Source organism: Heptranchias perlo, chromosome 25, assembly GCF_035084215.1.
Source record: "Heptranchias perlo isolate sHepPer1 chromosome 25, sHepPer1.hap1, whole genome shotgun sequence".
In the NCBI taxonomy this organism is placed as follows: domain Eukaryota; kingdom Metazoa; phylum Chordata; class Chondrichthyes; order Hexanchiformes; family Hexanchidae; genus Heptranchias; species Heptranchias perlo.
This window is the reverse complement of record NC_090349.1, coordinates 36,104,498-36,525,710: the sequence shown is the minus strand read 5'-3', so window position 1 is coordinate 36,525,710 and position 421,213 is coordinate 36,104,498. Positions and strand designations below refer to the sequence as shown.

Genomic DNA, 421,213 nt, shown 5'->3' with positions numbered 1-421,213 from the left:
ATCAAATGCACTGCAGCACAAAAAAGTGCTTACATTATTTTCAACAAAAATTGTTTTATCGTTACATTAATAGAACAGTTTAGGACAGTATTTTAGCTCTAATGTAACATACTGTCAGGCTTCTTTAACTGTTTGTCCTGCATGACCTTGTACCCAATTTGGAGTGCCAAATCCTGCATTATATGCTGTTCCCCTATTGTTTCATGTTCATGAGGTAGTGGTTCGCAAAGTTTTTTGGATCAGTAATTGGTTTTATATGTGGGACTTTTATGGTCATGGGACAAACAGGTCATTTTCAGGTTGGCAGGCTGTAACTAGTGGGGTTCGGCAAGGATCGGTGCTTGGGCCTCAGCTATTTACAATCTATATTAATGACTTAGATGAAGGAACCAAGTGTAATGTATCCAAGTTTGCTGACAATACAAAGCTAGGTGGGAAAGTAAGCTGTGAGGAGGACACAAAGAGTCTGCAAAGGAATATAGACAGATTAAGTGACTGGGCAAGAAGGTGGCATATGGAGTATAATGTGGAGAAATGTGAGGTTATTCATTTTGGTAGGAAGAATAGAAAAACAGAATTTTTTTAAATGGTGAGAAGCTATTTAATGTTGTTGAGAGAGACTTGGGTGTCCTGGTACAAGAAACACAAAAAGTTAGCATGCAGGTAAAGCAAGCAATTAGGAAAGCAAATGGAATGTTGGCCTTTATTGCAAGGGGGTTGTGGAGTACAAGAGTAAGGAAGTCTTACTACAATTGTACAGGGCTTTAGTGAGACCTCACCGGGAGTACTGTGTACAGTTTTGGTCTCCTTATTTAAGAAAGGATATACTTGCCTTAGAGGCAGTGCAGTGAAGGTTCACTAAATTAATTCCTGGGATGAGAGGGTTGTCCTATGAGATGAGATTGAGTAGAATGGGCCTATACCCTCTAGAGTTTAGAAGAATGAGAGGTGATCTAATTGAAACATATAAGATTCTGAGGGGGCTTGACAGGGTAGATGCTGAGAGGTTGTTTCCCATGGCTGGAGAGTCTAGAACCTGGGGGGCATAGTCGCAGGATAAGGGGTCGGCCATTTAAGACTGACATGAGGAGGAATTTCTTCATTCAGAGGTATATGAAACTTTGGAATTCTCTGCCCCAGAGGGCTGTGGATGCTGAGTCGTTGAATATATTCAAGGCTGAGATAGACAGATTTCTGGACTCTAGGGGAATCAAGGGATATAGGAATTGGGCAGGAAAGTGGAGTTGAGGTCGAAGATCAGACATGATCTGATTGAATGGCAGAGCAGGCTTGAGGGGCCATGTGGCCTACTCCTGCTCCTATTTCTCATGTTCTTATGGAATATTGCAGGAAACCATTTTGTCATAATCTGAATAAAGGCAATCAATACCTTACAATTAGTGTCTATTTACGAACAGATACGAATTTCAGGAAATGAAATGTAGACTGGTCTTCCAATACTCATTGTCTCATACATGGTTAAGGTACTGGGGGGGTAGAACACTTGTGGGTGATGGAATGTTGTGTAGCTTAAGTTATAACAAGTATGTGCCTCACTGCACATTTACTGTAACTAGTTGGCATAGGCTCATCTTCAGGATAGTTTTGAGTTGTCAGGTTTTGCTAGTTTTCTAGATTGGCCAGACTCGACCATACTTTTGCAACCTCCTCCAGCCCTACTCATACTCTCAGCTCTTCTGACTTTGGCCCAATGTCATTCACCCTTTCCCCTCCGCTTCACCATCAGTGAGAGAGCCTCCAGACACCTTGCCCTGCACTATGGAATTCTCGTTCCAAACCCATCTGTCTTGCCCCATCTCTCCCCATTCTTCAAAAGCCTCTGTTAAACCTACCTCTTTGACCACACCTTTGATCACTTACCCAACTCTTTTTCCTACTACTGCTGGGGTCCATTCCCCCACTCAAAGAAGTGTATTGTGATGTTTTCCAAGTTAAAGATGCTATATAGTGCAAGTTGTTGTAAAGCAATTTTTTATTCAGGGAATCTTCAACAGTTCACAGCTTACAACCTCCAGGCTCCTAACCAATTGATCTAGTCCATATCTAGATGGTTCTAACTCATTGATACATTATCAGATATTGATTATTATTACATTCTACAAATGTACTTCTCAAACTGACGTTTGTATCAACTGTTCTTATTAGGATTGTTGGGGGTGTGGGGGGGTGAGGAGGAACATGTCAAGTGCTCATGATGACAATGGACGTAGCTAATCCCAGTAATTACCAGACTGTGCAAAACTGGACACGTACTCCATACCTTCACTACCGATTTCATCTCCTTCCCCAGCCACTCTCTCAGGCTGAACCAGACTATTCTCCACCTCCACCACTTATTCGACCCTAAACTGAGCTTCCGACCACATATCATCTCCATCAACAAGACCACCTATTTCCACCTCCATAACATCGCCCACCTCCACCCCTACTTCAGCAAAACCCTCATCCTTATCATTGTCACCTCCAGACTTGACCATTCCAATGTTCACCTGGCTGGTGTCCCATCCCGCATCCTCCATAAACTACAGCTCATCTAAAACCCTGCTGCCTGTATCCTATCCCTGATTAAGTCCTGCTTGCCCATCACCTCTATCCTCACTGACCTACATTAATTTCAGATTCACCAATGCCTCAAATTTAAAATCATTATTGTGTCTAAATCCCTTCATGGACTTGCCCCTCCCTATCTCTGTAACCCCCTCCAGCCCTACAATCCCCTGAACTTTCTGTCTGACCCTGTCTTTTTGTGAATCCCTTCACTCCACCATCAGCAGCCGTGCCCTCAACCGCATAAACCCTGAGCTCTAGAATTCCCTTCCTAAATCTCTCCACCTATCCCTCTCCATCTCCCTCTCCTTTAAGACACACCTTAAAATCCAACTCTTTAACCAAGCTTTTGGTCACACCTCCTAATATCTCCCTCTTTGGCCCGGCATCCATTTTTTGATTACAACTCTGTGAAGCACTTTGAGGCTTTTTTTCTTACATTAATGGTGCTATATAAATGCACGTTGTTGTTAGTGTTGTACTGAAGAAAAGGAATGTATTTAAATGGTTATAGAATATCATTACAGCTGTAAGTGCCATATCCATCGAGGATATGTTTATCCCTGAGTGCTGGAATATTCTGGAATTAACCCTTCCCTTGCAGAAAGACCACAAGGAAAAGTTGTACACTACATGATAATTACAGAGTAGCAAAAAAGAGTAGATTTGAAGTCCAACACAGTCTCTCTAAAGTAGTCGGGAAGCTACAAGCACCAATACCAACATAACCTACAATCCCTTCCAGCACAGGTTTTCAAACTGGAGTCAGTAAGGGGATGTCAGCGGGTCCATGAGGTTATCAGATTTCTGACAATCTGGGGCACGCTGTGCACTGGAAGCACAATGTTTCAAGAGTTCTGTATGCTATAATTTAGGTGTCAGCAATGGCTGAGGGTAGCACTCTCGCCTCTGAGTCAGAAGGTTGTGGGTTCAAGTTCCAATCCAGGGACTTGAGCACGTAATCCAGACTCACACTTCAGTGCAGTAGTGAGGGAATGTCGTCTTTTGGATGATGTGTTAAATGGAGGTCCCATCTGCCCTCAGTCAGAGGAGGTAAAAGATCCCATGGCACTATTCGAAGAAGAGCAGGAGAGTTTTCCCGGTGTCCAGGCCAATATTTATCCCTCAACCTACATCACTAAAACACAGGTCATTTATCTCATTGCTGTTTGTTGAACCTTGCTGTTTGCAAATTGGCTGCTGCATTTCCCCTCATTACAACGTTGACTACACTTAAAAAGTATTTCATTGGCTATAAAGCGCTTTGGGATGTCCTGAGGTAGTGAAAGGTGCTATATAAATGCAAATTCTTCCTTTCTTTATATTTTTCTGTATTTGTTGAATTACTAGTGTGTTACTTCTACTGCTGTGCAATAATTAATTTGTGCTCTGTTACCCCAGCACTGTAATCCTATTAACACTGCTTTTCAGAAGTTAGGACAAGGGTATCTGGGAATGTATTACTATTTACAGCTCCCCCATCCACAAAAATGTTTGAAAGACTTGGCCTTAGAGTACACCATCCTGGAACAGATTCTCTACCCAGTGCTATTTTGGCATAGTTCATACCAGGAATCTAGGATTGCATACTACGCAGGGGGAAGATGTTTATTCTCTTGCCTTCTGCTCTTCTTCAAATAGTGCCATGGGATCTTTTACCTCCTCTGACTGAGGGCAGATGGTCTGGTAAACCTGAGGCAATCCGTGCTATCTTTCATCTAAACCTAAAATAGGAATATTGAAAGACCAAGGCATGGAAGAGATCGATTTTATTCCTACCAGTGATTCAGCCTCTTGTCCAGTGAGAGGAGTGCAATCACAATTGAAGTCAAGATTGATGGAGAAGTGTCGCTTTACACCAGAATACTGGCCCAGTAAAGTTGCCACCCATCCATTTTTGGAACAGGAGGCCCTTTACTTTGAGTGGTTTTTCTGAAAATGACTTTAAAAAAAAAAGTAAGCGAAAACATGGAAAGTTAAAATAAGCTGTCCAATCTTTTCACTGCGTCAAGATACAGAGGCATTAGAAATTGAGGTTTTCAATCCATTTTCATCATTAGCAAAGAAACATCCAAACTCAAATCATCTGCCACTGTCTGGATTTGAACTTGGCAAAAGATAGCAACCCAAGCTAACAACCAGTCAGTTGTGAAGACTCTGGAAGAGACATCCAACTCAAATAAACAAAAGCCTTGGGTTGCCAAGAGCACCATTTCCACCAAGGGACATCCAGCCTCATGACCCACAAATCCCAGGTTGTCATGGGTTACTGACCACACGGAATATTTTACCTCAAACACCTCTTTTGATACATTTTCTATTCCCCCTCCCCCACACAACACAGACTACTTCCTGCCGATGAGATGGTAGCTTCCCCTCTCCCCTCCCAACAACTTGTTGGTATTGCCCTGTTTCTCCCATTACTGGGAAGTTTTTGGCCCAGGAAATTATAATGATTTTTATCTCCCCATGTGGAGCACACTGGCCTAGACCTAATGTGTGCCCAACTTTAGTAGTCACATTGGCTTCTTTACTCCCTTCAGTGTGTATGAAGTGTGATTGCTCAGCCTCTAGTGAACGGCTTCACTCATCCAATATAGGTATTTCTGATGCATCATTGTGTTATGATTCATCTTTATACTACGCCCTTATTGTTATTACTGCTGTTGTACTAATTTTATTATTTTTCATGGGATTGTGTTTTTTTAAAAGCAAAGAATGTAAGGCCACGCTTGGCGTACTGCATACAATTCTGGTTGCCATATTACAGCTAGGTTACAGCGGGCAGAAAAGAAAACCAAACTGACACCAATCTTAAGGCATCTGAAGTATCAGGAGAGGTTGAAGAGTCGGAGAAGAGAAGGCTCAGGACAGATATGATTCAAATATTCAAGATTCTTAAGGGAACTGATAAATTGAACCCTGACAATATGTTCAAGAATGCCACAAACTCTGGTACCAGATAGCACTGGCTCAAGCTTAGAAGAGGGAAGGTGCACAGATAGTTTAGATTTAACTTCTTTATATGCGGAGCATGGTGAATGCGTACAGTCCAGGGGAGGCAGTGGAGCTAGATAGTGTGGAAAAATTTAGGAGAGAATCAGATGGAAATTTGATTGAGAGGTACTAGTTTTTGGGAATGGCCAGATGGATTGCAGAGTCTTTTCCATTCCTTTGTTCCTATTTTCCTTAAATAAAATGTTTTTTAAAATATCTAATGGCAGTCTACCTTTTAAATAAACATTTATAAAACTGAAATACTCTGTTTAGTTATACAATGCTTCATCCTGTCAGCTTCTGGACAGTTTCTTTTAGAATATCACACATGCAGAAAAATTCCTGATTGCTAAAGGACCTGAAGCGGGATGTGAAATTAGTGCCAAAGCTCGAGGGATAAAAGTATCTGAATGTGTCTATAACATGGAACTAAAAAACAGGTCAGCTTAGTAAATAGACTAAACTTCATAGCAACACAGGAACAGGAGTAGGCCATTCAGCCCCTCGAGCCGTTCCGCCATTCAGTTAGATCATAGTTGACCTGAACCTCAAACCCATTTACCAGCCTTTGCTCCATATCCCTTGATACCTTTACCTAACAAAAATACCTTTTTACCAATTCTACTTTCTTTTCTACTTTGAGTGAGGGGAAAAGGTTCAAATTGCAGGACACCACCAAAGTTTAGAGAAGATGAAATATGTCAAGAAGCAATAGTTAAGTGAGACCAACCCTGTGTTTTAAAAGCCTGTGGATTTTAGAATGATGAGAAGCTGAAAGACATAAGGAGCCCCAGAGTTTTCAGTTCCTGGCAAATAATTAGTTAGAGTAGGAGATGGTGCAACAAGTCATGGTTTCAACACAGTGAGAATGCTAGCTTGTAGGATGACTTATTTCCAACATAGCTAACTGTGCACGGACTGGGAACTTTTTGGACTGTATGACTCAGTTCGGCACTGGGGAGCCCATTTACTAACTAAAGAGATTTTCTTCTAACTCCTCATTTTAATACAGTTTTTTTTTAAATTTACTTTTTCTTTTGAAGCAGAACTGAATGATAGTGATTATCAGTATCTTGCTCAGTAGGTTAAAATTGAGGACAGTCAGACGGGAGTCCTTCTATGAAATCAGCTTTCTTTAATTAAAACTTCCTGAATATCCACTTACTACTTCATTTTAGTTGTACAGTACAAACAAATTGATAGTCTCAAACTGTTACAGTCTGTCGGTTTTGTACTTATATATTTCCTGATGATGTACTATTAATTTCCACTTTGGATTTCTAGTTTTCAAAGCAATAAACCAACATTTTTTTCCTCATCAATTTCTTAATTACTTAATTATAAGTTATTTCTTAAATTGCCTTGCAAGACACATTTTCTCTACTCCTTTCCACTAAGTATTGACTCCTTGCACAGGGAAGGTTCTTTGGGTGGAGGCTGTCCTCTGATACCTAGGAACATAGGAATCGGAGTATGCCATTTAGCCCCTCAAGCCTGTTCAGCCTGGTCAAAGCGGTCACTCTTCATGCCTAGACAGGTGAGTGTTAGCAGGCTATTCCTCCATTTGGGCATCCAGCTAAACCCAATCCTCTCCTTACTCAATATCCAAATGCATGCACTTTCCATTAAGAGTCACTGGACAGTGTTTGGCAAGTGGGAAGCCTGACTGATTTTATTCCTCCCTAACCTAGAGCACTTAGACCAATTAGAGTACCCCTACTACTGCCTAGGCTGTGGTCTACTAACTCAGCACCAACCAGGGATTGAATCTGGCACCTTCCTGCTCTGTGCAGCATAGGTATTGCAACTCACCTTTCTTAAAAGCCAAGGTCACAGTGATGATGCAGTTGTTATGACTAATTTATTACTTTTACAGTGGGGAAAAGGTATTATTGGATCTGTATTGGGAGGGGATACTTTCAGTGTAATATACTCCCACACCTACTTTATATACCAGAATTGCTTAGAACCATTCAAACCTAGTGGGATTAATCTGACCGCGGATTGCTCCTTGTTGTAGATTTTTGTTTCAGCAAAGAAACACTCATCTACCTGTCAGTAGTCACAGAGGTGAATCTTTTTCAGTCCTAGCCACCAAGCTGTTGATGATGTTTAAAATTCAGTACCACCTGGGTATTGCTGTATAGACCACTGCCAAAGCTGTTGTTGGGAATGAGATGGGTGCTCCAGATGATTCACCCATCAATTATATTTCTCCCTAACCTGTGTTACTCAGATCACACTAATTAAAGCACATGCTGCTGAAACAAGAACATCTTCTCAAGTTTAAAGACAAGGCTTCCAATAAGAGTCGCTGTAGTTACAAATTCCTTTACAAGAGCTTCCTTATATTTGCTCCATTATTCCCATAGTGAGCCTCTCCTCATAATCGTCAAGCACTGGGCAAAGGAGAGGTGCTTCTCTGCAAATGGGGGGGAAAAAATCAAAAACAGAGTTGCTCCGGACCACTCCTGTCTCTCCTAGCAACCAGTCGCAGACAGTCACTGTTACAGCCTGACAGAAGTTAACATTACCAACAATCTTTTTTTAAAAACTTTTTTTTGGGGGTGAATTTTTACAGTTGGAAAATGGGACACTTCAGGCACTCATTGCCGCTATCGTACATTCCCAAAGTGTCAGCTTGACTCAATCGGAGTCAGAAGGTTATGGGTTCAAGCCCCACACTGTATATAACTTACGTTAACACTCTGATGTAATACTGATGAGATGCTGCCCTTTGGAAGAGAGTTTCAACCAAGGTGGATGTGGCAGAGGAGCAGGAAGTACTCATGGCCAACACTCCTCCCTCAATCAATACCGCTGGTTATTCATCTCATTGTTCTTTGTGGAACATTACTGGCACAGAATGGCTGCTAGATCTACCCACGTAGCAATAACCACAGGAGTGGGCTTGACTGTGATGGCACTTCCATCATCAAATAGCCTGCCAACACCTACTGGTCTAGGCTCCCACTTAAATAACGGGCACTCGGGAGAAGTGTTGGAGGACACCAGCTGCACATGGAGCCATAACCCAGCACAAATCAGCGCCTTCAGAAGGGAGGCAAGAATATTATCAAGAAAACACTCTTCTGTAAGGAATATCTCTTGGAACAAGCTGAGGAACCCGCTCTGGCCTTGTTCCTCGTCTCAGTTCAATTCTCTCTCACACCACAGTTAGTATATATGACATTGGTGTGAAATTCTGAGAATAGATTTTCACATTCAAATGAATTCAAGAATAATTAAATGAAAAAAGTGCTAGAGATAATTTTGACAGTGTTTGTGATAGACTTCCACCCCCCACCCCCGACAACTCTCCACCACCACCAGGCATCATCCTTCTGTGTACCACAGAAAAGTAGCTTTTAATTCTGATCCAGTGCACTAAAGATTACAGCAGAATGCGAAAATCAGCATCAAGACTGCATAATGGAGGAGATTAAGCTCTCCTCTCCTGGTATACACAGAAGAAACAAAGGGCGAGGGAAAGGAAGAGTAAGAAAGAAAGAACAAAAACCTGCAAGCTTATTAGAGTGTAACTGAGAGGGCAGAGAAAGAATTAGAGACAGTACAAGAGAGTGAGAAGGAGAAAGAGAGACAGTAAGAGAGAATGAAAGAAGAAATGAATGGACGACACCAAAAGAGACAGAAAAAGAGGGTAAGAGTATGGAATGAGAGGAATAGAGATGAGCAGGAAAGAGATAGAGCAAAATTATTGTTGATACATTAATGGGAAAATTTGAGAATATATAAATATATACGTTTGAGATGGTCAAGATCCTCTGTGACCTGAACTCGTGTGAAATGAGCAACATTTACTGGAAGTTTCTGTGGGGTTTGTCCTGTTCCACTATCGTAACTTCTGAGGAAACTCAGTTTAACCGCGTAAACGGGATTTACGGCAAACTGCCGCCAAAATTATGGCATTGGAGCAGGAGAATCCTCAAGGAAATTCCCGGCGATTGTTTTCAGTTGTTGTAGTAGTGCACTATATAGACCAGGAAGGTTACAAGTTGTCCTGGTTTGCCATGGCCACTCTTCATGTGTGAACTTGGACAATGAGTGTCAAAGCCCAGCCTGATCCCATCACCCACACATATGCATTTCCCAGGATGAACATCAATACCAGCAGATCTGGCTGATCTCTCCACTCCCTAGCCCAGGGACACTGAGGCTAACTGTAGCACTCTTACTGCTGGCCCGGCTGATCATCTAACCCAGCACAGATCAAGGCTCATAGCTAGGACCTACCTGATCTGTACTGCACTAGGTGAGATTACTTAACTGAGCCATGAAGGGCCCCTAAATAAATATTTTTTTTTAACAAGAGGAAACCTTCTGGGGCAACCTTAACTCCCGTGTGCCTGGGGTGTTATTTGAGGAACTCCAGACACTGAAGAGTTAAGGGTGCCTCAGAAGGTCAATGCCAGGGAATGAGGTGTTTACAGAAGAAGTACAGTCCCCCGTATGAAACTACAGCCACACGTCAGTCGGGGTGGCGAGGGTGCTATTGTGGTGTTAAAATTTGATGAAATCCTCCGTCCATGACGTACACACATACCAAAAACAAAAAAAGCACAAGTTTATTAAAGGGTACCGCATCTGGAGGCTATTTCAGAGAAGGCGTGCATTTCTGTAGGGCAAGGGTGTGACGCACTCATGTGGGGTCAAGATGTTCCTTCGGCTGAAGCCAGTGGTGGCCACACCCAGACAAGTAGCTAAAGATAATCTCAAATCTTTCAATTACAATATAACTAGAAGTGTATGAATAACCACATCTTTGAAGATACATTCCTACTCTGTACACGCCAAATTCTGGGATTGTCTGGGATAATCTTTTTGTTTTGTTTTCGTCTTCCAGCTTCTCTCCAATTTACGCCTCCTCTGCTACCTTGAAGATGCAGACTCGTGCGAGGGTACGGTTCTATAATCAGCAATTTCTTTCTACTACCTCACACAAATACCCATTCTTTATGCCTGGTTTGTCCCTTTAACATACTGAACATAAACTGTCCCTATCCCAGATTCGTGGGGTGGGCCGGAGTGCAATCTGTATTTAAGCCTTTGTCACTTCCTTCAGTTCGTAGGCCCGGGGGTTGTACAAACGCAGTGCGCATTAACTTGCCCTGTAATTGCGGTGACAACATTGCCTCTGTTTACCACTCCTGCCTCCCCCATCTGTTTGAGAGCTTATCACATACATTCTAAAATCACCATAATGCAGTGCCCCTCTCCCCATCCCACCCACCTACACCTCTCGTTTGTTTTACAAATATATTGATTCAAACTGGTGAGTCGACTGTGGTTGGCACTTGCTCAGACGTAGCTGTATCTGAGCTGGTGTAGAAATCACGGACCACTCAAGACACAACAGGAGGCAACATTGCAGCAAAGCTAATCTAAAACCAATATTGATGTTTGAGAGAAAAAAATTAGAGCGATAAACAGAGATCAATTAAAAGCTGGAAAACTCAGCGCGTGGACTGCTCTTTCCCAGAGAGGGGTCAGGAACCGAGAGCTCCACACTAACACAGCCCCATCCTGCTTGGTACATAATCTTGTTGCCGAGCTCTGCTCTCTTAAAATTCAGATTTTCCACCAATTTTGTTGTATCTTTTTAATTTGATGGTTTTGGAGCGTGCTGAGGCTAACAGAGTGATACAGAATGGGGGCCACAGAGTGATGTAGAATGGGGGCCACAGAGTGATGCAGAATGGGGGCCACAGAGTGAGGCGGAATGGGGGCCACAGAGTGAGGCGGAATGGGGGCCACAGAGTGAGGCGGAATGGGGGCCACAGAGTGAGGCGGAATGGGGGCCACAGAGTGAGGCGGAATGGGGGCCACAGAGTGAGGCGGAATGGGGGCCACAGAGTGATGCGGAATGGGGGCCACAGAGTGAGGCGGAATGGGGGCCACAGAGCGAGGCGGAATGGGGGCCACAGAGCGAGGCGGAATGGGGGCCACAGAGTGATACAGAATGGGGGCCACAGAGTGATACAGAATGGGGGCCAGAGTGATGCAGAATGGGGGCCACAGAGTGATACAGAATGGGGGCCACAGAGTGATACAGAATGGGGGCCACAGTGTGATACAGAATGGGGGCCACAGAGTGATACAGAATGGGGGCCACAGAGTGATACAGAATGGGGGCCACAGAGTGATACAGAATGGGGGCCACAGAGTGATACAGAATGGGGGCCACAGAGTGATACAGAATGGGGGCCACAGAGTGATACAGAATGGGGGCCACAGAGTGATACAGAATGGGGGCCACAGAGTGATACAGAATGGGGGCCACAGAGTGATACAGAATGGGGGCCACAGAGTGATACAGAATGGGGGCCACAGAGTGATACAGAATGGGGGCCACAGAGTGATACAGAATGGGTTTGCTCTTGAGATTTCAGGCCTTCATTTGCTGAAAGAGATCCTGATACAAATCCTACCCATGTGCGGAGATGATAAACTGAGGCCCAATGCTTCTCCGTGGTGGAAGGAAGGTGAGAGGGAGAGGCACTTCTGAAGCTACTCTCACAATCTCATAGTGCTCAATGTCCAGGCTCACACATGAAGAACAACTACTTGCACAAGGTATTGGATTCAGCACCTTCAGAAGAGGAGGAGGATTAAAGGACAAATTAGAACCTAGATTGGGATGTATCCCAGAGCACTGTAAGGTTTACTGTGTTATTAAGTAAAATCTAGAACACAAGCAGCCTCTCAGAGGTACTCATTAGGATATAAATGTGTGTGTTTTTTTTACATTGACACAGCAGTGCAAGACCTATCATCCAGACGCTACATAGTTACTTTGGGCCAACCCTGCAATCGGTACACACATCTGGAGCTGCAGAGTCTCTCAACTCTCAGCTGCTGCACTTGATCCTTTGATATATTCTTCTGCAGACTCAGGGCTAACCCCAGCCTTTAAATGCAGAGTATCACCATCAGGACCTTCCTGAAGAGGGAGTCTCAACAGCACGACTCCCATTTAAAAAGAGAATCCCATTATTGGAACCATGTTTTAAGTGTTCTCCCTTTCTGTCTCTCCACCTGCCTCCCCCCTCCCCTCCCACCCACCATTCTTCATGCATAACCCCAACAGTGAGTGTTAACAAATTATTTAATGATGGGGTTTGATCATTTTTAAATCCCACATCAGAAACTTCGCAATCTCACCATCAGAACCCACCATAAAGTGGGAATGTCAGAATCAGAACTTGTTTTAAATAGGGAGTTTCACCATCAAGATGCCTTTTTAAGGAGAATGATCCGCTATCATAACCCTTTAAAAATTAAACATTCTTGCCGGGAATTTCCTCGGTGATTCTCCTGATCATCCACTGTAACTTCAGTGGGAGCTTGGCGTAAACCTCAGATAGACAGGTAGTTACAGCGCCCGACCGGGAGGACATCCCCTCCCCCCACAAAGGAAATTCCCAACATCTATTTTTTTCTCCCCTTTTCTTATATGTTCTCTGTCTTCCTTTTAGTTTGGTCTCATTGAACCACATTCAATGCCTGGTAACCTCCTTCCCATTCCCTGCTAATGCCCCTTTGTAACCGGATGCTTGAAGATGTATGAGAACACCCTGGGGTGACTCATTCACTGGTTGAGATCAGGAACTTACCCCATGGGATCTCTGTCACTTGCCTGCCCCCTATTGAGAGGGGAGGGGGACATTCCACATCTGCAGTCTTCACTTAACCGATCACCTAACCTTGTGCATGCTTTCCAAGGCTCTCAGCACTTTAAAAACCAGGATCACATGTCCTCTCGATCTTCTTTGCTCCAGTGAAAATAAGTAAACATGGGTGAGTCTCTCCTCATAACGTAGAGCTTCAACTCTCTGAACCCTCCTTGTCACTCTTCTCTGATGCCTCTCCAATGCAGCACTGACCTTTTCAAGATAGGATACCCAAGACTGCACGATACTCCAAGTGTGCCCTCACCAAGGTTAGAATCATTTGTTTTGGTATATGCAGTCAAGTGCCCTTGAGATGCATCCCAACATATGGTTAGTCTTGTTGATAATAGTTTCTTAGTGACTGGATAGTTTCAACGAATGACCAACAATTACAGTCTAGGAAAACTTCCAGGGAAAACACACTCCTTAACAATCACAACAAACCTTTTTTGCTCTGCAGGAAGATTAACTTAGCAGAGAAGTGAATAACCAGGAGGCATAGATTTAAAGTAATTGATAGAAGGATTAGAGGGGAGCTGAGGAAAACATTTTTCACCCAGAGGGTGGTGGGGGTCTGGAACTCACTGCCTGAAAGGGTGGTAGAGGCAGAAACCCTCAGCTCATTTAAAAAGTACCTGGATGTGCACCTGAAGTGCTGTAACCTACAAGGCTACGGACCAAGTGCTGGAAAGTGGGATTAGGCTGGGTGGCTCATTTTCAGCCGGCACAGACACGATGGGCCGAACGGCCTCCTTCTGTGCCATAAATTTTCTATGATTCTAACGAAGGTAGCCTTGCAGCCAACAAGGAGAACAGCCTCCAAAACTTCACAGTAACATATTTACACCACAATCAAATGAAGTACAATCCAATGCTGATAAACATGCAGCTTGCCAGCCAAAAAATGCTAGGGCTTCTAGAAACTTCTTATTTTAAAAAGTCAAACGGCATCCTGGAGGCCATTTAAGCACCTTGGGACATTTTACTATGTTTAAGGCGCTATATAAATGCAAGTTGTTGTTGTTAACCATTTGCTCAGCAACTTGGTGGAAACAAAACAGAAACACTGAATTAAAAACCTGCACCTACTCCAGTGTGTTTGAATTTATGAAGGTGTGGCTGACTTTTGTGTTAAATCTGCCAGTTAACTCAGTACATTCAGTGCTCTGGGTATTGGCAACCAGATAATCAGGAACATTTGGATCAGGAATCCTGTACAATGGAAGTGAATAAGAAGAGGTTTGGTTCAAGTGAATTTAAGGCAATGGGAGCAAATGTGAAGAGGCCAAATCCTTTGTAAATTCCACCGTGCAACCCCCAATGATAATGGTCTCCTATATGCCTAAATTCTGGGTATAGCATGATTTTCACATGGCTCCAGCTGTATCTCCCTACATTTATATTGGTGTTGCTCAATTTAAAGACTCAGGATGCTGTAGATGTTAGGATTTATACAGTCACTATTCCTAATAGGGAATCCTTGACAAACCTTTTTTCTGTGTCTGCCTAATATTGTTTGTTGATGTTCACTGGCAAATTTCACCTACAAGCTAGCAGCACACAACGACGCGCATTTATATGACACCTATAATGTAGTAAAATGTCCCAAGGCGCTTCCCATGAGCGTAACCAGACAAAAATTGACACAGTGACAATTTAAATTGAAATGTGTCATTATTAATGCAAGTGATTTGTTATCGCTCCGATCTGCTCAGAAGGCAGCATATTCATTGCCTCCGGGACTTTTTATGCCAAATTGCGGCATGGAAACAGATAATCATGCTATATGCAGTAAATGTAAATATATGTGGGTTCTCACACTGTGACAAATCACTTGCTTTAGTCAATGTGCAACAAAAATTTTGGTCCTCTCAATTGTGTATGACACCACTGCAAAGTGAATGATACATAAGTGTTCAAGCTGACTGAATCAGCACCTCTTCAAATCAGCACTATGTAGACACTATAAACACCAGGCATCATCTGTAACACTCCCTTCATAGTTCTCCACTGATGGACAAATGCAAATGAGCCTACTACAGGGTAAACAACTACTTAATGATGGGGTCCGCAATGTGAAGCTAGCATCCACAAGTCTGTCTGAAGCCCACAATTCACTCCATGTTACAAATTATTCCAAATAGATCAAGGAGGGAAAATAATACTTTTTTAATACAATCTTAAACATTCCCTACAAATTCCAGTGCGGTACTGTGTGGGTCCTGCACTGGCTTTCCGCTGATAAGTTAAACCAAGGCCCCGTCTGCCCTCTCCAGTGGAAGTAAAAGATCCCGTGACACTATTTCGAAGAAGAGCAGGGGAGTTCTCCCCGGTGTCCTGGCTAACATTTATCCCTTGGCCAACATCACTAAAATCAGATTATCTAGTCATTATCACATTGCTGTTTGTGGGACCTTGCTGTGCACAAATTGGCTGCCGCATTTCTTACATTACAACAGTGACTATACTTTAAAAGTACTTCATTGGCTGTAAAGCACTTTGGGACGCCCCGAGGTCATGTAAGGCGGTATATAAATGTAAATCTTTCTTTTACATAGATAAGAGGAATCCTCTTCTACTTTAAGGATATCTCCCACCCATACACTCATCTTCTTTAAAGAGAGGGAAATGGAGAGATAATATTAGTCGACTATAACCTCAGAAGTGCACCAGTGTACCATTTCCATTTCCCATACCAACCATCCTTATAGCCTCTGTGAGTCAAACTGCCATTTACTTCTGAATTATTACAGACGGTTTTGTGCTGTAATCTCCACCCACCAGGAACTGTCTCAAATTAATTTCACTTCAGACTATTAGAGCCAGCAGGCAGTGAGGGAAGACTTTCATTCCACCCGTCTGAGCTGGAATTACCACAGGTAAAATGACAGCGTTCTGTCCCACTGCAAAACCCAATCCTTTGAAGTGTTTGGGAGCGGAAGGGATTTAATAAATGCATGTGTATATCTGTATAAGTTGGTGTGTCTGTTTGTGGAAATATGGGGGGAAATCAGTCAGTCCCAGCAAACCTACAGTTTCTGGAACCCGGTCAAGGACTAAATCTAACTGCAGCCAGGCAGAGGTGTCCAACACATCCAAGAGCATCCTCTGGTGTGAGGATCCAAATTACTTGTAGTGTGACATACCCATTACTATTTAAATACACACAGGTTTTCTCTTGCTGTAGAATTCCAACAATGGCCGAGTATTCAGAAGACCCGTCACTTCCATCCTCAGGGCCATACATTGATGCCACTCAACACTATAGTGGCCATCAGCAACTGTTAGCTTAATACCTGAACTTGCAAGAAACCAATTGATTAAGTAGGCAGTTAGTGATAGCGTTTAATCTGTTTCTATTGTGAATGCTGCTCCCGATCAATGTTTCTGAAAATGGAAGACTCATCCCCCAAGTTTCACCAATGGAATGAAACAACACAATAAGAGAAAAACTGCCCATACTTAAATTCCAGGCGCCTTGCTGAGAATCATTTGATTTTTGCATCTACTACAGTTGAATGTTGTACTAAGGAAATCTGCGATTAAAAACCTCCTGTTTTAACTAACTTTTTCTGGCTCCAGGCAAAATCTGCATAATTCCCCCCTGATGGATCAGCTGGTAAATGATCCATTCAATGTAGAACTGAGCCTCAAAGACCAAGAAGCTCAGAGGTTCAACCCCAACACTTTGCTAATCTCAAGGGGTGAGAGGATGCTAGAATTGACCTCAACACCCGCAGATCAGAGAGAAGAAAAAACAGCCATGGTTTCTGCTCCTGATCGCTATATGGCGACTCCTACTGAGAAGTGTATGTGTGTGGACATCAGGTGAGGAGAGGACTGAGCTCATCTGTGGTGTCTCTCCATGATTGAATAAACCCACTATCTAGGCTCACATATGGATAATGAACACTTGGTTAAGGTATATGACATTATGAGTTTGTGCCTTCAGGAAAACAAGAAAAATTTGGGGGGCAAAACCCCTTAATGGGAGGGTCTTCTTTGCCATCCCTAGCAGTCTGTAGGGATGAAGTTCCACTGCATTCTAAGTGCACAAACCATAACTCCCTCTTAACAAAAGCTGCTGTCTCTTCAAAGTGACTATCACTGTTTAAACCGCAAGTTACCTCAGGCCTAATATCCCTTTGTTAAAATAACTGGAGAATTTCATTTAAGTGTTGATCCATTACAAACGTGAGCTTTTGGTTTAGTGCTCGCATTGCCGCCTCTGAGTCAGAAGGTGAAGGGTTCGAGCCCCACTCCAGACAGCCCGGGCAAGTGGAGACTATAATATGGTCTCTAAATAATGTATTGATATCCAGTGGGGAACTTACGTCCAGAAGAGTGGCCACTGACCCTGTGATAGTCTTTTCTGTTCCCCGAACCTGCAGGGTGGTAAGTGCGTATCATGAAGTCGTGTCTGCAGGTTTCACAGCCTATCCAGACAGTGACTTCTAGAGATAAACAGCATCTTACATTCCTGGCGCCTATTCAAGCATTATCCGTACACACTGATAGAAGAGAAGGAACAACTATTTGCATTTATATACCACCTTTATCGTAGAACCAGGGAAAGAAGCATTAATGTAGATTGAGAGAGGGAGAAAATGATAGAAACAGAGAGAGAAAGAAAAGGAGGGAGGACAGAGAGAAACGAGGAATGAGAGAGAGAGAGAGGGCTAAGGAGGTATGAACTCATAAACTCACCGATTAAAAGAGGAGACAAGAAAGAATAGCAGAGACAGAAAAAGAAAGATAAAGAGAGAAGTTTCTTGTGGTTGAAACTTACCTTCTCGCAGTTCGTCGATTTCTGTACTTTCTCAGCAGAGCGGACCGAATTGAATCAAACTTTTGGTCTGGATTTCATTCACTCACGGCAGATCCTGGCTGCAGAAAGCACAAAACATTGGACCCATCGGATTTTAATTTAATCATTAAACATCTCAGAGGATTTCCTTTTCGCTCCGATTTTACTGCACTTTATTTCCCCGGCTGTGGCTCCCTCCGCTACTCTTCCAGATCACTTACTTTTTTTCTCCCAATCTGCAGCCCCGATTTCCGATTCCACCTCTTAAAGCTGCATTGCCCGATTTACTGTTCTAGAACCGAAATTACCGAGCGTCACGCAGTTTCATTGCATTAAAGCAAAAACGTTGCAAGATCGTCCCTGATTAGTTCATTCCATTTAATTTGTGTGTCTTCCCCCAAATAAGATTGATTTATTCTGAGGGAGAATATTTATTCATTGTAAATTTCTAACTAACCCCAATTCCATTTTTATTGTAATATTTTTCCAATACGGTTGTATGGAAAGCAAACACGATCCAGTACCTCACTATTCCACTGTGGAGGTTCAATCTTGTTCTCACCCCATATTCACATCCTAACTGCACCCCCATCACTACCACCCAACGCCATTTGTGGTACCTCCCCCACCACAGCTGAGATCATAGACCAGAGATCGAACCTGGACCTGGTCTCCATGAACCAGTATCACACCACGTTGTCCACCTTTCCACTGGTTCTACAATAAGATAAGCTTTCGGTCACTTTTCTTTTGCACAACATAAATTAACCTCAGTACTTGCTCTGAAATTGTCATGCTCCTCACAACTGTTTACTTCTATTATCGATAACCAGGACAAGGATGGAATTGAATTACTTGGTAGACCATGCAGTTACGAGTTGAAGATCTAATGCATAGTATCAGGGTATTAGGTGTCACCCCTGGTTCAGTGGGAACAGCCTTGCCTGTGAGTGAGAAGGTTATGAGTTGGAGGTGACAGATGTGATGTTAAATGTGGGCACCTCTAAAGAACCCTTTCCGGCACGATGCACCCTCTCCAGTCATGTAAATGATCCCGGGATTGGGGCAGGGCCTCAGTCAAGGGCAAATGAGGGTTCTGCTCCGCCACAATTGAGCTGGCAGAAAGGGCACCCAAGAATTTCAGGGCCGTGGTCTTTGGGCACTGGTAACCCTATGGTATCTTGCGCAAGTGACCACTCATCATGTGTGAATCTAGACTGTGAATTTTGACAGCCTGTTCATCCATGGAGGAGCATCACAGCTAACTCTGTCCTCACTGGACATCCATCCACAGGCACGCTCCACCAGAGGTCACTGACCAGCAATGAGAAGCGGCAAAGCTGGCTGGAGACCCCTCTCCTCACCCAGGACTCTGAGGCTAATTGTCATTCCTGGGGTGCCTATAATTAGATAGAAGTACTTACTCAAAGCAATTCTGTAATATGATGCCTGGTTCCATTCTTATCTATCCAGTCGTAACCAGAGAATCACCTGCAATGGCTTCTCTTCCCACTCCCGCACCGTTGCGTCTGGAGTTCCCCAAGGATCTATCCTTGACCCCCTCCTATTTCTCATCTACATGCTGCCCCTTGGCGACACCATCCGAAAACACAACGTCAGATTCCACACGTCCGCTGACGACACCCAGCTCTACCTCAACGCTACCTCTCTTGACCCCTCCACTATCTCTCATTTGTCACATTGCTTGTCTGACATCCAGTACTGGATGAGCAAAAATTTCCTCCAACTAAATATTGGGAAGACCGAAGCCATTGTCTTTGGTCCCCGCTGCAAACTCCGTTCCCTAACCACCGACTCCATCCCTTTCCCTGGCCACTGTCTGAGGCTGAACTAGACCGTTCGCAATCATGGTGTCTTATTTGACTGTGAGCTGATCTTCGGATCCCATATCCGCTCCATCACCAAGACTGCCTACTTCCACCTCCATAACATTGCCCGTCTCCACCCTGCCTCAGCTCATCTGCTGCTGAAATCCTCATCCATGCCTTTGTTACCCCTAGACTGGACTATTCCAATGCACTCCTGACTGGCCTCCCATCTTCCACCCTCCATAAACTTGAGCTCATCCAAAACTCTGCTGCCCATATCCTAACACGCACCAAGTCCCGTTCTCCCATCACCGCTCTGCTTGCTGACGTACATTAGCTCCCGGTCTGGGAACATCTCGATTTTAAAATTCTTATCCTTGTTTTCAAATCCCTCCATGGCCTCGCCCTTCCCTAGCTCTGTAACCTCCTCCAGTCCTACGACCCTCCAAGATCTCTGCGCTCCTCCAATTCTTGCCTCCTGCACATCCCCGGTTTTAATTGCTCCACCATTGGCCGCCATGCCTTCAGCCGCCTAGGGCCTAAGATCTGGAATTCCCTCCCTAAACCTCTCCGCCACTCTACCTGTCTCTCCTCCTTTAAGACGCTCCTTAAAACCTACCTCTTTGATCAAGCTTTTGGTCACCTGTCCTAATACCTCCTTATGTGGCTCGGTGTCAAATTTTATTTGATAACGCTCCTGTGAAGCGCCTTGGGACATACGTAAAAGGCACTATATAAATACAAGTTGTTGTTGTTAGAAAGTACATTGTTTAATAACAACTTGTCTTATGATTGAACTAAGAAGAGATTGTACTTGGCTATTCATGCATAAAATAATAGGTTATAACTTAATATGTAGGATTATGGATTTGGTATTCTATCTATTGCTAAATCATTCATTGATATCTGATTTTAATCAGATGATGACGCACATCTTGCTCTTGCAGCAGGAGTTCAGTTTTATTTAGTCTAGAGATGAAACGTTTCTGCAGCCACTAGCTCCCATATACTTTTCTTTGTTTATGCTGTGATCCAATCACTTCAGAAATGCACTGTATGATACTGAGCTGTATAGATCAGGAAGGTTCCATGTTCAATCCCTCACAGAACCATAGAACCTTAAGGCACAGAAGAAGGCCATTTGGACCATTGGCCTGTGCCAGTACTCTGGAAGAGCTAGCCACATAGTTCCATTCACCCACCCCTTCCCTGCCCTTTATCTCAGCTGTGAGGGGGAATGAACATTACAGTTGACCTCAGTGGCACTGAGCTATGGAGGTGGATTAATATCAGCCAGTATTCCCACTTCCTATCACTGGTCAATGATATCTGCTGGAACGTGAACACGTGTGAAGCATCAGACTTGGCTATGATGCCCACATAATTGAACAGCTTGATGGCATTCACTGTCTTGGTTCATATGATGTGGAGATGCCGGTGATGGACTGGGGTTGACAAATGTAAGGAATCTTACAACACCAGGTTATAGTCCAACTGTTTTATTTAAAAATCACAAGCTTTCGGAGGCTTTCTCCTTCGTCAGGTGAGCGAGTGTGGGATTCCATGGAAGGTTACCTCATTTATATTCAGAGAACAATACCTGGTGATTACAGATAATCTTTCCAACTGCCCGTTGTCACGGCAATCAAAGTGTTCAGACAGAGTGATGTTACCTACAGGACCACCGAATACACAAACGGCCAGAACACAAAACAGAGAGAGAGAGGGAGAGAAACATCCGAAAGGAAGAGAAAGACAGAGAATGACCCGTTGTGTTAAAAACAGATAACTTTTTTTCGCTGGTGGGGTTACGTGTAGCGTGACATGAACCCAAGATTCCGGTTAAGGCCGTCCTCATGGGTGCGGAACTTGGCTATCAATTTCTGTTCGACGATTTTGCGTTGTCGTGTGTCTCGAAGGCCGCCTTGGAGAACGCTTACCCGAAGATCGGTGGCTGAATGTCCTTGACTGCTGAAGTGTTCCACGACTGGGAGGGGATCCTCCTGTCTGGCGATTGTTGCGCGGTGTCCGTTCATCCGTTGTCGCAGTGTCTGCATGGTCTCGCCAATGTACCATGCTCCGGGGCATCCTTTCCTGCAACGTATGAGGTAGACAACGTTGGCCGAGTCACAGGAGTATGAACCATGTACCTGGTGGGTGGTGTCCTCTCGTGTGATGGTGGTGTCTGCGTTGATGATCTGGCATGTCTTGCAGAGGTTGCCGTGGCAGGGTTGTGTGGTGTCGTGGACGCTGTTCTCCTGAAAGCTGGGTAATTTGCTACGAACGATGATCTGTTTGAGGTTGGGTGGCTGTTTGAAGGCGAGTAGTCGAGGGCATCCTGAAACCCATTGTACAGGGAACCCCCAGCTTCTGTCGCGACACTACAGACTTCCTACAAAAACTCAGCACCCACGGACCAGTTGAACCAGGAACACTTCTCACCACGATGGACGTCTCGGCACTCTACACCAGTATCCCCCACGATGACGGCATTGCTGCAACAGCCTCAGTACTCAACACCAACAACAGCCAATCTCCAGGCGCCATCCTACAACTCATCCGCTTCATCCTGGATCACAATGTCGTCACCTTCGACAACCAGTTCTTTACCCAAACACACGGAACAGCCATGGGGACCAAATTCGCACCCCAATACGCCAACATTTCATGCACAAGTTCAAGCACGACTTCTTCACTGCACAGGACCTCCAACCAACGCTATACACCAGATACATCGACGACATTTTCTTCCTATGGACCCATGGCGAAGAATCACTGAAGAGACGACACAACAACATCAACAAGTTCCATCCCACCATCAAACTCACCATGGACTACTCCTCAGAATCGGTTTCTTTCTTGGACACACGAATCTCCATCAAAGACGGGCACCTCAGCACCTCACTCTACCGCAAGCCCACGGACAACCTCACGATGCTCCACTTTTCCAGCTCCCACCCTAACCACGTCAAAGAGGCCATCCCCTATGGACAGGCCCTGCGAATACACAGGGTCTGCTCAGACGAGGAGGAACGCGATGGACACCTACAGACGCTGAAAGAAGCCCTCGTAAGAACGGGATATGACGCTCGACTCGTCGATCGACAGTTCCGACGGACCACAGCGAAAAATCGCATAGACCTCCTCAGAAGACTAACACGGGACGCAACCAACAGAGTACCCTTTGTCGTCCAGTACTTCCCCGGAGCGGAGAAACTACACCATGTTCTCCGCAGCCTTCAACATGTCATCGATGACGACGAACACCTCGCTAAGGCCATCCCCACACCTCCACTACTTGCCTTCAAACAACCACCCAACCTCAAACAGACCATCGTTCGCAGCAAATTACCCAGCTTTCAGGAGAACAGCGTCCATGACACCACACAACCCTGCCACGGTAACCTCTGCAAGACATGCCAGATCATCGACACAGACACCACCATCACACGAGAGGACACCACCCACCAGGTACATGGTTCATACTCCTGTGACTCGGCCAACGTTGTCTACCTCATACGTTGCAGGAAAGGATGCCCCGGAGCATGGTACATTGGCGAGACCATGCAGACACTGCGACAACGGATGAACGGACACCGCGCAACAATCGCCAGACAGGAGGGTCCCCTCCCAGTCGGGGAACACTTCAGCAGTCAAGGACATTCAGCCACCGATCTTTGGGTAAGCGTTCTCCAAGGCGGCCTTTGAGACACACGACAACGCAAAATCGTCGAGCAGAAATTGATAGCCAAGTTCCACACCCATGAGGACGGCCTTAACCGGAATCTTGGGTTCATGTCACGCTACACGTAACCCCACCAGTGAAAAAAAGTTATCTGTTTTTAACACAACGGGTCATTCTCTGTCTTTCTCTTCCTTTCGGATGTTTCTCTCCCTCTCTCTCTCTGTTTTGTGTTCTGGCCATTTGTGTATTCGGTGGTCCTGTAGGTAACATCACTCTGTCTGAACACTTTGATTGCCTTGACAGCAGGCAGTTGGAAAGATTATCTGTAATCACCAGGTATTGTTCTCTGAATATAAATGAGGTAACCTTCCATGGAATCCCACACTCGCTCACCTGACGAAGGAGAAAGCCTCCGAAAGCTTGTGATTTTTAAATAAAACAGTTGGACTATAACCTGGTGTTGTAAGATTCCTTAAATTGGTTCATATGGGAAGAATGGCTACTTTAGTGAGGTGCCAAGGAGCTGCTCCTGTCCACAGAACCATACTCCTATATGGAATCATCACTTACAAAACAGAAAGTGAAAATGGTGATAAAATTGGACAAAAACAAAGTTTCCACTCACAGCATGTCAGCTTCGCTTAGTTTTCACTTTTGGTTGTGGGTTCAAACTCTACAAGAGGGCTTGACTCCAATGCAGTATTGATGAGATGATAAATCACAGTCTCGCTTGCATGTTGAACTGGACATGAAAGATCCCAGGACACAGCTCAAGGATGAGTATGGAGTCCTCATAGGGTCTTGAAAAAGATTTCTGCCTCAACAAATATCAGATTAACTGACCGTTGCTATTTTTGGGACGCTGCTGATGCAGAATGGATGCTGTGTTTGGTAACATAACAGTCAACGCACTTCATAAAGTAATTCACAGTGTGAAGAACTTTCATATTGCAGCAACATGATAAGGCGCTGCATCAGTGAAAGTATTTCTGTTTGTTTTCTAACAGTTATTATTGAAGTCAGATGCCAAGTATCCAGGCTAACCTAACATTCAGGCTATCCTATCAAATAACCTATACTTTTAGGTTTTAGCAAAAGGGCAGGAGGAGAAAAATGCCCTGAAGTTGGTCTACCATCAGAGCAAATGGTACCTTTTCGATGCCTAGGGGGAAGACATATTATGAAAGAACTTCCTTGCAGAACAAGGAAGTTCTCCATTACTCCACTAAAATGAATCTGCTGAGGGTTGCAGTTGGAAAAACCTGTAAATGCTACCACCCTAAAAACTAACTGTTACAAATTCAGGTCTGCTGTAGATACCTTTTTTGAGTTCAGTTGCACCTGTAAGCAGTCTGAGCAACTTACTTTCATGGGAGTTGACTCATAATGCCCTATATCTAATTCGATGTTATCCATGGGTGTAACAATGATACCACCTTCTGACCCGGACCGAATATTTGCATCTTTTGCACATGCACTTCTTCAATCTCTCTGAAGGCTTGATACGAATCATGAAGCTGCTTTATTTCACAGTACGGCGAAAGTGCAGAGCAACAGTTATGATCAGATTGACTTAGTTCAATCAGTACAATGTATCTTTGTGCAATGATGCAAAATAAAGATCACAACATGTTTCCTCACATCAGTGGGTCACCTTACTTGACTTCAACAAGATGCCTTTCGGTATAAAAATGGTCAACAAATCCTGAGGCATGACACGCACCAAAAACAATAAAAGCCTCAAATGCAGCAGGGCTGATTTAGGGATAAATATACATCATTGGTACAACAGTACTTCTTAAATTATTGTCAGGGTGTGGGTGATGCTAGCAAGACCGCAATTATTGCCCATCCTTAGCAACCCGTTACAAAATAGGCAATTGAGATGTTATGTTGAGAGACAGTAAGTGATTAATTGTTGCTCAGATTCTGCTCGAAACTCAGCTTTCTCATTGATTCGGAATTTTTATTCTTGCAAAGTCGCGTCACTTGCTCAGCGAATTAACCTGCACGAGGTAAATGTAGAAGTTCGCAGGATCTGTTGAAGAGTGCTGTGCTGTGCTATAAATAGGCCCCACTGCTGGAAATTACAAAGGGTAAACGTTCCAACATGTTCTTTGGTTAAAAAGACTCCATTAGTCTGAGTTTGTAGATGTCTTAAATTACATCCCTATTATTAACTCTCTACTATCTTTAATTTTCCTTCATAATAAATGGAATGAGCTTAATACATGAAAACAATGGTACTGACAGCTAAAAGTAGCTGAAATCTTGAAGGTCAAAGCTGTCATCATTGCAGAATGAAATTTTCACATGAGGTTATAATGCAGAGGGTATGGGGTAGGCAGCCCTGCCATTAATATTTAAGTGGGCATTGGCGACAGGATCAATTTAATGGGGCTCTAATATGAAATTCCATAATTACCACAATTGGGTGGATTATTCTCTTTCTACCAATCTATTGCAAAACAAAACCAATATGATGTATTTTAATTTTAAAAAACATAATAATAGCACAGGATGCTTAATACACTCTTCCCCATAATTTGCAATCACTGAGTAGTTTATTTCCAATTTTCTTCCCTCCTCTCCTGAAGGCACTGACTTGTGCTGGAGAACTTTTTCTTATTCATTCATGGGATGTGGATGTCGCTGGCAAGGCCAGCATTTATTGCCCATCCCTAATAGCTCTTGAGAAGATGGTGGTGAGCCGCCTTCTTGAACCGTTGCAGTCCGTGTGGTGATGGTTCTCCGACAGTGCTGTTAGGAAGGGAGTTCCAGGATTTTGACCCAGAGACGATGAAGGAACGGCGATATATTTCCAAGTCGGGATGGTGTATGACTTGGAGGGGAACGTGCAGGTAGTAGTGTTCCCATGTGCCTGCTGCCCTTATCCTTCTAGGTGGTAGAGGTCACGGGTTTGGGAGGTGATGTCGAAGAAGCCTTGGCGAGTTGCTGCAGTGCATCCTGTAGATGGTACACACTGCCGCCGCGGTGCGCCGGTGGTGAAGGGAGTGAATATTTAGGGTGGTGGATGGGGTACCAATAAAGCTGGAGTGCAGCTCCAACGACACTCAAGAAGCTCGACACCATTTGTCCTGGATGGTGTCGAGCTTCTTGAGTGTTGTTGGAGCTGCATTCATCCAGGCAAGTGGAGAGTATTCCATCACACTCCTGACTTGTGTCTTGTAGATGGTGGAAAGGCTTTGGGGAGTCAGGAGGTGAGTCACTCGCCGCAGAATATCCAGCCTCTCCTGCTCTTGTAGCCACAGTATATATGCGATTGGTCCAGTTAAGTTTCTGGTCAATGGTGACCCCCAGGATGTTGATGGTGGGGGATTCGGAGATGGTAATGCCATTGAATGTCAAGGGGAGGTGGTTAGACTCTCCCTTGTTGGAGGTGTAAGGAATCTTACAACACCAGGTTACAGTCCAACAGTTTTATTTGAAAATCACAAGCTTTCGGAGATTATCTCCTTCGTCAGGTGAGTGAGTGAATGAGAGGTTCTCAAATTGCATATCTTATATTAGGCTGGGACACGATCACACCAATCAAAAGGTGCCGTTGGTGTTCAGACAGGTTAGCCACGGAAAACAGTACGTCCCAGTATACTGAATACAAAATGGGTCAAATTACACAGACAAAGAGAGAAAGAGACCCGAAAGGCAGAGAGAGAGAGAATGTTCAGTTGTATTAAAAACAGATAATTTTTTTTTTCCTGCTGGTGGGGTTATGTGTAGCATGACACGAACCCAAGATCCCGGTTGAGGCCGTCCTCATGGGTGCGGAACTTGGCTATCAATTTCTGCTCGACAATTTTGCGTTGTCGTGTGTCTCGAAGGCTGCCTTGGAGAACGCTTACCCGAAGATCGGTGGCTGAATGTCCTTGACTGCTAAAGTGTTCCCCGACTGGGAGGGAACCCTCCTGTCTGGCGATTGTTGCGCGGTGTCCGTTCATCCGTTGTCGCGGTGTCTGCATGGTCTCGTCAATGTACCATGCTCCGGGGCATCCTTTCCTGCAACGTATGAGGTAGACAATGTTGGCCGAGTCACAGGAGTATGAACCATGTACCTGGTGTCCTCTCGTGTGATGGTGGTATCTGTGTCGATGATCTGGCATGTCTTGCAGAGGTTGTGTGGTGTCGTGGACGCTGTTCTCCTGAAAGCTGGGTAATTTGCTGCGAACGATGGTCTGTTTGAGGTTGGGTGGCTGTTTGAAGGCGAGTAGTGGAGGTGTGGGGATGGCCTTAGCGAGGTGTTCATGGGGCTATTCACAGAGCCTCCTCCTCCTCCCGTTAGTTGTTTAATTGTCCACCACCATTCACAACTGGATGTGGCAGGACTGCAGAGCTTTGATCTGATCCGTTAGTTGTGGAATCGCTTAGCTCTGTCTATAGCATGTTGCTTCCGCTGTTTAGCGTTTATGTAGTCCTGTGTTGTAGCATCACCAGGTTGGCACCTCATTTTTAGGTACGCCTGGTGCTGCTCCTGGCACGGTCTTCTACATTCCTCTTTGAGCCAGGTTTGATCCCCTGGCTTGTTGTTAGAGTGAGGAATATGCCGGGCCATGAGGTTACAGATTGTGCTGGAATACAATTCTGCTGCTGCTGATGGCCCACAGCGCCTCATGGATGCCCAGTTTTGAGCTGCTCGATCTGTTCTGAATCTATTCCTTCTAGCACAATGGTAGTGCCACTCAAGATGCTGGATGGTGTCCTCGGTGTGAAGACGATGACTTTGTCTCCACAAGAACTCGGCCAGCTCGGTCAGTAGTGGTGCTACCGAGCCACTGCTGGATGATGGACACTGAAGTTCCACACCCAGAGTACATTCTATGTCCTTGCTGCCCTCAGTGCTTCCTTCAAGCGATGCTCAACATGGAGGAAGACTGATTCATCAGCTGAGAGAGGAAACCTCCTGCTGAGTAATGTTTGACCTGGTGCCATGAGATTTCATGGGTCTGGAGTCAATGTTGAGGACTCCCGGGACCACTCCCTCCTGACTGTACATCACTGTATCACCATCTCTGGCGGGTCTGTCCTGCCGATGGGACAGGACATACCCAGGGATGGTGATGGAAGAAATTATGCTAGGCCATTTCAGAGGGCAATTAAGAATCAACCACATTGCAGTGGGTCTGGAGTCACATATAGGCAAGGACAGCAGGGTTCCTTCCCCATAGTGAACCAGTATGGGTTTTTACAACAATCTGGTAGTTTCATGGCCACCATTACTGATACTAGTTTTTTTTTAAATTTCAGATTTTATTTAATGAATTTAATTTCCCCAGCTGCCACAGCAGGATTTGAACTCATGAGTCTAGATTATTAGTCCAGGGCCTCGGGATTACTAGTCCAGTGACATAACCACTATGCTACCATACCCTCTATAGGGTACCAATAGTACAATCATGTGGCCATTCTCCACACGAGCCTTGCCAGAGTGTCAGCAGGACACTCAACCGTGGATTGAATCGAGGTCCAAGTCCTGTCCTCATCCAACATCCACACAGATAGACTTCCCATCAAAGGCTGGGTGTTGGGAGTGTCAGCTGGGGAGGGCGGTAGACCAAGATTGTTTAGTGAAGATGTGAAGACAGATCAATATTCTTCAATTTTATTTGATTACCTTTGGCAATCATGGAGTATTTCTGCAGATCTTTTCTTCATATGCTGAAGAATTACTAGAATTACATAGAATGTACAGCACAGAAAGAGGCCATTCGGCCCAACACGTCTATGCCGGTGTTTATGCTCCAAACGAGCCTTCTCCCACCTTACTTCATCTCACCCTATAACCATATCCTTCTATTCCTTTCTCTCTCATGTACTTATCTAGCTTCCCCTTAAATGCTTCTATGCTATTCACCTCAACCACTCCATGTGGCAGCAAATTCCACATTCTCACCACTCTCTGAATAAAGAAGTTTCTCCTGAATTCCTTATTGGATTTCTTATAATTATATAGCGCCTTTTACAACCTCAGGACGTCCCAAAGTGCTTTACAGCCAATGAAGTACTTTTTTTTTGAAGCGTAGTCACTATTACAATGTAGGAAACGCAGCAGCTAATTTGCACACAGCAAGGTCCCAAAAACAGCAATGTGACAATGACCAGCTAATCGTTTTTTAGGTGTTGTTTGAGGTATAAATGTTGGCCAGAACTCCCTTGCTCTTTTTCAAAATAGTGCTATGGGATCTTTTACATCCACTTGAGAGGGCAGACGGGGCCTCGGTTTAACCTCTCATCTGAAAGACAGCACCTCCGACAGTGTAGCACTCACTCAGTACCACACTGGAGTGTCAGCCTAGATTTTGTGCTCAAGTACCTGGAGTGGGAGTTGAACCCACAATCCTCTGAATCAGAGATGGGGGTGCTAGGATCTAGCTGCTGAACATCTTGGTCAAGCCACGAGGGCAGAGTCTAGAATGGGCTGGACTCTGGCCTCACCACAGACCTCCCAATAAGTCCTGTCTTTATATCCATGGCACCTTGCGAGTTGCCAGCATGATGCATGACTCAAGTGAGATTTGATCAGCAAATGATAGATTTTCCTCCCTTATGCATTAAACTACTGTTGAAAAACTTTCTCCAGACAATCGCAGAGGGAAGGAGAAGGCTGGTCAGCAATGGCAAAGATCTGCTGGGCTAACTACAATCTTTACCTTGTCTGCCTTTTTTACCTGGTAGCAGTCTCACCTCTGAATCAGAAGGTTGTTAGTTCAAGCCCCATTCTAGAACCTGAGGACATAATTTAGGCTGACGCTCCAACACAGTACTGAGATGCTGCTGCATTGTTGGAGATTCTGTCCTTCAGATCAGTTGTTAAATTGAAAGCCCATCTGTTCCAGTGGTTTAGCTGACCATTCGAGATCCCGTGACATTACTCAAAAAAGAGCAAGGACTTTTCGCAGTAGCTTGACAAACATTCCTCCCTCAATCAACTACATCCGAAACAGATGACATGGTCATTCTTCTTATTTGTGGGATCACATTCCCTGCATAACACCAATCATTATACTTCTGTCAGATGTTGTGAGGTATTTTTGAGAGTTGTGATAAGGCACAACATAAATTGAGGTCTTTCTCATTTTCCGCTCCTGAAAGTACTGGTCCTCGGGCCTCATTAATGAGCTTGACCCGAGTGAAGGCACCAATGTTGGGGAATTGGAGGGGGTTATGGGGGTGGGATGTGGGAAGGGGGAGGGAAGACAGAGGCGATCGGGACCGCTGAGGAATCCTGAGCGGGGCAAGTGAAATGCCTACCCTACTCAATGAACATGGGAACAGGAGTAGGCCATTCAGCCCTCAAGGGCAATTAGGGATGGGCAATAAATGCCGGCCTCGCCAGCGACACCCACATCCCATGAAGGAATAAAAAAAAAGCACCTCGAGCCTGCTCCGGCATTCAATGAGATCATGGCTGATCTGTATCCTAACTCCATTTCTCGATGGGGACCTTCAATAGGCATTAGGACCCCAATTTACGTATCTAAGGGGCCTCGCGCCTGTCTTAAGCATCCACCTGGAATGCCTAAAAACACAGATTGGGTGCAGGCCGACCCACTGCTAAATTGGCAAGTTTTGTGCCCGTTTTACACCAGGAAAACAGGCACAAAGCATACCAATTTCTATTCTTCTCTCCCATCAATCTGGACTGGATTCAAAGATGGATCCCGAGGGTAGAAGGAGCAGTTTGCTACTTCACTGACCCACTCACTCCTCCACAGCCCAAAAGAAAGACTGTCCCCGGAGTAATCAGCTTTGAAGAGCTTAACTTTCATCTTTTCTGAGGACGCATGTAATCAATGACATATTTAAACGCCTGAGCTTCCAAAAATAATAATGAGTTACCCTGTAATCAAAGAACAGAAAACACAACCTTCCCTCCAAGTTGGTTTTATAAAAGGCAGATATTTGATTCAAAGTCATTTAATTTGGGACATCTTTTGAAAATAAAGGCTAAGGATGAACATGACCAAATCTCTGACTTATCCCGGACATGTAACTCCAGATTCATGATCCATGCAAGGGTGATGAACCTACTTCTCTCAAAAGAAGAGCGAGACAAAATTGTCCACTGTCTATCATCCTATTTGATGCCTTTCACCAATGGTGTACTGGATGGTGTTGTAAGGGATAGTGTTGTAAGGGATAGTATTGTAAGGGATGATGTTGTAAGGAATAGTTTCAGAGTTTCTGAAAGCATTGAGGCACTCCTTTTAGCAGATGATGTTGTGTTGTTAGCACACAGCTAGGGATCGACTGCACTCTACTCAATTGTACACAATGGGCTAACCAATGGAATTCGATGGTGGTTGCCCGAAGATGCAGTACTATGTCTTTGTAAAGCTTATGAGGAGATCTCAAAGGTATTCGTTGGAAAATACAAGAGGGTTCTATTCCAATTGTTGATTCATTTAGGTACCATGGGCTCGTAATGGATGCCAATTTTAGCCACGAAATTGTCTTTCGGGACCATGCTGAGAAGGAATGAAAGATGCTTTTATCCTTCTCACCTTTATTCAATGACAGCAACATCCCTATTCAATGACAGCAACATCCCGGTGCAGGTTAAGCTTGGACATGCATCCAAACATTATTTATTGTTAATAACTCTTCGGCCTGCAATGGGGGGATTTTCTTCAGCCCACGTATGAGAGCTGGGGGTAGCTGTGAGGTAGATTTGAAGAAATGGTTGTAGGGAAGGAAGACTCCAGCCTACACTGACCTGTCACATAGCACCCTGGAGGGGCAGTCCTGCCCCAGACTGAAGATGGATGTCCATTGTATAGCTGACGAGGAAACTCTGAGACTTGGGACAATGGCTGCTCAAAGGTGTTACCTGGAGGCCAGGTATGGAACACGTGCTAATATATGTACGAATCTGTACCTACCATGACTAGGTTGCAGGGAAACAAGCAGCTCCACTGAAGTTCTGCACCATTAACTGGTGGAACCACCATTTCATGAGATCTGGTGTGCATCAAAGAGAATGAGGGCAATGCACTCACACATGTAATGGTGAGTTCTGCTGCTCACTATGGCACTCATGGGGAATTTCTAGTACCTGCTGCCACCGAGTGAGGGCTCAAACTGTATTAGTCTGTTATCTAATGATCACTTAGTGACACTGGAGAGTACAACAGATGCCAACTCAAATCTACGAAGACAGACCAATGCATACAGGCTAAAACTACCTGGTCAATTTATTTACAAGTAAAATAATATTCAGAAGCAAAAAGACACAGTAAGATATGAAAAGGAGTTAAAAGTAACCAAACTTATGTAATATATGAACTGTTTTAAAACAAGAAAATAAAGTCCAAAATCCTTGCAATTTCTTTGAGCAAGTTGTTATTAATAATCTCTGATTAGTGCTAGGCCATGAACACCAAAAGGTTCCTGGTTGACCCCCTGACCTATGTTGCATTAGCTGATCTCAGCCATGACACTTCAGTTGATTTCTGCTCCCCGAGACTAGGCAGGTGGAAAATCAGCCAGTTCACCCCCTCCTAATTACTATCCAGTGACCCTTGCTTGAAAGTGTGTATGTGGATATCATGTCATGACAGAATTAGGCTCAGACACAATGACCTCCACGTTCAAACAGCACTCAAGGAAGAGAGTGAACACTCTGAAGGAATGAACCAGTGAGGACAATACCTGTGTCCTGATGAAAAGAATATCAATAGTAAGATTTTACTTGAATTAAATTAAGCTCAAGATGATCATATGCTGTGGGCATATAGGAAGATAGAAAAAGAAATAGGCCATTCAGCCCCTCGAGCCTGTTCCATCATTCTATTAGATCATGGTTTGCCCGTCTTTTCTCCATGTCCCTTGATACCCTTACCAAACAAAAACCGATCAATGTCAGTATTGAAAGCAGCAGTTGTCCCAGCATCTATAGCCTTTTGGGGAGAGAGTTCCAGATTTCCACTACCCTTTGTGTGAAAAGGTGCTTCCAGATTTCACTCCTAAATGGCCTAGCTCTATCTTTAAGGCCCCCCCCCCGTTCTGGATTTCCCCACCAGAGGAAATAGTTTCTCTGTATTTTCCCAATAGAATCCCTTTATCATCTTTTCACTAATGTCCTTTAGGGAAGGAAACCTGCCATCCTTACCTGGTCTGACCTATATATGATGTGGAGATGCCGGTGATGGACTGGGGTTGACAAATGTAAGGAATCTTACAACACCAGGTTATAGTCCAACTGTTTTAAAACAGTTGGACTATAACCTGGTGTTGTAAGATTCTTTACATTTGACCTATATATGACTCTAGACCCACAGCAATGTGGTTGATTCTTAATTGCCCTCTGAAATGGCCTAGCAAGCCACTCAGTTGTAAAATCTCGCTTAAAAAAGTCATCATAAGAATAAAACCAGACGGACCACCCGGCATCGGACCACTAGGCACTGGACACGACAAAGGCAAATCAAGCCCAGTCGACCCTGCAAAGTCCTCCTCACTAACATCTGGGGACTTGTGCCAAAATTGGGAGAGCTGTCCCACAGACTAGTCAAGCAACAGCCTGACATAGCCATACTCACAGAATCATACCTTTCAGCCAACGTCCCAGACTCTTCCATCACCATCCCTGGGTATGTCCTGTCCCACCGGCAGGATAGACCTACCTGAGGTGGCGGTACAGTGATATACAGTCAGGAGGGAGTGGCCCTGGGAGTCCTCAACATTGACTCTGGACCCCATGAAATCTCATGGCATCAGGTCAAACATGGGCAAGGAATCCTCCTGCTGATTACCACCTACCGCCCTCCCTCAGCTGATGAATCAGTCCTCCTCCATGTTGAACACCACTTGGAGGAAGTGCAAAGGGTAGCAAGGGCATAGAATGTACTCTGGGAGGGGGACTTCAATGTCCATCACCAAGAGTGGCTCAGTAGCACCACTACTGATCGAGTCCTGAAGGACATAGCTGCCAGACTGGGCCTGCGGCACGTGGTGAGCGAACCAACACGAGGGAAAAACTTACTTGACCTCGTCCTCACCAATCTACTGTCGCAGATGCATCTGTCCATGACAATATTGGAAGGAGTGTCCACCGCACAGTCCTCGTGGAGACGATGTCCCATCTTCGCACTGAGGACACCATCCAACGTGTTGTGTGGCAGTCCCACCTTGCTAAATGGGATAGATTCAGAACAGATCTATCAGCGCAAAACTGGGCATCCATGAGGTGCTGTGGGCCATCAGCAGCAGCAGAACTGTATTCCAGAACAATCTGTAACCTCATGGCCCGGCATATTGCTCACTTTACCATTACCAACAAGCCAGGGGATCAACCCTGGTTCAATGAGGAGTGTAGAAGAGCATGCCAGGAGCAGCACCAGGCGTACCAAAAAATGAGGTGCCAACCTGGTGAAGCTACAACTCAGGACTACATGCGTGCTAAACAGCGAAAGCAACATGCTACAGACAGAGCTAAGCGAATCCACAACCAACGGATCAGATCAAAGCTCTGCAGTCCTGCCACATCCAGTCATGAATAGTGGTGGACAATTAAACAACTAACGGGAGGAGGAGGCTCTGTAAGCATCCCCATCCTCATTGATGTCAGAGTCCAGCACGTGAGTTCAAAAGACAAGGCTGAAGCATTTGCAACCATCTTCAGCCAGAAGTGCTGAGTGAATGATCCATCTCGGCCTCCTCCCGATATCCCCACCATCACAGAAGCCAGTCTTCAGCCAATTCGATTCACTCCACGTGTGATCAAAAAACGGCTGAGTGCACTGGATACAGCAAAGGCTATGGGCCCCGACAACATCCCGGCTGTAGTGCTGAAGACTTGTGCTCCAGAACTAGCTGCGCCTAGCCAAGCTGTTCCAGTTCAGCTACAACACTGGCATCCACCCGACAATGTGGAAAATTGCCCAGGTATGTCCTGTCCACAAAAAGCAGGACAAATCCAATCCGGCCAATACCGCCCCCATCAGTCTACTCTCAATCATCAGCAAAGTGATGGAAGGTGTCATCGACAGTGCTATCAAGCGGCACTTACTCACCAATAATCTGCTCACCGATGCTCAGTTTGGGTTCAACCAGGACCACTCGGCTCCAGACCTCATTACAGCCTTGGTCCAAACATGGACAAAAGAGCTGAATTCCAGAGGTGAGGTGAGAGTGACTGCCCTTGACATCAAGGCAGCATTTGACCGAGTGTGGCACCAAGGAACCCTAGTAAAATTGAAGTTAATAGGAAGCAGGGGGAAAACTCTCCAGTGGTTGGAGTCATACCTAGCACAAAGGAAGATGGTAGTGGTTGTTGGAGGCCAATCATCTCAGCCCCAGGACATTGCTGCAGGAGTTCCTCAGGGCAGTGTCTGAGGCCCAACCATCTTCAGCTGCTTCATCAATGACCGTCCCTCCATCATAATGGGGATGTTCGCTGATGATTGCACAGTGTTCAGTTCCATTCGTAACCCTTCAAATAACGAAGCAGTCCGAGCCCGCATGCAGCCAGACCTGGACAACATCCAGGGTTGGGCTGATAAGTGGCAAGTAACATTCGCGCCAGTCAAGTGCCAGGCAATGACCATTTCCAACAAGAGAGAGTCTAACCACCTCCCCTTGACATTCAACGGCATTACCATCACCGAGTCCCCCACCATCAACATCCTGGGGGTCACATTGACAAGAAACTTAACTGGACCAGCCATATAAATACTGTGGCTACAAGAGCAGGTCAGAGGCTGGGTATTCAGCGGCGAGTGACTCACCTCCTGACTCCCCAAAGCTTTTCCACCATCTACAAGGCACAAGTCAGGAGTGTGATGGAATACTCTCCACTTGCCTGGATGAGTGCAGCTCCAACAACACTCAAGAAGCTCGACACCATCCAGGACAAAGCAGCCCGTTTGACTGGCACCCCATCCACCACCCTAAACATTCACTCCCTCCACCACCGGCGCGCAGTGGCTGCAGTGTGTACCATCCACAGGATGCACTGCAGCAACTCGCCAAGGCTTCTTCGACAGCACCTCCCAAACCCGCGACCTCTACCACCTGGAAGGACAAGAGCAGCAGGCACAAGGGAACAACACCACCTGCACGTTCCCCTCCAAGTCACACATCATCCCGACTTGGAAATATATCGCCGTTCCTTCATCGTCGCTGGGTCAAAGTCCTGGAACTCCCTTCCTAACAGCACTGTGGGAGAACCTTCACCACATGGACTGCAGCGGTTCAAGAAGGCGGCTCACCACCACCTTCTCAAGGGCAATTAGGGATGGGCAATAAATGCTGGCCTCGCCAGTGACGCCCACATCCCATGAACAAATAAAAAAAAACGCCTTGATTAGATCATGAAAGATAAGCACTCAGAAGTCAAAGGTACTAATTGTGGAAAATTCTAACATTTAATTAATACAACTTTATATATCATGACATGAAAATTGTTATGTAGGACTTTGGTTTTGAAAGTTAACAACCCCCAAATGCTTGGACACAATGGAATAGGAAATGGCAGTAGAACAATTAACTTGAGTTAATTTTGTTTTTCTTTTATCTCTTCAATTTCCCCTCCAGTTTCCTTCCTCTCCTGTGGCAGTGACTGTCTCGATGGGACGTAGTTCCACAGGCATCCAGTGTCCACCAGCACCTTTCCCAAGTTACCGTTGCTCATGTGTGACATTTGTCAGCGAATGGCCCTCCTAATTTCTGTGTGCCTGAAGACTGAACATGTTATTTTTGTTTTACATTTATTTGGTGTATCTCCTCCTGACTGCATGATTGTGAAACAGCACAGAAGGAGCCAGTTTCAAAAATTGATGGAAAACAGATGTCAGACATAAGAATGATTGAATCCAGCATCAGTTACTATAGCAAACAGGGTATAGGAGATCTCCTAGACTTTGTATCACCATCATACCAGTATCTCCTTGGACTGATCATTCAGATGTGAAACCAGTATCCCAGCAGCTTTGTGGTTACCATGGTAATAGATTGCCACCTTTTCTCCTGCTTTTGGTTCTCTGCTGGCCTATCGTAAGATCTCATTATTGTTTAAACTTGCTCTTCTGTCTCTGTCTTGTTTATAGAGGAAAAGAGCCCCATTTGAACTTTCCAGCTCCAAATCAATCCTGGGGTGAGGGAGACCTTGTTTACGATACGAAACAAATGCTGGATTCACACGTAAATTCATCATCATCTGACATTTGCTTTGTATCTTAAACAAATTGGTTTCCAACTCCAAATTTGCCCAAACCCACCTCAGCCCAATTTTAGAATCCACATCAACTCCAAAAGGAAAATTTTAAGAGCAAGACTTTTGATGAAAAAAAGTGAGACAGTACAAAGTTACTTAAGCATACAGCGTTTGAGTAAAGTTCTTGCTTTCAATTTGTTTCAGGGTACTTTGTAATCCAAAATTGAATCAAAAGGAATAACCAGCAGTTCAGTGTCTGCTAACAGAATTATCTCCAGCATCTGCCTTGAGCAATTTGTAATAAACCAATTCATTAACTGCTACATTGTCAGATACTGACTTTCAAGGGAATGTTGCTTGACACTCAAACTGATATGTAACGTTACTGAGGTAAGGAACATCCACAAATGCACATACTATCTCATTACCAGCTTGGCTCAATGGTAGCACTGACCTCCGAGGCAGAGGCTCTTGGGTTTAAGCCCCACTTTAAGACTTGAGTGGATAATTCAGGCTGACACGAGTACAGTACTGAGGGACTGCTGCATTAATTGGAGGTGCTGTCTTTCAGATGAGACATTAAACCGAGGTCTGGTCTATCTGTTTGGGTGGATGTAAAAGATTCCATGGTACTAGTTGAAGAAGAGCAGGGGAGGCACATTACAGATACAACGCCACTGAAATAAGACACACTGCAGATACAACCTCACTGAAATAAGACACACTGCAGATACATCACTGAAATAAGGCACACCCAGACACAGCCCCACTGAAATAAGGCACACTGCAGATACATCACTGAAATAAGGCACATTGCAGAAACAACCCCACTGATACAAGGCACACTGCAGATACAACTCCACTAATATAAGGCACACTGCAGACACAGCCTCGCTGATTTAATGAAATGGATATAGCTGCAGCCCCAAACTAACTCCAGCTGCCAACATGCTAGACTTTTAGCACTGTTATTCCCATTGCTAGAATTTACCCTAGCAGTAACAATGTGACAGCATCTCCCCTTTTAAGAATTGATATTGCTAACCTTTGCTTTGGTGGCTGTTTTACCACTTTACAATGCAGTATCAGTCACTTAGGTGCAGAGTAAAACTCCCTCTCCTCTGTCCCATCAAGCGTTCCCAGGTCAAATACAACAAAGGCCAGACGTTCCTCTAGACTGCTCCATCCAGCACTCCCAGGTCAGGTATAGCACGGACTAGGTACAGGGCTAAGCTCCTGCCAAGTTGTCCCACCAACCTCTCCCAGCTCAGGTATGCCACAAGTTACTCTGCTCCGTGTAGGTATCTAACATTTAGTGGAGCGCCTCCTAGCCACCAATACAACACTGTCATCGCCCACAGCAGCCTGTCTGACTAAAACCGCCATTTAGTGCCAATTGGCTGAATTAAAAGGTTGACTGTAACTGAAATAAACCAAAGGATGTTAGATTAATCTGTAATTATTTAGTGTTTTAAAAAGAAGCCTTGAGGGTGACATTGAAAATAATTGTAGAGAAATAACATGGGTGTCCAGCAGTGAGAGGATTAGGATGGTGCTGGAGACTGGAAATTAAATAAGTCTATGAAGCAGCAGTGGGTGAGAAATTCCACATGTCAGTCCTGTCCCTGCTGATTTACTCAAGGTTAGCTCCAGTGTTGAGATATTTGCACAGGAAAGAAACACTGCGACCGATGAAAATGTAAGTGACTGATACGGCCGACCCATAATTGTGTGAGTTGAGCTGCTTTGCTGAGGCTCCAGACAGTTTGTGAGCCACGGTGGGTGAGACAGTCTCTGAGCATCCTAATCTCTGGTGTCAGCCTTGTGAACTGGACTCAGCTTCCAGGGCAATCTAATAAATAAGGGAAACATGGATATAGGTTTCATCATCATAGGTAATATCAGAATGGCATGCGATGTCACTCCAAGGAAGTACAGCAGGCCAACTGCTACTCGATTATCTGGGAGCATGCAAAGTCACTGCTCGTGGTCAGGTTACTATTTTTACTTCAATGGTCAGGTCTAGGACAAATTAATTACTGGGTTCTTTCTTGGTGGTCACAGTACACACAGAATTACAATTAAGAAACAGAAACAGAAAATGCTGGAAACACTCAGCAGGACAGTCAGCATATGTAGAGAGAGAACAGATACGGTACCATCTCCTCTACACTGGAGAGACCAAATGGGGATCAGGTGATCGCTTTGCCGAACACCTCTTTCATGTCTGCAAGTGTGACCCTAAGCTCCCTGTTACTTCAATTCTACCAGGCACTTTGCAGCCCTCTGGCCTTAATATTGCTTTTAACGACTTCAGATCTTAACTATAGCTCCTGTTTTATCTCTGGCCGTAGTGTTGGATGTAGGATGGGTGTGGCGGCGTTTCTAAGGATGGGGGAGGTGAGGGGTTGGTGCTTGGATTGGAGAATCTACTACATCTAATTGGATATAAATTTTGAGAATTAACCGAATATGTGATTTAAAGAGTTGGAATTTTGTCTTGAAAGAAGCATTGAAATTCGGTGCTCGACAAATGACTTCTGGGAAATGGGACATCTCCCATTCCTGCCTCCCCCCCAAAATCAGCATCAATCACTCCTAGGTCATGGTTAGATGTTGAGGAAAACACCCTCTACTCTTTCCAATAATGCACTGTCTCCAATCTCAGAACAGCACCCTCTCCTGCACTAATTTGACATTTCCATTCCCCCATATCATCTACGTGTCTCAAATTAAATCATATATTCTTTAAACTTTTGAAAAGGGCTGTTAGTTTCATAAATAATATTTACAAAACTTGAGTTTAATTTTAGATATTTTAAAAGCTTTTAGCTTCATTTTGTTACTTAATCAGTAAGGAACACAATGCTAATTGGTGGTATCTGGTGCCCTCTGCTGGCTGAATACAGTCAGAGCAAACTTTCACACCCATCCCTGCCACATACTAACATTCCATACTTACCAGTCCCAATTTTTATCTCTTTTCCCCCATATCCCAATTCCAGTTGGCTGGGTCCTGATTTTTAAACTTATGTTGCATTTAATTTTATTCAGTATTTTAACATCAAAAAATTACCAGCTCATGTGAAAAAAAACCTCTTTTGTTGTATTTTTTTTGCTTCCTCCAGAAGATAGCATTGTGTGTGGTTGGGGAGGGCAGTCGATAAGGTGAATATCGATACGTGTGATGGCATTTTCTCACCTTTTGTGTATGTTCACAATATTCCTGTGATTTTGATAAGTCTGCATAGTGGACTGGCTGCAATTAACTGAAGCATTCTCGAGACAAATGAGCAGCTCCTAATTCAATTTGTACTAACTTTAGCCTTTATCTATTGGCTATTTATTTCCCCAGAATGGTATTATTACTAGAGGTTCAGGTTCTTAACTTACAAACCAGAAATTCTAGACATCACAGGATCAGAGCACAAAACTTAAAAGTCTTGTGTGCATTTTTCCTGATGACAGATATTACAAAAGGACATCTCTGTATATTTATCACAGTTACTGCTGGTCACAGGCAGTCGGGTAACAAACGATTGCACAGGACTCCAACTAATGCAGAATCATAAATAGGGAATGCTGCCCAAATAGCTGGTTGGGTACAGGCTGTAAGGACAAATAAAGACCGAGATGATTTAATACCCTGCAAAATCAATGTGCTGCTGGGAAAGAGTAAATATAATCTATGGTAGGAAGCAGGCCATAGTTGAAGAATGGGAATGGATGAACAGTCTGGTCTTTCACTTGATTTCCTTTGAGGATTAGAAATACTGAATCGGAAACTTTCCGATTAAATGGGTAGGATAGACTCCAGAATCCATCATAGTTGATACTGTACATTATCTGTAGAAGGAGCAGGCTTGATGGGGCAGAATGTCAGTTTCTTATTTCATTCTTTATGTCCTGTGCAGTTTAGCAAGCACGTGCACAAGAGAGGAAGGAGGAAAGTAACAATTCTATAACATCTTTTATGACCTCAGGCCATTCCGAAATTCTTCACAGCCAATGAAGTACTTTTGAAGCAGAGTCACTGTTGCAATGTAGGGAAATGCAGCAGCCAATTTGCATGCAGCAAGATCCCACAAATAGCAATGAGATAAATCACTAATTGAACTGTTTTAATGGTCTTGGTTGAGGGATAGATTTCATTAGCAATGACCACACTATCAAAGATACAGGAGAGTAAAGAAAGACTGAGTGATCCATTTGTGAAGGAATCCATTAGTAAACTGTATAACCATAATTGACCATTAGATTAGGCTATGTCACAAGATACCTAGTCATAGTGGCAGCTTCGCATGAATGAGTTTGTATTTATATAATGTCTTTCATGTCCTCAGGATGTTCCAAAAGTGCTTCACTTCCATTTGCACTCATTTCTGAGTTAGATAATTAAGCCACAATCCAGGATTTGAGAACATAATCTAGGCTGACGTATCAGTGCAGTACTGAAGGAGTGCTGCATCATCAGAGGTGCCAATCTGCCTGTTCAGGTGGATGTAAAAGATCTCATAGGACTATTCAAAGAAGAGCATGGCCTTCTTCCAGTGTCCTAGCTAACACTCCTCCCTCAACAGACACCACCTAAAACAGATTATTTGGTGGTCATTTATCTCATTTGCTGTTTGAGGGACCTTGCTGTGTGCAATTTAGCTACACTGTTTGCTATCAAACCAACAGTTACTGTATCTCAAATTGGAACATCATAATGACATATAAAAATATAAATACAAGTTCATTCTTGAAAAGGCAGGCATGCCCCTTTTGAAGGAAAAGTTGCAACAGGTCAGCCTACGATTGGTCTGCATCTCATTGGACTTCTACATCTTCTAAACACTTGTATCTGTTATGGGGATGGAGGCTTTACAGGATCTGCCTCAAACTGGGAAATAGCGACAGCTTTGACTTGAGTGGATTAAATTGTGAAAATGCATTAGGTGAGAACAAGATCACGCTAAGCTATGATTTGCGCCACAGTTGGAAGCCTGTCAGCACTCACTATTTAGCCATACAAAGTAATGAGCAGTGGGTAAGGACTGAAAATTGGTGGGGAGGGAAAAAAAAAGGTAATTCTGCATCAGATTCAAAGATAAGCACCAGAACAAAACCTGAGGAGGGGGAGCTGAAGAGAACAAGGGATTTATTTTTAATTAAAACAATTAATATGCTGCAAGTCGCAATTCTGAATTTATTCAATTTTTTAAAATATACAAAGTGAAAGATTTCATAATTACAATTTTTCTGAATAATGAGATTTAACCAAATATGGTGCATTTTAGTTACTAAAAAACATGAAATCCACTCTCCATTAGTAACACCAGTAAAAATGTGGTGACTTTGTTGCTTCCAATTCCTCTCGGGGTGGGTGTAGTGCAGAAAATATTGTACCATTTACCTCTACTGATTCCCTCACCTTTTACAGGGGTCCCAGATCCTGAGGAGGTTCAATAACAGGGGATCTGTTCAGGATACTGTTGATTCCCCAGCCCATTTCAGAATTAGTGGGGAGAAGTAGCAGCTTCCAAAAGGCAACAAATGTCTATTCAAAATTGGCCATAGAAAAGCCACTTTAAAAATCATCACAAATCAGAATCAGTACCATGAAACGGGATGGTGCCCTTTCCCCCTTCTAATTAAATAACTTAATGAAATCGTGGGAAGGTATGGCTTTCAAAAGATATAATTTCTGAGAATGTAATTTTGTTGGCAGACAATCAGCATTTTCCCTGATTTTCCTTTAGAAGGCTTTTACCCCCCGCATCGTCCAGTTTCTAGGAAGTGTTTTTCTGAGGTTTGTGTCAATGACCCATTCACAAATGCAGTCATTTTAAGTAACATCCCAAGAGATTGTCGAGAGCTGTTCAAATCAGGGAAATTCCTTTACCAACTAAGTACACAGGAGGATCCAACCTCTAATGCAGTTTCCTTGTTCAGCTGCCTCTTATTTGGCAACATGTATTTTTCTCCTACAGAGAAGCAACAACAGAAAAAAAACTGGGAACGTCTCCTGTTAGGTGGAAGGTTTTAAACATTAGAAAAGTACATCCAATCACTCTTTTAGTTTCCATTAGGTAAAAACACTAAACAAATGCAGGTCATGTCCCTAGCCTCCAGCTGCTAAGGTGAGTTGCAACACTCCCAATATCCCAACGGAGATCTGTTGACTCAGCAAAGACCAAGGACCAAACCTGGGACCTTCCTGTCTCTAGGGATCATTAATCACACCAGACAGCGCCAGTACTAACAACCAGTGGGGAGCTGCACATAGACCATATTTTTCAAGTGCTGGTATCAGCGTTGTTCGGTTGGCTACATTCTCACTTGAATCAGAAGATTGTAGGTCCCAATTCCCCTCAGAACTCAAGCGCATAAACTAGGGTGCCAGTCCAGGGAGTGCTGCATTGCCAGAGGTGATGTCCTTCAGTTGAGACATTAAAACCAAACTCCTGTGGTACGGGGTCAGATGCCATGAATTAGCCAACATTCTGTCTGCCCCCTCCCCGCCCCAAAAAATCTTACTGCTATTTGTGGATACAAAAAAATCAAGTTGCACTTCAAAATAAGGGTGGGGGTGAAAAGAGAAAAAGAGAGAAAGGGAAAGGATGAGGCACTATATACAGGCAAGTCCTTCTCTGCTAGATCTTACTGCGACACCTAAATCACAACACATCACACACCATTTTGACAAAATAGGCTCAAAGTTTTATTGCAGTTAAAACATTTGTACCAAACTGACTGGAGATAATTTTTTTTTAAATAAAGAAATTCTACATTTAGGATCCAAGTTGAGGAAGTCTTTTCATCAGTACTCCAAAAAAAATAATTACAATCTATTTTAAACAAAAAAGTAACCCAAACCAAAGATAGACTGAGATGTTGAACAGTGAGTTTTGGTTCCCGCACCAATCAGTCGGTAAATGTACCACATGGAGCAGTAATGAACGATATGAAATAGGATGGAACCAGGGTTGTGCCCAGTTAGCCAATCACACCTGGGACAACAAGAGGACCCTGACAATCCAGGTATAGGATGTTGGGAAAGAAAGTCAGGCAGTCACAGTTCCCAATCCTGAGGAGCAAATCCTGCTGGAAAATGTTCATGCCTGGATGTCTGGTGAGGGCAGGATCAGACTAGGCAGTGCTACCCTTCATGGTTAAATAGCCTGGCCTCCATCACTGTCCAGACTTGGATGCGGAATGTCCCTTTGGGCATGGTACTAAAGGGTGTCCATAAAACCGACTGCATTAAAAGTACCTTCAGGCCAGGAGGGGAGAAAAATTGCAGAGGAGAGTCCATAACTCAATATTTGGATCCTGATGCCAAGACTCCCTCCTTAGCAGTGTACTCTCCAACGTAAAAAGAACAAACGTCATCCTTCAATCAAGTAGGACACAATTTATAAACATGGTCTATAAGATTGAACAGAATCCTGTGAAAAGATAAATCCTAAAACTTGTGCATAGAGGATTCCAAAACTTGTCCATGAACTGATTTAAACAAAAAAAAAATGCCCAATAAAGGAGTTTACTGACATCAAGTTTAGAGGTTTATTTAAGGCCTGTGTTTCACTCAAGGCAGCAAAAGGCATGCTCATCAAATATAGTCTTCTCACTGCCATAGTTACAGTGCTTCTCAATAGCAATTATCACTACAGTAAAACAAAAGATGGTACATCCCCAAAACAGTAAGCAGAATACATGGGAGTTTTAGAAGGCAATAACATCACACAGGAGGGGAGGGAGTGCAGTTGGATGACAGCATAAATCACAAGCTCCAGCAGTTTACAGCCATGATCTGAACCCCTCAGATAAGATTAAGGGCCTGAAATCACTTGTTGGCATCCTCTTTTTTTTTAAATATATAAAATAAATATAATGTATACTGACCTCCTGATAGGAGGGATGAGGTTAATTTATTCATTTCTGGAGCTGCTCACAGCTGCCCTCCACTAACCATATACCCAGTATGCTCGGTGTTGTTCATGCACAACATCATCCATACTATCTTAATAATGATCCAGATGTAACTGCTGCAAGTTTAACAATCAACTGTTAAATCAACAGTTGATTACCAGGAAATAAGCTGATCAGCAACAGCATGAGTTTGAAACCTCTCCCCTTCTGTATTTAGCACATGTACCTTTTTTACAAAGACACTCCAAGTATGCATTACAAAGCAAATATGGGAGGAAGGATTCCGACTGGCTCAGGATTATTGGACAATTCCCCCCAAAAAACCACCAAAATCTTTTGCCATGGAACATTTCATTGCTTTGTACCAGCTGGGTTAGCACCCAGTCTGCAGCACATCAGAAGGCAGTGGCTTGAGAACAGCAGCAGAAGTTTCTGATCATTTTAAGAGTGAAATTAAGAAGAAGAAAAAGCTGGAAGAACTGAAAAATCTGAAAGAAAAACAGAAAATGCTAGACACGGACAATAATTCCATCAGTATCCAAAAAAAGAGGGGTTAAGGTGTCCAAATCCAGAGATCGGTTCAGATGAGGGGCCCCATTCTCTTCAATCCAGGATACCAACCTCTCTGCCATTCCATTACAGCTTTCCAACGTCAACCCGAACAAGCAGGCAGGGTCAAAGGATTCATGTGAAAGAGGTGATCCTTCATCAGAACTGGCCTCTTTGTCAGACCTATAGAAGGAACATCTCCAGCCTGACTAAGTAAATTCTGATGAATTGACCCATCTGAAACACTAATCCATCTTTCGGTCAGATGCTGATCAGCCTGCCATGCACTCGAGATGGGTTGCCACCTTGGGATACACTGCAGAATGTGTTACTCTCAATACGTACAAACTTAACATTGCTTATGATGGCCACTGGGTTTTCTATGAGTTGGTGGGCTGACATGGCAGACAGGAAACAAATGGATGGCTCCAGTGATACACAAGCATTTATTTCAATGCATGTTTATAGGGAATATCAGAACCTGAATACATAATAAATTCCAAAAAAAATGAAAAGGTTGTTTTCCCCCCCAAAAAGTGTCATACACACACAGTCTGCTGGCAATAGTAAACTCAACAGGAGTGCATTCAGGTCAGTTTTTGCTCTCTTTACCACGTTACGCAGTTAAAACAATGGTCAAAATATTGCACATTTCCAGTTAATGGTATTACCCATTGTTTATTTACATTGTAACCGCTGACACTGCATTACCAGTCCTGACTCCATATCCATCACGTGAAACCTAAATCCACCTGACTAGTTCTCAGCCCCTTGCCATGAAGCAGAGATACTTGCGTAGGGAATACGTTCCACCTCAGAGGAAAGGGAAGGCACTAGTCTCACTACTGTATCATTGAAAACATGGGCAGAGATGAGGAAAAGTACACACTAGGTTGGTACCACTGCCATTCCTCCTGGCAGGCGCAGGTTTCATACAAGCATGAAGCTCTAGTGAGGTAGAAATAGTGGAAAGAGCTTTATTTTATAATCGCACAATCTTAATGGTTGCAATTTTTAGGATTAAAAATTTTATGCCCCAAGGTTAAAAAAGCTGTGGTTCAAAAACCAAATGGCCATTACTGAGACTTCCCTAATTACACTATTTATTCCATCCCATTATTCCTTTAACAAATCCAAAAAAAATAGAAACTTAATTAAACAAAGATGTTATAAAAGCACGCAACGAGATCAGCAAAGTGCAATGGTCAACAAGCCTATAGGAATATGCAAGGCCCAGGGTTAGGGCCATTGCATCAGACCTCATATTAAAACTGCAACACAGTACAGTACAAACAAGCTCTAAATCTGTTTAACATCAAACATACTTAATGACAGACTTACTCTGTGGAAGCCGTTAGCTGGAACGATCTTAGAACACTACTTTTAAACTGGAAATCCTCTCTTCCCACCACAAATCAAAAAAAAGCTTCATTATTCCTTGAATACTTCATTATCTTTGCACGATCTAATATAATTTAAAACATGGTCTCAGATTGCTAGGAGTGAACCTGGTCTGCCCAGAACTCATCTCTCTAAATTGTACAAATAGGTGTGAACTTGGATCGGAAGCAGACAGCAATGGTCTGTTCACTGTTTAGAAAAATCATTTTGAATCAGAAACACCAAGAAGGCACTTCTCTGAAGTGTCAGTCACCACTGTGACATGACCTCCAACAACCCCCTCTCCACCACCTTTTTGTCCTTCAAGTGATACAAAAGCCAAACACAGTTGGCATACCGGTTTCTGATTCAGATCAAGTTCAACATGTAATCTGCTAGAAATTCCTTCTTTGTTCATCTGACAATTGGAGGAATAATATCCCTTTTGGTGCTCCTACCTTTTCTTTTATATATACGTATAAAAATAGTTTGTGAATTTTGTGCTCATCAAGGTGAGGGATATTAGTGCCCAGGAGTGTAAGACTTCTCCAAGTATTAGCATCAAGCACTCCAAGGGAGCATGGTTAGAGACAAAGTTTCCTCCACTCCATTCCAATGATATCTTTCCATCCCAACCTCCAACTGCACCAGTATGACGTTTCTCCAAAGAAGCTACTCGGTCACATCTCTGAGGGAAATTGATGACTTAAAGGTGAATTACCTACCTCTTCTATACCAATGAGGCACGAGTACGCAATATATTTTTGTCAAGAGCCACAATCCTGAGCGGTAACTCAAGCGCAGTGGCAGCTTGAAGAAAATGAAGATAAAATGCACTCAGCTGTCCTAACGCTGAGTGGATAAAGGAACTGCTTTTTGTGAAACTAAGTATAGAACACGAAAGTTCCAGATTTTATCAATGGTCTTTTCAGAGTTGGCCGATTTCAGCGAGGGCGGCTGTAGGGAAGATACTTGGTGCCACTGGGCTAGGGAGGGGGAAAAACCCAACTCATCTAGGGTGCCTGTGCCTGATAGTTATCCAGTGACCTCTGGATAAACAAATCTTGCAATGTCTTCTAAAACAGGCCATCTTGATTCATTTTCAGCCAATTTCTCTGGTTTATTCAACACTGCAGTATCAGTATCAACTTGCTGCCACAGGAAGCAAAACCCAGAAGTGAAATATAAATTTGGCATTGCAAGAGAACAGGGGAGCTCTGCAGCGAGGAAGGCAGAGAAAAGCAACACATAATCCCTGCTTACAATTAGCAAGGATTTCTACTAAATGGTGCACTGAAAGATTTGAAAATATATTATGTTTGAAATTAAAAGGACATTTGGATTTATTAAACTAAATCGATTCTGCTTACTGCTCCCTTTAACTAAAACAAGGTCAATCTCTTCAGCCTTTTGTTTTAGCTTCACTGATATTGTGGGCTAAAGGATATTCCCCCTTTACGGGCTCTGCAACTTCATTTCCTCCCATCAAAAAAACACTTAAAAGTGCATATCAGTGGCCGATTTTAGGTGTCTCGCACTGTTTGAGGTCTTGGAAACATTCGTTTCGCAAAACAAGGCTCAACAAACAACAGGAAAAAGCACAGACAGAAAGCTTTCAGTACATAAAAGGTCAGTTAGCAAAAGCCTACAATTTTATCTCTGTTCAAGTCCTTATAAATCCATAGCCAACAAGGCCAAGAAATGCTCTGGCTGCATTAGAATTTCTAGAAAGATTCAGACTGAATTTTCTAAATTGTACATACCAAAACCCATTTTTAAAGTGTTAGAGCTCCCCTGATGGTTTAGTTGGTAAAGTAATTGAGCCACCCAGATAGGAAGGTCACAGGCTCCATCCTAGGTCTGTGCCAAATTAATGTTTGCCAGGCAAGAAGTGGCAAGACTACAATTGGCTTCAGCTCCTATGGCTTGAAGTTGGGGGTGGGGGGAAGGAATGGGCGAGAGATGCTATGCTGGATCAGTATTCAGCAATTTGTGCCAGAAAGTGGAGTGCGCACACAGGACAAGTATAAATGATATCCCTCCACAAACAGTCTGCCGATAGTCACTGTCTAGGCTCACACAAGGAGAATGCCCACTTGGGTGAGGTACTGGCACCTTTGGGACCATAGCCCAGCATAAGTCAGCACCATTAAGGAGAGGGGAAGGAGAGGGAGAAAATGAATGGGATGTGATTTAGTATGCCAGAATTTGACATTTGAACTGTCAGATTATCTAAATTCAACTACAGAATACCCGTAAAATGTCTAGAAAGAGCTTAAAAAGGATGTGGTTTCATTTATTATCATGCACAACATTTGCTCTATTTAGATTATTATAGGAAGTCAGCCTTACCTCCTGACGGTTGAAAAGTAAAAGATTTAGCATTAATAAGTTGAGCCTTCACATTTACCTCAACCTTTCTTTTATAAATGGTTAAAGGCCACACTAACTTCCTGTTGAAAAATCACAAATGTATTTTGGGAGTAACCCTATAAAAACCCTGTTGGTCAGTTAATACAAGAAAAGGGAATTCATATTAGAAAATAATATATTCTCTGCTTTTCCATCAACTAAACCAATAGCTGGTAGGACTGAGGGTATAGACCTGATCTGTTCTGATTTATTTCAATGTTATTACAGTACTAAGGATCAGGAGTACACAGTAACTCACACATACATCAATTCCACATATATACTGTGTATCTTCTGCCTGGCTTCCACACTAGTTACTGCTGGTTAATGATTACCCTGTAGGAATAGCAACATAAAATGTTATCTAAATCACAGTGATTACAGTTAGTTTATTGCTGAGAGAGAAAGGGAGAAGAGAGAGAAAAAGAGATGAGGGGGAAAAAAAGGGAGAGAAAAAAAACTCAGTGCAAGTGTTAAACCTTGTAATCCAACTCTGCGTTCATTTTTGTGTACATCTCATAGATTGCATCGATAGTCACTGTGAAGTTGACTAAAAACTGTCTGATTTTTTCTACACATTCTTCTTCTTTGACCTCTTTACCCTTTGACAGCGCTTTCATAAAGTCCGATTTATATGGGGCTGCGAAAACTGCGGCCTGAAAAGCAAAAACAGCAAGTCACATGCTGCAGTCAAGAGCTTCATTTTACCCCTCAGTACAATCCAGCTGATAACTGGTCTCTCAAACCTGGTGGGGTTCGGCACAGATTGCATTAGTAACCCCAAAGTCATCTCTTAATGAAATTAATTAAAATTTGGAGGTAGATTATACTCTGAATTTTTAAATCTAGCACATTCTAGTACTGTTGGAAACCTACTAGTTTGGACAACTCATGGTGAAATTATGTTTCTCCTTCCTCTCTTCAAGGTGCCGACACGCCAAGGTAATCTTCTACAAGCCCTGGCTGCCCCTCCAGTACTTCATTGTAATAGTCATTCTGCATGCATGAGCCTGAGAGTGATAACATGCAACTGTGGGGGAGCAACCCTGCTGATCTCTCTCTCGTGTGGGCAGAAGGGGGGGGTTGGCAACTCACTGGAGCAGAAGGCCTGACTGACATGATTTCTTAGCCCAGAGATGCTGAGGCCCATCTGTAATGGCCTCAACAATTCCTCGACTGAGATCAAAGCCCCAATTTTAACCTAACCCGCCCGGCGAGAACACAGTGGGTTCAGGTCGGATGCCTGATTTACACCCAGCCCGATTTTACGTTCCACTGAAGTCAATGGAATGTAAAGTCAGGCAGGATGTTCTCACCGGGCAGGTTAGGTTAAAAAGCGGGCCGCAAGCATTTATAGTTATAAACAATTTTCACCCCGTTTATAAAATTTCCTTTTTTCTCTTTTATGGCCTCATGAACACCTCTGCTCTTTTCAAGTTCTTTCATCTGGAATCCAGTAATGTGATTCACTAGAAGTTGCCTACAAAACAGAATATTTCCATTTATTTTAGTTAGAGCAGGATTTGAGGGGGGGTGGGGGCAGGGTGCATTGTAATGTCAGACTAGCCTAGGACTGCTCACTTCCAGGAAAAGCTGGCCAAGCATGGGTGCAGCTCAGCATAAGCGAGCACCTTGAAGAAAAAATAAAGGAATGCAAAACAAAAATACTCACAGAAAATAGTCTTTGTACGAACCAGCCATGGTACTTCTTGAGAGCCATTTCATATGCTTTTGTTGCATTGACTCGAATGAGGTTTGGATTAGCATCATCACGCTCTCCATCTGCGATGCTTTGCAGTAGAACCTGTATGAACTTCAAACCCCTGCAAAAATGGGAGAGAAAAAAAAAATCACAAACAGAAACCAGCTATCTCTTTGCATTCAGATTTTTTTTCTAATTCCAAGGGGTGGAATGAGGCTCGAGTGGTGCATAAACACTGGCATGGATTAGTTAGGCCGAATAGCCCGTTTCTGTGCTGTACATTCTATGTAAATTGTAATCAGACTCATTTTTAGTACGTGAATCTAGTAGTCACTAATTACACATTTTGTGTCTATTTAATTCAGTTTTCACATCACACCAATGCAGAAACTGTAGTAGAATTTCAATTTATGTAAATCAATTAATCTTCAGACCACGGCCAGAATTAAATCAGTGCAAAGCCAAGCTGTCTTCCTTGGCTCAGTGGCAGTACACTCGCCTTGGAATCAGAAGGCCATGGGTTTAAGGCACACTCCAGAGACTTGAGCAGGTAATCTAGGCTGACAGTTCAGTGCAGTACTGAGGGACTGCTGCATCGTCACAGGCGCATTCTTTTGGGTAAGACGTTAAACCGCAGCTGCATCTGCCCAGTCAGGTGGATGTAAAAGATCCCACAGCACTTTTCGAAGAAGAGCAGAGGAGTTCTCAAACAATGCCACCAAAAACAGATTAACTGGCCATTTATCTTATTGCTGTTTGTGGAATCCTGTTTTGTGCAAACTGGATGCAGTGTTTCCTGAATTACAATAGTGACTACACTTCAAAAGTACTTCATTGGCTGTGAAGCGCTTTGGTATGTTCGGAGGTCGTGAAAGGCGCTATATAAATGCTTGTTCTTTCTCTTTTTAAAGCTGTAAAAAGGTCTAAATCCAACAGACAGCCAGCTCCTTCGCTTTTCAAAAGTTTCATTGGTCAAGGAATGGAGTTTTACTTAGATGTCTAAATTACATAGAATTTACAGCACATAAATACGCCATTCAGCCCAACTGGTCTGTGCCAGTGTTTATGATCCGCAAAAGCCTCCTCCCACCCTACTTCATCTCACCCTATCTGCCAGCTATGTCAACACTCAAGGCATTATGCATAGATGTGTATATTTATTTTTACACTGTACACTTCTGAAAAGATCACATCTACATACAGACTCTTCGCTAAAACTCACAATGGAGGTTATAGTGAGTGGGTGGCAGAGTGCAGTATGAGTAAGGCAGTATAACTCTCTTGTCCACTCAAACTGCTCTTGAACAGGAACTAATGCCAATCTAGTAATGGAGCCTTTAGTGCTTGATCCATTACGTTACAAGTCTCTGCAGAGTACGACAATGGATGGGGCTCTTGAACGCCTTCAACAATACGCTTTTTACTGCTGCTCACCAGTCACGACCTTGTTACTTAGTTTCTCTTCCTTACCCCCGCTGTTCATCACTACAATCAATTTCAAGGTTCGTTACGTAGCTGATCCAGTGACTAATGACTTGGAAAATAAGATGACGCGCTGTCTAAACAAGCGATTGCTCACAGCTGGCAACAGCGCTCATTTTCGAAGTGAAAGCCACATTCCCACTTACTTCAATTACTGTGATTACCGTCAGGCAAATTAGATAGTGTTGGGGCAAGAAGAGGTGGCACTTAAAAGGGCCTCTATAAAAGAAACCTATTATAAAAATTTGAATAATGCCAATGAGCTACAGAACAAGACATTCAATTTAATGTCACATTTTGAACAGCCACCCAACAGTTAAAAATCAGGCAGGAATTCTGCTCCCGAGTGCTAACCAGTGCCTGGCTGCAGAGTGTGCGTGCCCACGAATCTCGGGAGTACAGAATCAGGCATAGATATGATGCTTTCTACAGTCGAACAGCCTGCCGGTGCTCCACTATTCAAGCTCACACACGAAGAATGGCGACTTGGTTGATGGCAGCCAACACCATTGGAACTATACTCCAGCAAGAGTCTCTGCTCTTAGGATGAAACGGAAAATTGTGGGAAAAGAGCCCAAAAAAAAATTAAAATATACAGCTAAATAAATGAGATTGGTTACCTTTTTAGCCACATTAGTGCCAGTGTAGCTCCAACCTTTGGCCACTCAGTACCATATTGTTCCTTCTCTCCTTCCAGAATCTGTTGCAATGTTTTGAATTTTGTGGGATTTGCCTCATACACTGTCCTGATTTTCTATTTAAAAAAAAAATCAATTAACTTTTGCAGATGCAATGAAGTTTTTAGGAGAATCAAAGTTCAGTTAACTACAATTTCCTGCGGAGTGAAAGGCTTTGGCCAGTGACTACCTGTAACACACTGCTTGAATCAATGGAGCTTTTCTTCATAGACCATAGCCTAGCCTGTGCAATGCAGTGTATATGAAGACACATGGGATTCGGGCAAGGAGTGCATACTAACATATTTGTTAATAAAGTTAACTGCTGTTAATTATAGGAATCTTACAACACCAGGTTATAGTCCAACAATTTTATTTTAAAATCACAAGCTTTTAAAATCACAAAATTTTAAAATAAAATTGTTGGACTATAACCTGGTTTTGTAAGATTCCTTACATTTGTCCACCCCAGTCCATCACCGGCATCTCCACATCATGGCTGTTAATTATGCCATCTAAGAATGATAAATAGTAAATTTGTAATGTAGAACAACCATTATTGCTGTGCTTTTTTAAAATTTGTTCACGGGATGTGGGTGTTACTGGCGAGGCCGGCATTTATTGCCCATCCCTAATTGCCCTCGAGAAGGTGGTGGTGAGCCGCCTTCTTGAACCGCTGCAGTCCATGTGGTGAAGGTTCTCCCACAGTGCTGTTAGGAAGGGAGTTCCAGGATTTTGACCCAGCGACGATGAAGGAACGGCGATATATTTCCAAGTCGGGATGGTGTGTAACCTGGAGGGGAACGTGCAGGTGGTGGTGTTCCCATGTGCCTGCTGCTCTTGTCCTTCTAGGTGGTAGAGGTCGCGGGTTTGGGAGGTGCTGTCGAAGAAGCCTTGGCGAGTTGCTGCAGTGCATCCTGTGGATGGTACACACCGCAGCCACTGTGCGCTGGTGGTGAAGGGAGTGAATGTTTAGGGTGGTGGATGGGGTGCCAATCAAGTGGGCTGCTTTGTCCTGGATGGCGTCGAGCTTCTTGAGTGTTGTTGGAGCTGCACTCATCCAAGCAAGTGGAGAGTATTCCATCACACTCCTGACTTGTGCCTTGTAGATGGTGGAAAGGCTTTGGGGAGTCAGGAGGTGAGTCACTTGCCACAGAATACTCAACCTCTGACCTGCTCTTGTAGCCACAGTATTTATATGGCTGGTCCAGTTAAGTTTCTGATCAATGGTGACCCCCAGGATGTTGATGGTGGGGGATTCAGCGATGGTAATGCAGTTGAATGTCAAGGGGAGGTGGTTAGGCTCGCTCTTGTTGGAGATGGTCATTGCCTGACACTTGTCTGGCGTAAATGTTACTTGCCACTTATCAGCCCAAGCCTGGATGTTGTCCAGGTCTTGCTGCATGCGGGCTCGGACTGCTTCATTATTTGAGGGGTTGCGAATGGAACTGAACACTGTGCAATCATCAGCGAACATCCCCATTTCTGACCTTATGATGGAGGGAAGGTCATTGATGAAGCAGCTGAAGATGGTTGGGCCTAGGACACTGCCCTGAGGAACACCTGCGGCAATGCCCTGGGGCTGAGATGATTGGCCTCCAACAACCACTACCATCTTCCTTTGTGCTAGGTATGACTCCAGCCACTGGAGAGTTTCCCCCCTGATTCCCATTGACTTCAATTTTACTAGGGCTTCTTGGTGTCACACTTGGTCAAATGCTGCCTTGATGTCAAGGGCAGTCACTCTCACTTTACCTCTGGAATTCAGCTCTTTTGTCCACGTTTGGACCAAGGCAGTAATGAGGTCTGGAGCCGAGTGGTCCTGGCGGAACCCAAACTGAGCATCGGTGAGCAGGTTATTGGTGAGTAAGTGCCGCTTGATAGCACTGTCGATGACACCTTCCATCACTTTGCTGATGATTGAGAGTAGACTGATGGGGCGGTAATTGGCCTGATTGGATTTGTCTGCTTTTTGTGGGCAGGACATACCTGGGCAATTTTCCACATTGTCGGGTAGATGCCAGTGTTGTAGCTGCACTGGAACAGCTTGGCTAGAGGGGCAGCTAGTTCTGGAGCACAAGTCTTCAGCACTACAGCCGGGATGTTGTCAGGGCCCATAGCCTTTGCTGTATCCAGTGCACTCAGCCGTTTCTTGATATCATGTGGAGTGAATCGAATTGGCTGAAGACTGGCTTCTGTAATGGTGGGGATATCGGAGGCCAAGATGGATCATGCACTCGGCACTTCTGGCTGAAGATGGTTGCAAACACTTCAGCCTTGTCTTTTGCACTCACGTGCTGGACTCCACCATCATTGAGGATGGGGATGTTTACAGAGCCTCCTCCTCCCGTTAGTTGTTTAATTGTCCACCACCATTCACGACTGGATGTGGCAGGACTGCAGAGCTTTGATCTGATCTGTTGGTTGTGGAATCACTTAGCTCTGTAACTGCTTAAAAACCATCTGTTTGGGTGAAACCTTTAAGAAGCTCCTTAAAACCTACCTATTTGACCAAGCTTTTAGTCACCCACCCTAATATAGTATCTCCTCCTTTGGTCCGGTATTAATTTGTGTCTGATTACGCTCCTGTGAAGCGCCTAGGAATGTTTTACGCTCCTGTGAAGCGCCTAGGAATGTTTTACTATGTTAAAAGCGCTATATAAAAGCAAGTGTTGATGTGCTTTCCATGGAAGGCATGTGACCACTAAATTGGAGCTGTGCTGAGCCAGGTGCCCCCTCATTTGATTGATAGTCACATATACAAGACTCAGTAGCTGCTGCACATCTTGCCTGCCCCACCGCCCAGTCCTTCCTGTGCCAGCATCAGCTCTGCTTACAGCACTCTCATACCCCATTCCCTCATCCAGACTTCACACTGAGTGCAGTGTCCCAGGGGCCAGTGTTAGAAGAGTGCCTTGCACCATCATCCCTTTTGTCATTTAATCACACCTGCCCTCCACCCTATCAGAGACCTTCCCTTTTGTTCTTTCCTCCCCCCCTTTCCTTGGCTCTGTACTTGCTTAAAAACTGTTTAATCTTCAACTTCTTCCAGTTCTGACGAAGGATCATCGACCTGAAACGTCAACTCTGTTTCTTTCTCTACAGGTGCTGACTTGCTGAGTATTTACCAGCATTTTCTGTTTTTATTTCAGACATCAGCTTCTTGTTTTCTCCTGGGCATGAGCACTGGATGGCTCACATTATCACGCATATTAACAATACATTCTTTTATCTTCTTACTGATAATAAAAGCTTCAAATGCAATCAGGAATTCAATGAACGTTGAGGCAGTGTCTCCCTTTCCCTTCAGATTTAAACAGCCATAAACATGCGGCTTCTCGAAAGTTCAAAATGCCTTCTACCGCTGATTCATGGGTTCATGCCCCGCTCCAGGACTTGAGCACGTAATCTAGACTGAGACTTCAGTGCATTACTGAGAGAGCGATGCATTGTTGGAGCTGATGTCTTTTAAATCAGATGTTAAACCAAGCCCATGTCTGCTCATTCACATGGACATAAAAAAATCCCATGGCATTATTTAAAGAAGAGCAGGGGAGCTCTCTTGCTATTCTGGCCAACATTTATCCCTCAACCAACTCCACCAAAAACAGATTAACTGGTTATTCATCTCATTGCTGTTTGTGGGACTGTGCTGGGTGCAAATTGGCTGCTGCGTTTGGCCACAAAACAAGTGACTATACTTCAAAAGTACTTAATTGGCTGTGAAGCATTAGGAGACGTCCCGGGGATGTGAAAGGCACTATATAAATGCAAATTTTTCCCTTCTTTCTGACATCATCATCTGGACACCCATTTGCTGGGTTTTCATCATTCCCTCCAACCTTCCAATTTCCGATTCTGAACCATCTATCTCCAGCAAGAGCATTAAAAAGGAGCAAAGATCTTATTAAAATCCTGATGAACAATCCCATCCAAACTGTGGACCCATTTTTCTCTCTCAGATGCTGGCTAATCCATTGTGCATTTCCAGAATTTTCCATTTTTAATTACACATTTCTGTAATTTAAGTTTTTTCTTATATCAATTGCTCAGATTCCAGCCACTCAGTGGTGCTGTGTAGAAACCATACATGCATATGACTTGATTTCTGCACACAGCACCAAATGGCAAGAATCGATCACAATCAAAAAGTAACGTTCCCATCCCTAGAAAAGGAAGACTTGCATTTATATACTTCCATATCACGTCACTCAAACATTTCAAAGCAGATTACATTCATATACATTATTTTGAAGTGCTATAATTTTTCACACAGCTAAATCCCATAACCAGCGATGAATGTCCAGTATCCTATTCTCATTCCTCATCTTCAAAACCCCACATAAACAAACAAAGACTTCAGCTGTTTCTCTACATTACAACAGTGACTATACTTCAAAATGCACTTCATTGGCTGTGAAGCACTCATTGATATCCTGAGGCCATGAAAGGGGCAAGTGCTTTTCTCTTTCTTGCATCAACCTGAGCAACCAAGTTGGAAAACCAAGATGGCTTAACACCTGGCCTCCAACAATGCAGTGTTTCGTCGGTGCAGTATTGGAGTGTCATCTTAGATTATGCATTAGATTAAGTCCTGGTGCAGGGTTTGAACCCACACCTTTCTGAATCAGAGGCAAGAGTGCTATAACTGAATCAAGTTTCAGATGGAGGGCAGAATGGCTGGCAGGCTGGGCAGAATGCAGAAAACAGAGAGTAGGGATTAAGGGTAGCTACTCAAACTGGTAAAAGTGGGAAGTGGTGTTCCACAGGGATCGGAGCTGGGACCACTGTTGTTCACAATTTACATTAATAATTTAGACTCTGGAATCAGGAGTACAATTTCAAAATTTGCAGACAATGCCAAATTGGGGGGTGTAGTTAATACAAAAAGGAAGACTGCATTAAAATGCAAGAAGACAATAATAATCTTGCAGAATGGGTGCGTAACTGGCAAATGAATTTCAATATAGGTAAGTGTGAAGTGGTGCATTTTGGTAGGAAGAATAAGGAGGTGACATACTGCTTGGATAATAAGAGTCTAAGTGGGGTAGAGAAGCAAAGGGATCTCGGGGCACAGATACACATCACTAAAAAGTAGCGACGCAGGCTAATAAGACCATAAAAAAGGTAAACCAAGCACTGGGGTTCATTTCTAGAGGGATAGAATTGAAAAGCGGAAAAGTTATGTTAAACTTGTATAGATGCTTGGTTAGACCACACGGAGTACTGTGCACAGTTCTGGTTTCCATATTATAACAAGGATACAGAGGCATTGGAGAAGGTGCAAAAGAAAGATTCACAAGGATGATACCAGAACCGAAAGGATATCATTATCAAGAAAGGCTGAACAGGCTGGGGCTCTTTTCTCTAGTAAAGAGCAGGCTGATGGGTGACCCAATAGAGATCTTTAAGACAATGAAAGGGTTTGATAAGGTAGACGTAGAGAAAATATTTCCATTTGTGGGGGAGTCCAAAACTAGAGGTCATAAATACAAGATAATCACTAATAAATCCAAAAGAGAATTCAGGAGAAACATCTTTACCCAAAATTTGGTAAAGATGTGGAGCGTGCTACCACAAGGAGTAGTTGTGGCAAATAGCATAGATGCATTTAAGGGGAAACTAGATAAGCACACAAGGGAGAAGGGAATAGAAGGGTGTGCTGATAGGGTTAGATGAAGTAGGGAGAGAGGAGGTTCGTGTGGAGCATGAACACCAGCATAGACCAGTTGGCCAAAAGGCCCGTTTCTATGCTGTAAACTCGATGTAACTTGATGTAAGTGGACCCACTACAGGGATTTTCATATTTAAAAGGAATTTCAAAAGGGACTACAAATAAAAGGAAATTACATGACGACTTAATTTATAGGATATCCAGAACTATGCGGATTAGTTGCCGAAATTCTCTGACAAAGTAAATGAGAGTATGAGAATGGAACTGATACAAGTATACAAAATACTATGCAGAATAGAAAAGATTAATCTGGAGCACTTAGTTTAAACCATAACTGGAAAACAAGAGAAAATAAATATAGACTAATAAAAGGCAAGTTCAGACAGAGGAGCAAATATTCCGGAATAATGCAAAGTTAGTTAGATTCTGTGACCGGGGGTGGGGTGGGGAAAGAGGGAATAACTACATGTAACACAAACTGAGTGAGTGAGTCAGTCTGGGGCTAGGGCTGACAATGTCTTGCTCACTGCAGGGTTTATTATAGCCAAACATTTTGGGTATATTACTGAAGTCTTATCGATCTTCTCTACTGAAGGCACAGACTCCTGGTGGGATATGCTTCCAGGAGAACAGTCTGCCTTCAGCTCGTCCAACAAGTTATTCCTTGTATGCAAGATTAGACAGTGAGTGTCAGCAAATTACGCAGCTATGGAAGCCATCACAGCCATGCCTAACCGCCACCAGAATTCCACATATGTGAACTAACAACAATGGTTGCTGGAGATTGGAGTGGGAACCCTCAAGGGCAGAAACTGTACAATGAGATTCATTGTACATATCCCAGTACTGCAACATTTTCAATTTACCTTTCCAAAATGAGTGACTGCACAAACCAATCCACACATATCACTGGACCGCCACAGCCCAGGCTACTTACAGTGATGTTGCCAGTCACATCTGCTTTGATTGGTGAAAACACTGTTGAGCCAAGGCAATCTAAAAATAAATAAGTGTAATTTTAAGGAAAGTGCACTATTGTTGAACACTATGCTATATAATAGGTAAGTCTACCTCTCTGCAAAAGCAAGCAGTTAATGCAAATAGTTTGTCCTTTTAGAACATTTGAAGGAAAATACAGCCTTTTGATTTGAAAAAAAAAGTTTTTTTTTAAAAAGCAGCCAAAAAATTAGTTTGAGGTACATTTTTAAACAAAACATTTTAATATTTATAGAATGCTTGAGTCATCCTCTTAAAATATGGCATAAGTCCAGATGTACTAAATGTATATTCACTGAACTAAGGCCAGCTCCACTGTACTCCTACTCATTTTGTTAAGAAAATCATTTTATTTACCTTTTACATAGAATGTACAACACAGAAACATGCCATATCGGACCAACTGGTCTATGCTGGTGTTGAAGCTCCACACGAGCCTCCTTCCACCCTACCGGCCAGCTACATCAACACTCAAAACATAATGCATGGACGTATATATTTATTTTTACACTGTACACTTCTGAAGAGATTATAATCACATCTATATACAGACTCTTCGCTAAAGCACACAATGGAGGTTACAGTGAATGGGTTTTTAGGAGAAGTGAAGGCTCTATCAGCAAGAAAGTGAACAACATGCATTATAGCATAGGTTCTAGTAAATCACTACTGTGGGTTTATATTTGGGGCGGTCAGATAGATGTTTATCCAATGAATGGATGCAAATGAATAATATTTGACCAATGTTGTCAAGAACGTCATCTCTATGCACTGGATAAGCATAATCACGGATAAGTCATGTATGCAATAGATCCTCAGTGTTTTCTGATGTACCTAGGTACCAGGTGGAGAACAGCAGTTTTACTTTAGACTAAAAGTTACTTTTCCCTTCCAATTGTTTCCCCTCCTCCCCTGAAGGTGCTGGGATAAGATTCCACATGTAAGTATTCATCGTGTACGGGACCACTGATTTACATTGACCAAATAGGTCAAATGCCTTTTTTATTACAACAGATGTTTTGGGGATTGCATTCCATGATTCCGTTCATTTTTTTCCCACAAAAGCAGTCACCTTAATTTTATTAGGTTAGAGGTCACTGGATAATAAGAAGGAGCAGAAATGCTAATCTTCCGCCATCCTAGTCTAGGGATGCTGATGCTGAACCCGACTGTAGTTCCCCTATCACCACTACTCCAGCTAGGAATAACTCAGTGCAGATAAGGGAATCAAACATGTGGCTTTCCAGGTTTCAATGCTCAGTCCTATGATGGACTGGTCAGTGCATTTACCAACTGAGCTTTCAGCAGCACAATTTATGATAGTCAAGTTAAGAACACGGGGTCTAAACTACTTAAAATCACTCAATAAACAAAATTTCAAAAATAATTATGGATATTAATTTTCAGATCAAAATATATTAACAATGACCAAATGGTTGGTTACTAGTCACATCAGCAATAAACAAAAATGAAATATAAAAATGGAATAAAAACTTTTGGCACATGAATGGAAAGCATCAATAATAGAAACTAATATAACTCCTGACCCAAGCTGGCAAGGTTCTGTTTCCAGAACTGAATAATTCATTTTCTGGAGATAATTCATTACAATTTATGTACTCTTTTATGTTCAGGAGGTTACAATAACAATAACGGGCACAGAGCTCTGCATGAAAAACCATCCTTGGGACATGAAGATACTAATTTAATATTGAAAATCGGACACATTAGAAAGCAGAGTGTAGAGAAGCACAGTTTGAAACAACCATGATGTACTAAGCTGGCTGATCGCAGCTGGGCAGCCATAGCATCACTGCAAATGGCTTTAGTGCCCCTGACTTCTTTTCTCCATAAACCCCACTTCGGCCACCCCCGCTCCTCAACCCTCACTTCCAACAAGAGCAAGGAGAATATGCCTTCTTTATCACTAAGATTGAGACCATCCATTCAGCTGCTTTCCCCTGCTCCACCAAGCCAAACCACCTCCCAGGCTTCTCCCAAACTAGCCCTGAAACCACTCTCTCTCCCATTTCATTCTCCTCAACCTCTCTGCAACCTTTGACAAAGTTGACCACACCATCACCCTCCAATCCCTCTCCTCCACTGTCCAGCTCAGTGGGACAGTCCTTGCTTGGCTCCACTCATACCAATGCAAGTTCTTTATTTCTTATCTACACAATCAGAGCCAGATAATCTCCATCAAAGGCTTCTCTGCCACTGCACCGTTACCTCCAGAGTCACCCAAGGATCTATCCTTAGACCCCTTCTGTTCCTCATCTATACAATGCCCCTCAGTGACATTACCCACAGACATGGGGTCAGCTTCCACGACACCCAGCTCTACCTCTCCACCACCTCAGTGTGCTCAGACTGCTTGTCCAACATCCAGTCCTGCCTCAATTTCCTCCAGATAAACACTGGGAAGGCTGAAGTCATTGTCTTCAGCCCCTGCTACAAACTCCATTCCCTTGCCACTGATTCAATCCCCCGCCAAAGCCAGTATCTCTGGCTGAACCAGACTGTTCTCCACCTTGGCGTCCCGTTCGGTCCTGAGCTTCTGACCCAATATCCTCTTAATCACAAAGACTACCTATTTCCACCTCCATAACATTGTCCGTTTTTGTCCCTGCCTTAACTAATCTGCTGCCAAAACACTCATTCATGCCTTTGTCACCTTCAGACTCAACTATTCCAATGCTCTCCTGGACAGTCTCCATAAACTTTAGCTCATTCAAAAACTCTGCTGCCTGTATTATGTTCCACACTGTCCCACTTGCCAATCATCCCTGTGCTCGTTGACCTACATTGGTTCATGGTACCCCAACTCCTCAAATTTAAAATTCTCAACCTCACGTTTAAATGCCTTCACGGTCTTGTCTCTCCCTATCTGTGTAACCTCCTCCAACCCTATAATTGCCTCCAAACTCTGTCCATCCCTCTCTCCCTTCTGCCCACCATTGGTGGCAGTGCATTCTGCCATCTAAGCCTCACACTCTGGAATTCCTTCCCTAGACCCCTCCAACAAGACCCTCCTTAAAACCTTTTGGTCAACCCTCCTAATATCTCCTTTGACTTGGCTTGCATTTTTGTCATTATGCCTCTGTGTCGCATCTTGGGATGTGTTTTTATGTTAAGGGCACCAGGGTCATGTCCAGCTGTGATGTCCCACCCCCACAATGCAGCTCATGCATAAACAATCACCACTTCAACAGGGTATTTAAGAGCATGATTCAGCATCTTCAGGGAGGGAGGAAGAAAAAAGGTTTAGAATAAAGGCTTAAGAAATGGTGAAAGCAGTGGGGAGACACAATGAACGAAGCCATACAACAGACAAAAAAGTGTTTATATCCAAATTGCCAGTGGGATGAGAATATAAATTCCATGCAAGCTGGCGTGACCATCAGTATTAATTTTATTTGAGCTTATTTTTTTGGAAATCGGGTGTCAATATAGGACAAATCCTAGATATCAGATTTTCAGTCACAAGCCATATACTGGAGTTGCTGTATGTCATGTGGGCTGCAAGAAGTGACCAAATGGTATTAATGCATTTTCTCTGTCTCTCTGAGGTATAAAGGGAAGAACAAACAACAGATTACTCTGCCATCATTTTTAGTAGTGGTGAAAGCCCGCTATTAAGGGCGTGCACTGTAAGAGAGCTTTCACTATCACTTTGAGTGTTAAGTTGCCCTGCCTCCATATTGTACTCTTGCCCCACTCTCATTGGAAAGAACAGAAAAGCTGGGAATTACCAGCATAGTCTGTAAACATAGGAGACAGTAACCATCACACAGGAGGGCAGGAGATCATGCAAATCTCCAGCTAAAAACAGGAGAGATAGGTCTAGAGACACATCCAAGGTTATAGTTAAGGCATATCATTGAGCAAAGCAGGGAGAGCTTTACTCTATACTGAATCATGTTGTATCAGACCTGAGGTGCTTAATATCACTAGGTGGAAAAAAAAAAGAGGAAAACTGCTTTCCTTCCTTTTAAATTTAGACTGCAGCATTTCTTTTAAGATTCGTTGCACCAGAAAGAAATTAAAATTCACATGAAAGTATAATTTTCTTCATTCAGTGCTGAGTTACCTGATCTCAACCAGTGTAGCATTAGAGATGTTACAAGTGGTGTCAGTGACCATGGGCTAGCGAGCAAGTGAAGAAAACATCTGGATTCCTAATTCTGATTCCTATCCCAGGACTGCTGCTGGAGAGAGTGTGAACGTATGTGTTTGTGTATAGGGGTGAGAAAAGGCAGGCTCCACAATGATGTCCCCACAGATGAAAAATCTGCCTGTACCCTGTCTACAATCACACTTGATCACTTGGATGAGGTCCTGGAGGAAACAGTTGCCCATGGAACTATAACCTAGCAAGAGTCATCATCTCCAAGAGGAGCAAATGGGTTTAAAATGTCTCTCATTTATTTTTAAAGCAAAGAGATCATACATGGGGCTACTCTGTTTAACTGTAAGGATGGTTATTTACCCCATCGCTCCATCCCCTTCATTACAGAACTGCAAGCTGACAGAGAAGTGCTCCGTGCCCTCGGTATTCCATCCATTTTACACTCATTTATTCCAGAAGGAACTCCAGGATGATTGGTTGGGAATCCTTTTGTTCTTTGCTGAAAAATGGCCTTCACATGAACTGCAGATTCTAGACCTTAATGTTTTTTACATAATGCTACACAAATGTAAACTGCTGTGTCAAGATTGAAATTCTTGGAATTAGTAGCATGTTTGTTATAGTTGCAAAACAAACCTCAGATTCAACTTCAGTTTGCAAGTTACAAAACCAATAATTCAGAAATTAGCTATGGCACAAATACACCATCCTCCACACTCTCCCTGCTCTCTGCATCCTCATTGTGTTGAAAGCAAGAATCAATTCACAGTCTCCCACTCAAACTTATTCTTTCCCTTGACCTCAAGACTGCAGAGCTCCTTACCTTCCTCAGCGTTCCCACAAGTGCCAACCGAGAAATGAGCAAAAGTTGGCCAAGAGCTTCAAAAAAGCCAATAACTTAAGAATAGCGCAGAATATAAGCTCTCAATACATGTGAAAAGAAATAAATTACACAAAGTGCAGAGGGTCACAGGCTTGTAACTTAAGTTTATTTTCCCAACACTGCTTCAGTTGTATTGGAAAAAATAAGCCATCAATACATGATGTCTTTGTATTAATCCAAATAAGAGATTTACAAATAAAACTGGTGGGGCAAGATATATTTTCTAGGGAATGGGGGCACAGCATGAGACCCCCTAAAGAAAAATGTTGATCTTTAACACTTATTTGGTATATTGCTAGTATTTAGGAGTTTACAATGAACATGGTATTGCACAGTTCTTAAATCTAAAGAGGAAAAGGCTGTTACTCAATTTTATTGAAGGCTACACTCTGCCATTTGGAAATTAATTATTTTCTTTATATTTTAAAACATCTTTTTACCAGTAGGAACTGGAGGGAAAAAAATTACAATTAATTTTCTTCTCAAAAAAAAGTTGCCTAATAGCTGGGGGTATACCTACACAAATCACAAAGTAGCTACGCAGGTTAATAAAGCCACCAAAAAAAAGCAAACAAAGCACTGGGGTTCATTTCTAGAAGGACAGAATTGAAAAGCAGAGAAGTTATGTTAAACTTGTATAAAACCTTGGGTAGACCACACTTAGAGCACTGTGAACAATTTTGGTCTCCATATTAAAAAAAATATCAAGGCACTGGAGAAGGTGCAAAAAATATTTACTAGGTGATACTAGAACGAAGAGGTTATACCTATCAGGAAAGACCGAACAGGCTGGGGCTCTTTTCTTTAGAAGAGAAAAGACTGAGGGGGGTGACCTGATCGAGGTCTTTATTATGAAAGGGTTCGATAGGGTAGACATAGAGCAGATGTTTCCACTTGCAGGGGGAGACCAGAACTAGGGGCCATAAATATAAGATAGTCACTAATAAATTCAATAGGGAATTCAGGAGAAACTTCTTTACCCAGAGAGCGGTAAGAATGTGGAACGCGCTACCACAAGAAATAGTTGAGGCCAGTAACATAGATGCATTTAAGGGGAAGCTAGATAAACACATGAGGGAGAAAGGAATAGAAGGATATGTTGATGGGGTTAGATGAAGACGGGTGGGAGGAGGCTCGTGTGGAGCATAAACACTGGCATGGACCAGTTGGGTCGAATTGCCTGTTTCCATACTGTACATTCTATGTAATAGCGAATAGGGGATTTCCACCTGATATTATTGCCCATGGGATCATTTGGGTCAGTGCTGTAAGCAGCAAACTTCGAAATGTACAGTTCTTCTAAAATGCTGCTTCAGCACCCCCACCCCCTTCCCCGGCACTCTCCTCTCGTTTCCGCCCCTTTCATGACAACTCTCCTCTCCGTCCCTCCCCCTCCATGCTGGAACTCACCTCACCTCACTGATACTCCCAGCCTCTCCCTATCTTCCAAATCACCCTTCTTGGTCTCCTGTCTCGTAATGGAACACCACTGCACATTGATCTTGCGAGAATTCTTGCACATGCAATGGTGTTTAACTGCTAAGAGAAGCAACAGGAAGGAGATTGGAAGTTATGGGACAGGGGTATTAAAAAAGAGAGACCGGGACCCGTGCAGCACTAAAGGGCTAGTAGCATCAATTTTCATCCATGAATGCAGCACAGAAATGCAGACAGTTAGCACCTGCAACTTCACCAAAAACAAAATACTGCGGATGCTTACACATTTTTAAAAACCACACCCGAAATCTTATCTTTTATTCAAATAAACTTTGGCAGCATCTGCCTATGGGCTTGGCCCTTTACTTTGGTAAAAAAACCTCAGAGCGCATTCCGCTCTGATGTGAATTTCAACACCTACCTGAGTAATAACTCAGATTCCTGAAAGACTCCGCCAACCTCTTCTGCGCCACTTCCCCCAAGTATATATTAAAAACCCTTTATCTATGTGAACATACGTCTGTTGTGTTCTATGTAATGCTATTGTGTATAGAGTACTTTCAGCCAACCAGATCGCAAATCCAGAACTCAATCACATCCCAACACTATGTCTAAGTATATCTGAGACTATATCCCTTCAATCAATCTTATCCCAGCATCATATACTCAAAACAATTCTGTAACTTGGCAGTTCTCATCCATCCACTAAACTGAGAACAATGAACATGTCAGAAGAAAAATTCAACAATTCAGGAAAGAGAGAGAAACTTACCCAGAAATTTAATCGACTCCTTCCACCCCAACCCTCTTCCAGAAAATGCAAAATGCATCTGACTGTGGCTCTGAATGTCTCACATTCTGGGTACACCCTCCGCACTTCATGATCCCCATCTAGCTAGCTGATTGCTTAAACCTGCATGGAAAAAAGGAGGGGGGAAAAAAGTGTTGCAGAGATAAACAGGAAGGAGAAAGAGTGTCTCCATGACCGATGAAAGGAGGGAAAGGTGAAAGAAATAGAGAGGGGAGGGGGAAGCACATAATTAAAAAGAGAAAGGGGCATCGAGTGCCAGACACAGGATATGAGAAAAAGAGAAAGCACGCAAGACAGAGTTCAACACCCATAGAGCAACAGAGACACGCATAGACGTAGATATAAAAAAGCACCGAGACATCAAGAAAATGTACAAGAATAGGTAGTGTAAAACAGAGTGGGAAAACAAATTGTCTCACTCTGTATTTCTAAGAATTACAGAATGGAAGACAGAGACACAAAAGCTTATTTTATCCTGAATAGTTCATTGAGATAAAAATGAACCAGTTATTTGAAAAAAAAACTTTCCTCTGTTCCTTATTTTCTGCCCTCAGGTCCTATCCTCCTGAAAGCTATTATATACTGGAGTGCAGTTTTAGGACCACCAATTGCCCATGGGGATCATCAGACTACCTGAACTTGGTGGTTGGGGGGGGGGGGGGGGGGAAAGAGGGATTTGATGGCCCAGCTAGATACTAAGTTCATTCAGAATCAACAAATATCTGCACTTCTAGTACAAGTCATTGGACAGTGAGCAGTAATTCAAGTCAACTTTTTCCCTCCTTCCTACTGTAAGGTCACTGAAGCAAATTGTAGTCCCTGTGCGGCCCGACATTAGTTGAGTACAAGGATTGAACAGGGAAGCTTGTTGATCTGTATGACTCAGTCGCACAGTGCAGTACTTTTGTCACTCAGGCATCCGGAGAAATTAAACACTCTATGCAGTTACCAGTATTAGCAATTGGAGATGTGCAAATTTCATCAACAAGTTCAGACTATAATAGATCTCTGCATAAAACGCACCATAAGGCAGAGCGATATAAAACATTCAGATCAAATGACAAGCTGAACCATTTTGTTTTCATCTTGTCCACAGTTCTTGTAATGTGATCAGAATAAATACTTAGGAAGTTCTCCAGCTCAGTGCGCTTACAAGTGAAAAAGTTCTTTATGCAAATCAACAAAATGGAATTCTTCCTTAACTCTGACCCCTGATGGTCCAGTGAGTAAATCTACCATGTGCTCCACAAAAGGTTCCAGATTCAATCTCTGTTGTGCCCTTTTAGGCGGATCTCGGCTGAAGCAGTGATGAAAGCATTAGATTTTCTCTAGGCAGTGAAGAAATCAGCTAGGGTTTACATTCCTGGGTGGCATCGTAGACTGGACACATAGTTTGGGCGTACTCATAAATAATGGCCTGTTTGGTCAAGTTGCTGGAAGGCTACTGGTGGAACTGTACCCCAGCATAACTCAGCACCTTTAGGAGAGGCGCGCTGGGAGAATGTGGCAAGGCCAAAAAAAAAATCCCCGAGAACATACAGTGCCACGCAAGCTTCCAAAACTCCTAGGTTCCTTCTTCTAGCATCTCATGCTATTGTTATACTAGCAATTTGGCATAGGTTTCAACATAAAGCTAAGTGTGTTGTGCCCAGCCCAAAACATTGATCTGATCAGTTCTCTCCACCTGGTGTATGTTTCCAGCATTTGTGTTTCAAATTTCCAGGCTTTTTGTTGTGTTTTATAAACTGGGTACACTGATTACTCTGAAATCAATACCTCTTTCACCTCAAGGGTCTGAACTAATTCCACGTTGCATGAGCTCTAGTAGAACAGTTGGGGATGAAATAACGTAAATGAAGTCAGCCAACTCATTATCCTAGAGTCATAGAGTCATAGAGTCATAGAGTTATACAGCACGGATAGAGGCCCTTCGGCCCATCGTGTCCGCACCGGCCATCAGCCCTGTCTACTCTAATCCCATATTCCAGCATTGGGTCCGTAGCCTTGTATGCTATGGCATTTCAAGTGCTCATCCAAATGCTTCTTGAATGTTGTGAGGGTTCCTGCCTCCACAACCCTTTCAGACAGTGAGTTCCAGACTCCAACCACCCTCTGGGTGAAAAAGTTCTTTCTCAAATCCCCTCTAAACCTCCCGCCTTTTACCTTGAATCTATGTCCCCTTGTTATAGAACCCTCAACGAAGGGAAAAAGCTCCTTAGTATCCATCCTATCTGTGCCCCTCATAATTTTGTACACCTCAATCATGTCCCCCCTCAGCCTCCTCTGCTCCAAGGAAAACAAACCCAATCTTCCCAGTCTCTCTTCATAGCTGAAGCGCTCCAGCCCTGGTAACATCCTGGTGAATCTCCTCTGCACCCTCTCCAAAGCGATCACATCCTTCCTGTAGTGTGGCGACCAGAACTGCACACAGTACTCCAGCTGTGGCCTAACCAGTGTTTTATACAGCTCCATCATAACCTCCTTGCTCTTATATTCTATGCCTCGGCTAATAAAGGCAAGTATCCCATATGCCTTCTTTACCACCTTATCTACCTGTTCCGCCGCCTTCACGGATCTGTGAACTTGCACACCAAGATCCCTCTGACCCTCTGTCTTGCCTAGGGTCCTCCCATTCATTGTGTATTCCCTTGCCTTGTTAGTCCCTCCAAAGTGCATCACCTCGCACTTCTCCGGGTTAAATTCCATTTGCCACTGTTCCGCCCATCTGACCAACCCATCTATATCGTCCTGCAGACTGAGGCTATCCTCCTCACTATTTACCACCCTACCAATCTTTGTATCATCAGCGAACTTACTGATCATACCTTTTACATTTATATCCAAGTCATTAATGTAGACCACAAACAGCAAGGGACCCAGCACCGATCCCTGTGGTACCCCACTGGCCACAGGCTTCCAGTCACAAAAACAACCTTCGACCATCACCCTCTGCCTTCTGCCACTAAGCCAGTTTTGTATCCAAAGTGCCAAGGCACCCTGGATTCCATGGGCTCGTACCTTCTTGACCAGTCTCCTGTGGGGGACTTTATCGAAGGCCTTACTGAAATCCATGTATACCACATCCACTGCGTTACCCTCATCCACACGCCTAGTCACCCCCTCAAAAAATTCAATCAAATTAGTCAGACATGATCTTCCCTTGACAAAGCCATGTTGACTATCCCTGATTAATCCTTGCTTCTCCAAGTGGAGACTAATTTTGTCCTTCAGAATTTTTTCCAATAATTTTCCTACCACTGATGTTAGGCTCACTGGCCTGTAGTTCCCCGGTTTTTCCCTACTCCCCTTCTTGAATAATGGTATTACATTAGCGGTTCTCCAGTCCTCTGGCACATCCCCTGTGGCCAGAGAGGTTCTGAATATATGTGTCAGAGCCCCCGCAATCTCCTCCTTTGCCTCACACAGTAGCCTGGGATACATTTCGTCCGGGCCTGGGGATTTATCCATTTTTAGGCCTGCTAAAACCGCCAATACCTCCTCCCGCTCGATGTTAATATGTTCGAGTATATCACAGTCCCCCTGCCGTATTTCTATGTCTACATCGTCCTTCTCCATAGTGAAAACAGATGCAAAAAATTCATTTAGAACCCCTCCTACATCTGCCGGCTCCACACACACATTGCCATTTTTGTCCCTAATGGGCCCTATTTTTTCCCTAGTCATCCTCTTACGCTTAATATACTTATAAAACATCTTAGGATTTTCCTTTATTTTGCTCGCCAGTGTTATTTCATGGCCCCTCCTTGATCTCCTAATTTCTTTTTTTAAGTATCCCCCTGCACTTTTTGTACTCCTCTAGGGCTTCCTCCGTCTTTAGCCTTTTGTATCTGCCAAAAGCCCTCCTTGTTTTCCTAATCCATTCTCGTATATCCCCTGACATCCAAGGTTCCCTGGAGTTCTTGGAACCACCCTTGACCTTTACGGGAACATGTTGCCATTGTATGGTCTCAATCTCCCTTCTGAAAGACTCCCATTGCTCCGATGCGGATTTTCCTACAAGCAGCTGATCCCAGTCCATTTTGGCCAGATCCTGCCTTATCCTATTAAAATCGGCCTTCCCCCAATTTAGAACCTTTATTTCCGGCCCCTCCCTGTCCTTTTCCATGACCACCTTAAATCTCACCGAATTATGGTCACTGTCACCAAAGTGCTCACCTACTAGCACTTCTTCCACTTGGCCGGCCACATTCCCTAGAATTAGGTCCAGTACCGCCCCCTCTCTTGTAGGACTTTCTACATGCTGGCTCAAAAAGCTCTCCTGGATGCACGTTAAGAATTTTGTACCCTCTAAGCCTTTTACACTCTGAGTATCCCAGTTAATATTGGGGAAGTTGAAATCCCCCACTATTATTACCCTATTATTTGCACAATTTTCTGAGATTTGCCTACATATCTGTTCCTCTATCTCCCCCTGACTGTTTGGGGGCCTATAGTACACTCTCATCAAAGTGCTTGCCCCCTTTTTGTTTTTAAGCTCCACCCATATGACCTCATTAGAGGAACCTGCTAATATATCATCCCTCCTTATGGCAGTAATTGATTCTTTAATTAATATTGCAACCCCCCCTCCTCTTATACCTCCCCCTCTGTCTTGCCTGAAGATTCTGTACCCCGGAATATTGAGCTGCCAGTCTTGCCCCTCCCTCAACCATGTCTCTGTGACAGCAACAATATCATACTCCCATGTGTTTATCAACACCTTCAGTTCATCCACCTTATTCGCAAGATTCCTTGCATTAAAATAGATGCCATCCAGCCTTGCCCTCACATATTTGCCCTGTCTTCCAAGCTGACTTGTTTTTTTCTCTATATTTGGCTGCACATCACCCCCTATTGTAGCTCCACTCTGTATCCCATCCCCCTGCCAAGTTAGTTTAAACCCCCCCCAACAGTGCTAGCAAACCTCCCCGCAAGGATATTTGTCCCGCTCTGGTTCAGGTGCAACCCGTCCGACTTGTACAAGTCCCACCTTCCCCAGAAGCAGGCCCAGTGATCCAGGAAACTGAAACCCTCCCTCCTGCACCAACTCTTTAGCCACGCATTCATCTGTTCTATCCTCCTATTTCTATACTCACTGGCCCGTGGCACTGGGAGTAATCCAGAGATTACAACCTTTGAGGTCCTGCTCTTTAATCTGCTACCTAGCTCCCTAAATTCTTGATGCAGGACCTCATCTCCCTTCCTACCTATGTCGTTGGTCCCAATGTGGACCACGACCTCTGCCTGCTCACCCTCCCCCTTGAGAATGCCCTGAAGCCGCTCAGTGACATCCATGACCCTGGCACCAGGGAGGCAACAAACCATCCTGGAGTCACGTTTACGGCCACAGAAACGCCTGTCTGTTCCCCTTACGATAGAATCCCCTACCACTATAGCTCTTCCACTCTTTTTCCTCCCAGCCTGTGCAGCAGAGCTACCCCTGGTGCCAGGAAGTTGGCTGCTGTTGCCTTCCCCTGATAAGTCATCCCCCTCAACAATATCCAAAGCGGTATATTTGTTTGAGAGGGGGACGGCCACAGGGGACCCCTGCACTGCCTGCCTGCTCTTCTTACTCTGCCTGGTGGTCACCCAATTACTTCCTGCCTGTACAACCTTTACCTGCGGTGTGACCACCTCACTAAACGTGCTATCCACGACGTTCTCAGCATCGCGAATGCTCCTTAATGAATCCATCCGCAGCTCCAGTGCCGCAATGCGGTTTGTCAGTAGCTGCAGCTGGATACATTTCCCGCACACATGGTCGTCAGGGACACCGGAAGGGTCCCTGATTTCCCACATAGAGCAGGAAGAGCATAACACGGGGCTGGGCTGTCCTGACATGACTTACCCTTTAACTAATTAATTCAAATTAAATGAATCCCACCAATTTCACTTCAATTAAAAAGGTATACTCAAGGGCCCTTGCTGAACAGCAGTCCACCACTACACAACAGAGACCAGAGAATCCACAAACTCTAACCTTAGACAAATTCAGCAGGAAAATACTCACCAGCCAATAAACCCATGCTGCTAACAGTGAGGAATGCGGGACGCATATACCAAGCGTTCCAGTTTAATATGGAAATTAAAAACAACAGGACTGGGTGCCGAGCACATGCGACGATATTTTAAGTTTTAGATAATACCCTAAGTGCACCATGCCAGATGCAGGTGAAGCACCATTGTGTAAATGCCAATTCATTTGCCCAGTATTAACATTGCTATACTGCTTTTCCTAGTGTAAAAGGTAAAATCTTGTAGCTGGTTTCTAAGAGTAGCAAAAAAATAAACCAAGTTCCACCGGATTTTCCTACAAGAGTTTGACTCATTTTTGTTTTTAAAACTTTGTAACCAAAATGTATTTTTGTTATAAGGTGATAAGGGTGTCTCCCATGTCTAGGCTAATATTCTTCCCTCAACCAAAAGCAGATTAACTAGTCAATAGTCTTATATACTGCTTGTGGGACTTTGTGCTGTGCACATATTGTAGGCAAATGTGGCAGCTTTTTGAAGTGTAGCAACGACTACACTTCAAAAAGTAATTTGTTGGATGTAAAGCACCTTGAGGTGTCTGAAAGATGAGATACGGTGCTATATAAATGTGAGTTCTGCCTTTCGCTTTGCATTTGAGGCCCTCAAAAAATGGAAACCATAGCTTGATTTCCACATCCCTAACCCAGGGACGCTGAGTTTAACTGGAGCACCCCATCACCACCCAAGCTATCTAAGCGCAGACTAGGAAAATCAGACTTGGAACTTTTTTCCTTTGTGTGGCTCAAATGGGTGGTGCCATTGCAGATTGAACCACCGGGGCTTTAACAAAAAAAAAATTAATCCCTACTTCTCACTTTGGTCAATTAAAAGAAAGTATTCTTTTAAAATGCTATTTGCATTTCAGTGGGCAGAATATAGTTTTGGATCAGTTGATGTCAAAACCTATGGAAAAATCCACTCCCTTCTCTCCATCCTGAAAGGGCCTAGTTATGGAGAACAAAAAAATTCCTGAAGATTGGAGTTTAAAACAAAAAGCACAAAGAAACCAGAGCATTTAATAATGTAGCCTTTATTTAAACCAACAAAAGGCTGATTCTCCCTTTAAAGTACAGTGCTGCTGCTGACCAATAAAACACAAAAGCGCATTGTGTGAATAGAGGTCTCGTGTTACTAGAAAGTCAAGAGAGTGTAACCCCAGCTGTTGAGTGAGATGGAAAGGTCTGCCTGAATGCTTTCTATAGATTCACATGCCTCGCGGCTCTGGAAGATACTGCAGGTGATATAATTAATTGATTGAGGTGGAAAGCTTTATACTGCATGCTGGAAAGGGTGCTGTCAATGAAGCTGCTATAACAAAATAACCAGAAACTTCCTCCACTAGAATGCAGGTTTACTCAATATTTTGAGTCAGCGAATTATTGTGCTTACCAGGGGAAGATGTTGGTGCTGGGAATGAAACAGCTCAGTTCAGCACCATGCACTCCTAAGCCAGCTACAGCAAGATTAGGTGTAAATGAAGCTCACAATGCACTATTCAACAAGATAGCCACAACCTGAGAACAGTGCCCTTTACTGTACTAGTGTGACATTTGCATTTTCCATATATTGTGTTTATACTTTTTTGGGGTGGGGGAAAGGAGTACAACTAACTAGCCAAAATTAGAGACTAATTTTGTGCTGGGGCAAATTTGTATCCCAACACTCCATGGTCATGTTAACTATGACCATTACTATGTGCCACTATCCATCCAGTATACAGCACATTAAAACAATGTTTGAAACAACAAGTGATTTTTTTTTGAATGTTTTGTCCCCTCCTCCTCTGATGGTGGCTTATGCTGGGTTATGATTCCATAGGCCCCTTCTAGCAGCTTACCCTATTCTACATTTGAGCCTCTCTGTTACCTTGCTCAAGAGGCTTTCCCTCACATGTAAACTTAGACAGTGATTGCCAGCAGGCTATTAAACTGCAGGGGGCCAAGCCCAATCCTGGCCTCGCCCGATGCCCATATGCATGCACTTCTAGCAAGGGTCGCTGCATAACAATAAAGGGATGGGTAATTTTCACCCCCCCCCCCCCCAATCCATCCATCCATCCCTCGGGTAACTCAGGTATAGGCCAGTGATCAAATTTGGGAGCTTCCTGCTCCGTATCGCTCAGCTACTCACTTGATAAATTCAATGAGTCACTAGAGATGCAGCAAGTAGCTTTAAAGCATAAATTAAAATAATAAGTATTAGAAGAGGGCAATTGTACAGGATAATTTAGTAGGTTACATATCCCTTTAAGTTTTGTATGCTGCCCTAATCTACTAAAAGCACATCTAATTACTGGAGTTTTGCCAATGGAAAGATTTCATCCCTAGCTATTCAGAAAGCTCTAAATGTTCCTATCATATTGCTGTAAATAGAAAACAGGTAACACACAATATAAGAATCAATAAACTGATACTATTGTAGCACTTGTAATACGATTTGGATAATCCTTCCGGTCTAATTTTCACAAGCCAATTTAAGTTTGTGCAATTGCTCAGTGGGTAATAAATGGTGTATTACTGAACTATACCAACCAGGAAAGATCCCAGCTGGATGTTAAGTTACCCAATCTCATTAGGCGTAGTGCTTGGGGGTACTTACTCCAAATAGCCTCAGGGTTTCTGTGCTAGGAAGCAAACTGGAAAAAAAAAGCACAGCCAGGGATCTCAAGTCACTATCTAATGGCTCTCCTCCCTAATTCTGAAGTGAGTGTAAAACATGTACAGTCCAATAGCCTGCGACTTATTGTCAAGCCACATTCAGAGAATAGGCAGGTAAATAGGATGCCAGGTGGCACCCAACATCCATGGAACAATAGCCCTGCACGAGTTACTGTTGTCAGTAAAGGAGCAAATAAGGCGGGGGGGGGGGGAGGAAATAATTTCTTTTTTTGGAACGGTATAGACACCAAGACCACTTGTCCTCCAACTGGCAAGAAATCTATCAATGCCATCAAAGGATTTTTTTTTAAATCAAGATGAAGGGCCGTGGTCCACAGTACACATCATTAACAAGATTCAAAAAGAGTGAAAAAGAGAAAATCAGGAAGTAGTAAAAAAACACTAAGCTTGAGGTTTAAAACCCCAAAGATTGTAGGAAGCATCATTTCTGTGCAAGTCATAGCAAATGCCAACAATGGGAGGCAGCATGTGATGCACTGTAATACCTTAACTGATCACTGTAGAGATACAGGCAGATCCTTGAGTACAGGTACAGATTCAGGAATGACCTCTAAGTAAGCAAGGAAGTAATGAAATCATTGAGTTCTCAGGACATATTTTGAATGCGAGATTAAATTGATATCACTCTGATATTAGTATTGGTTATGTAAACTGTTTCAATTTTATATTATAAAGTTTCATTCTAATTTTTGTGTCCTTCTGTCAATCTTTCAGAGACACCAACTATCAGTTTTTCTCATATGATGCATAATCCAGCTATTAAGATTTCTTTTCACTGAAATGAACAGACCTGGAAGCTCTACTAAAGGTTCAGTAGGTAAATGTACTGAGTGGTATAGCACCGAGCTATACAAAACACAAGTTGCCAATTTCAATCTCTGGCAGGTTAAAAACATCTTCAAATTTTGCCTCAATTGACCCGGGTTAGGAAGAGGGAAAAACAAAAGTAGCCAAAGGCCCTGCACCTGATCACTATCCAGTGACCCTTGTTGTAAAGTGCATGTGTGTGGGTATCAGGTCAAAAGAAAAGATAAGGCTTGGCTGTGATGCAACCCACAATCAAACAGCCAGCCAGCACTCACAGCCAAGGTTCACGTGTTAAAAAAAGTCTTGTGGACAAGGTATAGGAAGGCAGCTGGCATCTATGAAATCATATCCAAATATAAGTTGGTGTCTCTGACAAAAATCATGATGAGGGGGGTGGGAGGGAAATGAAAGAACTGGGGAAGCCAAAGTCAGGAGACTTTTTTTTTTTAAATCCTCACCAATTGCCTCCTCTCCTTTTCTGAAGTTCCATGGACACCAGTAACCCTTTGGTCCCTCACCCAAATGGACATTCTTAATGGGTAAACCTAAACAGCAAGTATTAGTAGGCCAGTCAGTCATGGGCAGCGCCACATCTGAGCCTAATCTGGTCCTCACCCAGCAGGGGTCACTGGAAAGCAATCAGGAGCAGGAACTCTTTGTACAATCGTGTAGCCTGTACTGCTGCCCTAGCAGAGATTAAGTAACACAGGGTAACCTTGGAACTGAATCTACGACTGTCCTCATCTCAATGGCTCTTCCATACCAGATGGCACAGTTACCAGTACAAAAGTGGAAAATTCTATGCTGCAAAATGGTGCTTGCAGAAAAGAATCCCACCTCTGTCCCAGGTTTAATAGTATAGAGATGGTCCGATGTAAAGGCTGGGCTCGCTGGAATGCACTCCCATTTTGCTTATTAGATAAAAATAAGCAATTTTTCTCTTTCTCTGCAGCCTGGCACACCCTCCACTCAGTGCCAAACAGGGAGATACAAACCAAAACTAATTCAAATGGACTAAAAATTGGGAAGTTCAATGAACAGGAATGAACAAAGCCATTAATGGTTTCACTTTAGCTCAGCACCCCCTTTCCCAACAAGATAAGCAGTGTGGTATTTCACAAAGGCAGCGCCTCTCTCACATCCCTGTCTGCAAGCTGTAACGGTTCAATGTGAAATGATTTTTGGCAGTCTCAATGTCTTTAGTGCAGCAGGGAGAGCTCTTGAGGTTGTAACCTATCTCTGTAGCCTCCCCAGCCTTACAACCCTCCGAGATCTCTGTGCAACTCCAATTTTTGCCTCTTGCACATCCCCGATTTTAATTGCTCCACTATTGGCAGCTGTGCCTTCAGCTGCCTAGGTCCTTAGCTCTGGAATTCCCTCCCTAAATCTCTCTGTCTCACTACCTCTCTCTCCTCCTTTAAGACACTCCTTAAAACCTACCTCTTTCACCAAGCTTTTGGTCACCTGTCCTAATACTCCTGATGTGGCTCGGTAACAAATTTTGTTTGAAAATTGCTCCTGTTAAGCACCTGGGGACATTTTACAATGTTAAAGGCACTATATAAAGGCACGTTGTTGTTGGGGTTAAGGCAAGTTGTTGGTCAGAGTACAGATAACTTTACTCTGTATCTAACTGTGCTACCACACCTAACCATGGATTGCTTGATGTGGACACGAGTTACTGAAATGGAAAGTGTTCTATTCCCCAGCATTAATATGCTTTACACTGATCAAGAAAAAAAAAGCATTGCATTGTATCTCAACAAGGTAAACTTATGTACCAAAGTGTTTCACAAAGCATCTCTTTTCCTGACTATTTGTTATTAGTTATCCCAGGAGAACACAGCTTGGTGGGCTTTTTTCCTGGACTCACTTATAATCATCAAATGTTACAGCACAGGGACAGGCAAAGTCTGCACCAGTGTTTTTCTGCACATGATCTGCTTGTCTGGGTACAAACTTTTTCCATTTTGTTAAAGTTGCATAGGTATTTCACTCTCTCCTTCCCCATCAAGTCCAGATTCATGCCGGTGATTCAGTCAGAACTGGTCTCAGATTCTGAACTTAATCTGTGATGATTTTGTCCAGGGCAGTGGAGGTGGTACTGCAACTGGCATCAAATTCTCTGGGATTGGAAGTGGGAAGGGGGGGGGGGGGAAAAGAGGGGTGAATAAACAGGGTTGCAATCCCGATTGCTATCCGGTGTTTCCACTAGCTGGAAAGGTGTGTGCATGTGAAAGTTGGACGAGGGCAAGTTCAGACCATCTACGATGCTTCCTACATCATCACTACCTAGACTCGCACATGAAGAATGAGTTGCGTACTGGAAGGTGACCTGTAGAACTGTATGCCAGCATGTCACATATTCCAGAGGATGAAAGAAAAATTGGAGGAATAAAATGTTAACGGGGTTGCTTCTAAAGGTGAAGCACCTGTGGCTGGGGCTGTGGGCACAGATGCGATGACCTCCGCCTGTCTGTACAGTCCAGTAATGCCACCAGAATGAAAGCTGCAAATGTAAATGTGCAATTACTTTAAAATCATGTGCAGAATTCTGTTGTTACCAAATCGGTTCCATAATATAAAAATTGAGCAGATCCAGCACCAAGAGCCATAAATCACTAGAACATTGCGTATGGTGAGTGAGATCCCAGATATGGAGGCACCAGCAGCCTTAGTGCCTTCAATATTGGTATCAGTTTCCACATCTATACTTCATTTCGAAAGCAAGATTGCTACTCGGTCAACACAATGTCCCCGGAAAGCTCATTCTTAAATGGCAGTTTTCTTCTATTTTCCCTCCAACTTTCTTCCCTCCTCTCCTGAAGGCACCGATTGTTACAGTTTGCCAGCTGTCCTCTAGTACCTCCTTCAACTGGCCGTTTGAGTCCTGATGATCAGTGTTGACAAGTTTTTCAACATTAGGGGCATTCCATCCAAGCCCAATTCTGTCCTCATCAAACATACAAAGACATGCTTTCCAGCAGGAGTCACTTGATAGTAATCAGGAGTGGCAAATCTTGCTAATTATCTCCCTCCCTGGCCCAAGGGTCCTCATGCCATTTGTAGCACCACTACTGCTGCCTATCTGAGGTTAGCTAACTAGCACCCTTTCTGGTCTGTACAGCTCAGTTCGCAACCTGAGCAACTCACAACTGAGCCAAACAGCTCTTAAAGCAAGGTCAGGATTTTGACCCTTTAAAACTCACTTCTTACTCTTTCACGTTTAGTTGACTGGATTATTGCAAGGTGGAGAGGGAGTTCTGTACCCAACACTGTAGACTTGTGAAATCTGCATAGTCACAGTACTGCAAATCACCTTGAATAATTAATAAAAGATAATAGGTGGGCTTGAGGGTTGTCAGGCAGTATTTCAAATCAAACAATTCTGGTGGCGGTGTAAGCCAAGAAAGTTGAGCTCAAGTGGTTTACAAATCAGCAGAGCGATGGATCAAATTACTGCCTGAAACTCACTGCCAGTCATTTTTTATTCTTTGCATTGAACATGCACTATTAACAGGAGAAAAAGGTTAGAATCTCTTCTCCACCCCCCGATTTTCTCTCCTGAAATCAGTGACTTTTGCTGAGGTACATTTCCACAGACATGTCAGCCCTAGTGCCGTACCCAAGTGGGCAGACTGCACCCTTGAGCCTTGACAGCAAACGTCTGCAAATTTCTTAGCATGAAAGGCATCACAGCTGAGCCCGATCCTGTTCTCACCAGACCTGCATACTTTCCTATCAAGGGTCTTGATAGAAGTTGGAACCGACATGATTTCCCCTTCTCTAGTTCAGTGACCAAGATCAATTTTAGTGCTTCAACTTAGCAGTCCAAAAATCATGACTGGACCGTCTGTCCTGTGAGTTTTGTAACACATCAGGCAATTGCCTTTATCCATTAAATCATTAGTGTCCTTATGCTGCGGGAGATCTGAGCATTGCTGTGCTGTCATGAAATAAATGATATGGGCTGGAAATCAGACCTAGGTACCTCGTGATGCTTCATCACAGTGCAGCCAGTACCGTTACCAATTGAGCCACCAGAGGAGCAGTTTTTGTTTAAATAATATTCTTAAATAGAACTGGCCAGCAAACTGATCACTAGGTGGAGGCAGGGTGAAAGAGACGGAACACGAGAAGGTGCCACAAGCAGAATGCTACTTATTTGAAAGCATGTGATTTATTATAACACATCAGGCAGGCAACATACTGCCTTTTGAGAATCGTATCCTACTTAATAGCCAGCAAGTAGTGTTCCAGTAAAAACTAGAGTAAACTGGGCTTTCGCTGTAGTTTTAATACAGTGATCATACCATCCTCCGCCAATGCCTCTACTCTGTTGTCCAACTCAGTGGGATCAGCATCACTTGGTTCCACTCTTATCTATTTGATCGCAGTCAGAGTATCTCCAGCAATAGCTTCTCTTTCTGCTCCCACACTGTTACCTCGGGATTGCCTCAAGGATCTGTCCTTAGCCCCTGCCTCTGCTGCCCATATCCGATCATCGGTTCCTGCTCATCTATCACCCCTCTTCTCGCTCTCATACGTTGTTTCTCGGTCTCCCAGATCTCAAATTTAAAATCCTCATCCTTCTGCTTAAATCTCTTCAAGGCCTCACTCTCACCTCTCTATCCTCCTGCAGCCCCAAAACTCGTTCCCCACCAAACACTCCATTCCTCTGACTCTGGCTTCTTGTGCATCCACGTTCCATTCGCCAGCCTTCAGCTGGCTAAGCCCTGTGCTCTGGAATTATCTCCCTGAACCCCTTCGCCTCTCTACCTAACACGTCCCTTAAAACCCACCTCTGACCAAGCTTTTGGGCACCTTTTTTTTCCCCCCTATACCTCTGAAGCACTTAGGGACATTTTTTCTATGATAAAGGGACGATATAAATGCAAGTTGTCGTCTGGCTAGGACCAGTCACATCTGTTGCGTAATGTCCGAGTGACACTTCTAAATCCTACATATATCCAGCCTAGACAAAAGTGAGACAAGCAGACAATCCTACCAGACTAGTTTTACTTAATAAATTGTTTCCTAACTGAATTGGTGCTTCTCAACTATCTCCTCTCACCCCCTTCCTCTTCTTTTCCTCTTGCAGAGCTATGAAACAATTTTTTTGAAAAGTTAGTTGTTTACCAGGCAGTCACAACCAAAACCATTGACCCCCCTTTATATAACTGAAGACACATTTTCTCCTTTACAACTAAATCTTACACGAGTACATTATACTTCATTCCCAGAATCACTTTTTAAGACCACTGCCAGTGTTACAACAGGTGAATGTATCCACGTGGTGCAGTACAAAGTGAGACTGCCCCCTACAGAAGGTAAAAATAAAATGAGCTACCCGAGTGCTTCCCTCTCCCTTCCTACACTGAAGGCGCTTTGACTCTTGTTGGATTGCAATTCACGTCACTGGTCACCCTCCAGTACCTCAACCAAGCGGCCATTCACGTGTGAAACTAAACAAGTTGAGTATAAGCCAGGCCCTACTCTCAACTGACACGACTTTCCAACAGGGACCACTGCATAAGCGATCAACCGTGGGAAACGTGGAGCTGATTTTCATTCCCACTGCCCTGGGATGCCGAGGTTAACTGTGGTGTTCTGATACAGCATCCCACACGCCACAAACGGGAAGTAAAGCTGGGACCTTTGCGGTTCGAGTGTCTCACTAAAAACACTGGGCAGTGCATTTGCGAGTGAGCCGGTTAGACACGTTCTGTCTACATACAGTGATCTCGGGGTTTTAGTTTCAGAGTTTTCGAAATAAACGCAGCAAGAGTTGCTGGAAGAAACTACGAAACAGAAAACCAACTCTTTGTTTAGCACAGAATTCAACATAAAAAAGTATGACTCTCAGCTGGAGTCAACGTCCGGTCACACGCCCAACCTGGCAGGCCTTACCTCAGTACAGAGGTTTAAATGCCACAACGGGTTACGGCTTCCAAATGAGAACCTGTCACCCCACATCCAGGACCCCCTCCCCTCCCCTCCCCACAAACCTCATCCAGGACCCCGTCCCCTCCCCACAAACCTCATCCAGGACCCCGTCCCCTCCCCACAAACCTCATCCAGGACCCCGTCCCCTCCCCACAAACCTCATCCAGGACCCCGTCCCCTCCCCACAAACCTCATCCAGGACCCCGTCCCCTCCCCACAAACCTCATCCAGGACCCCGTCCCCTCCCCACAAACCTCATCCAGGACCCCGTCCCCTCCCCACAAACCTCATCCAGGACCCCGTCCCCTCCCCACAAACCTCATCCAGGACCCCGTCCCCTCCCCACAAACCTCATCCAGGACCCCGTCCCCTCCCCACAAACCTCATCCAGGACCCCGTCCCCTCCCCACAAACCTCATCCAGGACCCCGTCCCCTCCCCACAAACCTCATCCAGGACCCCCTCCCCTCCCCACAAACCTCGTCCAGGACCCCCTCCCCTCCCCACAAACCTCGTCCAGGACCCCCTCCCCTCCCCACAAACCTCGTCCAGGACCCCCTCCCCTCCCCACAAACCTCGTCCAGGACCCCCTCCCCTCCCCACAAACCTCGTCCAGGACCCCCTCCCCTCCCCACAAACCTCGTCCAGGACCCCCTCCCCTCCCCACAAACCTCATCCAGGACCCCGTCCCCTCCCCACAAACCTCATCCAGGACCCCCTCCCCTCCCCACAAACCTCGTCCAGGACCCCCTCCCCTCCCCACAAACCTCGTCCAGGACCCCCTCCCCTCCCCACAAACCTCGTCCAGGACCCCCTCCCCACCCCACAAACCTCGTCCAGGACCCCGTCCCCTCCCCACAAACCTCGTCCAGGACCCCGTCCCCTCCCCACAAACCTCGTCCAGGACCCCGTCCCCTCCCCACAAACCTCATCCAGGACCCCGTCCCCTCCCCACAAACCTCATCCAGGACCCCGTCCCCTCCCCACAAACCTCGTCCAGGACCCCGTCCCCTCCCCACAAACCTCGTCCAGGACCCCCTCCCCTCCCCACAAACCTCGTCCAGGACCCCCTCCCCTCCCCACAAACCTCGTCCAGGACCCCCTCCCCTCCCCACAAACCTCGTCCAGGACCCCCTCCCCTCCCCACAAACCTCGTCCAGGACCCCCTCCCCTCCCCACAAACCTCGTCCAGGACCCCCTCCCCTCCCCACAAACCTCATCCAGGACCCCCTCCCCTCCCCACAAACCTCGTCCAGGACCCCCTCCCCTCCCCACAAACCTCGTCCAGGACCCCCTCCCCTCCCCACAAACCTCGTCCAGGACCCCCTCCCCACCCCACAAACCTCGTCCAGGACCCCGTCCCCTCCCCACAAACCTCGTCCAGGACCCCGTCCCCTCCCCACAAACCTCGTCCAGGACCCCGTCCCCTCCCCACAAACCTCGTCCAGGACCCCGTCCCCTCCCCACAAACCTCGTCCAGGACCCCGTCCCCTCCCCACAAACCTCGTCCAGGACCCCGTCCCCTCCCCACAAACCTCATCCAGGACCCCGTCCCCTCCCCACAAACCTCATCCAGGACCCCGTCCCCTCCCCACAAACCTCATCCAGGACCCCCTCCCCTCCCCACAAACCTCATCCAGGACCCCCTCCCCTCCCCTCTCCCCTCCCCACAAACCTCATCCAGGACCCCCTCCCCTCTCCCCTCCCCTCCCCCCTCATCCAGGACCCCCACATCCAAAACCCCCCACCCCCACACCTAAGACCCACCACCCACATCCTCACCTCCACCCATGACCCTCACCTCAACCCCACATCCAGGCCGCCCACTCCCATCCCAATCCAATCCAACATACCCATCCCACTCCCCCACCCCATCTCTCCACCCCCCCCCCCTCATTTGAGACTCACTCACTTTATTTGTTTGGATGTCTGCCCCGCTCCAAAATGCCTCATTCCAAAAAAAAAACAGGAAAACATCTCCACTTGTTTAACTCGGGCTCGGAGTATCGCCCTTCGTGATGTGGAAACTCACCCCCTTCATTTCCCCGGTGGTGACAGTCCAAACTCAGGCCCAGTCCCTGCTCTCCCGCCGCCCCCCGGGGGACCCGTGCACATACTCACCGAAGAAAGGCGGCAGGTAGGAGACACTGTCCAGGAAAGCCCTGGTGTCGATCTGCTTGTCTGCCGGGAGCTGCTTGAACTGATGCTCCGCTAACATCGCCATGGCGGACAACCCAAATCACAGCGCTCCCCGAGGAGACACAACCGCAAAAATATATATAGATTATATCAATCTCTATGACCCGCCAGAGGGGTTCGGAACTAAACAGCGAAACCTGTCGAACTGCGGCAGACCGGACCCCGCCGAGCAACACCCGCCCGTGTCATAGCAACAGGCGAGTGGCCGCTGACCAATCAGGCGTAGATATTGGGAAAACAGCCAATCCGCGTACAGGGGAGCGCAGCCAATGATTAATAGCGCGGAGGACAGATTCGCCAATCATTGGGCCGGCCCACTCGCACCACCAGCCAATGGGCGACAGCTTTTCTCGCCTGTCAGCCAATGGCACTTACGTGCCCAGATTAATACGTTTTTAATGTAGAACTTTTATAATATATAAACCGCTATCATATCACAGTGATTGAATAAATAATGGCATTACATTCATAAACACGGTTATACTAAGTGCAGGAAATACATTAGAGGGTCTCGTCTGCCCTCTCAGGTGGATGTAAAAGACCCCATAGCACTATTTGAAGAGAAGGGGAGTTATTCCCAGTGTCCTGGCCAATGTTTATCCCTCAATCAACATCACTAAAAATAGATTATCTGGACATTATCTCATTGCTGTTTGCGGGATCTTCTTAGTTGTATGATTCTATGATTGATGGTTAAACATTAGCCAGGGACACTGGAAGAACTTCCTGTTCTTCTTCAAATAGCAGCCTGAGATCTTTAACATCCACCTGAACAGGGAGACTGGGTGTTAGTTTAACATCTTGAACAATGCTGCACTCCCTCAGCACTGTACTGAAGTGTCAGCCTAGATTATGTGCTCAGGGCTTTTGGAGTGGGCTTGAATCTGCAACCTTCTGACTTAGAAGTGAGAATGCTTTTTTTGAGGAGGTTACTAGCATAGTGGATAGGGGAGTTTCCATGGGCATTGTCTATGTGGATTTCCAGAAGGCATTTGATAAGGTTCCGCACAAGAGATTAGTAGCAAGAATGTGAATGCGTGGAATTGGAGGTAACCCCGTGACATGGGGTGGCAATTAGTTGGGAGGTAGAGACAGAGAGTAGAGATAAAGGATTTGTTCTCTGATTGGCAGAATGTGACAAGTGTTGTTCTCCAGGGAGTTGTACTGGGGCTTCAGCTTTTCACCATATATATTAATGACTTGGATGAAGAAATAGAAACTTGTATATCCAAGTTTACAGGCAACACCAAGTTAGGAGGCAAAGTAAGTTGTGTTGATGGGAGTAGGAAGTTACAAAGGGATTGACTAAATGAATGAACAAAACTATGGCAGATGGAGTTCAATATGGGAAAGTGTGAGGACATCCACTTTGGATCTGAGGAAGACACATCTAAATATTTTCGTAATGGTGGGAAACTAAGAGCTGTGGAGGATCAAAAGGATTTAGATGTCCATGTACACAGATCACTAAAAGCTAGTACACAGGTACAAAAAGTAATCAAAAGGGTTAATGGAATCCCCTTTATCTCAAGGGGATTGGAATTCAAAATTGAGGAAGTGATGCTTCAGTTGTGCAGAGCCTTGGTCAGACCACTACTGGGGTACTGCATTCAGTTTTTGGCACCGAACTTCAGGAAACACATCTTGGCCTTGGAGCAGGTACAGCACAGATTCCCCAGAATGATACCAGGATTTAAAGGATTAAATTATGAGAACAGGTTGCATAAACTTGGTTTGTAATCCCCTGAATTTAGAAGGTTGAGAGGTGATCTAATTGAAATATTTAAAATGATTATGGGATCCCATAGGGTAGATACAGAGAAATTATTTCTTCTGATGGGGAAATACAGAACAAGAGGGCATAATCTTAAGATTGGAGCTTGATCATTTAAGAGTGAAATCAGGATGCACTTTTCCCATGCAAAGTGTGGTGGAAATCTGGCAGTCGCTTCCCCAAAAGTCTGTGGATGCTGGGTAAATTGAAAACCTCTTCTCCTAATCAAGGATGATGTGTAAGGAACAACAGTGTGAATTATAAAACACTGGATTTCAACTGTGTTCTTTCTGTATTAGGAGAAGGGCACCAGAACAATTCAGCTAACTTTTGCTTCATTGTAAATTTACACAAAGGCCTCAGAAGAGCGGCGGGTAGTCGGAGTAACCATCCCCACGGATTCTACGCAACCTGGATATGTGGATAAGATCGTTTCTAGCGTAACAGCAAATATTTTAATGGTTTAATACCATCAAATGTCTCTTTAACAGTTTCGTCAAATTCAGTTCCTCCATCTGAAAAAATACAGTTTCCTTTAAACATTTCAAATCCCTTGAACAAAGCATTAACTATAATCAATTCATATCTACAGCGGTACAACACTCTTTAGACACCACGTACTCCTTGTTATTTTTCCGAAGTGTCCAAATTATTCTTTACAATTTCCACTGCAATCCCTGACGACGTATTCATTTGTGATAGCAACATAAACAGATTTTTTTTTCTCAGCTCTCTCTATTTTTTCATAAAATTTGAAGGAAATCTTTTTGCAATAAATTCCCTTTCTGAACATTTTATTTTATGGTCGTCACCCGCAATATTAATTAAACCTGGTAGCGAAGAAAGCAATAAAATAATAAAGCCTGTTATTTAATATGTAGTATTCTTCCGTGTGTATGTTATGTAAGGTATTTTTTTTGTCCCTTATCCCTTGTCGCTAGCTTGGTAAAGAAAAAGCTCCTTAATTATCAACAGGGAATCATCCTCTTTTTTAATACATGACAACTTGAAAGTGCTACACCAAGTTTAACAGAATCATTAAATATTAAAGGACACAAATACAATATAATTGAAATCAGGACAAGCAATTATGTTTACTTATCCAGAGAGACCGTCATTTGCTCAGGGGAGTGAATATAAGTATGACTTATCAAAGGTCTTCTTTACATATGCTGTAATTAGCACATATTATTTACTCGTGTTAAATATTTATGTAGTTTGAATAATTTAAATGGGGCAAACACTGACAATGAATATGGACTCCTGAAAAGTACACTTAATGTGTGCGTATTACTGGTCTGGAAAAAAATCATGAAATTTATAATGGCTCCGATAAACATTATGAAAAATTATATTCAGTTTCATGACTGATTATTAGTTTAACAAATAGAACAAAAATGAGACTCCACATGATTATAAAAGTCAAATTGAAGATAGAAGCTGGTTAAAAGGGGGAAAACACAATACAATGAAGCAAATACAATAGCAGACCGGAACATTATCAAAACAGTTTTAATAAACGTTTTCATTAAGATTCATTAATATTGCAAAAATGTTAGGAGTGACATTTAGGATCGGCAGGAGCGATACTTGTAGCTGTGTTTATTTTTTTACAAAGTGACAGTCATCAAAACCGGTCATGTTTTTCTGATCAAAACGAATGATTGCCACTCCTGGTGAATGGCATTCAGCAAGTCTGCGAAATCACTGCATTTTATCAGCTTTATTCTTTTCATGTCTTTTAACCAATTTGTCTTTTCTAGGTATATCAATATGCGAAATCTTATTTTCTATTTTTAAATATATATTTTTTAAAACTTTATATATTAGATAGATAGAAAAAGATAGAAAAATAGAAAGATCAATAGATAGATATAAAAATAGATAGATAACCCTGTGTTCGTCCAACATATCCACCAAAAAAGTGATGCATCGATTGTTAATGCAACTGAACGCAAACTTTTCCTCGTGTTAGAAGCGGAGAGAGTTTGGGTCTGTTCCAGTGGTGCTGAACAGATGTTTCGAAAACGCGTTTTTCGGACGGGGAAGCTTTGCTTTGAATCCGCGTAGGATCCGTACAATGTGCGGAAGTGGTTACCATGAGCGACGGGGACAGCGGAGTGCAAACGGTCGGAATTAACGGATTGAAAATAACATTAAACCTCACCTAGAAGCCATTTTATTCAATTTGACTGTTGGGGACCGCATCTTAAGGCCCTGGGTACAGTATTTGATTCCTCCTTTACCTCGGCTTTCTCATTCCCCTTTCGGGAACCCTCACAAATTTAGACCGGTCTTGTGGGGCCTTGAGGACAGAAATTGTGGCAGAGGCAACGTTTATACCAGAAACAAATGTTTTAAGGGCAAAAAATTATAACTGGGTGTTGGAAACTAATGTAAGTTAAAACACGAAGTGATGTCAATGCATGAAATGCTGCAAGTGATTTAATTCAGTAAAGGGATTGTGTGAGTTTATATCTGTAGCAGTCACATTATGGTGGGCTCCAGTAGTCTAACTGGGATTTGTGGTGTTACTCGGTTTACTTGCGCCGATATGCTTTAAAATTGTATGATACTTTTAATTCATAACCTCAAATTGCTATCCAGTGGTTTGTCAGCATCAGTATCTCACTTTGGTTCAAAATGCTTTCCCCAGCCATAATTGGAAGAACAAAGTCTATAACTGTATTTCTAAGTGAACATGGTATGGAAATTTCACACATTCATTACTGGAATCCTAGTGCCATGGACACATAATGAGCAACTGTTAACCGTCTCAACAATGGCCTTGTGGTACTTATCAATAAATAAAATGGGTAGTTCAAGACCAAGGATTGAAGCACATTTTAGGCACATATTCAAACTTTTCCCAGTTGTTTGAGGTTGTGTAAAATAAGCAGAAGGTATGAAATTAAGCCAAAGGTTTTTAAATATCAGATTGGATTGAAGTTTGTGGAGGCTTGGATTTGTACACAGATCTGCTATTTATAATAATGCCAGCTAATAATGCATAATACATTACATCTTTCATATGATAACAGTTCAGTTCATTTTTAACAGTTACAAATAACACTGATTGCACCTATGATGGTTTAGTGGGTATATGGGAAATGTGGTGGGGCACTAAGGATAAAGACGACAATGTCCTTGGTTGGAATTAGCTGATCTCAACCAGGGCAGTAGTTGGTGTGTTCGACTCAGTGACTGGACTAGGGTGGGGAAGAAAAAGCCAGAGTTCTCACTTCTGTTTGCTGTTCAGTGACCCCTGCTGGGAAATGTACTTGTGGAACATTAAGTGAAGGAAGGACTGGACTCAGCTGTGATGACCATAAGAGATGAACAGCCCACTGACAGTCACTGTCTATACTAGCACATGAAGAGTGGCATTTGAGCAAGTTACCAGAGGGCTCTTGTTACATATGAAGCATACCCCATCAAGAGTCAGCGCTTGCAGGACAGATTAAGGGAGAAAATTGGGGGGAAAAATAAGTTATGGGTTGCTTTTGACAAATCAGAATTGCAAATTTTTAATGTCATTTGACTGCTAACTTTAGTTTGATTCCATAGGTTCCAGAGATGGCTTTACCCACAATCCCTTCCATGTGGAGCAGTCGGAATCGAGTGCTGGAACAACGGATTGTTCGTCAGCGGGATCAGGAGGAGCGCCTTCGCATGCAGTGGGAGCTGCATCGTCAATACTTCAAAAAGCATGATGTCCGGAGCAGTAAACAGGCACAGTGGAGCTCAAGACAGTCCTACCAGCAAAGGTAGAAACAAAGGTCCAAGTTTTCATTAGGAGACTACCTATGCGTGAAAACCTGGAGTTATGTATTTCTTTGTGAGGGGAGTGGCAAAAATGCTTCTTTAGAAAAATATAGATGGTTGGGTACAATAGCTAGTGGGTCTGCATTGTTCTAGTTTTTTTTCTCTTTCCTGCTCTGAAGGAGCTGACTCTTGCTGGGGTATGATTCCAGAGATGCTAGAAGTGACCCTTGTTCATATGTAAACCTTGAAGATGAGTGGGCTATTCTAACTTCGAGGTATCATAACCAAGCTTTGATTGTTTCTTTACCCAGTGTCTATATGTTCACTTTCTTGAAGCAATCATGAGCAGGAATTCAGGTTGGTTAGTAATCATGAGCAGGCACCCATGGTGACTTATTTCTCCCCTTCATAGTCCTGGGTTCTGGCACAATTGTAGAATCTCTTTTGCTGCTCCAGCTAAGATCAGCAAAGTCAGTGTGGAGCAGGGATCAAATTTGTGAAATTTCTGATCTGAATGCCCCCCCGTGTCACACTAGTTAGTGTATTTACCCACTGAGCCGCTATTATATATTTTACTAAAGAACATTGTATGGGATGGGTAGTATGGTTGGTTTGAATGCTATTTGGAATCTAAGTTCAAATCCAGCCATGACTGATATGTCTTCTATGTCTGAAGGCCACAAAAGTCTAGTTTCCCAGTGGAGGCACATGGACAGTATAAAACTACACCAGGTATGGCATTTATTGGCAATTAATTTGCAATCTCATTGAGAAAGCTGGTTAATTGTATCCATGTGATATTTATAGCAATGTGTTAATTGTATTCTGGTGGTGTGTATCAATTAGGGCTCTCTTGTCTCCATTTATAAAAGAGCTTGTGTAGGGTGTGGTGTTTGTAACGTGGATTTCTGTGAATAAAGGCTTGGAAGCAACTGAAGACCAGGCTGTAGTATTCTATCCTTCACCGCCGGGCTAGCCAACTTGTAACAAAGGTCACAACACTGGCTGGCCCTAAGAAATAGAAATATCAAGTTGGCACAATAGCGGTTAATTTTTTTTTTTTTAAGTAGTACAAAATTAGTACAAAAAAGACCTCTATTACATATCTTTTTAAAATAAATAATTTTTTTTCAGAGTAAATGTCAGTTAAGAATAGGTTTTAAGTTTGGAAATTAAGTGCAGGGAGCTATTGGACTGTAATTTTGTGAAGTAAGTAACTTGCTTCTGGCTGTGAGAAGGGGACATTTAGGTACACCTTTCTTTCTTTGGCAGCATGGCAGCCTATCACCGGAATCGTCAGCAGGAGGAAAAGTTGTGTAACCTGGAGCAACGACGGAAAAAGCTGCAGAGCTTACTGCAAGAGGAACAAGATCTCCTTGAAGCAGAGCTCCGTGATCTAAAGATGGATACGGGTTCTCTCATCCAGGAGGCAAAGGAGAAGAGTGAGGAACTGAAGTCTGCCCGTGAGGAGCGCAGGAAAAAGGTAGGAACTGAGTTTTGCAGTAAAAGCTCAGCTTGGAGCTCCCAAATGGCCAATATAAATGTACCACCTCTTGTGGACTTGAGTCATACAGACCAGGTAGGCCTTGGTTCTGTGCTGAGTTAGCTGATCTCAGCCAGATAGGAGTAGGAGTGCTACAGTTCCCATTGGTACTGGCGGGTAAGGCAGGGGGAGGGTGAAAATCAGACAGGCTGATCCAGTGACCTGTGCTGGAAAGTGTGTATGTGTGCGCATCAGGCTTGGTTGTTATACCTCCATGATGTAATACTGGTGACCTTCACTGTCATGGTGGCTTACACATCAATAAAAGGAGCGGGGAGAGCAGACCTCAGGAGCCAATAAAAGGAGCGGGGAGAGCGGACCTCAGGAGCCAATAAAAGGAGCGGGGAGAGCGGACCACAGGAGCCAATAAAAGGAGCGGGGAGAGCGGACCTGAGGAGCCAATAAAAGGAGCGGGGAGAGCGGACCTCAGGAGCCAATAAAAGGAGCGGGGAGAGCGGACCTCAGGAGCCAATAAAAGGAGCGGGGAGAGGGGACCTCAGGAGCCAATAAAAGGAGCGGGGAGAGGGGACCTGAGGAGCCAATAAAAGGAGCGGGGAGAGGGGACCTGAGGAGCCAATAAAAGGAGCGGGGAGAGCGGACCTGAGGAGCCAATAAAAGGAGCGGGGAGAGGGGACCTCAGGAGCCAATAAAAGGAGCGGGGAGAGCGGACCTCAGGAGCCAATAAAAGGAGCGGGGAGAGCGGACCTCAGGAGCCAATAAAAGGAGCGGGGAGAGCGGACCTCAGGAGCCAATAAAAGGAGCGGGGAGAGCGGACCTGAGGAGCCAATAAAAGGAGCGGGGAGAGGGGACCTCAGGAGCCAATAAAAGGAGCGGGGAGAGCGGACCTCAGGAGCCAATAAAAGGAGCGGGGAGAGGGGACCTGAGGAGCCAATAAAAGGAGCGGGGAGAGGGGACCTCAGGAGCCAATAAAAGGAGCGGGGAGAGGGGACCTCAGGAGCCAATAAAAGGAGCGGGGAGAGGGGACCTGAGGAGCCAATAAAAGGAGCGGGGAGAGGGGACCTGAGGAGCCAATAAAAGGAGCGGGGAGAGGGGACCTGAGGAGCCAATAAAAGGAGCGGGGAGAGGGGACCTGAGGAGCCAATAAAAGGAGCGGGGAGAGCGGACCTGAGGAGCCAATAAAAGGAGCGGGGAGAGCGGACCTCAGGAGCCAATAAAAGGAGCGGGGAGAGGGGACCTCAGGAGCCAATAAAAGGAGCGGGGAGAGCGGACCTCAGGAGCCAATAAAAGGAGCGGGGAGAGGGGACCTGAGGAGCCAATAAAAGGAGCGGGGAGAGGGGACCTGAGGAGCCAATAAAAGGAGCGGGGAGAGGGGACCTGAGGAGCCAATAAAAGGAGCGGGGAGAGGGGACCTGAGGAGCCAATAAAAGGAGCGGGGAGAGGGGACCTGAGGAGCCAATAAAAGGAGCGGGGAGAGGGGACCTGAGGAGCCAATAAAAGGAGCGGGGAGAGGGGACCTGAGGAGCCAATAAAAGGAGCGGGGAGAGGGGAACTGAGGAGCCAATAAAAGGAGCGGGGAGAGGGGACCTGAGGAGCCAATAAAAGGAGCGGGGAGAGGGGACCTGAGGAGCCAATAAAAGGAGCGGGGAGAGGGGACCTGAGGAGCCAATAAAAGGAGCGGGGAGAGGGGACCTGAGGAGCCAATAAAAGGAGCGGGGAGAGGGGACCTGAGGAGCCAATAAAAGGAGCGGGGAGAGGGGACCTGAGGAGCCAATAAAAGGAGCGGGGAGAGGGGACCTGAGGAGCCAATAAAAGGAGCGGGGAGAGGGGACCTGAGGAGCCAATAAAAGGAGCGGGGAGAGGGGACCTGAGGAGCCAATAAAAGGAGCGGGGAGAGGGGACCTGAGGAGCCAATAAAAGGAGCGGGGAGAGGGGACCTGAGGAGCCAATAAAAGGAGCGGGGAGAGGGGACCTGAGGAGCCAATAAAAGGAGCGGGGAGAGGGGACCTGAGGAGCCAATAAAAGGAGCGGGGAGAGGGGACCTGATCGGTGAAATCAAGAAAAGACAAAAAGTGTCGTCACAGAGGAGCGCCAAGGGTAACTCAGTGTAAGTATTCAGTTATTGGTTAGTGTTTTTAGTGGCTAGTCTGTTTAGTATTAGTTAAAAGACTTAAAACTAAACATTTAAAAAGAGCGGGAAAGTTGTTTAAAGTAGATAAATGAATTAGTTTTAAAAATAAACCAAGTCAATTAATCACATGAAAATTTTTTTATATATTTAATTAATCAAATGGCAGGGCAGGTGGTGTATCGTAACTGCAGCATGTGGGAATTGGTGGAGACCAGCGAGACTCTGAGCAACCACATCTGCGGCAAGTGTCTGCAACTCAAGGAACTTCGGCTCAGAGTTGTTGATCTGGAGTCCAAGCCGCAGACATTGCAATGCATCAGGAAGGGGGAGAGTTATCTGGCACTTTGATCCAGGAGGCAGTTACACCCCTTAGGTTAAGTAGTAGTTTAGATTTGGTCAGTCGCCAGGAACAGGAGGATGTGACTGCGAGTCAGGCAGGCATGGGGACCCAGGATGCAGTGATGGAGGAGCCTCAGCCTTTGACCTTGTCCAACAGGTACGAGGTGCTTGCTACCTGTGTGGATGAGAACAAAGACTGCAGGGAGGATGGGCAATTTAACCATGGCACTGTGGTATAGGAGGTCATTCAAGTGGGGGGAGTAAAAAGGAATGTGGTAGTGGTGGGGGATAGTATAGTCAGGGGGATAGATACTGTTCCCTGCAGCCACGACCGGGAATCCCGAAGGCTGTGTTGCCTGCCCGGTGCTAGGGTAAAGGGTATCTCCTTGTGGCTGGAGAAGAACTTGGAGCTTGAGGAGGAGGATCCAGTTGTCGTGGTCCATGTAGGAACCAAAGACATAGCTAGAACTAGGAATGAGGTTCTGCTTGGAGAGAGTTTGAGCAGCTAGGGTCTAAATTAATAAGCAGAACCTCAAAAGTAATGATCACTGAGCCATGTGCAAATTGGCATAGGGTCAATCAGATCAGAGAGCTAAATGCATAGCTCAAAAATTTGTGTGAGAGACAGGAGTTTTGATTCATGGGGCAGGTACTGGCACCAGTGCTGGGGAAAGAGGGATCTGTTGTGTTGGGATGGGCTCCACTTAAACTGGGACCAGTGTCCTGGCAATTGAATAATTAGGGCGGTAGATGGGGCTTTAAACTAAAAAGTTGGGGGGAGGGGAGAAAAGGGTTCAGGTAACTAAATTTATAAATCTAAAGAGAAAAGCCAAAGCCGTAGAGCAGTGTAGCGATTTGGGTAAAGATAAACAGACTGTGTCAGGAAGGGACAGAGAGTTCAATGGTAAAAGTGCATCAGTGAGCAAGGTCAAATCAGGGAAAAATAGTAAAAGTTAAAATTAAAGATGCTTGATCTGATTGCATGAATCATTCATAACAAGATAGACAAATTAATGGCACAAATAGAGATAAATGGGTTTGATCTAGTAGCCATTACTGAGACGTGGTTGCAAGGTGACCAAGGTTGGGAATGAAATATTCCAGGGTACTTGACTTTTCAAAAAGGCAGACAAAATGGAAGAGGAAGGGGATAGTTTGGGGGGTGGGGGGTAGCCCTGATAATAAAGGATGACGTAAAGACAGTATTGAGAAAGGAGCTTGGCTTGGAAGATCAGAAAGTAGAATCAGTATGGGTGGAGATAAGGAATAGCAAGGGGCAAAAAGCACTGGTGGGAGTAGTTTATAGGCCCCCTAGCAGTAGTTGTACTGTTGGTCAGTGTATAAATCAAGAAATAAGACGAGCTTGTAACAAAGGTAATGCAATAATCATAGGGGATTTTAATCTTCGTATAGACTGGGCAAATCAAATTGGCAAAAGTAGTTTAGAGGACGAGTTCATGGAATGCATTCAAGACAGTTTCCTAGAACAATATGTCATGGAACCAACCAGGGAACAGTCTATTTTACATCTTGTCTTGTGTAATGAGACGGGGTTAATTAGTAATCTCATAGTAAGGGATCCTCTGGGGCGGAGCGATCATAATATGATAGAATTTCACATTGAGTTCGAGAATGACGTACTTAAATCCGAAACTAGAATGTTAAACTTAAACAAAGCCAATTACATAGGAATAAGGGGTGAGTTGGCTACAGTTGATTAGGAAATTAGATTAAAAGATATGACAGTAGATAACAATGGCGAACATTTAAAGAAATATCTCATAATTCTCAACGAATAAAAATTAAGAAATATAAAAACGGATTGTAAGAGCTTCTACATGGATGTAAAAAGGAAAAGAGTAGCGAAAGTAAACGTGGGTCCCTTAGAGGCTGAGACAGGAGAAATTATAATAGGGAATAAGGAAATGGCAGAGACATTAAACAAGTATTTTGTATGTCTCTTCACAGTAGAAGACACAAAAAACATATCAGAAATAGTGGGGAACCAAGGGTCTAACAAGAGTGAGAAAGTAATTAACATTAGAAAAGGAAGAAGTACTGGAGAAATTAATGGGACTAAAAGCCGACGAATCCCTTGGACCTGATGGCCTACATCCTAGGGTTCTAAAAGAGGTGGCTGCAGAAGTAGTGGATGCATTGGTTGTGATCTTTCAAAGTTCCCTAGAGTCTAGAACGGTCCCAGTGGATTGGAAGGTAGCAAATGTAACACTGCTATTTAGGAAAGGAGGGAGAGAGAAACTAGAGGCCTGTTAGCCTGACATCATAGTCGGGGAAAATGTGGAAATCCATTATTTAGGACGTAGTAACGGGGCACTTAGAAAGTCATAAAATGATTAGGCAGAGACAACATGGATTTATGAAAGGGAAATCGTGTTTGACAAATCTATTAGTTTTTTGAGGATGTAACTAGCAGACGAGATAAGGGGGAATCAGTGGATGTAGTATATTTTGATTTTCAAAAGGCATTCGATAAGGTTCCACATAAAAAGGTTGTTACACAAGATAAGGGCTCATGGGGTTGGGGATAATATATTAGCATGGATAGAGGATTGGTCTACAGACAGAAAACAGAAAGTAGGAATAAACAGGTCATTTTCGGGTTGGCAGGCTGTAACTAGTGGGGTGCTGCAAGGATCAGTGCTTGGGCCTCATTTTTTTTACAATCTATATTAAGTTTGCTGATGTTATAAAGAGCTAGGTGGGAAAGTAAACTGTGAGGTGAACACAAAGAGTCTGCAAAGGGATATAGACAGGTTAAGTGAGTGGGCAAGAAGGTAGCAGATGGAGTATAATGTGAGGTCATTCACTCTGGTAGGAAGAATAGAAAAACAGAATATTTTTTAAATGGTGAGAGACTATTAAATGTTGGTGTTCAGAGAGACTTGGGTGTCCTCGAACATGAAACACAGAAGGTTAACATGCAGGTACAGCAAGTAGTTAGGAAGGCATATGTTATTTTGGCCTTTATTGCAAGGAGGTTGGAGTACAAGAGAAAGAAAGTCTTGCTGCAATTGTACAGAGCTTTGGTGAGACATCACCTGGAGTACTGTGTACAGTTTTGGTCGTCTTACCTAAGGAAGGATATACTTGCCTTCGAAGCGGTGCAACAAAGGTTCACTAGATTGATTCCTGGGATGGGAGGGTTGTCCTTTATGGAGAGATTGAGTAGAATGGCCTAATACTCTCTGGAGTCTAGAAGTATGAGAGGTGGTCTCATTGAAATATAAAAGATTCTGAGACGGCTTGACAGATAAATGCTGAGAGGCTGTTTCCCCTGGCTGGTGAGTCTGGAACTAGTCTCAGGATAAGGGGTCGGCCATTTTGAGGAGGAATTTCTTCGCCTAGAGGGTTGTGAATCTTTGGAATTCTCGACCCCAGAGGGTTGTGAATGCTCAGTCGTTGAGGTCAAAGATCAGCCATGATCTTATTAAATAGCGGAGCAGGCTCGAGGGGCCGTGTGGCCTACTCCTGCTCCTATTTCTTATGTTCTTATGAGGAATTGCAAGTGGAAGTGATTGCTGAATGGTGGCATAGATATCTGGGAATGAGTTACAGGCTGTAATCTAATCGGTGCATTCAAAGAGAATAATGGATACCTGCAAGTGAGTTACAGTGTGTAATCTAATCAGTGCATTCAAGTGGTTTATATAAAGATTAATGGATGCCTAGAAGTGCGCTACCGGTTGGAATCTGATAGAGAAGTTTAGATCTATGATGTTCTCAGAGCCCCTTCTTTGTAATACAGCCTTGTAACGTGTCATATGCTACACTTAAACTGGGGAAAAGCCCTCACACTTGAAATAAAATAAACAGATGTACAATATTTGCGGAAAGATGCAGTAGTTGGTTGGAGTATAATGCTGATTTTTCTTTTATCTGGTTTTCTTCCATTCACTTCTGAAGGCAATGACTCATGCTTCTCAACAAAAAATAAATAAAAATGTTTGTTTTTGTCCATAATTAGTGGCTTGCTAACAAAATTGCATGCTCAGAAATTGAATGTTTTAGATTTAGAGCTGTGCATTCCTGCAATTTCATTCATGAGTAGTTAGTTGCAGAGAAAAATAGGCATTCTCCCTTGTTTTGATCAAGAGGAATTTAAATTTCAGGCCCCAAGTGTCAGTAGGCTATGCCTCCAGGAAGGGATGCTGTCAAAGCCAAGCCAGAAACTGTCTTTACCCGATGTCCACACAGTGCACTTTCCAGCAGGAGTCACTTCATAGCAATCGGGGTAGCAATCTTAGCTGACTTTTCTCCTTCCAAGTCCAGGGGCACAGTGGTAAATTGGAATGCTTCTATTGGAACCCTGGTTGACATCGACTAATTTAGCACAGACTAGGGATAGGACCCAGTACATTCCTGGTATGTATCACTAAGTAGCACACTTGTTGGTGGATTTACTTAGTGAGCCAGCAGGGAAGCCTTGATGAATAAATCCTTCATGTTTACCCTGCAGTTGCTGCTGCTGGCTGCTTAAAATGGACTAATGTTTAATTTCTCTAATTGTGACAGTTTTACTGTCCTGGTGCTTTGGGGACAGAGATTTGGGGCTTTTCACATAGAAATACTCACAGCTTGATTTTGTTTGAGTGAAGTAGCTTTTTTTTGTTGGCAGCTTAGTTTTGCAGCTGTCATTAAAACAATATCTGGTGCTAGAAAACAGTGTAGAAATGCTATGTAATTGGCACTAAACATTTCTGCGCCTCTGTTCTCAGGTTGCTGAAGAGCTGCTGTATGAACACTGGAAAAAGAACAATATAGAACTGCGTCAAGTGAGTAGAGAGGCCATCTCCTAGATCTGGAGAAGCTGGCTTTAATTGTCAATTCATGTCGGTACCTGAGAGTCCTGGTTGATACCAGCTTCAGCCTGAACACAGTCCTTTGAGACTATGCTGAGAAGGGGCAATGGGCACTTCGGCTTTCGTCATTTTTTTCAATGATCGCAAAGCCCGAATGCAGGTTAAGTTCATGATAAATCAGACATGCCCAAATAGTTCTCTTTCCTGGTTCAGAATTCCGAAGCATGAAACGAAAGGGCTTCTGGTCCTTGTATAAGATCCAGGACCAAGATGTGAGGTGGATTTTTGGCAAAGAAGGAAGTGTTTGTAAGGAGGGAGGGCTTCAGGACTTGAATTCAAATGCAGTGCGGGCTGGTGTGGTTTATCCCCTGTGGTAAAAGGAATTTTGAGAAAGCTCCATCCAGTCCTAGTAGACAATGTTCTTATTTAAGAGTTTTCCCCTCAGGTTTATTCCCCATCTTCCCTGAAGGCACCTACGTTGGGTTCTGGGTCCACTTGTACAGGCAGCTCTCCAGTGTCTCACACAACCTACTATTCTTCATTTGTGAGCCAAGATATTGAGTCTCAGTAAGTATATCAACCTTGCAGCATAGTCAAGCCCGATCCTTTCATTGTTTAGCGTCTCCACCAGAACACTTTCCAGTAGGAGTTACTGGATAGCGATCAGGAGCAAGGACTTTGACTAAATTCTCCACCCTGTCTAGCCCAGGGATTCTGAAGTATTTTAATAATATAAAGTGGAGTCTCTATCTTTTGAAGTTGAAAGGACGGGTCAAAAAATTCTACATATCGAGGCTTCAATGAATCATTATTTCGGCTCTTTCCTCAGCTTCTCTGTTCTAGCTCTCCAGCTGGTCTCCTACTTTCCAAGATGAACTTCTTCTGTGTTTAAAATTGGGTCACTGCATTGCTGTTCAGTGTGGATCTGTTGCTTATTATGAAGGAGCAGCACTGAGACCTGACGTTTCCTTTAGTATTGGACTTCATCAAATTCAAACCAACAAACCCAGTGGCATAGAAAGCAACAGGACTGACTGTTCTGACTCCACACGGAGTTTATAACGGGAGAGTCAGGCTAGTTTTTGCAGTGAAGCTATGTCCGTTGTAGCAGCCTGGAATAGCAGGACCTTTTACACTTTTCATCTCCCGAAGAATGTTGCTAGAGTGAGATTTTATTTGAATTCGCTGTTGGCTCATCGCTAAAGTGAAGTATGTGTGTTGAGGTGCTCCGAAAATAAGCTTGGAAAAACTGCACATGTATCACAACAGCTTTTGGTGCAATGAGAACTATGATTAGAGACCTAAGTTAGTTTGGCATAGGAGCCTGTCACAGTAAGATTCATGAGTAGCACTTTTAGAAGCCCTCTTTACAATGACAGCATTGTTTAAAATCGCAATACTATTGGGAACATAAGAATTGCTAGATGAAGAAAAACTATGGTCGACCTAATTTGCTTTCAACCATCCTGAAAGTTGCATGATACGATAATAATGGAGTTGTTGACTGATTGATTGTCATGATTAATCAGTTTTATAGTTAATATTTATTTTGAATTCAGATCCAGTCGGATTTGCACAAGACACACGTGACGGGCAACTGGTGTTCACAGGTCACGGAAAAGCGGCAGGTAATTAGACCACATTTTAAAGTTTGAGATTGTCAAACCTCCTAACCAAACAAAACAATGATGCAGACATAAAATGTGGTCATGGGTCTGGTTACAAGTTTAAATATTTTCTTGCCTTAGATATGTTCTCAGGTACAGCGGTACTAGTAACTCCCATAAGCAGCATCTTATGTTTTAGGTGGGTGCCTGTACTGCCCAATATCTAACTGTACGTTAACATAACCCAGGGGTGTAACAATAGTATTCCTTTTTGATCTGTACTGGATATTTGTATCTTTCACACATGTTTCTTCAACCTTTCCAAAGGCGGACCAAGCAAACACTTGGTGAGATAAGGCCAGATGCGAAAATTAAGCTGCTTTATTTCACAGCACAGAACATACAGAGCAATAGTTATGATTGTATTTACTTCTCTCTAATTTGTACAACTTACCTTTGTGTAATAATACAAAATAATGAAGATGCTTCTCTTCCCCATATCAGTGAGTTGTCTTGCTTGACTTAAACAAAATCATTTCTCACTGCCCCCTGCTCTCCAAACTACTCCCAGCCTTTGTTGGGCCTGACTGCCTTGCAGCTTTCTGCCTCAAAAAAAACCTGACTCACCAACATGTGGGTCTTTATTCACTTCCCTCCTGTCCCCTCAGGAAGTTGGGGCTTGGATCCTGAACACTCCTCCCATCCAGGGGTTGGCCAGAAGAGCTGCTAATCAAATCTTCTGCTGCCTTCTTCCCTTGAAACTAGCTTCACGTACAGCTTAACAGGAAGGGACATTCCAACCCCGTACAGTGTGATTGTTTGCTGGGAGCCCCTGAGATGAGATAATGACACCCCTATTGTTCCTGCCTGTCCTGTCCTAGATAACAGTATCAATGTCTGGCTTTAATACACGGTCTCCAAATGCCCGCAGACTGGCCATTCTTTTTAAACCTGTGCAAATTAATTTTGTTTTGAAACCCAACACTTGAATGTGACTCTTTTCCAAATCATTTCTGTGGAAAAAATTATCAAACCCCCCAAACTATGACAGCCCTAACAGGAAATATACAACATTCAGTTTCTGATAGTCGGACCACTGTAGAGAAATGTAGCTTCTGTGGGGATTCCTTTCACATGCTTTTTTGAGTTGATTGCCCTTTCATAATAGGTGTAAGGGAACTGTTTTGAGGAAGGCTGCTGCTAATGTGGAACTGTGCTTAAGCTAGTTTATCCCTTTAAAGCTGCAAACTTCTTAGGGGGAAATGCTTTAAATGGCCACAGTCTGAAGTCAATTAGAGGCTAATTATTGTTGCAAATGGAAGTTTGTTTCTAGATCAGGAGCTGCTTGTGAACTGGTCCAAGTACTGAAACCATATCTTGGACAGTCACATTTATTAATTAAGAACTTTTAGTTTGAAATTCTTAATGTAGTTAAATTAATTAAATGATCAGATATATTAAACATAAATTGTATAACAACTTTGTTTTTGTAAAGTAAATCTTAATATATTTAGGGGGACTTGGTAGTAGGTTAGATACTAGCCTTTCTTTCTGCAACCTGGATTTAAATCTAGATTGGTGCAATAACAGCCTCTATTATCTACTGCCTGCAATGGTTGCATCTGTAATTAGTTTGAGCAGTCTAAATTGTGCAGGGACCCACAGCACAAACCAGCCCCTCATTTTACACTTGTTGGTACTAAATTGACAATCTGACTCAGAGAGATAGGATACAGGATAACTACAACAGTGCCTTTAATGTAGAAAAAAGTCCCTGATATAATCAGACTAAAAGAAGGAGATATTAGGAGGGGTGACCAAAAGATTGGTCAGAGGTAGGTTTTAAGGAGGTCCTTAAAAGAGGAGAGGGGAGGTGCTTGGGTTGATAATTCCATTCTTCTAATTACATTTTGTAGGGGTGCTGGGGTAGAGAAGGAAGGAACAGAAATTTGGGTTAAAAAAGGGCTGGTGACAAAACTGAAGCAACACATTTATTTATCTCCCTTGTTTTTGTAATTCTTTTAGCAAGAAGAGGCAGAGTTAGAGGAGCAGAAAAGATTAGAGAATGAATATGAAGTTGCACGAAAGCAAGCCATGGAGAGAATAAAGCAGGAAGAGGAGAGGAGAAAACAGGAAGACATGAAGCAGGCAGAGATTCTGCGACAGCAAATGGAGGAGCTGCGTTTACGGGAGGTTGAGGTAAGAACCAATTCGTTTAGGCCTGTATAAATAGTTTTAATGCAAAAGGCAGGAGTTAGGAGTTGTCAGGAATCCACTGTTACAGGATTTGTTCAAAAGGCAAATCCAATCAAATAACACATTGAGACTTTGCCACTCGTGTATCATGATGGCAGGTGGATAATTCTAGGTGGATGTGCAATATAAAGGATCTAGCACCATTCTGCCGGGCAGTGGCAACAGGACACTTTGGATATCAGGGATGCTGCAGTGGGAGATGACCAAACAGAAATCATGCACTTCTCAGAAGGAGGGATTGGAAGTAAGGCTGGCCCTCGCACACTTCCAGTGGCTGGCTCTACAGCACATGCAACCCTCGGGGAAATTAGAAGACATAAGGAGAGAAGAGAATGTCCTAAAAGCTGAAACCTGATTAAACAATGGCATAAACAGAAACAATCAAATAACTTGATTTCTCTTTGGAAAAAAATATAAATAGACCTGAAGACACTGCTGAAAGACATGGGTAGTGCATATAGATGGTCAACATTCAGTTTTTTGATTTTATGTGGTTGGAAGGAACATTTTAATTGATTAGTATAGGTCTCCTAAGTTTGCTGTGGTGATTGGCAGCTGTTTAGTTGCTGAGGATACATTTTACTAATGTGTGATATGCTATAGGGTACAGCTGAAGGGCAAATGGGTGCTAGTAGTTTAAAATTTCTGGAAGAACCATATAAGGAACAACACTACCTCTGGGTTCCATCTTATGGGTTGGATATGTAGGTAATGGGTTGGATATGTAGGTAATGGTGTAAAACATATTTCCAGTCGGTTCTACTATGAGGATGTTCTGTGTAGCCAGTGTAATGGGAAATGCCGATTTAATTGAAAAAAACACATCGTAGCTTCAAGTAAATTACTAAATCAGGGACCGCATGAGTTGATGCAAGATTCCATATTAAAAGTACACATGTATAACACTGTAGAGGTACATACATGTTTGCCTGAAAAAGTGAGACATTTTATATCATATCTCCAATTATTGAATCACTGTCCGCTATCAATGTGGCAGATCTGCTGTTGTTTCAAAACACGTGGATAAAGCTCAAACAATTTGTGAGTGTCCCAGATCTGAGAGATTGAATTGCTGCCATTACTCATTACTAGTGAACAGCTGTGGTTTGGTATTACTTTGTCTGAGTGTGATAAAGTCTACATGATGTAGATGAAAGTATACTAAAGAGGACAGTGACATAGGAACTGAAGGTATAAGCCAAAACATTATATTACATACCTTCAGATACTATGACGCAGTACTATATTGCCAGTTTTTTTTCACCGGGGTAGGTATAATGACTTACTGGAAGTTTTATGAGATATCAATGTAATGCAACATCTCTTTTTCAGGCAAAAACTGCTGATAAAATGAGTTATAAATATGTTTTTAGGACAGAAAAATACGCTAACCCATGAGGTTCTGATCTAGTAATTTGCTGGCAGCTGTTTTTTTCCCCATGGATCCTTATTTCTCCATTTTTAAATATAAATAGCTTCTGTGAGTCTGGGGATTTATGCTGGCTTTGTAACTGTGGGTTGTTTGCACGGAACAATGGTATAGTTGCAGTCTGGAGTGAGCAACACTGTTCTAAAACCAAGGAGAGCTTGCAAGATGGATGACCGTATATGAAAAAGTGAGGTGTAGGCACTAAAGTTAATCAGCACCTCGGGGGGAAATTTAGCCAGTGTTGCTGCCCCTGATTGGTATCCAATGACTTCTGCTAGACAGCGTGGATGTTAGTTCAGGACAGTATTTGGCTCGCCTGTGATGCACTCTGTGGCCAAATAACCTACCAACACTGTCTGTCTAAGCTTCCATATGAAGAATAGATACTTTGGCAAGTACTGAAGGGTCACAGTCTGAGAAAATGTACTCCAGCAGGAATTGGTGCCTTCAGGAGGGGAGAAAAATTGAAAAAAATAAGTTTTTTGTAAATGTGGATCATCTTCTCTAGTTATCTCTTTCAGCCTGATCTGTCCTTAAGAAGTTTTGCATCTAATATCATTCCTGTTGCCTTTCAGTAGCCCTTTATAATCTCTTTGGCTTAAGGCAGTCATTTCTAATTCTTTTGGACTTGATTTATCACTGACATTAAGGGAGCAATGGAGGTTTTTGTGATTCATGCAATAATTCAAACCTTTGTGTGAAGAGGAAGTTGTTCCAAGAATTGTTTGCCTTCATCAAGGGCATTAGCATTGCGAGTGGGTGTTTCTAGAGTTCTGATTTAATCCAGGATTGGTTTCCTGTCTTCAGGCCAAGAATCTCAAGGCAGAACAGGAGAAATTGTTGAAACAGCAATGGGAGCTGGAGGAGCTGGAAGAGGAAAGGAAAAAGTTGGAGCAGCAAAGAAAGAAATCTGAGCTGGGGTGAGTACTGAACCGAGATTTCAATCCATGTTAGTTGGCTCGTTACTTGCTGACTCCTTGGGGATTTCTCTTAGTCGTTTTAAAAGATCTACTCCTTTTCAGGACCCCCTCGGACGAGGGGCATATCATTTGCTCCTAGATCTCTTGAAGTGGCCATTAAGAGGTGACACCCATTTTTGGGAGGGCTGGTGAAATGTGTTCTTTTTACAAATCAAGACTTGTCTCCACTTGGCACCACCTTCCTGGAAGAACAGCCAAAATTGGGAAAGAGGGAATTCCTAGTGCAACCTTGTACTGGAATAGCAACGTTCCATGCTACCGCCCTGCTCACACTTATTCCCGATGATCTTTTATTCAGTTCTGCCTCTCCTCTCCCATTAATCTGATAATGTCAATCTTTATTCTGATTTCTCATTTCTTGCTACTTTTCCAAAAACACTTCATGTTTAAGCAGTATTCACAGTCTTGTTATCTTTCCTCCTCCTCCAACCCACGTAAAAGTTTCTTCAGTGTGTTGTACTGCACTATTGTGGGTTTTTTTCTGCATCACTTGAGAGATATGTTCCTAATAAGTAATGTAATCAAATTGTTCCTAAAATGGATGCCACAGTTATGGTGTTAAAAAATGATGACCATTATTGTATGGTTAGAGGTTAATAGTAACCGTTCTGAGAAGTGCCTTATGTTTGAGTAAATTGCTATTTTTGTCACTGTGGTTTACAAGCTGAAAGTACACTACTGTTTTTTTTTAAAAACTGTGCTCTCTGCAGCTTCCTTTAACCCAATTGTCAATCATTTTCTTACCCACTTTAAGTGTCTCCTCCTCCCTTTCCCCATGCCACATGTGATCTTTTTCTGACTGAGATAATCTGTTACGATTCCTTGATATACGCTGCTCTCAACTTGCCTCTTGAAACTGCCCGAGTTATCCTTTGCAAGGTTTTCTCGGGTGAGGATTTGTAATAAATAATAAATGCTACAGATACTTCAACAACAATTTGCATTTATATAGTGCCTCGAATGTAGTAAAATGTCCCTAGGCGCCTCTCGGGAGCGATTTTCAAACAAAATTTGACATCGAGCTACATAGTGAAATATTAGGACAGGTTGGTCAAAGAGGGAGCGTCTTAAAGAAGTAGAGGGGCGGAGAGGGTTAAGGAGGGAATTCCAGAGGTTAGGGCCTAGGCAGCTGAAGGCACTGCTGCCAATGGTGGAGCGATTTAAAATTGGGGATGAACAAGAGGCAAGAATTGGAGGAGTGCAGAGATCTCTGAGGGTTGTAGGGCTAGAGGAGGGCACAGAGATACGGAGGGGCAAGGCCATGAAGGGATTTGAAAACAAGGATGAGAATTTTAAAATCAAGGTGTTCCCGGACTGAGAGCCAATGTAGGTCAGCGAGCACAGGGGTGATGAGTGCGTTTTAGGATGTGGGCAGCAGAGTTTTGGATGAGCTCAAGTTTATGGAGAGTGGAAGGTGGGAGGCTGGCCAGGAGTGCATTGGAATAGTTAAGTCTAGAGGTAACAAAGGGATGGATGAAGGTTTCAGCTGTAGATGAGCTGAGGCGGGGCGGAGCCAGGTGATGTTACGAAGGTGGAAGTAGGCTGTCTTGGTGATGGAGTGGATATGTGGTCGGAAGCTTACCTGAGGATCAAATACATAAGAAAATAAGAAATAGGTGCAGGAGTAGGCCATATGGCCTCTCGAGCCTGCTCCACCACTCAATAAGATCATGGCTGATCTTCGACCTCAACTTCACTTTCCCCCCTGATCCCCATAGGACGCCAAGGTTGCAAACGGTCTGGATCAGCCTGAGACAGTGGCCAAGGAGAGGGATGGAGTCAGTGGCTAGGGAACGGAGTTTGTGGCTGGGACCAAAGACAATAGCTTTGGTCTTCCCAATATTTAGTTGGAGGAAATTTTTGCTCATCCTGTACTGGATGTCGGATAAGCAGTGTGACAAATCAGAGGCAGTAGGGGGGCTGAGGGAGGTGGTCGTAGATTAGAGCTGGCTGTTGTCAGCCTACATGTGGAACCTGACATTTAGCACAAGGAGAATAATCTCCACCCCCACCTTCCCTCGGGTGGGGGAACCTTGTGTCCTGTCAACTTGAGTCACCATGGACACTGCTATCAGATTGCACAGGCTTTTTCAGCTTGTAACTTTACTGTTTCTTTTTTGCTTTAATGAATTAATTCTTAAACTTAGGTTTTTTTCTTTTTACAGAAAGTGTTTCCACATGCTAACTTCCGTTATTCCTCTTTTCAGCCGGATACTGAACCGTCAGTACAAGACACAGATGAGGAGACGTGCACAGCTGATTCAGGAAGAGTTGGTAAGAGCTCCTGCACTGCAGCATTGGAAAGTTCAAGTATTTCAGTAGTAGTCTTGTACCAATAGGCGAGGATAGGACCAGGCTTGGGTGTGATGCCCGCCATTGTTAAATAGCCTGCTTGACACTTTCTGTTCAGAGAAGAGGATGGGAAATAGAAAATAAATACTTATTAAAAAGTGTGGGTTTCAATGAAAAGACCAAGTAAAGCACTATAAATAACAATTAACATAACACTTGGATTCATGACTTGAGGAGACGCGCACAGCAGATTCAGGAAGAGCTGTGAGTAATTCAGAACGGTTCGGTATGAAGTTAAATTAAAATGGAATGTTTCAAGAATGGGCAATTCATTCCATCAGTTATCTGACAGTACCTCAGTACAGTGCAGGTGGAGTAATTAGTTAAATGTGTGATTTGCTTTGTTTTTGTGTTGTTCTAAGTAATTTATCTTCTCCCAGTATCCTTCACTGTACCTTGAATGAGAAGGGCAGGGAGGTGAATGTATTGACTCTGCCACTATAACTGGCCACTTAACATGGTTGAGAACAGTCAGGGTGACTGTTCCTCTCAGTGGCAGAGTGCATGGCCTTCACTAATACTGCTCTGTGATGGCACAGCTGAGATAGGGACCCCATCATGGGGATTTTTGGGTGTAAATCTGCCTTCTGCCATTGCCTGGTACAACAGGTTGGAGCTCAAATGCACTGTGCTAGCCTTTATGCTGAACATTTACCTGACGAAGGAGGAAGCCTCCGAAAGCTTGTGAATTTAAAATAAAATTGCTGGACTATAACTTGGTGTTGTAAAATTGTTTACAATTGCTTTTTTTAAAGTAGTGTTACTCTGACACCCTACTAATGCAGCTGGGTACAGCTTCAAATCAACTTTTTAAAAATTCTTTTCTGGGATGTGGACATCGCTGTCAAGGCCAGCATTTATTGCCCATCCCTAATTGCCCTTGAGAAGGTGGTGGTGAGCCGCCTTCTTGAACCGCTGCAATCCGTGTGGTGAGGGTACTCCCACAGTGCTGTTAGGTAGGGAGTTCCAGGATTTTGACCCAGGAATGCTGGTGACTGTTAGAGATGCAATTGTCATCTATCTCGGATTGACAGATATCCAGTGAAAAAAGCAAGTGGGTGGGGGAACAGTCCGCACATTCCTGCCCCTATTTCAAATAGAAGTCTGGGGTAGCAGCGAGAACACTACTCTTGGGAATGATTGTATGATGTGTATTTTTGTTCTGATTGCTGGATTACGGTGGTATCGTTGTACTGTTATGTGATTCTGTTGCCAATGAAGGAATATCACTCCTTTTAAGCATTCTTTGTGAAAGTATTGTGTACACTCTTTGTTAGACTTTAGTACATTTTATTTGGACGCCTTCCTCACAAAGGTCATTGCTGAACTATGCAGCTCTTTATCTTGTAACATTTTTCAATTTGCAGGAGATGGATCGCCAAATTCTTGCATCTCTGATTGAAAAAGAAGAGGTGGACCAACAATTGCAGTCAGCAAGGCGTGAACGGGCTATAGCCGATGCAGCGTGGATGAAAAAAGTCATTGAGGAGCAGCTGCAGTTGGAGAGAGAGCGTGAGGCAGAATTGGACACTGTATTCAGGTCTGTCCCTGATCTTTTTGTGCATATTTGGTCGGAAAAGAATTGTATTGGAAGGAAAAGGACATAGATCATTGTAATGTGCTCTCCTGGTTATTCTATTTGCTTGTGAGCATGACATCTATTGAAAACTTTCATCAGACATTGGAGGCTTCTGGCAAAAAAGTACTTTAGGCTAAGGCTCTCCAGTGGAACGGTCAATTATTCACTTGCAAAATACTCAACAGTGTGAAATTGCAAAATTGAACTATTATTTATGTGGACTTTTTAAAATTTAACTAACATTATGATTGGTGTCCCAATTGGGAGCACTCTGCTGCATTTCCCAGTGAGCCATGGAAATATGTTGAGTCTTTAATTAACTTTGACTCCGTGCACTCTTTCCCACCCCCAGTTGTCTGTGACTTGTAATCGGCAGCACAAGTTGCTTGGAGGTGAAGGTAAGATGTCTTCCTTTTGCCTCTAGAGTCAGAAGCGCAATGAAAATGATTCAGCAGCCAGAGGCCTCGTAGTGAACATGTGATTTTAAATAAGAGTTCATGTTGGGATGTATTTAACGGACCTTGAAGGGTCTAATCCTAGATTATCCCACTAAATCAAAATCTATATTCTGTTTAAATTTCATGAAATCAGTATGATTGTGTTCTCCTAGTCTCTTACTCAATGGAAGGAGGAATCCAATTAGAAACAAAAGCCCTGTTTCAATGAGTATGATATCATACCATAAATTAGAAAGGAGCTTCAACAGACTTTCTTGGACTACAAATAATTTAATTTCCTTTTCAGTTGAGAGCCTATAAGCATTATAAATAATGATGGCTTCTTTTGTGTCCAAGCAATAAGGAGGGAGTGGTTATTATTTTTAAAATGTTACACCCTTCAAAGAGGTTATTTTCACAATTTTAAATACAGAACTTTGCAGTGACAATGTGTAGTAGTTCATTGCAGCTGGAGAATGTAATCATGTGCTGAAGTCATAGGATGCACAAATGGGTTTTAAGTTTGAAAAAAAAAATCCCTCTGATTCCAGGGAGGAGGCCCAGCGGATGTGGCGGAAACGAGAAGAGGAGTGGGAGAGGGAGAGACAAGCAAGAATGCGTTTAATGCAGGAGGTATGGAAGTCACATTCCTCCCTTGACATTCCGGTGGTTAATTATTTGAAAATATCAGGTGTTGGCCATGTAGATGCTATGTCTTAGAATAGATTCAGGCAGCCTCACAAATGCAGTATTAGTGTTTATGTACATTCCACCTTGCATCTACGAACGTGGTCCTGTGAATTAGTAATTTTCTTTACAAACATTGATCTCTCCAAAATAAATGTCCAGAGCTCGCTAGCTAACTAGGTATCTTCAGTGTAAAGTGGCGAGACACGGATGTGCACCTACAATTCCCCACACTGTAAGTTACCATTCTTGGTCATACTGTCAGTAGAAGGTGGAGTAAAAAGGTCAGGTATTTACCCATAGGGAGCGAGGGAGAAAATAACCTAAAAGGTGCACCCTTCCTGGAACCTTGTTTAAGAGTAGCATTGGCCAGGCTGGAGGCAAGTCATCTGCCTTTGCTTTCAGCTAGGGAATGGTCCATGGTATGTAGGCAACCAGAAGCGATAAAATTTTGTTTTGAAGTAAGGAATATGAAGTGTCACTGATTACTGACGGGGGGCCAGGCCAACATATTTAAATACCAGCTTGTAATATTTTTTTTACAACACAGAAGGAGGCCATTTCACCCGTCACTCCTGTGAAATAGGTGTCCACTTTGCCCTTGTCCACTTCCCTTTTAAAAAGCTATTATGTCTGCTTCCACCACTATTTCTGTTGGGGCATTCCTTGTCCTAATAACTGCCTGCATAAGAAGAATTTCCCCATTCTCTGTTCGTTCTTTTGTTGATGATTTTAAATTTTATGCCCTCTAGTTCCCGACTCACTGACCAATGGAAAAAGTTTTTCATGATTTATCTTAACTCTTCATAATTTTGAACGTCTTCTTGGATATCCTGTTAATTTTCTCTGCTCTAATGAAAGAAGCTCCACTGGTACTTTTGCAGTCAAAATGACGGCAGCATTGTTATTTGACAATTTAACAAAGACAATCTCGGCTGACTACTGTTGGCTTAATCAGTTCCAGGGAGGTGAAAAGTTGATTACTCCTGATGGAGATGCACAAGTATGGACATTGCCAATGCTCATTTTTTGGACTTTGAAGAATGGTCACTTGGTCCAAGTACTTTAGGGTGCTGGGGCCCTGTGGAGCTTCAGGGAAGAATGACAGAGAATTGCACAGTGCCCAAGATAGAGACAGAGTCCGTAGACAACTTCTCTGCTTGCCCTGCATTAACTCAACGATTATTAAATGTTAATATATGTCAAAAGAATAGCTCAGCTGGCATCTCTACATCCTTTCTACATGGTAGTACTTGAGATTCTTCCTACAAATACAGATTCCTATTAGCATATTGGTCTGAAAATTCCTCCGGGGCTCTCCTGATTTTCTACTGTAACTTTGCCAGGAGATTGATGGAACACCTGGAGAAACAACGCTGATGGCTGAAAATGGTCAGACATTGTCTCTTCTGCTGATGGTACGAAATGAGGACAGGATAAAACTGCCCCAGAGTTTTTAGAGGACCAAGTAGTACTAAACTGTAAAGTCAGTCAGAGACGACACAGATTGACTAGTGTGAGAAATGGAAAAATTACTCACGTGCAGTTGGGGTACTCCTATGATGTTAGGGTTAAGGTACATTGGTGGGCGGATTCAGTGTCACACGTCCCTTACCTGTCGAGTACATTTTAAATCACAAGTTGTTGTAAATGCAGTGTTTAATGTGATTTCCTCTTGTTAGGTACTTGTAGGCCGACAGCAGCAAATCCAGGAGCGGATTGAGCTAAATCGTCGTGCTCAGGAGGAATCTGTGCAGCATCGTGAGGCCCTGATCCGGGAGCTAGAGGAAGTGAAGGAAATAACAAAGCGCGAGAGGGAGGAAGAGGAGGAGGTGAAAACAGCTCGCAAGCAGGAGCTGGCAGCGCAGGTTTGTTCCACAAAACTATTAATATACAGGCATTAATCAACAGTACATTCCTGATGGAGGGTATACATACACTGTTGCATATTTAAGTAGGTCAATGTACACTGTGAGGCATTGTCCCCCAGAGATCTCGAACAGCCATGCAACCAAAAGTACCTCCAAAGATTGTTCGTATGGTCTGTGATGTTAGCTGATTTCATTCGCGGCACCAATGGGTGCTAAATTGGTGCCAAGTAGCGGTAGGATTTAGGTACACCCCCATGATTCTTCACACAGTGAGTTGATGGAACAATGAGGAGAGGCCAGAAACATCCCCCACAGGGGAAAGAGTGAAAGAAATGTGAGGCTAATTTACCCCCACCCTCCATCCCGTCCAGGCCAGCACCTTCAAGAAAGAGGGTGGAAACATGGTCAATAATCAATCATGTAAGTAATATTACAATGGCGAGTATTGCAGATCTACTGCAAGTCCACTGCGATCTTATTGTAAACCCCAATACTGGGCAATGGCCTTGGATGCTGTTGATAAATACTAAACAAATATACTGGATAATATTGGACTGGTAAATGTAGCGTCAGTTTTTAAAATTTTTTTTAATGCAGGTTGAAGAACAGAGGAGGCAGCAGTTTGAAGAGTTGCACCGGCAACAGGAGGAGGAAGATGAGGAAAGGCTTGCAGAGAAACAGTATGAAGAGATGCTTCAGCATGAGGCTAAGCTGATGAGGCAGCGAGGCTATGAGCCTAAGGTAACTACACATTGAACATGGATGTCTGGACCACTGCAGTGGCTCAGTTGGCAAATGTACCATCCAGTCTTTAAAGTGAAAATGTTGTAAGACTGACCTTTTTCCTCCCTGTTTTATATTTTATTAGACATATCACCGACCAAGAACAGCCTGGACATAGTGTAGAAGTGGAGAAATACAAGACTGGCTTGTGAAATGTGAGTCTTGCCTTGGAATGGATAGAGTGTCTGGATCAAATCCACACTACTTGACCTAGCAGACGGAGCCAAGTCTTCATTCCCTTTATGTACTGGATGTTGTAGTATGTAATTTGCACTTAATTGAAGGGAAAGCTCAATGTCTGTAAAACTAGGAAATTTAGGCTGGAGTTCACATAAAATCACAGAGCTGATCAGTCTCTAAGGATTTCTCTTACTGTCTCTATAAATTGCTGGCCTGTGATTAGTACACATTAAATATGAATGGTTCACAGGGCTTAACCACCGGGCCTGTTCGTTGTCTGGAAGATTGTTATTTTGTTAGTAGGTGTTTGCGGGTGGCTGCCGCACATGTTCTGTTGGGTCCGGAAGTAATCCTCAAGCTCTGTCTTCCAGGTTCTGTGAGGTCAGGGCCACTAGATTTCTCCAGTTCTGTGGTGGGTCAATCGTTTTCCTTCCCACATTACAAAAGTTGAAAAGTATCTGCTGATATTTATAACTCCTTGAGATGAACTGGTAGCGACAAAATTAGTTACTGGACTCTCGGGCAGGGGGAGACTCATTTTAACTGACATTGGCACCAGGGCTCCTTTGAAGTAGGAGAAAGTGGAAGCCTTAAAACAGACAGGTCTTGGCCAAGTTACCTGGCAGGGGGATAGTAAAGCAAGAGCAAGGAAGGAAGAATTCAAAATTCCCTAGCTTCGTGGTTCAAGCACACCTAATCCTAAGTTGACCAAGCAGTGCTATTAACTATGTGTAATATGGTGCAGTCTGGGCCATCTGTCTTAACGACAGGAAGTGACACATATAGAAAGTAGGGCAGCTGGAAAACAAGAAATAGGGAATGAGGGAAACCAACACCTTGAGTTTAGCCAGCTTAGTAAACATTATATTTATTTATACAGAGTACCAGTATGGACCCTTTTTTGTGTTACTGTGTTTGTATTTGCAAGACCAGCCTGATAGAATTGATTTTTGCTGTAACAGATCATTTAACTCCGGATTTAAATGGCCAGACAGATGATGTCTTGTGTTTTGTCTGAAGGCTTTTAACTCTTGTTGAAAGTATGTGTATGAGCTTAACATTGGCAGTCTGGAAGTACTGAGGCACTTTAGTGACCAGTCTCGACCCTCGTTCGTTCTCCCGATGGCCTTCAGTTGCTCACTTTCTTCCCAGATTAGGAATCAACATTGCTGTACAGCAACATTTTCCTTTTTTGGGCAAGTAGATCACATCAGGTAACAGGAATTTGCTTTGGCTCCTGTGACTCTGATCTCTGGTCTCTCCCTGCCCCCTCTCCAGATTTCTAATCTTGCGGGGAAGGAGAAAACAGAGGATAAGAAAGGAGATTGGAGGCCTGGGAAAGAAAATGATTGGAGAAAGCGAGCGAGATGTACAATTGGCAATGGGTCATGGATAGGACATTGGAAGGAAACACACCCCTAAGGAAAAATATGATTTAAACTATTTTGTTAAATTGGAGACTGTAGAACAGAAGTGGAGGGAGTATTGGTAACTGTCTGAATATCGGCATAAAATATTTCTACATTTCCAATTTAATATTCTGGGGTATGATTAAAAACACAGGATTCCAGATGAACATGAGGTTAGTGATAAAAATGATGCTTTTGATATGTATTTTATAACTATCTTTTTTGCTTTGCTTAGACTGTATGTCTTTACAAAAGTAAATAAGCGTTTGTGAACATTTTCAATAAACTTGTGCAATGCTGACATCTTCATCTGGAATTTACTGCTGTGGTGTTTGAATTCTCAAATTAAAGAACATTAAACTGGAAATGTTTAATTTTATTCACCCCCACCAATGTCTACTCTAGACATTGATTGTCACACTGGTACTGGGTGCACTCTGATCTCATTGTTTGTGACTATTTTAAATGATTTACAACTTTCAGGAAGCAGCTTCTGGCCACATAAGTAGGTAAGAAGGTGGAAACATTACGTTATCAGCCCTTCGTCCCAGTGTGCTCCTGCTCTACGGCCTTTGCTATCGGATTTCTGTCCCTACCGCATTGCTGATTGCGTTTGCCAGCCAAATCTGGGGGACTAAAGCATGCGACTGGACAAGTCACAATAAGAGGTTAATTGCTCACTTCTGGCATGAAAGGCCAGGAGAGCAATAATATCACGAGTGGTACCTATAGTTTTTACTTCAATCACAGATTTTAACGCTGTACATTTGAGCAGCACTGATTTGGATCAAATTTGGCTGTTACAGTTAGAAACCGATCAGATGTCATTTTGTATGAATCTTATTTGGGACATACCATTGGAATCATCTTTGAATCTTCTTTTGTTGCTAAGATGCAATGTCAATAGATTTTAAAGCTATTGCTGAGCCTGAGTTTGAGTCCAAATGTAAACTGGGAAGAGACTTAAGTTGAGAGAAACTATATTAACATCTTTATATAATGAGTAAATTGGGCTTTGAAGTCTCAGCTCTTCGTAAATAGCAATGAAAGTCTAAGCATTTGGGTGGTTCATAAAAATATTTGCCTTGATCTCCTTCCAGCTGGGGCCAATGGAGCTAATCTATGTGTAAAAGGAGTCCTGCCAAATTAGCAGCAGAGTTACTGTTCACAGCTCTTTCTTTAACAACACTCAGGACTGTTTTTTAACTGTTTAAATTTCATGATTAAAGTATTTAAAAGTACTTCTAGTGTAACTGTCCAACTGATTAATTGCCAATTCACTTGGATTCCCGATGGCTCTGAAATCCTCAGTGCCTCTTTACTTCCTTTGACTGAATTATTGATGTTTGTAAAAAGCCTCCCAGCTTTGTTTTCAATCCTTAGTACTGAGTTTGTGACATTTTATTTTAGAGGCAAGATCATGAAATAGAAAAAAAATCAATTTGGGGCTTGCATGTTTTTATATTTTTAAATCAGTAATTGTTATATAAATAAAATGTGTAGTAAATGATGGAATGGTAATTTTTGACAATTTTCTCCCCTCCTTTCTCCTCCCTCCCTGTTGCTGAAGGGATTTGACTCTGGCTAGGCTACACTTCCAAGTTACAAGTCACCCACCAGTAATGCACTCAATGCTGATTATTTGTATGTGAGTCTTGCGGGCTATTTGGCTGCATAAGGTATTGTTCTCATTCAACAGCCACACATGGATGTCCAGTAGATAGAGACCAGGAATTCCAGCCCTGGATGCTTTGGCCCTCCCTAACCTAGAGCTGTTGAGGTTAATTGTAGCATGCCTACCACCATCATGCCTGAGATCAGCTAACAACAGAGTGGGAATCAAACATGGAACCTTTCTTGTCTGTATGACTCAATTACAACTTGCATTTATATAGTACCATAAATGTAGAAAAACACTGAGGTTTTACAGAAGCATGATCAGAAAACAATGCATGCCAAGAAGATGCTATTAGGAGTGACTAAAAGCTTAGTTGAAGGGGTGGGTTTTAAGGAGGGTCTCAAGGGGAGAGGAGGTGGAGATGTTTAGGATGGGAATGCCAGAGTATGAAGGCTGAAGGTGTAGCCACCAATGGCAGGGTGAAAAGAGTGGAGGATGCACAAGAAGCCAGAACCAGGAATGCAGAATTCTCAGACATTTGTAGGGAGGGATGAGGCAGTGAAAGGATTGAAGACGCAGCTGCTCACTGCCATAATCAGTTGAACCATTGATGACTCACTGTTCTATCCCTACCCAATTCATTTTGTTCTCTGTTGAGTAGGTTCCTCCTCCCTTGATTAACATATAGAGTTGAATAATGAGATCACTGAAGCACCTGTTTTTAGTGACTATTTCACTTGATAGTACAGCTCCATCACCAGAGTTAGATGTACTTCATCTCTGTCCTTCCCTGCAGACTGAAACATTCTAGAATCCAGTATCATTGTGCCAACAGCCCTTAAGGAGCCTATCCAACAGGGGATTCTTCATCTGCAAGCCTCACGTGATTATCGGCTACCCAATCTCTACATGCCAGTACCTCTAGCAGGGGAGCTGGATAGTGATTAGAAGCAGGAAATCTGGCTGATATACTCCTACTACTGCTTCAGCTAAGGGTTAACTCAGTATAGACTAAAATCAAACCTGGAATCTTCCTGGTCTGTGGAGCTCAGCTACTCTGTAGCTGTATAAGAGAAGAGATAATCCTTTACAGGGAAATCCAGAGAGGGTGTGAAGATTAGGTCTCGCCACTTACAACGACGACCTGTCTTAATGACTAAAGTAGTGCTTAAGCATCCATGCTTTTCTCTGGTCTTCAAAAATCAAACTTGTAACTACCAGACCTTTGATTTACAAAAATGAATTTAGCATCTTACTTCTTCTCTCCACCCCCCACCAACACAAAAAAAAATCAATACACACTAATAGCTGGAACATTTGCTGGCCAATCAGCCTGTGGTAAATTTCTTTCAAATTGTGGAAAGCTGAGCAGGAAGTTACTCACTACCTAGTGAATAACAGCCGTGCCATTCTCCCTCTAATCATTTATAGTTTATTTCTCTGCTTTTGAGGGATGTAAATCCTTTGGCATGTTTTTAGCTAGACCATTGACTTGTTCATCATCGACATCAATTAACCCCTCCCTCATTGAAGTTCCCTCCTTTCCTGAAGATGGTGACGTATGCACAAGAACTGCTCTCAGCATTTCTGTTGTGAGTCAACTAAAGGGATGATTGGAAGAGGAAGTTCCAGACACAACCAAACAAGATCATGTGGATGGCAACTTACATAATAAAACATTTCTCTGGATGGTTTTTGCTTCCTTCAGTGGGAGGATGGGATCATTTTGACTTCTCTCAGGCTGCCCTCTGTCGCTTCTTCACTGACATTGCTTCCTGCTCCTTTAGCCCAAATCTCAATTTCTTCAAGGTTCCTACTCAGCTCAACCTACAGCAGTCAGTTGGCACACTTCCAGTTTCTGTCATCCAGTTCCCAACCCCCAAAAAATGCCTTCCATTAATTTGGGTTTGGTTGTGCAAACTCTGCCCACGAGAGCAGTTGAACTCAATTACCAGCTGAGACTGGATTTCCAACATTGTTAAAGGTAGAAGGCACCGGAGCAGTTTAGGTAGCTTTTACTTCATTATAAATTTACACAAAATGCTCTGTTGAATACAGTGACGTGACGACCCGATCGTTTCAAATGTTAGCTAAGTTCAAGGAATCTTAAGTGTAATGACAGACGACTGCATTGACCTAATGGTTTGTAACCTGAAAATAGGACAGCAGCGTGCCCACAATGTAAAAGTTTCTTCTCCCTGAAATGTGCTCATATTACCACCACTGGAGATATTTCAAATAAAATTGTTGGACTATAACTTGGTGTTGTAAAATTGTTTACAATTGTCAACCCCAGTCCATCACCGGCATCTCCACATCATGATATAAGTAGATGCATTGCAACAACTACTGCTGTTCCCAATTGTCTTTTTGCAGTCGTTTGGCATATGAAGGAAACACACTGGGAAAAAGGAGGGTGCTTAGTTTGTGAAACCTGATAATTCATGAGTGAGTTATGATTGGTTTTCCTTGTAAAGGGGTGAGGCCTTGCCTTCTGAATCTCTGAAAAAGAAAAGATGGGTTAATATTTCATGTGTAAACTTTCATCAGAACTGCTTTTTAAAAGATTACACTCAAAATATTAACTTCTTTCCCTTCAGATGCTGAGTGATTTTTTAAAAAAAACTTTTGTGCTTTGGCACTTAAGCACGCTGCAATGTTCTACTGCTATAAACCACAACTGGCAACAATGGCTGTAAGTGAATCAGAAACAGGCTCAATGTTCTGGTGGGGGAGTCCAGAACAAGGGGGCATAACCTTAACATTAGAGCTTAGTGGTTCAGAAGTGATGTCAGGGAGCAGTTCTTCACACAAAGGGTAGTGGAACACTCCCCCCCCAAAACCAAAAGGAAAACAAATTTAAAAGCAAGCCAATCTGAACTTCCAGTTATATCTCTAGAGCAGTTTCAAGGCATGTTTTCTTTTTAAATGTCATTTTGAACTTACACTTTGTGAAGGCAACAATGTGAATGCTGGGAATGCATCCAGTGTCAGTATCAAGCACTGTACATAAAGTATAGCATTACTTAGATGCACTAAAAAGCTCTGCAGTGTGCTAGTAATGTACCTAACTCAACACCAGTGTGAATTCCAATTCACAAACCAGCCCCTCTGTGCACAAATGCTAATTTAGTGACCAAGTGCAGGCTGGCTTTTCCTGTGGAACCACACCCTCTGAGAACTGGGTAGACTTTATTTCACACAAAACCTTTATTGAAAGCAGACTTCTGTCCCGTCAACCTATAAGGATTCAAAACTCTAGTACTAGAATAGAAGACATTATTTAATGTATACTATCCAGTTTCCGAGATATTTGAATATCTAGTCACTTCGTTAATAATGTGATCTGGTCTCGAATAAGTTACAGCAAACAAGTGGAGTACAGGAAGAAAAAGAAACCCCCAGGAAACTCTATGTACATCATGTAATGTATTTAATAAATCAGAGTAAATAAATCATTACAAACTGTACATGGTTGCATGCTCAGTTGGTTTCAATATACCCATTAGCTGTTGAAAGTGACACGCAAAAATTACACAGGAAGAGCCACATGACAGGTACAGTGCAAAGGTATGCAGGGATTCACTCATTCTGGGAAGCTAAAAGTGAGAAAAACCCTTAATGCACCACCTTCAAAGGCTGAAAGTTTTTGGAACAGAGAAAACAGACCTGCACTGGAACTAATCTGTCAAATTCCACCCCAGAACTACGGCAGTCGTTAGTGCCTAGATTTCACGCCATAGTCATTTATAAGGAACATTTCATCACTAACTCATATTGCAATACAGTACCACAAAACCCACCCTCACCTGAAAATAATCTTTCCCTTCATTTTTCACGTTCAAAATAAAAAGATCCTGAGTACAACCTGCATAAATATGCTACTCCCCTCTGCTCAGTGTCACATATCCTAACCCATCTACATCACCTTCGTGACTCTTGTAAGCCTCCATCCTCCTACTTAGAACCTAAACAAGTCAAAAGTTCATAAACAGAATCTGCCATCACCATGCTCAGGAGAAAATGGATACAATCTCGATTAACCCCTTCTTCGTTAAATGTTCTCACTATTTTCTCCTTTACACACGAGACTGTGATGACCAGGATTAAGCTTTTCTCCCCCCACAGCTGCTGCCAATGCCAGTCAGTGAATGGCTGACAGGAAGTGCACTTCTGGACTGGTCCTGCCAGTTCAAATCCACACCATATTTTGCATTACATTAGTTTGGGTGCAGATTCATTCATCAATACAAGGTTGACTGGGATGCCCAGTTTAACCATTTCAAAATTACTTGCATAAAAATTTGGTGACTTCCCCATTCCTCCATCTATTAACTCACCTACCATCAAGTAGAATTGGAAACCATAGCTGCACCAGTCCAAACGAGGTTGTGCTAGTCTCGTCTGTTGTGGGTTCTAAGTCTACAGGTTGAAATCCCCATGCCTAAAGGGCTTAAAGCAATGCATCTGATTGAGATGCACAGCTTCACAGAAATCAGGTTTTCACTTATGGGAATTCAATGCAAAAAGTAAGGGAGATTATAAGTTTTACTACAATTTACTGACCACTTCACAAATTTAGTCAATATTAAAGGCTTACCAACTAAAAGTAAATGGTCTTGCTAGGAATTAACTGATCAAAAATGCAGTACAATGCCAGGCAAAGGATTGACGATAAATAGCTTTTGCATACACAACCTACATACAAAAATATAAAACATCTTCCACAAAAAAGGCCTGATCGATCTTAAGGGTTGGTTGTACAAGTGGCAAATTGCATTGATACAGTGATGTCGGTCATGTAGGTCACAAGCTGTAATATTATGAGGTACAATTAGCACGAAGCAATGATGAGTATGGCTTTTAATTCAATTACGCTTTGACCAATCTGATTTTAGTGATTTATTCAGCTCCTGGTTTAAGATTTGTGCATGTGGCTGGATGAAGGAGCATGATTAAAACTATTCACTTACAAGAGAATTCACTAGCAATCGTTGAAGATATTATAATGCTCTTATGAAACACTAAAAAACATGACTAAAAGCAGCATTCATCATTACCAGCTACTTAACGTCAGTGAACAGAACACAGGCAACTAGGACTAAATTGGATAGCTCTTTCAAAGAGCCGGCACAGGCACGACGGGCCGAATGGCCGCCTTCTGTGCTGTAAGATTCTGTGATTCTAACTGCCTGCTGACAGAACAAAGTACAAGCTGCACAAAACATGTGAATCCTTTTTTAAATGTAGTCCAAATGCCTACTAAAGCAAAATATAAACCTATCCTTTGTAAATATTTGCCCATTGGATTACAAAAAGCAAATGCTCAGCAATACCCTACAGTCTTTTGGTTTCAGCTAAGATCTCTGGTCACTTCCATAATCCCCAGGTCAACAGTTTTACCACTACAGCCCTTCAATTGCAGCCTGGTGTCTAACCAGTAAATTTTACCCCTCTTAAACTTCCCTTCCTTACATAATCTAAAGACTTTCTAAACCCAAGTTTGACGTCGCCTACCCAATTCATTGATTTTCCCTGCCACACCCTTTTCAGCTTTAGTTTATTTCCTGCACTATGGATTTTGTACCTTGACCGAGGTTGCTCAATAAATAAAATCTAATTTTTGGTGTTTGATGTTTCTTTATCTCAATGTAGCAACTTCAAACAATTTTCCCCTGACATTGCATAACTTTGGAAAAACTGGAAGAAATGCAGCTTTAACTTTCTACATTTTTCTGCTGTTATCAATACACTTCAAACAGTTACATGCACAATTCTAACCAACAACTGTTATCTGCCTGCTTTAACTCCCAGGAGGCCAGTGGGAGTTGATGTCAAACAAACAACAAAAAAGCACCAGAAAAATTAGCATAACTCTGCTGCAAACATATAGGCAGAAGGAACAAAATTTAATATCCAAAAATTGTAAATAATGTTATTAAAAAGCATGCAAACATAATACTGACAGAAAGCCCAGACCAAATCTGGTACATATTCAAAATAGTTTTCTTTTATTAAAAAAATTCCTGCAAATAAAAAAAAGGAAAAAAACTGTAATCAGTTGTTGTTTTCTTTTGTTGTTATAGTAACAAGTTGCTTGGCAGCCTTGGCAATATCATATGCACACTGGATCACTTGCTGTGTTACCAGTTGGATGTCAGTTGCGGGACTAGGTTCTGCAGGCAGTGCTTTCTTGCATTCTGACTGGAGTCTGTATGCGCTAGAAGTTAATAGCCTCAGTGAGGCCCGAACCATGTCTGAACGGGGTTTCTATACATACAGTGAGATAAGAAAAATTCTTCATTTGTTACTGTCCACACAACTGAACAGCCCATGTAATCAACAGAATAGTATACACATCGCTTTCAATGTCCAGATAATGCAACAAAACAATTTTAAAAATCTAACAATATTGGGATATATAGCAACATTTTTTTTTGGTCAGCCAGGTTTCTGATCTGCACAGAAACTCATCACCATATTTAAGAATCTCCAAACCAAGCTAATGAGAAATCCACATAGGTAATGATTGTGTTTGCCCAATGTGGAGTACACACTCTCCTCTAAGCAATACATCCCACTAACCTAAATCCAGAGGGCATAGGTGCAAGTTGGCAGTGATAGTTCTGGAGTTTAACCAGTTAAAACTATACAGCCTACCAGAGAGCGCTGGTGAATTTCCCACTGCTTTCCAGTCAGGACCACCCTATCCATCAGCGCACTGACTTGCAGGATTTACCTGGGAACACCATCAACTCCCAATGACAGATTTACCTCTGCAGGTTTGATTAGTAGTTAGGCTGGCAGGTCATCCATTAAAAGGTACCCTAGACTATTGCAGACCTGGCTGGCTTGGTATCAGATTAGTGGGTTTGCCACAAAAGGTTGACTTGGTTCAGCATTTCCATTGTCAGGTGTGTCACTGTGAAGCCACCATAGAGACCAAGTTTACCTCCCCCAAAGGACAGGCAACAACTTGAGCCCTTGATCAGAGGATAGTAGATATAGGATATACAGATCCTATTATGTCCTCCAGGGATGGAAAGAGTGCCCTTTCAGATCCTTGACTTTTCTCAGTCTTCACTCCACACTTGTCCTTTCCACTTCTCCTTTCCTGCCTGAGCTAGCGGCTCCTGGCTTCTTACCAATCATGTTAATTGCTTGAAGAGTTTACTTATCTGAATCAATGAACACTTTAACTTTTCAGATCTAATAACTTGATTTTATTTTCCATGTTAGAGAAATTTACAGTTTTAGAGTTTGATACAAACTTGACATCAGTTGAAATACACAAGGTTTTTGTTCCACACAAAGATATTAAAAATATTTTAGAAAAATGACTCACCTTTGGGAAAAGAGCTGCCATCTCAGCTACAGCAACATGTATCCTTTCCGAGCAGGGCATAAAGCTAATAGGTGAAACAGCATAACGGCAGAGGGTACAGGGAAAAGGGGAAAAAGAAAAATCATTAGTCACTCAATTGATACACTGGTTTATGATTGGAGTCAAAGTAACAGTCAAGCAAGTCTACTCTAATAGTATGGCTGTTGGACAAATTAATCCAGGGATTGAGATGGGATGTGCAATGCCAATGATTTTCTATGGCAGGGGTTTCCAATCTGCCCATTGAGTGCTAACAATCGGGCCCACAAAGCCCAAGCAATTCAGTTCTACTTGTGCTTAAATTTCTTATTCACTGGTCTGTACTGATTGAATTTCATAGGTCTGGAAATGGCTGTTGTTAATGCTGTTGCCTCACTGGTGGATAAATCCTAAACCAGAACACTGAGATCTGTTAGTATCTTCAGCTTAAAGTAAGAGAACATTGATTTAAACTTGTGGACTGACAGGGCTCTATGATATATCCACCTGAGTGGCCCACAAAGACAGAAAGTTTGGGCATTCCTGCTCTGTTGGATATTATGTTTGCTGAAACTGTGGCAATAGCCTAAGTATTAATATTCACTTTCTAAATAGGATGACCATTCACATGCTTTAAAACCTCCTCTTCTCCCAACACTGGTATTGGGCTCTCCAAAAGTTCAGTGGGTAAAAGGTCCGTGATGTGTAACACTTCACTGTATGGGTCAATGAGGTCCCAGGGTAGATATACAAGGCTGTGTAGAGTTAGCTGATCTCACCCAGGGCAATGGTTGGGGCATTACAACTGGCCTGAGTGTTCCTTGGCAAAGGTTCCAGATTGCTATCCACTGAACCTTGCTGGAAAGATCCTTGCTTGACCCTTGGCCAAGACATTAATGTTTTTATCTACATTGGGTAAGGACAGGATCAGGCATGACTGTGATACCCTTCACTCGCCAACACTTGTGCACATCTACTCCTCCCATCCTTGACCCAGCTGAGACCCTTTATGGAATCAACTTTCCTTATAGTCAACTTGCACCAGCTAGGCTCACTTGTGCAATATTAAATTCTCACTGAGAAGTTGAAAATCAAACACAATAAAATGTTAGGAATGTAAGATGTGGTAGCCAGTAATGGGGCAGACACTTCCAACTAAATCAGAATAATTTCTCCTACTCTTTTTCTGTCAACTTTCTCCCTTCCTCTTCTCCTGAATGTATGGTTGACTCCTTGCTGGGGTACATCTGATAGATGTACCATAAGGTTATTGGTACTCAGCCAAATAGTAGCTAATCAGTTTGCAGTTCAGTGCCACTGTAAGTTTGGTATTGCAGTAAGAGGTCTAGCAACAAAATATATGAATAAAAAAATCTGTATTAAAATTCATCAGTCTGATTACTCTTGTTTAATATTTGCACTGGATTATGATCTTACAAAAAGAAACTTTTCTCCACTTCTCTCATTCACCATTGCCCTGGCCAAATGGATGGGCAGGTGACCTCTGCGTACAGCTATAAACCAGCTGTTAGATCTGTGTATGATAGTGGGATAGGTTGACTTGCTATTGAACTTTTCCCTTCCTCCTTGGGGGAAAGGACTTCACTCAGTGCTACCCAAACAGCTTGGCCAAGACATCAGGATCTCACCATGGAGAGGCCTGTGGACATGAAGCAGACTTCTACTTCTCCCTGTTTTTCAACCCTGGACCAGGGATGAGCAATGTTTTGAACAGTATTTTTTTTAAAAACAAAGGATTTTAAGAAAGGACTGCTTTTTATGAAGTAGTAGTAACATTTTATGGATTATTTAAAGCACCATCAATTTGCACACTACAATGAAACTGAAAATTGCAACCCTTTCATCAGAACAACTCAAGTTTTGGTTTGTTCCAAAATGGCTAAGTGACAAGTCTACATTCCAAGAATTGGTACAGGGAAATGTCAAATCAGTAGTACACAACAAAATAAATGAGAAGCACGAATCTTAACTGCACAAAATCCCTATTTCTATGTAAGTGGACTTGGTATACAGACTCAGGACTGATGAAAGGATTTAACTTTTCTTTAAAATAAAGATAGTTGAGACCTTTTGTGTCAGAAATGTGCAGTGTACCGATACTGACCTGCTGAACTGTTTTCCAGTAATTTCAGCGGTTAATTTCTGAAATCATTATCCTGTTCACCCAACCCCAGACTTTAACCTCAACTCATGCAATAGGGAGATCAGAGCAGACATCAGTGAAGACTTCCACACAAGCATGTGTCATCAAGCAAGAGGAATTTGGCTTCTTACAGGCCACAATGGAGTTGATCAGTTCTCACTCTCTGTGTCAGGCTGCTAGATTCTATTTGGCATTTCTTCCAAGGGGCAAAACTAATCACATGCACAGCTGGCAGGTTCAAGTGTCACTCGGCTTTTGGATTCAAAAACATTAACAGCACAGGACATATGCAAACATTGCATCACAAGGTCAATCCAAAAGCACCTATATTTAAAATAGTGTTGGAAATTACTCAGGGATGCCAACATTGGGAAAATGTTAGGAGGGACATTCATGATTGGCAAGAAACACAGATTTTAAATCTATTTAAATGCAACTATGTTTATTTTATGATTAAACATGCATTATTTTACATTAAGATTTTATCCTCTTTCCCCCATAAAAGCACGGACTCATGCTGTTAGCACCCATGGGTGCTGACAGTCCTGCAATACCTCACCTTTGTAGCCATTCTTCATGTGAAAGTGTGAACAATGAGTGTCAGAAAGCTATTTGACCACAGGAGCATCATATCTGACTCCAATCCTTCTCTCATCGAACCATCCACACACGAAGTTTCCAGTAGGATCACTGAACTCTGGTTACTTCCCTTCCCCTTCCCCCCTCATTCCCTAACCTAGGGGCCAGAGGCTAGTTGAAGAACTCCTAATGTTTTCATGGCTGCGATGAGGTATATAGCAGACAGGGGATCCAACCTGGGATCTTCTTACTCTGTATAATTCAGTACCACAACAGGCAGTGCACTTACCCATTAAGCTATCAGGGGAGATATACACTTTTAAATCAAAACAAGTGAAAGAGGCACTCGACGGGTCTGGTTTCTAGGAATTCACAAAACTATTGTACAGATTTCAGAGGCTACTGCAATAACAAAAGGATGTGTAGGGCTGTAAAGTTTTAATGCAGTCCATTTTGGATACTCATTTTTGATTTTAGCAGGGGGGGGGGGGGTCTTGGCCACATGGGCTTTGGTGTGCAGACATTATCAACACAATGAAGGCACACTCCGTGACAACACATGATCCATGGTGGGAACAAATCATTTTGATCAACAGTGGCCAAATAGTCAGAGTTAAAAGTAACCAACAGCGTTCATTTTAAAAACAACAGTTTTCCCTCCTCTTCTGAAGAGGGCCTGGTTCCAGAGGCACTGGGCACACATTGGTACCTCGCACAAGTGGCCAGTTTTAACTGACAGTGGGTGTCAGTATTCAAGGACATCAGAGCCAAGCCAAGATTATCCTGTCCTCACCTGACATCCACACTTTCTAGCAGGGGCCACTGGATACAATTAGGGGTGAAAATCATGGCCGATTCTGCTCTATCCTAGACCAGAACACAGAGGTCTATTTTAGCTGAGATCAGCTAAGTCAGCACAGACCAACGGTCCAGCTCTGGGACTCTTGTTGTATGGCTCAGTTACACACTAGGCAACGCACTTATGAACTGAACCAGTGGAAAGCTGCTGCCAAAGGTGTTTTGCTTGAAGCTATTTTAATGTATATATCAGTCGCATTTTTAAATGTATAGTCAACTCACAATGGGCCAGAACTTACTGTCAAAATAACAGTGAGGCTAACAGCGCTCACCATTATTTATGCGCAAATCACACAGCAACTTAAGGTGAGGAGCAGATGTTAAAAACACGAAAATCCGGAAGTTGCTGTCCAAGATACGCTGCTCTGCTGTTAGCGTCACGGAAACGGCATCTCGCTGTCTGACTCACTATTCAAATGCACTGAACGGCGTGAAGTTCCTGTACTGCATGGTAGATACAAACTAAACTCACCACAGAAAGTTAGGGCTTGTCCATTTCAGTCTAAGTACCCATTTTAACAGCGTGATAAGTTTTAATTACTGCCAAACAACTTCGCTGGCATTGAAAATTAACTATTACAAGTGCAGGGTCTCAATCCTTCAGCTTTTAATTGTTGTTTTAACTGCATACAGTTTTGGTCTCCATACTTAAGAAAAGACATACTTGCTCTCGAGGCAGTACAAAGAAGGTTCACTCGGTTAATCCCGGGGATGAGGGGGCGGACATATGAGGAGAGGTTGAGTAGATTGGGACTCTACTCATTGGAGTTCAGAAGAATGGGAGGCGATCTTATTGAAACATATAAGATTGTGAAGGGGCTTGATCGGGTGGATGCTGTGAGGATGTTCCCAAGGATGGGTGAAACTAGAACTAGGGGGCATAATCTTAGAATAAGGGGCTGCTCCTTCAAAACTGAGATGAGGGGAAACTTTTTCACTCAGAGGGTGGTAGGTCTGTGGAATTTGCTGCCCCAGGAAGCTGTAGAAGCTACATCATTGAATAAATTTAAAATAGAAATAGACAGTTTCCTAGAAGTAAAGGGAATTAGGGGTTACGGGGAGCGGGCAGGAAATTGGACATGAATTTAGATTTGAGGTTAGGATCAGATCAGCCATGATCTTATTGAATGGCAGAGCAGGCTCGAAGGGCCGATTGGCCTACTCCTGCTCCTATTTCTTATGTTCTTATGTTGGGGATTTTTTTAAAAATATATATTTTTAAAACTTTTTCTTTGTCTCTTTTTTCTCTCTCTCTTAATCCAATCTTTCGTTCCCTCTCTATTTCTCTTTATGTTCCTGATTTGACACTGAATTTACTATTCTAATTTACACTTCCTGATTCAGACCCTGCGCTGTTCATTTCACAATCCTTCAATCTGATTGGTTAAGGTGATACACAATTGCTTGCTCTGTTCACACAGATCCCAGATGCCCTGTAGAGGGCGCCATGCTGTTTCCATCTCCCACTTACAGCAACTTGCAGTGCATAATCTCATGGAAATTAAATGGGCATGGGCAAGTCTAACTAATGGCAGGCACTGTTCGTTCGCCGGCTACAGTAAATTCTGGCCCATTATGTACATGTAAATTGGATAAATTCGTTTGCAATTTTTAGGCATTGGTATCAGTATTTGTGTACCATTTTTCTTGTGGCCACTGGATCTTATTTTCTTTCCACTAGGCTCAATGTTTTTGTTAACAAACCGCAGTGACAATCATGCAGGGAAGAAGAGAAAAGATGGAGTGCCTGGGAGGCAGAGACAGAGGTCAGAGTACCAGGTGGCAGGGTCAGGCTGCTGCTGCAGGGTCAGAGGCTGAAGGGAGGTTTTGTCGGCCCGCAGAACCAACGTACTGAAACAGCCGAGGCTGTGCCTGAACTTGCGCAGGCTCTCGCGTTCAATCTGTTTGCTGGAACGGAGGGAAGATAGGGATCGGAAGCAGAAGGGGAAGAGAAAGGGAGAGAAAAAGAAAGAAATGATTGCACAAATGAAATCAAATTACAAAGTGAAATGAAATCAAAATGAAAGATTTCAAATGAAAAAACAATATGGACTACAGCAGATAGCAGAACCCACACTAATCTAACAATATCCACATACATTCTGCATACTTACTGGTAGAGTCATTATGGTTTCCTTTTTAATTGTCCATTTTGTTTAAATCTTTCTTAAACAGCATTAATAATAAATGACAGAGGAGAGAGTGGACTTCTTGGAGAAGTTATGAAGATACTGCAACAGATTGAAACACACCTGTGCGTGCATGTAAACACATGCAGACGTTTTGAAAAAAATTTCATGTCAGTGATCAGTTAGTAGACTGTATGGGAGAGAACAAATTATAAGAAAGAATGAATGGTCTGTCTAATATATTTGAGGGGTTAGAATGCTAGTTTATGGCAAATTCTTTTTGTGCCAAAAATGGGGTATCGCGTGCACAGCTGAAACTAATGATTTGTACCAGCACCGATACTAATTTAGTTTCCTTAGACTACTGACTCAATAACTTCTCCAAGCCAGTATTATCTGATATCATGAACACTCTGTCTGAAATGTTTTGATGGCTTAATGTATAAATGGCCTGCCTGGTGTGGAGATGAGTTATATAGACCAAGGAAATCCTGGGTTTGAACACTAGCCTGTGTTACATCAGGTGATCTCAGCTGGGGTGTGTTTCGGGAATACCTACAGTTAACCTCCTCATTCCTGGGTTAGGAAGAACAAAAAAGAAAAAATAGCCATAGGGCTTGCCTAATGGCTCAGCAAGATTATCTAGTGACCAGGTGAGTCCAAGAAGGTGCCAGGTTCAATCCTTGGTTTTGGCTGAGCTGGCTCAGCCAGATGGCAGCAGCAGTGCTATTACTGGCCTCAGCACCTGAATTAGGGAGGGGAAATTCCCCTTCCTGGTAAATATTCAGTGATCTCCGCTGGAGTGTGTGCGCCTGTGGACAGCACAGGGCTTGGCTTTAGTGGCTAAATATCCCACCAATTCTCATTTTCAAGACTGTGATATGAATAATGGTCACTTGGGTGAGGTAATGGAAGAAGCCTGTGGAAACACATCTCAACAAGGAGTCAACTCTTTCAGCAAGGAAGCAAAGGATAGCAAACAGGTTCCCACTCACTATCTGTGCCTGCGCTAAAATTGCATATGTGGATGTCTGCATTAGGCTCAGCTGTGATACCACTCCATAATCAAATTGCTGCCAGGCTCATAAGTGCAATTTTTCTTTAAAAAAAACCCAAAAGACTTAGGTGAAAGATCAAGGCCCACAGCCCAGGACACCACCAAGGTTGAAAAGAAAAAGAATACGTGAAGAATGATCATTTGGACTAAGTACTGGATGGTTGTTGTCAATGCCAGTGGAAGCAACACCAGCATGAGTTAGCACCTTCAGCGAAGGAGGAGCGAGAAATTGGAAAAAAACACAAAAGATATTCAAAAAACACCCATCATGCACTGAACTGGATGATTAAAAGTGAGTATGATGATGACGACAATAGCTATTTATTAATACTGTAAGCTGCAAAAATACTTTAGTAATACCCCTTTGTACTCCTTAGACAACTGTGAAATCACAAACTACATACAGTGGGATCAAGCCACTTAGCTGAAACTTAGACGTTGCATGCACACAACACAAACCACTTTCATTTTCATTGTGATGTACATGATACGTAGGAGATACTTAGACTACAACCAAACCCTAAGGGTTTAGGTAACATTAACTTGTGCCCTTATATAAACACAATGATTTGGTCATAGCCTTGTGATACTCTCAAAATGGGATGAAAGTCTCCTGTCTGTTGGTGGTGACCATCACTGTCTCCATCGCCCACCTCCTCAAAAATCCCATCTATGAGCCCTCTGTCCTTGCAAACTACTGCCCCATGCCCAACCTCCCCCTTTTCTCTCCAAAGTCCTTGAACACGTTGTTGCCTCCCAAATCCATGCCCATCTTTCCCGCAACTCTCTGGTTGAATCTCTCCAATTAGGTTTCCGCCCCGCCACAGCACCGAAACGGCCATAACCAAAGTCACAAATAACATCCTCTGTGACTGTGGTGCATTCTCCTGCCTTGATCTCTCAGCAGCCTTTAACACGGTTGACCACACACATCGTCCTCTAGCACCTCTGCGGTCCAGCTCAGTGGGACTGCCCTCGCTTGGTTCCACCCTTACCTATTTGATCGCAGTCAGAGCATCTCCAGCAAGGCTCTTCCCGCTCTTGCACCATTACACCCGGAGTCCCCCAAGAACATCTTCGGCCCCCTCCGCTTCCTCATCAACATCAGCTTCCACATGTACACTGATGACATCCAGCTCTACGTCTCTACCACCTCTCTCAACTCCTGAGGTAGCTGGCTAACCTCACATGCTACTTGTGTATAAAAAACAAAACAAAAACAAAAAAAATTGCAGTTTTACCTGTCATATTTGTTTTCCTGTGCAGCTCGCAGCAGCTCCTGAATATTTTTGGTAATTTGTTCTGTTTTTCGAATTACATCCTCTGTGCTGGGGAGTGTGGAATCTGGTTCTGTATCTGCATCGTCCAGCTCCAGTATAGGATTCTCTCCATGCCGCCCTATGCTTTTTGGTTTACTCTTTCGGCAAGAGCTTACATGAGGCAAAAAGAAACATAACAAGCCATTCATTTTAATTGAGGATTATACTCTCCTCTTACATGTAGGAACTCAAACATACTTATCACCTTTCAATATATAAAGTATTCACCAATACCCTTGTCTACATTTACAGTGGCACATTTGTCTGGTGAAAAGTGGGAGAACACTTTCTTGCTTCAAAAGGAGAGTAGTATTCCATTTATATTATAGATAGTATGATCCTGATATTGTGGTGCCAAATCTGTCCTATTTATACTGCAACTTTCCATGCTCTGCCTAGACTTTTTCTTGGATGTCAGAAGGCGGTCCCTACAGGCCTACAACGTTAAACTCGAGACAGCAGTCACCACTGGCTGAGCCATTTACCACTGCCAGCAATGGTGCTTTGCCTCCCCCAGAGGCAGCAAAAAGATTCATTCCGAGAGGGTGTTTCCTGCTCTAGAGGCATGTAGACTAGGTCATTTATATTATGGGGTTACCTCCAAACATAATAGCCGCACTACATAGGATGTAAAAGCTGTTTGAAATGCATATCCAGGCTGAGGATCAGTTAGGTACTAACAACCATTTATATCATTCAAAAATGGGCTTGACTTCTGTCTTCTAACATCTGCAAGTGACTTTCTACTCATATATCTTAATGCTAAGTACATTATAAAAGGTACAATTAAATTGTAATCTTCATTTTTTCTTGAAAAATCAAACCAACCCTAGGTAATATTTAGCCACTATCATTAAAGCAATAGCCTATATGAAAACATTCTTTAGCCATCTTGAGTGAAAAAAAATCCAGATACTTGTGCTCTCTGCATAAAAACAAAAGGGAGGATTTTCTACTCTGTTCCTTACTAATCTGGAAGGTCATTACTCAGGCTTCAACAAATACCACTCTAACCAACTCCAAAGAAGAACAGTCTTCTCAGGACACCACTCCCTCAGATTCTTCCTCTTTTTCCAATGGGACAAAGCCCAGTCTGCAATTGCTGCTCTCTGGTCACAATCTAGAACTTAATTTGCTGATAAATGTATGTGAACTGACAGCCCATAGCACTGATACAACATACATCACCACAACCATAAAATTTAAAAATAGATACATGGAGCTAGAGGGAAACCTTGAGATCACCACAAGATAAAGATGGGTACCTACAATTACTTCTCACATTTGACATTTATTAGTTCTAGCCACTGTGTATTTTTACTCGTCACCAGAACTCCACTCACATTTTAATGTTTTGTTACCTTGTGGATGCCATACATTCTGAATATACTTTATTTTTTAAAAAATAATTAAGTCAAGAGCAAGGAGCTGAAAAAAAACTTGTGGCAAGTGATATTAGTGGCTCAATGGAATATTCCACCTGTCTAATCTTAGAAAGTTCACATCAGTGCAGTTTGATATCTTCATAAGTGCATTCATTTCCCTCCACCCACTCACATCCTAAGAAGTTGTCCTTAAACTTTATTACCATAGCTATTAAATTATTACAAAGATTATTTAGAGTTGAATTTCAAAGCAGCAATGCAAGGGGTTTGGATATTTATTTCTAAGCCATTTTGATCTTGACTAATTCTTATATAGGTAATCATACAAATCTTCTCTGTGCCATACTGTGCTACATTTAATCCATACCCAGACTCATCCGGCTCCAAGTCATTTGCTGCGTTATCGTAGTCACTGTCCGGCATGCTGTTTTGTTTCTCCAATTTTGACGCCTAAAGAAGTTAAAACAAATCTCAAGATACAAACAGTATAGTAACATGGATATAGAATCAAGTGTTCACAAAGGTTGACAATTATTAGGTGATATACAATCCGGATTCAGACAGAAACTAAAAAAAATACATGCAAATTGTTTGGAGTCAGTAACAAAAAAAATGCTGCTGAGTTTTAAACGATTAAACTAATGCATTTATACTTAAAAAGCAGAACTTTCTCCATTTTTCACTCAAACAATAAATTTGAAACAAAATTATTTACATGTCTTTTGAACCAAGTTTTGCTGTGATGTGATTTTAACATATTTGGATGGGGGGGGGGGGGCGGGAAAAAGAGGGGAAGAGAATTGGTCTGGTGGAAAGGAGTCTTTGCTTCTTCCTCCTACAGTGCATTTTGCATTGCACTCCATGGCCTATCTTGTACTCTACAACATCAAAAAAATGTTGCATAAGTTGAGGTATATTTCTTAACAGAAAAATTCAGGATAAAGATTATACATTACTGCTATAGGGCACAAATTATCCCCAGTGAAAGTAAATTCATATGAACTTATGAGACAATGAGGGCCAAAAAAGCAGGTTTGTTCTCGTGAGAGAAGAGGGCCGATTTTAAGAACGAAGCCTCATCATGTCTCATTTTATACTGGTATAATTAGTTGAGATTTAGAGATCCCCCGTTAGTTATGATAAAAGTCATTTTACTATTTACAAATAAGTAGCTATTCTATAAATACAAGCAATCTTCTCATTTTCATTGAATTAAAACAATCTTTAAGCAAATTTTTTGAAGAGAAAAATATGGTTAAAGGGAGACATATTTGTAGCTGGACTGCCAGTGACTTAGTGGAACTCAGTCAAGAAATTCAACAAAATTAGCAGTTCTTCATCAAGACATTGTTCTGGCACCATAACAAAGAAAACATTCAACACAAATCAGCTTTCCTTTCAAGTAATTAATTAAAAAAGATACACAACCTGACTTTGGAAGAAGAAAACTTTCTTGTTTTAAAACCAGTAGATTTAAAAGTGAGTACATGCTACAATGTGAGGTAAGTCAGACCATGCTCAAGGCAGGATGCTAATGACACTGTTACCTGGTGGCTGGTACCATCTTTACAGTAATAGTAAGCCCAAGAATGACTGGATGGATTACATTTTTCAAAAAAATAAATGTGTATTAGTTCATCCAGGTATCTGCATGGAGATTATAGTGGACTCCAGCAGCCAATGACAACTCTGTCACCACAAGATTCCTCCCAACTATTAGAATGAAGCAGTAAACAAGCCCAGCATTGAAAATGGTTATCCATCTGATTTAAGATGCCACTATCATCACTACTAGGTTACTGGGCCATGAAATCTATGGTGGATAAATGATTTGACAGTATTTCAGATCCAGGCTCTATTTCAAGGGCTCCTTCTGTTTCACCAGCAGCCAGTCACAGTTCATTTAAAGCATTACTAAAGTCAAAAAAATCTTAGTAATGGAAGCATCATTAGAAAATGGAGCAAGCTTTTGAAGTCAACTGTGATCTTCTTCTGAAAGCTTTCACCTCATGGTACAGCAACCAAGTTGGATGAAGATCCCGATTCACATATATGCATACGCTTCATATCATTTACGGAGATATAGCATTGCAATAGAATTTGGAACATTTTTTGAATTTTAACCCAGTGAAAAAGCACACAGGATTTCCAGGTTAGATTGTGGGGGTGGGAAAGGGATGTTAAACAATGAAAACCTGTACCTTGCATTAGTTTTAGACAATATGCTTTAATTGTTAATTTCAGAAGAGTCTCATGTATGCCACTAGGAACATATTCTTTTTTTAAAAAAAACACACAAATTATCCTTCTGAACTCAGCCATCAATTGCTGAATTAGCAATTAGCATGTTTGATATAAATGGCTCAATGTTATTTACCCCCTTGCATCATTCTGTGCAAGAGTAAACCATTACAGCTGAGCTCCTCTGATGGCTACGTGTGTTAATCCAGTGGGTAGCTGAGCCATATAGACGAAGATCATACAAATTCTATCTCTGATCTACGATTTAGCTGGTCTCAGCCAGCATGGAGGTTGGGTGCTATAATTGTCCTCAGTGCCTGGATTTGTTATCAGGTAAGGTTCTTGCTTCTGACCAATATCCAGCAATCCACGTTTGAAGTGCGGACTTTGGGTAAAGACAGGATTGGATTGGCTGCGAAGATTGCCAATGTTCAATGTCAACACTTGCATAATGGTCATATGAGGTACTAAAAAGGTGACCAGTGCTCATGGAACCATATGAAGTCAAGGAATCAGTGCCTGCAGGAGAGGTGAGGGGGGGAAATTTATAAATCTATAACTTTATTTATAAAGTTTCTTTTCCAAATGTCTCTCAGCCCTTCCTGACCGTGCAGGTGTTAGGCTCTACGGGCGCCAGCACCTCCAATACCTGGCCCAAATGGTCATTCTTCACGCATGAGCTCATGCAGAGTGTTTGCAGGCAATTTGATTGCTGTGACAGCTGAGCCCAAATCCAGTCATCACCCAACATTTTTCACCCCCACAAAAATATATACACCGGATAGTAAGCAAGGGTTCAGGCCAATTTTTTCCACTCCCTGTCCGAGGGGTGCTGAGGCCAGTTGTACTCTAGCTGAAAAATAGCTAACTCAGCAAGAGACCAGGGATTGAACCTAGGACATGCCTGTACTATATGGAGCAATGCAACATTGGGCAGTGAATTCACCTACTAATCATTAGGACAGCTTGAAAGTATCTTTTGAATGGAGATCTAGTACCTGTGCTGTAGCAAAGGGTCAAGCTTTGATGGCTGTAAGGCTAATTAAGTTAGATGTGCAATGTGACCTGTGGTTTGGGAGCAAGCAGGATTAACAAAAAGTGAAAAACAAAAAGTAAAAGACAGAAGAATGATCAGGAATATGCAATCAGTGGGTGAAAGAAACTCCGGTGAAAGTGACTATTCATGCAGAGATGAAGGGAAGGGAGGAAGGGAAGGGAGAAAGGCGAAGAGGAGGGAAAGAGGCAGTAACAGGCACTCCAGATGGTCACCACCTCCTCCTATGCAAAGACCAACTGAGAAGGTACTTAACCCTTCGGGTGTTCTCATCCCGGGACCAGGAAAGCGTGGAAGGGAAGGAAGGTAAAGATGAAGAGGAGGTCACAAAGGCACTCCTCCCAATCTGAAAGGGGAAAGAAGAAACACTCGGGCAAAAATTAAACACAAGAAAAACACAAAAGAGAATGATCCCACATACTGTAAACACATAGGTATGCCAAGTTTTTACATAGGGACTTTACCTGATAAATCTTTACTGGGTTTTAAAAAACTAAATTTGAAATAGATTTCAAAACATAGTGAACAGAGCTTATTTTAACTGATTGTAAACAATTTTACAACATCAAGTTATAGTCCAGCAATTTTATTTTAAATTCACAAGCTTTCGGAGGCTTCCTCCTTCGTCAGGTGAACGATGTGAAAAAAAAAAACTGAATAAGTTGCCTTACTTGGTATGGTTACCAGTAGAAATTGCTAATATGGCAAAGATGATATGAACACTTTGCCAATTAAAACATTAAATACAAATTATATATATAAAAAAGTTTCTCATCCATCCAAAGTTCTGTCCATCGAATATGCTCATTAAAGTGAAGTATATTACTCTGAATTAACTTAAAGCTCAAAGATACCTGCAGCACTGTTTACTGGCATCTGTTGATCTCTTCCCTGTTTTTTGTGTTTGGTTAGAGACAGGCTGGGAACACACATTTTATGTATAGTCCTTTCTTTGGCATCATCATGGTTGGCTCTATAATGTCACTGATGGGGAAAGTTATGTTGCAACCAAAGCCAGGATTCTATACAAAACGTTTGTCCCTAATCAGTGGTTTCAAAGAACAAAATGCAAGGAAAAATTAGAAGCTGTAGGAATTCTGATGCAAACATCCCCTTTAAAGGCCGCCTGCACAAAGAGACTACCTGAAGGTGGTAGACAGACTGGTTTGACTGCATTTAATTTGTGATTTTTGGAATAAAAAGAAAAAAATTAATAAAAGGTTTATTTGAAAATTACCTCATGTTTAGATTAATAAAAACAATGTTCATCTATCTCTTACTTTAAAAAAAAATTACACATCTCAAAAATCACAAATACAGAGCACAACAAACCCAAGGAGGGCACATTTCCCATTCCTTCAAGAATGCTTATGATTTCACAAAAGCATCTTCTACCTCTGCTGGCACATTAATGAAGTAAGGAAATTTAAACTATGATGTGTAACATAATGTCTTTATGTTACATTAACAGAGTTGAAGGATAAATGATAAAAAAAACTAATACTATTTTACAAGGCACAAATCTTTCAACAGGTTCATGTTCAAGAATCATCTCCAGTACAATTCAGGTTAAGTTGTTACTTGGCATACCTACAAACAAAATAAGTCAACAAGTCGACATTTAAAAGCAACAAGACTTCACTGAAAAACATTTCTGCATGCAACTCTTAAAATTAAGTTAATGACTAAGAATGACACAAAATTACATTTTGGTGATTTATATTAATGCTTATTCAATAAACCAGCAGGGATTTTTTTAAAAAGTAAAAATCAGTAGAGGTATTTAGTCAATGAGGCTCATTTACCTCCAGTTCAGTCTGGTTCAGTTCAAACATTAGGACTTCAGTGGTGATTTGGAACAAATTGCCTGTGGTAACCAAATTTTACACTGGGCTACCAATGAAACATTTCATTTTATGAACTTAAACGCAATTAAACACAAAACATGAGCTGTACGATATTTTTAATGAAACTAAAATAATTTTACCCCACTCCACATATGAAAATCTATATAGAATTTCACCAAGTAAAAATTCTAACGTTGCTAAATGCTAGGTTGTTCTGTATTGAAATTCAAACAACTTTAAGAAGCGTAGCTTATTGAAGTTTAGTGCAACCCCATATTTCCTATACATAGCCTCTGGAAAAGAAATTTGAAAAAGTATGGGATAGGACTGTATCCCAAACTCAAGCCCAGCCTGAACAGTGAACAAAACAGCCAAAATTAGGCATAATCCAGATTTTAGCATAAACCCATTTAGGGTATCAATTTCTCTCACTTTATAATTTGTCACTGGTGTTGTACAAGTTCTTCCTCATCAAAGGGATAAACTGTATTCTAACACATAGCCTGGATAAAAACCATGGCAGATTTTTCACTGCATTTAAAAAAGGTACCCCTAACCCCCCTAATATAAATGCAGACTTAAAATCTGACAAGTGATACATTTCAGTAGGAAGATCGAGGAGAGGCAATATAAACTACAGGGCACAACTCTAAAAGAGGTACAGGAACAGAAAGATCTGGGGGTATATGTGCACAAATCATTGAAGGTGGCAGGGCAGGATGAGAAAGTGGTTAAAAAAGCATACGGGATCCTGGGCTTTATAAATTGCGGCACAGAGTACAAAAGCAAGGAAGTCATGATGAACCTTTATAAAACAGTGGCTTAGCCACAACTGGAGTATTGTGTCCAGTTCTGGGCATCACACTTCAAGAAAGATGTGAAGGCCTTAGAAAGGGTGCAGAAGAGATTTACCAGAATGATTCCAGGGATGAGGGACTTTAGTTACGTGGATAGACTGGCAAAGCTGGAGTTGTTCTCCTTATAACAGACGGTTGCGGGGAGATTTGATATTCAAAATCATGAAGGGTCTAGACAGAGTAGATGGAGAGAAACTGTTCCCATTGGTGGAAGGGTCAAGGACCAGAGAACACAGGTGACATAAGGAAAAACTTTTTTTTTTTTAAACACAGCAAGTGGTTAGAATCTGGAATGCACTGCCCGAGGGGGTGGTGGAGGCAGATTCAATCATGGCCTTCAAAAGGGAACTGGATAAGTACTTGAAAGGAAAAAATTTACAGGGCTACGGGGAAAGGGCGGGGGAGTGGGACTAGCTGGATTACTCTTGCATGGTCTCGATGGGCCGAATGGCCTCCTTCCGTGCTGTAACCTTTCTATGATTATATTCTATGATTCTATGACTAGTGGATTGCTTTTTTTAAAAACTTAGTGTTCAAAAATTCAAAAAATTGAGAATTTATATATACCATGTAAGAAGTGTAAAATCACGAATAACTATATTGCTTTCCTTGTTTGCACAATGATGTAGTGAGTTTAACAGAAAACAAGATCCCTGAAGCTTTAGTGGAATGAACAGAAGAAGTGTCAATAAAACTAACACCCAGAGGACCGTAAACCTTCAACTACTATCTTTTTCATATCGGTTCAATTTACCTGCAACTGGAAAAATGATTTCCAACATTTAGAATTAAATGATTTAACACAATGAAAAATCTGCACTGTGGTTGTTTATCTAAACTGGGGAAACTAAACAGTCACAAAGATAATGACATGCTATCAGGTTATTTCACAAGGTAATTCAATATATAGAGTTTATCTTAGAAGGGCTTTTATTTGCAAGAGATTTTAATTGTTAAAAATAAAGCTGTGAAAATTTGACTTTTTCCTCTCCAGCTTTTTCCCTTTCCACCCCTTCCCTCCTGAAGGCATAGATTCTAGAACCTTGCCCAAATGATCATTGTTCATGTGTCAATTATTCAACCACAGAGAGCATCACAGGTAAGCCCAATTCAGTCCTCACCTAACATGCAGCATAGAGTTTCCAGCATGGTCACTCAATGTCGGTCAGGAGTAGCAAACCTCTCCAGCCGAGGCACATAGTTGAATTCCACCACTCCAACTGATGGCTCGGCTGAGATCAGCTAACTTAACACAGGCCAAACATAGATTCTGAGACATTTCTGATCTTTCTGGCTCAATACCACCCCTTGTGGTGCATACATAAACTGAACCATCAGGAGAAGCTTCGCCTTGACCTGCCAAAATAACCTGCTTGTTTCAAGGACCATAATTAAGAAGATAGTCATGATTTTAACTCAATGTACAGTACTTGTATGCCATCTAGTGCTTCAAGCAGGTATTTTCTTTATTCCTCTATTAACATTTGGTCAAATCAAGTTAAAAAGTTTAGGTGAAGGTCTATTAGGTCTTCAATTCCCTTGCATTTAGAATATGAAGATGATGCTAGCACAGCAGTCCTGGAATAGTAACAATTAAAGCAACGAGGTTTAAGGGCAAATGGTTAACATGCTCTAGTGGTCATTTTTATTCAGTTAGGCATTTTTCAATAATTAAATAAAAATCTTAAGTTTTGTAATAAAAAGCAAGAGTAACAGAAGAAGGGAAAATAAATACAAGTGCTCTGCAAGCTGCAAAAGAAAATCAGAATTTAGGACAAAGAGGGAAAGGAGAAAAAAAAAGCACAAGTTGCTTACCAGAGCTGACGGCGATTTACTTACGTGTTGAGGGAAGGGCTGAAGTCCTGCAATACTGTCCTCTGGGTACGTGACGTCCCCCATTGGGAGATAGGGTTTCTGACCAGAGCCAGTCTCATACATGGACATAGGCCGGCTGCCACGTGCAGACGGGCGCCGTTTTAAGGATGAAGGATTGGAGGGACCTGGGTATTCTGAACTGGTGGGAACTTGATAGATATTCGTAGTGACCTGCCGCCTGAGGGTGGTGTTTTCACTCTGCAGCGTTTGGAGCTGAAAGAAATTTTTTTTAACCAATAATCTTTTCTTGCACCAAGTAAAGCTGGACAAATTTTGGTGATTTCTGCAATGCGGATCGTGCACATCATAAATGAAATGTTGCTACAACAAGTAAAGTCAGAGAGACAGATAGCGAAAATGACCATGTCAGTAAGAGGAGCTGAAATGTGGACGAAATTGCACACATTCACCATAAATTCCATCTTGAGGTTTAGCAACAAAAATTTCACATTGTTGAGTTTTAAAAAGAATTTGGGCACATTGAAGCGCCCAGGTCAAAGATGAATAATTTACAGACACTAGTAAATGTGATGCTGTTGCTTTAAACCCACTAACTGCAGCACTTTTATGGTGGCTTACATCAAAAATTAATATCTGAGTAATCATAATGCGTTGCAACATGAGAGCTAACATTTAAAAAGCTGTCCGCATACACACCTCTTTACAGGATCTCAACACATCTCAAGCCTCTAACTTATCAAATTGAACATATAAAAAGTACTAGCTATCGAGGTATTCTATCTTCAGCCATTTAAACATGTAAAAAGGATTTCAATGACAAATACGAGAGGATTCTTCAGTGCTTTGATTACACAGAACAAAAAAAAGGATAGTGCAATATGAAGCTATGGGAGTTTTGCAACATTTATTGCAACAGGAAACAACGATATTCATTATATAGCCTTAGCGATCATTAACAGCAGTTTCCTCTGCTCCTATGATCCTGGGTAGATTTTCTGCTCCATGAGTCTTTAGGACTCCATTTATAGCCTGCAAGGCTATAGGATTCTGTGAGCAGAAAACCTCCCATATTCTGCACTGCACTAAATCAAGCTCACCTATCAACTCTATCCTCACTGACCTATATTGGCTCCCTGACCGTATATGCACAGAATTATAAATCCTTGTTCTCTTCTTCAAATCTCTTCACAGACTTGCAACCTCCATCAGTCTATATGCCCTCTCCCACCTGCTTTGGTCCTCGGACTGTCTTTTTGTGTATTCCCCCTCTCTTTGCCCTACCTTCAGCTCCAATGGGACATTTTCTACAAAAATGTCAGTTGTTGTTGCCTCGTATTTTCTTGCTCTCCAGCAGAAAGTTCCAAAACAAGGCAGGGTAATCCCAGCTTCAATGAAGTTGGTGAAAGAGCCATAAAAGATAGAATGATTTAATTGATCTACTGGTTCTATAGTTTTCCTCCACCTTCCTGGAAGTTTCCAGCTTCCACTTGGCAATTGACTATGATGAGGTGCTCACCATGTGAATCACAGGTGCAGGTGTGTGGTCCCTCTGATGTAGTGCATTGTAGTTTTTGAGTGTGCCTTTGTGCAAAACAGCTTTGGGGTCGCAACACTCAACCAAAAAAAAATGCTGCAAAAGAATAGTCCCACATCAAATGAACATACTCAAAGTACTCTCTCATTGGAATCTTACCACTCAATAGGAAGTCAGGTATCACAAAGCAATGCAAGTCCTGTTACAGATTTGGACTCAGAACAAACTTGCATTTATACGGCATCTTTCACATCTTTAGGATGTCACAAATTTCTACGCAACCAATGAATTACTTTCTGAACTGTAGTCATTTTGTTTTATAGGCAAATGTGGCAACCAGTTTGCGCACTGTACGGTCACACAAATATCAATGAGATAAATGACCAGTTAATCTCTTTTGTTGGTGTTGGCTGAGGGATTTTGTTGGCGTTGGCCAGGGCATCAGGAGAACTCCACGGCTCTTCATCAAATAGTACAATGGGATCTTTTACATGAAGGTGAGAATGGCCCACTGTCTTGGAGCTACATTGAAGACTATTATCCACAACTTAAACAATAAAAGGTCAAGATTCTGTACTGTATAAAAGGGTGGAAAAATTACATTTTGGACATAAATTTTTCACGTCCCATAAGTCACAATAGCAAAGATTTTCAAGCAGGAAAACAATTCATACACAAATTATATTGTAATCATTCTTTTGTGAAATAAAGCTATTTATTACAATCAGTTAAAAGTTTTTTAAAAAGCACACCATTTAACCAACGCAAGGTAGAACGAGTTCAATATTATAAATAAAGCTTCAATTTAACTCTGTTTCTCGGGGCAGAACAGATTGGCTGAAATCCTTAACGCACCCCCCCCCCCACCACCCCCTGCTTTCCCCATTAACTGAAGCACAAGTCCTAACTCAAAAATCAAGTGACTCAGACCAGCAACCTGCACAAACCAGCAGAACCAAGAGTTTAAATTACTGATTTCATCACAAGACTGCTGGAGGGTCTAGGGAATTGCAGTCTCTCTAGGTGCTATTTTTAATATAAATACTTTTTCCTCCCTGCTGTCCTGAAATGGCTGCTGACTCATGATGCAGTATGGTTCCATAAGTGCCGGTCACCTTCCTGCATTTTACCCACATTGTTATTCTTCTTTGTGAGCCTGGACAATGAGCACTGGCTATTCCATTGTGATGCTGATGGGCATTACAGCTGAGCCTAATCCTGTAAACGCCAAACATCTGCATATGTGCACTTTCTAACGGGAATCACTGGGAAACAATTAGAAGCAGGAACCCTAGATATCCGTAACTCCCTTAAAGTATCAGTTTGGCTCAGCTGGTAACACTCGTCCAATTCAGAAGGTTGTGGTTTCAAGCCCCCGCTTTAGGTCTTGAAGACAGTTAAAGCTGACACTCCAGTGTAGTACTCAAGGAGTGCTGCATTGTCAGGTGAGTCATTAAATGTAGGCCATGTTTTCCTGGTCTGATGAAGCATAAGAACATAAGAAATAGGAGGAGTAGGTAATACTGCTCCTCGAGCCTGCTCCGCCATTCAATAAGATCATGGCTGATCTTCGACCTCAACTCCACTTTCCTGCCCGATCCTCATATCCCTTCATTCCCTTAGATTCCAAAAATCAATTGATCTCAGCCTTGAATATACTCAACGACTGAACATCCACAGCCCTCTGGGGTAGACAGTTCCAAAGATTCACAGCCCTCTGAGTGAAGAAATTCCTCCTCAACTCGGTCCTAAATGGCCGACCCCTCTTAAGTCTATGACCTCTAGTTCTAGACTCTCCAGCCAGGGGAACCAGCCTCTCAGCATCTACCCCGTCAAGCCCTCTAAGGATTTTATATGTTTCAATAAGATCACCTCTCATTCTTCTAAACTCTAGAGAGTATAGGCCCATTCTACTCAATCTCTCCTCATAGGGCAACTTTCTTATCCCAGGAATCAATCTAGTGAACGTTCGATGCATCCCCTTCTAAGGCAAGTATATCCTTCCTTAGGTAAGGAGACCAAACCTGTACACAGTACTCCAGGTATGGTCTCACCAGAGTCCTATATAATTGCAGCAAGACCTGCTTACTCTTACATTCCAACCCCCTTGCAATAAAGGCTAGCATACCATTTACCTTCCTAATTGTCTGCTGTACCTGAATGTTAACTTGCTGTGATTCGTGTACAAAGATCCCTAGGCACTATTTAAAGAGAGAATTCTTCCAGTGTCCAGGCTAATATTCCAAAAGCAGATTAACTGGTTATTCATCTCATTTGCTGCTTTTGGGACGTTGCTACACAAATTGCCTACTGCATTTACCTACATAACAGTGAATGCATTTAAATGAAAAAAATCATTGACTATGAAGTGCTTTGGGTCATCCAGGGGAGATAAAATGCACTATATAAATGCACGTTCTTTCTTTCACTAGTGGTGTTTTGGAAAATTGTACATTCTCTGCTGCCACCTAACTAACTCAGCAGAGATCAATCAAACTTGGGACTTTAGTTTTACATTCTAGGCTTGACAATTTCAATTTTGAAAATGTGCACCACATTGTTTTAATCTATTAATGGTTACAATGAACAAAACAGCTTTTGTGTTGGATGGAGATTTTGTTGGGATAAGGGAATCTTGGTCCAATTAAAAAACTTATCTGGCAATCATTTCACGTCTTGAAACATTTGGTTTTTTTCTTAGAAACAGCTGGGCTGCACATTAATAAAAAACTTTTACAAAGGTTTAAATGATCTGTCAGTTCCAGTCCATTAGTTTGTTAATGAGACAGAATAAGGTGGATGAAATTTCAGTCCAGGGAGCATTCTGGCTGTGTTTAATTTTTGACTACCAATACCATTGAATATGAAAGGACGACAAGCCATCTATACAAGGGAAAAGAAAGCGAAAAGGAAGGTCAAGTGTTGTACGCTGCGTCCAATTTTTTTTAAAAAAAGATCGTATTGGAAATGTCATTCTATTCCTTATAAACTGCTCCGACATTTTCATGTAAATCTGAGCTGAATTGCTCAGGTTTCTCCTCCCTCTCCTTCAGAGAGACCGTAAACAGCTTCCGTTACTTCTCCCCACCCCACATGCTGTAATTTCAGATCTTGCTACTGTCTGACAGCTATTGTAAAATGGTTATTGAATTTCCTCCTCCACTGAGCTTCAAGCCCCTGAACAGATTATATCTGCATCAGATCACGATTAATTTTTAATCACCACTCATTGAATCATCACTAGTGTGATTTCACTTTCTGATCAGCCTGCTTGCGAGTATTAAAACAGCTTCCTATAGTACAATAAGCATGTCCCAGAATATTGCTCAGTTTTTCAAGGGGGGGGGGTGGTGGAGAAGTTCAGGGGTGGGGGATTGGGAGGCTTTACAAGTTGGAATTTTGCCTTATACATTTTCCCAGGTACAGCAGTGCTATGAACTCATGAAAGCGTTGTGAGTATTTTACATTTAGGTGTATTTCTGTACTGCCCATTATGTAACTATACAATAGCGTAACCTAGGACTGTAACAACAGTACATCCTCGTGAACTGAACTGCACAGGCTCCTCTCCAATCTTTTCGAAGGTGAACAGAGAAAAGACATCCTTAAGCTGTTTTATTTCACAGCAAGTGAACATACAAGAGCAATAGTTATGATCAAACTCACTTAATTCAATCAATACAACGTCTTTGCATAACAATACAAAACAGTGAACCTGCTACATCTCCCCACATTGGTGAGTCACCTTTCTCAATTTAAACAAAATAACGTCTACCTACCTCCTGCATTCTAACCTAGAGTTGGCAAAAGCTTGCCTTCACAGCTCTTTCTTTAAAAAAAAGTCAGTGTGAGATTTTGTCTGTTTTTACTTCCCTGTGCTCACAACCCAAGGGGAGGGCCTATGCCAGATGAGCCCTGCTGAGCAAAAAGGACCAGAGACCTACCAACATAACAGTTGAGGAATGATTACTGAGACAGGCTAACAAGTTATTTTTGTTTTCAGTCTTGTGCAAAAACACTTTTTGCTTTAAAAAGCCAACATTTAAATGGAACGTTTTTTCCAAACACCGCAAAAAATGGTGAAACAAATCCCAAAAATTTGATAGGAGGGTTAACCTCAGATTTGATTTTCGAACTTCCGTTTCTATTCCACTACCTGAGGGTAAAACTCGGAAGTAATGGACTAGGCAGAAATGCAAAACCACTTACTACAATTCCATCTACGGTGAAGGGAAGAAAATAAGTATGCCCTAGGAGCACACCTCCCTCTGAGGAAGTGTTGAAAGATAGGATTTGTAAAGGTTAAAGGTGAAAAAGGACCTTTCACAATTTAAAGAATCAATTTCTTTTCTACATTATTTTAGGGCAGGAATGATAAATAAAGGATGGCTTTAAAGAAGATAGCTTCCCACAGGGGTCCAGTCACAAGTAGATTGCCCAGGTTCAATGTTTCATTCTTCTGAATATTATGTTCGTTATGACAGAGGAGGGCATAATAATTAAATTAGCAAATAACACCAAATTGTGTAATAAAGTCAGTAACTTAGAAGAGTTGAGAGATTAGCAAAAAGGTTGGTTATAAATGGCTGATGGAACCGCCATGTTGCTACGAATGGATTTAGATAGATTGAGGAACAAGAGGGTAGTGGGAATAATTGAATAGCTCTTTCAAAAACCCGGCATAGCGCGATGGGCTGAATGGCCTCCTTCTGTGCTGTATGATTCTACCATTCATTACAAAACTAGGACCATAATAATAGTTATACAAGTCTTTTCTAAGATCTAATTTGGAGTAACATGTTCAGTTTTGGTTCCTCTTCCACCTCAGAATGGACTTTGTGACTCTGGAAAAGGTGCAGAGATGGGCAACAAGGATGATCCCAGCTTGAGAGTGTTGCACTATGAAGTTAGCCAGCAAAAGCCATTGTAATTGTGCTCGGCAATTCAAGCACTGGATGGTTTCAGACTCAAAATAATATCCAAGTAGTTGGAGCCTTAAAAATATGGCTATAACTAACCTCATTTTCACTAAGCCAGCCACCCCCAAGCCAGGTGTAGTACAGAAAAAATGGCAATGTGGGAGGGGGGAGGGTGGCGGGGAAGCATTCTACATCGCAATTTTTTTTTCTTTTGCGAAAGGTATAAAGATGGCCAAAAAATTTACTGATACCAGCTTGGGTCCAGATCAACAAGCAGACAGAAACAAAAATGAAATATGAAAAAGAAATATGAAAAATCTGAAGCGTAGTGAGGTACTGTTTAGAGACATATAATTTGCTGTTGCATTTAGAACAAAAATCCTCAAACCGTCCTCCCAATAAACAGAGATAGAGGCAGAGGAAAATGGAATGCATATTTAAGTAAGCTACAGCTACAAGAAAAGTCATTGGGATCTCAGTTCTCTAACTCAGAGAAGTTATCCTTGACCCCTGGCTACAGAACACATTGAACTCTTCAAGGAGCGTCTGAAAAAGTGTCTTACTTTTTTTTGCATCAAACGCAGCTCGTCGCTCAGGTTGCTGTTCACTTTCATCAGCTGCTGTATCTTTGCCTCGGAAGCGCTGAGTGCATTTTTCACCTCCATGTATTCCTGTAATGTAATTGGTCCGTCTGACAGATCAGAGTCCATGCTCTACAATAAGAAGTACATCTGATGAACAAAATTCTCTTTCTTTGTAGATACGGTTATAAAACGAGCAAATTTTTTGGAGGCTAAAGCTGAAGTGCCTTCCCCCTCTTTCCAAAATCTTTTTCACGTACATCACTATAACAATCCTTCAATGCTGAACTCCACTGTTAGAATGGCTAGGCAGTTACCAAAAAGCCACTGGGGCCATCCCATTTCTGACATCAGCTTTTTATCCACACAAATGCTGTCAGTATCAAAGAGCCTGCTCAACTCTACTTCAATGTACATGTGTCCCCTTCAAGTACCTCAACGGTATTGCCGTTTGCCAACAAAAGTGAATTAGGTCAATACTTGAAGGGAAAAAATTTGCAGGGTTACGTGGAAAGAGCACGGGCTCTTTCAAATGGCCTCCTCTTGTGCTGTACCTACTATGATACTATGACATTAAAAGTTACAGTACAGAATGAACAGATTCAAATGCAAGTTAGCATTTGGAAGTTTTAAGCTTTTTAACAATGGCTCAATGATACCAGACGGTAATCGCATTGAGCGGGTTTAGATCAAACTGTGACGAGGAAATCTAAGGTTTTACCACATAATAGACCAGTTAGCAAAATTAAAGCCCATGGGATTAAAAGGACAGTGGCAGCATGGATTCAAACTTGGCTAAGGGACAGAAAACAAAGAGCAGTGGTGAAGGGTTGATTTTCAGACTGGAGGGAAGTCGAAGATCAGCCATGGTCTGATTGAATGGTGGAGCAGGCTCGAGGGGCCGTATGGCCTACTCCTGCTCCTATTTCTTATGTTCTTATGGTAGTATTCAGTGGTCAGGAGTCACTGACCCCCCCCCCAGGGGTCAGAATTAGGACCGCAGCTCTTTTTGATATATATTAATGACCTAGACTTGGGTATACAGGGTATAATTTCAAAACTGGCAGATGACACGAAACTGGGAAATGTAGTAAATAATGTTGAGGATAGTAACAGACTTCAGGAGGACAGAGACAGACTGGTGAAATGGGCAGACACGTGGCAGATGAAGTTTAACGCTAAGAAGTGTGAAATGATACATATTGGTAGGATGAGCGGTGGTAATATAAACTAAATGGTACAATTTTAAAGGGAATGCAGAAACAGAGAGACCTGAGGGTGTATGTACACAAATCATTGAAGGTGGCAGGACAAGTTGAGAAGGCTGTTAAAAAAACATATGGGATCCTGGGTTTTATTAATAGAGGCATAGAGTACGAAAGCAAGGATGTTATGCTAAACCTTTATAAAACACTGGTTAGGCCTCAGCTGGAGTAGTGTGTTCAATTCTGGGCACCGCACTTTAGGAAGGATGTCAAGGCCTTAGAGGGTGTGGAAGAGATTTACTAGAAAGGTACTAGGGAAGAGGGACTTCAGTTATGTGGAGAGACTGGAGAAGCTGGGGTTGTTCTTCCTAAAACAGAGCAGGTTAAGGGGAGATTTGATAGAGGTGTTCAAAATCATGAACTGTTTTGATAAGAGTAAATGAGGAAAAACCATTTCCAGTGGCAGAAGGGTCAGTAACCAGATGACACAGATTTAAAGTGATCGTCAAAAGAGCCAGAGGCGACATGAGGAAACAATTTTTTACGCGGCGAGTTGTAATGATCTGGAATGCAATGCCTGAAAAGGGTGGTGGAAGCAGATTCAATAGTAACTTTCAAAGGAGAATTGGACAGATACTTGAAGGGAAAACATTTACAGGGCTACGGGTAAAGAGCAGGGGAATGGGCCTAATTGGGCAGCTCTTTCAAAGAGCTGGCACAGGCACGGTGGACTGAATGACCTCCTGTGCTTTAACATACCATGTGAACTTGTTTAAGGTTACTGCCTTATAATCACTCCTATTTATCAGTCTTAAATCAATGTATCAGTTGATTCCTCCATGGCACCCCTGCAGCAACAACGTGCATTTATATAGTGTCTTTAACGTAGTAAAACGTCCCAAGGTGCTTCACAGGAGCGTTATCAAACAAAATTTCACACCCAGCCGCATTAGGAGGTATTAGGACAGATGACCAAAAGCTTGGTCAAAGAGGTAGGTTTTAAGGAGCGTCTTAAAGGAGGAGAGAGGGGTAGTGGGGCGGAGAGGTTTAAGCAGGGAATTCCAGAGCTTACGGCCTAGGCAGCTGAAAGCACAGCCACCAATGGAGGAGCGATTAAAATCGGGGATGCTCAAGAGGCAAGAACTGGAGGAGCGCAGAGATCTCGGAGGGTTGTAGGGCTGGAGGAGGTTACAGATAGGGAAGGGTGAGGCCATGGAGGGATTTTAAAACAAGGATGAGAATTTTCAAATCGAGGCGTTCCCAGACTGGGAGCCAATGTAGGTCAGCGAGAACGGGATGGTGTGAGTTAGGATACGGGCAGCAGAGTTTTGGATGAGCTCAAGTTTACGGAGGGTGGATGATGGGAGGCCAGCCAGGAATAGTCCAGTCTGGAGCTAACAAAGGCATGGATGAGGGTTTCAGCAGCAGGTGAGCTGAGGCAGGGCGTAGACAAGTGACATTATGGAGGTGGAAGTAGGCGGTCTTGGTGATGCAGCAGATATGTAGTTGGAAGCTCATGTCAGGGTCAATCACTGCACACAAACAAAATGGTTGGGTTTATAATAGATGAAGCTATGTAAAAAGAAAGAACAAATTCAAAGAAGGCTTGTTGCTGGATCAGGTATGCCACTGAAAATGTTGCCACTTTGTTAAAGTGGGGTGAGAGCCAAAGACCAAGTTGTCAACATGTCGCCGAGCAGTAAAGATTTTACATGTGCACAGCCTGGAAAAGCAACACCAAGTGTGGCTTCCTGCAGTTGGATAGCTCTGGAACTGCTCTCAGGCCCATCCGAAATCCCACACTTTGCTGCTTGCAATAGAGCTGCAAGTGGATGCGATAGTCATTCCCAGTAACTGATATCACTGGAGTGACCTATGACAGATGGAAACTCTACTTTGGGATCTCCAAGACGGCAAAACTGGGGTTTAAAAAATAACCTGTCCTGGAGGACTTGTTTGGTTCTATAAAAGGGGAGTAATCTGAACAGAAAGCGCTCTCCCAAACTTTCCTTTCTTCTGTAAGAGCAATGTTTCATAAATAACACTGATATGCATAGCAAAATGCACTTTTTAGAAATGGACTGGAACTTAACATTTAGTGTTAATTTTGGACGTGATTCAGAGGTACTACAATTAGTATCAGGCCACCACCTAACTAGAATTCCATTAAAATGACACAGTAGAGGTACCTTTGCTCGGTTTGCTTTAACTGTTGGTTCCTGGTCCGTATCTTCATCTGAAGCAACACTGTCATAATCTGGCTGATCATTGTCATGGCTCTCACTGCCATGACGATTATTAACGCTCTTCAGTACAAGTTCCACATTATCTATGTTAACAAGAAAAAACTGAGCAGTTTCCGAACTGAAAGATATATAACTTTAGACTGGTTCAAAAATGGAGAAATTTAACAAAATAGAAGAGAACTTACTCATTGCAACAGTCTTCATTTATTTGAACTGTCTTTACACACTTATAGAAAAAAGTCATCTCTGGTATGAAGATCAGAGAGGGAGTATGCTAGAGTGCTTGTATTTATATTATATGTATTGGCAAATGACTAATAACTGCATCTCAGCCCAGCAACGATCACCTTTTCAGTTCAGTTTTAACCAAGGTTCAATTAAAATTGAACCCCTTACAATAATCACCAACCCAACTCTGACTCAGGAAAAAGATGACTGTAGAGTGTGGCTGACTTCTTTGCAAGGAATGGGGGAAGGGAAGATACGTGGTTATTCTTAAAATAGTCAAGGATGAGCAATGGGCATTTAACGAAGCAAGCCCATCTTTCTAGTACCCCAACTATCTCAGCCTGGCATCCAATTGCATCTTAAATGTCCCAACATCCTTGCCTCTAGTGCCTCGTCTGGTAAGTTATTACAAACATTTCTCAACCTCAAAAAAAATGTATTTTTCACTGACTGAAATTGTTGTCCTCTGGTTTTCCTAATTAACTCTGAACAACATTTCTGATTTACCTTGTCAATACCATTCAATACTTTGATCTGACCCACCCGTAACCTCATTCTCCACACTGTAGAGCTTGAGCTTGAGCTTCTTTAATTTTTCATTGGAGTTCATCCCTTAAGACTTGGGATCATTCTTTGTGCTCTTCAATGCACCCTTTCCTTTTATACCCCATTGACTACTCCATACAATTATAAGTATTAGCTTCATTAGTATTAACTACAGGATGACAGGACCTGCAGTGAAGAACACAAAAAGATACCTCCATTACAGCACACATCTTACACTACTCTAATAAGTCAGTATGATAGATTTGGTCCCATATTAAACAACTTGAAGATTGCCCTAGAAGCTGGTCTATTGTGTTAAATTTGACAATGTGAGGTAAATACAACAAAAAGGGGGCCAAGTTCCAAGAGTATAGTCAAGTAAATTCAGGAGCCAGTGTGAAATTCAGCTATCAGACCAGGAAAGTCCAGGTTTCAAACCCCTATTTGTGCAGAGTTGGCTAACCTCAGCTGTGGTAGTAATTTGCCTGAAGGTCTCTGGGCTAGGTGGGGTTGAGGTTCCTGCTTTGATTGGCCTTAATAGCTCTTACTGAAAAGCTCATGTGTATGGAGTGTTGGGTGAGGATAAGTTTGGACTTGGCTGTGAAGCCACATGATCAAGTAACCAGTCAACCGTCATCAACTGGCTCACACATGAAAATTAGCCACTTGGGTGAGGTACCAGAGACCACCTATGGAGGCCATACCCAAACACAAGTCAGTACCTTCAGGAGAAGAGAAGGACAGAGAAATAAAAAAGGTCAATACACAGAGCTCTTCACAAAACAACTCACAATAACACAATGAACTGGGAACATGCACACATTCTAATTATACAGTATTAAAATCATAGTCATTGCTGGACTTTTATTTGCTGGGCTGTAAAGCAGGAAATATATAGTTAAAAATAGGCATTTTCTTCTATCTGACCTGTAAACTGGAGGTTGTCAAGCATATAGGTGTGTGCAGTGACAAACTAAGGAAAAAAAATCACTTTTCTCCTCATCTTAGAACTACATTTTTCTTTTTAAAAAAATTAATTCTAGCTCCACAGGGTGAAGAACAAGACAAATGTATCTGGAGAGTTATAGCTGTATCGCATAGCCATTTTGCCACAATATGCCTAGTTAGATCGGTATTCTAATGTATCCTTCAACCAAGGATGTGTTTATCTGGACTCAACTGTATTACTTCCCCATGACATACTATATTTCTCTTCACAAGACTTTTATTAATAGTTTGGAAAACCAGTATTATGATATAGGTTGTCATTTATTCAACAACATAGCGGGGTGGAGAAAGAGGGGGGAAAAGCTAATAGAGAGCCACAGGTATTATGGTGTAGGCCATTTTTATTCAACAGCATTGGGGGAGAAGAGAAAGAGGTAAGAAGCTACTAAACGTCAAAATACCTCACAGAACTTCTGTATAAAAATACAACATTTAAGTCACGGTTATATGCAGTAAAAAGTAAAAAAATAGTCTAGGTAATTGATAATTTGAGTATGTAGAAATGTTTCAGAAATATATTACAAAATTCATACTTGTGGCCTATCAGTAAATATGTTGCATCATGTAGAGGTGCCATTATAAACTGGTTCAAATACTGTCCAACACACCTTGGGTATTTAATTCATGTTTTACAAAAAAATACCAGGCTATAAATAATTCTCAACCTGAATCAAGCCCAGACCCCACATGTGATTTCAGGATAAATCAATTTCCCATTTTAAAAGGCATATGCAGGTAAGTACTGAAAAAAACACATTTTTTTGGCCAAGTAAACAAGTGAGCATATACACCTGAAAAATGCCACTTGTTTAACTAAAATGTGCCAATATCTATTTAGATCATACCATAAAGTCATGGCTACTGATGATCACACCTTAATGAGAGTGTTCTACAAGTTAATCTATGGGAGGGAAGGGGGGGGGGGGGAACCTTCATCCAATGCTCAAGCATACCTCCTGGCACAAGTTGAACCACAAACACTGGATCATATAGCAAGCTGTATGGTCCTGCCCTCCTTGGAGTGGGAAAGGAAGATGGATGAAGTTCATAGAATTCTGTAGTTCTCCTTATGGCACATTTGGTAGTGCAACTGAGTCAGACCAAGAAGATCTGAAGTTCAATCACTGATCTTTGCTAAGTTAGCTAAACCTAAGTAGGCAGGGCATAGGATGCAAAAATTATTTCACAGCTCCTGAGGTCAGGGGGAAGAAAAAGGAAAAGTCCAAGGTTCCCACTTCTGATTGCCATCTTGCAACTCCTGCTAGAATGTACACCGGTATGGACATCAGGTGACAACAGATTGGGCTCTGCTGTAATATCTCCACAGCCAGTCTGTTGACACTCTGTGCCTAGGCTCATACATGAAGAATGGTCACCTGGACAAGGTACCAAAGGGCTGTCACCACACACAGTAACCATTCTCCAGTGGTCAATGTCTACAGGAGAAGAGAGGGAAAAAATTGGAAAAAAGAAACTGACAGAATTTTATTCTTAGACACAAAAGCTTAAATTGTTTTTAAATACATGCAACAGATTAACACTATGCAAGCTTCAATTTCCAATTTTTAAAAAATCGATTTTACTATATGTTAAAGACAAGTTTTGGTTAAAAAAATATAACCAGAAGATATTGGACACCAAAAGTCTTGACTGTCCTTGGTAAGAGATCCTTTAGACTGAATTCAGCCTGTAGTCTTGTGACCACTGTGGAAGAGTATTTGGCACGTTTCTGTAGACCTTTGTCCAATCTTCAACATAGAAACATAGTCTCCAAAAATCTCTGTAGTTAAAGCCATCCACAGTGCCCTCAATGACTGTCATTTCCCTTATATCAATTCTTGCTAAGCACCGCCACAACTCTACCACTTCCATGCTTCGTGGGTAGGACAGGACACTTTTCACTGAAAGCTTCACGTGTTCACCTCCATGTGTGCACCTCTTCATCTGAATGGAAAAATAATAATTTTGGTTTCATCCGACCATAAGTTGCTACTCTTAAGAAATTAGACTTGTTTTTTTTTTAAAAAAGCACAAAATGTAAATAAGAGGTACAGCTTTTCTCTTGTATTCCTAACCATCTAAAAAAAATGATATCATGATCTGTTTCTTTCCTCCATTTGTGTCTTGGTTTGCAAGTACCACTTTCAGTCAGTAATGACCAACAATCTCAATTTTGGGACAAAGCAAGCTTTTAAGTCAACCATGTAAATCTTGACTGTTGTGTATAAGGCTTTCTTCTCTCCCCTTGTAGTTTTCTTCTCCTTCTCCAGAAGGTTCTGGGGCAGAGTTCCATGGGTGCTGGCTACACTCTGATACAGCACTCAAGTCACCATTCTTCATGTGCAAATCTAGACAACCTGAGGGGGAGGGGGGCAGGAAACCACAGCCGAGCCTAATTTCCCTCAAAGTCCACATTTTTCTTGCTGCTAATTTTCTCCCCATCTCTCCTGAAGGTGCTGACTCCTACTGGGGTACTGTTCCATAGGCAATGGGCACCCTCCAGTACCATATCCAAGTGACCATTCTTCACGCGAGAGCTTAGGCTAAGTGCTGGCAGGCTCCTTACGGTAATATAGCATCACAGTTGAAGCTGATCCCATCCTCACTCAGTGTTCACTGTCTAGAAGGGAATTCTGGAATGTACCTCTGGCTTGTTTTTCTCCTCCCTACTTAAGGAGTGCTGAGGGCAATTCTATCACTGCAACCACTGCACCAGTTGAGATCAGAGCAAACCAGAGATGAAATCTGGTCTTTCCTGGATTGTATGGCTTAGTATCACACCAGGCACTGCATGCACAATATTCTTTTACCTGTACACCTATTCCTTTAGTAAAAGAGTGCCTTGTATAGGCTGCAGACTACAAATCATTACTACTACTTCTACATTCAGTTTCAGCTGGTGTTTGCGCTGCAGTTCAAAATTTTTCCCCCAATTGTCCCTTTTCCTGGGTAGAAGGCAATCCATTCATGCCAGATGTCAGTTAAGAAAACTCATCAAATCTGGATAAACTTTTTTTTACACTTTTCATTGGAATTAGAGAAATAAATACACAATAGAAACATCAAAAAAATTTAAGATGACAATGTCCAAACATGTTTTAGTTAATTGCTTCTAAATAAACTTGTGCACAATTTTCCACATGGATGAACATGCAGTTTTTAAGTAGACTGCTTTGGCAATAAAATGGATACTAAAACCAACATGTACAAATAGACTGGGGTATCACAGTAGTGTGTGATGTCCCAATATACAATGTCCACAAACTGTGAATTGAACTGCTCCTCCTGTAGCTCACTATAACTTACATCAAGAGATAATCTTTTCCTAGTATTCCCACATCTCCATTACTAAAGCTTTTACAAGAGGCGTATATTCCTCTTTTGTACCAAACACTAACTTCTTAGCTCTCTAGAAAGCCCAAGACTATCCAAGATTTCAGTACTGTTCCCATATTTGGGGAGGCTCATCTCACACTTCTTACTCGCTCAGACACAATATAAGAAAAAGTTCATACGATAAATGCGAGAATGAGGATCACCTAACTTCCAGCCACACTCTTCCCATCTTAACCCTTCACATTCTGAAGGTACACACCCAAAATGTCACAAGTAGTCTTTTTTCTTCATAGATACTGACTGACCTATGCACTTCTGATTTCTAATTCTCAGCTCTATTTTAAAATTAACATTCTTTAGTCATTGCTCTTCTGGAGCTTTTCTTGTTGCTCCAAATACAGGATCCTACATATTCTTCTGCCTCCCTGGATCCTCAGTGTTGAAATCAAGATTCGTCACACTGTTTCCCTAACTCATTCTTCCCTAAGACCTCAAATCTGTGTAACTCCTTACTTCCCAAAGTATTCTTTTCCTCCTATAATATATGCTTTTAAAATTCAAGTTTGGCACCATCCAATCACTATTTCTTGATTTGCTCTGTCTTCTTATCTATGGCTCATACTACAGCAGTCTCACCTATGAGTCAGAAGCTCGTGGGTTCAAGTTCCAGAGACGAGCACAAAATCGAGGCCAACACTCCAGTGCCGTACTGAGGGAGTGCTGCACCGTCAGAGGTGCTGTCTTTCTGGTAACACGTTAAAACGGAGGCCCCGTCTGCCTTCTCAGGTGGATGCAGAAGATCCCCTCGCATTATTCTGAAGAGCAGCAGGTGAGTTCTCCCCAGTATCCTGGTCAATATTTATCCCTCAACCATCATCACTAAAACAGATCATTTGGTCATTATCACTCTGCTGTTTGAGAGATTTTGCTGTGCGCAAATTGGCTGCCGCCTTTCTTATATTACAACAGATCCTATGCTTCAAAAAAAAGTACTTCATTGGCTGTAAAGGGCTTTGAAAAGTCCTGAGATCATAAAAGGCACTATATAAATGCAAGTCTTTCTTTCTACCGTAACTTTTCCAACCTTAGTGCTATCCTGCACTATAAGTCTTTACCTAGGATTTTCCTATTAAATAGGTAAGGAATAATAAATTAGCTTGAATTGTTTTTTGAAGGGCATATGAAACATTTAGAAAATATTCATGATGCTCAGACAAAGCATACAGCATTGTCATGTGATAAACTAACTGAAATATAGCATCATGTTGAATAAAATACAGCATGGTATGGCAAGAATCCAAACAGCAAATTATTGAACAAAATTTAAACTGCTACATAAATATCACATCTACTTAACCTTTATTATAAATATGAACAAAATAAGTTAAACTCTAAACTGAGAGCAATAGATAACTGGGTATGATTGCAAGGCAGGAATCTCACTGATTCAGATGCCATCCTACAGCTTAAGTGAAGCCAAAGTGTTTTAACAGTCATCTGAAATTGAGAGTAGATTGCACCTTTCCAAAACTCCAGGGTATCTGTTCTTGTAACATACACATTTCAGTCGCTTTCTTTTTTTTGTAGGAACAGCTGTTACAGAATGGCCAGCCAGTACACTGTCAGTGTGCAATGGTCCACACTAAATGAAGGATTAATGATCATGAAGTAAACTTTCCCAATTTTATTAACTGATAATCAACAGCTGATCTTTGAAAAATGATATTGTTGGTATAGATTTGTGATAAGTGCACAGAAGTGGCACTCCCCTTTCTCCTTTCACTTCAGTTATACAGTTGAGTCCTGATGAACACAAGTAACTTGTTTGCATGAGGAAGGCTTCTACACAAAGTAACAGTGAATGGGAATAGTGCATTAGGATTCTGCATTTTAATCCAGACTCCACTGCAATACATTTTGAAAGTCTGTATATTTTAAATGAATAAAAGTACACACACCTTTAGGACTAGTGACAGGATTCCCCAGTTGTCTCCGTTTGGCATCACTTAAAATATCAATGACTAGAGTGGCAAACTCATGAGCGTTAAATCGCGCTAGCTTCTGTCTTCCCTGCAATTTACAATAAAAGGAAAGTGCAAATAAGAGTCTGAATGTGTAAAACATCTCAGTAACAGTGACATTATGAATGGAGTCAGTAGCTCTATGATAATCAAGCTCCCAGAACTGAACTTCATGACTTTACATCATGGATAAGTAAATGTTAGCTTTCAGGCTACCTCGAGACAACAATTTAAAAGTATAAAACATAGTAACAAGAAATAACTAAAAGAAACAAGTAGAGATAAAAGGAACACAATACTGAAAATCTGAAACAGAAGATGTTGGTAATGTCCAGCACATTCAGCAATACCTGAAAAGACAAGTTAACGTTACTGGTGGAGACTTTTCATAGAACTGACAAAACAGTCTCCACTCTAAATGCTAACCTGTTTCTTCTCTTTCATACACTGATTTACTTGCTGTGTATTAACAGCACTTTCTATTTTTATGACACTAGTGATACAGATGATACAGATAACAACAGCTGGATTATGTGACAATTCATTTGATTATTTCCTCCCTTTTAACAGGTTTACAGTGCTTGATGCACAGAGCATTAATTAAAAACTTGCCTGATTTCTAGTTGACGAGTACTCTGGATTCACAGGAAGGAAGGGAATTACTGTTGTCTCAGTTACCAGGGTGCTGTGGTTTTGAGTTGTCAGCCAAACTGTGCATAGAAAAATCAATTAACTCAAACTCTTTTCATCCAGTCGTTAACAAAATCATATACTCAAGGCAACTGGCCTATATTTATCATTGCGTCTCAGGGTGCACAAGAACCAAATCCAGGGACTAGATTCCATAATTGTTAAGGAGCTGATCTATAAATCCATGCTTTCCTTTCTCACACTACAGCACTAATAGAAAGGGATGTAAACTGTATTGGAAATTATCAAGTCATTTTTAACCATCTCTTACAAGATTTAATATGGAAAGATTACAGTACAGAAGGAGGCCATTCGGCCCATGGAGTCCGCGCCGGCTCTATGCAAGAGCAGTCATGTTATTGGCTGAGGACATTGAGAGTTACAAAGATCCAAATGTCCCTAGATTCTAGAACAGTCCCAGTGGATTGGAAGGTAGCAAATGTAACACCACCATTCAAGAAAGGAGGGAGAGAGAAAATAAGGAACAACAGGCCAGTTACCCTGACATCAGTAGTCGGGAAAATGCGGGAATCCATTATTAAGAATATAGTAACATGGCACTTAGAAAATCATAATATGATTAGGCAGAGTCAAAATGGTTTTATGAAAGGGAAATTATGTTTGACAAATCTAATGGATTTTTTTTGAGGATGTAACGAGCAGGGTAGATAAAGGAGAACTAGTGAATCTAGGGGTACGGTAGCATAGTGGTTATGTTACTGGACTAGTAATCTGGAGTCATGAGTTCAAATCCCGCCACGGCAGCTGGGAAATTTAAATTCAATTAATTAAATAAAATTCTGGAATTAAAAAAACTAGTATCAGTAATGGTGGCCATGAAACTACCGGCTTGTCATAAAAACCCATCTAGGTCACGAATGCCCTTTAGGGGAGGAAACCTGCCGTCCTTACCCGGTCTGGCCTATATGTGACTCTAGACCCACAGCAATGTGGTTGATTCTTAATTGCCCTCTGAAATGGCCTAGCAAGCCACTCAGTTGTAAAATCTCGCTAAAAAAGGTCATAAGAATGAAACCGGTACCGGACACGACAACGGCAAACCAAGTCCAGTCGACCCTGCAAAGTCCTCCTCATTAACATCTGGGGACTTGTGCCAAAATTGGGAGAGCTGTCCCACAGACTAGTCAAGCTTCAGCCTGACATAGCCATACTCACAGAATCATACCTTTCAGCCAACGTCCCAGACTCTTCCATCACCATCCCTGGGCATGTCCTGTCAGACCCACCAGATGTGGCGGTACAGTGATAGACAGTCAGGAGGGAGTGGCCCTGGGAGTCCTCAACATTGACTCCAGACCCCATGAAATCTCATGGCATCAGGTCAAACATGGGCAAGGAATCCTCCTGCTGATTACCACCTACCGCCCTCCCTCAGCTCATGAATCAGTCCTCCTCCATGTTGAACACCACTTGGAGGAAGTGCAAAGGGTAGCAAGGGCATAGAATGTACTCTGGGAGGGGGACTTCAGTGTCCATCACCAAGAGTGGCTCAGTAGCACCACTACTGATCGAGTCCTGAAGGACATAGCTGCCAGACTGGGCCTGCGGCACGTGGTGAGCGAACCAACACGAGGGAAAAACTTACTTCACTTCGTCCTCACCAATCTACCTGTCGCAAATGCATCTGGCCATGACAGTATTGGTAGGAGTGACCACCGCACAGTCCTCGTGGAGACGAAGTCCCGTCTTCGCACCGAGGGCACCATCTAACGTCTTGTGTGGCACTATCACCGTGCTAAATGGGATAGATTCAGAACAGTTGTAGCAGCTCAAAACTGGGCATCCATGAGGTGCTATGGGCCATCAGCAGCAGCAGAATTGTATTCCAGCACAATCTGTACCCTCATGACCTGGCATATTCCTCCCTCTACCATTACCAATAAGCCAGGGGATCAACCCTGGTTCAATGAGGAGTGTAGAAGAGCACGCCAGGAGCAGCACCAGGCGTATCTAAAAATGAGGTGCCAACCTGGTGAAGCTACAACTCAGGACTACATGCATGCTACAGACAGAGCTAAGCGATTCCACAACCAACGGATCAGATCAAAGCTCTGCAGTCCTGCCACATCCAGTCGTGAATGATGGTGGACAATTAAACAACTAACGGGGGGAGGAGGCTCTGTAAACATCCCCATCCTCAATGATGGCGGAGTCCAGCACGTGAGTGCAAAAGACAAGGATGAAGCGTTTGCAACCATCTTCGGCCAGAAGTGCCGAGTGGATGATCCATCTCGGCCTCCTCCCGATATCCCCACCATCACAGAAGCCAGTCTTCAGCCAATTCGATTCACTCCACATGATATCAAGAAACAGCTGCACTGGATACAACAAAGGCTATGGGCCCCGACAACATCCCAGCTGTAGTGCTGAAGACTTGTGCTCCAGAACTAGCTGCCCCTCTAGCCAAGCTGTTCCAGTACAGCTACAACACTGGCATCTACCCGACAATGTGGAAAATTGCCCAGGTATGTCCTGTTCGCAAAAAGCACGACAAATCCAATCCAGCCATCAGTCTACTCTCAATCATCAGCAAAGTGATGGAAAGTGTTGTCGACAGTGCTATCAAGCGGCACTTACTCACCAATAACCTGCTCACCGATGTTCAGTTTGGGTTCCGCCAGGACCACTCGGCTCCAGACCTCATTACAGCCTTTGTCCAAACAGAGGTGAGGTGAGAGTGACTGCCCTTGACATCAAGGCAGCATTTGACCGAGTGTGGCACCAAGGAGCCCTCGTAAAATTGAAGTCAATGGGAAGCAGGGGGAAAACTCTCCAGTGGCTGAAGTCATGCCTAGCACAAAGGAAGATGTGGAGATGCCGGTGATGGACTGGGGTTGACAATTGTAAACAATTTTACAACACCAAGTTATAGTCCAGCAATTTTATTTTAAATTCACAAGCTTTCGGAGGCTTCCTCCTTCGTCAGGTGAGGAAGGAGGAAACCTCCTTTCACATCGTTCACCTGACGAAGGAGGAAGCCTCCGAAAGCTTGTGAATTTAAAATAAAATTGCTGGACTATAACTTGGTGTTGTAAAATTGTTTACAAAGGAAGATGGTAGTGGTTGTTGGAGGCCAATCATCTCAGCCCTAGGACATTGCCCTGAGGAACTCCTGCAGCAGTGTCCTAGGCCCAACCATCTTCAGCTGCTTCATCAATGACCTTCCCTCCATCATAAGGTCAGAAATGGGGATGTTCACTGATGATTGCACAGTGTTCAGTTCCATTCGCAACCCCTCAAATAATGAAACAGTCCGAGCCTGCATGCAGCAAGACCTGGACAACATCCAGGCTTGGGCTGAGAAGTGGCAAGTAACATTCGCGCCAGACAAGTGCCAGGCAATGACCATCTCCAACAAGAGCGAGCCTAACCACATCCCCTTGACATTCAACGGCATTACCATCACCGAATCCCCCACCATCAACATCCTGGGGGTCACCATTGACCAGAAATTTAACTGGATCAGCCATATAAATACTGTGGCTACAAGAGCAGGTCAGAGGCTGGGTATTCTGTGGCGAGTGACTCACCTCCTGACTCCCCAAAGCCTTTCCACCATCTACAAGGCACAAGTCAGGAGTGTGATGGAATACTCTCCACTTGCTTGGATGAGTGCAGCTCCAACATCACTCAAGAAGCTCGACACCATCCAGGACAAAGCAGCCCGCATGATTGGCACCCCATCCACCACCCTAAACATTCACTCTCTTCACCACCGGCGCACAGTGGCTGCAGTGTGTACCATCCACAGGATGTACTGCAGCAACTAGCCAAGGTTTCTTCGACAGCACCTCCCAAACCCGCGACCTCTACCACCTAGAAGGACAAGAGCAGCAGGCACGTGGGAACAACACCACCTGCATGTTCCCCTCCAAGTCACACACCATCCCGACTTGGAAATATACCGCCGTTCCTTCATCGACGCTGGGTCAAAATCCTGGAACTCCCTTCCTAACAGCATTGTGGGAGAACCGTCACCACACTGACTGCAGCGGTTCAAGAAGGCTGCTCACCACCACCTTCTCAAGGGCAATTAAGGATGGGCAATAAATGCCGGCCTCGCCAGCGATGCCCACATCCCATGAACGAATTTAAAAAAAATGTAGTATATTTGGATTTTCAAAAGGCATTTGATAAGGTGCCATACAAAAGGTTGTTACACAAGATAAGGGCTCATGGGGTTGGGGGTAATATATTAGCGTGGAGAGGGGATTGGTTAATGGACAGAAAACAGAGCATACGAATGAACGGGTCATTCTCAGGTTGGCAGGCTGTAACTAGTGGGGTGCCGCAAAGATCAGTGATTGGGCCTCAGCTATTTACAATCTATATTAATGACTTAGATGAAGGCAATGAGTGTAATGTATCCAAGTTGGCTGATGATACAAAGCTAGGTGGGAAATTAAACTGTGAGGAGGACACAGAGACTGCAAAGGAATATAGACAGGTGAAGTGAGTGGGCAAGAAGGTGGCAGACGGAGTATAATGTGGGGTTATTCGCTTTGGTAGGAAGAACAGGAAAACAGAATATTTTTTAAATGGTGAGAAATTATTAAATGTTGGTGTTGAGAGATTTGAGTGTCCTTGTACACAAAACACAGAAAGCTAACATGCTGGTAAAGCAAGCAATTAGGAAGGCAAATGGTATATTGGCCTTTATTGCGAGGGGGTTGGAGTCTAAGAGTAAGGAAGTCTTGCTGCAATTGTACAGGGCTTTGATGAGACCACACCTGGAGTACTGTGTACAGTTTTGGTCTCCTTACCTAAGGAAGGAATAATTGCCTTAGAGGCAGTGCGACAAAGGCTCACTAGATTGATTCCTGGGATGAGAGATTGAGTCGAATGGGCCTATATTCTCTAGAGTTTAGAAGAATGAGAGGTGATCTTACTGAACATGAAGATTCTGAGGGCTTGACAGGGTAGTTGCTGTGAAGCTGGTTTCCCCTGGCTGGAGAGTCTCGAACTAAGGGGCATAGTCTCAGGATAAGGGGTTAGCCATTTAGGACTGAGATGAGGAGGAATTTCTTCACTCAGGGGGTTGTGAATCTTTGGAATTCTCTATCCCACAGGGCTGTGGATGCTCAGTCATTGAGTATATTCAAGGATGAGAGAGTTAGATTTTTGGACTCTAGGGGAATCAAGGGATATGGGGATCGGACGGGAAAGTGGAGTTGAGGTGGAAGATCCGCCGTGATTTTATTGAATGGTGGAGCAGGCGCGAAGGGCCGTATAGCCTACTCCTATATCTTACATTCTTAAAAATGGCTCCTGCCATTTTCATTTTCAAAAAAGAAACTGAGTTTAATGTTTGATCAGTTCTAAAGCAGACTGCCGAGCACATCAAGGGTGTATGAAGAATCTGATGGGATGCAGAGGCATGGAAAAAGGGTTAAAGCAACTTAGAGGGAAAAAAAAGTCTAATGAGAGATAGTCATCCTTCAAATTTGATGTAAATATAATGCAGCCTTTAAGTTTTACAGTTAAGAAGCCAGTGCACACAATTATTTCAGGAATGTCTAGAGCCTTTGTGGTTACAAATGCATAAGAACCTGAAACCTCTGACCAGATTCTGAGTCATTAACTGCCAACACGCAAACTTAATGTGAAATTTCTAATTTTGCTCCTAAGCCCTTAATTAGCAGCATTTCTGCAATATTTCACATGCACACACATGAAACACAATACAGAATTGATAAAAGCAGACTTATGATTGAATTCTGATCATGTCACAGAAATTAAAACTACTGTATTAAATTAGCTTATTTGTGACTTGAGATGCTACCGTTGCGGTCCCTTGTGTAAATATTTATGTGCTATTATACCAGAATGAAGGTGGTGTCTTTGCATCCATGAAAATGCGTGCTATTTAGAAAGCTACTTAAATAATAATTATATAAATAAATTATAAATTACTAAGTTTTTCTCCGTCACACCTATTTCCTGTTGTCATAATTTAATGATACGTAGTGTAACAGGAAACACTAATGCTTGTATTTAGTCCTCCCAGCACTTGCGGCACAAGTCACCCAGCTCCACTGTTACAATTGTTGCCTGATTCTACTGGCAGTCCCTCCATGTATCAGCTCCCCTCCACCCTAATGTCTATAAGGCTCATGCTCTCCCACCTGTACGCTACCTCCACCTCAAAAGGGAGAAATGCCCTCTTGATGTTCTGACAGCCATCCCAACTCATGCTACTGTTCCAAGTCAATTCTCTATCCCCACCCCCAGCTGTGCCTTCTCCCTACTTATCCTGAAGGCGCCATCTTCAAGTGGATGCAGCGATATAGGCCCCAACCAGCCCGTAACTTTCGGCCTTGCCTTGTCGCTGGCACCCCCCCCAACCCCAATTTGCTGGTCTTCTTGCTGGAGCCAACCACACTCCTCTTGATAGCTGCTGTTCATGGTGCCAGCCTTCATTACTCCTACTATCTTCTATCTTATCTCTGGCCCTCCATCTCACCTCCTCACTAAGTTGAAAAACAATGATTTGATTTTAGCATTATAAGCACTTTAAAAATAACTTACTGGTTCTCAACCCAAATGTCGGGAATCAGCTTATTTATCTTACTATGGTCAGTGGTGAAATAAATGCTATAGGTTGTGGGGGAATAGACGTAAGTATCACAAAGTCTTGGTGATATGATGGCTGGAATAACGCCTTCATGCATAGAGAATGGACTTGAAACAGTAGCATGGGTTAGGATGGCTGTCGGTTGGAACATCAAGAGGGCATTTCCCCTTTGAGGTGGAAAGAACGTACAGGTAGGAGAACGTGGGCCTTATAGGCAGCATAGAGCACGAAGATATACACAGTATTAGTAGACACAGGATCAAAGCATCTCAGGCTCCCGATCACTTTATAATTAATGGTTCCTAACTTATTGGTGAGCACCAACTTTAATTATCCTATTATAAAACGTGGCAACGAGTGGAATAGGGAGTCAATAAATTCAGTGTTAGTTTACAGTGCACTAACATATTTTGCACCAACTATAACTTCGGTCACCCATAGGCTACATGCTCTTATTTCCACTCATCACCCAGGCTCATGCTCTTGCCCAACATCACAACAGCTGCCTTCTTCCACCCCCATTTCATGATCACCATCACCACCATTACCCCTATAGTCAGCCTGCCCACTCTCACCTCACACCTGCCACCAAACCACCAGCACCAACCCCATGTCAGGCCCAACCTACATCCTCCTTTCTCCCACCTCCTACTCCCATTTTCCACCATGCTCCCATACACCTCAACTTCAACTCATCCCAACCCATATTATTCTCTCTGCCACTTCTCAGCACCAAGCTGCCAGCCGGCATTTTTTATGCCATGCCATCCACCTAGCCTCTCCCAGCCAGAATGAAAAAAGAACCGGAGAAGAAAACAGAAATGCCAAAGGAAAAGGTGAAACAAAAACCGAAGAGCACAAGCAAAACAGGAGATGCACACAGAGAGAACCAGCGACACGACAAACTAAGAGACTGTTTACCCTGATTTACTGTGAGCAATCAAATGGGAGATATTCTCTCTTACTCACCCCTCCCTGTTGTCCTGGCCCAACATTCTTCCCTCAGCCAACAAAAACAGGTTAAATGATTATTCATCTTATCGTGGTTTATGGGACCTTGTACACATAATGGCTGCTGCATTTGCTTAGATAGCCACAGTCATCTTATTTCAAACTATTTCATTGCATGTAAAATGCTTCAAGACATTTCCAAGAGACGTGATAAGGCATAATATAAAAGAACAAAAAATTTGCATTCACGGATGTCATCAATTTATTTTGAATTTGTCCTGCAAAGGGGCATCATCCAGTAGTAGAGAGAGGACCCCTTAGCCAAGCCTGGTTTCCTATCCCATCAGAACCAGCTAAAACTGGCAAACTCACACTCCAGGAACAAGATTCAGGCTTGGTATAAAGGTTAGTTAAAAATGAGAGATTCTAAGTTGAGGGGCTAATGCTATAGTATCAGCGCTACTGGGCTGCTTCCCCCACAACTTTGATGTGCTCAGCTCTGAGAAAACAAGCAGGCTGTGATATGAAAAAGACCTGTGAATTTTTTTTTTAAAAGTCAAGAGGAAGAATTTATCACAGATTATCTAAAACAGAACTCCCTTTTCAGAACAGCAAGCGAGATTGCTAGAATATCACAATATGGGATTACAAATGACCGCTGAATCCTCACCTGCATCGGTCTCCCTTCGATCTACTTCATCATATACATCCATAGCTAGTTCCTCAAAAAGGTGATTACTTAACTAGAAACAGAAGCAGAAAGAACATTCTGCTACTTCAGAGATAAAATGCAAGGTGCAACTACATAAACCTCAGTGCTTTGAGAATGTTTAATATGCTACTTAATATACATTCTACATTAAACTATAAAGAGGCAGATTGAAAAATGCTTGAAGTATAAAAAGGAATTGTGAACTGAATAGGAGAACCTGCACATATTACATTAAAAGATCGCTATTGCTTTAACTCCTTCCAAGTTCATCTTTCCTAAGAATTACCAAAAAAGAAACTGGCAAGACTAAAATCTTCCTATTTGACTCCCAGCAAAATCTCCATATTCTTCCCTCCTCCTTCTTGACTCTAATTTAAGTGTAATGAAGGAGTTTGTGTGACTCCAAACCTGAAGAGCAATACCAGTGGTAGTCTTGCTGCCAATGATGCCATCCATACTGGGACAGTCAAAGGTTAGAGGCACGATAAACAGCAGAAATGGTTGGGAGAAATTGGTCACCACCCACGTACGATCTGACCATCCTGCAGAGGGGCCGAAATTTAAGGCTAGGGAGATAAGAGATTCTGCAGACCCTAACTATAGCAGTGTCCACTGCTATACCACAAGGTGAAGAGGGCTCAGATATTCTCTGTCAAATCTCACAGACTGCATTTAAAGTTTGTCAACCTCCGTGTCTTGGCAGCACAAACTGAGGGATGAGAGTTTATTAATGGCTCAGTGCAAACTAATTTCACTTAAACCCATTTTCTTCTTAATTTTGGAGGAGGAGATATAGGCCCTACCATACTGTGAGCGGTGAACTAACAGACGAGGTGATGTTGGAGCCATACCTGCAGACTTGAATGCAAGTGGTCAAGACCTTGGTTGCCTGAGGCACATTCCAAATGACTAAGCAATCCTGTTTAGAGTGTGCACTTCACACCCTATATGGGGAAGAGGCTAGAAAAGGTGACATCAATATTTCCAACCTCTTAACAGCCAGACCAACTAACCATGGATATAAGCCACCTTTTACACTTTGGTCATAAAGTAGGCAATAAATAAAAATGACTTTGGTTTCCTAGAATATCAGAACTTCTCTTGACAAAAGATGATACGGAAAGGCCAAGATGGAAAACTGCCTTGGTAAAAGAAGAATTGGCTCGCCATGACTGATATTCCTGCATTGAGTGAAACCAGGTGGGCTGGAGAGGAATAACTGAAAATGAGGCTAGCTATGCATTCTTCTGGTACAGCTGGGCAGATGAGGCACTGGCACTACTGGTGTAAGACTTGTGCAATCAGATTACAGTGAAATTAAATAGTCTGCCAAAAGGCATCAATGAGCACCAGAAGATTGAGAGACTACCATTGAAAGAAAACACTCCAGCAGTATTGATGCCTGCTATAACAATCCTGAAGAACTGGCTGTGGGAAGGTGGAATTATGGCTACTTCTATTTCCACCCTTGGCAAAACCTAGATGGTTCTATGGAAGGGAGGGAGGGAGGGAGAAGCAGAAGGTGGAGTTACTTTTAAATACACTATTCTACATACATATCTTATTTGGAATTGTGTTTGGAAGAAGTTGAAGTCCCTTCTATCCAGCACTTATCTAGGTCTTCACATTATGCACCATGAGGTGAAAGGGCAATTATTTAATGATCTAATTGTGATCAGTGTAGCACCATCAGGAGGCAAATGGATCAAGCCAGATGGTAAATGCAGCACTAAAATTGCACATATTACTGAGCACTTACTACTCATAGTTCTTGCTCTGCCATCTGTAAAATAATTAAACAATTTTACTCAGCTTTCCTAGGACCCATTTGCATTCTCTGGGAACCTTATCTGCAGGATATTGAGTGCAGTAATGAGCAAATGTAGTTCTTGATGAGGAACGTACACAGGAAACCAAATCGTCCCAAACATACATGTAATGGGCATCTTAGTATAATCTTGTTAAGGCTAGGATTCAAATTCAGAATCTAATATTCGACCACAAGACACAAAAGTTAGGCTGCAAGAGTCCAAGAAGAAAACTTACCGACTGAAGCTTTTTCTTAGCTGCCTTTGCTAGTTCTGACAAATCTAAACTGCTGAAAATAGACATAAAGAACACCATTATTAATGAAGTAATATAAACACTGAGCAGTATTTTATTTAACAGTTTTCTGTGATATTGATTTCCAAACCAGTGCAACCAGTAAGTTGTAGTAAACTTGGTTAAGTAATGAAGCCATTTAAAGCTATGAAATGGGCATTGTTTGGAAAAAGGTGGCACTCCCAGATGGCTCAGTGTACAAGTTCCCAACCTGGTCTGATACAGAGCTATGCAGTTCAGGAACATCCCACGTTCGATCCCTGGTCTGTGCTCAATTAGCTTATCTCAGCTGGAACAGCTGTGGAGAGCTACACTCTTAGAATTGTACCCCAGTATGAATCAGGTGTCCTCAGGAAAGGGGAAACATTCCAATGGTGCAGACCCAATTCGTCCTCCCAAATCAAATTCAATATCACAGAAAGATGCAATATTTTCCTTTATTGCTCAGTTAGGACACCCAATAATATTTGATGGTCTTCAGTGCTGAGATTTGGTGCCTTGATAGCTGTGATGACCTGAGATCTCATTAAGTCACACAAGACCATCCAGTACAGTGTTACTCATATGGGCTGCGAGAGGGAGTGTTTGTAGCCCATCTCATCTGTCGCTGTGGCAGTCATCAAAGTTGCTGCGCCAAGTATTGCCCCAGGAGCTCAACATATGGGAAATCGAGGGACCAGTCTATCCCTCCATGGTGTCATGTGCTGGAGCATTACTGAGAATGGCCATTAAGTGCTTGGGATGTGGCCTGTGACAAAAAAATTGTATGGCCATATGTTTAAAAAAAGTCTAAATTTAGAGGTGTGGCTTGTTTATAAAGTAATAACTTTTCCTGGTGGCAAAGAGGGCACCAGTTATCGGTGCAGGGGTGGGCTATACATGTGTCAATCTGGCAATACTGATCTAGGGTATGATACTGTTCTAGTTCAGGATTTTAAGTGAATACTTTAGTGTGCTGCATGCACATTTGATTCTTAATATAAAAGTGTGCGTATCAGCAACCTTCGAAACGCTGTCAGATATCATCAGTGCTAAGCAAACGGAGTCAGCAGCTAAACAGAACATCACATTATTCGGCTGAGGTGCCCTGATCTTTAATCCAACTCAAGACAGTTCAATAACAACAATGACAAAATTTGAGGTGAGGGTCATAGGCTCATATTATCATGTTAAACATCAGGCTCATAACACAACAGTGCTGTACCGTAACATTACAACATTTCAGTTTTAAAAGAAAAAGAACAAGTATCCAAGCACACATTACACTGATCTTCAACTATCAGGCCTAGAAATAGCTATTCTGCGACACATTACTTACAGGTGCCTTTTATCCGAAGAGTTGCATTCAAGAAAGAAGTGCAAAGATATTTATTGATTAGTCTATACAATAAGATTGCAAACATTTTATAACATGGCTGAATCACCAACAGCATGAAATCAAAATTATACGCTGATCATCAATTAATTTTGAGTAAATGCTGCATATTCTGTAGATTCATTTCACCATAAAAATGTCATTTGGCCCCATTATTCAGCTGGGAACTACAGCACATAGTGTGGAATTGAGCAGTACAGAGACTGAGCTTTGATCACACGTCTGTGTAAGAGTATCTGATCGCAACTAGGGTGGTGTGATTCAATTGGCCTCAAAGCCCAAGGAGCAAGAGTGAAAAAAAAAATCAGCCAGGCTCCCCACTCCAGTGATCCCAGCTGGACAGTGGGTGAAGACAAGCTCAAGATTGTGGTGCTTTCAATGGCCAAATAGTCTGTTGACACTCTGTCTGGGCTCGTACATGAAGAATGGCCAATGTTTGTGATACTGTACCCCAACAAAAATCTGGAGAAGGAAGAACAAAGGGGGAAGAAGGAAGAGAGAAGACAGTTGAGTATATATACATACAGGCAGGAGTGCAACGCTTCGTAGCAGTTCTCATTAAAACCCTTCCTTCCTGTCAGCTGGTGACAATTTGAGAAGTAGTCCAATCATCCAACCACAAGCGGCAGGGAGTATAAATCTGAATGGTACCATTCCAGTGGGAGAGCTTATCCAAAAAAAATTATAGAAAACCTCTGAGAATGTTTCCAAAGCAAAGGTTCAGATGACAAAGACGACAAGATGTATTTCATGATTATTGGATTTTTGTCAGGGGTGCTTCTCTATTCTTGTTGAGTGAGTTTCTTTCGGTCTCTTTTCTGTAAAATCTCAATATTCATTAACCCCAAAGATAATGCAACAGGTATCTTGGAGTATCTCTGCTGCCCTTTACCCAATATATTATGGATTTTTCTTAATTAACTTACACAGTACTTTTTATTAAAAGCACTGCAAATGCAAGTCCTGCTATAGTATTAAGCAATACAAACCAGGAGGTCTCCAGTTTGATTCCTGGGCTGTGTTGAGTTAGCAAATCTCAGTGTGGGCAGCAATTGGCCTCAGCACCTCAAAGCTGAAGAGGGGGAAATAGAGAAATCCATACAAGTTCCTCACTTCTGATCACTATCCAGTAATTTCTGCTAGAAAATGCATCTGCATAGACATTGGGAGAAAACAGAATTGGTTTCGCTGTTGCGTACTCCATAGTTGAATAATCTGCTGGCAATCGTTATCGGACCTCACATATAAAGAATAACCACATGGACAAGGTGGTGGAGGGCTATAAACAAGTGCCAGCAATTTGAGGGTTGAGAAGACAAATAGGAATAAAGACTGTAAATGATGAGAGATATTGTTAGCACACGACTACCTGACATTTTTATCAGGTTGTGATCCTCACACATGCTCAGCTGAGGTCAGCAATGGATCAGCTAGCTGACTGCATCGAAAGTGTAAACCATTAACTAATGCAATATTAAGTACTGCTAGCACCTGGGTCCAAAGATATAGGTACTGCAGTGCCAGTGAGTCATTTCTCTTTCGTTTAGAAGAATTTTCTAACAAAAGCTACTGCACAGTGGGACAGTACTTTATTGTAAATACTTCCCCTAAAGAATGTTATTATTCCCCTTTCAACAAGGAACTGGTGCTAAATTGTGCTTAAAAGTATATAAAAAGATCAGTTACTGTTCACTCTCATGATTGCAATCCAACTACACTCACTAGAGGTGCACATATGTAATTTGAGGACACAACTGTCGAATAACTTCCTATTCGTGATTCAAGCATGAAAAATGACCATTTGGTTGAGATACTAGGAGGCGACTGACCTCAGGAAGGAATCATTGCCTTGAGAGGAAGGAAAAAAATTGGCAGAAGAAAGGAAAATAATGATACATCCACAACTAGTGTATTTGGCTCGGTTTCTTTCTCAGCTTTGTAATTGAGCTGTATGAACTCAATAATCCAGCAGGTGGCAGCCACTAGTATAGTATCGTTATTTCATTCAGTGAAAGAACAGAACCAACATTGTTTTCAGGGGCAAGGCTATCAGAATAAAAGCAATAATACACTGTGGAAAAACATCCTGAAATTTACATGAAAAATACTGCTTACAATTCAAAGCAAAACTACCGTGCATAAATTTTCAAACACTGATAATGAAGCAGAGCCACAAATATTTATATAGTATTTTCAGCAATTCCCACAGTATCAGTACTGTGCAAGTGCACCACAGCTATAGATTTCTTTTTAAATATGAGCATATTCCCATCCAAAGCATGATCTTCAACTGTGCAAAATCCTACTCCTTACACATCTACAAGTGATTCACCAATTCAAAAGATTAAATACAACTCCACTAGGTATTTTCCCAGCAGTAAATTTCACTCCAACTAGTTGCTCTTCCGCAGCATTGAACTCAGAGAATCAAGACCAAGTTCCCAGGCCACAGAAGCCTTCTCTTTGCCAGATTTTCTGAGCACACTCCCAACTTTTTCTTTCTGCACATTTTGGCAGCTTGTACACAAATGGAGTTTGTGTTTTTAATATTTCCTTTAGGGCAATATATGTTCTGCAACTATAGCACATTTCACTCCTCCCAGTTTCCTCCCCTCATTAAAGAGCTGGCTTATGCTGAGATACCATTGTACATGCAATGTATGTATATATGTATGCATTAGCTTTCCTCCAGTACATTGCTCAAGTGCCCATTTTTCAGGTGTAAGCTTAAACACCGAATGCCAGTAGTATTTCGACTGTGGGATTATCACAGTCAAGCCTAATTGAATGGTCACTAGCTATGCACAGGTACAGCAGGGGTCAGTGGGAACACTGACTGATTTTTCCAATCCTTAACCTAGATTGCCAATTATAGCACCTCAACTACTCCCCTGGTTCAGATCAACTAAATCACAGATCAGTGACAGAACTCGGGACCTTCCTAATCCATAGGAGTCTATAATATTTGCCCACTAAGTCACTAGGACAATCAACATTATACTATTGCACAATAACTTTTGGCAAAAACACAGGATGAAAATAAGCTCTTTTATTTTGGCTGGAGCTAGAGTGTGACAACAGTAGCTTAATATTTCCAGCTTTGACTGTCTCAGCCAGATAGTTCTAGGATTGCACCCTGGAGTTGCCTGTGCTATTCAAATATATGTCACATTTTCAACAAGATTCAGCCAGGCTATTTGAAGGGCTTCAGGATTTGGGGGGGGGGGGGGAACGGTGAATGAGAAATGTTATATTGCCCTTTTATTTCATTACATCCATTTCCCCTATTGATTATACCACGGAATATCACTGCATAGCAATATAGTACTTCATACAAACCGCGTGGCAGCGAGATATCTCATACAGAATATTTCTTATATTTTAACCACATATTTTCTTTTGGCTTTTAAACTATGAAGAACAATTGGGAAATGAAGAATAATTCACAGGTTGTGAAAAACAAGTTTTTTTTAAAAAAGCACTACCCTCCCCACCCCAAATTGGACTTTGCTACAATAAACAAAAATCTCGCTACCTCACCTATCAGCCATCTGTGGAATTATGAAGTGCTGACCATTCTTGTGATCTGGAATGGAAGGAGATAGTTGAGTTATGGTACAGTTTAATCAAAAGCACAGCAGGCATAGTAAATTTGAGCACAAATGCAAAATCATGAAAATCAATAAACAAGTAACCTAATCGAATGCTTCTCACCAGAAAGAGGTATACAGTCACAGATTTTCCAACATGTCTGGATTGAGGGATGTGCCCCATAGGACTTGAAGCACACGTCCATTATTACCATCTATAATGATGGGACCAATAGAAATGGGGGGGAACTATGGAGACATCTCTCTCGCCCAATGCCAAAAAAACCTTGGTCACAATTCATTTAAGCTGGCTTTTGACATGAATTAAAAACAGCATTTTAAGTAAGAAACAGTGGCTTTCACCCAAGTTGGAGCTCTGTGGTTATAATATTCACTGCTCACCAATTCTTGGAGAAAAGTTGATAACATTAAACTCCCCTTGTCAAAGACTGAAGGACTTTGATGCAGCGACTCTTTTTAAGAGGTTATTTTCAAGATTTGGATGCCCAATGTTTACAGCCATCATTCAGCAACTTCATAATGGTATGGTAGGCCAGGTTCAGATGAACAGCAATATTTCTGAAGTTTTTACCACGAGTAACAGTGTTAAGCAGGGGTGCACCCAAGCTCCAAGTTTGCTGGGTTCATTTCTCGCAGTCATGATCTACGATGCCATGTAATACCTTGACTGCGGAGGGTATATCCAATTTAGAATAGGTGACAGGTTGTTCAATCTTTGACGCATACAGGCCCAGACTAGGGTCATGGAAGACCTTATTTGTGAACTGCTTTTATCAATAACTTTACACATCTTTCAGTGTGTACTAGATATGAGGTCATTGTGGATTAGGTCAGAATGGCAGTAGTTACACCAGCCTCTCAATCAAATTAACTGAAGTCCTCTACAAACTTCTACTGAGCACAGACTTTTGCGATCCAAATATCTGCAGCAGCAGAACTAAACTCAAAAGCATCGAACACTTTACCTACATTGGCAACATGCTTTCAAGTATCATGAGTTGAAGCAGAAATTGTCATTCACATCAGGAAAGCCCGTACAACTTACTGATACTTTATGTGGCATGGTTTTGACCAGCAGGAGCTATGTCTAACTCACAAACTAAATGTTTATTGTGCGGTGCTGCAGATTCCTTTTTCAATGCACAAGAAATCAGGATTACCTGCTGGTACAATATTAAATAGCTGGAGAAGTGTACAAAATCTTATCAGATAGGAGGGATCATTGGACTCATCAGTGTCGAGGCCATTATGATCAAGGCACAACTCAGGTGGATGTGGCATGTCACAAAAACTAGCAATGAGTGCTAGCGAAGAAGGTACTCTACTCTCACTGGGGAAGGGAAGTTGTCTCAGAGCGCACAATAAGCATATATATAGGCAAGTAACATTCGCACCAGACAAGTGCCAGGCAATGACCATCTCCATCAAGAAAGAGTCTAACCACCTCTCCTTGACATTCAACGGTATTACCATCGCCGAATCTCCCACCATCAACAACCTGGGGGTCACCATTGACCAGAAACTTAACCGGACCAGCCACAAGAGCAGGTCAGAGGCTGGGTATTCTGGGGCGAGTGACTCGCCTCCTGACTCCCCAAAGCCTTTGTGCCATCTAAAAGGCACAAGTCAGGAGTGTGATGGAATACTCTCCACTTGCCTGGATGAGTGCAGCTCCAACAACACCTGAAGCTCGACACCATCCAGGACAAAGCAGCCTGCTTGATTGGCACCCCACACATTGGCACGCAACACATTCAGGAAGGTTCTAATCTGGCGGCTGTCGTAAATGTGAAATCTATGGGAGGACCCACCAATCATGCACTGGCCTTTACAGTTATCAATGTGTCCAGGATGGTCAGAAACAGAATCAGTATCAGTAAAGCAACATAATGGACACCCCTACCAAACATCACTGGATATGAAATACAACCAGCACACACCTTAGCATATTTAAGGTTACTACACCTGTAAGCACCAGTCAAGCTACTCCCTAAAACCACAACTGCAATGAAAATTCCAAACCCATTATGCATTTGTGTGTCTCATTGGTTAAAACCAGTTACACACAACCTGTTCAGCACATGCAAATATATAAATAGGTACATTCTGCACATGGAATATGTAAAAATAAAGTTATGAACATTCGAAAACAGACAAAACATATTAGCATGAATGGGAGGAAATAAGGCTAACTCCTCGGCTGATATAGAAAACACAGAAACATAGAAAATAGGAGCAAGAGCAGGCCATTTGGCCCTTCGGGCCTGCTCTGCCATTCAAAATGATCATGGCTGATCGTCTAACTCAGTACCCTGTTCCCACTTTTTCCCCCATATCCCTTGATCCCTTTAGCATTAAGAAATATATCTATCTCCTTCTTGAATACATCTAATGACTTGGCCTCCACTGCCTTCTGTGGTAGAGAATTCCACAGGTTCACCAACCTCAGTGAAGAAATTTCTCCTCATCTCGGTTCTAAATGGCATACCCCGTATCCTGAGACTGTGACCCCTGGTTCTGAACTCCCCAGCCATCGGGAACATCCTCCCACCCTCCCTCCTATCTGTGCAGCACATTCGCTACATTGACTATTGTGCTCTTGGGGAATTCACTGAGGATCCCTTAAATTGTACATAGTATTTTGCCCCACCTGCGGATGTTGCATAATATATATCTAACATGCACAGGCTTCATATTCATGACATTTATTCCCTAATGTGTCTTTCACCAAAACATTCAAAACAGCAAGTCTCTCTTTCACGAAGGATTGAAGTTAAGGTGACTCAAATTTCTCAGAATTTGCAGTTTTGAACTTTGAAGCTGAATAACGAATTCGCTCTCATGTACTGTATTAGTCTCTAGATCAGTGGTACTCATAACATGGTTTGTCTCTCCTTCACTTGCAACCATTAGCAGACTTACAATTCCATGTACTGCTGGGTCTACACTTAGCTGCTCAACTGTGGGATGTTGACCAAGCTGGAATTAAGTGCTGTTCCCCTTCTTTTCCTCCAGCAAAAAGTGGCAAAGGAAGATATTAGGAGTCGGGGCTATCACAGCTTCAGTACACAAAGTGTAAGGCCCTCCTTCAGCATCTCCACCTCATCCCCTCCCTTCCTGTCTTGAAAAACTTCCTAAACACCCTTTTTTTTCAACTCTTTCATTTGTTTTCTTCTCCTCCTAACCTCAGCCTTCCTCTTCTTTCTCCTGCACGGTATTGCCTCACTGCCCACCACCCTGTAAAGCTCCCTCTGTAATTAAGCAGCACCACAGAAATAAAAGGCATACTGAAGTAGAATTATTTAATAAAAGAATTGTTCCTTTACTTCACCCCTTTTGTCCTATGAGGGAAATGCATGGCTTCCATTTGGCAGTTGCCCATAGTGTCATGATTGAAAACAAGAGTTCAGTACACTGGAATCACAGGTGCAGACTTGCACCCCACATTCCATGGTGCATCAAATTGCAGCATTCCTGAGAGCAGCCCTTGAGCAAAATATTGATTAGAATTGCACAACTCAATAAAATATTAGTGAGCAACACTACTATCTAGATTCTCCAGTGCTCTTCTTTCACACCCACCTGGTTTCCTTCCACAGAGAAAGAAGGATAGTCTATCAGTGAGTTCATACTGGATCTCTACTAAGCGGTCTGCTAGCTCATGGTGCCCTGCTTGCCTACAAAACAAAGATAACATTTTAATGTCAGAGTACCTGAAGTGAAAAGGAGAAGAAAGGACATTTTTGATCTCCACACATTACAAGACATGAACTCAAATAAACCTAAAAAGTGGAAAAATACAGTACATATTTAGCAAACCCAGCACCTACCAGTGGGGCTATTACGACAAAAACCATGGCACTTATATACCTTGATTACAGCCACCAAAATAGGTCATTCAGCTCTCATTCTTACATGAACTTCCACTATTACAAACATAACCCATATTATTCAATTTAAAAATCCATAGAAATGCAAGTACAGGAGGCTGTGCCAATAGACCCATATCAGAACTGTCTACTTTAATCACATTTCCTTATTTTTGCCTTGTACTCTACAGAATAAGAAATTCCAGCAACGATTACTTCTGAATCCTTTAAAGCTTATGTTTCCATCAGAGTAAACATGGAGTTTGTAGCTGAATTTACAGAGGTGGGGAAAAAAAAACACAGCTGCTGCCGGCCCTCCCAATTAACTATTCTAACTCCTCTTACCAGAGAATCAGTCTTCCCCCTCTGGCCACATTAAAATAAAGAAGAAAAAAACCTCCTTGAAACAGTCATAAGTGGGTAGCTCCAAAGCACAGGAACTTTACAGATTTACCAGGCTGGAGATATTTACAGTGCATTAAAAAGGTTGAAGGATCGGGAATAAGAATACAACATAATCTGGCAAACATGGGTTGTTTTTGTAGATTACAAAAGGACAGTTGATACTCTTATAAAAATTTGAACTTCTGACAACATGAACTGCTCGAGTATCACTTATGGTTTACAGCATCAGAACTCCTCGTAACATATCCCTACACCCCTAAAGCTCTCTGCCTTGCTAGATCTCTCCCTAGCTTCAGAAAACTTCTCAAAACCTACCTCTTTAACCATGTCTTTGGACACCTTCCCTAAAGCTTCTACTACTGCTCAGCATCTTTTCCCATTTCTATAAAGCGCCTTGGGGCATTTATTACATTAAGTGTTATATAAATGCATCCTGTTGTATACTTCATTTTCACAGGGTCATCACTTACAGTAACATACCCTGGCTATACATCAATTTAAAAGTTAGATTGGTTTCAAAACTGCACCACAATCAAACCTGTCATGCAGCGTAGCCCTTCAGAGTGACTCTTACTGAGTTGGTGCTGGTGTAAACCTATCCTCAGTTCCAGTCATTCAAATGAGCGTGTATCAATAACATTTGCAACATAAGAACATAAGTAAGCATGGAATGAGAAAAGGCTTTTCAAGACATGAAGCATGTTCCTTCTACTGATCATGTACAATCTATCCCATCGTGGATAGTACGCTATTTTCGTAGGCAAACTTCTGTATACATAGTCTCTGCTTCGCAGTTATCAAGAATGATATACAAGGAAAAGTTTTCTACATTTTTCAGTTTTTTTTAAAACTTCAGATGTCTTTTGGGTTTAGTGTCGCAAACCACTGCCATGGGTGAGCTTTCGTTCCCTATGCTCCAAAAGATATTTGTGCTTGACCAGATATCTAGGCAAATTACTAACGTGACCAGTGATCAAATAGAGGAATTGCTTTACTTTATTTTGGCTTACTGGTTTTATCATGTGCCCTCATGAGATCTACTTTCAAAGGTGGCAGAGTAACATGCTAGGCTTCAACTGCAAACAAATTATTAGTAAAAGGTTAAGTGCACAAAAGCAATGACAACATAGATTTTGCTAGTTATTAAGCTTAAATATCTTCAGTGGAAAGCAATGACTAATATGCTAAACTATAATGTATTCTTCCATGGCAGTTCTATTTTTTTCTTTGTTGTCCACTATCTAATCTGACTATTTCTCTCTTGGGACTTTAGGCGGACTCTCGGTTTGAACCAGCCAGACTAAAATACTTTCCAGAAAACAACCAGGCCCAGGAAAATTTAAAATAACAGTGTGTTAAATTCAAAAAGAGCTAAATTCAAACACATTCTACAAGATTTTTATATTTGAACTGAACTCAGACATTTGGCTGAGAAACAAAAATAACCTGTAACACTTCTATTAAAATAACTGGGGCACATTTTACATTGAATGAAGCTGGTTTTTAATTCTTTATGTATTTTAACAAAGGTAAAGAAGCCAATACTGTACTAAATCTGTGACAAAAATGCTTCATTTTTTCACAATGATATACTGGAAAGTGATTCATTTGACATTGCAGTAAATAGGCCATTGTTGCATTAACATTTATATTTCTCTCTGTATTAAAGATATCGAGAGGTACCTCTTTGGCCTTTTCACTTATCTAACCTTGCATTGTCAATTGGAGTCTTGCCACTGGCATCAGGGGCACCGGGATCAGCACCATATACTGCCAACAGCTCAGCCTGTAGAATCTGTCCTCCTTTGCTTGCTACATGTAGAGGAGTGTTTCCTTTCTCCTGTAACATAAAAGGAATAAAAAAAACAGGCACTTAAGCAGTTTCACGCTAAGTAATCATTTATATGTAACAAAAAAGTACAGCCTCATAGGAAAGCCAATCGTCTACACAATACACTTTTGTTATTTGTTCTTGAGCTATGGGCGATGCTGGCAAAGCCACATTTATTGTGCATCCCTACTTCTCCTAAGATTGAAGTCGGCTCTCTTTCAATGATTGTCTTTACAACGGAGTGGCTTGCACTGTTTCCTCTAAGCTGCATGCGTGCACGGCAGGGCAGTAGTCTGTTGTGTGCCACGCACTTAAACATTCTGTCCATGCACCAAACCAGTGCTCTCGGTCCCTCTCTCAAACTGACTAGTGCCAGGACTCCAGGCCCTTCTCCAGCTCTACCTCCCCGGGCCCCAGTGCTCCAGCCCCAGGCAGGCTGCTCTGCCTCTGCTGCTGAGTGTCCGATCCCGCGGCTCCAGCCCCAGCCGCCACATTGTTTGCTGCGTTGCTAGGAAATACCTTCAGCGAGCAGTTGATTGGCTGCACAGAAACCAGACCAGGAAGTAAAAGCAAAACCGATGCATTTGTCAGTACCCAATTCAAGGCCAGGCCCCGCCCCCCCACCCCGCCAGAGGCCAGGCCCCGCCCCCAAATCAGAGATGAGGGGCTCATACATAGAGGTAGCCAATACTGAGATGAAAGTTAGAATGCAAGAATTTGATTAACCCTGCTGGGGATTCATTGGGATGGGGGAAGGGGAGGGGAGGGGAAAGTGGGGGAGGGGAGGGGAAAGTGGGGGGAGGGGAGGGGAAAGTGGGGGGGGAGGGGAGGGAGGGGAAAGTGGGGGGGGAGGGCAGGGAGGGGAAAGTGGGGGGGGAGGGGAGGGAGGGGAAAGTGGGGGGGGAGGGGAGGGAGGGGAAAGTGGGGGGGGGAGGGGAAAGTGGGGGGGGGAGGGGAAAGTGGGGGGGGGAGGGGAAAGTGGGGGGGGGAGGGGAAAGTGGGGGGGGGAGGGGAAAGTGGGGGGGGGAGGGGAAAGTGGGGGGGGGAGGGGAAAGTGGGGGGGGGAGGGGAAAGTGGGGGGGGAGGGGAAAGTGGGGGGGGAGGGGAAAGTGGGGGGGGGAGGGGGAGGGGAGGGAGGGGAAAGTGGGGGGGGAGGGGAGGGAGGGGAAAGTGGAGGGGAGGAGGGGAAAGTGGAGGGGAGGAGGGGAAAGTGGAGGGGAGAGGGGAAAGTGGAGGGGGGAGGGGAAAGTGGAGGGGGGAGGGGAAAGTGGAGGGGGGAGGGGAAAGTGGAGGGGGGAGGGGAAAGTGGAGGGGGGAGGGGAAAGTGGAGGGGGGAGGGGAAAGTGGAGGGGGGAGGGGAAAGTGGAGGGGGGAGGGGAAAGTGGAGGGGGGAGGGGAAAGTGGAGGGGGGAGGGGAAAGTGGAGGGGGGAGGGGAAAGTGGAGGGGGGAGGGGAAAGTGGAGGGGGGAGGGGAAAGTGGAGGGGGGAGGGGAAAGTGGAGGGGGGAGGGGAAAGTGGAGGGGGGAGGGGAAAGTGGAGGGGGGAGGGGAAAGTGGAGGGGGGAGGGGAAAGTGGAGGGGGGAGGGGAAAGTGGAGGGGGGAGGGGAAAGTGGAGGGGGGAGGGGAAAGTGGAGGGGGGAGGGGAAAGTGGAGGGGGAGGGGAAAGTGGAGGGGGGAGGGGAAAGTGGAGGGGGGAGGGGAAAGTGGAGGGGGGAGGGGAAAGTGGAGGGGGGAGGGGAAAGTGGAGGGGGGAGGGGAAAGTGGAGGGGGGAGGGGAAAGTGGAGGGGGGAGGGGAAAGTGGAGGGGGGAGGGGAAAGTGGAGGGGGGAGGGGAAAGTGGAGGGGGGAGGGGAAAGTGGAGGGGGGAGGGGAAAGTGGAGGGGGGAGGGGAAAGTGGAGGGGGAGGGGAAAGTGGAGGGGGGAGGGGAAAGTGGAGGGGGGAGGGGAAAGTGGAGGGGGGAGGGGAAAGTGGAGGGGGGAGGGGAAAGTGGAGGGGGGAGGGGAAAGTGGAGGGGGGAGGGGAAAGTGGAGGGGGGAGGGGAAAGTGGAGGGGGGAGGGGAAAGTGGAGGGGGGAGGGGAGGGGAGGTGGAGGGGGGAGGGGAGGGGAGGTGGAGGGGGGAGGGGAGGGGAGGGGAAGGGGGAGGGGAGGGGAGGGGAAGGGGGAGGGGAGGGGAGGGGAAAGTGGAGGGGAGGGGAGGGGAAAGTGGAGGGGAGGGGAGGGGAAAGTGGAGGGGAGGGGAGGGGAAAGTGGAGGGGAGGGGGGAGGGGAGGGGGGAGGGGAGAGGGGGGAGGGGAAAGTGGAGGGGAGGGGAGGGGGGAGGGGAAAGTGGGGGAGGGGAGGGGAGGGGAAAGTGGGGGAAAGGAGGGGAGGGGGGAGGGGAGGGGGAGGGGAAAGTGGGGGGGGAGGGGAAAGTGGGGGGGGGAGGGGAAAGTGGGGGGGGGAGGGGAAAGTGGGGGGGGAGGGGAAAGTGGGGGGGGGGAGGGGAAAGTGGGGGGGGGGAGGGGAAAGTGGGGGGGGGGAGGGGAAAGTGGGGGGGGGAGGGGAAAGTGGGGGGGGAGGGGAAAGTGGGGGGGGAGGGGAAAGTGGGGGGGGAGGGGAAAGTGGGGGGGGAGGGGAAAGTGGGGGGGGAGGGGAAAGTGGGGGGGGAGGGGAAAGTGGGGGGGGAGGGGAAAGTGGGGGGGGAGGGGAAAGTGGGGGGAGGGGAAAGTGGGGGGAGGGGAAGTGGGGGGAGGGGAAAGTGGGGGGGGAGGGGAAAGTGGGGGGGGAGGGGAAAGTGGGGGGGAAGGGGAAAGAGGGGGGAAGGGGAAAGAGGGGGGAAGGGGAAAGAGGGGGGAAGGGGAAAGAGGGGGGAAGGGGAAAGAGGGGGGAAGGGGAAAGAGGGGGGAAGGGGAAAGAGGGGGGAAGGGGAAAGAGGGGGGAAGGGGAAAGAGGGGGGAAGGGGAGCGGAGGGGAAAGAGGGGGGGGAAGAGGAGAGCTTTAATTAAACTGTACCCTATCCCCAAATTCACACCGACTGACTTGACAGCTGTTTTGTATTTCGGACTCAATTTAAAAATTCTGATTGATTCAAACAGAAATAAATTGTATGCAGTCATTAAGCTGATTCAACAAAAAGCTGATGGGAATTTTTCCCATCAGATAATTTTTAATAAAATATAACGAGACTGGACTGCTCAATCCTAGTGGAACTTAGGAAACCCATTTCATAAATTATATAAATTTACCAGCCAATATAATAAATTGTTACAATTATCCATTATTTTGTACATTTGTTCTGTTTGTTATTTACCCTGAATAATGTTTTCTAAAAAGAAGTTCTATTTAAAGTAGTGATTTTTTTTAAAAATAGTGACGCACAGCCATTATACCAGTGCACAAACCGAAATTCATTCCGCACACTGCCAAAAAAAATTTAGAGGGAACCTTGGTGGCTTGCTGGGCTATTTCAAAGGACATGAAGGGTCAACCACGCAATGTGGGACTAGAATCACAGTTTAAAATGGGTGTAGAGGGTAGCAATTTCCCTTCCTTGGCAGACATTAGCGAACCAGCTGAGTTTTTAAATACAATCTGGCAGCATGCAGCTTTTTTTCTGGTGCCAGCCCACAAATGAGCAAATTTATTGAATTTCACAATTTTTATTGGTGGGATTTGAATTCACAGCCTCTGGATTGCTAGTACAGTACCATAACTATTACCATACCCTCAAAATACATGGCAGTTGACAAGAACACGATAGATTATCATTGTTTTTAAAAACAAGGTATTCTCTCCCTTTTCACTTCCCAAGCCAAAAGTGTTGACTAATGGCCTATTCCAAGACCCCTGGTAATGCCAGCTGCTGGGATGCATGGAAAAGGCCATGGGTACTCAAAAAACCATGGTCCTTAAAAGCCAAGCATCGTGTGAGAATATAGTCTTTCGCATGCATTTACATTTTTAAAAAATGTATGATTTTGCAAGAATACAGTGTGAACAGGAAAAGATTACTTTACAACATTTTGCACGGTCATTTGCTTAGATTATTTTTTCCAGTACTTTGCAGTTTGGCAATGCAGCCAACATCATATGCTAAGTTAACTAAGTTGAATAGAGAGAAGCAGTGGTAACATAAAAACTGCAGAGCAAACTCTGTACCAAAAATGGTTACATTGAAGACTTACAGGGTGGAAGAAATTTGCTTGGGCTCCTAACGATAGCAGCCGCAGGCAGGTCTCCAAGTTCCCCGTCCGCACACTTGAGTGCAATTGCTGAAATAACAAAAACAAAAGATACTCAAGCAGCAGGCAACACAGCTGGGAGTGCATGAACCACTTAATCTTTAAAAAGAGCCATACATGAAAAGGAAACTTTAAAAGAAATGCATTTTACAGCTAATTATTTGTTGGTTACTTCTGTAATTCAATCCCTGGAACTAAAAGGCTATCCTCAGTCTGCTTTATGAAGAGCTGTCTATTCAATGTAATTAAAAGGTACTTTAAATTATTTATAACCATTTTGCAGAAGACCATCTCCGATTTCTAGTTGCACACTTTATTGCAGAACATTTTTGATCCACTAAAGCTAGCTGCCAAACAGAAGTTATGGAACCCCCTCATTACAGGGCAGCTTGTCTCGAAAAGTAAGCAATTTTTTTTGATTCTTTAATACAACACTCGCACAAGTTTGGACATATAATGGTAGCGATGCTGACAGATGGCAGTTTTCTATAACGCCCTATGAAACCTTATACATGAAACTGCTTCAGTGCCTGTTACTATTACCTGTTTTTTTTAATTCCTTTTACATTGTAGGAGAAAGGAAACATTCATCTCTTGGTTATTTGAGAGACATTACTAACGCATAATGGCTGCTGCATTTCCTTACATTACAACAGGCAGTACACTTCAAAAGTAATTTGTGTGAAGCACACAAATTTGACAGAATTAAACTCCATTTTAAACACAGGTATATTATTTAAATACAGTACTGTATTCCAGTTTTGAAAACTTGAACAGCACACAAGGAAATTCTACACACTGAACAACCTGTAGCACAAAATTGGAGCTCAAACATTTACTTCCCTTTCACCCCTTGGTCCCATTAACATCATATTTTAACTAATAAAAATATACCCAGCTCTCCCAGTAGCTCAGTTCGTAAGGGTAACATGTAACTAAGCTACACAGAGCAGAAATGGCTCAGCTTTGATTCCTTGCCTAGGCTAAGTTTGCTCTTCTCAACCGAGGCAGCAATTAAGAATGCCCAGTCCACTGAGTTAAACGGGGGAAGAAAAATGTTAATTTCTTTTTTAAAAAAGTAAAAGATTTGGCCAGATCTGGATAAATGTCCTCTGTCAGAAAGTGTGCTTGCGCATAGATGTTGGGTTAAGACAGGATCAGACTCTGCAATTTCTTTGGTAATACTCAGTATTTAAGCTTACACATGAAAAATGAATACTTGGCGAAGGACCAGAGTGCATAGCACTGTTGGAACTATATCCCAGTATGAGGTGGTATTTTCAGGAGATAAGTGGTGAAAAAGGAGGGGAAAAAGGGTTTTTTAAAATTAAATCCTCTTGTGGTGATATGGTGACCTAGCATGCTGAAGCTCCAAAATATTGTGCCAGAAATGGATTGGAGAATTTTGACCATGAAACTGTGAAGTAAAGCACCAAGCATAGAAAATGTACTTCCACGTGGAGGGGAGTGGGATAGGAACCAAATCATCTTAGTTGCTCTCAAGCACTTTCTTGTAGCTGGCTATTGTGCATGATTGCCAGAGATCTAAAAGCAAGTGCCCAGGTCACTGTCACGACCGAAGTGTGGGGCACACTGAGACATCAGTAGAAAGTTATTTCACTCCCTCTCTGGCTCTCCACACAACCTCACTCCGCCTTGCCCCCTAAGCATATCATTTCCTGATCAGGGTTGTTAAGCAAGCAATCTAATATCAATCCCCATCCAATGCAACTGGTTATGGCGATTGTATTAGATTATCCTCTTCTTCTGTTCAGAAGTATCAATTTGGAGCACTGACTATTGTTCAAGAATTATGTACATGGGAATTCAGTCCTCAGCTTGTCTCTTTTCCCCAACCCCAGGGGAGGGGTGGGGGGATTCTTGCACCATTTTGGTACAAATTTGCCTTTGAAATAAATTAACTCCAAAATCATCCTATTTACAAATGAGAAAAATGTACTTATCCCTCAAGAAAGACAGAACCAGGATCTTCAAAGTTATAAATTATTTCTCTCTAATGCACTCTTAGTGGGTGGTGTGGCTTTGTATCAAAAATTCACATCTCAATAGCAACTCTATTCTCATGTAACATCTGCCTACTTGTCAGGACAAGTATACATGTAAGCACATTTGTTGATTTGATACATTACCAACAGCAGTTAGTAAGCTTCAAAGCAACACAATGACTACATTTAGAATGTGTATAGAAGCAGCCCAACAAACAAAAATCCAATTGCCCAGTCACCATAGTATTGGTGCAGAGTCTCCTGTACCTCATTTTCAAATATGTATATATTAATTCTCATTACACTTAATGGTGAAAATCTAGGGGACATACTTTCTGTTTAAATTCTCACTCAAGCTTGGTCTTAAAGTGATATGCAGTTCCTTACAAAATATCTAATTTACCTCAATGAGACCCACATCATAATTTATGGGGTGGATTGCTCGTGTCTCAAAGCAACTCCATTCATTGTGACAAGGACTGGCTCTTTGGATCAGCCTAGGTGCTGAACTGGAACTACACAACCACAAAAAAAACATACAATCAGGCAGTACTGCTGCACACACATTTGGGTAAAGGAATTGCCCAGGATGTGCAGTTCCTAGATTATCAGAAGTGCTGGTTCCTCATTGCCACTATAGGACCCTGGCAATCCTTGCCTGTAACTGAGGTCACCAAAGCAGTCAGGAGGTGGAATCAGCAAATTCAATGATAAATAATATGCCACTTCTTAGAAATTATCATTTTCTAAATATCAGACCAGCAGAGGAAGAGATATTTTGAACAGAGCTACTGCCCCTAAATTAACTTCTCATCACTGATCTCTGTGATCTTATTTACCATACCAAGCATCCTAACCGATCAGAGATTTAACTATTAAAAAGCCATCCCCCTCCACATAAGTCATAATCATTTAAGCATTTGACAAAGTCAGTGAAAAATAGTGCAAATTCCCTTTCACCTGGGTAACAGCAACTTTCCCAAACAGGATGGAAGCGTGCATTCATACTAACTAAACTGAGATTCTTAATGCAAGATGCTCTCTGGCACAACAGCTAAACAAACACACCACTACACAGCAACTTTAAACTCAGCTACACACTCTGGAAGAGCTGAGACAACATTTTGCATCCTTTCTTCCAAGGAAATGAATTAAAGTTTTCTTTTAACTAATGTTTTCTGTTAAGATGCTTACTTTGCTCAGGTCTTTGGCTGCAACACTGTCATCCTCACGACACGGCAAGCGATGGACGAAAGCCAACATCGAATATTTGGCTCTAATAAATTCTGCTTTATTAGGGCTGAATGATAAAAAAAATGAACGGTTTGTTTGACAAGGCAGGCATGTTTTTAAAACTCTACAGTGTATTTACACATTTGGAACCCCAAACAAAGTAGTTGATTTGCAGGGAGAAAACAGCCTTATGAGGAATTTATTTTTATCATAGTGAGGGATGTCAGCACTGGGGAATGGAACACTTTCCTATTTCAGGCAACCCAAGATACATACAGAAAAAAGTTAGATGTTAGAATAATGCTCCCTCTACTCTGCCTTAATTGTCTCTGCTCTGTCCCAGCAATGTGCCTCAGGTGCAACTTCTGAACAGCACACATGACTGTACCAGTGTGACATTTTCCCTTTGCCCACACCAGCCATTCTGTGGCACTGGAGTGAATATAATGCTCACAAGTGCTGAACTGGCAGCAGTTTTGTGCTGTGGGCTAATGCCCTCCAGAAACTGGATTGAGACAGTCCAAACTCACTTCACTGTGTTCACACAAGCACTTTGGGTCATTTCAACAATGTGACAAGATGCTATATAAATGCATATATTTCTTTCATTCATATGGGACCTTTACAGCCAACAGACAGAGACGACTTGCAAACCATAAAATTGGGCTGGAACAGATGCCAGCTTCCATAGTTGAAAGACCAGTGTCTAACCCAGTTTCTCAGATTTTTGTTTTATAAAAGTGAAGATACAGGCTAAGAGCTACATAACATTCTGCAAACATTCCGAACCTGGGCCCAAGTATACAGGTTTGTTCACCAATATTGTTGCAGAACTAGGTTTCTGCCACCAGAGGTTTTGAAAAGCAAGTTCTGAACTGTGAACAGCTCATTCCACTAAATGAGTAATGCAGCATTACTCGCTTTCTGCAAGTTTGGTTTTCACGAGCCTGTATGTGCCACTCTGTAATTAGGATCCATTTATTTTTCATGAAGAAAATTCCTTCTATTAAGTTATTTTCTCCTATCCACTTTCCTGTCTCACTTTTCTCTTTGGGCTACAAAGATACATACTGTGATGCCACATATAAAGTTGACATCATGTTCCCATTAATTTTCATACATCTCAAGTTACTGGTTAAGGATTTAATGAGGTAATAGAACCAAGAACTGCCTTTTCTAAATGGTCAGGGAAGGTAGTGGCGGGGGAAAGAGATGTACATACAAGGTATATATATATCTTAGGTAATGGGATGTTTAACCCCTGCAAATTGTTAATATTCAGACAACAAAAAATGTAATTTCTATTACACCAGGAAAATTCTGATTGTAAGGGAGATAGAATGAGCCTCAGCTTTAACTGAGTTTTTACCTCAAAGTATAAACAGTTATAATCAAGTGTCAATCAGAAAGTCCCCTCTATTGCAATACTGACTGGCACCACAAAGAAACCATAAGAATAATTATGGGACATTGAAATGTTAGATTAATATCAAGAGGAAATGAGACTTATAACTTGGGGTGGTCTAAGACAAGCTGTCTGCTGCATCTGACTGTTACCAATTTATACTTGTCTGATATAGTAACAAATAAACTGAGACTGGAAACATTTTTCATTCTTCAGCTCTGAGGATGCAGGGCTCAAAGTCAAGACTGCAGAACCACAAGCCAACAAGAGTCATAGCAAAAAAAATGGTGCTGTATCTGGTGCCTTACACATGCAGAAATTTGTTGGAGGGAACTTGTAAAAGCATGCACAAAAAGCTATCATGCATTTACTGGTTCTTTGGACCGATCGCACCTGAACTACTAAATCTACTCGTCATGGTCAAGCCAGCGAATGTTCATTTGAACCGTGTATGAAATATACGCACTAAGCAGTATCAGATATACTCACTGTACTTTGTCTTGAGGGCTGGCCTTGCGCTTTCCACTCATTACAGACGTAGGATCCAGCAAGGAGTGCTCCCAGATTGAATTAGCTCCATTGCTAACAAGGGTTTGCACCATCTGAAATCAAAAATATTTTTAAAAGACTGGGCTGGAATACAATATTCACATTTTGCTATTAATACTTTTACAAATTGTGTGGCTTCTGCCCTGGACATTTTCTTCTCTTCTGGAGACTCAAAACTTTATTCAGTTGGATTGTTTAAAGAAAACAGTTGATAAACAGGACTTAAAATATCTAAAGTTGGATTGAAGTGTTGAGATATGGAATATGCACTAGCACATCAGATATCTTAACAACTGGAAGATCCCACAATTAGACTTACAGAAATGACTGTCTTTAGTGAAAGAGCCTTGTAATACACAATAACAGTGCAAATGTAAGTTAAGAGTAATAATCTTGTTCGAGTACCACCACAATTGTGTTGAAATACAATCTGAAGTTAATGCTAATCTGCTGGGTTAAGGCGCCATGGATTTTTACAAGGCATAATTAAAGTGATCCAGCAGACCGATGACCTCAGAACCCTCACGATTGCTGAAAATTGCTCATACATGGAGTAAAAATGTTACTACTAGTCATCCTCAGATGGAGCAGGAGCAGCTCTGAATTGCAAAAGGCATATCAGTAAGGAATTTCCATTTTTAGCATTCCATAAAGCATCCACTGATCCTAGCACACTAAAGACTAGGAAAGTATTAGAAAAACATAACAGCTACTGCCACTCTGTAATTAGGATCCATTTATTTTTCATGAAGAAAATTCCTTCTATTAAGTTATTTTCTCCTATTCACTTTCCTGTCTCGCTTTTTCTTTGGGCTACAAAGATACATACTGTGATGCCACATATAAAGTTTACATCATGTTCCCATTAATTTTCATACATCTCAAGTTACTAGTTAAGGATTTAATGAGGTAATAGAACCAAGAACTGCCTTTTCTAAATGGTCAGGCGGACAAAATTCAAACGGGTCAAAAAAGGAAATATAAACACAAATAGAACGGAGTAATCTGGGATTGCCAGGCCTTTGAAACCACGTGACTCTAGTGAAGCAGGTCGGACCTCTGCCACATGTCATGTCAACCCTCCCCTCCCCTCCACCCTAGGTGAGCAATCAGTCTCCCGACTCCTGCTAGTGGTGCTGCTATCAGCCATTAGGAGTACATGAGAATGATCTCAAGTAACCTGCCCTCCAATTTTCCCACCCTCGTTGGGCAGTGGTTGTTGTTTCTCTCACAATAAATAGAGTGAGATCAGATATTTAGCAAATAGAGGATTATGGCCATGGACCCACACCTTACCATTATTTAAGTTGTTAGGGCTCCCAGGTACTATGCCAAGGGGCTGTACTTGAAAAATATTCCATCGAGCCTGTCCCACACAGTCAAGTTGCAACTAAGCATCATGACTCCAATGCTCTCCACCCATTAGCAGCCATGTAATCTCCTGAGAGACGCAACTTAAAAAAAAACTAAGCCAACTCTGGGAAATTCTTCCCTGACCCCCAAAGGCGATCACAAGGAGTTCCAGGGACCACAAGGCACATCATCCAACATTCCACCTATCTTTTGTACACAGTGATATCAGCCTTAGCCAGGAACTCGTCCAGCTCCATTTTGAATCCTTGTAAAAAACCTGCACTCATTAAGAGGCCATGATTACAAAACAAAGTCGTCCTTACCTGTAACAGTGTGGGAGGCCAGGGTGTGTGCGTCAGGTGCCGTACCTGAGAAATGTGCCGGCCCAGACTACGATGCACACTACAACAGTCATCACAGGTCAGAACACCCCTGTTTATTGATGCCCAGCGAGGATCTGGAACAGAAATAATTTATATCTTTAAAAAATGCAACACTAAATTCTAAATGGTCTGTCCATGCTCCAAAACAGCAAAAGGATCCAAAGCCTTCATAAATGAGCAAGTTTTCCATGTCAGCCAAAACCGCTGGTAGTACCGACCTGAAGTCTTGATTCTGAAAGACTACACCTAGCTTGAAAATAACAGAAAACCAAATATAACCTTTATTTCTGTGTTCGTAAACAGAGATATATTACTTATATCCAAGTAGGTCGATAGTGACTAAAAAGATTACATATTTGATAATTCCAGTTCTTAAAAGCTTTAACATAAGTTAGCTTTTTTTGGAATGGGATGACAGGAGGGCAGTCATAAAATATATTTTCCTGCTGATGTGATGAGACTATTAGTGGTATACTAGGGAAAGGGTTCAAACTGTCCATTTGTTGGTTACCATAAGCTTGCTTTGCTTTTTTTAAAAAAAAGGTTTGGCTACATTGCTTCACAATTCCAGGCAAAATTCTAATAATGGTCCATAGCATCAAAACTTGTATATCTTATTAATAACATGGAGGGGGCAGGGAAATCTATCTAAAACAAATAATTTTTTTCCAAATTGCATTGATTTTCCCATTATCTATGACATTTCTGCTCAACACTGTCCCCACCAAACACGTGTCATTACAATATTTTTTTAAAAACAGTATGGCACCTCAGAGAGGCAGTGTATGCAAAACATCACTGGCAATGAGGGTTAGGTAGGAGCAAACACGGGTGACATTGTGAAGGTAGAAGTGAGTTCGATGTGGTCAAGCCAAAATTTATGATAAATGACTCAATAAAACCTCAAAAACAAACCCACAATTCCAAGACTAAAAAACAAGCAGGGTATATTTGAGTCCAAACCATGTCGTTCTTAGTTTAAAATTTTTTTTAAATAAAAGATCTGCAGATTTTGACACTGCTGAACAAAGTGGCAAGTATTCTCCAAATAAAAATCAAGTGCCGTAAATAGGTCCCACCTTTTTTTGACACGCTAACCAGCGTAAGAAGTGGGTGGGGAAAAGCATCCCCGATTTTAATTGTTCCATCACTGGCAGCCATGCTTTCAGTTGCTTAGGCCCTAAGCTCTGGAATTCCCTCCCCCTTTAAGACGCTCCTTAAAACCTATCTCACCTGTCCTAATATCTCATGTGCTACGTGTCAAATTTTGTTTAACAATCGCTCATGAAGCACCTTGGGACGTTTTACTACATTAAAAAGGTGCTATATAAATACAAGTTGTTGTTGTCGCCCAAAATTATTCTTATTATTATAGGTGCAAAAAAATTGACGATTCCTTGGTGTTGACTTTTATTCTGAAAGTCTGTCTTCAATAATGAGTTGGTTAAACAAACACAATAGGTGAAACAGGAACTACTGCATCCCGAGGAAACAGTTCTTTATATTATAGAATAAAAGCAAATACTGTTAATTTAACTGAACAATTCAAGGTTTACAGTTGTCTTTTGGTTAAAATTTTTTATTTGAATATAATTACATTTTAGGGAGCTGAACTCTAGAATCCAGACATCTAAAGTTTTTTGTGCTGCATTTATCAGCAGCTATCAGTTCCAGCTAGGCGATTCCTTATTTATACTGCCTAAATCCAAGTGCAATTCTCTTGCCCAAGACAGGACTCATCATATGCAAGTTTACACATTTGTGTAGCACACCCTTTATACTGAAGTCAAAATGTAAACTCTAGAAGGGGTGTCTGCACTTTCTAAACATTTAAAACTCAGGTGAGTATGAAAAGTGCTCCATAAGGGCCAAGGAATTCCTTGAGCACTTTGGCACTGCAGTTATTCTTCATGTGATGTTAATCCCAAGCAGCATGAGACTACCTTCTGCCAGGGGGGGAATGACACGTTACACTACTTCTCTCTGTAGTTGTAATATAACTTTAGCATTGCTGCAAGCTGGAAACTATTTCACAACACTATGGTTGCAGGATAAAAGCAGCTGTAAATATAAAATTATGTCTTTTATGCCTTTGAGAAGCAACAAACATCAAATATCAAAAAGGAGCACATTCATAAAAGAAGTGACATCTAGTTATTCATCTAAAGAAAAAAAAGTTCTAGATTTGTCTAATATGGCACAGCATGGCCTGGCCAATTCTACAACGATCCTAGGTAGTAAATTTTAACTGAAGAGGAATGGGAAAATAGAGGAAAACAATTAATAACCCAACCAAAATCTAATTGATTATGTCTGATCAGCTAACTAGGCCATTACTGCCATTCTAAGCACTGACTAAGCCTCACCTCTTTCCTGTGTGCTCTCAGATTCATCCCTTCTAACCCTCCAGGCTATAATCAAGTTTTTAAATCATTTGCAAATGTAAGTTGTAGTAAGACTCTCCTAGGAGCTTGTACTACTAGGAGGCCTAAATTAAATAAATTTTGTAATCAAGTGCACAATCACCCTAAATAGATGGAACCAGATTGAGGACACTATCTATATCATTAAAACTCATGCCTAGCACATCAGTCACATCTCAAAAGTGATATATTTGAAAGTGTTACACAAGGAATGTGTCACACAGGTAGGGAACTTACCAATGAACAAATATCAGCAAGTGTAAAAATCTAGAATCAGCCATCAGCAAATAGCTACCAATAAAAAAAGCTAGCAAGGAGATGGGGAAACCAATGAAATCGTTCAAATTGTTTTTTGTTTCAGCTTTCCAAACATACTTTCAGTTGTAAACTGACAGGAAACAGAGAGTCGGAATAAATGGGTCTTTTTCGGGGTGGCAGGCAGTGACTAGTGGAGTTCCACATGGATCAGAGCTTGGGCCCCAGCTATTCACAATATATATCAATGATTTGGATGAGGGAACCAAATGTAATATTTCCAAGTTTGTTGACGACACAACACTAGGTGGGATCGTGAATTGTGAGGAGGATGCAAAGAGGCTTCAAGGCGATTTAGACAAGTTGAGTGAGTGGGCAAATACATGGCAGATGCAGAATAATGTGGATAAATGTGAAATTATCCACTTCAGAAGGAAAAACAGAAAGACAGAGTATTATTTAAATAGTGATAGATTGGGGAATGTTGATGTACAAAAGGACCTGGGTGTCCTTGTACACCAGTCACTGAAAGCAAACATGCAAGTGCAGCAAGCAGTTAGAAAGGCAAATGGTATACTGGCCTTCATTGCAAGAGGATGAGAGTATAGGAGCAAGAATGTCTTACTGCAGTTATACAGGGCCTTGGTGAGACCACACCTGGAGTATTGTGTGCAGTTTTGGTCTCCTTACCTAAGAAAGGATATACTTGCCATGGAAGGAGTGCAGCGAAGGTTCACCAGACTGATTCCTGGGATGGCAGGACTGTCGTATGAGGAGAGATTGGGTCAACTCAGCTTGTATTCACTCGAGTTAGAAGAATGAGAAGGGATCTCATTGAAACATATAAAATTCTGACAGGGCTAGAAAGACTGGATGCAGGGAGGATGTTTCCCCTGGCTGGGGGATCCAGAACGAAGGGTCACAGTCTCCCCTATCACAGGATATGGGGTAGGACATTTAGGACTGAGATGAGGAGAAATTTCTTCAGAGGGTGGTGAACCTGTGGAATTCTCTACCTCAGAAGACTGTGGAGGCCAAGTCACTGAATATATTTAAGAAGGAGCTAGATAGATTGCTAGACACAAAAGGCATCAAGGAGTATGGGGAGAGAGCGGGAATATGGTATTGAGATAGAGGATCAGCCATGATCATATTGAATGGCCTACTCCTGCTCCTATTTTCTATGTTTGCTATGTAATATTTTTCTTTCAGGGTCCAAAGCACACAGTAAAGGAAGGAAAAAAAAAAGAACTTGCATTTATATAGCACCTTTTACAGCCAATTAATTACTTTTGAAATGTAGTCACTGTAATGTAGGCAAGTACTGACAGCATTAAAACTCAGTGAAGCCATTATTAGGACAGGTGAATATTTTGCAGATAGCTGTGAATTGTTTTTCTACATAAGAGAACACATCAGTGAAGCATGAAGTCAGGAAAAAAAACAAACGAACTAACCATAAGCAGGGGTTTGTAATACAATCCTATAGTGTAATCATGCTGTGTCCTACAGAACCAACACTCCTGTTTTCACCACCCTCATCCACAGCCTCAGGAAAACCTCTGCTCCCAGATAACAAACTCTGTTCCACCCCTGCTTCAACTTAGGCCTCAACCCACTCCTTCCCTGCTGGAGTTTCTACTTTGCGTAACTGCGCTACTCCCTAGCCTTGTGTTGCTGACTAATCTGCTCCCCTCCCCTCCCTGTGCCCCATTACGCAACCCGGGTTTCAGAATATCTAGTGGCAATAACATAAGAGATCTAAAATAAGTTTCAGAATGCATTTATTTTATTCTTCCCTTTCTCTGGTCATTCTAGCCCATTCCCCAGGCCTAGGGCAAGAATATAGGCACTGGAACCTGTCCCATGTCTGTGGCAAAGGAGCTCTACAACTGGCTAGCAGCACTGGAGTGGAAGTGACCCCACCAGCAATTCTTCCTCTAATTTTCCTTCCATCAATCTGCAAACTGGCAGATTTAAGGTAAGCAGATTAAAAAGCTCAATGCAGATTGTTCATCTCTAAAGACTCTGGCACGTTTGTGCATGTGCACAAAGTGTGCGCCCACTCTCAAAAACCAGCCTCCAAGAGACCTTAATTTGGAGCGGCAGTACCAACTAAGATAAACGGGGAGAATGGCACATGTATGCCAGGGGTCTCCGTTTCAGTGCCACTCTCCCGCAATCCCAATTTATTTATGTATAATAAAAAATTTCTGTGCCTGTTACCTTAAATCCCAGTTTTATGATTGGTTCAACAACTTACACTTATATAACACTTTAATATAACAATGACCCAACACACTTCGCAGCTAGAGGCCAGATCTGAGCAGGGATTGGAGGGAAATTAAGACAAGTGGCCAAAGAGTTAGGTTTTAAAGAGACTACTGCAGCACGGAAGAGGGATTTAGGGAGAGGTTTCCAGAATGTGAGGGCAAGACGACTGAAGGTAGAGAAGGTGGGGGTTGGTGGAATACACGGTACTCCAGAGTTGGAAGAGCAGAGGATGCAAGCAGGGATATAGAGAGATAGGAGGTTGCTGAGGGTGGAAAATGCTGTGGAGGGATTTCTGGACAAGGATTTTGAAGTTGATAAGCTGAGGGATGGGGAGCAAATGAAGGTCAATGGGTAAACAGGGCTTTATACAGGATAAAAAGAAAAAAAGAATTGGATTTATATAGCGCCTTTCACAACCTCAGGATTCCACAAAGCGTTTTACAACCAATGAGGTACTTTTGAAGTGTAGTCACTGTTATAATGTAGGAAACTGAATAAGAAGTGAGGGGTGGAGCTCTGAGTGAGGTGGAGTTTATGTCAGGTCTGCGGGCCAGTGAGGGCATTAAAAAAGCAGAATCTAGAAATGAAGACGACAAATGAGGGTTTCACAACCAGTGGGAGTGAAGTGAGGATGGAGATGGGCATTTTTTTCCCCGAGGAAGTCGATGGTCTTGGTGATAGGACCAGGTGTGAGATTTGAAGCTCCGCTCAGGTTTAAGCAAGATACTGAGTTTTCACGCTGCCAGATTGAACTGAAGTGGGCATCCAGGAAGAGGGATGCAATTGGGGGCTAAGATATTGAGTTTCTGGCAGGAGCTGAAGATGACTTTGGTTTTGCCAATATTGAGCTGTAAAAATTTCTGGCTCATTAACGACTTAATGTTGAACAGCACAGCAACAGTCATGGAAGTTGGGTGTCATCAGCATACATGTGAAGGCTGGCCACATGCTCAGTTATTTGCATGTGAAAAACAACCACACACATAATGGAGGGAGCAAAATCTCCTCCTGCTTCTGTTAGGTTCAGTGTTTCTACTATGAAACAGGAGACAGTTGTTTATCCTATTATAATAATGATTCGTTCAGTGTTTCTACTGTGAAAAATAACTGTTTAGTAGGAACAAAATTTTCAACGAGAGTCTAACCACCTCCCCTTGACATTCAACGGCATTACCATCACCGAATCCCCCACCATCAACATCCTGGGGGTCACCATTGACCAGAAACTTAACTGGACCAGCCACATAAATACCATGGCTACAAGAGCAAGTCAGAGGCTGGGTATTCTGCGGTGAGTGACTCACCTCCTGACTCCCCAAAGCCTTTCCACCATCTACAAGGCACAAGTCAGGAGTGTGATGGAATACTCTCCACTTGCCTGGATGAGTGCAGCTCCAACAACACTCAAGAAGCTCGACACCATCCAGGACAAAGCAGCCCGCTTGACTGGCACCCCATCCACCACCCTAAACATTCACTCCCTTCACCACTGGTGCACAGTGGCTGCAGTGTGTACCATCCACAGGATGCACTGCAGCAATTCGCCAAGGCTTCTTCGACAGCACCTCCCAAACCCGCGACCTCTACCACCTAGAAGGACAAGAGCAGCAGGCACATGGGAACAACACCACCTGCACGTTCCCCTCCAAGTCACACACCATCCCGACTTGGAAATATATCGCCGTTTCTTCGTCGTCGCTGGGTCGAAATCCTGGAACTCCCGAACGGCACTGTGGGAGAACCTTCGCCACACGGACTGCAGCGGTTCAAGAAGGCGGCTCACCACCACCTTCTCAAGGGCAATTAGGGATGGGCAATAAATGCCGGCCTCGCCAGCGACGCCCACATCCCATGAACGAATAAAAAAAAACTCCCTTTCAACCATCATGACAAGTTCCTGCTTCAATCTGCAGTCAACCCAGCAGATATACAAAAAGTAAACATTGGAACATACCTCCATAACCTTTCAGCACCAGCACTGCCTCAGCTCTATCCTGACACGCACTTCCATCCTCAATCTTCGCTGCCTTTCTCCCCCTAGGCTGACAGTTCAGTAAAGTACTAAAAGAGTGCTGAATTGTCTGTCAGAGGTCCTATCTTTCAATGAGGCATTAAACTGAGGTGCTCTCTTTCAGATCAGATATTAAACTAAGACCCTGACTACTGAAAGACGAGCAGGAGGCTGTTCCAGTTACATGGCCAGCATTCATCCCCTAACCACCACTAAAACAGATTAACTAGTCACTTTTTTTTCCCCGTTTGTGGGACCTTGCTGTGTGGAAGATGGGTACTACATTTCCCTACAAAATAAAATAAAAATGCTTACACTTCAAAAGGAATTAATTGCTTTTAAATGCTTTGGGATACCAGGAGGATGTGAAAAGTATATAAATGCCAGTTCTTTCTTTTTATGGGCCTCCTTCCTTTTGCCTACCAGAAACCCCAAGTCCTCTCTCGCTCCAACTTTCCACTGCAGGGCCTTGCCTCCTCAGCCTGTGAGCAACTCTGCAAGATCTACAGTGAATCCAAGAAATGAAATTGAAGAAAAATAACCAAAGGAGAGGGATACAGAGATGCAATAGGTTAAGGAGAAGCAATACATCTCCCACAATCTGCTATATCCAAAATAGCAATCCTTCAAACTCTATGTGGCGTTCAATGCAGTCTGCTTAAAATCTTGCACTGCCCTATAAGTAGATTAGCATTCATCTAAATGATTTATAATATGCATTTGGTGATTTGGAATAAAGTCAAAAGTTGGTAACCTCACTCCCATTGAAGACTATATGTTGATATCATTCTTTATAAACACACAGGACTACTGTTGATTCTGAAAAGCAATCCATTTGCAAAATAATCAACTTTCTTCAGTCTAGTTTAGCCTTGAGCACAGATTGTAGTTACAAAAATGAAAAATAAATTATTCTTCCTACAACTCAACTCATTAAGTAAGTAGCTGAAGAACACTGACCAGAAAGGTCCCAGGTTCGATCGCTGGTCATGCTGAGTTAGGTGATGTCAACCAGGGTGGCAGTTGTGCTACAATTCGGTGCCCTCAATTAGGGATTCAATCACTCCTCCCAGAAGTGCACATGGATTTTGGGCAAGGACAGGATGTGGTGCAGCAATAATGCCTGCACGGTTGTGTAGCCTGCAGATGCTCACAGGTAAAGAACGGCCACTTGAATGAGGTACTGGAACACCAGTGTACTCAGAACTGTGCCCCAGCAAGGAATCGATGCTTTCAGGTCAGGAGGGGATAAAATACTTAGTTGTTAGGGAGAGAAGAAAGTAAAGGAGACCAATTTTCTTCACGCATAATCAAATACATCAATTGATTGGATGGATTTTTAAAAAAAACTTGTAAGTCTCTTCAGCTTATAGGTCAGTGCCGGATTTGCAATGAAGCAGAATTCCAGATCCCCAAGTCAGGGCCTGAAATATGTCGTAAACAGTATATGTTGTGCAATGTCTTGAAGACGCGACATAAAATTATTTTCTATTTTGCAAGCTTACCATCTCCATCCTGCCGGATAAGTCTCTATCTCCAGCCATGTGGGTGGTTTACAGTCCAACTTTGTATTAGTAGTACTAAGGGTGGGAGGGGGAATTAAAAAATAGCTTTTAGCCCTAGAGTCAGTAAAAATATTAAGTCTATTTTTAATAAACTCTCTCTCATGGGATTCAGTGATAAGTTAGACAGGTGCCTATATGAATGCATTTCTGCCTACAGAGAATCTTGGTTACAAGACAACAACTCGACAAACAAATAGAGCCTTGGCGCAAAAAGTGATGCAGCAAATACTCAGTCATGATCATAAAAAGCTATCTTTAGACACCTTTCTAAACTTCTCTAGACAGAACACAGTGACAGTGATCATAATGACCAGAATGTCGTAAGAGGATTACATCATCCTGTAACTTCTGGGCCAATTGGCTCCCCTGACTGATAAAAATCAACAAGTGGCTTTTTGCTGTACTTTCAGCAGCACACGAGCCCCACAGAAGTTAAACTCTAATTTTATCTAAAGCCTCATCAACAGCTGCAAGCTAGTACTTGTTATGAACCTACACCCTTTTTGAAGTGAATTTACTGGTGTAAACTGTTTAGTTTCTTTTCTTTCAATTCAAAGTAGTGTAAAAAGGACACCAGGTACATTGCAAATGTGTATATCATGACATATGCAAAAACTAAGCGTAGTTTGTACATGGGGCGTTTACACAGCCTATTGTACCTAACAGAAAAACAAAACTGCTTTGCCTTTATCTAAAACATTAGCCTGCTCTCAAACATCAACTCCTTAGCTATGGTGGGTAGAAAATACTTTTAAAGGCTGCTCGATGAGCAGGATTCTTTTTTCAGCACTATGCTAACTGACAGGGCAACCAGTTGCTATTTCCTCCCTCAGCTTTTGTTGCTACCATAGCCAGCCACTAAGAGGTTTGCAAGAGCGGCCTTGATGGCACTGGTGTTGTCACTGGGTTTATTTAGCACATTAGTACTGCACCAATATGCTATGGAGGCTGTTTGGGGGGTGGGGGGGGCGGAGGTGTAAGGGAAAGAAACGCACTTAAACCAATAGTTTCTAATGTAGCACAACACCACTTTTTGTAGTGTACTCTTAATTCATGACCTCAAATTACTCACCACCACCACTTGTGACAGACCTGTTACTACCTCCCTACTGCTGTGGAGCTCAAATAGCTCTCTCCATACCTGACCAACATTTTGAAAGACACAGTTGATAACTATTGCTGATGTTCTTTCATAATTCAAGAGGATATGGTGCGGAAAGGTCACATGGTCATAATTGCTTGTTGAAATCCTAGTGAAACAATGGGGTAACACTCCCAAAACTTTCCTTCCGTCAAGGACAGAACTTGGCTTCTGCCTTCTTGCAGCTGCAATTAATAACTTACTGTGTTGATGAATGATTAGAGCAAACTCGCATTCAACCAAAGCAGCTCCATCATGGTGTTGTGAGTAGGATTATTTTTGAACTTATAAATAGTTTTTAAACAGTTTGTAAACAGTTAATTTTTTTTTAAATCAGAGGAAAATTGAAGAAAAATACAAAGTATCTTAAACATAGGCAATACACCAATTAATAGGTAGGAAAGAAACAATAGTCACAAAAGATTATATGCAGAAAGACACTGGAAAAGGACAAAATGACTAACAGTAGATGTTGGGATAAATGCACTGATTTTGCAAGGAAGAGAGTTGTGTACGTTTTCAAATGAAATCTGAGAGAAAAAAAATCACCCATGGCCCTTTGGTGAGTGGAATTTTCAGCCCTGTTGAGAATGTGACTTAGTCACTTTAAAGCACAGAAATACTGCAAAGAATACCAGACCTATATACTAGTCAGCATACAAGCCATCTTTGAAGTATTGCCCTTTGTTCAGTGTGCAAATACTTCTGCCTTGTAATCAGGGGACTCACATCATGCTGGAGAAAAACCTATCGTGAATCCCCAAGAATTTTCTTTAACAAACAAATAAGACAACTGAGCATATGTCTGTCTAATAGTTTCACATACTACAAAGGCAAATAAAAAATATTTGATTATTCTCTAGTGATTGCCCTCTCCCAACAGCAGCACTGCAAACTGAACGTTGTAAACCTTTTAGGCTCCCCAACAGCAGTTTTGTTGTATTCCTCTTCCAATCACATGACGGCTAACCCACAATCGCCAGTCTTAAAAATAACTTAATAGTTTAGATATCAAAATGGCAACATCACACCACTGAAGAGAGTCGCATTCAATTATTACAACACAAATCAAAGTACACAACTCCCAACCTTGGTGCATTACCAAGAGTCAGATTACAAACTCACAAATGTAAAACCAGTGTAGTTTCCTCTGCAACACAAAGAAATAGTTTCTACTTATTAAGTACAATAAAGGAACCTCATACAAGACACAACCCACACTGTGATGAAGGATCAAAATATTAACCCATCTTTCTCCTTCCGATGCTAACTAATCTGCTATGCATGTCTGGCATTTTTATTTCATATTTTCAGCACTTGTAGTGTTTCTTTTTATCATGAGATTTGACATGGCTGATATTATAGCAGAGGTAAAAATTAAAAAATGATCAAACACAAATGTCATAATTTTTTTCATGTAACTTTCAAATTTATACAACTTATTACACAACATTATCCATTACTGTAGCTGTAGACTACTGACCCACAAGATGTTGAAAAATATATGTCTGCACACTGATTTACAGTGAATATCTGACAGCAAAAATATTAATTTAATTAAGATGTTATCATAGTCATAAAAAAACTGACAAATTTTCATTGGCTTAGGAGGGAGAAAAGTAGTATATCATTCTCATCACATTACGTAATTCATAAGTGATGCCATTTACATCATGTATGTTTGTAATTAATGTAAAAGTTTGTTGCTCTTTGCACAAAGACAGCATCCATTTAAGCAGTTACTTTACATGGGATCCCTGTAAATACTGACACACTTGGAGAGATTCTTTAACTTCCAAAGGATAGCATTAGCTACGCAAGGGAAACTGTGACATCCTTGCAGAACATGTATTTTTATTAATATACAGCGAGTGGCATGCTAGTAAGTCAATACACACAAAAGGAATATAAAGTACAGAATGCTCAAGACACAGCTCGCAGCAAACAGCGTACACACCCACAGGCAGACAGAAATCTGATGCCTTTCCAGATCCCCATGGTCCACAAAACCCCACTTTGAAAACCCATGCCTTTAATATAAAAGAAGTAAATAGTTAACAGCTGAAGCCTATAATTTATGCACAGTGGATACCACAAGTTCAAGGAAGTGGGTGCTACAAATTATTACAACCTATTTTGTACTAATAATCATATTTTTTTGCAATATGATCCGAAACAGAAAAGGGAGATGAAAGAATAAAAACAGCGCTGGATGTTTCTTGAGTGTATCCTCGTTCAGGCTCTGCTGCAGCTTTCATGCATGCTTAAGCTCCCTCACTTCCTCTCTCTCTATATATATCAGCAGAGGACTGGAACTTGCCTGCATTTCCTCTTCTCAGTCTCCAGCCTCAACTAAACCCACAATACTCTCAGGTTTTATTTTTTTTTTAAAGGGCCCTTCCCCTGCTCCCAGTCCTTTCCACCCCACCACCCAGTATTCGACTTACCGGGGACGCTGCAGTCAGCGCAGATGTCGTTGCTCCTCAGCCTTTTCGACATGGGCAGATACAGTTGATTAATTATACCTTTTTAATCGGAGGGAGCGGGGAAATATTACACATAAAACGCTAAATTTAATGAAAGGCGCGTTTAATTTTAACGGTAAACTGCCATCCCCACGAAGTTTAAACTCGAGCTGCAGTTCCTGTCAAACTCCCCTCCGGCCCGAGGTGCTTGGAAACGCCGATTGGCATCCTGGGATCTCGGAGGACCGCCAGGCACCGCCCACTGGTGCGCATGCGCGCGCCGAAGAACCCAACCACAATTATTTTTTAGGAGGGGTAGCTGAAGTTATTAAATGTTTCTTTTCTGACGGAAAATCTTTGAAAGACCGTTTTGTAATTAAAACGGCGTTTCAAATGATTCAACGCGCTCTATCGGGTTGAATAAACAATGCAGACCTGTTACTTTATGCTCCGCCTAGAGGGTTATTTTCAAAAGTTTTTACCTGCCAGCAACACATGCGACTTCAATTTGGAACTAACCACAATATAAAGGAGGGGTGGTGATGGTGTCCAAATAATTAACATTTTTTAAAAAATAAATTAACGTTTCAGTGTCGTTCAAGGAGGAATAAATCTGAAATTTGAATAATTCTAAGTTTGTAAGAACTCAGATTGGCAAAGCTACCAACAGTTACTAAAAGAGCTGTCAGCGTGTCTTCATTGCCCCCTCCTCTTTGAGTTGGGTGGATTGCATTTCCTTGTTGTGGATTCCTTCCTGTTAAAGTTTTTGTTGTAAAGTTTAGAAGTTTGTTTCCTTCCCCAACTGTTTTTTGGAGGGAGGGAATTAAGGGGAAAAAGAAAGCTGGGGGGAGGGCTGTGTGCATGGTGAAGCTGAAGAACTAGGATGTGTTCATTGGAAGACATCAATAACAAATATAAACTTCACCTGTTAGTCTGGAACAACCAGTACAGAGAAGTTGAGAAAGAACTGAAACAGGTAGGTCAGCTGGGGAAAGAGAGTACGGATGTATTTCATTTCATTCTATGATTACAAATGGGAATTATTTTAACTTCTCAGTGGCTGTTGGAAAGTCCTTGCAACTTCCTGGGATTGTATTTACAGATGAAATTGCTATTTGGAGCCTATAACTGTCTTGAAGATTGAATTTTCTGACCGAAAAATATTCAAGTCTTTACAATTTCCTAAACGAACTGGGCTCCCACTTTCATTAAATTAAGTAATTGAACTGGGGTGTGTTTAAAATGTTGAAACGTATAGGTACAGTTAATTTCAAAGGTTATTTGACTTGGACTGTTTGACCATAATAAATTTTAAAATGGTCTCAAGCAAGGTGAGATAATAAGAACCACTCCTTTTAAATAACGGATAGATGGAACAGACTCCTAGTGAAAACATTTGAAGCTGAATTTGTTCCTTTGAATGTCAGGTTAGAATATTGAGGATAAGTAGTAGAAATGTGTAGAACAGTACCTCAGGTTAAGTGGCTGAAGTAAAATTCATGATAGTGAAGATGGTGCACGATCTGAGGAAGGAGCAGGCTCAATGGCCAATTAACCTTTTCTCAATTCATGCATTGTTCTCTTGTTACTAAGTAAATCTTTATCCACTAGTTGTTTTATTTATTTTTAACACACATGGCTTGCAGAGGTGGGAAGAAGTGACAAAAGTCATGAGCTCCCCTCCAAAATGACTAATAGTTCTACAGTTATAGAATATGAAGTTTGTTTATTATTGAAGCAGAGGACAAACCCTACAAATATTATTTGTGCCTTCGATTAACTATGTATGTAACTGCTACAAATGGTACTTCCATATATATTATCCCTATTTCTCCAACATCAGAAGTCTTTTTATCCTGATAGGGTTTGAATCACGATAACAGACATGTTAGTTTTATCTTTGCCTAAATTAGGAAAAAATGTTAGAGTATTATAACAAACCAATTTAAAAACATTTAACAAGAGTAGAGGCAGTAGTTATAAGATAATTGTTTATGAAAGGCAGGCACTACCTAACATGCATAAGAATTCTTTGAGAATGTAACAGAGTTCAGAAAATGATAGCTGATGCAACGAGTCTTGATTTTAACACAGTGAGAATATTGGGGAGGGGAACAGCGTTTAGATCAGAAGTAACATTTGGATTTATTTTCCTGCTGGTACAAGGAATACAGTCACTTGACAGTTGGTTAGTGATAGATGATATTGGCAATTTCTACCAGTGAAGTTATATAGCTCCTTTTCTTTTTGTAAAAAAAGGAAGTCCAACACTTTTGGAAAGTAAAACATAACTTCTGTGTTTGCATGATTATTTTGTTCCCCACCCAATTTTCTCCCTGCTTGCTGATTTTTGCTTGTTTATAGTTTCTATTTGTGTGATGATAGCCCCTTTCAGTAATTGGAGGGATGGGAAATCCATCCAAGTTTGTGGTAAAGAATATTCATAAGACAACTGAACCAGAATACATTTTTTTTGTCTTGCCAATTTTCCCCCATCTTTACCAGAAGGCACTGACTATTTATCCCAGTAGCATAGTTATCCCTTGAGAAGCTTGCCCAAAGGACCGTTATTCACATGTGAGCCCAAGCAGTGAGTGTTAGCACATTATTAGAAAATGAAGGGACTTATAGGTGAACCTGATCAAATCCTCATCTGACATCAGCACATGCACACTATCGTACAGGAGTCATTGGACTGCGATTAGGATTGTGAATTTTGATTGATTACTTTTTTAACTTTCCTAGCTCAGGGACAAGAAGTTCTGTTACTGCCTCCCACAACTCTGGTGCCACTGCATTTTCTGAGATCAGCTGACTCAACACAGACCAGGTATTAAACCTGAGACTTTCCTGGTCTGTGGATCAATACCATATTGTGAGGCACACTGAGCCATTTTTTAAAATCAATTTCAGTAATTCATGATATCAGATAACCATCTTTTTGTCTCCGCAGCATGATATTGAAGTAGTCGATCCACGGGGTCGGACGCCATTGCACCTTGCCGTCTCACTAGGACATTTGGAATGTGTCGAAGTACTGCTTCGAAACAATGCCTCTGTCGCCAAGGAGAATGCCAAGGGATGGACAGGTCAGGACTGCTTAGTAACCAACCAGCATAAGACACAGAACCAAAGACCATCTCGGGCAGGTGGGGGGAGCCTCTGAGGAGGAAGTGGAAGAGGGAAGCATAATTTCCACAAGAAAGAAGAACAGGAAGACTGGCAGAGGCCTAGGAAGAGTCAGGGAATTTTTGTTTTCTAATTCAACCCATTGCTGCTGTAGTGGGTGCCCACAAAAGCAGTCCAGGTTGATCTGATTTTTCCTCCCTTTTGCATTTATTTTGCCTCCCACCCTGTGTGGTAGTGCTTAGCCTCTGACAACACAAGCATGGCTGAATCATGCAGCATGAGGAACTGCACATGTGTTCAACCACATCCTAACAGCCTGTGGTCAGATGGCAGTAGAGCAACAAACCACACCACCTGGGAAGGGAAGAATTTTCTTCAGCGAGCTACCCATTAACCCTAGCAGCCTGGCCAAGTGGGCCTGAATTTAGATGTTTCTTTGGCAGGTAATCGACTTGCTTCTCGGGGCTCGTTAACAAAAAGTTACTGACAGCAGCTGAAAGCAGACAGAATTAGATCTTCTTACAAGAAGTCATGTACAAGAATTAAATGTAACTTTTTCTTAATAAAAAAAAAATAATTTATAGACCTATTGCTTCTGAGCTGATAGCTTTAGGACTTCCTTAATGTGGAAGAATGCTAGGGAAGAACTGCAGAGCATTATCCTGCCTGTGGCTGGCTGACCGGGACTGATGGATACAGCAGGTCTATATGGTTTTTTTTCACATTATTACCTCCTTCTTACAGAGAGGCTGTAACAATCCATTTACTATGAGTGGTAGTGCTATGTAAAGTACAACTACAACAACTTGCATTTATGTAGCATCTTCAGTGTAGAAAACATCTCAAAATGCTTTGCAGGCAAGGGAGAAAAATAAAATGGATAAGAGGGGTGAAGGAATGGATACAGAGCAATGGTGGGAGAGTTAGGAGAGGCGTCTTGGTGGAAAAGCTGAGTTTTAAGATTTTCAAAAGTGGAGAGAGCGGCTTTAAGAAAGGCTGGGGTGACGCAAGGTTCTGCCACCATTAGGGGAACTAAAGGGAGATGGATGCACAAAATCCTGGAGTCAGAGGACCCAAGGGTGCAAGAGGGGATATAAGGCTGGAAGAAGTTGCAGAGCTAGGTAATTTGAGGCCATAGAGAGATTTGGACATGAGGATTTTTAATTAATTGCATTGGGGGACAGGGATCCATTGTAGATCAGTGAGGATGGGGTGATGGGCAAGTAGCACTCAGTGTGAGACAGGATATGGGTAGCTGAGTTTTGGATAATTTGGAGTTTGTGGAAGATGGGCAGCCGGCAAGGTGTACATTGGAGTAATCTAATATAAAAGCGGCAAAACCATGCAAAAGTGTTTCCAGGACGCAGGCTGAGGTAGTGGTGGAGCTGGATATCGTGGAGGTGGAAGTGAGCAGTCTTGGCAATGGTTAGAATGTGGTATCTGAACTCGGCTAGAGGTTGAACAGAACACCAAGGGTCCAGCTTGAGTGAGTGGCTGGGTAGAGGGATGCAGTTAGTAGCAAGGAAACAGCATTTAAGGTGGGGGCTGAAAAGTGAGGTAATTACTCAGAATCTATATTGGTTGGACGCATTTCCGGTCATTTCTTTTCCCTCTTCTGAAGACGTTGGGGTAATTCATCAACTTGATGTCCAAGCGTAAAACTAGCCCTTTGGATCGGCCGCCCGATTTTCATTTCCATTGAAATCGGATGAGCCCAATCCTGTCCAGGAGTGATCACTTGATGGTCATCCAGAGTAGGAATCCCGGTTGACTCTCTGTTCCCTAACCCATGGGCACTGAGACCAACTGTGGCACACCAACTGCTGCCTCTGCTGCGATAAACTGACTTGGTGCAGGGAGATTTGTAAAGGACATCACATTGGTAGGAAACTCTTGGACTGGCATTGACACATTAGAAGGTAATAGGTATAAATCTTGTCTATCCCATCTTCTGTTAGAGCATCTCGTAAGCATATTCTCAGTTGGTGATTATTGGTTTAATGTTTCATTCTCTTCAGTTCTACAAGAAGCAGTTAGCACAGGAGATCCTGAGCTACTGGAGAAAATTCTTCAGTATCGAGACTACAATCGAATAAACTCACAGCTGAATGGAGTTCCAGAACTACTCAACAAGATACAAACGGTAACAACTGTTCTTGCATCCAAGTTTTAGCAACAGAAGTATACATTTTTAGACATGATAAAGGCCGTTCAACTCATATATTTCATTTCCATTGTGATTCTGTACTCAGAATTAAATCTGTTCACAATTTAACCTCTTGTCCAAGTATGTATCCCGCCATTCTCCTAAAGCAGGAGCTAGTCCAATTCCACCTTGATTCAAATCTATACTTCTCCATTCTCTCTCAAACCAGAAACCTGGTCATCCCACTCTCAAAATCAATGGATGTTGCATTCTTGATATGTGCCAATTTATACCACAAATTAAGAAATTCCTTGTTCACTCCTGTCATCAGCCAGGTTCACTAATTTCTTTACTCCCCCTCCCCCCTCCTTTTCTTTGCCTGCTCTTCAGAAGGTACTGATTTATAACGGGTACATTTCCCAAGCAACAGCAGCCCTCTGGTAACTGGCCCAAGTAACCATTCTTCCTGTATAAGCCGAGATGCTGTTTATCAATTGGCTGTTTGATTGTGCTGGGCGCTGCAGCTGAATAGTTGCCCTCACTGGATGTCCCCACATACCCTTTCAAGCAAGAATTATTAGATTGCAGTTAGGAACAAGAGCCTGGGTCGACATTTTCTCCCCTCTCGTCCTAGTCCAGGGACACTGAAAGGCAATTATATCACCTAACTGCTGAGATCTGTTAATTCGACGCACACTGGGGATTTTCCAGATCTGTATGACTCGGCAACTGTTTGAGTCATTGGGGGGAATTGCATAATGATGTAATTATAACTTCTTATTTAGATACAGTCCTGCTTTGTAATTTTGAACTGGTGAATCAAGTCTGCTCATCGATCATTCCCAGTTTGGCTAAATTGAGCCCTCTGAACTTTTCACAGTAGCTCAAAGATCTCGGCATTGGGATCATCCCTGTTACCTTTCTATACTTCTCTCTGAAATCCTCAGTCTTTTTAGAGATATTCCTCCTGAAAGATGGATGTCACTTTAAAAAAAAAATTACTGCCCTTTTTATATGGGTGATATAAATTTAATGTTAAGTTATCACTGATCATATCATAGGGATGCTTGGTTAAAATTTAGTCCCGACTTTTAGGATGAATGTCTTTGCACCCAGCTAATCGGACCACTGGTAGTTGTGAATCAAGAACACAAAGCTACCATAATTAAGTGGAAATTGTAAAGGTGCCCAGTGTGGGGAAATGGAAATGTTGCACTATGGCACTAAGATGCTTTTTATGAAGTCAGGCTTAAGCTGCATTGTTGGGTGAGTATGGAGGCAGCTTTATATGTAACCCATGCTTTATCTAGCCTAGGAAAGTTTGATGCTGAAAATAGACAAATTAGTCAATTTCCCAGCATTGAAATCCCTCACTTGCTGAGTTATTTTTTTAACCAATTTTTTTTAACCAAAGGTGTTTCAGTATAACAGAAAGGGTCTGTGTTGCTAAATTAGCCTCGCACTCTAGTGGCTTAGTCATGCCTCCTAGTTGGTTCCCTTAATGATCTCTCATCAGTTACTCCTTAAACAAAACAATTCCTTTTGAACTGATGAATATTAAAGTAAATCCTAACGATAGTAACTGGTTCAGGCCTTTTGGATACTGGGTATTGAGTTCACTGTTAGCTGAGGAGTCAATTGTTCTTTTTACATTTTAATGCACTCTGCAGCCCTTAGACTTGATGTGCCTAACACCCACTTTTTAACATTTTAATAACAGACTTCTGATTTCTATGTGGAGATGAAATGGGAGTTTACCAGCTGGAGTAAGTATTCTTTGTTTTTAAATTAACTAATTCTATGTACGTTCAGGTTGACAGTCATCCTTCTGCAGGTGGCTTTTGTTTTTTTGTTTTAAGGGTGATCTGTTCCCAGCTACTGCTGCCCTAATAGCAAACTACTGAGAGACACACATGAGCTACTTGAAGTGACTCTCCCTGTGCTTTTTATATGGGATGATACCTGGATTCTCATCATCACAGTGGCATGGCTCAGATTATGAGGTCAACATGGGCATTGTAGGCATGGACCCACCTCCTACTGTTGGAGTTCCCAAAATATTGCACCATTGTGTATTTCTATAGGTGACCTGATTTTTTCTGTTCTCCGCCACCATGTGGAATTCTTTAGCCAAGAAGGTGGGCAGGCAACCTACTCATATCTTCTACCTGTGCTAGTTGCAAGGAGATGCAGTAGGATGGATGTCCCCTTCTGCTTTACTCTTATCTCAGATGACCCAATTGAGATTGGGAGATTTCCATGTAAGAAGATAAACCTTGTATCGTATTACTCCATGTCACGATGCATTGAAATTTCAACACCGTAAACAATGAGGCCCCATCTAAGGGGGAATAGCATAATTGGAAAAAGGGAACATGAGAAAGGATTGACATTGAGAAAGAAGACTGAAAATTTGGTTTGATCCAGCAAGGATCAATTACTTGTCTATTTGAGCTTGGCTCTGTTGGTGTCACTCTCTCCTCTGAGTCAGAATGTTCTGGGTTCAAGCCCACTCCAGGACCTGAGCACATTTGGATTTACTCTGATTTGAAAGAGTCAACGTATATACCCCTAAAACAGTTGCCAGGACTACGTGGATTTATATAACACACAACTCTATTGAAAAAAAAGCCGCTGTCATTGTCAGTTATGCACGTAACTGAACCAATCACACAACGTTCTTTATGTTTGAATTATGTGAATTGCTTCGTCTCTCCATCTGCTAACCATGGAGACGACCGACAAAGCCTTTCAATATTTGTATCAATTTAGGCTGGTGACGCAGAATTTAACTGTAGCTACCTCTTAAACTCATTATGTATTGTGACTATGTGTAACAGGACAACCGTTAAAAGTAATATTTTCACTACAAATGCACACTTCAGTATGGTAGCTAAGGTGTCTAAAAATGCAAGAATGAAAAATATGATCTAAATTTTGTTTCCTTTTCCTTACCATCCCTCTTTTTTTTCCTTTATTAAAAAAAATCTTCCCTTCTTTTGCTTCTACACATTTCCTCCATTTTTCTCACTTCTCCCAGTTCCCCTGGTGTCGAAGATGTGCCCAAGCGATGTGTACCGTGTGTGGAAGAGTGGTGCCAACCTGCGAGTGGATACCACCTTACTGAACTTTGAGAATATGAGGTGGGAAAGGGGCCATCGGAGCTACATGTTTAAGGGCAAGCGTAAGTATCGTTACTTCAAGTTCAAGTAGCTAGCCTTTGTTTTCAATTTTTTTTTTTTCCCCTCCATTTATATTAATCCTGAGGCAGCCACATTGTAAACCAAGCAATTCAGTGAGCAGAGTTATCATAAAAATGCATGGGGAGCAGGAAAGGCAATTGGGCCCAACAAGACCATTGCGAGAGATCCCCTCTTGGCTTAGTGGGTAAATGCATTGCCTGGTGTAATTCTGAATCGTACAGAAAAGAAAGGCCTCCGGTTCCATCCTTTGTGCTGATCTTAGCTAGGGTGGCATTAGTGGTGTTACAGTTGGATTATGTCCTCTGTGCTAATAGCCAAGAAAGTGGGAGGAGGGGAGAAATCAGGCAGGACTTTCACTCCTGATTGCTATCCCATAACTCTTTCTGGAAAATACGCATATATGCACCTTGGATAAGGACAGTATCAAGTTTGGCTATGATGACCATCATTGTCAAATAGTCTACCTGCACATACTGTCTAGATTCACACGTGAAGAATGGAACATTGGAAGAGGAGTAAGACCTTCAGCCCCTTGGACCTGCTCCGCCATTCAATTAGATCATGGCTGATCTGTACCTCAACTCAATATACCCGCCTTAGTTCCATATCCCTCGATACCCAACAAAAATCTGTCGATCTCAGTCATGAAAGCTCCAATTGTCCCAGCATTCACAGCCTTTTGGGGAGAGAATTCCAGATTTCTCTTTGTGTGGGAAAAGTGCTTCCTGATTTCACTCTTAAATGGCCTAGCTCTAATTTTATGATTATGTCCCCTCGTTCTTGACTTTCCCCCATCAGAGGAAATAGTTCCTCTGTATCTACCCTACCCAATTCTTTTAACATTTTAAACCCCCTGATCAGATCACCCTTCAATCTTCTATACTCAAAAGAATACAAGCCAAGCTTATGCAACCTGTCCTTATAATTTAACCCTCCAAGCCCTGGTATCATTCTGGTGAATCTGTGCTGCATCCCCTCCAAGGCCAATACATCCTTCCTGATGTGTGGTGCCCAAAACTGAATGCAGTTCTCCAGATGGGGCCTGACCAAGGCTCCAAACAACTGAAGGATAACTTACTCTCCTTTGTAATCCAACCCCCTTGAGATAAAGGCCAACATTCCATTAACCTTTTTGATTACTGTCTACCTGTTTACCAGTTCTTAAAGCAAAAAAAAAAATCAGAAGTGAAGCCATGAGTCTTCACTAACCAAATAGTTTTTATTGCCATATATAAATGGTTTTTAAATTACAATGATGTTCTGTTAGTTTCTATTAAGATTGTCATGATTTCCTTTCTGGTGACAGCTGACTGGGCAGAGTTTGTAGAGGTAGACCACGATAACCAGGTCGTAGACCGAGAACACTTTGAGCTCTCGCAGGAGCAACAAGGCCTCACGTTATCCTCCATAAGACCAACAAGGGATCAGGTCGCAAATCGTCTCACATCCCCCATTGTTTCTACATACCTTGATACAAAAAACATCTCCTTTGAGAGGTAACGTTAACCTTGAGCCATAACCTGAAATACATGCTTGACCAACCTTATTGAATTCTTTGAAGAAGTAACAGAAAGGTTAAACAAGGGTAATGCAATAGATGTAATATATTTGGATTTTCAAAAGGCCTTCATTAAGATACTGTATAGTATGCTCATGACTAAGGTCAGGGGACAAGTAGCAGAATGGATAGCAAGCTGGCTACAAAACAGAAAATGGAGAGTAGAGGTGAAAGGTAGTTACTCAGACTGGCAAAGATGGGAGGTGGTGTTCCACAAGGATCGGTGCTGGGACCGCTGTTGTTCACCATTTACGGAGCAGGTGATTCCAATCATCGATCTTATGGTGAGGAGCAGCACGTAATTTGCAAAACTCAGAGTATAATTTCAAAATTTGTGGACCACACCAAACCGTGGGTATAGTTAATACTGAGGAGGACTGTGACAAAATACAGGAAGGCATTAATAAACTTGTAGAATGGGCGTGTAATTGGCAAATAATATAGTTAAGTGTGAGGTATTACATTTTGGTAGGAAGAATAAGGGGGGCCACATACTGCTTGGATAATAAGAGTCTAAATGGGTTAGAGGAGCAGAGGGATCTGGGGGTACAGATTCACAAATCAATAAAAGTAGTGATGCAGGTTAATAAGGCCACTTTTTTTTTAAAAAAAGCAAACCAAGCACTGGGGTTCATTTCTAGAAGGATAGAATTGAAAAGCAGAGAAGTTATGTTAAACTTGTATAGAACCTTGGTTAGACCATACTTGGAGCACTGTGAAAAGTTCTGGTCTCCATAATATAAAAAGGATATAGAGGCACAGGAGAAGGTGCAAAAATGACTTACTAGAATGATACCAGAACTGAGAGGTTATACCTATCAGGAAAGATTGAGCAGGCTGCTGAGGGGTGACCTGATAGAGGTCTTTAAGATTATGAAAGGGTTTGTTAGAGTAGACGTAGAGATGATGTTTCCACTTGCGGGGGAGACCAGAACTTGGGGCCATAAATGTAAGATAGTCACTAATAAATCCAATAGGGAACTCAGGAGAAACTTCTTTACCCAGAGAGTGGTTAGAATGTGGAACTCACTATCACAAGAAGTAGTTGAGGTGACTAGCATAGATGCTTTTAAGGGAAAACTAGATAAACACATGAGGGAGAAAGGAATAGAAGGATATTCTGATAGGGTTAGATGAAGTAGAGAGGGAGGAGGCTCGTGTGGAGCATAAACACTGTTGGGCTGAATGGCCTGTTTCTGTGCTGTACATTCTGTGTAATTCTATGTAGTCATCATTGAAGTTCAGTGTACAAGTGTGATAAGAGAATATTAAGTAAAAGTTAGTAGGAGTCTGGTGCAATATGTTTTCTCCCAAAACCAAAATGAATTGCCAAGTGATCTGCTGTTGGTCATAAAGCAGCCTTTTCACTTCCCGTTGGGACTTTGTTAATTGAACAACAAATCATCAGATTTCAGCTGTGCCCAATCACTTGTGCAATCATAATGCAGGTCACGTCCAAGATTGAACAAATACGAGAAAGAACAAGATAAACCGAGAAGTGATTAGTGAGCAGTAAGCTTGGGCTTTGGATTTGAGGAGAAAGGGAAGTAAGGAGTGCCATACTTTTGAGATTTTGGAAACAAATGAGTGAGAATAGGGCAGGAGTGGCCAACCACTTACGTGAGCTGTGTGCGGTTCTTTTGTGGCTGAAGTGTGTCACTTTGAATGCTTTGTTTAGCTACCCTGCCCATAAGCTCCCTTCTGATGAGAGGTGCTGAATAACAAAGGACACGATTGGCCACAACAAAACAAGCCGTCTTTCCATTCCGAGATGGCTAGCCAAAATATTTTGAATCTGTTGTAATACTCCTGATAATTCAGCCTTTTTTGCACTTATAAATTATTGGATGAGTCCTTTTTTTTTATTAAGTAATGTAAATAATGCAGCAAAGTGATAACAGTGCTTAAAAATAATTGAATTTATCAGATAATTTGAATTAAGCAACTTTGAATTAAGATTAGACTGTATGTTAACTACTAGTGGAAATCCATGGTGTTGTTCATAGTAAGTTGTATGACGCACTTTCTCATAATGACAGAAGTGCTATATCATGTAATGCACAATCTATTCTGCTGTTAAGGATGACCCATGGTTAAGGTTGCTTTTCCCTTTTGGGCCATAAAGTCTAATTGCAAGTAGTGATAGGCGATAAATGTGGCATTCCCAATGTCACCTAAATCTTGGCGGGGATTGGGGAATCCAGAAGTCAGTTAAAGGTTAATTTTTTTTTTGGTGAGAGAAGTTTGCAGATTTGGAGGCGCTCATGAACTTTTGGTTCCACCTCAAATGAAAGCAGCATGCAATGACTGCTCTCTTTTTAACACATTTGACACCTTGAAGTACGACAAAAGCATGGTTGACACAAAATATTGTCATATTTTGCTTCGTGTGCAATAAGAAATGGTGCCATCTTCTGCAATTTCACAACATGGTTATGAAGACAGTTACTTAACAGAAGTTTCATCCTTCTGACTTTTAATGTATAAGGATATTTACCTCCCTGAATGTCAATATTGAACTAAAAAGTAACGTTTCTCTTGTTAATATCTTTCATATTTCAGTAAGATTGTACGAACTGCTTGTAGCAAGGTAATCTCTTTGCAAAATAGTTCTTTTTAATTGATTATTTTTAGGGGGGGAATGGATAATCAGTTTTTTTTAAATAGATGTATCAAATGTACAGCTTTTAAACTTTTTCATGTTCAGTAATGAGGTTTAAATTAGATCTGCCTTCTAGATTGTGATCAGGAACACCAAAGGTTTTGCAATCTGTGCCCATAGAAATCAGCCGATGTGCTTTTCCACCGATTTCTTTGCATGCTCTCTCATATTCTCTTGCTCCCTATCACTCTCTTTTCCCATGCGTTTTCTCATTCCCCCTCGTGCTCTCATTCTCTCTCAAAGACCACAGAGTTATAAATCTGGGTTACGTAAGACAAGTATTTAACTTGTGTCACGCTGAAATGCAAAATCGATTAAGAATGGCTCTGGAAAATGGGGATACATGGAGAAGTTCTTATTTTTAGAAATCACGTGCAATCTTCAGGTTGAGAAGCTTCATGATTCTTTTAGTTGTTGAAAGACTATCCTTGTTTCAAAAATGCAGTTTTTTTTTGATTGGTAGAAGGAAGAAAAACTAGAATAGGCTGGATTACAGCAAGTTTAGCTAAAATTTTTGGTTTGTCTTTTGGAGAAATTGCAGGGTTTTTTTAAAACGAAAAAGGAGTTTCCAATTTGTTTTCATCCTTGACTACTAGGATCAGAGCAAGGGGGAGGTTTGGTAAATGGAATTTTCACGTTATCAATGTTTCAATTTCATTGAAATTGAAAATTGTAGAATGTTCCCCCTTGTGTTTTAATGATCGCTAATTTGAAAAAAGTGACATCTTTTAACTGAGTGTCATGCAGAGGTGAAATTCTAAATGTTCTTAACAGTTGGTAATGATTCTGAATACACCTGCCATAGGACAAAATTACTTATCTGTGTAGATCCAGCAAGAATATCAGTGAGCATACTTTAAAGTTTGTGGCTCTTTATCTGTATATGATTTCTTTTTCCAGCCCTTGAGTTTTGCAAGATTGGCTATCCTGAAGTAGGAGAAGATGAAATGAGTCTTGATCCCAACACATTTAAGGGTTCAGGGAGGAGGAAGAGCTGGTGGAATTGTATATTTGGAACTTTGGATCAATGTGTATGCTGTGTGGGTCAGGATTTATAATGCTGTCCTTTCACCTTTGGAGTAGAATCTGAACGTGGATAGATGGGACGAAAGTCTTCTCATGGTATTAGAAAAAAATTAATTTGAAGGAATCTTAACCCAGTTCCTAGGGGTGCGAATTAAATGGATAGTAATGGTGATGTTCACCCTTTGTCATGTTTTCACTATCCCCTCTGACCTTCCCCTCTCTGATCCTGAATGATCAGTCCCCAGTAAAGGCCTTAGCTTCATCCTCTTACACCCCCACCTCCATGAATTTCGAGCTGGACACCGCGCCTACTTCTTTGGCCAGGAGTTTTTCCCCACATACAGCGGACCCTTTCTCCCGTCTTCGGAATTCTTGTTCCACCCGGACCCCCTCCCACGGGCCTCTTACTCTCTCTTGATCTTTTCATTGTGAACTGCCAGCGTGACATCGGCCGTCTCAATTTCTCTGCTCCCCTCACTCATTCTAACCTACCTCCCTCTGAACTCGCAGCACTCCGTACTCTCGGTCCAACCCTGACATCGTCATTAAACCTGCTGACAAGGGCAGCAATGTTGTGTGGCGAACAGACCTCTACCTTGCGGAGTCTAAACGCCAACTCTCCAACACCTCCTCCTCCTACCTCCTGCTGGACCATGACCCCACCGCCGAACATCAAGCCAGTTTCCCAGACTGTCACTGACCTTATCTCCTCTGGAGATCTTCCCTCCACGGCCTCCAACCTCATAGTCCCCCAACCCACTTCTACCTCCTCCCCAAGATCTACAGACAGGACTGCCCTGGGAGACCCATCGTTTCAGCCTGTTCTTGCCCCACGGAACTTATTTCCTCCTATCTTATCTTTTTTTTCTCCCCTTGTCCAGTCTCTTCCAACCTACATCCGCGACTCTTCTGTCGCCCGCCGCCACTTTAACAGTTTCCAGTTCCCCGGCCCTAACCATCTCCTTTACACCATGGACGTCCAGTCCCTCTACACCTCCATCCCCCACCAGAAGAGCCTGCGGGCCCTCCGCTTCTTCCTTGAACGGATACCCAACCAGTCCCCATCCACCACCACCACCACCACCACCCTCCTCCGCCTGGCTGAACAACTTCTTACGTTGAACAACTTCTCCTTTGACTCCACTCACTTCCTCCAAATAAAAGGTGTCGCTATGGGAACCCGTTTGGGTCCCAGCTATGCCTGTCTTTTTGTGGGAGACGTGAAACATGCTTATTCCAGTCCTACTCAGGTCCCCTCCCTCACCTCTTTTTCCGGTACATTGATGACTCTATCGGTGCCGTTTCCTGCTCTCTTCTGGAAAATTTCATCAACTTCGCTTCCAATTTCCACCCTTCCCTCGCCTTCACATGGTCCATCTCCTACTCTCCCTTTCCCTTCCTGGACTTCTCTATCTCCATTTCTGGGGATAGGCTGTCAACCAATATCTATTACAAGCCCACCGACTCCCACAGCTACCTTGATTACACTTCCTCCCACCCGACTCTATTCCCTTCTCCCAGTTTCTCCTTATCCGTCGCATCTGTTCTGACGATGCCACCTTCCGCACCAGCGCTTCCAATATGTCTTCCTTTTTCCTCAAACGAGGATTCCCCTCCATTGTAGTTGACAGGGCCCTCGACTGTGTCCGTCCTATTTCCCGAATTTCTGCTCTCACCCCTTCCCTTCCCTCCCAGAACCATGATAGGATCCCCCTTGTCCTCACCTTCCACCCTTCCAGCCTCCACATTCAACGTATCATCCTCCACCATTTCCACCACCTCTAGCACAATCCCACCACTAAACACATCTTCCCCTCCCCCTTTCAGCATTCCAAAGGGACCGTTCCCTCCATGACACCCTGGTCAACTCTTCCATCATCCCCAACACCCACTTTCCTCCCCAAGGCACCTTCCCATGCGAGCGCAGCAGATGCAACATCTGCCCCTTCACCTCCTCCCTTTCCACCATCCAGGGCCCCACACACTCCTTCCAGGTCAAACAGCAGTTTACTTGTACTTCTTTCAATTTAAAATACTATATGCGCTGCACACAATGTGGTCTCCTCTACACTGGGGAGACCAAACGCAGACTGGGTGATCGCTTTGATGAACACCTCCGTTCTGTCCGCAAGCGTGACCCTGACCTGCCGGTCGCTTGCCATTTTTATTCCCCCTTCCCACTCCCACTCTGACCTCTCTATCCTTAGCCTGTTACACTGTTCCAATTAAGCTCGAGGAACAGCACCTCATAGGAACAGGAGTAGGCCATTCAGCCCCTCGTGCCTGCTCCACCGTTTGATAAGATCATGGCTGATCTGTGATCTAACTCCATATACCTGCCTTTGGTCCATATCCCTTAATACCTTTGCCAAAAAGCTATCTATCTCAGATTTAAAATTAGCAATTGAGCTAGTATCAATTGCCGTTTGCGGAAGAGAGTTCCAAATCTCTACCACCCTTTGTGTGTGGAAATGTTTTCTAATCTCACTCCTGAAAGGTCTGGCTCTAATTTTTAGACTGTGCCCCCTCGTCCTAGAATCCCCAACCAGCGGAAATAGTTTCTCTCTATCCACCCTATCTGTTCCCCTTAATATCTGATAAACTTTGGTCAGATCAACCCTTAACCTAAACTCTAGAGAATACAACCCCAATTTGTGTAATCTCTCCTCATAACTTAACCCTTGAAGTCTGGGTATCATTCTAGTAAACCTACGCTGCACTCCCTCCAAGGCCAACATGTCCTTCTGAAGATGCAGTGCCCAGAACTACTCACAGTACTCCAGGTGTGGTCAAACCAGGGTTTAGTGTAGCTGCAGCATAACTTCTGCCTCCTTGTACTCTAGTCCTCTAGATATAAAGGCCAGCATTCCATTAGCCTTATTGATTATTTTCTGCACCTGTTCATGACATTTTCATGATCTATGTACCTGAACCCCTAAGTCCCTTTGGAGGGACATCCACTGTTTTTAACTCATCTTTTGCTGAGGCACTTTATAACCTTCTGGACTCAACACTGATTTCAGTAACTTCAGATCATAACAGCTGCTCCCATTTTTTTGGTCAGCTAGTGCTGGTAATGGTTCTGTTGCTGCCATTTACAGCTACTCCTGATCAATGTTTTGTTTCTTAACCTGTCCCATTACCACCTTCCTTGCCTTGCACCATCATCCCTTATGTCATTTAATCACTCGTGCCCTCCACCCTATCAAACGTGAACTTTCCTCCCCTCCCCTCCCAGCCCCCCCCTTTCCCTGACTCTGTACTTGCTCAAAAACTTTAACTCTTGCAGTTCTGACAAAAGGTCTTCGACCCGAAACGTTAACTCTGTTTCTTTCTCCACAGATGCTGCCTGACTTGCTGAGCTTCTCCAGCATTTTCTGTTTTTATTTCAGATTTCCAGCATCCGCAGTATTTTGCTTTTGATTCACTCTTTAAGGATCTAGCAAAGAGTTTTTTTAAAAAACATGGACCAGTGATCGAGTTGTGTCAATAATCTAAAGCCACGTGTGTTTCGGTGATAGTTGCACCTCTACAAGATGAATGGGAGGACGAGTCATGGTATTAAGAGATGTAAGAGGGTGAGAAGTGTGAAGAACTAAACTCTCTGCTTGACCTACAGGAATAAGTCTGGGTTCTGGGGCTGGCGGACAGACAAGACTGATGTTGTTCAAGAGTATGAAGCCAAGGTACAGTAAAACAGGAAGTTTCACTGATGCTTATTTAACTTTTCTTTCTTTTATGTGTCCCTGCCCCAAACACACAGATGAAAACTCTTGAGGCTGGCCTCCTGGGCTACTCCCATTAAGCTGCTAGCAGCTCTCTGAATAGCACCTTTTGAGAGGGGTTTAGGAGAGGAGATCACTTCTTAGTAGGGGTATAGTTCCTGTCCAAGGGACACCAGGTGAAACCGAGAAAATGAAAATAGGTGAACAAAATCCAGAAGAAAGCCATATCTTCGAACTACGTTATTTTTGGGAGTGTGCAGGGGGCGGTTAAGAGAAGGAAAATTAGTGCAAAGTTTAAGGGGACTGAATGGTAATGGGAAGCACATTGACACTTCACTCATAGTGATGCCCTTCACAGTCAAATAGCACATTAATACTCATGGTTTGCCTTCCATATGGGGAATAAACATTTAAGTGAAAACTAAAGGGTTTTCACATCGTAAATCTCTGTCTTCAGGAGACAAGAGAAAAGAATTAATGGCGAAATTAATGTTTAAATTCATGAGCTTAGTTCAGTGTTTTTTTTTGTAGGTTTTCACTGTCAATAATGTTAATGTGGTGACCAGGAGCAGAACGGAACACCTGACTGATGATGAAAAGGCCAAATATAAAGGTAGAGAAGGGGACTGACATTAAAAACATGAAGTGTGAAATTACAGATGACCTTTTGGCCCATACAGCCTGCTTCTTCCACAGTGTATAATTTGCACATATGAATTTCTGTTTTCCCCCCACTACCCCATCAACAACTTATTTAATCTCCTGAAGAAGGTCAGTGACTGTGGGTAAAATTTAATAGAGCTAAAAATGTTTTTCAATTTCACCCCTAATGTAATGGGAGCAGAAATCCCAGGATATAGCTCTAACATTACAATCTACATGATTTAACGCTGATCAGTTGTACACCATAGATGACATTCTTATGGTCTAAAAGAGCCAGAGCCGTAGTGTAGAGCACAACTGAGAGAAGTAACAATGAGGTGATGCCAAACTTGAATCTAAAATCCTGTAAATTGTAGGAGGCAGAGAAGACTGAGGGAAGAGTTTCACAATTTTGAAGTTCTCTTGCCCTTTCACCAAGTATTCTAGCCACCTCTTCCACTTGTTTGGTTTAGAGTAAACCAGCGGTGATTACCAGTAACTGTGAGCCTTGGCTCAGTGGTAGCGCTCTCACCTCTGAGTCGGAGGGGTCTGGGTTCAAATCCCACTCCAGAGACTTGAGCACATAATCTAGGCTGACGCTTCTGTGCAGCATTGAGAGAGGTGCCGTATTTCAGATGAGACGTTAAACCAAGGCCCCATCTGCCATCTCAGGTGGATGTAAAAGATCCCATGGCACTGTTCAAAGTGTCCTGGCCAACGTCTATCCCTCAACCAACGCCTAATACAGCTAATCTGGTTTCTGTTTCGTTGCTGTTTGTGGGAGCTTGCTGTTCGCAAATTAGCTGCCACGTTTCCTACATTGCAACAGTAGCTACCCTTCAAAAAGTACTTCAATGACTGTAAAGAGCTTTGGGATGTCCTGAGGTCATGAAAGGCGCTATATAAATGTAAAACTTTCTTTACCTAGCTGAAGCACTGAATTTTTTTGAGTTTATAAATCTTTTTGACAAATATAGGTAAGCACTTCAGTGGAATTATTGGCTTGGCCTTTTCATACCTGTTTCATCTGATTATTGCCCATTTCTATCTGCCTGCAGTGATTCAGTAATCAATTTTCTATCAATTGTCAAAACCTTTAGAAATGTCGTGGGTTTTTGCTCTGACTTCACGCTAAGCATTGAGAACTGCTTGATTCCTAGACCATAGGATGCTATCATGACTCAGCAGATTTGTAGTTGTGTAGAGTGAAGCTCTCACTCCAAACATGTGCCTTAATCCCAACTCCAGAAGACCAATCTGTGCAGTGAGCAGCTTCCTTTTAAAATTTTTAATCCTCAAAACATGGCTCAATTTTTCTAACTTTACTGTTTCTTCGTTTATTTAACAGATGATAAAAATCCACTTGAATCTCTGCTGGTACAAGTGGAGGAGCACATCAGCCCGCAGAATGGAGTAAGTTGCAGATAAACATTTCTGGGCAGTGCATCAGGCTTCCATGTTTTTATTTTCCATTTCCAGACATCTAGGCACCAACATGACACCAAAGAGATACTGTTTAACTTCCCCCCCCCGACCTCCCACCTACCTCTGGCCTAAGGTGGACAGTCACTATTTGGCCATTAGACAACTGACTGGTACGGTTTTGAGCCCTCACTAGATGGACAATAGAATTCAGAAATTCCTCATGAGAAGTACAAGTCTCTCTCTAAAATATGTGAGTGCATTGCCCCTATTCTCCTGATCACAGCATAGACACATACCAAACCCTATTGAATGGTGATTCCACCAGCTTGATTGCATGATCAATCAAAATTCATGTAAAAAGTATCCAGATATAGTCATATCTCCTGGTTTGTGTATGCATATCTTGTTGTGGTAGCTCATGTGTTTGAATATTTGCTTGTGAGACACTGTCTTATATACTGTCTTTTTTGTTACTTGTAGCACCTTGTCACAGAAACCGCAACTATTAACAACCCCACGTCCATCACGCCAGAAGAATATTTCAACCCAGAGTTTGACCTTGGAGACCGGGACATTGGCCGACCCACTGAGCTCTGCATCAAATTACGCAAGTAGGATCCTTGGCAATAGCCATGGAATATTGGAGCAAACGTATTGAGCAGTTGCAGGACGTTCTGCTGCTACTGCAGAGTGTTAGAACACCCAGTTCATGCCCATAATGTTTTAGTCTGGCTTTTGGGAGAGGTGCTAACTGAAGGTTGGAGGGAGAGGGTTGGAGGGCAAGGCAGCCTCCCTCATTGGTTAAATAGGCAAGTTGACAGGGGCATAGGCGAGGGGGGGTTGAAGAGTGAAGAACAATAAATTTGTCAATGGGGAGGAATGGCTAAGTGCTTTAAAGGAGCGTAACTTACAAACGCAAGAGGTGACCATGTAAATGATGTTGAAACACATCAGCCGGTCACCTGCATCGAACGTTGTGACAAATTAGCCCGTGGCCGCCCCCTGCCCCATTTTTTAAAAATAGTTTGCCAAACTGTTTCTAGTGAAGCCTCTTTAATTACCTGGAGGGGCCCCGACTTCTGACTGGAGCCTGTGTACTCTAGGCATTTTTCTGAGTTACTAGTCCAGGATCAGACATAGAGAAAATTACTGGCCCTGATTTGAAAATCACTGACCAGTTGCACTGATATCACACGATGCGTTGTTCTTTTTCTCCTTGGACTTTCCTTGTTCCTACTTCATTTTTTGGGTTTTTTTCTCTTTTTTTTTCAAGTTAACTCTTTTTCAGGAATATCTGTGCTTGCAATTCCTTGTCTGTCAAGACTGCTGTAGAAAATTTGTGCAGATCTAGTTCTCCATTTTGTAAAATAAAAAGTATGTCTCCATAAAGGCTAGGTGAGTTCAATCCATGGTCTCGGCACAGTGCTTGTGGTTCCTGTGAAGCTCCTGGGACGTTTTCCTACATTAAAGGCGCTATACATTAACCCAAGTTATTTTTTCTTGTTGGTGAAGCACACGGCAAGTTGTAGAGCTATTCATTTGAGTGAGATCCAGGGCTTTTCGCACTGTTCAGTGCATTTTATTTCTCTGTTCTAAGCAGGTTTAAAGCAACACTGTGGCTCTGCGAGGATTACCCACTGTCCTTTGTGGAGCAGGTGATTCCAATCATCGATCTTATGGCGAGGAGCAGCGTGCACTTTGCAAAACTCAGGGACTTCATCACATTGCAATTGCCACCAGGATTTCCTGTCAAAATAGGTAAAAATGTCGCACTACTTTTTTGTCATTACTACCCAGTAACCTCTGCTGGGACGTACGTGTGTGTCGACATCTGGCGAGGAAAGGATCAGATTTGCCCTCCACGGTCAAATGCGCTTCAAGCACTCACTGTACAGGCTCAGACATTGTCCACCTGGCTGAGGTAATGGAAGCCCTGGCAGCTGTGGAGCTGTATCTCACTAAGAGTTGTCTTTTTTTTCCTTTTCTATTTCTTTTCTTTCTTCGCGAAGTTACTGCAGTTGTTTGCAGGGTCATCAAAGTTAAGAACATAAGAACATAAGAAATAGGAGCAGGAGTAGGCCAATCGGCCCCTCGAGCCTGCTCCGCCATTCAATAACATCATGGCTGATCTGATCCCAACCACAAATCTAAAGAACACAAGAAGTAGGAGCAGGACCCGGCCACTCAGCCTCTGGGCCCTCTCCGCCACCCACAGGGCTTTGACCGATCCGAACTCAGCTTCATGTCCAATTTCCTGCCCGTTCCCCATAACCCCTAATTCCCTTTATTTCTAGAAAACTGTCTATTTCTGTTTTAAATTTATCTAATGATGTAGCTTCCACAGCTTCCTGGGGCAGCAAATTCCACAGACCTACCACCCTCTGAGTGAAGAAGTTTCTCCTCATCTCAGTTTTGAAAGAGCAGCCCCTTATTCTAAGATTATGCCCCCTAGTTCTAGTTTCACCCATCTTTGGGAACATCCTTACTGCATCCACCCCATCAAGCCCCTTTCACAATCTTGTATGTTTCAATAAGATCGCCTCTCATTCTTCTGAACTCCAATGAGTAGAGTCCCAATCTACTCAACCTCTCCTCATATGTCCACCCCCTCATCCCCGGGATTAACCGAGTGAACCTTCTTTGTACTGCCTCGAGAGCAAATATGTCTTTTCTTAAGTGTGGACACCAAAACTGTATGCCGTATTCCAGGTGCGGTCTCACCAATACCTTATATAACTGCAGCAATACCTCCCTGTTTTTATATTCTATCCCCCTAGCAATAAAAGCCAACATTCCGTTGGCTTTCTTGATCACCTGCTGCACCTGCATACCAACTTTTTGATTTTCTTGCACTAGGACCCCCAGATCCCTTTGTACTGCAGTACTTTCCAGTCTCTCACCATTAAGAAAATAACTTGCTCTCTGATTTTTCCTGCCAAAGTGCATAACCTCACATTTTCCAATATTATATTGCATCTGCCAAATCTCCGCCCACTCACCCAGCCTGTCTATATCCCCTTGCAGGTTTTTTATGTCCTCCTCATTCTCTCTACTTTCCCTCCCATGTTTGTATCATCTGCAAATTTTGATATGTTGCACTCGGTCCCCTTCTCCAAATCGTTAATATAGATTGTAAAGAGTTGGGGACCCAGCACCGACCCCTGTGGAACACCACTGGTTACTGGTTGCCAGTCCGAGAATGAACCATTTATCCCAACTCTCTGCCTCCTGTTCGATAACCAATCCTCCACCCATGCCAGAATATTACCCCCAATCCCGTGATTTTTTTATCTTAAGTAACAATCTTTTATGTGGCACCTTGTCGAATGCCTTCTGGAAGTCTAAATACACTACGTCCACTGGTTCCCCTTTATCCACCCTGTACGTTATATCCTCAAAGAACTCAAGCAAATTTGTCAGACATGACTTCCCCTTCATAAAGCCATGCTGACTTTGTCCTATTAAATTATGCTTATCTAAATGTTCCGTTACTGTCTCCTTAATAATAGACTCCAAAATTTTACCCACCACAGATGTTAGGCTAACTGGCCTATAATTTCCAGCCTTCTGCCTACTACCCTTTTTAAATAACGGTGTTACATTAGCAGTTTTCCAATCTGCCGGGACCTCTCCTGAGTCCAGGGAATTTTGGAAAACTATCACCAAAGCATCCACAATCCCTACTGCCACTTCCCTCAAGACCCTAGGATGTAAGCCATCAGGTCCAGGGGATTTATCCGCTTTGAGTCCCATTATTTTACTGAGTACCATCTCCTGAGTGATTTTAATCGTATTTAGCTCCTCCTCCCGTAGAGCCTCCTGTTTGTCCAGTGTTGGGATATTCTTAGTGTCCTCTACTGTAAAGACTGAAACAAAATATTTGTTCAGCATTTTTGCCATCTCCATGTTTCCCACCATTAATTTCCCGGTCTCATCCTCTAAGGGACCTATGTTTGCCTTAGCCACCCTTTTTCTTTTTATATAACTATAGAAACTCTTGCTATCTGTTTTTATATTTTTTTGCTAATTTCTTTTCATAATCTAACTTCCCTTTCTTAATCAATCCTTTAGTTACTTTTTGCTGTCTTTTGAAGACTTCCCAATCTTCTATCCTCCCACTAAGTTTGGCTACCTTATATGTCCTTGTTTTTAGTCGGATACTATCCTTGATTTCTTTACTTAGCCACGGATGGCTGTCATTTCTTTTACACCCTTTTTTCCTCAGTGGAATATATTTATTTTGAAAGTTGTAAAATAACTCCCTAAATGAACACCACTGCTCATGTACTGTCTTACCCTTTAATCTATTTTCCCAGTCCACTTTAATCAATTCCGCTCTCATACCATCATTAGTCTCCTTTATTCAAGCTCAGTACGCTTGTTTGAGAATCAACCTTCTCACCCTCTAATTGGATATGGAATTCAACCATGTTGTGGTCGCTCGTTCCAAGGGGATCCTTAACTAGGACATTATTAATTAATCCTGACTCATTACACAGGACCAGGTCCAAGGTTGCCTGCCCCCTTGTAGGATCAGTTACATACTGCTCAAGAAATCCATCCCTGATGCACTCAATGAACTCTTCCTCAAGGCTGCTCTGCCCAATTTGATTTGTCCAGTTAATATGATAGTTAAAATCCCCCATAATTATAGCTGTTCCCTTATTACATGCCCCGACTAGTACCTGATTAATACTTCTTCCAGCAGAGTTGCAACTATTAGGAGGCCTATATACTACGCCCACTAGTGTTTTTTTCCCCTTATTATTCCTTATCTCTACCCAAACTGTTTCATTATCTTGTTGCTTTGTCCCAATATCATTTATCTGTATTAGTGATTCCTTCCTTTATTAACATAGCCACCCCACCTCCCCTTCCTTCCTGCCTGTCCTTCCTGATTGTTAAATACCCTGGCATATTTAATTCCCAGTCGTTGTCACCCTGCAGCCATGTTTCTGTAATGGCCACAAGATCATACCCATACGTAGTTATTTGTGCCGTTAACTCGTCCATTTTGTTACGAATGCTACGTGCATTCAGATAAAGAACTTTCAAATCTGTTTTGTGACGCTTAGTTCCTGCTTTTTCCTTTTTTAACACTTTACCTATTAGTCCATACCTTTTGTCCCTTCCTGTTATGCTTTCCTCTGTCTCCCTGCTCAGGTTCCCAACCCCCTGCCACTTTAGTTTAAACCCTCCCCAACAGCACTAGCAAACACTCCTCCTAGGACAGCGGTCCCGGCCCTGCCCAGGTGCAGACCATCCGGTTTGTACTGGTCCCACCTTCCCCAGAACCGTTTCCAGTGTCCCAGGAATTTGAATCCCTCCCCCTTGCACCATTCCTCTAGCCACGTATTCATTTGAAATATCCTCCTATTTCTACTCTGACTAGCACGTGGCACTGGCAGCAATCCTGAGATTACTACCTTTGAGGTCCTATTTTTTAATTTACCTCCTAACTCCCTATATTCTGCTTTTAGGACCTCATCCCCTTTTTTACCTATATTGTTGGTGCCTATGTGCACCATGACAGCTGGCTGTTCGCCCTCCCCCTCCAAAATGTTCTGTAGCCGCTCCGAGACGTCCTTGATCCTTGCACCAGGGAGGCAACACACCATCCTGGAGTCTCGGTTGCGGCCGCAGAAACGCCTGTCTATTCCCCTTACAATTGAGTCCCCTATCACTATAGCTCTTCCACTCTTTTTCCTCCCAGCCTGTGCAGCAGAGCCACCCGTGGTACCAGGAAGTTGGCTGCTGCTGCCTTCCCCTGATAAGTAATCCCCCCCAACAGCATCCAAAGTGGCATATCTGTTTGAGAGGGGGATGGCCACAGGGGACCCCTGCACTACCTGCCTGCACCTCTTACTCTTCCTGGTGGTTACCCTTTACCTGCGGTGTGACCAACTCGCTAAACGTGCTATCCATGAGTTTCTCTGCAACGCGGATGCTCCACAGTGAATCCACCCGCAGCTCCAGCTCCGAGATACGATCGGTCAGTAGCTGCAGGTGGACACACTTCCTGCACACATGATCGGCAGGGATACTGGTAGTGTCCATGACTTCCCACATCTTGCAGGAGGGGCATATCACGGGTTGCAGGAGGGGCATATCACGGGTTTGAGTTGATATTGGCAAAATTGCATGTGTATAAAAGAACACCAAACAGTTCTGCCTTAGCTGGGACACCCTGGCTATTCATCAGCAAGATATTGTTGTTGTTTAGTTTATAACTTTTTTTTCTAAAATTATCCTATCTATCTGCCCCAGAAATCCCACTCTTCTACGTACTGAATGCACGAATTACATTTGGAAACGTGAATGCATGCAGCACCCTCAAACCACCAACGCCACAAGCACACCAGGGATCACAGAGCAACTTAACTGTGCCAACGTCTAATGGAGGTTCGTATATTGCGTACATTGCCCTGCTAAGCAACTGTGTTAAAAGTTCTCAATCTGACTCAAATGTACAATATTTTAGGTGATTTGAAATTCCGTTTTGCTTGGGGCTTGTGAAAATTAGCCTTTTTTCCCCAAAGACCATCACAAACATTAACCTGATATGGGAAACTAATTCCATACAAGGGTAATGCAGTAGATGTAATACATTTGGATTTTTAAAAGGCCTTCGATAAGGTACCGCATTGTAGACTCGTGGCTTAGGGCACAGCATATGGAGTCGGGATAAGTAGCAGAATGGTTAGCAAGCTGGCTACAAAACATAAAACAGAGAGAAGGGGTTAAAGGTAGTTACTCAGACTGGCAAAAGGTGGGAGGTGGTGTTCCACAAGGATCGATGCTGGGACCACTGTTCAGCATTTACGGAGCAGGTGATTCCAATCAACAATCTTATAGCCAGGAGCAGCGTGCGCTTTGCAAGACTCGGGTGGGGGGGGCGGCGGGGGGCACAATTTCAAAATTTGTGGACCACGCCAAATTGGGGGTATAGTTAATATTGAAGAGGACTGTGACAAAATACAGGAAGGCATTAATAAACTTGCAGAATGGGTGTGTAAATGACAAATGAATTTCAATATAGAGAAGTGTGAAGTGGTACATTTTGGTAGGAAGAATAAGGGGGCCACACACTGCTTGGAAAATAAGAGTCTAAATGGGTTAAAGGAGCAGAGGGATCTGGAGATACAGATACACAAATCACTAAACATAGTAACGCAGGTTAATAAGGCCATTTTCAAAAAAAGCAAACCAAGCAGTGGGGTTCATTTCTAGTGGGATAGAATTGAAAAGCAGAGAAGTTATGTTAAACTTGTATAGAACCTTGGTTAGATCACACTTGGAGTACTGTGAATAGATCTGGTCTCCATATTATAAAAAGGATATAGAGGCACTGGAGAAGGTGCAAAAAAGATTTACTAGGATGATACCAGAACTGAGAGGCTATACCTTTTCAGGAAAGACTGAACAGGCTGGGGCTCTTTTCTCTAGTAAAGAGAAGACGGAGAGGTGACCTGATAGAGGTCTTTAAGATTAAGAAAGGGTTTCATTGGGTAGATGTAGAGAAAATGTTTCCACTTGCGGGGGAGACCAGAACTTGGGGCCATAAATGTAAGATAGTCACTAATAAATCCAATAGGGAATTCAGGAGAAACTTCTTTACCCAGAGAGTGGTTAGAATGTGGAACTCACTACCACATGGAGTAGTTGAGGCGAATAGCATAGATGCATTTAAGGTGAAGCTAGTTAAACACATGAGGGAGAAAGGAATAGAAGGATATGTTGATGGTGTTAGATGAAGACTGGTGGGAAGAGGCTGTATGGAGCATAAACACCGGCATGGACAAGTTGGGCCAAATGGCCTATTTCTGTGCTGTACATTCTATGTAATTCTATGTGAAGCACTTTGTACTGACTCAGTTAAACCTGCCTGTGTGGAATTCCATCTTTCTCTGAAACTTGCGAAGAAGCAGGGCTATCTTTATCCTGGGAAGATTATACTGAGAGTTGGGCTTTTCTGTGGTCTTTACTGTTGGTGGTAGCACTCGAGAGTCCTGATGGTGGAATTCCCTCTGTTTCCTGGCATTTAACTGCAGTTAAAAATCGTAGGCTCGGAAAGGCTCATCACTGGGATTTCAAAAAAGAAATGATGGGAGCAGCCATTCAGCACATAAACTGCTGCTTTGGTTTCCGTTTTGTTTTTCATTCCTTGTTCTGTGTGTCTCTCGCTCGCTTACTCTTGCTCTGTGTATGGCTGTGTGTCTGTCTTTTTCTCTCTCTCTCCCTCTTGCGCACTAGCTCTCAGTTTCTTTCTCTTTCTGTCTCCCTCCCTCCCTGTCTCTTGCTTTCACTCATTTTCTCTCTTGCTTTTTCTCACGTTCAGGCTCCCTCTTTGCCTTTCTTGGGCACGTGCTGTGTATTTTACCTGTCCTTGCTCTCTTCTCTTTTTCTCCTTTTCTCTCTCTCTCTCTCTCTCTCTCTCCCTTGCCTTTTTTATTATCATTCTCTTTCTTGTGCTCTCATGCCACCTCTGCAGATCCAGTTTTCTGGTGAAACTTGTGCTCAAGATGAGGGATGTTGATGCTGGAGAATGGAACATATTCCATTTTGGGGATTCAGTGTCTGCCTCAAGCATTCCCAGGTCAGGTGTAGCAAGGTAAGAGCACCCCCTACTGCACCAGTGTGATATTACATTTCGAGCCACTAGCTGCCGTGGCCTGTCTGTATGAGATTGTCAAATTAGTGCTGTAATAGATAGACACTTTTGAGCTGCAGGCCAAATCCCACTGGAAATGGATTGAGACTGCTGAAAATGTTACAGATAGGGAGAAAGTTAGTTTCATGCTAATGCAACCAATTTAGCCATACTGCTCAGCAAAAGTAAAATCGCTCCATAAATTGTGGTCCGTCCAGAACAGTTTCACACTCAGTAAAGGTAAACAATGTCTCCATTATCAGGAAACTAACTATAAATTTATAGAGTACTTTCACTATTGCTGAACAACATGGGTAAGCCCTGCCTCCATTAGTATGAAATTCTCAACCCGTTGCAGGAGTACTGTGTCATTGCACATAGCCAAATACACAAACAATGTCGCTTATAGTATCTTTACCCCATACGCTGAATGTGCCAAGTTGCAGCTTATGGAGTTAATCTATACATTTTTCTACTGTCTTCAGACTCTGCCTTTGCAGTGGACCCATCTGTTTTCACGATACCAGAAAATTACCACGTCCGCGGCAGCAGAAGGAACATGGTGCTTGGAGTTGATGGGGATGAGGATGATCAGCTGATTCAGTTGGCGATCCAGCAGAGCCTGATGGATTCCTGTCCTGATGGCAGTGAAGTGAGTGTGAAATCAAGCAGGAAATCAAAGCTTAACATGTAAAGGGGCACTGTCTTTCTTTTCCCCTCCTTTCCCCCCCCCCCCCCCCCCCGCCACAATTTTCTTCCCTGCACTCCTGAAGATGTTGACTCTTGCTGGGGTACGGTTCCACCAGTAATAGCAGCCATCCATTACCTTGCCCAGATATCAGCTCTTTGTACGTGAGGCTAGAGAGCTTTCCAACTGTGGAAGCCATCACAGCTGAGCCTGACCTTGTCCTCAACTGATGTCCACACACAAAACGATTTCCAGTGAGGATCCTGGAGAACAATCAAGAGTGAGGCACTGGATTTTTTTTTTCTTCATCTTGAATCAGAGTATTGAGTATCTTGCCTGAGATCAGGCATCAAACCTGATCCAGACCTCTGCTTTTTTTTTTACGCTTTAAAAGATGGCATCGGATCAGTTCCACTTACATTGCAGTTAGCATAAAACTCAAGCAGTTTAAAACTGCCTACTTCCAAAAAGTCTTGCGCCATTTGCCAAAATTCGAAGTCTGCTGCATTCAAGTACCGCCTTGCGTGTCCTTAGCATGTCCAAATAACTTTAGCACCATTGGATTGCTTTTGAAGTGCATTCACAGTTGGACAAATGCTGCAGCCAATTTGCACAGTGACAAATGAATGAATCAGCAGATAGTCATGTGGACTCCCTGCTCTTTTTAGTACTGACAAGGGATCTCTTGCATCCATCTGAACAGGTGGATAGGACCTCAGTTTAGCATCTGATCTGAAATACTACACTGAAGTATCTGCCTAGATTATATCTCAAAGTCTGTCGTTGGGCTTTAAACCACAGCCTTCTGACTCAGGTGGGATACTACCAACAGAGCCAATCTAACACTTAAATGTAGAAACTGCAGTATAATTGTCTCGTAAGGTGTGGCAAAGTCAGTGCAGCACTGACATCCTGACAAGATTCACAAGATAATTGTAAATAACTTTGTGCAGTTGGGGGAAGCAATTAAAAGTGATACTTGGTGCTTCTGTATTTTAGGGAGCATGGGAGATGCCTCCCAGCAGGACTTTACAGTCGGATCAGACCTTGCACCAAAGTAGTGAAAGGTAAGAGAATTTTACTTTTCAAAAATTTGAAATTTTGAATAATTTATTTCCTTTTTTTAAGAAAAAGAAATAAGATGTGTTTTCTCTCTCTCCTTCCCCATTCTTGACTGGTGCTGAACATAAGAAATAGGAGCAGGAGTAGGCCATACGGCCCCTCGAGCCTGCTCCGCCATTCAGTAAGATCATGGCCCATCTTCAACTTCAACCTCAACTCCGCTTTCCCTTGATTCTCCCTAGAGTCCAAAAAATCTATCTATCTCAGCCTTAAACATACTCAACGACTCAGCATCCACAGCCCTCTCGGGTAGAGAATTCCAAAGATTCACAACCCTCTGAGTGAAGAAATTCTTCCTAATCTCAGTCTTAAATGGCTGACCCTTTACCCTGAGACTATGCCCCCTAGTTCTAGACTCTCCAGCCAAGGGAAACAACCTCTCAGCATCTACCCTGTCAAGCCCCCTCTACTGAAATGGGCAAAGGATAGAAAGTGAGCTAGAGTTTCTCACCTCCCCTTTGGAGAAGTACCTAAGGTAATATCAGGAATTTGCAAAAAGACTGGGGAAATGATTGCCGCCTGGACACAGTATGTTGGTGTTCCAGAATGCGGTGCCATCTCCTATGATATAATTATTAAACCAACTATTTTAATCTTTATTAGAACAACTGATTTTTCTCTCTCCATCTCTCTCCTTCCTTGAGGGAGCAGGGAGTCTGGTTTTCAGGATTTCCTTGATTGGTACTTGTGAAGGTCTAATTCTAATATCTCCTTATGCTCGGTGTCAAATTTTGTTTGATAATGCTCATGTGAAGCACCTTGGGGCCTTTTCATTGTTAAAGGCGCTATACCTGAGGGAGTGCTGCACTGTTGGAGGTGCCGTCTTTTGGATGAGACGTTAAACCGAGGCCCCGTCTACCCCCTCATCTGGACGTAAAAGACTCCATGGCGCTATTTGAAGAAGAGCAGGGGAGTTCTCCCCGGTGTCCTGGCCAATATTTATCCCTCAACCAACATCACTAAAGCAGATTATCTGGTCATTATCACATTGCTGTTTGTGTGACCTTGCTGTGTGCAAATTGGCTGCCACATTTCCTACATTATAATCGTGACTACACTTCAAAAGTACTTCATTGGTTGTAAAGCACTTTGGGACGTCCTGAGGTCATGAAAAGGCGCTATATTATTGCATGTCTTTCTTTGTATAAATGCAAGTTGTTGTTGTTAACCAGGATGGAGAGACGTTTGCTTTTACAATGGGGTCTGATGAGCGGTGACTTTTTTTTTCCATTTCTTTTTCATTTTCCCCCTAACCCCCGAAGTGCTGTGCTGGTGAGAGGCTCCGCCTGTAACTGTAGCCACTGGATTTGAGTGACAGGCACACGAGGCCCACATTGAATTTGCTGGATTATACTGCACTTAGGAGGTTTGATAACTGCAAGAGGGATGTTGTTTTTCATATTTTCCTTTGCTGTTGAATCACTCCATTTACATCGTGGATTGGATTCAACAGCTGTGGGTTCAATATCAGAAACTGCAAACTCTTGATGTGGGGAGGGAAGGTCAGAACAGGCTTTGGAGGCACTCAGGAAATCAACCTTCTGAAGAAAGTTTCAGTGCCCTCAATGACACTCTTGCTTTCAGAGACAATATACTATGGTGAAGGGGACATGATGTACTGGACACAGGGTGGCCGAGATCAAAATGCTGTCTGATATCCTTCACTGACCTTTGCATGTGGACTTCTTTTGAGAGTGAAGTGGGGGATGGGAAGCTTTAACCTCCTCAACTGGGTCTCTAGGGTGAGGGAGGAAAAAAATCTTGAGTTGCTGGAATTGGGATTGTGGTTTGTTCCTGAAATACATCTTTGGGCAGAGCAGCACTGATGTCCTTTTGGGCTTTTCACACTTTTACAGGCGAGGATAGTTGAGGTGGGAGGGGTGTAAGCTGAGACAAATATTGTACGACAGAGCAAAAAGCTTTCTTTCCCCTCCTCCTGAAGGGACTGGCTCATGCTGGGGTGTTGTTCCATGGACATGTGGACATTCTTCATGTTTGAGCCCAGACACTAAATACTGACAAGGTAGTTAACTGAGGGTGGGTGGTGGGGGGACAGGGGAAAGCAGGACAATCCTGTTCTTGCTAGATGTCCACATGCAAGCACTTTGCAGGATAATCACCGGACATTGATGTGGTCTGTGAACCCTGGCGATTTTGTTGTGTCTTCCCTCTCTAATGCAGGAGCACTATAGTCAGTTGTAGCACCACTGCTACTACCCTGCTGAGCTCAGCTGAGTCAACAGAGACTGGGGATTGAAATTTCTGATCAGTACATTTACCAACAGATCCAGGGAAAAATGCTCTTTTAATTGAACTATTCTGCTGAAACAGTCCTGAAGTGTTCCCATCACCTTTCTATGGATTCAACTTTTCTAGGGCGATCAGTGAAAGCATTTTAGCGGGTTCCCATGGCTCTCACTCCACAGACAGGTACTCCAGCTATAACACTCAGTTGCAGTTTGCTATGGAGCTTTCTGCCAAAGAGCTTGAGGAGCAAGAGGAAAGACACAGAGAAGAGGAGGCGACGCTGAAGCAGATATTGGAGCTTTCCCTCCAGGAGAAGTGAAGGCTCCTCGTGGGCCATTTGAAACGGGTGCACAGCACTTTACTAATCTATGACCCTGAAATTAATCAGTCTGTTTTCTAAACAAAAAGCATATTTTTTTTCCATATTTTTGTCATCTGAGTGAACAAGCTCCACCTGCCCAGCAGATTGTGTTGACACTTCTTCCCCCTCCCGATGCAGTGGACTGATGAGAATATAACATTCAGCAGCCTTGAGAATTAGGCTCCCACCACCCCCAAGCAGAAGCAACGGTATCATCTATTGCCTTGTTTGCAGAGCGGAAATGCACTTCAGTGAGCTTTCTGGCTTGATGGTCTTGTTGCCGAGCACTTGCACGCTCATCTCACAGTGCTGTGTAAGACAGTACATTGCTGTTGGAAACAGCCAGATTGCTCCTGTACTGAAACAAACTTCCCAATCAGCAAGCAGACAACATACAGCTTTAAACCCCCATTACTAAAGTACACACATGTAGACATTTCCAATCAGACGTACATACGCAAACAGTTGCACTTATGACCCTACTGACGGTGGGGGGTGGGGGGGGAAGAAATAACCTGTACGTGGGTTGCAACTGCAAATCAAGCTAGTTATTATTTTGCTTTGGGGAAAAAAAAATTGCAGCCTATAGGGTAGTCAGTATGCTGCATGAACATTATGGGAGTGTAGAAGTTGTGTTTGTGTCTGTATATTAAGCAATAAACACATCCATTATTGACAATGTTGGTTCTTTATGACAACAGTGCCACTTGCTGGGAGGACATTTAAGGATAGATCCAGTGCTTGGGGTTTGTAATGTCATCTGAGCATCTTGCTTCTCAAAATATTCCCTCCATCCCTAGATTTTTCTCTTTCTTCCCCTTTCCCTCTTAATTCCTATCGACTAAATGCCTTATACCTTATACCTTAGGTCTTTCATAAGTTTTTACGGTATGAGTGTGGGTTTTGACTGTCTAACAGGGAACCCTTCTCTCTGTCTTTTTACATCTATTCATAAAAGTATATTTTGTTTAAAGATAGAATTTTCCCAATTCCACCATAAGAGATTGCAAAACTCTCTATGACTTGGGGGTAGGGAGGAGTTGAGAAGCAAAAATCCTGGAACTTTACCAAACATTTTGGGGGAAAAAAAATAAATTTGCTCCCTTCCTCAGTGCATTGATGGTTGCTGGGGTAACATGGTGCCAACCACCCTCTGGCACCTTGCCCAATTGACCATTTTAAATTTTAATTTGTTCAAGAGATGTGGGTGATGCAGGCAAGGCTGCATTTATTGCCCATCCCTAGTTGCCTGAGAAGTTGGTGTTGGCAGATTATTTGATCATGGGGAGGGGACGGCCCCATTGTTAAGTCTCATCCTGTGCTCACCCAATCTCTGCACACGCTCACTTTCCAATAGGAGTTGCTGGATAGTGATTAGGAGCAGGAACCCTGGCTGATTATTTCCACCCCTCCCCCCAGCTGATATAAGCTAAAAACATGCACTGTGGACCACCTCTAGGATCTTTCATGTCTATACTAGCAAAATATTGGGACAGGCTCAAATACCCAATGAGGAGGATTTTGTTGAGTGATCCCTGGAGCTCAGTTTGCAGACTGGACCAGAGGAGCATGGATTTCTATATGTTTTAGAAGTTGCTATCTCAGGTACTTCCTCAGAGGAGTCCAGTGGCAGATTACTCCATGGTAAGAAGGGATGAGCACACGTGTATCCACAAGCATACAATTCTTTATTAGGAGTGTCGGAGATATGGTGGATGTTGCACAGTGGGTACATCTCCCACTTGACCTTAAAAATACAAATCGTGAATCGCTTTCATATATCTAGTGAGCAGCTAAAGATTTGTGGGGTATCATGTCCACGATGTGCTGCAGAGCCGGAAGAGAAACTTGGTGCAAAAAAGAGAAAATAAAGGGGGACGAGAGAGAGCAAGAGTGAGAAGCGGCCTGATACAGTGCTTGCATTAGTTACAAAAAAAAGACAAACTGATTTATTGTGAGGAGACCGTGGGGCTATACCGATGGATGTAGCATTTGATCTTGCCAGGTTCTTGTTTTGCAGAAAAGTAATGCCTCGCACTCCCATGTTCCCGTACATAGCTCTGATTCAGGTGCAATGTGAAATTATTTTTTTCCCATCTATAAAGGTGGTGGAGGGGGAGGGAAAGAAAAGCCATTCCAATCATTTCAGACATCATAACCTCTTCTAGTCGTGAAAATGTTTAACTTATCTTTGAAATGAAACTGTACACTGATTGTAGTTTTGCAGATGTGTGCTTTTACCTTTTTCTCTGAATTATGTAATTACATTAGTAAAAAAAAATTAAACCTGCCTTAGTTTAGTGAGTTTCTTTTAATGAATTGTTGGTTGCTTTAACATAAAAACAAGAAAAGATGGTTCTTTCTAGAAAGCGCGCTTCTTCTGCAGACCATATACAATCTACCTGGTCATAGACTTTACGTCACTCACGTGACTTCCTCCTTTGCTGATATTTCAATCTCCTGAAGGAATGTTCCACATAAATACTCACTGGTCCCCAAAGGCAATCAATCAAAACTCCAGAATAGTTCTCTATCTCCATAATTCAATCCCGGTTTGCTGTTTTCCACAGATCAGTGCACACCCCTCTTTCTCTTCCCACTCCACTGTAACTACCATGACCCCTGGACTATTTGATTATCTCTGTATATATCCATCCCTAGACACAGATTAAATCATTCCTTTTTTTTTGAAAGGAACTAATGGACAGCCTCAGCTGTTTTTGCCAGCATTCTCTTCCACATATCTCAGTCCTGCTGTTTTCTCAAGGAGGTAGGTCTGTATATACACGTAGGGTGTATACGACCCTTCATCCTCTCTTGAAGCTGGATCACTATTTCCTCCTATTTCCAAAGACTCGACCCACACACATAACCTTCACTGACCTTCCACTATAATACAGAGGAACTGTTGCATTGCCAGACGTGCCACCCTTCAAATGTGCGGTTAAACCTGTTCAGGTGGAGATTAAAAGGCTGTAATGTGGAGAGATGCGATCGGAAAGATCTTCATCCAAACCTATTGGGGCAGAACTTACTCAGGTCGGGACGCCGTTCCTCAATGGCATCCTCGCTCTCCGCCGGCGAATCGATGTAGCAAGTTCACAAATGCGCACTAAACCCCTGAAATCATGAACTTGCTCCCATTGGTTCGCTGGCAGTTTGCCAGCTGCGAATCAAAGGGGCATGGTACGCTACAATCATGGAAATCACTGAAAAATCGTAAACTGGCCCAACTGGAACGAAAATACGCCACCAAAAGGTAGGCTGAAAAATACCAGGTCTACACTTTTTTTTAAAAGCACAATGACTAATAATGACTGCGAAACAACTAAAAATTAAATTTTAAAAATGTGGAATGTCATATTACTACTTATTGTAAAATTTTTGATCATTTCATTAAGAAATAATTAAAATTAAAGTTAATTTTTTTTTACTTTAACTTATGTCTGATTAAATTTAATTATTTGCTTGGCTTTGTATAAAAAAAAATTAAATTTTTATTTAAACTGACATACAGAAGTTTAGTTCAAGTGAATGATTCCTACTTGCCTGCTTTTGGGCGTGACTTCTCTTCCTGACAGACTCTATGGGCGTGGCTTCCATTCCCACAGTCTACCCCATACTTACATTGATTTGACAACGCACAGCTTGAGAAAACTTCAAGATGGAGGAAGTTTAGGTCGCGGACCCCGCAGTAAGTATATTAGTTCCTTTTTTTTTGCAGGATGTGCGGAGAGCCTTGCCACGCCATTGTGCACAAGCTCTGGCCCAATGCGATACTTGGGTGAACAACCTTGTATTTGCCAATTCAAAACACCAGGTGGCTTCACCAGCTTGTGGTAGCTTATTTTATTCCCTTTATAATTCTTGATTTCCACAAAGCATTAAGGGAATCTCACTATCCTATAAGATGGGGATATCCAAACTAGCCTATGAGCCATATGCAGTCTTAATACCTAGCAATCTAGCCCTTGAAGACAACTTCATCCTAGTTGTTCTCGTTTTCTCATTCCCTGGTTTGTCCTGTCAAGATTTTGTGGACTTTGAAGCTTTGAAAGAATTATTAGGGAATCAGTGACGAGTCGTCAATTCAAAATTGTTGAGGGGTTGGGTGGAAATTTCTTTATGCAGAGGATTGGAGCATGGAATGTTTTGCCACAGGAAGTAGTTGAACCATAGACCATTGCATCTTTTAATAGGACATTGGATAAGTATTTGAAGGAGAGGAAGATACAGGGTTATGGAGAGAAAGCAGGGCAAATATCAGTTTTGGGCTCCTAAGCAAGGGACTCATACAGACAAGATGGGCCAAATGGCCGCCTCTTGTGGTGTGAACTTCTATTGTTAACACAGTTACCTTTTTGGTGAATAAATCCTAAATCATAACACCAAAGTTTCAGTGTCTGCACTTTAAAATATATGCAATGTTCTTGGGATTTGGGTAACATGAGCAAGACTGTATTTATTGTTCATCTCTAGTTACCCTGAAAAGGTGGTGGTGGTGGTGGGTCTTCCCCTTGAACCGCTGCAGTCCTTGTGGTGATGGTACTCCAATGGTAGAGAATTCCAGCATTCTGACCCAGTGACATTGAAGGAATGCCAATATATGTCCAAGTCAGGATGGTGTGTGATTTGGAGGGGAACTTGGGAGGTTCCCACACATTGCTGCCCTTGTTCTTGATGGGACAGGTTGCAGGGAAGGGAGTTGCTGTACTGAATCCTGTACATCATACCTCATTTTAAGGTATGCTTGGTGCTGGTCCTGGCATGCCCTTCTACCCTCAACTTTGAACAAGAGTTGGTCTCCTGGTCTCGATGGTGATCTCAGTGAGGGATATGCCAGACTGTGACGGTATAAAATTCTGCTACTGCTGATGGCCTACATCGCCTAGGTTTGGGCTGCTAGATCTGTCCTGCTTATCATTGGCAGTAATGCCACCCTGCATGAATGGGGATGCCCTACAGTGGAGACTAGACTTTATCTTCACAAGGACTATGCAATGGTCACTTCTGCCAATGCTTGTTGTGGATAGATGGATGAGAATGAGTTCAAGTAGGTTTCTTCCCATGTTGGTTTCCTCACCAACTGAAACAGGCCATCTGGCAGCTCTATTCTTCAGGCCTCCACTAGCTCAATCAGTGGTGGTACCATTGAGCCACTCTTGATGACACACATTGAAATCCTCCACCCAGAGTACATTCTATGCTCTTGCTTCCCTCAGAGCTTGCCCCAAGTGATGTACAACATGGAGGAATACTGATTCTTAGTGGTCACTCAGCAAAATATTAATGCGAGAGGATAAGGAAGGCCAGTATGGTGTGGAACTGGCATGATGGTGGGAGTTTCTGGAAGCCAGAAGTGTTCAAGAAATGTTTTCAGGTTAATTCACTCAAACTGAAATTCAGCACATTTGAACAAGTGCTGGAGACACTAACTTATGTGCAGAGGACTTCAGGAATATCCATTCCAGAAAATGGTCACTTGAGAGCAAGAGTGAGGCAAAGAAAGGGAAGTGGGTAACCAGAAGTCCAAATTTGTCTAAAACTAGCTGCCAATGATGCAAACAAGCTCAGTAATCGCAAGGAGCAAGTAATTACTCTTAGACAGTAAAGTAAAAGTACTCGAAGAACAGGCAAATGATAGGTAAAGAAAGAATTGGATTTAAATAATACTTTCTACATATTCAGAACATCCCAAATCACTTCACAACCAATTAATTGCTTTTGAAGTTTAATCACTGTTTTGTAGGCAAATGCTGCAGCCAATTTGCACACTGCACAGTCCCAAAAACAACAGCAAGATAAATAACCAGTTAATCTGTTTTTTGAGGTGTTGAGACATAAATGTTGGCCAGGACACCAAAACTCCCCTGCTATGCAGGTAGTGCCATGGGATCTTTTACATCCACCTGAACAAATGGATGGTTTACCATCTCATCTGAAACCTCTGACAATGCAGCACTTCCTCAGGGTTTCACTGAAGTGTTAGCCTCACAAATATGGAGACATTCATAGGAACCCTAAATAAATGTTAAGTCCTCTGTCATAGCTTCTGAAAGACAAGCTCGGTTATGAAAAGGAAACAGTGCTATCATTACAGAAATATTAGTATAAAGCAACAGAAATAGTGCCAATAAGTCAACAAACACACATCTAATGATGGATGGACAGAATCTGATGACCACAAAAGGGGGACTCCAGTTTGAAAACCTATGCTCGACATGTGACCGAGGCCACATTTCACCTGTAAGTATTTGATGCCAACACAAGCCAAGGAGGGAACCCAAATTTAATTTAATCCCAGTTTTTTTTCATTAAAGAATAACAATTTGAAAATGCATTCAAAAGAAAGTTCTACAAAACATTTTTGGATGGGTAAATCACATTTAAAATAGTCAGTTACAGCACTGGAGCATTAAGGCTAGTTTTTAAAGACAGAAACCACACAACATTTTGCAAATACTAGTAAACATTAAGTTTATTGTTTCACAGAATTGACTTGATTTTTTTTCAAAACTCAAAAACCAATATAAAGGGAGAAGGTCCAAAGATGATGCTCCCATTTTAAAACCTTAATGATCGACAAAATATACCAAAAGAGGGGAAAAATACAACAGTAACGTTAACATTAAAAGAAAACCTTTTACAAAGTTAATGAATGCTGCACATTTATAAAACCAAGTAACCACCAATTTTCCACACATATTCAAAACTTCAGTGCCAAGGTAATACTGCGTACAGGATATTGTACCAGTAACTGTACATTATAACTGTCCTTTCACTAGCGTAAAAATCCTATAAATTGTCTTAGTCTTTTACAAAAGTCAAAGGATCTTTGAAAAGCACCAATTGTTTTATATAGGGTGTGCAATAGGTTCTGTTTAATTGCATAGCCTCCAGACTAGACCTTTTAGAATTGACAGGTTGACTAAAGCATACACAGAATAGATTTCCTACCATTATTTTGTAAGTCATTGTCCAATGAGCAACTGAGCCAAAGTTAATCCCTGTTCTATGCTGAATTAGTTGATCACACCAAGAACAGCTTTAGAAGCACTAAGATGGCTTGATCACCCATGGGATAATGGGAGAGGGAAGGGAAAACATCCAGTGAATCCTGCTGGAAAGTGTGCATGTGTGGATGACAGGTGAAAACAGGTTCAGACTCAGCTTATGATGTGCCTCCATGACTGAACATCTTGCCATCATTCACTTCTAGGCCTCACACATATGGTTGTCTGGGCAAAATTGTAGATGACAACCAGCAGCACCCGCGAAACCATTTCTCAACCATACTGAGGCAATATATATTGTTTTCAAAGGCAAATATGCAGTTATATAGTCTGCTTAATAAGTACACTGTACTTTTAAATGGATTCACAAACACCAATCACTAATCCATTGGCTGATACTTATTGAAGTTAATCATCAAGCTTAAGGGTGCAAAAAAAAATCACTATCAAAACAGAAAAAAATGGATAAATAATTTGCAATCCTTCAGTTCAAAGCTTTCCTTAACAACATACACAGCAATAGTTGGCTTTATATGAAACAAAACTCTGATCTGAACAAATACTCATCTCCTTTCTGGAATCTAGGATAACTCATCTGCTACAAAATAAGAAATTTATGTATTTTAAATTATAAACTACTTACTCTCAATTTAAGTACAACCCACCTTTCTTTCCTTCACTTCAATACTTCTTCCTTACTTTCTCTACCTCCTCTTCTAATTTAGATAAATTCCTTCCTCTTTTTCCTCACATCTAAAAAATTGCACTTCTCACCCCCTCTTCCTCCTAACATGGGCAAATCCATTTACTCCTTATTCCTCAATATACCTGATTCTAATGCTCTCAATCCTAATCTAAACTACTGCACTTTCCCAATCTAAATTCAATCCATTAACTCATCTTCATAACTCAAACCACTTCCTCTTAATACTAAACCAACCAGCTCCATACTAATTTCTTATTCCAAAAATTCATCGAGCAGATCCTCTCCAGACTCCTAACCTAACCTAACTAGAACAAAGACCAAAAGGAGACAGATTTGAAGCAAGGTTATTAAAATGGTTGGAACAAAGGGTGCAAAATGGACTTATGTTTGCTGGGAATTAAAAATTACTCAACAAAAATAAAAAGAGCAGCACCTTGAACAATGAACCCATTTATGTAATGAATCCATTGTGTAATGAATCCATTACACAAAGTATATTTACTTTATTAGAAAGCAGCTGATAGCACTTGACAATACCAACACACTGATCTACCTTACCAGTAGCAGAGACTCAATTTTTCATGGATCTTGTAAATTTCCACTGAATTCACCTGCTCCATTTCTGGTCAGAAAAGAGCACCAGGTGGGAAGTAAACAGGCAGAACAATACAGGAGGTTAGTATAGCATCACCCTGCTGAAATTGGAGCAGCAGCAACATTTTTTAAAAAAGCTTTTATAGTACCTAGAGAACAGAAACTTGCTTAACAATGTCTCCAAAGAAAAAAGGAACAGCAGGGCCATACAGGTAAAACCCACACACTACTGGTCTTTCAAACAGGCCATTATGGGATTTCTGGACATTTCCATGTTGGGCAGTTACTTTAATGACAGAAATTTTAAACTTTATTAAAAAAATAAATAACTTGTCAAGTGTGCAAAAATTAAAAACAAAAATTCCAGTTCATGTTTGTTATGTTTAAAACATTAACAGTGCAAAATAAAATTAGGTGCTTAGCTTTAGTAACTAACATCAGACATTACAGTACACTCCTTTAAACTCAGGTGCGCCAAGAGATAAGCTTTAACCCGATGAACAAAGGAAGTCCAGATATGGTACACATTTTAAGAGCATTCAGATCTGTAACGTGCTTAATTTGTTTCTTCTATTCTTTCCAGTCAGATAGATTTTTTTTTTGAAGTACAAACCAAACTCACGAGCCACTAGTTACATCTTAAAAGGTGCATATTGTACTAAAAACAGCTTAGTGTTTCTCTCGAACCTTAGGAAGACTTTGTAACAGACATCTTGTTATCTGCACAAACAATGAAGGCTCATTGAAAGGAAACAAGTTCTGGGAGGAACAGATAACAACTTCTCGAAATATCACTGCAACAAAACATTGAGTGATGTGTAAAATCCATCACAAAACATGACTACTGACAAAACTGAACAGAAAACAAGCAGCAATAAAAAATTAAGACTTATAAGAAGTTACTTATACATTTAAAAAACACCAAAAATAGTCAAAACACATTAATGGACGTCTCAAATCTGTAATATTGAAGTTATGGAGAACACAACCCATTTATAACTGGCTCTAGGACAAGGTCTGCTTCCAATCAGAACATTTTCTTCAGCAAGTGTTTTCAATTAACAGGAATGTACCAAAAGAGCCTAGGTTTTCCTTCATATGGTGCAACATGTTAAGCAGATCACTGAATGAAGAAAATCCTTTAGGTTATAGATCAATTATTTACACATCTCAACATAGATTATTCAACATAAAAGGGGAAAACATGTTGAGTATCATGGGTAATGTCTGACAAGGTGTGAAAGTTTAACATTAATCTGGAGAAGTATGAGGTAATGCATTTGGGAGGGCAAACAAGGCAAGAGAATACACAATAAATGGGAGGATACTGAGAGGTGTAGAGGAACAGAGGGACCTTGAAGTGCATGTCCACAGATCCCTGAAGGTAGCAGGACAGGTAGATAAGGTAGTTAAGAAGGCATACGGGATACTTTCATTTATTAGCTGAGGCACAGAATATAAGAGCAGGGAGGTTATGCTAGAACTGTGTAAAACACTAGTTAGGCAGTTCTGGTCACCACATTACAGGAAAGATGTGATTGCACTAGAGCGGGTACAGAGGAGATTTAGGAGGATGCTGCCAGGACTGGAGAATTTCAGCAATAAGGAAAGATTGAATAGACTGGGGTTGTTTTCTTTGGAACAGAGGAGGCTGAGAGGAGATTTTAATTGAGGTGTATAAAATTACGAGGGGCCTAAATAGAGCGAATAGGAAGGACCTATTATAGAGCAGAAAGGTGAATAACCAGGGAGCACAGATTTAAAGTAATTGGTAGAATGATTAGAGGGGAGCTGAGGAGAAATTTTTTTCACCCAGAGGGCGGTGGGGGTCTGGAACTCACTGCCTGAAAGGATGGTAGAGGCAGAAAGCCTCATCGCATTTAAAAAAGTACTTGGATGTGCACTTGAAGTGCCGTAACCTACAAGGCTACGGACCAAGAGCTGGAGAGTGGGATTAGCCTGGATAGCTCTTTTTCAGCTGGCACAGACATGATGGGCCAAATGGCCTCCTTCTGTGCCGTACATTTCTATGATTCTATGATAAGTCAGTGTCATTAATAATTTTCTTTTAAAAATTAAAAGTTGCAGCATTACTTACCTGCCACAAATTGTCTCCAGTACATTTTGAAAGTTTAACCTGAACAAAAGTTTTTGAAATACTCAGCAGGTCAAGCAGCATGTGAAGAAACAGATGTCAGTCAGTGACTTTTCAGGTCTAGACCATTCCTCAGGACTGGAGGAAGGCTCCCAAGGCCTGAAACATCGACTAACTGACTTCTGTTTCTCTACAGGTACAGCCTGATCTGCTGAGTATTTCCAGGTTTTTCTGTTTTTGTTTACAGATTTCCAGCATCTGCAGTTTTTTGCTTTATGAATTTTTTGAAAATCTGATCCAATTCTTTAGTTTAAGATTTACCTAGTCAATCATAATCTAATTTTCCAATCAGCAATTTCAATATTTATCAACTTAATTTTTTTTTAAAAATCACAAAGGGATAAAATATCTGATAGCTTACGGCAATAGTACAATATCCATTACATCCATGTTCCCAGTGCTTATGACTATTTTGTAAATGTTTAAAAAAAGAAAATTAGTTTGTATATATTTCCTCCCCTCCCACCTTTATAGTTCTTTATAAGTTTAATTTCACAGGACATTCCCAGGTTATTTGATCAGTTGTCAAGTGCAGTTGCAACCAGATCTGTAAGTGTTGACTCACAACCACTTCTTGTGTAAGAGAGCAGCTGGGTCATTAAAAATGGTCCAATCCTTCACCGTGCAGCAAATAATGATGTCAAAATGAAACACTGTGGCAGAGAGATATGCTGCACAAGTAGTTGATTTGCCAACAGGATGCAGTTTTTATCCTTCTAAATATTAAAAAAAAAACTCCATTCAGCGGACATTCCACGAAGAAACTCTGAATCCTTCACCGCCGACGGATGGGTTTATAGACGCAGATCATCATTACAGTCATGATGAGTAGCAGAATGATCAGAACAGTGACACTCAGGGCTGTAAGAGAAAAACAAATGGAGTAAATTAACCACCGATGCAATTTTTAAAATAAAACTTCTGTTGAATTTTGTGTTCATTAAGGTGAGGAATATTAGACCTCCAAGATGGTTTTTGGACCGTCTACTGAAGCAAAGTACCTGCAATGGCAAAGGTAAATGGCAATCACCAATGTCAGGTCCTTCATTTTGTTCTCTACCCATATGAAACCTGAACTCTCAGCTCACATCTACAGGACAACAATGCTTTACATTTTGGTGGCTTGTATGGACCTTATAACATCAATCCCCCCAAATAATTAGATAAGATCCACAACTAGAAATTGGAAAAATTATGGAAGTGACTGCTACGTGCATAGTATAAATGGGCTGAATTCAGCATGATGGGAACTGGTTCCGTAATAGAAAAGGGCATCAATTCTGCAGTGATCTTTTCCTGTCCCCTGACTCTGCCACGAAGTAAACCATGAAATTAAATGGTAGCCATCATTCAATTTAGCATGTGCTGGAGTAAAATGGGAGGCTAGTTTTTTATACTATAAGCAAACCACCTTTAATTAAAAAAACTATAACAGAGGCAAAAGGTGTTTTGTATGAAATATTATGTGCTGATCACTTGGTTCAGTGACAGGTAAATTAATGGAGGGATTCATTTTCTTTTAGAGAAGCAAAATCATAGAATCGTACAGCACAGAAAGATACCCGTTGGACCTGTGCCGGCTCTTTGAAAAAGCTGTAGAATTTAGTCCCACACCCCAGCATTTTCCCCATAGCCCTGCAAATTAATCCTCTTCAAGTACGTGTCCTTTTGAAAGTTCCTATGGAATCCGCTTCCATCACCCTTTCAGAATTGTACAGAATACTCCAGCTGAGGCCTAACCAGCGATTTCCTTGTTTTTGTATTCAATGCCCCTATTTACAAAACCAAGTATCCCATAAGCTTTCTTAACCGCTGTATCAACTTGCCCTACCACATTCAACAATTTGTGACTATGTACCCCCAGGATCCTCTGCTCTTGCACCTACCCCCTCTCAAAATAGTACCGTTTAGATTATACTGCCTCTCTATGTTGATCCTCCCAAGTGCATCACTTCATACTTATACAGATAAGTTGCATTTACCATCTGTCTACCCATTTCGCCAGCCTAAGTCCTCCTGAAGTCTGCTATCCTCCTCACTATTTACTACGTTGCCTAGTTTTGTATCATCCGCAAACTTCGAAAATGTCATTGCTTTTCTTCTCCCGAAGGCGTATTCTGCTGAGGTGCAGTTGCACATGCATAAGGCACGCTCAGGTTGTGCAACTCTGTCCACACAGGCTCACTTTTCAGGGGGACGCAGAGGCGAACAAAGAAGAGCAGGAACCCTAGCTGATTTTTTTTGTCTTCTTGGCCTGGGAAGACCGAGAAGGGCTGCTAACTCTGGTTGCACGTATTCCTTAAGCTTTCATCACATGACCTCCAACCATCCCCTCCAAACAAACACCACCCCCCCTCCCCAATATTTTTATAACTAATAAATAAAAGCATTCAAAGATGATGAATAAGTAGATCGGTAACCAGAGGTCACAGATTTAAAATAATTGGTAACATTTTTTAATGCCCCTGTAATTTTTCTCCTGGGTTGCTCTTAGCAATGTCATGGGGGTTAACCTTTAATTCCTAGAGAAGCAATCCGGGAAGGTTGGCAACTCTACAACTGAGTCCAATTATAACATCTGTACAACTGCCCCCGCTGAGATGTAAAATAACTCAAGATAAAGCAAGGATGGAACCCTGGGCCTTGCTGGCCTTTTGTGGCTCAGCTACTCAACCAGCTCTGTCACTTGTGATAATTATATCATGGAATCATACAGCACAGGAGGCCATTCGGCCCATCGTGCCTGTGCAGGAGACTTCTCCTGCCCTATGGAAAGATCGGGAACGCTTATGAAAAAAGGCTTTACTTCCCCTTTAACTCCTTTTGAAGAGCCAATTTCAATCCCACCGACGCATTCGCGGTAGGCGGGACGGGGACCGACCTCCATTCCCGCCGCCGCTGTTTAATACGAGCTGGCCGTGGGCTTGACGTTCAATCAATGAGCCAAATCCTCAAATATCTTTTCGGCCGCTGGGCTCCGGCTGTCGGTTCCGTGGGCTACTCCCACTCCGCAGGCATGCGGCCCAGTTTATCCGTCAAGCTTCTTACCCACGTTTTGGTGCTTCAGGACATTGAAGGGCCGGTCCCGGAGGGTCGGAGGTTCGTCCTGGCTCAGGATGAGCGCGGGTAAAGCGGCAAGAAGGCCAAGGGAGAAAAAGCCCATCCTGCGAGGCAGCTGGGTCCTAGCGCCCGACTGATGCGCGCGCAACCACTAACGACGCACGTAATCACGTCACGCATACCTGAGCTAACGCCACTGTACGCGATGACATCATTCACACCTTTTGGGCGGCAACTGACCTTGTTCGTCTTCCAGTGTGCTTGAGGCTAAGGTGCCATTAATTGTTATTTGTTTTATTATAAAGCTAAGGCGAAGGGCCTAACCCTATAGTTCAGGACACACCCTTAGGAGATAAAAGTAGAAAAAGAAGATAAATCTTTTGTTTTAAATCCCTGAAGATTTTAAAATGAAGCCTGAGGGAGGTAAGACATTCAATGTTGTTGAAGTCCTGTGAAAGTATAAGTTAGAGTAAGAAATGGTGTAATAAGCTTGATAACACAGTGAGGTTGCAGTGACTATGTGCTGTCTACCTGTGATGATGTTATTTACCTGTTCTTCATGCCAACATACAATGAGAATTTCCACAGAAAATCAGTCAGGTTCCATAGAAAAACATTATCACTAGTTTCAGTGTATATTCATTTAAAAACTTTATTTACAAATGAGACTGTGGCCATGTTGTTTCAAAAGTAAAGAGTTTAGTACTCAAAACTAAAGCATCTTCTCTTGTGCTTATCTTCCCCCCACCCCCTCATTGTTACTGGGTCAGTATTCTGAAATTCCCTACTTAACGCTATTGTAAAAGTATCATCAGCGCAAGGACTGCAACGGTTTAAGTAGGCGCACCACCACCTTCTCAAAGCAACGTAGCATGGGCATTAAATGCATTGCCAGCATTGTCCATATTCCAAGAACAAATGTCAAAAAATGGGTGCGGTACTATCCATAAAGGGTAGTTTGTACACAGTTTGCGGTAGGAGCTGGCTTGATGGATCAAATGGTCTTTTTCCATGCTTTTTGATGTTCTTATGCTATGTTTTCAACCAAACCATTGGCTTTCCTCAGTGGAGATGGTGTGGACGTCCAACCCAAGTTTTCATCACAACCTTTCTGCTTTGTAAATTTTTAAGTGTTAATATTTTGTTCAGAGAAACGCACGTGTTTTCACATCTGATTTGATTAACAATACATTGCCCGTTATAGCCTATCAAGTAAAGAAAGAAAGAGAATGAACTTGCACTCAGATAGTGCCTTTCACAACCTCAGGGCATCCCAATTTGCTTTACAGCCAATGAAGTACTTGTGAAGTGTAGTCACTGTTGTAATGGAGGGAAACTTGGCAGCCAGTTTGTGCAAAGCAAGGTCCCACAAATAGCAATGAGATAAATGACCCAATAATCTGTTTTTAGTGATGTTGGTTGAGGAATAAATATTGGCCATGACACAGGGAGAATTCCCCTACTTTTCTTCGAATAGTGCCATGGTATCTTTTACATCCACCTGAGAGGGAAGACGAGGCCTCAGTTTAACGTCTCATCCGAAAAACAGCACCTCCAACAGTACAGCACCAAAGTGTCAGCCTGGATTATGTGCTCAAGTCTCTGGAGTGGGGCTTGAACCCACGATCTTCTGTCTGACAAGGAGGCAGAGATTGTTTTAAAAACCCACACGCTTAATAGGTTTATGATATGATTGAGCTGATTTACTATATTTTTAACTTGTTTGAGTTTGGGGGAGAGGTGTGGAAACTTGTTTGACCTAGCTTGGTGATGTCAATGGTATTGAAGTAACAGGATAATTAGGTTAAATAATATAAAATGTATGCTTCAAATATGAAGTGGGGGGAGGGGGGTTGCTTAGTAGAAAAAGATTAACTTAGAATTCTAAGCCTCGACAGAGTTCTCTTTCCGCACACAGGTGGAGGACAGCTGCTATTTTTCAGTGATATAACTTTTGCAATATTTGTCTGGAGCTTTTTTAGCTGGAGAAAGAAGGTTGTTTCAAATGGCTCATTGGATAGTTGCACTACCAGTTGTGATAAGCCACACAGAGCAGAAAGGCCCCAAGTTTGACCTCTGGTCTGTGCTGAGTCAACTGATCTCAGTCAGAGGGGTGATGGGGTGCTACAGCACTGCAATGTTAGGGAGAAGAATTTTAAAAATCAGCCAGTATTCCCATTGCTGATCACAGTCCAGTGATTCCTGCTACAGAATGTATGTGTTGACACATGAGTGAAGTCAGGATCAGGTTTGACTGTGAATCTTTGCATGGTTAAAAGCATCCTCTTAATTGCCGGCTAGATGAAGAATGACCACTTAGGTCTGCTGGAATACAGACAAATCCCAGCATCAGTGCTTTTAGGATGGAAGGGAAGTCAATGCGGAAACTAAACAGTTGGTTAGAAACATCAAAGCTGGCGACTTTCAAAGTGAAGAGATCCAAACTTGCAGAAAAAAGGAACGGGTAGACGTCAATTGTCTGAAGCTGTGGATTGTCATGCACTCCAACAGCTTTGCATATGCCTAATGACATTACCATTACCATTAATTGCTCCTGTCAGTGAGTTAAAATAATTATACTATATATTTGGTTTTTAAAAAGTTTGCATTTCAGTGAACATTTTCAGGGTGTTCATTCTATTCTTTCTTCCACTCTTTGGGTCTCCTGGACCCATGCCAGACACAAATGTCCCAAGCCTTTGCAAATGGCAGGATCTCAAACTAATCATAAGGAGGCACGTGTCAGTGGTTTATGGTATCTAATTCTCCCTGCTTTGTGAAAATGCTGTCTCTACCTCTGCACCTCCTTTAAATGCCATGGCCAAGAGCTGGGAGGGGAGAAAGAGGAACAGTGGCCACAACCCCCTTCCAACAACCCTCAGCATCAATGCATCAACACCATGTGGCATCCTGTTGACATGGTAACCTGAATGTGCCTTAACCTTTGACTGTCAGAGATTATTGTGAAACATTCTTTTAGAAAGCCACAGTCAGACAGATGAATTCAAATTACTCTTTGCATATGAAACATCTCATACATGTTATGGTTGCAACAGTTAGATATAAGCCATTAACACTCACTTTATATTTTATTCATAGTTTGAGAATGTTTACAGTTTAAAAAATGCACACAATGGGAATGAGTGGGTTTAACTAGGTACACTCTTCAATTATATTTGTTATTTTACAAAATCTTAGTTAAAAAATGATCATAACCTTCAATTGTTGTTTAAGAACACATTATTTGCAGAAAAAATATAACAGCATTTTACTTGGTGTCATTTTATATATACACTAAAACGGCATTATGAGTTTTGCTATTGATTGATTAAAGATTATAGTGAACAATCCAACTGTTTTAAATAGTGGAATAAGAGACAGTCAGCTAATTCAAGTCAAGGAGCAAGATTTAATTTGTTCCCCTACTCCATCAGTCCACTGATGGCTTGCTTGCTATAGCTATCAAAATATGAATCATTTGTACATTTCAGGAGGCACTGCCTTTTTAAATGATTTAATTCTTTTTTAAATTCACTCAAATTTCTCCCCTTCTTTCCTAACTCATGCTGGGTTCACTGGAGCAGCTGTCCTTCAACACATTGCCCAAGTACCTATGCTTCACATGTGAGCTGAGACAGTGACTGTCAGCAGGCTATTTAACTGGGAGATCCTGTAAATGCCCTCTACTGCTTGGCTGAGATCAATTATGCTGATGTTGTACCACTGTTCAAACACCAGGTGACAGCACTGTACTTTGTTGCTTTTGGTTTCAGTGGACTTGGCTTATACACTGGTGTAACATCTGTATTTCTGGAGTCTGAGGGGTTGCTGAGGTTCTGAATGCTGCTAGTAATACAAACTTCTGACTTAGTTGCTCGATGTGTGAGTTGTTTGAGAGATGGGGTAGACAGTGGGAGTGGAAAAGAAAGAGGAAAAACATAAAAGGACATGGAACAGGAACAAAAGAGAGAAGCTAGAGTAGACAGACAGATAGAAAAAGTGAAAGTAAAGAGTCATATAGAGAAATTAAGGGAATAGAGTTCCATTCGGGCAAGAGACACTCATCTTTCCTACTTTATTCCCTACAATTTTCTCCCCATCTCTCCTGAAGCTTATGGTGGGGTTCATTTGCATGGGCACATTTAGCCCTCTGGTACCGTGCTAAAGTTTCCGTTCTTCATGTGTGAGCCCAGATGGCGAATGTCAGGAGACTAGTAGATCATGGGAGGTATCACAGCCAAGTCCAATCCTTTCTTCACTCAAAGATCAGATGTGTGCTTTTCTGCAGGGGACAGTGGATAGCAGTGAGGAGTGGGAAACCTGGTTGAGGTTTTCCCTCTGCTGAGCTCAGGAAACTGAGGCGAATTGTTATGCACCTTCCATCATCCTAGCTGACATCAGCTAACTCAGCACAGACCGGGAATTGAACCTGGGACCTTTCTGGTTTGTATGGCTCAGTACCACAGTGCGTGATGCTTTTACCAACTAAACTTTTGGGGGGGAGTTACAGAAACACTTTTTCAGTTGCTTCACTGCAAGCTCCGGAAAATTTGGGTCTGCCAGAGTTGTACACAGTTGACATCACCAGCTCTGTCACTAAGCATCTTTTTGAATCTGATGGCAGGCAGCACACAGACGCCAAGAATATGTTGTGGCATGACATCTTATCAACTGTGAAACACTTTTGCCAAGTCCAAGTTACAAAATATCTGTGAGCTTCATGTTAATATTCAAAAATGAAAAAAAAAGTAACAGCCAATCAACTGTCTGCTGAATCAGCAGTTCAGATTGACTGTGTGTTTCCCCAGCGAGTTCATGTCGGGTCTCTACAGTGAGGGACACAGGGCAATGATTTAAACAAAGATTGCTCCACTACATGGGAACAGAAGTTTTCAAAACTATTTTTAATGAAGAAGATCTGGGGTGGGGCAAGTTTTGGTCACTGATAGTACTGCTGCCCCAACAGCCAGGTTTTTCTTTAAGTTCTAGACTACAAATTATCCTTTTATATCTCTTTATAGAAGGGGTACTTGGAGATACAAGTTCATGTGGCAGTAACTAACTCAAATTTCGAATACTTGGCTTACATAGTTGACAAATCAGAATTTCTCAGTGGTAGTTCTAGGTGAGTTAGCAAAATGTTATTAACAGTTTCACAACAGCAGTTTTTCTTGAATTCTCTTCTGCATCCACGGGAATTACAAAGGAACAAAGTGAAAGGTCCTGCCATCTATATAAGTTACCAGTAATGAGTTTATAAATATCCAAAACTCTTTTTCAAGGCTTCTGCAGAATTCCTTGATCCAGTTCATATTTTTGTTCTTGCTGAAGTTGGAGTGTTAAGTGTAGCAACAATAGTGTCTTCATTATCATGTCACAGAAATTCTGTCATGGATTTTTAAAAATCCGTGTACATCCCAAAGTCAAGTTTCTATATACAATATGTACAAGCAATTATGGGATGGCATTCATGCAGAGTGAGTCGGGCTTCTGGTCTCTGATCGTCTTCTCTGGACGGATGCAGACTGCCAGGCGCTGAGGATAAAGAAAATATTTATATTCATGGTAAAATCTGCAAGGAATCTGGCAGCTTTGCTCCTTAAACTTGGAACTTTGTGCAGAGTGGAATATGTTCAGAATCTCTAAAGGTATTTACAGTGGGAGCACCAGCTGGCACAATTTAAAATGCCGATTGATTGGTAATATGAATGGAGTTTCAATGGGAAAAATAATTTTGGAGGGCATTGGATGATATGATCAGTTTGCCCCCTATGAACTGGGGTTGACTCCAACCTAGACTGATGGGATGAAAATCTCCTGTCTCTACAGACTGTAAGGCTTCCACATTAAATTAATTTGTGTAGTCTCCACCCAGTTCTTAATGGGCAAAAGTCCACAGCACAAAACTATCCATAATTTAGCACTAAACTGCCAGTCTCACTCAGACAGACCACGTGGATGGTTGCTGGAGGAAATTGAAACATCACACTAGTGCAGTAGGGGGTGCTGATCACAGTTTGAGGTTATAACACATTGTTGGCACAATCTCTTATGGTCTTATGGTCTATTATTAGGTAGAGGGACCTTTCCCCCACAATTACCTCAAAGTATGCCACAAAACATTTCTAATGAGAGAATGTAGAAGGAGTTTTACTTTGTACATAGGCCTAGGATTGCTTGATGTTGACACTGTTGAAAAGTATTCCATTCCCCAGAACTGACATCCCACACCCTCATGAGCCCAGAAATTAAATCTAATATGTCAATATGATTAATTTCATCACATCATGTGTACGTGAACGGATTAAAACAAATTCCAAACATTCTTCCATGAAGATGGTAGCTTTTGTAAATTGCTGGTTGAACATGTTGAACTAACATATGTGTGAACACAGAGTTTTCCTACAATGCAAGTCAAACATATGTTTGGAATCTCATGTTTAAAATGATTACTCCTCTTATTATTTTCTGTCTCCCCTGTTTTTTAAGTGACCTGTGGCTGTGTACCATTCCCCTGCTGGGATGTATATGAGGTCTCTATCAATGACACTCTCAACTTAGCTGCCAATAAATGCTCAAAAGCAGCTCCACAATTGACTTCCATGTTCCAGTTTTCCCTCCCTGGCTTCCTATCTGCTCTACTCAGGAATGCAAGATGAGGAAATATTCTGTGTGAGATTTTGTGGATGAGGAACAGCCTACATGTTCCTCTCCTGTAAAACATATGCTACCACGAAACTTCAATTTTAACATTACCAAATGAACAAGCAAAATTTCTTTTGCCCACTCACATTCTGTGTTACTGTTCTTTTAAATACAAAAAGCTGTTTATTAAGACACATAACAGATTAAATATGCAACAACAATTGCATTTAAATAGTACCTTTTAATATAGAAAAACATCCAAAATGCTTCAAAGAGAGTGAGGAAAATGGACAAGAAGTGAAAGGAGAGATGAGGCGGGGTCTCCAAAAGCTTGGTCAAACAGGTAGGTTTTAAGGAGGATCTTAAAGGAGGAGAGGGAAGTGGCGAGGTGCATGGGTTTAAGGGAGGGAATTCTGGAGAATGGGACCTATAATGTGGTGAAGGGGAGGATGCAAAAGAAGCCAGTCAAAGGGGTTGTAGGGCTGGAGATCAGGAGGGGTGAGGGATTTAAACCCAAGAATAAAAAATTTAAATTTGAACCTATGCTTTATCTACAAACAGCAGCAGAGCTTAAATCAAATGTATACCTGAATTAGACAAGTACTATGTTTCATATTCAGTGACATTTCAAGCTCCTAGAATGAGACAAACTCTGAATTTCTTATTCAGCAGCCTCTTCATCCTGGGCAATACACCCTTTACACTAACAACAAATTACATCTATTAACAGCTACATATACCTGTACTACTATACTACTTGTACTACTAGAAAGAGGAAATAGAGGCAGATACTTTTTTTTTACTGAGAATCCTTGCTGAAGGACGTTATGCAGGATACCATCAAGAATGAACAGAACAGAAGAGACATGAGTAACTCAGGAAGTAGTGAGTAGATGACACCAAGGTTGGGTTTTAAAATGCTATCATTTGCAGGAAGAAGGGAAGACTGGGGGATGTAAAGGGTTCAACAGTTTTGAGGTCCTACGGTAGAGTTGAAGACATTGTGATGAGTCTTGATTTAAGCAAAGCGAGGATGGAGTGTAAAAAAAGTGCATTTTTTGCTGTTTGAGAGGAACAAGAAAGGAAACCAGAGAAGCAGTGACCATAGTTGTATTGGTATAAAGAGAGCACAAGGAAAGTGTTATTACTTCAAGTGTGACACTCTTACCTGTTTAAGAGATCCAGGGGTCCATACCAATATATACACCATGTATATTGGGATCCATACAAAGGATGAAGCTCCAATCAGATATCCTACTGTTATACTCCAATCTGGGTAATCATAGCCAAATAGACTGAAAGGAGGTTGGTACACAAGCGAGCTCACTGTAATGAACTGCAAAGCAAAACAAAATGGACATCTTAAGTCCAGATCAAATGAATAATACCATATTTTTTCTTAAATGAGAGTGGATGAGGGTTTTCCAGTTTTCTCCTTTTTGTGGGTCTTTTTAAGTCACTCCTCATTCGTACAAAGAGTATAATTGGATGTACTGTTCCTAGACTGGCAACAATAGCACTCTCAGGTTGACCACCTTGAGGAGTGACCCGGTGAGGACATGAAGTAGATTTCCAAGTAGGGTAGTGGAGACTACAACTATGTAATTATTTAAGAAACAATTGGCTCGGAATTTGCTCCAAAAATAATGGAGAGCCGAACAGCGCTCACCGTTACTTAAGGGCAAATAGAAGAGCGACTTCCGGCAAGTGCGCATGTGCAGTCAAATGCACAAATCCGGAAGTTGCTCTATGAGATTCCCTGCTCAGTTGAAAACAGCATGGGAAGTACAGCTCGTCAGTGAAATGAATGGACCATGACACAGTTGCTGCACTGCCCTGCTGGAAACGGACTAATCTACACAGAAAAAGGTACGCTGGGTTTTTTAGGTCTAAACTAACTTTTAACAGCATGATAAGTCTTAATGACTACCAAACAACCTCTCTGGCAGTGAAAATTAACATTTAAAAATGTGGAGTCTCATTCCTTCTGATTTTAATTGTTGTTGGAGATTTTTTTTAAATATTTAATTTTTAAAAACTTTTTATTTCTGTCTCTTTTATCTCTGTCCGTTAATTCAGTATTTCTTACCCTCTCATTATTTCGCTTTCTCGACTGATTTTACATTGAATTAACTGTTGCAGCTTGCACTTCCTGGTTCTGACTCGGTCAAGGATTGTCAAGGTTTGTCAAGGATGCTTCAGTCTGACTGGTTGAGGGGACAGGGAGATCCTTTTCCTATTCATGCAGCTCACAGATGCCCGGGAGAGGATGCTGCACTTTTTGCAGCTCACCATTAGAGAAAGTTCCCGCACTAAAGTCCATGGATTGTTTGTGGGCAAGTTTAAATCTAATGAGTGGCGGGTGTCATTCGATCGCCGCTCAGAGCAAATTCCAAGCCATTATATACACTGATGGGGGACTGTAGGGCCTTCTTGGAGCTCGGATGAGCTTAACAGGCTTTCTCATCCCTATGCTGGAACTTCCCACCTAACAGCACTGTGGGAGTACCTTCAACACACGGACTGCAGCGGTTCATGAAGACTGCTCACCACCACCTTCTTAACGGCAACTAGGGATGGGCAATAAATGCTGGCTTTGCTAATGACGCCCATATCCCAAGAATTAATTTTTTAAATCTATCATGTGATGCTGTCTCATTTCCCCTTCAACTGCCTGCAGGGAGAAGTCTGGTCTCTGACCATTTTCTTGATTGTCTTCCATTATTTGTTGAGACTGTGTAACCGTGAGCAGAATAACAATTCTGAATGATTAATAAATTAACTAAGTAAGTTTAATAGGAAGCACAACAATAGTTTAAATATTTATTTAAATTAGCAATTTAAAAAAAATATTCAAACTATGAAATGAAACAGGGACTGGCAGGATTTTGCCTTCTAAAAATGTTTCTTCATTCACTGTTAAGCCTCACAAATGGCTACATACCCAGCAATCTCACTTTGCCCACATGACAGTGTTCTGCCTTTGTATTGAACAGCTCCTTTGGAAACTACCTTATTTTTATGAGCAGATTCTTTTCAGCATGGATACAAACTTTAGTCTGGAAATTACATTGTGCAATATTACCTTACAGATGCTTAACACATTCCCATCAAGTTCCTTTGTCTGCTATTTTAAACTGTTAAAATAGGTGTTATAACTCATTTAAGATAAAGCATTCATGTATTAATATTTCATAGCAAGATTTCCAGTTTATAATGTTTTATGAAGAAACTGAGATTTAATGTGAAAATTACAAAAAGCTTTAGTACTGTATCCAGCTCTGGTCACCAAGACACAAGAGAGCTATTCAAACCCTGAAGGTGGTGCAGAAAGAGCTACAAGATTGATCCCTAGAGCCAGAAGACTGAATTATGAGGAAAGACTGAGAAAATATGGGGTTTTCATCCTTGAAAGAAATATACTGAGATGGGACCTCATAGAAGTGTATAAGATAGTAAGCTGTACAGGGAAGATAAATCATGAACACAACTTCAAACTGGTTAACGGGACACTGACAATAGGTCAATAGGACAAAAGATAAATTTAGGACTGATATTTTTCTTCACACGGAGTGATCAATAACCCAAGACCTGCCCCAAATTCTAGTCTTCACCACCACCATCCCCACCCTCCAACCGCCACATATAACTTATGCTTTAGAAGTGCCCTCAGCAGCCCAAGAACTTTGGGCCCATCATTTGTATCTACAGTGCAAGTGAGCACGGACTTGGGAGTGATTGATACAACATCAGCAATGCTGCAGGAGGAATGGTCTTCAGTGGGGAGTGGAGGGATACTTCCTTATGATATACAAACCAACTGGTGACATTAAGCTTGTTACTCACGGCTAGGAAGGCAGGGCTGATGCCCACCCAACAAACTCTCCAAAACAGACCAGGTGAGAAGCCCAACATTGTATGGATATCATCGCAGAATCGCTGGACACCTGCAACATAAATCAAGGAGAGAAAGAGGGAATTTGTCACAGCTAGTAAAAATATTGATAATAAAATCTTAAAACATTCTCAGCTCAGTTGAGCAATGGTAATATTTCTTAGTGTACATTTGAAGCAGCGGTAATGCATCTATATATACTTTACGTTTTATCTATAAATTGCATGTACCTTAGCTGGGGTTTGGACCCATCTTGCAATGTAAAATGGCACATGTTATATGTGAAAATCACATCAATATCACTTTCCATAAAAACTTTACACATAATACACACTGTCATATCACCTACACCTGGATTTCTGTCCCACTAGAATATTTATATTTATCTAAAACCCTTTAAAAAAAATTTCCAGTTTTCTCCCTACCTTTCCTGTAGCACTGACTTGTACTGGAGGGGAAATCCACAAAGACCAGCGTCCTCTGGTACCCTATTTGAGTGGCTATTCTTCATGTATGAGCCTAGGCAATGAGTGTCCATAGGTTAATCAACTATGGAAGGCTTCACAGCCAATTGCAAGCCTGTCCTCAACAACATCCACACATGTGCATTTCCAGTAAGGGATTGCTAGACAGTGATTAGTAGTGGGAACCCTGACTGATCTTTCCACTCTGTAGCCTACAAGCATTGAGGCCAATTGTAGCATCTTTAATATCACCCAGGCTGAGACCAGCTAACTCAGCACAGATTGGTGATCAAACCAGGGGCCTTTCCAATCCTTATGACTTAGCTTCACATTTACCAACTGACCAATTAGCAGAGCCACACTTAATTATAATAATTTAAAATAACACTTTTACATTAAAAATGCTGGTGGAAATGATTATATTGAAAATAATCTGATGTTTAGGATCCTGTGAAAATAAGCTACTCAAATTTCATTTAGTGGTTTATGACACCAGATAGCCCCTTTTTAAAATGGTTTTCTTGTGCTCTTTCTCATTAAATGGTTATGTTCTGTTTCTTGTTGAGTGGTTTATGTGCTCCCACCCATTGCATATATTAATTAGGGGCCTAACGCCTTGTTGAAGAACCTCTGTGCCAAATTGGGCTGTCCTGAGCGGAGCATGTACCAGGCATCTGCCATCAAAAAGGCAAGCAAATGCTCCTCCTGGCTCCACAGTAGTCCTGATGGCTGCTGCCGGTCACAATCAGCCACTCACCCACTGTCCTCCATGCCCCTCTCAGGACTTACCCGAGGGCTGCTGCCAGTGAGGCAGGCAGCTCGAAACTGAATTCTTCTGTTGGCATAGCTGCAGCTCGACCCAAGTATTTAAAAAGGGCCCGAGGACCAATCTCTAGCAATACTCAAGCCTTTGTCTTCTGGTGCAGGGATGTTCCCTGTGCCCATTGCCGCTCTAAAAATGGCCTAAAGGAATTTCAAGGCCATTGAATTGGTATGTTGTCTTACTTACTAATTGTATTCTCTCTGATTGAATGTTCATACGCTTTCTCTGAGTGATGTGCTTCCTCTTGAATGGTTGTGCCCTCTATCTCATTTCAGTGATTAAACTCTTTCTTTCTCTCTCTGTCACTGAATGGTCATGTTCTTTCTCATTGAATGCTTTTCCTATCAGAGTGGATCTGCTTCCCCTCTCAATGAGTGGTTGTGCTCTTACATTGAAAGCTTGTGTTCCCTCTATCACCGAGCGGTTATGCTCCCTCTCTTATTTGAGTGGTCATAGTGTTTCTATCTCTCTCTCACACTGGGTAGTTATGTGAGTGGTTCAGTTCTCTCTCATTAAATGGTTCTGTTCTCTCATTGAATAGTTATTCTCTCTTTGTCATGGAATAGTTATGCTCTCTCATTGAGAGGTTTTACTCTCTTTCTCATTGAATGGTTATTCTCTCTCATTAAATGGTGTGCTTCCTCTCTCATTGAGTGGTTATGCTTTCTCTTTCTCATTGAATAGTTACACTCTCTCTCATGGATGTGCTCCCTCTCATTAAATGATTGTGCACACACGCACATGCGCACACACACAACTTGGTTGTGCTTTCTCATTGAGTTTGTAATGCTCTCTCTCATTGAGTTGTTATGCCCTTATTAAGTGCATCTGTCTCTTATTAAGTGGTTTTGGGCCTTTTGACAATTTGTTATTTTGACCTTTTGCTTAATTTCTATGTCTTTTATGTAACCAAACAGAGTAATTGATGTGATGGTGGATCGCTTACCATAAAACCAAGACACTGCTATGGTTTCTAATAATACCACAGCAATAAGACAGGAGCCAGATCCAAAGTCTTCCATCAGTTTGACCACGTATGCTCCTCCCTGAAAAATTCAATTGCATTCTAAATCAAACCAGAGTTATAACTAAAAAAATGTAATGGGGGACTATTTGTTAACACACTGGTATTTTAACTCTGAGACAAAGGCTTGACAACAGCAAAATCTCCCCCTGTATGTCTCAAGTGACCTATTCCTCAGTTGGCACCCCTTCACCTTCATGACCAAAAAATAGTGACCCCAAAACATACATCTCTAATAAAAACAGATGTGTGATTTTTTTTTTGTGTTAGCCAAGATCCATAGTGCAAGACATCACCATATTTGACAAGAATGGAATAAGAATATGAGATAACTCAAGGAGCAGTGGTTAGATGACACCAACTTGGGCTTTAAAAGCCTTTGGTCTGTAAGTGGAAGGAAAGACTTGGGAAGATAAATAGTGTCAAAGTTTTATGGTCTCGGTAATGAGTTAGAATAGAAGATGATTTATAGTAATTGCAATGAATTTTGGTTTCAAAAATAGTGGGGGCCCAGGGAGGAGGAACAGCATGGAGGATGGTGTATTTGGAGTCTAGGAGAAATAAGATAAAGGTTTATTAAGATGACATAATAGTGGAGAATTTAAGATGCTGGACCATCGAGTGAACCCATCGTAATAATTGGAAAGTAACTTCTAAACTCTCACATTCAGGAAGTCTGGGTTCATTTTCTTTACTTCGTGTCTTAGTTCATTCCATCATACCAACTCATTACTGCTAGCCCACTCTGGGTGCAACCATATAATGTACAAACAAGGATGTGACCGTCAATCAACTACCTAGACTCTTACTAGCTGCCTACTTAATTAACATTCTTCCATGTAATTATTACATCTGAAATTCCCTGCAGAGCAACTTCACAGTTTTATTCATACCATCTTGGGGTGAAACTGAGAGAGGTATGGGAGAGAAGATCAGAGACGGAGTTGTTGAGAACTACTCTTAGGTGGTACCTTTAGCAGGGTTGCTAAACTACACATAGATAGATACTTGGGAACTGGTCACCTGTCCATTCTCTCTAAAGCTGCATGGCAAGGAGCGACCAAGAGGGAGAAAATAATAGATTTATTTTTTTCAATTTTCTTTACTGAAGGCACTGACGCAACCTGGGGTATGTTTCCACTATTGCTAACAGCCCTCTTCTAAATGGTCATCCTTCATGTGTGAGCCTTGACAATGAGTATTGGCATGATGTCTGACAGTGGAGAAGTGAATCACCGCCATGCCGGATCCTATCCTCACCCGACATCCATACATGCAGACTTTCCAGTAGAGGATCACTGGATGTTGATGTGAAGTGGGAAATCTGTCTCATTTTCCTCCCCAGGGGTTCTACGGTTAATTATGGCCTACCAAAGGTCAGTGTAGATCAGGAATAGCACTCTGAGTCAGAAGGTCATGGGTTCAATCCAGGATTTGATCACATAATTTGAATGACAGTTCAGTGCAGTACTGAGGGAGTGCTGCATTGTTGGAGGTGGCGCCTTTTGGATGATGTGTTATACTGAGGTCCTATCTGCCTTTTCAGGTGGACTTAAAAGATCCTATAGCACTATCTGAAGCAGAGCAGGGGAGTTCTGGTTTGCTGGACAACATTTATGCCTCAACCAGCACCATCCAAACAGATTAACTGGTCATTTATCACATTGCTGTTTGTGGGATCTTGCTGTGTATAAATTGGCTGCCATGTTTGCATACATAATAGTGACTACACTTGAAGAGTAATGCATTGGCTGTGAAGGGCTTTGGGAAGTCCTGAGGATGTGGTATGGCATTATACCAACTGCCTTGCAAGTCTGTTGTCTTGCCACCCCTTCCAAACATACAGACTCTCTCTCTCTTCTGCAAATCAACAACTAACATTGGATGTTCTTTGATATCACAGGGAATCTGAAATCACATAAAGTAGGAAATTACCATAAGGTATTTTTGAGAATTATACTTACATTAGTAAGAGTGCTGAGAGAGCCCATAAAGCACACAGTGACCAGTCCCAAAACAAACAGCTCCCTCCTTTTAGCAAACAGATGAGGATACTCATCTATCACTGCCGTGATGATAGACTCCAGTCCTCCATACTGTTGACAAGAATACCATAATGTATCACCCTGTGTCTCATTCCAAAAAAAAACAAATGTAAGTTGATCCCCCTTCCATATGGAAGAAGGACATGCAAACAAAGCAACATATTTATCAACCTTCAGGTATCTACAGGGTTGCTACAGTTTACAGGAATATTATTTCCAATCTGGACAGAAACAAGAAAATGGGAAAACCACTGAATCAATGAGAGTGGAATGTTTCCTTGTTTTCTGCCCAACTCTAAATGGTTACCATCTGTTTACAGAATGTAAAGTGAGGGCTGATAATGAAGCCTGGTATGCCCAAACATTGTAGTGCATCGGGTTTGGTGCATTGCATTGTCAGGCGCTTAGGGCTGAGACCTACTCAGTGCTCGATGTGCTCAGCATCCCATAATGCAGCTCTGAGTCAATCACCACTCAGAGCCTGTGCAAACGCTGTATGCAAGGCTCATTATTCACATTAAGGGCAATCCCAATAATGTAGCTGGAGTGACTGAGCAGTACTCCATATGCTCAGTGTTCATTTGTGATGCGCTCTTTAGAAAATCATAGATTTTGAGGAGATCTGAATTAGGTTTTTAAAATAATGAAAGGATTAGACCAGGCCAGTTGGTTAGACTATTCAAGCTAGATAGCTTAGGGAGGGTCAGGGGCAATAAGTAGAAATTATAAAAGCAAAGATCTAAATTAGATACTAGGAGATACCTCTTTTTGCAGAGAGTCTGGAATACGATGTTGGCATGTGCAATGAGTGTGGATTCACTGCAAGCATTCAAAAAGGGAGGTAGATGAGTTCCTGAGAGTGGTTAACACATAGAGGGTAGGGTGAGCCATCAGGGGATGTGTCACTCAATCACCAAGGTGTTCTGGACCTTGCTTGATTGCCTTTGAGGTTTGAAGAGGAATTTCCCAGAGTTTTTTCCCAAATTGGTCTACGATTTATTCTCTTTTTTGCGTCTCTCCCAGGAGATTGTGTGGCTGTGGAGGGGGGTGATGGTGTGCAGGAGTTACTTTATGCTAGGATGGGACAAGCTCAATGGACCATCTGATCCTTTTTCATATGTTTTTATGTTCTGCCTTGCTGGGTGGCTCTCTCACCCTCATTGAAAGTCCATCTGTCAATGGTCTCCTATGCCCAAATTAGCATTTGGGCATTTCTTATGGAGGCCAATGTGTGGCCCCCCAAAAATGAGATCTTTAAGAGCAGCTGCCAGCCTTTTAACAGTTGCTAATTCCTGGTAACCCTCCCTTGCAGTCTTGGCACTCTCCCAACACATCACTGGAAATGCCTTCCAAATATGTAAATAAATTGACCTTGCATTATCAGGTGTGTCAGCTATGTGGGGCGTGGGTGTTCTCTGCGTCTGAGGACCAGTGCTTCTGGTGCACTAGATTATTGGCCCATGGTATCTGCAGCAAATAAAGGACATAGAGCATGCTTCTGTTGAAAATAACTCTGATATATTATGCCTGCTGTTTGTTACACCATCTTCTTCTGTCACATTCTCCAAACTCACAATGCGCTGAATATTCCTGTGTCGGGTATGGCAGCTTAGTAGTTGTGGTACTGGACTAGCAACCCAGAGGTTGTGACATTGAATTCAATAAAATTTGTCTGGCACGAGAAAAATGGCCATGAATGCTGCTGGATAGTTGCAAAAGCCCAACTGGTTCACTAACCCCTTTCAGGGAGGGGACCTGCCACCCCTACTTGATCTGGTCCACATGTGACTCTAGTCCAACACTATGTGTTTGACTCTTAATGTCCTCAGGACCAAGTACTGATGGGCATTAATTACTGCCTTGCCAGTGTTGCCCAAAATAAAGATAATTTTTTAAAAAGCTACCTAGTAGACTGGATATATTATAGAACATGGAGTGGATTGATTTTCTTTTCTTCCCTTTTCTCCTCCTGTCCTGGACATTGACTCCTTGTGTTCCATGCATGCTGGCTACTCTCCAGTATCTCTCCCAGGTGGTCATTCTTCATGTATTAGCCTAAACAGTATGTCAGCGGACTATTTGATTATGAACAAAACAACAGGTGCACCTGTTTTTGCCCTGACCTGACTTCCACACATGCACTGGGAGAGGTACTAGGAGAGTGCCACAATCATGGGGGTGGGTTATTAAGCAGTAGCACCTGTTAAAATCCAGCTGGCTGCCATTAAAGATGTGCCAATTTTTTAGCCCCCACAATAGCCTCCATAAGAAATGCCTGATGTGCTGATTTCATGCATTTTCTAGTAAGGGTCTCTGGATAGCAAGTACTCTACTTGATCTGGGAGTGCTGAATGCTGTCACTTGCCAACAATTAATACATTTGCCAACACAGATATTTCTCATGGTTAACATTTATTATGATGAGCACGGACTTCACAAAAAAAACTCCATCTGAAATATTTATTTTTTCAATTGGAATCTGTTTTCTTCCAATTGAGACACTCTAACTGTAGAAGTTTCTTTTCAAACTGGCTTTACTAAAGATTTTACTTACTGTACTATCCAAGCCCAGAGTTATTACCATGAGAAAAAAGAGGATTGCCCAAAAGGGGGAGCCATCCATGTTAGCGATGGCCTCAGGATAGGTTATAAACAGGAGGCCGGAACCTGTACATCCAAAAAAAAAAGACATATTTTTATCAAGACACAGCAAGTTAGTAAAGTGGTAGACTCCATGGCGCTGTACTATAAGTGGTCATAAATGTAGATGTTTTTATTACTTTCTTATTTATGAATTTGCATTCAACCCATGCCGTAGAAGGGGAAAGGAGAAATGAATGTCTGGAAGGGAGAGAGAAGTGAGAAATGAAGGGGAGGGGCCAGAAGTTTGGAGTGGGGCTTTGGGGTGTTTAAGGAAGATCAGCGTTAGCATTAATTGGTTGTGGAAGGGAGGGTGGAGAAAGAGTGCCAGTATAAATTGAGGGAGAGAAAAGTTTCAACATGAATGGGAGAGGAAAGGGAAGAGTACCAGCTTGAACTGGGATGTGAAAGAGTAGTACCGGCTTGAACTGGGTGGAGGGGTAGAAAAGTGCCAGGTTGGATTGAGGGGGCAGAGGGAAATACAGGCCAGTATGAACTAGGAGGGTTGATAGTCCCTGCAAAGAAGTTGAATGGGGTACACTGTCTCTGTGAACTGGGTACAGAGGATGTAAAGTGCTTCTGTAAACTGGGATTGGTAGGTTGGATGTGGGAGAGTGACTTTTGAAGTAGCTTTTTGGGACGTGATGGTCTGGTTGGTCTGCTGAAGTGGCCTGATTTTAACTCCGGGCCAGTTTTTGGTGGGTGGGTTGAGTTCAAAACTCATCCACTACTCCAGAAAAGAGGCCTGGGGTATTTTAACTCCGGGGCCTAATTTAAATCTGGTTGGCTGACTTCCCATTGTTTAAAATGTTGGATTAGTATTTAAAAAAGGAAGAATATAATAGGATGTGAGAAAGAACAAGAAAATTGATCAGAATAGAAAGCTCCGGTTAAAGAGCTAACACGGGCACAGGTACAATGGGTTGAATGGCCTCCAACTATGCCGCAAGTTCACTGTTTCTATAACACACACAGATTCTTCAATGAAAACGGAGTATAGTTCATTTCAGAAAAGTGACACTTTTTCAACTAGCTTATGATTTTGTTCCAAGTCTCTTTCTTGCGTCGAGGCCTACGTTTGGCAGAGGTTAGCTTTGTTAGAGAGTCGCTCAAATTCACACACCTTTGTCTTTTGCCACATCCTCCACTTCAACATTGCGCATCTCAGCCATGTACCCCAGCACTGTAAAAATTACGAAGCCGGACAGGAAACTAGTCAGACAGTTCACTAAACTGGTGACAATTGCGTCTCTGCAAGGAACAAAAATGCAGTCAAATTGATAAACCAACAACAAAATATTTTTGACTACTTAGGGTCGATTTTATGAGGTAAGGATCTTCAACCACTGGTTGCACATATCAGGAAATCGCAGGAGCGGTGCCCTAGGTTTCCATCCATTGATTTCAATGCGCATCTGAGATGTCTTCATTTGCGCAACTGGCAGGAAAGGATTCCCGTTGGCCTGACAGCATGCATTCAGGAAATGACCTCCAATGTGTATTATTCCATATATTGTCAATTAACATTCTGATTGGCTAAAGACCGAGGGCTCACGGTCCCACTCCGCTGCCACAACAATGATGGAACAGGACTTCTCTTTTTCTGGCTGTCCGCATGCCTGACCCCATCATAATTCCCTGGATCAGGCAATTTTAAATAAAGTGGCAGGTGCCTATATTGGTATCAGTGCAGTTGAGGCCCCAGCTCAGTGGGGGAGGGTGGGAGTTGTGGTGTTCAACATGTGCTGAAGAATGAAGACTATTTTAAGATGGGCCCTTTTTCCAGTTTAGAATCATAGGAAGGTTACGGTACAGAAGGAGGCCAATAGGCCCATCGAGTCCATGACGGCTCTATAAAAAGGCAAACCAGCTAGTCCCACTCCCGCGCCCTATCCCTGTAGCTCTGCAAATTTTTTACTTTCAAGTGCTTATCCAGTTCCCTTTTGAAAGCCAGGATTGAATCTGCCTTCACCATCCCCTCTAGCAGTGCATTCCAGATCCTAACCACTCGCTGTGTAAAAAAGGTTTTCCTTATGTCACATTTGGTTCTTTTGCCAATCACCTTAAATCTATGTTCTCTGGTTCTTGACTCTTCTGCCAATGGGAACAGAATTTCTTCTATCTACTCTGTCTAGACCCTTCATGATTTTGAATACCTCTATCAAATCTCCTCTCAATCTTCTCTGTTCCAAGAAGAACAACCCCAGCTTCTCCAGTCTATCCACATAACTAAAGTCCCTCATCCCTGGAATCATCTAGTAAATCTCTTCTGCACCCTCTCTAAGGACTTCACATCTTTCCTAAAGTGTAGTGCCCCGAACCGGACACAATAGTCCTGCTGTGGCTGAACCAGTTTTTATAAAGATTCATCATGACTTCCTTACTTTTGTACTCTATGCCTCTATTTATAAAGCCCAGGATCCCGTATGCTTTTTTAACCGCTTTCTCAACCTGCCCTGCCACCTTCAACGATCTGTGCACATATACCTCCAGTTCCCTCTGTTCCTGTACCCCTTTTAGAATTGTGCCGTTTAGTTCATATCGCCTCTCCTTGTTCTTCTTACCGAAATGTATCACCTCGTATTTTTCTGCGTTAAATTTCATCTGTCACGTGTCCGCCCATGCCACCAGCCTGTCTGTATCGTCTTGAAATCTATCACTATTTTCCTCACTGTTCACTACACTTCCAAGTTTTGTGTCATCTGCAAATTTGAAGATTGTGCCCTGTACACCCAAGTCCAAGTCGTTAATATATATCAAGATAAATAGTGGTCGTTAATATATAGTATATAAAAAGTCGTTAATATATATCAAGATAAATATATATCAAGATAAATAGTGGTCCTAGTACTGACTGCTGGGGAACATCAATGTACACCTCCATCCAGTCTGAAAAACAAACGTTCACCACTACTCTCTGTTTCCTGTTACTTAGCCAATTCTGCTACTGCCCCTTTTATTCCATGGGCTTCAATCTTGATGACAAGCTATTATGCGGCACTTTATCAAACGCCTTTTGATAGTCCATATACACCACATCAACTGCATTGCCCTCACCTACCCTTTCTGTTACCTCATCAAAAAACTCTATCAAGTTAGTTAACTCGATTTGCCTTTAACAAATCTGTGCTGGCTTTCCCTAATCAATCCACACTTGTCCAAGTGACTGCTAATTCTGTCCTGGATTATCATTTCCTTGCAGCATCTGACTGCTTTGCAGCCCTTCTGAATCTGGTAGACCCCACTTCTGCTCTCTTGAAGTACTGTATTCTTGCATCATGTTGCAGGCACCAGAGGCGGGACTGACGAGAATTCCAGCAGGTCATGTCATCGCCAATCCTTCTTCCTTCCATGACATCAGGTTCAATGGGCATGAATGCTTGAACTGTCCACTTCCACCTCCCCCATCCCAGGAAACCCCAGTGCTGCACAAACAGGGCAGAGACCGAGCGCAACCAGGCCCCACTCCAAAATCCATCCCCGCCTGCCCCAATTGCACCCTGATCCTGGATTTTTGGGGCCTGAGTGTCAGGAGAATTGGAGGTATCCAGTTTAGACCTGCATTGTTAATGGGGATGTAACACAAGCATCAAATACGTTCATAATTAAAAGCTTCAAGGAGCATTAATTGCTGAGAGTTCATTTAACCTTGATTAGTACTCACAATGTTTCTACACAAATTAATGCAAAATAGTGGTAATGATTGTTTCCATGACATTCTAATATAATGTCGCTTTTTGTGCTCATCATGGGGAATCAAACAAACTTTGACTTTTTGGCCTTGGTAGTACTGTATATGGTGGCCTAGGCTTTCTGCCCCCTCCCACTTGATTGGGGCAGATCTCCAGTCGGGTGAGATATCTGCCAGCCCCAGAGATACCCCTTTGACCCCAGGCATATTTCCGGCCTTGTAAATAACACAATAAAGCTATACTTCCCTCATTTTCATGTTGTTGTGGGATTAGCTAACTCAGTACAGATGAAAGGTTGAACCTGGAACCTTCCTGGTCTGTTCGGATTAGTATCACATGATGTGATGCATGTATTCACTAGGCAATCAGGGAAGTGTGTAGTCATTTTAAAAACTTTGGACAATGTTTATTATTTAGCCCTACCGGTAACAGTTATTATTGAACTGGTTGTAGCTCGCTAAAGCCATGATGACTCCAAATCCAGGGCCCATAGAGAAGAAAATCTGTGTAGCTGCATCCACCCAAACCTAAAGGAAAGAGTAAAAGATCAGAAATTACCTGTGCAGATCGAGTTAATGTGCTAATATTGGAGAGACTTATTTTTGAAGTCTCGATTTTACAACCTAAAATCTAATCGGCCTAGCAAGCAGCTAACTGACTTGTAGAGTCTTACATAATGGATGGATAGTATATGTTCTTTTGGGAATTTCTACTTGCTGATTTGCAGATCTACTTACTGGTCATTATATCTAGAGGACTAGAATACAGGGGGGTAGAAGTTATGCCACAGCTATACAAAGCCCTGGTTAGACCACACTTGAAGTACTGTGTTCAGTTCTGGGCACTGCACCTTAGGAAGGATAAATTGGCCTTGGAGGGAGTGCAGCGTAGATTTACTAAAATGATACCTGAACTCCAAGGGTTAAATTACAGGAGAGACTACACAAACTAAGGTTGTATTCCCTGGAATTTAGAAGATTAAGGGGTGATTTGATTGAAGTTTTCAAGATATTAAGGTGAACTGATAGGGTAGATAGAGAGAAACTATTTCTCCTGGTTGGGGAGTCTAGGACTAGAGGACATGGCCTAAAATTAGAGCCAGGACTTTCAGGAGTGAAGTTAGGAAACACTTCTACAAGCAAAGGGTAGTAGATGTTTGGAACTTTCTCCTGCAAACGGCAGTTGCTGCTAGCTCAATTGTTAATTTTAAATCTGAGATTGATAGATTTTTGTTAACCAAAGCTATTAAGGGATATGGGGCTATGGAGTTAGGTCACAGATCAGCCATGATCTCATTGAATGACAGAACAGGCTCGAGGGACTAAATGGCCTACTCCTGTTCCTATGTTCCTATGATTGTCATGTAATTTTTGAGCATTTGATCCCCAGCCAGAGAAACAGCAAGTTCTTGTCACTTCAGCTTACTTGTCTTACCTAGGTTTACGCTGAACTGCTGGCTGGAGCACCACATGACTCTAAGAGTGGCCCTATTTTAAATAAAGGAAAAGTTTATAGGTAGAAAGAAAGCTTGTATCATCCAGATCATGGTGCTTGAATCATATCTCTTACGGGAGAAGGAGTCCCGTGGACCCTTTAACTTTCTCCCCTATCAGCTGAAATACGAGACCTATGTGCTCTAGAGTGAGGAAGAAGACATGTGTAACCCGAGCCTCCTTCCCTGTGACCTTTAATCCATGTGACCTTTAACTTCCTCGCCTATTGTCTTTTACCTGAGGAAGGAGGGAGCCTCCGAAAGCTTGTGAATTTAAAATAAAATTGCTGGACTATAACTTGGTGTTGTAAAATTGTTTACAATTGTCAACCCCAGTCCATCACCGGCATCTCCACATCTTAAAAAGGAGACCAATGTATCCTTAGCCTTGTCCACTACCACCTGGGGAAAGAGATCCGTGCACGCCTAAACTTGGGGAAGGAGAGCAAAGTGCCCCTTAACGGCCTCCCCTGCACATTGTTGCTCTAAAGAATTAGAGGAAACTTTTAAAAAACGCATGAATGTAAGTGACATTTTAAATTCATAAACAATGTAAGCTAGCTCCTTTGAATTGGCTCTGTCAGTTCATTGTAAACCTGGGTGTTCTCTAAATGGAGCTTTCTTTACATATTTGTTAAACCATATGTGGTGATGTTGCAATGCATGTGCTGTGTCACAAAAATATCATTGTGCCATTTATGTGTGACATCATGATGACAAAAAGGAGGTGCAGCTTTTCTGTTCTCTCTTTCTAGTTGCAGACAATGGGGGAAGATTTCCTCTGGTTACTGTTTCTAGCAAAATCATAAACATGTTGCAAAATTCATTTACTATTTCACTAGAAATAGCAAACAAAGGAAACCGTCTCACTATGTTTCCAATGTTGCCAATAGATAGAAGTCAGAGGGAATCTTTGCTAGTGTCTCTTTTCCCCTTGATTTTCTCTTCTCCCCTGAAGGTGCTGACTCTTGCCGCATTATGGTTCCATAAGTGCCAACAAGACTTCTCCCATGTGACCATTCTTCAGATGTGGCCCTGGACAGACTGCTGGCAGGCTATTCTATTATGGAAGGCATCATAGCTGAGTCCAATCCTGCTCACAGCCAATATCCACACATGCACACTTTACAGCACTGGCTGATGATCAGAAGCAGGAACTCTGCCTGTTATTGTAAACTAAGCATAGGCTGAGATTCAATCATAAGGCATTCTAGTCTGTATGCTTCGGTATTGTACTGGATGGTGCACTCAGACACAAGACCATTTGAGGGAACTTATTCTTTGAGATTGTTGCAACGCATTTGCGACTTTGTTGCTGGTCAGTTATCTAGTCAGCCACACTTGTGGAAATAAAATAATATTCCACGAGGAGGCATTAAACATCCTTGTATGTGTTGGCCCTATTGCAGATTCCAGATGGACAGAGGTTGAGCTATATTTGACAAAAAAATGTTTTTATTGAGAAATATAGGTGAAGGGCCAAATCTCATAGTACAGGACGTCACCAAGGTTGAAAAGAGTAGCAAAAAAATGACATAAATCAGGAGGTGGTGGTTAGATGACACTAAGGTTGAGTTTTAAAAGCCTGCATAAATTTATAGATTATCGGAGGAAGGAAAGACTGGGAGATGCAGTTGAGAAATGCTCGGGTAGCAGTCTTTAATTACAGAAAGCAAATCTATTATAAAAACGGTCATTACAAAGCAAGAACCGCATGAACAAAGCCTGCACATAAACCAGATGTGTGTTTCAACCTATGATTTACATTTGCAAGGGCCTCTCTCTTGTTCCGATGGAATAATAAACTCATTTACCTTTCAGAGCTCCCATCCACCCAGGGATGAGTACTTGTCTGTAGCAGAGGCTGTGGTTAATGGATAAAAGAGCCCAGCTGTCTACAGGGATGAGGCACATAATGAACGTGAGAGCAAGAGTGCTACTGCAACAGTAATTCATGTAACGAGATGCTGCAATCCAGGCCAAATTGTGCAATTAAATTTCTCTTAATTTGATCAAAAAATAAAAATATTTGGGAGAAACGAACACCAACATTGAAGAAGGATGGCTCATTTTGCAATGTGTAATGACATCATAAAAATTTTTCTGGTCAGTATTTCATAAAAACATTCTTCATTTTACTAGAAATACTCACCAAAAGAAATGTTCACAAATGTGTTTACGATGGCAATGATACCAGCTCTTGTCCCTGTTATAAGCGATGCTGGAAACCATTAGCAATGTGCAGCAAGTTAACTAGATTTGTGATATACTAAAGGGCATTATCTTCATTGAAAAAGTTTTTTGTCCAGTGAGAAAGTAGAGTTGGAAGGGATAGGGATCATTTTTGTTATGTTGGCATTAAAAGAAGTAATAGTATGATCTGTTTTGATGTGATGCATATATATATATATATATAAGGCATATGTATGTAAACCAGTTCTTTTTTTATGAAGTGAGTACCACTTTTAATGGAAGGTTAGAAAAAGGCACAAGTGTTGCAATATATTGCTGTACAGAAGTAGAGACCAAACAAATGGAATACAAGAAAAGTTAATCGCATTATAGATAATACTTTTCTTAACTCTAGTTTCGAGCCTCTCTATTGCAACTTTTCTCATTTCTCTCTTTCTCTATTTTATCAATATCACTCTGGTTTTTTTTTAACTTTATCTTCCTCTGCTGAAATCTCACTGCATTGAAATCAAGATTCATTGCTCCATCTCCCACTCTAATTCTTGCCTAGCAGCCCAAATCAGAGGAGGCAGCTCAGAAACTACAGAATGAGTTGGAAAAAATACATATGTGAGCAAAGCAATGGCAGATGAAACTTAATGCAGACACGTGTAAAGTAATGCACATATAATGAAAAAAAGGGTGACATGCGTACTGCATGAATGTGTAGAAATAGCTAAGGATGAAGTAGACTTAATGCTGAATATGTGCAACAAATAAAGAGCAGCAATCAACAAAGCTAATACAATTCTGAACTATATAGCCAAAACAGTAGAAATGAAGTCAAAGGAATTCATGATCAAACTGTAAAGGGCTTTGTTCAGACCACAGCTTGAATACTGAGTCCAATGCTGGTGGCTGAGACAGGAGGAAGACATTTATCCACTGATGCAAAGAAGTGTCATGAAGCTGATTGTTGGTGTTAGAGGTTTGAGTTATGAAGAAACACTTGGGTTTTTCAGCCTGGAAAGGAGGCATCTGAGAGGTGATCTTATAGAGGCATTTAAGATAGTTAACAGAATTGCGAGAGCAGGGCAAGGGAGTACAGATTCAAACTAGTAAAAGGTAAATTTAGGACATATCAGGATGTTCTTCACACAAAGAGTGATTATCTCATGGAATAAACTTTGAGATAGAGTAGTGGACACAAGAACCCAGAACTCAGTTTAAAAAAAAATTGATGCTGCAGTGGTCTTTCTTGTTGAAGATGACTCAGCAACTCTACCTCCCTCAACTTGTCCATTCATTCAAATACATGGAGAAGATAAAGCCTCTGGGTGGTACTGTCTCTGAGAAATAATGGAGATTGCAGAACTTGGTAATACTGTACTTTCATCCCATCTTTTTCATACTGCAGCTTAGATCTTCACTGATTATGAGTGGCAAGTTCTTCACCAGTTTTGATCCATCCAAGGGAACATGAAATGGTGTTGCTATTTGTCCTGTTCATTGCTTTTGTAGTTGAACTTCTAGCTGTGCAACTGCAATCTTATTCAGAAATAAGAGGGTTTGTGCTTGTAAAAATGGATCACAGTGCAGCTTGTAAGTACTAGTCCTGGCTAAAGATGGACCAGTGCTGTTGCAGATTATTGTGCAGGTACCTGACCTGTATAGGCAATACTTGGATTATATGTGCAGGGCCATTATAAGAGAAGTTTCAACTTTCCAAGAAATGTTAACATTCACTCTCTTTCCTACTTCTTCCAATGATGTTCTTGGAACTAATACCAGATCGAAGTAGTACAGGAATATTGAGCCAGATGAGTATACTTTGATACTGGTCTCGCTCTATGTCTTAGATAATAAACACCATGAGCTTCAAAACGCCTCCCCCAAAAAACAGTCATTAAGCTAGAGTGAATAACCATTCAACCTTCTATGTAACATAAGAATGTATGCCTACACACCCCTACAGAAATTGAGACTTGTATATCCTTACAAAAATATCGATGTTATAAGGTGTTAAAACTGTAAACACAATAATCCTTGACCTCAAAATAATTATTTCAATAATTCACAGTTTCTCTGTCTCCTTCACTGTGTACTCACATCTGTATCCAACAGCTTCTTCCAGTTTGGTTTGAGGTAAAAGACCACACCTCGCCATGCTCCAGGTAAAGTGGCTCCTCTTATCAAAAGGATGAAAAGCACCAGATACGGCAGTGTGGCAGTCACCCAGACTATCTGCGACAGATGCAAGATATTTAATAAAAAAAACAAAAAGTTGGAACCTTTCTGTAACACACCCCTCTCTGCAACACAATATCTCTGTAACATGCCCATCTCTATAATGCACCCCTCCCTAAAGCACACTTCTCTCTATAATGCACTCCTCTCTGTAACGCAATCCTTTCTGAAACATGTTGCTCTTTGAAACACATCTCTCTCTATAAGACACTGATTTGTATGACATGCCTCTCCCTTTGACCCCTTTCTGTTACATGCCCCTACCTGTAACACTTTTTATGGCTCCCCAAAAAAACTGTTATGGAGGCTTATTCGTCGCAATTTTACTGTGATCATGTAAGATATCATGGATTATAACAATAGATATCTTATCAACTAGACATTTCCAGATGTTTTGACTCATCAAACAAACCTTTCCAGATGTTTTGACTCCCTTCCAGAGGCTGAAGTAAACAACGGTAAATATGACGAAGAGGCATAAGAGAAGCTGCCAGCGGATCACACCCACATAATGCAACCCCTTGGATTTATGAATCTCCAGAACATTCCGTCTAAAAGCAAGAGAAAAACATAAAGAATATACATCACTAATTTCTATTGAACAACTAATCGCATTTCAAAAGTAATTAATCTGTCAGTGTCAGTTTAGCAGCACTCTTGTTTCTGACTCAGAAAGTTGTGGTAACAAAGCCCACTACTGAATTGACCACGTATCTGGGTTAAATCTACAATGCAGTACTGAGGGAATGGTGCATTCTCAGCGGTGCTGTCTTTTGAGTGAGATGTTAATCCATCTACCAACTCAGGTGGCTATGAAAGATCCCATGGTACTATTTGAAGAAGAGCAGGGAGGTATCCTGGCCAACATTCTTCCCTCAATCAACACGACCAAAAACAGGTTATCTAACAATTCAGTCATTTGCTATTTGTGGACCACATTTTGTTCAAATTAGCTGCCATGTTTGCCAACATGACAACAGTGACTACACTTCAGGAAATAATTAATTGGCTGTAAAGTGCTTTGAGATTTCTTGAGCACATAATAACACACTATATAAATGCAAGGTCTTTTTTCATTGGAAGTGAAGCTCATTGGGACATTTTGAGGATGTGCTAAGACACTTTATAAAATGCAGATGGTTCCTGAGAGCAGGACTTCAACCACAGTCTTGGAAGTGACAAAATTATTTGCCTCCATTGGCAGTGAGCAGTTTATATACTGATGCTACAGTACTGTCACTTAATTTGCAGCTCCGGTTTACCTTGTTGGCATCATTTCAGTGGTTTCACTCAATGGTATACATATCCACTGAGCGACATACAGAACATGGCAGATTAACATACTCCAATGATAACTTAGTGGTTAAATGCAATATCCAATCTGGTATTCAGCATTACAGACCAGGTAGGTACCAGGTTTGATTCCTGGTCTGTGCTCAATTAAGATCTCAGCCCAAACAGCAGTTGGAGCACTACAATTAGCCTCAGTGCCCTTAGGCTAGGGAGCAGCAAAATCAACCAGGGTCCCACTTTTGATTGGAAAATGTGCACGTAGATATGTTGAGTGAGGACTGAAATCTGTTCAACTGTGAGGATTCACATGCTGAATAGCCTGACAGCACGCTCTGTGATTCGGACAGGTGGAATGGCCACTTGGATGAATGCTTCATGAAAATGTTTCATTCCCCAGAACTTATATCCCAAAATACAACAATCTTCCCATCTCAGAACTCACTTAGCCCTTTGAAACCAGTACCACTGTTTAAACATTAGCCACTTACATGCACTTACATATAAAACTCTTCAGCTGGAGATTTGGAGAAGTGATTCCAGGAAACATTGTTCTTGCCAAAGTAGTTGGTGCAGTTGGGTGTGTTCCAAGGATTGTCACAGTTAGTCCAAGGCAAGGTGGCCGTGAATGAACAGTAGAAGTAGTAGAGAGCCCAGGATATGATGGTATTGTAGTAAAAGGAGACATACAGCGATATGATACAGATTGCATATCCAATCCCTAAAAAAGGGTACATGTTGGTAATTTGGAGAGGCTGAATTTAGCAATGGGTTACAACCATAATACTGTACTCATAGTGTGGCCTAGGAGCCGTTTGCAACCTGCTTCACCTCTACCTGTGGCTCCCAACCACCTTGTTGCTCTATTTCATCGACTTACATCAAAACTACAGCACAGAAACAGTCCGTTCAGCCCAACTGGTCTATGCCGGCGTTTATGCTCCACACATGCCGCCTCCCTCCCTACTTCATCTAACGCTATCAGGATACCCTTCTTTTCCATTCTCCCTCATGTGCTTATCTAGTTTCCCTTAAATGCATCTGTGCCACTATTCATAGTCTGCCCGGTTATCTGATATTGACAAAGCTTAAATTTAGTACTGTTCCTTCTCCTTTTCAGCTCTTTAGCAAATGAAGACAAGGCAACATTACTAATTGGTAGCTCTTTCAGAGAGCCGGCGCAGGCACGATGGGCCAAATGGCCTCCTTCTGTGCTCCAGGATTCTATGATTCTATTATTAGGAGGTAGGCTTGCCCCTGGTATCCCAGTTTCCATAAAGGAAGTGAAAAGGCCCGTATAAAAATATAACTGTTTAATAGAGTTGTAGGTTCTATAGTACTTTTCCTTAATGGCCTCCATATGGAAACACCCTGCATGATTGAAATCAGGAGTCCACCCTGCCGAAAATCACAGGCATAGACCCATTTCCCAACACTGTGTGGTGGAGGATATTTCTTGAGAGTAGCTCTCAAGGAAGACTTGGTTGGGATTGTGCCCCTTGCTGAATGATTAGTTGGTTAGAACTAGTTGGTTTACCTGCAACATAATAGCTCAAAGATGATCTCTCCAATGGAAGACCAAGTGAGTCAGAAATTGTTCCTTTTTCTTCTTGTACTTGGGGCTTAACTTTTAGTTATTTTGTTTAGGGGTGATTTTATTGGCAGCCCTGCAGCGAAGATCACTAATTCTGAGTGTTCTTTCCCCTCCCTAGCCCAGCGGTGCTAAAGACAATTTAATGCGACCACTGCTGTCCTGGTCATAATGAACTAACTCAGCACAGTTTGGGGATCAACACTGGGACCTCTGTATGACTCCTTACGAATCTAGGTGTTGCAGTTACCCACAAAGCCATTTGGGGGAGCCGGGAGAGCAATTATAAAAAATAAGATATAACATAAGAAATAGGAGCAGGAGTGTACCATATGACCCCTCAAGCCTGCTCCATCATTCAATAAGATCATGGCTGATCTTCGACCTCAACTCCACTTTCCCACTCGATCCTCATATCCATTGATTCTCTAGAGTCCAAAAATCTATCTATCTCAGCTTTGAACGTATTCAACGACTCAGCATCCGCAGTCATCTGGGGTAGAGAATTCCAAAGATTCATAACCCTCTGAGTGAAGAAATTCCTCCTCATCTCAGTCTCAAATGGCCGACCCCTTATCCTGAGACTATGCCCCCTAGTTCTAGACTCTCCTGCCAGGGGGAACAACCTCTCAGCATCTACCCTGTCAAGCTCTCTCAGAATCTTGTATGTTTCAATGAGATCACCTCTCATTCTTCTAAACTCCAGAGAGTATAGGCCCATTCTACTCAATAGGACCCTCATCCCAGGAATCAATCTATTAAACCTTTGTTGCATCGCAAGTATATCCTTCCTTAGATAAGGAGACAAAACTGTACACAGTACTCCAGGTGAAGTCTCACCAAAGCCCAGTACAATTGTAGTAAGACTTCTTTACTCTTGTACTCCAACCCCTTTGCAATAAAGGCCAACATGCCATTTGCCTTCCTAATTGCATGCCGTACCTGCATGCTAACTTTTAGTGTTTCTTGTACAAGGACACCAAATCTCTTTGAACACTAACATTTAATAGTTTCTCATCATTTAAAAAATATTCTGTTATTCTATTCTCCCTACCAAAGTGAATAACCTCACATTTCCCCACATTATACTCCATCTGCCACCTTCTTGCCTATTCACCTAACCTGTCTATATCCCTTTGCAGACTCTGTGTCCTCCTCACAGCTTACTTTCCCACCTAGCTTTGTATCGTTAGCAAACTTGGATACATTACACTTGGTGCCTTCATCTAAGTCGTTAATGTAGATTGTAGATAACTGAGGCCCAAGTACTGATCCTTGCGGCACTTCACTAGTTACAGCTTGCCAACCTGAAAATGGCCCGTTTATCCCTACTGTCTGTTTTCTGACTGTTAACCAATCCTCTACCCATGCTAATATATGACCCCAACCCCATGAGCCCTTATCTTGCGTAATAATCTTTTATGTGGCACCTTATCGAATGCCTTTTGAAAATCCAAGTATACTACATCCACTGGTTCCCCTTTATCTACCCTGCTAGTTACATCCTCAAAAAACTCTAATAAGTTTGTCAAACACGATTTCCCTTTCATAAAACCATGTTGACTCTGCCTAATATTATGTTCTAAGTACCCTGTTACCACTTCCTTAATAATGGATTCCCGCATTTTCCTGACTACTGATGTCAGGCTAACTGGCCTGTAGTTCCCTGTTTTCTCTCTCTCTTCTTTCTTGAATGGAGGGGTTACATTTGCTACCTTCCAATCTGCTGGGACCATTTTAGAATCTAGGGAATTTTACAAGATCACAACCAATGCATCAACATTTGAACTAGATTACAATACTGAGTCCAGGTTATCATATCATAAGGTCAGTGGAAGAAGAGAGAAGAAATTTAGTAGAAACAGGTTCTCTTTAACTCAGTAACAATACGCATGTACATGTTAGTAGGTCTGTAAATAGCTGAAATTTAGATTTTTTTCACAAATATAAGAATTTGTTTCAAATGTTAATTTTTGAGAAAAACTTGCACTTCTTAAAATCCAGAGTTCGAATTGTTAGAATCTTTAGTTCCTGTAAACACAACTTCAGTATCACTTACCAATTGAATAGATTTTCAGTTTATCGTTTCAATGCTTTTTTCTGTGTGACTTGTTTGTAAACAACAAAATGTTATGATTTTATTACTGCTGTATGCTATAATGATGACTGCTTTTAATGTGCTCACCTTTAAATATTGGGCATATCCTCTTCCAAACTGGAATGACGCCTGTCCTCTGGAACTGTCCCAAGGCTAGCTCCATGTAGAACAGAGGAATTCCCCCAAACATTGCCATTAAGGTGTAGGGAATGAGAAAAGCACCTGGAATTAACACAGAAAACAAATTTATGAAAACAGTATGAGAAATAATTAAGCCATAGAGCACTAATCTATTAAACTCGGGATTCAGTACACTTAAGAGTAAGCTGTAGATAAATAGAAACTGCCTAATGTATAACGGTAACTGCCCAGTTTCTAATATACCTATTCAATGCACAATGACAATGTACTAATGATAACTAGCCCACTGTAAAATGGCAACTACTCCAATGTGCAATGACATTTAATCTGATGTACAGTGGGCAAATACATCAATGTATAATAACTAGCCCACTATGCAATGACAAATACCCAGTGTGCAATGACAAGCACTCCACTGTATAACGACTAATGTCTCAATGTACAAAGTCAAGCACCCCAACGTGCAATGACAATTAGCCCAATGTACAGTGACAATTACCCTAAGGTGCAATGACAACCACCCAGTGTAGAATGATAACTATCCAATCCCCAAGGACAGCTGCTAAGTGTGAATAGCGGCTGCAATAACTGCTCGATTTCAACACTGCAGGAAGGGTATAACATCCTTTTTAAAATCAAAAGGTGCCAAAGAATTAATGAGCGTGTGAATTTTTTCATAGGATTTTTTTCATTATTCTGTTAGAATTAATGATATTATGAGAAGAACTTTGTCGGAAAAATCGCGAACTTGACAATGTAAGAGAGCTCGATTGATAGAACCCTGTTTACGGTACTGGTGTTTACCCTACTCTCGGACACACACACACACTGCACCAATAATTTGTATTAGTTTGGTCCTATGAATGTTGGATTGAAAACACACATGTCGGCGTCATATCTTGTGATTATTTCCTCGGTGAAAGCTTTAATCGGTTATTAAATGCTGGTTGACCTTTGGGAAAGGACAGTTGTCGGGAGTATTTAGGTTTAGGAGATCTTACGAAACAGAAGCTCGAAACCTTATGGATTTTTCAAATCTTAAAAATAATTATAAATAAAAGAATCCTGATACTGAAATATCGCCTGTATATAGTGATAATACTAATCATTGTATAGAAAATCCTAAGTTGTTTGTATGAAAGGAAACTGTTCCTCTCGGGGGTTTCCAGATTTATGGCGAAGTTTGATTAAAAGTACATAATGTTTAAGTTGGAACATTTATGTGGAAATATGGACACAAAGGCGCGCAATTGGGAGATCTGTGTTTATTTTCAATCACCTATAGATTTGTATTTAATAGCAGAGATAGAGAGAGCAAAATAGTTCTATAACTATATATCTCAGGACATGCACTCTGAAAGAAAGTTACATTTATTAGATAATATCAAAAAATACTCAAACACATCGTTTTCAGATTCCGGTATAAAAAGATAGAACAAGTGTTCTTTTTAATTACTTGGGGTATTTTTCTTGCAGTTATTCTTTCAATGTGATAAACAATGAAAATTATTATAAGCGCCAATTATTATACAGTTCCAAATGAAGAAGAATCAACTCCTGCTCCTTCGGGATCATTATAAGTACAAGTAGCTTGCTCCCAGGCACAGGTTTAAGGGGAATATCGCCTTGAAAACCTGGACAAGAGCTCCGGCTCGTGTGTGGGGGAAGGAGATGGGTCGAATTCGGACTCGGAGCTGTTAAATGCCCAGTGAGCCCATATAACGTATCACATTTGCAGCCTCTTCAGGGCGGATATTCAGGGTCCACCTCACCTTATATCCATTAACGTCGATATGAACTCATATTGTCAGTGACTTTCATATATATATATAGGTTAAGGTGCTATATGATATGTTGTAATTGTCACATCTATAACCCAGATTATTTGGCAATGTGTGAGATCAGAGGTCCGCACTTTACAACGTAAAAATGACGCTTTAAAATGAAATCTTCAGTAGTAACAGATCCTTATGGAGAGAAGTTTATAGTGGCGTAGGTGTACTTTAAGTGGACCAATATTTCCATTAATTATTTTTAATTAATAGTATTTTTACGGTTTTGAGATAACTCATATGTGAATAGTAGTAATCTGGGTAGCCCCATTTTCTAGATTTTACACTCCCGACCTTTTCTAAATGTGTTTTATTTTATTTAACCGACTATAACAATTATTCCAGCTGCAATGAATCAAACTGTCGCCGAATTGGCGATTCCCGTTTTCTTTGGTTGGCGCGTTTTCCTGTCCCTGCGAACGAAAATACTAACTCAGCGGGATCAGGAATAAGCACTAAGTAGTCAGTAAAAATGCTTTGAATCTAGCATTGCATTTACTTCTATCTACCTATCCGTTCTATCTATCTGTCCAACTATATCCATCCGACTGTCTATATGTGTATCCATAGATCGATCCCTATTCATCCATTTATCTACCTATCTATCTGAACGTCCAGATCTCTGTCCATCCAACATCCATCTATTCATCCATCCACCTATCTATAAAATGCTAGATTTTAATGATTCTATACTTCCCAACACAATCTTTTACTGTGATATGTATTTTACGTGTTTAACTATGATAATCAATACTGCTGCCTTTGCATTGCACCTACCAGTATAGTAATGATAGGGAGAACAGCGGAGAGCCACGGTGACACCGCCCTGTGAAGTTGTTGCGGAGTGGACAAAGGCATCAGTCCACATATATGTTGGAAAGAAACAGAGCTGCTTACTGACATTGTACTTTCTGTCCTACTCTGCACCAGGTAGTTTTATACTGGTACCACTGTGCTGCAAATCTTGTGTTGGTACGTGTGCCAAAGTGTAACGACATCAGTAACATACAATAATACAGTAAATGAAAAGGGAACTGCACAGATTCCCGGTTCATGAATAACTAGAGGGGAATGGAAACTGATCAGTGGGGATCATGAAGAGGTGGAATGGCCATTCCTGGGTCGTACATTTTTATCCATTGCAACACACCTCGACCATTTTTTAAATTAAAATCACTTTTCTGGTTTTGTGATAACTCATATTTGCCATTTGCACCCAAATACATCTCATGGACAGAAGAGAAATTAATACAAATCTAAACCAAGACACATAAAGGACTCGTTTTGTACAATATAACAGCGCCGCTGAAAACGGTTACTTTTTAAAATATTAGGAACACCATGAGTAGCAGCATTGTTTCTTTTAAAAAAGTTTAAAATGTTTTTGTAAACGTTAAAACGTATGTAAGTTAAATAGAAAGATAAGTTTCAACAAAAAGCCAAAAAAACTGCAGATTCTGGAATTTTTTTTAATGAGTTTAAAATTTGTCTTTTGTTCCAAGAAATTTGTTCAATTCATTAATTATTGGAGGTAAAACTTAACCCTTGGATTAATTTGTTCAGACATAACACATATACCTGTAAAATGTGTTTGCAGTGAAGTTTATATACAATGTATTAACCATAAGCTTACCGCCACCGTTTTGATAACAAACATAAGGAAACCGCCAGACATTGCCCAAATCCACCGCAAACCCAATAACTGACAACAAGAAGTCCATTTTTTTGCCCCACTTGTCCCTCTGGTCCGGGGCCCGGAACGGCGTGGGTTGGGGTTGGTAGTCGGGACTGGTGGCGCTCTGCGCGCCAACATTGCCAGCTGCTGCCGGCGATTCGTTGTGCGAGAGCACCGCGTAGCCTCGGGAGAATCGGCGCTCGGGACAGGGGAAATCGTTGTCCCCGACCGCCACGCAATCCCTGACCTTCTTGGCCGGCATCAGGAGTCCGTTCTCTCCGGTACAAGTCTTGCCCGACTCGGATCGACCGTTGGCTGACGGGGTCCCCTTTGGAGTGGTGCCACGTTTCCCAATGGCAAGGTCTACACAATCCGGTGTGTTGCTGTGCCTGTTGCTCTCCATGTGGATCCCTCGCCACCAATACACTGTTGGCCTAGAAGATGCCAAGTGAAAAGCTTTATGTTCGAAGGTGGATCACGCAAACTATCCCCCTCCCTTTTTTGGGTGCGGGAGTCCAAAAGATGCAAGCTCATCAATTTCAGCTCCAACTCCCAAGAGAATGCAAAATCCAACCCCAGCTCTTCCAGCCGTCCCCGGATCGGTAATTAAAGCACCAACAAAAGAGGCAAATAAAAATACAGCTTGTTGCAAACATATTTAACAGGTTTCCATGACGATGTGACGTAAATCATCTAAAACATCCAACATCACAGGAACACCTGGAGGAACTCTAGGAAAAATTGTGCATGGGCACATGCGAAGCAAATGAACAAAACAAAGTCCCGGTTGCAATTTTTTTTCTTAATTGTTTTAAAAATTAATTATTTCTAAACTTTCACATCAACAGGTCATTGCAGAAGACTAGTAATAAATGAAGGTCACTGTGATTGTAACATGACGTTAATTAAACTCTGATAGAGGGGATCCATCTATCGAGACAGGTAACAAAAATAAGTGGCCCTCCCTTATCTGTGAGGGAAACCATAGCAACTTGAGACAGATGCTATAGTACGCGCGGCACAGAAAGTAGCGTCTTTCCCATGTTTATACCCGTACATGTTTCAAAAACCTTGCTGGATTTGGAAAGAATGTTTACACTCACTTTATATGTATTTTTCGTCTAGCGGTTAACTTGTTTTTCAAGTTTTTACCCTTATATTTAGCATGAGTTATGTTAACAAGGGCACAGAACTGCATTTATAAATAATAAATAAAAGGTGCATGGAATGATCATTCAGAGATGAATAGAAATATGTCTTATTTATATTTGTAACATAAAGCATCGTTCTCGCCCGAATATCCACATATGAACCGGTTTAAATATACAGGACCAACATTAAATCCCATTCTCTTTGATGGTGTGAATATTAGTTCGATCTCCCTTTTAGTTATGTTGACGGGTTGCAAAGCCTAAATATATCTTCAAGACGGACTGGTACCTGATAATCGCACCTTTAAATTGTACGTCCTATATTAGGAAATATTTCTCGTTCATTCTTACAGAGCTGAATTCATAGGACCAGCTCTGTTAACGGTTAGAAGAGACAATACAAAAGGGATAAAGAAGCAAGAAAATAACAGCAACGGATAGACCAGGGAGGGTGACGGAAAGAACCTCTGAAGGAGAATCAACAAATTCACAGGTGAATTTACCAATGATTTAAATACTTAAAATGCATTTTAGAAATAATATAAAACGAAATTTGTCGTTGAATATTTTTGCGAGTAAATAGAACAATCTAACAATTTAAAACTTCAGCAAAATGTCCATCACAGAAATGTTAAAATCCGTTTCACTTCCCTTGGCAACAGGTCTCACGCATTTGGATCGAAACTCACTCACTTTATTCTAAAAAAAATCTATTTTGATGATTGACTATTAAAAATAAACTTGGCTCCATGTATTTCAATGGGTTTATGACCTGTCTCAGTCTTATCATAAATCTTGCTCTTAATATTTCAACAGTGATGACGGGTTTGCAGACTACACTGACCAAATTGCAAGTCAGCATCTGGCAAACTAATATTCCATATTCTCAACACTGAAGCACAAATGTTGAGGAATCAGAACTGTCCTGTTCAGTTCAGTTCACTAAATTATTCCAGATGAAATCTCCGGTCGTTTAAAAAAAACTTTCACAATTTCCACATCCAATTCACGATCCGCATTAGGTCCAACGTGTGGTCTTTGCTTTACGCCTTTAAAACCCCTCTAAATGCAACAAATATACGGATTAAAACATCTAATTAAAATGAAGCACATTTTAATTGCAGTAATAACCAGAAACGTCACTGAAATGCCACATAGTATTGAGAACTGAAGGGCCGATGTGACCGGAATTAATAATTTTATGGCAAACGGAACATACTGGACCAATAAACGCCCTTAAATAATTATTTGGACGTTTTGGGCACTCAAACGGTTCGCAGGTCTCATTCTGTGTAACCATATTTCCCCTCAATCACTCAGGGTACCTGTTTGCTGATCCCACGTGCACTGCATTCAAACAGCTTCAGCCATACATGGCCGAATTATTTGGTGGCGCCCCTATACACACTTTGATTTTATAAGATTACAAGATCAATACGGGGGATGAGGAAGACAATTCGATCCATCTCATCTTACTCATTCATCTCATTCCTCCTAAACATGCTACCGTTGCCGCTGGATTTGCACCGAGACCAGTGGGAGGACATGTGGGTGTTAACAAGAATTGTGCATAGTTCTCGGTTTCTTGTTCCTGCTTGGCTAATTATAATCAATCCAATCCTCACAGCTTCCAGCGACCTTGAAGAGATGCAAATTTCGTGTCAGACCAGGAAGGGCCATGCCCTCACAAAGAAACCCCATACTAACCCCAGGTAAACTGCTGAATTAGGAACCCAATCACCTAGCCGCAAAGAGCTGGACTTACGACTTTGATTAAAATATATTAAATTCAGAAATGGTGGACATGCTCAGCAAGTGGAACACCACCTGAAAGAGAAAGGGGAAGGTTAATATTTGGGGGTTGACCCTTCATTGAAGTGTTGTGTCATAACGAAGTGTCTACACCTCAAAACACTAACCCGTCCTTTCTCCTTACAAGTGCTGATCATTTCCACGTTTTCTGTTTTATTTCAGATTTCCAGGTTCATTTTATTTCTACTCTGATTAAATATCCACCGTTGCAAACAAATGTCTATCTGCCTATCAAGAAGGGAATAATTTCTTGATCTGGTCATTAATTCGTTCAGTTAACCTTTGCGCTTTGCGGTACAATATTTGGCTGTAAAAACATTGTTAAATGCAATAATTCACGAACAATGGTTTAAATAAATGAAAATTACATTGGGAAAAATAAATAAAAATGAGGCCCTTCCTTGAGAATTTATTATAGAACCTGAATTACGCCCTTGCAGCTTGTGAGGATTTGATTTAGTAAGTTTTATATGTTTATTTTTTCATACAGACATATTCAATATCACCTTTCGAAGGCCCCAGTGATAGCTAAAGACCCACTGAGTCAAAAACGTTGTGCTTCATGGATCTGTATTTTAATTCTTGGCTGTTAAGGCTCTAAATGAATTTCACCTCAGTGAAACCTGAACAACAAAATTATTTTGTCCTCAGCATTCATATACATTTAAACATAAACTCTCAACGCCCTGAAGTACCATTTTGGAAATGCGTTTTGGAAACAATTTTTCAACGTTTGTGTGAGAGTCAGTGTGAGTGATGGAGAGTGCTGAAGACTGGGAGAGTACTTGGCATCTAGTATCAGCATCAAGCAGTCCCATAATAGAAAAAAAACAAGGGTAACACACAGTTTAGAGTTCCTCATCCCCATTGCACCTTACAATACTCAAACCTGGCTTCACCTAATCACTACTTTTTTTGAGTGACCTGGGCTTATCTCCAACTCTTTTTAACCCTGGCAATGTCTAGCACGGAGGGTCTGGGCTTAGATTTTTCAATTTTAAAAAAAGGCCCCGAGAAGGAGGTGGCATTCTATTTGAATTTAAAACATATTACGTTCAATTATAATGCTGTGCGACAACAAATAAACGACGTCTTCTAAATTCACGAATTGTGTAACCAGTGCCACATTAACAGGCGAGTGAAGTACATTGTTCAGATCTGATACAGCCAGATATCTGAAGCTCACTGGCGCAGAGAGTCACTGTTAAATGTTTGTTAAACGTGAGGTCGGTTTTATTTTAAATGAAAATACAAATAGTAGTTTGTGAAGCGTATTTTCATGCATTGGATCTTTATCAAATTTTTTAATTAAAAACAAAGTAAATGGGTACAAATTATTTATTTTTTGTAATTAGAGTAAAATTCATAAGCGACTTACACATCTCGGAATTACTCCTGTCTTCCAGGGTCACCCATTCTTTGAGGGCCAAACAAAGCCGCCACAGATCAGCTCAACCCTGAACTGCTCCCCACGGATTTGCTATGGAAATATTTTTATACAACGTGCATGGTAAGTGATTAGAGGAAATAAGGAGGGAAAGAAGAGATTCGAGGCAAAATTTGTATTAACTTGGATAACCAGTGTGTGTCAGTCCTAAATAATTTGAATAGCAGACAGGCGACCATACTAACAAACAGATCAGCACATAAAGTGGAGAGACGTGATAGCATCAGATGTTCTGTACAGAAGGATAAACTGGCATTAATAATTACACTATCACATACAGTGGCACACTCACATCTACGTCTAATATTTCTATCGATCTAGTTATCTATATAGAAAGTCTTGCAAGTAGCACCTGGGTCACGCACCAGGTAAGGGGTGTACTGAGTTGGCACCAAAAATATGTGCCGAACCCATCTGTGGCAAACGGCAGAGAGGGACCAATGGACTGCGTAGTACCACAGCACAATTTGCTAGGGTTTACAGAAAATAAAATTGTGTATAGTGGTAAAATTAAAGTTGAAAATATATCCTGGCAATATAATTTTCTAGTGCAAATTGATTGTTAATAAACTTGTAGTAATGACATCATAGTCATTAATCCTTCGATGTGAATGTTTTTAGACATCAATTATATGTAGTCCATTTTCTGTTGGCATTTGCACTCATGGTAATTGCCTGCATAAAAATTGGCCCCAAACGGAATAAATGCACCTTTAACCTTTGCCCTTAGTGTCATTCGTATCTTGAGTAAATGTTGCTTTTGAGCAAGCTGATTGGTCAGTGAGGTATGAAATAAATAATGCCCATGCCATGAGTCAGGACTGGTTTTTCTCATTTTCTGAGGAACCAACTGTTACATTGTAAAGATATGTATAAAATAAACTACAAGTATATTCAGAAATTTATCAGATTTTTACATTTTAGAAAGGTTGCTGATTGCAATCAATTTTTGGAGCTTTAAATGTTATATTGTAGATTATAGCTTGCCATGAGTTACCCTTTTCATTGTTCAATGTCCGTCTTCCAGAAGAAAAAAGAACTTGCATATTTTAGCATCTTATTGCCTCTCTGAGAGATGTTCCAAAGCATTTAAACTTACAATGAATTACTTTGAAGTGCTGCCACTGTTGTAGACAGCAAGGTTCCTCAAACAACAGTGAGATGAATGACCAATTAATCTGTTTATGGTAGTGTTCGTTGAGTTGTTGTTGGAGATGGCATCCTTTGGATGAGATGTTAATCATTTGTTTAGTTGCATGTTAAAATTCCTGTGGCACTACAGTATTTGATTTATTCTGGACTGGCTATGATTCCTTCCTTAGCCAAATCCACAATGTTTGACTGGAGGAAATTGTAGCTCATCCAGGATTGGATGTTGGACAAGCAATCTTATAACACAGAGGCAATGTAGGGGTCACAACAGGGGTGGACAGGTAGAGCTGGGTGTCGTTAGCGTATACGTGGGAGCTGACTCTATGTCTTCTGATGAAGTTGGCAAGGAGCAGCATGTAGATGAAGAAGAGGAGGGGACAAAGATAGATCTTTGGAGGACTCTAGAGCTAATTGTGCGGGGGCAGGAAGAGAAGCCATTGCTGGAGATGCTTTGGCTACAATTGGATAGGTAAGATAAGGTGATAAAAGGCAAGTTAAGGGTAATGTCAGAAAGCACTTCTCCATTTCGTACCTGGAATGGTCTTCTAGGGAGGGCAGTTGAGGCAAAAGTTCTGAAAACATTCAAGAGGCAGTTAGATCCTGTGATAGGGAGACTACAGATTCCTATGAAAGGATGAGCTTGATTGGCTGAATTATCTTCCTCATCTAATCTGAGATTATTTCACAAAGTTGATGAAGAACAGAATCAAAATCCTAAAAGACTTTTCTTTGCTTTTACATCCTCATGCCATCATTAAGGAGAGGCTTATTCTCTACCAGTCTGTCAGTCGCAGGAGTAGAGCAATGAAACTCACTGCCCGTGACATGAGTTCATTACTGTGGCTGTGAGAGGAAACTGGAGTAATGATGCATTCATGGGTGTGTTGAAATCACTGCAGCTGAGTCTTTGGATGACAAAGTAGTTAATGAATGAATGTTTACATTATACAGTGCACTGTTCTGCTATTTTTAATCTAGTGACCCTTTCCAAAGCTATATTGGGTTTCATTTGTGATTTGTAAGCTGAATAAATTTAGTCTTGCCTGTTTCCTGACCATAAAGAGGAAAGGGTCCATTTTACCAGTGCAAACTTATACGCAAGATCCACGAAAGGACTTTGTCATTTACTAAAAACAGTAAAGCATTGACAGATGTGGATTACAGACACAGGCCTCTCTAACAGATTATTTTTTGGTGAACCACTGAGTCCTTTTGCAAATCTTATTTATTCCTTCTCCACTTTTCTTCTTTTCCCTCCTAAGTGCAATGACTCTTTCACATGTGGCAGCCTTCTAGTACCTCGCTGCAGTAGCCGTTCTTCATACGTGTGAACATGATGGCCCAGATTTCCTGTAGCCGGTCAACAAACGGCACCCGCCCTGAGTTAGACTTTCCCTTTCCCATTTAATTTCCATGAGATTTGCACTTAAAGTTGCTGGAAATGGGACATGGAAATGGCACGGCGCCCTCTACAGGGCATCTGGGATCTGTGTGAACAGAGCAAGCAACTGTGTATCTCCTTAACTGATCAGATTGAAGGATGTGAAATGAACAGGGCAGAGTCTGAACCAGGGAATGTAAGTTAGAATAGTGAATTCAATGTCAAATTGCGTACAAAATAGAGAAATAAAAAGAGGGAAAGAAAGAATGGATTAAGAGAGAGGGAAAAAAGAGATAGAAAGAGAAAGTTAAAAAAAAATGAATTACATTTTTTAAAAATCTCCAACAACAATCAAAAGTTGAAGGAATGAGACTCCACACTTGTAATAGTTAATTTTCAGTGCCAGAGAGTTTGTTTAGCAGTAGTTCTTATCAGGCCATTAAAAAGGATACTTAGACTGAAATGGACGAGCCCTAACTTTCTGTGGTGAGTTTAGTTCGTATCTACAGTGCAAGTGGAGGAACTTCACGCTGTTCATTGCATTTTAATCGCGAGTCAGACAGTGAGATGCCGTCTTCGTGAAGCTAACGGCGGAGCAGCGCATCTCGGACAACAACTTCCGGATTTTTGCTTTTTACCTCATATCTGCCCTCGCCTGAAGTTGCTGTGTGATTTGTGTGTAAATAACGGCAAGCGCCGTCAGCCTATCCGTTACTTTGACAGCAAATTCTGGGCCAATCAGTGAGGCTACTGGACTTTGGGGGCACAACATCGCCCAGCCGATTCTACCAGATGCATGCAACTTCCAAGAGGGATCGCTGGAAAGTGACTAGGGAACCCTGGCTGATCTTCCCTTCCTTAGCCCATAGACAGCTAGGTCAATATACTGCTCTGACCTCCACCCCAGCTGAGATGAACTTACTACAAATCAAGATCAAAGCTGGGGCCTTCTGGTCTGAATGGCTGAGTACCACACTGAGCAGTGCATTTATTGTCTGAGCTATTGGGGAAGTGTTTCACATGTTTAAATGTTTTCTTTTATAATTACAGTAATCAGAAAAGAAGATTAAAAATGCTGCCATCCTTGTTAACTACTGTACATACATGCATGGCAAGAATTTTTGGAAGTTGGAAAATGATCAGTTCAGAAATAACACACAGGTTAGGTATAGATGAGAAAGGTCACTCGGCACATTCCAACTCATCCACTCAGAACAAACATACAGAATCTGACCATTTCTTAATTTATTGCAAGGTTTTTGTCTCCACTACAGTGCTCCAAGTCCAGCCATGTGTTGATCACTCTTTGTGTGAAGAACTTCATGACATCAATCCTAAATTTTTCTTTCCCCAATTTTACACGAAGTACTGTTCCATATTTGTCTTTCCTGTATTCTACTACCTTATATGGACCATTATCCATTAATATTCAGTCCACGTGCATGGTATAAATTGGTATGAGCCAACAGAGGGCAGTATGATATAACACGATAACTCTCTGTGATCTCAGATGGCATTTTCAAGAAACCCAACATGGATTCATGCATTGATGGGGTTTTGTTTCATTTTATTCCTCCATTAAAATGTTTTCTTTTCCTTTTTGTGATGTCATGTATCATGTACCTGGGCAAGGGTGCATAGACAACCTGTTCCTTGATTTTGTGCAGCACTGCCTTGCATCTGGCTTCTGTGAGTCGTGTGAGATTGGTCGTGGATAATTTCCCTCTTTTTTTTTTACTCTTCCTGTACAGAAATGGCCAGTATCCACTCAGTGCCTCTCAGTGGCAACTGGAGAAAATAGAAACTCATCCTATGCAGAATCATGGCCTTGAAATTATGCTACTTAAAGATTAACGTAGAAACACTAAAACACATTTGTATGCAGTGTCTTTGACCATTACTTTAACAGAGGCATTAATGGATTTAAAATATATGGGTTAAAACTTCTGGAATTTGCTGCTGAAAGTGCGGTGGGGTGGGGTTTGCTGTTATGCACAGATGCTGAGCCAATCCAAAATCCTGTGGTCAGCTGATTAGTATAATGCTGGGCACATTGTCATTACTCCCATCAGCAGTAGGTCTGAAAAACCTTAGAAATGTACTTCCTCCTGCTTCATTAGGTCTTGGCAAAAATGCCTGTTCCATTTAAGTGTTCTTTATGGAGGAGTACTGTAAGGCGGAAATGAAATAATTTAGGAGTGGTGACGTCATCCTGTCCTAAACCCGTCATTTGCATGGCTGCATACTTTGGACGGGAGGTGCTTTTCTAGACTGGTCTTCACTTCATGCGGATAACTGAATGGAGTGCAAATGAGGCAGATCCCAGGCAGATCTGAGATCCACCCCAAATGTTCTGCCCTTCCACCCCACTGGAATTTTGAGCCAAAACACTGAATAAAGCAAAAACAATAATCCTTCAATTTTAACAGATGCATCAATTGGCACATCAACAAGCTCAGTCAGAAACTCAAACAGGAAATATACCTGCACTTAAAATGCACCTATTTATTATCACATAGAGTAAAGCTTCTGCTTTGCAGGAAGGTGTGAAAAGAGCTGAACAGGGACAAACAAGATGAAAACAGGGATCCTGATGCTGGTGCTGATGGCATTCTTGATCAATTTTGATGGAATATTATGCACAATCAGTTTATCTCACTGACTTTTCAATATCTTTTAGAAATTACTACCTTCAGAGGCACTGAAAGTTCAGCAAGCTTCACTAGTTAAAGGGCAAGTGGATTCATCTGAATTGCTTTGTAACCATAAATGTTATAAAGGGAGAGTTATCTGCAGTTACTGGTGCCTCTCCATCTCTTGTTTCTTTGCTTTTGCACACTTTAAATCAACTGGTCAGAGGGATTTTAGAGCAAATGTTATTGTAGAGTTCCCCCTTCACTTTGTCAACGTTTGTTGAGCCTTGTGCATGTGAATACCTCTATTCACTAAATTGATTCCTGCGATGAGAGGGTTGCCCGATGAGGAGAGATTGAGTAGAATGGGCCTATGTTCTCTGGAGTTCAGAAGAATGAGAGGTGATTGCATTGAAACGTATAAAATTCTTAGAGGTCTTGACAGAGTAGATGCTGAGAGGCTGTTTTCCCTGGCTGGAGGGTCTAGAACTAGGAGTCACAGTCTCAAGGTAAGAGGTCGGCCATTTAGGATCAAGATGAGGAAAAATTTCTTCGCTCAGAGGTTTGTAGATCTTTGGAATTCTCTACCCCAGAGGGCTGTAGCTGTTCAGCCGTTGAGTATGTTTAAGACTGAGACCAATGGATATTTGGACTCTAAGGGAATTAAGGGATATGGGGATCGGGTGGGAAAGTGGAATTGAGGTAGAAGATCAGCCATGATCTTATTGAATGGCGGAGCAGACTTGAGGGGCCATACAGCCCACTCCTGCTCCTTTTCTTATGTTCTTATGTGCTTGGGCATGCGGGCGGCCCAGGATACAGCCCCTGTGCCTGAATGGTTAGGCCTGAGGTACCTCCGATATTAGGGTTTGGACCACATTTCCATGAAGTGGGTAAGCTGAGGAGAGTAAGAGGCAGCTTATGCCAAAACCTTTTGGCTTCTTGCCCCCTCTTCCCAGGAGTTAGCTGTTACATTCTCAGATCAACTTTCCTGTAATATTTGTATTTATATATTTAACTTACATTTTTGCATAAAATTACGATAGAAATATATGAAAAAAGAAATACAGCACAGCAACATTTTGAATATAGTCAGAGTTTTTGGCCGTATTGTTGTAGTGGTAAAGGGTCTTGTTTGCTAATTTTATTCTGAGCTCTGGATGCATGATTTGTGATATAGTGATGTCCTTGGTTATGACTAAAGCTCTGGTGTTTTTACATTTCTTTTAGGGGGGATGATTTTTTTTGTGTTCATCAAGGGTATTTTTTCTCACTTTTTTTCTTCCCTCTCTCTTCTTATGGAAGCAAATATTCTCTGCTAAGGTATGGTTCCTTGGCTGCCCATAACTAATCCAAGTAGCCATTATTCATGTGTGAACCTAGGCAGTGAGTTTCATTGCAGGAAACAAAGGGAGAGGGATCATAACCAAGCCTGATCCTCTTTTTACCCAAAATCCTCAATGTAATAATAATCACTGGTTAATAATCTAGGTTTGCAGAGGACACTTCTAGCCCTTACCACCATTGCAGCTGAGGTCAGTTCACTCAACATAAGCCAGGGATTGAACTAGGGACCTGAATAGGACAGCTTGCTCAGTGGATAAACTTGCTGAGCCATCAGGTGAACTCTGGAATATTTTTCTTCCAGTGTCAAGTATAGCACAGGTTAATTGCAGAGTAAAGCTGTCTCTGCTCTGTTCCAACAATGCATCTAAACCAGAACCATAGAAGAGCATTGTTGCACCAATGTGACATTTTCTACTTTCATACCAGCCATCTTTGTGGCCTATCTGAGTGAGATTTCTAAATTACACCAGAATATAATAAAGCATGGAATAGAAAAAAGACATTTTTTTAAAAACCCAATTCATCCAGAGATCATACACAATCTTGCCTAATAGGGACTCTACTCACACATTTAACCCCTCTTAGGGAAAGTTTTGCACAAACACTCTGCAATCATCAAAGATCAGCAAACAAAAGATTGAGTTTTGAAGGCATACTAGCCCTGAAATTCTACAGGACCTCTCTTAATCTCTCATTACCCTATTTCTCTGGGGGTCCTGTCACTATCCCACTGAAGTTACAGCGGGAGATTGGGAGAACCCTCATGGAATTTCTAGACAATAAATTATAGGAGGAAGATTGAAGGAGACAAGAAGTTTCACAGTTTTGAGGTGCTGGAAAAGATTGAGTTATTACTGCATATATGCAAATGTAAACGCAGGCATAAATACACATAAACATATATGTTGACGAAGAGAAATGTGTACATGCAAACATGCAAGCATGCCTATATACATACAAACATATGGTATTCATGGATGCAAATAGGACTGTACTAGTGAGCCCTAACAGGTTTCACTAAGAAAAGGTACAACATATATACACAAAGGGTTGGTGATAGAGCTCTTTTAAAGAGCTATATAACTTTTCTTTCCTAGCAAAACACTCTCCATCGCTGCACTGAACAGCCAAAAGAACTCCCTGTGTCACTCCAGATTAAATATCAACATTTCAGTAGACCACAAACTATGACAGGTTAGGGCCTGGGGCGAGTCTGCTGTCAGATGATCAACAATCAGAAAACTATGTGAAATTGGCCAAATTGAAAAAGTGAACTTTGGAGCTCCGAACCACATCTGCTACAGTTGGCCAGCCAACCATGGTGCCCACAAGGAGTTGAGTCCCAATGCACTCACCCACACTCAATTCATGCTGCAACTGTCAAATCAGTGAAAGGTATATTCTTCAATTTAAAACTCTGAAACCCATACTACAAGTGGCAGCATGCTAGTTGTACTTATTTCTTCTATGTGCTCATTTAAAGTTAAAAAGGATTGGATTTTCTTTGGAGTTTCTTGTTTCTCTATATTCTTCCTCTACTCCTACCACTTTTCCTTGTTCCTTCCTTACAAATTTCTACCCTTATTTCTCTTCCCTGACCTCTTCATCTTTTGCCATACTGTACTATTTGGCCCAATTTGTTTGGTGATTTTTTTTCCTGATCAACAAGGTAAAGGACGTTAGTAACGTAAAATGTAACACATTACTATTTTATGCATCCAGAGCCAATATTAAGCACTCCAAGATTAGACATAGCAGCTGAAGAGTAAAGCCGCCTACTTCTGTCCTGGCCCATGCCTCAGAAGAGCACCCCCTGTTGTACCCCACATTTATATTTCCTTTGCTAGTAGCCTTATGTCGTCTTTAAATGAAATTGACAATTTAGTGCCAAATCAGGATCAGTTTTGCACTGTAGGCCTAGACCCAACAGCATTCACACTACTCAAACTCATTCCATGACGCACCTTACAGCCAACAGACAGGTGACTTTCACCTCATCAGCAGGTTTTGAACCCAGGTCCTGGAAGTGAAAGAAAAGAGTATTTTACCCATTGTACCATTCAGTTCCCTTGTATTGTACCTTCTGTAGCAGCTGACCAGGACTATATTTTCCACTTTTAGAAATAGGGATGTTAAATTTACTCTTTAAAAATATTAACAACAACAAATAGAATTGTTATTTCCTTTTGTTTACCCCTGGCAGTTTGCCCATTAGATTTCATTGATACTTATGCCAGAAACCTGGCCGACCAGGAACTTCTATAAGAATTCTCAATTTCGGCTTCTCAAGTGGCTCAAAGATCATTTAACCAGTCAAGTAACAGCCACATACATTAATCCAGTCTGGAAAATTGGAAAACTGTAGGAAATTAAGCAGAACAGTAAATTTGTACAGTCTGGATCACTGATTTTGAAAAACTAATTTACCGATCCAGAGGTATCAGAATCAAAGTATTTGATTAATATATGTATTAATCTTATGCGTATTGCAACCTCTGCATTCTCAAATCAGAAATAAAGATGTAAGATAAAATTTTTTTTTTTTTAAATCATCTGATTGTGCAGTTTGTAATTAGAATGATATTTAATTTCTTGCATTGCTTTGCACTTGTAATGATTTATTTAAGCAGGCGAGCCTTGAGATTCTCAATTTGCCATGAGGGAGAATGAAATATGCAACTGAGTAACATAAGGAGAAACTGAGCAAGACTTGAGAGGTTTTAAAGAGTTTACTGCTCATCTGTTTAAAGTGTGCTGAGTAAGGTGCAATAAACTGTTTAAAAGCCAAGATGGTAACTGCTGGAGTAGGTAGTTAGTCTGTGGGATTGCCTGCTCCCCCAGGTAGCTCTCTCCAACTGACACAAGTACTTAACCAGTAATATGGCAGTGCCGCCCAAAATCCATATTGAGCTGCTCGTCCATTCAAATAACTCCAACTTAGCAGATGAGTTCAATGTCATTTTCATAAAAAAACAGCAGAACATAATTCAAATTTCTACTGGAAATGAGTGAACAGGGCCTTAATTGGTCTTAACAAGCTAAGGCAGATTTCACAATGAAATTTCCTTAACTAATCCAGTCGTTTTCTCACTAGGCAGAAAATTGAGAGTAGCACTGAAACTGATAAAAACTGTCGTATCAGATGATTTCATGGTATCCTATTTGTTTTAACATCCATCTCCACCATTGTTGCCAGTAAATAATAACAGAAAAGAAACCCCTTTAATTGTTCCCTCAATTAAAGTGAGACAGAATTACAACAACTTGCGTTTATGCAGCACCTTTAATGTAGCAAAACACTCCAAGTTGCTTCATCTGTGTATAATCAGACAGAAAATGACAATGAGCCAAAGAAGGAGATATTAGGCTAGGTGACTAAAAGCTTGGTCAAAGAGGTAGGTAGGTCTTAAAGGAAGAGAGAGAGGTGGACAGGTTTAGGGAGGGAATTTCACAGGTTAGGGCTGAGATAGCTGTAAGGCACGGCTGACAATGGTGGGGCTAAGGGAGAGGAGGGTGCACACCAGTCAGAGGTGGAGAAATGCAGAGTTCCTCCTCAGAAGTTGTTACAGCGAGCAACCGTGATGTGATTGAAATCAGGACCCCATTGTGTAGGGAATCACAGGTACAAATCTGCATCTCATCCCTGTATGGTGCAGCAAACCTGACAGTAGCCCTTGAGCAAGATAGTGGTTGAGATTGTGGCCTTTGACATAAAGTTAGTGCTCCATATAATATCAATAAAAGTTAACTTGAGAAAAAGATTAAAAAGCAGCTTCTAGTATCAGTGTTGGAATTCTGTCCTAGATGGGAAATTGAATTTAAGCCTATTGATTTTTATATAAATTAATCTTAATTATATAATTGAAATCCTGAGCTTGGGTTCTGCTACTTTTTCTCCATGTTCAATAATTACAGGCTGAGATTAGTCTGTAGGATGACATAATCTTTCTGCTGTGCTTTCTTTGGCATGTGATCCTTTCTCTCAGCTTCCGGACCTCAGTCTTAAGTCATCTGTGTTTCCGTTTTACTGTGGGACAGCATCTCACTGATTCAGATCCAAGCAAGTCACAAAAACCACTATTCATGTGGTTTCAAGGCATGGTTGTTATGATGATCTCATTCTCAGCATGCAGCAAACTTATGACGAGCTTGCAAAGTTAGAGCTGTGATGTGTAGCAGCAAAGTAGGAAACGCACGGCAAGAAACAAATTGGGTGACATCATTGGTCAAACTAAATAAATCATTTGAGATTGCACCACTATATTGGTTTCTTGCACTGCAGCAGTTAGTTAAAAGAGCCTTCAGAAAAAAACAGTAACGCTGCTCTCTCATAATCCAAATGCTATTGGAAAATCTGTGCGTGTTAGTTTAACCTTCCCACAAGACTAGATAGCTTGGTGGCCCTAACCGGTGGAGATCCAACATACTGCTTAATAGACTGGTAAGGCATGGGTTTACATCCCTGATTCCCCACATACCAAGTTACAGACCACAGCTTGCTAATAGCAGGAGTTACTGAGCAAAGGCCAGGTGTTTCCCCACAGGAAAAGAGAGAAAATCAGAAGGAGAGTTACCTTGAGTGTGTTACCATTTCATGCCTCCTTGCACCCAGTAACAGAACAGCATAGAGAGAAGCCTGGGAGCAGGTTGCCTTCCCATCCTCGTGCCTGCAGATAGGGTGTGAGTGAAGAGACCACAAGAGGGCAGGAGAAAAAAATGGCACTTGACCCAACAATGGACACGATCATGAAAATGGCTGCTGGATCTGTTTGGCTGGCAAGCCAGAGATTTAAGCCTTCAACCACAAGGTTGTAAAAAGACTATTTTAATTGATGATTGTGATTTCTGAATGGAAAGTAAGTCGATACTGTTAAGAGCTATTAAATCCTGAATAAAGGTCCAATACTCTCCTGCTAAAGCTTCTGAGCACTCAGATTGGGTTTCTAGTTTGAAGTTACTGGATGTTCTGCATAGGAATCCAATTCTGTGCTGTTAGAGTCTACCTTAAAAGCTATTTGGGTTGCCTATCTGACTCCTTTGCTTCCTGGTTTAATGAGGAGTGTAGAAGAACATAGCAGGAGTAGCATCAGGTAATCCTGAAAATTAGGTGCCAACCTGGTGAAGTTACAATACAGGACTACATGCATGTTAAACAGGGAAAATAGCATGCTATAGACAGAGCTAAGTGATCCCATGACCAATGGATCAGGTCAAAGCTCTGTCAATATCCAATCGTGAATGGTGGTGGATAATTAAGCAACTAATGGGAAGAGGAGGTTCCATGAATATCCCCATCCTCAATGATGGCAGAGGCCAGCACGTGAGTGCAAAAGACAAGAATGATGCTTTTGCAACCATCTTCAGCCAAAAGTGCAGGGTGAATGATCCTTCTCAGCCTCTTCCTGAGGTCCCTACCATCAAGATGACAGTCTTCAGTCAATTCGATTCACCCCATGTGACATCAATAAATGGCTGAGTGCAATGGACACAGTAAAACTGTGGGATTCGACAACATCCCGACTGTAGTGCTGAAGACCTGTGCTCCAGAACTAGCCACACCCCTAGCTAAGCTGTTCCAGTTTAGCTACAATACTGCCATCTTCCTGACAATAGGGAAAATTGCCCAGATATGTCCTCTCCACAAAAAGCAGGACAAATCTAACTTGGCCAATTACTGCCTTATCATCTTACTACCAATCATCAGCAAAGTGACGGAAGGAGTCGTCCACAATGCTATCAAGCAGCACTTACCAATAACTTGCTCACCAATGCTCAGTTTGGGTTCCACTAAGACCACTCAGCTATAGACCTCATTGCAGCCTTGGTCCAAACATGGACATGAGCTTAATTTAGGAGCTGAGGTGAGAGTGACTACCCTTGACATCAAGACGGCATTTGACTGAGTGTAGCACCAAGGAGCCCTAATAAAACTGAAGTCACACACCATCCTAACTTGGACATATATCGCCATTCCTTCATTGTTGTTGGGTCAAAATCCTGGAACTCCCTACCTAACAGCATTGTGAGAGCAACTTCACCACACAGACTGCTGCGGTTCCAAAGGAAGGCCCACCACCACCTTCTCAAGGGCAACTAGGGATGGGCAATAAATGCCAGCTTTGCCAGTGACACCAACATCCCAAGAATGAGAAAAAAATCATTTGTTCATTGGATTGTTCATGAAAGCTATAAATTGTAACCAATAACAAAACAGAAAACCCAATTTTAGATCACTTATTCACAAGAGAACTGCACATGCCAATTAATGGACATTTCATTATGGGGAACAACTGTATAAAAGGAGTATTTTGCTCCAGTCACAACTCATTTCCCATGCATCCTACAGCACGGATTTGGAATGATTGCATGAAGGGAAAACTGTTTTATACAGGGAGTGTTCTAATGAATACACTCCCACTACATTGATGTTTATTTTCCACTGCAAGGAAACAATGATTTCCTTTACATAGAACAGACATTGATGACGTTGATATTACGTGGGTAGTGGTTCTGGCAAAAAGAGCTCTGTTAGGAAAGTGCTGGTCCACCTCGACAAAAGTAATTATCAGCTATGGTGCTGAAAATAACTTTACTTCTAGTAGCGCTGGCATAAATCCATAGTTAAACCTTAAGCCCTGCCTAGTCTTAAATAGCACTATTGGGAAAAGGCAAAATTAGAAAAGTGAAATGATCTCAGTGTTTATAAGTCACTTTCATCCTGTCTTCTGGATAATAAAGGGAGTGGGGGTGGAAGTTCTGAAATATTTATCACCCTTAGAACTATTGGGGATTAGTTGCACAGAGAGTGCATCTGATCCTTAATTTAAAAAAAATATTTGTTCTTGGAATGTGGGTGAAACTGAGGAGATGAAATTGATCTTGGACGGTAACGCAAAATGGTCAATAGCGAAACAGCAGCCCCTTTTATACGGCGTCTGAATTTCTTTTTCATTGACTTCCTGGGCTGCTGATTTGTTATCACCTGTTTTGCACTGCCACCCAAGGCCAATTTCACCCCCAAATTACCCTGAGGGCATTAAAAGTCAACAAAATAGAGTGGGACTGGAATCACATGTGGGCCAGACCAGGTAAGGGTAGTTCTCTTCCCTGAAGCATATTGGTGAACTAGTTGGGTTTTGACAACAATCCAGCAGCTTTCGTGGTCATTTTCTTGGTGCGACCCACAAATTACCAGATTTATTGAATTCATTTTCACAATTTGCCATGGTGGAATTTGAACTCATGCCATAGGGACAGGCAGAAGATTGACTCTCAGGTCTCCACCAATTCTGCTCATGCACGTATACTTCTTCAGCCTCTCCGATGGTGAACCAAGCAAACACTTGGTAGGGAAGGCTTGATATTAATCGTTAAACTGTTTTATTTCACAGCAAATGAACATACAGTGCAATAGGTATGATCATATTCACTTAGTTCAAGCAATCCCATTTACTTTCAAGTAAAGATACAAGATAAAGAACACAGCACATTCCTCCACATCAGTGCGTCATCTGACTTGGACTTAAACAAGATGGAGTAGACCTTGACTTTGCGCGATAGTGTAAAACGGGCAATAGCAAGTTGGCAGCCCCTTTTACATCATTCCCGATTTTTATTTCCATTGAAGTCAATGTTGCTTCACCTGAAATATGTTTTAAAAATTTAATTTGATGCAGTCAAGGTAAGCCAAGCAATGGCCTTGTCTCTTTTAATTGAGTCTCATTTCCCACCAAGTGAATGATGGGAACGGACAGTTCTTAAATTGCTGTGCTTACCATGTGACAGAGCTGCTGTCAATCAAATGTTACTTTGCCTGGAGTGTGAAGGAGACTGACAATTGTGAATATTCAGGAACAATAAACTGATGGAAATCTGATCAATTGGTGCTTGTGGTAAAATACACAGCTCTTCTGAACCCCAGGCGCATACCCTCACCCCGCACAATATTCATAAGAAATCTGTATTCTTTTTGTTTCATTTCTGTGCTGATGTGTACAGAGAGCAGCAATGAAATGCTGACAGCGTTTGAGAGAGCTGGGAAATTGCACTGGTATTGGATTATTATTAGTTTTGATAAGCTCTTCAGGAATGAGTGCATTGTATTATCATGCTCGATAGTGAAGTTAAACCCCGTAATGTACCTCTACATTGTGATAATCAATTTAATTCTTCCATTAATTTATCCTCTTTTCTTTTAGGTTCCTCTGTGCCCGCACCATTCCCTGATTCAAAAGACAGCTAGTGAACCTTTTCCTACACCTCCGCCAACACTGCCAGTTTGTCACCAAGCTTCCCTACTTCTGGATCTGAAACATCGTCAATCTTCATCCCTATTTCACCCTCTGCTGAAACCCTCATTTGTGCCTTTGTAAGCTTCAGGCTTGACTTTTCCAACATTCTCCTTGCTGGCCTCCTGAGCTTCAGCCTACATAAACACCAACACATTCAGAACTCTGCCACCCACATCCTCTCCAATACATAATCCCATTCACTCATATCCCTTATTCATGCTGACCTCCATTTTCTTCCTGCCACCTCAGTACATTGATCTCAAAATCCTCGCCCTCATATGTCTCCATGACCTTGCTCCTCTCTAACTCTGCAACCTTCTCCAGTCCTACATTCCTGCCCACACCCTCTGCTGTTCCAACTCTGATCTATTTTCCATTCCCCACTCTTTCCACTCTACCATTGGTGGCAAAGCTTTCAGCTATCTTTACCCCACCCTCTGGAACTCCCTTCCTATATCTCTCCTCACCTTTAAAAGCCTCCTTACAACCTGCTTTCATTATGCCTTCAGCAACACTGCTGGTCCTCTTCCTGCTCTTGCTTGGGTCTATGCCTGATTGTAAAGCACTTTGGGATATTTCGCTATGTTAAAGATGCTGTGTGTTGCAATTCACTGATATCAGCAGTCGCAGGATAATTACTCATTAATCATGGAGGAGAGCAAAAAGTTGATTTTGCACATAAAATGTTGAGGACATTTTATTTTCATCTCAAGAGTTTCTTAACTCTAACTGAATCTATTTGGTTAGAGTTAAGAAACAATAGAGGTGCCATTACACTTCTGGATGTATTCTATTGGCCACCAACAGGTGGGAAGGATACAGAGGAGCAAATCTGCAGGGAAATTACAGAGAGGTGCAAGAACCATAGAGTAGTGATAATGGAGGACTTCAACTACCCGAATATAGATTGGGACAGTAATATTGTAAACAGCAAAGAGGTGGAAGAATTTCTGTGTCAGGAGAACTTTCTTGATCAGTATGTTTCCGGCCCAATGAGGAAGGACGAATTGCTGTCAGTGGGGGAACATTTAGGGAACAGTGATCATAGTGTTATAAGGTTTAGGTTAGCTACGGAAAAGGACACAGAGCAATCTAGAGTAAAAATACTTAATTGGAGGAAGGTCAATTTCAGTGGGTTGAGAACGGATCTGGCTCGAGAAAATTGGATTCAAAGATTGGCAGGCAATACTGTAATGGAACAATGGGAGGCCTTTAAAGAGGAGATGGTTCGGGTACAGTCTAGATACATTCCCACGAGGGGGAAAGGTAGGACAACCAAAGCCAGACCTCGACATCCCAAATGTAAAATTTAGGTTTATCTCTGGATGACGAAAGAGATAGAGAGCAAGTTGAAGCAGAAAAAGGAAGCATAGGACAGATGTCAGGTTGTTAATACAAGTGAGAACCAGGCTGAGGATAGAAAGTTCAGAGGGGAATTAAGAACGGAAATAAGAGGGGCAAAGAGAGAGTATGAGAATAGACTGGCAGCTAACATAAAAGGGAATCCAAAAGTCTTCTATAGGCATATAAATAGTAAACGGGTAGTAAGAGGAGGGGTGGGGCTGATTAGGGACCAAAAAGGAGATATACACATGGAGGCAGAGGGCATGGCAGAGGTACTAAATGAGTACTTTCCATCTGTCTTTACCAAGGGAGACAATATGGCCAAAGCCACAGTAAAAGAGGAGGTAATTGAGATACTGTATGGGATAAAAATTGATAAAGAGGAAGTACAGGAAGTTTGCTGGACTTAAGATAGATAAGTCACCAGGTCCGGATGGGATGCATCCTATGTTGCTGAGGGAAGTAAGGGTGGAAATTGCAGACGTACTGGCCACAATCTTCCAATCCTCCTTTGACACAGGGGTGCCAGAGGACTGGAGAACTGCAAATGTTACACCCTTATTCAAAAAAGGATGTAAAGATAAACCCAGCAACTATAGGCCAGTCAGCTTAACCTTGGTGATGGGGAAGCTTTCAGAAACAATAATCCGGGACAAAATGAATAGTCACATGGACAAGTGTGGATTAATAAGAGAAAGCCAAATCATGTTTGACTAACTTGATTGAGTTTTTTGATGAGGTAACAGAGAGGGCCGATGAGGGCAATACAGTTGATAGTGTGTACATCGACTTCCAAAAGGTGTTTGATAAAGTGCCACATAATAGGCTTGTCAATAAAATTGAAGCCCACGGAATAAAAGGGGCAGTTGCAACATGGATACAAAATTGGCTAAGTGACAGGAAACAGAGGTAGTGGTGAACGGCTGTTTTTCAGACTGGAGGAAGGTATGCAGTGGTGTTCCCCAGGGGTCGGCACTGAGACCACTGCTTTTCTTGATATATATTGATGACTTGGACTTGGGTGTACAGGACAAAATTTCAAAATTTGCAGATGGCACAAAACTTGGAAGTGTAGTAAGCGGTGAGGAGGATAGTGATAGACTTCAAGAGGACATAGACAAGGTGGTGAAATGGGTGGACACGTGGCAGATGAAATTTAATGCTGAGAAGTATGAAATTATACATTTTGGTAGGAAGAACGAGGAGAGGCAGTAAAAAATAAAGGGTACAACTTTAAAGGGGATGCAAGAACAGAGAGACCTGGGGGCATATGTACACAGGTCATTGAAGGTGGCAGGACAGGTTGAGAAAGTGGTTAAGAAAGTATACAGGCTTTATAAATAGAGGCATAGAGTACAAAAGCGAGGATGTTATGTTGAACCTTTATAATACACTGGTTCGGCCACAATTGGAATATTGTGTCCAATTCTGGGCACCACACTTTAGGAAGGACGTGAAGGCCTTGGAAAGGGTGCAATAAAGATTTACTATGGCTCCAGGGATGAGGGATCTCAGTTAGGTGGATAGACTGGAAAAGCTGGGATTGTTCTCCTTAGAGCAGAGAAGGTTGAGAGGAGATTTGATAGAGGTGTTCAAAATCATGAAGGGTCTAGACAAAATAAATAAAGAAAAACTGTTCCCACTGGCAGAAGGGCCGCGAATCAGAGGACACAGGTTTAAGGTGATTGGCAAAAGAACCAAAGGCGACATGAGGAAAAACTTTTTTATGCAGCGAGTGGTTAGGATCTGGAATGCACTGCCTGAAAGGATGGTGGAAGCAGGGTCAATTGTGGCTTTCAAAAAGGAACTAGATAGGTACCTGAAGGAGAAAAATTTGCAGGGCTACGAGGAAAGAGCAGGGGAGTGGGACTAGCTGGATTGCTCTTGCAGAGAGCCGACGCAGGCTCGATGGGCCGAATGGCCTCCTTCTGTGCCGTAACCATTCTATGATTTAGGATTGACATGTTTTTACAAGAAGACCTAAGTGCTCGTTTTAACATGCAGTTTGCAACCATGCAACGTGGCTTTAGCTTTTCATTGAATTACACTTCACAGTTTGCATCAATGTGAAACTGTCTGAATCAAATGTAGACAATTGGTGTAAAACCAGCTCCCAGACATAGACCTGCATTACTTATATTTTACACTGGCTCCAGTATAACAGAGTCTAAGGCAGATGGCTGCAGACAATCTCAGACAAACATTAAGTCTCCGAGAAAGAGAAGTTACAAGTTGGAGAAGATTGGATAGATTCAAAGAAAAGTTCAGAAGTCCAGTCAGATATGGGCAAATGTTTAAACGTATCACTTGTGCAACGGAGTGAACTGAATTCTTGCTGAAGAATCAAAGATTGCAGTGTTTGTACAATTTTAAAGTTCTTGTTTGTTTATATGCTGAAGTGTTCGCTAAGGCGGCAGCTGTGTACAACACTAAGGAATAAAAAGGCATTATTTAGCGATCCCTATGATGAAGGAATGTTTCGAAATCTAAGGGCAGAGTTACGGCCCTCGGGTCTAAACAAAGAACAGAACAGATCCTGAAATAAAGGTACTGCCGTGACAGAAACAAATTCAATGTCAACCCTGTAGGATGAAAAGCTTCATTTGATATTATGTGAGCTTACTTGGTCCAAAACAAAGCCCTGTATCTTAAAAAAAATCAGTGGTGGAAAATAAATACACAGCTGGGGAAAGGGAAATAACCTTGATGGGACAGCAGGAGTCAATGAACAGGTTTGACATGACGGAAAGCAAAGGTGGAAAATTTGTGATTGCAGCCTTTGCTGCAGAACTGCTGTACTGTGTGACTGAGAAATTAACGGGGGACTTAGCCCAGGCTAGGAAACTGCCTCACAGGAGTTTGTACAACAGCTGGTCCAAGAGCTTCAGGCTAGAGAAATTGCCTTGTAAACAGAAATTAAACATAAGGAGCAAGCACTCCGGACTAAAGAACCTGTCTTACAAGCAGAATTTAACCAATGGTCAGCTCTAGAAGTCCAGGTTAAAGAAACCGATTTAGTTGAAATGAAGCTACAATATAAACAACAGTCGTCTCAAAGGACGATAGAAGTTAATGAGCAACTAATTCAAAGGGAGCTAGAACTCCAAACCAGAGAAGCTCCCTACAGGAAGGATTTAGACAACAGCAAAACCAGAAAGAAATCCTAATCTTTCTCTCCCTGTCAGGTCCAGTGTGTAGCACTGGGAGCAATCCAAAGATTACTCCTCTGCAAGTTCTGCTCCTTAATCTAGAATTTAACTCCTTGAAATTACTACTCTTATCTATGTAATTGGTTTGCACATGAACCACGACCTCTGGCAACATGCCTCCCCATTCCAAAACCTTTTGTATTCGCTCCATGATGTCCCAATCTTTGACACCTGGGAAGCAACATACCATTCGGGACTCTAGATCACATCTACAGAAGAAACTAGCTAACCTCCTAACAATAGAATCCCCACAATCATCACTTGTCTATTCTTACTACCTGTTCTGTTTCCCCCATGGGTAACCACTTGCTCTTCGGTGCATTGTAGTTGCTCATGATCACTCTCCTCTGTGCAATTCTTTTTGTTCCACATAACTGGTACCTAAACAGGTAAACCTATTAGATAAATCCAGCTTCACAGATGATTCACTTTCTATCCTGTTCTCATCTGTTGCTTCCTGCCCTGCCTGCCGATGGTCGCCCTGTCTCCCATACCAGCTTCTCTACTCCTATTAACCCATTTAACATCTGCTTCAGAAAGCTTTCTCCCTCCCAAATGTTGCAGAGTGACTCTCAAGCTGTGCAACCTGCTCGAGGAGTGCAACCTTCAAACATTCCATACATATGTATTCACCCTGCATGGTACGTGAGACCAGGCAGATACACATCATGCATGCTGCACATATCACTCCACACTCTGACCTATTTATATATTTAACCCAATAATTATTTTTTTAAGTTATTGTTTATTGAATTATTTCTTTTTACTCACTCTAATTTATTATTTTTACTTAATATGTTTTGAAAGCCTCTTTCACTCCTACCCCCTGAAGAACTGGTGATCTTGATACAACTGGTCCAAGAAACTTGTCACTGAATTTCAACCAGAGGAAATAGTTTTTTCCTATTCCCTTCAGCAAAACCCCATATAATTTTATAAACCTCTATCAAATCTCCTCTGTGCTTTCTCTGCTCCAGTGGAAATAGTCCCAGAATCTCAAGTCTCTCCTCATAAATATCGTTTCTCATCCCTGGTATCATCCTGGTAAATGTACATTGTGGTTTCTGTATGGCTTTAATGTCCTTTCTATAATGGGATGCCCAAAACTGCACACACTACTCTAATTGTGGCCTAACCTATGATTTGTACAAATTTGCCATTACTTATACTCTATGCCTGTATATATAAACCCAAAATGCTATTGGCCTTTTTTGTGCCTATAACTATCTGCAATCATGTTTTCAGAGAATTAAGTATTTGTTGACCCACGCCCTTCACTGTCTTTCCATTCAGCATATATTCCATTTCTTGTTTTTCCTCCCAAAATGTATTACCTCATACTCTCTTGAAAATTGGCAAAAGAAACTGGACAGACTTTTATAGCCACAGACAGGACAAAGTTACTTATAAGTCCTTTAGGGCAGTGGTTTTTAAAATGAGAAACCTAATGGAAAGGCTGAGGCCCATTGTGCAGGGCACCATCAAGGTTGAAAAGAGTAGGAGAGAAGATGAGATAAACCAAGAAATAATAGTTAAGCAATACCAACATTGTGCTTTAAAAACCTGCAGATTGTAGCAGGAAGGGGAGATTCCAGGGGATAGGGAGTTCCATAGATATGCGGTCTTAGGAAAGAATGAGTAGGAGACAATGTGATGAATTTTTCAACATAGTGAGGATAAGGAACGAAAGAAAGATGATTTAGGCTGGAGTTTTTGGAGCTTAAGAGGATCAAGAGAAGAAAATTCGGAGGAGCAATGACCACAGTAGTGTCAATGAAGTCAAGAGACAAGTAAAGTTTTGATGAAGAGAGAATGAGGTCAGAGATGTCTATAAAACAGCATCATTTTTATTATTTGCTGTAAGATATGAATAACACTGGCTAGGCTGTATATATAGCCCATCCTTAGTTACCCTGAGAAGGTGGTGGTGTGCCTTCTTCTTGAACCACTGCAGTCCTTGTGATAGTGGTACTTTCACAACGATGTTAAATAGGGAATTGCAGGATTTTGGCCCAGCAACCATCACGGAATGAAAATATATGTCCAAGTCAGGATGTTATGTTCCCATAACATTGCTGTTCTTGTCCATCTCGGTAGTAGAGGTGACAGGGCTGATGCGATGGTGCAGTGGATCCTGTAGATAGTATATGGCAGCCATAATATGTCGATGGTGGAGGGAGTAGATATCGAGACCATATATTAATGAATTGCTGCCTCTATGCCCACTCACCAAGTTTGACTGTGCCTATCTAGTCGTCAGTTATTTACAAAGTTGGGGGCTTCCTGCTTGTGTGGAAGATGTGAAGTGAAGCAAACATCCATACAGCCATGATATTAATCTGGATGGAAGGATTATGCTGGGTGATTAGTTTGAACCAAAAACTTGGGTTGAATAATAATGAGTTTTTTTCTCTCTGTTACAAGCCAAGGCCTAAAATAAGATGTTTGACAAAGGAGAAAGTGATTTCCAATTGAGAGACATCAGCTGTAAATTTCAGCCATTAATTTTATGCTGCTCCAAAGAAACTTCCCAGTCAGTAACTTCCAATGACTGTACACTGGAGCAGCTGACTTGTCAAAATATCTGTGATGACAATGTACTTCTTTGTGAAAATTCAAAGAAATATTACAAAAATTGGCATCCCCTAATATAAACAACTTGCATTTAAATAGCACCTTTAACACGTAAAGTGCTTCATGGAGAAGGGATATTTGCTGATCTGTAATAGAAGTTAGAAGAGATGGCTGAAAACTTAGTCGATGAGAAAGGCTCTGGGAAGGCTTTTAAAGGTGGGGAGAGAAGTTAGCAAGGCAGAAGGGTTGAGGAAAAAAGTTCCAGAAGGTAGAGTCAAGATGACTGAAGGTTCTACTATCAATGTTGGAGCAGTGGGAAGGTGGATGCCAGAGTTGGAGGACTGAAGTTTGTAGAGGTAGAATGGGATAAGGTTATGAAGAGATTTGTAAATGAGGATGAGAATTTTGAATTCAATGCTTTGGGGAACAGGAAACTAATGGAGGTTTGCCAGGTCGGGGTGAAGGGTGAGCAGAACTTAATGCTGGAGTAGATATCGGTAGCAGAATTTTGAATTAGTTGGAGTTTGTGTAGGCTGGAGCTTGGGAGGCTGAATGGCCTGTTTCTGTGCTGTAAATTCAATGTAATTCTATGCATACTTCCAGCTGGGATCACTGAATAGGGGGCAGTGTTTATGCTCCACAGGACCCTCCTCCCACTTTACTTCATCTAACCCTATCATTCTATTCCTTTCTGCCTCATGTACTTATCTAGCTTCCTCTTAAATGCAACCGCTCCATGTGTTAACGAGTTCCACATTCTCACCACTCTCTGAAATGTGCAGATGTTAGTTGAGGATGAGTTTGGACTCATCTGAGATAATTCCTCCCCCCCCCCCCCCCACACCGCATTGGCAGAGTCTTAGGAGGCAGTTACCGGGAGACCAATGCAAGGGGAAGGGGAGACGATCTAAGTACCTTACTGAGGGGGAACTTTACCTTCCAAGATATAAAATAATAGAATTGAACATCTCTAGAATTGGGACACACAAGGAAAGAGTATAGTAGAGGCCATCCAACAGATTAAGAATTTAACAGAAGAGAAGAAAAATAGACAACACTTTTAAGAAATTGTTTTCCTGTATTTTTGTTCTGTGTGAATGAGTTTTGTTCCATAGTATTTTCATAGTCTAAGGATAAAGTTACAACTGGAGTCTCATGAATGTCTTTACTTATGTAAAACCATTTGAAATGCCTCTAAACCTGCATGTCTCCTCACTGTGAACCAAATGGACGGAGCTCTACTGCTGTGCTGAATAATGGCGCCATCTATTGAACCCATTCCTTCCCTGCAGCTTGATCTGTGCTGTTTGAAGGCAGTCAATTAATTTCCCCCCGTTCTTTCTCTCTTCACTTCTTCCCTCCATTCATAGTTCTGGCCGTGCTTGGTGACAAGTCATTAGGAGATGTATGAGAATGTCCCAGGGGATAACTCTCCCCTTGATTCCCACAGACTAGTGTACTGAAGCCCAGTGGAAAATTGCAATTGATCTGGTACCAGTTGAGATTGCTCAATAGTTCTTGACATCAAAGGTAGCGTACTAGTCAACCGGACAAAACGATAAACGTTGGAGTGAATGTACTACTAAAAACAATTATGTAGACAGTGCTAAATAGATATAGAAGAGGTTGGTCAGTGTGCCAGCATATGAATTTACATCCCTGATCACCTACTTACCAAATCCCAGGCTCAGCTTGGTAGAGCTGAAGCTGAGAATACATCAGATTATAATCACAGAAACTAATTTTCTTTTGAAAATCCATTTGAAACGAATGTTTAAATTATGAACACCATACAACTGATTGATTAGCACTCACACTGCATCCAACTGCACTGGCCCCAAACCTCAAAAGAATATAGTTTGACACCGAACCCATCTGCCTCTGTGTGTTTGTGTTTGTGTATATGTGTGTGTGTGTGTGTGTGTACGCGTGCGTCTGTGCATCTCTTTTTGTGTGATTATCTCATTGTATTTGTGTGTGTGTGAAAAAATCCAGTTGTTTTTTATTTGTTCTTGGGATGCGGCCACATTGGGAAGGCTGCATTTATTGCAGGAGGTGGCGATGGGATTTCTTTTTGTACTGCTGCTGTCCCTGCAGTGATGGTGTTAGGCAAGGAATTTTGCCTGAGCAAAGATGAAGGAACAGCAACATGTGTCCAAGGATGGTGTGTGACTTCGAGGAGAACTTGGAGGTGATGGTGTTCCCATGACATTGCTGCTCTGGTCCTTCTCTGCCAATATCATTACCAAAGAGAAAAGAGATAGCACTTGCATTTGTATCACACCTTATCATGTCCTCAGGACATCTCAAAGCACTTCAGAACCAATGAATTACTTTAGAAATGCATTCACTATTGTTATGCACGAATGAACAGCAGTCAGTTGTGAACAGCAAGAATGTATGTGATTGGTGCGATGCTCCCTTCATCAGGATACAGTCTGTTCCATAAAATAATGATTGAATGTGAAGAAATTCAAAACAGTAATTAAACAATGGGAGGCCTTCAAGGAGGGGTTGGTTCTGGTACAGAGTAGACACATTCCTACGAGGGGGAAAGGAAGGACATCCAAAGCTAGAGCTCCCTGGATGATTAAAGATATAGAGATTAAAATGAAACAGAAAAAGGAGGCAAATGATGAATGGGAGGTTCATAATACACTAGAGAACCAGGCTGAATACAGAAAGTACAGAGGAGTTCTAAAAAAGGGAATAAGAGAGGCAAATAGAGAGTATGAGACTAGATTAGTGGCTAACGTAAAAGGGAATCCAAAAGTCTTTTATAAACATATAAATATTAAAAGAGTAGACAAGGGAAGAGTGGGACCGATTAGGCACGAAAAAGGAGATCTTGTGTAGGCAAAGGACATAGCTGAGATACTAAATGAATACTTTGCATCTGTCATCACCAGAGAAGAGGATGCTGCCATTGTAGCAGTAAAGGAGGAGGTAGTAGCGATATTGGATAGGATAAAAATAGATAAAGAGGAGGTAATTAAAAGATTGGCAGTACTCAAAGTAGAAAAGTCATCCAGTCCAGATGGGATGCATGCTAGGAAGTAAGGGTGGAAATTGCAGAGGCTCTGGCCACAGACTTCCAATCCACCTTAGATATGGGGACAGTGCCAGGAGACTGGAGGATTGTAAATGTTACATTCCTGTTCAAAAAAGGGGAAAGGGATAAACACGACAATTACAGGCCAGTTAGCCTTACGTCGGTGGTGGGGAAATTTTTAGAGACAATAATCTGGGACAAAATTAATTGGCACCTGGCTAAGAAATGAAAGTCAGCATAGATTTGTTAAAGGAAAATCATGTTTGACTAACTTGATTGAGTTCTTTAATGGAGTAACGGAGAGAGTAGTGCGGTTGATGTTGTGTACATGGACTTTCAAAAGGCATTTGATAAAGTACCACATAATAGACTTGTTAGCAAAATTAAAGCCCATGGGATTAAAGGGACAATGGCAGTGTGGTTACAAAACTGGCTAAGGGACTGAAAGCAGAGAGTAGTGGTGAACAGTTGTTTTCCAGATTGAGGGGATGTCTAAAGTGGTATTCCCCAGGGGTCTGTATTAGGACCACTGCTCTTTTTGATATATATTAATGACTGGACTTGGGTATAGAGGGTATAATTTCAAAGTTTGCAGATGACACAAAACTTGGAAATGTAGTAAACAATGTGGAGGATAGTAACAGACTTCAGGAGGATGTAGACAGACTGGTGAAATGGGAGACACCTGGCAGATGAAATTTAAACACAGAGAAGTGTGAAGTGATACATTTTGGTAGGAAGAACATGGAGAGGCAATATAAACAAAATGGTACAATTTTAAAGGGAGCGTAGAAACAGAAAGACCTGGGGGGTGTATGTACACAAATCATTGAAGATTTCAGGACAAGTTGAGAAGGCTGTTAAAAATGCATTTGGGATCCTGGGCTTTATTAATAGAGACATAGAGTACAAAAGCAGGGAAGTTATTCTAAACCTTTATAAAACACTGGTTAGGCCGCAGCTGGAGTATTGTGTTCAATTCTGGGCACCACACTTTAGGAAAGATGTCAAGGCCTTAGAGGGGGTACAGAAGAGATTTAGTAGAATGGTACCAGGGATGAGGGACTTCAGTTATGTGGAGAGACTGGAGAAGCTGGGGTTGTTCTCCTTAGAACAGAGAAGATTAAGGGGAGATTTGATAGAGGTGTTCAAAATCATGAACAGTTTTGACAGAAACTGTTTCCAGTGGTAAAAGGGTCGGTAACCAGAGGATACAGATTTACAGTGATCGGCAAAAGGGCCAGAGACGACATGAGGAAACATTTTATGTAGTGAGTTATAATGATCTGGAATGCACTGCCTGAAAAGCTGGTGGAAGCAGATTCGATAGTAACTTTCAAAAGGGAATTGGATAAATATTTGAAGGGAAAAAAATTACAGGTCTATGGGGAAAGAGCAGGGGAGTGGGCCTAATTGGATAGCTCTTTCAAAGAGCCGGCACAGGCACGATGGGCCAAATGACCTCCTCCTGTGCTGTACCTACTATGATATTATGATACTATGAAATTATTACTTAAGACATGTTTAGCTCATGGCTTCTTTTTTTTTGGCCACGCTGTCTGGTTCCTTGTTCTTCACAAAATATCTCTCAGCATCCACATTATCATTTCCCTTCATCAAAACTTGGATTGTAGCCCTCTTTAATCATTATTGCAGTGAGAATAAATTTAGTTTCAACAGTCTCTCTTCATGCCTCATTGATCTAAAATCTGAAATTATTTTTGTTGCCCGTATCTGAATCTCCCCATTGTATCTATATCTGTTTGTAAGCACAATTACAGCAGCTTGGCATGTGGTCTCATCAATATTTTATAGAATGTCAGTATAATTTCCTCTATGGCTCTATTTACACCCTCAGTGTTTGATTAGGCTTTGCCACAGCTGTCATAAACTGCGTTGATACTTTCCTTGTCCCCAATTTATTCCCTTTCGCTCCAGATGGTACAGACTCATGCTGGCGAATTGTTCCACAGGTGCAGGCTGCAGTACCTCACACAAGTGGCTATTCTTCAAATGTGAGCCTACACAGTAAGCTATTCACCATGGTGGCATCACTGCTAACCCCAATACTGCGTTGACCCGATGTCCACTTGCATACACATTTATAGCAGGATCACTGGATAGCACTCATTTACTCCTTCCTAGCCCAGGGGCCATTGAGGCCAACTGTGGTACAACTACTGCCACTCTGGCTAAGATTAGTTCATTCAGTACAGACTGGTGATCGACCCTGCAACCTTCCCAGTCTGTATGATTGATGACACATCCAATGTCAACTATTACACCTAGATCACAATGCTGGTATCTACCTGACAATGTGGAAAATTGCCTAGGCATATCCTGTCCACAAAAAGCAGGACAAATCCAAACTGGCCAATTACTGTGTAACTATCCTACTCCCAATCATCAGTAAAGTGATGACAGGAATAATCAACAGTGCTATCCAGTGGCATTTGCTCATCAATAACCTGCACATCAATACTCAGTTTAGGTTCTGCCAGGACCATTCAGCTCTACACCTCATTACAGCCTTGGTCCAAACATAGACACAAGAGCTGACTTCCAGAGGTAAAATGAGAGTGACTGCCCTTGACATCAAAGCAGCATTTGACTGCGTGGCACCACGGAGCCCAAGTAAAACTGAAGTCAATGAGGATCAGGATGAAAACCGTCCACTGTCTGGAATCATACCTGGTACAAAGGAAGATAGTTGTGGTTGTTGGACATCGCTGCTGGAGTTCCGCAGGGTAGTCGTAGGTCCAACTATCTTCAGCTCCTTCATCAATGACCTTTCCACCATCATAATGTCACAAGTGATGATTGCACATTCTGCTCGATTCATAATTCCTCAGATAATGAATCAATACATGCCCACATGCAGCAAGACTTGGACAACATTCAGGCCTGCGCTGATAAATGGCAATTAACATTCATGCCACACAAGTGCCAGATAATGACCATCTCCAACAAGCTTAACCACCTCCCCTTTACATTCAATTGCATTACCATGACTGAGTCCCCTACCATCAACATCCTGGGGGGTCACCATTGACCAGAAACCCAACAGGACCAACCAGATCAATGCTGTGGCTATTGGACCAGGTCAAATTAGGGCAATTAGGGATGGGCAATAAATGCTGGCCTTGCCAGCGATGGGAAGATCCTATGAACAAATTTTTTAAAAATTCTGCGGCGAGTGGCACTTCCTAACTCCTCAAAGCCTCTGCACCATCTATAAGGCACAAGTTGGGAGTATGATGAAATACTCTCCTAATGCTTGGATGGGTGCAGCTGCAACAACACTCAATGATCGATACCACCCAGGACAAACCACCTCATCCACTAGTCTGAATGTTTACCCTCTCCACCACCAGTGTACCGTGGCTGCAGTGTGTACTGTCTACAGGATGCATTGCAGCATCACCAAGCTTTCTTTGGCAGCATCGCCCAAACACACGACCTCCACCGCTTAGAAGGACAGCAGGTGCATGAGATCACCACCACTTCCAAGTTCCCCTCCAAGTCACATATCATTCTGACTTTGATATGTATCACCATTCCGTCATCATTGCTGGCTCAAAATCCTGGAACTCCTTACCTAACAACATTGTGGGAGCACCTTCACCACACATTCGTGTGTGGCTCACCACCTTCTCAGGGTAATTAGGGATCAGAAATAAATGCTGGCCTTGCCAGCGACACCTACTTTCCAACAATTTTTTTAAAGTGATAAGGTGCTATATAAATGCAAGTTTTTTTGCTTTCTGCCAATATGGAGAATACCATCACTTAACCTGAAAATGAATCTAATTATTGTTTCCTAAAGTGAATCTCATCTTGTCTCTATCTGGCGCTCTGGACATTGCTTCGAACACTGTCTAGATATTCGTTGCCAAATCTAGTCACAGCTTGATGGAGTTCGTTTTTGACATGGTGTCACTGGATACCATTGCTTTTGGTGCTGTAAATGTGGAATTGATTCCAAGAATACTAGTGTTGAATTCTTTTGCTAATCGGTTCTGTATACCATACCGCTGTGTTCCATCGCTGTTGGTGTTCTGGTTCTGAACCCTGAGTCATGTTGCTGCAGCCTTGGTGATAGGTCTCAGCACTGCATCCGACTGATCAACCCCGGCGCTGTCCGGCGTTGTGGTGCTGAATTTAGTGCTCATTCCAGCGCTTCGGTGCTCATCCCTGCCGCTGTCCGGCGCTGCGGTGCTGAGTCCCATTGCTGAGTCTTGGCGCCGCCGCTATCCGGCGCTGTGGCGCCGGTGTTGGATCTGGAGCCGGTTTGGGCTCGGTGTTGCTTCACTCCCGTCAATCCCCACTGACTCCAGTGAGAATGTAAACGGCGGTATCTCCTCGCTACCACTCACTGAGCGATGAGACCGGGACACCCGGCATCTGCACCGCACCACCATGGACGAGGACCTCTTTCAGCTTCGGCATCTACCGTAAGTAGAAGCACCGCACCCAACCCATGCAAATGGATACACACGAATAAGTCTGTGTTCGGGGACACAGGCACTAGGCCTGTGCATCCCCCAAACCAGTCTGAAACATCAGCCCCTCATTCAGATTCTATTAACCGTGCACGATTATATAAACAGCTGCGCCCAGACCAGGTGAAGTAACATTGACTGAAATTAAACCAATGATTAAAGCGCACAATAATTTTGATCTTTAATCGTATTTGAAAGTCTGCAGTTTTGTTGAACGGGAGAGGGTTGTCAGTGAATTGATTGTCAAAATAAATTAGATTCTTAATGTTATTCAAAAAAAAATCAGGAAATAAAAGGCATAAATATGGCTGATTATATGGTTTGATGTTTTGTCAGTTTAAACATTACTTATTAGTATTAAACTAATTGAATGGGACTGTGGACTGCCTTCATTGAAAAATATGTCATCCAGGAATTTATTTTATTTTGTATTACCAGGTATTATTTTAGCTTATTTCCTATTTTGAATTTTAAAATGTATTTATCTGTATCTGTACGTACCGAGTGAGTTAATTCTGTATTTTAAATAATTTCACAGGGGCAGCAGTAATTACAAATCGCTAACGGAATTAATTCCGATATTTACATTGTGAACAAGAACAGGGACAACTCAAAGCTTGTGGTTACTCCTTGAATTAATAATAGTTGCCGTGGTTTAACTCCCAGGTACATCAGACATAGACAAATCGAAACAACCCTTGTCTCTTTGAATGTCTTATTGATTTGAAAAGTAAATTATTTAAATATTGATACAAGACGTGTATTTTACTAACGACCCCTCGCAAATCGAAATTCTCTAGTAGCTTCAATATGTAACTTAAAATAAAATATTTTTCTTAATTTAAACTAAATGTGAATTTTGATGCAACTATTTTAAAACCAGTGTCAATCTAATGTTCTGTGTTTGTCTCTGAGCAGAATGTTAAAAACTGTTTTTGATTGAGTGTATAACAGCTTTGTATATAAACAGTGTATGTAGGCCATGCATCAGACATGGCCCAGGTGCCTTGCTTTGTTCTCATTGTGTTGAGACTGGGATATGAAATTGGGTTTTAACCCTTGGAGTACTACCAAAGTCTCTTTTTGGCTTTCAAGTTATGCAGATGGTTTTTAGCATTTGCAAAAGTTAACTTTTTGAAAATCAAATAATTCAAAACATATCCTAGCAGTGGGTTACAGAGAGGCATTGAGGAGTGGGTTATATGTTCACACTGTTAAGTAAAGAATGGTGTGTGATTTGGAAATGAGACTAAAAAGAATTATGTTATTTCAAGGGAGATTATAATAAAAAGCACTTCAGCCCTCAAGCCCTCAAATAGAATCATGGAATCTTACAGAAGGAGGCTATTCAGCCCATCATGCCTGTGCCGGCTCTTTGAAAGAGCTGTCTAATTTAGTCCCACTCCCCAGCTTTTTCCCCCATAACCCTGCAAATTAGTCCTCTTCAAGTACATGTCCAATTGCCTTTCAAAAGTTCCTATGCAATCTGATTCCACCACTCTTTCAGGTAGTGCGTTCCAGATCTTAAAAACCCTCTGTGTGAAAAAAATTCTTCTCATTTCCCTCTAATTCTTTTGCCAATTATTTTAAATCTATGACCTCTGTTTACTGACCCACTTGCCAGAGGAAACAGTTTCTCCGTACTTGCGTTATCAGAACCTCTCATAATTTTGAATATCTCTATTAGGTCTCCCTTTAACCTTCTCTGCTGTAAGCCCAGCTTCTCCAATCTCTCCACATAACTGAAGTCCCTTATCCTTGATATCATCCTTGTAAAACTCCTCTGTACCCTCTCCAAGGCCTTGATATCCTCCCTAAAATGTGGTGCCCAGAATTGTACACAATACTCCAGCTGTTGCCTAGCCAGTGATTTGTAAAGGTTTAGCAGGACTTCCTTGTTATTGTATTCAGTGCCCCTATTTACAAAGCCAAGTATCCCATATGCTTTCTTAACTTAACTTTATGAATATGCATCCCCAGCCCCTCTGCTCTTGCACCTCCCTCAAAATAGTACCATATAGTTAATACTGCCTCTTAATGTTGTTCCTCCCAAAGTGCATCACTTCACACTTATCATAAGAACATAAGAAATAGGGGCAGGAGTAGGCCATATTGCCCCTCGAGCCTGCTCCGCCATTCAATACGATCATGGCTGATCTTTGCCATCAACTCCACTTTCCTGCCCTATCCCCATATCCCTTGATTCCCTTAGTGTCCAAAAATCTATCGATCTCAGTCTTGAATATAATCAACAACTGAGCATCCTCAGCACTTTGGGGTTGAGAATTCCAAATATTCACAACCCTCTGAGTGAAAAAAATTCCTGTTCATCGCAGACCCAAATGTCCGACCCCTTATCCTGAGACTATGTCCCCTAGTTCTAGACTCTCCAGCCAGGGGAAATGTCCTCTCAGCATCTACCCTGTCAAGCCCTCTTAGAATCTTATATGTTTCAATGAGATCACCTCTCATTCTTCTGAACTCTAGAGAGTATACGCCCATTCTATTCAATCTTTCCTCATAGGACAATCCTGTTATCCCAGGAATTAATCTAGTGAACCTTAGTTGCACCGCCTCTAAGGCAAGTATATCCTTCCTTAGGTAAGGAGACCAAAACTGTGCACAGTACTACAGGTGTGGTCTCATAAAGCCCTGTACAATTGCAGCAAGACTTCCTTACTCTTGTACTCCAATCCCCTTGCAATAATTTGCCTTCCTAATTGCTTGCTGTACCTGCATGTTAACTTTATGTGTTTCGTGTACAAGGACACCCAAATCCCTCTGATCACCAACATTTAATAGCTTCTCACCATTTAAAACATTTTCTGCTTTTTCTATTTTTCCTACCAAAGTGAATGACCTCACATTTCTCCACATTACACTCCATCTGCCATGTTCTAGACCACTCACTTAAAGAGTCTGCAAAGGGATACAGACAGGTTACGTCCTCCTTACAGCTTACTTTCGTCAGCAAACTTGGATACATTACACTCAGTCCCTTCATCTAAGTCATTAATATAGATTGTAAATAGCTGAGGCCCAAGCACTGATCCTTGCGGCACCCCACTAGTTACAGCCTGCCAACCCGAAAATGACCTGTTTATTCCTACTCTCTGTTTTCTATCCGTTAACCCATCCTCAATCCCTGCTACTATATTACCCCCAATCCCAGGAGCCCTAATCTTGTGTGACAACCTCTTGTGTGGCACCTTATTGAATGCCTTCTGAAAATCCAAATATACAATACCGACTGGTTCCCCCTATCTACCCTGCTAGTTACACCCTCAAAAAACTCTAATAGATTTGCCAAACACTTCCTTTCATAAAACTGTGTTGACTCTGGCTAATCATATTATGATTTTCTAGGTGCACTGTTACTAGTCCTTAATGATAGATTCTAGCACATTAAATTGCATCTGCCCTGTGTCTGCTCATTTCACCAGTCTGTCTATGTCCTCCTGAAGTCTGCTACTATCCTGCTCACTATTTTCTACTTTGCCAAGTTTTGTATCATCTGCAAACTTCGAAATTGTACTCCCTATACCCAAGTCCAGGTCATTTATATATAACAAGAAAAGCAATGGTCCTAATACCGACTCCTGGGGAACCCCACTGCATACTTCTCGCCAGTCAGAAAAACATCCATTCACCACTACTCTCTGCCACCTATCCCTTAGCCAATTATGTACCCAAGTTACCACTGCCCCCTTAATCCCATGTGCTTCTATTTTCCAAATAAATCTGTTCTGTGGTACTTCATCAAATGCCCTTTGAGAGTCCATATATACAACATCTACTGCACTACCTTCATCGACCCTCTCTTACTTCATCAAAGAACTCAATCAGGTTAGTCAGACATGATTTGCCTTTAATAAATACATGCTGTCTGTCCCTTATTAACCCATGCTTCTCCAAGTGAGAATGAATTTTGTCCTTGACAATGGTTTCTAGTAGTTTTCCCACCACTGACGTTAGACTGATTGGCCTGTAGTTACCAGGTTTATCCCTCTCCCCTTTATTGAATAGAGGAGTAACATTTGCAATCCTCCAGTCCTCTGGCACCACTCCCATATCCAAGGGGGATTGAAAGATTATGGTCAGAGCTTCTGCTATCTCCACCCTAGCTTCCCTTAGCAACCTAGGATGCATCCCATCTAGACCGGGTGACATGTTAACTTTGAGTGATGCCAACCTATTTAGCACCCCCTTTCTATTTTTATCCTATCCAATATCTCTACTCCACCCTCCTCTACTGAGACATTAACTTCATCCTCTTCTTTTGTGAAGACAAATGCAAAGTACTCATTCAGTACCTCAGTCACGCCCTCTGCCTCCACAAGATTTCCTTTTTTGTCCCTAGTCGGCCCCACCATTCCTTTAACTATCCTTTTACTTTTTATATATTTATAAAAGATTTTTGGGTTCCCTTTTATGTTACCCACTAATCTTTTCTCATACCCTCTCTTTGCCCTTCTTATATCCTGTTTCAATTTCCCCCTGCACTTTCTGTACTCTGCCTGGTTTTCGACTGTATTCTGTACCTGACATTTGTCATAAACCTCCTTTTTCTGTTTTATTTTAACTTCTATTCCCTTTGCCATCCAGGGAGCTCCAGCTTTGGATGCCGCATCTTTCCTCCTTAAGGGAAAATGCTTGGTTTGTACCTGAACTATTTCTGACTTGAAGGCCTACCATTGCTCATTTACTGTTTTCCTGGCCAATCTTTGTTTCCAGCCCACCTGTGCTCGATCCCTTCTCAAATCACTGAAATTGGCTCTCTTCCAGTTTGGTAGTTTCACCATTGATTTTTCTTTGTCCCTTTCCATAACTACTTTAAAAATCTAATTATATTATAATCACTATTACCCGGATGTTCTCCACTGAAACACACTTCACTTGCCCTACTTCATCCCCCAGAACTAGATCCAGCACTGCTTCCATCCTTGTTGGGCTAAAAACATACTGATAAAGAAGGTTCTCCTGTACACGATTTAGGAATTCTTCACCCCACCCCCCCTTGCCCTTTACTCTGTTTTTTTCCCCGTCTATATTAGAATAATTGAAGTCCCCTACTATTACCGCTCTATTATTTTTACATTTCTCCAAAATTTGCCTACAGATTTGCTCCTCTATCTCCTTCTCACTATTTGGGGGATTATAGAAACACCCTGCAATGTAACAGCTCCTTTTCTGTTCCTTAACTCTAACCAAATAGTTTCAGTCTTTGAACTCCCTAGTATATTGTCCCTCTGTAGAACTGTAATATTATCCTTGATCAATACCGATACACCCAGTCCTTTCTTTTTTCCTTCCCTATTCCTCCTGAATACATTGTAGCCAGGAATATTTAGTTCCTATTCCTGCCCAGGTTAAGCCAGGTCTCCGTTATAGCCACTGTATCATAAACAGTGATACAGTGGCAACTTGCAACTGTAGCTTGTCAACCTTATTTGTTACACTCCTCACATTAACACACATGCATTCCAACACCATGCTAGTTGGCTTTGCTTTTTTCCACTATTTGATTCCTGCTCTTTCTACATTATTTTTTGTTCTGTTGCTGTTTGCCCCTCCTAGTTTTCTGTGCACCTCGTCTCTCCTCTCTGCTGCTGTGTCCTGGTGCCCCTCCGCCTGCCAAATTAGTTTAAATCCTCCCCACAGCACTAGTTAACCTCCCTGCAGGGACTTTGGTCCCAGCCTTGTTCAGGTCCAGCTTGTACAGGTCCCTCCAGCCCCAGAACTGGTCCCGATGCCCCAGGAATCTAAAGCCCTCCCTCCTGCACCACTTCTCCAGCCACGCATTCACCTTCACTATCTTCCTGTTCCTGTACTCATTAGCTTGTGGCACTGGGTGTAATCCAGAGATTAACATCTTTGAGGTCCTGTTCTTCAATCTTTTTCCTAGTTCCTGAAATTCTGCCTATAGGACCTCAACCCTTTTCCTACCTATGTCATTGGTTCCAACATGAACCACAACTTCTGGCTGTTCCCTTTCCCCTCGCATAATGTCCTACACCCATTCAGTGATATCCTTTATAATATATAGTGTTTTTTAAAAATCACAATTACTAATGTAAATTTAATTACAGTGGAATGTGACTATGACCTATCAGGCCTTGACACTATCTTTTGTCTCTGAGAATGTAAACAAATACTTAGAATCCAATCCAATTAATTTCTATGCCTATCTGATGCACAGAGACTACATAAGCAAAGCTTTTATGAAATCTCAGCGCTCTTCTTCATTTATTCAATCCTAGAGCTGTGTAATCATCCCTGTTAATTGACTATCAGATTGTTAGCACATTTGTACACCACTTATAGACTGGTATGTTTAGGTATCCAGGATAAGAAAAGGTTATCAGGCTGATAAGTAGTAGCCCCTGTCTTTTATTTGATTGCATCTTTGAGCAGCACACTACCACCTCCAGAAACGAAAACTTCCAGCTATTTTGGGAGTTCCCTGGCAAAGATTCCTCTCTGACATATCATAGGTGATCAGACAACCCCAAGAGGCTCCATTACCACCAATTATTATCCAGACATAGTTTACTCTTACTTTCTCTATGCTGCGATCGCCTAACTTTCCAGAAATCAATCTAACACCATCTTAAATGATTGTAAGGAATGAGTTTCCAATAGCTGCTCCGGAATCCTGTTCCACAGTTCAATGACCTTCTGGGAAAAGTAAAACTTCTGGACATCAAACCTCAGCCCCTGCTTCCTTTAGTTTGTTCTAGATCTGCCTGAGTCCATCACTTCAGACATAATATTTAATGATGTCTATGTCTTAAATAATCTTAACTACCTTGATTAGATCATTTCTAAGTCTACATCCTTCCATTTTTTTTTATTCATTCATAGGACGTGGTCATCGCTGGCAAGGCCAGCATTTATTGCCCATCCCTAATTGCCCTGGAGAAGGTGGTGGTGAGCCTCCTTCTTGAACTGCTTCAGTCCATAAGAACATAAGAACATAAAAAATAGGAGCAGGAGTAGGCCATACAGTCCTTTGAGCCTGCTCCGCCATTCAAACAGATCATGGCTGATCTTTGACCTCAACTCCACTTTCCTGCCAGATCCCCATATCCCTTGATTCCCCTAGAGTCCAAAAATCTATCTATCTCAGCCATGAATATACTCAATGACTCAGCATCCACAGCCCTCTGCAGTCCAGAATTCCAAAGATTCACAACCCTCTGAGTGAAGAACTTCCTCCTTATCTCAGTCTTAAATGGCCGACCCCTTATCCTGCGACTGTGCCCCCCTTGTTCTAGATTCTCCAGCCAGCGGAAACAACCTCTCAGCATTTATCCTGTCAAGCCCCTTCATAATCTTATATGTTTCAATGCGATCACCTCCCATTCTTCTAAACTCCAAAGAATATAGGCCCATTCTACTCAACCTCTCCTCGTTAGACAACCCTCTTGTCTCAGGAATTAATGTAGTGAACCTTTGTTGCACTGCCTCTAAGAGTGTGCAAGTACATCCTTCCTTAGATAAGGAGACCACAACTGTACGCAGTACTCAAGGTGAGGTCTCACCAAAGCCCTGTACAATTGTAGTAAGACTTCCTTACTCTTGTACTCTGACCCCCTTGCAATAAAGGTCAACATACCATTTGCTTTCCTAATTGCTTGCTGTACCTGCATGCTTAGTTTTTGTGTTTGTTGTATGAGGACACCCAAGTTTCTCAGAACACCAACATTTAATAGTTTTTCACCATTTAAAAAATATTCTATTTTTCAATTCTTTCTACGAAAGTGAATAACCTCACATTTCCCCACATTATGCTCCATCTGCCACGTTCTTGCCCACTCACTTAACCTGTCTATATCCCTTTGCAGACTCTTTGTGTTCTCCTCACAGCTTACTTTTCCACCTAGCTTTGTATCGTCAGCAAACTTGGATACATTACACTCGGTCCCTTCATCTAAGTCATTAATATAGATTGTAAATAGCTGAGGCCCAAGCACCAATCCTTGCGGCACCCCACTAGTTACAGCCTGCCAACCTGAAAATGACCCATTTATCCCCACTCTCTGTTTTCTGTCCAATAACCAATCCTCTATCCATGCTAATATGTTACCCGCAACCCCATGAGCCCTTATCTTGCGTAACAACCTATTAGGTGCTACCTTATCGAATGCCTTTTGAAAATCCAAATATACTACATCCACTGGTTCTCTTTTAGCTATCCTGCTAGTTACAGCCTCAAAAAACTCTAACAAATTTGTCAAACACGATTTTCCTTTCATAAAACCATGTTGACTCTGCCTAATCATATTATGGTGTGGTGAAGGTACTCCCACTGTGCTGTTTCGTAGGGAGTTCCAGGATTTTGACCCAGTGAGGATGAAGGAACGGCAATATATTTCCAAGTCAGGATTGTGTGTGACTTGGAGGGAAATGTGCAGGTGGTGATGTTCCCATGCGCCTGCTGCACTTGTCCTTCTAGTTGGTAGAGGTCGCGGGGTTGGGAGGTGCTGTCGAAGAAGCCTTGGCAAGTTGCTGCATTGCATCTTGTAGATGGTACACACTACAGCCACGGTGCGCCGGTGGTGGAGGGAGTGAATGTTTAAGGTGGTGGATGGGGTGCCAATCAAGCGGGCTGTTTTGTCCTGGATGGTGTCGAGTTTCTTGAGTGTTGTTGGAGCTGCACTCATCCGGGCAAGTGGAGAGTATTCCATCATACTCCTGACTTGTGCCTTTGGGTACAAACCCAAGGTCTCGTCTATTCTTCTGGCTCAATGATCCCGGGATGGGGATCATTTTTGGTGTCTTTCTCTGCATCTTCTCCAGAGTCACAATGTTCTTCTTGGGGTGTGGGGACCAAAACTGGACACGGTGCTCCAATGAGATCTTATGAGAAAAACACCTTGGGACGTTTTATACATTATAGATGCTATATAAATGCAAGTTGTTGTTATGAAAGCCTATATAACGCAAGTATTGTGGTTTTGTATTGCAATGAATGGTCTAGGCAATACAGCGAAGGGCCTGTTTACTTTGGCCTTGGCCACAATGAAACCAAGCCTGAACCTTGAGCGAATGGTTAATGTAAACTTCCAAATTTTTCTTTCTCTCATTAGCCTTTAACCTACATCCACTCTGTGCCCTTATTATGTGTACCTATGTACATAGCTGTACACTTGTCTACATTAAAGTGCATTTGCCAGTCTTGGACCCTTTTTCCCAATCTATCCCAATCCAGTTGCAATCTATTTCCCTCTTCTGAGTTACTGACTCTTCCGCACCATTTGGTGTCATCTGCAAATTTAATTACTGTGCTGTGGTAAGCTACCCCATTTAAAACCATCCTTTGTTTATGCTCACTTGACCTATTTTTATCCACTTTCTCATTTCATCTCCCACGCCATGAGTGTGGCATTTTATCAAAAGCCTTTTAGAAATCCAACTAGATGACATCTGCTAGGTCTCCTCGATCCATTGTTCTAGTCGCCTCTTTGTAAATTGGATTAGATTTGTCAAACGTGACCTCTATTTTTTGAATCTGTGTTGGGTATCCATTGTAACCACTGTATGATCCTCTTCTGATACTTTCCATTGACCTCCTCCGCACAGAGGTTATATTCACTGGTTTATGGTTCCTAGGTTTAACTTTAGTTCCCCTTTGAATAAGGAGATCACATGTGCTTCTCTTCAAACATCTGGAACTATCCCAAATTTCAGTGAGGTATTGAAAATATTGTCAGAGTATCACACAAGATCTCCACCATGTTTTTGAGCGCCTTGGGATAAATCAATTTTGACCCTGCTATATTTTCTACTTTCAGCCCTTTTAATTTAGTTAGCACCATAATCCTTATGATTTGTGAGGAATCTATCTGTATTTTAGTTCTATTTGTTAAGCAAAAGGCAGATTCAACCTTTTCAGTTTAAAAACAAAGTATTTCTTCAACCCTTCTGCCTTGCTTTTGTCATAATTTATAATCCTCCACAAGTCATCTTGCAATGGTCTGATTTGTTCTTCAACTGACTTTTGACTCCTAGCATAAGCAAACAATGCTTTGCCATTGTCCCGACTGTTACTTACTATCTTTAGATTCATTTTAGCTTTTCTAATACTTTTCTTTGTTAATGCTAACTGCTTCTTGTACCCATCTCTGGCTTATATGATTATAATTCTGTTTAGAGCTCATAAAATATTTCTTGAGTGCCAGTTGCCAATTTAAACCTGCATTCAATCACTGTTGCTTTTTCTCTCTCTCTATATATATATTCTTTTCTTTTTCACAGGGATCTATAAGGCTGCTTTTCCCCAAAGGACTTTTTCTTAAAAGCATTGCAGTTTTGTTTGTTGCCGTCATCTTCACACAGTACCTTCTCCAACTTTACCACTATTAAGCCTCTTTTCATTTCTGTAATTTCAGCCTTTTAAAAAAAAATGGGACCAGAAAATTATTATTCCTATAGCCCCATATTTTAAAACCTATAATAGAATGCTCGGAATTGGCAAGATGTCCACCACCAGGTGAGCTATCAGCTGCAGCTCATACTAAATACTAAATTCAATATATTGTTTCGTCTTGTAATCAACTTAACATGTTGAATTAAGAAGCAAGCATTGATTGTATCAATAAATACCTCCTGGGAGCCTTCCATTTCTTGTGACTACCCCTCATTTATCTACCCTATGAGTGGATAATTGAAATCTCCCACTGCAATTACCTTTCCCTCATTAGCTACCCTATTGATTTTGGTTCTTCATTGGCTACGTTACACAGCGTGTGAGCTGGCAACTATCCCCACAACTGATGCTGCTGGGATAACCAATGAGAAACAAAGTTATTTGCTGGTTATTTTGAATCTCAGAAACACCGATATTCTATTTAAACATGAGTTCGACTTGTATCGATAAACAGAATGTATTGACCTGTAGATGGCTTTGTGTAAGAAATAAGGCTGTGACTTATACTGGGTGTTCATCGGACATCAAAAATCAAGAGAGCAAAACTTGGATGGTTGATGGCAGGCATCACATACCAATCTTAAATTGCAGCCTTGTACTCACTCTTCACCATCAATATATTTTTAAAATAAAATATAGGTTGTAACTTCAGTAAAATTACAGATAAAGTAGAGCTGATTGAAGACCGTGGTTTGACATCGTGCCAGTAGAAGAATATATAATTTCGAGGAAGCCATAAGAAGTGAGGGGATTTGGTATTATCAGGATATGCCATGGGTTTACTTTGGACGGACAATGAGTTTGTGATGTTTGGAACTAGTGCATATATTCCATTCATTAAATTGTTGGAGTAGTAGTAACTGCAGGTCAATATCATCTCAGACTTCATAGAACAGTATAATGGAATTATCCTGAAATTCTAAATTAGGACTGGAAAGAGGCCAAGGGCCTGAAATTCCGCTGGGAAGCACAAGCACAAAGCACCGAAGGGGAGTGGGAGGTGCACTTTTTGAGGTGGGAGCTGGGTCTGCCTAGTTTTCACATTGTGAAACTTACCTGAGAAATCCTGGTTGGGGAGGAAGTTTTCCATTCACTCCCCACATGTCTGAAAGAGCCTTTGTGGGTGTATCTGGAGCGGTATTGGGCTATGCTGGGAATTCCATCCAGCGTGCCATCCGATAAGTCGAGCAGAACCTATTCCAACTGACAGCTGATGCAGGTCAGGACATAGCTTTCCAAAGGTCCCAAGACTGCCCCAGAGAAAGGTAATCAATACCACTGATTTAGGACAGGTTTTATGGCTTTGACTGTTGGCATACAGGAGTCACATTGCACTGCACTTCTGTCAGTCTAGAATCCCCCAAAATTTTGTGGCCTAAGAGTCTAGTGTGTTATATGGATGGTAGATCCTGACAGCAATAACTTATTATCAGTTTTTTCACAACTGAGACAACAGGCCCAGGTTTTAATTTTATTAAGAAAATAAGGTGAAGGGCCAAAGGCAATAGTACAGGACACCACCAAGGTTGAAAATGTTTGGGAGAAGATAGGATAAATGAAGAAGTAGCGGGCATTTAATGCTAAGCTTGGGTTTTAAAAATCTATACTTTGTATGAGGAATGGAAATGCACAGGAGTATAAAGAGCTCCACAATTCTGAGTCACATGAAATAATGAGTTACAGCAGGAGACAATTTTAATACATTGAAGAGACGGGAAGGAGAAATACCATAAAGAACAGTAATTTGGAGCTTCAGAAAAAGAGGAATGTGCAGAGAAACAATAACCATTGCAGTATTGACAAATAGAAAAAGAAAAGAGAAAGAAAGTTTGGAGGGTAGGTGTAAACAAATGATTACTTATCAAATGGTAGCTTTTCCTTGTGTCCTCCCCAGGAGTTTGAGAGAGGTGTTAAAAGAATCTCATCAGAAATGGGAGCAGTATTCAAATGTTTGACAAACTTGAGCTTTACAGAGTAGGAAGTTGCAACATTTGAGATCACACTAAAGGTCATGACTTATTCTACCCATAATGCCTTCCATTGAAGGAAATGTGATCTTTTGTGATATCACTTTACTAATTTTATATCTACATTTTTACGAGTGGAATGACTTGACTGCACAATGAGAAATGTGGGATGAAAAAAGCTCAATCCACATATAAGAGATTAAGAATCCATCATTCATTTGTGGGTTATGTGATCTTAAAAAGTTATGGAAATAAAAAAAATGAATTAATCTCCCATGGCATTGCACACAGGCAGTCAAGACCAAGTGTAGTCTTCAGGTGAGAGTGGGGGATAATTGATACAGGGTTTGCAAATATAATTCAGTCCCCCTTTTAAACTCATACATTCTGTCATTATTGTTGTTTAATACTTCAATTTTATATTATTTATGGTTAAGTAGTAAAACTGGTGGCAATTGGTATAAGATGTGAGATTTTTAATATATTATAGATATTTTAGCAACGCAACAACACAATGAAAAATGGCAACACAAAGCAATTTCAACTGATTTTCTTCAGCGATAAAATTATTAACATATTTCTTAGTTGAAGGCCTGCTCTGACTGTTTAATAGAATAGAGTAAATGAATGTGTTGCAGTTGGAGATGTAATGTGATAAAATATCTCCATTTATAAGGTGACCACCAGTTAGCTGATCAGCCTCATTCTAATTGAGATATTTATTGTGTCAGATTGGCTCAGTTGCATCTCTGATCTCTGGGTCAGAAGTTTGTAGATTTGAACTGTATATCAGAGTTTGAGTTCATAATATAAATTGATAATCCAGTGTAGTATTGAGGGAGTGTTGCATTGTTGGAGGAATTGTCCTGAAACATTAAACAAGGCCCCCTCTGCCTGTTCCAGTGGTTCAGGTGGACATTAACGATCCCATGGCACTATTCAAAAAAGAGTAGGGAGTACCCCTGGTGTCCTGGCCAACAGTCTTCCTTTAACTAACGCCATGTCATTAGTTCCATCATTATTTGGTGAGTTATTGTTGTATTCAAAATGCTGATACCCATGTCTACATAAATTACTGCACTTCAAATTAACACCTTGTACGTGGAGTGTTTTCCGACATTTGACAGCTGGTTTAATATGCTACATAAATGCAAGACATTCTATTGCTTGTCATGACAAGTAAGGGTAGAACTATTTTTTGTACACATGGAATTCTACTTATAGGAAGGCAACAGCACATTGAGATGTTTACACTGAAGGCCAATGTTATCTGAACTTGAAAATGTCCTTGAGACATACATTACACTACAGACAGGTAGAGTTTACTGGGGGCAATTTTTCTTATTTTTGTAAACATATTTGGTGATGACACTGTACAGCTTTGTCTCATGGTACCAAAAGGAGAGTACGTTGGTACATTGGACTTGCCATAACAGTTGTGATGTGGAGATGCCGGTGATGGACTGGGGTTGACAATTGTAAACAATTTTACAACACCAAGTTATAGTCCAGCAATTTTATTTTAAATTCACAAGCTTTCGGAGGCTTCCTCCTTCCTCAGGTGAACATTTGTTGGAAATGAAATCCTCGAAATGAAATCGCATTTATAATTCACAGAACAATGCTTGGTGATTACAGACAGTTTTTTCAACTGCCCGTTGCCAAGGCAATCAGTGTGCAGACAGACAGGTGTTACCTGCAAGGTCTCTGAATATACAAATCACCAAAAAAAAACAACAAACAAAAAAAAAACAGAGATAGAGAGGTAGAAACATAGAAAAGACAGCAACTGACCCGTTATATTAAAAACAGATAACTCTTTTTTCGCTGGTGGGGTAACGCGTAGCGTGACATGAACCCAAGATCCCGGTTGAGGCCGTCCTCATGGGTGCGGAACTTGGCTATCAATTTCTGCTCGACGATTTTGCGTTGTCGTGTGTCTCGAAGGCCGCCTTGGAGAACGCTTACCCGAAGGTCGGTGGCTGAATGTCCATGACTGCTGAAGTGTTCCCCGACTGGGAGGGAACCCTCCTGTCTGGCGATTGTTGCGCGGTGTCCGTTCATCCGTTGTCGCAGCGTCTGCATGGTCTCGCCAATGTACCATGCTCTGGGGCATCCTTTCCTGCAACGTATGAGGTAGACAACGTTGGCCGAGTCACAGGAGTATGAACCATGCACCTGGTGGGTGGTGTCCTCTCGTGTGATGGTGGTATCTGTGTCGATGATCTGGCATGTCTTGCAGAGGTTACCGTGGCAGGGTTGTGTGGTGTCGTGGACGCTGTTCTCTTGAAAGCTAGGTAATTTGCTGCGAACGATGGTCTGTTTGAGGTTGGGTGGCTGTTTAAAGGCGAGTAGTGGAGGTGTGGGGATGGCCATAGCGAGGTGTTCGTCGTCATTGATGACATGTTGAAGGCTGCGGAGAACATGGCGTAGTTTCTCCGCTCCGGGGAAGTACTGGACGACAAAGGGTACTCTGTTGGTTGCGTCCCGTGTTAGTCTCCTGAGGAGGTCTATGCGATTTTTTGCTGTGGCCCGTCGGAACTGTCGATCGATGAGTCGAGCGTCATATCCCGTTCTTACTAGGGCGTCTTTCAGCGTCTGTAGGTGTCCATCGCGTTCCTCCTCGTCTGAGCAGACCCTGTGTATTCGCAGGGCCTGTCGTTGGAAAACAGTGCACTCTTTTGGAGTCAATATAATTTGATGACTGTCCCTGGGATTCTGCTTTGCTGTAGGAAAAGCGAGGCTCTTGTTTAAGTGGTGGGCTGATCATACATGATTGGTTTACTGACTTTTGTGGAAGTTTGGGAGGGGGCTGTTAACTTTTTGCCCTTTTCCATGCTGATCTCTTTTTTTTGGATGGAAAGTTGGCAGATTTATATGGCCAGGAAACTCCTCAGAGCTGCTCCTGCTCCACCAGCGATACTTCCCGAAAGCCCATTTACCCATGTAAGTAACGCCGGCGAAGCGGGAGCAGCGCTGAGGAACTTTCCGGCCAATAATATTGTCTTTTCAGGCTTTTAAAAAAATTAATCGAGGGCATCAGAATAGACGAATGGTGTGTTACAATGATTTAATCACTTTACTTGAACTGAAGCACTGTATTACTGTGGGCTTTGAATGGAAGTGATAGTAGGTTTTGTTTCACTGCATGCTACAGGGAAATATCATACTTTAATTGATCACTAAGGAGTCAAAGTTGGAATTTGGGTGCCGGTTTAACAATTTATTTTTATTAACTAACCTAGATGAAGAGTCAAGGCCCACAATGCAGGATATATCTAAAGTTGATAATAAGAGAAAAAAAATGAGAAAAATAAAGAAGTAATAGTTAGGTAATACCATACTTGGGTTTTAAAAGCCTGCAAATTGTAGGAGGATGAGAAGATTGAGGAATGTAAGAAGTTCCATCTTTTAGGTTCTAAGAAAAAATAAATTAGCATGAGAAGGCGAGGCAATGAGTCTTGATTTCAACCCAGTGAAGGTGGAAAAAGAAAGAACTTGCTATACGTCCTCACATCTGTGGGTCATCTTACTTGACTTAAATAGAGTAACTTCTGTGCGTTATGTTGTTCTGCCAGGGGAAGACCCTCCTCTCCTTGTAGTCCTGTCTTTTTCCATCAGCCTGACTCTAATGTCAGACTTTAATCAAATTGACTACTCTCTTACTGGCCTAACTGAGTTCAAATGAATAGTGTGGTCATAGCAGCAATACGTGTGAATGATCACTAGAATTTTAAAATCTGAACCCTATCCTATTTCTTCCAGCCTTTGAGAACTAAGTTTAGCTCAGTAGTAGCATCTTAACATATATTACACTAATATCCTCATGCCTTAGTCTGAAATCCCAAAGTGGAACACACATGTTCTTCTAAGTTTGAGGTTAAAGGACATTGTTGAGGCATTGGGTGCCAAAAGTGGAAAGTATTCAATTTTCCATCATTGACATCCCTCATCTTGAGCAAAAATGTCCACCAAAGAGATTTAAAATAAACCTAAGATGTGTATAGACTAAGAATAATTCAAATTGTTTCCTACAAAATATTTACCCAATTACTGTCAGTTTTATTCATAAGTGGGAATTGGTAATGTTTCTTTTTCAAGCCAGACTAATCTGAGAGTACGATGTACGACATCCCTGGAGCTGAATAGCTTAAAGATTTTCCCATTCGAGTTATTTAAAAAAAAATAATGTTTAACTTTAACATGGAATATCTGTCCATTTTTGTTTTTTCCCTAATATCTTTGTTTGAGTAGTGCTTGCTGATGACGTGAACTGGCTTAGAAATTGGATAAAACTGCACCTGTTTTACAGGCGTAAAACGGGCGACTAAGTGTCCAATATGTGCACACGCTCATTCTGTGCTGGACCAGCATAGTCGCCATATTGGTAAAGGATCCTCCGTAGGCGTCCAGGGCGCATGCCTGAAACAGGCGTTAAGCCCTTTGCATGTGCAAATTGAGGGCCTTGCACCTGTTTGAGGCCCCTTTGCCATATTCGATTGCGCATGACCACTGCATGCATGCAGCGGTAAGTTTTGTCAGGTGCTTGGCAGCCAAACCAGTGTTCCTTAAAGGGACCGCTGGAAGCTGCCACCGGAAAGGTAAGTTTAAACTTTTTTATTTACCTTATTGTGGAGAACGCCTGCTCCTCCCGGCTCCACATTAAATCTGTGGGCCACTGCCAGCCATCGCTGGCCCCCTCTCACAATTGCCCCTCCTCTTCCTGGACTTTCCTTACAACCTAGGCCGGTATCCGAGCTGCACGATCTTGGTGCCTCCCAGGCTGCGACTGGCACATGCAGCGTGCCGGTAATAAACAAATGAGACCAGCAGACCAATTTCCCACGGTCCTGCCACCGGCCTCTTTAGGCACATGTAGTCTGTGCTGCACGCAGATTGTGTCCAAATTGGGGCCGATCCAATTTCTAGGGTACTGAGTCTGACAGTCTCAGAGAGATGAATTATCAGCAGTAGCCATTTATCCAGAGGGCTTCAGTGATGCTGCTTTTTAAGCTATGTGTTAAATCAGCCCCTGATACATCAGACTGAATAAGTTCTCCCAGTCAGTCTATTCCCTAATCAACACACACAATTTAAGCAAAAGTATTTAACCAAAAGTAATTGATTTTTTAGAGGGATTAGAGATGGCCAAATCTCTTGTTAAAAGTAATCCTGATGACAAGATGCTCTCTTTCAAGAGGGTCCTGATGGTGAGATTCGTGGTTTAAAAGGAGTGATACTGCCTCTTCAATAGAGTCTCAATGGTGAGAGTCCCTCTTTAAAAGGGCTCAGGATGGTGAGACTCCCTGTTTAAAGAACTCCTGATGATGAGATCCCTCTTTAAAAATGGTCCCGATGGTGAGCATTCCTCTTAAAAAGTGGTGCTGATGAATACTCCCTCTTTAAGATGCAAATCAGTCTTTAAGGCGACGATGTGTTGATTCTTTGGTTGCTTGCTTCTTTTCAGTGTGGTGAAGTTCCGTCGCACGGGTGAAAGTGCAAGGTCAGAAGATGATACATGTTCTGGAGAGCATGAGATTGAGATAGAAGGAGTGCGGTCTGAGCTAGAGCAAGTTGAACTGGAGGATGGAGCCACTGTCCCCAAAGATTTTGCAAACCCTACAGATGGTAGAGTATATATTGTTATTAAAGAGAGGCATATACCATCATGAAAATGTGTGTAACATATAGAATGGAGACTTGTGCAATATCACTTATATGCTACAAATAGCCAACAACTTTTCATAACGTGTTGTTTGTACTTTACGTTAAAATTAGATGCCCTAGTGATAAAGGAATTGCCTGGTACAAACCATACTGACTAGAAAATCTCAGCTTCAATTTCCAGTCTGTACTGATTTAGCTGATCTCAGCCAACATGGATATCTCAGCCACAAATGGCCTCAGCTCCTTTGCGAAGGATGAATAAAATCAACTAAGGTACTCACTCCTGATCACTATCTAGGAAATGTGTAGATCCTGATCAAGACAAGATTGGGTTCAGCTGTGATGCATTACACGGTAGAATAGCCTGCTGATATTTTGGCTCAAACATGAAGAATGGCCACTTGGTTGAGGTACAATAGGGCAGGCGGTGTCTCCGGAACTGTACCCCAACAGAGTCAGCACTTCAGAAGTGATGGGGAGAAAACTAGCAGGGAAATGAATCAACTATTCCATGGGAGGAGAGATAAAGGGAGAGTGAACATTAAAATTAGAAACAGGAAACAAATGATTTGAAAAAAAGATTGTGCAATTTTCAACATTCCCTGTTTCTTTAGATGTATTCATGGTGGAGGATGCTGTGGAGGCCATTGGATTTGGGAAGTTTCAGTGGAAGCTCTCGGTCCTTACTGGACTGGCATGGGTAAGTAACATCCACTCACTATTTCTTTTCTCTACAACCTCATATGTTTAGTCCATGCAGTTAAAGGACGATCATAGTTGTTGCACAGTGATGATGGGGGGACAGGAAAAGAGACTAAGAAGGATTATGATGGGTGTACAAAATTAAGACGCTTTAATAAATCTTAAGATTAGAAACATGTCCTCATAGAGAAGTGGAAATGTGGAATAAACTCCCAGCTAAAGTAAATAATGATGAATCAATTAGCACCTTTAAAACCAGCTGGATGAATACCTGGTTAAGAATAGGATTGACGAATATAACATTAAGGACAGACAGAGATGATCAGATGGCTCCTCAGATGACAACTCAAACCATTAAAATATCTGGCTAAGTAAGGCAACTAGTGAAGACTGTACATTATAGGATGTAAGGTTAGGTGGGTACTCTAGGATTTCACTTGATTTATCTTTGGGGATAGGAGAAACTTTGCAAGACTTTTCCTCAGAAGATTAAATGGATAAGATAAAACAGATTGGATGTAGTCCGCAGAAGGAATAGGCTTGATGGGCTAAGTGGCCCTTTTTCATTCCAAGCTTTCTTATCTTCTTTTTATATTGGCTGCCTGTTGCTAATTCTGTATTACATGTCCTGAGTATGTTAATTCTTTTTAGATGGCCGATGCCATGGAGATGATGATCCTCAGTATTCTGGCACCTCAGCTGCACTGCGAGTGGAGATTGCAGAGCTGGCAGGTTGCCCTCCTCACCTCGGTATGATAACATCATTGAAATGTTAATGATTAGCATCACTGCTCAGTGAATGGTCTCATTAGTCACTGACCACATGCTAAGAAATTGCACTAAAGTTCCATTTTGATCATGTCCCCTTTTTTCTCTCAACCCTCCTCTCCTGTCCTTCTCTTCCACTGCAGGTGGTATTCATTGGAATGATGTCCAGCTCATCACTATGGGGAAACATATCGGACCAGTATGGCAGAAAGACAGTGAGTGTCAGCCATGCCTGTTGTTTTTTCTTTGCCGTTTTCTCCTCTTGTCTCCTGAAAGCGCCGACACTTGCTGGGGTACAGTTTATGGCCATCAGCATCACTCTGGTACCTCACCCGAGTGACCATTCCTCATTTGTGATCCTAAACAGTGAGAGTCTAGGGCTATTTGCCCATGAAGAATGTGAGAGCCAAGCCCAACCCTGTCCTCACCTGACATTCACATAAACCCACTTTACAGCAGGGGTCACTGGATAGCAATTTAGCGCATGACTGATTTTCCGCTTCCTAGTCCAGGGAGGTTAAGATTACATGTAGCACCCCAACACCATACTGGGTGAGATCAGCTAACTCAGCACAGATCGAGGATCAAACCTGGGACCTTCCCAGTCTGTAAGCATTTATCCACTAAACCATTGGGGGAGCTCACATTGTTTTTATTAACAGATGTGCAGAGATGGAATCAGACATTATTTATTTAAAGGTTAAAGTCAAAGAATAAGCCAAACCAGGTCCGGTTAGACTCAAGTAAAAGAACAATTTATAAATTATCTGCTACCTGATGGGAGGTAGTCACAATTTAACATAATCTTTGTGCCTCCATGGAGACCCAACATTTTTAGCCTGAGATTATTTTTCTATTCATCAAGATGAGGCATGTTAGTGCTAGGGGAATGGAAATGCTTTCCATTTCAGGCACCCTGTGTCAGCATCAAGCACTCCCAGCTTAGATGCAGCACAATTAAAAAGGAAAAAAAAACTGCAAATACCAAGAATCTGAACTAAAACCAGAAAATCAGGATGTGGAATCAGTATGGGCAGAGCTAAGAAATAACAAGGGGCAGAAATCACTAGTGGAAGTAGTTTATAGGCCCCTTAACAGTAGATACAGTGTTGGACAGAGTATAAATCAAGAAATTAGAGGAGCATATAACAAGGGTAATGCAATAATCATGGGGGACTTTAATCTTCATATAGACTGGGCAAATCAAATTGACAAAAGTAGTTTGGAGGATGAGTTCATGGAAGTACTCAAGACAGTTTTCTAGAACAATATGTTGAGGAACCAACTAGGGAACAGGCTATTTTAGATCTTGTATTGTGTAATGAGAGGGTTAATTAGTAACCTTATAGTTAAGGATCCTTTGGGGTAGACTGATCATAATATGATAGAATTTCATATTGAGAGTGATGTAGTTAAGTCCGAAACTAGGGTCTTAAATTTAAACAAAGCCAATTACGTAGGTATGAGGGGCGAGTTGGCTATGGCAGATTGGGAAATTAGATTATAAGGTATGACAGTAGATAAGCAATGGCGAACATTTAAAGAAATACTTCATAATTCTCAACGAATATACATTCCATCAAGAAATAAAAACTCCATGGGAAAACTGATCCAACCATGGCTAATTAGAGAAATTAAGAATAGTATTAGATTAAAAAGAGATGCTTACAATGTTGCTAAGAAGAGTAGTAAGCCTGAGGATTGTGAGGGTTTTAGAAATCAGCAAAGCATGACCAAGAAATTGATAAAGAGGGAGAAAATTGAATATGAAAGTAAACTAGCAAGAAATATAAAAACAGATTGTAAGAGTTTCTACAAGTATGTAAAAAGGAAGGGATTAGCGAAAGAAAAAGTGGGTCCCTTAGAGACAGAGACAGGAGAAATTATAATGGGGAATAAGGAAATGGCAGAGACATTAAACAAATATTTTGTATGTCTTCGCAGTAGAAGACACAAAAAACATGCCGGAAATAATGGGGAACCAAGGAGCCATTGAGATTGAGGAACTTAAAGCAGTTAAGACTAATAAAGAAAAAGTACTGGAGAAATTAAGGGAACTAAAAGCCAACAAATCCCCTGGACCTGATGGGCTACATCCTAGTGCTTTAAAAAAGGTGGCTGCAGAGATAGTGGATACATTGATTTTGATCTTCCAGAATTCCCTAGATTCTAGGATGGTCCCCGTGGATTGGAAGGTAGCAAATGTGACCCCGCTATTCAAGAAGGGAGGGCGAGAGAAAACAAGGAACTATGGACCAGTTAGCCTGACATCAGTCGTAGGGAAAATGCTAGAATTAGGAAGTAGTAACAGGGCACTTAGAAAATCATAATATGATTAGGCAGAGTCAACACAGTTTTATGAAAGGGAAATCGTGTTTGACAAATCTATTAGAGTTTTTTGAGGATGTAACGAGCAGGGTAGATAAGGGGGAACCAGTGAATGTAGTATATTTGGATTTTTAAAAGGCATTCGATAAGGTGCGACACAAGAGGTTGTTACACAAGATTAGGGCTCATGGGATTTGGGGTAATATATTAGCATGGATTGAGGATTGGTTAACGGATGGAACACAGAGAGTTGGAATAAACGGGTCATTTTCGGGTTGGCAGGTTGTAACTAGTGGGGTGCCACAAGGATCAATACTTGGGCCTCAGCTGTTTACAATATATATCAATGACTTTGATGGGGGAATCGAGTGTAATGCATCCAAGTTTGCTGACGATACAAAGCTAGGTGGGAAAGTAAGCTGTAAGGAGGACGCAAAGAGTCTGCAAAGGGATTTAGACAGGTTAAGTGAGTGGGCGAGAAGGTGGCAGATGGAGTATAATGTGGGGAAATGTGAAATTATCAACTTTGGTAGGAAGACTAGAAAAACAGAATTTTTTAAAAAGGTGAGAGACTAAAAAATGTTGCTATTCAGAGAGATTTGGGTGTCCTTGTACACAGAAAGTTAACATGCAGGTACAGCAAGCAATTAGGACGGCAAATGGTATGTTAGCCTTTATTGCAAGGAGGTTATAAGAGTAAGGAGGTCTTGCTGCAATTATATAGGGCTCTGGTGAGACCACACGTAAGGCGAGAAAATGGGAGAAATTGGGAAAAGAAGGAAAAAAAATCTGCAAATGGAAAAGGCTTAAAATGAAAACAGAAACACACCTCATTTCTTGTAATAATCCCATCCCTTTCTCCCAGTTTCACCATTTAATTTGCTCTGATGATTTCATTTTCCACACCCGAGCTTCTGAAATGTATTTTTTCCTTCACTGAGCTTTCTTTGTGACTGATAGGACCCCTGACTGCATCTACCCCATTTTCCATGCTTCTGCACTCATCCTCTCCCCTTCCCCTTCTTCTTATAAGTACATGGTCCCTGTTGTCCTCACCTTTCAGTACACCGTCCTCCGTATTGGCAAGGTCAATTTGTAGGTCCATCACCTACAACATGATCCCAGTATCAAACACCTCTGACTCTCCCCTTTTTCCAGAGAGACCATTCCCTTCAGAATTCCCTTGTTCACTCTCCCACCACTCTCACTTCCTGCTGCCCTTCTCTTGGCGGCTGCTTGTGCAATCACAGCAAATGCAACACTCATGCAACTTCTGTTTGAGATAGCAATTTCTTCTTAATTTAATAAACTCCATTTGCTGCTTATGGTATAGCCTCCTTGCAGATTAGGTGACCAAACACTTCCATTCTGTCCACAAATGTGACCCTGACCTTCCTGTGGCTCAGCACTCGAAGATGTATTTCCTACATTGGTCTCCTACATTGTTCCAACCAACCTCAACATAAATTTCAGGAACAATATCTTGTCTTGCGATAAGATTCAGTGTGTGTAAATCTAGTGCTGAAGCTGAGTGTCCCACACAATGGCAGAGCTAAAGTTTCTATTCACCATGTAGGGAATCATAGGTGTGAAACTGCTTCTTACTATTCCACAGCACAGTGCTGGAGTGCCTAATGTCCTGAAGTACCAATATTCTATGTTCTCTTTGTAACCAGAACGGTCTAAACAACAGAGTCTGCAACATCTGCTGACTGAATGCCACCAACTATTGAAGGAAGTTCGGTTTAAATGAAATACACACTTTGGCCAATTTGACCTCATCCTTCCAGAATACCAACCATTCCACTTTTTAACCTCCACTGGCAGAGAGGATCTTAGTTTATCATCTCATCTGAAGTATGTCTTTTAACAATGCAGCACGTCCTCAGTACTGCATTGTAGTGTTAGCCTAGTTTATGTGCTCTATTCCTAATGTGGGACTAGAACTCTCAACCTTTTGACCCAGAGGTGAGCAGACATTAAATCTCTGTTCACTGCTAGAGTCTAGAATTAACCATCTATCTTTCTATGTGTTAATTCCAGGGGCTGAAAGTTAGCGTACTCTGGACACTGTACTATGGAGTGCTTAGTGCCTTCTCACCAATCTACAGCTGGATACTTGTGCTCAGAGGCTTGGTGGGCTTTGGGATTGGAGGTGTTCCGCAATCGTGAGTGCATCACATTAAAGTTTAAGATTACTTAAACTTCTCAGTTCTAAATGAATTAATAAATAATTATTTCTAGTCTTGGTTGCTCCACACAGGGTAACGTTATATGCAGAATTCCTCCCAATGAAGTCAAGAGCAAAGTGTATCTTACTAATAGAGGTGAGTGGACATGATCACTGTCTTGGGATGTGTACTGTCTTATATTTTTTGTTGGGCGGGGGGTGGAATATTGAATTTTTCTTTGTGTTGATCAAGATGAGGGATGTCACTGCTAGGAATTTCTAACTTTTACACTGGGTGTCAGCAAGTGCTCCAAGGTCAGGTACAACACAAATTAGATGCAGTATAATGCTCTGTCCACAATGTTCCATCAATCTCTCCCAAACCAGATAATGCATAGGTTAGATGCAGAGTATAGCTTTTTTTACACTGTCATTTCAATCTCCTATGTAAGGTATTGCATGGGTTAGATAGAAAGTAAAGCCCCCTTTACACTAGCCCATCAAGCACTCCTAAGTCAAGTGCCGCATAGGTAAGGTGCAAAATAAAACTTTCCCTTTCACTAAGGTGAAGCAAAACACTTATCCTGCAAGGAGCATGGGGAAAATGCAAATTTTGAATAATTTCCCAGGCCATTCCAGTGCACCTCCTAAAGTCCAATTATTGATCAACATGACCAACTGCATGCCTCAGGGCTGAGAAGTAGTACATGACACAGAGACACCCAAGGACAGAAAAGGAAGAAAAATACAATCTATCGACACTTAACATTGAATTTGCTGTTTTCCCCAGCATCTGTGGAGCATGCTTAATTGGAGGTCTCTTCATTTTCAGGTGTTCTGGGCCTTTGGGACAGTATTTGAGGTGCTGCTGGCAGTGGTGGTGATGCCCACGTTAGGCTGGCGCTGGTTGCTCATTCTTTCTGCAGTGCCTCTTATGATATTCGCCATCTTGTGTTTTGTAGGTATTTCCACTGAAAGTAAAGTTTGAATAGAAAATGATAGGAATGTATGAATTTTTGATGGGGAAGGGGAGAAAGTAATCAATTCATTTGGTACACTCAATGGTGGCAAGACCAGGTTATTATGAGTCCTCACACAGTGAGCCTCAGATTTGAACTGTCAGGAGGAAGGTTGAGCAGAGGCTGGCTCTTTCCTGTGAAAAGGAAGAGAAAGTCAACAAGGCAGCTATCCAAGGTACACCTGGCACACCTTGTAGCAGCTGTTTTCAGGAGCATTGGTAGAGGCCTAGTGGCATGCCCTCTGCTCATACTTTAGGTAATTGATGCTGGTCACTGAGGATAGGGAACAGGAGGAGAAAGAAAAAAGAAATGGGTGTTATAATGTGAGAGGGGGATAATTAATGATTTAATGGATATAGCAGTAGATCACTGGACTCCTAACTAGAGGGGACCCAAATTCAAATCCTCCTGTCAACCCTCTGTTAACCTCATTGAACAAATGTCAACAATTCTCAGCCTGGTTACCTCATATAAATCATTGACAGAGGAAATGTTCAGATAGCAGGGATAAAACTACCAGACACCATAGAATATCATGGATTCTTCATTAAGCCTTTTGCTTTGTAATGAAACTGACTGGAAATTGATTTGATCTATTGGAATTCTGTACAGCAAAGTAATCAGGAAAGGATTTCGTCAACTGGAATTATTGGGGAATTGGATTGTGTATTTAAATAAATCAATTAATATGTAATATTATGCATATTATGTAAAAGATGAGGTTTTAATAGTGTATTTAACATTGAGTTTGAGGAGTTCTCGATTTGCTAATATGGAAAAAATAAAGAGTAAAGTTTAATATATGTAAAGTAATACAGTAGCTGTAAAGGGAGCAGCAGTAAATGTTCCTGTTGTAATATTGGCAAGCCTGTGGCACAAAGGCACAGAAATAAGAGCTGGGAAAGGTCTGAGAGTGAGAGAGATGGAGAGCGCATGGGAAGGAGAGACTTTGAGCAAGAGATTGATAGTGTGAGTGATGTATGTATAGAGACAGACAGACAGACAGACAAACAGGCATGAATAGTCTTAGTATGGTTTGATAATTGACCAATTTATTTTTAACCAAATTGTATTTGTAAAATCACCTGATCAGATAGCAGAGAAGGCTTAACCACCCTTACCCCCATCACCATTATGCAGCAAAATTAAGTTTATCAGGTGGTCTCTATTTCTCTCTTATAGTGGCTTCCAGAAAGTGCACGTTATGACGTACTGTCTGGGAACCAAGAAAAAGCCCTCGCCACATTAAAGCGCATTGCTACAGAAAATGGGGCGCCAATGCCCCTTGGAAAATTGATAGTTGCCAGACAGGTAAGGGATAACTGTTATTTTTAAAAAGTTATATTTCTGTTAATTTTCAGCAACAGGAAACGGGCATTAGGTTCAACAAGAATATCTCTTTCGATTAATCTCAACCCCACCTATCTACCTTCTAGTTATTTTCCTTAATCTGTTCTTTCTTCAGATATGCATCTAGTTGCCTCTTGAAACCATTCACTCTGCTTGCTTCAACAGCCTTCATTGGTAATTTCTTCCACATCTATTCAGAAAGAAATGATAATGGTTGATCCTGATAATGTTACACTCCAGTGTGCACTATTGCACTGTTTAACCCTATAGTTTCTTGCCAAATGAGTTTCACAATTACTGCATGGGGTCCAAGGTGGACAGAAGGAAAAATCCAAGAGCTGATTAACCTGCAACACAGTTATGCACTACGTGGTAGACAGCTCACAAACATAAATGGTAGTCGATTCACGAGCATGATGCCAACCTGCCTTCTCAGCCAGGAAATGTGGGTTGGAGTGAGGAAGGGGGAAAAAGACCTAAGAAATAGAAAAAATAATTAACAGAAAATAAAGAACATATCTTCATGGTTAATAGGTAAAATGGACTGCCCAATGTGAAACCATTACAGATCAGGAGGATCCTGAATTCAGTCCTGATGGGTTGGCTGGTGTTTGCTGAGCACCTGTGGGGGCAGTATGATTGATCTCCTTGTACCTGGATGAAGAAGGGAAGAAGTCAATCAGGGTTCCTTCTCCTGATCACTAATCCAATGACTCCTGCTGGAAAATACGCACGTGTAGTTGACAGGAAAGGTCAGGATTGGACTTTGCTGCGATGTTCTTCCTGGTCTTCCAGCTTGTCAACACTCACTGTCTATGCCACACGTGATGAATGGCCATTTGGTGAAGGATCCCAAATAGTTGCCAGTGCTCGTGCACAGTACTGGAAAATAACAGTGCTCTATAATGGTGCTCCGTAAGTTGTTATTAAAGTGCTTAAATATGCATATTTGTTAAAAATGTACTGTCCCATTATCTTTTAGAAATTGTAGTGATGTTAATGTCCATAGGGGCAGAATCAGTGGATATTAAGTGGTATATATTAGCGGATAAAAACTTTTAAATGTCAGTGCTGTCAATTGGTGATATTGCAATTTGCATCATCCGGGAAGCAGTCACCAGGCAGAAGTCGTTCCCTCCCCCCTCTACCAACAAGCTCAAAAGGTGCATTAGCAGAGGCCTGGGAATGACTCATCTGAAAGGTTCGCCTTCCTCCCCCTCCTTCACCATCTACCCCTTCCCTGACTGAGTGACAAGTCAGGGAGAAAATAAATGAGTTGGAACTCTACTTTTAAAAATGATTATTTAAGAAATTAATAGTTTGCTTAGCACCGTAATTTTGATTATAGTTGTCGTGATTTGCTGGTTGATCATGAATAAAATCAAACTTTTGCCTCAGCCTGCACTGAACTAAACCTAGCAAATGTTTGTTTGAGACAGGAGGACCGTGGTCGTATCCGGGACCTCTTCACACCACAGTTTCGAATGACCACCATCCTTTTATGGTTCATTTGGTAAGCCTATTTTTTATATCAAATTAATGCAATTCAATATGCATTTTTATAAATTGGTACTGTCCTTGCTACCTTTGGGAACTCCAGCCATATTAACATCCAATTGATAGGAAAAATAACTTTTTGATTGCTCAGATGTCCACTCATTAAACCAGGAGTTCTGCTGCCTCTGGGACTGAGGAATCAAACTATGCCACACGTGGCAAGTGTAGAAATTTGCGGGATTTGACACAGGATGTCGTGCCAAAGCAAAGCACTTGGAATCACCAATCCACATCATGTCCACAATTCTTCCTGGTTTTGGATCAGGAAGAAGAGGTGGATATTCTTAGCAGCCTGCCAAATTGACTACAATATTTGATCACTAGCCAGCTTAGGCCTTTTGAACTCTAAACGTGCCATGGAAGATAAGAAAAACCAAGCTTTCTTGAGTATTCCCATTCTTACACCAACTTTTCCAACCTCTTTTGTCATCTATTTGCACTAATAAAGACTCCGCATGAATAATAAGCCAAGGAGCTAAACTGAAGAGAGCTCAGTGCCATTTCGAGTTGAGTGGGAACCACCATGGCCAATCGTTCTCAGCAGTTACTAACTCAGTTTCCTCTGTGCTGCAGTTAACACACTACTTTTCCATCCATTGTTTATGTATCCACAGTAATTAGTTTGTTGCTAGTTATTCAGATGGAGAGTCAGCTAATCTGTAAAATGTGCCATTACTAAAGAAAAACTTGTCCCAACTCCCTTGTCCCATTCTGCTGCCAAGCCAAATACTACCTTTATCAGAAATACGTTCATTTAAGTGGGAGTGCACAGAACCAAAAGGGACCCTTTCAGTCCATTTGCCTGTGTCAAAGTTTGAAAAATACCATATGCTACTCTATCTCTCATATCCCTCATGTTGCTGTTTACCCCTGTGACATATATTAGTTCTTTTATTGATTTGTTCTTGTGTGTTCAGTTTGACATTTCTTAGCTTTTTGTATCAGTTGACAATTTGGATATGAAAAAATATTCACTTTCTTCCCTGACAAACCCATCATTTTTTCACTGTATTATTCTTCATCTATATAAAAAAAATCACAAATTTGTTGAGTTTTCAAGGGATGATGGGGAAATATAGAAATTTTCAGCAAGCTGATTAAAAGTGCACAAAATTAGGAATGTTTTCCTTTCAACAGAAATTAAAAGTCCAAAAGAATATATCAGCTGGATAAATATTGTTCAATCCTGTTAGCTGGAATAATCTTAGCTAGTGTTGATCTCGGCGACACTGTGGAATGGGTTCATAATGTGGGGGAGGGAAGGTTACGTTGTTGAGTGATTGTGAATAGTAATGCAATGGCATCTGCTTCTGTTTCCAGGTTTTCCAATGCTTTCTCTTATTATGGACTGGTGCTATTAACCACAGAGCTTTTCCAGGCAGGCGATGTGTGTAGCAGTAAGTACATCTCCCTATTTTACCAATATAGGGATGGAGGAGAGGGGAAATCTTGTTGATCCACGTTAACTATTGTTCTGAAAGCTGCTCTAATGGACTAACGGGTAAAATGAATCAATATTAAAGAAACCACTCTCCCTAGATAATGATATAGATCTTAAGCTTAACTCCAATAACATGGAACCAAACTCATTCCTCCACACAAAGTATTTTTTGGAGTGAGTCGTCATTCGTATCTATTGCTCCCCCATTCTCAATGGACTGTTCCACTGATCTATCCTGTGAGAATCTCAGCCATGGTATTAACATTACCCATTAAAGTCATGGCACCATATAGTGGATTAATCCATGAGAATGGGCAATATCACTTTTGTGATGAATTTTTAACGGGTGTTGTTGCCAGGAACAGCCTCAAAACTAATCTCAAGTGCTGCTGCGTTTCCCTTTAGCAATCTGATGTTAGCCTTTTAGTTAAGCTTTATATAGACAAGCAAATTGTAGCTTGTAATCTGATAGGCAACACTTCTCTCCATTCTTGGCCCCTGCCTTTCTCTCTGTTGTTACCTTTTTAGTCTTTATTTGATTGATACTTCTATTTGCCATTGCTCCTTTGGACTTTCCTCTCTTCTTCCCAACTGCATGTATCCTCCCTTCTCCATGCATCACCTCTGCGTTGATATCAAGACTCATTGCACCATTTCCTATTCTAAGTCAGTCTTTTCAGGACCTCAAATGTGTGGAATTTCTTATCTTCCCCCAGTCTTACTTTCCTCCTTCCATTGACAGGCTTTTGAAGCCCAACCATGGTATTACTGATTACTTCTTGATTTATGTTGTCTGCATATCTATGGCACTTTAGACCTTGGCTCTACATTTAAGTTTTATAATAAAAATAAATCAAGTCACCAATCAAACCATTGCATATTTCTCCTGTTGTTCAATTACAAATCTAGGGGGAGGATTGCTCTAGTTGCTATGTAGAGTAAAATCATAAATATTACTTTTGAATACAGCATGTTAGTCTCTTCAGGAGAGAAAGGAGGAGGCAAAGTTGGCAAGAAAAAATAAATTGGTGTATGAATAATATTTACTTGGCTAGAGTACATGGGCAGAAGATAATTTTACTTAATTTTTTTTTCCAGTGTCGACAGGTGGGAAGAAACCTGAGGGAAGGTGTACCCTGGAATGTAAATACCTGAATGCCACCGACTACACGGACCTTCTCTGGACCACATTGTCAGAGTTTCCAGGTAAGCACTTGGGAGGTGTTCTATTCTACATTCATGCTGGGGAGCACTGAAGGGAGTTATCTTCAGTGGAGAGGGAAGAAAGTTGAATCAAAACTCCAGGATATTAGTCTAATATAATTTATATCATATATAATTTACATTATCCAATATTGAATAATTCCAGTGACAACATTTGGCATTCTCATAGTTCCAATAGCACAGGCACTATTTTCTTTCCATACAATACTTGTCCTATAAATCTTTGCATATTCCTGTAAATTTTCATCCTATGTGGCTTGTGATACTTAGAGGTGGAGAAGATCGCTCCTGATGGCTGTTAGTAAGCGTACATATCTTTGTAGTGTGGTCACTGTTTTATAGACATATGCAACAGCTAATTTTCACACTGCAATGTCCCACAAACAACAATGAGATGAATGGTGAGTGAATCTGTTGGTTGAAGGATGAATGTTGGAGAAAACAACAGGAGAACTCACTGTTCTTTGAAAAAGTGCCATTGTAATCGTGAACAGGCAGACTGGGCCTTGGTTTAATGTCTCATCTGAAATTCAGCACTCCTTCAATACTGCACCAGGTTTATGTACTCACATTCTGGAGTGGGGCTTGAACCCACAACCTCTGACTCATTCCTGAGAACGCCACCAGGGAGCTAACCAGACACCACCATTACAATTGGTGTGAGCTAGTGAAAAGTAAAATCAACCAAAGTTCCTCCTCCCTATCCACTGTCCAGTGACCCTTGCTGGAAAGTGTGCGTGCACGAACACTGGGTGAGGGTAGAATTGGGCTCAGCTGTGATATCCCACGGTTGAATAGCTTGTTAAATTCACAGTCACAAAGAAAAAATAAGGAAGGAGAAATACATTTTTAAAAATCAATGCAGGGAGAAACAGATCATGCCTCCTAGGTCAGGGTCCATGTCACAACATCTGGGTTCATCATTCACATAGGGTGTATGATTTTTCTGCAGGTGTTTTGGTGACCTTATGGATTATTGACCGGATTGGGCGTAAGAAGACGATGGCTGTGTCTTTCTTTATCTTTTCATTTTTTGCTCTGCTGTTGTTCGCATGTGTTGGGAGGTGAGATTCATATCTCTTCTTGAATATTAGTGTTAACTTTCTTTGTCTGTTTTATCAATACTAGCAGATCTCCTGTGGTATTGCTCATAGTAAGTCACATGATACATAGTTTTCCTAGGGTAGAGGTACTATGTCATGTAAGTCGCAATCTGTTATTCTGCTGCTAGTGTGGCACTGGGTCTGCTCTGAATATGCACATCCTAAGGTCAGATGGAGGTTAATTGACTCCTCCCCAAGGTCAGAAAAAACAGCAGAAAATGATTGTCTTTCTTGCTCTTTTTTAAAGATTGTTTTGCTTTGTAACTTTATTATTTGAAGAGTTATTTGACAGGTGGTCCAGCACCTGGAGTGCAGTCTTTGAGATTTACCCTGGTTACAGCTGTTCACACAATGCTGTAATGCAAGCCATACATGGCAAAAAAAAATGAAAATTATTTTTTCCTGAATTTTATAGTTTAAGCCATTAAGTAACGATTCTGAGTATTGTTTTGGATGATATTTTTGGCGTTGCTGAGGGGGACTGATGTTGGAGCCAGGGTCATGTTCAGACCGTAGCAAATGGGCACCAGTTCAGGGATTGGTCGCTGGCGACTCGACAGTGGGAAAACCTCCCTGAACAAGTTATATATCAAAAACACTCAAATCCACTTTGGGGAGAAAATATCTTTTATAACCATGTAAATAACTGATAAAAAGGAAGGAAGGTTTTATAATGTAAATAACTGGGAATAAGAGGTTTTGAAAAGGGAAGAACAGATTACTCTCATCATAAGTAAGTTTTGGAAGGAGGTAGGTAAACAGTATTACAAATATTATACCTTTTAGTATCGGTATTTTTACCATGTGATACATTGCTTCAGTAATTTGTTCTATTACAGTGATGAGCAACCTACTGTTGTGTTTAAACTGCAGGGTAAACATCAATAACTGCACTCCAAGTCCTGGACTACAACCTTGAGCAACACTATGGGAGATCTATTGTGCTAATATGCTGCTTGTGCAAAATCTTTAATTCATTACCTCAAATTGCTCCAACCTTCACCACCAGTGGCAGATCGCCTTAGTGTTATACAACTCAAAATGCCATCTGCAGACATATCCTAAGTTTGAAGAGACACATGAATGTACTGCTTTTTTTTTTCAATTTAAGTATGAACATTTCTTGCACTCACCATTGCATTTTACTTTAATAAAAAAAATGTGTGCTTACATGAACATTTCACAAGGCCAGAATTATACTGTACAAAATTAGCCCTTGTGACAACACTGAATTTGATGGGCTACCAACACATGGAGGTCTGATACTCCTAACACTGATCTGTGTTTGATACCATCCCTCCTGTGAGTTGTTGCTAGGCTCCGGTGGTGCTGTGAGGCAGTGAGAGTATCACATTGGCTGCAGGGCTACATGTATAAGAAGCATTTTAGTCAGAATGAATAGAGGTGTTTATGTGTGTGTGTTTTCTGTTTCTAATTCTTTTTCTATATCAGTTATTTCTTTATCTGGTGGGAACAACAACAACAACATTTATATAGCACCTTGAACGTAGTAAAATGTCCCAAGACCCTTCACAGGAGCGTTATCAACAAAATTTGACACCGAGCCACATAAGGAGATATTAGGACAGGTGACCAAAAGCTTGGTCAAAGAGGTGGGTTTTAAGGGGCATCTTAAAGGAGGAGAGAGAGGTTTTTGGAGGGAGTCCAGAGCTTTGGGCCTAGGCAGCTGAAGGCACGGCCGCCGATGGTGGAGCGATTAAAATCGGGGATGCGCAAGAGGCAAGAATTGGAGGAGCGCAGAGATCTCAGAGGGTTGTAGGGCTGGAGGAGGTTACAGGGATAGGGAGGGGCGAGGCCATGGAGGGATTTGAAAACAAGGATGAGAATGACCAAAACCTTGTTTCTTTTTTACAGGTTGGCCCTCACAGCATTCCTTTTTATTGCCAGGGCTTTCATATCAGGTGGTTTTCAGGCCGCATATGTTTATACTCCTGAGGTAAGGCCAATATATTGTTACATGCACAAATTCTAGTGCCAAGCAGTCCATTTCTCAGGGGTACAGTAGTGTAGTGGTTATGTTTCTGGACTAGTAATCCAGAGAATGTGCCTTCAAATCCCACCATGGTAGTTTGAGAATTTGAATTCAGTTTTTAAAAATAATCAGTGAAAGTGACAGATTGTCGTTAAAACCCAATTGGTTCACTAATGTCCTTTATGGAAGGAAACCTGCCGTCCTTATCTAGTCAGGACTATATATGACTTTAGTCCCACGCTGATATGCTGATAGAGTTAGATGAAGAGGGGTGGGAGGAGGCTTGTGTAGAGCATAAATGCTGGCATAGACCAGTTGGACTGAATGGCCTGTTTCTGTACTGTGGATGCTATGTAATTCACACGAACATGCTTGATCTTAACTGCCCTCTCAAGTGGGCTAGCAAACCACTAAGTTGTATGAAACCACTATGTTTCAGGAAGGCCCATCAACACCTTCTCAGGGCAACAAGGGATGGGCAATAAATGCCAGTCTTGCCCACATCTTGAGAATGAATAACAAAAAGGTGGAGGATATAAATGAGGAAAGAAGTGGGAGAGTTGGGTATAGTTCACCAATTTGAATTTATTTGATTGACAGTTTTTTAAGAAATGTCTTCACCTGTGAGTGGCAACCAAAGTTAGAACTGGGATTCTCAAACCAGGAGTTAAATTCAGACTCCCTCAAATAATTTGCATATGTCAAGAGGGAGGAATGAGGAAAAGAGTTGGGACAAGCAGGAAGATGACAAGGATCTTAGGTTGTATGTGCATTACAATTGTAGTGTTGGTGCAAAGTGGTTTTGCAAGCCCTAAGCCCAGCTTTCTCCCCCAAATTCACTCTGTTACTATGACCACTCTGTTTTACCTCTGCAACATTCACTGCCTCCACCTCTGTCTCTCCCCCTCTGCTGCCAAAACCCTGGCCCATAGCTTCATCACCTCGGGGTTCGACTCCTCTGACAATATCTTAACCTGCCTCCCCACCTCAAACCTCCACAAGCTTCAACTCAACTAAGACACTGCAACTTATGTCCTTACACATCCTGTTCGTGCTCCACTAGCTTCCCGTTCCCTAGTGAGTTGACTTCAGAATTCTTGTTCTCGCTTTCAAGTCCCTCTATGGCCTCACTCATCTCCTCTTGTCTTAAATCCCCACATGCACCCTCTATTCCTCTAACACTGAGCTTCTCTTTGACCTTCACCACTTACACTCCACCATTGGTGGCTGCATGATCAATCATCACACTCCTGCTTTCTGGAGTTTCAACCCGTTCCCTATACTTTGCCACCTCCCTATTTAAAAAAAAACCCTTCTCTTCGACCATGCCTTTGGTTCCCCCACCCTAATCCTCTCCATTTATTTTCCTTTTCCTCTCCTGTTCGTGATCCACTGCTTTGTTTTTCTTTTGTAGAGCACTGTGAGATGTGTTCCTGCATTTGAGTAGTACTGTAGAAATACAAAATTGTTGGAGAACAGTCCCAGTTGTCATTCTTCACTTTATTTCTCTCCTGTTTGTTTCTTTCAGGTTTACCCGACTGCCACCCGTGCATTGGGTTTAGGAACATGCAGTGGGATGGCACGAGTGGGAGCTCTCATCACTCCTTTCATTGCACAGGTATGATGAAAACGTGCCCATCTTTTTCAATAGGTCATAACTCAATCTATCCATGGTGCACTCAGTCTGTCCAGAAGCAGTGGACACAAGTATTTCTTGCATAGATGATGAGTCAACCTTTAGTGTGCACTTACTGCGTGCCACAGTCCTGTGGCTGCGGCTGTAAGACTCAGGAGTGATGGTTTTCATGACATTCCTATGAGGAGTCACTAAGTACAGTATGTCCATTTAGAGAGTAACTGCTTGGTCTGAAAATTCTACGGGGCTTCTCCTGATCTCTGACTAACTTTGGCAGGAGACCAGTGGAAACCCCAGAGAAACGGCCATTTTCAATCATTTCTCTGGGGTTCCATTGATCTCCCACCCAAGTTACAGTGGGAGATCGGGAGACCCTTCATATAATGTCAGGCCCTTGTCTTTTGCCCATCACAAGTTCACCTTCCAATAATTCAATAGTCAGAACCAAGTTGTGACCCCCATCTAATCCTTCCCTGCTTTCTGCAAGATATCTGGGTGGTAGGAGCTTAATTGTCTTCAAGTTTGAAAATAAAACTGCGCACAATTGCAACATCAGTGATGTTATGATGTCACTGTGTCACAGGTTTAGATTGCCCTGACCGGGTGAGGCAGTAGATTAGACACTGTCCTCTCACGTCTAAGGCCTCAGTTTGAATCCGGCCCAGAATGATGGGATGAAAGTCTCCTCTCTCACGTAATTAGTTCTCAGGTGAAGTAAGTTTAGACAGCGTCAATACAGGTGCTACTTAACATGAACCCCAGAAAAAGCTCCACAATTCAGCACATATTGGCATGAGCCCATTGGAGTTACAAGGATGAGAGAAATGGAAATGTCATTCTAGTTGCACTGAGTGGAGAGATGGTCTAAGATGGGAGTTAAAGTGCAAGAATGTTTGGGCAGTATAGTGGTTGCTTTAACTAAAGTGTGTTACAACTGATCTGGATGCCTGTTATTTACACCAGATGCAAAAATATTCCTTTCTCCAGAAATGACATCCCCAAACTTAATGAAAATAACTCCCCCGCCCACCCCTCCCCCACCCAACACATGAAAACATTTAGTGCATCTCAAATAGTTCCTCCAGTTGCTCAGTGAGTAAATGTAGCATGCACTAAGGTCTGAGGTTCAATCATTGCTCTGTGCTGAGTTAGCTAATGTCAAGAGAGTAATGTTTGGAGGACATTTGGTCTCTGTGTCCCTGAAGGGGACAGAATCTTTCCGCGTTCCTGCTCCTGATCACTATTCAGTAACTCCTGCTGGAAAATGCGTGCATGTGGATGGCTGATAAGGACAGGATCGTGCTCAGCTGTGATGTTCCCATTGTTGAGTAGTCTGCTGACACTTACTGTCTATGCTCACACATGAAAAATGGTCACTTAGGAGAACTACTAGAGAATTGCCTATAACAGTGGAACTGTGCTTCATAATGAGTCACTATTTTCAGGAGGGAAGGGGGAAATAGGAAAGAAAGTTTGGGGGAAACACAGTAAATAAGTCTAATGCTCCATAAAGTTTTACAAATCACTGCCATGGTAGCAAAGTTGCACAGTATGGTGGATCCAATGTACTGTGCCATAGCGCAGTGTGATGCAGAAATACACCAATGATCTCCACACCTGTTTCCTTTTCTCAACCATGCTGCCATACTAAGTGAGGCTGCAGGCTTCCACACAGGGATTGAAGGCAATGCAGACAGTGTTACCCCTGCAGCAGCTCATCCTAGCGGCTGACCTTAGAGTGGCTTGGAAGCAGTTTGTTTGTGCTTTTGGCTGCAGATGCCGTGTGCCACAAGGAAATAAAGACAAAGGGCAAATAAAACACATTCCAGAAAACTTTGTAATATGGCGGCAACATTATTTATAGGGGAGTGATGGAAAACATATTAGTTTACAGATCCTGTTTTTCTCAATCAGGTTATGTTGGAATCCTCGATCTACCTGACGCTTTCAGTGTACAGTGGATGCTGTTTATTAGCAGCTCTTGCTTCCTGCTTCCTACCGATTGAGACAAAGGGGCGAGGTCTACAAGAGTCCAGCCAGCGGGAGTGGGGCCAGGAAATGGTGGGCAGGACACATCGCTCAAGCAGTTCAACCAGGAGCACCTAGAGTGAGTTTGTCGCAAGAACAACCAGCTCATGAAAGAAAGTGGCCTCGCAGGAAGCAGACAACATTGTGATCATTACTAATATACACCCATTCTGCTGGTTAAAAAACGACAGCGTGAGTATAAGGTGGGATGCAAATGTCGTGTGTTGCTCATATATATAAAAAAAATTGGAAAAGAACCCTCCCAGCAGTCTTGTGATGTTCAACCAAAGGGCACCCATAAAGGATTGGAAAGTAAAGGTAGAAACGAAAGTAGAATGTAAGGGGAGGGACCAGCCTTTCATACCTTGCCATTTACCCAGCCATGATACAGACAAGCTTTGTTATTACAAACTGCTACCATACATTCATCACCCCTACCGTGAGTCAACCCCATACACTGAGACTGGAAATACCTGTAACATGAAATATGACGTTAATCAACAAATGAACTGACAACTATCATGGGTATTGATTAAACTTCAATAAGCTTGTCTAAGCAATCTCTTATGGTTGCCACAATGAGTCATAACTCTTTTGCACAGAAGGCATCCAGAAAGTGTGCACCAAAAGTGCACTGTTCAAGTAAACTCTGCGGATGTGATGCTATGTGTGGACAGCTGATGCAAAAGGACTTGCTTTTATCATTGCACAGAAGATCGAACTAAAAGAGAAATAGTCTCAATGTGAATATTAGGCAGGTGAAGGGAGAAGCCCCTGTCATCTTCATGACAACAAGCAACTTCATTAAAGACCAGACAGTTTGTATTAGCAAGGTTTGTCTGTAATATTGTACCATGCAACGGGACTGCTTAATAAACCTGTAACTTTAAAATAATAAAAAACGTGTTTGGGGTTGCACCTCTTTATAGGAAACTCAGTTATACACTGAGAACATAAATATTTCCAACAGGAAATTTCTGTATATTAACCCATATTAACACAACACTATGGCTACCTGCTAAACTTCAACAAGCTGGTCTTGTGTCAGGCTTATTGCTAAGCAGGTGATGTCATAATATAAATATCCTGTTGGTAAAACAATGATGTTCTAAGGTGCCATTTCCTGTTGCTTAGCTAGCTGTCACAATAGGTCATGCCTTGTTGCTAATCCAACTTTCTTAGACTTGGTCACTCCTTGTTGGGAAGTCAATAAAATCATAATAGGACGTTCACTGTAGCTATACCAACAACATTGTGATTGGCTATTCCCTGTTGCTCTGCCAAAGGCCAATCCCTGATGCTAAGGCGATGATGTCATAAGGGTTCTCTTGATTTGAACTTACTGAGCGCTACACTTTAAGTAAATTCCAACAAATTTTCCAGAAGTTAGAATTGTTTGAATTTTTAACCTAACCTGTGGTATTTCTCAAGTAGCACATTTCAGTCACGTGGGAGAGGAATATTACAGGTACAACCATTGTCAGTTACATGTATGATTGTACTTGGTAAATGTGGAGTGTACTTACCCGACAAGATTGGCTGAACCCCGACCCACGCATTCTATGAGTCTACTCGTCAGTCCCCTCTTCCATCTATTCCATATCTCTGATTGAATCAATATCACTCTCACTCCCTCATTGAGAATCAGGGAACATTAACCAATCTTATTTGCATGAGTGAATGCAGTTTATAACCTGTGATAATCGTAGAGCCATCTACTAGCGCTAAGGAATGAAGTTGGGATAGCCTCTCTTAAGAGCATAATCTAACTCTTTCACTGGGAGAGCGGGAAGTAGCAATAGTGACACTGATTCAAGACTGAGAAATGGGCAGTAGCAAGAACAATTGTGTTTTTTTTAATATAAAGGTCCAATGACTGCAGGTCACAAAACCCTACCAGTGCTCAGTGTCAACCTTTGAACATGTGCTCAACATACCATGCATGAATGCCTGAGTGTATGTACCCCTACCTGGCACTATAATAGCTGGATTAAATTCACATTTCATTCATTTGCAAGAATTAAGAATAAACAATGGTGCTGATTTACAGTTAATTTCGGCTAGTAAGGTGGGCATTTAGATATGCAAATCATGCTCACTTTTGCCCAAGAGAAGTTGCCAATGTGACTAGAAATCATGACATCCATTTGTACAGGATTTAAAATGTCTCAGAAATATCCTAAAGCACTTTGCATATAATTACTTGAAGTGCAATCGCTGTTGTTATGCACACATTAAGATCCAACAAGCGGCAATGAGATGAATGACCGAGTATTCTGTTTATGGTAGTGGTGTTTGAGGTTGAACTGTTAGTGAGGACACCAGGAGAACTCTCTGCACTTGTTCAAAAGAATAAAATATTGGCCCGGAATTTCCACAGGGCTCTCCTGATCTCCTGCAGTAACTTTGGTGGAAAAGCAGTGGAATCCTTAGGGAAACACCGGAATGGCCATTTTAGCTGTTTCTCCATGGGTTCTGGAGATCTCCAGCTGAAGAACCTTTGGGGAAATTCCAGGTGGGGATCTTTAATGTACATCTGACAGGCAGATGGAACCTTGGTTTAATGTTTCATTCGAAGGATGGCAACTGCTATAATGCTACGCTTGCTCAGTACTGCACTGGAGTGTCAGCATAGGTTGTGTGCTTAAGACCTGGAGTGGGGCTTGAACTCTCAAACTTTTGATTTAGAGGCAAAATTGCTACCAAATGAGGCAAGCTAACACTTAAAATACAGATAGATGGAGGTACTGCAGGCATGAGTCCTCACTCAGAAGTTGGCTTTTTGTGATTACTGTGGTGACCAGCTAAACACAAAAACTGACCATCAAAATGTGTGCAGTTTTAGATCACTCATTGGTAGTACACAAGATAAGGGCTCATGGGGTTGGGGTAGTATATTAGCATGGATAGAGGATTGGTTAATGGACAGAAAACAGAGAGTAGGAATAAACAGGTAATTTTCAAGTTGGCAGGCTGTAACTAGTGGGGTGCTGCAAGGATCAGTATGCTGGGCCTCAGCTATTTACAATCTATATTAATGATTTATAGAATCATAGAAAGGTTACAGCATGGAAGGAGGCCACTGAGCCCATCGAGTCCGTGCCGGCTCTATGCAAGAGCAATCCAGCTAGTCCCACTCCCCTGCCCTATCCCCGTAGCCCTGCAAATCTTTTACTTTCAAGTATTTATCCAGTTCCCTTTAAGGCTATGATTGAATCTGTCTCCACCATCCCATCAGGCAGTGCATTCCAGATCCTAACCACTTGCTGTGTAGAAAAGGTTTTCCTCATGTCACCTTTGGTTGTTTTGCCAATCACCTTAAATCTATGCCCTCTGGTTCTTGACCCTTCTGCCAATGGGAACAGTTTCTCTCTATCTACTCTGTCTAGACCCTTCATGATTTTGAATACCTCTATCAAATCTCCTCACAACCTTCTCTGTTCCAAGGAGAACAACACCAGCTTCTCCAGTCTATCCACTTATCTAAAGCCCTTCATCCCTGGAACCATTCTAGTAAATCTCTTCTGCACCCTCTCTAAGGCCTTCACATCTTTCCTAAAGTGCGGTGCCCAGAACTGGACACAATACTGCAGTTGTGGCCGAACCAGTGTTTTATAAAGGTTCATCATGACTTCCTTACTTTTGTACTCTATGCATCTATTTATAAAGCCCAGGATCTCATATGCTTTTTTAACCACTTTCTCAACCTGCCTTGCCACCTTCAACGATTTGTGCATATACCCCCAGATCTCTCTGATCCTGTACTCCTTTTAGAATTGTGCCTCTCCTTGTTCTTCCTACCGAAATGTATCAATTCGCATTTTTTTGCGTTAAATTTCATCTGCCATGTGTCCACCTATGCCACCAGCCTGTCTATATCCTCTTGAAGTCTATCACTATCCTCCTCACTGTTCACTACCGTTCCAAGTTTTGTGTCATCTGCAAATTTGGAAATTGTGCCTATACACCCAAGTCCAAGTCATTAATATATCTCAAGAAAAGCAGTGGTCCCAGCACCGACCCCTGGAGAACACCACTGTATACCTCCCTCCAGTCCAAAAAATAACCGCTCACCACTTAGCTAATTCTGTATCCATGTTGCTACTGCCCTCTTTATTCCATGGGCTGCAATCTTGATGACAAGCCTACCATGTGGTACTTTATCAAACGCCTTTTGAAAGTCCATATACACCACATCAACTGCATTACCCTCATCTACCCTCTCTAATTTAGATGAAGGGACTGAGTGTAGTGTATCCAAGTTCACTGACGATACAAAGCTAGGTGGGAAAGTAAGCTGTGAGGAGGACACAACGAGTCTGCAAAGGATCTATAGAGTTAAGTGAGTGGGCAAGAAGGTGGCAGATGGAGTATAATGTAGGGAAATGTGAAGTTATTCACTTTGGTAGGAAGAATAGAAAAACAGAATATTTTTTAAATGGTGAGAAACTATTAAGTGTTGGTGCTCAGAGGTATTTGGGTGTCCTTGTACACGAAACACAGAAAGTTAACATACAGGTACAGCAAGCAATTAGGAAGGCAAATAGTATATTGGCCATTATTGCAAGGAGGTTGGAGTACAAGGGTAAGGAAGTCTTGCTGCAATTGTACAGGGCTTTGGTGAGACCACACCTGGAGTACTGTTTACAGTTTTGGTCTCCGTACCTAAGGAAGGATATACTTGCCTTAGACGCGGTGCAACAAAGGTTCACTAGATTGATTCCTGGGATGAGATGGTTGTCCTATGAGGAGAGATTGAGTAGAATGGGCCTATACTCTCTGGAGTTTAGAAGTATGAGATGTGATCTCATTGAAACATATAAGATTCTGAGAGGGCTTGATTGGGTAGATGCTGAGAGGCTGATCCTGGCTGGAGAATCTAGAACTAGGGGGCATAGTTTCAGGATAAGGACTGAGATGAGAAGAAATTTAGGACTGAGATGAGGAGAAATTTCTTCATTCAGAGGGCTGTGAATCTTTGGAATTCTCTACCCCAGAGGGCTGTGGATGCTCAGTCATTGAGTATATTCAAGGCTAAGATCGATTTTTTTTGGACTTTAGGGGAAATCAAGGGATATGGGGATCGGGCAGGAAAGTGGAGTTGAGGTCGAAGATCAGCCATGATTTTATTGAATGGCAGAGCAGGCTCAAGGGGCCATATGGCCTACTCCTGCTTCTATTTCTTATGTCCTACTCCTCTGCCCGAAAAAATTATCTCCTTTCCCAGTCCAGAAGAAGGCAGGTGGCCTGCTCTCAGACGTCTAGCGATGCATGGTTGATTCACTCTCTAAATTCTCCTGTTCTCCCTGTGGGGAACCAGTTTGTTTCTATACTGTGCCTCCCCGATTGAACATTTAGCGATATGCTGCATGCACTGGGCTTATCAGAACAGGCATTGCCCTGTCTCATGTGCCACTGCTCCTCAGGCAGGACAGGGATACAATTCATTAGTTAGGCCTGGAAGTTAAAATCTCAACGGTGTAGCTAAATTAAAGTTCACCCCAATAATTTTGATTGATTAGGCCTCATTTCCACACACTGTGCATCTCCTCTATGATGCGATTGTGAAATGAAAGCAACAAATATGCTGCTCACAGTGCAGTGCAGCTATTTGTGAACAAGTTTGGTCATTTCTCAACTGGGCTGTGTCACGCCCAAAAACATAACCTCAGAGGATTTACATCTCAAAAATGTCACACCTCAGGGCATCACAAATCTGCAGGGCAAAAAAAGAATTGGCTCAAATTACTACTTATCTGTTTAATCAATCAGATATTTGGTAATTTAACATGAATAAATCAAAAGCAGCAAGGAGAAATGAGTAATGAGCAGCAAACCAAGCATCAAATCCCTGAAATTATTTTCAAAGCTTGCTTTTGTGAAACAAATATCAATCATATGGCTCAAATAATTTCTTCACATTGTTTTCGGCTGCTATTTTCCTTCCTCAACCAGGTGAAGTGCCTACAGCTAGAAATAGCACTTAGAACATGACTAGCACATTAAAAAAAACAGTTTTGAAAGAAACTCAATAAACTCACCCATAAAATTGATTATTTAATGTTACTAATGCTTCAAAGAAGTTTCCAACATAAAGGTCTGTCCTTCTTTCTGGAGCTCAAATTCAAAATTTCACCTGGGGCTTGGGTGGGAGGATTGCCAGTTCTAGGTGTATGTGATGCTTATGGGAGTCATAGTTTCACCCAGCTTCTGTGGAACTACAATACCCAGAGTGCACCACAAGATCTTCCATTTATGTGGCATCTTTAACGTAGAAAAAATGACCCATGGCACTTCGCAGAGGAGTAATAAGACAAAAAATGTATGCTGAGCCAAAGAAGGAGCCATTAGGAGGGATGGTCAAGGAAGTGGGTTTTAAGGAGGGTCTTAAAGGAGAGAGAGGTGAAGAGGCAGAGGGTTGGGAAATTCCACATATGTGGGACCGAGATGACTGAAGGCATAGCCATCAATGGTAGGGCGAAGAGAAGGGAGGATGCATGAGGCCAGAGACTGGGAATGGAGAGTTCTAGTGAGGTTGTAGGGCTGGAGGAGGTTAAGAATTATGGAGGGGCAAGGTCATGAAGGGATTTAAATACGATGTGGAGAATTTTAAATTGGAGGCTTTGAGGGACTGAGCCAACATAGGTCAGCAAGGACAGGAGTGATGGATCAGTGGGACTTGATGCGGGATAGGAAATGGGCAGCAGAATTTTGGATGAGCTGAAATTTACAGAATGTGGAGGTAGAAGGCCATCCAGGAGAGAATTCAAATAGTCAGTTTTGGAGGTGACAAGGGCATGGTTGTGAGTGTCAGCAGCAGATTGAGCCGAGGCAGGGTTGGAGGCAGGTGATGTTACAGGAGTGAATATAGGCGGTCTTTGTGATGGAAAGGATATGGGGTCGGAAGCTCAGCTTGGGTCAAATAGGATTGAACTCTAGTTCGGTCTGAGATAGTGTCTCGGGAGGGGGATGGAATTGGTGGCAAGGGTACAGTGTTTGAGCCGAAGCTGATGGCTTCCTAATGTTGCAATGACCAGGTAGACTAAGGCAAGAGATTTCTAACTTATGTAGACAAATTGTGTGTGTGAGAGAAATGCATCATAGTTCTCACTCTGCTCCGGTGGCAGAATTAAAATACCTAGAATGTACCGTGACAACTTGGTAGAAAATTTTCAAACAACTATGAAGCACAAGTGAAGAAAAAACATCAAAAGTGAAGTTCCATTTTTCAGCATATTGTAGTTTAAGCCATTAAATAAAAATACTGACCAAACCGTATTTTTGGAGATAATTTTTTTTGTGCTGCTGAGGGTGCTGACATGTGTACCAAGGCCACGGGGGAATATTTATTAAGTGCTGTGATGCTGATCTCAGTCTTTGGGTGGCTGGAGTTGCTCAGCTGGGCCTGGCTGACCATAACAATGGCTACATGTTCAGGCGCAGGTCATTGGAGACTCAACAATGAATAAAAAAAACTTCCCAGGACAGTGCTGTACCAATAACAGTTCAAGCAAGAACTATAAATCTACCATGCAAGGGAGGGGAAAAAACTCTCTTCTAAACATATAAATAACCGAAGATAAAAGATTTTAAGAGAAGGAGAAGGGAAAATAAACAACTATATAAGGTACATGGATCTTAAGCAAAAACTGCAAAACTAAGATGGAAGGAACGAGAAAAACAATCAGATCAAACAAGTTTTGGAAAATGGTAGGTAGCTAGTACTACAAATAATATTTTTGCAAAGCTTGTATCTTTCAGTATCAGTAAGGTGTGTGATACCTCGAGTTGGTGATATATTGCATCACTAAATTTACTGTACAGGCAACTGTGCTGTTGATTCTGAAGCAGGACTGTGGTAAACTGCACTCCAGGTCCTGGACTACTCACGACCAACACTACAAGAGGTCTATTAGTTTAAAATATGAACAAATTCTGAGGGTTTAGATAGCGGTTATAAACTGTGGTTCAGGTCATCATTCAAACCTCGAATAGATGCTAGCCTATAACTCACTCTCAGTTATCTGTTATGTGCTATATAAACCACCCCAAACCCTTGCTTGCATTCCAGCCTTTAATTCGCTTCTGGTTATGTTATTCTATATATTATACCATCTGAATCTCTCAATTAGATGACAACCTGTAATTCACTCCCAAGTGTGTGTGTGTGTATATATATATAGATGCTGCACAGCCATATTACCAACCTCAGAAAGATCATTGGATTGAAATTGGGCTGTGTAATATTAGTAATAGTGGATGGAGAATTCATACAAACATGTAATTTTTTACTAATATCACACACAATTACAACCCATAGGATTTTGCAAATCTCTGAGGGCCAAGTGGAAATAGGCACATTTAGCACTATTATCTGGGCAATTCTGATTGATTGCAAATGTCATTATGTTCAATTGATACAACCTTGACCACCCATGTTCTGGGAAAGGAGGGGAGCTTTGAGGCTCAGTCAAATTCACGGCTGTGTCCTTGGTGATTTCGTTTGTGTTTGTTTATAAGCAGGACATGGCAGAATTGATTTCCAAACCCCATGGAGACTCCATGGAATTATCAGGGAGGATTTGGGCTCTCTGTGTTCACTCTGTCCGTGGTGCGGGTATCAGTGTTGGCTTGTTTCAAATTGTGTTTGTGAATGCCAGTCCTGAATTATCTGGGCTTCCTGAGAGCTCTTTTTATTCCGAACTGTAAGAACATGTTCAATGTGAGTTCAAACGTGGACCTGCACAACGTGTTAATAAATGAATACTGTGCTTTGATATTCAACGTGCACCTACAGATGCTTGTGTATATCAGGTAACTACCGTCTTGTGTTCGAATGTATTTTACTTGTTCTCCAAGCAGTGACACTGGAGCATTTTACCGTTTACAAAATATATGCAGTGTTTGCATGAAAGCCTGTCAAAAGTAGGCAGTTTTTTTCTGATTGATGTAAATAAGCTACTTCAAATTAGCAGGACAAATGTACTTAATGATATCAATGTTTGCATTTAAATATAAAAAGATCATAATTTTATTAAATAAAGATTCTTTTTGTAATTCATTAAGTTTTATTGAGCTCATTTACAGTGAATTAAAAAAATTCCATAGGAAGGCTTGTTGAATTGTTAAAATTAACTATTCCTTGTCACTAAGCCAACGATGTCATAACACAACATTCCTTGTTGCTAAGAACAATACTATAATAGACCATTCTGCATTGCAGAATCAATGATCTTATAACAGATTATGCACTATTACCAAATAATTGTCATGATAGTTCATTCCTTGTTGCTAACGTAATGACGTTATAGCAGTGGCTTCAATGGGCCAACTGGCCTTTTTCACCTTTTTATATTCTGATGTCATGATATTCTGCTCTTGAAATTTGATACAATTATGATAGTGATAATTCAAAAAAAGGCAGTATGAATATACTATTTTTTGATTTATGTTTATGTTAATGGATTTTTGAGAGCAGGAATTTTAAAATCTGTATTTGCCTTGCTATTTGTACTTGGTTACTAAATTCATCCAAGGTAGTTTAGATATTAAAGTCATTATTGACTGTGGATGGATTATTTTACTCCATTATAGGTCTCACTAAAAACACTGTTAATGCTACCTGATCGTATCTAATTGAATGACTGGATACTATGAAAACCACTCAGTCAGCGAAGATACAATTCACAATAGCACAAATTTAACACAAAAAGTACTGTAGCATTTGATGAAATTCAGATTCTAGATTTTAAAAAAAATTTCAATTTGCTCAAAGAAATTGATTAACATGATTTAAAATTAGGACACTGATCTTTCCTGACACTGTTTTCAGGACAATTTACCGGGACAGACGAGGACAATCTGGGTCACCCGGGCAGCCTGGATGGCAAGAGCAGTGTTGCCCACCCATCATAGCCCAGTTTAGAAGACATGAACTGATCTAAAATACAGATTACAAAGACACAAAAATCACCTAAGTACAAATTTGTACCAATGCATTGTGCCGTAGATTGGGTGACACACTAATTCCCCACTTACGAGTTCCCAGTGTTAGCGGAGGAGTATCTGGGGAGGTACCATGTGGAACAAAGACACTTAGCTACAGACTAACAGGGGAGAAGCTTGGAGGGCATGGAGGGAGGGTAGTTTGGGAATTTTGGAGAATGTAATAGATCCACCACCTGCCAATGACAACTGAATGCAGCAGGTACAAAATTTCAATGGATTTTGAGGCCACATATCAGATCATTATTTGAAGAAGCAGAAGTCACAGTAAGGCAGAATGGCAAGTGTGGATTTGAATAACTACAGCCGGGATGGTGATTTCCAGCTGGGTTTTTTCTCTTGAAGGATCTTGCCAAAGATGTTTGATGCCTCCATGGCACAGCCCCAGTGGATGGTCAGGCCGTAACCTCCGTGACCATAGTTGTGAATCACCTACAAGATAAAAAGACAGTGATTAAACTTGGGGAGGATTCTGCCATCTCTTTGCATCATATCAAAACATGATGTGGTAGAACATCATGAAAAATGTACCAAAGGGAAATAAGTAAAATACACCCTGGAAATTTGATAAAAACAGAAAGTGCACAGCAGGTCCATCAGCATATAAGAAGACAGGTTCTGATGAAGGGTCTCCATTCAAAAGGTTAACTTGTGTTTTCTCTTTTCAGGTGATAATGGGCCCACTTGGTACTTTTGTGACTTGGTTTTTCCTTACAGAGGAACATTGGGAAATATAGCAGTGTGCACTTCATAAAAACAGAAGATAGTGGAAATACAACTTAATCACCTATCTTTTTTTTTAAAAAGAAGTGCACACTGCTATATTTCCCTGTGTTCCTCAATTGGGAAAAAACCTAGTCACAAAAGTGCCAAGTCGCAGGGGCATAAACCGGGCGATATTTTGGTGGTGCGCCGCCAAAGGAAATTGCTCTTCAGACCTCATCAAAATAACTCAAGAGGCTGCAGGCACCAATCAGGCAGCCCGACACAGATCGCCTGTTGGGGCCTTAAGAATTTTGAACCGCGCTGAAGTCCAGAGGTAGGTCCGGGAAGGGGAGGGCGATCGGAAGAGCTCTAGGGCAGGCAGTTAGTGATCTGCAGTTGTTTTCTAGAGCCAGGAGGAGTGGTCCTGCTCCTTGCGACTCCACAAAAAACAACATTTTGGAAGTTTTAAGACCTTTTTCGCATCACAAGCTCCGACTGGGACAAACAAATTTAGGAGTCCGTGTCTAAAATGAGCGCAGGAGCCTCATTTCAATATTGAAGTGAGGCTGCTCTAATTTCAGGCAGCCGCCAGGACCGACTAAAAAGAGGCCCTAACCAATTTAGCAGTGGCCCGAACTCCCATGCAGATCAAGCACTAGCCTTTGCACTGCTAAATTGGTTATTGTTTTGCCTATTTTAGGGCAATAAAACAGGTGCAACAATGTCAAATCTAGACCCCATTTCGTTATATTTTGGAGAGATTCTCACAAGGTTTCTTTCATGCATAACACTGTTCTGCCAGCAGATGGTGATATTACACTTTATCACTTAGTGACCATTGCTGAAATGACCCTATCATGTGATTTACTTTTCAAAAACATCACATTAAAGGCAGCTTTCTTAAAAGTGAACCGTACCATGGAAAGAAAACATTGTGTCAATATAACGTGCCCCTTCCCCCATAGCTTCTTCAAAAATACTGTTTTATCTTTGTCCTACTTGTTCGAAGAAATTACAAATGTTCTTATTTGTCAGCAGCCTGCTTGTGGGTCTCACACAGACAAAAGCTAACAGGCTTTATTGACTGATATATGCACCAGGTCAGTGAGCATGCCTTTTTCATTGTGGGAATACCGACTGTATTCCAATCAGAAAAACTGCAGAATGATTTTTAAAATTCAGTATTTGCTGGAACTCAACCTCCATAAGTACTTTTCACTATGAAAGGGAAGCAAATTCACTTGAATATCTGCAGGCTCCTGGCTGTTATAAAAGTGTATCTGAGTCTTCCTTAATCTCATATTGTAAGCTTTAAGAGTGCTGGTCAGGGCCAATCTGAGAGCAGTCCAATAGTCTACCTGCAGTGGCATGACAAAACTCCACTCTCCTTTGCCATCATAAGAATGGAGCGTTGCCCACTCGTAATCGTTAGATAAAGTTTTAAGTTAGCTTGATGGAATCAATGGATGTGTCACATTTCTCAGTAGAACGGTCAGCTTGGCTCAGTGGTACCACTCTCGCATCTGAGTCAGAAGGTTGCGGGCTCAAGCCCCACTGCAGGATTTGAGCACATAATGTCGGCTGCCACCTCAGTGCAGTACTGAGGGAGTGCTACATTGTTGGAGATGCTGTCTTGCAGATAACGTGTTAGACCAAAGGCTTGCCTGCCTATTCAGGTGGACATAAAAGATCCCATGACACTATTCGAAGAAAGCAGGTGCTTTGGCCAACATTTATCCTCGACCAACACCATCTAAAACAGATTAACTAGTTAGTTATCTCATTGCTGTTTGTGAAACCTTGCTGTATACAAATTGACTGCCATGTTTGCATACAAAACTACTCTTCAAAAGCAATTAATTAGCTGTGAATTGTTCTGGGACATCCTGAGGACATGAAAGGCGCTATAAAATGAAAGTTCTTTCTTCAATAGCACAGAAAGACTGATAAGCTAAATACAACTTAGAATGAATAGTTTAGAAACAATTATCAATGGATTTAATATATTCTTTGAATGTGGATACGACAGTTTGACAATCTGGTGCATGTCCCATCAGTTGTAATTAAGCAAGTTAAGGAAAAATATTCCTGAGTGATTATAGTAGAGTGAAACTTCATGGTGCCACTGAAGGGAAAAATTACACAATTTCATGCCTTATTTTAAGTTTACTTCATTTTTCCTCCCCCTTTTAAAAATTTATTATTTCTGCTTTGGTGTCGTACCTCAAATTTCGCTGCTCCTGCATCAAAGGTCTGTCTTTCTAAACGGATCTGGTCACGAACAGGTCGAAGTCCAGTCCAGTCTTCGACTATCCTGGCATTCTACAAGAAGTTAATTTGTTAATGAATGAACAGAAATCAATCGTACAGATGGCTTCCATGTTTTCTTCCCCCCAAGGAAATTCTAATTTCCCATATAATGGAATTAAATTCTGAGAACCAACCTTTAGACTAGGTACAAGTTTGCAGCAACCCTCCCACACTGAGTTGTGGTCTTTGGGATCATTCTCCTCACTCCAATTCCCAAACTGGAAGATCCCTCCCAAGGTTACTAACTTGCTCCTGAAATAAGACAATAACAATTCTGATTGCAATGCAGTTTTCAGATTGAAGGTGGCACACAACCTTTGCCCCAGATACTAAACTTACTTCTCAACCAGTAATGGTGTTATAGCATGTACTGCTGAAGCAATCTGTATTCTCACTTCTTTTCCTTTTGGGCTGGGAACCCTTTTATTTATTACGCAGCAAGTGTATTAGACCATCCTTTGTCAATTCACCCTTCCATTTGCACTGTCCTCTGAGGGGGCGGGGGAGGAAATATTTTAGTTCTGATTGGCAACCCTCACTCTAATCCCTGTCGCCACAGATTAGCTGATAGAAAGTTCATTATGTGAGGGACCACAAATACAATCCTGAGTCTAACCACACCAATGTTGCGGGGCCTGGGTTGCACCAAGATCCTTGGCTCATTGAATACCCCAGCCATGCTGCATGGGAAGGTACGACACAGCGAACTGATGCTTCTCCACAGGGAGAGAAAGAAAAAGTAAAGGGAGAGTGATCTTGGCTTAAGTGAGTTTTTTCACATCTCCTAGCCATCAGGTTCATATTGCACACCCACCAGCATCAGTGCAGGGGTGGGGAGACCAAACAAAAGTGTCTCATCCTCAAACAGGGGCGGGGGGGGGGAAAGGACATAACTTTGTTATACAGTATTCTGTGACAATATTGTTTCTGGATTAGCATATTTATAAATATGAGAAAATAATAATCAGTTTATAAATCTTTCAGTCACAGCCCATTTTTACCATTTATTCAACTGACGTACGGAAAAACATAGAATAAACAGCACACAAGAAAAGCAGCAGAGCTGAGAGGAGAAGGAGGGAGATGCAGGGGATCAAAGTCAAAGATAATGCAGCCTGACAGAAAGAGGAAAGGAACAAAGTTCCAGAGAAGTGGATAGATTCAAGGATAAATGTAGCATTTATTTATTTTCTCCATTCAGCCAAACACTTCTCCCATCAATCTTCACCACAGTTAAATTTGCAGCTTTCAATCCTTTAAGTGCTTTGATTGCTCTTACCCTGGTATAATATACGGCATGCAGTAATTCCCAGAATTCATATTGTGTGACAGAATGAAGTGCTTTAGCCATGGTGCATAAACCTGATAAAAATTTTAAATGGGTGAGAGATTAAACAATTGCAATATTAAGTAACTTGAAACAAGTCAAAACTATTGTATGTCTGAATTCCAGAGACATTGGGAGCAATATTAGGACTTGGGTAAATTATTTGCCAAATTACTACTATATGGAAATAGTAATCTAATATTAAGGTTCACAATTTCTGATCTAAGTCTTAAAATGGTAGCGAAGGTTTTATTTCAGTGGACTAAAAATCCTAATGAATCTAATTATTGTGGATGGATCCAAATAACTTAATGGCAAAGGGAAGTCTAAAGGAAGTACTTTACAGACTCATTTGATAGCATGGTTTCCCAGCATCAGTTTGGCTCTCAGGTCAGTCCAAAGTTGTCACTCCCACTGCTTTCAGTAGAGGCACTCTGAGATACTTTCTGCTGGTGATATTATGAAGCAGCCGATCAGCAAGGAGATCTGACCTGATGGGTCACCGTTGGAAGTAAATTGAAGCTTTTGTTTTAGATTACTCAATATTTTTAGAAACATTTTTTTGTGATATAACAACGGGGGATTGAATAAAAGGTACCCCTCCCGTTTTATGTTATGCTACATACACTGAACAGTGATGTAGCTTACCCTACTAGCATTATAAATTATATTCAGAGGATAAAAGATTGTCACAAGTGACTGAATGTGCCAGTTAATTACCTCCAGGAAGAACAGGCAAAATGCTGAAGGGTCCAATCTACGCATGAAATGGGATTGAAAAACTATCATGAAGGGAAAGATGGTGATGGAGCGAGAAGTGATAACAAGAAATAGTTTTTTACTTCAAGAACCAGGTAAAGTAAATATCCACTTGTACTATAAAACCAATATACATATTAGTGTAATCACCTTCACTACAACCTGAGCTAGTAACTGCAATTAAGCAGAAAATAAGCACAATGCTTTGTGGCTTCTTTGTTGTGCTGTGGAATTTATTTTATTTTACTTTCGTCTTCACCACTCATCTCTAACCCATTTACAGCAACCCCGTGTAGTCTATGATGCGAGAGAGGGGGGATAGACACAACAGGGCAGTACACTGGAACTCCAGCATCTGATGCTTAACTCGTAACAGCTGGTTCAGAGCCACATCAAGAAATGCCTAGTGTTGGCTCCTGCCACCCTCTTGGCATCTGTTGAGAACAATTCATGAAATAGGAAGAGAAAAATAATAATTCCTCTCTCCCCTGATGCCCTAGTGGTTTGAAGATACCAAGTAAACTCACTCACCTTTATGATCTGCCCTCGAGCGGGATTCAGCTCTGGGTCTGGCTGCAGCTCTTGAGCTCGTATGCCTGTACAATTCACTATCACATCAAAGGCTGGAGATAACTAACATGGATACACGCATGAAACAAACAGCATGTAAGAACACGCCTACACATATAAAAACAGACACGCAGACAAACAAGACAACATTATAAGAACATAAGAAATAGGAGCAGTAGGCCATACAGCCCCTCGAGCCTGCTCCGCCATTCAATAAGATCATGACTCATCTTTGACCTCAACTCCACTTTCCCGCCCGATCTCCATATCCTTTGATTCCCTTAGAGTCCAAAAATCTATCGATCTCAGTCTTGAATAAACTCAACAAATGAGCATCCACAGCCCTCTGGGGGTAGAGAATTCCAAAGATTCACAACCCTCTGAGTGAAGAAATTTCTCCTCATCTCAGTCCTAAATGGCCGACCCCTTATCCTGAGACTATGCCCCCTAGTTCTAGACTCTCCAGCCAGGGGAAACAGTCTCTCAGCATCTACCCTGTCAAGCCCTCTCAGAATCTTATATGTTTCAATGAGATCACCTCTCATTCTTCTGAACTCCAGAGAGTATAGGCCCATTCTACTTAATTTCTCAGAGGACAACTCTCTCATCCCAGGAATCAATCAGTGAACCTTCGTTGCACCGCCTCTAAGGCAAGTATATCCTTCCTTAGGTAAGGAGACCAGGAAAAAAAACTCTGGGATTATCTGAGAATTAATTACATATCAGATCAAGGTTACCTCTTGGAAGGAAGTAATTTTCTTTTGAACAAACTGGACTCCGTGTTCTTTTAACCTTAAATGAAATGAAAGATGTCTGTGAAGTTTGTTGCTGAAATCCATGTTCTCATTTAGAATGACGTTTCTATGTGTCTTGCTAACATTTATGAAAGAGGAATAAACTTTCTACTAACGCTATTAAAAGTAATCCTCTCACCTTTTCTTCATCATGGCAATGCTGCCAAGCTGTAACTCAAATGGAAAAACGCTGTGGAGACATGGTCACCGGCGGCCCGCGCAATAAATTTCTGACCAACCTTGGGTCTGCATAGTACCAATTCCGGGCTCAGAAATGGGCCCAGACAAATTTTCAACCCCCTCAAACCTTAGATGAAGGCTTCATTTTATTTTATTGCATTTATTGTAGCTCTTGTAGGGATTGAGATCCTTGGCCAACCATTGGAGGTTGGCCAAATCTGAGCAGAAACGGCATGAATAAAAATCATCACAACTTACCTCTCCATCAACCACGGTAAGTAGCTCTTTCCCTCCAACATTATTGCAGTGTTAAACCAACCATAGCTGCAAAACAGACAACATCCATGGGAGATAAACTGATCAGCTTGTTGTTGTAATGGTTGATGGGTCACACCAAAAACCAATGGTGGGGAAGATTTGCTCTGTGTGCTAGGTCTAACTAAACTGTAAACCCCATTATTTATGAATGAGTTTGCAATTTCATTACACATAGGACACAGAGAAAATCTTCCCCCTTTACTGTCATTAACAGTTTGTTTTCTCATGTGCTTGGATTGAAATACTAATCTTCCGCTCAACCCTGCATGTTAAAGGGGTGTGTTGGGGGGAATTTTTGTGTTCTCCTGAAATTTCGCCCTTTAGCCCTTAAAAGGCCTCAGTGGAACTCCCTTTGGAATACCCCAAACCGTTACTTGAATAAGGTAATTGATCCCGGTGGGGACCTTGTCTGTCAGAATACATGCCTCCTTTTGGAGCCCAAGTCATCAAAAATAATCACTTTTGTCTTCAGCCTGACTGGACGTAATGGGACCTCAGGCGGAGTAGCTGTGACCCGCTCCACCTTACAGCCCTTGTACACGCCAGTGGCCCAACCCAGCTTTGATAAAGACCTCAGTCTGTATGAATTGGGATGAGATCTAGTGCTATCAGCAGGGGCGGGCTCTTCTGCACTTGCATTGACGGAGTGGTCCTGCAGGATTTTCAGGATCACTGATAATCATAGCCGTAAGAAAATTAACTAGGGGCATTTTTTTCAAATCAGTGCAACAGTTTGAACTTTCCTTGCTGAGCAGTTGTACTCAGAAAGATTTCCCATTAACCTCAAGTGTACACCAATAACCATGGTTTAACTAGTGATGGTTTAGCTCTGCACTGAATTTCTGCATTCCAGGAACAGAGCCCTAGGCGATGTCACTGACGGTGAAGTCTTTTTAGGATGGTTCAGAGCCTTTAGGATAAATAAATACCTGAATCCAGGAAACAGTTTGAGTTCCCTTTCTGTCAAGTGTCTAAATTCCAAAACAGCATCTTTCCAGGATGGGTCCTATGAGGAAGAATGAGCAAAAAAATGTTGTTAGATACATTTTACTCAGGTCCTGAAAGATCAAAAGCATACAATATATATTTTTGTTTCCTTGATTTTGGCTGCTTTAATCTCAGTTACACACAGGCAAACACTATATGAGTGTTGATAAACAAGAAAATATCCTATTTGTCTATCTTGCTGTTTACCTGCCTCTCTGAGATTAGTATGTCGTTGGGATAAGTCCATTGGTATTGCGTTATTTGACATAAAATGATACTAGGAGGAATGTAATCAGTTTGCTGTACAAAGTTTTGCCCAGTAATTCAAAATAAATCCTCAGTTAGAAATGATCAGCATGTTGTGGACTGTGGTAGTGCCACACCTATCAGAAAGTATCAATGTGCTGGATAAGAAAATAACATTTTTAGAAATCAGTATCACAATTCTGAAAAATGTCACCAGCTTCTGAAGAATATTTAACCTAATCTGAGTACGTATATAGCTTGAACTATTGACAGTGTTGCAATATTAGGGAGTTTTCAGCTATCAGGATATAACCTGCTCAGAAATCTCTTCTCAATGTTGGTCAGTGGGCTCAATTTGCAGACATCAAACCCTAGAAATTACTGATGGCAATATTAGTGGATGAATGCTTAATGTGTTCACATTAAATTCCTCTGTTCACTCCTTTAGCAAAGATATTAGCCCATTGAAAATAAACTGCTTAATGCCAGAGTTAAATTGGTGGACAGAGGAACGTCATATGAACTCATTAAGTGTTGATGCACTATTAACACCAATGGTAATTTCTAAGCACATATCTTTTCATTTGGGAGATTTTCTTTTGTTTTTAACAATTTTCAGAGTCAAATGTGATTGGTGACATGAAGACTTTGGCAATCAACTCTGGTAAATGTGTGTTGTTTTACATACAAATGTCAACAGAAAATGAGTAGAGCTCTTATATAAATTCTCCCCTTCCTCAATACCACATTATGTCAGGGAATACTAAACCGTGGATCAAGGAGGCCATAAAAGACAGGGATGATAAAGATAATCATAATAAAATTTCTTTACTGTAAACATTGCATAAATCACACACTGAAGTTTGCACGTTTTAACCATAATAATTGTTTATGTTCATGTTGGCATTATACCAAATCAAATACAGTAATGAAAGTTAACTCGTCCAGAAACTGACATTTGTACCTTCTTGGAATTGAAGACCAACTGGTATTTGGATCTGTGATCCTCCATGCCTGTCTTCACCGTATACATTTGCCTTTGTGAAGTAAGACATTTTTCTCATCTCTATCAGTTGGAATGCAGAGCCAGCGATAGAAATAACCAAAATCTGCTTCAGTTCCTTGTTTAACGTGACATCAAATCACACAATAACTTGCCATTGTGTTTCTTGTTTAGCTGTTATTGGGTTTTTTCTCAGTGTTGTTCCCCAGGGATCTGGACTGGGGCCTTGGCTTTTCACTGTATGATGAAGGAATAGAGTTGTATATCCAAGTGTGCAGATGACACTAAATTAGGAGGCACAGTAATTTGTGTGGCTGGGAGCAGGAAGTTACAAAGGGATATAGAAAGACTAAGTGATTGGACAAAAGTGAGGAAGTGGTGCTTCAGTTGGACAGAGCCTTGGTCAGACCCCGTCTGTGGTACTGCGTTCAGGTTTGGGCGCCAAACCTCAGGACTTGGAGGGGGTACTGCGCAGATTCATTAGAATAATACCAGGACTTAAAGGGTTAAATTATGAGGACCGGCTGCATAAACTTGGTCTGTATTCCCTTCAGTTTACAAGGTTGAAGGATGATCTAATAGGAGGTATTTAAAATGAATATGGGATTTGATTGGGTAGATACAGAGAAACTATTTCCTCTGGTGGGGGAATCCAGAACAAGAGGGCATAATCTTAAAATTAGAGCTAGGCCATTTAGAAGTGAAATCAATAGGCACTTTTTCACACAAATGGTAGTGGAAATCTGGAACTCACTCCCCCAAAAGGCCGTGGGTGCTGGGTAAATTGAAATTTTCAAGACTGAGATTGATCGATTTTTGTTAGGTAAGGGTATCAAAGGATATGGAGCAAAGGCAGGTAAATGGAGTTGAAGTACAGATCGGCTATGATTTAATTGAATGCCTGAACAAGCTCAAGAGGCTAAATGGCCTACACCTCATCCTATCTTCCTGACAGATCGTACAATGTAGGCTGGAGGGTCAGCTGAGTGATCTTCTGCTAAAATCACAATGCCACTTTTTTTAACCACAGGCTAGAGTATCCACAAGTCATTTTCCTTATAGTGGCCTTGAATTATGCAGTGTTTTAGCAGAATATACTGATAGGGTTAGATGAAAAGAGAGGTGGGAGAAGGCTCGTGTGGAGCATAAACGCTGGCATAGATCAGTTGGGCCGAATGGCTTGTTTCTGTGCCGTAGACTCTATGGGGCCGATTTTCGGATGGCCCAGCTCCAACCCGCCCACTTCCAGGTTCCCCAGCTCCCACATGCGGGACTCCCACTGGCAATTAAAGCCGGCGGGATGACAATTCACATACTTATTTAGATAGTTGAGGTCCTTGACAGACCTCATTGACAGGAGATTTTGGCAGGGGTGCAATTTTCAAGTATCCTCAGCGTGTTTCCTGTGCTGTGGGAAACACTCCCTGTTGAAGCAGACGTGTTTCAGCCAGCAGCCAGTGGGAGATGCAAAGGATTCTTTGACGGGTGGGGGGAAAACCTCATTTATTGCAGCAGGGCACTGTGTCACTTCAGACAAAGTTTTGGATGCAACACCTTTGTCTTTCCACTCAAAATTATTAATTTATACCCTAAACTCTGCGATGCAAACACATTTACCTACATTCCGGACCCCCTCAAACTCACACCGTCAGGATGGAGGGGTGCCATTGCTGCATTCATCACTTCATCCGAGGTCGAGCAACATCACCAGCCTCGCCAGGCAAGCTGTCCACCTTCGCCATGTGGAGCTCCACAACAGCACAGAGGGCAATAGCAGAGACAGCAGCATCGCAGGAGGCACTATCCTCGCCACAGGGTCTACAGACCGAGGCTCAGCTTCCTGGACCTCTCTGAGGAGCAGTGCATATGGAGGCCCAGACTCAGTCACCAGGTAGTCGCGGACATCTGCAACCTCCTTCATGCCGAGCTGTTCCCGGCTGGCCCGAGCAGCATCTTCTTACCTGTCGCTGTCAAAGTCACCACTGCCCTCAACTTCTTCGCCTCCGGATCCTTCCAGGGTGCCACCAGGGTCTCTCAGTCGTCTGCACACAAGTGCATAAGGCAGGTCACTGACGGCTTGTTTTGCAGAGCCTCGCACTATATCAACTTCCCCATGGATGACCTCAGCCAGACGGAGAGGGCAGTTGGATTCCACGCTGTGGCTGGCTTCCCACGGGTGCAGGGTATAATCGATTGCACCCATATAGCAATACGAGGACCTCCACATGAGCCAGGACTGTTCATCAACACTCAGCTCATCTGTGATCACCGCAAGAGATTCCTTCACGTGTGCGCCAGATACCCTGGCAACTGCCACGATTCCTTCGTCCTCCGGGAGTCCAACATCCTGCCCCTCTTCCACGCACCCAACACCCGCAAGGGCTGGCTCCTCAGGGACAAGTGATACCCCCTGCACACGTGGTCTTGACACCTCTGAGGAACCTCACCACCGAGCAACAGCGTCGATATGACAGACACATCGCTACGAGGTCTACAATTGAGCATGCAATTGAGCAGCCTCAAGATGCGCTTCAGGTGCCTTGATCGTTCTGGGGAGCGCTTCAATATGCGCCAGACAGAGCGGGACGCATTATAGTCGTCTGTTGTGCCCTGCACAACAGAGAGGGGTGCCGCTGGAGGAGGCCCCATTCACATCTGCCACCCATATTGAGGAGGAGGAAGAGGAGGAGCAACCCATGGGCAGAACAGCGGCTCACCTGACTGCTCATGAGGCCAGGGAGTCACTGATATGCGAACGGTTCTCCTAACATCAGACAGCGTGAAGATTCCAGGCCTCACCACCTGGACAGAGGAGCGGCCACACCAGCCCCCTCCCCCGCCACCCGCACAAAATAGTCGTGCAACTACACCTATACCCATTGTAGAGTGACCCAATGGGTGGCATCAAGAGTGGGTGTTCACGATGAACCTCATGAAAGGGACTTATTGCACAAGCCAGTCAAGAATGGGCAAGACGTGGCAGTAGTGGTGATAATAATAAGATTTATTGTGAGTGGAAAAAAAAATCAAATATAAATAAAAAACATGAGAAAGCGTCAAACACCCTTGTGCATCCCCTTTGTGCTCACAAAACCTTTGCCTTACGCTTCTGGCTACTCCTACGTGGTGCTTCCCCTGTGGCTGCGGCAGAGGTAGTGGCAGGTTGCTCTTGTTCATGCCCAGACCGATTAGATGCTTTGGGCCGGCGCTCTCTGGTTTCGGTGCCCGTGAGAGCCCCTCCAAAGACTGCTCCACCTGCACCTAGTGCAAGGGCAGACTCGACCACCTGGAGAGGAGGCAGCATTGCGGGTACTGGTTGAGAGGGGGGCAACGGGTGAGACCTGGAAGCGCTTTGAGTGGCATCCCCACTTTCATGTCCCCTTTTGCTATCATCCCTCTCCTGAGCCAGGCCCACATCACTCCTATCACTCTGCTAGATGACATTTTGGATGACATGGGTGAAGCCTTGTAAGGCTAGTGTTAGTGTATCTGCCTACCTGTTTAAGGCAGCAGAAAGTTGCTCACCCTGAGTCCGAACGGCCGTTGTCAGGGCCTCAATGGCCTCATTGTTGAGCTGTGTTTGAAGCTCAATAGAGGCTCGCCTTCGCTCCATTGCAGACATTCCTGCGCTTACCCGCGACACTATCTCAGAGATGCCCTCACGTCCCTGTGACAGTATTCCACTCATGCAGGAGTTGGACTCCTCCATCCTCTGCGCGATTGTGGAGTGCGCGCCTGGCACCTTTTCCAGCACTTCGCAAATGTGCTACTGCCCCTCGATCATTCTCCTTTTCATGGATGGCCCCCAGGGTTCAGCATCTTTGTCCAGCTGAGCAGAGCCTGGGGAAGAATGCTCCCACCGACGTGGACTCTCCACAGCTGCCCCTGCCACCGGTGTCTGCTCGTGCTCACGTGTGTGGTGACTCACCATGTGCAACCCCAACTAAGTGACAACGGGGACCCACTGAGGCGTATGTATCTGCGCTGGTGAATGGTTCGTTCAGATATGACGGTGCCCCCTCAGAGGCCGGCAGTCGCTGAAGGCCCTGTAAGAGAACAGAAGGCAATATTAAGCATGATGACAGATGTTTAGGTGCTGAAGATGGCAAGGCATGTTAACATCATTTGCTATTGCGAGTGCTGAATGTTAAAGTTCTGTCACCAGTCGTTTGTCGGGTGGCAGTCTCGGCATCCCCCATGGACAGGCACTCGAGGGTGCGGCTCAATTCAAGAGCCTCCTGCTCCGTGTCTGTGAAGACGACCTGATGTTGCGGCCCCCCCCTCCGGACTTCGCCCTCTCCCATGCATTCTGAGCTCTCTTCTCCTATAAGGGGAGAAAATAGAGAGGTGTGAGTGAGGGATGGTGACGTGGCCAACCGCTGAATGCATTGGTTTGGGTGAGGCTGACCGTGAAAGAGATGCATCAGAGGGTGAGTGTGAGACAGTGCCATGACATTGTATGAGGATTGGGTTGAGTGGTAGTGGTGGGATGAATACTGAGGAGGTGAGTAAGTGCAGGTAAGTTGAGGATGAGGTTTGAGTGGGTGTTAGGAATGATGTGATAGAGTAATGTTGGCAGTGCAGAAGGAGTTGTGGGGTGGGGGCAGTGATGTGGAAGACAGAATGTAGGAGAATGAGTAAGTGTGCTCACTTTGGCTGACCTAGTTAGGTCACTGAAGCGCTTCTTGCACTGGATCCAGCTGCGGGATACGTGCTGTTGCTGACCTCCTCTGCCACCTCGAGCCACGCCGTCTTGGTGGCAGAGGCAGGCCACTTCCTCCCGTCCGCTGGGTAGAATATCTCTCTGCTCCTCACCCCATCCAGTAACACCTGGAGTGAGGCATCATTAAACCTGGGAGCAGCCTTTCCCCTGGGCTGCTCCATGCTGCTCTTTTGGTTGTTTGCTGCAGGAGCAGCATTGGTGGACTGCCCCTTTAAATAGGGCTCCTCCAGCTGACAGCCTGTGATGCGGGTGCGCAGTCCGCCTGCTGAGCAGGTTTCCAACGGGAAATCCGGAAACCAAGGTAAGTGGCTTCAATTTACCCACGATCGCATGGGGAACTCACCGATTTTACTGGGCGGTTACCCACGCGCCAGTCGCCCTCCCCGCTGCCAACCCGCCTCCCTGGTAATATCGGGGCCTATGTAACTATGTTTACTGATTTTAGTCTTTTGTTTATTTGTGTCTCTTACCTTCACTCTTTGATCTTTGGTTCCACCGTCCGTGAATGACATGAACTCTCTGTTCCATCAGTGACCAGATCTTTCAGTCACTATGCCCCTGCCCTCTGGATCATAATCCGACTAGATCACAATCAAGGCTTTCAACAACAATATCCTATGTTCCCATAGTGCTTCTCCACACAGGGAGGCATCTCAAAGCACTTTACAAGGTGGAGAAAAACAGTGGACATGCAACAGAAATGTCAATGGGAATCAGGGGGAAAACTCTCCAGTGGCTGGAGTCATATCTAGCACAAAGGAAGATGGTAGTGGCTGTTGGAGGCCAATCATCTCAGCCCCAGGATATTGCTGCAAGAGTTCCTCAGGGCAGCGTCCTAGGCCCAACCATCTTCAGCTGTTTCATCAATGACCTTCCCTCCATCATAAGGTCAGAAATGGGGATGTTCGCTGATGATTACAGTGTTCAGTTCCATTTGCAACCCCTCAGATAATGCTGCACATGGGCACGGACTGCTTCAAGACCTGGACAACATCCAGGCTTGAGCTGTTAAGTGACAAGTAACATTCGCGCCAGACAAGTGCCAGGCAATGACCATCTCCAACAAGAGAGTCCAACCACCTCCCCTTGACATTCAACGGCGTTACCATCGCCGAATCCGCCACCATCAACATCCTGAGGGTCACCATTGACCAGAAACTTAACTGGACCTGGCACATAAATACTGGGGCTACAAGAGCAGGTCAGAGGCTGGGTATTGTGTAGCGAGTGACTCACCTTCTGACTCCCCAAAGCTTTTCCACCATCTACAAGGCACAAGTCAGGAGTGTAATGGAATACTCTCCACTTGCCTGGATGAATGCAGCTCCAACAACGCTCAAGAAGCTCGACACCATCCAGGACAAAGCAGCCTGCTTGATTGGCACCCCATCCACCACCCAAAACATTCACTCCCTTCACCACCGGCGCACTGTGGCTGCAGTGTGTACCATCTACAGGATGCACTGCAGTAACTCGCTAATGCTTCTTCGACAGCACCTCCCAAACCCACGACCTCTACCACTTAAAAGGACAAGGGCAGCAGGCACATGGGAACACCACCTGCACGTTTTCCTCCAAGTCACACACCATCCCAACTTGGAAATATATCGCCATTCCTTCATCGTTGCACCTAACAGCACTGTAGGAGAACCTTCATCACACAGACTGCAGTGGTTCAAGAAGGCGGCTCACCACCACCTTCTCAAGGGCAATTAGGGATGGGCAATAAATGCTGGCTTTGCCAGTGTGCCACATCCCATGAACGAATAAAAAAAAGTAAAAGGAGAGAAAGTGGAAAAACTCTGAGGAAGGGGACAAAGGCACTGTCAAAGAGAAGGGTTTTGAGTACTGAACGAAAAGTAAGCCAGTGTTAAGAGGAGCAGTGAGAGTGGAAAATAAAGAGTAACCTGGTGTTAAAGGAGCAGAAGGTATGCATGACTGGAAGGATGGGTGAACTGGAGTGGTTGAGGCCCTGGAGAGATTTTAAAATGAGGATGAGGATCTTGAAATCTGAGATATGCTGGGATACAGAGAGCAGGTAATGCTGGGAGAGGATGTGGTGATGAGGATGAAGGCATGGGCAGTGACATTCTGAATGAATTTGATTAGTGGGAGGTGAAGGCTTGCTAGGACAGTGTCAGAGAAGTTGAGCCTCGATATGATAAAGGCCTGGGCTAGGGTTTCATCAGCAGTGGAGGAAAGGTTGGGGCAGAAGTGGGTGATGTTACAGGCATGGAAGAAAGCAGTCTTTGCAATGGAACAGATATATGGAGGAAGCTCAGTTTGAGGTCAAGCAGTAAACTGAGGTTCTGTATCACCAGACTGAGTCTAAGGGTGGGGGAGGGGGTTGGGTTGGGGTGGTTGAACAAGTCAAGGCCAAAGCTGACAGTGGGCTTCATGAGATGGTCGCCTTCAGTTTTGCTGACATTAAGCTGGGAAAATTTTGGTTCATTCAGATTTTAACGTTGGAGAGGAGTTGGATACCGTAGCACCAACCAAATGTCTTTCCTATAAATCACTCATTAATTTCCTGTGTGTTACCCTGTAAACACTAACATACATGAAAACTGGGAAACAATGTCATTGCTGTAAGGATATTTTGACAAATGGTAAGAATATGCACTCTGTACCAAACACTTAAGCAGCCCATGACAATGAGTGCTGTAAACAGTTTGCAGTACCATTTGAGCTTCTCAAAAAGAAAGGCAACCGTTGAAAATCAGGCTGAAAATAACAGAAGCCCCTCCCCAAAAAGGTGAGTTGAAATATTGCTGTTTTTCTTCCTATGTTGAACATGTTGGAGATTACATAGAATTACATAGGATAAGCAGCCCAGAAATAGGCCAATCGACCTAACAGGTCCTTGCCAGTCGGTGTTTATGCTCCACACAAGCCTCTTCCCTACATCTAACACTATCAGCATATCCTTCTATTCCTTTCTCCCTCTTGCTTCCCCTTATGCTAGTCGCCTCAACTACTCCTTGTAGTAGTGAGTTCCACATTTTAACCACTCTCTGGGTAAAGAAGTTTCTCCCGAATTCCCTATTGGATTTATTAGTGACTATGTTATATTTATGGCCCCTAGTTCTGGTCTCCCCCACATGGGGAAACATCTTCTCTACGTCTACCCTATCAAATTCTTTCATTATCTTAAAGACTTCCATCAGGTCACCACTAAGCCTTCTCTTTTCTAGAGAAAAGAGCCCCAGCCTCCTCAATCTTTCCTGATATGTATAACCTCTCAGTTCTGGTATCATCCTAGTAAATCTTTTTTGCACCTTCTCCAGTGCCTCTATATCCTTTTTATAATATGAAGACCAGAACTGTTCACAGTACTCCAAGTGTGGTTTAACCAAGGTTCTATGCAAGTTTAACATAACTTCTCTGCTTTTCACATCTATCCCTCCAGAAATGAATCTTAGTGCTTAGTTTGCATTTTTTTTATGGCCTTATTAAACTGTCATTACTTTTAGTGATTTGTGTATCTATACCCCCAGATCCCTCTGCTCCTCTACCCCATTTAGACTCATTATCCAAGCAGTATAAGTGACCCCCTTATTCTTTCTACCAAAATGTAGTACCTCACACTGATCTATATTGAAATTAATTTGCCATTTACACACCCATTCTGCAAGTTTATTAATGTCTTCCTATACTTTAGCGCAGTCCTCCTTGGTATTAACTATACCCCTCAATTTGGTGTCACCCGCAAATGTTGAAATTGTACTTCCGATTCCCTAGTCCAAATCATTAATGTAAATGGTGAACAACAGTGGCCCCAGCACCGATCCTTGTGGAACACCACTTCCCACCTTTTGCGAGTCTGAGTAACTACCATTAACCCCTACTCTGTTTTCTGTTTTCTAGCCAGCTTGCAATCCATTCTGCTGCTAGTCTCCTGACTCCACATGCTCTGACCTTAGTCATGAGTCTATTATGCGGTACCTTATCGAAGGTCTTTTGAAAATCCAAGTATATTACATCTATTGCATTACCCTTGTCTACCCTTTCTGTTACTTCTTCAAAGATTTCAATAAGGTTGGACAAGCATTACCTTCCCTTTTGAAATCCGTGCTGACTATTCATTATATTTTCGGTTTCTAGATGTTTTTCTATTACATTTTTAAGAAAGGATTCCATTATCTTTCCTACCACCGACACTAAGTTAATTGGTCTATAGTTTCCTGGATTGGTTCTATCTCCCTTTTTAAATATAGGAATAACATTAGCTGTCCGCCAGTCCTCTGGCATTATTCCCTTTTCTAATGAATTTCTATATATATGTAACAGTGCCTCTGCTATCTCTTCCCTAACTTCTTTTAATATGCGCAGATGCAATCCATCCGAACCAGCAGTTTTATCCTCTCTTAGTTTGATTAGTTTATTATCTCCCCCCTTTCTATCTTAAATGTCTTTTTTGGTCTCTTCTTCTAATGGCATGCTCACTATTTTAGTCTCCCTGGTAAATACGAGGCAAAGTAACTATTTAATATTAATATTTCTGCCATTTCGTTGTCATTACCTGTGAGTTTATCGTGTGTATCCCTTAGTGGCCCTATCCCTAACCTGATTTTCCTTTTGTTATGTATGTGTCTGTAGAATACTTTACTATTTCTTTTTATATTCCTTGATAATTTCATTTCATAGTTTCTCTTTACCTTCCTAATTGTTTTATTAACTTCTTTTCTAACCTTTTTGTATTCCCTTTTGTCATCCTCTCCTTTGTTGTCTATGTACTTAGTGTATGCCTTTTTCTTTAGTTTCAATTTTGCCATTATTTCTTTATTCATCCATGGTGTATCATTACTGGCTAGTTTGTTCTTGCTTTTTAGTGGGATATTTTTCTCCTGGACTCCATCGGTCACCATTTTAAATGTTTCCCACTGCTGTTCTATTTCTGTGTTTATGGATACATTTTTCCAGTCTATTTTCCCTAGTTCCATTCCCATCCCCTGAAAATCAGCTTTTTTCCAATTTATTACTTATTCTTTGTCTTCATTACATCCTTCTCAATCTTGATCTTAAACTTTATTATGTAGTGATTGCTATTGCCTAGATGTTCCCCTATGCTTACTTCTCTTATCTGTTCTGGTTCATTTCCCATTTCTAGATCCAGCAGTGCTTCCTCTCTTGTTGGGATTTTTACATGCTGGGTAAGAACGGAGTCTTGCACACATAGTAAAAACTCTATTCCCTGTACTTCTTGCCAGTTTATTTGGGAATAGTTAAAATCTCCCCTGATTATTCTTCTATGTCCTTTACTCATTTCACATATTTGCTTAGATTCTTCTTCCTCCACCTCCTTTCCACTATTAGGTGGTCTGTAGTACACCCCTATTAGAGTGATCGATCCCTTATCTTTTATTTCAATCCATATGGATTCGGCTTCCATCCTTCTGTTAATTATGTCCCTTTTTTCTACTGCCATTAAGTTATCTCTAATTAGTACAGCCACTCCACCCCTTCTTCCTTTCCTATCCTTTCTGATTATGTTATAGCCTGCAATATTTAGTTGCTAGTCCTGTTCTTTATATAGCTATGTTACAGCTATTCCTACTACATCTGGTTCCTTGTTACGGATTATTGCTTTCAGCTCCCCCGTTTTATTTTGGATGCTGTGTACATTGCTGTGCAGGCAGTTTAATTCATCTTTAACAGTTGCTCCTTTTACTTTATTTTTAACAGTCCTTTTAGACTTCTGCTTTTATAACTGTATTTGCTCCTTGACCATTTATGTTATCTTTATTCCTTACTCTGGTCTGATCTTTACACTCATCTCCTATTTCTATTATCTTTAAGCGTTTGTTATTGCTACCAGATCCCTCCCCCCGTCTTGCCAGTTTAAAGACCTATGCACCGCCATATTTATCCTTTCTGCTGTTCACAATGAGTAAACAAATTTTACAATATTGAAATTAAAAAGTTAAATCTCTCACACACATATGGTAGGAGGAACATGCTTTTCCCCATCCAAAAGTAGTGTTCATTAGTCCTTAACCATACATGAGGAAAATACAATTATGGGGCTGATAAGGAAGGAGCAGGGTGGGAAGACTGTTACTTTAATTAAACATTGTCATATTTAGATCAAACACATACCGGCACTCGTTCTTTGAAGATGTTGTACCCAGACTGTAAAAACAAGCCCATCTCATTGGCATCAGGTGAATTCACATAACTCAGTAGGTAATCAAATGTTTCCTTGTTCCACTTGCTACAATTAAAACATAGGGAAACTATGACACAAACCACTGCTGCACTTAAGCAATGCCACAAATATTTGTTTACCATCTGCAGAAAATTCCATTGACATAACAGAAAAAAAAATCAAAAGTAAATATTACCTACTATTAATGCATGCATTGTTATTGAAACTACTGTGGGCCAGAGCAACCTTTAATACACCATTACAAAGAACACTTCTATCCTGTTACACTTATTATGTATAGTGCTAAACTATTACTGAATTCCTTAAAGGGGCTTTAGAGCCCATAAAATGGCCTGCCGCTGTGTCACAGACATTAAGGTTGCAATTCAGTACACCATCTAGTACGAGGACATGGGTTTACACCTTCGATTTTCCATATTCAAATTTTCTTGGCTTGGCTGTGTACATGGAGGGGGCACCAGAGAGGGGCCAAGCAACTCCCCATATGTAGTCAGACAAAATTGAAAGCAGAATCATAAGAAAATAATAAAAGGCCATCTGGCTCATTGAAACTCATCCATCTACAATAGTAACACTCTTATAGCGTTTAATTTTTTTTTTGGGTCACTCTAGGCTTCTCTTGACAGCTAGTGACAGAACAGGTCTGGGAACAGGTTACCTACCATTCCTCCCAGAAAGAAAATCGTGACACTGACCGAAAAGAATGGAGCTCCCCTGATGGTTGACTGATGTGGTATAGAGTGATAAACACAAGCAACATCCCAGGTTTGGTTCTCGGTCTATGCTTGATTAGTCAATCTGAGCAAGGGCAGCAGTTAGAAGTGCTACAATCAAGCTCAGTGATCCTGGGCTGGCAGCAAAAATCAGCTAGGATTCCTGCTCCTGACCACTATCCAGAAACTTCTGCTAGAAAGGTGAGGATAGAATCAGACCTGGCAGTGATGCCCATTGTGCTCAAATAACCTGCCAACGCTGACTGATTATGCTCACCCAGGAAGAATGTTCAGCCAGAAGGTTGCTGGTGCCCATAGAACCATATCCCAGCAGCGGCCAGTATCTTCAGCAAGGGAGAAAAAGAAAAGAAAGTAAAAGAAAAATAAAGGAAAATTAGTAAATATTAAAAAATAAAGTAAAAGAAACTGCTAAATGAGCCCTGCATCAAGCTTATTCCTTATGTAATCAGACACATTCCTATTTTTAGTTTCAAAAATTATTCTTCTTACTCTGCCACCAGGCTCCCTTCAGCGAGCTCATACGGTTGCCACAAGCCAGCAGCTCCATCGCTTGTGGTATGTGGTGTAAACTTATCTGCGTAAACCACAACGGTTAATGGCTTGACGATGGAGTGAAAGCGATTAATGATGCATTGTGCTGTAGACAAACCAATCACGCCAGCTCCAATCACTGCAACACGCATTTTCCTGCCCAAGAATGTCGACCACCTAAGAGCTGAAAAGGAACAAAGGAATATGGCTCATTTACTCAGTACAAAATGTTGCAGCTGAGGACCGACTTCAGTTTCACATAATCAGAATACAGTCTTTGACCTTTGCTTCTGCAATAAAGTAGTAGTTGCTCTAATTATTAACTAACCTGTTTGCAATGTCAAGAACATGAAACCTTCTGGTTGTTTCTGGCTGTTTTCACGATGTTAGTCGTGAATCAGTGGTAGTTCTCTTAACGCTGAATCAGCAGCTTGTGGGTTCAAGTCCCACTCCACGGACTTGAGCAAGTAATCTAGGCTGACACTTCAGCGCAGTACTAAGGGAATGCTGCACAGTCAGAGGTGCCGTCTTTTGGATGAGACATTAAGCCGAGGCTCTGCCTGCCCTCTCAGGTGGGCGCAAAAGATCTCATGGCACTTTTGGAGGAAGAGCAGGGACATTTACCCCGGTGTCCTGGCCAATATTTATCCCTCAATCAACATCACAAACAGATGATCTGGTCATTATCACATTGCTGTTTGTGAAATCTTGCTGTGTGCAAATTACCTGCTGCGTTTCCTACGTTACAACAGTGACTACACTTCAAAATTACTTCATTGGCTGTAAAGATCTTTAGGACATCCTGAGATCATGAAAGGCGTTATATAAATGCAAGTTCTTCCTTCTTTTCTTTTTCTCTGTGTTTTTATTTAGGTTATGGGTCAATACTGTAATAAAATCAGGTGATATGGTAGTATTGTGTATTGGACCAGCCAGAGTAGTGTGATCCAAATTTAACTGCCTTCACTCTGCTTGGGTGCCTGAACTTATTGGCCTGCAACAAAGTCACTGTGAAATTGGTTGTAAAAAACCTAATCCAGATGACCTTCCCTCTCTGTAGAGAAGTACCTGGCATCCACTTGATGCTTCTTGCAATGACATAGCTGAGATTTTGAATGCAGTGTGTAACGGTTTCTGGGCATGAACGAGCACCTTACCACTCTGAATCATTTATCTGTTTGGAAAAAACAGAAATCTTGGCAGCCCATTGGTATAGTGCTCCCCATAAAAATCAAAGGAAAATTAACAGGCTGATCTCTCCATGGATCTCTTGTACACCTCATAACAGATGGTCGGTCACACAGCAAGATTGCTAAATGCCTGTCAGCTTCCCAGATGACAAAAAATTGGATTGCATGAGGGATGCAGAGAAGGAGATAACCAATCTTTTAGAAAGAAAAATTTTTGTGAACGAATCATCATATATAGCTGCCTTTGAGGGGGGGGGGGGAGGGGAGTAAAAGATTGTTCAGTTCTGATACTGTAAGACCATAAGAGATAGGAGCAGGAGTAAGCCATTCGGCCCCTCGAGCCTGCTCCGCCATTTAATGAGATCATGGCTGAGCTGATTTTTACTTCAACTCCACTTACCCGCCCTTTCCCCATATCCTTTGACTCCCTTGCTGATCAAAAATTTGTCTAACTCAGCCTTGAATGTATTCAATGACTCAGCCTCCACAGCTTTTTGGGGTAAAGAATTCCAAACATTCACGACCCTCTGGGAGAAGAAATTCCTCCTAATTTCCGTCTTAAACGGGCGACTCCTTATTCTAAGACCATGCCCCCTAGTTTTAGATTCCCCCATGAGGGGTAACATCCTCTCAGCATCTACCCTATCGAGTCCCCTCAGAATCTTGCATGTTTCAATAAGATCTCCTCTCATTCTTCTAAACTCCAATGATTATAGACCCAATCTATTCAATCTCTCCTCATAAGACAACCCTTCCATACCCGGAATCAACCTAGTGAAGCTTCTCTGAACTGCCTCCAATGCAAGTATGTCCTTCCTTAAATAAGGGCACCAGAACTGTACGCAGTACTCCAGGTGTGGTCTCACCAGCACCCTGTACAGTTGTAGCATGACTTCCCAGCTTTTATATTCCATCCCCCAGAAATAAAGGCCAATATTCCGTTTGCCTTCTGGATTACCTGTTGCACCTGTATGTTGACTTTTTGTACCACAGCATTTTGCAGTATTTTTCCATTCAAATAATATTTTGCTTTTTTATTTTTCCTCCCAAAGTGGATGACTTCACATTTTCCCACATTATATTCCATCAAATTTTTGCCCATTCGCTTAACCTGTTAATATCCCTTTGCAGACACTTTGTGTCCTCATCGCAACTTGCTTTTCCACCTATCTTTGTATCATCAGCAAATTTGGCCAAAAGACACTCTGTTCCTTCTTCCAAGTCATTGATATATATTGTAAATAGTTGAGGCCCCAGCACTGATCCCTGCAACACCCCATTAGTTACAGATTGCCATTTTGAAAATGACCCTTTTATCCCGACTCTTTGTTTTCTGATGGTTAGCCAATCCTCTATCCATGCCAGTATATTACCCCCAAAACCATGAACTCCTATCTCGTGCAGTAATCTTTTATGTGGCACCTTATTGAATTGGGTCTGAAACTACTGTATTAAACTTAAATAAGAGCAATTATTAAGGAATGAGAGCGGAATTGGCTAAAGTGGACTGGGTAAACAGATTAGACATTTAAAAAGATATTTTATGACTCGCAACAAAAATATATCCCTGTTAGGAGGAAAGACTCCACAAAAAGGCTGAACCAACCATGGCTAACTAAGGAAGTAAAGGATGGTATCAGGTTAAAAGAAAAAAGCATACAACATGGCAAGGATTACTGGTAAGCCCGAAGATTGGGAAAACTTTAAAAACCAGCAAAGGATGACTAAAAGAATAAGAAAAAGGGAGAAAATAAATTATGAGAGTAAACTAGCAAGAAATATAAAAATATAAAAACTGACAGTAAATGCTTCTACAAGTATATTAAAAAGGAAGAGGGTAGCTTAGAGGATGAGACTGGGGAAATAATAATGGAAAACAAGGAAATGGCAGAGGAATTGAACAGGTATTTTGTATCAGTCTTCACAGTAGAAGACACTAATAATATACCAATAATAGTGGAAAATCAAGGGGCAAAGGGGAGGGAGGAACTAAAAACAATCACTATCACTACAGAAAAAGTACTAGGTAAACTAATGGGTCTAAAGGCTGACAAGTCCCCTGGACCTGATGGCTTGAATCCAAGGGTCTTAAAAGGAAGTGGCTACAGAGATAGTGGATGCATTGGCTGTAATCTTCCAGAATTCACTAGATTCTGGAAAGGTCCCAGTGGATTGGAAAACCGCAAATGTAATACCCCTATTCAAGAAGGGAGTGAGACAGAAAGCAGGTAACTATAGACCAGTTAGCCGAACATCTGTCATTGGGAAAATGCAAGAATCCATTATTAAGGAAGTAGTAGCAGGACATTTGGAGACTCATAATACAATCAAGGAGAGTCAACATGGTTTTATGAAGGGGAAATCGTGTCTGACAAATTTATTAGACTTCTTTGAGGAAGTAACGGGCAGGGTGGATAAAGGGGAACCAATGGATGCAGTATATTTGGATTTCTAAAAGGCATTCGATAAGGTGCTACATAAAAGGATTACTGTACAAGGTAAGTGCTCATGGTGTTGGGGGTAATATACTGGCATGGATAGAGGACTGGCTAACTAACAGAAAACAAAGAGTCAGGATAAAAGGGTCATTTTCAAAATGGCAATCTGTAACTAGTCGGGTGCCGCAGGGCTCAGTGCTTGGGCCTCAACTATTTACAATATATATCAATGACTTGGATGAAGGAACAGAGTGTCTTGTGGCCAAATTTGCTGATGATACAAAGATAGGTGGAAAAGCAAGTTGCGATGAGGACACAGTGTCTGCAAAGGGATATTGACAGGTTAAGCGAATGGGCAAAAATTTGGCAGATGGAATATAATATGGGAAAATGTGAAGTCATCCACTTTAGGAGAAAAATAAAAAAGCAAAATATTATTTGAATGGAGAAATACTACAAAATGCTGTGGTACAGAGGGATCTGGGTGTCTTCGTACATGAAACACAAAAAGTCAACATATAGGTGCAGCAGGTAATCCAGAAGGCAAACGGAATATTGGCCTTTATTTCTAGGGGGATGGAGTATAAAAGCAGGGAAGTCATGCTGCAACTGTACAGGGTGCTGGTGAGACCACACTTGGAGTACTGCGTACAGTTCTGGTGCCCTTATTTAAGGAAGGACATACCTGCATAGGAGGCAGTTCAGAGAAGCTTCACTAGGTTGAACATAAGTACATAAGAAATAGGAGCAGGAGTAGGCCAATCGGCCCCTCGAGCCTGCTCCGCCATTGAATAAGATCATGGCTGATCTAATCCTAGCCTCAAATCTAAAGAGCACAAGAAGTAGGAACAGGACCCGGCCACTCAGCCCCTGGGCCCGCTCCGCCACCCACAGGGCCTTGACCGATCCGACCTCAGCTTTATGTCCAATTTCCTGCCCGCTCCCCGTAACTCCTAATTCCTTTTACTTCTACGAAACTATCTATTTCTGTTTTAAATTTATTTAATGATGTAGCTTCCACAGCTTCCTGGGGCAGCAAATTCCACAGACCTACTACCCTCTGAGTGAAGAAGTTTCTCTTCATCTCAGTTTTGAAAGAGCATCCCCTTATTCTAAGATTATGCCCCCTAGTTCTAGTTTCACCCGTCTTTGGGAACATCCTTACCGCATCCACCCGATCAAGCCCCTTCACAATCTTATATGTTTCAATAAGATCGCCTCTCATTCTTCTGAACTCCAATGAGTAGAGTCCCAATCTACTCAACCTCTCCTCATATGTCTGCCCCCTCATCCCCGGGATTAGCCGAGTGAACCTTCTTTGTACTGCTTCGAGAGCTAGTATGTCTTTTCTTAAGTATGGACACCAAAACTGTATGCAGTATTCCAGGTGCGGTCTCACCAATACCTTATATAACTGCAGCAATACCTCCCTGTTTTTATATTCTATACCCCCTAGCAATAAAAGCCAACATTCCGTTGGCCTTCTTGATCACCTGCTGTACCTGCATACTAACTTTTTGATTTTCTTGCACTAGGACCCCCAGATCCCTTTGTACTGCAGTACTTTCCAGTTTCACGCCATTCAGATAATAACTTGCTCTCTGATTTTTCCTGCCAAAGTGCATAACCTCACATTTTCCAATATTGTATTGCATCTGCCAAATCTCCGCCCACTCACCCAGCCTGTCTATATCCCCTTGTAGGTTTATTATGTCCTCCTCACTCTCTACTTTCCCTCCCATCTTTGTATCATCTGCAAACTTTGATATGTTACACTCGGTCCCCTCCTCCAAATCGTTAATATAGATTGTAAAGAGTTGGGGACCCAGCACCGACCCCTGCGGAACACCACTGGCTACTGGTTGCCAGTCCGAGAATGAACCATTTATCCCAACTCTCTGCTTCCTGTTAGATAACCAATCCTCCACCCATGCCAGAATATTACCCCCAATTCAGTGATTCTTTATCTTGAGCAATAACCTTTTACGTGGCACCTTGTCGAATGCCTTCTGGAAGTCTAAATACACTACGTCCACTGGTTCCCCTTTATCCACCCTGTACGTTATGTCCTCAAAGAACTCAAGCAAATTTGTCAGACATGACTTCCCCTTCATAAAGCCATGCTGACTTTGTCCTATTAAATTATGTTTATCCAGGTTGATTCCTGGTATGGTAGGGTTGCCTTATGAGGAGAGATTGAACAGGTTGGGTCTATAATCATTGGAGTTTAGAAGAATGAGAGGAGACCTTATTGAAACATACAAGATTCTGAGGGGATTCGATAGGGTAGATGCCGAGAGGATGTTACCCCTCATGGGGGAATCTAAAACTAGGGGGCACAGTCTCAGAATAAAGGGTCACCCGTTTAAGACAGAAATGAGGAGGAACTTCTTCTCCCAGAGGGTCGTGAATGTTTGGAATTCTTTACCCCAAAAAGCTGTGGAGGCTGAGTCATTGAATATATTCAAAGCTGAGTTAGACACATTTTTGATCAGCAAGGGAGTCAAAGGATATGGGGAAAAGGCAGGAAAGTGGAGTTGAGGTAAAAATCAGATCAGCCATGATCTCAATGAATGGCGGAGCAGGTTCAAGGGGCCAAATAGCCTACTCCTGCTCCTATCTCTTATGGTCTTATGCCTTTTGGAAATCCAAATATACTGCATCCATTGGTTCCCCTTTATCCACCCTGCCCGTTACTTCCTCAAAAGAACACTAATAAATTTGTCAGACATGATTTCCCCTTCATAAAACCATGTTGACTCTCCTTGATCGTATTATGAGTCTCCAAATGTCCTGCTACCACTTCCTTAATAATGGATTCTAGCATTTTCCCAATGACAGATGTTAGGCTAACTGGTCTATGGTTACCTGCTTTCTGTCTCACTCGCCTCTTGAATAGGGGTGTTACGTTTGCGGTTTTCCAATCCACTGGGACCTTTCCAGAATCTAGTGAATTCTGGAAGATTACAGCCAATGCATCCACTATCTCTGTAGCCACTTCCTTTAAGACCCTCGGATTCAAGCCATCAGGTCCAGGGGACTTGTCAGCCTTTAGACCCATTAGTTTACCTAGTACTTTTTCTGTAGTGATAGTGATTGTTTTTAGTTCCTCCCTCCCCTTTGCCCCTTGATTTTCTAGTTTAAACTATATCCAAGTTTGCAGATGACACTAAATTAGGAGGGACAGTAAGCAGTGCAGATGGGAGCAGGAAGTTGCAAAGGGACACAGAGTGATTAAGTGAGTGGGCAAGACTATGGCAGATGGATGTGGGCAAGTATGGGGTCATCCACTTTGGACCAAAGAAAGATAGATCGGGAGTATTTTCTAAATGGTGAGAAACTAGAAACTGTGGAAAAGGAAAAAGATTTCAGAGTCCAAGTACACAAATCATTTAAAGCTAGTAGACAGGTACAAAAAGCAAACAAAAAGGCTAATAGAATGTTGACCTTTATTTCAAGAGGGCTGAATTACAAATGGAAGTTATGCTTCAGTTATAGAGAGCCTTGGTCAGACCCCATCTGGAGCACTGTGTTCAGTTTTGAGCACCACACCTCAAGAAGGATATATTGGCCTTAAAAAGGGGTGCAGTGCAGATTCACCAGAATGATACCGGTTCTTAGAGGGTTGAATTATGAGGACAGGTTGTGTAAACTTGGCTTGTATTGGGAAGATTGAGGGATGATCTGATTGAGATGTTTAAATGTTAAAAGGATTCGATAGGGTAGATACAGAGAAATATTTCTTCTGGTGGGGGAAATCAAGAACGAGGGGACGTAATCTTGAAATTAGAGGTGGGCATTTAGGAGGGAGATCAGGAAGCACTTTTTCACACAAAGGGTAGTGGAAGTCTGGAATTCTCTCCCCAAAAGGCTGTGGCTGCTGGGATAATTGGAGCTTTCAAGATTGAGATCGACATATTTTTGTTAGATAAGGATATCAAGGGATATGGAGCTAAGGCGGATAAATGGAGTTGAGGTACAGGACAGCAATGATCTAATTGAATGGCGGAGCAGGCTCAAGGAGCAGAATCTACGTTTCTTTGTGCTTATGAAAGTGAAAGATAACAGTTCTAGGGAATGGCACACGTTTGCCACTTTTAAGTGTCAGCTTGGCTCAATTGGTATGACTTTTGTCTCTAAGTCAGAAGGTTGTGGGTTCAAGCCCTCAAATGGACTTCAGCGCATAATCTAGGCTAACACTTCAGTGCTGTAGTTAGGGAGTGTTGCATTGTTGGATAAGATATCAAAATGGAGCCCCATCTGCCTTCTCTGAATATAAAAGATCCTATGGCACTATTTTGAGAAAAGCAGGGAGTTTTCCAAGTCTCCTGAACAACATTCCTCCCTGAACCAACTCCACCAGAAACCGATCATCTAGTCATTCATTCATTTGCTGTTTGTGGGACCTTGCTGTGCACAAATTGGCAGCTGTGTTTGCCTGCATAACAGTGACTGCACTTCAGAAGCAATCATTTGGGTGTAACGTGCTTTGGGATGTCCTGTGGATGTGACCAGATGCAATATTAATGCATATCCTTTCTTTATCACGCAAGGTCAACATCAAGCAGTCCTAAATCATGGAAAGCACAGGCTCGGTGCAGGGTCAAGAATTTTTCCATTTTCCACAATAACCAACTTATGATCTCTTTGGGTAAACTTATCAAGGTATCATCATTTTTTGCTGAATTTTTGGATTTTTGTGCTGAGGACTGTGATTTCTAGGGACTGCACTGAAATGACCCAAAACTCACTTTACGTAGGGCCTTTATACCAATTGGAGGTCCTCCACAAACAGAATGAAACCCATATATCGACAGCAGTGAAAAATGATGAATTCGAAATCAATATAGGGAACATGCAAATATATTTTCCTCCAGTTGCTAATGGGTTTCTGCATTTTGAACTCTAGTTCATATTCAGAACAGGAGGAACATATATATAGATCCATCCTTGAGATATATATATCCTTGAGATATGTGCAACACTGGCAAGGCAGTAAATATTGTCCATCACTGAGAGCTTCAAGAATCAACCACAGTGCGTAGGACTATCAGCATGTGTAGGCCAGACCAGGTAAAGGTGGCCGATTCCCTTCTATGAAATACATTAGTGAACCAATTGTGTTTTTACAACAATCAGGCAGCTTTCATGGTTACTTTTCCTGGTGCTAACCCATAAATTACTAGTTTTATTAAATTTAATTTCACAATTTGCTTTGGACTCATGGTCCCTGGATCAGTGGACAGGATTATAACCAGTAGGCTGCCATACCCACCCACACTCAATACACAATCATATTGTGATTCAATACACAACAGCTTGTCAAGTGGAGGAACATGCTTAGTTAAAGCACACTGGTATCTGCTGCACTATCACACTAAGGCAGCTGAAAAGCAACAAAATGTTACTCTTACAAAATGTAACTTCAACTTCAAATCAATGGTTATCCAGCATGCAAAATATATTAAAATATTTGAGAAATTACTAAGTTCCTTCCACTGTGGAAGGTGCCAAATGAGGCCCAGGTCCCTCTTCATGAATGCCAGATTCATCAGCCGCACTCACAAGACAGTCCAGAATGTCACCCGAGCACAACGCAACGCCATCGACGCTCTCAAGACCAACCACAACATCGTCATCAAACCAGCGGACAAAGGAGGAGCCATCGTCATACAGAACAGAACGGACTATTGCAAAGAAGCATACCGACAACTGGACAACCAGGAACACTACAGACGGTTACCCGCAGATCTGACCAAAGAACACACCCACCAGCTCAACAAACTGATCAAGGCCTTCGACCCAGACCTTCAAAGCATCCTACGCGCTCTCATCCCACGTACTCCCCGCGTGGGAGACTTCTACTGCCTCCCAAAGATACACAAAGCCAACACACCCGGACGTCCTATCGTATCAGGCAACGGAACCCTGTGTGAGAACCTCTCTGGATACGTCGAGGGCATCCTGAAACCCATCGTACAGGGAACCCCCAGCTTCTGTCGTGACACTACAGACTTCCTATAAAAACTCAGCACCCACGGACCAGTTGAACCAGGAACACTTCTCACCATGATGGATGTCTCGGCACTCTACACCAGTATCCCCCATGATGACGGCATCGCTGCAACAGCATCAGTACTCAACACCAACAGCCAATCTCCAGACGCCATCCTACAACTCATCCGCTTCATCCTGGATCACAATGTCTTCACCTTCGATAACCAGTTCTTTACCCAAACACACGGAACAGCCATGGGGACCAAATTCGCACCCCAATACGTCAACATTTTCATGCACAAGTTCGAGCACGACTTCTTCACTGCACAGGACCTCCAACCAACGCTATACACCAGATACATCGACAACATTTTCTTCCTATGGACCCACGGCAAAGAATCACTGAAGAGACTACATGATAACATCAACAAGTTCCATCCCACCATCAAACTCACCATGGACTACTCCTCAGAATCGGTTTCTTTCCTGGACACATGAATCTCCATCAAAGACAGGCACCTCAGCACCTCACTCTACCGCAAGCCCACGGACAACCTCACGATGCTCCACTTTTCCAGCTTCCACCCTAACCACGTCAAAGAGGCCATCCCCTACGGACAGGCCCTGCGAATACACAGGATCTGTTCAGACGAGGAGGAACGCGATGGACACCTACAGAAGCTGAAAGGCGCCCTCGTAAGAATGGGATATGACGCTCGACTCGTCGATTGACAGTTCAGACGGGCCACAGCGAAAAATCGCATAGACCTCCTCAGAAGACTAACACGGGACGCAACCAACAGAGTACCCTTCGTCGTCCAGTACTTCCCCGGAGCGGAGAAACTACGCCATGTTCTCCGCAGCCTTCAACATGTCATCGATGACGACGAACACCTCGCTAAGGCCATCCCCACGCCTCCACTACTCGCCTTCAAACAGCCACCCAACCTCAAACAGACCATCGTTCGCAGCAAATTACCCAGCTTTCAGTAGAACAGCGTCCACGACACCACACAACCCTGCCACGGCAACCTCTGCAAGACATGCCAGATCATCGACACAGACACCACCATCACACGAGAGGACACCACCCACCAGGTACATGGTTCATACTCCTGTGACTCGGCCAACGTTGTCTACCTCATACGTTGCAGGAAAGGATGCCCCGGAGCATGGTACATTGGCGAGACCATGCAGACACTGCGACAACGGATGAACGGACACCGCGCAACAATCGCCAGACAGGAGGGTTCCCTCCCAGTCGGGGAACACTTCAGCAGTCAAGGACATTCAGCCACCGATCTTTGGGTAAGCGTTGTCCAAGGCGGCCTTCGAGACATACAACAACGCAAAATCGTCGAGCAGAAATTGATAGCCAAGTTCCGCACCCATGAGGATGGCCACAACCGGGATCTTGGGTTCATGTCACGCTACACGTAACCCCACCAGCGAAAAAAGAGTTATCTGTTTTTAATACAACTAGTCATTCTCTCTCTTTCTTTCTCTTCCTTTTGGATGTTTCTCTCTCTCTCTCTCTGTCTTTGAGTTCTGACCGTTTGTATATTCAGTAGTCCTGTATGTAATGTCTCTCTGTCTGAACACTTTGATTGCCTTAACAACGGGCAGTTGGAAAGATTATCTGTAATCACCAAGCTGACTATATATGCGGTAACCTTCATGGAATCCCACACTCACCTGACGAAGGAGAAAGCCTCCGAAAGCTTGTGATTTTCAAATAAAACTGTTGGACTATAACCTGGTGTTGTAAGATTCCTTACATTCATGGGGGGAGGGGGAGGTGAGGAACTGTTGTCCCCAGGGTGTTATCATGCAACATATATTAGTCTGATATAATGTATTGGTTTGGAATTGTGATATTTACTTTGAACTGTGTGTACATTTAAATTCTATGAAATAAAGTATATTTTGAAGTAAAAAACAGATTGGTCTTCTCAGAGTGACACAGACAGAATATAGAAGCAGGTTTCCCTGCAACTCACCTTCTTAGACATAGCCATTGTGAAGCCCATGAAGGCCAGGGAATTGGGATAAAAATTATTATTTTTTTTAAATGGTCATTTAATATCCAGACACATTGCTGTTCACAAGGTAAAGTAATAAGAAAAAAAAACTGAAAATGCTAGAAACCAAATAAAAACAGGCTAGAAATATACAGCAGGTTAGGTAGCATCTGTGAAGAAAAAAAGACAGGTTTTGACATGTCAGGTGTGTAACCCTTCAGCAGGTCTTGTAATGAAGGGTTACACACCAAAAATGTCATGTAACAGATCCATTACAGATGCTAATGGACCGGTTGTATATTTCCAGCATTTTCTGCTTCACGCATTCAACATTTTCAAAGTGCCAGAATTCTGAAATTGACAGACTGTGCCATACTTGGCTCAATGGTAGCACTCTCACCTGAGTCGAATGTCATACCTCCAAGTCCCACTCCAGAATTTAAGCGCATAATCTAGGCTGACACTATCAAAGGTGCTTTCTTTCAGATGAAATGTTAAACAGAGGTTTCATCACTTGACCTTGTGCCTCCAACTGCCCCAACCAGTAAAACGGTCTTTTCCCCTATATCCACTATTTTTATAACTAATAAATGGAAGTGGTCAAAGATATTGGGGAAAAAACAATTTTTTAATGTCCTTATGATTGTTCATAGAATCATAGGAAGGTTACAGCAGGAAGGCCACTCGGCCCATTGAGTCCATGCCGGCTCTATGCAAAAGCAATCCAACTAGTCCCACTCCTCAGCCCTATCCTCCTAGCCCTGCAAATTTTCTCCTTTCAAGTGCTTATCCAATTCCCTTTCGGAAGCCATGATCGGATCTGCCTCCACCACCCTCTGACTGTGCATTCCAGATCCTCACCACTCGCTGTGTGAAAAAGTTTTTCTTCATATCACCTTTGATTCTTTTGCCAATCACCTTAAATCTACCTCCTCTGGTTCTTTTCTCCTGGATTTTACTGGCAGCGGTGTCCAGGAGATTAATCTCCAATTCCTGGAGACGCCAGGCCGAACCTGGAGGGTTGTCTACGCAGCTCCCACCTAATCTCGCCCGCCCAACTCCATCGCTCCCCTTTCGCTCCTCTCCCTCTTCGCTCACCCGCTGCGTCGCGCGCTTCCCTCCCTCTTCACTCACCCGCTGCGTCGCGCGCTTCCCTCCCTCTTCGCTCGCGCGCTCCTCTCCCAGTTCCAGCGTTTCGCTCGCGCGCTCCTAACCGCTCTGCCTCTGGTCCGCCCTTCCCTTGCGCGTCCACATCGCCCCGCCCATCTCTCCAATCCATGCTCGCGAGCCGTACGTTTCTAACGGTATATAGAGAAGAAAAGCGGTAGCGGTATGAAGCTTGCATAATCCAGCTGTCTCTGGCCTCAGTCTCACCTGCTGAAGTACCCCCCTTGCTGTCCTCTTTTCTTCTTGCCTGTCTGAGCCCTGATTATGGCCCTGGTTACGGTGCAGCGTTCTCCGACTCCGAGCGCCTCCTCCAGCCCCAGCGTCTCGGTGAGTCTCGTATGGTAGTCATCATCCCTGGGTTGACAGCCTCCTGAGGCCGATGCGACCGGCTGGGAATCGCCGGCTACACGAATGGCTCCAGGCCTCTTTGGGACATGTTTATTATACCTGAAAGCAAAAAAATATTTACAATGTGAATATTATGTTGGCAAAATATAGAGCCGTCAAATGAAGATTTAACGTTTGCCACAATCAGAAACCAGCTAATTTCTTCTATGGCCTTATCATCGATCATATTTAACCATATAATTATTTTTGTATATAGCTGTGTTAATTGTCAATATATCTGCCCATGCGCGGTTCTTCAATTTGTGTTTGTAATAGTGGGCCATGCATAGTGATGTTAATATTATCATTGAGGAAGGAAAATGCACAAGTAATAGATTCAGAGTCCATTGAAATATTGAGATGCCAAAGAGTATTCTCGATTTAACAAAATTATTTTGCATTCTTTGTTGATCACAATATCCTGCAATACTAATCGTGTTCCTAAAAAAAAAGGAGGGCTGTGTATGGTTGTTTCGTTTTTATTGGGCAGCTACTTGTTTTTATGTTTTATTTTCAAATGTTTAATCAAAAATACTGATTGAGAAACCTAATACTGTGATGTGGCTAACAGCGAGATCCTGCTACAGCATGGAGAACTTAAAATTAGGGAAGCCTGAGATATAATTGGAAAATGGTCCTTTTCCAGGGGGAGTTATCTCATCTTCTAATATTTAATGAGTTTTTTTTAAGCAGGGATAGTTCTATAATAAAGGCCTACTGCAGGCTGCTGTGGCTATGTGATGCAGACATTGGTTGGTAATCCAATGTATTCTTTGGAGTTAACATATTTTCATTGCCAAGTTTAAGGCTATAATGGAGTTGAAGCAAATTGTATACTATATATTGGCCTTATAATGTCCTATCAAAGAACTATTCATTATTTTTCAATAAACTTGGAATGATTGCAGCACAGTCATTCACCTTTGGTGGGTATCATCAATACCAGAGTATACTGATTGTGAGTATACCCCTAAATTACTCTTGGATACAATGGGGCCAATTTTAACTACCTCTGCCTGGCATAAATTGGGTGGTAGTGGCCTCAAAATGGCTTTGAGCCACTTACCATCCTGTTTACTCTGGTGTTCCAGCTGCTGGCATCTTGGGTAGGGCCCTCAGCTGGGTGGCCAGAACGGCCATTGTTTCAGGCAGGAAACCACTTGTAATATTCAAATATGGGTCCCATGATGTACATCGGACTCTGATTGCAATTTTGAGGTACAAATGAGCATAGCATATGCCGTCGATGCTCCGCCCATTTTTTCTGGCATTGAGCGGCCTGAACAGTGATCCTTAAAGGGATCACTGGAGGCCGCTTAAAGCACTCTCGAAGAAATTTATAACCTGGCCCTGCAAAAATTCTACGGCCGTATGCAACTTCTCCCACCCAAAGCTGGCTGATTTCCTGCCCTCCCCAACAGGCAAGCTGCCTCGGAGCACCATTTTGGGGCACACAACTCTCTGCCTGAATGCAAATGAGGCTTAGGCCTCAAGACGGTGGTGTGCGAGCTCTGACTGAAGACCACCCATTGTGTGCCAAAAGTTAAAATTGGCCTCAATACGCACCTAATAGCACTCTATTAAGTTCAATTTATGTGTGTGTGTATATAAAAGAAAAGTAATATATACTCTGGAGTCATTTCAAAGCTGTAATGTTCTCTTGTGGTTGAGATGACGATATCTGAATTTAGATAACTGGCTTGGAATTACTCCTAACTATCCATAATCATTCACAGTTTCTTTATTCTGTATGTGTGGTACTTGCAGAAGCTAGGAAGAAGAAACCCTTTGCTAAGATTACTTAAGGTAAGTACTGGTAATCTTTGACTCACTGGAATATCCTCTCAGATCATATTTCCCTACATAGCATGTAACCTTTGGAACACAGCAGAATTTTAGGGTTAGGGTTACGGTCCAACAGGCTACTCCACTGGGGCTGGGTGCTTTGGTAAACTGTTAAATAAAAAATATACATAGGAAATGCATGTATTGCACAAACAGAGCACATTAGGAAATGGTAAGTTATAAAAATAAACTGTTTACTATATAGTCCACGTGACTTGTTCATACCTGAAATCAGATCAAGATTACACTTGTGCTATAATTGCTGCAGCGGTGCAGGATCAGGATTACATTTTTAAAAATTTATCATGGAAGAAATGCTAAAATAAATCACAAGCTTATGCATAAACAATCTTCCCCCCCTCCCCCACCTTTCCACAAACAATAGATTGCTCCTCCTGGGCCTCTGAACTCAAGGGTCTTACGGGTAATAATGTTTAAAAATTCCATAGCATAGGGTCTCCGATGGCATTAATCCAACCCCATCTGTTGTGTGTGACAATTGCATGGTAAATGCACCTGGATGATTTACTTTTTACAACCCACCAATTTTAGATACACAGCATATTTGTAATAGTTTTGAAATATGGCCTTGTGTTATGTATACACTATATCAAAAAATCAAAGTTTAAAAAATTATTCAATTAAACAGTTGGTAAACTATAGTGTAAAATGAGTGCAATAATTTGTAGTAAAAGCCATCGTGTCCCTTGTCATAATTAACAGCATTTGATTTGATCTGGGAGCCATCACAATCAAATGGAGGTGAGGAATTGTATAAAAGAATCTGTCCGTCTGTTAAAGGTCAACCCCTGTCCAAACCACTTCTCCAGATTTCCACTATGTTACAAAATATGAATCAGGCATAAGACCTGTTGCACTAATTGCTAATAGTAGTGTACATATTTAGAATTGCTCGTAGTGAGAGAACTAAACCTGTACTTTGTAGTTGAGTTTATGATGCATTAGAGGGTGTTACAAAGCACTTCAGTGCATTTCAATAATATGAAGCATGAATAGTGACATTGTTCATTCTTGTAATAAATACACTACTATTTTAGCAAATGTTGTAACAAGTCTCATGCCTGATTCACATTTTGTAACATAGTGGAGAGCTGGAGAAGAGGTTTAGATATGAGTTGGCTGTTATCAGGTGGACAGAGATTCTTTTATACAATTGCTGACCTCGATTTGATTGTGTTTGGTCCTTCTCTGCGTCTTACTATTTTGCGAAAGGAAATGAAAGATATTTTCCTTTCCCTGGTAATTTATTTGACTGTCACACCTTTGATCAGCAAGGAAGTGGCTGGCAGAGAATTGTCAGACAGTGCAATATTGTAAAAAATGTTTGTAAATTATTAGGTATATTCGTTCCTTTAGAGGAACCTTTGGTTCTCTTTTCTCACCCCACCCCTGTCCACTTGAGTTATGGGGGTTGCAGGTGCTGATGCTGAATAGGTTGGAGTGCTTGCTTGTCTTCAAAGATTCTGTACCTGTGTCTAATTCTGGCAGTGAATGCCAGAATATGGTGCCAGTGACTGCAACACAAGAGTTCAATGTCAGAGATCAATTGTTGCATGCACTGTAACCCGTGCTTTATAATTAATGTATTACTCATTTAATGTTCTGTCTGTGAAGTAGTCCTTCATTTCTTACTGATACGTGCCATGTAGTTTCAGTTAGTTATGTCTTATGACTGAACTTAATTCCACAGCTAATTTTAATTGTCCATATTAGTCATAATAAAAGCTGTTTTTACATTAGTTGCCTGATTCTTGGCAGTTGCAATATTTAATTTACTCAAATTGGCATTCCAAACTGGAGATTCCAGTTCAATTAAACTCTGCCGATTGTATAGTAGATAAGGGACTCTACTTCATTTTGCATAAGCCGTAATGTCAGAAGGAAAGAGGTTCAATTCCTGATCTGTGCTGTGTTAATTAATTTGGGGCAGTAGGCAGGATGCTACAATCAACCTCATCACTTTTCGAAGAGAAAAAATCAGGCAGGGTTCTCACACCTGATCGCTATTTGTTGGAAAGTGAATGTCAAGCGAGGACAGAATTGGCCTTGGCTCTGACGCCATCCTCCTCCAATGCCTTTCCTATATTGTGTAGCTCAGTGGGATTGTCCTCGCTTGGTTACTTATCTGGTCATAGCCTTAGCATCTCTAGCAATGGCTTCTCTTATTGCTCCCATACAGTTACTGCCGGAGTCCCCCGTGGATCTGCTTTGACCCACCCTTCCTCCTCCTACATGCAGCCCCTTAGCAATATCATCCACAGAAATAGGGACGGATTCCACATATACACTGATGGCACCCAACTCTACATCTCCACTACATCTCTCGACCCCTCCACCATCTCTGTTGTCTAGACTGTTGGTCCAATATCTAGTCTTGGATGAGCCGCAATTTCCTCCAGTTGGACATCGGGAAGACTGAATCCGTTGTTTTTGACCCTAATCAGCTACTGTCTCAGGCCGAACCAGACTGTTCAGTCTCGACATCCTGTTTGATCCCAAGCTGAGCTTTCAACCCCATATCCGCACCATCACAAAGACTGCCTATTTCCACCTCTGTAACAGCATTGTCTGCATCAGCCCATGTTTTGCTGAAACCCTCATTGATGCCTTTGTCACTTCCAGATGTGGCTATTCTAATGCTTTCCTGGCCGGCTACTCATTCTCCACCCTCTATAAACTTCAACTCATCAAAAACTCTTGTCTGTATCCTATCGCACACCAATTTCTGCTCATCCATCACCTCTGTCCTTGCTGATCTACAATGGCCCCTGATCCACAACGTCTCAAATTTAAATCCCTTCATGGCCTTGCCCCTCCCTATCTCTGTATCCTCCTCCACCCCCCCCCCCCCCCCCACCCCTTCCCGAGCTCTCCATTCCTCTGACTCTGGCCTTTTGTGCATCCGTCATCCCTTCACCCCACCATTGGGTACCATCCAGGCCCCACGTTCTGGAATTTCCTCCATAAACCCATTCACCTCTGCACCTCCCTCTCCTCCTTCAAGTCTCTCCTTAAAACCACTTCTTTTAGTCAAACTTTTAGTCACTCCTAATATCTCCATCTTTGTCTTGGCGTCCATTTTTGTCTGACTACGTCTCCGTGAAGCACCTCAAGATGTTTTTCTAAGTTAAAGGCACTATATAAATGCAAGTTTTTGTTGTAGTAAACCAAATTTTGATTCAGTACTGCATGAACAGCACAGTAATATGACTGAAGTGAAAAATATAGGCCCTAGTGGACAAGAATGGATATATTAAGGGGAAATGTACTGTGATTCAGCTGTCTATGGGTCTATCAGGAGGCATTTTTTTTCACCAATAAATATAACCAATCATGAGTTCCCTATATATGAGTTTGGAGAACCTCTTCATACTTTTATTGTTCTGTGCTTCCAAGCACTTCTTCGTCATGAGATTAGACGAGTTCATACGAAAGATTTGCGCAGAACCTTTCAGTCACAGGCACGTTTATAATTATCATAGGAAACAACTTATTTCTTCCCACTTGCAATGATCTGGCAGGAAATGCTTGTGGAGCCCATGGGGAAGTTCAAGATTGAATGCCGTCTAATTTTACAGTCCAATGCTGCAATTTTATATACTACGTAATAGGCTGCTGTCTCTTCTGTATAGATTGTGGCAAATGGCTTGGAGAATTACAAGAGTCTAATGTCAGCTCCATACCTGTGCTGGATAGTAGGAGAGTTATATCTAAAACACCACTCTACATTTGTGTAGCACCACAACTGTACAGATATGTCTCAGAACACTTTACAGGCAGTAGATAACGAGTGGACAGCGTAGGAGGGAGAGAGAAACAAGAGTGGTTAGGAGAGGGCAAAAACATGTTCTGAGGGGGAGGCTCTTTAGGAGACATGAAGTCATGGAAGGAGGTAGAAAGGCTGATTTTTTTTTTTTTGTTAGGGAGCTCCAGAGGGCGAAGGAGTGGCCAACAACATTCAAGTGGAGGGAATAGGGAATGAGAACTAAGGTGGTGTTGGAGAGCTGGAAGTTTTGTGTAGGGATATATGGTTAAAGGAGCTTACAAACATATTGGGAGGCAAGGCAATGGAAGGATTTGTAGGTGAGCCCATTGAGCTTGAGTGGTGCATGGGGAGCTAGTGGAGCCTAGCAAAGGCTGGGCCGATGGGTGTATGGACCTTGGTTAATTAAGCACAACATGTATCGTGTAATTAATGATATTATTCAGTTTTATGCTATTGTGTTTGAGCATAGCAGTGCTGTTTTGACATGTAGGCAAATGGTCATCTGACCAGCAGATTTACTAGGGTTAGGAGGTAAATGTGGGATTTCATAAATGTACTTCATCTCCACCAACCTTGCGTCACAGCATGTACCGTCCACTACTCTACTCTCACTCTGGCTAACTGCTTGTCCTCCACTCCATCAGCGGCAATCTTTCAGTCACTACCCCTTCCCTTAATCTCTCTTTAAACCACTCTTCCTCATCACTTTTATCACTTCCTTGAAAATAATAGCCTGTCTAATCAACTTGTTTTCATGCTCCCTTTACCCTACTTGATTTCCTTTTTATTCCCATTGTTAAGGTTTTGGGCTTAAGCCATGTCTGCTTTCTTTGACCAAACATCATCCTTGCTATAATTACCACAGTCTCTCTTTATCTCTCCTCTGACCAGGTCAGCAAGTGGAACAAATTACATATGTATTATCACCCTGGACTGATCTTGCTCTTCTGGTCCTTTTGCACATTTGTGGTGGTAACACTACTTAGCAGTACTCCTGCAGCAACCAAAATAGCCCATGCTCTTGGTCAGTGTACACACTGCATATCATTTTCAGTGTTACATAAGGAAATGTTTTCCTGCATTCCAATCTATCACGAGTACCAGACTTTTGCTATAAACTGTGTTGGAGCTCATCCTATTTAAAGTGACAAACTACCGTCATCTTCAAAAGACTTGCGCACTGTGTTCTTCAGTGCTAATAGCAACTCATAATTGAATCATTTATACATCCTTCCACATAATGGATAAAATAAAAAACTGGAACATGTTATGGATTCTTGGGAGGCCTGATAACTATCTGTCATTGAAGCTTTGCTTTTGTACCTCATGCTGATATTCAAATTATTCTATTTATGTTGCAACTTTTTATCATATAAACACGTGTATACAAGTTGTGAGAGAATTTACATCACTGAAATTTTGATCTGCATAAATAGTTCCAATTGAGTAAATAAAATGGTGGGTACGTCTTGCCAAACAGTATTAAAAATGTCACAACATGACATTCTAAAATTAGAATATTCTCTCATGATTTCAAATTATCACTAGGCTGACCAAATGGATTTAATGTGCATTTGTCCTCAAAATGCTCACCAATTAGTAGTACCAAAAATTCCGCTTCTTAACTACTAAGTGATCAATATTTTTTTTAAGTTGTTATTCCTGGTGTACATACAAGATACAGAAGTGCCTTCTATCCAAGATGCTAGTTGAGTTACCTTCCCAAAGGTGTTTTGGGAAAGGATTGTGGAAGCAGGGTTTTTGAAGCCCATAACCCACCCCACAAAGAAAGTGGCAATATCCTGAATCCTCCTCAAGTTACAGTAAGTTTATCCAGAGTTGGTCTACCCTAAAATTAAAGCTCTTTATGCTTATGATTAATGATCTGGACATTGGTCAACTAGGCTAGACTCACTTTCTGCAATCAATGTTATTGCCCCCTTCTTGCCTATGCTTTGGCAATTAGTGGCACTAACACCCCACTGACAGCAATTTAAAAAGAACTTCAGAAATCTATTGTCTGAAGCCATTTTAAATCTGATTTGCCCTATCCATTTAAATCTTAGAACATAAAATATAGAAATTGGCCTATTTTGTCAGGTAGGTAAACATTAATGTCAAGAATATTTCTTCTGGTGTTTTTGTTCCTTGACCTTCTTTAAAAGCTGGCCTTTTGTACCTGTAAGTCAATAAACCTCCATCAAATTTCTATATATTTTTCGATGCAATGTAAAAATATTGATGTAAAATACTGGATCGAGAACTGTATACAGCAAAGAATGCTGTATTTTTAATTTATTCTAAACTCTGTTCCTTTCACGGGGATTTTAATTTTGCAGATTTCAAAAATGTTATCAAACAAAAATTAATTTGACATAAAATGTGAGATAAAATTCCCATGTGTGGTGCACAGGCGTTTCACCTCTGGGATGTGGGGTCAAAATCCAGACTGATGAGTTAGAAGTTGCGTCAGTCTGTAAGGGTCCAATGTGAAATAATTTTGGGCAGTTTCAGGCCATGTATCTAGTTTTATAATACAAAACTACCCATAATTTCATATGAAATTTTTAAGCTCACTTGGAGACTACAGGATAGCTGGTATATGAAATGAAAAAAATATCACACTAGTGTAGGAGGGAGTGCACTTGCCAAGGCACATTGTTGGGAGCAAGAGCTCTCTACATTTGGAAAATGGAAAGTGGTTTGGTACACTTGAATTCTGCTATGTATTTATTGAAAGGGCATCTGTACCAAGAGTTGTCTACTAAACTAGGTGTGCAGCAGAAGGCTTTTAAAAAAAAACAGATTCTTGTTTTGGATCTCCCCAAGAAACCATGAACTTGCTTCAGCCCAAATTATAGCAATCCTTATGTATCTCAGGATTTAAAGCAGACTTGGTACTCAAGAGTTGGTAACTTTTTTACTTTCTTTTTCTCATACAGGAAGTTGGAAGTGATGATGACCGTAGATTACAACAGAGGTGAGTGCGTAGAATGTTAGAACTGTATCGCATCATTTGAATAGTATTCTACATATTGATATTTGTAGCTTTTAATTTTCACTTACTGAAAAACTAAAAGATGTTTGCTTACCCTAAGGTGATTATTTTTGAAGTTTTGTTTTAAATCATTTATAACCACTTCAGTTCTCTATCACCAATTAGTCTCACCAAACGAGTTGTTTTCATACCTCTGTGTATAACTGACAGCCGACAATGGCAGGGGAGGCTCAGCCTCCAGTTTTCTCTCCCTTTTGAGAAAGACCAGGCTAAGTTCACAAACCTGCCATATGAGAAATTGTGAATGTAAATCCCTATTTCAAAAAGGATATTGAGTTATTGGAGGGGGTACAGCAAAGGACTACATAGTTGATCCCAGAACTTGAGGGAATGATGTATGAGGAAAGATTGACTACCCCAAGTCATTTCTCTTCTCTTGTGAAAAGAGGAGACTGAGGTGGGATATGATAGAAGTGTTTAGAATTATAAAAGGTTTGGATACATTTGATCCAAGATATATAATTTGCAACTCTCTCTCCCAACTTAGTTCAGTCTTTTGCAGCCAATTTAAAACTGCACTTCTTGTCTGAAAAAACCTCAATCTTGACAGGTAAAGTAAGATACTTATGGGCACAGCTACTGCTTTATAGTGACTGAATAAATCTGGTTATCTTTTATTACTGTAGATAGTTAATAAGTAAGATCATTTTTTTTATTTTCAGAGAAAAATAGATGGAATTATGGAGGGCCGTCTCCAAAAAACTGGTAAAAATCTTGGAAAATTGTGGAATCCTATGTAATAAAAGCTAAGGTTCAGTTATATTAAATCACTGGTCCTGATCAAAACCATTGGACCTAGGGGATGCAATCTCCAAAATATCGGTAAACATCTAAGGTAATAAAAGAGAACCAGTCTTATTCAGACACTAAAGCAGTAGCTGTGCCCATAAGTATCTTTACATGTCAATACTGAGGTTTTTTCAGACAAGAAGTGCAGGTTAAAGGGGAGTTTTAAATTGGCTGCAAGAGACTGAACTAAGTTCGGAGGGAGAGTTGCGATTAATATATATCTTGGATAACTTGGATCAAATTTATCCAAACCTTTTATAATTCTACAGAACCATAGAAAAGATACAGCACAGAAGGGGGCCATTCGGCCAATCGTGTACGTGCCGGCTCAAAGTAAAACCAGGTGCCCATTCTAATCCCACCTTCCAGCACCAGGTCCATAGCCCTGCAGCTTACAGCACTTTAGGTGCAGGTCCAGGTACTTTTAAAAAGAGTTGAGGGTCCCTGCCTCTACCACCAATTCGGGCAGCGAATTCCATACATCCACCACCCTCTGGGTAAAAAAGTTTTTCCTCATGTCCCCTCTAATCCTTCCGCCAGTTAGCTTAAATCTATGTCCTCTCGTTCTTGAACTCTCTGCTGGGGAAACAGAGTAGACAGGAAGTACCTATCTGAGCCCCTCATAATTTTGTACGCCTCAATCAAGTTACGCCTCAATCAAGTCACGCCTCAGCCTCCTCTGCTCCAAGGAAAACAACCCCATCCTATCCAATCTCTCCTCGTAGCTGCAATTTTCAAGCCCTAGCAACATTCTTGTAAATCTTCTCTGCACTCTCTCCAGAGCAATTATGCCCTTCCTGTAATGTGGTGACCAGAACTGCCCACAATACTCCAGCTGTAGCCTTACCAGTGTTTTATACAGTTCCATCATTACATCCCTGCTTTTGTATTCTATACCTCGGCTAATAATGGAGAGCATTCCGTATGCCGCCTTCACAACCTTATCTACCTGTACTGCCACCTTCAGGGACCTGTGCACATGCACTCCAAGGTGTCTCATTTCCTCTACCCCTCTCAATATATTCCCTTTTACTGTTTGCCCTCCCTAAGTGCATTACCTTACACTTCTCCGGGTTGAACTCCATTTGCCACTTTTCCGCCCAGTCCACCAACCCATTGATATCTTCTTGGAGTGTGCAGCTATCCTCTTCACTATCAACTTCACGGCCAATTTTTGAGTCCTCTGCAAATTTGCCAATCATGCCCCCTACATTCAAGTCCAAATCATTAATATATACCGCAAACAGCAAAGGAGCCAACACTGAGCTCTGTGGCACACCACTGGAAACGGATTTCCATTTGCAAAGACATCCATCGACTTTTATCCTTTGTTTCCTGTTACTGAGCCAATTTTGGATCCAATTCACCACATTTTCCTGTATCCCATGGGCTTTTACCTTTCTGACCAGTCTGCCGAGTGGGACCTTGTCAAATGCCTTACTAAAATCCATGTAGGCAACATCCACTGCACTACCCTCATCAATCCTCCTTGTCACTTCCTCAAAGAATTCAATCAGATTTGTAAGGCATGACCTTCCCTGAACAAATCTATGCTGACTATCCCTGATTAAACCATGCCTTTCCAAATGACAGTTTATCCTATCTCTCAGTATTGATTCTAATAGTTTGCCCACCACCAAGGTAAGACTGACCGGCCTATAATTGTTCGGCCTTTCCCTCGTACCCTTTTTAAACAACGGTACTACGTTTATAGTCTTCCAGTCCTCCGGTACCTCCCCTGTATCTAGTGAGGATTGGAAAATGATCCTCAGAGCATCCGCTATTTCCTCCCTAGCTTCCTTCAATAGCCTAGGAAACAATCCATCCGGCCCTGGTGACTTATCAACATTCAAGGATTCCAGTCCCAATTCTAAACACTTTTATCATATCCCACCTCAGTCTCCTTTTCACAAGAGAAATGACTCGAGTCAATCTTTCCTCATATGTCATTTCCTTAATTTATGGGATCAACCATGTAGCCCTTTGCTTTACCCCCACCAATAACTCAATGTCCTTTTTGAAATAGGGTGACTTATACTACACACAGTACTTCAGGTGTGTTCTCACCAGGGCCAAATACAGTTTTAAAATTACGTCTCTCGATTTTATATGTTTTGCCCCTCCCTAATCATCTCAACATTCTATTTGCTTTTTTAACAGCCTGGGAACATTGTGCTGATGGGGTTTTAGTGACGTGTCCACTAAAACCCCAAGATCTTTCTCCTGCTCTGATTCCTGAAGTACATTCCCATTTAACACATCATCAACATTTCCTCTGACAAATCTTATAATCTTACATTCCCCTTTATTAAATGTTATCTGCATTTTTCTGCACACTGATCAAGCTTGTCAAGATCTTTTCGAATTTGCACGCATTGACATTCATCATTTGTCGCTGCTCTCAATTTGGTATTGGTTGCAAATTTGGACATTTTGGATGCAATTCCTTCCTCCAAATCATTTATAAAAATTATAAACAACAGCACCAGTCCACTGTGGCAGTCCTCTGGTTAAGTGGCTGCCCACCAGATTCTTGCCCAATCACTATTACTCATTGATGTCTACCAACCAGCTATTTGCTAATTCATTTTAATATATTCCCATCTATCCCATGGCTTTGGACCTTATGTGGGACAGTGTCAAATGCCTTCCTGAAATCCAGGTAGATAACATCCACTGTCTCTCCCCTTCTAGGCCTGTCATCTCCTCAAAGGAAGCATGTATATTTTCAGTTTGAATAGTTATGTTCCGAGAGAAGTGTCATAAAATTCTCTCTAGTAATGGATTTTCTTTTCTCAGTTTCATGGGAGATTGCATATTTTAAAATGTAAAGAAATCCAACAAAGAATTATAATTAAACGTTGTCTAGGGTGAAGATTTGGTGCTTGAGTCATTTTTTAAGCAACTTTATTGCTATGTACACATTTGCAATGGCTTAGAAATGGGGATGAGGGAGGAAGAGAAATTCCAACAGTAGTTCAGGGCATTGCTGTATCAAACTTGTGGTATAAAACAGCTAAATGATCATAGTTATGGTATAAATCCTGTAGCACAATGTAATTTCACTTGCACTTCTTAACGTTCCTGCCATTTGTTTCTGTAATCTCTCATTAACTTACACTTTGGCTGTTCTGTTTGCTGGTATGCAGCATTTTATCTGCAAGCAGATTTACATGTTTGTGTAAAATGAAATCTGAATAATTGACTAATTAATTTGTACTAATAAACTCTAGCATTATTCCCATCATCTATGTACCTTTTTTAGCTGATCATTTTAATTGTAATCTAGTGCTGTGCGAGAAAATGATTTTTATTTTTTGAATTGATTTGGAGTATATATAGCAAATGACCAGGCTTATTTGAGCCTCTGATTTAGTGTTGTGAATGTTGACCAGTCAAAAACTCTAATCTCCTGTTTTGAATTCCTGATCTGCTGAATATATTTTACCATTTTTAAATCCTTCGGCAACCTTCCAAAAATTTTGTTCTGTAACTGGCTGCTAGAAAATCCTCAAAGTGGGCTGGCTGTTTTACCCATGTCTTCTCCCTTCTTTCTCTCTTCTGCTTTGAGTGGAAATGTTAGCCTTCATGTGATCTCTTTCCCCATTGAATGTCAGTTGAGCAGCTCTCCTGATGGCTCAGTTGGAAGGCAGTTTGTAACTAAATTATGCAGACCAAAAGATCCCAGGTGCAATTCACAGTCTCTGCTGAATTAGTTGATTAATGTAAGGAATCTTGCAACACCAGGTTATAGTCCAACAATTTTATTTTAAAATCACAAGCTTTCGGAGATTATCTCCTTCGTCAGGTGAGTAGTGAATGAGAGGTTCTCAAATCGCATATCTTATATTAGGCTGGGACACCATCACACCAATCAAAGGTGTCGTTGGTGTTCAGACAGGTTAGCCACGGAAAACAGTAGGTCCCAATATGCTGAATACACATTGTGTCAAATTACACAGACAGAAAGAAAGAGACCCGAAAGGCAGAGAGAGAGAGAGAATTTCCAGTTGTATTAAAAACAGATAATTTTTTTTCCCCTTGCTGGTGGAGTTACGTGTAGCGTGACATGAACCCAAGATCCCGGTTGAGGCCGTCCAGGTGCGGAACTTGGCTATTAATTTCTGCTCGACGATTTTGCGTTGTCGTGTGTCTCGAAGGCTGCCTTGGAGAACGCTTACCCAAAGATCGGTGGCTGAATGTCCTTGACTGCTAAAGTGTTCCCCGACTGGGAGGGAACCCTCCTGTCTGGCGATTGTTGCGCGGTGTCCGTTCATCTGTTGTCGCAGTGTCTGCATGGTCTCGCCAATGTACCATGCTCCGGGGCATCCTTTCCTGCAACGTATGAGGTAGACAATGTTGGCCGAGTCACAGGAGTATGAACCATGTACCTGGTAGGTGGTGTCCTCTCGTGTGATGGTGGTATCTGTGTCGATGATCTGGCATGTCTTGCAGAGGTTGCCGTGGCAGGGTTGTGTGGTGTCGTGGACGCTGTTCTCCTGAAAGCTGGGTAATTTGCTGCGAACGATGGTCTGTTTGAGGTTGGGTGGCTGTTTGAAGGCGAGTAGTGGAGGCATGGGGATGGCCTTAGCAAGGTGTTCGTCGTCATCGATGACATGTTGAATTGATTGTTGATTGCAGGTGCTAGGGAGGATCAATCAGACAAGCTCCCTGCTTCTGATTGCTATCAAGTGATCAGTACCGAAAGTTTCAATTGTAGGTGTCTAATGAGGGCAGGATCGAGCTTGGCTGCGATGTTTGTCAATGGGCAAATAGCCTGTCAACACTTGCTGTGTAGGTTCATGCATGAAGAACAGCCATTCTGGCAAGGTACTAAAAGTTTACCAGCGTCAATGGAATTGTACCCCAGCATGAATCAGGAGAGGAGTAGAAAAATTGGGCTATGAAGATTTTTTTTTAATTAATTGAGACAAAACTTGTGTGGAGAATTACCCATCTGCGTCAGTGCTTTCTTATCCATAGATTTTTTTTTGCTGTAAACTAAATTCCATAAATCACTGACACTTTTATCCAGCACACAAACAACTTGACATCTCTTATTTTCATTGCTGGTATTTTGCATCCTTTCCCACAATTGTGTAGAATTCTTCATATATTTCTTCTATTGGCCACTGGGTGGGGATGGATGCACAGCAGATCAGTTTGGTGCAGTCTTGTCCAATAGAAATTGCTGATGAACCATAGGTGTGACTATGGCGACACCATTCTAGCCACATGCACTAATCATAGAATTATAGAGCACAGAAGGAGGTCATTCGGCTCATCATGCTTGTGCCAGCTGTTTGAAAGAGCTACCAATTAGTTCCACTCCCCTGCTCTTTGCCCGTAGCCGGCAAGCTTTTTCTTTTCAAGTGTATGTATATGTATATCCAATTCCCTTATGAAAGATTTTAGTAGAAAACTCCTTACTTACATGCACACAATTTATTTCTTGTGTATATTTACTTCGAAAAAATCTACAACCATTCAGTAACCAAGGAAGTAAAGCATTCAACATCAAAAAACATTTGCGCACTCTGCTTTTCGTCTTGCCATACCACAGTAAACGCACAAATAGATTAAAATACACACGCATACCCCGTGTGAATGAGTTTTGAGATCATATGCCCAATGACGGTGTCTATTACTCAGCTTTTACTTACTAATCAGAAATGCAATTCGGTACATCTCGATTCCCAATTAGCCAGATGTGGCTAATGTATTGGACATTTACCTGAGGAAGGAGGAAGTCTCCGAAAGCTTGTGAATTTAAAATAAAATTGCTGGACTATAACTTGGTGTTGTAAAATTGTTTACAAATGTATTGGACAACACTGGTTTAGTGGTTCCTGTATTGATAAGAGTACTATACTTAGTTTGTAAACTTAAAAAAAATAGAAATAGTAATTCCAGAAATTTCTCTAAAACAAAACAGATTGAAAAGTTTAAACTGCAGTGAGCTGAAGATATTGGATTATATTTTTTTTTATATAAATGCTTGCAACATCATAAGGCATTTGTAATAGGAGAGATCACAATGTTCTGGTTTAGAAATTAGTCCATATGAGTACTGTATGGAATTTAGTTGGTATTATAATTGCAAAAAAAAAATCAGTACAATAACTAACAAAGTTAATTTGGTGATTTATGTTTTTTGGTGTCAAAATAAAAGGCCCCTCATTAAAGCTGTTTTAGTCCGTCCAGTTGATTTTATCGGTTACCGCATGTTTAAATCTGGCAATAACTTAGGAGGGGACCAGTTTTTTTTGTAAACACAACTATAGAAATATGGAGTTCAAACTTCAATGATAGTAAACTTAAATGATGCTTCAGAGGAAACCTTATTGGAGAAAGAACTACAGAAAGTGATTTCTGAATGGGAGCTTGTATTTTCTACAGTGTAAGCAACAATGAAGTTCTGTACTGTATAAAGTTTGAGGTAACTAGTTAACCTCCCAGTTTAAAAACAAACATTTTCAAATACCTATCCTTGTCTATGGTCTTCCGTGTTTGTGCTGCCCTGAAGAGTAAATATTATCCGGTTTTAAATAGTGAAAATCCTTACATAAGATTTGGTTAGTGTTACGAAACAATAGAGGCGCCATTACACTACTGGGTGTATTCTAGAGGCCACCAACTAGTGGGAAGGATATAGAGGAGAAAATTTGCAGGGAAATTACAGAGAGATGCAAGAATTATAGTGTAGTGATAATCGGGGAGTTCAACTGTCCTAATATAGACTGGGATATTAATAGTGTAAAGGGCAAAGAGATGGAGAAATTTCTGAAGTGTGTTCAGGTGAACTTTTTTAATCCGTATGTTTCCTAACTAGGAAGGAGGCATTGCTGGATCTAGTTCTGGGGAACGAAGTGGAACAAGTGTCAGTGGGGGAACATTTAGGAAACAGTGATCATAGTATCATAAGGTTTAGATTAGTTATGGAAAAGGACAAGGAGCAATCTAGAGTAAAAATACTTATCATAGAAAGGTTACAGCATGGAAGGAAGCCATTCGGCCCATCGAGTCCATGCCGGCACTATGCGAAAGCAGTCCAGCTAGTCCCACTCCCCCGCCCTATCCCTGTAGCCCTGCAAATTTTTTCCTTTCAAGTACTTATCCACTTCCCTTTTGAAGGCCATGATTGAATCTGCCTCCACCAACCCCTCAGGCAGTGCATTCCAGATCCTAACCACTTGCTGTGTAAAAACGTTTTTCCTCATATCACCTTTGATTCTTTTGACAATCACCTTAAATCTATTTCCTCTGGTTCTTGACCCTTCTGACAACGGGAACAGTTTCTCTCTATCTACTCTGTCTAGACCCTTCATGATTTTGAATACCTCGATCAAATCCCCTCGCAACCTTTTCAGTTTCAAGGAGAACAACACCAGATTCTCCAGTCTATCCACGTAACTAAAGTCCCTCATCCCTGGAATCATTCTAGTAAATCTCCTCTGCACCCTCTCTAAGGCCTTCCCATCTTTCCTAAAGTTCGGTGCCCAGAACGGCACACAATACTCCAGCTGTGGCCGACCCAGTGTTTTATAAAGGTTCATCATGACTTCCTTGCTTTTGTACTCTCTCTGCCTCTTTATAAAGCCCAGGACCCAGTATGCTTTTTTAACCACTTTCTCAATCTGCTCTGCCACCTTCAACGATTTGTGTACAAATACCCCCAGATATCTCTGTTCCTGTACCCCTTTTTAGAATTGTGCCCTTTAGTTAATATTGCCTCTCCTCATTCTTCTTACCGAAATGCATCACCTTGCATTTTTCTGCGTTAAATTTCATCTGCCACATGTCCGCCCAAGGCACCAGCCTGTCTATATCCTCTTGAATTCTATTACTATCCTCCTCACTGTTCACTACACTTCCAAGTTTTGTGTCATTTGGAAATTGTGCCCTGCACACCTAAGTCCAAGTCATTAACATATATATCAAGAAAAGCAGTGATCCCAGCACCGACCCCTGAAGAACACCACTGCACACCTCCCTCCAGTCCAAAAAACAAGCATTCACCACTACTCTCCGTTTCCTGTCACTTAACCAATTCTGTATCCATGCTGCTACGCCCCTTTTATTCCATGGGCTTCAATCTTGATAAAGTGCCACATAATAGGCTTGTCATCAAATGGCTTTTGAAAGTCCATATACACCACATCAACTGCATTGCCCTCATCTACCCTCTCTCTGTTAATTGGAGGAGGGCCAATTTCAGTGGGTTGAGAATGGATCTGACCCGGGTAAATTGGAATCCGAGATTGGCAGGCAAAACTGTAATCGCACAATGGGTGGCCTTTAAAGAGGAGATGGTTCGAGTACAGTCTAGGTACGTTCTCATGAGGGGGAAAGGTAGGGCAACCAAAGCCAGAGCTCCCGGGATGACAAAAGAGATTAGAGAGTAACATCAAGAAAAAGGGGCGCATGACAGACATCAGATTGATGTAATGTATTTGTGGCTGGTTAGTTCAGTTGGTTGGCGTGTGGTGCTAATAATACCAAGGTCGCGGATTCTATCCCCGTACGGGCCATTAGCTTCTTGGGACTCAAGGCGGATAAATCCCCTGGACCTGATGGCTTCCATCCTAGGGTCTTGAGGGAAGTGGCAGTAGGGATTGTGGATGCTTTGGTGATAGTTTTCCAAAATTCCCTGGACTCAGGAGAGGTCCCGGCAGATTGGAAAACTGCTAATGTAACACCGTTATTTAAAAAGGGTAGTAGGCAGAAGGCTGGAAATTATAGGCCAGTTAGCTTAACATCTGTGGTGGGTAAAATTTTGGAGTCTATTATTAAGGAGACAGTAACGGAACATTTAGATAAGCATAATTTAATAGGACAAAGTCAGCATGGCTTTATGAAGGGGAAGTCATGTCTGACAAATTTGCTTGAGTTCTTCGAGGATATAACGTATAGGGTGGATAAAGGGGAACCAGTGGACATAGTGTATTTAGACTTCCAGAAGGCATTCGACAAGGTGCCACATAAAAGATTATTACTTAAGATAAAAAATCACGGGATTGGGGGTAATATTCTGGCATGGGTGGAGGATTGGTTATCGAACAGGAAGCAGAGAGTTGGGATAAATGGTTCATTTTCGGACTGGCAACCAGTAACCAGTGGTGTTCCACAGGGGTCGGTGCTGGGTCCCCAACTCTTTACAATCTATATTAACGATTTGGAGGAGGGGACCGAGTGCAACATATCAAAATTTGCAGATGATACAAAGATGGGAGGGAAAGTAGAGAGTGAGGAGGACATAAAAAACCTGCAAGGGGATATAGACAGGCTGGGTGAGTGGG

The 421,213-nt window shown here is 42.1% G+C and overlaps 7 protein-coding genes and 1 long non-coding RNA gene across 21 annotated transcripts; 3 read left to right on the top strand and 5 right to left on the bottom strand.

Annotated features, from left to right (window-relative positions):
• Positions 1 to 44,429: 44,429 nt before the first annotated feature.
• Positions 44,430 to 85,603, bottom strand: gltpa (glycolipid transfer protein a). The gene is made up of 5 exons (XM_068006018.1): positions 85,381 to 85,603; positions 60,478 to 60,536; positions 53,810 to 53,943; positions 51,678 to 51,828; positions 44,430 to 50,661 (listed from the first exon to the last, which is right to left on the bottom strand). The coding sequence occupies exons 1-5, from the start codon at positions 85,481 to 85,483 to the stop codon at positions 50,479 to 50,481; spliced, it is 630 nt and encodes a 209-aa protein (XP_067862119.1). The 5' UTR covers positions 85,484 to 85,603; the 3' UTR covers positions 44,430 to 50,478.
• A 3,706-nt stretch (positions 85,604 to 89,309) lies between these two features.
• tchp (trichoplein, keratin filament binding) lies at positions 89,310 to 131,420 on the top strand. 3 transcript variants are annotated; one of them, XM_068006032.1, is made up of 14 exons: positions 89,310 to 89,453; positions 90,800 to 90,999; positions 92,270 to 92,480; positions 99,705 to 99,761; positions 101,348 to 101,416; positions 103,421 to 103,594; positions 105,888 to 106,000; positions 108,268 to 108,334; positions 109,780 to 109,952; positions 110,980 to 111,061; positions 112,798 to 112,983; positions 113,584 to 113,727; positions 113,855 to 113,924; positions 131,189 to 131,420. In XM_068006032.1, exons 2-13 carry the CDS (start codon positions 90,809 to 90,811, stop codon positions 113,885 to 113,887), a joined length of 1,500 nt encoding a protein of 499 aa, XP_067862133.1. In that variant the 5' UTR covers positions 89,310 to 89,453; positions 90,800 to 90,808; the 3' UTR covers positions 113,888 to 113,924; positions 131,189 to 131,420. The 3 variants fall into 3 exon arrangements, with proteins under 3 accessions (XP_067862133.1, XP_067862132.1, XP_067862134.1); XM_068006031.1 differs by lacking the exon at positions 131,189 to 131,420 and having other exon boundaries at positions 113,855 to 118,245; XM_068006033.1 differs by lacking the exons at positions 89,310 to 89,453; positions 131,189 to 131,420 and adding an exon at positions 89,486 to 89,628 and having other exon boundaries at positions 113,855 to 118,245.
• Positions 120,393 to 204,940, bottom strand: git2a (G protein-coupled receptor kinase interacting ArfGAP 2a). 10 transcript variants are annotated; one of them, XM_068006019.1, is made up of 21 exons: positions 204,699 to 204,940; positions 192,523 to 192,656; positions 190,787 to 190,899; positions 188,854 to 188,959; positions 185,597 to 185,683; positions 181,310 to 181,440; positions 178,909 to 179,003; positions 175,256 to 175,301; positions 170,284 to 170,335; positions 168,196 to 168,268; positions 159,902 to 159,999; positions 159,227 to 159,338; positions 152,094 to 152,233; positions 148,682 to 148,831; positions 141,669 to 141,917; positions 137,382 to 137,471; positions 134,198 to 134,280; positions 132,368 to 132,556; positions 129,717 to 129,848; positions 124,322 to 124,385; positions 120,393 to 123,246 (listed from the first exon to the last, which is right to left on the bottom strand). In XM_068006019.1, the coding sequence occupies exons 1-21, from the start codon at positions 204,748 to 204,750 to the stop codon at positions 123,034 to 123,036; spliced, it is 2,409 nt and encodes an 802-aa protein (XP_067862120.1). In that variant the 5' UTR covers positions 204,751 to 204,940; the 3' UTR covers positions 120,393 to 123,033. The 10 variants fall into 10 exon arrangements, with proteins under 10 accessions (XP_067862120.1, XP_067862122.1, XP_067862121.1 ...); XM_068006021.1 differs by having other exon boundaries at positions 148,682 to 148,789; XM_068006020.1 differs by having other exon boundaries at positions 170,284 to 170,332.
• A 324-nt stretch (positions 204,941 to 205,264) lies between these two features.
• ankrd13a (ankyrin repeat domain 13A) lies at positions 205,265 to 239,590 on the top strand. Its single transcript, XM_068006017.1, has 15 exons — positions 205,265 to 205,692; positions 207,670 to 207,805; positions 209,864 to 209,988; positions 211,712 to 211,757; positions 213,032 to 213,175; positions 214,501 to 214,690; positions 222,060 to 222,126; positions 222,697 to 222,778; positions 224,156 to 224,220; positions 224,713 to 224,843; positions 225,833 to 225,990; positions 230,500 to 230,634; positions 233,368 to 233,534; positions 234,570 to 234,637; positions 237,069 to 239,590. Exons 1-15 carry the CDS (start codon positions 205,600 to 205,602, stop codon positions 237,256 to 237,258), a joined length of 1,797 nt encoding a protein of 598 aa, XP_067862118.1. The 5' UTR covers positions 205,265 to 205,599; the 3' UTR covers positions 237,259 to 239,590.
• A 6,320-nt stretch (positions 239,591 to 245,910) lies between these two features.
• Positions 245,911 to 250,974, bottom strand: LOC137342222 (uncharacterized). The gene is made up of 2 exons (XR_010967216.1): positions 250,817 to 250,974; positions 245,911 to 248,629 (listed from the first exon to the last, which is right to left on the bottom strand). It is a non-coding gene; the product is annotated as an uncharacterized lncRNA (long non-coding RNA).
• A 5,308-nt stretch (positions 250,975 to 256,282) lies between these two features.
• On the bottom strand, positions 256,283 to 286,997 carry slc6a4b (solute carrier family 6 member 4b). Its single transcript, XM_068006259.1, has 13 exons — positions 286,553 to 286,997; positions 283,034 to 283,168; positions 279,759 to 279,978; positions 278,380 to 278,518; positions 277,830 to 277,964; positions 272,480 to 272,583; positions 269,488 to 269,615; positions 268,279 to 268,391; positions 265,644 to 265,775; positions 263,602 to 263,701; positions 261,320 to 261,420; positions 258,642 to 258,809; positions 256,283 to 256,363 (listed from the first exon to the last, which is right to left on the bottom strand). Exons 1-13 carry the CDS (start codon positions 286,995 to 286,997, stop codon positions 256,283 to 256,285), a joined length of 2,001 nt encoding a protein of 666 aa, XP_067862360.1.
• A 50,396-nt stretch (positions 286,998 to 337,393) lies between these two features.
• Positions 337,394 to 357,952, top strand: svopa (SV2 related protein a). Its single transcript, XM_068006258.1, has 16 exons — positions 337,394 to 337,416; positions 338,356 to 338,516; positions 339,170 to 339,255; positions 339,909 to 340,007; positions 340,169 to 340,240; positions 344,397 to 344,521; positions 344,617 to 344,680; positions 345,356 to 345,481; positions 346,725 to 346,853; positions 348,332 to 348,405; positions 349,770 to 349,846; positions 350,989 to 351,096; positions 352,067 to 352,178; positions 354,093 to 354,174; positions 355,739 to 355,828; positions 357,761 to 357,952. The coding sequence occupies exons 1-16, from the start codon at positions 337,394 to 337,396 to the stop codon at positions 357,950 to 357,952; spliced, it is 1,620 nt and encodes a 539-aa protein (XP_067862359.1).
• Positions 357,953 to 366,919: 8,967 nt separating this feature from the next.
• dao.2 (D-amino-acid oxidase, tandem duplicate 2) lies at positions 366,920 to 402,081 on the bottom strand. Of its 3 annotated transcripts, none has more exons than XM_068006013.1 (11): positions 402,016 to 402,081; positions 389,194 to 389,419; positions 387,901 to 388,015; positions 375,772 to 375,848; positions 374,783 to 374,848; positions 374,288 to 374,342; positions 373,512 to 373,613; positions 372,174 to 372,256; positions 371,029 to 371,146; positions 370,808 to 370,906; positions 366,920 to 368,311 (listed from the first exon to the last, which is right to left on the bottom strand). In XM_068006013.1, the coding sequence occupies exons 2-11, from the start codon at positions 389,385 to 389,387 to the stop codon at positions 368,180 to 368,182; spliced, it is 1,041 nt and encodes a 346-aa protein (XP_067862114.1). In that variant the 5' UTR covers positions 389,388 to 389,419; positions 402,016 to 402,081; the 3' UTR covers positions 366,920 to 368,179. The 3 variants fall into 3 exon arrangements, with proteins under 3 accessions (XP_067862114.1, XP_067862115.1, XP_067862117.1); XM_068006014.1 differs by lacking the exon at positions 402,016 to 402,081 and adding an exon at positions 401,980 to 401,997; XM_068006016.1 differs by lacking the exon at positions 402,016 to 402,081 and adding an exon at positions 388,961 to 389,027 and having other exon boundaries at positions 389,194 to 389,353.
• Positions 402,082 to 421,213: the final 19,132 nt, after the last annotated feature.

What these genes read in the sequence shown, in the direction of transcription:
- gltpa (XM_068006018.1), bottom strand. Translation starts at nt 85,483, where the DNA reads ATGGCGATGTTAGCGGAGCATCAGTTCAAGCAGCTCCCGGCAGACAAG. An exon ending in ATGTGACTGGCAACATCACT is followed by an intron (nt 53,944 to 60,477) that starts GTAAGTAGCCTG and finishes TTTTTTAAATAG; the next exon opens with AAAATCAGGACAGTGTATGA. An exon ending in TCGTACAAAGACTATTTTCT is followed by an intron (nt 50,662 to 51,677) that starts GTGAGTATTTTT and finishes TTTGCTTTTCAG; the next exon opens with GCCGCAGTTTTCGCAGCCCC.
- tchp (XM_068006032.1), top strand. Translation starts at nt 90,809, where the DNA reads ATGGCTTTACCCACAATCCCTTCCATGTGGAGCAGTCGGAATCGAGTG. An exon ending in ACAATATAGAACTGCGTCAA is followed by an intron (nt 99,762 to 101,347) that starts GTGAGTAGAGAG and finishes TTTTGAATTCAG; the next exon opens with ATCCAGTCGGATTTGCACAA. An exon ending in AGCGAGGCTATGAGCCTAAG is followed by an intron (nt 113,728 to 113,854) that starts GTAACTACACAT and finishes ATATTTTATTAG; the next exon opens with ACATATCACCGACCAAGAAC.
- git2a (XM_068006019.1), bottom strand. Translation starts at nt 204,750, where the DNA reads ATGTCGAAAAGGCTGAGGAGCAACGACATCTGCGCTGACTGCAGCGTC. An exon ending in ATTCCACAGATGGCTGATAG is followed by an intron (nt 170,336 to 175,255) that starts GTGAGGTAGCGA and finishes GTCTATTTTCAG; the next exon opens with CAGTTTAGATTTGTCAGAAC. An exon ending in TTCAGCCCTTCCCTCAACAC is followed by an intron (nt 137,472 to 141,668) that starts GTAAGTAAATCG and finishes TTCCCCTTTCAG; the next exon opens with ATTGGGAGGAGTGCCTTTGT.
- ankrd13a (XM_068006017.1), top strand. Translation starts at nt 205,600, where the DNA reads ATGTGTTCATTGGAAGACATCAATAACAAATATAAACTTCACCTGTTA. An exon ending in CTCTGCATCAAATTACGCAA is followed by an intron (nt 224,844 to 225,832) that starts GTAGGATCCTTG and finishes TGTTCTAAGCAG; the next exon opens with GTTTAAAGCAACACTGTGGC. An exon ending in TTGCACCAAAGTAGTGAAAG is followed by an intron (nt 234,638 to 237,068) that starts GTAAGAGAATTT and finishes CAACTTTTCTAG; the next exon opens with GGCGATCAGTGAAAGCATTT.
- slc6a4b (XM_068006259.1), bottom strand. Translation starts at nt 286,997, where the DNA reads ATGGAGAGCAACAGGCACAGCAACACACCGGATTGTGTAGACCTTGCC. An exon ending in TTGTTATCAAAACGGTGGCG is followed by an intron (nt 283,169 to 286,552) that starts GTAAGCTTATGG and finishes TGTTAATTCCAG; the next exon opens with GTGCTTTTCTCATTCCCTAC. An exon ending in CTCTGGGCTTGGATAGTACA is followed by an intron (nt 265,776 to 268,278) that starts GTAAGTAAAATC and finishes TCTTGTCAACAG; the next exon opens with TATGGAGGACTGGAGTCTAT.
- svopa (XM_068006258.1), top strand. Translation starts at nt 337,394, where the DNA reads ATGACCACTGCATGCATGCAGCG. An exon ending in TTTTGCAAACCCTACAGATG is followed by an intron (nt 338,517 to 339,169) that starts GTAGAGTATATA and finishes CTGTTTCTTTAG; the next exon opens with ATGTATTCATGGTGGAGGAT. An exon ending in TATTCGCCATCTTGTGTTTT is followed by an intron (nt 345,482 to 346,724) that starts GTAGGTATTTCC and finishes TCTCTCTTATAG; the next exon opens with TGGCTTCCAGAAAGTGCACG.
- dao.2 (XM_068006013.1), bottom strand. Translation starts at nt 389,387, where the DNA reads ATGCGTGTTGCAGTGATTGGAGCTGGCGTGATTGGTTTGTCTACAGCA. An exon ending in AAACTGTTTCCTGGATTCAG is followed by an intron (nt 374,849 to 375,771) that starts GTATTTATTTAT and finishes TCTGTTTTGCAG; the next exon opens with CTATGGTTGGTTTAACACTG. An exon ending in CTCGAGGGCAGATCATAAAG is followed by an intron (nt 372,257 to 373,511) that starts GTGAGTGAGTTT and finishes AATTTTTATCAG; the next exon opens with GTTTATGCACCATGGCTAAA.